The sequence below is a fragment of the Lacerta agilis genome, chromosome 8, assembly GCF_009819535.1.
Source record: "Lacerta agilis isolate rLacAgi1 chromosome 8, rLacAgi1.pri, whole genome shotgun sequence".
NCBI lineage: Eukaryota > Metazoa > Chordata > Lepidosauria > Squamata > Lacertidae > Lacerta > Lacerta agilis.
This window is the reverse complement of record NC_046319.1, coordinates 42,502,036-43,078,751: the sequence shown is the minus strand read 5'-3', so window position 1 is coordinate 43,078,751 and position 576,716 is coordinate 42,502,036. Positions and strand designations below refer to the sequence as shown.

Here is a 576,716-nt window from a genome sequence, read left to right as displayed (position 1 = left end):
GACGGCTGATTATTCTGGGAGCCCAGGCTTCCCAGTCATTGTTAATGATGTCAGTTGCCACTGTGGGGTGCCTTAGGCATTCTTCCACAAGGTCGCAAAAGGACATTCTCTTTCCAACATCCATGTTTATGGCTGACTTTAAGCACAAATACAATTACATCTGCTCAGTATGCTTGTTCCTTCTCAGAAGTTTGCTAATAAAAAAAGCCAATCACTATTAAAATCAGAGGGGGGGGACTCTGTAAGTGGTTGGGAGTATTGGCCCACCGTAAGCCACAGCAGGATTTTATATCTCTGTGTTTAAGGCTAAATATGATTTTTCAACCCCCTTTCAATCCTTAGCTGTTTTGCAGAAATTATATATGTTTGATCACCATGGGGTGACTCAGTGCCCAGTAGGGTTGAGGAACATGTGGAGGTGCTTGAAGATTGGATGTAAACATTGTGAAAAGCAACTCAACACTTATCTTGCAGGATGGTTGGGAGAGGGAAAAAAGCAATCTAATTAAAAAATAATCAAATATTTACTTGTGTTTCACTACCAGCTGTATTGCTGTTCTACCCACAGGGCCTTGGGAGAAACAGCTAAATTTTCATTCTAGTTTGGAGGCATTTTATGATCTGAACAAACCATACTTTGTTGTACTCAGACTATGTCTTGCTAATAAGCTATTGAAAAAATCCCCACTCCTATTTTGTAGTGGTTAAGAGCGGTAGACTCGTAATCTGGTGAACCGGGTTCGTGTCTCTGCTCCTCCACGTGCAGCTGCTGGGTGACCTTGGGCTAGTCACACTTCTTTGAAGTCTCTCAGCCCCACTCACCTCACAGAGTGTTTGTTGTGGGGGAGGAAGGGAAAGGAGAATGTTAGCCGCTTTGAGACTCCTTCAGGTAGCGATAAAGTGGGATATCAAATCCAAATTCCTCCTCCTCCTCCTCCTCCTCCTCCTCCTCCTCCTCCTCCTCCTCCTCCTCCTCCTCTTCTTCTTCTTCTTCTTCTTCTTCTTCTTCTTCTTCTTCTTCTTCTTCTTCTTCTTCTTCTTCTTCTTCTTCTGTGTCCCTCACAGCTCCATTGGGCTAATATACATTTATTGTCTCCAAAATACCATGGATCCTATTCCAGTTTTCTTAGGGAGGGAGAGTGATGGTTTCTAGTAGGACCACTCTTTTTTCTGTGGTACACTATGTCCATCAGAATGTCTATGAGAAGGGGTTTGGGTGTGTGTGATAGAGACAACCATCCCATTGGAACTGAGAGGGAGTTTTGTTAATTCAACACAACAGAAACTATGCACCTGTGTCTATCAAAATACTCCAAAAGAACCACCAATTTTTGCAACCTGTTAATGGGAGTGGAAAAGTGAGACGTCATTTTTACTCATTCCTTTATTGTGAAAGAGTCAAGGGGAGTGTCAACCAGTCAATTTTCCTTTGTATGTTTGTGGCTTTTGATACCATTGAACATGCTATCTATGTAGGTCATCTTTGAAGGTCAGTGCTATTGCTACCTAAAGTGTTGTTTCAAGACAGTAAAATTGGGACACTGTTCCTCAGCCCCATGGCATTGTGTCTGCAGTGCTATTATTTAGCATCTCTATGAAGCCGTTGTGGGACAAGGGTGGCACTGTGGTCTAAACCACTGAGCCTAGGGTTTGCCAATCAGAAGGTTGGTGGTTCGAATGCCTGCGATGGGGTGAGCTCCCGTTGTTTGGTCCCAGCTCCTGCCCACCTAGCAGTTCGAAAGCACATCAAAGTGCAAGCAGATAAATAGGTACCACTCCAGCGGGAAGGTAAACGGTGTTTCCGTGCACTGCTCTTGTTCACCAGAAGCGGCTTAGTCATGCTGGCCACATGACCCACAAACTGTCTGTGGACAAACGCCGGCTCCCTCAGCCTATAGAGCGAGAAGAGCACACAACCCCAGAGTCGTCCGCAGCTGGACTTAATGGTCAGGGGTATCTTTACCTTTAACTTTATGAAACCATTGCGTCTCCCATGAAGATTTAAAATATATAAATATCTTAAAGAAATAAAGTACACATCCCTTGCACATCCTCTGTCACTATTTCTGTGAAGCCTCTGAACTATCCTTAGTCAATGAGGGTAAAGGTTGAAGATTATTACTTCACATTTTTACTTTGCCTTATGGCAACTCATGCTGATTATGCTTGCACAGATTTGCTCCTAATCACAGACTTTCCTGATTACAGGTGTATCTCATAGCAATTTAATCACAGCACCGTCTTGAAATGTGTTATCTACATGAGATGTACAAACAACAATCAAATGGACATCTGTGCAAAAACTATGTATTTTCAATGGCATTAAAAATCTTACAAACCTGAGGGTTTACTTGAAGGGTTACAGCTTCAGTAGAGCATATTATTCCCAGAAGTTAACACAGATTTTGCATGCAACTGCATGCTCTGGTCACCAAAGCAGCATAGGTTGGTGGGCTAGTTAAGCCCAAGACCCATCTCCATTTCTTTTAAATTCTGGCCACTACCCAGTTGTCACTGGGTTGCAATGCAGTCCTGATATCAGTTGTGCAGGACTAAATAGGAAGTGTCTGCAAATTGGCTTCTGCAAGCAACTAGGTGTGGGAGATGGAAGGGTTGTAAGATGAACAGCTGAGCCCTCATAGGCACTTTGGAGGTGCATTCAAAGGCAATCCCTCCCAGACTGTACAACCCGTGGACTGGATACAGAATGCCCTTGGAGTTCCTCAGCCCCATCCATCAAGAGGTGTGTGGGTGGCACAGGGAAGTCACATTACTCACTGCTTAATTGTGGCTTCTAAGCAGTTTACAAGGATAGAATCAATTTCCAAAAATATATAAACATACGTAATTGAAATACACAATAAAACATCATAATATCCCCCCCCCCCCTAATTGAAATGTGCAAAACAACAATCCCTTTAAATAAAACTATAGTGGTGAAGATTAATCTCTCCATCCCTCCGGCTACAGGCCATGGAAAGAGCTTGCTCTAGAAACTGCTATTTACATTAAGAAAAACAAACAAAAATTTAATTCAGACAGTTAGTTTCCTGTCCAGTCTAACTCCGCTGTAACTATGCATAAAATCAAGGTGCACATTCAATTGATTTGAACAAGTCCAGGATATGCCTATTTGTTTTCTTCTGGACTGAGACCACTGTGTTGCATTTTTCGCACTGTGTTTTTTTGTGTTTTATAGCCTACAAGGTATGTTTTCACACAAATAACAACTAGGAGAGACAAATCAGACATTTTAATTCACAAACACAGGCTTTCTGTTCACACCATTTGTGGAGCAGAAGTGAGTGGCAATGGGGGTGGCAGTGGAGTGGGGTGGGGTGGGGTGGGGAGAGAGAGAGAGACAGCATTTCTGTGTATGTTGATGTCCATAATATGCACGGCTCCTGGACAAGCCATACACATGATAGATGGGCTGTCAGTTGTTTGTTTTCCTTTCAGTGTGGCCCATGCTGTTCTACAGGTCAGACTCAGCCAGAGGGTCTAAAAGGCAGTTCTGATCAATTTCAGGTTCAGTGCTTTGAAAGGAATGTTTTTATTTTATTTTAACTCATGAGGCGTCCTCTCTGCAAAGCATTCAAAGTGAGTTCCTTTCCCAAGCAGAATAACATAAAATGCCTTAACAATAACCAATGGCTAAAATCTCTAGATTAAAACCTGTAGTTATCTTGTGTCTATATGCAACATTAATAATCAATGTTTCTCAGCGTTATAAACAAATTATCAAAGCAAAATGGAGAGTGAGAATGAAATCCACCATCTTCAGAGGAACAAAGACTCTCGTGGTGACTGGCTTGAATGGTCTGGTCTGTGGGATTTTGTGGGATTTGCAGTTTTGTGGCCTCAGGATGTGGATGAGGTTCTTAAAGTTGTCCACCCCACTATGTGTGTTTTTGACACTTGCCCCTTAATGGCTAATTAAACGTCTTTGAGATAATTGACTGCAGGGGCTCCCAGGGACAAGGAAAGGGAGGCTAGTTTCCAACCAAACATATTAATGCTTTCCTTGGAATGCAAACCCTGATGTGTGTGAAAGGAAAATAGAGGAGAAGGAATGATAAATACAGCATAGAATAGCAGCATTATCACTGAATTTTACATTCTACAGGATAGCTTTAATAGGATTTGTTTTATACCAGGTCAGATTATTTGTCCAGCTAAACCTAATACTATCTACCCTGACGGGCATCTACTCTCCAGTGATTCAGAAAGATAAATGTCTTTCTCACAACCCGTTATCTGCTTTAAAAAAAAGAAAAAAAGAATGGAGATACTAGAGATTGTACCTGAGACCACAAACCACACATTGCAACATAGAACAATGGCCCCTTCCTTGAGATCTCCTTTGAACATCACTCACCTATTACAGATTCCATGAGGCTCTTCTTTACCATCTACAAGCAACCAGGCCTGCACTAGCTTCTGAAGATGTTAATTGAATCTTACAGCTCCGAAAACAAAACAATAAATAATAAAATACCCTTTAAACGATTTATACATTGTGTGCTAACACTTTTGAAAAATGTATTTTTCCACCATTGGTTGATAGATTGGAGGTGCAAAAGAAACCTTTCTTCAAAGCCTGGGGAGGCTGGTGAAAGCACATTGATTATCCCTGTTTTACAGCTTCCCATCAGGTGCATTTTCTGTAAACACGGCAACTCCTACTAAATATTCCAGAGATTATTTTCCCATTCACACACTCCCCCCAAAAAACCCCCCACCACAAACCTCACCCTTTCACAGAGGGAGAAAGTCTTGGCGTAACTGGGTTGTGGTGGTGGAGGAAGATGATTTCATCCCAGCCTAAATGCCTACTTCTCATCCACCATGATGAGAATAATAATAATCACGAATTCTGTGTTCATCCTGTCTCTTCAAAAAAGACCAGGGAATATTTTACATAAATCCGAAGCATAGTTCTTCAAGGGCAAATGGCAACAGCCATTCCTAAATTAGTCTCTAATGACTGCAGAGAAGGTAGGAGTTCAATATGTGTGTGAGGGCAGGGGGAAGGGGGGAGAGGACACCAAGTTAATTTTGTCAAATGAGATCAGAAGGGGAAAAAATCCTTCTCCTTTCCACTTTCAACCAAGGTTTTTTTTTTTTTTTTTTTTTTAAATCGCACCTGTAGTTTGCATATTGAGATCACACAGAAACCTTATATTAAAGGAATGTGGAAGAAACAATAAAAGCCTGAAAATTCATGTAGAAGGATCAATGATGCCAGATGTCCTCCAGTGTTGTACCTGTTCACAACAGGGTGCAAAAAGAAAGTCATTAAGGCAGCACCATGTTGTGCCTTGTTGATTAGAGGACATCTGCAACTTTCCCCTCATTTAATCCAAAGGGAATACAATTTTTTGTTCCTGCAAAAATATTTTCCATTCAAAGTTTATAACAAATTATTTCCTCCTTCCTGGGCAGGTGGGAAAGCAAGAAAAAGAAAAGGAGTGGCTTTCTCGGGCTTTCTCGACTTGATCCTTTCATTTGTACTTTAACAGGAAACTCTTGCATTCGCACATCCTTAAACAATATGGGAACCAAAACGCAGCTCTCCTCTGAAATTCACAGGTCTCTAAATTCTGTAGTGCAGTTTCCCAACCAATTAACGTATACAAAAATGCATATATTAAGGGAACATGTGCACCAAAGAGCTCTGACTGACTGACACTCCAACTTTGGAAACTGCAACTACTGCTGAAAGGGTCGGAGACTAGGTTGATGTTAATCCAGAAAGACCTGCTGCCCAGAATGTTTAGAGACCACTGGGGTTGTATGTATGAGTTTTTGTTGTGGGCTCAATATTTAATTTAATAAGATTTAATCTGAAATGTATACATTATTTTTAGGAATATTCATTATTGGGATTTTTTTTTATTGTTAAACCTTATTATTATAAATTAGGCGGCAATTGTTTTGTTTTATTCTATATTTTTTGACTTGTTTATGACTATTTAAATAATATATCTTTGGTAACTGTTAAAGTCAATTATGTAAATTGTTTGATGTTGTAAGCCACCTTGAGCATAGTTTTTTTTTTTTTTTTTTTTTTTAAAGCAAGCAAGCAAACAAACAAACAAACAAACAGTTTAAAGGTCCCCTGCATGGAAATCCTTGGATATATCTTCTATGATTCTATGATCTCGCTATAGATTTTCATGTTTAATCCACTCTATAGGTGCTGCTATGCCTGTCAATTTAATCTACTTCTGAAAACAGAGGAAGATAGTGGCATTTTTAGATTTCCCATCACCATGAATGAGAGGCAAACAGAGCTTATTTTTAAACCGATCTAATTTGGTCCAGAATAATACATGGAATTGAAAAGGAACAGGGCAGCTCTGACATGTATCAGGCTGCTTCCCAAAGCTGCAGATGCAAGTCAAATATTGTGGACTGTGCACACACCTCCCTCTCTCCCTCCCTCCCTCCCTCTCACACACATTTTCTACAGGAAGAAAATGAAGAAGTATTTTCATCACTCAAATGCTTACATCTAAGTTTTTAACACCACAAATGCTGAATATGTTCTACTGGAATAAATGGGATTTTGTTCTACTTACTGTGCTAATGTTCTGGGTGCACAAGGCATAAAAAGCCAAGAATTATTTGCTGTTTAATAGCCTACCATTCTGGAAATTTTCTCTGCACTTGACTCACCGTGAATCATGAAGTAAAGGGCACAAAGTTCCTGCTGGAGAGGACTTGTTATGTGATTCCTGTGTTGAAAATGAGTGGTTGACGTCTGTGTTTTATAGTTTCCTGGAAAGTTTGATAAACAGCTGACAAGAGATAATAGCAATATGTTCATTGCAGTCCTGCAAAGAAAAGGCTTAGGGAAATGCAAAGGAATATTATACATTTCATGATTGCATCAGAAGTCAAATAGTAAACTTAAAAAAAAAATATAGGAAGGACTGCTTTGCAATGCACTATATAGGGTTATTTATTTATTTATTTGTTACCTAGCTAGTTATATCTTTACTTATCTACATGTATAAGCCACTTACTTTTATTTATTTTTTTGCTTATGAAATTTTATTGACAATCTCTTAAAACATATAACATATCTCATATAATCCATATATTGTACATCTTCTTGTATAAACAAAAATATAATCCATACAGTGGTACCTTGGGTTACAGACGCTTCAGGTTACAGACTCCGCTAACCCAGAAATAGTACCTCGGGTTAAGAACTTTGCTTCAGGATGAGAACGGAAATTGCACAGCGGGGGTGTAGCGGCGACAGCAGGAGGCCCCATTAGCTAAAGTGGTACCTCAGGTTAAATACAGTTTCAGGTTAAGAACGGACCTCCAGAATGAATTAAATTCTTAACCCGAGGTACCACTGTATAAGCAAAAACCAAATACAAGTAATATTCTATTTATTTACAGAAATTAAACTTAATTTATTTTTACTATCTTTTATTTTCTTATGTAATATTCTTATCTAATATTTTAAAATCTCTTATGTGGTAAAATTTCTATATCTTTTCATTTGGAAAGTTGGTTCATTTGCCAATCTTTGCCACTGACTTGCATGAGGAAAAACACAGAGTTCCATATATTATATCAGGGCAAAGCCAAACTTCCCTTATTCTGCAATTTACAGCCTAGCATTGCATCCACCACCCAACCAGCCCATTATAATTATAGCCATTTTGCTAATAAAATAAATAAATATGACATTTAATTAGGCCTTTATATTACTTCTAAGGAATGGCTGTTGTGTATTTACCAGCAAACCTATGGCTGTTTCCTTTATATACAATTGTTCTATTATTATTTTTGTCATACAGCCTTTGCATTGTGTACAAAGCTACAAATATATCCACTGCAAAAGGTTATCATCTTTATAGTGAAGGTGGGGTGGGGTGGGGAGTGCATTGCAATTTATACTCAGGGATCACACAGTTCTTTCACGAACTTTAGTCTTAATTCTGCCCTTACACATCTGGGAGCAACTTTATTTGATTAATGGATGCTTCACCTGCATAATAGGAACCCTGTTCAGTGGATTAGAACACCTCAAATACAATCTAGGGCAAAAGGGCAATATATCCTGCACACAAAGAAGTTGTTGAATGAAAACCACAGGGAATTTCTGCCACCAAAAGGTTTTGAAATCTACATGAGAAGAATTCCTGAAGAATCATGAGGGGAAATGCCATGACCCATGAACTAGGACAAGTGTGATGAACCATCTCCCACTGAAGGGCCACATTCCCTTGTAGTCAACCTTTCAAAGGCCACATGCCAATAGTGAGAAGTGGATGGAGTATATGCAAAATTTACCTTAGCCTAGTTTCTACACCCACTTGCAGTTCCTCTCTTATTTTCCATCCAGATTAACAACAGGCATTTTCAGAGTTCAAGGATACATTCCAGCCATGCCATGCATAAACTCTCGGGGTGCTAATCAGGTCCAGTAAGAATGTGTGGCCTGGAGAGAAGATGTGTGACTGGTTAGGGTTCAAATGGCTAGACAAAGAGGTGGGGGGGGTCACCTGAGGTCACACCCCAAACTGGAAACACCTCTTAAAAGGATGAAAACAACAATGCACAATCGGTTTCAATCATAACTTCTTTCCCCATAACTTCTTGTACATTTCACAGATCTTCTTTCCAAGTATTGGTTCCTCCATTTCTTTGAGTTTTCCCAAAAGCAGAAATGATGAGAATGAAGGCTACCTGTAAACTCTATGCCTAGAGGCTTCTTAGCAACAAGTGATTGTGCCTAGGACACAGTCTGCTTGGGCATAAAAACAAAAGCCTTCCCTTTGAGGATTTAGCTCCATAATACTTTCCATTGTTCTAAAGCAGCATTTGGGGAATTGAATTCCTTTATTTTCATTGTGTGCATGGAGTTTTGCAAGACCAATCCACAGTGACATTAAAATGGCACTCTCATTGACATCTCATCCACTCTGGCACTTGCACTGACGACATAATGACTCCTATGGGGCTGTTATCATGTCAATGGAAGTATGTGAGACACTTCACTGACATCGTAACAGTTCCAATGCTTGCCTTGCAATGGTAATGACTCCTTTGGGATTGCTACCACATGACTGGTATATGAGATGCTGTCACTGATAGTGTGGCAGCATTTACACCAATATATTCAGCTAAGTAATGAAGATCTCATGGTTTTGATAAAAAATTGGTGGCTTAGATATGTAAAAATAGGAAATGATACCACTGAATGTTAAAACACTACACAACAATACCTTTTTCTTCATCCCATTCCGTACCTCACAAGAGATTTATGTATTCCTGCTTCAAAAGAGTAAGGATAAGTAAAGTGGTCTATTTCAATCCATTTCACTTCCTTTTGTGTTCAAGCATCCCAAGTTCATCCTATTTCTACCCCTTCAGTGCAGTTTCAGTACACAACACAACCTGTCTCTCAGTATTTATTATCATTGTTTATGGAATCTTAGGCCCCATCTCCACTTTCCATTTAAAGCAGTATCATGCCACTTTAAACAGTCATGGCTTCCCAAAAGAATCCTAAAAACTGTAGTTTTAACAGTTGAGAGCTGTTAGGAGACCCTCTTCCTCTCACAGAGCTATTATTTCCAAAGTTGTTTAACAATCAATCTCTCTTCCCAGGGAACTCTGGGAATTGCAGCTCTGTGAGGGGAAGAGGGGTCTCCTAACAATTCTCTGCGCCTTTAACAAATTACACTTCTCAGGATGCTTTGGAAGAAGCCATGACTGTGTTAAATGTACAGTACAGATAGTTTCTTAGCTACCTAACCACATGTATGCAGACAAAAACCTTATGTATTCTAAGGAAACGCCAGATTTTAGCATTTTGGAAATAAAAAGCAAACAAAAAAACAAAAAGTCGGTGTTGCTTAATTCAATGCCCATTTGATTTAATCTTTCTCTCCAGTGGATTTCCTGCTTACTGATCTTGGAGGTATTATAAATGAATGTGTATTTTTAGATTTAAGAGGATTTCCCCCCATCCCCAGAAAGTTTTTAATCTTTTTATAAGAACTAATTGAAGTATGGAAAAAGCTTTGTTGCTCCCCCACCCCTACAGTTAATTAATTTTTCAAGGCTTAATGTAATGCCATTCTTTTTGGCCATAGCTTTTAATTAACAGGTTTATTTGAGGTTTCAATATTGTGGTGGCAAGTTTTGGTTATCCATAAATATCACTTAACTATTCCATCACTTTACATGTGTAGTACAAAGTATCCACCAAGTTCCATATGGCACAAACATATCTTTTGGAATGTTCTCATCCACTTGAGGGTGTTTTTGTTGTTGCTGTTGTTTTGGAGGGTTGGAGGTCTCATTTGAACAGCAGATAAGCTGGTGAAGAGGTCAAATAATGACTCTTCATGTGGCCCCTGCATCTCAGCGGTAGACTCCATCTATCTTATAAGGTACTTAAGGGCATAAGAAGCCACTTTGTGGATCATAAATATGAGCTGCATTAAATAAAAGTGGTGTTCTGCTCGGAGTATTTTCAGTTTCCATTTGCACATCCAGTCTCCAGGTGTTGGAATGGCTTTATTACTGTATTACATTTATATCCCACTTTTTATATGTTTCAGGGAGCTCAAGGTGGTGTACATTAGCTATATTCAATCTTTTCAGAACCAGGACCCATCTTCAGACCAAACATGGGGACCCATTTCTTAATAATTTCCTATATAAGTGCATGGTGGTACTGCTTCTGTTGTGACTCACGTTGGATCAGGCTGTGACATACTAATGGCTCCTGGCATACCATTTGAACACCAGTGATACATGGTTTCCCTCCTCACCACTTCATCCTCACTACAGCCTGTGTAGTAGGATAGTAGGGGTCGGCAAGGCTTACTGGGCATGGACTGGATGTCTCCTGTGGAGATCCTCCATGGGCCGGGCTGGCACAGCGCGACCCCAGAAATCATATCTGTGCATGTCTGTAGCTCCAGAAATTGCTTCTGCGCATGCCCAGACGCAAGAAATCGCACCTGAGCAGAAGCGATTTTCAGCATCTGGGCATGCACAGAAGCAATTTCCGGTGCCACAGACATGCACAGATGTGATTTCCAGTGTCTGCGCATGCACAGAAGTGATTTCTGAAACCGCAGAAGAGAGTCCCCGTGCCACACTGCACTGGTTTAGCGCAATGCGCGGGGACTCGCTGAGTGGGGGGCTTGGTTCAGGGGCGGCTTGTAGGTCGGTTAAATGGCCTCCATGGGTCACTTCTGGCCCATGGGCCTTAGGTTGCCAACCCATGGGTTAGACTAAGAGACAGTGAGCAACCCAAGATCACTCAGGGAGATTTCTGGCCAAGTGCAGATTTGAACCACTACACACACACTACTAATCTCCTCTCATCCTTAGGGAGGAGATGGCAGGGGCTGCCCTTTTGGGTCTCCTGAGCTCTGCACCTGGCCAGCAATGCCCTTTCCTCCCGCAACCAGTGGGTAATATTGATTTAATCCCCCCATCTTGCTCTCAATGCAGATCTTGACTCCTGCCTTGTTCCCGGTGTAGATCTCCACTCACCTCTTCTTCCCTGGTGGAGGGAAGACACCATTGTGTTGTTTGCCTCAGGTGCCAAAAGGTCTTGAACCAATCCTGAGTCAGGTTCCTCTTCCTCAGATAATGGAGGTGAGGATTCCAGACCTGATGGGCATACAGGACCATTGCTAGAGGCACTGCTATCTAATAAACTTGTGGGATCAATGTCCCCCTCTGCAGGCCAAGGATGTGGCACTGCTGTTTAAGGAATATTTTATATCATTTTATGTGAACAACGTAGAGCCTTTGTCACAGCAGAGATGACTAGAGAAGGATGCACCCTTTAAAGAAGAACAGCACATTGCAGTTTAGGTGGTACTCAAAATTAGACTGTACCTGGTGCTGCTATTATAAAAAATACTCCATTTCAGCTTGTTCTTAACATTCAGTCTGAACCTTGTGTGCAGTCTGAACCTCACCTTATCCCACACCCTGGTTGAGCCTTGCTACACAGCAGAGGAGGACAAAAACCCTCTTCACAATGTAGACACATTATATGCCCTCAAATATCACTACAGTGGTGACTCTGTTGTGATATTACAGGCACCCTGCAGACACTGTCTCCTGTCTAGTTTCCCCATGAAATGAAATGGTGTGGTTTAATCACTCACAAATTTCAACACAACAGTAGCCTTCCTGGTAACCTGGCAAGAATTCATCTCTGTCATTAGATCTTGTGACCAAATAAAATATTGTTCAGCAGAAAACCAGAGATTACATTTTGTTTCTCTTCTCTGAAGTGATAATGGATATGTCATTGCATGTATCGAAAAGCTCATCTGTCCTTGTCACTGTCAGTTTTAGCCTTCATTGATGACACAAAGAAGAAATCAACTTTTTTGTACTCCTGTTTTTAAAAAAAACACAAGATCCTTTTCATCTGTGATGTGGACAAGAACTGAACCGGTGTCATTTTGGTAAACAATCAACCATCAGTTAAATTCTCTCTACTTGCAAGCTACTGAGTGCTTTGTTAAGACAGATACCCTGGTCCTGATGATTCAGGGTTGTATCCAATGTTAGTTTTACTCAGAGTAGACCCATTGAAATTAAGGGATATCCCTAACTTAGGTTCAGTGGGTCTACTCTGAGTAAAACCAACAATGGCGACAATTCCCAGTCACAGCTGATATTGGAAGCCTTTTGTTATCATCCGATCATTTAGGATTATAAGACATAGTTTAGCAACATAGAAAGTTACTTTGTACCAATTTAGACTGTTCCTCTAATGCAGAAATATTGACACTGACTACTTGCTCAGGCTTCAGTCAGGAGACCTTTCCAACTCTAACCAGAGACATCAGCGATTGGACAAGGGGTTTTCTGCAAGCAAAGCATGTAGGCCTACTCTGCCACTGAGCTACTGGTCCTGCCCACAAACCTTTTTATATGCTGATTGAAGAATTCATTTTAGAAATTTTCTGTCTCAAGCCGGAACACAGGCAGGGTTGAATGCAGGACAGAGCAGACTCATGGAACAATAATGGGCATGGGGGTTGTGTACTCATCTAGTACAGATATCACATCCCCCCAGAAATGGTTCTTGGCACTAAAGTATGTCCTTATTGATGTATGAATTCAATCCGTATCTGAACACCCTAAGCCAACTTTTGATTTCAAGATGAAATGGAGTCTTTGCCTCATAATTCAGAATGGCTACATATCTGTGCCATGGCTCCTCCTCTAGACCCTGACAGTGCCAATTAATACATGTATAGATGATTCTCACTATAAACAGCTCTGGAAATAATAGGAGCAAATTTGTCCACAGTAGGTTAAACAGTAAAATGATTCAGACATTAGCTTGCTTATGACTGTCATTCCTCTATTTGCCAGCACGGTAAAGGAGACACAGTCTTCTCGGCAAAGTTGTGATCCTTTGCCAGCTGGCTGACTGCCCTGATTTAGGGAAATAGTAATGAATGAAGCCCAAGCAAATGGCCACCATCTGCATGAAACTCATGAGCTTGTTTGGACAAGGCTCCTGGGTCAGGTAAATGAAATGGACTTTAGTATTGAAATCCATCTGTGAATGGCTAACCCTTTCCTTTGATAAGATGCAGATTTATGCAGTGCAGGTCCAAAAGCACACGGCATTTAGAACCAGAATAATTATGTTGCTCTTTTAAAGTTGCACACTGTGTGTATAAATAACCACATGATGCTCATTTTTCAAAGGGGCATCAACAGTTTTGTTTTGTTTTTAGTTTTTTTTATAAAAGCTTTTTAGAAATTGCACACGCAAAAATGAAACACTGTGAAACAATATTTTAAAAGGAAACTTTCTCCTATGATTATCAGACACACCTTTCTTCACATAGTGCACATTTGATGTTTTCAAGGATGGACTTGATTCCCAGTGTAAAGGGGGAGGTTGGTAGTGGATACTGTTAGGGGTGCCATTTCAGATTTGTAGGAAGGTTTTCCCCTTGAATTTCATTTTATTTTAAAGTGATTTTGGGCTACCGGCATGTTTCCTTCCAACTCTATGATTCTATAATTCTATGACTCTATGAAGATATGTTAGCAGGATTTGTGGTGTGTTTTCTTCCTCTTTTAATAAAATATTTACAGTAGCCACACAACAACGTTTTCAAAGCAGGCTACTACTCATCCATTTTAAAGCAATTGTAGCAAAGATTACTGTGCCAAACCATAGTTTGGATAGAACCAATCTCAGTTTAGATTGAATAAAAGAGTCCCAGGAAGCGTGCTATTTATCTATGAACTTCCTGTGTAATGTTGCAGGGTTTAACATAATGTGGGTAGTCTATGCAAACAGAGGTTCATCAGATCATCCAGATCAATATTTAGACTACAAGGGTGGGATGAATGAAGTCAAGAGAGTGGCGGCAGGACCACCAAGTATAGCCTCACTCTTCACATAATCGAAAGCAACTGGAGATCAGCTGAAGTAGGTGGACAGAGATGCCACAGGAGCAGCATAGAAAAATGAAGAAAAATCACTGGCACTTCAAAAAACAAACCTTAGGTCACTTCCAGATGAGTTGTTTATTGAGCAGTCAACTGGATTTGCTTGCAGAAAGTTTGCAGGAAGGTTATACGATCATGAGCATTCACACTGATTTGTTTATGGGGAGGTTATACAATGTCATATCAAGCAATTGCAGTGCATTTCCTGCAAGTTTCATTACCACAAAAAGATAGAGTGTTTTTGGAAACAGGTTTGTTGTGCAGCCGCATAAAATCCAATTTAATTGGCTGAATTAAGCCCTCCAGGCCTCTCTATTTCACCCCGCTACACACTTTTGCCTGGCTACAATTTGTCACTGACCTGTGGTAATGTCTCTTGCTTACATGGAAGGAGGATGGAGAGAGATGTGGTATGAGTATGTGAGTGTGTGTTTGTGTGTGCTACTAATTTTATTAGTAGTAGAAGGTTTGCACTCCAAGGGGAATTTCTTTTCCCTTAGGCTATTCTTCATGTGATATGCAAAAATTTCAAAAGGAGAAGAAACCTCTGCCTTTTGCGTGGCTGGATTGTACCCTATGGCAGAAAGACAAGGTTAACAACCCTTGCTCTGCCCACTTTCGCATTTGCCACTTCCCCTCACCGATATGCATGTCCCAGAAGGTTTCCCATGAAGCAATGTGGCCCTTCAACAGGAAAGGCTTTCCTACCCCTGCACTAGATATTTTTTTAAATAGGGCTGTTAGAGACAGAATCTAGGATTTTTGGCACGCTTTCATCTTCTTTGGCGATCACTCATAGCCAAGTAAGATTGTCTTCCCTAAACATGGTTTTAACAATGAATGCGTAAGTGACTGTGGAGGCACGTTTCTCCCTTGCATCCTGAGTTAGAAGAAGAAGAAGAAGAAGAAGAAGAAGAAGAAGAAGAAGAAGAAGAAGAGGAGGAGGAGTTTGGATTTGATATCCTGCTTTTCATTACCCGAAGGAGTCTCAAAGCGGCTAACATTCTCCTTTCCCTTCCTCCTCCACAACAAACACTCTGTGAGGTGAGTGAGGCTGAGAGACTTCAAAGAAGTGTGGCTAGCCCAAGGTCACCCAGCAGCTGCATGTGGAGGAGTGGAGACGCGAACCCGGTTCACCAGATTACTCGTCTACCGCTCTTAACCACTACACCACACTGGCTCTCAGTGTCTTCAAAGCCCATGACACCTTTGGTAAAGGCTGTTCTCCAACTGGAGCGCTCACAGGCCAGTGTTTCCCAATTGTTGGTGCTTATATTACATATTTTTTTTAAAAAAAAAAAATGCCTTAAGATAGTCTTTAAATATATTTTGTTGACCACCAGCATTATGCTTTCCATTTTTAAGTTTATAATAGCTTAGTTGCTTTGGAAAATTATAACCAGGCATCCACACAACATGACCAGTCCAACGAAGTTGATGTTGAAGAATCATTGCTTCAACACTGTTGTACCACTGGGTTGTTTGTAGATAGAATAAGGTAAATGTTATAGAAGCATAAGCAGGTTTCCAACTGTTCTAGAAGAAAATATATGAAATCCTGCACCAAAGAATCTACTTGTCAGGTTACATATTTCCAAAGGGGAAGGGAAATATAGGTAAGATAGACTCTATGGAAGCTCATGCCACAATATTTCTAATGACCCACAAGACAGTCTCCCCTATATGTGTTGATCTTCAGAGCAGGTGCTTATCTGGCCAGTACAAGTTCTAGGCCCCTGATGGGCTCACCATTTCTTTGCCTTGCATATTAGCAGAAATAAGATGTAAGTGGAGGCCTCTGTGTCTCAGAAGCAGCTATTATTCCACATGGGATAAAAAGAGCCTCTCGTTGGCTGAACCCACCCAGGAGCTTTGCTAAGCTTCTCAGTTTGAAGTCCCCACTTGCAGTTGGCAAGAGTGATTTGAAATCATTCCTTTGGGGGTAACTGGGGTGAGGGATTTGTTTGGGAATCAAGTAGCTGCCCTCTCCAAACGGTATGCTTTCTTTTAAATTCCAGTTGCTATAACAACTGTACAACTGTCCTGTATTCAAACGCGACACGTTTTATTATTAGTAGAAGGTTTGCACTCCAGGAGGAAAGCTGATTTATTTTCCCTGAGGATATTCTCCATGTGACATGCAAAATGTCAAAAGGAGAAGAAATAATGCAAACTGGAACTATAAAGATTGCATTTGAAATAAAATATCGCGTGATGGGGAGTCAGTACTTTCTGTATCCAGCACTGCTAATAAAAGGCAACGTAGTTCCATCAGAGATGCAACAATAACTGACAGTGCATGAGTTTATCTGTTAAATCAGAGGTAGCCCAGCCTTTTTGGCCTGAGGGATGCATTCAGGCTTAGGTAACCTTCAAACGATTGGTGGTTCTGGTCAAAGACACAAGACAGGCACACACACACACACAGAGAGAGAGAGAGAGAGAGAGAGAGAGAGAGAGAGAGAAGCATGCAGAACCCCTCCTCAGCTGAATGGTGCAGATCAGTTAGAGAGGAAGTTGTTGCCCGCTCTCTCCCAATCAAATGAGCAGTCTGATGACCAAGGAGGGGGCCATTTGCATCCCTATGAGGGTGTGGGGCTCTGCCCTCCACAACACTGTATCTACACCAACTTAGATAGATTTGATAGGAAATTAAACAAAATCATGGAGGACAAGGCTACAATGGATATCAGTTGTGATGCCTCCAGACTAATGCCAGGTACCAGAACTCTGATTATCAGGTGCTAAGAAACTCTGCTCATAACTTAGCTACTCTGCTCATAACTTAGTGAGCTTCCCAGTCTTCTTATTCCCATGGCAGTCTTCTTATTGGCCACTATGGGGAGGATCTGATTCCCCCCCCCACACACACCTTTCCCCCTTTAATGTGAAAATGGAACATAACTGACCTACGAATGGACACTTGAGGAACTGAAGCAGTCTGATCTGTCTATCTCAAGATTATATAGGCCTTTGGTATAATACAAATTGGCTCCTATGTTTTAATATAATTTTGGTTTGGATTTGGGCTTAAGAAGCTCTAAACAAGTTGGAAGCATCAGTTTGGCCAATGAAATGCATTTTAGCCTCATCAACCTGCATTCAGGTCAATGAGGGAACCTGTTGTTGCGCCCCCTCAAAAAGATGTGCCTAGGGCCACAGCTCCCCCCTTGCCCGCCCACCCCCACACTATGCCACTGCTCTCCATAGTAACACAGAGCAAGGCTTTTAGTTTAGCTGCCCCTGATCTGTGGAACAGTATTCCCGTCAAGATATGACAAACATTCAATACCTGCACTTTTTGGAACCAAATGAATACATTTTTGATCCAACTTCCTTTCCCTTATTTGATAAATATGTCTCTGTCATTGGTAGCTTAGTAGAATTTTAGAATCGTAGAATTGTAGAGCTGGAAGGGACCCTGAGGATCATCTAGTCCAACCCCCTGCATTGCAGGAATATGCAGCAGATACAGAGATCGAACCTGAAATTTTGACATTATCAGCACCACGCTCTCACCAACTGACCTATGCATTCCATGTTTCATTGTTTTTAATTTATTTGCTATTATTTACTGTGATCATAGAATCATATAATTGTAGAGTTGGAAGGGACACCCAAGGTTATCTATTCCAACTCCTTCCAATTTTGGAATCTCAGCTAAAACATCCATGACAGATGGCCATCCAACCTTTGCTTAAAAATCCCCACAACCTCCTGAGGGAGTCCATTCCAATGCCAAACAGCTCTTACTGCCAGAAAGTTATTCCTGATGTTTAGTCAGAATCTCCATACTAGGCAGAAGTATTGACTGTCACACTGAACAGAAACTGGCAAAAAAATGCAACCTTAGTTGTGGACATCACCCCACCCCTTATCACAGATTTACTTCATTAATCTTTTGCAAAGTCACCATGGTGAGAAGTGTTTATTTTAACCTCAAAGAAGATTAACCCTAGATAAATTCAAGGGTGGGGGGTGGGTTATTGAATACCTTGGGAAACAGAGAAGCTCTACAAGTAAACAGTTTGAGATATTTATCCTTTAATGTGCTCTTGTACAGCAAAATTGTGTCCTTGGACTAAGCTTGTGAAATGATACCATTAAGCCACCCAAGGTAAACCTACTCAAAAAAAGTCATTTATTTTCACTGACCTGGCTGGTCAAGTGAATTGAAGTTCAGTGCTATAGAATCAAGCAAAGCTGTTATGTCCATAATTGGTATATCTAGGGGACTGAAGGAATGATTTGGAGTTGAGAAGAGTTGTTGCTATATGTTATGAGAGACCCAGAAGTCAACTAGTAGATCTATTGTCAATTTTAAATTATTATTACATAGGTCCCATGCTTCCTAAAGAGCACTGGTATCCAGTAATATGCCTTCATTAATCTCACTGTGAAGGATAGAGAGTAGGGAGATGAACAAGGGAATTTCATATGAACTTGTCAATGTCTGAGTCAAGCTGACCTGCATTATGACTAGGGGTGGGAGATAAATTAGATATGGTTAGGATTTTAATCTGAAGCTCAATGATTCATAAATCCCCCCCAAAAAATAAATAAATAAATATGTGAGCTGAAACACAGCTATTGTTTGAAATTTGCACTTCTCTGAATTTTGTGACAGTTCTTCAACCAAATAATGCATACAAAAGTGTGTGCATCAGGGGTAAATGTGAGTAAAAATGCACATATTAGTGAAAATAGCAAATTATATTATGGGAAATGTTTTGCAAAATAATGTGCATAGCAAGCAAAATCACATGCAACAAATGTGTATAGCTAACCAGACAATGATGAAATTTCACGAGGACTTAACAAAAGAAATCATAAACAGATGCGGAAATGGGGAGAACTGAATTCATGTTTTGAAAATTTGAAAATTAAGCCTTCATGAAAATAGGTCAGAGGCTTCAGGTTGCCCTTTGATCATGTAGAATCTGAGTATGCATCTTTATCAACAAAACAGAGAAATATCAGCAGGCTTGTTGTTGTCCACAGAAAGGAAGGAAGGAAGGAAGGTTGGTAGACCTGAAATAACTCAGTGACTACTGAGCATGATCAGTCAGCACACAATGTTGATTGGTTGTTGAGGGGGTATAAAAACAGCAGGGGGTGGAATTGGGATAACATGACCACAGTGGTCCAGGCATTGGTAGCTTCAAGACTGGACTACTGCAGTGCAATCGTTGGGGGGGGGGCTTTCCTTGTGCCCCACAATAGAGCACATGGTTGCCATGGGCTCCTTTGAAAGGGATGGCAGGATATTAAATGCATTTTAAAAAATTGAATGGGAAATTGGGTGTCCTGGAATATGGCATGGTTGGCTATCTGAAACTCTGAATAGAAGTACAGTGGTATCTTGGTTCTCAAACTTAATCCGTTCTGGAAGTCCATTCCAAAACTAAAGCGTTCCAAAACCAAGGCATGCTTTCCCATAGAAAGCAAAATGGATTCATCTTTTAAAACTTCTAAACTTTTAAAAACAACCCCTAAAGCAACAATTTAACATGATTTTTACTATCTAAGAAGACTATTGATAGATAAAATGAAAGCAATAATCAATGTACTGTACTATAAAATAAATAAGACAGTATTGTAGATGATAAAAAATAAAAAATAAATAAATTCTTACCTGCACTGATGATAGTCATTGTTTGGGTGGGGGGCTTTTATCCATTTCCACAGTCACACAATCAATCAATCAGTAGTTGAACTGGGTTCCACATAGTCACAAAAACAAATTAACCGAAAAAGCCTCAAAAACAAAAACACAAAATAAATAGCAAAAACAAAAGTGCCAAGCTTAATCTGTTCTGGAAGTCCATTTGACTTCTGAAATGTTCTAAAACCAAGACACAGCTTCTGATTGGTGCAGGTACCCCATAAACAATAGCTGATAACCGCATTGGACGGTTCCAAAAAACATTTGAAAACTGGAACACTTACTTCTGGGTTTTTGGCGTTTGGGAACCAAGGTGCCACCATACTCCACAATGCAACATTTTGACACAACTCCTACTTTATCTATAAAAGCTTTAAAAGGCATACAACCTACACAGCTTGAGGGTGTACATGTAGGCTTATAGACCTTTCCTCTTGTATATATAGATGCTTCCAAAGCTGGCATAGCTCTTATTTAGTGGAAGTCCTTAAAAGTCCATGGCTTTCCAGGGAAAATGCTGCTGAAATGCTGTTGAGACTAGTTAATGGTGCTTCACCATGTAAGTTTGGAAGAGTCTGCGGTGTATAAGTGCCATTATTTAAATACAGCATTAAAATGGTTGAGGTACTGCCGACTGAGTAATTTGGACTGTGAAGCTTGAGAGTCAATGTGAGTTTAGGCTAATAAACCCAGTGGAAGCCAGAGGGATTTGCAAGAAGTAGGATTATGGCCTTTGCACATGGAAAGCTTTCCCTTTGACGCTAACCAAGGGGAGAACAGTGACATCATCTGCTTTGTGCTGGAAAATGTAATTCCAAGCTGAAAAGCACACAAAGCTCAATGGAAATCAGAGGTGGTAGTGACTGAACAAGTATGCATGCTAAATAGAAACTGCTGTTTCATTCACAATGTAACAAAATTGCAATAATAGGTGAACAGGAGAAATGGTAAAGGAAGAAATGTTTAGACATCCCCTGGCAGATTTCTTAAAAAGGAAAACAAATCAGCATATTGTACACCTATGAGCTATTTACATAACTGTCAAACAATGTATATCAATTGAAATAATCATAGATTTTAACTTACTGGCTGCTGCTTCAGAGAGCAAAATTAGAACTCATGAGTGGAAATTACAAAGAAAACCTTCCTATAGCTACCACATGTGATGTTTATGTCCTGTCAACACTGTCAGAGGCAGTATATGCTTCTGAGTACCTTTTTCTGGGAACCACAGGAGGAGATAGTGTTGTGGTGAATAGATCCTTCTTGTAGGCTTCCCACAGGATCTTGTAGCCCACTGTGAAAAGATGCTGGACTAGATGGGCCATTGGGCTAATCCAGAAGCCAGTGTGGTGGGGCTCTGCTGCACAGCTGTAAGATTAAAGACAGATAAGATAAAGTACTTCTTCGCATAACACATGGTTGAAAGATGGAATTCACTAGCACAAGAAGCAGTGATTTCCACCAACTTGGATGGCTTTAAAAGAAGATCAGATAAATTAATTGAGATTAAGGCTATGACTGGCTACTAGACATGTTCTACCTCCATTGTGGGGGGGCAGTATGCCTCTGAGAGACAATTCCTGGAAACCACAGAAGGGTATATTGCTGCTGTTCCACTCAGGTTCTGCTTGCAGGCTACCCATAGATATCTGTTCAGTCACTGTGAGAAGTGGATGCTGGACCAAATGGGTCAGAGACCTGATCCAGCAGACTCTTCTTGTGTTTCTAATAGTAAACACTATTAGTGGGAGAGAGAGTCCCAGGAAGTGGTGTGCTCTCCTTTCGATAATAAGATGGTCAGCCATCTACTAGGGATGCTGTAATAGCTTCCTGCATTGTTGATCCTGCTCAAAGCAGTGGGTTGGATTAGATTACCTGAGATATTCCCTCCAAATCTTTGAGTTGTATACAACTAAGTTTTAACCAGAGTACAGGTAGACCCACTGAAATATATGAACCTAAGTTAATGTCCATTAATTTCAATGGGTCTACTTTGAGTGCAACTGACACTGAACACAACCGAATGGTTCTACATCAAAATGTTTCAATGGCCTCTTAACTTTTGTAAAAAAAAAGGGGGGGTGAATGGAAGGAAGATATGTGTCTGTCCCTTAATTCCAGATCCAATGGCATTTGCAAGTCTAATGGTGTATAATTACCGGAAATGACTTGACACTTAAGCTTTGTTCCAATTAACACTAATAGGGTTAACATTCAGTTGACTTCTTTCTTCATTACAAAAGTTTCAAGGTTATCATTAGCAAATTAGCAAACGGCAAAAAGCTTTGTTTCATCACTAAATAAACTTCAAATTGAATTTTCAAAGATACTGCTCAGACAACAGTAGGTTGCTAACATGTTCATTTCTGCCCAACCATGCCTCCTTTTAATCAAACAGCATCAGAAGAGCTGAACTGGGTAAATAATTTTCTATCTGCAATTAGGATTACAAGGGTCTCAAAATGCAATTGGGTAAAAGGGGCAAGGAAGGAAAAGAAGTCAATAAATATCAGGCACTATTCACATCATGATTTGCAGGCAACGAGCCACAAGAAAATCATACATAAACGAAGGCTAGAGGTCGCACAATTTTTTTGCCAAAAGTCAAAGCAAATGTTTCTGTCCTGGGCAAAACAGCAGAAGAATTGTCAGTGTTGGCAAATAGTTTTCAGTAGACTTGTAAAAATTCTCAAGAAGGCTCTACAAATATAATTCAGAAAGTAATCTGTATTGTTTAGATAGATATATGATAGATGATAGATAGATGATAGATAGATGATAGATAGATAGATACAGAATACATGCACACACACAAACACAGAATTTCAGAAATACAGTAAACTTTTCATATGTGAAAAAACTAAACTGAATGTGCTTAATAGGGTAAAATATGTGAAATGCACACCCTTAAATCCTTAGCCAACCCTTGTGCAAACAAGCTTATGAGAAATAAACCTAATTACTATGTAATTAACTCTAAGCGGCATAAACAGCAGATGCATGATTAGGTAATTATTATCTTTTTTTGTTAAATCTCATTGCCAGCAATAGTAGGGTTCAGAATAAAAAAGAAGTCAAAATTAGGAGTTGGTGTTACTTTGGGGTAATATGTGCAGGCATTTAATTGATGTTTAAAAATGGTCTAACTGCTAATTATTATATGATTATTATACAATTATATAGTGCATTGTAGTAATCCAGTCTTGAAATAATCAGTGCATGAACTACTGTGGCCATGCTCTCCTGTTGAACAAGTTGCAGTTGGTAACAGGCAACCTGAGCGTCCAGTGATAGGGCCGGATCCAGAAGCACCCCCAAAATTCTGGTGAATTCTTTTCATGAGGAATTCCTTTTAAATATTGGTGCATGCCACCCAATCTCTGGGAGGTACAAGATTCCATGGGGTCCAGGTGCGTTGGTTTACTTGGCATGAGGGACAGCAGAGACTGTGGTGTCTTTATAATATATGGTTTATTTACGCATATATACATATACAACCTGAGCCTACAATAATGGGGGTCACAGCATTATCACCCAAAGAGGGTCTTGCTTCTACTATAGCCACAACCTTGGATTCCAGCAGAAATCAGGTATGGCTCTGTCTCTCAGCTGCTCAGCCTGCTTCTAGTTTCTAGTTCTCACAAATCTCAACTTAGACTTTTGTTTTTTCTAGCTAACAGCTACTTGAGGGTGAGGGGCCCACTCATTTTTTTCTTTGGCTCAGAGCCACTTATTTTGTTACATTAATGATCAATACTTAGGCCATTATGGCCCTTACCTGGGTAATTCAACAATTGAATCCTCAATGGATGCTGGAATTAGAAGGGTATTGGGCACACAGCCTAATCCCCTTCCCCAGACTCACACAACAATATCATACCCTGTAGCACACCATAGCACAAAGACTGTTGAGCCAAAACACTGTTCTGTAGGTAAGAGCAGAAACACTGTAAAAGTTTCCCCAATACCCTTCCCATGGGGCTGGTCCAAGAGGATACCATGGTCAATGCTACCAAAAACTGCTGAAAGATCAATAAACAGAAGCAGAGATACCACTTCCCTTGTCCAGCTCTTCCTATCCAGCTCATTCATCAGGGCAACCAAGGCCAATTCAGTTCTCAAACTGCACCTGAACCCAGATTAAAAATGGATCCAGACACTCTGTATCCCCCAGGAATCCCTGCAACTGTTCAGCCACCACTCTCTACCACCTTATTCACAGGTAATTGTTATAAGTCATAGAGGCTAAGGTGGTCTTCTTCAATATGATGAAATTAATCCCCATGTATGTTGACATTGCACAATACATGTTTACTGTGAGTATTGTAGTCAGTCTGTACTACCAGTATTCATATGGATTAAAAACAAACAAACAAACAAACAAACAAACAAACAAAAACAACTTTGTTACAGGCCAAAATCCAGGAAGGATTTTCATATTGTCTTCACCCATACAAAGGGACACTGCTAATAAAATAGTAAGAATACCAAGAAAATGGGCAAGATCTCATGCATGCCAGGTAACCATCTCCTTAGTGAATTATTCAGCACTTGGAGCTTGGTCCTTGACTCTCTCTCTTTTCCATCTGCAGTGGTGAGTTTGAGATTATTCCCACAGAAGCTGACAAATGGATTCTGATCCAAGTAACAGATGTTTCTGTGCCAAGCTGGCAGAGAGAAACAGCTACTATGCCAGTTGATGCTGGCATGAAGTATACATGCTCTCTTCAAGGAATCCCCAGTGATGCAGATGCTCCCATAATATACCTTGCCTCAGAGTTTGTATTACCCAACTATTTAAAGAAAGAAACTCTCTTTGAAGATCTTTGTGCTTATCTATTTATTTGTAGAAATCACTGCATCCAGGCACATTATGTAAGTATAGGTGATGGTCTAAAAGGTTTAACGTGCTGAAACAGAACACAGCACAGTGTCATACACTGTAGTACCAAATTCTGAAGTTACCTGATCAGACTTGTGCCACAGATGGTTTATGTAGCAGATGCCATTTTCCCAGAATTCTGTGCCTTCCATTTGTTAATCCAGCCTTGTGAACAGAAGCTATTAGTGTTGGCAGGTCAAGTGCCCAAACTTGAGACCACTTTTGTCACAAGTGGTGGTGATGTCATGAGGGAGGGGCCTGGTGGTTTTTCCTCTGTGCTCCCTCCCTGCTGCTCTCTCCTTCTTGTAACTTACCTCCAGCTGAAACCAATTCAAAACATATTACACTACTGGCTTGGGTGAATACAAATGTTCTAAAATCAATTCTGAGAAGGCCCCATGTTGTGCTGTTCCAGACACTGTGGCAAATGCTGACAGTCGTGCTCATCTGCAATGATACAGTAAATAAGTCCAACAGGGCTGGTGAAGCTAAGGCTCTCCAGACTCCATTTCCAATCATCCTGGCCAATGACCAAGGGTAGGAATTGTTATCTAACAATATCTGGTAGGCCACATTTCCACATCTCTGAAGTTTAGGATTAAAGGGCAGTATCTAGTGAAATAATTACAATAATGCAAGGATTTCTGTTTCTGCAATAGAAATTCCCCTTCCCATATTTCCCCTGTGCCCACCTCAAATCTTCTCCAGAGGGTTGAACTAAAACCCAGAAGAGAGGAGAGGAGAGGAGAGAGGGAGGGGACATTCCATTGCACCTTGCACTAATGGACCTACTTCATTGGGCACTGCCATTGACGACTTGTCTACTGAGATTTATCATAGCCATGATCCTACATAGGTTTTTCAAACTTCAAATATGTAAATATTGCAAATATGGATCTTTGCAGTATCCCAAGAAAGAAGAAATAGGTGCATATGTCTTTGACTCTGGGGCTTTCATCATTTCTTGTTGACTAGTATCTCCTACATGGTACACAAACTGATATTTTATCATGAAAAAAGGAAAGAAGGAAAAGAGGCAAATTAAAGTTATTCATTAAGGGATAAATTAAACACCAAATAGGGAAAGCCTTTTGTGCTCTATAAACCTTCATGAAATTTAATCAATACACTCAGTAAATGCAAAGGTGAATATCTTTTGCCGTATCTCACTGTCTGAAGTCATATAATTTCTTGTTTTAAATGCAAAATATATGCTTCTGAACATGAGTTAGAATGGTTTTTTAAATGAGTAATAACTTTCTGGAAGAAAAACAGCAAAAAAGTATGTTTTTAACTAAGATTCTAGACCATTTGGAACATAGTCACAGCATGACAAATACTGATTAGAAGTAATGCTTTCTCAAAATGTTGATAACTACCTATTTTAGGAGGATGACCTTTAGCAGCCTGATTATCTTAGAATCTATGTCGACTTTCTGTACGTGAGCAGATATCAAAATGTCATGTATTGCCAATTCTAGATGTATAAGGGAAATAAGCTTAAAATGGAAAATAAACACTTATAACCCCAGTAAGCTACTCAGCATGAGACTCCAAGAAAAGAGAACTGAGTTATATTTCAGATAAATTCACATGTCTGTATATCCATATATTATAGGACATGTAGAATCAAACTATTTGTTGCTTCATGTTTCTAGGAAGTGTAAGTGTTAGAAGGGTTAAAAATACAGCTGCCGGCAGAGACGATAGTAAGAAACAACATTACATTTCACTTCTCGATGCTACACTGTACATTACCATATTCTATACTACACTAGACTGTAACTAGGGGAAAGTATCTTGATTGTCAGTACAGTTGACAGGCAAAAAAGCAAAACAAAATTCCACTTAGCCCTATTGACAGCTCCTAAATCAGGAGTCAGTGGACCAGTGCACACATCTGGGGTTTTGAGAAAGTGCAATGGGTTCCAAAAGCAAAGTGGCTTCTTTGAGGGGCATGGCATAACTAAACATGGCTGCCATTGGGATGAGGGGACATGTTCAACAGAAGGAGAGGCCGAGCCAATGCAAACAGGAACTAAAGAGGGAGAATGAACAGTCTCTTGTGCATTGATGTATTTAATGTATTTTTAATCTCTTGTTGGAAGCCACCTAGAGTGGCTGGGGAAACCCAGCCAGATGGGCGGGGTATAAGTAATAAATAAATTAATGATATTATTTGAGAAAATGTATTCTGAAACCTATTTTGGCTGCTATAGTACATAGGTTTTCAAATAGTGGGTCGGCACCCATGAGCAGGTCATGAGTCCACACCGGTGGCTCACTGCAAAGCTGTTGGATTCCAGCTTCGGTTGACCAGAGCAAAGGAGTACTTGCATATAGGTTTTTCAGATGAGATGCTCATTTTGTTAAATTCTATGACTGCTGCCATGTGGAAGGAGAAAGAAATGAGCAATAATAAAATAATACATATTTCAGGCCAGCCACATGCTCAAACCTTTGTCCGGCCACGTAGCAGGACTAGTTTTCACTTTACAGTAATGCTGAGGCAGCACTATGGTTATTGCTCTATGAATTGCCATTACAGGACTAATAAGATGCACTGTTAGCCTTATTTAGTGTAAATTAAAAGTGAAAATGTGAGAGTGGGTCCCATCTTGCAGCTTGGAACTCAGAGGTGGGCCTTAGGTCTGGACCAGTTGAAGACCACTGCTATCAGAGGTACTAGAAGACACACTGGAACCTATGGATGTCTTGTGAATGACCCCTGTGGCACTACAGGTGGGCAGGTGGGTGCTACAATAACTTTCAAAGAGGGATTGCTAGTGGGAGCTTTGGATGATATGGCCCTTCTTTGGCTTGGCCCCTGCAGTAACTGGACCCTGAACACATCTCCATGCAACTCCAGCATACATTCTGTTCCCATCCGGAGCTAGATGGAACTCTTTTCTCTTCAAACCTGAGTTGGGCAGATAGAGCAGAATTGGTTATGACTAGGCAAAAAAACAGTAACCCTTAAATTTCCAACAAATGTCAGTAGAAATACAATCATTCTGGGAGTGACTTTGAAGTGTCAACCAGACAGCAGACAGGTGTGTCTACCTTGTATTTATGACTTTCAGAGGTGTTACTTACAGGAAATACAAATTGAAGGTGACAGCACAGGCAGAGACTGAGACACCTTAGGAAAAGAAATGACAGCGCTGCCTGCTGAGTTCTTTAATGCCTCTAGTTTAAGAATGTCCCTCTGAACCACTTTCATCTACAATCATCTTCCCTTTTATTCCATGCATTTTGAAATGATCAACAGTTTTCAGAGATTCTCATCCCCTTGATCATGCAGTGGCTCCTCAAACGCACGGCAGCATCACCTGTGTCTCTCAGATATGAAACTTGCTAGCAGCAATATGGAAAGATTAAACAGGTACGTGACTTAATACATTCAGCTCAAACCTTCCAAGGCACAGCACCACTTGCTTAAGCTGTGGTCAAGATGGAATCAGCGCTACAAATTTAATAAATATGCAAGACTTAATAGTCTCAGTCTTATACCGCAATTCATATACAAAGGAATATTGGACACTGACACTATCTAGAGATGATTCCAAATCCCCTGGAAAGAACTTTTTACTCTCAATGTGTGACAGACTATTCAAACTGCAAGCTGTCAAAACCATCTTTTCCATTATTTATCCATGGGAGTGATGCCATAAGGTCAACTGCTATTTTCTGATGTCTTTAGTCCTGGAGGCAAAACTTCAAGAAAAGATCCCCATCCCCTCCTTTTGAGCAGTAGGTGAGATGATGAAAAGGAGGCTGGTGAGGAGAATGCAAGAAGCATTCTAAAAGGCAGAGAAATGGCCCTACTAGATGCCTATTTTATTTTGAGGAATAAAATACAATGAAATGGGATAGGCCCTTCCAATTAGGATCAGTTCACAACAGTGATATCATCAAAGGCTAGTGAAACATCATCAAATGATAATGCTACAGGCATGGTATGATTTAAGTCCATATACAAATAAGGGATATATGCAAGAACATTCATCAAAGCTTTTCTTCAGATAATGGAAAAGAAACTAGGTACAAATTTTATAATAATGCAGTATATAAAAAAATGCTGTTCCTGCCTTCAGAGGGGGCAGGCTTACCTCACCCTCTCCCCACTGGGAGGAAAGGAGACACAAGGTTGTCTCCTCCTCTGGGGATGGCTCTGAGGCCACATGGCTCCTAGAGCAAAGTGGAGGGAGTGGATCTGCCTCCTATTTAAGGCCAGTCCATCCTCTCTTTCCCCTTCATTTTTATTTGCAGCACCCTTCCTACTTCCGTCTATAGTATGGGTTTTGGTTAGTTGCCTTTTTCAGGGCTGAGTAGGAATTGGGGGGGTGTCCCTCCTGACTAGTTATTGAGACTCCCTACTTCAGGCTGTCAAACATCTTCTTCTGATTTGACATTATTTGGCCATTTCACATTCAGTGTGGGCAGGTAATGAAATGTAAGACCTTAATTAGAAAGCAATGTTACCTTAGACATTATGGGGGTGAGAGGTGCTCTTGAGTATCACCTAGCACTGGAGTTCCCTAGGGGCCTGTACATCAATGTCAATGTTGGATAGTGGGTCCAGAAAGTATAGGTTAGACTTCACTTACTCAAGGCTCACTTAGCAAGGAGGGAGACTTTTCTCCCCATCCTTGGCCAGGGAGTATAAAACCTGCTAGTTTACATGCCCTAGGGTGCGGGATGCTTCATATGTAAGCATTGATCTTTCTGCCCACACATAGTTCTTCAGCTAAGCTCCTCAATTTTGTCATATTCTAATGAATATAACATATTTACCACTTAATGAGGTGTCCTGGGTCTTCTTTCTGTGAATAAGGGCAATCTCCAAACTGCCAGAGCATCCTACAATCATACTTACCTACATTTAATGAATAGGAAATATATTAAACACATTTTGTTAGTGATTTCACGGTGTAACTTTTTCTTTTTTTATTTATTTTGTCTGTGATGGAAATAAAATATCCTTTATTATTCGATTAGCCTTCAACTCATTCAGATGACCTATTTCTTGAGCTTTCATCCAGCATCCAGCAAGGCTTACATGGAGGTTAGATTATATCTGGTCTTTATTCAGTATTCATTGCTCCCCACACTCTAAATGAAGAATCAATAAACATGATGGGTTGATGGTTATAGTTATAAAAATATAATAAAGTGGAGGATCTGCATTGCAATCAGCCAAATTGATCCAATTGAAGAAATTCTGATAGAATTGTCAGGTGAGTACAAACTCTGATAGGAAAATCCTATCCGCACACCAAAACCCTAACAGTCTGGAGGTGTCCTTTGAAGCAACATCAATGAGCAAATATCCCTCATATCTTCTTTTGAATGTCTGCATTGTGTGTGAATGTTTGCACTATGTGTGGGTACAGATTATTATTTTTTATATTTGAGGTATCCAAACATAACAGTCTTGAAAGGAAAAGAAATAAAAAAAGAAAGATAGAAGTCATGAGTCTTCTATATCCAAGCTTCCTTATATTTTGAGGCTGTCTGCTTATGAAAAGAGATCACTCCCCAAACTCTATGCATTTTTTTTATTTACTTGTGTGACATTTTCCAAAATTGAACATGATAGGGCATTAGGGTATGTCAGTTTTATGTGGAATCGTGGTTCATTTCCATTCAGTGTGCTGATTAAGATCTATCAGAGAGAGACACAAACAAGTGCATTTATTTTTAGACAATAATTTGCTTCTTAGAATCAGCATACATGAAAATATAATGTACGCTAGGACATAAGAAGCAAAACAAAAGATGATTGCCCCCCTCCTTTCTCCCAATGTGCTGAGAAAGTCCAAGATAAGCACTTTTATTAATAATTCTAAAATAAACTTAATTTTCTTTCAAGGCCACAAAGTACAATGCTGTTCTGTTCTCTGTCAATATATGACAGGGGTGATGAATGGGTGGCCCTTGAGATGTTGCTGGACTACAATGCCTATGTTCCTGTATGATTGTCCATTCTCGCTGGTGCTGAGAGGAGTCCAACAACCAAGGAACCACAGATTTCCCACACTGTTGTAAGGCAGTGTTTTTCAACCTTTTTTGGGCAAAGGCACACTTGTTTCATGAAAAAAATCACGAGGCACACCACCATTAGAAAATGTTAAAAAAAAATAACTTTGTGCCTATATTGACTATATATAAAGTAATTCTCTTGAATAGGAATCAAATAAACACAAAGAAAGTATTTTATAATCTTGGACTTAAGAGCAGGGGTCCCCAAACTAAGACCCGGGGGCCGGATGTGGCCCAATCACCTTCTAAATGCTGCCCGCGGATGGTCCAGGAATCAGCGTGTTTTTACAGAATTGGAACCTGTCCTTTTATTTAAAATGCATCTCTGGGTTATTTGTGGGGCATAGGAATTTGTTCATATTTTTTTCAAAATATAGTCCAGCCCCAAGTAAGGTCTAAGGGACTCTAGTCTTGTACCTGAGTGACTTTTTGTGACAAAGACATGAGTGGAGAAGCTCCTGAGACATCCTAACATGATATAGGCAGAGGGCCTTCTCGGCAGTGGCTTCCACCCTGTGGAACGCTCTCCCATCAGATGTCAAGGAAATAAACAACTACCGGTATCTGACTTTTAGAAGACATCTGAAGGCAGCCCTGTTTAGGGAAGTTTTTAATGTTTGACATTTTAGCATGTTTTTAATATTTTGTTGGGAACCGCCCAGAGTGGCTGGGAAAACCCAGGCAGATGGGCGGCGTATACATAATAATAATAATAATATAGAATTTATTATTATTATTATTATTATTATTATTATTATTATTATTATTATTAGGCTCCAATACAGAAAATACTACAAAAGCACCAGACATCTTCAGTACAGTACTCTGCTCTCTCATCCAAATGAAACTCAGGCTGCAAAGGGACTTTTCAGTTTTCGTGAAACCGATGAGCGAGCACCACTATTAAACAAATCCATTTGTTTTCTAGCTTCTTGGTTTATTTATTTTTTAAAGGGGTGGGCTTAAAACGAACCTAGGTAGTTTAAAACAAAAACAAAAAACCAAGCATCACAGTGCCATCCTGTACTTGCCTACAATGGAACTCGCGCCCAGGTAAGTGCATTTAGAATTGCAGTCGGGAAACTTTTAAGTAAACTTTTAAGTAAATATCACGAGGATTGGCTTGTTTGGTTGGGTTTTTTTTGCGGGGGCGGCAGTTGATTGGTAGGCAGGAAAACATAGAGACGCGACACTTTTCCTGGCATTCCCCAGCGGACAAGGGAACTTAAGGCACAGCCGCCAGCCGCGCGAACTTTAAAGCCGGATCTGCTTCCCTTGATTAAACACCACCGCATTAAGCAAGCCTTGGAAACGCAGCAAGTCTTTTCTCGCACCTGTTCCTGAAGCAGCACAATATCTCTTTCTCCCCCCCAAACTACAAATCCCAGCAGGCTATGCGGGAACAGGTGGCGGAAGGAAGGTGGAATGTTTTCAGCCCGCTTTTCCAGAATACGCCGATTCACGGGTCGCGCGCTTGGCCGCGCTGCTTGTCGGGACTTGAAGTCCCCCCCCCCGCTCTTCCAAGCGACGGTGTTTTGTCCGCGGAGGGGGCAGAGCAGGTCTGGCCACGGTGCACCCCGGGAGCTGTAGTCGGAGGCGGGCTGACGAACCGTGGCGGCGGCTTGCGGCCCGCTCTTTCCACCCCCCCTCCCGCTTCTAAGATGCGCGCGCCTACATTGGCCTCGGAACCCCACTTGCGACAAGACGCGCGCGGCGCGCAGTACCCCTTCAGGGCCACGCCGACGGCTGAGGAGGCGGGGAACTCCGGCAGGCCGGAGGGCGCTGACGATTGGCCGGCGGGAGGGCGAAGGAAGGAGGGAGGTGCTTTTGAGGCGGCCGGCGCGGCTGCTGCGTCCAGGGCCGTGCAGTGCAGTGTAGCCTCGGCGCTGCTGGGGCAAGGCGGGTGTCTGTTTTCGGCTCTGTGTACAAACGCGGGCTGACCCTGATTGGCTGAAGGAAGGCAACAACAACGGCCGGGACGTTTTTCCCACGGCACACCAGGCAACATCTCGCGGCACACTAGTGTGCCGCGGAACAGTGGTTGAAAAACACTGTTGTAAGGCATATATCCCAACATTTCAAAGGGATGTTGTATTAGGTTTGTGCAGTGGATCTGGATGCATCCTGGATCAAAGTTGGCTGCTTTTGGAAAGATTCCAGATTTGCCTGGGGTGAAGGGGGATCTCTCTAAGGCACTTTGAACTGAAGTGGAACCCTTGTAGTGTTTTGTGACAATTTGGTGATTTGGACATTAAAAAAAACAACAACACTGTAGATAAATGCTTGCTAAAAATGACATTTTCATCTTATTAATTATTTTAGCAAGCACCTTCTCTCCCAGTGCTTTGTGGAAGGGATGTTGGACTAAATATATAGCTTTTCTCCCCACTGGCCATATTGTTTGTTAGTTGTGTCTCAGGAGCTGTAATGTCTCCTGCTGAACTTCTATCGGTAATGAGTCCAACAGGGCACAGGGCAAGGTTAAAGGCCAACCAAACCTCCAGGATATGGGTGATCACCAAAAGTGCCTTATCAGACAATTTCAGTGATGGAGGTAGAGCATAAGGAATCAGGATATATTAAGCCCAAATTGCTTAGGGCTTTGCGAGACCAAAACCTTGAAAGTGGCCCAGTGGCAAATTGATAACAAATTATTTATCATTGATTGTATCTATTATGAACATGGCAAAGTAAGAGGTAAAGAGGGCAGGATCAACACACATGACATGTAACCATACCTTTAGCACTGAGGAAATATGAGTAACTGGGTAAATAATCTTTATCTCATACCATATGCGGCCATTGTTGTACCTTGGTTTTCGAACTGCTTAGTTCTCGAATGTTTTGGCTCCCAAACACCACAAACCCGGAAGTGACTATTCCGGTTTGCAAAGTATTTTTGGAAGTCGAACGTCCAATGGGGCTTCCACACCTTCTGATTGGTTGCAGAAGCTTCCTGCAGCCAATCAGGAGCTGTGCTTTGGTTTCCGAACTTTTGGAAGTCGAACGGACTTCCAGAATGGATTCCGTTCGACTTCCAAGGTACGACTGTATTGAACTGTGGCAAGTTTGGGGAGCTGAATCCTGAAGAAAACTATAACCACTACTATACATGTATATATAAGCTTTCCTGAAACCAAACTGGAACAATTTAGAGCTGGAAGGCTGTCTCCAGAAAATAGACAGAGTTAAAGCTTATGTTATCCATTCCATGCACATATTAAAACACAGAGCAGGGATGATAAAACCTATGGCTCTGCAGATGTTGCCAGACTCCAAATCCCATCAGCCCCATCCGGCATGGCTAATGTTCAGAGATGAGTACTCTCTGAACATCTGGAAGGCCACAAGTTTCTCATCTCTGATGCATATATTGTTGTATGCATTGGCAGGTTAAAGTCAAATGTCATATTTTTCTATCACTTGAGATTTCCCCTTCCTAGCTATCAGCCACTGAAAGAATTTTGTGCTTTTAAAAGTAAGAATAACAAAAACAGTATTCAATATCAAACTGTGTCCTGCAAGATAAAGTGTCCAGTAATAGGAATGAAGATTAAAGAAACATGTCTGATTGCTTTCTTGGCAATTGCATTGTTTCCTTTTACGGTTTGGAAATTGTCTGGAGATTAGATTTTTCCCTCCTCCTCCTTATTCAGACAGTAGCCTATCACATATAGCAGGATTCTAATCTCAGGTACATCTTTTCTCTGCTCAGAATTCTCATTATATACCATAACAAAGCTTTTCACCTGTGCAGTATAAGAAAATATTCAGTCCTTTGAGCTTAAACAAACAGACCATTTAGTGGCATCTGACATGCTATTCATAATCATGAATCAATCGTATGTGTTTTATGATCAACATAATGATAACATTACATTTCAGACTAACAAAATAAAGGACAAATGATAAAAGAATTAAATAAAACATAAAAAATAAAATAATTAATGACAATAGTCTGATGATCAGACTCTGTGCTGATCTGCTTTTTGAAATGTATATTTAGCATTACAAAGGGGGTTCTTGACATTGTGTGTTCAATTTTCCAGTTTGCCAGGGGGATGGGGGACAACATCTATGGGTCAGTGCTGAGCGCTCTAATCTGTAATCTCATTTCTCAGTGTATTTCTTTTCTAAGGGGGTGCATTTTATCATTTCACAGGGAAGCAGAAATTCTCTAAGAGTATCAGGGCGGCTCACCATTAGTAGTGGCTGTGCCATTCGCTCATTCTTTCTTCCTTTTGAAATCCCACCACCACCTTTTACTGCAGGCAGAAGCAGCAACAGCAGATCACCTAGCATAAAAGATTACCACAATCCTTCTATGTGTCCAAGTTAGGTAGGTGGGTAGCAATTAGGGAAGAGGCTTTTTGGTGAACCACCTGTGAAATGCCCTAGGGATGCTCATTTTGGTGGTTGCAGTTATTATTATTATTACTTTTTTTTTTTTACTTACATGTGAAAATGGGCTTCTAAATGACCTAAAAAGTATACAAACAACTTACACAAACATATCCCATATTTGAATATTGGGAAAGGAATATATATTAATATATTAAATATAATATTTGGTAGGGATATTTGGCAGGGGACTCTACCTAGGCTCTGGAGCATGGGTAGGCAAACTAAAGCCCTGGGGCCAGATCCTGCCCAATTGCCTTCTAAATCTGGCCTGCAGATGGTCCAGGGATCAGCGGGTTTTTACATGAGTAGAATGTGTCCTTTTATTTAAAATGCATCTCTGGGTTATTTGTGGGGCCTACCTGGTGTTTTTACATGAGTAGAATGTGTGCTTTTATTTAAAATGCATCTCTGGGTTATTTGTGGGGTTATTTTTTTTCTTCAAAATATAGTCTGGCCCCCACAAGGTCTGAGAGATAGTGGACTGGCTCCATGCTGAAAACGTTTGCTGACCCCCTGGGCTCTGGAGTGTACCCAGGAGCCAAGAAGTCTCCATGAGGCAGGAGAGGGCACTTAGTGGCAATCATGTCATTGGCTTGAGTCATCTGGATGTTCCACCAGTCAGCCAGCACTTCAGCAGAGCACTATTCATATCAGCCAGTTCATCCCCAAGGTCCATCTGGAAACCAATTGGATTTACTAACTTCTGAAGGCATGACATCTCCATAGGTTTCCCAACTCTGCAAAGAAGGAAATGTGCCTGGAGAAAGAGATGAAATCATTATAGACTACAGCAACTCCCCCTCCCTGACCCTCAAGTCTCCCCTGATGCTGTACTGAGTACTGAGTTGAGCATAGCTGGGTGAGACCAACTCCATCCTGCTTTCAGGATGACTCCATCCTGCTTTCAGGATGACCAGGTTTCAGTGATACAGACCAGATCAACCTCATCCACAATCCAGAACCAAATCATGGGTAAGTGCAATGGACTGGCTGGATACAAAGGAGGTGGGGAGGGGAGAAGGCTCAGAGCCATGATATTGGTGGTGGGACAACAATCAGTGGTCAGAGAGAGAAGAGGAAGTAGACTGGGAGGAGGTGTTGGACACTGAAGTGGTAACAGGGTTTAGTGAGCAGGAAGAGTCTGTGGCAGAGAGCTGTCCAAAGCAGAAGTGGAAGTGGAAGCTGGAGAGGGGTGTGGGGTGGTGTCTAGAGGCTGAGATGATCAGGCTGGTGAGGAAGGCAGGGAGTCCCGTCCCCCCTTCTGCAGGGACTAGCTCCCTTCCCCTCTGATCTCCCAGAACATTAAGAGGGTGAGGAAAAGACAGACAAGACAAAGGAGCCTTAGATTGTTTGGGATGGAACTGGGGAAGGAGGAGACTTGGAGAGCTGTGGGAAGGTGAGGACCTTCAGTCCTCATAACTGTCTTATTGGGGGCAAGAGCTACTGGGATAGTTTCTGTGCTCAATTGGTTTGGCCCTCTGAACTGTTTGTTTCTGTGAATAGTTAACTTCACTCACACTATGTGAGTTAGTGACCTGCTCCTGGATCCCACCCCTGTCAATGATGGAGGCCTTAAACAAAGCTGACCTGAAATTTTGCAGCAGCAGCAGCAGCCGCCGCCGCCATAAACTCGTTGGCTGACTGATAGGACAACCACAACTTCCCAGGTTGGAGGAAGGGCTAGTAGACAGAACTGTCACTAACCGCTGTGTGCCCCTTACCAGGAATGTTAATCATGGAGGGTTCTGTTTCAGTTTTCTGCAAGAAAAAAGTAGAAGATATGCTCACAGATTAATCTTTCCTTTCCCTTACGTTGTTCACCTAAATTAATATGAGGTCACAATAATAATCTTGTTATTTTCAGAACACATTTGCATCAGTAATAAGAAGTCACTTGGAGGACACATAAGCCATAGAAGCAAATGTCTGATTAATTATTTTAGCATGGTTAATTAAAACACAAACACAAGATACACACAGCATAGTGCTACTTCTAAAATGCCAATGCCACAAAGTTTACGCAAACTGCAGCCCAAATTCTGTAACCGAAACCATCGTTTTTGCATGTGCAGCAAAATCAGGTGGAAATGAGGTGGGAGAATCCTGAGGTGACAGAGTGGATTTTGCAACATTAGACTGTAGGTGGGGAGAATATCATTAATGTTCTTCATGCAGCCTTCACTCAGCAATGGATGAGTCTATAGATTTCACAAAAGTTAAAAGATGAATGGAAATGCTATGAGGATTACATGGTAAAATATTGCTCAAAAACTAATATACTATCATGCCTTGATTAAGAGATATGAAGTAAATAAGATAGAAAATTTAGAAATGAATTAGGTGAATCAATATATAAATTAATATAAAGGGAAATCTGGAATGCAAGAGTCAGTTTACAACGTTCTTTTTTGTGGAAGTCAAATTGGTGATGGAGGGAAGTCAGAGGGGTGTGGTGAGGGGATTTTGGTGGTGGGATAAAGAAAGAAATTTGTGTAAGGAAGAATTACAATGTGATGTGATTTACTGTATGATTTTTATGTATGAAATGTATTGTAATAATTATAAGATTGTAAATAAAGATTTATTTATTTTTTAAAAAAGAATCTATAGATTTCAGTTTTTCTCTTTGATACTGAGTTTCACATAGGACTATCCAAAGTTTTTCAGGAACTTGCAGTTGGGCTTGAAATATCAGATGGGTGTAACCAGAGCCTGGAACAAAACATCTTAGAATCATTCTGCACTTTATGCAGAATAAGGTGGTAGGCTGATCTAGTAACATTCTGTCTAGTACCACTTCCATCAAGAAAATATATATGTGCTATCTTATTTTCAACATGAAGGAATATTCAAAAATCTATCCCCACCATGCTGGGTAATGCAATACAACTCAAAACACTACACACACACACACACACACACACACACATACACACTTTCAATCTGACACCTCATTCAGTGTACTAAATGTGTAGAAAGGCTCTTGGGGACTTTCAAAGAGATATCTGGAATGGATGCAGAGCAGCTTAGTTCCTTATTTTCTGAACAGGCTTGTTGAAACCATGCCAGTCCCAGTAGTATGCAGTTTTGATGCTCTGCCCCAGAGGCACCTGTTCTCATTACTCTGTCATGAAGTGCTGTAGGGTGAGGTTGCTGTAGGTCACTGTGCAAGTTTTCATCATCCACTTCAACCACCCAATGCCCTTTAAGTGGAGAGATGCAGTCCACAAAACTTACTAAGCATACCCCAAGAGGCATATTGCTCCAGTGCCCCAGCAGTTGAGCTGTCACTGTCGATTATTTTCTCTCTATGTTGTGAGGAATAATTTAAAGTCCTATGTCATCACTTCTGATCCCTGTCTTGATGACTGGAACTTTCTCAGAAGTAAATAATAGATAATGAATTGCCAGAGCTGGTTGAGTGCCATGTCTGTCCCAGGCCTGCAGAAAATGTAACCCACTAAGACAATTGCAGCCCACCAACGATATATGGTGCTCCACAAGAGGGAAATAAGCCTCTTATTTCTGGTGCTTGCCTGGGACTGCAAGAGAGATGGAGGTGGCACAACCTTAGCAAGGCACAATATATGGCTGCATTCAATGCTACATGTTTTTCTAGTCATACCATACATCTGGGATGGGAAGCTTCTGGCCATAAAACCAATTTCTATTTAGCCTGCAGGCTACACAAACTCTCCAGTGAAACACCTTCTCCCCAACTCACACCACTCACTGGTTCTGCTTTGCTCCTTCCTTGGGTGTGTTTGCCTGGTGATGAATGTGTCTTTAAGCTTTGATGAAGCCTCTAACTGGTGTAGACATAGGGGTCTGTGAAGATTTATATAAATTAGTCAACTATGTTGTTGTTGTTGTTGTTGCTGCTGCTGCTGCTGCTGCTGCTGTTTAGTCATTTAATCGTTTAGTCATGTCCGACACTTCGTGATCCCATGGATCAGAGCACGCCAGGCACTCCTGTCTTCCACTGCCTCCCACAGTTTGGTCAAACTCAAGTTAGTAGCTTCAAGAACACTGTCCGACCATCTCGTCCTCTGTCATCCCCTTCTCCTTGTTCCCTCCATCTTTCCCAACATCAGAGTCATTTCCAGGGAGTCTTCTCTTCTCATGAGGTGTCCAAAGTATTGGCGCCTCAGCTTCAGGATCTGTCCTTCCAGTGAGCACTCAGGGCTGATTTCCTTCAGAATTGATAGGTTTGGTCTTCTTGCAGTCTCAAGCCAACTATACAAAGGTCAAATGTGCATGTGTTGCTCCACCAATTTTTCCTCTGCCCCACTCACCACTGGCACCATCAGGAGTTTGCCTTTGTTATGGAAAATGTTTAATGGGTTAATTCCACATGAGTTGGTAAAGCTGACTCATCCCCCACAGTACAATTGTCTGTTTTATCTTGTCTGTTGCAGGGTAGATTTTGCATGTAGTCCCTGCATAGATAAGGAGCAAGAGTTAAAGTGTTCAGTACTGGCTGGGAAAGTGTGGGAAGTCTAAGCAACTCTTTGTAATCATGAAAGAAGCTGCAACACTTTGCAAAGAGCTGCAATGACTTTGGAAGCAGATAAACTTAGGACTTGCTGTGGACTTTGGAACAGCAATAACTTTGAATGAAGAAACCCTCTCCAGGATCAGAGAGTGGTGCTTGCATATAGTAGTTTATATTTGTGTGTGACAAGTAAAAGTGAACTCTGCTAAAGAACTGTTTGACTGTGGTGAGCTTAATCACTTGATCAAAGCACACACAGAGAGAACATACCCAACAGCCTTATAGGGCATCAGCCCTTGGGGTGAAAAGTGTTCCTTATACCTGCCATGCATTATAGACTTCACATTCATTCATCTGTAGAAACATAATCAGCATCGTAGTACAGTGTCCATGACTCAGTGATAGAGATATACCTTATATCTGGGATGACTAATCTGTGGCCCTCCAAATGTTCTAGGACTACAGTTTCAACCAGCCCCAACCAGCATGGTCAAGGGGGATGGGAGTTGCAGTCTAAAGACATCCTAAAGGCCAAAGGTTCTCCACCCTGTTTTCCATGCAGAAAGTTCCAATTTCAATTTCAGATTGTTACTATTTAAGTCTTCTCAAGTGCCTAGACTTTCATTTCCTTCAGCTGATTTTTGAGAGGTAGACACAGTGCTTGTTGACTGCGATTTATTAAGTTTACAACATCAGCATTGATTACATCCACACAATTCTCTGGAACTAAAATGTTGTCACTTATGAATTGGAAACATGCTGGATACAACAGCATTGTGTACATCCTGGCAGGTCTCAGTAGCCCTGGGGGGGAAAAATAAGCTGTCAAAGCTAAGGTAAAAGGATCAATACATGAGCTTAAAACAGGTTAAAAAATAATTGGTGAAGCTCAAAGACTGACAAAGAAGTGCCAAATCCACAGTAGACTGAAAAGTTAATGCTGTCTGATAGTTGGTTAGTCACCTGTGAAATGAGTTTTGAGGTATCTCTGCCTGGTTTTTTTTCCCTCCATTGGACAACTGGCCACATCAGAAAATTCATCAACAGGGACCTAAATTTGTCTCCAAAGTCACAATAATAAAAGGAACTTATGACTTTGCCTGACCTCTATCAAAGTCTGCCTGGCCCTGATACTTCTTACTTGCTCTGCTATTCTTCCATGGCTGCTGCTAAACTCTGATTAAGGTACACTAGGGTCATGCTGAACCATAGCCTGGGGCTTTGTGTCTCTGACCTCATAATGTCATGCCATATTATATGCCACTATTTATAAATGTTGGTTTAAAAGTGCAACATACCTAAATAATTCCCTTCCTTTTTTTTTATTCCCTCTTGCCCTGCTTTTCAACAGTTCAATCTTAGTGCAGTTTACTCAGAAGTTCTATTGATCTCAAAAAATGATACCTTTGGCTTAGCTCAAGTAAGTATTTCACCTGGATATAGCAGAGGAAGAAATGATAGCATCATCCATTTCACCATCTCAGTTGGGACAGCAGCTATTTGGCTCCTCCCAGAACTGCCATAGTTAGACTCTCCTTGTCCAGATAGGGGCACAGCTGAGTCACCAGCAGAAGCACACACAGTGGTGACCAAAACAACAAACTGCTCACCCAACAAAAGGCTGCTCGACTGGGTGGCTTGGTCATGTCGTTGATAGCAATCAGTAAGAACTTCACCTATAAGAAGAAGAACTTCATTTACAATAAGAAACTTATATTTTTAATCTCTCAGAGCAGCTTACATTAGACAGGTTTTATAGTGCTCCTCACCTCATCAATCCATAGTGAGACCAGGGAGGAGCTCAACAGAATGACAGGGCCAGCGCGTCCATTTAGGTGAACTAGGCAGTTGCCTAGGGTGCCAAAACGGAGGAGGCGCTGGCCAGCCTGCCCCCTGCATCCCCCGCCGCTGGGGGAAGGCAGGAGGAGGCAGGCGGCGGCAGCGAGCTGGACACGTAAGTGATCAGCCCTCCCTCCCTCTGCCCTCTCTGGCTGGTGTGCGCACCCTGCCCGGGAGGTTTTCACGATCCCCGGCAGCTGCCCCTCTCAGCACCGCAATTGGTCGCCGGAGCGCTTCTCCAGCCTGCACAGAGGAGGGGCGGCCGCCAGGGATCACGCTCCTTCACAGCTGCCCCACGCCCTCTGTGAGGGATCCTATTCCCTCCCCTTTCGATACTTCCCCAACCGTGACTCTCCCTAAGTTTCACTGTCCACTAGGATGAATCCTTCAGTGGTTATATGGGAGTGTCTCTGGGGTACCTCAGTGCTTTACGTTCGAAACAACTCTTGCCACCTTTGGGATCTCCCGCCCTGGGTTCCCAAACTACTGCAGCTTGCCTTCCCTTTTTGGCAACTGTGTGGCACCTTTGGCTTCCCTGCCCAGTCCTCTGTATGCCAGGAAAATAAGCCACCCGTTCCCTCTATCACAGGAAACCCTTAGTGCTTTTCCCCTCAGCCACACCTCTTGAGGCACTGACGCACTGCCACAGTCAGCGAACATTTAAGCACTTTTAACTTTATTAAGGTAACTTGAAAACATGGATGTCTTGAGTTATTACTGGTACAAATCTTCTTATATAATTCAGCTCAGTTATAATCTTTCCTGCATCCCGTTAACAATGGTAATGACCTTTCCTCCCATTCCCCAAAGCCTAACCTCCCAGTTTCTCTTTCTAACCTCCACACCCAACTGCCAAACCCCCAACTGCCTTTCTAGGTTGTTCCCCCTCCTTTTAGAATGCCAGGTAGCTCCGCCTCCCAGGGAACACCTACCTAACATGGGAGTGATAGGTTAACCCATGATGAACCAGGCATTATTCCGCCACACCCTCCTCCAGTCCTGCGCAGCGGCAGTTCCAACAGTTTGCAGCCTGGCTCCCTTGTGCTTCTTGGCGACCCGCCTCCGCCTGCTACAGCAGCAAACCTGGCTTTGCAATGTTTCTCTCCTTCCTTCCCCTCTGCCTGCAAAACCCCGGGTCAGCTCTTGCCCTGTTCAAAGCCCTCCCAGTCTCCGATTGCAGCAACCCTGCTCCTGCACGCTGGTTTCCAAAGAGCCAAGTTGTTGTGTTTTGCATCCACCACTTTTTTACTATGATTACAATTATCGTTGTTTTTTGGGAGGCGAACCCCGCCACCTCCAGGTTACTGGCTGTTCAAGGAGCTGGGACTGGTGGGAGCTTGGAGTCTAAGCCCTGCAGGCTCACCAGCCCTCGTCCAAGCCCGGGGGGGAGGGGGGCGCCAGAAGGTGATCTTGCCTAGGGCACAAAAAACCCTAGCACCGACCCTGCAGAATGACTATCTCTGTCTCCTCCAGAGCATCCAACCAGGCTTCATTTATGCCCCAGACCAGACCAACAGTGTTGGTGCCCCATTCCTGCCAAAAGTCCCAACATCAAGTGTCAATATTATTAGTTATTATTACTTATTAATTTTGTTAGTCACTTTATCTTGCCTAAGGCAACCAAAGCAACTTTCAACCAACCAATATTTAGCATGGTGACGGACAATCATGGACAGCATTTTACTCCTCATGATCAGAACACAAATAGTACATAATGATAATCTTTCACTGTGTACATGATAACAGCCTTTTATTCTTGAGAACATAGAACAACCGTGATCTTGTGAATTTCAAAAGATAGGCACTATCTTCACTTTGGGAAAATGTGAGTAACTCCCCTACATGAAGCCTCAATTTTTCATGGGCGCTTATAGTAGCTTATTTAGAATAAAGGTTAATTGCATTCCTTATTGGTTCAGTGATTTTCCCATCAAAGAGAAAAGTCTCCAAGACGATGGAAAGCCTGATCAACCTCTGTTCTACTGCTCAGATTTCACTAAATTTTGCCCACATGTTTTCCTGCTGATCTCAGTAGCCAGAAGAACTAGTAACTTGCTTTAAAAAATAATGAAAGAAAAGCTGACATTTTCAGGACACTGAATTATTCCTTGGATACTGGCTTTTATGCATTTCACACATAAATTATAATATTCCTTATATTTCATGGTTGACTTTGTGATGCTATTTTTATTCTTGTTTGAACATCAAAAATCATTCAGCTTTAAAATTGTCTTAAAAATAAAAGGAAAGGCCAATATTATGCAACCTGTTTTGAAAAAGAAGGCAGAACTACAATGAGATGGATAGGCTATGTGCCAAGTTTCAGCACAATGTGATTTAAAAGAGCTGAGCAATGAATCCTTAAACAGAGGCAGTAGTATAAAAAATGACTCGAAGCTAAAGTTAATGTCAAGCAATAAATCAATGAGTGAACAAGCCCTACCATGTCACACATGGAGATATACCATGACCCTGCTCCTCTTAATGGACATGGCATGCCAGCTGTTCTCACACATGTCACAAGTAGCCTGTGTTTCAAGACTCTAGAGAGGAGGAGGGTCCTTGAGCAGCTCCCTGTGAAGTGTAGATGAGCTCAAGGCAATGCGGAAATGCTCTGCTAAGGGTTGCAAAGGGAAAGAAGGGGGTGATACCACCTGTTTGAGCATCACAGACCCCCATCCGCACTATACACTTAAAGCAATATATTACTTTAAATAGTCATGGTTTCATATAGAGAATCCTGGGGTTGCAGTTTGGCAAGGGTGCTAAGAGTTGTTAGGAGACCCCTGTTCCCCTCCTAGAACTACAATTTTCAGAGTGTTTTAGCAGGGCCAGGGAACTCTGGAAATTGCAGCTCTGTGAGGGGAGTAGGGTATTTTTATTTTTAAAAAAATCCTAGCATGATGCACCCAGCATGATGCACTCTGGCCCCACCCACCATAGACATGTTACTCTCCTGTCCCAATCCTTGGAAAGTTGCACATGAGGGAATGCAGCCTTTGGGATGACAAAGTTTTCCATCCCTTGTATAAGGGTATGGCTATTGAGAGAAAGAATTCAATCAGGTAATTCAGATTGCTGACAGATACAAGAATGAAACTTTTAAAGTCATTGCATGTTGTGGAGAACTTCAGGCAGGAAGATTACACCTATGCTGTCTGGTTCCAGATATTTGATAATATTTCAACTGGGCTTGGATAATGGAAAATTATAAGACATAACAGAATGTGCATCTCAAAATATACAGTTTCAAAACAAAACTTAGTTTTTTAAAAGCAAGATGCTTAGTATATGGAGAAAGGAAACCATGACAGTTGCTGATTTGCTGAACTGTTGCACTCTGAAGCAGGCCCACTGGCTTGGCCTCAGGATGGTGGGTGCCTGGGTCCATGCAGGCCGCAGGCACACGTGCATCTGACGTCAGCATGCCCGCAGCGTGCGTATCCGACATCAGCATGTCTGCCAACACTGATTGATTGGGTAATAAGGCTTAGGCAATTGGTTCAGATTTCCATTGAGCCTCACTACTCTAACAGGGTGGAGGGGGGGGAAATCATAGCCACACAGAGAGAGACACATAGTCAAAATTCAAGCACTGTTCCTAATGGATCAGTTCTACTTTAGAAAGATGTTATACTTCAGAACTCAGAAATGCAGAATGAGGAGTATATTGGAAACTGAAATAAAGAGACGATGTAGTGAAACCCTTCTTCAAGGACAAAGTGTCTCTCTCTTCCATTTATTGTAAATATTCTACCATATAATCTATTTCCACTACCTGCCCCCAAAATATAGTATTAGGATTGGCTGTGGATCAGGGAGAAAAAGGATAGGCTAGGATTCTCAAGATTTGCATTTGAAAAATATATCAGCACACACAAACACATCCCAGACTGGATGCAACTGAAAGAGGTTTCTATATATATAAAAGCTGTTGTATGTGCTTCCTGATCTTTAGTGCTGTTACTGCCTCCAGGGAATCTCTTTTTGTCACTCTGATAGTTTTTCCATTTACTTAGGAAAATGTGCATTAAAGAAAATGGCTGTCAGGGGCCTTCAGTGGCTCAGTGGAGTTAATGGGTTTTCCTCCTTTAGGTCTAGGAGTCTCAAATGGCAGGTCAGCACCCCACAGGGAGTCACAAAAGCCAAGTGGGTGGGTCAGCAAATTCTTGACAGTTTGCGACAACATAGAGCAAAGGACAAAACATGGGGGAAACTTCCCGGTCTGAGAGGGTCGATTAACTATTTGAGGATTTGGATAATGACAGATTCCATAAGTTTTTTTGCAGAACATGTTTAGAAGGCAGTTTTCTGCTACTGGTATAAGTCTAGTTCCAGGCAGTATTGTCCACTGCAGTCCATAATAATCCAGATAATTGATTGCTTATGCCACTCAGAAGGCCAGATTTTAATAATGACAGTCCAAGCTCAGACAGTTGCTCCAGGCCAGTGTTGAGGCAAATTGTTCATTCTATAGGATTGCTACCTGTGGTCCTTTATTTTAGCAACTGATCCAATACCTCAGGCTCTGTCCAGGGTCCTGAACTTGCTTCAGCAAGTTGATTTTGGAACCCCAGCTCTGCAATCCATCCCACCTAGGCTGTTGCCTCTTCATAGTAGGGGAGATTGTGATTGATCAAGACAACAGCAAAGGCTGATATCAGGTACAAAAACTTCATTATTACTTTTGTTTTTCTTCTGAATTGTGAAGAAAAAGTAGCTACCAGTTTAACAAACTATAACTTTAGTCATAAGACATGTACAATAAAGAAAGAGGTCACTGGAGTGGTTCAAATTTAACATAATCCTGACTAATTAATTTAATCTGTAGCTATTAAAAAAACCCTGATGCTTAAAAAAGTAATCACCCAAGTTCATTTCAAGAGAAAGAACTTTGGCTTTACTTAAAGAGAAAACAAATGGGAGAGAAAGTTTGGTAACGGGCTTCAGCAAATATAATAAGTTCTTGCTGAAGCGAATCAGATGAATTACTGCTGATGGCAATCGAAAATAGGTTTAGAGATTCATAAATTATCTAATGAGGCATATCCAAATGCAGTTATTATGAGTAGCTGTACAACCCTGGGTGCCTTCTTTCACCTTAATGTGAGAATATATTTTCTTAAGGAAGAAAATAAACAACATTTAGAACATCCAATAGGCAATATCCCAGAGGACACTTAGGACAGGCTACATCAGACATTGGTAGAGCTGTATTCCCAGGAGATAATGTGGAGACCTGTTCACCAGGTCTGGAAGAGATTCTAGGTCCATAATCTTTCTTACAAAAAAACAAACAAACCCCCAACCCCCCCAAAAAAACCAAAACAGTGTACCCCCCCTTTTTTACTTGGAGAGGTAAGGGAAACAGTAGAGGCAGACAAGAAAAGGCTATTTGTCACAACTACAGAGTTAAACAATGGAATTAGGTCTCACAAGATATAGTGGTGGCCATCATCTTGGATGGCTTTAAGAAGGGATTAGACAAATGTGTGGAGGATAAGGGTAACAGTGGCTACTAGCCATGATGCTTGTGTACTGCTTTAAAATTTTGATGCTGGTTACTGGGAACCATAATCTTTGTTTTCAGGTCCTGCTTTCAGACTTCTGACAGCCACCTGGTTCAGAACTCAGCTCAAGTGCTGTGTTTGGTGCTATGTAGTGATTGCCTCCCTCAAGCACTGCAGCACACTCTGGTTTGTTTTGTTTATAGATGGGCATGAGGACTTTAGTGTCATGAACACCAGTGGGCTGAGGGAGCTTTGGGCAGCTAGCCAGCTTTGGCCAGAGTGTTGGGTTTGTGTTGCCTGAAGCCTTTTCAAAGTCTTGTCTCAATCATTATGGATCTGGGCCACCAGAGTTACAGTTTGGGACCACAGAATGGATTGGAGAGCCTGTTCACAGCCCTAGAATCTGCCTGGCTAGTAAACTATTGAAGAGGCTCTGGAATATTTGCTTGTCAATGTAGGCAATACTGGGCTAGATTAACTGATGGTCTAAGCTTCCTATGGTGAGTCCAAATAATTTTCTCTGTTGTCCCATCCACTGTTTGGATTTATCTCCCTGAAGAGCTCCTTTGGTCCCCTGCCCCTGTCAACCTTCTGATGGCCTGTGAATCCATTTCTCTTGAAATTGCTTTTATTATGTAATGATTCTCTGTTGTTGTTGCTGCTGCTGTTATTTAAAAAACTCTAGCTTCTGCTTTAATATGATTATTCTTTGTAATTCTTTATTGATGGATGGCATGTGTTTGTTGTGCGATCATATTGACTGTGTCAGATGCTTGAGTGGTGGCACAGAAATACTGCAAATGATAAATAAATATATTGCCACTGAGTTTGCCTGCCCTGAAAAACAACACAAATTTGAAGAAAACTTTGAGATTCTTGTTTGAATGAAACATCTGAAGAAGTGTGAAGGGAAGAAGAAAAAATATATCTCAAGGGAAGGGTGTTGTGTCTGCAGATGCCTATTGGCACAACTGCAAGAATAAACATTAGCGTAAACCAAGGGAGAACATTAGTATATGGAGACAGATGCAGCCCTTTCTGTATGAATCTCAGCAGAAGTTTTCTGGCTGATATGATCACAGGAATGGCTGTGCTTGTGTAATCCTTCCAGGTTTACACACATAATTCTCCATGCAGTCATGTTGCCATTTATGTATGAACAGGAATAAAGTAGCCATTGTTAGGGTTGCCATACATATGGAAAAATGCCAGGCATGTCCTCTTTTGGGGTAGCCTACATGCCCATGCGTGGGGATTTTTACAATTCTAAGCAAATGTTTGGGTTGGGTTGGGGGGGTTAAATTTTGCACATGTGCGGGCAGCTAGGGTTCAGGCACGGGCTTTGGTGTGGTTGACTCAGACTTGGTGGTGGCTGGGTGGCGAGTTCAACAACTTTTTGCCAAAAAAAAAACCCCTCAACAACATCTTTTTCTCCGGATTTTTATCTCTGGAAATATGGCAGCCCTACCATTGTGCACTCTAATAATATCTTAAATCTAGACAACAGGGGCTGGGAACTTCTTTTTAAGACTAAGAGATACGTTCCCTTAAGGGTGACCTTCCGAAGAGCACATGCAGTGATGGGCAGGACGAGAGGCAGAAATGGGTGGACCTATGGAAGTAAACATTACCTTTGTACTGTAGACCAGTTTCTACGCATTATCTCATACATCCCTCTATCCTCTATCCAGGCAAGCAAGAGGCATTGTCAGATTTCAAGGACATATTGCAGCCAGGCAACACCCCCCCTCCCCAACAAAAAACCTCATTGTGCAAATCAGGGCCAATGAGTGGTGCATCCTTGGGAGAGTTCCAAGGGACAGACACAGAGGTCTGGAGGGTAGCATTTATACTCTGGGCCTGGGTTTCCCAATATGGACTTTTATTAAAGCACATAAATATGGGTAGCAGTGAGATATGAAATATTTCCCCACCTTCATTAAGTGGCTAACAGACAAATAATTTTGTTGCTAGCAGACAGAAAATTATTTAGTAAGAGTGATTTCTGTTTGTAAACCCAGATGTGAACGGGGTTTCCAAGTATCCTGTAGTTTGCTTCTATACAGAGCAGCCAGCAGGGGTGGGGTGGGGGACATAATTGCAAAGAAGAAAAATGATTTTGAAATCATATTCATTCAGCCACTCAATTTTAAATGCAAAGGGCAATGATTTAAATGTGGCAATAAAAATCTCATTAAGTGAGTATATTATAGGTAACTCCTTCATATGCAAGCTACAGTGATTTAAAATAAACTTTAGAACAGAAAATATATGCAAACACACATTGTGTTTGTGTATGTGTGTGTGTGCGCATGTATGAGACAAGATGTTGCTGCCATATATGTTTTACTTTTCACTGCAGTTATTGGCACAACTGCTGTGATGTCATGGAGTGGTATTGTGACCAGAACTGGGAAAGAAGAGTCAAGGATGGAACTAGGAAGAGCACTTTCTTTCGGAAAGTGTGCATTTGACAGGTAAACTAAATAGCATTTCTCCCCATTCCCTAAATGTAACTGAAGTTCTTGGATTTATGAAAACTTCCAGCTTTAGTGTCTTGTTCTCATTACTACAACGAATACTACTACTACGATTACAATTACTATTACTACTACTACTACTACTACAACTACTACTAATCTCTATGCCTAGCATGCTCATTAAGATTTTAAGTGGCATAAAATATCACAACAAACCGGGCAACTAATATGGCCATCCAAGTTGCATTAGTGTGAGTTGCAACTCATTCAGTGCCATGACTGGCTTTGCATACCTGCAATCTATTGTATCTTGCTTGAAATATGGCTAAATAACCTAAGCAATTGCTTTCAGTTTTGATCCCACACATTTAAGTTGGGTTGTTTTTTTTAAGTTGTGTAAAACATAACTTTGTTTCTCATTACTTGGGAAGTGAGACAAAATCACTGATTGATGATCAAACTTATACTTGCACCTGTGCTAGCTTGAAAAATTATGTGCAAACTCTTGATAGTATGAGTAGACAATTAGACCAGCATCTCTGGCTAAAGAAGCTTTCCTCTTCTAATCAGCTCCTAATTTCAATGTTCTACTTTTCTCTAGTGCTCCTGCCGTTAACATATCATCTGCACCCAATTAGAGTTCATCAAAAGATCAAATGCAGATAATTAATGGATCCCATGTCAATGGGTTTGCGCTACAAAGTGAATATTTTAGTGTCTATTCATGACATACTTCGTCATTGCACTGCAGCTTTCTTAAAGCAGAAATTTGTTTTGGAGCCCACAAAAAAAAAAGGTTGCATTCTTGTCTTTCAATAAGGCTTATTGTATACTGGTTAGTGACAAATTGATTTATTTAAATTTGTTGGGGTTTACTTGAGAACAATTGGATTCCAGAACATATTTGGAATATTTGTGCAAAACAGCATAATTTTTTTAGCAGAAAATTGAGCCCAACAAAACAATCAAAATCATTCATCTTAATACCAGTGATCCACTTTACTCATCAGCCTGTCTCTGGCAGTGACTTCTATCAAACATGGTGCACAATTTCATGGATCTGGATGGTGGGTCAGCTCCTTATGTCCTCCACCCCACACATGGCCCAAGTTTGGCAGGTGGGTGGGACTACTACCTATTCACCCACTGAGGTAACCATGACCCATTTCTGCCCACAACATTTGAAAACAATCTGTGGAGCCAAAGGCACAGCATTTTGCAAGCTCTGATGACTTTTACATTGTGGGCACTTACAAAGCACTGCACATGGGACTATGCAGATGCCCTGACAAGTAGTATTAGCAAACCCCCTTCCCACCAAGCCATATCTTTACTTCTACCACAACCGATGTCATATATAGTGCCAGGTATGCATGGTTTTGCCAAAATGGGCTTCTGGGCCAAATGAGGAGGCCCATGATGTCGAGGTTCCACACTGCTGATATAGATAAACATATTTTGGATTCAGTGAGCATAATAAGGGGCTCTTCACACATACCAATGTACATTTGTAAAGCTCCTCCACCCAGCAGGCATTGGGTTCTGATTGGGCAAGGATTTGCTTCAAATGTGAACAAATTCTGTGTGCATATATTGGTACTTTCATAGGGTCTCATGAAGAGGGAGCCATGAACAGAACACAGATTGAGTCTGGCTTACAACAGCAGGCTTCCACAGGTTGTTCAGGCGAGAAAGTGACTAGGAAGTGTGTAGCCAGCCACTGCTGCTTCTTCCTTGCCGACTGCCCAGCTGTGAAGGTAGGCAGGCCAGAAGGAATTGTTGTGGCAGCAATGTGTCTAGGAGGAGAATTTGTGATGCCAGGCCCAATGATAAAGCCTGTGTGGCTTAGAGCATTGTATGTGACTGGTAATTGGACAGAGCTAAAGACAGGGAGGGAGAGATGGAGATGAAAAGTGAGAAACAGAGAGCAAAATAGATAATGGAAGAGAGTACGAGCTCATGAGAGGGGGACAGATGGACTAATGGGACTTCAAGCAATATGTACTGGGGAGGGTCAATAAGACTGTGCCCAGATGGATTGAGTTTGCTGTTTAAAAGTCTGAAACAAAAAGACTGTGTTAATTTGTTGGGCACTGATGAGCAAATTTATTGAGAGCTGTCAGGTCAGTGGTGAACTACTAATTTGTTTGACTTTATGGATTTATGCAATGTAGTGCTAAGCTAAAGTCACTTAGTGGTATACTTGTTTTGCTGTCAAAATGTATTGCACAGGTGGAACATGGTTGTGCAAGCACAGGTTGCTGTTAACTTTGTTGTACAACTGATGGCACAGTCTGTGGTTCAATTAGTTTCAACTAGCATAATCATTGTACTGGATTCCACAGTTATGGGACATTAAATCTCACCTTTCCACTAGAGCACGAGCTCTTGCACTAGTGAACAGAGAATGTTGAATACAGCCCCAATTGACTTTCCAAAGCTGTACCAAGGAATTGCATGATGGCACAGATCTCTACACCCTTTAATTATTACACACACACACACACGCACCAGGTGAGATAAGGAAACACTCTGGGATCTGATAAACTCTTTTTTAAACCTTGTAGGAGGCTACTTTTCATGCTCATCAAACACATGGTCAGCAGATGGCATGGCTGCATTAGAAGCACAGCTAACTTATGTGTCTCTGCAGTCCTCCCATTCATGCTTTGTGTGTAAAGGAATTTGTCTGAACATCGCTAGTGAAGTGATTGCTATGTGTGTACATTTAATCAGGACAGAACACATTTGATGGAAACATATTTGAAAGAAGCAACAAAGGAATTTTTTGATATTATATTACTTAGAAAATTGGAATTCAGAAGAAGAATACCCTTTTAAGTGCACTTCAGTAGAGAAATCTGACATGTCTACCAAAACAATTCCAAACCCCAGGAAGCAAACTTGATAGGAAATGCAAATTAGTATACAGGAATAATGTACCACAATAAATTGGACTAATATCTGTTCTCCAAACGTCATTTCTAAATGTGCCCCCCCCCAAATATCTTTTACTACATCTTCTACACCAGAGCATGTGATTGACATTCTGTAGCTGCATTAAAGGGTTCATTTATTAATTACAGGGCTAAATTGCATATGAGATGTGCAATTTTCACAACATATTTTGACAGGATTTGTTGATTTAAAAGTGATTTGGAGGTTCCCCGCTCACCAATGACATGAGAGAGCTTTTTGAAAAGCAAACAGGTTACTCTTCAGTCCGTTCTCCTGACAGATGTCAACATCCATTACATACAATCTCATCTCTTGCTTAAGTGGAACACCTTTAACAAGAAGTGTAGTAGTGTGAAATTTGCTGATGATGGGGAAATTAGTCCAGTTCAATCTTTGATTAATTAATACTCTGTAAATTCAGGTGGTACATGTAGCCATGGCCAAAGGTAGTGGAATGAATATAAATTTGGAGGCAAATGTAATATTTTCAGAGTGACTAGGAATTGTATGAATGCAGTGTCACATAATTGCATACTCCCCCACCCCCACCCCATTTCTCTATAGCAGGCATCCCCAAACTCGGCCCTCTAGCTGTTTTGAGACTACAACTCCCATCATCCCTAGCTAACAGGACCAGTGATCAGGGATGATGGGAATTGTAGCCCCAAAACAGCTGGAGGCTCGAGTTTGGGGGTGCCTGCTCTATAGATTCCACAATCATTCCATTTCAATCAGTCCATTTCCATTTTTCTCAGTTTTTCATCTCCCCAGTAAATCCCACATATATTTGAATTTAAGATAAAAAAGAACAATGATAATAAAACTACATAAATACAGTTTGATGTTTATTTCTTTTAATCTAAACATTTTTGTATGCACTTTTGCCTACTATATGCATTTTATACACAATTTATTTTATTTGAGATAAGTCAAGCCTCACAAAACTATGTACATAACAATGCTCCTCCATTAAAAGTATATACTTTACTCTTCTGACAAAAGTATATGCCAAATTATTTTGGTTACTGTTAAGTTTTTTTTATAAAAAAATCTTTAATATTATGGAAGCCCTGGGACCTTAGGGTGAAAGGCAGGGGAAAAAACAGCAGCAGCAGCAGCAGCAGCAGCAAACAGAATAGCAAAGGCAAATCAGAAAAAAATACAACTTTTCGAAAGCTAGATCTCAGCTTCCCCTCAGAACACAATGGCTCTTTTGGCGGGGTAAGGAGAGGTCATTTCTTCGGGAACTATGGAAGCTAGAAAATGGGCATCCCCCTAGTCTTTAATGTCCCACATTCTCTTCTGAGCAAGAGGAACATAACTCTATGGCAGCAACTGAGGGAGGGAGAAGCTATCTCATCTAGGATGTAGGGGCTAGATAGTAGGCAGCCCTCCAGAGTGTTCAATTTTCTTGCAGCAAGAACATTCTTGAGTAAACTACTGTCAGATACAGCCTTTAATGGTCAAACACTATTGGCAACCTTAACACTGGTTTACTGCAATGTTCTCTATATCAGACTACCTTTGAGGGTGGTCCAGAGGCTGCAGATGTAGGGGCTGGATGTAGGGGCAAACTACTGCCAGAATGTAGCATCTTGCTTGCAGGGTTTGCACTGGGTGCTACTGAACCAAATTCAAAATTTTGGAACCCTTGCAATTCAGGACCAGGTTACTCGAGTGACTTCCTTAACCCTTATATACCCAGTAGAATTTTTCCTTCAAATCCCCCCCCCCAAGAAAAAAAACAAACAGAAGCTTGCTCCACTGTAACTATGAGCAGGGCTTTCAGTGTGGCTGGCCCCTGTTCTATGGAACAGCATCCCCACTGGCATATGACAGGCACCTACTAGCTGTACTTTCTGGTAACAGCTGAAGCCATTTTTGTTTTGACAGGCTTTTCAAGCTGGATGAAAAGTCTCTGCTTTAGTTGTTCATTTTGTCTTATTTTAAAACTTTCCTTCAAATATTTGTTCTGTTATACATGTTTTCATTGTATGTTTGCAAATCGCCTTGCCACATATGCAGAAGGCAATTCATAAATTAATAAATGAGCAATAAACAAAGACTACACTTATCCTTTTTTTTGTATTGTAGGATGCTCAACTTCTTCTTCCCATGAACTTCTGACACCTGCTGCTCCAGCCATGGTTCCTAAGTCATTTTATGTCTATATCTGGACCTTGTCAGAAACATAATTTTTAAGTGCAGACATATCTTCCTGCACTGGAGATTACAAATTATTTCCTTCAACACTCTTTAAAAAATATTCCACAAAAATCAAAGAAGTGGAGGAGAAACAAATCTCACCATTACAATTTTTGTGATATCTTCACAGTTCTATTTGCCCAGTGATAAAGTTGCAATCACATTAAAATTCTCTCATTACCTATACCATGGAAAATTTGGAAATGAAGAGAAGAGAAAACCCCAATTATGTTTTCTCACTTATTTAATAAGTGTTAGAGAAGAAATGGGGGAGAGTGTAACCCAGTCAATAATTCAATCCAGCCTGTGATAGATGTACAAAAACAAAACATATGCAAAAAGCAAATATTTTGTGTGGGATTTCTGTATGTTCGGAAAGTTTCTACTATGACCATGATGGTAGAAATCAGGTGACTTGTGTTTTGATCTAACTATGGAATCACATTTCATCAGTACTGTGTGGATCTGTGGAACGACCCTTCCCTCTTGAGCTATTTCCCAATCACTGTATTTGCGATTTTTCGGCTGTTTCCTCTAAATGTCACTTCAAGAAAAAAAAGCTAGGGATGTCAGAGCATTCCACTGAAAAGAGAAATGGGAGTAGAATTTTCCAATGTTTGCTTATTCATCCCATGTTGCTGCCAGTGGTGGTGCTTTCAGCCCATAAATGACACAAAAGTATGTTCCCCCATTTGTATTGTTTTTTTCCTCTTTGCACTTATATGAAAGGGGTGCAATAACATAATGATGTGACAATTAATTATGTAAATGGTGCAGGTTACACAGTTCATCACAGTGAACAGCAAGATGAATAATATAGTTTTTGCAGCTGAACAGAAACAGTGCTGCATGCGATGGGTACAGGGTGAAACAGAAAACTATGCATAGGGACATTCTTAGGGACAACTCTTCACCCAATGTGTTTTCATACAGTGTATGAAATATCTTTTCACCAGCCCTGGAATGACAACAGGACATCCAGTGGTGCTGAAAAGCAGGTGGTGCCTTCAGAGCAGCCTGAATTAATGTTGCATAAGACTGTGTGACCTAATACAGCCACCCATTAAAATATTTGCTAGTCTTTTTGTTGCCTCTTTCAACATGACTCATGTTTTACTCAACTGGGAAATTTCATGCTCCATTTGATATGTAGATTCATTGGTGTCTGTTATAAGTGCTGGCCATTGGATACTGCAGGTGTTGATCAAGGTTCTATCACAATGTTGGTGGAAAGAGGCACAACGTGGGCCACTGTTGCCGTGTTCTTGCCACTTATTTGAGCATTTATTTATTATAAAACAAAATGAAGTTGGCATGAAGCTGGTGGATAAGAAGTGTCTCTCCTACTGTTTTTCATTGGTTCACAATCTTGGGGGCTATTCACAGTCTCAGAAACTCCACAAGTATTCCTCTGAAATAAACTGGAATCTGATTTCCACTCTAAAGAAAAAATGTGGGGCAGAATCCTGTCAAAGTGGATTCCATTACCATCCCTAATTCATATATGCCCCCGCCACTTAATGGATCCAAATGGTTTCCAGAGAGTGGTAGGGGATACTTTATCCCATGTTGATGGCCTTTCAGCCGATTCCCTGGTGGCCCGCTGGAATGTGGAGCTAACCAGGGCTATTGACTGTTTGGCTCCGAAGCGCCCTCTCCGGTTGCATGGAGCCCGGACAGCCCCGTGGTTTTCCCCGGAGCTGAGGGCGATGAAACAATCGTTGAGACGGCTAGAGCGCCGGTGGCAGAAAACCCATTCTGAATCCGACCGGACACGGGTTAGAGCTCAACGTCGAGCCTACCAAGTGGCGATAGCGACAGCGAAGAAGACTTTCTTCACCGCCTCTATTGCATCTGCAGAAAATAGCAGCAGGAGACTCTTTCAGGTGGTTCGGAATCTATCGGAGCCACCTTCGTCGTCAGGGCCTGTTAGGGACCCCAAGATCTCCTGCAATGCGTTTGCAAAGTTTTTTTGCAGATAAAATCGCTCAGATTCGGAAAGAGGTAGACTCCACCGTGGGAGCAGGGCCAGGGCGGGAGAGTGCCAGAGTCCTGTCTAGTCCAGTTGTGTGGGATCAATTTCAGTCTGTTACCTCCGATGATGTGGACAGGCTGCTTGGACGAGTGAAACCAACCACCTGTCTCCTTGATCCTTGCCCATCCTGGCTTATAAAAGCTAGCCGGGAGGGGCTGGGCGATGGGCTCCACGGGGTGGTGAATGCTTCCCTCTGTGAGGGAGCATTCCCAGACCTGCTGAAAGAGGCGGACATTAAACCACTTCTTAAAAAAACATCTTTAGACCTGGCCAATATGGCCAACTATCGCCCAGTCTCAAATCTACCATTCTTGGGCAACTATCGTCCAGTCTCAAATTTACCATTCTTGGGCAAGGTGATTGAGCGGGTGGTTGCCGAACAACTCCAGGCACGCCTGGAAGAAGCGGATCATTTGGATTCCTTCCAATCAGGATTCAGGCCTCATCATGGGACTGAAACTGCCTTGGTCGCGCTGGTCGATGATCTCCGGCGGGCTAGGGACAAAGGTGAGAGCTAAAAATGGGTTCCTCCTCCCCCCCAAAAAGCTCACCAACTTCAACCTGAACCGCATGAAAACGGGGCTTTCCTCCTCCCTAAAAAAAGCTGAACAACTTTGACCTGAACCCCCCCAAAAAGGGGATAGATCACTGGAAGTTGTTAACTGTGAGTAGATCACAGTCTCTTGGGAGTTGGCCACCTCTGTTCTAGATGGTAGGCCATCAGACAGTGATTTTCTTGTGTCTCTTTTGGTATTAAGTAACCTATTCTGGGAGACTGTTTGGCTCATAAGTTGCCCAAAAATTATGTAAGCCAAATACTTTACTATCTCAGATATGGCCATTGGAACAAAACTTATATCAATGCATAGTTGACTTCATGCTACCCTAAAACCAAAATAAATTTCAAATAGAACCACATCACCCCTTCCAATGTGACTGTTGCCGTTCAGAACAGGGAGAGGCAAGTGATCATATTTGAAGCTGGTCAGACTTTGATCACCTTTTTTCCACTCCAAATAAAGGCATTGCCCAACTTTGGATTACAAAGTTTGTCTGATGGAGCAACATAAGACCTGTTCTTTTCTTATTCTAAGAGTGATTTGAGGAACCTCTGACTTGCAGTAGCATTTGTATACGTTCCCCTGCCTTTGCTCAAACAAATCAGTGTGATTTTGCACAGTTCCTTTCCAGCCTGGTTTCTGCACTGCTTTGCATGCATACAAATTCCCCACATAATGAAACTACATAGGAAATGTTACGTCAAAGGATTTTAAGTAACTCTGGATTCCCTTTGAGGCCTGCTAGAGGTGCCAATAACATTCCAAGCACAATCTGTTTTGTACTATTGATTTTCCCCATGATAAGACTCCTCTGCGTTGCAAATCTGCCAATATTTGGGCACAGTAGAAAAACTCCTTTCCTTTCCTGATATTGCTAGGGATGCATGCCTCTCTTCATGCCTGCAGTCTTTATTTAATGTATTTAATACATTTTACCCTGCCTTTTGATGATAATAAAATTGATGGGTTTTTTAAAAAAAACAACAACAAAACATCATCATAGCAGTATAAAAACCAGGTAAGAGCATGTAATTAAAAATATTTTTTAAATGAACATGAGTAATTTATTTTCATTAATTTCAGTGGGTCTCTCCTTAGTTGGATGATAACAAAGACACACAAAAGGATAGGGTGATTCTGGAATGGTGATATCCAATTACACATAATTACATATAAAAATGGTACTGCTTCACTTTAGGTGGAGTTAAAGTACTTCTTGCAAAGGACATTTGAAATCTCAGTGATTTCCACAGTCAGTTAGTAGATGACACATCATGTTGCTTTGATTTGAGGTCCCATAATAGTGCATAAGGACCTTTTATAGTGGTATATGTGCTTTTGATCCAACAATTTTAAGAGTGAATTTATAGCTGATTGTCATAGAATTGTAGAGTTGGAAGAATCCTGAGGGTCATCTAGTCCAACCCCCTGCAATACACTTTGTCTTCACCTTTGGCCACATGTGGAGAGTGAGTACAGTTTCCCACACTAATGGTGTATTGTACCAAAATTCAGAAAAGCTCTGCGGCTGTTGTACCCTTGTTTGTATCACTCTAGAGGGCAGAAGTGTCACCAGCCCCCTCAATATTCCTTAGCAGGGGGCTCAGCCCCACATGCTGCTACTGCCGAGATGGCAAACTTATTGACTATAATATAATTATGGAATACTATGTATTAATTAGGGACGCGGGTGGCACTGTGGTCTAAACCACTGACCCTAGGGCTTGCTGATCAGAAGGTCAGCCGTTTGAATCCCTGCGACGGGATGAGCTCCCGTTGCTCAGTCCCAGCTCCTGCCCACCTAGCAGTTCGAAAGCATGTCAAAATGCAAGTAGATAAATAGGTACCGCTCTGGTGGGAAGGTAAACAGCATTTCCGTGTGATGCTCTGGCTTGCCAGAAGTGGCTTAGTCATGCTGGCCACATGACCTGGAAGCTGTCTGTGGACAAACGCTGGCTCCCTCAGCCTATAGAGCAAGTTGATCGCTGCAACCTCAGAGTCGTCTGTGACTGGACCTTACAGTCAGGGGTACCTTTACCTTTTAATGTATTAATTAAACAAAAATCAAAGGAATAATTTCTGTAACTACTGACGCCAGTTTACCTTTAGAAATTGCCACCTGAAGTATTCATGAAACCCCACAACCACTAAGGTTCTTCAATGAATTCCCTTCACTTTCTGCCATATCTCCCCTTTGAGCTGAACAGCTTGCAAACTGACAACTTACACCAGACAGAGGGAAGTGATATGAAACAGACATTTCCAAAACCACACCCATCAATCCCCACCTCCTCCACACAGAAAGAAGCATGATACTTGCACATATGCCACACAAATGAAAACACTGAAGAGCCTTTCACAAATGTCAGATTTGTTTGCTGCAGGAAAACTGGATTTTTTTATTTTTAAAAAGTGTATTATTCTGGAACAGAAGCTGAATAAAGATGATTTGTGTGACAGAATGAAAAATAAAATAAACTCTGAGGTGAGAGTATAACAACTATGCTACTATAAACAGTGAGTGCGGAAAGGCCCTAAGGTGGATATATTACTTTCTGATAGTCACACAATTAAAAAAGAGTTATGGAGAATAATAGTTGCAGTGTTGAAAGGAACAGTCAATATAGACCTAGCTCAGCCAGCCCTCATTTGCCTACCTCCTGACTGCTCCAGAGGGTAACACTTCCAATCAACTTCTTCCTCTTTAGTGTCAATGTTGCCCTAGCAGAACGGATCAGGGACAAGGAAGGGGACAAACTAGACAAAGTTGGCTCTGGCTCCACCTACTGTTGGCCTCTCTGCCTTCTACCCTACCAGTCCCAATGGAAATCAGCCAGCAATGAGATGGATTACTGATTTTATTTCATGCAAGGCAGTTTCTAATTCAGCTTAACCATAACAGAACCCTGATTATATTTCACATGGTGAATCATCACCTTACCACAGGTCTGTGTCGGGATCCACAGAATGCTGTGTGAGATAGTAAGTCTGCAGGCCTGAGTTTACTAGTAAAGTGGAACTAGCTGATTACATCAGGCAGCAATACTTACTATAGAAGTGATGGGTCAGAATCACTCAGCAGGAATGTTCTGACAGGTGATTAGCTGTCATCAGTATAAAAAGGAAACCTGTCCAGCAGTGTTAGGTAGTAGAAGAGTGTGGTCAGAGAGAAAGAGAGAGAGAGAGAGAAAGGCTTTCCTATTTGCCTTAAGGTGTAGCAGGTACTCTGTTTGTCTATATGAACTGCTCATGTATCTTAGCCTGCTGATATTTGTATATAGCTCACAATAAATATACTGCACTGAAGAACCTGGGACTTTGAGCAGCTCTGCTAAAGCACCGTGGAGGAATTCACGACAGTCTGCACAAGCATAAAACCCCAACTCTAACCCTCCGGGGCAAATACAGCCCATATATTCTGGCCAGACACTCCCCCTGTACATAGTAATCCTATATGACAGAGGTGTGGAATTGGATCTGACTGGTTGATCAGATCCTTATATTTCCTATCCCCTAGGTTTGCAAGGCAGAAGGAATTATCCATGACTCAATCACCCAATATCACTGTGATGTCATGTGGTCTGGTTTTGCACTGTTTGGTTTCAAACAGTGAATGCCCTTTTCTTCATATAATGTTCCAGAAAGTGCAAATTAGGTAGGTTCATCTTTCAATGTGAAGTGGATTTAATTTATCCTGTATCCCTACTGGGGCCCCAACAGTGCAGACTTGGAAATGGTTTTAAGAAGTATGTGGTGCTACTCCAGGGCATTGCGAATATGCCAAAATAGGGGCTTGCTAACAATTTGCTGCTACAACTAACTGAATTTGAATCCAAGAGTGGGGAGATCATATGCCAATGGACTTTATCCCCTTTCAGAGGCAGTATACCTTCAAATGACAGCTGCTGGGAATCAGAATTGGAGAGAGTGCTGTTGTGCTCAGGTCCTGCCTGTGGGGACCCCAGAAGAGGCATCTGGTTGACCACTGTGAGAACAGGATGCTGGACTAGATGGGACATTGGCAGAGCTCTTCTCGTGTTCTCTAGCAGGTTTCTAGCCATGCTGGCGGCTGCTTCTGGCCCTAACCATCAGGTTCTTTCATTGGATGGGCAGGATATGAATAGGGTAATGTAAAAATAAGAACTTAATTTTAGATTACTCTGGTTTTGTGGTATATTGTTTGTTGATACAATCCTAGTGAGAATTTTCAATGACTCCAGGCCAAAAATCCTAGCCCCACAGTAATGAGATCCTTGGATGGAGGCACGATGCCTGAGTAAAGCTCAACTAATTATTATTTACTGTTTGTAGCATAAGGAAAGTCCAGATGGAGCTGGCTGTTTTTCCCAAGCTTTCTTTTTGGCAAGGTCAGTAAAACTGGTTGGCTGAGCAGCACAATTTCAAAACCCCGAGAATCACATTCAAAAGTGGCAATGAAATGAAAGGATGTGGAAAGCCTTCCACCATCCTTATTTACAAAGCAAAACATGTCAGCTTGGGCCTGTCTCAATGTTTCTTCTTTATTCCAAGCGTTCGGGTACCAGCTGTGCTCTGCGGTAGTCATCAGTTGTGTAAGATCAGGTATTAATATATAGAAGGTTACACTAATGAAACAAATCTCATCGTTCTTCAGGAGTGGAAGTTACAAGGAATCCAGTATGGCTTACTGACAGATGAAAGCCCACAACATCCTCATGACCTTGCCTGTAGAGTTGGGCCAGTACACTTCTTTTTGTTATGCTATGTGACTGTTTGTTTATACGCCACCTTTCAGCCAAGGAGGTTGCCAAGACAACTCACGAAGAATAACACTCAAATTCAAATACAATTCAAAGTGTTGACAAATTCTAAGTGGTGAATTCTTATAATTTTATTATATAGGAAGATATCTGCTACTCAGTTACGGCACCACTAGAATGTCTCAAGAAATAGCCTTCTTATCTTAAAACAGAGCTGCAGAACCTTTTCCCTAGGAGCAAAAGGTAGCCCTCCAGACCTGTCTGCCAACATATTGGTAGTCTGCTTTACACAATTAAGTGTCACGTACATCCTTACACCTACTTTTTGCCTCTTATCATGTCTACTTTTCCTGACTCCACCCACCACTGACATAAGGTCATTGAGGCTTTAAAAAAGGTTCCCTTTACCTGAAAGCAAGTGTGGGGGAAAGGCTAGCAAAACACATTCCTACCCTGCCATACCTCACTCCACTCCACTTTTCTATTCATTTTTCTCCAAGCAAGACTCACTTTTTGGCATTGGATCATGGCTCCATAGTAAGATGGGAGTGGACAGAGCGGAGGTGGTACTAGTGGGATGCGGTGAGGCTGGGGTTTGATCCTCCATGTGCTCACTTTGTGGATACAGGGGGTCTCAAAAGTGTTCATATAAGTCTCAAAACAATGAATACCTATGAGACTCAGTAAGCCTTGAATATCTCATAGACTATCTTGATAATAGATGTGGTATTCAAAATAGAAGACAAAAAATATAAGGAGAAACAAGGAGAATAGTCAGCTATGCCTTCACACACCAGCTCATAAATTGTATTATGATTGATTAGTGTTCCTGTACATTCATAACAGGAGTTTACTGTCAATCAAATATGTGATGGTCACATGGACCAATTGCACTTGAAAGCTACTTGATTAATTCAATAGCTATTTAGTGTAATTAAACTGAACAGTATTTGAAAACAGACATATTTAAGAGTCCAGTATACAGCTCTGAAAATCAAATAATTCCACTAGCTTTTAAGGATAAATGCCTGTTTGCACCAGCTAGGATTATGATCTTAGATTATTATTATTTTTTAATGTAAGACTGCTCCATGAAATTAATATTCAAAGTCTCCACATCAGTTGATTGATTATTTCTGGAAATACTCAGTAATGCACTTTCTCAATTTACTGGAAATTTTAATTCTGTTACATATGACACTATGAAGAAAATTGGACTCCTTCCATATTTATTCAGCCATGATTAATCTGGTGTTGAATAATTTTTTTTATATAATTTCCATTCTGTGAATATATTTATTAATTTACCTCCTGCCAATATGCTGCCTGAGGATGCCACTGTTTGGATTTTCTGTGCTTCCTAAGTAGAATTTGCATAATGGAATTAAGAGGTCTGTCCATGAGCATTTCGTTGTGGTATTTTGGACAGAGTATGTAGGTTGTAATTAGTGGCATCTGGCCTTCAGGCTCATTAACATGCAAATAGAATGACTACGGATTAGAAATGTTTTGCAGTTGCAACGACGGCTCATCAGTGTCCACATCAGATCTTTCTGTTGTGTTGCTGGGTTGTACTGGAGCTTTTTATATAAGGTTTGATGCTGGAGAAGTGAGTCAGAAGTAAAAGGCAATCATTGTGGATAAAAAAACATATTATTCTGGGAACTCTTGAGAGCTCTCCATTCAGTGTCCAGTTGAATCCATTGAAGTGTTGTCCCTTATGGTATCCTGACTGGGTAGACATCTGGAACGAGTTCAACATGTTGATGCATCCAAAAACACTGATACAAATTACCCTGGAATTATCCCCCCTCCCCTGGCATGCAAAAATCTTATCCATGGGCCAACAAGCTGAAGGGTTTCAATCATTGTTTGCATCACTGCCTCTCGAGGCCATTCAACACACTGAACAAGTCCTTTAGTTTTCCATGGGTATGTATAGCTCCTATTCTAGTTAGTTTTTTTCTTAATTGTATGGTGGCTGTGGAATCCATACTCTGTTCCATTGCCAAACACAGCACATAGTCAACCCATGGAGGTGGGATTCAAATTATGATTCAAAATTCACCTTGCATAATCCAGCATGCCAAAACCTGACACGTATCCTTAGAACATGAAAGGGATCCCCTGTCCCCACAATTTCATATCCAATATATCCTGGAACCAAGATGATTTGGATCTCCCTAGCAGTTTGTTCAAAGGACACCCTACTCTTCAACCAAAGGGCTTGGAAAGAGCATCATACCTAGGTTCTTCTTGTGGCACAGGTCTTCACCATCCTTCCCTGGCACCAAAAATAAGGAGATCAAGTACACCAAGCCAGGAGCTACTGTGAGAAAATGGAACACTTTGGTAGCAGCACATGGCTTCCCTTCACCAAACTCTGCTTCTATAGACAAGACTCTAGCTGTATTTGGCTGATTTGTTCATATTTAAGCTGTACAACCAAGCAAGAAGCAGAATTCTAGCATCTGTGCATAGAGTGCTACCCTGTGCATGTGCAGGCTTCCATGCAATCTGGAATCCAGAGTGACAGGGCTTCTGGATGCCACAGAAGACTGTATATGACCAGCAGGGAATCTCTGGTCCATTGGCCTAATTAAGCTTGCAAGGCCTCCCCTTTTGGCCTTTGTGACCACTTGGCAAAGCCACATCCACCTTCCCTACACCTGATGCTATGTTGAATGTCAAGTATAGTACAGGAAAAGATGTGGCAGGACTGAAGGTGGGTTTGCAGACATAACACCCTGTTCAAAGCACAGTGTACATAGCTTAGCAAGCAGCAGTATTCATCAGTGTACATGCAAAAGCTCTCTCCCACCTGAATGTATGCACAGATACCAATAGAATCAGCTACCCAGTGTGGCTACTCCTCCCCTTCATGTTTGCAGCTTAACCCTGAGTATAATGGTGTATGTGAGAGTTTCTGATCCTTCTCCCAGGAAAAAGGGCCTCCACTCATGAAGGGGAATGTTTACAAAGCCTATTAAGAAACACCTTAGTTGCTACTTGGCTGGTGCTAATTCAAATGTGCAATTATTGACATGTGACTACAGCACTTTAGTTTTCCCATGGCTGCTCATGAAAACTATTTTCCGTTCCCTTGAAATTCTTCAGATGTTGCTGCCAGAGCAAGAACCTTTAACATTGTGCGTCACTTTTCACATTAGTTGACATTTCATTGACAACATTAAGCCCTGCTCAGTTGACCAAAACTGGGGTAGTGAAGGTAAGGATAGAGGGTCAGGATTGTTAGCCGCAAGGCCTGGCCTCTGTACTATATGTGTCGAACACAGCATAAAGTGTAGATGGGAAGAAGACAAGCCAGAAAAACCATGCCAGACTAAGCATAATTCAGTTTCTCTTTCAGGAGATGAGTTGCAATAACTAGGTAGGACAAAGCTGTTCGTATCAAGGACTTTGCATTCAGTATAAGGGCCATTGTAAATCTGCATTTGAAGTGTTGTGCAAATTGGCAAGGTTTTGATTCACTCCACAAAAGTGGCAAAAAACACTGAGTTTTCCTACTCATTTTTGGAAAACAGATGAAAAATACACATACATAGATCTGATAGTCTATTGCCATTAACACAATTGAATGGCCCTAATTTCTCAATAGGATGATTCAATATTCATTTTTTAATTTCTGCATTTACACATAATATCTCTCAAGAGACACTTAACAGATTCTGCTGTTGCAGTTTTAATGAGAACTATCAAAGGTTACTATGAGATGATGATCTATACTTAATTTGTAGACATCCCCAGACATTTTTGTAATTCAGAGGCTGTTTGGATTCTTTGAGATGAGTTTTTTAAAATTGTTTTCAAACATTTGTCCTCATTTGAACTATACATTTAAATATCTGTACTAATCCTCTTTCTTCTTGCTGTTTAGATTTTTGTGGCAAAATTATCATCAAAATAAGCATCAAGTCTGAAACAGAAAAATCAATTTAAAAAATGCCAATTATTGGGAAATAAATGGAGAACCAAAAAACTGAATAAGGATAAGTCTTTGATATGTGTTTAGGAGAGAGAGAGAGAGAGAGAGAGAGAGAAGAAGAAGAAGAAGAAGAAGAAGAAGAAGAAGAAGAAGAAGAAGAAGAAGAAAACCCCAACTACATTATACTTTGAATTTGCAGAAGACAGGTACAGTTAGCCTGTGTCTTATATGGGGGTTTGGTTTCAGGGGTATCATGTATATGCAAAAATAACATATAGTCAAAATCACCATACCCTTGGAGCCAGAGAGAGATAGAGATAACACCCTTTCCAGTCACAGAAACAGTGTTCCAAGCAGACCTTGCCAAAGAAGCAAGTCTGTGAGCTTCAAAGCTCTTTTTACATCTGGTAACCCAACAAAGACTCAGCACAAAAGAGCTTTGAAGTTCTCAGTCTTGCTTCCTGGGCAAGGTCTGCCTTGGCATGCCAGCTCTGGGACTGATAGGGACAAGCTTACTCCCATGAGATCTTGCAGGAACATCCCCACCTCGGCTCAGTATAGTTGAAACTGCACAGGTTAAATGAACATAAGTCGTAGGTATACTGTATTCATTATACTGAAAACCTAACCAATTGATCCAATCCCAACAACAACAACAACTGGCAGAATGGAAGACATCCTGCCTCCTAGTCTGATCCTGAGCACACTTCAAAATTATTTTAAGATGCTTACTTTTAAAGCTTCGGTGCTGAGTGAAAATCTTTTGGGAATTGATCTACAATGAACTGAAGAAGATGTTTAGGTACACATTTCCCCCAAAAAACATGAAGCTTTTTTGCTGGGTTTGATGGGCAATGAAATTGCACAGGTAGATCAAAGACCATTTATGTATGCTACAGTGGACTTTGTTGGCCCAAAAGTGGAAGTTACAAGAGATACCTAAGATTGCGGAGCGGCAGACGAACATGACATGATGCAATATGCAGAAATGGCTAAACTGACTTGCAGAATCTGAGACCGGGATGATTCGAAATTCCAGAGAGATTGGAGTAAATTTATTGTTTATTTAACTATACATTTAAATATCTGTACTAATCCTCTTTCTTCTTGCTGTTTAGATATTTGTGGCAAAATTACCATCAAAATAAGCATCAAGTCTGAAACAGAAAAATCATTTTTTAAAAAAAAAATGCCAATTATTAGGAAATAACAACTGTAAGAATTTGAAGACACTAGCAGGATTGAAGTAAATCCTACAATATGGACTACAGATAAAGATTTAAAATTGTGCAATTGGATTGAAATAAATTACCTGTTCGCAGGGGGGGGGCAGTCAAAAGCTTGGCAGAGCTAATTGTTTTATTGCTTGGTATTGTTTGGTGAGTGGTGTAAAAGGAAGAAAATAATAATAATTTATTTTTTAAAAAAATTAAACTTCTGTGCCAATTGAAATCTGGATTATTGCAAGATGTTGCACACCTCAACTTCTGAACATGGTTCCCTTCCTGCAGAATGTAGAGCTAGGCAATGCTGACTGTGAAGAATGTATAAAGACATGAATATATCGGTTGCTCTTACCCTTTTTGCTCCTGGTGCTTCCTATCATGGGTATTCCACTGAGAAGTTGTCTATAGGAGAAATGTGGCTCTTGGGCTGCAGAAAAGGTTCCTCATTCCTGAGCTATATTTTCTTTTTTAAACCACCCAGGGAATGCACTTGGAAAGTGATAGAAAAAAGCCTGTAATAACAATGAAATAAATCAAGCACTTATTTGCCAAAGGAGAGGGAAAGACACTGAAAAGAAAGAAGAGGGAAGACACTGAAGACCTTCAGATACCTTATGGCCCACCTCTGTCATTGAGAACTTCTGAGGGGACTCATCTCCAAATGGTGCAATTAAAATGGATCAAAGTGCTAGCCCACCAAATCCAGTTTTAAGAAGAAACAGACTGTTTGCATTAGGGAAGTGACAGGGGTATGCATCGAAAAGTGTGCAATGAGTAAATGAGAAGACATATAAACATATCATAGTCAAATCATGATGAATGCTCACTGTCATCTAACCACCCTACAAGCAAATGTTCAATAAAGGTCAGCTATAATCTAACTTCTGTGTAAGCTTTCTGCAAGCAAGACTGGATTAGTGCTCAATACATAGATTTCTGGAGGAGCTGCATGACTACTGGCTCCCCCTAGGATGCCTGTTTAGAGAATACTGAAGCATGATGATCTCCATAGGGCTTTCCAGGACCTGTGGCTGACCACAAAATGGCCTGCAGAGCAGTGAAGAGCTTCAGAGGCATGATGATTAACAGGAGAGCAGTGAAGGATTTTAAAGAAAGTATAAAAACTGCATTGAAGTTTTCAAAATCCTCCTTTGCATGTGCTCCCCCCCCCCGTGTCCTTTGGTGTTCTCTAGTCCAATTCCTGGTCAACAACATTTTTGGGGATTTTATTGCTATAGTTTTCTCCAAGAAGCAACCTTATAATCATCTTAAAGTAACAGCAACAAGCAACTCCATGCCCCCCTGCACCCCAACCCCCCAAGATTATTCTAACCCCTTCCCACATGAAATGTGGCAGAAAAGAACCTCACTTTCATGGGGAGAGGGGGATGGTTTGGCAAAATGGGGTGTGTGTGAGGATTCGGCACTAAGCACTATACAGCTAATTGCAGTTTTTATGATAATATGGCAATAGAGTTTGAGAAGTCAAATGACAGAGTTTTTTGGGATTGAACTAACAACAAAAATCCATTTCTGGGCTTGAATGAACAATAGCAAACAAGTAGCTGAGGCAGAAGATGGAGCAGAACAAATTTCACAGGTTTGGAAGGTCTTTTTAAGCAAATGGTGTTGAAGCCTTTAGCATACTGATTATACAGCTGCATCCAAGCTTTATCGCAGCCAGCAGTTTGCTCATAGCCAAAACAAAACAAAAACAAGATTTACCCTTCACATGAATTCTGCATGTGAAGTTCAGTGATCTCCTGACGTGAGATGAAATTACGCTCTTTTTCTGTCAGTGAATTCTTTTGAGATAAAAGCCTCTATCTGGAAAGAACAAAGGTAATTGGGATTTCTTCCTCTAGCAATGGGCTATCTCAGGCCATAGGTGGTTGAGAAAAGGTGACCCTCCAGGAATTTCTCTAGTCCTTGCGATTCTCCCCAGGCCACACTGACACTGGCGGAGGAAGAGGAGTGCGGGGGGAGCGCACCGGCCCCAGCAGCATGATCCCGGTGGGGTGACATTGGGGCTGCCTCCCCTCTCATGCTGAATATGAAAAAAGGCAACACGTAGACCAAAGATAGGGCAAAATGTTTCTTGTAATGTCAAATAATATACAGCAAATTTTTATAATGTCAAATAATAAGCAATGAAGACAGCATCCCGGGTATATATACATAAAATATATGTATATATTTTGTTTTGCTATTCTTTATAGTTATGAACTGAAGACATACCGAAACAGTATACTAGCCCCGTCTACGTGTTGCCTATCATTGGTCTACATGTTGCCTTTTTTCATATTCTGCTTGAGACTTGCAACACAGGGGAACCTTTTTTTGCATCCCCTCCCATGCTGGGCACCACGCCCCTGCAGGCAGCATACCCCGCCCCCAGGACGCGCGCCACACCACTGTGGGTGGTGCGCCACGCCCACGCCTGCTCTCTGCCCCCCGGTGCCGGAGCATAAAGCTCCACCACTGCACTGACTCACTTCACATCCTCTTGGAGTGTTTATGCCTGGCTGAAATGTGTCCTTGAGCTTCTTGTTTGTCTGGATAGAGGACAGAGAGTGTGCATAATTACTAGCCTACTGTACAAAAAAAACAACAACATTTTTTGCTTCATCCACTTTGGTCCCTCCCACTGCTTGTCCAGAAGGAAATGTGGACTTTGAGCTGAAAAAGGTTTTTAAACATTGTCCTTTTTTTGTTTCAACATTCCATACAACATCGCCATACAAATTACCTCATTAAGCTTTAAAAGGAACCTTTTTTCTTTCTACCTTTGGTGAGCAAAACCTAAACACTCAACCTACACAAAAGACATTGCTGACATAATATAATTCTGAGCAACGATAACTAAGGAAGAAAAAGTGCATTTGCAGGTATGTTTACATATGATAATTATCTCTGTTCAATGTGGGTAATTTAGAGAGGTAGTTTGCATTCAGTTTCTAATTTAGAGAGTTAGAGAGTGGAAAATGTTGGCTTCAGTATAATTAAAAGCCAAGTGACACTTTAGTACACAAATTAATGCCCTAGTTATTCTCCAGTCTTGCCTGCCATGTTCTGAAAAAACTTTTAAAACAAACCTGGAGCCAGGTTTAAATGAGATCTTGGTGGCCATGAAGTGCAATTGAAATTTATCCAATTAAGGCCGTGATTGCTTTGCATCAGTCTAATTGACTTTTCTAACTGGATGGGAGAAATTGTAGTCAGGGAAGAGTAAAACGAACACAGCACAACACAACTTAACTTAGGCATCTCATAATGCCTTTGATCTGTTGCAGATAAGTCGATGCATGCAGATTGAGGGCAATTAACAGGCCATGAATCCTTTGAAACTCACATTGAACACTGGGACCAAGCAAGTATGGTAAAACACAAAACAAGAGTTAAGGAAATAAATGGAACCTTGGGGTTACTACAAGATATTTCTTTCTCATTTTGAACAGAACACTAAGTCTTCAAATGGTTCACAACATTTAATTTCCAAGTCCTAGATATTCATTATATTTCTAGCAGGCCTGTCCACCAACCACAAGTTTTTGTTTGGACCCCAAATCAGCCCTTAGTAAAACAGCAAGTTTAGCTTGGGCCAATTCAAAGCTGCCTGATTTGGCTCAAAGGTCCACATTTGCTTCAGAAAAGTTCACATGCAGAGGCACTGAAAGAAACACAACAACCTTCCTGAACATATATATGATTATTTCAACTTTTCATCTCTGTACATTGCTATATCACTTTCCCAGCTTCTGCCAACCTTGCAATTTGAAACCATACCAGTGCAAGTAGATAAATAGGTATCGCTGCAGTGGAAAGGTAAACAGCATTTCTGTGCAATCTGGCACTCGTCACAGTGTCCCATTGCACCAGAAGTGGTTTAGTCATGCTGGCCACATGACCTGGAAAGCTGTTTGGACAAAAGGCCTGAAGTGAGATGAGCATCCCACCCCATAGTCGTCTGACTGGACTTCACTGTCCAGGGGTCCTTTACCTTTACCTTACCAGATGACAAAGTAATTTCTCCAAAACACACTGGGCTTTTATGTTTTGTGGCACTCCTGTAAACTCTTTTCACTTAAATTTGCTGGTTGGTACAATTGCTATTGTTTTGCTTTGCTATTACAAAATTGTTTTTGCACTGATTCATTTTGAAAGGCATTCTGTTTTCTTTGCCATAAGCTGCTTGCACATGATTTGGTGGTGGTGGTGGTGTGTGTGTGTGGGTGGGTGGGTGTGGGTGTGCGTGTGTGTAAAGGTGGCATACAGATATAATTCATAAGTCATTCATTGTTGGACAACAGCATATTACAGGTTGTCCTTTTATTATTCCCTTTAGAATTATATGTTGTCCCTCCATGGCATGATAGAATGACTAGTTTAGCATTTCCTTCTGGGCAATCTTGCAAAAGCTTTCATGGCATTATCGGTAAATGTTTATGGAAATATACATTGCAAGCATCCTTCCTATATGCCAGTTATTTATAGATTCAATGCAGTGTCATACAGGTTATATTGTGAGGCACTTAAAAAAATTAAGTACATTGCTGGAAGATGCAGTGAGCAAAATTAAGACCAGAGGACCAAAAGGATTACATAATAAAAGGCTAAAAGAAGTGCTTGTTACATCCGTTAATACACCACACTTTGCATGGTTAAATATTATAAGTTGATTAGTTGGAAGTGTAAATGGCTATGGAAGAATATTTCATAACACACACACACACACACACACACCCGGCCCCAAGCTTATGTAATATGAAATATGGTACATCCAATCTCTGTTCCTCAAAACAGTGCTGTTCAAAAAAAAAAAAAATGCAGTAAAATGTAAGAGAGTTGCACTGGTAAGTCCAAGAGCACAAAAGGTTACAGGGATGACATATAGCCAAGTTATGAACCTCTTATATAACATTCATAAGAGTCAAGGAAGAAAGGCAAACAGAAATGGTTGTTTTGAATGGAGTACCTTCATTTTAAAAAAAGAACTTGAAGGTATAGGACTCAGTCCAATCATATGTAGTACTGGAGGTTACTTAAAAACCTTAACACAACCATTGATAGTATGAAAAAAATAAATCTTACAGCTTCAGACACTCTTGATTTGATTGATTTAATTTGTTAACTGTATATGCCTACTCTCCAATCATCCCAGAGCAGCCTGAATGTATCATAAAACCACAAAAAGCATTATACAATTTCATAGAACCCATGAAAATATAAATATTAATGGTACAAAGCAAAGTAAAACTGAGCCAGTAAAAGCTCAGTCATCAGTGTGACAGCTGCAGGGCACCATATAATGAACATACTTTATAAAAAGACATCTGAATGCTTGTGTGAAAAGGTGTGCATTCAGCAGCCAATAGTATACATGAATATTGGTGTCTGTTACTCTTCTAGGAGTAGATCATACCAGAGTTTGGGAGCTACTACAGAGAAAGTGCTCCCCCTTCTCTCTCTCCCCCTCCCTCTCATACCTTACCCAGAGGTGGGACCATCAAGAAACCCTCTTCTTAAGATTTTAAAGCACAGAAAATGTATCACGGGAAGAGGTGTTAAAAACTATCTTACTAACTTTTCCTCAGAGTAGTCCCATTGAAAATAATGGATCTAAGTTAGTGATGATTATTAATTTTAATGGCTCTACTCTAAGTAGGGCTAACATTGGATACATGGGAAACTGACTCATACCATGTGATTCAATTGGTCCATCTAGCTTAGAACTGTCTGCCCACTGATTGGCAGAGGATTTCCATGACTTCAGGTAGGAGTCTTCCTCAGTCGTATCTGGAGATATTGGGGTCTCACCTTTGGAACTTCTGCATGTAAAGCAAATGCACAGCTACTGAATGCTGGTTCCGCCCCCAGGCCTGTCTCGTCCATAGGGGCTGGTGGCGCGCCCCCACGAGCCCGCCGGCATATCGGGCACCCCCTCCCCAACCCGCCCCTGCCCCCACGGACGGGCGGGCGGGCACTCGCGTGCTGGCAGGCGAGCGGGTTGCAAGCCAGCCGCCCTCGCCTCCCGGAGCCCCAGCTGGAGAGCTGGAAGGGTGCGCAAAGCCCCGCGCCGCTCCAGCGCCACGTCCCTCATCCCCTGCTCGCCCACCCCCTCCCGAGGGGCGGCCAGCATGGGAGGGAGGCGGGCGGAGAGGTGCCACGCTGGGGGCGCCAAGGGATCACCATGCCATGGCGGCCGATCCCTCTAAGATGGCCCTGTCCGCCCCTGTGATGATCTCTGTAGGAGTACTTCTTGATTCTACACTGTCAGTGAACAGAGATACCATTCCAGGAGAGAGATAGCTTGGCCACAGTAATACCCTCACAATTTTATTACTGCATTCTGCCATTACTAACCATACTTCTCTCTCCCCACCTCTCTTCTCCCCCAACCTTGTACTGTATACAACATTAATGTCTCACATCAAATGTAACTAATCTGTAGAAAAGATTGACTTGTAAAAAAAAAGAAACAATACATGTACCTTTGTAACCCAAGAAAATATATATATATATATATATATATATATATATATATATATATATATATATATATATATATATATATATATATGCGCAAATGTGAAATATGAAGTGTTATGTGGTTGGGCCTTTTCCATGGTGGCACCCTGATTTGCCCACTGAAATTCAGCTGTCATCTATTATGTTGTCACTTAAATGCTAGCTTAAAACCTGACATTTGGGAATTACTGGTCTTTGGGAATTACTGGTGAAGTTCAGCTGAAATCTGTACATTAGAGTAGAGCTTTTATATAATTTTCTTATTTTTGACAGTGCAATGACTATAGTTATTTTATTATTGTTGCTGCTGCCTTGAAATCTTCAGACCAAGAGTAAATATTCTTTAAAGAAATGCATTTAAAGAAAGCAGTATTCATCATCATTTTCTCTTTCTTTTTATTGCTTCCTCATTTATTGATATTAAGAAACAGCATTGCCCCTTATTAATCCAATATGCATAATTGCACAAAAGCTTATTTCACACTGCACAGCTCTTTGACACTGTATAAAATGTGTCTAGCTGCACAGTAGAATAAATCATGACATATCTGTATGAGCAAATTTGACCATATCAGTATGAAAATAACATACGTTAACATCAGTAAAAATCGATACACATCCAAATGAAAGTATAAATGATGTGATTTAAATTTCTAATTTCGTAACTTTAAATTCTAAACTTCCTTGACAAATCACAACCCACAACCTGCATACATCAGAAATACAAGCAAGAAAATAAGGGAGGAAAAGAACAGCCTCAGTTTTATTCCAGAACCATAGAAAGGAGATTGGACCCTCCAAATCCATGTGTGTATGTGGCGGGGTGGGGGTGGGATTCAGTGTGAACAACTGTCAGAAGCACCCCTAATCAAAAGTGAATAATATTAATCATCCAAACTACAATTTTCATCAGCCCTGTCAGTGAAATGTAATAGCTTTTGTGGCATTCTTTTCTCTCCTCCCCTCCACCCTCCCACTACCAAAATTGCTAAAATATATTGCCTATGGGAACAATTACTAAGTGACACTATTATTGACATGCAGTGTTTCACCTTGACTGGATGAAAGAGAATTTCTTATGTCAAAAAGGTTTTTCAGATGTGCTTTACAGCTTTATCTATCCACCTCACATAAATTTTATAGATAAGCAACTGCCAGAAATTTGCCACTTGGGACAGACCTGTGAAGGATGATGTTCGACTGAACACTAAATTCTTAATAATTGAATATTTGGGAAAGTATATCTATTTGGCTTTGTTGATTGCTGAGGTCAAAACCATTTAACTTAGGTCATGTCCTTTCTTTCGGATTTCCTCACACTTCATTTCCCTTGGTGTCTGAATATAAGTAATATTACTTTTGAAAAGCAAAACATGAGGCAGTTCCATCAAATAAGTGAAGCATTCACTTCCTGAATTTCAATGTTTGTTTGTTTTTTTAAAAAAAAATCATCCAGAAATAATTCATATTTTTCACCAGCTGGATATCCTTTCCATATTGTTCTAATAATGGATATTTAAAAGAACAGTGTTTTGGGGATTCAGGATGGTTGTAGGAGGAAACAGTGTCATGGGTCCCACACCCAGGGTTCCTTCATTATCCATATGTTAACAGAGGTGCGAAAGAAGAAACTATTGAAAAGTTATTCCAACACTACTGTGATTAAAAATAAATTACACATTAGCATCCAAATGTTTCTGATGAAAGTGAGTTATATGGGATGGGGAGAAATTCAATTCAGTTTGCATTTAAAGGCAAACTTATCTAATTTGCACTTTCTGAAACAATATGGACACTGAAACACAGTCATTTTTTATGAGTTATACCTTTCTGAATTTTGCAATGCAGTTCTTCAGTCAAATAATGTGTACAAAAAATTACCAAGTGAAAACATTCCTCTATAACCAACCCTTTGGCTGATTAAACAATCTACAGTAGAACGTCTATTTATGTCCTGCTCTATTCTGGCCCGTTCCAAGTCGCGACTGCAGCAAACCCGGAAGTAAACACTGGGTTTGCTGTGATTCATGCATGCACAAAAGCAGCTGCCGCCATCTGCACATGCACAGAAGCAGGCTGCCGCCGAATGTGCCTGTGCAGAAGTGGGCTGCCGCCAAATGCACCTGAGCACAACGGCACTTCTACCAGTGACCCATTTCGCCATAAGGATGGGCCTCCAGAACAGATTGTGGTCGTGAGTAGAGGTTCGACTGTATGGTCTTCTAAATGTGTTTGTGAGATGGGGGTTATTGGGGGGAGATTTGGTTAATTTGTTCTGTATTTTGTGTTTTCATTTTATATTTTTATGTTATAAACTGCCTTGTGATCTTTGGATGAAGTGTGGTGTATAATTTTAATTCAGAATTCCTTATATACTAGGGTGAAGGTAAAGGTAAAGGTACCGGTACCCCTGACCGTTAGGTCCAGTCATGGACGACTCTGGGGTTGTGGCACTCATCTCACTCTATAGGCTGAGGGATCTGGCATTTGTCCCCAGACAGCTTCTAGGTAATGTGGCCAGCATGACTAAGCCGCTTCTGGCGAACCATAGCAGCGCATGAAAACACAGTTTACCTTCCCACCAGAGCAGTACCTATTTATCTATTTGCATTTTGACGTGCTTTCAAACTGCTAGGTTGGCAGGAGCAGGTACCAAGCAATGGGAGCTCACCCCATTGCGGGGATTCAAACTGCTGACCTTCTGATTGGCAAGCCCTAGGCTCAGTGGTTTAGATCACAGTGCCACCCGCGTCCATATATACTAGGGTAGAGTGGGTGAAATGCTAACCAGTGTGAGGAACTGAAGTTAAGATAGGGAAATCAGAATACGAGAGAAAATGAAATTGACCTATTTTCCCATCCCCATTTATACCACATATTCTGTAAATCAAAGAATTTATAAGAATGCCTAATATTGTTCTACAGCACTTTACAACTTGGATCTTGCTATCATAATCCTGTGAGGTAGATTAATATTAGCCCCATTTTACAGATGGGAGAACTGAAGCTGAAATGCAAACGGAGTCCATGGAATTGTGGTAGGATTTCTATCAAGGCTCCCCCTAGGCCGATTAGCAGTACAGCCTTGGAAGCATTACACCAAAAAACTGAAAGGCAACTGATGCAGAATAAGGGTAGCATATGCTGTTTCTTTAACTTCACACTTACCATCTCAAGATACGCCATTACTATTTCCATATATCAAGAGATTGCAAGAGAACAAGCAATCCAGGAATATCTTGGCTGACTGAAGACATAGTCAAGTGCCACACGCTGTTCCCTAAATCAAACTAGCTCTTTCACTAGCTGAAAATATAACAAGTGCAAAGTGTTTATAAACGAAGGTCAGGCCAACTGTAGCTTTTACTAATCAATTCTGTTCCTAATGGCTATACTGTCGTGTAAAATTATGTCACATTTGGCATAGCAAGGTCTAGTGTTGGCATCATACAAAATAAGCTTCAGCTTTCCCATACCCTTCAGTTACCATTTTAATCTGTAAATTTCTCGCCTGCAGCCCCTTGACATAGTCAGCTATTTGGCTAGTGCGTAAAGGTCCAGCACATTTCCCCATCTTGGAAATTATTTATTAGCTTGGTACTGTATACCATCTATTATGTCCAAATGAAGGAGAGAGAGCTGGCCACCATGTCTCCTCTATTCTTTAATCTCTCTGTATAGAATTCCTATGTCTTCCTTCAAATACTTTAACAAGAGCGATTGAAATGTTTCTTTCCAACTGATGAAATGTTCTCTCGAACATTGATTGCCCAGGAACGTATCACTCACATGTCGCGGCTGTACATCATGTTGAACATTAATCACACAATATTTTCCCTGATAGTACGATGACAGTCAAGCTATCAAAGCGCACAGCCAGCCAACAGCTGCAAATGGAATCAGCTGTACTTTGCCCAATGATGACAGGGGAACAAACTGGAACAGGAGACACAAGCCGTCTACTTCCATTAATAGACATAATACTTTTCTAATGGATCTTGAGCCAATGAGTGCTTGATAATTGCTAGGAAGGTTCTGTGTAATACTGATACTTGGGCAACTGCCTTTCAAAACCTATCAACCTGTCTCTTCTCTAATTTGTTTTCCTGGACATCAAAATGAGCCCTGGTGTCCCCAGGGGTAGCACCTTTCAGGAAGATGCCAAAGGGGGACACCTTAGGGAACCAGGAATTTGAAGGCACAGAAGAACTATGTTTAGGAATAGCACTTTGGGACTCAATTGATAATGGTGTGTGTTCTTTGTTAAGTGGTTTCAAAATTTTGGAGATGGACTTTGAGAAGTTGGGGATGTTGCAACAGTTGGGGGAAATCATGTTTCACAGTGAGGTTGAGGTATTGGAAAGAGGAGGGGGTGAGGGAAGTTAAAAATGCATTATTCAATTTCAGTTATTATTGTTTCTAATCCTAAATTCAGTTTCCATATTTCCACATTGTGCTGCATTTCTTTCTTTCTTTCTTTCTTTCTTTCTTTCTTTCTTTCTTTCTTTCTTTCTTTCTTTCTTTCTTTCTTTCTTTCTTTCTTTTGTCCTTCCTTCCTTCCTTCCTTCCTTCCTTCCTTCTTTCTTTTTAAAAAAGGTTCTCATGATAATTCATCAGCCTTTGTGAGCAAATTTCTTCTAAGATGCATGTTTTTGTATACAATTTTGCCCAAAACGCACATTTTTGCAAAGCAGCTTCCCTAAATCATGCATTATTGTGTGTTGATTTCACAAATATATGCATTTTTATGCACAATTTACATGAGTATATGCATTTGTACACTTTATTGTACATATTGCAGCACTACAAAATCTGTAGAAGTGCAATTTTTGAAGGATGGTTGTGTTTCAGCTTGCTTATTGTTTCAGAGGTTGCAGATTAGGTAAATTTGTCTTTAAATGTGAACTGAATCACATTTCTACCCCTGATGCAGTTAGATATATGCTCATGTTTGTGTGCTGTGACAGTCTCTTACTTTTGCAGGCAGCTGGTAGTATGATCTGGCCCTGGTTGATAAGATACCAAACCCACAGAAGCAACCCTTTCATTGATCTGCAGTCTTCCATCTGCTTGCAGCCTAAGATCCAGAACCTTATCCCTGGGAGTAAAAGGAAGAAGTAGCTCTGGATGAATATAAGGATGGTGTTTACCATAAAGTCATAATCTTTGTTCCACCATCATGTTAAAATATTATACTTTTGAAAAGTCATGAACAAAGAGATATTGCAAAAAAATAGGCATTCCAGTTCATGCATCCGACTACATGCATTCAGATAAGACTTTATACCATTTACCTGATGTTTCTTTACCTGATAATTCCATGTTTTATGTGATCTGGAAATCTGATGGAATATAGTGGAAGTTTAGCACTAATTTCTATGTTAATTGCTTCTAGGAAAACACCCATTTGCAATCCCATTAACCCAGAAAATTGCATGAGTTTTGTATTGTAATTTCACTATGGTTTTCATGGATCATACCACCATGGCTTACATGATGAAATTTGGAACAGCATTCCATCATACATCCCCCCCCCCCATTTTCATAGGTGAACCATGGTGGAAAAGTGTGTATATACATAAAGGGTTATGATACGTCCTAAGGCATCTGCTCTCATACCATGCCCACTGGCGTGAATGAAATGTAGTACAACAAGTTCCATAATGCAACAGGTAAATAAAAGGAATGTTAGGGACTGGAACAGAAGACCTTCCATTCCAACCCCAGAAACACAGTAATCCTAATATATTAATGTGGTTATAGAATCTCTGCTGCAGACATAGTTTTCTATAGACACACCAGTGACTCTGTGTCAGTACTTCAGACATGCAAACAATATTATTAAGTTGCTCAACCAGTGGTGTAGGAAAGGGGCTGAAGTGTGTGTGTGCTGCCCCAGATGTCATCACTAAGGGGGTGGCAAAATGGCAAAAAATATGTGTTTTTAAAATGCGGCTGGGCACAGACAGGTGCCCCCACAATGGATTCCTTCATTGGAGCCTGACTCTGCACCAGAAGGAGCTGTGCCTCAACTGTGGCGCTTGTGCCTGGCGCAGCTCCACGGGGCCCTGGTGAGGCCTAACCCAGGGGAGGAGAGCAGGAGAGTCGGCAGCAGTGATGAGAGGCACCTTGCTCCCGGCTGCAGTAGCTGCACTGCCAGGTCAGGCCAGAGCAGGAGGAGAGTGGGCAGCAGCTTCCCTGCTTCTCTCCTAACCCTGAACTGTGACCCACAGAGGGCGCCCTCTGCGCCCTGCCCCCTTGGAGGCGTGCCCCATGTACCCGCCCCAGGCAACGCAAACATATGCTCCACTGCTGTCCGCAACACATTAACAGAGAACAGGCAAACCCCTGCATTTGCAGATATCTGTATACTTTTAAGAAACCCAGAGAGCACCGAATTGTGCTTGCTATACAGGGAGATGTTTAAAAAATGATTTGCTAGGTTTTGTTACCCCTCTCTCCGTCTCAGCTCTTTTCAAAATTTCAACATGTCTGGTGGCAATAATAAATCTGAAAACCTCCTTGCAGCTTTGTTACAGGATCTTTCTTTGAAGTTATGGCCACATACATCATACTTTGTGACCTAGACAGCTTTTACTATATATATTTTTCCCGTTCCCTTTTCTCTTCTTTCTAGATGCCATCTAAACAATTCAGCCTGAAGCATACCTAGATTGTGTTTTTAAAATGATCTCCGGGTGGAAATGGGCAACTGCAGTATTCATGACAAAAAAATAAAATAAAATAAATCCTACATTATTCAAGCACACCCCCTCCCTTCCAATGATTTCCCCAGCCACTAAGAATGCTGCTCTAATTAGGTCCCACAAGCTCAAGGTAACCAATTTACATGTTCCATGGAATGCTTCATTTTCTCCACCCTCCACACTACTCCAGTAATAACAAATCATTATCTACCTGGCTAAAGCAATTTAGACCTTATGATCTACATTATATAGAGAATTGGAACATATGTCATACCCATTCAGATATTTACAGATCAGATAAATCTGAAAAATAGTAATGGTTCTGCTCTTGGACATGTACTGCAGTGCATCCTAAAAAGAGTTTACTTTGGACAGAGACGTTCCATCAGAGGTATTGAAATATTCATGGATACTCACATTATACAAATAGACATATTGATGACCATTATAATAGACATTTAGCCATTGTATCCAATAAAGAGTTATTTGCCAAAAATAATAAAACTTGGTAAAAATAAAAACCTATAATTTTGTTCAGATCTTATAACACATCAGATGTAGGGAAAGGTAAAACCTATGAAAGTAATGCAATTTATAAATCTGTTACCTCGACTCTGTACTGGCTGGATTTCTACATACAGAGAAACTCTCAGAAATTCTCATAGAAAACTCTAAAAGTATGTTAGCATAAATTTTGTTGACGTGGTAAAGGAATGCTTTATATAGCCTTCATAGGAGCTAACTCCTAGGGGACAAGGTCCCTTCGCTCCCCCCAATGAAATATTTGAAAGGCCACCCCCCAAAAAAGTTGATGGGCATCACCATTGAAATGGTGTGTGTGTGTGTGTGTGTGTGTGCGCACCACATCTTGTGATCAATTTTGTGGGATGGGACTTACCTGCCATTCCCAAATATTTTATTCAAGTTGGCACCCCTGATAGGCATAGTGCTTTTCAGTTAACTCTGCAAAGAAAATGGAAACAATAGCTGTTTTCTTAAATCATTTTCAATATTTTTTCAAAAGATGGTACCTTAAAGAGATCTGGACTTTTAATGTCAAATGTGATTATTTATTTCTTGTACTTTTCCTCTCATTTATTTAGCACATTTGTATTTCTTGCAATTCTTCCATCACAGAACTCAAGGCAGCATAAATCAGGTTCTCAGGTAGCCTCATGGCCAGAGCAAGACCTTCAGCAAGATGACTATGTCATGAACTATTCTCATGTTACATTCAGCAAGTATTCAGTCTGCATACAGAATAGCTGAGCTTTACATATTGACAAGTGTATGCTTTTCTCAGCTTGCATTTGTGCTCAGTATAATGCGTGGATAAGCCTTCTGTTTCAGACAATAAGAGTAAAAGCCTCTTTACAGAAATTAAAATTGATAAAATACTCTTGGACCATCTTATATTACAGCAAGCTAAAGAGTACCTTGTGACATGAAATGCTTTCTTTTCTATCTGAACATTTCTCTTTCACATTTCTTCCTCACAGACATTCCATTGTAAGGATCACCCCAGCTGTTTCTGATTCTGATTCTGATTTATACTTTATTTCCCCCTAATAGGCCTCAAGGTGGCTTACAGATAAAAATAATCATTAAAAACAAATCTTATAGAGTAAGGATACCAATGTGAATAAAATATTTTTTTGGGGGGGGAGGTAAACATCACCCCAAATAACTGATCACATGATGTGGTGCGCACACACCATTTGAATGGCAATGCCCATTAACTTGGGGCAGTCCCCCTCAAATTTTTTATTAGGGGGGCAAAGACCCCTCGGCCCCTAGGAGTTGGCTCTGATGTTATAAGGCTTTATAAGTCATAACCAGCACTTTGAATTGTGCCCAGAAACACACCAGTAGCCAGAGGAGGTGTTCTAGCAAGTGAGTCAGATGCTCCCTATAACCAGCCCCAGTCAGCAATCTGGCCACAGCTCTTTGAGCCAGCTGAAGTTTCTGAGCACTTTTCAAAGGCAGACCCACACAGAGTGTGTTACAGTAATCCAAATGGGATGTAACTAAGACATGTGTCACTATGGCCAAAGCAGACATATCTAGAAATGGGCGCACACCAGCTTTAACTGTACAAATGCGCTCCTGGTTACTGTCAAGACCTGGGCATCTAGTCTCAAGGCTGAGTCCAGGAACATGCCCAAACTGTGAATCTATTTCTTCAGGATGAGTGTTGCTCTATCTAGCACAGGCTGAATCTCTATTCCCTGTTCTGCCTTCTAGCTGACCAAGAGCACCTTGGTCTTGTCTGCATTAAATTTCAGTTTGTTTACCCTCATCCAGTCCATTACTGATCACTTTAGAACAGATACAGCTTAATTTTATTCACTGTCTACCCCAACCCCCAAACGCATACTGCAGAGTAAATTTCAAGTCAATCCGTTTTCACAGACACTTTTTGCATCTGGGTTTTTATTTTGCTGCTAAATGTACAGTGGTACCTCAGGCTACATAGGATTCAGGTTACATACTCCGCTAACCCAGAAATAACGCTTCAGGATAAGAACAGGAATCATGCTCTGGCGGCACAGCGGCAGCGAGCTAAAGTGGTGCTTCAGGTTAAGAATACCCGGTATTTTCAGGTTAAGAACGGACCTACAGAACAAATTAAGTTCTTAACCCGAGGTACCACTGTATTAAATAAAGTAGCCAACTCAATTAAATATACCTAGCCTCAATAATTATTAACCAGGGCTAAAATGTTGTACACACTTACCTAAGAATATGTTCCAGCGGGACTTGCTTCCACACACAGACTAGTACTGCTAAACACTGAGAAACAAAAAAAGTGCTATCGTTTAATTTTTTTTTTTGACTACTGCCTCTTTAGTTGCACAACATTCCATTAAGAAACACTTTTTTTTAATTAACTGTAAAATAAAATGCAGTAAACAAGCCCAATATTTTCCAGCGTGAGATTTGCAGTGTTGGATTTATCTTTTATGTGCCGTAGGGAAAATATGTTAACTTGTTTTCTGGAGAAAGCTTACTAAATGTTTGATAATCAAATTAATATTTTGTTTTCCTTTGTTCTTTAATCTTGAAGTATGAGTAAACCTCTGGTCAAGGGAACAAATGAGGTTGCTTCATTCAATTTATTATTGTAAATATTTTATGTTAAAAGTGCAATTTGTGTTTATATATGAGTATCCACTTAAGGAACACATATTGCTGATGAAAACAATAATCCACCGCCAAAAAAATAAATAAATAAATTACAGAGAACATTATCGTAATGAAAAGCTAAAAACAAGCCCAATCAATAGATGAGCAACAGTTAAGTACTATGGTGCCACATGGCTGTTTCTTGAGTACTATGCCATATAATAACTCAAAGAACTAAAACACACCAAATATATGGTATTCTAAGCCATTGTTCATATTGCCTGTGTGAGAGAGATTGAATATTTATGTTTCTGCCTTATATTTATCTCATTTATTGACTACACTTCCATTCTGCCTGTTTGTCAAAGCACTTAAGGAGCCTAATATTTTATATTAATGGTTCAGGAGACTCTTCATCAACCTGGTGCCCTCTAGATGTTTTGGAATATAGCCCTCAATAGCCCTAGTCAGCACAGTTCTGCAAGGTGGGGCTGATGGGAGCTGTAGTCCAAAAATCTGGTGGGGACCAGGTTGATGAAGTCTGCAAAAAAAAAAAAAAAAAAAAAAAAAAAACATGATGAAAACGGAAATGGAAGAGAAGGGAAGAGAACTATACACATTCACACACACCTCATGATCACACACCTGGAATGAATACACATCGGATGATTATGGGTGAGCACTCACAACTTTATTAATTGAACACAGCAAACATGGTCCACGAGATTAAAACCCAGTCTGCCCCATACAATTAAAAGTGTATAGTAACACTTTAAACAGTCATGGCTCACCTGAAAGAATCCTGGTTGGTTAAGAAAGCCGAGAGTTGATAGGAGACCCCTATTCTCCTCACAGAGCTACAATTCCAAGAGTGGTTTAATCCTGAATCCCTATTCCCATGGAATTCTGATGATTGTAGCTCTGTGGAGTCCACAAATGGGAAACTACTACTGAGAATGTCCTGTCAGTGCCAGCCAGTGCTGTTCTTGCAGTCCTAGGCGGGCATTTAAAAACAGTATCTGGACAGCAGCCTGAACACATACCCAGATCACACAGTCACATTTTTCTCCACTATAGTGAAGTGCTATTTAAATTATAGTAATTATGCCTACATTTATATCATTACTTTTCAATTAATATATGCACATTTTAATGTAAATCTGCAACCTCTTTTGTCCTTCTTTGCTTGGAGAAGAGGTGATGTGTAAGTGGTCATCCAATAATTATCCTCTTTACAACATGGCTCTATTAACTAGTGGTTAAAATAAGGGGGGAGGGGAACAAGGGTAAGTAAGGCCCCCTCTGTAATTCCATATATATTACATATCTTCAGCTGGAGAAAAGAAAGAGTTGTGTTTGACCTTTCATCTAACTTCTCTGTTTCCAGCAAGTTGTCATGACAGTTTCTATCATTTTCACATGAAAACCCCAAATCCACAATTCACTACAAGCATATTAGAGCAATCTAAGACATTTTGAATTTTACTGAAGCCATTACAGGCTGGTTATTTTTCAGAGTGTGGCACATATTGTAAAGTAACACTTCCTCTTTGATTGCAAAGGACTGTAAACAAAGCCACAAAGTTCTCAGCTCACTGCCAAAACATCCTTATGCAAAATATCATTCCCCAATTTTGCAATAAAGATTACATTAAGTAAAGAAAATATGCCTACAAATTGGTTTAGTGTAATATATACTTTTAATATCCGGAAGAAAATACAAAGAGCAGAATGGATTTTCAAAACAATGCAGTAATTCTTCAGTGTATGAATGTCAAACTACTTAATCCTACCGGATTTTATAAACAAAACAAAAAAGCATGTAACAAATTATTGTATTCGGTTATGTTAATGGGAAAAAAAGTTTCAAGGGAGATTCCACCCCTTCAAATCAAACTTCCCACAATTCTGTTCAGCAGCTTGCTAATGAATATGAATCACTGAGGGCAATGGAGCCAGATGTAGTATCGGAGAAAAAAACATTTCTGCATTAAAGTCTCATAAAATATTATGCTGAAAATGCCCAAATTTCAGTTCAGACTCCAGCCCTGGAGCTAGTGTGGTGCAGTGGTCAAAGTGTTGGACTCGGAGAGCAAGGTTCATATCCCCACTCAGATAGGATGCTCACTAGGTGAGCTTGTGCCAATCACTATCTCTCAGCCTAACCTGCCTCTCAGGGTTGTTGCAAGGATAAAATACAGAGGGGTAGCAGACATACCCTGTTAGAGAAAAAGGTGGGATATAAATGTGGTGAAAATGATGATGATGTTGACAATTGGGTTGTGTCATTGCAGTAAGGCAAGATGCACCATTGAAATACTTTAACCACTGACTTTTTCCCCCTCATCTGAAGGAAATTTGATCCTCTCCTCCCAGCCCAATGCTGTGATGGGGAGGTAAATTCTCTCTGCGTACCTTTGTCCTGGTGCAACACCATTGCTAGGCAGTATAAGCACCCAGGAAAAAGGAAGGGATGATCTGGAGCTGTCAAGAGGGAGTGGGGTGGTTTGGCAGAGAGAAGGAAAGAAGGAGAAGCAGACAGACAGCCTATGTCTTCTTTCTTCCTTCCTCTTCCTCACAGCCACTTCTTTAATTGGGAATTAATGTAACAATGTGCAAGGCCCCCAATTCAGTTTGGGGCCTGGATCCTGAATAAACACTCCCAAACCTCTATTAATTCATTACATGCATAAATTATACTACAGGCAATGCATGTTGCAAGATCAGGTTCCCAGAGAGTACCCTTAATCCAAGATTTTGTTTCTGACATCCGTCTCTCTCAAAAGAAAATGGAGAGCACCTCCGGGGGTAAAGTCAAACCGCTGCATTAGCAGGACTGAAGTGACCTCCCTGAGGCACAAGTCTGGGCAGTGTATATGAAGTTCCTGGGCTGACAAGACCTCCCTCTCAGCCTCACTAATGTGGTTCAAAGGAAATCAGAGCAATATATTTGGCACTAGTTTGACTGCAGGAGTTGCCAGAATGAGGCGTACAAGGCACCATCCAACTGTCTTAGGAACTCCACTCTAAATTTGTATATAAGTTACTCCTTAGCCTCTTCTTTCCCTGGATATATCCCACATGGCAATGGGTATTGATTTTTTCCTTGGGGTTACTCCTGAACTCTTGTTTTATGAATGGGTATAGTCACAAGAAGAAAAAAAGCAAGCAAAGATATCACCTTGCCGACAAAGGTCCGTATAGTTAAAGCTGTGGTTTTCTCAGTAGTGATGTATGGAAGTGAGAGCTGGACCATAAAGAAGACTGGTCGCCAAAGAATTGATGCTTTTGAATGATGGTGCTGGAGGAGACTCTTGAGAGTCCCATGGACTGCAAGAAGATCAAACCGATCCATTCTTAAGGAAATCAGCCCTGAGTGCTCACTGGAAGGACAGATCCTGAAGCTGAGGCTCCAATACTTTGGCCACCTCATGAGAAGAGAAGACTCTCTGGAAAAGACCCTGATGTTGAGAAAGATGGAGAGCACAAGGAGAAGGGGATGACAGAGGACAAGTTGGTTGGACAGTGTTCTTGAAGCTACCAACATGAGTCTGACCAAACTGTGGAAAACAGGAGTGCCTGGTGTGCTCTGGTCATGGGGTCACGAAGAGTCAGACCTGACTAAATGACTAAACAACAACATAGTTACAAGACAGTAGAGGTTTAGGACCAAAGTTTTCCTTCTCTTGGATGGGCTACCTTCACAGGCTGATGATCCCTCACTTCCATCTATAGCACATGCAATCCAATAAAGCCTTGGGTATTTCCCCTCTGAATCTTAAATTACCTTTCTTGCCCTGACTAAGGCCAATTGAACTAATCAGAAAACCGCAACTCACAACATTATGAAGTGAGCAGAAAAGGAGAGTCCCAAGACAGGGCTTTTTTCAACTGGAACTCACTGGAACTCAGTTCCAGCACCTCTCAGGTGGACGCCATTGCCATTATAAGAGAACAAGGTGAGTTCTGGCACCTCTTTTCCTAGAAAATTAGCACTGCCCAAGGCTAATCAGAGGCTCCCCCCATAATTCCTACTCAGCCCCCTAAGAGGTAACTAACCAAAGCTCATACTACAAGGAGGGAGATCACTGTAAGAAGAAGAGCAGGGAGTTTGGGGAGGAACCAGCTTAAATAGACTGGTTTTCCTCTCAGTCGCTATGGCAAATGAAACACATGTGCCTCTCCTACTCCTCCGTTGGGCAAAACCACCCTGAATCTTCTTACTGGGGAACCTTATGTGGCAAATTTGCCCCCATGCAATGGTGGGAGCAACAAAATAGAAAGATATATTGGGATCAGACACACAGTACTTGGTGGGGGTTGAATGTGGGTTGGTTGTTAGGAGTTGAGGGAGCAATTCTTATTTCTCTGTTATTGACTCTTGAATCTATTATCAGAAAAAAGCCTATACAAATATTGGTGGCAGGGACTGACAATAAATCCCTCTCCACATGTCTTTATTGTACATGGATTCCAATTGTATGAAAAAATATTTGATGCTGCAGTCATCAAATTATATGTATGCAGATTCTGTTTTGTTTGTTTGTTTGTTTGTTTTAATTTGTGCTTGCCAAAAAATGGCAGAAAAGAATTGTTTGACACATGTGAACCCAAATGAGTGAATGACTACGCTTTATCCCTATGGGAGATGCTGTCTAATGTTACCCCAGACATGTCTTATATCTATACATCTTTAGTTGCATTTAGCTAACCCTGTTGGAAAAGGTGTGGAGAAATTTCTGGGTAAATGTAGCACTGAAAGAGTAAAATCCTCTTCTAAAAAGAAAAGAAAAAAAAGCTTATAAACTGCAAATGAATGATTTGCCTTCAAAGGTGAGTTGAGAGTGTAATTTATAATTAACTTTATACCGTATTTCTGAAAGGTAAACTTATTGCACTATTGTGCAGATGTGGAATGGAGTGATTCGAGAGACAACCTCATGGACACAAAAACTCTAATTATTATTATTTTATTGTGAAGTGCTTATTACATTTATCCCCTTATACAGTTCCTAATCAAATTTACTATATGCTCTGCTATTAAAAATATTAAATATGTTCTGCTTTGCCCCACCTCCATAAGAGTGTTCCCAATCAAATAATTGGGTTGTGAGAGATTTTTTTAAAAGCATAAAAATCCCCCAAGGAAGCCATAAAACATACCATTTGATTATCTTTACAAATCTTATTTGATTGCTTTAATAATGGAGTCCCATGATGCCATTGTTTCAGAACTTTCCTGCCAGGTACAAAGCAATTACTATGTATGTAACAACCCAACGTGTGTGTTTTTCAACTTACAAGGAGAAATATATCTTTCAATTCATGATTGTGTTGTAGATGGAGCTATTATGTATGGCTGCAATTATAACACCCATGCTGGGAGTATTATATTATAAAACAGTTCCGATAGTCAAGAGGTGCCTGTTTATATTCCAAAGGCAGTGCTGAAGAAACAAAAGCCATTTTGGGCAGCCGGATTCTATGGGTTGATTTCATCTTCTGGAAAGAAAGCAAAGAGTAATTTTCACTAGTGATGTCTCTGAAATTCTCATCAAAATGTATCCCCAGATTTTGGAGTTCTGAATTACTTGGTCTTATTTCTGAAATGGAACTGTTGCACTAAGGATGACAAAACTGCCAATTTCAGTTTCTCTTACTTCCACATACACCCTGTCTTACATTAATTGTCCCATTTGCACAACAATGTTTGTTATTTTTAAAAATGCATGAAATTTTGCACACACTTTTTGTGTGCATTTCTACTAACATTCACACTATTGTGCAATTTTAACTAATGTACACTTCTGGTTTTTTAACATTTCTGTCTAATAGAATGCAATATTAATGTTATTTTCACTATTATATGCATTTATAGCACATTTTTGCTTGGTGAAGTGTGTAGTAAAATTCAGAGAAGTGCAAATTTCAGTGGGTATCTCTGTTTCAGTTTGCAGATTGGCTTGGTAAGTGTGAATAGAACTGAGCATATTTCTCCCCCACCTGCTAAATACAAATCTACATTTATATTGTGTTATACTTCCAGATTCTAGACAGAGTATGCACAGTTTCCCCAAGCTTTCAGTTAAGGCTGGTTCAAAATTTCCAAAAACAGGAACTGGTATTCTTCTCCTTCTTTTTGTTTTGTTTCTTTTTAGTTTTCAGAAATTTCTATCACTTGTCTTACTGAGTCTTACCAGGAAGGGCAGCTGTGGAAAGAGTCTTTTGCCATATCCCACTGGTCAAATATCCCAGGATGCATTGGGAGAGTTGTGCTGCATGCTATTGCTTCCACTGGGTGATGAAAATAAAGGCTCAGTTTCTGCCTTATGAGCCTCACCAACTCAGGGGACAACCAATGATACTTCTGCAGAGGATCTCAGGGTTTGGGGGGTCCCTAAGCTTCTCTGAACCTAAGTTGTTCAGGGCTTTATTCAAGGACCTTGAACCTGGCTCAGCAGTATTTGGTAGCCAGTGCAGATGTTTTAACAATGCTGTCACATTGTGTTAGACATGCCCCCATCAGCAACCTAGCCGTCTCCTTTTGCACCAGCTGGTGCTTTCAAACCAGGCTGGAGGGTAGTCCCACATCCCACACATGGACTAAAATGGTCCCATGTGAACTGAGCAAACACTTCTCCGAACCCTCCTCAGTGCAAAAACTCCATGACAAATATGTATGACTTCCACAGGTGATGTGTTCATGTGGAAAGGATTCCCTGAAATGTAGAAGCTTGGAAACATCTGTGTTAGTGCAAAGCTTTGCCATCTCAAAGATTTGGGGCTTAGAATATAATATATAGGGAATTCTGAAGAGGCTGGTTGGAAGATGATATATTTCACATATTCAGGCTAATCCAAATACATGAGCCCAAAGGTCTCTGACTAAGCTGAATTGAGTAATCTATGCCTGCCAGGACTGACCCAGGCTATTAGAAAAAAAGTGTTTCAGAACAACAAAGCAAGAAAGAGAAACTAAATTATAAGCCCCCCTCTTGATCTTTGGTGACAGATCATTCATTATATAGCCTGTGGGGCGGAGATGAATCATTTTATGATAATCACTTTATGCAACAATTTAAAAATGGTTATATATCAAACACAGGCAGCTTCCCTAATTCCATTTGCAGGGGATGAATACTAGGAGAACATTTCCCAGGTGTGTGCACGAGTGAGTGAGAGATTGAGAGAGAGAGAGATGAGGGGGTTGAAAATATTGATAGTGGCTTGGGCAGAGGAATAAGCTGCACATTTACCTTTGTGTAAGGAATTATTGTAATTGTTCGTTTATTTGTTGCACTTGTATCCCACCTTTTCTTTTCTCCAGGGAGCTCAAGGTGGTGTGCATGGTTCTCCCTCTCCTCAACAACAACCCTGTGAGGTCAGTTATGCCGAGAAGAGTGGCTGGCCCAAGGTCACCCAGTGAGCTTTACAGCTGAGTTGGGATTGGAATCCTCACCTCCCAGGTCCTAGTCAGACCCTCTACCCACCACACCACACCGTCTTTCATTTTGCAAGACTGAAAATTCTATGGGGTTTATCGTTTCACTGGAACAATATTTCACCATCCAGGAAATGGTCCAGCCAGGGACCAGCAGTGCACTCTAAGTCAGAGTGGATGCTGAGTCAAGGGATGGCAGGGAAAGTGAAGGTTAAAGTGAAAAGCAGGCTGGAAGTCTGTGTTGCAAGGAATAGTGAATAACCCACGCAAGGTTTATTTTCCTGTGATGGGGTGCAGGCAGGTCTATTGAGGCAAGTAGTAGGCATTGTGAAAGCTTTGAACTCTATGATGAGTCATCATTTCCTTAGCCAAGACTGAGGCTAGGGGATTCTTAGCTCTCTCAGGGATTGCAGAGATTCAGTGGTCTTAACAGAAAGGGAGGTCAGATTCTGGGAGGTCAGTCCCACACCCTTCCTTGTCCATGTTGGGGAGCAATGTGGCATGACAAGCAGTCAGTTTTTGACTGCTTCCTATTCTCCCTTCCTTTTCTTTGTGCATGTGTGAAAGAAGAACATAGAGTGACCTAGCCATTAAGAGCTACATTGTCTAGGGATAGGGAAGAGAGGTCAAACAACAAAAGTGTTCTCACTCAAACTGTTGCATGATTTTACCTTCACACAGAGAGAAAGAAAATATGTGACAAAATGCCTCTACCCCATTTTGTCACCCCAAAATAGCACAGATAGTTTAGGGACACTATTTCTGGCCAGTGTAGTAATAATAGTATTTACTGAGTGGTTTCAGCTTAAGTGACTTGACGATTTCTGCCTTAGCAAGTGTTTCAGTATCACCTGAAAGTTTTCTTGAAACAGTGCATGTTATGCAGAAATAGGGTATGTGGATTTCACCAAGAAACATCCTGTTTGTTTCAATGTAACTGAGAAGAGTGTGACAATTTCATCAAGCATTTATCTGGGGAATACCCCCTATATTCTGGCTACTTTTCTAAATTTGTTGAAGTTTGTCAGCTACCCAATGCTACATTGGGAGCAGTTATCAATAAATTGAAGAACTGCTTTGGGATTCCTAAGCAATTAATCTCTGACAACGGGCTGCAAATTTCAGAGCTTTTTAGATGATTTACAAAGGATTTCAGCATTTTACCTCAAGACTGTGGTTTGCAGCAACATTAGAAGAGTTTGCTGGATCATGCCAATGGCCCATTTAGTCTTGCATCCTGTTCCCACAGTGGCCAACCAGCTGCCTGTGGAAACCCACAAGAAGTATTCGAGCACAAGAGCTCGAAGCTATTCCAGCAACTGGTATTTAGATTAATTGCTTCATCCAATTACCTCCGACAATGAGGCAGAACACACTGTCCCATCTAAAAAGAACCTGTTGTCCAAATATTTTGACTTCTACCTTGTTCTGTTAGCATATCAGTCAACACTCTTCATGAACAGCTTCAGCCCAGTGGAATTGTTTCTAGGACAGAAGCTTTGTTTCATGGTCCCAACATTAGCTTCTCAATTTAATCTGTCTTGGTTAGTCCAGCATCCGTAGCCTTTGAGAACAAGGTGCTCATTAACAAGCTTGCCAGAAAAACACTTATGATATACGCCATACATAACGCTTAAGCTCCCCCAAAATATTTACAGAATCACTCAAATCCTCAAGCTCTTTGTGTCTTTCAAAAAAAGGACTGTTTCTAGCAGAAAGATGAAAATCTTATTTCTCTCTGTTATTAAGGGACTATCAAAACAAACCATTTGCTAAGCAGTCTTAAATGCTAAGATAGGTACTATTTTGCAAAATAACACATGAACCATAATGAGGTTATTAGTATTCATTCTTAGCACACTTGGTGCACATTCCATCTGTGGCACTCAGTGTGCTCTCTCATCAACCTCTGCAAAACGGTTTACTATTATGAACACATTTTCTGAAGATTTTCTAAAGATAAAGCGGGTGGGGCTCTCACAAGGGAAAATGTGTTGCTAACACTTCAGGGGAAGCTGGCATGGATTTAGTCAGGTTGGGGGGTTCTTTTCAGCCTGGGGGCCACATTCCTTTCTGGGCAACCTTCTGAGGGCCAGTGGTGGTTGGGTCTTGAGACAGAAGGTGGCAGAACATCGGATGCAAATTGCACCTTTGTACAGTAAGATCGATAAGCCCTAGGCTCTGTGGTTTAACCCACAGCGCCACCCGCGTCCCACACAGCCTAGGGCTTATCGATCAGAAGGTCAGCGGTTCGAATCCCCATGACGGGGTGAGCTCCCATTGCTCAGTCCCAGCTCCTACCAACCTAGAAGTTCAAAAACACATTAAAGTGCAAGTAGATAAATAGGTACCGCTCTGGCAGGAAGGTAAATGGTGTTTCTGTGTGCTGCTCTGGTTCGCCTGAAGCGGCTTAGTCATGCTGACCACATGACCCAGAAGCTGTACACCGGCTCCCTCGGCCAAAAAAGTGAGATGAGCGCCGCAACCCCAGAGTTGTCCACGACTGGACCTAATGGTCAGGGGTCCCTTTACCTTTACCTTTACAGTAAGATACTTTCTACATTCACATACCTATCGATCATCCATCCAGGCTTGCAAGATGCATTGTCAGAGTTCAAGGACACATTCCAACCAGACAAGCACTCAAGGTGGAAAGCAAGTGACACTGAAGGGCGTGTGCATCAAGTATCAAAGTCTGGTTGGTTGCATTCAACCCTTAGACCTAAGATGCTTCAACCCCAGATTCTATGAATCTTGATGATTCAATCATTTGGAAAATGGCTGCCACAGAATGTGTGGTAGTCAATAATTTTAGCATAACCCCTGCTGCTACAGCAAGCAGCGTAATATGTCTGTTGTAATTCACTTACTGTCTGGTTCAGTGTGAGAAAGGAAGTGTGTGTTTTATCTCTTCCTACCATGTGATGTTCTTGTATTCTTTTTCTTTCGCTTCTGGTTCTCAATGGAGCAAGAAGCAGGATGCCTAGCTCTGTTCTGTTGGAGTTTTGGGAGCAGAGAAACAGAGAATGGACTTTGCAAATAGCCTTTAATAAAGTAGCTTTAGATTCTACTATTGGCTTATTCTTTCCTACTGTGACATGCAGGGATCGTGCATGCTTTTCTCATTGGAGAGGAGTCGCATATTACTGGCCTCTGGACTGTTTGCGCATCGGCAGCCAGGGAGTGGCCACAGATAAGTGCTTGGAGTCTGGGGCAGTTTGCCATTGCCCTGACTGCATTTCTGACAAACACTTCTTATGGAGAATTATGTGTAATATCACTGCCCCTCTGGTTTCTTGGTTTCTTGTTGTTGACCAGCTGGTAGACATCGATTCCTCCAGTGACTTCTTCATATTTCATGCTTCTTGTAGCAAGGATAGAACAGTCAGTTCCATCCCTTTAAGTAATTTGTAGCCTTCCTTCAAAGTGGCTATTTATCTGCCATGGGGCTTTTGGTCTTTAAAAGCAAGCAATTAAAATGAAAAGCCCCACACATACGGTATTTTAGATTGGCCTCCCAAAGGCAGTTGGTAATTGGGTGAAACTTTGCACTCTGCCTTAAAGTCTCTGTAGGGGAATCCTGGAAAATTAGGATGTTTGAGTCTTGATATTCCATAGGTGGGTTATTTTGGGCCTTGTATGTAGAGAGAGTCCTTGGTTTTTAATAATAATAATAATAATAATAATAATAATAATAATAATAATAATAATGTTTGCAATTATGTCCCTCACTTTCCCCAGCGTATGAATAGCAGGAAGCCTACATGCTTGCTTGATCACTTACAGGTCTGGACTTGTGTTTGCTGTGATTCAGTTCATCCACACAGAACTTATGCAGTTCCAGAGATAAAGACCATTATCAAGACTGAGTGAAGGATCAAATTGAAAAGGTCAAAAAATTGGGAGCCCACAGTGGCCACTCTCCAACTTAACTTACAACAATGCAGTGCCCTGGTTCATAGATATAGACAACCTACGGTCCTAACCAGTCAACCTATGAAATCAGTGAAATTCATGGATCTATGGGCCAGGGGTGGGGCATTGCATTGTTGGTAATTTAAACAGGCAGGCAGCCACCACAGATGGGAGCTGAGCTTGGCTCTTGTTCAAAAGCAGCATTGCCAACTGCCACCTCAAAATCAATTGAGAGCCCAGCAGAGAGGCAAATTTGTTAGTTGCTTTATCCTAGCTAAGGCAACCCAAAGCAACTTACAGCCAAACATGTTCATGTTCAGTCCCCACTGAATGCTGGCTGACTCTTGAGGAGGGTGAAATGAAGAATGATGGAAAAGGGCATGGTTCCCTGCTTGGAATGCTAAACCAAATCATTCCACACTGCAACTTTTTGTTGCAGGTTCCACTTGTAATTGTATTTACTAGTGATGAATCCACAGAGATTCATCTGCAGAGATTGCTTACAGCTACTTACCCCCCTCCCCAACACACTGCATTTTAAAAACCGGTGAAAAAGTGATTCCATCAAATCCTGCATAACCGAGTGATTTTAAGCTGCCACTGTAAAACTGTTAAGCAGCTGGAATGGGAAGAGAAATATGCCAGGAATTATTCTCCCTTGCAATCCTAACAGGTCTATTAAAGAATTTCCATAGGTGATGTATATGGCCCATTTTCTACTACCCAAGACACTGAAGTCTCTGTCTCAATAATAATCCTTCCAAAAGTAGCCACCTTGGCATCTTGAGGTTGCACAAACAAGCTATTCCTCTGAGCTTTCGGAAAGAGATCTGCTGATTGCCCTCCTATCGTATTACATATATTATTGATATGTGCTGGATGCAGATGATGCCTTGTCTATTGCAGCCATGTAGATGTAAGCTTTTATGTTGTGACTCCTGCTGTGCTATGCGGGATTCCACACATTCTCTCTCTTTGTCTCTAGGATGCACTGGAACATGAAGATATTATAACCTTGCACTGATGTATAATCAGTATTAACATTTGTTTGTCAATGATTAATTGTTGTTTCCCTCGAGGCAAGGGAAGCCAAGTGTTTTTTCTATGCTAATGTATTTTTCACTTAGTTTGAGCACTGCTTCCTAACTATATGGCAATATCTAAAGAATAAGGGATATTACTACATTAATTTTCACTCTTGTCAATATGCTCAGAATTGAGTAAGTTGCTGCTACATACTTCCTCCATGATCAGTCTTTCTTCTATTTGTTCTCATTGTTCTTCCTTTTTTTGCGGTGGGGGGAGAGCAGTATCTTGGGTTTCCAGCTGAAAAATTATTCCTCATTACTAAAAGCTAAATATACATAAGTGTGTGCGTTACTTAAAGTCAAATGGATAATTGCTTCAGCTTGCTTTGCAGCCTGATAATGTCATTTCCACAACTGCAAACAGAGAAAACGTTGAATGTGCATCATTAAAGGGAGATTATAGGTGTGCGGATCTTGTGCAAAATGCTTTAGCCATAGAAGGTAAGGTGAGATGGCAGATTTGGGGTGCTATTAAGGCAAGTAGGCTGGAAGACAAACTATGGAGCTCATTCCCCCAGGAAAAAGTGATGGCCACCAACTTGGATGGCTTTAAAAGAAGATTAAACAAGTCCATGGAAAAGTGGTCTGTTACCCATGATGGCTATGCTGTACCTCCACAGTAGGAGGCAGCAATGCTCCCAAATACCAGTTGCTGGAAACCACAGAGAGCCAGTGTGGTGTAGTGGTTAAGAGCGGTAGACTCGTTATCTGGGGAGCCGGGTTTGCATCTCCACTCCTCCACATGCAGCTGCTGGGTGACCTTGGGCTAGTCACACTTCTCTGAAGTCTCTCAGCCCCACTCACCTCACAGAGTGTTTGTTGTGGGGGAGGAAGGGAAAGGAGAATGTTAGTCGCTTTGAGACTCCTTCGGGTAGTGAAAAGCGGGATATCAAATCCAAACTCCTCCTCCCCTTCTTCTTCTTCTTCTTCTTCTTCTTCTTCTTCTTCTTCTTCACAGGAAGGGAGAGTGCTCTTTGTGCTCAAGTTCTGCTAGCTGATTTCCCACAAGCATCTGGGTGGTCACTGTGAGAACAGGATGCTGGACTAGATGGGCCATTGGTCTGATCCAGCAGGCTATTCTTATGTTCTTAACACAAACAGTGCTGATCCATGGGGTAGAATGTCATTCCTGAGATTTCAACATATTACAGGTGTCACTCAGTATACACAAGAACCTGTGCCATGTGAGTGACTTTTTCTCTTTAAATACAACAGGCTTTCATTTATGAGGGATCACTTACTCCTGGAGCTTGATCTCCAGGTCATGTGTGTTGCAGCTCTTAGTCACATATTTGGGCTCATAATCTGTGGCCAGTGATGTGCTGCAGGAGGATGGGATTGCAGCCGATTTAATTCTATTGGGGTTTTTTTCCTATATTGGTAACAGTGCACCTCTGATCTGTTGACTTACAGAACCACACTTTGAGGTCCCGTCGTGATAACATGGCCGCAGTTCAGGTGATTCATGCACAGAGATCTCTCTGATGGCTCAGGTGATGTGCATGGTGAGGGCATTTGTCTTGCAGCTCTTGCAATTTAACCTCATGTTTGTGGTGTGGCATGTTTTAGGCTTACAAAACTGCATTGTTGATGCACTCCCTCACTTCCAGATGTCCCACCCCACTCGTAACAGCTACCCTATCCCTAGCTTATGCCCGGTCTCTGGTTCTTAACTGGATAGCAACAGCTTTTGACTGCATTTCATGCCCAGCTGACAAAAAGGAAGTTTTTCCCTAAAAGAGTTTGCAAGAGGCCTCACCTGCTGATACTTCTTGAAATTTGGTTCATTTGTTTAAGATTGGTCTGCAGTTCCTCCAATTTGTTATATTTTAATAAATATAACCTTTATTCCAATTATGTCTCAGAGTCTTCTTTCAGGTGTAGGGGCAATCAACCAGGACATTTTCTTTGCAATATTCATTCTAATGAGGCTTATGCAGAAGAACATCCCAGTGGATGTGGCCTGTATTAATTAGTAAGAAGTAGGGTCATTTGCATTTACTGCCTGAGACATCAGTATAGTATCACAGAGATGAGGAAGGGCTGTAGCTCACAGGTAGAACATTTGTGCTGCCTGCAGAAGGTGCCAGGTTCAATACCTGACATCTCTGGGTAGGTTCACCTGTCTGAAACCCTGGAGATCAGCTGGCAGTCTGTGTGGACAATATTGAACTAGATGGACATATAACCTGGCTCCACCTTTGTAGATGAGATCAGAATAACCTGCCCAAATGGAGCATATGGATGCATGAAAAGCAGACTTGTGGGACACAAGAGTCCTGTGAGTCAACGTACCCAACCTTATCTTTAAAAAATTGACAGGAAAGGCATGTCAATGGTTGGGACATCTTTGTAGCTTCCATTGGGTTATGAATCCTTTACCTTGCTTGCATACCTTGAAATCTTGACTTCTGGCCCTTGTACTTGCTGGTAAGTCTGTATTGCTATTGGCCTGAATAAATATATTTAAATAGTTACTGATGCACTTTTTGATGGGAGTCAAATGTGGTACTTAGGGTCCACAAATGTATTTTCTCATGCACACAGGGTGTTCTGTACCTACTGAAATTTGGCTTAAGGATAACATTGTGTCACACACACACACACACACACACACACACACACAAGTCTGTTTGATTGGGGTGGTGAAAAATATTATCCAGTTTGCCCCCAGGCCAGGCCCATGCAGAGTTTTTCTGAAGCCCTGGGTAGAAGTCTTTCTTGGCATGACAGCATAAGTCAGGCAAGTCCTTGATGTGGGCTCAAGTGTACCTGACTGCCCAACCCCACACAGGCATGCCACAGACCCCAAATGTTAGGTGAACCATGAGCTTACATGGTAAGATTGGAATCAGAGACCATCCTGCGTTTGCTGTTACAATATTTCTGTAACATCCCCAAGAAGTAGGAGCTATAAGAAAACATCCCAATCATCTAAAATGTATTCTTCCCTGTTCAAAAAAAAAAGAATTTTCTCTTTCTTAACACTCAGCTTTTCAACATCATTTCTATCAGCAAATGATTACCAAAATAAAAGATTTTTCAAGAACCTTCTTAGGTTAAATTAATTTTCTTCCCAAAGTAAAGTCAAAACTAGTCAACATGTCAATAGCAATTTGTCAAACTTTTAACAGGTGAGCAGCTGGAATCAATGGAACTCACCTTGTGCAATAAAATAACTTCCCCGTGCCATGTGATTACAGCAGATCAATGAGAAATGTCCACAGCTATTAACACAGGAAATTAGTATCCAAGCAACATCCTGCTTACCTAGTTCTTGTTGGATTCTGCAACTGGAACTTTCTTGTGGCCCATACTATTATTTAATAGAACGCTAATATTTTGCTGATAAAGTATGAAACAGAGATCTGCCTGCAACAAAATGCTGCAGTGTAGTCTCTTCACCTGGAAACAGGTTTCAGCCAACCAGCCAGCTATGGTCTCTTCCAGGATAATATTAGCTGTCAAAAACTCACTGTTAAAACACCAGATGCCCCATTCCACTGTCTGTTGATGGGCCTGTTTTTTTCTGATCTGAGTTTCCTATTTTAATTGCTGTATAGTTTTAATGGGATTGTTTTAGTGTATATTTCAATTACATATGTGTAAATTGGTTTTTATATTTGTAAACCACAAGGAAGTTGGCATTTGTTATTGGCATCCATCTCCCTCGAGAGACAATGGAGCACACCTCCTTGAGTGAAGTCTAATCGCTGCATTTGCAGCACTGGAGTGACCTCCCTGGGGTAAAAGCCTGGGTGGTATTTATGGAGGTCTTGGGCTGCCAAGACCCCCCCCCCCAGCTTCACTTATTTGGCCCAAAGGAAAGCAGAGCCATACATTTGGCACCAGCTGGGCTGCAGGAGTTTCTGGAATGAGGCATACAAAGTACCATCCAATGGTGAGACCTGTCAGGAGTAAGCATGGACCAATGGTACCCAATAGTATGGGAAACAGCCTTACTCAAAAAAAATAACCAATAAACTGAAAATGACATGGGGACAAATAGAAGAAGACACCTTCACCCTGGTATGCCTCCCCTTTATCACATACACAGCCCAACAAGACAATGACAAAAATCCACCAACAGCATACAAATCAATATGGCTAACCTGATCCAAAACACCCACCCACCCCACTCACACATGAAAACAAAGATCACCACAGCCAATCACAAATGAACAGACACACCCTAGGCCAACCCCAACCTCTCTCATCACCAAAGGAACACAAGTGAATAGCAGAGAACCTGCACAAGCGACGCTGACACAAATCCCCACATATATTAAGTAAAATAGAAACATCGCCACCCAACCCCAACCCCACTCACCTCTCCCCCTCCACCTCTCTCCGCCTTTTCTCCCTAATATCTCAACAAATGAAACTGATCTGTAAAAAATGTTACTTGAAAAAGAGAGAGAGAGAGAGAGAGAAATTGCACATACTTTTGTAAACCAAGAAAATCTTTAATAAAAATACATTTAATATAAACATAGAATCATAGAATCATAGAGTTGGAAGAGACCACAAGGGCCATCCAGTCCAACCCCCTGCCAAGCAGGAAACACCATCAAAGCATTCCTGACAGATGGCTGCCATGCCTCTGCTTAAAGACCTCCAAAGATGGAGACTCCACCACACGGTACCATCTAACTGTCTTATGGACTTCACTTCAGATTTGTGTAGGGTTTACTTCTTAGCTTTTTCTTCTGCTGAAGATAATCCGCAAGGCAGCAGTGTTTTAGGTCAGTTTTCCTTCACACATATGAGCTACCTTCCCAAGTTGATGAGCCCCATCTGCCTCTTACTTCCTTCTACAGCACATGCAGGAGCTGACTATTGGACCCACTATTAGTCTCATCCACTCAATCTGCCAGTTGGCATTAAGCTGTATATAAATGTCATTCTCATACTCATCATCTGTAGTCCCTGCAAAGTATGAATTCATCTGGAAGCAGCCTTAACAAGGTATCTGAAGAAGTGTGCATGCACACGAAAGCTCATACCAAGAACAAACTTAGTTGGTCTCTAAGGTGCTACTGGAATAAATTTTTTATTTTATTTTGTTTTGACTATGGCAGACCAACACGGCTACCTACCTGTAACTAGTATTTTATTTGTTTACTTTCCTCATCCATGATTTCCCTTGTTTGTCTATTTTTCCCCTTAATCTTTCCCCATACAATTAGATGTTAGTGTTCTTTGATTTGATTTTGTATTATATATTCAGTATTGTAAAATCAATATCTAGGCATTTCTCTCTCTCTTGTAAACCCATCATGTCCCTGATGTGTCTTTTTTGTCTTTTCTTTTGTTTCCTTCTTTTGTAAAGTTGTATACCCATTAAATTAAAAATAAATAATAATGACGTCTTCTTCTTCTTCTTCTTCTTCTTCTTCTTCTTCTTCTTCTTCTTCTTCTTCTTCTTAGACTCAGAATTATGTGGCTTCATTGGAGTTTGCCCTCTGCAGGTTGTTTTTGTTTTATTTAAGAATTGTTGCATTTCTGCAAACCTCAGGGTTTTCCTTAGCAGGCTGATACTTTCCTCTTCCTTCTCAGTGGCCACATTTTGGATCATTTTCTATTGGCATTCATTGCCTGATTTGCTATTAGTGATGACAATGAAATAAGACAGGGTAGCATAAGATTATAACAGTTCTACTTAGATCCTTGGGGGCTCCAATATTCTTTCATCAGGAGACAATTGTCACTTGGGAGTATATTCAGTCTCCTCTATGGCAGGAGGATTGTGCTAATAGTGAAAATAGCTGTAGGTTTGTATTGTTTTGCAATGGCTCTTGTGGCCAATTTCCAGCTTCTTTTGTCTTACACTAACATTATGGATTTAGAAGCACATGCCCACATACCCTTTTGAAAAAAAAAAAAAAAACATTTTTGCTTCTCTCTCCTCCTATTCTGCTGGTTGGCCAAAACTGAAAACAGGTAGACTTTTGAATACAGGTACAATTAAAACAACAGCAAAGGCACATGGGAGGCAGGCCTTGCCAGAATCACATGTAAAAATAATCTAGATGTCTTATTTCAGAGGTTGGGATATTTTTTGCAGCCTATGGGCTACATTCCATTCTCGGTAATAATAATAATAATAATAATAATAATAATAATAATAATAATAATACTCCATCCATCTGACTGGTGGCTTAGAACAGATATAAAAGCATAATAAAACATGAGACATTCAAAACTTCCCTATAAGCTTCCAGGGGCGTGGGAGGATAAATGAATGAAAATTTTACATTTGTACAGTTCCCACTCATAGTCAACCCTCTCTGTCCTCCATTCCAGCAAGCAAGAGTCATGATCAGAGTTCAAGGGCACATTCTAGCCAGGCAAAAACACTCCAAGAGGAAAAGAAGTGGTGCTAGTGAGGGGTATGGCCCGGGGAGAGGATCCCAAATGTCAGGCAGAAAGACTTGTAGGGATGCATTCTGTCCCTGGGGCTGAGGTTCCCCACCCCTGCCTGTGTACAACAACCCATGACCCCATTCCATGATCTATCCTCTGTTGAATGGGGGGAAATTGTGGGTATCATATTCTAGTTTGCTTGAATGCGAGTAGAATTCTCCATGCAGTAAGGGACCCTGATAAAGCATGTGAGACATTCAGAAAAGCTCTGGAGTTGTGGTCAGTAGGCTTAGGCTGAGTTGCCGATCAGCAAAGTGGAAGAAATGGAATTTGAGACTTTCATGTACTTTCATGGTCTTCTTTTTCTTTTTCTTTTTCTTTTTCTTTTTCTTTTCAGGGTTCACTCTATGCCGAGTGTTCCAGCGCTGAAGATTTGCTGCCTCTCCCATGTTTTGTCGTTTCAGCATCTGGAAACTTGGCTGTTAAATAATCAATATTTATTATTAAATAAGGAGCAGAGTTTACTAAACTGCCCTTCGAGAATTTCCCAAGTCTCTTTGTTAATGAAATCTTACGGTGTTCCCCTTCCATTTCCTTGATCATATTTGCAGGGGGGTTGGGGAGACTGCAAGGAGATGAAGAGCATCTGTAGTCCCTTGACTCAAAGGTTAACTGAACAAGATGAATTCCCTTTAGGTCTCATAGATGCTGTTTTAGTATTATTAGCCTTTGATAATATGTAAGTCTTCCCCAGGGCTACTGAAGTAAGCATTAAAAACAAACAAAAAGATACCATTCAGCACTTCTTTCTGCTGTTAACCGAGCAGAAAAACTTGCCTGAATTATGTCGCATTTGTCTTGAGGTTCCTTCTTTAGATTGATCCAGACAACCCATTGACAGACAATCCATCCAACCAAATCTGAACTTTTGCATGTTACTCAGGGGCGAAACATCTTTTTTTAATAGGCCCTGGAGCCAGTGGCAGAGCTTCATGCTCCAGCACGGGGGGGGGGGGGGGGGGCGGAGAGCAGGCGGGGGCGGGGCTGGCGCGTGTTGTGGGGTGTGTGGCACACCTCCCGCAGGGGCGTGGCGCACATCCTGGGGGTGTGGCATGACACCTCTGGGGGCGTGGCACCCAGCGTGGGCAGGGGGGCAGCCACGATGGCACCCTGCCAGGATCACGCTGCCAGGGGCGGTGCACTCCCCCCACACTCCTCTTCCACCGCCAGTGCCTGGAGCAAACCTATCCATCCTGGCTGACTTGGTCAGGAAGGATTGTAAGAGGACTTCCTGTTCCAGGTAAGCTTTGCTTGAGTAAAAAGATCTCCCGTTGTTTACATACATCAAGTAAAGGGAACCTTGGACCCAGGGGCAGAATGTGGTCCTCCAGCCCTCTTTCCATCCCTTGAAATGCTTCCCAGGCCACACTCCTCACTTCTTTCTCCCCTGGTTGTTTCTGCATAGGTAGAATGTGTCTTTGACCTCTGATAATGCCTCTTGCTTATATGGATGGAGGAAAGAGATGAGTGCTTCAATGTGTGTAGAAACTAGTCTATTGTACAAAGGTAAAGTTTACATTATTTGCCCATCCACTATTACCTCTGCCCTGCACACTGGCAGGTGGCCCTCGGAAGTGGTCCTGAAGAGTATGCAGCCCCCAGGGTTAAGAAAAGGTTCCTTAATGTCTATATCTGTGTTCTTATATTAGTAAATGGTTAAATTAACACATTTAAAATAAAATAGCTTTCTGATTGTACTAAGCCGGTCAGATTATTATTATTATTATTATTATTATTATTATTATTATTATTATTATTATTATTATATTATTATTATTATTATTATTAATCGGGGAGACTCTTTTTAGTCCACTTATGAAACCTAGGGATAGAAGGTAGTCTGTAAAGCACCAAAGGGAGAGTGGAACAATATAACTTGTGACAATGGAGTAAGATCTGAACTCAGACAAATGAAATCTGTCAGCCGGATCCTCGAAGGATGCTGTTATTCGTATCATGGCTCAGTTGAGCTGGCTTGATGCTCAGACTTACAGTATTATTCAGCTGGTTTGATTCCCCTTCATGTGACAGCCTTACCCTGGAGACCATCCATCTCTTTACTGAATTGGAAAATGACTATGCCTGCATGATATTTTCATATAATTTAGAGTCTTGTGCTGTAAACAAAAGTAATGGTTGTTTCTTACTACCCTTAGGAATGCTGATGGTTACACTCAAATCCTTACTTATTATTTCGAAAAGAGAGAAAACAGTGTGTTAGAATTTGGTAATGCTATACATCTTGTTTTAGTATATCTGAAGCAGAAAACCTTTAGGAAAAGGGGTGGCGGCTATTCCTCCCCCCCCAAAAAAAGTCACTTACTACTTAATTATGCATATAAAATTTCAAGTACAGCTGCAAGGGATTCCAGCAGCCACTATTATTGCCAGCTTTCCAGATAATAATGTGTTGAGATGAAGAAGTTAGTAGCAGTAAAAAAAAAAAAAAGTCTAGTTTAGTTGGAGTGCATAATTTTCAAACAGTTTTTGTTGAATGTTTGATCCTTGTAGCATAGTTGTATGTGCTAGATTAAATTTGGATAAGAACACCTGATAGATGAAACACACACACACACACACACACACACACACATTCTATCTATCTCAGTGTTTTTCAACCACTGTTCCGCGGCACACTAGTGTGCCGCAAGATGTTGCCTGGTGTGCCGTGGGAAAAATTGAAAAATTCAAGAGAATTACTTTATATATAGTCAATATAGGCACAGAGTTAAATTTTTTAACATTTTCTAATGGTGGTGTGCCTCGTGATTTTTTTCATGAAACAAGTGTGCCTTTGCCCAAAAAAGGTTGAAAAACACTGATCTATCTATCTATCTATCTATCTATTTTACATTGTTAAAGAAGGAAAAAATAAGGGGGAAATAAACAGCTCTGAAATTGTAATCTTTGCTGATCTTGGATACTGTTTAGACCTTGTAGTGTGCAAGAAATACTGGTTATTGCCTGGTTTGCACTTTTTCCTTTAAAAAGAAAATATAATAAAGGGACTCCTTTTTTAAAAAAAAGGAATAATGAGAAGAAGCATGTGCATTTTTCCATTAGCCTGCAGAATAGTAGGCAAGCATTCAGCTTGCAACTGAGCAACAGACTTTTCCCATATCATCCTGACCAGGCATTCGTCAGAGGATTTGTTACTGATAAGAAGGGTCTTGGAAAGAGACCATCACACAAAGCCCATGTTTTCTATGCAGAAGTTCCCAGGTTCATTCTCTGGCTTTCCCAGTTAAATTAATCAAGTAGCAGATGATTAGGAATACTCCTACCTGAGAGCCACTTCATGTCTGAATAAGCAATTCTTTGTTAGAGGTACCAAGAGTCACTCACTTTTGAAAGGATGGGGCTGAGTATAGTTAGCAGTATAAATAACACAACATTTGTATTTCCTTCTCTGCTACTGCAAACAGTGGTGGCTGGTGCTTATTGGCACTAATTGGGTAGAATGCAGGGAGTCCAAAGGTAGCCAATGGCAGCCAGGGCCAATTAATGCTAGTTTTGTCACCATATTCCTCCTTGCTGAGTTCTACAAGGGCAATACTGAGACTAAGGAGGAGGCAGCTGAGAAGCAGGGCCAGACTCTTGATTGGTTGTAAGTAAGAAGGCAGGCAAGTGAAAGTTGGCTGAGAGCAAACTGAAATTAGTGGGGCAGTGTCCCATTTGCCCTGATTGAACCAGCTTCCACTGACTGCAGGTGACAGGAGGAACAACTATGTTGGCAGCCTGGTCACCATTTTGCATCCTCTGCAATGCCCAAAATTGTTCCTGAATTGTGTGGAATGTGTGTGTTTGAAGGTGGAGAATGGTGGTCACCACAAAATAAAGGATGTTGATGATGATAGTGAAGAATATTATCCAGATTGGTCTTCTTTTTCCTAATGTATGAGAAAAAGGAAATATCAGAAATTTTCTCTGGAAAAAAATTACTTCTGATTCTGCTTTAGTATCTCTTCATTCCTATAAAAAAATGCAGGGCTAGAAATGGTGTGCTTTTGTTCTCCCTCTTGCTGCAGCATATTCAGCTTACATTAAGGCTCTGCCCTGGATGCACTGAAAGCAGCATCAAATGCTCTGTGTCTCAAGTGGAACCCTCAGTTATGCCTTCTTCCCTGTGACTTACTGTCCCCTACTTCACCCCACAATACATGGAAGTTCAATGGCTGGAGTCAGAAATGCATGATTATATTGCAAGCAGGTGGGTGTGCACATGTCAGGTTGGTAACCGGGATTTGCTTCCTCTGCCAGAGCCAGGAGGACACACAGAAGTTGGGGGGGGGGCAGGATGTGTAGCCAAGATGTGTTCAGGCATTCCCTCCACATGCAATGTAGAGCAAGGTTACACTTCTTGGTGCTGCCTCCAATGTCTGTGTTGCACAGGCTTTTGCAAATCCCATTTCTCAGTTTAGTTTATAAAATGAAGCTGGCATTAAAAGGGTCCCCTTCCCCCCTTTAAGGTGGCCTCTTGCTTTAGTCTCTAGCTGGTAGGCTACTCTCCAGTTTAAGCATGTAATCCTGCATGAGAAATCTCACAAGTGAGGCTATATTTTCCCAGCTGGCAATAAGGTCATTCACAGTTTGTATGACAATGACACAATGAATTTGACTCTTAATCACTTTCAATTTGACATTAATGTTATATTCCACTCTCCCTTTGCATGGGTGGTGTTGGAAGCATAATGGGAATATAAATGTGATTTTGTGCTTTGAAAAGGACTCTGAAGCTAATGACTGCTGTATGCAAGCGTGAAAACTGGTGTGCGTATGTGTGCGTGTGTGTGCCAGTGCAAGAAAGAGGGAGATTGGTGAGTCTCACATCACACATGACACAATGTTGCTCAAAAGTTCACAGTGTGTGCATCTTATTGAGATGTTTCACCTTTTTTTAAAAAAAGCAAAGGAATAGATTTCCTTTTTTTAATGCAGTTTACTGGCAGATGAACATATAGATATCCAAATACCTTGGATATAGAACAAAGTGTTCAGAATAGTGGGCTACTTAAAAAAGAATGTCATCCCCAAACAAGCAATTTTGCCATAGGGATTCTTATTGTAAGCACTTTCCAGTAAGTTCACGCCTGCTTTCTGCAGGGAAAAGTAGCAACTAGTGACTTGAAAATAAAAGGCCATAGCTCAGCTGTGAGGTTCTGTGAGGCTTTGCTCCCAGAGCCACCAGGGTTAGCTGTTAGTTTGAGGGAGTTACCAGCATGATCTTTCTTGCTTTGTGGCACCACTCAAATAGTGCAGCTCAACACATCCTGATAAAGTGACCTGGAGAATCACCAGAGCTCTGGTTCTATATAATTTTTACCCTTGGTATCAGCAACGTATTCCTTACCTGCTCTTCTTGCTAAGTCTGTTGGCTCCAGAAGCAGATCACACCCCCTAACTTTGGTGCTTTGGGTTATTGTCTACATGTATTGGAACCTGGGCTGGCCAGCAACAAGGAACCTCCAGGTGCTGCTGGACTACAACTCCCATCAGTCCTAGCCAGCATGACCAAGGGACAGCAAAGATTGGCAATCTAGCTCCAAAGTATATTGGGTCCTCCCTTAAAGAGGGCATGTATTGTGGTGAGACCTGGTAACCAAACTCTGTGTTGACACCCACAACACCCAATCGTTAGGTCCCTCGATGCAGGGTTGAATCTGACCAATGGGACGCATGCGAAATGGATCAAAGGACCTATAAATACCCATGCACATGACCCAGAGCTTCATCTTTTGGTGGGTGCATGGGAACACCCGCCCATCTCTCCCTACTTTTAGGGCTTGTGCGCTTGACCTTGCTATGCCATCGTGTGTCATCTGTCATTGGGACAGGGGTGTGGCAGGAATTTCCCCCACTTGGCTGATTGGCTGTTGCCATTTGGGTTTTGCCTCGCATATAGCAAACCAACACAACTTGTGAGGTTGCAGATAGGCTCTGGCTCAGGTGATAGGGATGGGAGAAGGTTCTCACCATCCCTATGTGAAGGGTATTCCGTTAAAGGAATCCAGGGACTTGATGGTTTGATCAACCCCTGAGAGAGGGTTGTGCCCGTGCCTGAGTCCAGGGGGACATTTGGATGGCGGATAGAGCATGTCCCTGACTTTTTGCTTTCCAGGTATTCACCCTTGGCTGACCTATGCTGGAACCCTGGGTCAGCGCTACCTGCATGGCAGGAGCAAGTCGAACCAGAGCCTATGCAACCAATCACTTGCTGTAATCAATAAAGTTGTGGCCTAAATTCTGCCAAAATTTGAGTCTTGTCTGAATTTAGTTGGGGTGAGGTTAAAAGGTCTGAACACGCAAATGGAAGGCACCACATTGGCTATTCCTGTGGCTAGGCTGAGGTCTGACAGCTTTCTTCCTCCCAGCAGCCCTAATGAGACACAAGGATCCTGGTGAAAACCCTTGAGCATCTGATATACTAGGCACAAGGCTGGGTCAGATCCAAGACTTGCGAATTTTTTTATGACTATCCTAAACCCAATAGGTTGTATCCAACATTAATCATACTTTAAATAAAATCAGTGAAATTAATGGACCTAAGTTGGTCATGCCCATTAATGTCAATGGATTTACCTTTACCTATAACACTGGAAACAACTCAATGCATACATGCGGTGCAGTGTCAAAGGAAAAGAATAATTTCTGTTTGAGACTTTATGTAGCAAGCGGACAATAGATCATTTCATATTTTATTAAAAATCATTAATTTTTAGAATTTGATTTGCTGTGGCTTGTTAAAGCGTTATGAGTAAAACACAATATATTGTTCGATATTGCGTGCGCAGATTATATATATATATATATATATATATATATATATATATATATATATATATATATATATAACATTTTTATATGACTTTTTATACTAAGAGTTAATATGGTTACAGATGTAAAGTACAAAGGAAGACAATGTACAAAGACTATTATTGAAACAGAAATATGCAGCACAGTTCAATAGTAATCCTATTAAGTAATTCTATTTGCTGAAGTACTGCAAGGCAAGGCAAGAACACAGACTGTCTCATCTTTTTAGTACACATATCAAACAGTTCTATAATAATTTGAGTGCTGATGGACTGAGATTGTTCTATGACTGGCAAGCAAAGTAGTTATTTCAGTGTTTGATCCTTCTTTTATTGTGACATGTTGCATCATGACACAGTGCATCAACCATGCTTTTAAAGAAAAAAGAATGAAATAAAAAGTTATTCAGTATTCCTACAAAGCAGCAGCAACAGGCAGATCCTGACATTCTTTAGAGGGAAAAAATAGTTCAGAAATACAAACCATCCCAAACAAACCTAGAAAGGGGACATTCAAATTTATCTGTGTTAAGGCTGGGCCCAAATCCCCTCTCCAGTTTCCTAAAATTATCCCTTCCCTTGTGAAAATGGGGGTGGCTTTTCAGATTCTTTCTTGTGGTGAGGAGATAATTAGAGTGGTACTTTGGTTCTCAAACTTAATCCATTCCGGAAATCCGTTCCAAACCAAAGCATTACAAAACCAAGGTGTGCTTTCACATAGAAAGAAATGCAAAATAGATTAATTCGTTCCAGACTTTTAAAAACAACCCCTAAAACAGCAATTTAACATGAATTTTACTATCTAACAAGACCATTGATCCATAAAATGAAAGCAAAACAAAAAAGGACTGCAGTCACACAATCAATCAATCAATCAATCAATCAGTAGCTGAACTGGGTTCCACACACTCACAAAAACAAAACAAAAAAGAGCAAAAACAAAACCACAAAATAAATAACAAAAACAGACAGACCTCAGCATAACACTCAAAATGGAAGTGTGACACTCAAAGCGGAAGTGTGGCACTCAAGATCACAGCTGTCAACTTTTCCCTTTTCATGCGAGGAATCCTATTCAGAATAAGGGAATTTCCCTTTAAAAAAGGGAAAAGTTGACAGCTATGCTCAAGATGGAAGTGTGGCACTCAAAACAGAGCATGTCCGGCTTCCAAAAAATGTTCGCAAATTGGAACGCTTACTTCCAGGTTTGCAGTGTTTGGGTTCCAAGTTAAAACAAACAAACAAAAAATCCTTCCAGTAGCACCTTAGAGATCAATTAAGTTTGTTCTTGGTATGAGCTCATACCAAGAACAAACTTAGTTGGTCTCTAAGGTGCTACTGGAAGGATTTATTTATTTATTTATTTTTACTATGGCAGAGCAACACGGCTACCTACCTTTAACTGGGTTCCAAGTAGTTTGAGTACCAAGGCGTTTGAGAACCAAGCTACCACTGTAGTGGTCTTTCCACTAATGGGTTTAACCAAGAAGTGTGGAAGGTGTGGAGAGAGTCTCACACCTGCTGCTGAGCAGCCACATTTCCCAGAATGCTGTTGAATTGATGTGATTTGATGAGGCACCACTCCCAAGACATTCTAGGAAGTGTGACCAAGGGTGGAATACCCTTTTCAGCCCAAGTGCTGGGCAACCTTCCAATGGGCAGCCAGTGAGCAGCCAGACCAGTCACAACAGCAGACAGAGAAATAAGTGTAAATTTTACCCTTGTACAAAAGGATAGTTTGTATGCACACTGGCACACAATGTTATCTATCCTCCATCCAGACAACCTAGAAACATTAACAGAATTCAGAGTTCCCAGCAAGCAAAAATGCTCCTGGGATGTGAAGAAAGGCCAGTGGGATGTATGTCTTGTGGAGCATTCTGGAGGCCTGATACAGAAACCTAGAGGGCTACATTTGGCTGTTGGGCCTGAGGTTCCCCACCTCTGCAGTAGAAAGACCTTGGCACAGTTACTGAAAAAAACAGAAAAACAAAAAACTCTCTAACCTTTCCAACCTACAGGCTACTAATCAAAACAACAATATCAACAATATTGTCAATCTCTCACAGCAAACACTCAGCCCAACTGAGGAATCAGTCCTTTCATGATGCCTATCATTCTGCCCTGCCAAATCCCCACACATGATTCAGTTCTGCGGGGACTTGGAAGCATTTTTCCGCCGTTTACGCCTGAAGGAGTACGTCCAACACACACAAGAACAAGACAAAGAACAAACTACATCTTCACAACACAACATCTCTCAACCTACTGGGGAACAACAACCACCCTCCAAACAAATTAATGAAGAGAACATTGACCACCAAGTACCACCAAAAAAATGTTAAACAAAAAGGGACTCCACATGGACCCCTCCTGGTGGACGCAATACCACACTAGATCTGTACATCAATTGCTTCCGACGCAGAATCCAAATGGGTGTGACCAGAAAACATCACCTCTTACAACAAAATCTAAACCATGCTGAAAGGAGAGCATTAGATAATCTCAGGAGCAACCCACACATTATAATTAAAGAGGCGGACAAGGGTGGATCTGTCGTTATCATGAACAAAACTGATTATATCCAGGAGGCTCACAGACAACTTTCCAATACAGTGGTACCTCGGGTTAAGTACTTAATTCGTTCCAGAGGTCCGTGCTTAACCTGAAGTGTACTTAACCTGAAGCACCACTTTAGCTAATGGGACCTCTTGCTGCTGCTGCGCCACCAGAGCACAATTTCTGTTCTTAAGCGGAGTTCTTAACCTGAAGCGTACTTAACCTGCAGAGTACTTAACCCGAGGTACCACTGTACCACCTTTTACATAAAATTGGACTCAGACCCCACACAAGAATACAAAAAAAGAACTAAACAAGATTGTTAAGGAGCTACCCCCACACATCCAAGAACAGGTCCTCACTAACACACCAGTGGAACCTCGACCAGGAACTTTCTATCTTCTACCTACAATACAGAAACCAGGAAATCCAGGACACCCCATCATCTCAGGTATTGGCACTATTACAGTTGGTGTTTCCGGTTATATGGACTCTGTTCTGAAACCATATGCCATCAGTGCTCCCAGCTGCGTACATGACACCACAGACTTTCTGAGGAAAATACAATCTTTGAATAATCTTCCTAACAATACCATGCTAGTCACCATGGATGTGGAATCTCTGTATACCAACATCCCACACAACGATGGTTTAAAAGCTATAAGGAACACTATTTCAGATTAAACCACAGCAGACTCTGCTACCAAACTCTGTCATTTTGTCTTTACCCACAACAACTTCAAATTTGGCAATGATCTGTTCCTCCAGATCAGCGGCACAGCAATGGGCACCCGCATGGCCCCACAGTCAGGGCCGGCGTGTCCATTTAGGCGAACTAGGCAATCGCCTAGGGCGCCAAAATGGAGGGGGCGCTGGCCAGGCGTGGGCGGGGGTGTGGGACAGGCTAGCAGCAGCTTTTCCGCTGTAGCGGAGAGGTGCTGCTTGCCCCCTACACCACTCCCGGCTCCCGCTAAAGCAGGCTTTGGCGGGGGGCGGGGGCGAGACGGGCGAGTAGCAGCTTCTCCGCTACAGCGGAGAAACCGCTGCTTGCCTCTCCACCCCCACCTCCCGCTAAAGCAGGCTTTGGCAGGGGGGTGGGGGGCGCCAGAAGATTGGTCTCGCCTAGGGCGCCAGAAGCCCTAGCACCGGTCCTGCCCACAGTATGCCAACATCTTCATGGCAGATTTAGAACAACGTTTCCTAAACTCCTACCCACTCAAACCTCTCTTGTACCTGCGATACATTGACAATATTTTTATTATCTGGACATATGGTCAACAGACCCTGGACACCTTCCACCAGAAATTCAATGACTTTCACCCCACCATCAACCTAACAATGAACCAATCTATGCAATAAATACATTTTTTTGGACACTACTATAAAAATACAGGATGGACACATAGACACCACCTTATACCGTAAACCAACTGACCGACAAACAAACATATCTACATGCTTCTAGCTACCATCCCAAACATCCCAAACAATCCATTGTATATAGCCAGGCCCTACATTACAGCTGCATCTGTTCCAACTCTACAGACAGAGACTCTCACCTAAGAGATCTACAGCAAACCTTTTTAGAACTAAAATATCCGCCTGATGAAGTTAAACAACAGATCAACAGAGCCAGACTGATACCCAGAGAGAACTTGCTGCAAGACAGACTCAAAAAAGAAAATAACAGAACACCACTAGTAATCACATACAGCTCCCAAGTTAAAACAGTACAATGCATCATCAGAGATCTACAACCTCTCCTAGACAATGACAGTTCTCTTTCTCAAGCTCTGGGAGGAAGACCTTTCATCACCTACAGACAGCCACCCAATCTTAAACAACTCCTCACCCACAATAATACAACAACAGGACTTAACATGGACACTGGTACCAGAGCCTGCAATAAACCCAGGTGCCAACTTTGCTGCCACATACACCTGGACAACACCATCACTGGCCACAACAACATCAAACATACCATCTCTGGACTATTTAGTTGCTCATCTTCTAACATTGTGTATGCAATCAAATGCCAACAGTGCCCTTCAGCCCTCTATATTGGACAAACAGGCCAAACCCTACGCCAAAGGATAAATGGACATAAATCTGATATCAGGAATCACAAGACAGAGAAACCAGTAGGAGAACACTTCAGTCTCCCAGGACATTCTATACAAGATTTCAAAGTAGCTGTCTTACTGCAAAGGAATTTCAGAAATAGACTGGAAAGAGAAGTTGCTGAATTGCAACTAATTACCAAACTTAAAACCATGGAGAGACCTGGTCTGAACAATGACATTGGATTCTTATCTCATTATACATGACAAAGCTCTCTTTAGCCATCTCACCCCTTGCTTTTTCCTGTAAGACCAATTGCAGTCGTTAACAGTCATCAACAGGTTTTCCACACCTATCAGCCAATCACCCATTCCCACCACCCTTCTGAGTAATACCCCTCCCCACTCTCTCACTATATATAAGGGTCTGGTGACTTCTGTTCCAGTGTATCTTAAGAAGTGTGCATGTACACAAAAGCTCATACCAAGAACAAACTTAGTTGGTGTGATGGCCTGGGAGTCAGACTCTGATGCTGAACCTGAGGGATCCCAGCCTGCACAGGATTCCCCGCCTCCAGAACCAGCTGAGCCGGGGCCAGGGCTTGAGCCTGAAGGATCCCCACCTGTGCTGGATCCCCAGGTGCAGGCATCAGCAGAGTCTGCTCTGGCTCCTGATGGGAGGGAGGACCCATTGCCTGCAGGTGCTCCACTCCCAGCCTCTTCAGAGGAAGCTGAGGCATCCCCTGGGTCCAGTAACCCACCAGCCTCTCCTGAGCTACAGAGGCTCAGGGCAGAGAGGCGAAGGGAGTTAAGTGTCTGCAGGAGGAGTGCTCGCCTCCAGGCCCGGAGGAGAGGCGAGTCTCCGGAGGATCGGGACCGCCCTAAGCATAGGGCCAGATAAAAGCCAGCCAGACCCAGCCCAAGTTGCGTGAGCAACTTAGTTGCAAGCGTGTGCTCAACCTGCAACCTTGTGCCTGAACCTGCCTTGGACCTTGACCTGCTCCCTGCCTTGCTCCCCGCCGGATTGACCTCCTTTGGACCCCTAGACCCAGGACTGGACTTGGACCTCGCTTCATGGACAAACCCTTGGGGCCAGCACAGTTTGCTCACGCCACACCCGCACTCCCCCTTCGCTGGGGTGCGTTCGGGAGGAACTAGTAGCCATGGCTGACCAGGAGGCTGCGCTAGTGGCATTGGCCCAGGAGAACCAGGCCTTGACCCACACCGTGCAGCAGCTAAGCAATGCGGTTACGGCGCTTCAGCAGCGTTTGGATGCCCTACCGGCTCCTGGGGCCGCCGCCCCAGCTCCTGGCAAGTACCCAGTGGCCCTGCCAGAGAAATTTGATGGGTCCCCAGCCAGCTTTCCCATGTTTCTCGCCCAGGCCAAGCTGTATATTCAGGGGCGAGCTCGGGATTTCCCTGACGACCGCACCAAGGTGCACTTCCTGATCAGCTTGCTGAAGGACCAGGCGGCCAAGTGGGCGTTGCCGCTGCTCCGGCAAGACTCCCCCTTGCTGACAGACTATACGGGGTTTTGCAATCATCTGGAAACCACGTTCGCCAACCCTCAGAAGGGGAGTCAAGCCAATCGGGCAATTCGGCGGTTGAAACAGGGCAAGTCCACAGTGGCCACCTACGCCACGGAATTTCGGCTGCTGGCGCAGGACTTGACCTGGAACGACTCTGCCCTGCGGGACCAGTATCTCGAGGGACTTTCAGACGAGATACTGGATCAGCTGGCCACGTTGGATCGCCCTGCCACACTGGATGCCCTCATCCAACGGAGTCTGCAGATAGACGATCGGTTGGAGGACCGTCGCCAGGCCCGGGGCCGCCGGCACTCCGGGCTCCCGGCGCCGGTGCTTCCCTGCAGTTCCGTGGCCAGAGCTGAGTCATTGGAGGAGCCGATGCAGCTCGGGGCAGCGCGGCCTCGCCTCTCCCCCTCGGAAAAGACTCGGCGTCGGGAGGGGAACCTGTGTCTCTACTGCGGTGGGAGTGGACACTACGCCCGAACCTGCCCTGAGAAACGCCAGCCGCAGGGAAAACTGCCAACCCCAGTAGCCGATGGCCCAGGCTACCTGGGGACCCAAGCATCGCATGATGGGCCCTCACAGTGGAATTGCAACACCTCATGATACCGGTGCGTCTATACCCCCCCCGGTGGGCCCTGGATTCTCACCCACGCTCTGGTGGATTCGGGGGCAACCCGCTCCTATATGGACTCTGCCTTCGCCACTCAGCATCAGGTGCCGCTTCAGAACAAGCCGGAACCAGTACAGGTGGAGGCAATTGACGGACGGCTCCTACGCTCGGGCGCTGTTACTCGGGAGACCCAGCCCTTGGTCCTGTGCTACCAGCAGCACCGGGAGGTGCGAACCCTGGACATTGCCACCATGCCCCGGTTTCCCCTGGTGCTTGGGATGGACTGGCTGGAGTCACACAATGTTCAGATCGACTGGGTCAATCGGACTGTACGCTTCCCAGACCCGGGTTCCTGTGCTCAGTCCGAGTTAGTAGCAGCTGCCCCCATGGGGCAGGCTGTGTCAACGCTCCCTGCCGTGTACCAGGACTATTTAGACGTGTTCGAGGAACAGGGAGCAGACAAGCTGCCGCCTCATCGGTCCTTCGACTGCGGCATAGACCTACAGCCTGGGGCACCCCTGCCTGTGAGCCGCCTATATTCTCTTTCAGAGCCAGAGCGTGAAGCCTTGCAGGACTTCCTTCGCAAGAACCTGGAACGTGGGTTCATTAGACCCTCTACCTCACCCACTGCCGCTCCTGTACTCTTCGTTAAGAAGAAGTGTGGGGAGCTTCGCCTCTGCCATGACTACCGGGCCCTGAATAAGATCACCATCCCAGACCGGTACCCCTTGCCCCTTATTGCAGAATTGCTGGAGCGGGTGCAGGGGGCGCAGATGTTCACCAAACTGGACCTCCGAGGGGCCTACAACTTGATTCGGATCCGTGCTGGGGACGAGTGGAAGACTGCATTCGGGACCCGGTATGGGCAGTTTGAATACCTGGTTATGCCGTTCGGATTATGCAACGCGCCCGCCGTGTTTCAACGGTACATCAACCACGTGTTCCAGGACTTGCTAGACAAATACGTGGTGGTGTACCTAGATGATATTCTGATTTATTCCCGTGACCCAGCCCGTCACGAGAGTCATGTTCGGTCCGTGTTGCAGCGCTTGCGGGAGCACCGCCTGTACGCCAAGCTCAGCAAGTGCGAGTTCCACCAGCGGTCAGTGGACTTCCTTGGACACCGACTCTCCCCTGACGGGGTGCAGATGGACCCTGGGAAGGTGGCTGCGGTTCGAGAGTGGGCAGCGCCCCGGAACCGCAAGGACTTACAGCGGTTCCTAGGGTTCGCCAACTATTACCGGACCTTCATTGCAGATTATGCTCATCGCACCACCCCATTAACCCGACTGCTGCGCCCCAAGACGCCCTTCTCCTGGGATGAGGAGGCTGAAGTGGCATTTCAGGGGTTGAAAGCCTGTTTCCAGAGGGCGCCGATTTTACAGCACCCTGATCCCTCTCGTCCCTTCGTGGTGGAGACTGATGCCTCCAGTACGGCTCTCGGTGCCATCCTGTCTCAGCAACACGGACCCGATGCGCCACTGTTACCCTGCGCTTACTACTCCCGGCAGCTCCTTCCGGCGGAGCGTAACTATACCGTGTGGGAGCGGGAACTACTGGCCATCAAGGTGGCCTTTGAGGTCTGGCGCCATCATCTGGAGGGGGCACGACACCCGGTGGAAGTGAGAACGGACCACCGGAATCTGGAGTACCTCCAGACCACCCGCAAGTTGAACCAAAGGCAGATCCGGTGGGCGCTGTTTTTCTCCCGGTTCCAGTTCCGGATCCGCTACATCCCTAGCTCCCAAAACCGGAAAGCGGATGCCCTGTCCCGGAAACCTGAGGACGTCGCAGACACTGTACAGCAGGCAGTACCGACGACTATCTTACCACCAGCCGCATTCCTGGCCACTCAGGAGGCCAAGCCGCTGCAGGCTCGGGTGCGAGAACAGCAACGGGTCGATGCTTGGGCACAGGAACGGCTCCGGGAACTGTCTGACGGGTCATGCTCTCGATATCCGGGGCTGGCCCTGCACCAGGGCCTACTGCTGCACCAGGGTCGTCTATACATCCCACCAGGACCATTGCGGGCTGAGGTTCTCCAGATGTCCCACGATGCCCCAGCAGCAGGGCACTTTGGGCGGTACCGGACCACCCATCTGGTAAGCCGGGAGTTCTGGTGGCCCCGCCTGAAGGCTGATGTGGCACGCTATGTTGCTGGTTGCGACGTCTGCCGGCGGGCCAAGGGTCCTACCGGGCGACCCCCCGGTCTGCTCCAGCCATTACCAGTCCCACCGCGTCCCTGGCACACGGTCTCGCTGGACTTTGTGGTGGACTTGCCCCCATCTCGTCACTGTACCTGCCTCCTGGTTTTCACGGACCATTTCACTAAGATGGTGCACTGTGCCCCCTGCCCGTCCATACCCACAGCTAAGGAAACGGCTCAGCTGTACTTGCAGCACATCTTCCGCCTGCATGGCCTGCCCGAGCGTGTGGTTTCTGACCGCGGCGTCCAGTTCACATCCCACTTCTGGCGAGCCCTGCACCAGACCCTTGGGACGGAGGTCTGTCTATCTTCGGCCCACCACCCGCAGACCGATGGCCAGACGGAAAGGGCAAATGCGGTGCTGGAGCAGTACCTCCGGTGTTACTGCAGCTTTCAGCAGGATGACTGGGTCGATCACTTGCCATTGGCGGAGTTCGCCTACAACAATGCAGTGAACGCCTCCACCCAGCAGACCCCGTTCCAGGCCTCCTACGGCTACCATCCACGTTTGTTCCCGGACGTGCTGCCAGCTTCCGCGGTCCCCGCAGTGACAGACTGGCTTCAGGAGCTTCAGTCCCAGCAACAATTATTGATGGAGCAACTGCGCCAGGCCAAGGACGCATACAAGGCCCAGGCTGACCGACATCGTCAGGAGGGGCCAGAACTCCATGTTGGCGATCGGGTGTGGCTCTCTACCCGTCACCTGCATCCTTCTCGGCCCTCACGAAAGCTGGATGCACGGTTTGCCGGCCCATTCACCATCACTGCGCAGGTGTCGCCGGTGGCGTTTCGCCTCCAGTTACCTCCATCGCTCAAGGTTCACCCAGTATTCCACCGGTCCCTACTTAGTCCAGTCGCCCCGCCCGACGAGTTCCACCCGGACAATCCACGACCGCAGCCAGTTTTGGTTGAGGGGGAGCCTGAGTACGAGGTGGAGCGCATTCTCGACTCACGATACCGCAGGGGGAAGCTCCAATACCTCATCGACTGGAAGGGGTATGGGCCTGAGGATCGTTCATGGGAACCAGCGGGAAACGTCCACGCACCTGCCTGCCTCCGTGATTTCCATGCAGCTTACCCCAGCAAGCCTGGTCCGGCCCCTCGGTTGAGGGGGAGGCCTGGGAGGGGGGATGGTGTGATGGCCTGGGAGTCAGACTCTGATGCTGAACCTGAGGGATCCCAGCCTGCACAGGATTCCCCGCCTCCAGAACCAGCTGAGCCGGGGCCAGGGCTTGAGCCTGAAGGATCCCCACCTGTGCTGGATCCCCAGGTGCAGGCATCAGCAGAGTCTGCTCTGGCTCCTGATGGGAGGGAGGACCCATTGCCTGCAGGTGCTCCACTCCCAGCCTCTTCAGAGGAAGCTGAGGCATCCCCTGGGTCCAGTAACCCACCAGCCTCTCCTGAGCTACAGAGGCTCAGGGCAGAGAGGCGAAGGGAGTTAAGTGTCTGCAGGAGGAGTGCTCGCCTCCAGGCCCGGAGGAGAGGCGAGTCTCCGGAGGATCGGGACCGCCCTAAGCATAGGGCCAGATAAAAGCCAGCCAGACCCAGCCCAAGTTGCGTGAGCAACTTAGTTGCAAGCGTGTGCTCAACCTGCAACCTTGTGCCTGAACCTGCCTTGGACCTTGACCTGCTCCCTGCCTTGCTCCCCACCGGATTGACCTCCTTTGGACCCCTAGACCCAGGACTGGACTTGGACCTCGCTTCATGGACAAACCCTTGGGGCCAGCACAGTTGGTCTCTAAGGTGCTACTGGAAGATTTTTTTATTATTATTTTGTTTTGACTATGGCAGACCAACATGGCTACCTACCTGTACTTGGCACAGTTGTGAGTGATGCAGGGTTTTTTTTTAAAGTTAAAATAAATTGAAAAAGCAAGGGGGAACTGGAATCTATTTCCTACACCACTCCTGGGGGGCATGCAAAGAAAAGACAAAAGATGCTGATTGGGGCATGCTAAAGGCTGATAAGGTCTACAGTTCCACTCCCTCATCCCTATGTATTATTTCTCCCCCAGCTGGTTACCAATGGTGCTCCCAGGCATTACATGGCCGAAGAGAGTAGAATTCTGACATTGGAGTTGAAGAGACAAATCTTCATATACTATCATGCCATTATATAATTGTTAATACAGAAGATGAAGGCCTGTAAAAAATTAAAAGGTTCCCAGTGCTTCACCTTTATATTTACCCACAGCAACTTACCTGTGTGTTAAATAGGTTAATGTTTTGCAAATCCACTAGAACAGCGAAGGAGCATGCATCCTTACAGAAATAAGGCATGGATTTGAATAAATTGGCTGAGATGACAGGATTCATTTCTTACTGAAAGTTCTGTAAAGCCCATTGAGGTTTTACTAGGACCCTGCAGTAAGAAATAAAACCTGTAATTTTGTGCACAGTTAAATAGAAAGAAGTTCCACCGAACAGCATGGGACTACCTTCCTAGTAAAACAGAGCTAGGATCTGGGTGCAGGACAAAAATAGAATGGTTTATGAAGTTCCCATGTTTCCTTTAGCTTTCTTTGTATGTTAGTAGTTTCTGGGTGCAAGACTTCACCTAAATTCCTTGAGAGCCAGTGTGGTGTAGTGGTTAAGAGCGGTAGACTCGTTATCTGGGGAACCGGGTTCACGTCTCCACTCCTCCACATGCAGCTGCTGCGTGACCTTGGGCTAGTCACACTTCTTTGAAGTCTCTCAGCCCCACTCACCTCACAGAGTGTTTGTTGTGGGGGAGGAAGGGAAAGGAGAATGTTAGCCGCTTTGAGACTCCTTCGGGTAGTGAAAAGCGGGATATCAAATCCAAACTCTTCTTCCTAGGACAAAGAGATGCTAGAATTTAATTAAGCCTTAGAATATTAAAACTGTGCTAGATCCATGTGTATTTAAGCTTTTATATTAGATGTTTTGAAAATCCTCTGGAATTAGCATGTGTTATGGGCTAATTAAGCCAAGCTGGTGATTCCTATGTGTCAAAAGGTAATTAAGTCAGACAAATGTCCTTGGAGGTGTTAGCCTATGGGTAATAAACCATTAGCATAAGAGTGGCTGAAAGGAACTCACCATAGAGGGCAAAGAGGTAGGGCCTCTTTGATTCCAGAGATAAAGCCAAGAAGTTAGATAAGGAGAGCAAAGCAGGGTGAGCCAGAAGCTTAAAGGGTTTAGGATAGCAGCTAGGAGTTGTGCAATGGAATGAGTAAGCAGTGGGCTGGAGAGAGAGTCAGGGAGCAATGGTTGGTGGGGTTTCTGTGGCTAAGAGAGAAGCTAGAACCTCTTGGGGTATGAATGCTGTGTACCTCTGCATCATAGGCTCAGGTTGTATATCTGTGCAAATAAACCATACATCACAAAGACATCACAGTCTGTGCTGTCTCATTTTCCAAAAGGTAACAGAGTCCCTGGGTAAGTGCACCTGGAACCCCAGGAATCTTGCACTGTAGTGAGGATTTGGTGTGTAACAATATGTTTGTTTACAGTAGGCTTCCTCAAATTTAACCAAATATTAAAATGTAGCATAGGAATAACTGTAGCTCCATCATTTTGTTCCATACTCATTTCTTTTTCTCTTTGTGCTATTCCTTCTCAACTCCAGTTGAACTAGCAGAATTCAAAGGGAGGGGGGTTAGCACAGTTTGCCCAAGCTATTAGTTTATTTCGCATCAGTATCTAGGTAGGCTTGTCTAAACAAAAATGTATTTAGCAGGCCCCAAAAAGAGGACAATGATGGTACCTGTCTGGTATCAATAGGCAAGGAGTTCCAAAGTGTAGATGCTGCTACGCTAAAATATTGGTTTCTTACAAGTACAGAACACATTATATGTGGCGCCTGTAAGATTGTCCGCTTTAATTCCTGGTGATAAATGGATAATTTGACTGATTAAATATGGACACTGATTGGGTAATATACAGAGAATTGTTAAAGGAATCTGAAAACCAATTAAAATTGAAAGACTTTAATGAAATTAGAAAAGAAGTAACAGATTGGCTGCAATACTTTCAGTTAAATGAAGTATTTAAGAATGATAAAAAGAAGGGAGTTCAGTATGAAATTTCATTTTTTCAGAGAGAAATTACAGAAAACGATAGGAAATTACTATTGAAAATGTACTATCTGTTGCTAGAATGGGAAACAAAAGATGAAGTTAAATCAGTTATGATAAAATGGGCACAAGATGTAGAACACAATATACAGACGGCAGAATGGGAAAAATTATGGAAGACAGAATTAAGATTTACAGTATGTGTGGCAATTAAGGAAAATTATATGAAAATGATGTATAGATGGTATTTCATTCCAGTAAAATTAGCAAAGATGTACAAAAATAAAGGAAGTAGATGCTGGAAATGTAAATCAGGAGAAGGGACATTTTTTCATATGTGGTGGCATTGTAAAATTGTAAAGAAATATTGGGAAATGATTTACAATGAAATGAAGATGTTTAAAATTACCTTTATTAAAAAGCCAGAAGCCTTCCTACTAGGTATTATTGGAGGGGATGTACCAGGAGCAAAAAAGTTTTTATTTAAATATGCAACAACAGCAGCAGCAGCATGAATATTATTAGCTCAGTACTGGAAAGAAGAAGGTGTCCCAGCGAAAGAAGATTGGCAAGTCAAATTAAAGGAATATGCTGAAATGGCTAAACTGACATTAAAACTAAGAAGACGAGATCACAACGAATTTAAAGAAGAATGGAAGAACTTTATTGCATATATGCAAAAGCATTGTTCACAGGTCAATACATTGGCAGGATTTTGAAGTACTTGTAACGTGATTATGAATAAGATAATAAGTAAAAAATAATGACTTTCATACTACAGAGGACATGGGGTGTGAAGAAACACAATTTAACCAAAGAAGGGTTTAGGGGGAAGTCAATTCTTTAAATATTTGGACATGAATGTATATTGTCACAGTAAAAGTTTGGATTTGTTTTTTTTTTTGTTTTTTTTGAAAATTAATAAAATATTATTTTTTAAAAAGGATACTTGGACTGCAATGGACTTCAAATGTAATAAAACTTGAACAAATGGGATGGAAGGGGCCCCAAAGGTCTCCCCCAGGGCTGCCTCAAATTCCCTCCACTTCCTCAGCACTCTGCCACTCTGCAGTATGTAGAATCCAGGCCATCCCCCTCTGTGTATCCTTCCATTCCGCATCTATTTTGAAAACCCAGACAGCTGCTAAGTCAGCGCTGTTATTATTCCTTTCAGTACTCGATTACCAAGTCCTAAATCGGCCACCGTCTTGCTCCCTCCTCTGCGTTTTGTCTGATCTTTTCTCTCTCTTTTAAATTGTAAGCTCCTGGGGGCCAGGCCTGAGCATCTCTTGTGCCAGAACAGAGCATACTTTCCCTGCATATTGTATGATGTATGAGAAAGAAGAAAGGCAACAGCCGCAAATATTCCCTTTTCAGATAGAATAATTACCATAGCAGCAACAATCCTTTAGCTCCTAGCAGCCACCCTGATTCTAGCAATCTCGTTATACAAACCACTGAGAGGAGCACTGGAATGCACTGGGAGGGAGCTTTCATGTAGTGAAACCAACAAGGGGGATGCAGTCTTTGATATCCACCTTGTTCAGTGTACCCATCTTTCTTTGTGTCTGTAGCTGGAAAAGTTAAAACTATAAAAAGAGGGAAGTTGGAGGTGGAAAGGGGAGAGAGATGAGAAAATGAATGCTTTAAAAATATATATTAAAGAAGAAGAAATAATAATGTATTCCATCACTAGCAGATTATTCATCAGGCATGCAGTCTGCTTAAATCAGAATGCAGGAGGCTTCCCTACGGACGGACAGATCAGTCTGTTCCTGTGTGTCAGTTTCACATATATTCATACACAAGGCTGTGCCATCCCATTTCTGTATTGATTTGCCAATTTGTTTTTGTTTGTTTTAAAATTGCACAAAAAATATTTTAAAGTATGTGTTTTATATCAATGTAGTTGCCTTTCATGCTAGGTCAGTTGCTGCACCCTCCAGAGTGGGGATTCTCCATGTGGAGTAAATTATAGACATAACTGAGCTGCATTCCAATCATATTTTGTACTGGATATTGTCCTCACCTCTATGTTTTTGGAGTAGCTGTGGTCTAAACCACTGAGCCTAGGGCTTGCCGACCAAAAGGTTGGCGGTTCGAATCCCCACGACGGGGTGAGCTCCCATTGTTTGGTCCCAGCTCCTGCCCACGTAGCTGTTCAAAAGCATGTCAAGTACAAGTAGATAAATAGGTACCGCTCTGGCGGAAAGGTAAACGGCACTTCCGTGTGCTGCTCTGGTTTGCCAGAAGCGGCTTAGTCATGCTGGCCACATGACCTGGATGCTGTCTGCAGACAAACACCAGCTCCCTTGGCCAGTAAAGTGAGATGAGCGCCACAACCCCAGAGTAATCCTTGACTGGACCTAACGGTCACGGGTACCTTTACCTTTACCTTTACCTTGTGTCACTTGCAAATGTTTATCATCTTTTGTAGATGCAGTAGAAGGCGCAAAATAAATTAGTGTTTGTAAACATACCATGATGTCTGACAGATAGAAGGTGAACAGGTGAAACTTTCCCCATGTTGGAGTACTACCCCTAAACCACAGCCTATGCTGCAATCCTGTACTCACCTGTGAGAACCCTCCCCCCTGCCCCCCAATCCATTTAAAGAAACTGCATTATGAGCAAACATGTATACCATTCAGGTAGGTAGCCGTGTTGGTCTGACACAGTGAAAATAAAAATAAATAAATAAAAAATTGTGTAGTAGCAGCTTATAGACTAACTAATTTTGTTCTGGTATAAGTTTTCATGTGCATGCACACTTCTTCAGGTACCCTGAAACAGAAGTCACCAGACCCTTAAATAGAGTGGGAGGGTGGGGTGAGGTATTTCTCAGAAGGGTAGTAGTAGATGGGTGATTGGCTCAATACCCATTGAGCAAATCACCCATCTCCTACTAATGGGTTTACCATACCCACCTGAAGAAGTGTGCATGCACACGAAAGCTCATACCAAGAACAAACTTAGTTGGTCTCTAAGGTGCTACTGGAAGGAATTTTTTATTTTTTTCATTTTGTTTCGACTGTTGGCAGACCAACACGGCTACCTACCTGTAATGTGAAAGACTGTAATTCAATACTGCAATTTGGGTATATCTGTTGTTGTTTTTAAATGTAGTTAAATACTACTGTAAATTTAGATTAAAGGTAAAGGTAAAGGGACCCCTGACCATTAGGTCCAGTCGCGGACAACTCTGGGGTTGCGGCGCTCATCTCGCTTTACTGGCTGAGGGAGCCAGTGTACAGCTTCCGGGTCATGTGGTCAGCATGACTAAGCCGCTTCTGGCGAACCAGAGCAGTGTACGGAAATGCCGTTTACCTTCCCGCCGGATTGGTACCTATTTATCTATTTGCACTTTGACCTGCTTTCGAACTGCTAGGTTGGCAGGAGCAGGGACCGAGCAACGGGAGCTCACTCCATCAAGGGGATTCGAACTGCCGACCTTCTGATCGACAAGCCCTAGGCTCTATGGTTTAACCCACAGATTACTTCTTCTAAAAGTTAATTCAAGATTAACCATGACATTTCCTTTTCTTTTCCATGGAAGGATAAAAATGGCGTGTGTTTATGCCTGCAAAATGTCTACTTAGTTTCTTGAATACTGCAGCTTTGAACAACTTAACTATATTTCTTTAAGTTTCTTTTCAAAGTTCCTTTTAAAACTTAGATCTGAAATACTGCAATAAAAGATAATGCTGGGGAAGAGTCCCAACTTTTAATAAATTATTAGAGATGGATGTAAAGATTTATTTCATAGAACAAAAGCACTTAAGCAAGAGTTTATATTACTGTTATGCTTCAGTGATTGTAACATTGGGACTTCAACCTGCATAACTACAATGATTAATTAAAGGCCTTGTTCAGGATGAGTGAACATCATTATTGTTCTTAAATAGGAAAGGCAGATAACCATTACTGATTATTCCTCAATTCCCAGTCCCGCTTGTTAAAGACCAGAGAATGCTGAAGTAGGCTGTGTAATTTCCATACAAGTAGGAAAGAGGCTACAAATAGCGCAATCAGCAGGCAATACACACAAGTGAGTGGATGAATACAGGATTGCTTTAAAGATTAAAGCTTCCTAGATGATGTGCGCTTGCAGATGCAAAAGAGCTGGGAGGCCATTTTCAATAAGAGCTTCAAATCTGAAATTTGTGTTTCAAAATACAGGTGTGGTCCTCCTCCTCCTCCTCCTCTTCATCACCAAACAAATTCTCTTTCTCTTGGCTTGCTGCTTCTCCATTGTTTATATTATTTAGTCTTGAACATCATTTATTACCCAAAGATCTCCAGGAAACTTACAGCACACTTAAGACATGGATATAAATACACTATACCATCAAAACAGAACAAAACAACCCCATAACAGCCATATTTATTTATTTTCATCCTATCAATACATTGTTATTTTGATGAAAAGTAGCCTTTTATCTACTATTGTTTGATTGTGTAAAAAAAAACCAACCTCAAGGCAGATTAGAAAAAGGAAAAAAACAATAATATCAAGAACAAATATAATACTTTAAAACATATAAAAGTTGAAATACTAAAGCAAATTAAATTACCTCAGATTTCTAAGCATCTGGGTAGGCTTATCAAAACAGCAGTATTTGTAGCAGGCACAGAAAACACTACACTGAAGGTGTCTGCCTGATCTCAATAGGCAAGCAGTTCCAAAGTGTAGGTGCTTAATAAGTTCAGGTTATATGTGGCATCTGTAAGAGTGGGCACTTTAATTCCTAGTGATAACGAGATAGATTGTTAGCACTGCTGAACATAGCGTAAGTGAAGGATGTTAGCAAAAGCGCTTGGAGAAAGCAGATGGAGTCCAGAGAGTTCTTACAAATGTGGAATAGGTACTGGTAATATGTGACACTTGCAGTAGTGTCAATTCCACTGATCAAAAGGGTTGGGTGGGCACACGTGGGCTTAAGGTAATATTGTAGGAAAACTGATCCTAAGTTTGTTAAGGGATTTATATACTCATAGTAAAACATTGAAGTCAGCCTGGTAGCAAATCGGCAACCAGTACAGAACTCTGAGCACAGTTATATGCTGACAGGTCCTCACTCCTGTCAGCAATCAGGCTGCAGCATTCTTCACCAACTGCAACTTCCAGATCAAGCACAAGGGAAGTCCCAGATGGAAAGCATTGCAGTAATCCAGCTGTCAGCAAACTTTTTCAGCAGGGGGCGGGTCCACTGTCCCTCAGACTTTGTGTGGGGGACTATATTTTGAATGGGGGGGGGGAGAGAGAACAAATTCCTATGCCCCACAAATAACCCAGAGATGCATTTTAAATTAAAGGACACATTCTACTCATGTAAAAACATGCTGATCCCTGGACCGTCCGCGGGCTGGATTTAGAAGGCGATTGGGCCAGATCCAGCCCCCGGGCCTTAGTTTGCCTACCCATGCAGTAATCCAGTCTTGAAGTAACCAATGCATGAACTACGGTGGCAAGGCTTTCCTGGTCCAGAATTGGCCATAACTGTTAAACCAGTCACAGTTGGTAAAAGACACGTCTAGCCAGGGCCATCTCATCCATAGGGGCTGGTGGCGCGGCACACCAGGGCCCCGGGCCCCCCAGGGGCACCCCCGCGAGCCCGCTGGCATACTGGGCTCCCCCTCCCCAACCTGCCTCGCCCCCACGGGTGAGCGGGTGGATGGACACTCACGCGCCAGTGGGCGGGCGGGCTGCAAGCCGGCCGCCCTCGCCTCCCGGAGCCCCAGCTGGAGTGCTGGAGCGGTGTGGGGCTTTGTGCGCCCTTCCAGCACTCCAGCTGGGGCTCCGTGAGGCGAGGGTGGCCAGCTTGCAGCCCGCCCACCCGCCCGCCGGCTTGCAGCCTGCCCGCCTGCCGGTGCGCGAGCGCCCGTCCGACCACCACTCATCCCCCGCCCGCCCGCTGGCGCACAAGCACCTGCTCCAACGCCATGCCCCTCATCCCCTGCTCGCCCACCCCCCCTCCCGAGGGGCAGCCAGCGCAGGAGGGAGGCAGGCGGAGAGGCAGCAGGCCAGGGGCGCCGAGGGATCACTGCGCCACGGCGGCCGATCCCTCTAAGACGGCCCTGCGTCTAGCCATTGAGGCTACATCAGACTCCACAACTGAGCTGCATCCAGATGCACCCCCAAACTGTAACCTGTTCCTTCAGGGAGAGTGCATGCCTATCAAGAGTAGACAATTGACCAATATCTCAAACACAGGAACTACTCACCCACAGTGCTTCTGTCTAGCCAGGATTCAAGCTCAGTTTGTTTTCCCCTCATCCATTTCACCACTGCATCAATGCAATGGCCCAGGGCCTGTGTGGCCTCTCCTGATTCAGATGTTATGGAGAAGTAGTGCTGCGTGTCACCAACACACTGATAGCAAATTCCTAATGACCACTCCCAGCAGAATCATGTAGATATTAAATAGCAGTGGGGGTAAGATAGTCCCCTGCAGCACCCCATAATATAGGGCTGAAGGGCATTCTCCCATTGCTACTCTCTTCTCAGTCCTGAAGGTTGGCTTGAAACCACTGCAATAGAGTGTCCCCATTCCCATTCCCCAGAGCTGGTCCAGGAGGAAACCATGGCTGATGGTATCAAAAACTGAGGAAAGATCAAGGAGCAGGAACCTGTCCCTCTCTCTGCAAAGTTCATCCATCAGGACAACCAAGGACAGCTCAGTTCCATGGCCATTCCTCAATCTAGACTGGAATGGATCTAAATGCTTGTACTACCACCACCTTCCCTCAAAGTGGGTATTTGCAAATGATTCATAGTCATTGCAATCCAAAGAGTCCAGAGCTGGCTTCTTTAGGAGTGGTTTTTCCACTGGCTCTTTCAGTGCAGCAGGGACCATGCCATCATGCAGTGAAGCATTAGTCACACTCTGGACCCAACCCAGTAAGCCCCCTTCTGCTAGATTTAATAAACTAGCAGGGCTGCCAACTTGCCCCCGGGGCTGTGCGATGTCAGAAAAAAATCAGAAAATTTTGAATTAAAAAGGAAAGCAGTGTTTGAATTCATGTACTGGTTTGGAAAATATGGGTTTAGGGATTGTGAACTGAATTACATCATGCAAACTGAATGAACATCTCTTTTCTCCCTAATTACAGCTCACAACAAGCCATGAGAGAACCTGAAGTATGGAGAAATCCTATGGTTCAATAGGGAGGTAAATAAACTCTGCTAGGCACATAACCCAAACGGAGAATTTAATGATGCTAAAATCAAAAGAAATGTTTCTTAAAAGGCTTGGCTGAGTCAAGGAATGTGTTTATTTCTTAAACCACATGGCTAAAATTGCAACTTCCTATGGAGAATACCGATACCAGGATGTCAAAGAGGCTTGGACAAGAAAAAATCAGCCTGCTCATCTCAAATACTCCTTTCATTCTGCAGCCGAAATTGGAAAGTAATTGGAAGTTACGTCTGAGAAGAACAAATATGACAAAAGAAGGAAAGGATAAAGCTTTGTAACCTTTTGGCTTAGTGGATTTCAGCTACTGAGAAATGTCAGCATTTTCTCGATTCTCCTTTATTGCCTCTTGTCCCTCTGGATAGAATATTTTGAAGCCGTAATTCCTTTGGTGATGCACCCAATTGCTTTGCAGAACCCAGGGCTCTGTCCCTGAGTTGCAAGGGACTTCAGCATGAATGGATTAATGCCTGGATTTGAGACAGGGGTCTTTACATCAAACAGAGATGCCAATGGCAAACAGTGGGTATGAAATCTTTGTATGGGACATGCTTGCAAATAGCCAGTCACCTGATCATCCAGGGGCCCCATATCCCTACTGGTGATAAAGTGAATCTGTTGGTTTTGGTTCCTCTCAGTTTCTCACATTTAAAAAATCTGAAGTTCAGTTCTCCACATTCCCACATCAACTTGCAGTTGCTTTTTAAAAGTGCCGCCATGAAAATTCATCAGAATATTATTAATAGTATGAATTTCCCCATAGACACAATTTTACACTAAATTTCTCCTAAAAACAATGCATTTTTGTATGTCCTTTTCACTAATATATGCATTTTTATATGCACTTTACCCCAGTATATGCTTTTTGTACCCATTATTTGGCTGGAGAACTGCATTGCAAAATTTGGTGAAGTGTGAATTTCCAAGAATGGCTGTGCTTTTGTGACCTTTCCCTAACTGTTATGTTCCCTATTACAGCTGAACTTTCACATGATGTAGAAACCTCTTCTTGAACTATAGTGGAATGTAATGAAAGTTTAGTGCTCTTTCCATGTTCTTTGTTTTCGGGGTGGGGGTGGTTTGCAAATAATTACATGCATGCCATGATAATTTATGCTATGGACACTTTGACAGATTCCTGTGCCTTTTCAATAGCGCTGATTTTGAGCTGCCTTTCATTCCTCAGTTCATAATTTTGAGTTGAAACTGATATTGCAGACTCTTGGCTCAGCATTAGAATGTTGGGCTTGGAACTGGGAAATATGGATCCATATATGGTATAGTCACAAGATACGAATTGGCCTTAGTGAAATTGTTTTCTGCCAGCCTTGGTTTCCCATCTGTACAATAGGACTAATGATGACAACAGTGACCTACCTCCTACCTTCTTTGTCAAGATGAACAAGAAGAAAATGGAAGAACTCTGAAATCTTTATCTGCTGTAGAAGTGATTAATAACTGGGTTCTAATTGCTACAGGGTTTTAAATAAAATACTTATAAAGTCAAGTCAGGAGAATTGTATTCTATCCTCCATAATGCTTCACTCATGATTTTAGTTTACTTATATTTGTTTCACTGTATTTACAGAAAATAATAAAACTAGATCTGCTTAAGTACAGCACTGTAGGACAGCTTCAATAATTTGCCACAGCCTTTTAGATAAATTAATGCAGGTTTTCACACAAACCTTGTGCTGCATTTTTTGATGCTAACAGTGGTTTCTGTGGAGTCAGTGCCATCTAGAGGCATCCCAAAGGATAATTCTGTCCAAGGAAAATGTACCAATCAAAGGACAGTCCTTTAGTTGGGAAGGAGCCTGGCTGCCTTTTTCTTGTTGCATCTGACAAGCTGATATTTATATCAGTTTTGCCTTCAATCAAAGTATTTGTCTCCAAAGCCTAATTCAAGTGTTTCCTTTGTGATATAAGAGCAGCTTCTCTACGGTGAGATTCCCACGCATCCATAGTAATGTTTCCATGTGTGAATGACTATTATGTTGTAAGAGCAGCAATCTGTCAAGATGCATTCGTGAAGTTTTGGCCCTGTTTGTTCCATATAGGGGCTCTTTAAATGGTAAGTGAAATGGACTCTAGTTCATAGACACTTATGCCACAATAAATTCCACGGTATTTAAGGTGCCTTGTCCTTTTAACTAAAATAAGCTAAGATAGCAATTTAGGGTAGCCACGTATCTGACCATACCCAAGGAAATGGTGGCTTTGCTTTGCTGCTGATGTACTGTTGGAAGCCGGCACTGCACTCCCAGAAGCCATTGCCACTTCCAGAAGGAGGAAGAGGAGTAGGCAACACATGGGCACAAGCTGAGAGCCCATTTTTTGGTCCCGTCTGCTCTGCATGTAGTATATAAGATCTTCCTTCTGCAAGAAGAGCTTTGGGAAGAAGTAGGCGTAAGGATCTGGCAAGGTCCTGGAGTCCTCCCACCTCCTTCCCAAAACCAGGAAAGTGCTAACTAGGCTTTGGGGAGGAGGCAGGAGGACTCTTGACCCCTCATTTACCCAGCTTTAGGAAGGCAGTGTGAGGGCTGTAGGCCACCAAAAAAAAGGCCTTGGAGACTGTGTGTTGGACCACCCAGACCTAGAGGAGTCCCCTTCCTCTCTTTTGCCCATAAGCTGTTCCCCCTTGGTTACAGACAGTTCAAAGGCCACCTGTTCAAAGCCTTCCACATTACGATGAGATGCTTTGAAATTGTATTTAAGGTATAAAATCATTTATAAATTTGTACATTGGTATATAATTAGGCTATTCAAATGCAATGCAAATCGACGACCCTGTTTGTCCTCATTCTTTAACATTGTATTTCCTTTCTTTTGACACTGTATGTACTATATAGCTGTCTCTTTGGCTGTTGCCTAGACATTCCATTCATAATCCAAGGTGCTTCTCTAGGTCCTTGCACCATCTGAATTTAGAGGGAGAAAAGACTTGCACCATCCTTTGTATGAAATAACTCCCCCAAGTTATCTCACCTAGTATCAACTTATTTGTCTTTTTTGGAAAATATTATTTTTTTACTCCAGGAATGTGAACCCACTGATCATACATACCCACACACACACACACACACACACTGTTGGGTTTTGTTTTGTTTTGTTTTGTTTTGTTTTGTTTTTGTTTTGTTTTGTTTTGTTTAATGGTGTACTGCTGTGTGTATGTTTTATGTTGATTTTTTATTTTTTAAAGTATTTTTATTAAAGGTTTCTTGATTTATAAAAAGTATGTGCAATGTCTCTCATATTTTGTCCATTTATAATTTTTACATATCAGTTTCATTTGTTGAGACATTGGGAAGAAGAGGGGGAAAGAGGTGGATGGGCAGGGGGAAGTTGGGTGGGGGTGGGGTCAGGTGACAATGCTTCTATTTTACACACACACACACACACACACACACACACACACACACACACACACATATATATATATATATATATATATATATATATATATATATATATATATATATATATATATATATTTGTGTGTGTGTGATTTTTTCCCTCTACCATGGTATGTATGGTGGGGCAGCTAGCTTCAACCTGTGATGTTCAGTCTAGGGCCTTTGGATCAAGTGTGAAGAACATTACAATTAAGGCCCCATTTTTGCCCTACATCTAAAGTAGTAGTATAAGCCTTTAACAGTCATGGCTTCCCACAAAGAGTGATGGGAACTGTACTTTGTTAAAGGTGATAAGACTTGTTAGAAGAACCCATCACAGGGCTACAATTCCCAGAATTCTTCAGGGGAAGCCCATGACTCTTAAAGTGATTGTTGTTTAGTTGGTTTAGTCATATTCGACTCTCTGTGACCCCATGAACCAGAGCATGCCTTGGAAACTCTCACTTTCTTCTCAAAGCTTCTCCTTTGTCTCTTGTATTTTGTCCATTTATAATTTTTACAAATCAATTTCATTTGTTGAGACATTGGGAAGAAGAGGGGGAAAGAGGTGGAGTGTCTATGGAGTTTTCTTGGCAAAATACTAGAGTGGTTTGCCAGTTCCTTCTCCAGGTGGATCACATTTAGTCTAAACTCTCGGCTATGACCTGTCCGTCTTGGGTGGCCCTGCACAGCATAGCTCATAGCTTCTTGGAGTTATTCAAGCCCTTTCGCCACGACAAGGCAGTGATCCATGAAGGGGCTTAAAGTGATAGAGTGCTTTAAATGCATGGTGTGGATGTGACTTAAGTTACATTCAATGTTTTCATTAAAGGTTGGGTAGCTGTCTGTTGGAAATGTTAGATCTTGATTTCCTGTACTGAGCATTGACTTGGATTAGATAACCTACAACAGGAATCAGTAGCCTTTGACCCTCTAGATGTTTCTGAACTACATATCCCATCAGTCCTAGCAAGCATGACCAATGGGGAGGTATAATGGGAGTTGTAGTTCAGTAACAATGGGTTCCCCACGCCTATCTTATAAAGAATCATCTGACTATGTTACTAGTTGAGGATAAATCATAATCCAAATAATGAACAGCACTCCCTTGGATTCAATTAATGACCTGCAAGGGCTGCATTCAGATGCAGGGCTTATTGTGTTGGTTTTACTGGTGGTAATGCTATAGCTTCTGTCCCAATTCCTTTTGCCATAGAATTTATTGTACAATGGAACTGTGGCTTAAAAAAACACACACACACACACACAAAAAAAACACCAATATACTACCATTTAAAATGGAAGGAAAGAACTGTATGCTGAGATACTGCCCCAAATTTTGGCATGCATGCAGAATTACAATGCAAAACTTCATTGACTTCCAAGTTAGCAGGGTTGCAAACAGATTTCTTTCCTAGAAACAATTAACATGGAAATGCTAAACTTCCATGAGGTTCCACTTGATTTCCAGAAGTGGCTTTTACATTGTGTGTAAGAGCACATAGAATGTGGAAATTAACAGATAAGGAAACATTGGGAGAATGGAATAAAGTGCCGTCTGAATGCAGCCAATGTCAAGTTGACTTTGAGAACACAATAGTTACTGCACAGTGTCTTTTTTTTGGGGGGGGGGGTATGAACAGTCTTGAACATCTATTTATTTAAATCATTTCTTTCCATTCTGCCTATCCATTAAAAAATGCTCGAAGCAGCTTACGGAATAATAGCATACAAATGCATAATAAATGCAATGAAATATAAATTACTATCAAATAAAAGATAAGGCAGCAGGTAAAGCATAGTTTAAGATAAAACACAAGAAGATTAATATTTAACAGAGAGGCAGATGAGATGTGTGTTGAAACAAATAAGTTTTGATGCTGCCCCAAAAGGCTATTAAGGAGGGAATGGAGTCTCCCTGGAAAGGATAAGGAGAATTTATTTCATCTTTTCAAGGTCTCTGACACCACAAGGTGCCTTACAACATCAATCATCATAATCACAAACAAAATACAAAAGGAATTTTGTATTTAAATATGAATGGCAGACTCTAGCCTAAGATTACAGAAAACTATTTATTAGATTTCTATCCCAGCTTTCCTCCAAAAGTTTGGCATAGTGGCATACATGGTTTAATCCCCTCCCTATTTTTTCTTCACAACAATCCTGTGAGGTAGGTTAGGCAAAGAGATGGAGACTGGCCCAAGGTCACCCAATGAGCTTCATGACTAAGTGGGGATTAAAACCTTGGTCTTCAAGGTCTTAGTCCAACACTCTAACCACTACAACACATGAGCCAAATTACTTGCTATGGTCATCAAAACTAGACCACAATAATTAAATGAAAGATGAGTTCATTATTGAACAGCTTGGGAATGGCTTGCCTTCCTCTTCATATTAATAAACTAGCTTATTTCTCTCCCACCATTCTGTGCCTCCCCTTGCATCTCAGTAGTTGCACTTTTTCTATTTCTCTTTTCTATTTACATTAAAGCACATTACTTAGCTAAGTGGGTTTCCATTTTGCTCCTACATTACCTAGGAAGAAAATCTCGTTTCACTTTTTTTAATGCACCATTGTCCCTTGACTTCTCAAGGTTTTTTCAAGTTTCAGCCTAAAACCAGTGTCTTAATGCTGCCGCTAGAAATAGACTGACCTTGCCAATCTCCTTTCTTGTCTTGGATAATATATGACACCATTTAACCTTCATTCATGGTGCATCTTTGAAAATCTCAGTAGGAGGGTTGCCTGGGACTCTCTGCTTCCACCCCTCAATTTTTTTGCCATTTAGCATCAAATATGTTGTATGAACTATGACAACTGAATCCTTTGTAAATATTCTCTGAATTACATGTGGGAAATGGATACTGCAATGGCTGATTTCTAAGCAGTCTGCAGATACTTATTATACTGCTATTGATGCTGGGACTCCACAATTGCATTCTAATAAATCAGAGATGCTATCAGAATTGTAGTAGAGGGCTCTGCTAAAGCAATATGAAAAGTCTTTAGTATTATTGTTGCCAGAATAAGTTTTCTCCTGATATTCACGGTTTATACCTTATTCAGTTCTCTTTTAGCATTAGGTGCTGTGTCAGGTATTCTGTGCCATTCTTAGAAATTGGAACTGCACACTTGTGATCCATGGACCCCAACCCAATCAGTTAACCACATATAGTTAGAGAAATGGTCTAAAAAGGAAAAAATCATATTATGAACTTCCTTGAGAACTTTCACAACTCAGGGCACAAACAAAACAAGTTGCAGCTTCTGCAGTTCATGGACCAGAAGGACCATGAGAAAAGAGTGTTCAGAACACAAAGGGTCTGATGTTCATGTTGCCATTTCACAATCTCTCGTTGCTTAGGTAACCAAAGGATTCTGAAACATGAAGAAACTAAATTATGAATGGGTGGGCACAAAATTATCAAGCAGGTTGAGGGAGAGAAGTGTCAATGTGCACAGGATTCTAGTAGTACGTATGTTAACAAGCATTTACTTTTCAAATCTCAAGGGCACAACCTTCAAAGAAAAGGAACCAAGTTTTAAAAGCATCAAATTATCATTATGCTCCCACTCGAGCTGTGACTGGCTCAGTGTTTTATTCCCAAGAGTGCTCCTGCCTATAAAGATTGTCACTGATAGAATTTTTCCAGTGCAATTTTAAAATCAGTGCTTGTTTAATCGTAATTTATTCAGGAAACACAAAGAGCCAAGTTCTGCCAACCCTACTTATGTTGTATTGGTTCTTGCTGAAAACCATTCCCTAAGAATTGAATTGCATCCTGTTCAATCTGCACATTGGGCATTGAATGATCTGATTAATAATTATCGGAAGAAATAATAATAGCTTCTGTTGGGAACTTCTTTCTACCATACAATTATCATGATTATTAAAAGGAAGCACAAGCGAGGCTTATTCACAATGGAAACAAATGACTGTAAACGTAATTCTCAATGGGATAATTGAAGAATGGTAAGGTTATTTTTGTCCCTTATTAGTTGAAACCATACCACCCTTTAGTTAGTTTGGTGCAGTGAATGAAAAAAACTTTCCCTTCCTTTAACACACACTTCAAATGTTCCTATTTGCCAATGACAGTCCCAATGTTTGTTAATTTATTTATTTAATGCATTTCCCTTTGTTTTTCAAGCCAAAGGGGCTCCCTAAGTATAGCATACATAAAATCAATAATTAACAAGACCATCTTGGCTCACAATCTCACCAATCTAAAACATGTAGAACACAAAGGGAAACAAGAATAGGGAGGAAAGAGGAAAATAGGTGCCAGTGTTTAAGTTATGAAGTGCTTGAGGAAGGGCCATACCTCCAATCCCTGGTGACTATGAGAAACCCTGCGTGAAACCTGAGGAACCACTGATAGCGGGCACAATACAGTACTAGATGGACCAATGGTCTGACTTGGCACAAGACAGCTTCCTACATTCCTAATGACCTGCTTGAATGGAAACAGTTGAAGGAGGAGTCAGATGGAGCTGACTTTCAGCTGAACTGAAGGATGAGTGGCCCCACAGAAGACTATCATAAGAGTATATCAGGCCAAAGGCCCATGTAGTCCAGAATTCTGTTTTCACAGTGGCTACCCTTGTGCCCCATTGGGAATCCTACAAGCAGGACTTGAGTAAAATTGCACTTTCTTCATTTATGATTCCCAGCAACCAGGATGATTCAGAGAAATACTGCCTGTAACCAGCGGCAGAGCAAGCCAATTGGGCGCCTGGGGTAGCGCACATGCCCTGCACCCAGGGGCAGGGCCAGCCACCTGTGGGGCAGGGCCAGTCGGGGCAGGACGCTCCATGGGGCCTCCGAGGAGTCTGCCTGCCTCCTCCTACTCAGCCGCCTGGGCTCAGGCACGCTGCAGGCCCTGGGGTGAGTGCCGCCCAGAATTTTGTCACCCCCTCAGTGGTGACACCCAGGGCAGACCACCCCTACTACACCCCCTTCCTCTGCCACTGCCTGTAACAGTGAAGATGGAACAAATTAGAGTTGCTACAATTGGAATCCCTGTTCTTGACCTTGTACAGAGTAGAAATGAATTTGCTCTTCACCACCATAAATAAGTTTCAAATCTTTACTGGAAACAGTATTAAAATAGATACAGGTATATGTTACAAAGTACAAAGTAACATATTGGTCTTAAACTAGCAATCTGGTGCAGTCTTTTGTTATTGTTAATATAGCTCAACATACTTTCCTCTCTTTGGTTCCAGAGAGAGGTCCTATGCAATCATCTTGTTTGTTTATCATCACTGATCTGAGCTTCTACTGTTGCTGGCTCCAAGGACTGACTTGTAGTTTTCAGGTTTCACCTTCCTGCTGTTACAGATTTCTGCTTTGGTTTCTGGGAAGAGTCTTCAGTTAACCCGAATTGAAACACGGACCCTTTTCTTTGCCTCATTTAGCTAGAGACAAAACTCTCTTGCCTAATACAAACTTCTCTGTATAATATTGTAAATGCAATGCATTCAAGCATAGTATTTTATGCATATTAAACTTATATCTATAACAGAGCATGACTAAATTGGCTAGTAGCCATTGGTAGACTTATATTCCATTATTTTCTCTAATTCTCATTTAATGTCATTGACGTTGGTGTCCACAAATACATTAGAGACAGTCGCAAAGGCAGAAATGTGATTGCAGGATTTATTGTATCCCTAGGTTTGAGCATGCCTTGTTAATTGTTTCTTAGTGTGAGTCTTGGGTTTCAGCAGCCTAAATCTCTAAGTGGAAAATGGATATTTCCTGTTTGTAGCCTTCACTATACATCTTTAGGTGCCAGGCAACAATACTCCTCTTCAACTAGGCCTTTGGCTGAATAAACAATCTATTATTTTAAAATATGTACAGTGGTACCTCAGATTAAGAATTTAATTCATTCTGGAGGTCCGTTCTTAACCTGAAACTGTTCTTAACCAGAGGTACCACTTTAGCTAATGGGGCCTCCTGCTGCCACCACCGCCACACGATTTCTGTTCTCATCCTGAAGCAAAGTCTGTAACCCAAGGTACCACTGTATTGGGGTATTATTAAAATATGTGATTTTATACTTTAAACCAACCTGTGATTCAAAAACAAATAATTTCAAAAGTTCAAGACCAGCAAATTTAAGACTAGTCACTTAGTCTTTTAGCTAGTAGCCCACCTTAATTTACATAAATAAAAGCTTTTCAGAAGCATACTGTACAAGAATATAGAGCTATATTGAAATTGCAGCCAATTATTATTTGTAATAAATACTAGGAGCGAAATGGAAAATTGACACACATGGGTATTTATTTTATGATTATTTGAAAATTGAACTTGAACCTATTTAGTGTGTTGTTAGGGCTTTTTTATTTAATTTAATACTTTTCTTTCTTTCTTTCTTTCTTTCTTTCTTTCTTTCTTTCTTTCTTTCTTTTAAAGCAAGCTATATACAGTGGGAGGTTGTATAAAGCTGAATTTACTGGCAACATTTGTTATTTGTAGTGTTTTGTTTACACTATCTTTATTTTCAAGGAATAAAAATCTTCAACAACAATAAAAATCATGGGTGGTGCTAACTGGGGATGAAGGGAGTTAGAGTCTAACAACATCTGGAGAACCACAAGTTATCCACCCCTGCAAGAAAGCTATAAACATTATCAGGCCTCTGGACATACCACAGGAGGACCACTAATAACAAATTCAACAGTTGGAAGTTAAGCCTGAAGAAAGGGTGAATGTTTAATGCTGGGTTAATTGTCTCCCCTACCATGTGCATCTAAGGCAGCATACTTGATGTCATTCCAAAACTGCCGTTCACACCCTTAAATAGCAGTACAGATATAAAAGAGTAAGACATGAAAGAATCATGATTAATGCTGGGCAATACGGCTAATATCTTCTAAAAGCCAACTGAAACTGTCTGAAATGATGGCCTTTGAAAATAAATTGCACTCCAATCACCCAGCTGCAGAAGCTTTTTAGCAAAAACATTGCCAGGCTGATCTGTGGGTTGATGGTGTTTCCATTGGCTGTGGTTTGCAAACCTCCTATTAATTTCCCAGCTGAAGCTGCACAGCCATTCATCTTCAGAAAAAGCTATTCTATGGATTTATGGACGTATAATACGAGAATAATGTGAATGTTTAATGTTGAGAGGAAAAGAGCCTATCCATGCTACTACAATGTAAAATGGAGGTCAAATGGGTGCTTGCACCACTTAGAGTGAAATCTCAATAGCTTGTCCACATTCAGATGTTATGGATGACACATCTGGGTTTGTGTGCTCCATGAAATGCTGCTTCAAATTCAGCTCCACATAAAATGTGAAGGTCCCTACTTGAAAAAAAAACCAGCAAAAGAATCTCAAGGGAAACCAGAGAGTTTCCCAAAGATGAGACCCATTTTTCTGGGTTTTCCGCACCACTCTGCGCTTGTTACTATGTTTCATTCAATGCAATATTTGAAGCAAATTTGTAGAACTCACCACCAGTGAAACATCTGAGGAAATTTTGGGAAAAGCAGCAAGCAGGTTTTACTTACTACCTTTCCAAAATTGGTTTATTTTTCTTTTTTTTAAAAAAACCCTCTATTCTTTCTGTGTAGAATATGTTAAGAAGACTCCCATTTATCTAAGACATATGTGTATTTTGCTTCATATTGTCTGATAAAGGGACAAACACATCAGCTTTACAGAGAATAAAATAGACAATTTTCACTCTGCAAACCTATGTATGTTTTCTTAGAAGTAAGTTTGACTGTAGTAGGTTATATATTTTCCAATATTTCTATGCTTCTCTTGGACCATGGGCTTTGCAAGAAGTGAGACTGTCCAAAATGTTGCCTGCAGAGCAGTGAAGTGTTACTGGATTGTTTTATATGTGGGTCAGCCTCTGAAGATGGCTCTGAAGCCAACAACGAAGGAGAGTCCACAACCTTCTGATGGACGTTTTTAAGCAGGGGTTGGGTGGCCATTTTTCATGCATGCTTTAGTTGAGATTCTTCCATAGCAGAGGGTTCGACTAGATGCCCCTCGTGGCCCCTTCCAACACTGCAATTCTACATCAGGAAGAACTTTGTGATAGTAAGAGTTGTTTGACAGTGGAACAGATTCCATCAGTTCTATATCTAAAGTGAATAGAAGCTTAGAAATTGAACTCTTTTGAGGTTATAAATGTTAGATGTGAATGTAGATGTCTAGAAGCAGCAGATCCTAGCAAATGAAATTAAGAGCATGCTTGCAGTGTACAGCATTCTTATGTAGTAAAAATATTTTGCTCCGTTTGCTGAATGAGATAATGATCTATAATGTTTGTCATTTTTGGTAAACTAGAATGGCTGGTAAACTTGAAAGCTTCGACACATTGATATGAATGCTAAAAAAAAAAAAAAACTTTTTAAAAAAGTGTGATCTAGCATCATTATTGACACCTGTACATTTGCCCATGCCTCAGATATCAATAGTACTTTGTACCTTGTTAATTGGCTCAGGTAAGATATACAGTATACAGCAATAGGGTAAGAACAACATTACGGCTTGCAGATTTTTTGCTGGGAGATGAGGTTTATTTTCATGATGTACACTGTCTAAGGCTCATTTATCTACTTTTCTAATGAGCTGAATGTTAAGATTGGCCAAATTTGGGTTCCCTGGGACCTAATTAAAATTAGGTGAGAGTGCAAAACAGGAGCCATCAAGGTGTTCTTAATCAAAACAAAATGAAAAGGACTAATTAGAGAGACTGATGACCATAATTAAGTTCCTTAGAGGTAGTAAACTAGTTAGCTTAATTTTCCTATGTGGTCAGGTTAAAGAGCTTTCGACAATGGTTGTATATATTTAAATTCTCTCAGTTCTTGTACCAACACCTCCCTGTCCCAATTTCATTTGTCTTTCAAACAAGATATTTTCAGTCTGAAGTAATAATTTTCAGTCTCAGAATATCATTTAGCGATAAATCCTGTGCTATTCTAATAATCATAAAACCTTTGAGAAAATAATTACAATATAATGGTTTCTCCAGAAGACAATTTAAATTTTAATCAGAGGTTAAGGAGGTCAAACATGATATTTTTTTTCCATCAATTTTTCTCTGACATTCTCAATCAATGGGGATTTCTTTCTCCATTCTTTAATTTATGATAACATTTTAGATTAACACTCCAAGACAATTAGAAAGAGCAACTGTAGAACTATGTGACTAACAAACTCAATTCATATGGCTGTTAAGTGCCATAAATTTGTTCTTCAATAGTACCAGGTGTAGCCAATGTGGTGATCTATATATCATAGATTTGTTGAATTGTAGAATTGAAGGGATCCCAAGGGTCATCTAGTCCAACGCCCAGCAATGCAGAAATCACAGCTGAATCCATGTCAGATGGCCATCCAAACTCTCTTTAAAAATCTCCAGTGAAGGAGAGTTAACCATCTTCCAAGGTAATCCACTGCACTGTTGAGCAACTCTTACCATCAGAAAGCTCTTCTTAATATTTAGTTAGAATCTCCTTTCTTGTAACTTGAAGCCATTGGTTCAGGTCCTACCCTCTTGAGCAGGAGAAAACAAGCTTTCTCAATCTTGATTTGATTGAATATATTTCTATGCCACTTTTCATTCAAATGAATTGTGAAGTGGCTTACAAAGAATAAATAACACAAAGATAATAGAGCATCCCAAATGCAGCATAAATCATATAGAATAATTTATAAATCACAAGTAAAACAATTACAGACCACGAGTAATCATCATAGCTGTCAACCTTCCCTTTTTTTGTGGGAAATTCCCCTATCAGTACTATACTGACAGGGGAATTTCCCGCAAAAAAGGGAAGGTTGACAGCTATGGTAATCATCCTTGTGATAGCCCTCCATAAATGTAAAGATCATCCCCTCAGTCTTCTCTTCTCCTGATTTGTGAAGTTCTGTAATAATTTTTTCTTACAAAATATGCTTTGACTTCCATCTAAATCCCCCCAAATTCAAATTATCATTATGGAGAACTCTAGTAAGAAACTTCACTTGCACAGAAGCTTCCTAAGACATTTGCCTACCATGATCAAAACTCTTCTGATGTCTTTCAACATTATTTTGACAGTTCTCCACAAGGACCGCCGTTCCCCATATGAATCGACAGAATCTGTGATCATCATCTGAGACCCTTATTTGTGTGCCTCCTTCACGATAGGTATGGAGGTTTGCAATATGTTTCTGTGGTGGCTCCATTTGTGGAATGCTCTCCTCAGGGAGACTCATCTGGCACCATCAGTATGAATATTTTGGTGCCAAGAAGAAACTTTCCTCTATAACCAGGCCTGTCAACATGTGACAAACTTGTTTGGAAGCGTTTGTCTGGGAATGAGTGTGATTAACTGCAGCTCTCGATTGAGTGTGGACTTGGTGGTAAATCCAAGTTTTATCTGGCATGATGTATGACATACCCCTTGGTTTGTCGAGTAAATGGAAATTCCTGCCATATGGAAGGATTTCATAACAGATACTTTCCAGAAATAGTCAGTATTCAGTTTCAACTCGGTTCTTGTATATTTCCTAAGGGTCAAAACTGTTGAAATTCAGAATGAACCTCAGCGAGGTTGTAGAGGTAGCACCATCACCTGCCCCTCATTTGAAGGGTATTCCATTAAAGTTTTCTGGGGGTGTGGCCCTGTCCAATGCCTAGGGAGGTTAGGGCCTAAGGCACACCCCTAACAGTGATCACAGGGGGAGTTCCAGTAGATACACATCACAGGGGGCTCCTTACTGGTGGTTAACCCTTCCTGGACTTCCAACACACGGGTTGGGGTCGGATATACCGTATTTTCTGGCATATAAGACAACTGGGCGTATAAGACGACCCCCAACTTTTCCAGTTAAAATACAGAGTTTGAGATATACTCGACCGCAGATTCTCCACCCAGCGTATAAGACGACCCCCAACTTTTGAGAAGATTTTCCTGGATTAAAAAGTAGTCTTATACACCAGAATATACAGTAGCTGTTAGGATCCAATGCCTAAGCCAATGCCGCTCAACATCCGTAACCAATAAAGTTGTGACCTTTTCACCCATTAAACCTATATTACGTCTCAAGTGTCATTATTTCATACGGGGAGGGGAGGGACATTGCCACGCAATGAACCTCAGCGAGGTTGTAGATCATATCCTTTGCATGTAAAAAGCCTGGAGGATCAATCCTTGGCATCTCCAGTTACAAGGACTGGAGAAGGGCAAAGCCCTCTCTCGGCCTGAGTCCCTGGAGAACTCTTCCAGTAAGAGTAGACAAAACTGGGCTAGATGAACAAATAATCCAGTTTGGTATAAAGCAGCTTCATTATGTCCCAGAGATTTTAAACGGCACTTCCAGAATGGTTCTGTCTTTGGGGTGGGATTCAGTCACATACCAGCATATTTAAGTGCACAATTAAAGTTGGTTTTTAACTCTCACACAACAAGCCTGCTTCTCCCCACCCCATGCAAGAAGGCAACCCAGACTTTATGTGATAAGTAAAATGATGGGGAAATGTACTGGGAAGTGTGAGATAATGCTTAATGCAACGTGGTTTAACCTCTCCGCAAACCAATCAGGATGAATGCTCTATTAAACAGTTAATCTGGAAGATGCAGTAGAAGAAGTAGCCCAAACTTTGAAGGGCAAAGTAGCTAGGATGCCTCCCTGCTACAAGGCAGCACCATCTGCACACAGTTTCATTCCAACAGACTAACCCAGACCTTCACTCTTGTTTCACAACAACAGTGGCCTCTGTGAAAAGAATTCTACAAAGAGAAACAAGGCACACCACTAAAGAAGACATAACAATTGCTCTGTATTTTCCATTCATATGTATGCAATCATTCCGTGTTTTTGCATTCTGCTCGGAATCTCACTTCTCTGTTGTTTAATCTAGCTGGTGTCAGGTTGCTGTGAATAACAATTTTCTGTTATAGCAGCCCTTTCTATGAATTCTGTATTATTTTATTTTATTTTGGATACTCCAGATCTCTTTCTTTTTGTACAACGGAGCCTGCCTATCTCTATCTGTTATCTTTAAAACCTTGCTAACCCTGTTCCTTCCAACCTGCTATATCTGGCATAATATTAGTTTCTCACTTAAAAGACCTCTGTGCAAAGCTTCTTTATTTTTGCCTGGGGCAACACATTCTTTGATATGTAAATATTGTGAATAACACAAAACAAGAGGAAAGGGATTTTTTCCCTTAATTTCCTTTTTGAGAAGTTAAGGTCCTGAAGGACAAATAATAGCCAAAAGTTTTTTTGTTTTTGTTTTTTTAAGTCATTCACTGAATATGGCCACCAGAAAAAGATGTATAGTGAAGATATCTCCCTTTATTCACAGTGGCCAGTTGCGACAGGGGCTTCTGCAAAGGAGCAGTGTGCTTTAAAAAGCTATGGCCTGCTTATGCCTCTACATCACAAAAACAGGAAGAACTTTCAAAGTTTAGGATTAAAATGCATGATGACCTTGAAGAAAAAGTGCACCTGACTGCAAGGAGCCAAATGAAGCATGGAGAGAAATGCAACAATTTCAACACTGAGGACACCTTGAACTTTAAGGAAAGTTGGGGCAAAAAAGAATACACAAATATATTCACATATAAATGCAAAATGCTAGAAACCTGCAATTGTATATGCAAACTCAAGCATAACCACCTTGTGAGGGAGGCCACTAAGACAGTAAGAAGCACTCTTCTGTCTGGAAAGGTAAGGCATGTTGAGGTGTGTGAGAGCTAGAAACTAGAAGCAGGAGACAGACTGAAGTCTGTGGGAGAGAGAGGTGCTTGATTTCTGCTTGAATTCAAGGATGTGACTATGGGAGAAGCAAGACCATCTTGGTGTGCCAATACTGTGAGTCCCTCCATTGTAGGCTGAGGTTGTAAAAGGTAATGGTACCGCTGACCATTAGGTCCAGTCGCAGATGACTCTGGGGTTGCTGCGCTCATATCACTCTATAGGCCAAGGGAGCCAGTGTTTGTCCGCAGACAGCTTTCAGGTCATGTGGCCAGCATGACTAAGCCACTTCTGGCGAACCAGAGCAGCACACGGAAACGTCGTTTACCTTCCTGCCGGAGCAGTACCTATTTATCTACTTGTCATGCTTTTGAACTGCTAGGTGGGCAGGAACTAGGACCAAACAACAGGAGCTCACCCCGTTGCCGGGATTCGAACCACCAACCTTATGATCGGCAAGCCCTAGGCTCTGTGGTTTAGACCACTGTGCCACCCGCATCCCTAGGCTGAGGTTGTATACATGTGTAAATAAACCATATATCATGAAGACACCATAGTCTCTGCTGTCCCTCGTTCTAAGAAAACTGAACCCTGGGTCAGTAGAGAGAACACCTGGAAGCTTACACTGCTCTGTGGTTGGGATGCTGTGGAACACTGCACATTTGAGGAAAGGCCGTTGCTTAGTGGTAGAGCATCTGCTTTGTGTGTGGACGAACCCAGGTTCAATCCCTGACTTCTCCAGGTAGGACTGGGAGAGAACCCTGTCTGAAATTCTGGAGAGCTGCTTCCAATCACTGTAGAAAATACGGAGCTATATTGAACAATGGTCAGACTCAGTGTAAGGCACCTTCCAGTATTCTTATGCTTTGCATGTAGAAGGTCCCATGTTAAGTCCATACCATCTTCAATTAAAAAGATCAGGGAAGATGGAGAAGTCCTCTCTCTGCTGGAGACCATGGAGAGTAGATGGACATCATTAGTCCCACATGATATATATATATTTAAAAGCTTCCTGTGAAGGAGGCTGTAGTCCACAAAAGCTTGTGCCATAATAAATATGTTCACTTTTAAGGGATTGCTGGTTCTCTTTGTGTGTGTTCTCTCCCACTAAATGACAGGCAGAGAAATATGTAGATAGGGAGAGCTCTTTTGTTTCACTTTCACATGCTACTCAACCATTTGATAGACTCAGCGTGAGATAATGACTCCTTTCTCTAACCTGGTTTTGTAATCCTAGGAAGGTCAAATGTTTCTGAAAGACATTCAGATTTTGAGATGATAATTGCTGGCAAACATTCTTGCTAGAAAGAATTCCGGGATAATTTCTGAATGGCTTGCATATATTAGAGCAGAGCTGAGATTGCTAATAGACTCTCTCTCTCTCTCTCATTTCCTGAAGTCCAAACATTCAGGACCCTAAAAGAGCCTGGGGTTATGCTATTGGAAATACTTTTTCTTCCCACATGACACAGAGCTCACATTATACTCAGTAGGACACTTTGCTTCATGTAGTGTAGCTCTGTTATGTTGCTTGTAAGTCACGCTGAGTTGCTTTTGGCAAGAGAAAAGCTTTGCTTCGTTCCTTCCCTCTCTGGCTGCAGGTGGAGAGGAGGGGCGGGCTTCTCTTGGGCCGCTGACGCCCCTCCCTGGCTCACCTCCGCTCGGTAGTGCGCATGCGTCGAATATAGTGATGTTGCGCATGCGTGCTATGGAGTGACTCCGCCCCCGGGTTTGCTGCCCCGGGTGGCGAAGCGGCTTCCTCCGCCCCGGAAGGCTCTCCTTCTGCTGACCTCTCCCCCCCGCGCTTCTAGCACCTCCCAGCTCATCCCATTTGCAGACTGCTCTTCAATGTCCCACCACCAGGATCTGGGATCGAAGTTATCGTCTTCTGTGCCCTCCATGTTGGGCTCTTGGTTGGGTGGCTCCTACCACTCTTCCTCAACTAGCTAGTCCCTGACATCTATACTAGGAATAAATTGAGTTACCTTTGTAGTTCCTCTGCATGTGGGAGTAGGTGTTATTGAACAAAACAGAGTTTACTTCTGAATTAGCATGCATAGGAATGGGCTGTGAATCTGTTTGTTATAAAAATACAAAGACATTTCTTTTATACACACCCTGGCAAACAATAATCTCCATGTTCTCAAAATCACAATTGTAAGTATAAGACAATCATACACAGGGACCAAAGCCATATTCTTTTTGCAGAAACATATAGAGTGTTATTAATAATAACTTACCAAAACTGGCTTCACATATGTGATGTTCTGGATAAGTTAATAACAGCTTTAAAATATCTTATCCTGATGCATGTTGTCATTGGCAAAGAGAATAATGAAATAAAACCCAGGAATCTATGCATATTGTGGAAAGGATATTAGCACCTATTAATTTTTTGATGTAGCTTTTAATAAAGACAAGACAGCTATATCTAAATGATAGCCTAGCAATGCCTCTCTCTCTTTTTCACAAAGGTTAAATAATAGCAGCGAAGAAGACAAAACAGATATTTATGATAGCAATATATTTTGTTTCCAATTTCATTTGCAGAAGTTATTGTGGATTTTTCGAAGAAGCAGGTCACCTTCAGAGAAAGCAGTATACAGAAGATCTGCCAGTTTCAGAAAAGACATGGCCTAGTTCTACGTATCACCATCAGACCTGACACAACCACACCGTCTGGTGGGGCAAATGCCATGGCCCTGGAGCCCTTGCAGGACCCATTGCCATTGTGCTGACAGTACAGATGGGCATGGATCCATATCTGCACAGAGCACATGCAGTGGAAGTAGCCCACATTGCCACATAAACTTATTGGGGCTGGGGCTGCCATCATGAAAATGGTGACACTGATTTTTATCTATAAGCTGTCCCATTCCAGAGCTCTATTAGATAACACAGATAATCTATGTCAGAAGGCATCCACTGCTAAGAAGAGTATAAAGTGTTGCCAGAGGAGCAGGGAAGACAGTCCTCACCCCTCAAACTGATGTGGTTCAGGCAGATTCAAGACTCAGTTACATTAGTAAAGAAAAAGTGTTTTAAATGTATTATAACACTGTGGCACCAGATGGTGCTGTGGAGTTCCGTATTTTGGCAACTTGATTTCCCATTATGAGGTTTACAATGCGTTTTCCTGATTTTTAAAAAAATGTGTCTAGATCCAGCCTCAGTGTTTTCTGAAGTGCCAAATCAAGTCTTGTGGTAGGCTCAGCTGGGAAATGTTCACACGTATGTAGGTTTATTTGTGCTTGCACTGATAGCAGTGTGTCCTTGGTGATGGGACTCAAACCCAACCCCCTCACTCTCCCTCTGCCTTCAACTTGGCTTACTTCACCAAGTGGCCAGTGACCCTAGCTAGCATGGGATCTTCACTATCAGACAGCAGCCCCAGGGTGGAACCTTGGTCCCAGTCACTGTCTCCACCCACCAACTTGTGGCCCTCCTCCTCCTCTACTCTCCCTGCCAGATCCTGCTATTCCAGCCCCATCCCAGCTGGCATCACAGGGTCCACAACGCCCTTGGTGAAAAACTCCTATGAAAGACTAATAGATATTTTATTTGCTTAGAAGATTTCTGGCCCGCATTTCAAGGTGAAAGCCTCACAATGCAGGTTACACCATGCTTTTAAAGACAGAATAAATAATCAAATCATAAGATCAATACATAAATAATCAAAACAACAAATATGCTAGCCACAGCAAGTACAACTTCAATTAAAGCACACAGCACTAAAATAAATTCTGCAAGCCTCCATATTTCCATCTTATATTATTACAACAGCAGACTTTGTGGATTTAGCATAATGACTGTGTTCTTCCTCATTCCCTCTGATTTGCTTAATATACAGACAGATGAAAGTTTTTGTGGAAATCAAAAGCTTGCCCACTATTTTGTGACATTTTGGTTGGTTCTGATAAAGATGTTGCCCTGCTATGGATTTCGGATTATTTCCCCTAATGCACAGGTATGGGCATTTTCGATTTCCTAGGAGTTCACACCAGGTTAATTTGCTCATCTGTCTGTCTAGGCACCAAATGTTCCTATACCAGCTATGAGAACACTCTGAATGTAGGCAGATGTGAGCTCACGGAAGACAGAAAAACAGATAACCATATTGGTTCAGAGGGGTTGTGAAATATGGCAGGCTAATCCAAGCAGTCATATTTAATTCTACGTGGAAGTCATTGAAAGTCTTTGGGATGGAACTATATACGTGTGTACTCGTACTGTTCCACACATACCTACAAATAATTGTTGGGTGAAGCCAACAGAGTGGTTCAAAGTAAACCACATTGTTGTTGTGCATTAAATAAACAATGTGAAATTATCTTTGTGCAATGGCATCCAGTTACTGCATCCTGTGTCCGATGAAAGGTTGCCATGTCACATACTTGTTACAAGGTTACAGTCGTAGGCCTCAAACAAGAATTCCTGATGAACTTTCTGACAAAGACCTACGGTACTCTAATGCTATGCTAATGACTATAGCATCAGAGGCGATAATAGATCAAAATGCACCAAAGTGGAAGTCCTGCAGGTTGCCATAATGAGAGCCATTATTGTCATTTAGAAAGATTGAACTGTTTCATTTAAGCAATTCTGACTGCCAAAATGCTGAAAGTAAAATATCAGTAGTTGTTAACTGTAATGATTTTTTAAATCAGGATCATTAACCAGAAGGATTACTGCAGGAGCTGGTGATAAAAGCTATGGTGATAATGCATCTGTTTAGTACGTATTTCGAGATGTAGCTGAGAATGTAACTATTAGATTATACAGCTCATGGTTTAAAAGAGTAGGCTTCAAGTTTAATCATTTATGCATAAAAAAACAAAGCAGAGTGTTGCTAACTTTGGGTGCTGTTCCCACACGGCACTGAAACAAACAGTAGAACTCCCACTGAATCCTGGTTATCACCTCACTTTATTATAGGTTATGCTGTGTAAATTATTTCTTAATGCATAAACTCAGGGGGCTCAAGAAAAATAGTGAGAACTTTAGCATTTTCTTTTTGTAGTAAGCTTCATAATGTTACTTTGGGCAAAGAGCTTGATTGACTGGATATGCAATGCAAATGGGGAAAAACATTATTATTTTGTGGACTTACGGCAACAGCAAGAGTGAACGCCATTTGAATCCACAGGATTGATATCCATTCTGAACTTGGGGTGGATATTGGCAATTTCTGCTCTCATTTCTGTTGAAATTTTCAGACACTTCTAAGTATAACATACCTTTTTTGCCCCTCTACTCCAGCATGAAAATGCACAACAGTCATGTGGATAACGGGTCACAAGCTAATTGTCTTGGGTCATCAAGGACATGCGGCAACTGAAGTATCCTCACACAACAACTCTTCAGGTGCTACAAACCTGAGGAGAGCTCAATTGATTGCTCTTCTCACGTGGACAACACCATCCAGACTTATGGCCCTGCACCAGGCATTTGTCTATTATGAGCATTTCATTGCCAGCTCACTGCAAAGGTGAGCCAAGTTGGAAGCTGTTTGCCCCACTTGGTTGACCAACCAATATGACAAAATATGAAGTATAAAACACAATGAAGGCATTGAGACGGTCATAGTTTTTTTGAGAATGCCCATTACAAATATAAATTGCATAAAGCAAGTGAGATAATCCGTGAATAAGTAAAAAAAAAACATCAATTTTCAGAACGTTAAATTATCAAAACATAAAAGTCCTCCAAATCATTCAGATTAAAAAAATATATATCCTTGGGTGGTCAACAATTTTTGGAGCCAAAAAAGTAATCCGTAACTTTCTTGCTTCCAGCACATATAAAGCAACCATGGGGTAATAAACTTGTCAACACTAGCCAGCAACCATCTAATTTTGAAATTACCTGATTGACCCTCTAGGAAATCCAGAAATGAGTTAATCCTTAGGTGGATTGTGTAAAAAAAAAATGTCAATAGAGGAAAATATAGTGCACAGTGTCTTTGATCCAGCCTGATATGCACACACAAAGTAGTCAGTTGCTGGCCTATTAAAGATTTTACCAATTAGATATCCCGTGAGCATAGTTTCAAACCTTAGTTAAGTGTGTCTAACAAGAAAAATACAATGACTTCCTGCAGATAAACAGCCCTTTTATGAGGACTTATCATAGTAGGTTTAAGAGACATGACAATATTCTTGGTAATAAATATATTGGTCCCAAGCAGTAACATGCTCAGAAAGGTTGCTAGAAATCTTTCAGGAAACCATCTTATAATAGGATATATGATGCTTTCTCTAACCCCCTGAAAAAACCTACAGTGAAATAACATATGGGAGACAGAGTCAGTCCCTGAGTGGTTGCACAGAATTTGGTTACAAAGGATTTATCTTTCAAACAAATTCTAACCAAACAGCCATAAAAAATCTTTGAAGCTAAAACAGACCAATAAAATAGCTCTTCTGTACTTAGGTATTGTTAGAAATTTTAAATCTGGCATACAGTTATTAGAAGCAGTCAGGCCCAGTGACTGTGAAGTACATGGCCCATTAGCTAATGCATGTAGCTCTTTCACATCTATAACTTTTATTCCCTGTTTAACCATAGATTTGCCTTGCACTAATTCCAATGACACCAGATAAGAGGAAGAAAAACCAATTGAACAATTTTGTTCCCATTAACTCTCTTTTCCATGAAGATGCAAGAAAGTCAACCATCAGCTGGTATGATGGGCGGCTGGAAGAGGAAGAGGAACAAATTCAGCGCCTCTAATGAATTGAATATGTCCATTACAAGCTACTTAATGAGCTAAGTCTGGCTTCTAAATTAAGGGATGCAGCAGCAACACATTGAGGTGCACTAAGTATAGCTGTAAGAAAGAAGGATTGCATTCCTTCCAAATGATTTTTTTGGAAATGAGGTTCCCAACAAAATCTGCCTCACAACTTTTGTAGTGTACACCCATAGGACGGCCACAACAAGCTGATGCTACTTTTGCACAAAAGAATCATGGTATTCTACAATAATTTGCATATTCAGGAAGTAGTCATTTAAATCCCAAACCAGTTTGTGAGATTAAAATGGCATTGCCTGCCTAAACTGTAAACTTTGTCGATGTTTAGTTTTGTTGTTGTTTAGTCGTGTCCGACTCTTTGAACCCCATGGACCAGAGCACGCCAGGCACTCCTGTCTGTTTAGGAGGGGGGAAAAAGAAGAAGGAAAGATTAGCCAAGTATATATTAAATGTAATGTGGAAAGGACTCCAACAGGCACTCCTTGCCTGACTCCCCCAATGTGAAAAACTACTCCAGAGGGATTGCTGTTGTCATTACAACCCACCTGTGCTGATGTGTTTTGCTATAAACCTTGGATCAAGAACAACAATCTCTTATCCATAGTCATCTGATTCAAGTTGTTCCATAATTGCTCATGGGAAATAAGATCAAAGACTGATTTCAAATCAATAAAGACTGCAAGCAGCTTGCCTTGGGGAGGTTTGGATCTATCTTGCTCTTCAAAAATTTTGTAATCAATTTAAGCTTTTTGCACAGAAAACTGACATCTCTTTGCTATAGTAGATCGTAAGTTTACAGAGCAATAACTATTTGGATACATTTTGAATCCTTTATTATGAACTGGTATTATAATAGCTTTCAGTTATTTGGTGAATTTTTTTTCAAGATTTATTAACAAGCAGATGGAAAGATTTGCTTACCAGTTAAGAACTGCAAAGTGCTACCATTTGTACCCAAGCTTTTCCCAGTTAGCTGATTTAATTCCTTAACTTAACATGCAGTAACCTAATGGCCACTGAGGAGTATTAAGAGGCAAATAAAAGTGCAAGTTGCAGGGAAAAAATAGAGAATTATTAAATGTTCCAACACGGTAGCAAGTACATGGCAATCAGTACCCGCTATATTATGGGCTAAGTGTAGATTATGCTAAGAAGAAGAAACACATTATTTTTGTGATAATTGATTTATAGCTACAAGGGACTGCATTCTGTCACTAACTCCCTAGAGCTTTCCTTTCCCATCCCATGCAACTATTAAGCTCTCTTTTCACATTCCAAATCCATTTCATGCATCCTCATGTTCATGCATCCCATTCATTTTGTGCAACCCACCTTATACATAAACCACCCCATGGTAACTTGCATCCCATGGTAACTTCCTGTTCTGCATCTTCCTCCCCCCACACATTACAACTACTAAGCACCCTTTTAACCTAACCATGTAGACACCATCCCCCTGTTCAGACCCCTGTTCCTGTTTTCATCCTCAGTCCTATTCCCATGCCTCCCACTCTCTCCTTTCTTGCAACTCCTTTTGCAGCCTCATTTTCACATTCACTCCCACTTTCCTCCACCTTTCTGACTTTTCTCAATTCCCCATTGCATACAGAAAAGCCCCCATTTGTGTTCCTCCTCCTCTCTTCCTAATACAGTGGTACCTTGGTTTACAAGCTTAATCCGTTCCGGAAGTCAGTTCTTAAACCAAAGCGTTCTTCAACCAAGGCATGCTTTCCCATGGCAGCAGGGACTCAATTTACAAATGGAACACACTCAACAGGAAGCGGAACATGTTATGCTTCCAAGACAAAGTTCACAAACCAAAACTCCAAAGTTCACAAACCAAAACTCCAAAGTTCACAAATTTCCGGGTTCTCCTATCTCCTATTTCCAGGTTCGCAGTGTTCTTAATCCAAGTTGTTCATAAACTAAGCTGTTCTTAAACCAAGGTACCACTGTAGAACTTTAGAGCAAGTCTCTCAGCTTGTTCAGTGAGAGAATACTAAGTTCATGTGGTACATGTTTGCTTGTTAATAAAATATCCCCTATAAATTGCTACACTGAAGCTGGAACTTCATGTTGAAGACTACACATGGAGTGAAATACATTTTGAGAAAGTTCTATGGAATATCTGAGGGCTCCACATCATTTCCTCCCCTCTCACATAAGAAATAGAAGAGGGAGAAGTTGAAAATAGGCAACCTTTGGCTGTCAGTGTCTCTCCTTTCTCATTGTGCTCAAAAATGGCAGAAATTTGAGTAAAGCAGGGGTGGACAAACATTGAAGGGTTGTTATCACTTAAAAAAAAAAAGTTTTAACAAGAAAAAGAAATAGCCAAGATGGGTACAATACCAAAGTTAACAAAAATAAGCTAAAGCACAGAGCCATTCCCATCTCCCTTCTTACTGTATTCAAACCTTGTTTTAAACTGCCATTCTCCCCTCAGTGTCACTCCCTGATCTCTCTACTCAAACCTCTACCATTGCTTAGAATCACTTTGTTTCTCTCACTGTCTCTCCACTCAAACTTCTCTAACAAGCAGTTACAGGCAGTCAGTGGTGGAGCTTCATGCTCCGGCACCAGCAGGTGGAAAGCAGCCAGTGGCTTGGCTGGCACGCGTCCTGGGGCGTGGCGCACAGCCCGCAGGGGCATGGCACGCATCCTGGGGCGTGGCATGCTGCCTGCGGCAGTGTGGTGCCCAGCGTGGGTGGGTGGGGCAGCCGCAATGGCACCCAACCGTGATCACGCTACAAGGGGCAGTGCGCTCCCCCCCCACTCCTGTTTCTTCACCAGTGCAGGCAGTTCCATCTCCAGATTACCAGATGAATCATTCTAGTTTTGTTTTGTTTTTAATCTCTATTGGCTCAGTCCTCTAAGTTATGAAAACACACCTGCCTTAGCTGGGCCAGTTTCTCCCCCCCCCTTTTCACTTTTTTTTTTTAAATTACACAGTACAAAGTATATACTTCTTTGTACCTAGGGAGAACCTTGAGTATTTAGAAATAATTGTCTTAATTTTGTTCAGTTTAGGCTGCTTCATGGAGGGAAAGTTGGGCACTGCCCCACCAACCTTGGTCTGCCCGCAGCCAGGCCCCACCTGCCTACCCCCCTACTTAAAATCATGCTAGGGAGTGGCTGTCAGCTTCCTCCTCCTCAGTTTCACAGTTAGCTCTATACAACTCAACAGGCAGTAGGATGGTGACAAAAGCAAAACTAGTTGGTGCCATGTATCATTGGCAGCCATTTGCTCTGGCTCCACTTACTGGTAGTCTTCCTGCCTTCCACCAATGAGTGCCACCTCCACTGATTTTCTCTGACCCTGTTTTACCTCCAAAGTGATAGACATTCAGCCACCTGGATCACTAAGAGAAGGATGAATGATAAACTTTATACAATATTTTTGCTTGACATTTGCCTTTTCTTCTTTGGCAAACAACATACTTTACCCTTCATCCCTTTACTGTCATTCATACATATATTATAAGTTATCTGTCAAATCACCTAAAATATGGTTGCTATTTAATTCTAGCTGTGATGAATTGCTGGAATGAATTCATGCAAACAGGGAAATTGAAATAAAATTCATCACACTAAAAAAAAGCCCATCCTACTCATGCAAATTAGCAGCTTTCCTGCTAAAATCAATTTGTTTTGGTAAATTATGCAAAAATCCTCAAAGGGCTTAGGTAGGTAATTTATTATACCCTTGGCTGTTCCATATTGTTAGAAAATGAAATTTATTCACACAATATTAGATGCTATAAGCTGAAAACTCAGTGACATTTTTTGTTTGTTTATTACAATTCATTAGGTTTGTCTATGTGGACATAACTCTCACTATACAGAGGGCATAGCCTTTGTTCGAAGTTCTCTGTTATGACCCCTAATATGATACTCTTAAAAAAAACAAAAACAAAAAAAACAAAGAAGACTTGGTGCCCTATTGCTTCTAAATGGAGTCACACTTCTCAAGAAAGTCTTTTATTCATAGCTTGTACATGTAAATAGCAGAAACACTGAATTACATTCACTTCTCTGATTATTGAATATTGTTATTTGCAGGAGCTAGAGAAGTCTCAATAACTCATTCATACTCACAGTTTTACTGCTCATAGAAATTGTGATATATAGATAGGGAGGAAAGGGAGTTCTCTGCAGTGTAAGGCACAATCACACAATCACACCCACACAAGCGATGTGACTTTTGGGCTGGCTATAAGATGGCAGGTTCAGTTTCTTTCCTCCTAGCTGTGCTTTAGCCAGTGAATTGCAGGCCAACTCAAAGTGCTGGTTTTGACCTGTAAAACCTTGAAATTGTTCAGGACTACAATAGGTATAAAAAGGTAAAGGACCCCCTGGATGGTTAAGTCCAGTCAAAGGTGACTATGGGGTACGGTGCTCATCTCACTTTTCAGGCCGAGGGAGCTGGCGTTTGTCCACAATCATGTGGCCAGCATGACTAAACTGCTTCTGGCACAACAGGACACCGTGATAGAAGCCAGAGTGCACAGAAAGGCCATTTACCTTTCCGCTGCAGGATTGCAATACCTCTAGGACAGCCTCTCCCAATACAAACCTGCCTCGACCCATCAATTATCATATGAGACCCTTCTTCCTGTTTCCCCTCCAATCTATGGCCTGAGAAAAGGGGGGGGAGGCTTAGACACTATCTCCCTGCCCAGCCATACAGACCATGGAGGCACAAAACATGTAAATCAGCTCATATATTGATTTGAATTACCAGATACATTAAATTTTATTGAATAAAAGTCAGGGCTTGCTATACATTCAGGAATTACAAATATGCTTGTTTAATATTTAGATCCTAATATTACTTCCATTTGCAATGTAATGTTTGGCAAAAACAAAGTGTCATTATATAGTTATTATTTTCATGCCCTGGCATCTTCCAAGAAGCTCTGGGCAGAATACATGGTTCTTCCAGCCTTTAATTCACCTAACAATCCTCTGAGGGAGGTTTTTCACAGCTGATGAATCATGTGAGTGGGATCTGCCCGGATGAGATACCACCTGGGGACCACATGCTCCATGATAGAAGAAAGCTGAGATAGGAGTGTAATAAATTAATTAAATTAAGAACAACAACTTAGGTTGCAATATACTTACATCCATCCAGTTCACATTGAAAGTACAGTCTACTCATTAAGCTACGCTGCCTTTTTATCTGCTGAGGTGCAGGATATCAGACTGTTAGACCATCATTCCATTATTGAGATAAGTCATTACACCTCCAGACTTGCAGGGGATGCTTTGTGCTGCATTGTACATGAAGAAGAAGAAGAAGAAGAAGAAGAAGAAGAAGAAGAAGAAGAAGAAGAAGAGGAGGAGGAGTAGTTTGGATTTGATATCCCGCTTTATCACTACCCGAAGGAGTCTCAAAGTGGCTAACATTCTCCTTCCCTTCCTCCCCCACAACAAACACTCTATGAGGTGAATGGGGCTGAGAGATTTCAGAGATGTGTGACTAGCTCAAGGTCACCCAGCAGCTGCATGTGGAGGAGCGGAGACGCGAACCCGGTTCACCAGATTACGAGTCTACCGCTTTTAACCACTACACCACACCGGCCATTCAACTTGATAGAAGGGGCTCAGGGTTCTTCAATGAGCCAACTGAGGTGTTGATGCTGCTCTCCTCCTTCGTGTTATAAAACCTGGCTTTTATCATTAGCTAACAATTTCTAAATTTGTTATTATTATTTCATCATCTCAAAACAGTGGGTTGCAATATTTGGTGAAAGAACACTAAATATTAAAAATAATTATCATGTTAGAAACTCCCAACACGCTTGATGAATAAAGTTATCACTGCACGGAAAAATGTGATGAATCTTCATATTCCCCTATTCAATTGCCATTGAGAAATTTATCAGTTTTTGCTTTGCAAGGCTATTCACAATTAACACCCCCCTAGCATTTTGAATTAAGCCTGGAAACAAATAGATAATCAATGAAGATGACATAAGATCAGAGGTATAGCTATCATTCCATGATTTAGCTCCCTTTTTTTTTTTAAAAAAAAAAAGAATGTTCCCTGGCTCCAGACAGAGGGCTTAAGGATCAAAATCCAGGGACTAGGGTCACCAGTCACTGCCTTTCATTGTACGTTATGTGGCATCTTTATCCCACACTGTTTAATCCCTTCTTTCATCCTGCGCCTCAGATCATTCCATCTTGAGATTTCAGATTTCTGCCAAGCATTTACAAACTAATAGCATTGTTTACACTCCTGCTGCTCATTCAACAGCAAAGCTACCTTCATCATCAGCTTCACAAAGTTTACAGAAACAATGATTTCCCATGCGAGTTAAACTAATTAACTATTAATCATATTTCAAGTATCTCCTAATCTCATGCTAATTACATTGCTATAATTCATTAATAAATATTTAACTTGGCTTTAAGCATGCTTTCCTTGTTTTCTGCTGCTAATAACCTGAAATATGCACACGATTTCAAATGGCATATTTACAGGGCATTGTTGCATACCATTTTTGGAAATCCAATACCATGTAGTTCCTCTTCTGTTTTGCAGTGGAGGGAGAGTTTTTGGGCAATACTGTTGCTCTCTTCCCTCTTTCCCTAAATATTATTTTATTAGTCCCTTCACTTCTCTTTTCTTCTTCATCCATCACTTCAACTTTGGACCATATGTTCAGTGGCAGTTCTGCTCAACCTCTACAGATCACAACAACGTCCTTCTACTTTCATGCTTTAGAACATGCACACAACCCCACACATGTATCCTACAAACATGAACTGCTTTATTTTTTATGTTTCCCCTCCTCCAAAGATCCTAAAAGTTATAATATTGAGAAATTTATCTATGTTGAGGATTTTTTTAATTTTTTTTGCAAAATATTCTTCATTTCCCTCAGAGGAATGACCACAGCTCAGTGACAGAGCATGCTTTGCATGCAGAAGGTCCTCAATCCTTGGCATCTCCAGGTAGGTGTGGGAATGTCTGTTTTTGAAACCCTAGAAATCTGACCTCAGTTGGTGTGGACAGTATTGAGCTAGATGGGTCAATGATCTGGTTTGGTTGCCCTTTCAGCTCAACCTTACTACCCACTTGCAACACTATAGCAGTGTTGTTATTTATTTAAAACACAACATTGAAAACAGTAAAAATAAATAAATCACAAGAAGCGGGGAGGGGGGAGGGGTCCCTGTGTTTGTGTGTGTGGTCAGGGTTTTGTGTCATAAGCTTTCACATTTTATAGCCCATCTAATATGGGTAGTATTCTGTAAATTCAAGTCAACTGGAAAACCTGTTTTAGAAGTATCATAAATCCAGCAAGCTTTCCTTTGGGCCATAATAATGAGCAGTTGTGCAAAATATTGTCTTTCAAAGATTAGCCATCTTTTGTAGAGCACATTTAATGCTATGCATGATCCGGATTTCATGTATTCTTTGATGCCAGTACAATACAGATGATTGCTTTAGTGTATTAACCTTACACCTTACCTTTCCTCGTGCAGAAGATAAATTCTGAAAGCAGGTTCACCTTTCTTGTACTTAATGATCAAGATAATATATTAGAGCAAGTTGAACTAGTGAAACTTTTAAATTGGCTTTTAAGAAAGAAAAGGAGTGAATGAAGTAAGATGTGTCGTTTGAAAGGGATCCTTTGGAGAATTAGCATTTTCCTGAGCTGTTGAGGTGGGACACCGTTGCTATGGCTACAGAGAAGGTAGTACAAACTAATCACTTGGAAATAATTCCCACAGCTAATCACTAGAGGTCAGTAGAAGATCTGAGGTGACTATCTTTTTTTTGTTTTGTTTTCTGCAGAGCGTCATTTGCACATAAAAGTTTGTACATCACTGTAGTTTCAAAACCATTTTATGATGCTCAGCTACCAAAGCTGCACGCTTGTGACTCATTAACCTCCACTTACATTCTGAAATTAAGTGGAATGATTCAGGTGAGGGGACATTTTTCATGCAGAGGGCCACACTCTATCATAGGGGATCTTCCAGGGGCCATGTGCCAGCGATGGGTTGGGTGAGATGCAAAAGTGGTTGCAGCAATGACTGTGGCTCTTCCTTTGTACAGCAGGCTGCCTACCAGTTGGGCAGCATGCAGAGGTTTCTAGAGATACATTGCCTCAATCTGTGGAGTAGGACCATTGAAGGGTGAAGCCTGGACACAGTTGTTCAGCTTTGGGGGGGGGGCAATTGTCCAAAACATTGTTGAGCTCTTTTGGGCTGATCATTCAAGGTTGTTCAGTGGAATGGCGAGCAGGTTTCAGAAATCACCGTCTAGGATGCAACAAGGAAGCAATCGCTCCACAGCGCTTCCTCTTCCTCTGGGAAATAGACAAAATTCCAGACATTTACTATTTATTTATTTATTTATTTATTTATTTATTTATTTATTTATTTATTTATTTATTTTCCCAGGCACCAATTTATCCCCCACCCCCCAGACATTAGCAGAATTTATATGGCTACCCTAAATATGTAATGTCATATTTTGGTCTGATGCCCATAAATCAAAATGTGAAACATGACAAATGCCCAACAATTAAGAGTCTAAATTTGGAGTCCTGCTTGAGGTTGAGCCCACAGGCTAAATGGTCCTTGTGCCCACCCCCCATATCCCTGGTGGTATTCCAGCAACATCTGGAAGTCCATGGGTTCCTCACACCTACCTTAGGCTGTGCATACATTACTAGGTTAAAGTGCAGCTAGGCCATTCTTCTTCTCAATTCAGAAGTAAACTGGGGGTTTTGGGGGGGGCATTTAAAAAGTCTTTCATAAGAACATAAGTATTTCACTGAATAGTGCAGATGGGTTAGAATTTCTTCCGTTGAACATCTACAGATTCACTATCCTGTTTCGTTTGAGGTTGTCTCATCCTGATCCCTGAAAGATAGTCTTTCATTTGCATTAGGCACAAAGATTATTCAGCAGACTTTAATGATAAAACTGTTTCTGCAAGGGGGGGGGGCTGAGGTGATAATTGGCTTAAGAACAGCTTAACAGCCATTTATGTAAAACAGAGGAAAAAGTGAGTGGGGGATATTCAGAAATATGAGAGTTTTCCAGACTTCTGATGTAAAGTGCAAACACTGAAAATTACAGTATGTCAAATTGATAGGTGGAATGCTGATTACAACCTTGGTTCTGTCTTCATAAAAGAAGTTAGGTGAGTTCTGTTAGTTCAATAAAGGTTCTCGGAAGAAGAAGAAGAAGAAGAAGAAGAAGAAGAAGAAGAAGAAGAAGAAGAAGAAGAAGAAGAAGAAGAAGAAAGATTTGGGTGTGTTTTTTAACTGCCAAAATTCTGTTTCTTGCAAACCACATGTATGAAAGGCTTCTTCTGATGAAAAGCAATACCATTTTAACATAATCATTTATATTAATTTATAATATAAATTCAAAGTCTAATGTTTCATTCTGTCCCAGGTTTTACTCTTTTATTAGAAAAAAAATATGACAGCACTTGTTGTATTACCGTTTACCAAAACAGCAGAGAATGAAAGTCTTCCATATTCCCTAATACATCCTAGCGGGATATCTCTTGCTGTATGAAGGACTTTGTGTGGTGATTCCGGAATTGCAGGGAGTTCGACTAGATGACCCTTGGGTCCTTTCCAACTCTACAATTCTATAATTCTATGAACTTGCATTTTCTCCCTCTGATCCATCCTTGCATCAAGGCCTTCCAGCCAATTTCTCTCCACTTTCCCAATGGTACTGCTACTTCTAGAGTGCTTGGAGATGATGTACAGCACACAGGCATCACTGGAAGCTAGGCCCTGTTATACTGACGATGGCATTGTTAACACCACAACAATATCCATAAGCTCCCAGGTTCCCATGCCTCCCAGTGAGATTCCACAAAGGATAGGAAACCTCAGGTCCAGGGACCAAACATGTCCCTCCAGGCTTCTCTAACTGCTCCGTGTCAGCCACACATCTCTCCCAGCCTCATGCCCATTTCTTAGACCACAGCCCTCACAGCCCTGGGTGTTTGCAACCTGCTTGACTGTTTTTGCCTGGCTGGAACATATCCTTTCACTTTCAGTGAAATGCTCCAAGGGTAAAATGCTCCAAGCTTGAAAAAGATCCACATTTGCCTTTTGGCTATATTAGGGGATCCATAGCTCAGTGGCAGTGCATACATTTTTTATTCAGAAGATCCTAGGATCAATCATCACATCTCCAGGTAGGGCCTGGAAAACTGTCTGAGCTGATGTTGCAGTAGGAAGTTGCTTTATACAGTGTATGACCACTTGTCCATCTAATATTATAAAATAGCCACAGGTTCCCTATTTTTTAATGTAGACAATAATGAGCTAGATGTATTTTTTTTTTAAATGGCTTGCTATAAAGCAGCTTTTATTTCTTGTAGATGGTACAGCAAAATAATTTGGTGTATACGATGGCATCTGATGTATACAAATTCATTTTAACGCTCATAGATCTTCACAGCAGGTTGCCTTGTGATGATTTGGCCCAGTTTGAAGAAACTCCTAACTTCAATTGAAGTTCACATTTTCACTTGCTCTTGACTTTGATTTGAGAAGAAGTTGATAGAGTTTTGGTTAATGAGCCAATTATATTCCGACAAGATAACCATCATGCAGAGTGTTGTGCTTAGCTAAATTGCTATGCTAATAGCAAGTAGCTCACTACACTTCTTGTATTACTGGAAAAATGCAATGGGAAGACTCTTCATTTATTGAGAACTTTCACTTCCCCCTCTCAGTTCCATGTTTCGTTTAGTTTTTCCTCTCTCCTTCCATGGGGGTAAACATGTTGGATGTTTTAGGTATAATTCAGCTAAACGTGAACCCTTTTGACAGTCAATCTACATATTATGCAAAATGGAAGTGGTGATAGTAGATTTCCTGATTATACCACTTTAGACTGTCCAATTTTTATCTTGCTGGCACTCATTCATATGTTCAGTTCCATCCCTTTGCATCCCTTCCTATTCTTTCCTGTCCCTTTCCAAATCACTGTACACGTTTTGTTTGTGCATTTTAAGCACACTTTTATGTAAACTACACAGCTTGCCAGCACACCCATACAGAAGACTCAAGATGCAAGATGGTTATATTTATTAAATATTTACAGCTTCTGCCTATGCTTATGCAGCAAATGATTGGAGTAAATTCTCATTATGTGAAGTTTGGGTATGTGAATCTGACATGTTCACCACACAGTCTTGCTCTGCACTGTTTACCAAGGTGTTCATGCCAAGCCTAAAGGGAACCCCCAAAGACCAGCCAAGCCAAAGGAGATAGAAGGTGACTGAAGATAAGTAGAAGAGAGTTACATAGAGCAGGTGAGGCCACACTAAATGTTTTGCTCTATGCTGTCATGGGGCACACCTCCATGGCATGTGGCACCAACAACAGATGACCACAGTAACCAACCTGATGTATAAGGAATTAATAGATCTCTCAATGATCCAGGTCCCAAGTTGTTAAGGACTTTATATATGAATGTCAAAACCTTAAACTTGGTTTGGTAGCAGATTGGCAGCCCATGCAGGACCACCAACAAAGCTGTTACCCAGTGGTGGCTGGCCACTCCAATCAGCATTGAAGGCATTTGATAATCATTAGCAACCTCCTTGGATTTTTTTTGGCGACAAATCAGACAAATTAAATTTTAGACTTTGGTTTTCTCCCATGCTGTTACAGATGTTGGTGAACTTGTTAAATATGGACTGTTTATTTGATTTACTGTCCTAGTTGATTTACATGTCAACACTTAATGATTTCTTCACTGCAAAAACTCAACATGTTATCAACAGCCAACATGCTAAACTAAAATCAGCACATTATGATCATTATATGTCTCTTCCATAATTGTATAAGGCAGATGGAGTATAAATAATTTTTTTTATTGGGCAACATTATTAGACTATCTATTGTAGCTATAGTCTGCAGACATGCTTAGGCGATATTCTCTAACCAATAGAGATCTAAAGCCAGTATATTTCTTTTAAAAAGTGGAAACTGAATAAAGCACTGAATCACAAGCCTCTCTATTCAATAAGAAAGGAGCCATTAGGAGTCATGAATGGGCAACATGAGTGGAAGTGATACATTCTCTTTTCTGGAGGTAATTGTGCATCTAATCTCTACCACTGTAGTAGACAGCAGTATCATCACTGCCTAGTGGTCTATTATTGGCATATAAGTATATTATCTCAAAACCATTAGTGTACAAATGACACTTGGTGCTGTGATTGTCATTTCAAGGACAGTGTCCAATGTGGTACCTGTTTTTGCCTTTGTTGAAAAACTGGAATGCTCATCCTGCAAAGCCTTCCTTTTTTCTTTTACTCCAGAGGGTAAAAGAATGAAACCATAATCTTTCTTGCTGAGTGAATTCCCTTGAGTTCTCAGACCTGAACTCTTGTCAGCAACCATGCTACAGCCTTCAACACTAACTGCAGCTTATAGATCAAACACAAGGCAAGCCCTTTTCAACAGGGTGTGAATTCAGACATACCAAAAGTGCACCTTCAAGGGGGGAATTTGTGTTCTATCAAGTAGTGACTGGTGAGATTAATTTTACTACATTCCATACCTGATCGATCCGTTATATGGATAATGTAAGATGACCAGAATCCTGTTTTCAGAAGTGGCCAATCAGATGCCAGAAGACTTCCATAAACAGGGAAGAAGTAGCCTTCCTCCAAGGTTGCTTCCTTGGAAGTGGTATTCAGTGTCACACAAGTGGAATCCAGTTTTCTCTGAATAGGGAGGATCTATTTAATAATGGCAAATAGCCATTGAGAGACCAATCCTCCATGAATTTGCCTAACCCCTCTTGAAAGCCATCAGTGAGTATCACAACATTTTGTGGCAGAGAATGCCATCAGAAATCATGACACCTGATCAAGAATATATGAAGGAGTAGTCAAAGGCCTCCTCACCATTTGGTAGGGAGACATAGATGTCTGGTTTTCTAGAAGGTTACATGTTCATGGTGAACAGTTACAACATGGTACATACTATGATGTTCAATTAGTAGGAAAGTCTTGAGTAATTGACTCACGTGCATGCATGTCTGATTAATCCCTTTTCAAGCAGGGAGTAGAGAAGAATGGCAGAGTTAATGTTTTGCGTGCAGAAGGTCTGAGGCTCATCCACATAAAAGGATGATGTAGCAGGTCATGGGAAAAACCTCTGTCTGAGTCCCTGGGGTCCATTACCACCCAGAATATTGGACTAGATAGACAAAATAAATAAATAAAGACCTAACATAAGGCAGCTTCCTATGATCTTCACCACTGAAGCCTTTCAAAACCTCTTCTTTCATGGCTGTCTAGCATGCTAACACCATTCTTAGCACATAAAACAAATCCACAGCATTTCCAGAAACCATTTTTGAAATAATAAAATTCTTCAAAAAATGAGCTTATTACTAGTTTATTTTTCATTGCCTATCAAACAGATGTCCCTCATTCTCCAGGGGATTTTCAGCTTTCCCCAGTTGTTCTGCCTTAGTGAGCTGCCAGATGTTCTATTGCTCAGCAACATTCCTCATCAGAGGCAAAGGTATGAAAGATTCAGCCAAAGCAAAAGTGGCAGATCTAAATCCTCCCCACATTTATTTATTTATTTATTTATGCGTGCTAAGAGGTGGGATAAATTGCTCCAAATTGGTAAACGTGAAGAGACAGGTGGGACAAAAGCTCTCACACACCTGCTGTCTTCTCTGAGAGCTAATACTACATAGCTGCAGCTTCTTATAGGTCACAAAATACCAAATCTCCCTCTTAATAACAATACAATACAATACAATACAATACAATACAATACAATACAAACAACAACAAACCCTCAGCTCAGCTGAATACATGGCATGCCAAAATATAAACTGAATTCTGCTCAGGAGTGTCTTAGCAAAGTCTACCATTTCCATAGGGAAGTGAAAAGAAGGGAACAAGAATAACCATACATGCAGAAATGGAGTTGTAGAAGTGACAGGGGTCTTTCACAGCCTTGCTTGTACATGCTATGGACTGGTCAGGGGAACTGCTGCATGCAAAGCAAGTACTCTTGTGGTTCCCTCCAATTAGGTAAAGGTAAAGGTACCCCTGACCGTTAGGTCCAGTCACGGACGACTCTGGGGTTGCGACACTCAACTTGTTCTATAGGCTCAGGGAGCCGGCGTTTGTCCGCAGACACAAAATTCAATGGGACTTCCATCTGACAAGCAGTGGATTTGGCTGTAACAACAAAAACATCATCATCAACAACAACAACGTTTATCTGGGTCTCCTCTTGTGCTATTTTCCTAGATTTCTGGTTTGCTGACAGTTTTGCCTAGTTGGAGCAAAACAATATCCAACAGATGGCATGGAGTTCTCGACATTGCTTGTTTGCTGTGAGAACCTTTTAAAAAGTGGAGGGCTCTGGTTTATCCAAGTTTGCCTTGGTCTGTTCTCTTGGGGCTTGCTGAGTCCCACCAGCATGAATTAATGTAAGTGATACTAATAGATATGAATGACCTGTGCAGACATTCTGGCAGACAGTTTCTGTGGGTGTGAAGTGATTGTAATGAGTCGGTAAAAGGTAAAGGGACCCCTGACCTTTAGTTCCAGTCACAGACGACTCTGGGGTTGCGGTGTTCATCTCACTTTACTGGCTGAGGGAGCCAGCGTTTGTCCGCAGACAGCTTCCAGGTCATGTGGCCAGCATGACTAAGCCACTTCTGGCAAGCCAGAGCAGTGCACAGAAATGCCATTTACCTTCCCTCCAGAGCAGTACCTATTTATCTACTTGCACTTTGACGTGCTTTCGAACTGTTAGGTTGATAGGAGCAGGGACCGAGCAACAGGAGCTCACCCTGTTTCGGGGATTCAAACCACCGACCTTCTGATCAGCAAGCCATTTCCATAGGAATACCTACAGAAATCCTCAATGAAACTGATGCATAAGAATCTCCTATTTTAAATTTCCTCCCCCCCCCCATACTGTTCATGCATGCACAAATAGTTACATCTTTTAGTTCCTTGAGATCTCTATCTCACACTCACAGAGACCTTATACTGGGAATGGCAAACAAATTTGATTCCCTTCACAATTATAGGCAAATCTACCTAATTAAGCAAGAAGTAAAAAAAAAAAAAAAAAAGTCATTTGAAATTTTCCCTTCTCCGAATTTTCAATGCAGTTCTCCAGCCAGGTAATGCATACAGAGATGTTTATCCTATGGTAAATGTGCATAAAATGCATGTTTGTGAAAATAACATAAAAATGCATTTTGTTAGGGGAAATTGCAAAAATGTGTGAATCAGGCAAAAATGTGTATATAATGAGAAATCATTTCAAAAATGCTGGTGAATTTTCACAGTAATGGATCACAAACTGTGGAAATGTGGAGAACTGAATTTAACACTGGAAAAAAGACAGACTCATCCATTCCTACATTATACACATGCATATTTCTAAAACATTACAGAGAAGTAATTGAGATGTGATTGTACAAATCTTTACATCTAGATTCATTATGTGCAGTGTTTTACCAAAGTTTTACCAACAGTGCATAAACAAATCATGGTACATATTTACATATGATCACATAAAAAAAAAAATATGTGCAGCATTTTAAGGCAACATTTGAACAATGAGCCTTCGGTTGAAAAGTGCAGAAGAGTCGGGCACACTTTGCATGTGGAAATAATGAAATTAATTTTAGTATCTCACCTCCCCACTTGAAGGAGAATGTGAGAAGAATGGGGATACAGGGCAAAGCAGGGTTAATACTCCCAAACGTTTCCACAGTTATTTTCTCTATAGGTCTCCAGTTGAGTAGCCTGGCAGCCAAGGAGCTTCCACTTTCTGAGGTCTGATTTAACAGTTGTCAAATATAGGTCATCATTACTCAGCTGGAGAAAATGATTCTCTCCCCCTCCCCACTTTGCTTTACTGCTTTCTTAGTATTAATTTATTCATCATCACTGAAGCAACTGACTTATTGCAAAGCTTATCCAAACAGTAGGCAGAGGCTTCTCTGCAAGGGAATAAGAGCTCCTAATTGCCAGAGTAAATGTTGCCAGGTGTTCATCTCCCTTGTCCTAATAAATAAATAATTAAGAGACATTATTAGTAAGAGACCAGATCCCTGGAGGTTTGAAGCATTAAAAGAAAGAAGGGGGTGTATGCAAGCCAACGTTGAAACCAGGCATTATGTTGTTGATAAAGGGCTTTCATGGGAGCGTTGGCAGGCCAAGCATAGCACCATTTGTGGATGGAAAAATCAGTCCAGTTCTGATCAATGCCAGCTTCACAGGTAGGAATTAATAAATCTAGTCAATCCAATTTCTGCTTTAAATGTGTGGGGGGGTTTCCCCGTTAAAAAATATCAGCAAAAGTTTTAACTTTAAAATGTACTTACAATGTGGTATGAGCACTGCTTTTAAAACCATTTTTCTTTTGCAGGTGAAAGTTACTCAAAGCAATTCAAAAGTTAGTCTGCTGTGCTTCCGCTGCCAAGTATGATCAAAATGGGGCTGCAAATTACTCTTGTGGGAGCTGGGATGAGATCATGTCCCTCAGCCATGTTGTTTTAAATAATTAAATAAAACAATGCACTATGCCTATTGGGCTGGGTTTTGCCTGTAAAAAGAAACTAAACATGATTATACAGATAGCACACAGGCAAATAAATATAAAGTAAACCTGTCAGGTTTTTGTCGTGTGAATTCCAAGGCAGGGGGGAAGGGCTGTGGCTCAGTGGTAGAACATCTGCTTTGCATGCAGAAGGTACTAAGTTCAAACCTTGGCATCTCCAGAAATACCCCTGAGATCCTGGGGAGCCTCTGCAGTCAGTGTAGACAAAGTGAAGAACCTTTACAACAGAGCTGGATATCATGCTTGAAACTGAATTACTGCTGAAACGGGCACATCTTCACAGATAATATTTTATTTCCACTCAGTGCATATTGCACTTACGGGATTTGGTGCCACAGCATCTCTCAACTAGATGGGAAAGCTTTGGAAAAATCCATAGAAAGTCTTTAGATGGCTGCTAGTCATGTTGCCTCTATGCAGACTCCAGGTTCAGAAGCAGAGTGCCTTTGTGTACCGGTCGTGGGGAGCCACCATAAGAAATACCCTCATATCCTCCTTGCTGGGCTTCCAAAAAAAGGATTGGCTACTATAAGGAACAGAAAGCTGAACGAGGGAGACCTTGGGCTGTGTCCAATGTTCATTCTACCAAGAATAGAACCATTGAAATTAATGAACCTAAGTTAGACATGTTCATTAATTTTAATGGATGTACCCTAAATAGGATGAATATTGGAAGCAACTGCAGGAAAGTGTTTCTGGAATCCTAACACCACAAACTAGAATACTCTGTGTTCTGGGAATCAGGTGGCAGTGCTTGGAATGTCCCATCAACACCAGCAGTAGTCCCTCAGACTAGAAAATTTGTGACCCATAGAAGCTACTACACATGCCTGTGCTCTTATAGACTGACAGCTGTCACCACCACCACCTATCACACTCTGGTTATTTGTTACTGGGCTGTGCATTGTGATTTGTATCCAACTAAGTTCTATTCAGAGTAGATTTTCTGAAAGGAATAGACCTAAGTTAGTCATGTCCATTAGTTTAAATGGGAATATTCAGTCATATTTTTTCTTGCTACAAGCCCTTTGGTTTAGTCTGGTACAACTTTTCTGATGTTTCAGTTTGAGGCTGTGGGCCGGCACAGAATGAAAGCCAGGAACCAGGAAGAAGTTAGAGATAATAGAAACTACTGTTACCTAAGCAATGTACCAATCTATTCCACATACATCAGTTGACTGGACTGGTAACTGAATCTTTCTTGGACACTGGTGACAAAATATCAGACTTCATCACACCTGAGGCAGCAGGGTAGCTTAAGTAGCTGTGTCCTCCAAACAAGAAGAACAACTAGGCAGTTTAGGGAAAACAGCTAGGAAGCTATGGTCACTGCCCCGGCGTGTGCCACCTGAGGTGGTTGCCGCACTCTGCCTAATGGTAGGGCCAGCCCTGAGTGGAGCAATAGAGAATTCTTAATGCATTGGTTTTAGTTTGAAAACGGGACTATGAAATTTGAAATCTCATCATATGGGAAGAAAAGTAGACAAGAATTTCAAATGCATCCCCAATAAATAACACCCCATTATAGGTCCATTCACAATTATGTTGGAGATATATATCTGTACAAGGTTATTAATGATAAAAAAGGTCAGGCAGACAATGTCAGAAGCAGTAGTTGAATCAATGTGGATTAAAACAGCGGGCCCACCATCATTAATGGTCTCTCTGCTGCTTGCATTCCTTGAAAAGTCTGGCTTCAGACTTCTGCTACACCCTCAGGGCAAAATTATCTTCTTCATTGCACATTGCGGATCTCAATTGCATATTCTACATTTATTTAACTTGCCTGACTCCCATTGGCATTGCTGAAAGTTGTGAGTAGAATGACAGAATGAACAAACTGGATTCACTGTGTGCAACCAAGTGGGAAATATTGGCTTAAATACATATTAAAAGGGGGGAAAGTCAAATGTTCTGAATGATGAAAACTATTGTAGCTTACTTTGCAGAGTTTGTCTGAGGCAGTAAGTAGCCAAGTGAAACCAGGGGCCTCATCGCTGAAACAAGCTGGCATGAATTCCTGAACAGAGTTACAATCAATTTAATGCATTGTGGTTTTAACAAATATAAGGGAAACATCCCCTTTTCTCTCCAGAAAGCCTAGTTCATCAGCTTCAATGTGGAATCTTCCATCTGATTTCACAGCAAGAGTCTTGATGGAATGAACTGGGGCTTTTGAAAATGAGCATGTGATATTCCCAGATAACTTCGAAAGAGACTTTGTGTATTGGGTTAAACAAAAAGACGTTCCTTCCTGCATTTCAACTTTAATAGCAAAATTCCAGTTTCTTCCAAAGTTAGGCTCAGTCTCCTTTATTGAACCTTTAGAAATCCAGCTCCCCAAGTAAAACAAGCTTAATATTTCCATGAGGCCAGTCCTGAAATTGCAGTTAATGCAGTGTGCATGGGTCAGGTTACTTAGTGGAACCCCTGGATGTGTTTGTATTAGACCCAAGGAACTGCACTGGCTGTTCATTAAGCTAGTGGGTCATGTTTAAAATCTTGCTACTTTCTACATCTCTCCATTTAGAGAAGTGTCCTATGCTTCGTTTCCTGCAGCTGTCCTCTTATAACTTGACTGTCAAGCTTACTCAGGAGTCTTTGGTGACATACTTTGTCAAAAGCTTCTTGAAAGCCCAAGTACACTATGTCAACCAGGTCACCACTTTCTATATGATTGCCAACACTCTCAAAGAACTTTAATAGTTTCATGAGACAGGCATTGGCCTTCCAGAAGCCATGCTGGCTCTGATTCAGCAAGGCCTTTTCTATATGCTTTGGTTATTTTATCTTTAACAGTAAGGTAAAGGTAAAGGTAAAGGTAAAGGTAAAGGTAAAGGGACCCCTGACCGTTAGGTCTAGTCACGGACGACTCTGGGGTTGCAGTGCTCATCTCAATTTACTGACTGAGGGAGCTGGCGTACAGCTTCTGGGTCATGTGTCCAGCATGACTAGGCCTCTTCTGGTGAACCAGAGCAGTGCACGGAAACGCTGTTTACCTTCCCGTTGGAGCGGTACCTATTTATCTACTTGCACTTTGACGTGCTTTCGAACTGCTAGGTTGGCAGGAACAGGGACCGAGCAACGGGAGCTCATCCCATTGCAGGGATTCGAACCGCCAACCTTCTGATCGGCAAGCCCTAGGCTCTGTGGTTTAGACTACAGCGCCACTCACGTCTCTTATCTTTAACAGTACTTTCCACTAATTTACATTTAACAGATATAAGCTAAGCAGCCTATAATTTCTAGGACCCCTCTGAACGCTTTTTAAAATATTGGTGTTATATTGGCTACTTTCTAGTCCTAAGGTATGGAGGCTAAGCTGAGGGACAAGTTACATATTTTAGTTAGAAGACCAGCAAGTTCACATTTTACTCCATTGAGAACTCTTAGGTGGATCCCTTCTTACCTGGCAATTTGTCAGTTTTTATTTTGTCTATTGGGTCTAGTCTCTCATCACTATCTGATTCAGTTCCTTATACTCACCTCCTGTCAGGTGTCAGTTCAGGCACTAGATCTGGCATATAACTTCCATTACAAAGAAAGATGCAAATAATTTATTCAGCTTCTCTGTGTAAAGGTGGTGTTTCCCCTTCGCAGTAACACCCGGCGCAATCAGTGTGATATTTACAGTCTTTATTACATATATACAAGAAACAGTTACAGTTCAGAATTACACATCCGAACCCGTTGACTCAGATTCGGGGATTGGCTTCCTACAATTCCCGCACCAGACATCTTTGATCCTTACGTTTCATTTCCCTCCTTGTCTGTGCTGATTTGAAAACCCCTTCCCTTCTTGAGTCTGAGCTCCTTCCCCAAGCCTCTGGGTGCAGGCAAGGCTCTTCAGCATCGCATCCCTGACCCCCTGCTCTCCCTGGCTACTGTCTGCCCTCTCTTCCTCTCCCTTTGTCTCTGGGTGGTTGCAAGGCTCTTCAACATCCCCGAGCCCCTGTTCTGCTTCCTCTGTCCTTTGCTCCTCCGAATCCTCCCTGACACTCTGCAATCTCCTTATCTGTATCTTTAGCAAAATTTGTCAAAAATTATGCAGTCATGTTTCCTGTATTTGGGGAAAATCACAAGGGGTGGAGGACTGGAGTGCAATGGATGAGCCTCACCTTGGGAAAACCACTTTTATGATTGTGGCATCTCTCCAACCAAGTAATTTGTTATTGTTCTTGCATTTATTCTCTCTTTCATTCTAGTCTCATTCCCTTTTCATCGCTCACCCATTTTTTATTTCTACATTGCTTACAATGGGGGAGAACCAGACTGTTTTCTGATGTTATTAACTTCCAGAATTTAACACTCAATTGCCATGAAATTCTCAGGCATTGTGCTACTATGTGAGGCATCAGACCAGCCAAGTATCAGAGACATTAGACAAATAGTTCCCATTAAGCAGTTTTTAAAATTGTGACATCCCCTAACCTTTCAATTGCTTTATAGTCTAGATTGGACAGTTTTTATTTTCTTGCTTTTCTCCCAGAGGTACACCATGGAAGGGAGAGATCAGGCAGGTTGTCTGTAACTGGATATAAGTGCCTGTTTACAACTCACCTCTTGATTCTGGTGCTGTCAAATAGATCTCCCCCTTCTGGACCTTTTTCCCGAGGTCCCTTTCCCTTGTGTGTCGTTGTCTGAAAAGAAAATAAATGAAAAGAAAAGAAAAGCTGAGGTCCAGACCTATGCCATCTCGTTTTCACTTGCATACATAGCCTGCCACAAGCACCATATAAAATTCTTGGTTGATGTGATCTGCATTGAAAGGGGGTGGGGGTGATCCAAAAACTGGGATTAAAACATATGTACATAATACTCCAGTTTGCACTTTTCAGTCACCATCATAATAGAACCTGCACATATATTTACTGTTAAAAATTTGGATGTGGAGGGGGAGTTGCATAATGTAACCAACAAAGGGTACCTACTACACAGGAAAAACTGATGTCATTAAAAGAAAAAGTCTGCTTTAGTCTATATTTTCCCTGGCTTTGGTAATGTGCTCTCTTGATAATCTTATAAATCAAGCATTGTATTCAACTAATTTATACTCAGAGTACACCCATTAAAATCAATAAACTAAAGTTAGCCATGTCCATTAACTTTACTGGAGCTATTTTGAGTAGGACTAACATTGAATAGCACCCCCCCCCCTCAAAATGATTTATCAATATAAACAATGGTAATAGAGTTTGACTGATAGCTGTTACTGTTTGGAGAAGAAAACACACACATATATGTCTGGGAAAAGAGCAACAAAGCAATCTTAATGAAATGACCTGCATGACTTTGGTTATAGAAGGCTGATAAACATCATGCAAAAAAAAAGTTTCCAAAATTATGCACTTCAGACTTGATAAAGCATCTACAAGTGATCACAGTAGTCAACCAACCACTAGTTTCTTTTAGCTCCAGAATCCTAGGACAGGGGCTATATTTTACTCCTTTTAAAAACAAGAAAGTGAATGAAAGAAAAAGGTGGCAAGCTGGATAGTATGAAGGTCATTCTATCTTTGTGCCACATTTCAGGAAAAAAAAATCTTAGAAAGTTAAAATGATGGGGAAGAACAAAATTGTCAGGAAGTACAAAAGTCTTAGAGGGATGGAAGAGGGAAAGTGTTCTGTAATTATAGTGGTATCATAGGAAAGCCATCAGTAGAAGCCAGGTTATTAAACTCGCTTTCTGCTGCCTTTTCTTTCAGTGTTTTCTTGTTTGTCTTTAGTAAGTCTCCTCCTCAGTCCATCAACCTGAACCCTCTCTTCTCCTATAATGCAAGATTTTAACACTTTCTGACAAACTGATCCCTTAAGTAAAAAAAAAAAAAATCCCTTTTAAGCTTGGTGCTTCTTCTGATATCATTACTCAGCTTGGTGATATAGCATTGTGATTAGCACCTTGTCAGTACAGAAGCTATTGAATTCTGAGAAGATGGAGGGGGGAAAGGGAGGAATGAGAGCAAAGTTATAAACCCAAAGAGCTGTAGGCTTCTGGGGGGGGAAATACCCAACCACCCTATTCAAAATCTACCAGCCAACATTTGGTTAACATCCATAACTCTTTCAGCTACTCTTCTTGACACCCAACAAATATTTCCCTTGACCCAAACTCCCGCCACATCCACATCCACATCATTTTATTTTATTTTGCTTTTTTTGGTTCATATGGGGAGAGGAGGTCCTTGATGTATTGCGGTCCTGAGCCATTTAAGGGTTTATGGGTCAAAACTAGAACTGTGGACTGGGCCCACAAAAAGATGTAAAGGAGAAGTAGAGCTGTGGGTCATCAGCATATTCCTGACAACGTACTCCAAAACTCCTGATAATCCCACTCAGCAGTTTCATAAAGATGTAAAGCAGCATAGTGGATAAAAGTGAACAAAAATTGAATGCTACACGGGGCTGAAGAGCACCCCTGCCCCAGCATCACCTTCTAGAAATGACCACCAAATCAGACCAGAACCATATGATGTCATGGCATCAGCACACATGCTGGGCACCCACAGTCTGGGGCCCAAGCCAATGCCGCTGATAAGCAGAATACCTAATTTATCCTATTGCCCAAAGCAAGCAACTGGACAGAGAGCCAGGAGACAGAAATAGAATTTCTATAGACCACAGAACCCCCCCCCTCCCCAGCCCTCAAGTCTGCTGCACTGAGTACCCAGGTTGCACAGCTGGGTGAGACCAATTCCACCTTGCTCACCCATCCAGGTCTCAGTGTTACAGACCGTATCAGCCTCCTCATCCATAATTAGATCATGGAGGAGTGAGGCCTTAGTCAGAGCTGACCCGGAATTCAGCAACAATAGCTTCAGACTTGAGGGCTGGTAGATAGGACAACCACAACTCATTAAGTTGGAAGAGAGGCTGGCACATGGCACAGTCATTAACTGCCTGTGCTGTACGCCCCTTGCCCAGCCTGCCTCACTCCATTCCACCTATTGCCCCAAACCATTTTGATTGGGGTTTCCTCTGCTCTCCTCAGCTCCTCTCTTTCCAAGCACATCCTACATCCCTTAATTTAAAAACAACAAAAACCCCAAATTAAAATAATAGTAGTAGTAGTAATAATAATAATAATAATAATAATTCACAAGTGAAAAACAAGTGAAACCAATTTAAAATATTTTAAACACTTAGGGAAATAAATAATAGAAACCCCTAACAAAAAAACCTAAACAATGCCCCAACCCAAGAATTTATTCAGCCACCTCATGTAGCTGGAGTCAGGCAGGGCTTCACCCACCCAGGGGGCAGGTCCTCCAGGACTCACAGCCAAGATGATATTCAGAGGTATACAGCCTCTGACAGTGGAAGAAGAACATCACCATTGTGGCTAGCAGTAATGGAATTTGTGTAGTTCCCCATTAAAGGGATGTCAGGTTGCTGGCCATCACTCCATTTTGTAAGAGTTCTTTCCTGATAAATGTTGCTGGTCTTACCAAAAACTCCTTCCTGGTTCCCTTAAAACTGCATGACTCTGACTTTCACCCAGGAGAATGAATTTCACCAACAGAGTTGTACCCTAATATGCTAGTCACAGCACTTGTTCTTTTCTCTGTGGACCACTTCAGTGTTTTCAGCCAGCCGCGAGCCACCCTAAGTACCAAATCACTTGGAACATGAATGAGAGGCCAACATCATTCTGTTCTGTCAAGCCTCTGCCAAAGCAATCAATAAACTTTCATCTATTTCTAGCGGACAACACATTTACATAATTGTACCTCCTTGCATTTACTGTATTGGGACTATCTCGCTTCTCACAAAGGTTAAGAGACAGGGCAGATGTCCATAATCTCACTGTTGTTATTAGTGTACTTTGACCAGCTCATTTCTCTGCGACTTTTACTGTGCTCATCTGTTCAGGAAGGCTAGCTTTTCCAGGGCTCATTTGCTGGTTAATTGCATTCTCAGATCTTCTAAGATGTGTGTAGCACCTGCTCTCCACTTCACAGACTCTTTTGATCTCCCTAGAAATACCCAACTTTGATTATGTGAAAATCTTTCCTAACTGTACTACGTGCCTGGAAAGCAAGTTTGAAAATTGCTGGTGGAACTGTTGTGATCAGGGAAAGAGAGAGGAGGAGTGTGTCTGTTTTACAACTGAAAACGCAGTTATATATAAAGAAAGCTGAATAAAATATGATGTGTTTTCATTCATAGTTTCCTGGTTTGGGAACTTCATTGCTGCTAATTCTAAATCTCTTTGACATCATCTTGACCCTCCAGTGTCCAAAGCCAAACACCAATATTTCTTGAAAAGCCAAAGGAATGTCGTGTTAAATAGTGCAAAACAAGTATTAGGGCAACAATCCACTGTAAACATCTCTTATTGCGATCCAGATTGAAATGAATGCAAGTTATGCAAACACATTTCTGTACATTTGGTGCAATTCCCATTGCAAGGATTGGATTGGAAGACCCTTGGGACCCCCCTCCATTTCTATGATTTCAATGAAGCTTTCATGGGAAGTACCGGTAAGTGGAGGATGGGAATTAGTGTCAGTGTGGGGATGAGTGTGTCTACTGCAATTAACGAGTGCTGAATTGCAGTAGACACACTTCCATGTAATATATTTTGAAATGTAGGCCCATCATTTTATTTCTCTACACTTGACTATTGTAAACTTTGGATAGGTCCACACATTTATGAATGCAACATAAATGCATGTGTTTGAATAGATCTGTTTACCACAAGTAGAACATTCTGTTACCCAATACCTTCCTTGCTACTCCTCCATAATAGAAGGCTTATATCCAAGGGGGGAACAGTGAGTGGCTGTGCAAGAATGGGCCTTTTCAGTGGTGACTCCTGAGATGTGGAATGCTTTCTTCATGAAAGCATGCCTGGGGCTATCATTGTCAGCTTTTATATGCTGGGTTAACACTGTTTTTGTTTACTCAGGCTTTGGACTGACTTGTATCAAGATATGATTACTGGTCGGTTTTATGGTTTCATCCTATGGTGACATGGGTATAATTCACCATTTTTATAGCTATTGTTGAATGAACACTTTTTGTTCTGTTGCTGCTTTATATGCATGGTTTTAATGTGTGTGTGTGGTTTTTTTTAAAAGTTATGTGTATTCTATGACTTGTAAATTGCTTTGAGGCATTTTGTGTGTGTGAAAAGTGATGATAAAGGGCCTGGAAACCAAGCCTTATGATGAATTATTGAGGGATCTGGGTCTGTTTAGCCTGGAAAAGAGAAGCCTGAGAGGTGATCTTATAGTCATCTTTACATATCTGAAGAGCTGTCACATGGAAGATGGACCCAAACCAATGAATTCAAATTACAAGAAAAAAACTTTCCATAGGTAAGAGCTATTCAACACTGGAACAGAGCACCTTTGATGGTGGTGGAGTCTCCTTCATTGGAGGTTTTTAAACAACTTGAATGCAATTTTTTCAGGCATTCTTTACCTGCAATTCTTGTATTGCAGAAAAGGTAAAGGTAAAGGGACCCCTGACCATTAGGTGCAGTCGTGGACGACTCTGGGGTTGCGGCGCTCATCTCAGTTTACACGGAAACATTGTTTACCTTCCTGCCAGAGCGGTACCTATTTATCTACTTGCACTTTGACATGCTTTCAAACTGCTAGGTTGGCAGGAGTAGGGACCGAGCAACGGGAGCTCACCCGTCATGGGGATTTGAACCACCGACCTTCTGATCAGCAAGCCCTAGGCTCCGTGGTTTAGACCACAGCGCCACCCACATACTGTATTGCAGTAGATTATACTGTGTTCTGTATTCAGTATTAATAAATATTCTTAAGAATAAGTTCTACGTGTCCATCTAGAAATGTTTTATCAATGGCTAGCTTTTTAAATTAGTACATTAATTTATGTTGTCACAAAACCTAATAAAAAAGACACCAGTAAAAATAATAAAAACCTCACCCCTGTATCACTTTGGCAGTCTGTTTTTCATATCAAATCATTTATTTTACTTTCTATAAGAGGTGTCCAGGTGCTGTCAAATCTATGCTGAGCCCAACCTGCACTATCTCCTTCCTGTCAGGAATGAAAGTCAAATATGGGCTCTGTCACAATTGATGATATGGCCACTCTGGGTGACTTCTAATCTTTATACTTGCTAAAGTGCATCATCTATGAAAATGTGTTTGCAATTGCTCCAGCTAAGGGGGGGGGAGAGAAAAGGACGGAAAGAAATAACCCTTAGACATGCATGATAAGGTCCTGCAAAATTCAAATCAAAATACTAATGGACTTCTCCTTTGAATATTTAGGATGCACCAGGCAGAAAGCGATTTATATAAAGAGTTGTTGGAATCTCTCTCCCTTCCAGAGGTGACAACTAATTTTGGAACCTACTGATAATTCAAGCTCTGCTGAACAAGCCCTTCAAGCTCACTTGCAGAAACCTTGCAAATTTATTGCAGCTCACATCACAGAGATACTCCCCCCCCCAAGTTACCAGATGTGACTAAGCCACAAGCAATAGAGAGAGCCAGGCCAAAGGATGCCCTTAAGACTCTTGCCACCGTTCTATAAAGATCCCATTTGCTCTCTGAAGATAGCTTAGATACAGAGCTGAGGAATAGAAAATAGTATTATTTATTATTAAAAAAATAATTGTGTCTTACTTTCCCCAGAAACTGCTTGCCATTAGCTACACAAGCTTCACAGCAGGTGGGTCACCGTTGCTTACTGGGAGGAAGAGGAGAAGTGAGTTGGTGGGCAGCTCAGAAGGAACATGTGCCTTACATTAGGCTCACAACAACTCTATGCAGAATACTAGAAACTGTGGGACAGTGACTAGCTGAAAATCAGCAAGTGAATTTCATGGCTGTGTGGGGATATGAAAGCAGATCTCCCTGGTTCTGGTTTTGCACTCCAACCACTGAACTACATGGTCTTTTTCATACCATGCTGGTGCATTATACATTATATTTCCATTTCTAACAGCTCCTTTCTGCCTCCGAAGGTGAATTTTAGGCTACAAATCAGAGATGAGGTAAACTTTTTAAATTAATGGCCGAGGCAGGTACAACAATTCATTAAGCTGTGCTATGCAGACCAACAGTATGTTTAGACAGAGTAAATCCCTACTGTGTGTGCATGTCAGCTTCATCCCCCTTCTCCCATAGGAGCCTGCCTGGACCCTCAGATTGTCATCTGAGGCCCTTCTCTTCATTCTCCCAGAGGGCAGTCTGGATGGTGATGATGAGACATCTTTTTCTGTAGTTATTCCCCAGTGGGTTCCCTCCCTGGCAGCTTTAGTTGGTTGGGTTGGCACTGAATTTACTTTGTGACTCTCTCTTTTAAAGATCGAGCATCTTGTACTAGGATAGAGGAACTGAAGCAGAAAATATTGTAGTTAAAAGCTGTTCAGTGAGCTCTTGTGCGGGCTAAGAGTACAAGGTGTCAGCAAACTTTTTCAGCAGGGGGGCAGTCCACTGTCCCTCAGACCTTGTGGAGGGCTGGACTATATTTTTTTTTTTGGGGGGGGTGAATGAATTCCTATGCCCCACAAATAACCCAGAGATGCATTTTAAATAAAAGGGCACATTCTACTCATGTAAAAACACGCTGATTCCCGGACCATCCGCGAGCCGGATTTAGAAGGTGATAGGGCCGGATCCGGCCCCCGGGCCTTAGTTTGCCTACCCATGAGCAAAACTATGCTGCATAATGTTAGCTAACTGTAGAGGGTGGGTAGGAATCAAAACCAATAAGAAATCAGGAATGATAATAATAAATCTTCACAATCTTGGAGATTTATTAGTTGCATCCCATTTAAAAGTAAAGCAAGACTCTCCCCTTTAGAACTTTTTATGTGTACCAAAAAATGAAGATTAAATCAATAATGAATCAACTCAGTGTAATCTTATACACATCTACTAATAGAAAGAGCCCCAATGTGTATAGGATTGCAGTTTAGTGTGTGTGTGTGTGTGTGTGTTCTAAATCACGTAGCAGTCATATATCAGGTAGCAAATCATAATTACAACTGGAGGGGTTCCCATAATTACCACTGGAGGGGGTATTATATCATCATCATCTATCATCTTAAGCATCTAAAAACAAGGTGCTGTACCTTATGCAATGCTATTCATATTCTCACAAAGTGGTCTATCTGGCACAGTGTAAGTATCTTCCTTCTGCGACATGTGTAGTCTTAGAAAAATAGAGGAGGAGGCAGCAGCCTAACCACGTAACTGAACTAAGGCTTTGCGCTGGGAATGCAGGATGAAATGTGTCCCGCTGTGCACAAAACTGCATTCATTTATGGTGCTTTGATCCTTCCTTTGCTGTCTATATTTGAAAAGTTCAGGGTTACATTGAGCTGGATGTCTGGTCACGGTGATCAAGAGACTTTCTGCAGTCAAGAAGATGGCTAGCTGGCTCTTCTCCCAGGGTTAGAGAAATTGAGAAGGCTGCCTGCTTTTCACAATGAATCGAATCAGAGTGGCTCAGACTTGCCACTCAGCAAGCGCCAACATGACTGCAGTTATGTAGCTGTTTGAAAAATGAGGCTGGGTCTCCCTATTTCTTTGCAACAAGTTTCACCTTCACCATGTCTGTTGGGATAATCTGGATCTCAAATGAGAGACCATCTTGGTCAGTTATGGTAAGTTCAGTCATGCCAGATGAAAAGGAGACTAACATTGACTTTGAGTTAAAGGTAAAGGTAAAGGGACCCCTGACCATCAGGTCCAGTCGTGTCCGACTCTGGGGTTGTGGCGCTCATCTCGCTCTATAGGCCGAGGGAGCCGGCGTTTGTCCGCAGACAGCTTCCGGGTCATGTGGCCAGCATGACAAAGCCGCTTCTGGCGAACCAGAGCAGCGCACGGAAACGCCATTTACCTTCCCGCTGGAGCGGTCCCTATTTATCTACTTGCACTTTGATGTGCTTTCGAACTGCTAGGTGGGCAGGAGCTGGGACCGAGCAACGGGAGCTCACCCCGTGGCAGGGATTCGAACTGCCGACCTTCTGATCAGCAAGCCCTAGGCTCTGTGGTTTAACCCACAGCGGCACCTGGGTCTTGACTTTGAGTTACCTTAGGTTATACCTTAGGTATAACTGCAAGTTAAGCTGGTCATCTGTGATTTGTTGCACAACCATGATGAGAAATTAAACTTGTGCACATCCTCCACATTTTGAACAGAAGAGAACATGTTGTAGGCAGAAAGGGGTGACGTTCCCTGCTTTCAGTGGACTGGCAGCTACAACCTTTCCAAATGAAAGTGGACTTTTGGCATAGCCATTCAGGCACCATTTTCCTCCTGTTTAAACTATGGTAACATGTACTTTGTGGGACCACCAGTGAAAAGCGTCCCATAATCACAACTGTTACAAAATGCAGGATTGTATCCAACTGAGTCCTACTCACAGGCCCTTGCAGAGCCAGGCAGAGGCCCAGGCCAGGTAGATAATGTGGCCTTTTATTTTTATTTTTACCCTGGAGATCTCTGAAATCTTATAAATAAGTAAGTATATAAATAATTTTCATATTTTTATATACACTAGTGCTTTTTTAAAAATACATAGGGAAAAGGATTGTTTTAAGTATTTACATTTAAATAATGTTGAGCGATTGTGAATATGCTGACCGAGGCCCCCTTTGGAATCAGAGGCCCGGGCCAAGTGGCCCATAGGACCCCCCCCCCCATTTTGGCCTGCCTACTCAGAGGAGACCTATTGATATTAATGGGTCTAGGTCAATTGTTTTCATTTCAATGGGTCTACTCTGAGTAGGACCAATATTAGATACAGCCTACAGTGACTAGGGTGTTGATTTGAGCCAGATGTTTTGACCGCATTGTGCCTGTTTCATTTGATTTTGCTGGTTGCAAGTTTCTTTGTGGACTCAACTCAAGATGTTGCAATAAGCTTTAAATCCATAAACAACTTGGGACCTGGGTCTCTTAAGAACCCCTTTTTTCCCATATGCTCTACTCATCATCAGAAGCCAGACCCCTTCTCTTTACAGTAGGGGTATCCAATGTGATGTACTTCAGATGTATGATTGATGAGATTATCTTTATGAATTTCTTTCATCATTTAGATGAAAAAATAATGTATGAATTCTTAAATAGGATTGTGTCTTGGGATACACAAAATGTGATAGATTCTCAATGTATAAAATTAAATCCCTACTTTGCTCTAGATAGTGCTGTCCTTGATTCAGGCTTTTGCCATTAAAATTAGAATCACACTGTAAAGGTAACAATTAAATTATATTGCATGTAAAATGTTCCCACATTTCAAGTGATTTGCATTTTAAATAGTGATGCAGGATTGCTTCATAAATGGACTACAATCACATTTCGACCATTGTTGTTTTGTCCTGTAAATAGAAAATCAAATTTACTATGGAACCTAAAAGAAAACCAGACATTTATAGCAAGGGATAGTTTGAGAAGTACTGTTTAAAACTTACCTTTTAAATACAACACACAATTTCACTTGGAAGCAGCTTGTTGTTGTTGCTGTTTAGTCATTCAGTCATGTCGGACTCTTCGTGACCCCATGGACCAGAGCACGCCAGGCACTCCTGTCTTCCACTGCCTCCCACAGTTTCATCACATTCATGTTGGTAGTTTCGAGAACACTGTCCAACCATCTCGTCATCTGTCGTCCCCTTCTCCTTGTGCCCTCAATCTTTCCCAACATTTTCCAGGGAGTTTTCTCTTCTCATGAGGTGGCCAAAGTATTGGAGCCTCAGCTTCAGGATCTGTCCTTCCACTGAGCACTCAGGGCTGATTTCCTTCAGGATGGATTGGTTTGATCTTTTTGTAGCCCATGGGACTCTCAAGAGTCTCCTCCAGCACCACAATTCAAAAGCATCTAGGAAAGCAGCTAGGTTCCTGCAATTGTTTTAGGACGTTATTTGGTACTAACAGATGCCTGTTTTCGAGTTAGTAGTGGGATGTGATATATGCTTTAGAACTATCTGCTTAATTCCAAACAATGTTATATAGGATAGTTGAATTTAAATTTATGAGGACAAATAACAGTTTTGGCCAAAACACAATCTATGTCTTGAAGACAATCACATTGGACTGCCTCTGAAGATGGTTTGGACATTTCAGCTGGTGCAGAAATCACTGGCCAAGTTGTTGACTGGGGCAAGATGGGTTGATCACTTAAGAGCTAAAACAGTTTTACATGGCCCAAATAACTGTGAATCAGCTCTACCCATACATTTTTGAATGCATTTTTGCCCAATATATACAATTTTGCAAAGCAATTCCCCTCTAACATAAAGCTTATTTTCACTAATAGGCACTTTATTATCTGCATTTTTGTACATATTATTTCTCTGGAGTAGTGCATTGCAGAATTTGAAGAAGAGCAAATTTTAAAGGATGGGTGCATTTTTGTTCATTTATTGTTTCAGAAGATGTAAATTAGGTAGGTTTGATTTAAATGTGACCCGAATTGATTTTTCTTCCCCACTCCTGGGTAAGACAGACAATTTCCACCCTCCTATCTGCATCAGACCCTGTCCCCTTCCAAACCTTCTCTTGGGACAAGGTCTTCTACAACTGAGTAAAACTGGGCTCAGGTTGCTGACCTAGGAGGGGAGAAATAGTGGAATTCAGGAATTCTAGCACCAGTTTCCTGCAACAACAAAAATAACAACACAAACATTCAGAGCAGCACTATTTAAAAGGCTGGTGATTAATCACCACAGACATTCTTAAATTAGTAGATAACACTGGATAAGCCAGTGTTTAAGCTACTTTAAACCCATTGATCTGAATCTCAGCAAACTGGCTTTAATAATTTGTGGACTGAGCTGTTTACTTTGCTAAATTATTTGATGGTTTTAGAAGCATAGTTCTTTAAATAAATACAATTTTCCATGAACCATTTTAACCACTGGAGGGCAATGGCACATTGCAGTTTGTTAGAATGAAACATTTCTCTATATAGAAGGGATACCATTCTTAAATTTGTACCTATTTTTTTCTCTCCTTTTAAACTATATATCTAATATAGGAAAGATGAAAATATCTTAAAAGATGTTGAAGTAAGTAGCTATTTTAAAAGCTGGGGAAAAAAATCTCTTAAAAATGAATTTAGCTTCCAAAGTAGCAGCATATTACAGTCTTTGAAACTCAATGACAATGGATTTTCTTTTCTCTTTTTTGGCATTTCCACTCATTAAAAACTATGTCAAAATGATGGATTAATTTGTGGGCACTTTATGTCCTTGGTATAATCTTCGTCAAAAGGATGAAGTATTGGAATTACAATGCCTTTTGTAGTGCATGAATTATGTAAGCATGCTAGAAGAACTTTGACTTTTTTTGGGGGGGACGATATCCAAAATTTTTAGCCTGGTGTGTGTGTGAGTGTGCATGCATACAGTCTTTGAATGTCATGGCACATGGAGTTGCAAAAAAAAAAAAAAAAAATGATCATAATGAGAAAAGGAGTAAAATAATTAATCATAGCAAGGCAATATGTATGAAACATACAAACCAAAGGAAGCCTAATCCCAAATTAGAACATTGCTCAACTCAACTCAACTCAACTCAACTCATTTATTTCAGCTTTAAGCCCATAAACATAACAACCAAAAACAGAAACAGAACATCACAGACTCAGCTGAGTAGAATATGATAAAAGTTAAATTAAAATTTCAAACTGTATATAGCAAACCATTGTGATTCTTAAGTGTCAGGACTGAGGTCAGAAATTTTGCCATATGTAAAGTTACAATCGGGTCTGTATCTTGCCACAGAAGAGCAAGGCAAGTCTCTTCCAAATACCCCGGTAATTTTTGAATTAATAGTAGTAAAGTCTTTCGGGCATCAGAATACAAGGGGCAGACAAACACTATGTGACACAAAGATTCAATCAAACGGTTATCACAGGCACATAAGACTGAAATTTGGCCCCCAGAAAATCTGTGAAAAAGAACGTTTGAAGGGAAGACATTAAACCATGCTGTAATAAAAGTGAAACGATGACTAGCAATAGAAAGAGTTGATAGATAGGCTGGTAATTGTAGTGGGGGTACAATGCCCAGAGATCTCGGTGAGCATGTCGACCATTGCTCCATCTAGCTCAGTATTGTTCATTCTGATTGGTATAAACTCTTCTGGGTTTCACGCGGGGTCTTTCCAAATCCTATCTGGAAATGACATGGATTGGACTTTGATACATTTGAATTTTAGGAATGTACTCTGTCTACAATCCATGACTTCCAGGATTAGCAAGGAGAGAAAGCTGACGTGATCCTGACATCAGTGTACTTTGGTTATATTAATCAGATGTAGAGACAGATGAATCTGTTGATTTTTTTTCTTTCAGTTTCTTATTTTCTGCTCAGATTGCTGAATTTTCACTTTGGCTTTTATTTTTAAGAAAAAGCACCCAACATCATCATGATAGTGAACATTTCTCTAAATATGCATATTTCATATGCAGTTTTCTGCAAGAAAAAATTCAGATATACTGCATTTGTAACCTTTGTTGTTGTTGGAGAACTGAATCGTATAATTTAGAGAACTGCAGATTTTGAAGGATAGGTGTGTTTCAGTTCGCATATTGTTTTGGGAAATGTGAATTAGGTAGAATTTCAGTTTGTAGAATGGAATGTGCAGTTTCCCAAAAGTGAAGCTTATTCAGAAATTATGAGCTGGAATGTCATTCCTGCAAGCTTTCACTGATGTGTGTGGCAAAAGGTTCCCAAATGAGAGGACTACTGTATTTTTCGCTCCATAGGGTGCACTGGACCATAGGGCGCACCTCGTTTTTAGAGGAGGAAACAAGAAAAAAAAATATTTTTTCTGATTTTCCTCCTCTAAAAGCCCTGTCTTTTTTTTTGAGGATCAGCTCAAATTTGTGCAGCTTTTTTTTGCAAAGGGAAAAGCCGTGGTTTTTTTAGGATCAGTTCAAAGTTTTGCAGCTTTTTTGCAAAGGGAAAAGCCCTGTTTTTTTGAGGATCAGCTCAGATTTTTGTAGCTTTTTGCAAAGGGGAAAAAGCAAAGCTTCTTTTGCAAAGGGGGAAAAGCAAAGAGGAAAAGCCCCATTTTAATGGGGTTCAACTCACATTTCTACAGCTTCTTAAGGAAAGGGAGCCGTTTCTACAGTTTCCAGACAGATAATCTAATCATCCAGTCACATGTCGCTGGGGAAACAAACAACCTTCCTCTGCAGCACATTCAACAATGGAGGCCTGGGCAAGGGGGCGGGGCTGAAAGGGAGCCGGGGACTCTTATCTCTCTCCCGAGCTCTCGCTGATCAGCTGCTGAGTGGGGTCCTTTCAACACCCCCTTTTCTCTTTGTAAAATAAAAAGCACGATCCTCTTTGGGCCCCTGGGCAATTCAGCTCCAGGGACCACCATTCTCTCCATAAGACGCACAGATATTTCCCCTTACTTTTCAGGAGGAAAAAGGTGCGTCTTATGGAGCAAAAAATATGGTAGTTTTATGGTGTGGAAAAATCAATAAAAAGGTTAGTGAGGTGGCAGATAGTTGTGATATAATGCAATTTTCCTCTTTATATGTTACTAGTTATGTTGCATAGCTAAACTATGGAACTCACTCCCACATGAGGCAGTGATGGCCACCAACCTATATGGCTTTAAAAGAGGATGAGAAATGTTCACGGAGGACAAGGCTGTTCATGGCTGTTAGCCATATTGGAGGCAGCAATGCTTCAGAGCACTTTTGTGCTCAAATCCTGCTTGAAGGTTTCCCACAGGCATCTTGGTCAGCCACTGTGAGAATGGGATGCTGGACTAGATGGGACATTGGTCTGATCCAGCAGGCTGTACTTATGTTCATATGTTTCTCTTGTTCCAGTGACTACCTACTTGTCATTGGCATTTCTAATTGCAGAATACCTCTGGACAAAGTCACTTCATTATAAGCCTATGATGACCCACATATGAAAATGCCTGCTTGGTAGGGGCAGCTTCTGAGGCTAGGGTTGCCAATATTGTGCTTATGGGTGTAATGTTGTCCACGAGGACTTCCTCTGGCACCAGTGAAGTTCCTGTGTTCTTCTACCAGCCCCCAGTCATCACAAATACAGTTTTCCCCTGTGGAAAACAGGGGTGGCTTGCCCATAAGCACAAATGTGGCACTGACCCATCAACCTCAGTCTGGCCTCAGATAGCATCCAGCAGCCTTCCTGCCTACTTACAACCAGTCTGCTGGGTGGCACTGTTTGACAGCTTCCTCATTCTCAGTGTTGTCCCTGTAGAACTCGGCAGTGAAGAACTGGAATTAGTTGGCTCTGCTTATCATTGTTGTTCACAATAGTGATGTATGGAAGTGAGAGCTGGACAATAAAAAAGGCCGATCACCGAATAATTGATGCTTTTGAATTATGGTGCTGGAGGAGACTCTTGAGAGTCCCATGGACTGCACAAAGATCAAACCAATCCATCCTGAAGGAAATCAGCCATGAGTGCTCACTGGAAGGACAGATCCTGAAGCTGAGGATCCAGTACTTTGGCCACCTCATGAGAAGAGAAGACTCCCTAGAAAAGACCCTGATGTTGGGAAAGATGGAGGGCACAAGGAGAAGGGGACGGCAGAGGACAAGATGGTTGGACAGTGTTCTCAAAGCTACCAACATGAGTCTGACCAAACTGCTGGAGGCAGTGGAAGACAGGAGTGCCTGGCGTGTTCTGGTCCATGGGGTTATGAAGCGTCGGACACAACTAAATGACTAAACAACAACAACAATCATTGTTGGCAGCTCCACCTGCTTGCCTCCATGCTTTCTGCCCTATCAGTCCCAAGGGACACCAGCCACCACTATTGAAAAGTTCTAAGAACTAAATGGGAAAGTTTAAAGTGACACTCATTTTGTGATATAATTGTAAATAATTATATATCATTTTTTTAAAAAAAATATTTGTACTATTTCTTTTTAAAAATGAAAATATTTATCAAGTAAATAAAAATATAGATATGGCATCATTCTGTATAAATGACTGAAGACTGTTTGTGATCACTTCAGTGGGGCAGAGGGAAAAACACTATTTTCCTGCTTTGTTTTAAGGTGGTGAACTGTCTGGTCAAAGCCATCCCCGCTTCAATGGGCACCATGTCACTAACCTGATCTATACCTGACACAGGAAGCCTGCTGAGACCTGACATTGTCATCTGCCATGACGACAGGCAGAAAATCATAAAGGCTGACATCACCATGTCCTTTGAGAACAGAAAAAAACCTATGAAAACTATGAAAGAAGCCAGTGAATGTAAGCTCCACAAAGATGCCATAATGACAAACTCACTCCGGGGAGAGGAGTTTGACATCTCCATCAGCCATCTCCTTGTCAGCCCCCAGGAAGCTGGGACCTCAACAATGAGCCCTTACTGAGAGCTTGGGGCAGGGATAAATGCTATGCTGAACTCATGCACAAACAGATGGTGATAGACACCATCCGGTGGTCCTGGGACATATATGTGGAACATATAACAGGCCACTGCTAGAATGAGGAGCCTCCCTAAACCCTGGGAGGCACAAATGGTCCATTCCCAGAATTGCCATTGGGATAGATCATCAAGACCTAGAATAAATGGCTTGCCTTTCTAACCCAGAGAAGAGGAGTTGCAACAAGTAAACACAGTGAACAATCTATGTAGAAGTTAAGCAAACCTCTTCCTTAAATAACCCCTTTCACACCCAAAGCTTTTGTAGGCAGCTGCTTTTTCTTTCTTCTTCTTCTTCTTTAAAAACAAAAACAAAACAAAAAACAAATCAGCTTGCATGATTGAAGGCACAGAACAATGTACACACACACACACACACACACACACACACACACACACACCTTGGATAAATATCCAAGGTAACAGAATGAAATAGCAGCAGCAGCAGCAGCAGCAGCAGTATGCTTATTTTAAGTAAATTCATTGGCTTGTTGTGGAAGCTGTTAACAAACAAGTGCATGAGACGAAAATATGAAATAATGAGAGAGGGTTTTGTTTCTGAAGATGCAGATAAAAATGCTTCAATATTTATAAATGACAAAAACCATTTAAAACAGATGCAAGTAGGAGTGGAATAATGAGGATTTTGATGGGTCCGTAACACAGCTTCTGTATCATAAATGATGAAGAATCAAACTGTCTATAAGACTCGGAAGACAACTCTCAGCGTGTCATTGATGAATGATTAGAAAAAAGGAAGACAAAGAGAAGTCTTGATGCATAGAATAACGATGTATCCGGGTCTCTAGTACACTCATCTTGGAGCTGCCAAATACACAGAGAATTATAAACTTGGTGGAAGATGGATAGATAGATCTTGTAGGTTTCATAAACTAGGAGGAAGCTGGTGCAGTTAGTAATTTTACCAAAGGCAAGAATGTGAACCAGCTGGTTGAAACATCAAAGGTGCATGGTATAGGTTTAACAGATAAATCTCAATGGAAAGATGCTACATTTCACAATCACTTGGGTTTGAAGAAACCTGCAGCTGTTTTGATGCTTGTTGGAATGACAGCAGATGATGCTTATAAAGTCAACATTCTATATCTGCCTTTACATTGATTCCAAGCAGTAGACACACATCTGTCTGGGGAAGAGGTAAAGCTGTATTCTTACAGGGACTATCAAGAAGTTTCAATAAAACATCATTCATTCTTTGTGGCTATAGAAAAGTTTGTTACAAGAGAAAACTTTCTAGCTGCTGACTGCATAGCACTGTACAGATCAGATCCAGCACCCATCTCTGTATTAAGAACTGCTCCATCTCTTATTGAACTTGGGACACAGCATTGGCACTCTTCCCCTCAGGGTGGAGAAGTCAAGCCACAACGCTTTGAGGAGCACCCCAGCTGTTGCAACATCAGAAGTGGGGGAGGCGTGGCATGGGGTTTGCAGAGAACAGCACATTCCCATTTTGTCTCAGATAACAAAACATGATGGGTCACCCTGATATAGATCATACTCTACATGCCCCTTCTGATACAGTTTAAATAAAGTAATTTCCTTACGTATATTTCCTTATGCATGTGCCTGGAATACACATTTCGCCTAAATATTTGAATGTATTTTAAAACATAAATCAGACACTAGTAAGACCCCTGGTCCAATCTTTAGATTGTTTACATGGGTCCAAACGTTTCTTTGTGTGCTCAAAGGCACATTCAGAATTCTTAGAGTACAGCAGACACCATCGCTGCTGGGGGCACATGCTCATTCACAAAAGGGCTCATTTGGGCATTGCCGCTTGCAAAACACCCATTTTATGGAACCTGATAATGAGATTGGGGCTGGCATGCAGCAGTAATGATTGCAAACTGATACAGAAATGTAAAGAACTGAATTAAAGACTGGAAGCGTGAGGAATGATGGAAACCAAAATTGACAGATTCATCCCTCTCTACTGTTAGCCAGCTTAGCATGATGCTGGCAGCCATGGAGTGCCTTGCTGGAGCTGCCACCATTCACTTTATCTTTTGTTTGAAGTGCAAAACTTCCCACCAACCAGCTTCCAGCAATAGAAGCTCCTGTGGGCTAGTAACGGTGCTATCCAGAGCAGCAAAGAGCTGGCTTGGCTGTGGAATGTACAGCCAAGTGTATCCCACAGCAGCAGAAGTTGGAGCGGTGATGGTGTGGGTGGACATCTGACAGTGGCAAGGGGTTCAGGCAGGCATCCACCCATCCCACTTGAGCTCCTGAGAGAAATTTAGTGTGCCTAAGGTTTAAAAAATGACATGAAAAGAAAATGGGTTTGATTGAAAGAGGGGGAAAGAAGCATCAGCAAAACTCTGCTTGAAACTCAGGAGATGTGTAAACACCCCACCACCCCACCCACCCCGGTAAAATTGTACTAGTCTCAATCAAACTATTGAATATCAGTTAACAATTACAGTTTTTAACCTGTATATTTATTTTGCATGAATGTTTCAAATTTCATTACACTTGTCCATGCAAAGTCTACTATACTATTTCCTATTTATTTTATTTTATTTTATTTCAATAATTTATTATTTATTAAAAGTGCATACCACCCAATACCTATAGATCTCAGGGCGGTTCACAACATAAAATTACAAATTAACTGAAATTACAAATTAATAATAAATCATTCATTATCAGTTGAAGCAATCCAGGAGACTCAAGGATCTGTAGGTGCTTCACATTTGCCATACATTTTGCTTTGTGTGACCATGAGTGACAACCCCAGCCCCCAGGAATCACAAGAAAGGAATAAAGACTCTGACAACATTATATGTAATTAAAATTAGGCCACAACTTTATTAAATTTCCAAATGTAGGAAGACTTTGGCTTAAGCCTTGGGCGTGTATCCCTCCCAGCCCCCCAGCCGGGGGGAGCTGTGGCTCATCAGGGTAAATGGGATATGCGGGTGCTCTGTGAGACGTAAGGGTACCAGGCAGCCAAGCCCATATCGCCACACACAGGGTAGTTCACTGACAACCTTTCAGTGTATGGCCAGTGACACCCATTTATATAACCCATTTAAGAGGGGACCCGGGAATCGCCACCGCAGGGGGGTGAGTCACCACTTCACACACACACACACACCCCATTATAGAGAAGAAAAGATACAGGATTCCACCCAAGGCCATAACCATCAAAGTTGTAACAAATTGCTACGGGGAAGGCAAAACCTGCCAATGCAGGAAAATTTCTTCCCGGTCCTTCAATAGCAACCATTCAAAGACCGCAGCAGCGCCTGCTGAACAGGAAGAAAAAGTTAACCTGCAAACAAGAACACATTAAACAAAACAAAATAATAAATAATAAATAAATAAATTCTTCCAGTAGCATCTTAGCACCAAAGATGCAGAGTTGAGTCATCTACTGCTACCTGAGCTAGCTAAAATTTATTTTGTAAATAAAAGGGCCATAATTCCACAGTAGAGCATTTGCCTTGCATGAAGAAGTTCCCTAGTTCAATCCCTGGCATCTCCAGACAGGGAGAGACCACCATACAGTACTTGAAACCATGCCAGCAAATGTGAAGAATACTGAGCAAGACAGACCAATATAGGCAGCTTTCTATGTTTCTATAGGTAGCGCGTGCGCGTACACACACACACACACACACACACACACCCCTTTAAAAAAGCATTGAAAGCACTGTACAAATATGGAGAGTTTAAAATATATGAGACCCTTTTTTAAAAAAAATGTACATTTAAATAATGTTGTTGAGTAGGGATGAATGAATGAATTTCCAGCCAGAGTTGTTTCCCTCCCCCCCCCCCCGATAAATCCATTCTATCTCATTTCCACATTAATCTGATTTTTAAAAATCACGTTATGGTGTACAGTCACTTCCTGGAAGCATTTTCAAAAGCATTTTTTTTTCTTTTTTACTGCATGGCTGGCTACGGAGTTCTAAGCAGCTTACAACATTTTTAAAAGTAAAGTATGAACCCACATGCTGCTTGATCCATTGATTATGCAGCTTAATTCACAACTCAAAATTCTGATCCATGCTTGGGTCCTATGGAAGAAGAATGGGTAAGTTCCTTGCAAAATGTGGAGTCAACCAGGATTCTCCTCAACCCTAATTGTAATAATGGGTTTTTAAGCATTTATTAGTGTTTGCAGTAGTGGTGGTAGTACATGGAATTTTGCTTCCAAGACCATTTATACATTTTTTAATTTTCTTATCAAGGGAAAATAAACCATTAAAAAGGAAGAAAGCATAGGACACATATGCAGCAATATAAGCAGGTAATTATGGGGAGCATTTGATGGAACTTGATTTAAAGTACCCTATTATTTATAATTAATAATTCAAAATATTCTAAACTCATACATCCCCGCTGAGCTACTTGACAGGCCAAACAAGCAATTAACACGGAATAAGTTAACTGTAATGAAGGAAGCTAACCTAATAAGATTGTTTAAAAAAAAATTAAAATGGCATTGGAATTTGAGCTCAAATTTCTCAGGACACTTTAAAATAAAAATAAAAATATGAAACATTTCTTTCTCTCTCTTAGAAAAGAAGCTCACATTGTCATTTTCTCTCTCAAAATATTCTGCATTATGTACTGTTTGATTGACTAATAAAAATCTTGACTGAAATTGAGAATGTTCTTCATTTTTTGTGTGTGGCAGCCATCATTTCTCTCCTCTCTCTCTTCTCTCTCTTTATCTCTCTTACACACACACACACTGGAATGACACTATGACTGCATTCAGAGAGCAGAGAACCTGGTTCCATCCTCATGTTTCATTGCATGCTCATTTCCACATTTTATGTGATCTTTCATACGATGTAAAATCCACTTCTGGGAATCTAGTAGAATCTAGTGGAAGTTTAGTGGTTACTTCCATGTTAATTGCTTACAGAAAAATGTCTGTTTGCAACCCCATTAATCTGGAAAACCACAGGCATTTTAAGTTGACAAAACTTGGGGCAGTGTACTGGAAGATGATTCTTTAGCGCAGCATGCCAGTACATTGATCAAAAAGCCACAATTCCAGAACAATATTAGGCATTGCAGTGTAAAAGGAACATTGAAAGCCAGGACAAAAGTGCTAGCATTATTACCAGTAAAACTACCAAACTAAACCCAACGTCTGAATACAATCTTTGGCTGGGACATTGTGGAGAATACAAAATGGTGGCCAGACTGCCAACACAGTTGTTGCTGCACCTTGCAGGGAGGAAGGGTGAATATGTCAATTTTGGTGCATATCAGTTTTTCATGGAAGAGGAATTGTTCCATCCCATAAGAGAATATGAAACAAGAGACTTAAGTTATGAGGTCAGAGAAAGTGAGAGAATGAATATACATTTCCAAACTCTCCTAAACATCACTATTATGCCCAGTGTTAGAGCATTTCGCTTGAATGCAGATGGTCTGAGGTTCCCTGGTGTTTCCAGGTAGGATACCAGAAACCCTGGAGAAATGCTGTGAGTCAGAGCAACTAGATAGACCAGTGAACCTGACTCTGGATAATGTAGCTTCCCATGTTACTACATTCCACCCTATGGCCCCATCTATCTTATACAGTGGTACCTCGAGTTAAAAGCACCTCAGGTTACTGACGCTTCAGGTTACAAACTCTGCTAACCTGGAAGAGTTACCTTGAGTTGAGAACTTTGCCCCAGGATGATAATGGAAATTGTGGGCCAGTGGCAAAGTGGCAGCAAGCGGCCCTATTGGCGAAAGCATACTTCTAGTTAAGAACAGTTTCAGATTAAGAACGGACCTCTGGAACGAATTAAGTTCGTAAATAGAGGTACCACTGTACATTTAAAGCAGTATCATACCACTTTAGACAGTCATAGCTTCCCTTGAAGAATCCTGGAAACTGTAGTTTGTTAAGAGTGCTGAGAATTGTTAGGAGACCCCTAGACCCTTCACACACCTACAATTCTCCTTTCCATTAAACTCTGGGAATTTTAGCTCTGACAGGGAATGTGCATAAGAGCTAGGCCTGTTATTGCTTCATTTCTTTTTTTTCTTCCTTTTTCTCCATTCTTTTCTTTTTATTCTTCTTGTATTGCTAATGGCATTACTCCATCTGTAACCAAAGGCCTTCTAAAATACATTAAATTCAAACAAGATATGTGCAATCTTCTCACTTGGTTGTTAAGCATCTTAAAAAGAAAACTGCATTTGCTTTCACTTATGGTTATTAAACATGTCAACCTGTGTTACATAACAGTTCTTTGAAGTACTCTGAGTTAGGTATGTCAAATTGCTTCGGCTCATCCATTACAAATGCAATGCGCAAGCTTCATACATCATGGAAACGAAAGATGGCATTTAATCTTAACAGCAGTTCTGAAGTGTGGGGATGAAACGGAACAACTGTTTAACGCACCCAAACAAGATTTGGATGCTTTTGCTGTGCACGCTTGGGGTTGGTTCATATTGCCAACAGCCCCTATACAATTGCCTCTGAGAACCTCTGGGGCCAATGTCCATGAAGCAGTCCTGATATATGTGCTGATATTAGGGTGGGCACTTATGCGTAACCAGAGGGGAAGAAAAAGATTAAATGCATTGCAAAAAAAGAGAAGAGAAAATAGGAGAGCAATTTGCATAACATTTGCATGCACTGATTTATTGCATAGATTTCAATTTAGAAATAATTACTGTACTTTAAACAGAAACATAATACATCTCCACTGTGGTGGGGAAGACTGTGATCAGTTGACCTGTGTACTCACTCAGTCTGCACTCTAGGTGCTAACTGTTACACTTACAGTGGTACCTCGGGTTAAGAACTTAATTCATTCTGGAGGTCCGTTCTTAACCTGAAACTGTTTTTAACCTGAGGTACCACTTTAGCTAATGGGGCCTCCCACAGCCGCAGTGCGATTTCTGTTCTCATCCTGAAGCAAAGTTCTTAATCTGAGGTACTATTTCTGGGTTAGCGGAGTCTGTAACCTGAAGCGGCTTTAACCTGAAGCGTCTGTAACCCGAGATATTATTTTCCCTCCTGGTGTGATCAATGAAAGAAACCTTTCCCCAACCCTCACCCACAGGAAGAAGGAGAAGGATTAATGCCCCACCAGCAACATTCACTATTTGTGTTGTGGCATATGTTTCCATATTTCCATGGTTAACCTTTCTTAGCATCTCCCTCTTTTCAAGGCAAGTGAGAATCATAAGCAGAGTTCAAGGACATATTCCAACCATTCCAACACATTCTGCATGTGTCATCTAGGATCCTGAGAGCCAGACAGAGAAGACCAGAGGGTCACATTTGGCCCCCACTCCTGCAATTCCCCAATATTGCTTTAACCAAAAGTGATTGAAGGGAAAGTACAGTGTTACCTCTGGTTACGTACCTAATTCGTTCCGGAGGTCCGTTCTTAACCTGAAACTGTTCTTAACCTGAAGCACTACTTTAGCTAATGGGACCTCCCGCTGGCACTGCACCGCCACAGCATGATTTCTGTTCTTATCCTGAACCAAAGTTCTTAACCTGAAGCGTTATTTTTGGGTTAGTGGAGTCTGTAACCTGAAGTGCATGTAACCCGAGGTACCACTGTATACAGTTAAGCAGAATAAACATTTCTGCAGTTGGTGACCTGGTAGTGAGGCAGTGATCCTTGGTATGAGAGTAGGCCAATTATATTTTCCTTTATGAAATACTGTAGGATATGTGATCATTTACCAGGGGGCAGGTATCTGGAAAGTGCGTACTATCCCATGTTAATAAAGACCACAGGAGCATATGAAATTGCCCACCCTAGATGGTGAAAGATAATATCCATCTACTTTATTATGCACAGAAAAGTAGTTAGATTTCACATAAAATACCCTAGTGCTGTTTACTAAAAGAGTTCTACTTGACCTTTCTTTGTTCGTTCTTCTCTGTTCTTATATGTGCAGTTACATAAAATTCCCAGTGGGTTGAAATTACAAAGAATCCCCACTTCCAAAAGGCTTTGCTGCTTCTTAACTGCTTTCACAGGGGGAAAGAGATGTTATTGTTAAACACAATCAAACTGAACTATAGTTTGAATACACACACACACATACAGACTTCCACTTCTTGCTAAATGCAAAGTTTGGGGTTGTATTAAGCAATTAAGTAGTGCAGAGGGGGAGAAATCCTTTTGCTTCCAAGCTGGAAACGTAACAAAGCATTAGCGTGAAACAAACCTTTTTAGTAACAAAATAGACCCTTTATTGCTGCAACAGCCAACCCTCTAATTTCTCCTGCTGAGACAGTGAATATTTGTCGCCCACCAGCGAGCCTTACCTGTGTTTGACAATGTTTTGCAATGTTATTGGTTCATAACTGGAAATAGGAGTCTGTACATAACATTCCTTTAGGATTTCAAGAGGCTCTTTTTCAATGGCAGTTTTGCAGGCTGCAGACTCATTTAAATCTTAAGTAAAAGCAGACATTTTATTTAAGCTTTTCTCCGTCTCTAGCAACACTAGAACTCAGCAACATCTAATGAAGTTGAACATTAGAAGATTAAAGATGGACTAAATTAAGTATTTCTTCATACAGCACATACTTAAACTATGGAATTTGCCCTCACAAGATGGAGTAATGGCCACCAACTTGGATGATTAGTCACAATGGCTATGTTCTACCTCCACTGCTAGAAGTGTGGGACATTATTACAGTCAAACCAACAGTTCATGTTTCGCCAGATGGACACATTAACTTCCTTTGTCTGCCTTGGCAGGAAGCTGTAACACTACATATTCCCTTCCTGTCTTTCTTCACCATGCCTCTAATCTGACCCCACATGCCTGTCTGGGCTCTAGTAGGGCAAATCTGGACCCAGCTGAGAGCTGGAGGAGAGATGATGCACATGGGCCATAATTCAACATTAAGAATGCTGTCCAAAGCATGTGTGTGTGGGAGGGGGAAAACAGAGGCATTCTAGAGTCTATTTAATGATGTGTGCATAACCTTATGTTTAAAATAAACAATAAACTGAAAGTTAATTTTCTAAATATTTCTGCCATTTTTGCCCAACCTGACAGAATTAAAAGTTATTAAGAATGTAACACAAGTAAAAGGTTAAATACTGAAACCCTGGGGGGAAATGACTAGATGGACAGGACCACTCCATAAAGCAGGGGTGGGGAACATGCAGCCCTGAAATCCTCTTTATCTGGCCCTCAAGACATCCCCCAGGCGATGCCCCTTTCACAGGCCACACACCTTATTGTCTCTGCTTCTGAGGTGAGTATATGCGTGTAGAAACAACTGCTTACTACATAGCTGGAATGTACCCTTTTTTCAAAGGGAAAGGCTACATTTGTTGGCCCACCCACTTTTGCCTCTGGCCCCACCCACCACTGGCATATGGCTGTGGAAACATTTCCCATGAAATAATGCTGTCTTTGAGTTGAAAAATCACCACATCCTGGCCACCATTTAAATATAAATAGGTAGGATAGAGCTTCTTGGGATTTTTCTGAATTCCACCCCTAGAATCATAGAATCATAGAATTGGAAGGGACCCTAAGGGTCATCGAGTCCAACCCCCCCATGATGCAGCCTAGAATAGCATTAGCTTTTTAATTATTACTATTATTGCTTTTTATTTTTGCCGCTACATCACACTGTTGACTCCTGTCTGAAAGGAGAACAGAAGAGAACATGGGTATGTTGGCTTAGACATGTGGACTTGGATGGCAGAGACCAGTTTTTTTCAGTTTCATCAAAAGGATCAACATACTCAGGATAGTGCAATTTGGCAAATCTCCTACTTTTTATAGTTTTAAATTAGAATTACTAACTGGGAGATATGCTTCTGAAAAAGAGTGTAATCTTGCTAGCAGTGCAGGTGTTCATGCAAACTAATAACGAGACCATTACAAAATAAATATAAAAATCCTGAAACAAACAGACTGTTCTGCAAATTACCACCTTGATGCATAAGGGAAATATGTATGGGAAGGGAAATTAGCAGTTTAGGTTAAATTTAAATGATCTAAAAAAACCAGGAATAGATTAGCGGATGAGTCTGTGGAATAAGAACAAAAATCAAAGGCTGCACTAGATCACAAAGCAAATGAGCAAAATGAAGAAAGAAAATAGATGAGCATCCTTTAGTTTAATCAATGCATACAATTATACCAGTCAAAGCCTCTATCCTCAGCTGAGCCTCCTCAGCTGAGCCCTGTGGGGAGAAAGCTGGTGGAAGCCCTGAAAAGAGTGTTTTGCATGTGTAGTGATGGAGAACAGAATTGCATCCTTGTGTATAGGATTACCTGTAAAAAGTAAAGCTATAAAGAGGAACAAAATAGGCATAATTAATATGTGTGAGTCTCATTAGCATGCAATGTCACATGCCCTTCTTGCCTTTCATGATTATGAATAGCCAAAGCATGTATCCATTTATTTATTGTCTATCCTTTCCAGTTTTTAAATTGGCCAAAGTGGCAGGATACTAAATCAACTTTTGTGATCTAGCCCAGGAAACAGGTATCTTTGGCAACAAAGCAAAATGCCAATTGAATTACCGTCCTTCAAAAATCATTTCTGCTGAAATGAATGTGTTAGGTACTAGCATGTTAGACACATTGGTTGTGTGGCCCTGAGGAGTGGGAACTGCATTCAAGTTATCTCTCCACAGATTTGGGAATATTTTAGGCAATGCTGTCACTAAACAGTAACACAGAGACAAGCAAGCAGGCAGGCAGGCAGGCAGACAGACACACACACACACACACACACACACACCATGTCCAATGAGACATCTCGAATAGTGCTTAAAACTTATTGCAAAACAGTATAACAAAATTTGGTGTCAGCATGTTTTAGGTGGATATGAAATGACTCCGATCCCCTTGTTAACACACCTTCTGAACAGCTAGTATCTCCTGTCATCCTTCATTAACATTCTCCTTTCTCCCTTGTATCTTATTTGCTCAGATTGTTTCTATATAGCGTTAAGTTCTCCCCCGTATAAATTTGAAAGGATAGGTTGCTTTCAATATTGCTTATCCTCTGACTGCATCACTTCAGACTATGCTTCTGTCAGGTTGCTCAATCCTGGTAGGACTGGGCTACAATGGTACTTGGGTGGCAAGTTTCTCTGGGAAGTGGAAAGTGCTTCAGTGAAGGAGAATAGCACTCATGAGGGATGTATAGAACTTGGAAAGGGCTGTTTCCCTTCACTTTTAAAATTTAAAGCTGTAGTCTGAAAATATTTCTTCCAGAACTTCCTGTCTGGAACAGTCGATGTTGCCATTTTGGATATTGTAAAGATATCCATGTCTGACAAATGAGCACAAATTATTGCCTAGTTTCCCTAGTCCCTGTAACAGACCAACAAATATTTCCACCACCTGCAGTCTGAAATTATACAGATGCAGGATTTTTTTGCCAAAAAAATTGTGAATGAGTAGATAAGCATTCAGACTCATAGCGAATAACTTGTCCATTATGAAGTTATGAATGTAGGGCTGTTTTATGTTCTCTTCTCTGTATACAGTGTCAGGTGGATGAATGTAAAAATAAAGTCCCACAGACGTCTGGGTATTTTTTGGGGGGAGACTAATCTATTAGAATTCTCATTAGGCTGTTAAGACCACACAGCATATGGGAAATGGGTTATGATGTGATTAAGATACTATGGCAGTTTAATTTCATTTTTCTCTCTATTTAATCAAGCCTTTTACTAGGTATAAATTGTATTTTACATACTACGAGGTACCTGCTTTGAAGTGGGAAGATCACTTAATTCACCAGGCAACTTATTTAATTAAACACTGCAGTAGTCTTTGCTTGAATTTCATTGGGGTACTTACGAGAGAGAACAACTCAAAGGGGAGCAATTACTCCTCATTAAATTTCCCCCCTAGATTTTGGGGCTCTGAATAATGTGGTCTTATTTGCTGAGCAGCACCAGTGTGCCACAATCTGCTACCTTTCAATTTTTTGTTATCCAGACAAGAGCACTTCTGCATCGCTACCGCTTTCAGTTAATTCTGTTCATTTGTGTATCCCTCCCCACCACACACACACACACACACACAAACAGTTTATCAAAGCACACAAGCATGGAAAAACTTTGATTAAACATAATGCAAAAATGAATATTGAGGTTCTGATGGAAAATATTTGTTTCTTTTTTCCATTGGGGCTTGTCAATGTGTACATTTGGCCAGCCCAGATGCAGAAAGCAACAAGAGTATCAATGGCTACTAGCCACAATGGCTATGTTCTGCCTCCACTGTTGCTGTCTACTGGGAATTCTTGAAATATTCAAAGTGTACAAGGTAGCAGCATTTGATTCCGCTATTTTTAAAACAAGCTAGAAGCTGTCTCTTGTCCTAAGACGTCACTCAACCCCCACATTCAAGTATCTCCCAAAAAAAATGCTTTATATTTTTGCTTTTTGCTTTTTGCTCCTCTCCAGTTTTTGAAGAAAAGCCTCATGATGGAACTTTCAACTTAGCTCTAGTTGGAAGAAGGCAGACCAGAACCGCAGAGGAGAGCAAATCCATTGTGTAATAACAAAATGGGAAATTACTATCATCACCAAAATCACATTTACAGTATACCCCACCTTTCTTCTAAGTAGCTCAGCAGGGCATACATGGTTCTCCCCCTTTCTATTATTGACACAAGTGAGGCTGGTTAGATTGAGGGCTTATCCACACTTCTGTTTACCCAGCTGCTTGTCCCCAGAAAAACCCAATCTTTAGTGCCGAATTGGAGCAAATGTCAAATGGGTTTTGTCCATATTGACATTTGCTCTGATTTAGAGCTGAAGAGCATGTTTTCATGGGGAGAGCAGTGGAGCAAAGGCAAAACTGCTCTGACCCATGCCTAGAGAGAATGGACAAGCAGAAAACCACTCAGACCCATAATTTCTAGGCATGGCACAAGCAGAAGTGTGGATGAGCCCTGAGAGCCAGTGACTGGCTCAAGTTCATCCAGAGACTTGAGTTTGAATTTGAACCCTGATCTCCTAGGTTTCAGACCAACACTCTAACCACTACACCACACTGGCCCTCTTTACTTATCACTAGAAATTAGTTATAGTTTTCTTCAGAAATGAGATGGACATCACTGAGCCAAATGAATAAAAAATGCAATATATATGCTTTCAACGAAAATGATTTTGTACCAGAATAATAGTAGGAGTCATGGTGAAGCAAGACTGGCTAGTGAATACACACAAGTCTTCAGCAAAGCAAATCCTTTAATAAACTATGAAGATTATTAGGCCACACCGACTTCAGTGGTTTCCACTCTGTTGATTCAGTCCCATTTAAGAATTTGCAAAACATGGTTTTAATTATACTATGATAGTTGTTACTGCATGAGCAGTTTACTTTCAACAAATGAAAGATTTTGAAAGGCAGTGGTTTAAGCTGCTTAGAGAACCCACACATCCAGATTTAGCTGCTAATTTAATTTCTCATTGATTTCACACACAGAGAGTGATTGAAACATTTCTTCAAGAGCTAATTCTGTAACACTTAGAAGCTACACACACACCAAATTCATTCTGTGCAAGAGACATTCAGATTTTTAAAATGAGGGTCTCATAAGTATTTATCAACGTAGTGGGGAAGACTGTGTCTGTCAAGTCTGCTCTCCAGATAGTAACTGGTGGTGGGCATCTTCAAGTCCAACCTCTCTGCTCTTTTGGTTTGCACTAGCCTTATGGCATACAGCCATTCAAATAGATGACTCCTTCAAATAGAGGGATGTTATTTATACTGTGGGGCATACAGGGTGGTGGACACAACCAGGGAAACCGTCTGTATGCTCACTCCCTTTCATGGGTTGGGCTGAACATTGTCTGAACCATACTTGCATTGTTTCTCAATGAGAGCACAGTTCAACATGTGTGGCTATCATTGTCACTGCCTTCCAAGGAGGCTTGCTGGTCTGAAGTCCAATGTTCAAGGGACATGCATCCTTTTGCAACTTTCACAAAATGCAGTGTTGATTGAGTCTTTCTTGAGCTCAGTCTCTTCAGAAAACTGATCTGTCCTGCTTTATCGTCACTGCTCATGACAGCAAATGTCATTGGGAAAGATTTTTCCACCACTGAATGCATTCTATAATGGCTTCAGTCCAAATGTTCATAAGCTGCTATAATGATACGATTCAGTGACTTAAATCCAAGCTGAATTTGATTGTGGATTATTCTATTATTAGGTCAGGCCTTCCCAACTTGGGATCAACTAAGCAGAACACAGCTCAAAAGACAAGTACTGAGTCTGCTAGGGCCTTGACAAATCTTTTCTTATTTATCTATCTATCCCAACTTTCCTCTAAGGAGTTCAAGGCATCTGACATATTTCTCTCTCCCTGCCTTATTTTATCCTTAGACTGTGAGGTAGCTTAGTTGAAAGAAAACGATCACACCAAGATCAGTCAGAAAGCTTCATGGCCGAAGATAGATCTGTAGCTGGATCTGCTACACAGTTACTCTGTGACACCAAATACAAGTTTATCATGCTCAAGAACAGTGTAGCAATACATTTTCATGTGCACGCACTCATTATAACCATATCCCCATATCCAGTTGTGTTTAGTTGTGTTGGTCAATTAAACAACTCTTTCCCCAAAAAACCATTAAGTGTTGGGAGTAAGATCCATTGAAGTCAGTGGTGCTTACTTCTTACTGCAGAGGTTCAGCCTGGAAAACACATTAAGCTTTGCCCAAAGATCTTCAGCAAGCTAAAATGCAACCTTTAGCTGTTAATTAGAAAAGCAAACCATATTGAAATGAAAAGTCACCATTTAAAACTATTAGTGTGCCCATGAGGCACCATGAGGCAGACACCTCCAGTGGCAGATCTGGCTTCCAAGGAGCACACCACTCACTGCTTTCTGAGCTTGTTGGTGATCTACTCCTCCTTCTTTGCTGCCACCTACTGTTGCATGTTGCCGTCTGTTCCTCTCTGACCTTCTTTTACTCCCCTGCCACCTTCAGCATGTGTGTGTGAGGGTGCAGAGTATGTGGAGATGATGGCAACAGTGGGGCTGTGAAGGAGGAGGAGGCAGGGTTGGCATTTTCTGTTTTGCCTCAAGTAGCAAAAGGTCCCAGGCTGGACCTGCTATATTCTAATGACAAGCAAAGCTGAAAGCCATAATATCACCCCATTCAGCTGCCAGAGCTTTTGAATTCCATCAGTATCCCTGACGCTCCAGCAGATGACATAATCACTCCTGCGAAGAAGAAGAAGAAGAAGAAGAAGAAGAAGAAGAAGAAGAAGAAGAAGAAGAAGAAATAAGGACTAGACCGTTACTTTTTCACTAAGCCACTTCCCAAGAATGGCTGTCATTTAGACCTGCATTTCACAAAGTGGAAAGATGTTATGCAGGCCAGATGGTGAAGGAATGATTCTTGTTCTTTAATAGGTGTACTTTATAAAAGAATAATCTATTTTTTGGGTGGTGGATATCCAATTGGCATAGCTCAGTTCCTATAATTGTTTTAAAATAAATATGCAACACAAACAATACTTTACAATGTGCTTTACACATCATTTTATTGCACATTCAAGCATGCAACTTTTTCAGAGCATCCACTTGACATAGACTGGGGTTTTTCCCACCCCTTTCATGAGATGCCTGAGACTGAACCTGGAATGTTCTGCATGTAAAGCAGATGCTCTACAACTGAGCTACAACACTTCCCCAAACTTTGGAAATCAGACCATTGATCCATCTAGCTTAGTATTGTCTATATTGGCTGACAACCACACTCCAGGGTTTCATATGGAAGGCATTCCCAGCTCTACATTGTGTGTCAGAGATTGAACTTGGGACCTTTGTATGCAAATCAGATAAAAAACAATATGATCTATTAAAAACTTACAGGAAACCACAACCAAAAGAGCATGGCATCTGCCCCCTCATTAAAAACAAGATACTCACCTACTGGCTTCTGCCAGTAGGTAAGGGGGGAACCAGCCTAACTTCTCAAGGGCAGGAGTTTCAAAGTCTTGAAGCAGCCACTGATAAGGCTCTTTCCCACATCCCTATCAAGCTTGTGAGGGTGTTGGGATTTAGAGAAGGGTTTCCCTCAAAGATCTTAGAACCCAAACAGGTTCATATGAGGGAATACAGTCTATTAGCTAGCCAAAAATGCACTCAAACTGCAAAACGTCTGAGTGAATTAACACACATCAGGATAAAATATCTAAAACCCAGTTCAGAAATGTTGTGCAGGAAAAAAACAAAACATCACTTGTGAAATACTGCTGAAAGTTCAGACAAATTGTCTTAGTGGATCCCATGAAAGGAAGACCCCTTTTTAGTTCCCCACCCACACTTAATCCTCCCTTCTAAAATGCTTTTTGCTAACACATTCATCTTCACAAGCTTTCTCCCTTCTCTGTGGTTAGTCCTTTTCGCTGCAAAATTTATGTGTTTCTTCCTAATGCAGTTTCTTTCTGCTTCTTATCTTATTACCCTGCCAGAAAATAGGGGTGGGACTCTGGAGGAAGACTAATTGATCACTATTAAGAGTGTTTTCAAGAATTAACCACTATATACATGGAAAAGAAAACTAGAATTAAACTACAAACATTTCATAGTTTCACATGCTATAGATTTTTTTACATCCTCAGAATTGTAGAGATGGGGGAGAAATTCAGTTCAGTTCGGAATTAAATGTAAATCTACCTAATGCCCATTTTCTGAAACAATATGTGAAGTGAAACTGCCTTGCCCTTCAAAATTCACACTTATCTGAATGTTGTAATGCAGCCAAGTAATTTGCAAGAAAATGCATGTGCTGGGATGAAATGTGCATTAAAATGCATATCATAGTGGAAATTACATACAAAATGCATTTTTAGGTAATACTGCTTTCCAAAAATGTATTTATTAAGCAAAATTGCTTTAAAATGTTATATTAGGAGAAATTTACACTAAAATGCTGATAAATTCATGAAGACTTTTTTTAACAAACAAAAAAAAAACTGTGGTGGAAATGTGAAAAAGTGTGTTAGTCTCTCTTGTTGTTAATGTTCAGGAGGAATGTTTACAAAAAGCATTTAATGGCTAAAAGATACTGTTCCTGGAAACCTTGAAATTATAAGTTGTTTGTGATTGCTATAAAATGTTTTTATTTTTAATTGTGTAAACCTGTTTTACTTTTACTTATACTTGTTATTGTATTGTTCTAACATTCTTGTGTTTGCAACCTACTGCCATGCTTTAGGAAAGAAATTTAATAAATAATAAATAAAACCTGAATATGAAATTTGTTTTATTATGCTTTTTTCTTCTTTTTAACAAAGTTTTATAAAGGTATGGTGTGTGTGTGTGTGTGTGTGTGTGTGTGTGTGCATACAAAGTTAAATGAAATAAATAAATGTATGTCCTAAGCCACATGTCCCAAACTAATGTGTGGATCAGAACATAATTATTCTTCAGAGTTCATGCATCTTCAAATTGTGTAATATAATTCTTGGTTCAAAAAACACAAAACATGTTGCGACAAAAAAACATTAAACTAGAACTGTAATGTATGCACAATTGAAGCTGCATTCCTATACAGTAATTGTGCCCTATTAAATTCAGTTGGATTGCACTGTGACAAGCTAGTTTTGAACACTTGAAGTTGAACTTTAGGTATCTAGTCTTCCTCCTGTGCTGCTCAATTCACTTTTCTTAACTAGTGGCAGACGTACATAATTGTTGAAGTAACTCTTTTTTTTATCCTATTGCAGAAATTGGCAGAGTTGACTAATTTCATTGCCCATCAAAGTTTACTTTGCATTGGCAGCATCCCATTTTTCCTGGCCTTCATTTACAGTTTAATAGGGTCAGGGTGGCATTAATAGCTCTTTAGATGTGCTGCACAATTTCTGTAATTAATGTGTCTGAATGCCACATTATTACCAAATGAATATTGTTTAAAACACAGTGATCCTTGGAGTAGAATGGAAGTCTGAAAAAGTGGGACTCTGCTGGCATATGACTAGTTATAATGAGACACACACACACACACACCACTCCATGTTATTTATTTATTCTGGTCTAAACATCCACATATCAAACAAATCACCAGGTTCCTCCACACATCATGCTGTTCTTTACCTTACCTTAACAAGTATGTGTACCATTTTAGTTTTGGATTAAGAGGATGAGGTTGATGACTAGATTATAAATTTCAAGGACACACCAAGTGACATAAAGCATTAACAGAATAATGATACTATTTAAAGATATCTAGTATATTTTAAGAGCATTGCATTGTATGATTGTACCAAAGGAGCAATCCGTAACTGGGAGAGGAGGGGCTGAATGGAGCAATGGGGTCACTTCCACATCCCAAGCCCTACTGCTTTCACCACCAGAGTGGAAGGTTTCATGATGATGATAATGATTCAGCAAACCACAAACTTGTGAAACACAGAGGCCTAGATCAGTCCAATTTCCAGTAGCTAGATCAGCTTAGGATCCAGTGGTCCAACTCTGCCCCTTCCATCTTCACTACATGCACTCACAAATATGGTGTCATGGGGGGTAGTGGAATTGGATAGAGTTCTGTAAACACACATACCCATTGCTAACATGGTGTTGTACACAACTACAGTGGTACCTTGGTACTCGAACGGCTTGGCTCCCAAACAAATCGGCTCCCGAACGCCACAAACCCGGAAGTAAGTGTTCCGGTTTGTGAATGTTTTTCGGAAGCCGAATGTCCAACACGCCTTCTGCTTGAGTGCAGGAAGCTCCTGCAGCCAATCGGAAGCCGTGCCTTGGCTTTCGAACGGTTTCGGGAATCAAACAGACTCCCGGAACAGATTAAGTTCGAGAACCAAGGTACCACTGTAAGTCATTGCATGAGCAGAACACGTGATGGAATTTCCCCCTTTTTCCAACCTTCCAGAACAGATTCTGGGGTGGAAATGGGGAAGGAAGTGGGAGGAGGCATTGTGCTGTATGAGTGGATATTATTATGCTAAGCCTAAGAGTGGCCTCTGTTTGAAGGTCTATAGCTCATCTGCCCTACATACCGAAGGGCCCAGGTTTAACCCCAGGCATTTCCATGTAGGGTTTGGAGATAACTCTGGTAGAAATTCCAAAAAGCCACTGCTAGTCAGTGTAGCCAATGGGTCTCATTTAGTGTACAGCAGCTTCCAATGGTCTGGTGTTCAATAATTTATGTGGATTTGACCTATGGTGGATGGAGAGATGAAATTGACCTAAAGTTACAAGGAAAGGAACATGCACCCATTCCAGAATTAATCTATTAAATTCTCCTGGTGATACTGGATTTCAGGAGGAGTGGAATATAGAACAGAATGAGCCTATGGATCAGCAAAGGGACAGTATGGTGGCAACCTTCCAATTCCTGAACAACCATGCAGGGAATCATAAACACATGAAGTCCCTTCCCCTGGTAATAATATAAAAATGCAGATATTTTGCTTTTCCCACCTCCCATCTACTCCCTCTCCAATTCCCATCTGGATTGCCTTCTGAAGTCTAAACTCCTTCCACTGAGTGTTAGGGCAATTCAGAGAAGCAGGCGTCTGCTGTTTGCAGTACTTGACATCATCCAAAGAATGCATTAAAGCACTTTATACAAAGAGACAGGCAGCAGAGCCAGAAAGAGAGGCACTGCAGATATAAACCGACATTCCACATTTTATGAAGTGACAAAAGGAAATGGAGGCAGAGTAAAATTTAATAAATAAATAAACAAATCACCAGACAACTCAGACAATTTCTGAAGATTGCCCGTTTCACAGCAAATAAGATTATTTTGGCTTCTGTTGTTGCTGCTGTTGGCAGAGGGAATAACAGTTTGTCATTGTTCTTTGCTGGTAAAGCATCCTGGGGAAAATGAAAATGGATGGAAAGCATCCTTCTAGCAAATCACTAATGCTGTTGACGGGCGTGTCCACCCACCCACCGTACCCCAAAGGAATACACTGCAGCACAGTTATTACATCTGTTAAAACATGCCCTTGGGGGGGAGCGATCCCTCCAAAATGTGGGCTTACCAAATCCAATTGCTTATATGCAGTTATGTGTGGCTGCTGTTGCCTTTATGCAGGTAACAACATAAAGTAGGACAATGAATTCAGGTCAGGTCACATTCTAGTGCAAACAAACCTAATTCTCACTTCCTGAAACAATATGCAAAGTGAAACACAGCCATCCACTGAAACCCACACATCCCCGAAGTATGCAATGCCATTTCCTCCAATACTCTCCCTTTCTGATCCAAGAAGCCTTGTAGGAGGAGCTATATGATGTGTTTCCCTTGTTTGGGCATCCAGGAAAGCTGCAGAGTGCAGATCACTGAGTTGCATGATGAAATAACCTCTGCATGTCATCCATGAGAATTTCACCAAATGTTTCTCTTCCCTTTGATAATTTTCTATGGCAATTTCATATAATGGCAAATAAAGAGAGAAGGTGTGTGTTTTCCTACTAACAGGAATATAGAAAACTGCCTCATGCCAAGTTAGACCATTGCCAGAACTAACTCAGTGTTGTCTGCACTGACTGGCAGTGACTCTCCATTGTTTCAGAAAGGAATCTTTTTCCTAGAGATGGCTGGACCAGAGACCTTCTAAATGTCTACCACTGAGCTGCAGGGCCCTTCCCCTCAATCCAGAAGTACTCATCTATAATGTGATTTGGGGGAAACTGAAGTAACTGGAGGTTTCACCAAACTATATACAGTATGCTGTAAACCTGGGCGGGGCATAGACTTAACAACCTGCAGAACAATATAGGAATAGTACGTGAAAATCCACTTATTCCTACCTTCCAATGATATATTATAATACTGTTTATAAACATTTATTAAAATTAAATGGAATTTATAGTAAAGGTGACTCAATGAAATGAAAAGCACCAATAGAGGGAGCACTTGTGATATCTAAGTGTAAGGATTTTTCAAAGGGGTTGCGGGGAGGATCACACATACCATTTTCCAACAGTGTCAAAACTATGACTTAGGGTGTGATGGGCAAATTACTCAATAGCTCTCCAAGGGAAATTGTTTTACAACCCATCTTGCTTTTTTTTTTTTTTTTTAGTTCTACTGTGCCTTATACATTATGAATTTAGTGGACATCATTTGATTTACTTCTATTTATGGAAAAATCTGAATCCCGTTCTTCATTAACAGGCTCCCAGGGCAACTAACAGTCAGTGAAAACAGTAAAACAAATAAAATAAAATAATACAACAGCAAAAAAAAAAAAAAAAAAAATCAAAGGAGCAGAAGTTAAAACATACACACATACACATTAGCAGCACAATACTGGAACAAAAACAAATTCATCTACCATTTCAAAGGCCTGGAGAAAGAGAGAGAAAAATGTCTTCATGCAGCAACAAAAAGACAACACTCAGGGCATTGTTGTTGTTTTGTTTTTTACTATGGGCCAAATTCCCTACTGAATAACAATTCGGAGGGCTCATGTCCATTGCAGATGGGGCCAGAGGATGGAGCAATGATTGTAAGTTTTACCTCTGTACAGTAGAGTATTTTTTACATGCACTCATAAGCATGCACCCCTCTCTGTCACATCCAGGCAAGTAAGAGACAACATTAAAGGACACATTCTAGCCAGGAAAAACAATCAGGGTGCAAAGCAGGGCCACTGAGATGTGTAGCCTGGGGAAAATTCTGAGGATCAGTAGAAAAGGTTGGAGGGCCACATTAAGCCCCTGAGCCTAAGGATGACAGCGGCATAGCATGGGTTGCCAGTACCTGGGGCAAGGCAAATAGACTGCAACAAAGGGGCAATAGCTTGGCAACCTACCTGAGTGACAGCCATGGCACCCCCTGAGCTTTGAGCATGGCGGAGAGCAGGATAGGAGATTGGTCTTGAGTGGGTATCTTTCTAAAGCCCATGCAGAGGGCACTCTAGCAACCAGCAGCCACCCAGATCTGCTCCACAGTCCACCCACACAAATATTGGGAGGTTTTCTGTGTGACAGAGAGGGCACAATATTTTTAATTTATTATAACTACTTATTTTTTTCTTTTGAATTTTTTTGCCCCTAAGAATATTGTGCCCAGGGCAACTGCTACTTCACTGCTCTGTTAAGCATCCTTCGCAAGAGTACTATGAAGACCAAGGTGCCCTAGACAAAAAGGCCTCTTTGACAGTTGCCATCCACCTATTCTCAGAAGGGGAAAAGTTTTTCTCAATCCATGGGCAATCCCACATATGGGGGAATGTGGTATTTTATGTACTCAGGTCTCAAGTTACATAGGGCTTTAAAGGAGCCACTAGCATTTGAAAATGTTGGAAACAGTTTTTTTTTGTTTTTATAGTGTACACTGCCCTGTGATCTTTGGATGAAAGGCGGTATAGACATTTAATAAACAAACAAACAAACAAACAAACATATTGGTCTGGTCCTAGATAGAAACAGATCAGTTGCAACAGATATTTCAAAGCCATCAGGATGCATTCCCTCTACCTGAAAGATGGCCAGCTTTCAGCCTGAAAGCCATGTACATTCCTTACTCTAGAGGCCCAGGGAGGCTCAAAGGGGGGTTATGTATTCTGATCTCACTATGCCTAAATGCCACTTGCAAGGAGTTGCACCCCCTAGATCAACTAGCTATGGTCTTACTTATATCATGGGGAAGCTGTAGTCTGTTAATTATAAACTACAGGTTTGGAGTCCCAGACCTTAAAATTATAAATGTTTATTGTGGAGAACTAGCCCAATGCCAGGTAGGGGTTAATGTTCTGACAGTTAGAACCCTCAGGGGCGGGCTTAGCCTCGGTATAAAACACCCCTCCCAGTGGGCAGTAAGGCAGTTGAAGTGTGGGCAGGAGGAGTTAGAGTTAAGTGCGGGGAGTTAGAGTTGGAGTTGAGCAGTGTGAGTCAAGAGATAGAGCTGGGAGTTTAGAGTCTTAGGTGGATGTTAGCAGAGAGGATAAAGAGATTGTGAAACGCATTGTTATTGATATTTAGTTTACTATTAGAGGTATTAGGCCGGTAATATTTAGAGGTATTAGGCCGGTATAGGACAACTGTTATAAGCTTATTGAACAACCTTTTATTTATCAGCAACCACAAGCTTTGTACGCAATAAACATCTTTTTAGTTCACAATATCCTCGTCTGTGGTGAATGAAGTAAGCAGGATCCAGCTAGTAGTCTGAAGGGCGGCAGCTGGGGACTGTTTGTCATTGGTGCAGCACTCATAGACCGTAAAACGTCAGGGGGTGGGCTGTACAGGGCGAAGGGCCCGCGACATTAAAGTGGTGGCAGCGTCGGGACGAAAGATAGTCATAAAGTGGTGGTCACATTGAGATCAAAGATAGATCTAAAGTGTTGGCAAGAAGTGCCAAGGTACAAGAAAGATTTAAGGGTTACGCATTGTGTGAAGTGTGAGGCTTAAAGAGGATTTAAGCAAACTTCTGTGAGACTCTACAATCTAGTCAGGAAGGGGATCGCATACACCTGGAAAGGGAGAAGGGGAATTCAGAGAGGAATTACCTGGCCCTAGGGTGTGGTGTGATAGCGCCTAAGACTGTGAGATTGTGAGAGAGTTACAAAGATACTTTGCGTTTGAAACTATTTCAGGCAGAAAGGTTTATAGTGAGAGGTCGGGAAAGTACGCTGGACAAAGTGCACTGAGGTAACTTTAGGCGTGACTTTGGACCTAAGCTGTGGAAACTAAGCCTGGAGAAATAGTTTAACTGAAACATCCTTGATTTAAGTACAGAAATAATACCACCAATAAATAGAAATGCCACCTAGAAAGACTAAAGCAGCTCTTAGGGACTCACAAGTAGAAAGCTCTGAAGAAGAAAATGGGGTTTCCCAGATCGAGGAAACCAGTACTGAAACAGTTAACAAAAATCCTGCTGAGGGGACTAGTTTTAAAGCCTCAGAGGAATTTGAGAAATGGAAACTTGAGAAAGAATATAATTTAAAATTCGAGCTAGCGAAATTACAAGCTGAAGCAAAAGAGAGAGAATTAAAATTACAAGCTGAAGCAAAGAGAGAGAATTAAAGTTACAAGCTGAGGCAAAAAGAGAAAGGAAATGACCTTAAATATTGAGAGAGAACTGAAAGAAAAAGAAATGACCTTAACTATTGAGAGAGAAAGAGAGGCAAGAGAACTGAAAGAGAAAGAAATGACCTTAAATATTGAGAGAGAAAGAGAACGGGAGGAAAGAGAATATTTATTAGAAATGAAAAGACTTGAATTATCAGCTGTAGATAATAGAAACAACAACAATAGTTCCACACAAAATCCTAGCAGGGTGGATTTAAAAAGATTCCCTGACTTCAAAGATAAAGACGACCCTGAAGCGTTTATCATTTCTTTTGAGAGGGCTTGCGAAGATTTTGAAGTAAAAGATGAGGAGAAAATGCAAATACTGAGAGCTCGTATTAGTGGAACATTAACAGAGATTTATTCTCAAATGCCATCTGATCAATCTAAAGATTTTGAAGCATTTAAACAGTTGGTATATGTTAGATTCGGAATTACTGCAGAACAACTGAGACAAAAGTTTAGAACAATAAAAAAGGTGCGAGAGGAAACATTTGCTCAACTAGGAGCTAAAACTACAAATTATTTAAACAAGTGGCTAGAACAGGAGGGTGCTGATTCTGTGGCGAAAATAAAAGAGGTGTTCGCATTAGAACAATTTTATGACACGATTAATAGTCATCTGAAGTATTTAATTAAAGAAAGACGCCCTAAAACCATCCTGGAAGCTGCTAATCTGGCAGATGAAATAAATGAAATCCGAGAACACGCTTATGATGCCCCAAAATATAAGGACAAACAGTGGGAAACAAATAAGTTTAAGAGAATGCAACAGCCCACAAAGTTTACCACAGAAACTGCCAAGAAAATTTTTCCCGCCAATGCAAATGTTCCCCATAACACGCCTATGACAACGGGGGGGACTGAGGGAAAAGTAAATAAATATAGTGAGGGTAAAAGGCCTGAATTAATCTGTTGGCAATGTGGGAAAAAAAGGCCATAGACAACTGGACTGTAGAACTGAAATCAGAACTAGGAGTGCAAATACTATCCCTCAGAAGCAGACATATTGTGTCCAAACTGTGGAGACAGAGCCAACTGCCAACATGGTTGCCACGACAACCGAGGCCCAGTCAGAGGCTGATGAGTTACCAGTGGCCCAAGTTGTGAGGTGCTATATAATTCAACAAGATGACATGCTATTACACAAAACAGGAGAAGAAATTTGGGTGAATGGTAAACAATATAAAGGCTTAAAAGACACAGGGTCTCAGATTAGTATTGTACATCCTGATTTGTTAAAGCCAGAAGACTTTATTAAAGGCAAAACAATCAGTTTAAAAGGAATATCAAAACAGCCAGAAATCTTGCCAGTCGCATTAGTTAATCTGACATATAAACAATGGTCTGGAAAATGGCAAGTAGCAGTTTCACCAGAAATCCCAGCTCCAATGTTAATCGGGTGGGATCTCCTTGACCATGTACAGAGTGCATTTGTAATAACTAGGGCACAAAAACTGCGACAGTTACCTCAGGAGGAAAGGCCTGATACAATTGCTGAACTGACACAAGATACAAGTATAATGCCAGTTACAAATAGTCAAGCAGCTAGTTTTGCAGCCAAGCAGAAACTAGATACAGATTTACAGAAATATTTTCAAGCCACAGCCGTGAATACAGTATTAACCCCTGAAAGCCCAGAGCGGTTTATAGTCAACAATGGGTTGCTATACAGGGAGATTCTTTTATTTTTTATTTTTTATAAGATTTTATTATTTTCCAATAAAGAAAAAGAGAACAAAATACAACATCAACACATAACATAAACATCAATAAAAACACAATAAACATTAAACATAATCAACAATAAACATAATCAACATTCAAAACAATAACAACAATAAAACATAAAAATAACATATACAAACCTTAACCAATATCTTTCTTTGAATATTTCTTGTTTCTAACTTCTCTGTTTGGGGACTTCCCCCGTTCCCTCCACTGTCTTCAAAAAACATATACTTCTTCAAGGTAGCTTTATATATTGTTCAATTCACTTTTACCCAAATTTTAATATACTTAGCTTTTACTTAGTCAAATATCTCAATAACTATGTATCTTATCTTAACAATCTATCTTAACATATTTTGACACATACATCTTTCACATAACAACATTCCTCTTACCATTCATATCTAACACATATCTACCAAAGCCGATGTTCTGTTTAATTCTGCTCAAATATTCAGTTTAACTGATTTAACTAAATAGTCTTTAAATTTTTTCCACTCCTGCGACGCCTTCCCCTCCCTCTGGTCCCGGACTCTGACGGTCAGTTCTGCGAGTTCCATGTATTCCATCATCTTCATCTGCCATTCCTCCACCGTTGGTATCTCTTCACCTTTCCATGTTCTCGCCAATAAAATTCTAGCTGCTGTTGTGGCATACATGAAAAACACTCTATCCTGACTGGGTATCTCTTCATTGGTTATGCTCAGGAGAAATGCCTCTGGTTTCTTACAAAAGGTAACTTTCATTACCTTCTTAAGCTCATTGTAAATCTTATCCCAGAAGCGCTTACCGCTGGGCACAACCACCACATATGAAAAAAGGTACCTTTCGCATGTTTACATTTCCAACATACATCTGACATTTTGGTATTCATCTTAGCAATCTTAACTGGTGTCAAGTACCATCTATAAACCATTTTCATTATGTTTTCCTCTTAAACCATGACAAGCAGTAAATTTGATACCTTTTTGCCACAATCTCTCCCAGTCATCCATCATAATATTATGTCCTACATCTTTTGCCCAATCTATCATTGAGGATTTAACCAGTTCATCTTTTGTATGCCACTCTAGCAGAAGGTTATACATTTGGAAAGGTTTTTGAAGTTCGATTCTATCAGTTCTGTTTCCAGTTTTGATTTTTCTACTTGAAAACCAACTTTTTTGTCCATTTTAAATGTTTCATAAACCTGATAATAGTGCAGCCAGTCGGGGACCTGACTTTTAACTTGATCATAACTTTTTAGCTTAAAGGAGTCCCCTTCCTGCTGCAATATGTCCATATATCTTAACCAGTTGCAGACATATTCGGTCTCTTATATGCCTTGGCCTCCACTGGAGAGATCCATCTAGGAGTCTTTCTCTCTAACAAGTCTTTGTATCTAGTCCAAACCTGATATAGGGATTTTCTCACAATATGAGACTTAAAAGTTCTGTGGATTTTAACCTTGTCATACCAAAGGTATGCATGCCAACCAAACATATTATCATGTCCCTCCAAGTCCAACACATCAACGTTCTCTAGTTTAAACCAATCCTTTAACCAGCAAAAGGCCGCAGCTTCAAAATAAAGCCTTAAGTCCGGCAGGGCAAAGCCTCCTCTGTCTTTAGAGTCTGTTAAAATCTTGAATTTTATTCTTGGCTTTTTGCCCTGCCATATAAATTTCGATAGGTCCTTTTGCCATTTTTAAAACAGTCTAGTTTGTCCAAAATTGGTATGGCTTGGAATAAGAACAGCATCCTTGGTAGGACATTCATTTTAACCACTGCTATTCTTCCCATTAACGACAGTTTAAGTCTTGTCCAGATCTCCATATCTTTTTTTATCTCCATCCACAATTTTTCATAATTATCCTTATACAGGTTCAAGTTCTTGTTTGTGAGATTGATACCTAGGTATTTTACAGATTTGACAAAATTGAGGCCTGTGGCTTCTTGAATTCTTTGGATCTGTTCTGCACTCAGATTTTTACCTAAAACTTTGGTTTTCTGCTTATTTAATTTAAAGCCAGCTACAAGTCCGAATTGTTCAATTAATTCCAAGGCTCTGGGGACGCTGCCTTCTGGTTCTTGCAGGGATAGCATCAAATCGTCCGCGAAGGCACGTAATTTGTATTCCTTCTCTCCCACTTTAATTCCTTTTGTCTGTTTATCTTTCCGAATCATATTCAGAAGGACTTCCAGGACCGTAATAAAAAGTAAAGGGGAGATAGGGCACCCTTGTCTTGTTCCTTTCTCTACTTCAATCTCCTCCGATATCACACTGTTTACAATAACTTTTGCTCTTTGTTCTGTGTAAATGGCCTTAATGCCATTTAAGAATTTTTCTCCAACTCCCATCTTTTCCAAATTCTTTTTCATAAATGTCCAGGATACTTTGTCAAAAGCTTTCTCTGCGTCCACAAACAATAGTGCTGCATCTGTGTTTATGTCTCTCTCCAGTTTTTCTAAAATGTCCACAATAATTCTCGTGTTATTGCTTATTTGTCTTCCTGGTAAGAAACCTGCTTGGTCTCTATGTATATGATCTTTCAACACTCTTTTCAACCTTGTAGCCAAAACATTTGCAAAGATTTTATAATCCACATTCAAAAGGGATATTGGACGATAGTTTTTCATTAGAGTCTTATCAGTATCTGGTTTTAAGATCAGTGTGATAAAGGCTTCTTTCCACGTCTCTGGTGCCCTATCTCCTTCTAGTATTCTATTGCAAATTTCTCTTAACGGCTGTGATAGCCAGTCTTTCAATATCTTGTAATATTTTGCTGTTAATCCATCCGGTCCTGGAGCCTTCCCCAGTTGCATGTTGTTTATTGCATCTTCTATTTCTTGTGTCGTTATTGGGTGGTTGAGAATTGTTAGTTTTTCCTCTGGGACCTTTTGCAATCCGTTCTTCTCCAGAAATCGGTCTATCTCTACTTCATCTATCTTCTCCTCCTTGTACAGTTGTTTATAGAATCTCTGAAAGCACCATCTGATTTCCTCCGGTTTCTCTACATTTTTTCCATTTACTACCAATTTACTGATGACATTTGCCTTTTGTCTTTTCTTTAATTGCCAAGCTAGTAGTTTTCCACATTTATTTGCAGATTCAAATGTTCTTTGTTTCATCATTTTCACTTTCCATTCGATGTCTTGATTCATGATATTCGCGTATTGGGATTGCAAGTATTTGATTTCTTTTTGGATTTTAACACATCTGGGATGTCCTCTTAGTTCTTTTTCCTTTTCTTTGATTAATTTCAACAGTCTCTCCATCTCTGCACTTTGTTGTTTCTTCTTTTTTGCCTTTTCACTAATGAGGAATCCTCTCATTACCGCCTTACTTGCATCCCAGGCAATCCTTTTCTCCACATCTGAATTCCAATTAATTTGAAAATATTCTTTCATCTTTTTCGCCGCTCTTTCTACTAGCTTGGTATCTCTCATCAATGCATCATCCATTCTCCACCTAAAAGAATCCTTGGAAATCATTTTTAGGTTTACCTGTACCGGATTATGGTCTGAAAGCGTTTTAGGACCGATTTCTGCTTTTTGTAATTTTGGAGCCAATTCATTCGAGATCCAGATATAATCTATCCTCGACCATGACTGCTGAGATTCGCTGAAGTACGTTGCCTCTGTTTCTGTGGGATTTTTTAATCTCCAAGAATCTACCAAATTCAAATTGTCCACCATTTCAAAAAAGGTCTTTGGGAGTTTCCCATCATTTGTTAATTTTGTTCTTTGAGATCTGTCCATTAATGTGGAAACTGCCCCATTAAAGTCTCCAAGGCAAACTACCTTATAGTCCAAATAATCCAACAGCAAATCATGGATTTTTTTTGTAAAAAATCGACTTTCCATCATTTGGTGCATAAAGTCCCAGAATCAAAAATTTTTCGCCTTGTACATTAATTTCAATTGCGATGTATCTCCCTTCTTCATCTTTAAATAGCTGTCTTGGGCTATATTTCTCCTTTGCATAAATCACTACTCCTCTCTTCTTGACCTTATCCGATGATATGAACTCTTGGCCTAATTTTTTGTTCTGTAGCAATCTTCTGTGACGCCGAACTATGTGGGTTTCCTGTAGACATATTATATCCAAATTCTTCTTTTCTATGCTGTAAAACACTCTGCGTCTCTTTGGTCTCTGATTTAATCCCCGAACGTTCCAAGTCATTAACTTGAGCGCCATTTCTTTGTTTATTCCTCTCCTCCAGTTGCCTGTCCTTTCTTATCTTGTTCTGGATCTTGGCTTGGTCCTGGTGGTCCCGGCGGTAGTGGAAATACTTCTGGAAACTTGTAAAGCTGTGCTGGATCCAATGGAGTTCCTTTGAAATGTTCCAGATGCTTGTCCAAAAACTTTTGCTTATCCGCCAAGGACCTTATTCTTATCTTTTTCCCTTCAAACGTGAATGCCAGGCCTTCTGGAAATTCCCAACTGAAGGAGATTTTTCTTCTTCTTAGCTCCGTCACCAGGTCGTTATAGGGAGCTCTTTTATCTAAAAAGAATCTGGGGATATCCTTGTAAAAAATTACTTTATTCTGCTGTACCACCAGGTTGTTTCTGTAGTGTAAATCCAGAAAATAGTCTCTGTCGTGTCTATCGTGTAGCACAATCAAACAGTCACTGACTGTTTTAGTGCTTTTCTTTCCTCTGGAACCTCTTGGTCCAAATCTGAAGGCCTTCACTATGCGTGCTGAGACGTTTACCTCTTCTAACTCCCAAAAAGTCGAGAATAGTTCCACAATATAGGCTTTCAGGTCTTCCCCCTCCAATTCTGGAAGACCCCTTATTCTTAGGTTTCCTTCTCTCTGATGTAGTTGCAGAAAAGCAAGAGACTCTTCCACAGTCCTCTGTCGTGTTCCAATATTTTCGATCTGCTCCAAATCCAAATTGTCCAATTTTTCCTCCACCTTTTTTATTTTTTCTCTGACCACTTTAATTTCCTCCGAGTCCTTTTTTAACGTGGTCACCTCCTGCCCAATTTTATTAATTTCGTCTCTGTTCTTTCTTACGTTTTCCTCAATTTGGCCAATCGATTTTTCTAACGTTTGGGTGGAGGCTTTAATATCGGCCTTAATATCCACTTGGAGCTTTTCTATTGCAGAGTTAACTGTTGTATTCACTGATGCACCAATAGCATTCACCGATTCTTGTGTTTGCTTCAACCCTTCGGTGACACTTTTCAAGCCTTCTGCAATTTCTGCCACACTTGCAGCCAATTTCTCCATTTGTTCCTGAAGAGTTAAGGAAACAGAGCCTTTCCTTTTTTCAGAGCCAGTTCCTTTAGATCTAAGTTCCATTCCTTGTGGGCTCTGTAACTGTAATCTCAAGGTCACTCCAGTTGCTATAGTAACAATCTCAGACATTCACAGCAGAAGACCAACAGTCCCAAAAGTAAACACCAGGTGGCCTGCAGCTAACTTTCTGAGAACAAAGAGGCTGCTGAGCCAGGAGTCCACAATAGTCCATTAATCCAACTTTTAGGCAAAGAGTTCAGATTTTTCAGAATTGTAAGTTCCTTAAAGCCAAGAAGAGTCTATTTTAAATAGCCCAAGCCAGTAACTGTTTTCTCACTTGCAGTGTAACCACCAAGTCTTTAAAGTAGCTTGTATCTGGCTGTAAAAGAGTCAAAGTATCTCCACTGGTAAACAGTCACTGTAACACTGGAACACCAACAAAGAAAAAATGGCAACAATATATCCCAGCCCGCTACTGACCCGGAATCCTAATCCAGAGGGTGAGGGGCTTCTTCTTTTGCCATATCAACTGTTTTTGGATCTTTAAACAAACTTTAAACAACTTTTAAATCACTTTTAAAAAGTTTGGCAGAGTTCGCAAAACTTTCCCGTTAGCCGCGGCTTTGATCCTTTAGCGCTACCAAGCTCGCGCAAACAGTTCAAAGGGAACAGGCTTCCTTTTGGAGTTTCCTCTGCAAGCAGTGCTCTTTAAACTTGTAAAATAATCCAAATTTTTGACTTACAGAGTTTCTTTGGAAGTTTCTATGTAGGAAGTGCCGGGTGCTCAGGTCTGGCGGGATCGCTGCTTTGATCCTCCGCAGGCAGCCGCTTCTTCAGTCCCGTGCTGGGGCTCCGCTCGCCCGATTCTCCCCCTTACGAGGGTAAATCAGGAGCGGAGACAGCACGTCTGGGACCCACGAAGCCGTCGGTCCACGGGACGCTCTTCCCGTGGCTTTAAGGGACCCGTGGCGCAGGCACGGAGCTCCCTATCGCCTAACGGAGGACGGAGCCGTCGGACTCCCGTCCGCCATTGACTCGGCACCTAACCGGAAGTTTCACAGGGAGATTCTTTTAAAGCCTAATAGAGGGGGTAATGAGATCCACAGGCAACTGATAGTACCTACTGAATTCAGAACCAAGATAATACAACATGCACATGGCAGTATCTTTGGAGGTCACTTGGGAATCACCAGAACCAAACAAAGGGTGTCCCAAAATTTCTTTTGGACTGGGATGGGCAAGCAAATAAAGTTATTTTGTCGAACGTGCCATACTTGCCAATTACAAGAACAGTGCAAGGTTGCTCAACACAAACAGAAAGTTTGGTATGACAAAAAAGCACCTGAGAGATCTTTTGAGCCAGGACAAGATATTTTATTAATCAGACCAATAAACAGTGACAAGTTACAACTGACAGGGGAAGGTCCTTGTAAGATCATTCCAAAAATGAATGATATAAACAATATACGTCAGCATGGTGAAGGGAGGCGGGTCATGCATAAGAATATGATAAACCCAACCCAGTCACTAAACCATGAACCCAATCTAGACTACAGTAGTCACGTTGTTGAAAAAGCCTGTGATATTGGTAAAGGAGTGTCTACCTGCAATATGACCAGTGACCTATCTGTGAGATCAGTTAGAACAACTAGTCAAATTTATGATAAACCATTCATCAGTTGGAAAGATAGAAAGAAAGACGTGCTAGAAGTTATAGCTGGCATGGGGTCCCATCGACTTTCTATGAAAGTGAAAGTGTTTCCTACACTAGAGATTGTGTGGTGGGAGGATGGGTACCCTGCTGCTCATGCAACACAAATAAATGTCCAAAATGAATGTAGTTACACAGCATTAACAGGGCTACCACGTCAAAGGCATACAAAAGTAATCTTAAAATTGCTCGAAGTGGGAACTAATAAATCACTACAGACCAAAGATGAACTGACAACAAGGGAGATTGCTATGAGCAATAAGCAATCAGAGCTTGTTAGCCTACTTTCATTAAGAGATCACGCTTGCCTAGAAAGCTTCAGCAAGCTGAATAAAACAGAAGATATCCACAAACTTCTGCAAATAGTTCCCAGTGCATTTAAAAGCCAGACAACCAGTGTTTATGCAGCTTATGATGACCTGGAGATGTGTGTACAAGTCTGCGAGCTTAAACATTTAACAGAGATCCTGAAGGAGGGAGAGGTTGAACTAAGAGAGCTTTTGACCCTGAGAAACAAGGACTCTACCCAGCTTGGGATCCACAATCGTTACAGACGCCTCGAGTGCAGAGATCGGAATGGGACGGTGTCATCTGGTCGAGGAAGACAGCTTACATCCCATCACGTATGGCAGAGAAAAGACTGGTGCCCAGAGAAAGATACTTCTTGCGACGGTTAAGGACGATAAGGAGCGTGAAAGGATCCTAAACATCATCGCAGACGCCTTATAATGAAGACCCAAAGACAAAGGTTAATGGACAGTTACGGTTTTTCTTGCAATAAAGACCTAATGCTGCATGAACTATTGCATATAATGTTCACAACCATATGTACTTTTACTGAAGATGTAACTGTTTATGTTATAGATAGGTAATATAGGTAAGAGTTATAAAATGTTTGTTTATGTAATGTCTATAGTGATGTTTAAAATGTTGTTTGTATCAGAGGGATACTTTGGCTAGTAACTCCTCTGATACAAACCTAAAAAGGAGGGAGGTATGTGGAGAACTAGCCCAATGCCAGGTAGGGGTTAATGTTCTGACAGTTAGAACCCTCAGGGGCGGGCTTAGCCTCGGTATAAAACACCCCTCCCAGTGGGCAGTAAGGCAGTTGAAGTGTGGGCAGGAGGAGTTAGAGTTAAGTGCGGGGAGTTAGAGTTGGAGTTGAGCAGTGTGAGTCAAGAGATAGAGCTGGGAGTTTAGAGTCTTAGGTGGATGTTAGCAGAGAGGATAAAGAGATTGTGAAACGCATTGTTATTGATATTTAGTTTACTATTAGAGGTATTAGGCCGGTAATATTTAGAGGTATTAGGCCGGTATAGGACAACTGTTATAAGCTTATTGAACAACCTTTTATTTATCAGCAACCACAAGCTTTGTATGCAATAAACATCTTTTTAGTTCACAATATCCTCGTCTGTGGTGAATGAAGTAAGCAGGATCCAGCTAGTAGTCTGAAGGGCGGCAGCTGGGGACTGTTTGTCGTTGGTGCAGCACTCATAGACCGTAAAACGTCCGGGGGTGGGCTGTACAGGGCAAAGGGCCCGCGACATTTATATTCCTCCAACTAGCAAAAATATTGACATCAAGAGTAAGTGGAAAAGACTGGAAACCTATGTTAGGTTGCTGCTATTGGATTATCCGGGGAGCAAAGGCCCTGTTGGTGGGTGACCTAAATGCAAGGCTAGGGCCAGATGACTCCAGTTTAGCAATTAAATACAGGTATAAAATTGGGTTTCCTGAGGTGTCTGGCCCAGAAGTTCTACAGCAACCAAGGCTATCAAAGGACCAACACTCAAATTACGCCAGTGCTTGCCTCTTCATATTTGCATGGCAGTTAAAATTGTACATTCTAAATGGCTGCACTAGTGGCAATATTCCAGGGGAATATACGTTCGTGTCAGGGTCAAAAACCAGTACAATTGACTACATGCTGGCTGATAGCGATTTACTAGTAAAAACTATGACATTACAAGTGCTCCCATACATAGAGGGGGATCATTTCCCTCTACATCTGCAGGTGTCCCTCAAAAATGAGACAATTTTTTTCTCAAAACAGTATATCCCACAGAGATTACGACTTTAGAGCGCCCTGGGTGTTGGGTCAAATGGACCCCTGCACTTGACACCAAACTGAAGGAGATTCTAGTTTCCGAAAAACTGCGTACACTTACAAACGGTTCTGGGAACAATTCCAACCTAGAGGACCCGCTTTTGGAATACGAGCACTTGCTCCAACATATAAAACCCCACCTCTTCAATATTTCCGAGAAAAGGCCAACTAAACCGTCAATAGCAAATAAACCTTGGTTTGATCACACTTGTATTCAGGCTAAGGAAGGTTTTCAAAATGCCTACAAAGCCACCCTGACATCTGATAACTCTGTCAGACAGCAAGCCTATCTCTCTGTACATGCCTTTAAAAAAGAATATAAAGCCCTGATTACCCGTCAAAAGAGAGTCTAAAGCAGAAAATGCTGGTCGGAACTAATTACTGCGGCAAAAGCAAAAAAACCCAGACATTATTCTGGAAATTGGTTACTTCTGGCTCCCATAAGGTTCTCTCCCCTTTATCCTCACATATTCCGCCTGACCGCTGGGTCTCCTTTTTCCAATCTATGTATGAGGAACATCCCATACATGATGGTGAAATAGAGCACCTAGCAAAATGGGTTGCAGTTTCGGTGACAGAAGTGAATTCATACATAAACCAACTGAAAATGGCCAAATCCCCCAGCCCAGATGGCATCCTTCCAGAAATGATAAAAACACAGGCGGATTGGTGGGCTCCTATACTAGCCACCATTTTTACTCATATAGACGATACTGGCCACATCCCAACTGCTATAAAAGGGGCAACAGAGGGGATTCATCAAATTATAGGCTGATCAGCTTATTAAGTGTGATTAGCAAACTTTACACAAAGCACTTACTTGAAAAGTTCACAAAATGGCTAGAAAATGAAGACATCCTGGCAGTAGAACAAGTGGGTTTCAGACCCGGCAGGTCCATGATAGACCATTGTCTAACGTTACAACATCTTATTGAAAAACACAAATCAGGAGGGCAGGCCTTACTCTACGCTGCCTTGTAGATCTAAAAGCAGCCTTTGACACAGTCTCCAGAACTGGACTCTGGGACAGACTTTGGGCCACCACCATTGACAGAAGGTTATTGTATTTAATATAGACAGTTCACTCAAACACAGCTCTTAGAGTTAGGTGTAGCCGTTTAGGGCACCTAACGGACCCCATTAAAACCTCTAAGGGAGTTAGGCAAGGGTGTCTTCTGGCCCCCTTACTTTTTAATTTTTATCTCAATAACCTAGTAAACACTCTCAATAACCTCAAACTCCACCCCCCCGAAAATAGCAAATCGGCATATCACGGTTCTGTTATATGCCGATGGTGTGGTAATACTCTCTAGAACCCCTATAGGGCTCAGAAGAGCCTTAAGAAAACTTGCAGCTTACTGTGAAATGGAATGCCTCAAAATAGAACAAGTTTCGAACTATAAGTATCTAGGAGTGGTGGCACAGGCCTCAGAAACCAATAATTAATTCCATTGGGAGTGCTGGGGATAGATCTGCTAACTGTATCCTCAAATTCTTTACAACTCAAGGGTTTTGTTTGTTTGTTTGTTTGTTTTGTCCCTGCTGCCCTAAAATTACTGTATATTCTGGTGTATAAGACTACTTTTTAATCCAGGAAAATCTTCTCAAAAGTTGGGGGTCGTCTTATACGCCGGGTGGAGAATCTGCGGTTGAGTATATCTCAAATTCTATATTTTAACTGGAAAAGCTGGGGGTCGTCTTATACGCCCAGTCATCTTATACGCTGGAAAATATGGTATATAAGGCCAAAACATTGGCACAGCTCCTTTATGGATCCTTTTTGGGCCCACCAACCTCTTCTTTCACTCCCCTCGAGAGAGTCCAATCTAATTTTCTCAGAGCCCTTTTACAAGTCCCCAGATGTGTTTCAAATGCATGGGTCAGATTAGAAATGGGGATGTTGAAAGTCGAGGCCCATATTAGTTTAACATCAATCTATAAGTGGTTGACACTGAAATTGCTCTCCCAAGGTATAGCTCCATTGATTCTTTGTGATCGGTTCCAGTCTGGCTGGCAGATAGCAGTCCTGAACTCTCTGCAGAAATTGGGCCTTGCTCCTCAAGCCATCTTAAATTTGGGATTGGATCAAGAAAGATCTGTGGTCAGGCAAAGAATTATGGACATTGAGAGACAACAGGACTGCTTGAGGTCCCCTGATTACATAATTGCAGAACAAGAGAGATATGATGCTGTCCCGGCAACATACCTCCATTTCCTTGTATCCAGAAATGCAAGAAGGGCCTTTACTCTTGCCAGAAGTTCGGCTCTGCACTCGCCAGTTCTGGAAGGATCTTTTGGAAAAGTCCCGTATGCTCAGAGACTTTGCGCCTGCCCATTAGGGGAAATAGGAAGCCCTAAGCACTTATTTTTTAGATGTCCTTTTTATGATGAGGCACGTAGAGATACCATTGACCCCCATCTGGTGAGGCTTGATGACCTTCCAGACAAGCCTAAACTCAATTTTCTCCTCTTAGGGAAGAATCACAAGATGACCCGGATGGTCGCCAGATTCTGCGCACAGATTTGTAGGCACAGAACACCCCCTGTAACAAATAGATCACTAGGAAAACTATCATAGCCAGCCTCCTGGGTGTCCCAGGGGCAATCTGCATGTTAGTTCAACCTTAGGTCTTTTTGTGTTCATGCGACTACTTTAATTTTAATCTATAAGCTGTTGTTGTATATTGTTTTAAAATGTCTATTTCACTCTTGTGAAAGCAGTCTCAGTTGTGCTTCTTGAACTGGTCTTTGACCGTAATAAATTATTATTATTATTATTATTATTATTATTATTATTATTATTATTATTATTATTCCTTACTCTAATTTCATGGGTGTCGGGACTGGGGAAATGAGAAGGGAGTGGACGTAAGAGAAATTAAAAGAAAAGTGGGAGAGATAGATGAAGAAAGAGAAAGATAGAGGTGGCAGAAAGAGAGAAAGGGATTGCCCCACCCACTTTAGCTCCAGCCTCCCCATTGTTGACATCGGTCCCAGTTCCTGTGGGATGGTGCCATGCCCTAAAGGACTGGTTTCAAAGTTTGGGGTGCTGATGCATGCAGCTCTGTTACCAGAGGCACAAGTCACACAACACCATACAGTTACTATATCATACCTCTTTGAACAAACACGTCTTAGTCACAGCTATCTGTGTCTACCTGTCTGGTAACCTCCCAATTAGATGACTGCAATGTGTTGTATATAGTCCTGCTTCTGAAGATTCATTGGAAACTGACATTAAGGCAGTCACATTCACTGTACTGTTTTAAATGTCTGCTGAATACATGCCTGTCTCAACAAGTTGGGGGCTACTCCAACAGTCTCACAAATAAGCCAATTCTCCCTATGTAAGGGAATGTCTTCTGTGGCACTACCAAACCTAAAGAGGTTGAAAGTGGTAGATCTTCCTCCCTGCTCACACCATCATTTAAATGTCGTATTGTAAACTGCCCTGAGATCTTCAGATGAAGGGCAGTATAGATGTGTAAATAAAATTAATAAAGGAAATGAAATGTTGCCAGGTTTTGGTAGGGGTTATCAGTATGGATGAAATTGCAACGTGTGTGAATGTAACAAAGCAGTGTGCTAGGAAATGTTTTATTTTGTTAAATTGAAGTGTGAATTTAATTGGGTATAATATAAAATGATTGAAGTTATAAGTAATATTTGAAGGAAATTACCCCGGAATGTTATAAAAGTGTAAGTGCTTAACCTGTGTCAATGTATTGCAACCCACTGAGTTTTATAGTCACTCCTCCTACCTGTTTGAACTAAGAATATTCCTCCTCAGAGTTACAGATGGGGAGACATGCATAGACGTTTAGATCATGCATTGATATGAATGCTTTATCTGACTTGGTATTATTGTGATATTCTGTTGATGGCAAATTCACTGTGTGAATGCTAAGAATCACAACCTTTGCACACATCGAACACAATTTCCTGGAGCGAAGATAGTGCTGGTAAAAATATTTGCCTAATTAAGGACAGACTATAAAGCCTTCTTTATTATAATGTGCCAACTAAGTGGCATACCAAGTCAATGACTATAAAGTATATTATGTCTTGCATTTGCGATTGATGTAATTATGTACACTGATTGTGACAATTGTTGTTTCATTTCAGCCTTATGAATGCAGCTGTGGCTACTTCTCGCCACAGCAGGGGCTTACCCCCCAACCAGCTGACTGCATTTTTCAATCTGAATTAGCAAGTGACCACAAACCTCCATAGAGGACAATGCCACGACTATTTCTGGGTGTGAAAGCCCTGCATTGTAACAGACTCATTGCATCCTAAGCGCTAAATGGTACTTGCATTTGGGCAAAGGATTTATCTGGCAAAAAGTTGCATTTGTCTGTTGCTTGGAATCAACCAGTCTGTACAGCTGTATGGTATGCTGTTTTGCAATGTTTGTCAGGGAAGAAGTGTCACTAGGCAAGATGTTAATGTACGGAATGATCCCCAGATAGGGAAATTGTGGTGGGGGGAGAGATGCAGGAAGGGGACCACTTATAGTCTTTTCTATATTAAGTCGATTTGCACACACATGATAAAAAGTTTGATTGTATGCATACAATTTCAGTTGTGCTACATGTATCTGGGGCCAGTTACCAACAACATGTTTAAAAATACATATTTAGATATATGTTTATCTTTTTAAAAAAGAAATGCAGCTTAATCAAATTTATGAATTTATGAACAAACTGAAATAAACTGATCCGCCCATGCCTAGTGGGATGGAACCATTGCAGAACCCTGTTGCAGCCCCCAGCACCATGACAGAGACCAAAATCAAAGTTACTCAGCTTCATCTCTTCCCATCTAGCCTTCAGAATGAATACTTTGTCTTATCTCAAGTGACACGTCAAGAAAATCAATATCAACAACTAATGTGGTGTGATATGGTAGGATTTAATTTGTCTATCTGATAAGAGATGAAAGCAACATACTTCCCCCCCTCACAATTTTCTACCCCCCCCCCGATGAATTTAAGATCTGAAAGCCCAAAACGGTAAGTTTATCCTATTCATAAAATTTGTGGGGCCTTTTCCCCTGACCTGGTATTTATCTAATTGCACAGAAAGCAGCTTAGCAGGGGCATAAGGTGGTGACCTCCTTGCCAAGAAGTCACACTGAAACTTCTGTCCTGTGGATTTAATATGGTGACAGCAGGAAATTGGAGGCCATTGTTAATAGCAACTAACAAAAACACATGAAAAAGCCTCTGGCACTCATGACACATTTCAGAAAGCACAAACATTGTATTAGCCCAGCTCTGTTTGCAGCTGGTTTCTGTCACAATCCTTATTATTTATCTTGTGTGCCTGAGAGAGTTCTGCAACTGAAGGTTAGCTGCCACCTCAAAGCACTATGGGTATTTTCACAACTGTTGGGGGGTCTACAATAAATGAGAAAAGTTGCTGTTGCAAATTGGATCCATTGATGTCTCCAATACCTGGGAGAAGGAAAACATCAGGAAAAATAAATTTATCCTTTTGGAGAGGGACTGTAGTTGACTGGTAGGCAGAGTGTGAACTTTGCTTGCAAAAGGTTATAGGTCCAATTAATGGCATCATCAGGTACCAGATGATGAGAAAGTCCCCTTTTTGCAATTCTAGAGAGCTGCTGTTAGTTAAAATGGACAGTACTGGGAGAAATGGACAGCTAGTCTTTCCTATTATTAGACAGCTTCCTATATTAATTTACCCATAATAACAAGGGTCCAGGATAACTTAAGGGTTCCATATAACCCTGCCCAATCACTTAGATATTAGGGGAAGTCTCCATTATTGCCCCCCATGGGTCTGATGTTCAGCGTGTATCCACCATAAGCTGTGCATTCAGTATTGCAGACCCAATTCTGTGACACCCTTCCCAACTGATAGCAGATAGGCCTCCTCCTGCTTGAACTTCAGCTGCTTGATGAATACCTTTCTATTTAAGCAAGCATTTTAAGTATTCTATATATATATATATGGTTCATTCTAATTGATTTCCCCACACAATGCTCTGGGCCTAATGCCATTTTAAGGCATTGTGGGATGTTCAAAGAGTGGCTAGGCAAAGCCACCCAGGGCCAATTTAAGCACTGCCACAGCTGGCAGAAAATCATGGCAGGGTCCACTGACATATGATGGAACTCACCAGAGGACACTTTTCTGTGAATCCTTAGGGCACCCTCAAACCCAACTCTGCATATGATCTCAGTGTTATATGAAGTAATATTCTAAGATAGAAAACAGAGATCTTGAGTTGTATGGATCCCAATAAACATGCATTGAATTTTGGTATTAGTATAGCATCAAGATGCATTTCACACAAAAGTAATGTGTCAGGCTGCAGCGTGAAGTAGATAGTTTGGAAATCAGCAATGCAAACCAAATGCTACATTGCTGTGGGGGTGGGGGCAGAACTGAGTGAGAAGAAAATTGATCTGTGATAGGATCTGAAACAGCCGATGATCACTGTGTGAAACCCCGGGACAAAATAAATGGAACCTTCAGAAGAATCTGTATCAGATCATTCAAGCCTGTGATGTGACACAGGCAGAATTGATAATATGAGGTGTTAAACGATGAGCTAATCCAGGGGAATTAAACCCTGTGTGCTTGTGTGCAGATATTGCAGAGAGAACAGATGTTCCTTTGATTATATTACCTATATATGTACTCTTTATGAATTCTCATTATTAACGGACCAAAATCTACACATCACAAATGTGGTGTTTGTGTGTTTGTGTGTGGCCTTTCCATTTTTGAATTCAAATAGGAAAAGGAATAGGTATTCATGCCTAGATAATGGGGGATCCATATGCTTACTGGAGACATATTAGAGCAATTCAGAGACTTGATTATTATTATTATTATTTTAAAAAAGAATATTAATTGCAACCCTTTCATATTTTATTAAGCTTTCACCTCTTGAGCATCACTAAATGATGGTGTAACAAGTGCATTTCTGCCAGGAATTTCCCCTGATATAAAGTAGTTTCTCTATATCCTTTTCACTAATATCAGCATTTTTCTGCACACTATTCGATTGTAGAACTGCATCACAAAATCTGGAGAAATGTTAATTTCTAAGGATAGTTGTGTTTCAGTTTACTGATTGGTTCAGGAAGTGCAAAGTAAGTAGCTTTCCATGTGACTTGGACAAATATCTCCCACATCTCTAGCCCTGAGCTCTTTGGAGGAGGAGTGGAATAAAAAAAAAAATATGATCACTATCTGGAGCTGATATTGCAATATACAATCTAGAAATTGTGGTTATTTACCGGCATTTCTTTTTTTCCTTTTCCTGAAGTGGTAGGACAACCATGGGAACCTTTTGCAGAACACTTTTCTTTAAAGAACAGAGTGCTGGAAAAAGTGGGGGCGGGAGTTTGGGGGGCCTGCTAAACAGCTTAGAGATTTTGCTACCGTCAAATGGTATATAAAATTAGTTAAATAAAATAAATAAATCGTTTATTATTCATCTAGTTTTTGCTTCTCTTGTAATTCCACAGATGCTTCACTTGGCATTGTGCTGATGCCACACAATTCCCCTGGCTCGGCTCTGTGGCAAGAGTGTGTCTCATAACCCTGCTCAATATGCTGGTCAATGATTTATTAAAACTGAATGCAAATTATGTAAACTTATCACAGAGTCATCGTTAAGCCCTCTGCTTTCTTTTTTCAAATAAATCTACCAAGAAAATTATTTCAGCAATTTACGGCAAACATAAAGTGAAAAAACCACACACAACTGAGTAAAACTAATCACAGCAGAAGTACTGAATGGTAAAAACAGCTGTTACTATAAATACAGTGTAAACACCTTAGCAAAAATGTCCTACTGGGACAATAAAAGCAATATACTGTGAGGAAGATTGCTCACTACCCCTGAAACATAGATGCAATAAGCGCTTTAATTTTATAAAGTTAAAATGACAGCAAAGTGGTCTGGAACAACTTGCAATTACAGATCTGATACTCTCCTTTTGTACAATTACAACAAATTCATTTTACTCCTTACAGTATGTATATAGCAATTTCTATGCCACCCTTCAAATGCTGTGCCCTGTTCAGGATGGCTTAATCTACTATACATTTTGGAAAATGGACAGTCTGTCCATCTGTCTATCTTCTGTATGCCAAGATGCCTCTTAACATATTATCACTGAGTTTGGTGTGACAGTTCCTGGAGAAGTGAGTTTTAGACTGAAGAATGAGTTTTGATCTGCACACAGGTCCCACTATCTGAATGATCGTTATCTGAATTTCAAAATTATCCGAACACAAAGAGTTACACCCAAAGCTTGCTACACAAATGGCTGATTCAGATGTCCAAACAGTTGGAGTTTGCCCACTTTCTTATTTTGTGTTTTGCTGGTTGGTGCCAGACATTTTGGATTGAAACCATGGAGGGAGGGAGGAACTGAGTGATGGAGGGAGATTGGACAAATCAGGGAGCAGGAGAGATCAGACACAGAGAGCAGTGTTTCCTTTGTTTGTCTTTTGCTGGTTGACTGCAGCAATTTGGGGTGGAAACCATGAAGGGAGGGAGGGAGATTGAACAAATCATGAATGAGAAGCATCCCCATAGGAAATAATAGAAATAATCAGCTCATTATGTAACCAATGATTTGCTGGGGACACATTCTACTCAGATAGCAAGACCTGTGTGTATATTTGGATATTAGAAGCCATTTTGAAACAAGATGGTGGACCAAACCACTCCAAACTGCACTGTATATATTAAATAGTGGGTGGACATAGCAGACGACACAGTGATTCTCCAAGCAGCTCTCTTTATTCTCAGGCTGGAACAGAACTGAACTGAAGGGCTGAGCCATCCTGCTTATATAGTACTCAGTAACATGCAACAGTAGCAACTCTCTCTCTAGCTACCCAATCCGTGAGCGGCAATCTCAATCCTTCATTTGCATGTGCGGTCCTGAGTGAGAACTGCAGCCACGGTAGGCAGAGTGAAACTATATACACAACACCCCTAGTGGCCTAGGGTGAGAACTTCAGTACATAACAGTATACAAGTGTTTCTACCAGTTAGACTATTTAAATGTACATACATACTTCAGCTTGGTTTACTACAGTCTTCCAGTTCCCACCCTTAGCATCAGGCTGCCTCAAGGGTGCAATTCTATGCTCCCTTAAATTGGGGCTTGTACTATTAGGATCAGTAACACTTGCTTCTGAATGGACACATGTGGGATTGCTGTGTGGACATCTACCTGCATCAGTTTCATTGCTCAAAGGACATTTGGCTTTAATATTTGTCTTTTGGAAGTCACATTGTGTTACACTTTGCAAGAAAAGCAACTAATTAAAATTAATAAATAATACTCTCTAGCATATAGTTTGAATATCATATAATAACAGCTATTCCCCCCCTTCCTTATTGCCTTTCTCTTGGCAGTTGCTGGCATATACAATACTATTCCATGAGCTTTGAAGAAGAAAAAAAATAGTCCTGGACAGATTTCAAAGAAAATTTGAGAAAAGCTCCAAAAGCCTAATTAGAAAGAAGGTCAGTCTTCTTTAGTTTGCTTCATTAGGGTGCCAGGGAAAAAAAACCCAGAAGATTATTTAAAGACTGGGGAGAGAAAAAAGACTAAATATTTACAAGGGGACATTTTCTTTGAATGTATAAAAAAGCAAGTCAAAGCTGTACTGTACATGCATTCATCTTCATAAAAAAAAATACTTTGTGCATGTTTCCCATGTAAGTTGGTCAGTTTTGAATGTTTGGTCAGTTTAATATATGTTTATTTATTCCTTATTTATCTATTTCATAAAATTTACACAACACTTGATTGTTTTAAAAAAAAGAAAAGACCTCAAGTAGTTGTAGTAGTTCTTCCCCTTGGATCTGAATGAGATTCTGGCTCTTCGGTAGCCCTTTGGAGACAAGCATTAACTGAAATCATAGGCGTGGAATAGGGCTATGCTACCTAGCCAACAACACCCACATTTGCACATCTATCTGACCAAACCCCCACTGTCTGCACATTTATTTAACCATTCATGATATATATCCTATGTGAAAAGGATCCCCTACAAGGGCATACACTTCCATGCAATCAGTAACCCAGAGCCATTGATGCTCCCAATCAGGTGGAAGCCCTTATGCACATTCAACTGAATACACAGATGCTGGGAAGCTATTGCATCAGTGGCACAGCTGAGTGAACAAGTGAAGGGTTTAATTTGAAAAGTGCTAGATTTCTCCCGGAATGCTCCAAAAGTTCTTATCTCCAAGCAGATATAGAGTTCAATTTGATTCAGTTTGTTTTCAAGAATTATCCTACCTTATTTGCATCTCTGAAACAATACTGGAACTGAAAGCCGGACTCCCTTTTAAATTCACACTTGCCCAAATTGTGCAGTGCAGCTCTCTGGCCAAATGTACAAAGATGCATATGCTAAGGTAAGTGTACATGAAAATGCACATATTGGGGAAATGATTGCATTAGGCAAAATTCCAAATAAAGGTGGAGAACTAAGCACCAAAACACTAATGAATTATCATGAGGACTTTCCCATTTCATTGCAGACTGCTGGGAAATGCGGAGAACTGGAACATTTCCCCCCAAGGATGCACACTTGGCAAGATCATCATCTGTTTTAGGCTCCATTGTTGGCATTGGTCTGTCTTGGGACACAATGGAGGAGTATGCATTTGGGGGGGGGGGTAAAGCTGTTGGGTGGTTGCAGTGACTGCTATGGCTTTAGGGACCGATGCAGGAGAGACATGCTTTGTTGCAGCTGGGGCAGATGAATGTGTCCAGTTGCACTGTTGCAAATGCACTATGGCTTCTCTTTGTGCTCCTCCCAGCAGTCATTGCTCAACTGGTGGCTGCTATGAATACATTTCAATTTGTTAAAATATGTTGAATTATGACATATTCATTTATATTACTTAGAATATGTACAACTGATGAAGCCCAGGAGGGCGAGTTCCATGACTTTGACATACTACATATGAACATGTACCACTGATGAAGCCCATGAGAGTGAAACAAGGCATTATTCTGGAAATCCTTGTCAACTCTGTGGAACTGTAGTAGGCTCCAATTTGGACTTTATGAACATATGTGGAACAGAAACTAGTAGATATTTGGTCTTTATGAATGAACTGATCTATTGGGACTTCTGTCTATATTATTGCACTTTATGCGTTGTTTATGTGCAAGATAAACATTTGATATTGTGACAAAAATATATAGAAGAGTGTTGTTTATGTGAATGCACAGCCGGTTACGTCATGTGTGTTTGCTTTTATTGCAACAACAAAAACAGCAACAAAGCAAATTTTGATGTGGAGAACCAAACTCAAGCAAAACTTGTGCACCATCTCATTATTAAACGGCGATGGATTGGCATAGTTCACGGAGCAGAAGAGGTCTAGTTGCTGGCAGCAATTGCCAATTAGGCATCAGCTAAGAATAATTAGGTGTAATTGAACTTAACAAAATGAAAGACTGTAAAGAAAGAGAAGCAAAGAAATTTTTGAGTGCTTGACATAAAGAACAATTTGCCCATGATAATTATTTCTTCAAAATCTTGTTGCTTATGAATGAAGGAAAGAAATGTTGACATTTTGGGGTTAGGAGGCAATAAGATTAAAGAAGAAGCAGCTCTCTCTCTATCCGCTATAACCTGTATATATATATAGAGAGAGAGAGAGAGAGAGAGAGAGAGAGAGCGCTATAACCTGGAGATTGTATATATAACCTGGAAATTATATATATATATATATATATATATATATATATATATATATATATATATATATATATATATATATATATGAGATAGAGCATAAGCATAGCATGCATGAGGTCCCACATTCAATCATTCAATCAATCATTCTCTGGCATCCCAACTTTAAAGGATAAGGTAGAAGTTCTGGGGAACAATGTCTCATTACAGTAGATCACACTTAACTAGATTAGGAACATGGGAAGCTGTTCCTCCACTGGTCCATCTAGCTCAGTATAGTCTACACCAGAGATGGGATATTAGTCATGCTGGCTAGGGCTGATGGAAGTGGGAGTCTAGCAACATCTGAAGGACCACAAGTTATTCATCCCTGGTTGAACTCAGTGGTAGAGCACATACTGTATATTACACAGGTTGTTGTTGTTCAGTTGTTCAGTCGTGTCCGACTCTTCGTGACCCCATGAACCAGAGCACGCCAGGCACCCCTATCCTTCACTGCCTCTCGCAGTTTGGCCAAACTCATGCCAGTCACTTCAAGAACACTGTCCAACCATCTCATCCTCTGTTATCCCCTTCTCCTTGTGCCCTCCATCTTTCCCAACATCAGGGTCTTTTCCAGGGAGTCTTCTCTTCTTGTGAGGTGGCCAAAGTATTGGAGCCTCAACTTCAGGATCTGCCCTTCCAGTGAGCACTCAGGGCTGATTTCTTTAAGGATGAATATTTTTGATCTTTTTGCAGTCCATGGGACTCTCAAGAGTCTCCTCCAGCACCATAATTCAAAATTCAGTGTAGACAGTGTAGACATAATTCATAATTCAGTGTAGACAGTACTGAGCAAGATGGACCAATATTATAACTTGGTATATAAGATGGCATTTCTGTGTATCAGCAACTTGTCCTTTGCACCTTTCATAATTCTGAAAGAGAAACAAGTGTCTCTTGTCGGAATACGTTTCACGGATCCGCCATGGATTCATAATTAATTGGTTATTTTATGGGTTTTTTAAGGTCTACTTTTGGTATAATTGCGCGCAAAAGTGAAAGTGAAAGCATGAATGAATAGTGTGATTCACTTACAAGATTAATCCGCCTTTATTTTGTAGATCCGGTCATGTTCAAAGTTGTTAATGAGCGTTAAATTTGCTTCCCGCCCTTTTGGAGGGCAGCAACAGTGATTTTATTGGTTAAAGTACTAATGATGATGTCACGTTTGTTCCCTAATAAAAGGCAGAGGCACCCCGCTTAGGCAGGAGGAGTAGCACGAGACCGCACGTTCTTCTTATGTTCTTTTAGTTGGGTTTTAGTTGAAGTCAAGTTTAGTTTAAGGGGCTAGGAGCGGGCTGGACGGGTTGGATGGGTTTTTCTTTAGTTAGAGTTAGATCGCGGAAGATCATTCGGTTTAGCCTTAGTTAGGTTTTCTTTAGGTTTAGCCTAGGGCTAGAATTGCGGAAGATATTTCGGTTTTAGTTTATTTAGTTAGCCTCGCGGAAGATTGGGCGCGCAGGGTCTTTAAGCTTAGGAGAACTTAGCTTAGGGGACGAGCCTACGCGGGTTCTGCCGAAGCCACTAAAGATACAACCGGTGTCTGTCTTCCTTTGGGGTTAAAAGGGGGGAGTAAAGTAAAATTTTTATTTCCTTAAACTGGTCCGTCTATTCAGAGTCAGGGTATATATTTTATTTCACGAGGCAACTGTTCATTAAAGAAGGCAATTAGGAACTCACACTTCATCGGAGTCGTCAATTGGCTTACTCATCATCCTTCAGACTGTGAGGCTTGGCCGGCGACCGTGCTCAAAAGCACGCGGAACGCTGGCCACTTTCCCCGCAACTGGTACCTCGTGCATAACCAATCCAAGGCCGTGCACGAGGAGCTCCAGCACCCAAACCCCGACAAGTGGTGCCCCGTGTGAGGCAAAGCGTAGTCAAAAATCGCTTCCACGAAGACTCCGGTTAAAGGCAACATATCGGAAGTGGCTCGGAAACAGACATTGAGAGGTGAGGTATAACGGCCCGGTTTATCCAGGATTTCGCTGCAGTAGCGCGAATCCACCGCTTGCCCAAAGTAGTGTAAATAGAAGTCGCGCGCGTATATTTTGCCCCAAGGGGTCCCCGGGTAGAGCGGCAAGGAGTTTAGTGTAAGCCTACGGGCAGAGTAAGGTCTTCCCTAAAGCCTACGGGTGGGAAGGGTTCTGGCAAAAGCCTACGGGTGCCAGGGTCTGGCAAAAGCCTACGGGTGCCAGGGTTTTCGGTCAAAGCCTACGGGTAGGGCCGGTGTCTCCCAAAAGCCTACGGGTGGGAGGGAAAGGTTTTTCGGTCAAAGCCTACGGGTAGGGCCGGTAGCCCCTAGTAGAAGCCCACGGGTGGGGGCGGAGGTTTTCTGGCTAAAGCCTACGGGTGCCAGGTTTTTCGGTTAAAGCCTACGGGTAGAACCGGTGTCCCCTAGTAGAAGCCTACGGGTGGGGGAGGAAAAGTTTTGGAAAAGTGTTTAAAAAATGGGCTCCTCACTCTCAACTGCTCAAGTAAAATTTTGTGAAGATTTATTGTACCTTTTGAAAAGAAATGGTCACCCTGTCTCTGAATCAGAAGTAGAGCTTTTAGTTAAAACCATTGGGGAAATTTGTCCCTGGGTCCCTAAGGAGGGAACGAAAGATTTAGCCTCATGGGAAAGGATCGGGTTAGAATTTATGGCCAACCCGAAAATCGGAATTCCTGTACAATTAGTATGGAGCAAAGTAAGAAACTGCTTTCAACAAATCGCTCCAAGAAATGTTTTGCTTAATGGAACAGTGAATTTAGGAAATACTGCTTTTAATAGTGCCCCTGTGCTGCCGCTTGCGGTTGTGCCATTTTCGGCCCCCTCGCAGCAGCCAGTTCAGGCCCCGTTGTCGTACACGCACTCGCCCTTGTCCAATTTGTCATTGCCAGATTCATTGCCGCCTGTGCCGGTGCAGCAGACGCCGTCGGCCTTTCAAGCCCCGCCGCGGACTGCCCCACCGCCAGTCGCTCAGCAGTCATCGCAGGCCTTTTACCAGCCAGCGATTTCAAGTCAGCAGCAGCCGCGGACCTCGCTCCAAGCAACGGTCCCGCTTCCTTCATCGCAAGCCGCGCTTTTGCCAGCGATCCAGCAGCAGCAGCAGCAAGCAGCCTTTTTGCCAGCAAACCCTGCTGCCCTGCAGGCCGCGCTCAAGCCAGCAGCTCCAGTTTTGCAGCAAGCTGATTTCCAATCAACAGCAATCCAAGCTTCAATGCAAGCAGCACAACAGCAATTTACCAACCCTTCAGCACCTCCAATGCCAATGCAGATTCCAAGACAAGAGCAAAGCCAAACAATGATGATCCAGATGCCAGGACTTGCAGTACAGAGCCAACAACCTTATACTCCAACTTCAAGTCAGCCATCTTGTCTTCATCCAACTTCAAGTCAGCCATCTTGTCTTCATCCAACTTCAAGTCAGCCATCTTGTCTTCATCCAACTTCAAGTCAGCCATCTTGTCTTCATAGTCAGCCATCTTCAAGGCATCCAGACTCTTTAGCACCATCTAGTGGCTCATCATTTGGAAAGCATCAAGAAGATTTAAACTCACTGATGCCACCTACAGATCCAACAGCAATGCAGCCCATCTGCAGAACCCAAGCTTTGGAAGCAGCTTTGGGACAAATAGACTTTAGTGCTGATCCAATGCACATCTTTCCAGTGATTCGTGCTAATGGAGGACAACCTGCAAGATATCAAGCCATTCCTTTTGAAACACTACGTGAACTGCGAAAAGCCATACGCGAAAATGGACTTCAAGCTCCTTATACTAGAAGTTTACTTGAAGGACTGTCCACTAGTAGACTTCTGCCATCTGATTGGAAGTTGATTCTTCGCACCTTCCTGTCGCCTACAGACGCTCTTCTGTGCCTGCAAGAGTGGAAAGAAGTAGCAGCCAGACGTGCAACGCCACTTGCCACAGAAGATATGCTCACAGGATCAGGACATTACTCCAATCTCAATCAACAGCTAGCCATACCTGATGCTGCACTTGTCACCATAGCAGACATTGTAGTCAAAGCTTGGCGCAGACTACCCAATCGCACAGATGCTAGCTCAGTATCAGGATTCGCTGCAGTTAGGCAAGGTCCAAAAGAACCTTATGGGGACTTCGTGGATCGCCTGATTGTTGCAGTGGAACGCCAGATAGAAGATCGTCATGCCAGAAACATGCTGACAAAACAACTTGCCTTTGAAAATGCCAATGATGACTGCAAGAATGCCCTAACAGCAGTTGCAGCTCGTCCAGATGCCACATTGACTGAGATGCTACGCGTCTGCCAGAATGTCGGTACCCACTCCTACAAAGCACAGCTCTTGGCAGCTGCGGTACAGATGCCACGTCAAGACAGCTCTACGCCAGTCAAGAAGTGCTATGGGTGTGGAGGCGATGGGCATTTCCGGTCGCAGTGCACAACAACGCCAAGGCCTTCTGCCAAGCCGCCAGAGAGATGTCCCATCTGTCAGAAAGGATTTCATTGGGCAAATGATTGTCGCTTGAATCCACAAAACACATCACCTACCTCATCTCCAGTTCAGGGAAACGGTTCTGCGGGCCGCGCCCCGGCCCCGGTAAAACAATAGGGTGCAAGTTCAAGAACATCATGAAGGTCAACCATCCCAGAAAGGTGAACAACGCTACTCCTTATCCAGGTCATCAGGAAAAAAGAGTGATCCAGAGAGATATCTACTCTTCAGATGTCCAGAGAAAAGATGTGACCTCATCAAGCATTCAGGTTCCAGAGGTTTCATCATCTGCCTTACCTATTCAAAGGGTTCCAGTAGAGAACACAGCATTCAGTTCACCTTCTGCTGACCGCCCTTCAGTTCCTGCTGATGTTGATCCTGCTTCACAGCAAGCAATCACAGTCAAGCCTCTGATCGCAGAATTGCCTTCAACGTTGAGAAGACATCCTACTGAGATCAATCTCGCAACTCCTGAGCTTTATTCATCTTCAAATCAAGGTCAATCTGTCATTGAAGGACATTTGCCCTTGATGAAACAGCAGTGTTCAAGTTGCAACCCAGCTGATGATCACTTTCCATGTGGCCAAAGAATGCAAGTGAGTGAGCCAGCTCCCTCTTGTGGAAGCTTAAACATCACTCCAGTTAACAATGTCCACACCTTTGTGTCACCTCCAGCTTTTAAGCTCAGCCCGCCACAACCAAACAACTATCAGGAACAACAACTTCTACTGCCTCGTGTCAAAGAAGAAGTTCCATCCTGCCAGTTTGATGCACAACTGACTGAATGCCAACAGGTTCAACAGCATCAGCAACTTTTACCAACAGAGGAACCTCAAGTTTGCCAACTCAACGCCAAGCAGCTTCAGAGTTGCCAACTTCAGCAGTGCAAAAAACCCGAAGCCAAAAAGATATCTTCAAACACTGCCAACGAAGAACAAGAAGAATCTTCTGTCCCAGGTATACCACTCTTCTTAACAGAGGACTGTTACTTTTCAAATCCATGGTTTGCTCAGCAATTGCCAACATCCATTCGTGGTCCATTCCCAGACACCTCAATTTGCCTTATCCTGCCTAGGATGGATCGCCTCCCTGCCACAGTCACACTGACTGCAGGCCTAGTTCGAATCACAGATTCATCGCAGTTGCTGATTCCAGGATTTTCAACTGTTCCTTGTGTCCTAACAAAAGGTTTGGAAATTGCCAGACTCTATTTGCTTACTTCTACGCCTACAGCTCCTGTAGACTCTTTGCCTCCTCAGACAGCAATGGCGCTAATCAAGATTACAGAAGAACGCCCTCATCTCGTCTTAGAAATGGGTGGACGAAAGATCAAGGGTCTTCTTGATACAGGCGCAGATGTTACAGTGATCGCCAGAAAAGATTGGCCTGACCAGTGGGCAACGACTGTCACCCAGGAAGTCTTCGGAGTCGGAGGTTTCGAACCCGCCCACCAGAGCGTGCATCCGATTACCTTCCAGTCAGACTCAGGCTCCATGGTGCAGCTCCGTCCACTTGTTATGGATGTGCCTATCACCCTTTGGGGTAGAGACTTATTGTCTAAAGCAAGAACTGTTATCCACACTCATTTTTGATGTGGGCCTCTGCATCAGCGCCAGCTCATGCACTTCCACTCACATGGAAGGAAGGACCCCCTGTATGGGTCGACCAATGGCCGCTGACATCCGAGAAGCTCGTCGCAGCAGAGGCCCTAATTAAAGAGCTCATTCTCTCTACAAGCCCCTGGCAAGCACTGTTACAAAAGTGCATTGTTCTTTTCTGCATTGCTCACATCTATCCACTTTTCCTTTATTCAATGATCCAATCGCCAGCCATGGAACATTCCTTGTTATGTTCTGTGCTGACTTTGGCAGTGGTTGATTGAAAAACTATAACTCCCGGCGGAACTTTTGGTTCTTTGGCTAGATTCCTGTTTCTTTATTATCCTCTATATACCCAGCATGCTGAGAATATCCAACTCGTTGTCTGAACACACCAGTTTCTCAAAGCAAGGGACTTGTTTCTGTTCCTTAAGAGGAAGTTTCTAAAATTTGGCCCAGCCATGGAGAACTACGGTTTCCAGCTGCCCGCCTTCGTTTGTGTGTTCAACCTCTACTCTTCAACGAGACGTTTCTACAGTTTGTCCAATTAGGGAAAACTACGGTTCCCGGCAATTTTTGCCCAACGCTTTGTCAAATGCAGCAACTCTTCAAAAGTGCTCAACTAACAGCACCAGTTGAGTTCTGGGCAGTTTGCCTTACCCTCCTACTGCCTAGGCCTTTTGTTTGCCTCTGGGCGGCCTCTGGTTCCTGGCTGCCTAGATTTGTTCCAGTTATTCCCATACCTGCACTCACTAGCAGATCACCTTGATTTGCTTGCTTAACCTCCTTTCTTCTACAGGTATCGTTGTTTCTTCAGAATTCGATGTTTCAGTACTTTCCTGAGCTCCATGAACTTTTCCTGAGTTCCAGGACTATTTCTTCTACATGGTCATGTGTAGTCGGAGAAGAAGACGACCGGCAACTCATTCATCGTCTTCATCCTCCTCTCCAACACCATTTTGCAGTTCTAAACCTGTCTTGTACTTTATATTGTACTTGTAAAAATTGCATATTTGCCTTTGTATGCTTCTTGAAATATCCGCCTCGCATATTACATGTGTTTTCCATATAGCTTGGTAATTAATGATATGGGTGTTTATATATATGATAATTTTTCTGAAATGGTTTCCATTTAGAGTGTCACAATTTTGATGATATGGAAATGTTTATGTAAGGTTAAAAACATCATCTTTGTGCAGTTCTAGTCATAGACATATTTATACATATATGTTTTATTTCAATAATTCTAAATCTCCACGTTGTGCTTGCAAAAGTTGTAGTTCAAAATGTGGTAACACTTATATGCCTTATTTGAAATATTTCCTTTGGTCAAAGAATTGGTCATTCTCGGATTTGTTCAAGATATATGTGTCAAGTCTGGTGGCGTCCTACCCTTTTGGTACCCCTATTTTCTTTGAAGAATACCCCTCTATATGCTACCTTTTGGCAGTAAACCAGGTTCCCAGCTTTTCCCTTCACTCTGTTTCCTGCTGTTGATGGGAGACCTTTATGTAGTTGGTTTAATTCCCATCTCGTTTCGCTGGAAACCCTTGCGTAGATGGTTTAAATCCTCATCCTGGCTGGGACACCTTTATGTAGGTAGCTTAAATCCCCTCTTATGGCGAAAACCACTTGTACATAGGTGGCTTAAATCCCCTCTCTGGAATCGGACCCTAGTTCCCCGTTACCTGTGGTCGCTGTGGTAAGTCCAGAATCTAAAGTTCCCTCGATTCTGTAGCCTCAGAGCCACAACCCCTTTATGTTTCCTTATCCATTTTCCTTAGTTTCCAAATAAAAAATAAAAAAAAATGGGGGAGGGGTCTGGGTAGGCCATGTAGCCCCAGCTCTAGTTATACTTTAATTTTGGGTCCCGGATCGGGACCTCTCTTATGTTTGGGCAGTCGTTATCCGTTATTTTTAATTTTGGACCTGTATCAGGTCCTCTCTTGTGTTTGGGGAGTAATTTGTTGTTTTACGCTGCACGCGAAAGTATACATGCTTATGAGGTGATTTGTTGTGTTACACTACGTATTGAAGTATTTATATATGCCTAGAAGGTTTATAGTGTATCGGATCGATCATTTTTTATGTTCGGCTAGTGGTTTGTTATTTTCATGACTTTATTGCTACATTATTGTACAAGTATTTCCTCCTATGAAAAGGGGTGGATGTTGATGGTTTTGCTGGTGTTTATATCACAGTCTTGATGTGGACACTGTCAGCACTGTTGACGCTTTGCCCTTTCATGTCGAGTTCTATATCAAAACAAATGGTAATGTTTATGTCAGATAAATGCTTATGATATCTCTATTTTTTTTATATAACTAAATCAAAATTAATTTAATTTAAAACAAAAAAAGAAAGATGATATGTCGGAATACGTTTCACGGATCCGCCATGGATTCATAATTAATTGGTTATTTTATGGGTTTTTTAAGGTCTACTTTTGGTATAATTGCGCGCAAAAGTGAAAGTGAAAGCATGAATGAATAGTGTGATTCACTTACAAGATTAATCCGCCTTTATTTTGTAGATCCGGTCATGTTCAAAGTTGTTAATGAGCGTTAAATTTGCTTCCCGCCCTTTTGGAGGGCAGCAACAGTGATTTTATTGGTTAAAGTACTAATGATGATGTCACGTTTGTTCCCTAATAAAAGGCAGAGGCACCCCGCTTAGGCAGGAGGAGTAGCACGAGACCGCACGTTCTTCTTATGTTCTTTTAGTTGGGTTTTAGTTGAAGTCAAGTTTAGTTTAAGGGGCTAGGAGCGGGCTGGACGGGTTGGATGGGTTTTTCTTTAGTTAGAGTTAGATCGCGGAAGATCATTCGGTTTAGCCTTAGTTAGGTTTTCTTTAGGTTTAGCCTAGGGCTAGAATTGCGGAAGATATTTCGGTTTTAGTTTATTTAGTTAGCCTCGCGGAAGATTGGGCGCGCAGGGTCTTTAAGCTTAGGAGAACTTAGCTTAGGGGACGAGCCTACGCGGGTTCTGCCGAAGCCACTAAAGATACAACCGGTGTCTGTCTTCCTTTGGGGTTAAAAGGGGGGAGTAAAGTAAAATTTTTATTTCCTTAAACTGGTCCGTCTATTCAGAGTCAGGGTATATATTTTATTTCACGAGGCAACTGTTCATTAAAGAAGGCAATTAGGAACTCACACTTCATCGGAGTCGTCAATTGGCTTACTCATCATCCTTCAGACTGTGAGGCTTGGCCGGCGACCGTGCTCAAAAGCACGCGGAACGCTGGCCACTTTCCCCGCAACTGGTACCTCGTGCATAACCAATCCAAGGCCGTGCACGAGGAGCTCCAGCACCCAAACCCCGACAGTCTCTAGTCACATGCAGGGCTAAGAAAAACTTCCCTGGAAACTGTGGGGAAAGAACAGATTGTAAGGGGGGGCAGATCTTTGAAGACAGAAAATGGGAGAGCAGTTGCTTCTGTTTTAGGAACCTAGAAATGACAGCATGTGATAACAAGCTCTAAATGGGGGCCATATGCTTTAGGGATGCAATAGGTTCCTTTTCTCTCAGATATCACAGCAGTATCTTAATAATTTTTGCTCCTGCATCTATTCACACACAATCACACACTAAGTATAGTCAAAGATCCCAGCTGGAAAAGAAACACCCAACAACCTAGAAGCCTAAGAGATGGAAAGGAAATGCATTTACCAAAATGGCTATTTGCTGGGTAGAATTCCAAAGAATTATCTCTAAGCCATAGGAAAAGGTAGCAGAGTAGAGTGGAGTGAGTGTAGACAAGAGATAACCATCTGTCTGCCCCAGAAAGGAATGCCTCTTTTAATATGACATGAACTTTGTAGCTTTTTAAAAGGAATTAAGCATAAAAATATACTGCCAGATTGATTGGGGCAGATGTTTAATGTATCATAGGAACATAGGAAGCTATGGCAGATTATTAGTCCATCTAGCTCAGTGTTGTCAACACTGACTGGCAGCAGTTTTTCTGGCAGGAGTCTCTCCCAGCCCCAGACTGAGACACTGGGGATTGAACCTGGGATCTTCTGCTTACAAGGCAGATGCTCTACCACTGAGCTATGACCCTTCCCTGAAATTGCTATCAATCAGCTTTCATTGATTAATAGACTAATTGTTTGCAAACAGTAACCTGATTGATTGCTACTTAAACAAAAGCAATAATACTCAATAGTCAAGAAGGCTGTAATTGGACATTTTTATATTTTGTGGTTTATAAACCATGATGAAAGATTGAGAGATCAAATTCTCATTTTGCCCTTTTAAAAATTAGGAACAAGGACATGCTAGGTACATTAGTATTCAGTAATCCTCTCCTGATTATTTGAAAATGGGATTGGAGCCAGATTCAGCTTGTGAGCAAGGCATGGGTCTTGTCCAAGCTCCCTCCATGGCAGCAGTGGTCAGCTGTAAGATGCCATTTTAAATTTCCCACAATCTCCCGGAATACTGGCATGCCTTAGGAAATTAAAATGATGTATGTCTGTAGGGGGCAGGCATGACTCAGCACTGATGGCCCCTGATGGCCCAAGGGTGCTAGGGAGTGACACTCAATGGGGTGCTTTTACTATTTATTATTTATATATCACTTAATGATAAAATAGCCATTTAAGCTGCATACAGTGTATAAAATCCTGTTCCACAGATATTAAAATTATGAACAACCATAATTAAAACGCACAAGAAAACAATCCCATGGAAACATTAAAATATGATTAAATGTAAATTCTACAGACTGCCTTCTCTAATTATATCTCTCTTGACTCTAATCTACATAGCAAAAGCAATGGTAGTGCTACCCCCCCCACAACCTTAGTATTCTCCAAATAGGAGCTATTCATGTCAAAGTATACATAGATAGCTTCAAAGTTAATAGTTCAGGTAATGAGTGCAAAACCATTGAAAAATATGACCTTCAATGCCTTGGGGCTATAGCCAATCCAATGATGTCTTTTGTTTCACAGTAATCACCCTTGACAGTACATACTTCTGTAGTGCCATTAAAATATCTCTTCATCATTTTATTAAACTTTTATAAAATGCTCACAAAGAGCAATTCTGCAAAGAGTAACCTCAAAAACTCTAGCAAGATTACAATTATGCAGATGCATACTGGCAAGGAACAAAATCCATTGGCAGCCAATGGACTTTAATTAAGATTTGCTCCAAGGTTTTGCTCATCATTTCTCTTCCCAATTTAAACTAAATCTATATTTTAATATATAAAGCTAATTGCTCAGGATCTAAATGGACTTAAATATTGAATTTCAATTAACACTTGTAAAAAAAGATATGAGACATTTCCTTTCCCTTTTTTGGTCTTTGAGTCTTGGGGGAGGGGGATTAAAAAAAATCAGCACATTGGGAGGGGGGATGGCACAGGAACAGTGCTAATGAGCACATTATCATTTTACTCATATTAATTACTGCTATTCTTCTTGCTTTAACTTCAAAGTATTTTTAAAAACATCAATCAAAATTAATCCAAAAGGCCACTACAATTAATCTTTAATAAGGCCAAAAAAGAGCATTCTGGAGCTGAGTTCAGCCCGCAAGAAGATATTTGCATTGGCACATGTTGTGCAATTTTTTTAAAATAGCATCTTTGCCATTCATGTTCTCACAGTTTTATGAGTTGCCATCATGCAACTATAGCATGTGGGACTGGGTATGAGCATTTCTGTACCAGTAAGAATTAGTTGGTTCCTAGGAAAACCAAGTCAGACCATTGGTCCAGTATTTTCTACACTGAGTATAGAAACATAGAATTTTAGAGTTGGGAGAGATCCCAAGAGTCATCTAGTCTAACCCCCTCTAATGCAGATATCACAGCTAAAATATCTCTGCAGGATAGCCATCTAGCCTCCATTTAAATATCACCAAAAAAGGAGAGCCTACCACCTTCTGAGATAAACTGTTCCACTGTCAAACAGCTATTACTGTCGAAAAGCTCCTCCTAATGTTCAGTTGGAATCTCCTTTCTTGTGATTTGAATCCATTGTTTTTGGTCCTCTCTTCACAATTCCAGGCAAGGTTTTCTCCCAGCTCTAAGTGGAGATGCCAGAGATTGAATATGGGACATTCTGCATGCAAAGCAAATGCTGTACTATGAAGCTACAGTTCTTCCCCAATGAAGGAAGTGGGACCCCATAGGCTGCAGCACTGCTGTTCTCCATATGCTGTATTTCACATAGAGTAGGTGGAAAGAATGCTGTTGCACTCAGGTTTGGTTTGTGGGCTTCCCACAGGTATCTGGTTGTCCACTGTGAAAACAGGATGCTGAAGAAGATGGGACATTGGTCTGATCCAGCAGGCTGTTCTTGTGTTCTTAACGGTTTGTGCTTTTGTATTTGTGTGTCCTTGAGCAGTCCTGGAATGTGTCTCTTAAGGCTTTCCATCATTGTAATGTGGTCTTTGGACCACTTCCGCTCACCCCTGCCTTAAAGATTCACACTGCTATCTTTGCAGTCTGTTCAATGCCTTCCTGTATTCGAGATGCATGGTGCGCTTGCCCAGGTGTTCTGTTGTTTATATGGACATCTCACATCATGTCTTCTGAGAGGTAGCTTCCGATACAGCATTAAATTTCATATTCTCAGGATCTTATTTTAGTAAACTGAACTTGAAACACAGGTGCTCTTTGTTTGTTTTAATTAAAGACAATGGAAAGTATTGACTTCCATGTTTCAAATGACCTGCTGTGTGTGCTGTGGGAGTTTTGCATTTGTTTCACACATTGCATAATGTTATGAGAATTAGGAAGTAGGCTGTATGTTAGGTCCTTCTAACTCCTGGATCCAGCAAGTGCTAAAGTATAAGCCAGGCAAGCTTCCTATGTCGAGGTGATCACCTGGGTGATGGACAATTAAGAGAACAAAGGAAAGAGGTTTTTTTTTTTTTGCGCAAGACAGTAAATGGGTGAAGCCCCTCCCTCAACTCAGATAATTAGAAAAACAAAGCTGAGTTTGCAGAAATATGACCTAGAGGCAAAGCAGCAAGTTGAAGAGAGAGTCAGAGCAATGATTCATTTATATTTGACCCTTCTGGAGTATTAATGCTGTGGACCCCCCCCCCCCCAATTTCATGGGTTCAGGTTGTATATATATGTAAATAAACCATATATTATAAAGACACCACAGTCACTGCTGTGCCTTATTTCTAAAAGGAAACACAACCCCTGGGTAAGCACCTGGAACCCCTGAAATTCTGCACCACTCAGAGATTAGGTCGGTGTGAGATCTAGGAGGGATTTTGAAACATTGGCAACCTACTTTAGTATTGATATCTGGGGTGCAAATTAATTGGAAACACATGATTGACACAGCTCTGACTCATCTGAAACATGAATTACTTTTGATGATTTGTTTCTATAGGTTTAAAGAGATATGATTCAACAAGTTATGATGGTGATGATGCTGATGATGGAAAAGAATGAACTTAGGGCTGAGCTATGGCACATGTGGTAGCAGATATGAAATTTCCACAGCTGTATGGCCCCTCCACAAAAAACAACAACTATTTCTTAGTGTAGTTGCATAAAAAGCAGACAAACTCTTAGTGACTCCATTCTTCAATTGATGAAACTTCCACAGCTACAACAGTACCATCCACACACAAGACAAAAGAAGGTATAGAAGACATAGAAGCAGGCTTGAGGGATCATCAAGGTTCATAGAAGTATTAAGACTTTCATGGGGAAAATCCTAAGGGGAAGGATTCCCAAGAGAGCAAATCAGGACTAAACATGTTCAGTGGTCACAGCTCAGTGTGTATTAGAGAGGGAATCAAATAAAAAGGAGGAAATTCAATAACATAGCCTGAAAAAGAGCATGACTAGCTGGACAAAATTATGAACAAGACCATGTCACACTACAACACACTACAACATTTTGTTGCATATCTCACTTGTCTCCACTTACCATCAAAATATAAAATTGATATTTTAAATGAATTTCCCTTACATGAACTCTGATCATTCAAATTTGTTGCAGAATGGTTGCAAAGACCAATAATTTGTATGAGTGGTTAAGTTGCATAGGCTTTGCTCTTTGCTAATGTTAGACTTCCTTCTTGTATGGCTTGTCAGCACTAACATTCTAGGCCATCACAGTACAGTGGTACCTCTTGTTATGAACAGGATTCGTTCCGGAGTCCGGTTCGTAACCAGAAAGGTCCCCATCTTGAAGCACCGTGTCTGCGCATGTGCACAATGTGATTTGGTGCTTCTGTGCATGCGTGTGACGTCATTTTGTGCGTCTGTGCATGCACAAACTGTCGAACCCAAAAATAACCCGTTCCGGTACTTCCGGGTTCGGTGTGTTCGTAACCCATGACGAACGCAACACATGATGCATAGCAATTTCAGAGAGCATCTAAATCAGGCTTTGACCAGACAACCCTTAAAAAATGCTACTATAGCCTCTTTTGATCTAGAACCTGTCTTCTGGGGGCTGAGAGTGTCAACTACTAGTTTCACATAGTTTTTAGACCAGGCATAGGCAAACTCGGCCCTGCGGATGTTTTGGGACTACAACTCCCATCATCCCTAGCTAACAGGACCACTGGTCAGGGATGATGGGAATTGTAGTCTCAAAACATCTGGAGGGCCAAGTTTGCCTATGCCTGTTTTAGACCTTTGCAGTTGAGTGGAAGGGTAACAAAGGAGGGGTTCATGCATAGTCAAGTCAAGCCCAGCTTGTTTGCAGGATGCTTCTGTGCCCATCTTAACTGCTCATCAGAATTCAAACAGTGATACTCACGGCCCCCTTAGCAGAAAGTAGACTAATTACAGTTCAATTTTACAGATGTTTCTTAGACACAAGCCTGTGTTCAGTCGGGTTCACTCCCTAGTAGGGAGGGAGGAGAATTTCAATTCAGTTCACATTTAAAATAAAACCTACCTAAGTCACACTTCCCTAAACAATACGCGAACTTTAACAAAGCCACCTTTGAAATTTGCACTTCTCTCAATACTGAAAGTGGTTTTCCAGCCAAAGAATGTATACAAAAATGCATATACATTAAAGTGTGCATAAACATGCCTATAGGCATATAGGCATATATATATATATATAGGCATATGCATATATTCATGAAAATAACATGCAAAAATGTGCTATATAATGGAATGCTGTGTTGGAAAAGTGTGTATATGCAGTAAAATTGTATATACACATGTGTATATTGGAAGAAAATTGCACTAAAATGCAGATGAATTTTTATGAGTTTTTTTTTTTTAAAGAATTTGCAAATTAATGTGGAAATGCTGAGATCTGAACTCTAAGATTAGAAAAACTGAAAAACTGAGGGAAACCAAAATTGAAAGTTTCATGCATCTATACTTGCCAGAGAATGTGATTAGGGGACTTCCTGGGAGGAGCTTATCAAAGTTGGTCACAGCTCTCAGGAGTTCCCGATAGAGTTCCGAAAGTTGCTATTAAGTGGTGTTCAACAGCAGATTCATTTATCTGCCGTCTTATTTCTGCAGTCAGAGATAACACAAGATTAATCTCCAGAAACTCTGGAGTGTATTGACGATAATGAGGGATATAGAGAATGTGATTAGGATTCTAACCTTTCAACGAAATGCTATTCAGAAGTACTAGTTAATGTTCAATGGGACTAAGTATACATAGGATTGTAGCTTTAGTCTGTAAAAAGGAATAATCTTCAAATCATTTTAAAACACCTTGTAGTTGAGGTTTTCACAGGCAACATTTCTTTTGTTCTTTCCTTCCAATAAACCTCAAAGACAGTCTGACAAAATTCCATTTTTAAAAAAATCCTGCAAAACTAAAAAAATAAAAATAAATAGCTGACTGCTTTGTGATTTTAGTTGGTCTGTATCAGAATATTTTATTATGCTTTTCCAGTTCATGAAATAATGTGATCAAGTTCAGGTTCTTCTACTTTGTGTGCTGATTATAATTTTCTAATAATAGTTAACAATTAGATTTTTTATACAAAGAAATAAACACAACAGATGCTTTGCAGATGGACACACCTATTTTCCTCCTCTTTCAATACAACAAAATGTCACAATGCATTTGTCACGATCTGAATACCTTATAAAGAGTGGGCAGGTGCAAGAACATTATAAAAAGTCAGTTACTCACAACCTCTCTCTTCCATGTAAAACCTTCAAATTATTACCTTAACAGCATTTCACACACTTTTGTTTGAGCTTTCTGAACGCCTTCTGTAGGCAGGAAATAAATTTGGCCTCACAGTTCTATGTGAAACATTTTCCTCTGGAAAAGTAGTTCGTTGTTCTCTGTGCTCATCATACAAAAAAATCAATCAATTTACTTGGTTTCTTCTTTGGTGAGACCAACAAGTGTTTTTGACAACAAAGGACAGAAACTGATTACAGCAGACACTCTGAATGGTCAGAGAGACAGTGAAATAGCTGCATAAAAAATAATTTTTTTTGAGATATGAAAGCACAAGCCTCAATTATAGGTCTGCTCTTTAAATGAACTTTCCTCATGTCAAAACAACAAGAAACGATGAAAAACATAGCTGAATGCTAATGGCACAGAACAGCATCACCTATTCCTTTTTCTTTTCCCCCTCCTTCTCTCCCACATACACATGCAGTGCTCAAATTATGGTGAGAGAACTAGTGGTACCCAAATAAAACCTACTAGCCTGAAGCCCACCAAAATTTACTTCTGCAATCTTCTAAAAACAGTAGCTAGTGTAGGGGACAGGCTCCTCTGTTCTTTGTATTTAATGCCCATTTTTTTGCTTATTTATGTACATCTAAGTGGATAAATAAAATTTATTTCTCCCTCTCTCATAACACTAGAAGCCACTGTCATCCAATGAAGCTGAATGTTGGAAGATTCACGACAGATAAAGGAAAATAGTTATTCACAAATTACATAGTTATATTATAGAATTCATTCCTACAGGAGGTGATAATGGTTGCCTACTAGGATAGTTTTTTAAAAAGGACCAGACACATTTATGGAGGATAACTCCATCAGTGGCTAATATCTACAGTTGCTATGCTCTGTCTCCACAGTTGGAGATAGTAATGCTTTTGAATACCAGTTGATCAAAGCTGCAGGAGGGGAGAGTATTTCTGTGCTTACACCCTGCTTGCATAGGTTTCCCATGGGCATCTGGTTGGCCACTGTATAAACAGGATGCTGGAGACATTTTTATACACACAACAGGGCTGGAGAACTGCATTGCAAATTTTGGCATAGTTCAAATTTCAAAGGATGGCTGTGTTTCAGTTTGCATTTCTTTTAGAAAGTGCAAATTAGGTAGATTCATATAAAGACATAAAACACAAAAACAGAAAAGACAAACAAAACACAAACAACTCTTAGATCAAATTCACATTTTCCCTTTGACATCTTTGGTGGGGACTTCCCCCAACCTCCCCTTTTTTGTTTTCATTATAAATCTTCTTTAAACAGTTTCATCATACATTTACCCGTTTTTGTTAATTTCAATCAATTGTTAATACCATAATTACCCTAAATTCTGCCAGTAACCTATAAATACTTCCCAAGAATATCAAGAGTTTTAAACATTATAATATTTCTTCAAATAAATTTTAAATTTATTCCAATCTTCCTGCACCATTTCCTCCCTCTGATCACGCAGTCTTGCTGTCATCTCAGCAAGTTCCATAAAGTCTATCATCTTCTGTTGCCAATCTTCCACTGTTGGTATCTCTTGGTTCTTCCAATTCTTTGCAATTAGTAGTCTAGCTACTATCATGACAGACAGAAAGAAAATATTGGGGAGTTGAAGGACTTGGCATATGCCACGAAACAAGCCTTGGTGACAATCCTTATTATTATTATTATACACAAGAAAAGCGAATGTGCAGCCTCCCCCTTGCTCAGGGGCAGCTGGGCTGGGGAACAGCAAAGTGGACGCCTCCACCACAATGCTCTCCTCTCTCATCCCAGCGCGGCAAAATGCAGCCGCCGCTGCCTTCCTTACCTGTTGGCTGCCAGCCACGGTTGATCTCCTCCCCTTTCACTCCTGCCTCAGCTCCTTATGAGGGGCTTTTCCTCCAGGCAGCAAGAGAGAGTGTGTGTGTGCCTGTGCCCTCCGTCTCCCTTGCAAGGACACAGAGGTGGTGGAGCAGGGCTGACGCGGGCCCTGGAGTCTCCTGCACCATGTTGCCACCGGGTTTCACGGGGGCGGCGCGGAAGGGGCTGCCAGCTGTGTGATGCGGCTTGGGGACAGCATGCACAGCATTGCTACGGAGTGGCGCGCACCACTGGCAAACCCTGAGCAAGCATTCCATGCGGTGGCTGCTCATGCCCCGCAGCCCGGACAGACTGCACATGTGCACACATGCACAGTCAGTGCAGGATGCCGCACTTGTGCAGTCCATCTGGACTGCTGGGCATGAGCAGCACCCCTTCCATGTGGCGGCTGCTCGTGCAGCAACTCATAAGGCTGCAGTGCTTGAGCAGCAGCACAGATGCCCGTCTATGCTGCTGCTCTCGCGCTGAAGCCTTACGAGTTGCTGCAGGAGCAGCCGCCACATGGAAGGGATGCTGGGCGGCGACTTGGGAATCGTGGGGGGTGGCGCCGAGTGCCACCTCCCTCCAGGGTGGAACATGGGGTGCTCCGCCCCCAATGCCCCCTCCTTGCTCCACCCCTGAGTCTGTGACCTTTTCACTCTGACGGAGATAGATTGTTTCCGATTCAATCAAACAGTACAGTTCAAAGCAGACTTGCCGCGGCTGACAGGGGCTGCGATCTCCCTGGAGAAAAGGGCTGTCGGATTACTTTTCAGCTCTTCGCAGGGGCAAAATAACAATAATTAAACCTCCCCCCCTTCCCTGCCAAGAGAGGAAGCTGCTGGGAAATCTTGTGAAGTTTTCAATGGATATAGACAGTCTATGAGTTTCCGGCAATGGCGACTGCCGTCCTGGTCACCAGCAGAAGAGATCAGCTTCCGTTTTTAAATCTCTCCGCGTCCCAGTCATCCCAAATTAAGTCCAAATCCTTTTTACTCACGGTTCAATCTTGGTCTTTAGTTCCTTTTTAAACAGAAAATTTGCCGCTTGCCACCACAGGTCCCAAAGCTTCGCACAAAGAAGGAAGCGATGTAGTCCTCAGTGCCAAGGGCTCCGACCCCTTTCACTCATGACATGCTCAAAAGAGCTTTGCTGGGGAAGGGGGAGTCCCAAAAAAGGCGCCCGCTGGATCTCCATATCCCCAAAACACGCTATTTGGGGTTTCTTCGTGGATCTGCGGGGCTTTTGTGGTTCCCCCAGCCTTCTGAATGCCAGAATTCCAGAGCGCTGGAATTCTTCGCCTAATGGCCAGCGCGACAAACCATAAGTCGCCAGGTAGATTCACTTTTAAATGCCAACTACAACAAATGGCCTTCTTCATTGTGACTTTTGAATATCTCAAAGTGTGAGAGGGCTTTTACATCTTCTCTTGATTCTCTTCCCATAGAGTCCATATGCAGACTGAAATGTTGTCCCTGCTCTACTGAGTTACATCCAGATATCCAAGTTCTAATTTTCACCCCACTGTGGTTTGCAAAGTGTACTCCATCAATCACCTATTTGGTCTACTTGCCAATGTTTCAGAATAACATTCATTTCCCTTGATTCAATAATACATGCAGCCTCTTCATTGCAAGATGTTGTCTTCAGTGGTTGCCAAATTTCCTAAGATATAATTCAGTTAATTGTGGCTTCAAGCAACTTCCAAATGAGCCAAAATGTCCATATACAATTCCCAAACAGAGCACCATTAACATACATTGGATTATCACTGATAATTCATTGCAGTATTACTTTATCAGAGCTGAGGGCAAAACAGGGCTAGAATCCTACTTACAACTGATAACTTTTAACAAAATGACCCTTAACAAGTCCAAACGAAAGTGTAATTCTATTTGGTATAGATTGTGTTGCAACCTTTCTCTCATGTATCTAATTTGAGAATGAAAATAGGAATGCACTTTGGGCTTCACTTTTAGCCATTGTGGAACAACGCAGAATGATGCAGGGCTTTCAATAAACAAGCAAAAGCAAAAGGGCAAAATGAAAATGAAAAACCATTGGCTGCAGCAGAAGATTAAGTAAAGCAAATTAAGTAAACCTCTTCCTGGAAGTTTCAGAGAATTTTCTCTCAACCTGTGTTATTATCTGGTGGGTTCCATTTCATACCTTTTCATTGATTTGGGCGAACAGGGGAACAAAATTATTGTCATTGCTTGAAATACACATGGTGCAAGAGCAAGTCTCCCTATGTTAATGTTCTTTGAATATATTCCAAGTAGGTGCAAATCTCATACTGAGTTCCAATTCACACAGAGAGAAATAATGTAGATAAACATATGGGTGCTTTAGCTCTGATTACAAGTGATGCAGAACTTGTAGAAGGGGGGAAAGGTGACACCAGTATGGCTCTTCTTCTGTGCTTTCAATAACCCTAAACACTGACAATGAAAAGAGAGCTACTGATTAACTACTGATATTAGCAATTAAATTGACTATGCACATGCTGAAGGCACAAATTGTTTTTTTAACAGGAGTTATATATCACATAATCAACAAAAGCCTCTAAGCAGTTCACATGAAACAATATAAAATATACATAAGAAAATACCAATAAAATCAAACTCTGCAAAGAAGTGAATGTAACATTTTGCAAAACCAGCAGCTTCAAATCATATCTATCTCATAAAATGGCATATGATTTTGGACTCTTTGTTGAACATTGCTATAGTTACACAATATTTAAGCAAATGCTGTGCGATGACACCATTTTTCTTTTCTTTTACAATTTAATCTTTAATATAGCCAATTCTGTGGAGGATTCTTCTCTGTCTTTTAAAACTTTGATCTGACATGGCACCATTGGTTATGATATAACTCTAGGCTACACCTCAGCATCTCATTCCACATGTGAGTGTTGGAGAAGACAAGGGCTTCATTTATTTTGATTTATTTGAAATGAGGCATTGTTTCAGGAGAAAAGATAAAGAGGAAAAAATGACTGCTACACAAGTGAAAACAGAAGGCCAAAAAGCATCTCACTGGAAATAATTGAGAGCTTCTGAGACTCTAGGACAGGGGTGGGGAAACTAGATCTGCCCCCATTTCCCACCCACCCACAGCTGATGTCACAACTGTTGATGTCACAATGTCAGGTGACCTGCTTTACTTTGCGTGTATAATTTTGAAAACAAACTGCACAAGGATAGTCACAGCAATTTGCAGGCAGAAACAAGCAACTGATCTGTGGTGCTTGCAAAGCTCTGTCCCTTTGCAAGTTCCAGTGATCATAACAAATCCTGCTTTCAGCCTAGCCATGGCTTTGCCTGCCCCACACCTGATGTCATGTATTAATAAGCAGACCTATAGACTGAAAGTTATCAATCACTGCTCTGGGTATATGAGGAACTTGGGGGGGGGGGGTCTTCTGATCTCCCCAGGGCTGGAGTAAGTAGGAAAGGTGGAAAGGACTGTAAAACTGATGGGACCAGAGACATCATTCCTAAAGCAAGACTAGCAATTCCCCAACCCTCTCTGCAAAGCTATTGCAAATATTCTTCCTATAGCCCATCATGCAGCCTGATCATAGCATGGGAACATTACTCTTCTTAACCAATGACCTCTGAACATCTTGTAAGGTGAGCCTGCATCATGACTCATTGTTTTTAATATTCATAGGAAGTGAAACTATAGTATTGATTAGCTATTTTCATCTTCTCCGCATTAATCATGAATGCGTTTGGAATGATCTTGAATGCAATTCCCCCTAATATCAAACTTGGTGGTCCTGTGCCAATGAGCAGGGTGGAAAATGGAAGCACTCACATACCCAGTAACTCCCTGGGCATGGAAAAAATATATAGAGGCTCCCTCTCACACACAAAATGCTCTTCTGATGAGGGATGTGTATGGTGCACAAAGCATTCTGATAGGATTAGGAAACAGCTCATCAATATTTCTAATTTTGATCTAATTTTGTGTATTTAAAATGAGTGTATTTGGGTTGATCATCAATTCCCACTAATATCAAACCTGACGAACATGTGCCAAGTAGGGAGTGAATGGAATGACCCACATTTCCAAAACAACAACAACAACAACAACAACAACAACCCCTAGGCATGGAGAAAAGGAATGGCACTCCCCCACACCTCTAAAATATCCTCTTCTGGTGAGTTGGGAAAGGGGTGTAGTTCAGTGATACAGCATTTTCAGATAGGGCTGGGGAAAAACTCCTGTCTGAAATCCTGGAGAGCTTTCCTTGTGTAGACAATACTGAGCTAGATTGCCTTATCTTTGGTGATCACTCATAGCTGAGTAAAATTGTCTTCCATAAACACAGTTTTAACAATGAGTCTGTAAGTGACGGTGGAGGCCAATTCTGGATCCACACGTCCTTCCACAGTGGGGACATTGGTTTCCGGGTGGGAGTTGATCACAGTGTGGATTTGCCAAGCGTGCCTTCCTCTTAGCACATTTCTCCCTTGCGTCCTGAGTTTGAGTGTCTTCAAAGCCCATGACACCTTTGGTAAAGGCTGTTCTTCAACTGGAGCTCTCACAGGCCAGTGTTTCCCAGTTGTCAGTGTTTATACTACTTTTTTAAAAAAAAATTGCTTTGAGACAGTCTTTAAACCTCTTTTGTTGACCACCAGCATTACGCTTTCGATTTTGACCAATGATCTGACTCAGCACAAGGCAGTTAGCTTCCCATTTGAGATGTACATAGTGCATGAAGACCTCCAACAGGCATATAGAATGTTAGAAATTGCTTGCTTGTTTAAAAGCAATGTGGTATTTTGTAACATTTATTTGTAACCATTTAAAGACTGTTCTGTAGGAAAGCTTTGAAACTCATTCTTGTGGTGGAGAGCAAATTCATTTCTGCTCTGCACAAGATCCAGATCAGGGTTTCTGGTTGCAGTGACTCTAACACACTTTGAGGTCTTAGTGAATAGCTAAGTGAATATGTCAACCCAGTGTACGGCAGCTGTGAAAAAGACAAATTCCATGCTAGGGAACATTAGGAAAGGAATTGAAAATACAACTGCCAGTATCATAGTGCCATTGTACAAATCTATGGTGTGGCCTCGCTTGGAACTTTTCCATGTTCTGAATCTTATGGAATGATAATTTATTTATATTTTAAATTATTCGTTTTCTGTCTCTGGTAATTCTTATTCATTTTGTATGATTTTTGTATGTTTTCCCATTGCAGAAGGGCAGTGGTCTTTTCAGCTGTGCACATGCATAATCTGCAGGCAATTCTTCAATTAGATGTGCTTGGATGAATTGATTTGATGCTAAATTACACTTTCTCAGGCTGAGAGAAATTGATAACTATCTATTATGTCTGTGAATTTCCATCTATACCAATCTGTTTCTTTCCTTTCAATTTTGTATACATTTTTTAAAAGAACTCAGATAATATTATTCACTTGACTTTACAAGTGCCTTGTTTTCCACCTTGTTTAGTGTTCAATGAAAATAGAGGTAGAGCTAAACATGGGTAATCCCACGCAACAATAACCAGCTCATTCTCTGAGTACCAATTCTTATGAGGCTTTATGCAGTAGCATCATTCACATACAGTGGCTGGCCATATGTTTCCAGGAAACCCACCCCCAGCAAGTCATACAAGCAACAAACGCTTCCTATTGTGGCCTCTCTCCACAACTACTGGTATTCAGTGATCTGCATCCAATCAACATGGTGGTTCAATCCAACATCACAACTGGCAGCTGATGATGACCCAACCTCACTTGAATGTTGAGGCATGACCAGATGGTCACAGCTTAGATCAGATACGCCCAGAGTGATTCAGGGCTGTCAAAAAGGGGGAGCATTAGGCAGCAAGGAGAGAGGAGAAGAATGAGAAACAGAATGCCTGTGTCTCCTTCCCCTTCTCCTGACTTAATGTTTAATAAGAACACAAAACCTAATATTTTAGGTGTTTTTAAATGTGCCAGATCATGACTGTATCAGCCCGAGGTCATCCCATGTTGGATCAGTGCCACCCAAAGCACTCACTGATTGTGCTTCAAGGCCCCCAAGATCCCACCCCCCTTGAAATACCTTCACACTGACACTTATTTTTGTTTAAGTTTTGGGCAAATTTTGGGCACAACTTTATTTAATACAACCATGTGAGCTGTATTGGCTTAGGCATTGGCTCCAAACTATAACTGACTCCACCTTTCTGATTGTTAGTCTAAAAGCGTAAACCAAATGAGGGAGCAACATCAATGAAGACCAACCGAAACTCACCCTGGGGTTTCTGTGGTCCTGGCATGGCCCTAGCCCCTCAAGCAGACTTCGGACGAGATCCAGGACCCCCAGATTCCTTTACCGGAATACCCTGTTCCTGGAGTGGAAGTTGATGGCCACACCTCCCCTCCCCCACATTTCATTGAGTAAATGCCTAACCGCCACCTTACAAATTGTGACGATTGCTGAGGGCGTAGGCAAAAACCAAGTGGCTATAGCCAATTTGCCAAATGGAAAAAAATTCCTACCCGGCCCCTGTTCCAAAACAAACGACCCAATCCAAAGCAAGGCCAAAGCAACACTGCCTAACACAAGGGAGGGAGGGCGGGTGTTTGGCAGCACAAATCAAGAGCCGCCAATTATGTCATGCTGCCATTCTTAACAGTCCCTGGGATCAAGCCACCCCAGGGGATTGGCTCAGACTGCCTGGCGTGATCCCAGGGCCATGGCTAGGGCTTGGGCTACACCCTTCCATCTAATTTAACCCTAGGTGTGCCCTGAGTGCCCATGCGCAACCAGGACCCTCAATTAGGAGGATCCCATTTCCCCAGATCAGGTTGGGGTGTGCTCACAGCCTGAGCAATTACTAAGTTGCTCCTTCCTGTATTAGTCAAATTTATCATTTGGACCATATCCCATATTCTTAAAATCCAGTCTTCAAGTGTTAAAGCATTAATTTTTTCCTAGTTAATGCTGCATGAGCAGATGCTACTAGATGTATTTTAATATCCCTATCAACTAAGAAGACTAGATCTTTTATAAAACTGTGGAATTATAACTGGGGACTCTGCTGGTGAGTCATACCGGTTCTCTGCTATACTCCCTATTTATCTTACAATGGTTGTTTAGAAAGTTCTTATTTTGTATTACCCACACACCCAAACCCAAATAAACTGTATATTGTCATACATTGCTTTATGAATCAGCTACTACACCTGTCATGAGCCCCATGAAGATGTCACAGAGGGGATGGTGGGATCGTGAGGAGGAATAGGATAACCTCAAGGAGTTAGAGCCTGAGCTGGATAGAGGAAGTGGCCAAAAGAAGACTCCCAGAAGCATCTGTCTCTGGGAAGGGAGGTAGTAGTTTAGGGAATAGAGAGCTAGATCCAGGGGGGAGAGAAAGCAAAGGGGGCAGAAAGTGTTCAAACCTTGTGACATTGAACACCCCTGGTTAGACACCTCCTACTGCGGAGCCGCCACAAACTCCTCCTTCAGGGAAGGAAACACAGTAAGCTGGATTCTGAACTGGCACCAGCGTTGTCTCCCTCTTCAAGGTCAAAGAGAAGGAGGGGAGGTATTTCCATCAGAATTGTGGGAAGAGAATGGAAGGCATTCATTTTCTTCTCCCTGCAATCCCTCTTGTGCTTCTCAAGTGACTGGGAAATAGCTAAGAGGGGTTAACGTAGGGTTGAACCGAAGGGGAAAAGGCTCCTTTGGAGGAAGGATGGGATATAAGAATAAATAAATGATCTGTATTTGGAGCTGCCCCTTCTGTCTCCTGCTTCGTCAATCAGTGTGTGAGGGAGGTGGGTGTTTTGGCTATGTAAGATTAGGCAGTAGGTCAGCAGCAGCCTGGGAGTGCAGAATGAACACTTCTGAAGAAGAAGAAGAAGAAAATACAAGTTTCCTAGAGACTATGCATAGTGACTGGAGAATGTGCATATTGCCCAGAGGATGTACAACATACAGCCGAGATATGGACATTTAGCTTTTCGTTGATTTTAATTATTTCTTAAATATTTTAAACTACTGTATTGTTTTTTACTGTTTTCACTGATCATTTTATTGTTTTATTCTTTTGTAAACCACTTTGAGGTTTGTTTGTTTGTTTTACAATCAAGCAGTCTGTATATAAATTTTATGAAATACATAAATAAAGAAATCCCTAAAGCCTGGTAGAGATTATGCATAATGGCCAGAGAATGTACAAAATTCAGTTGAGATATGCAATTCTCCAAGCCTGCTGGGGATTATGTATTGACTGGGAAATTTGCATAATTCCCTGTTCATGGAAGGATTATGTGTACATTTTCCATGAGGCCTGGTGAATGTGCATTAGGAATGGTTATTATGCACATTAACTACTCAGATTACATTCCCCTTCTGACACACACAAATGCACATATATCCACTTAAAAAGATTGTTTGTGTGTTTAAGGTTTTTAATAGCCATTGGAAAGCTGACAGAGACAGCAGTATTACGGAGTAGAACAATCTTTGGAGTTCTGTCCCTTGTCAGGATGGACTATTTGTATGATTTTAAGATGAAACAGATTCCTCCCTTTCCCAATTACTATGGTTTCTAAATGTCTACCACTGTATAATTTAGCGGATTTAAAAATGGTTTAAAATGTATCACAAAAGATCCTCCTTGACATTTTAATGAGCAATTTCTAAATTATGATGATGGTAATAAAACTTTTTAATGCCCCCTGGGAGAGAATTATGGTTACTTTCTTTCTTTACAAAAAAGAAAGAAAATTGTTTCAATACGGTTTTCTTGTGGATTATTTAAAAAAAACAAAAAACCACATTTGCCTCAAAAACACTTTTGCATGTGAACGTATTAAAAACATCAAGAGGAATAATGCTGTCAAAATAAATTTATTTCAGTGCAGTAGGAAAGGCATTGCTTAGGTGTAAAAGAAGTTTTTAAGTACGAATTGTTCACATTTTACATTTTACATATAGTCTTAAGAGCTGAAGTAGAGCCAGCGTTGGAGAATTGGAGACACCACTCTAAACCAGATTGTAAACTAGGCTTCTTCCCTCTCATCTTGACCACAACTCCCATAACCAGCTTAGCCAATGTTTAGGAATGATAGAAATTGCAATCTGACAACATATTATCACTAACATAACAGCTCCACCCGACCAGTCAAGAATACTTCTGCCGGTTGCTACCCAAATGTTAGCTTGTTTCTGCATTTGGGGGGGGGGGTGTTAACGTGTGTTACATATGTGATTGTGTGTAGCCAGAACTGTATTTGCTCGGGGTTCAGTTTCTCCCACGAGTCTCAAGCAGAGGGGGAGTAAATGGTAGTTGGATTAGAAATAAGGCCTCATGTTGTGCACAGCCTGCCATTTTACTTGCTACAGCTGCTGGGGTTAATTTTGAACCGTCTGATAATGGAGTGCAAGGCAATTAATTATTCCCGCCTCCCTTTTAACTTAAAATAACAAGCTTTGACTTAAAGAACACAACACTTCCTTGGTTTTTAAAACAGGATGAGATGAAATATTGCAAAGTAAATTAATGCAGTACACGGCAGATGGGGGCAAAGCTCTTAGCAATCGGTGGGGCCTAAGCAGTGAGAAGTTGCCATGTGCAAGGTTTGGGCAGTTTAAGATGTTGCAAGCACATCCATATTTTTCCCCTTGTCAATTCCTGGAGAGTACGGGGAGGAGGCAAGAAGCTAACAAATTCTCTTGACTTGAATTTGCTTGCAAAAGTAATAATAATGAACTTTTGTGCACTCTTCATGAGGCTTTCTTCACCTTTTCCAATTATGGTAGCCTGGGTTGGAACATGAGGCTTGATTACCTATTTCCTCCCAAGGTAAGGGAGCCAAGTCTGACAGGACAGCTTACTCTTTGGCTGTAACCCATTCATGCATTGATTAGACTTAAGTATGTTGGATATCCCAAAAAAAGCCTTGCAGGACTGTTAACAAGAATCTCCATCAGCCTTACTGTATTAAATGAAAATAAAACGTCTCTTCCAGTCCGTTTTTCTTCTTGTCTCATTTCCTACTCGCAACTCCTGTTGACATACAGTCTCAAAATTTCAATTCCTGATGTCTCCAGGTTGGGATGGGAAGCCCCATGTCTGAACCGCTGGAGAGACACTGGTGGAATCTACACACACACACACACACACACACACACACACACACAAATGTTCTGAAAATGCTTTTTAGAAGCATTTTAAAAAATACATTGAATTTTCCATAAGGCTCACCATCACAATATAGTGTCACGTTGTTTATTGCACTTAAAACACACATAAAATGTTTTATTCGCAGCTATATATCAGTCATTGGTGGCAATGGATGAACAAATGGTATACTCAGTATAATGCAACTTTCACTACTCTAAAATATCCTTCCTCAGAGCCAAGTTTCCTGTTTGATCTATGTGACTAAAAGAATCACAAGGGCATGAGCTCATTCATTGTTCCTTCTCAGCAAGGAGACTACAGAAACCTGTTGAGGTTGATCAGCCATAGAACTCTTTGCATGGGAGACTCCCCTACAACTGGCATTTTGTCATTTAACTTTAGCACCATGTCAAATGAGGGATCTTAAGAATGTGCAGTATTATGATTATGATTATTCAAATCTTCTTCAGGGGTACAAGTGATCCAGTGGTGGATAGCCTAATTGCACAGCTGAGGCAATATTGATTGCAATGTTTTATGGTGCCAATTAATCTCAAGTTCTTTTAACCAATGAGTACATCAATATTTATGATTGTATGTCTTTGCATTAAATGGGGAAGAATTATGGGAGCAACCTGATTAAGCATCAGCAATTCTGTGGCTTCTCCACATTTGTACATGATCTCTCTCTCTCTCTCTCTCTCTCTCTCTCTCTCTCTTTCTCTCTCTCTCAATATCATACACCTAGCCAGAGAAGCTGCCCATGAGGACCTCTTTATTTGCTGTCAACTTTCTCCCCTTGATGAGGGATAATGTGAGCTCTTTTCTCCTGACCTTTACAGTAAGTAGTCACGTTGACTGCTGAACACTGATACATTTGCTCCATTACCTAGAAAGGTTTTAGCTTAAAGCATTGCCCTTGCTTCCTCTGCTGAAGAAGGGAAAAGTCTTTTGAAACAAATGACTGATCACATACTCCAACTTAAAGATTTTTCAGTCTTTGGTCTGAAACACTCTTTCAGTCTCGTCAAGCAAGTATTTGAAGCCTATAATTAAATGTTGTTTTAAAATATTCTGTACCTTTGGGAGCTAAAAGTATTTTAATATATGGGATTTGTGTGTGTATGTGTGTGTGTGTTTAACTCACAGTGATAATTTTGCTTTAAAAAGTAATAATAATCAGGCATTCTGTTAAGTTCGCAGCCGTGCAATCAATATTGCCTCAGCCAAATGACTGCTATCCTGAAAATCAGCCCACATATATGTAGAATCATCAGTTCCATTAAAGAAATAACAATAAAGTTTTAAAAAAGAAAAATAAATGTAGGAAAATTCCTCAGGGAGGTAGTCAAAATTCCCCATACATTTTGGAAGAGTGTGGCCTGCTTAGCTTGTTTTGACTTAAATAATAAAAATAAAAATAGATGAGGTAGTTTAAGCCTAAGGGGAGTTCTGAACCACCATCATAATGCTATTCCCACTTCCTCCTGAACATGTGTTGGAAGGAATGCACTGGAGTGCGTTGACTATTTAAGTTGAGTATTAGTGAAATGAAATACTAGCTATTAGTATAATCCAGAGGTAGTTGCTTTAATCTTCTTAGCAAAAAGCCATTGTTATTCATTAAGGCCAGAATGTGGAGAGAAGATCTAGATTGTACTTATATGAAATGATTAAATATTCATTTCATTTTATGTATACAAAGCTAAAAACTCTAAACTCCTAAAGCAATTTAAATACTGTATTATTCACAAGATACATAACTATAAGTAGAAAAGTTGGTATAGCACAGTTGGGGTGTGTGAGTATAAAAGATTTCTACCCTACAGAGGTGAAGGGGACGCATTCCCTTCTGGGCAATCTTCTGGATATCACTTGCATGTGGTGGGAGGGTCAGATACAAAATGGATGGAGCAACAAATATAAATGTTACTTTTGCTAAATTAGCTTAGTTTCTATACATGTCCCTTTCTTTTCTCTATCCAGGAAGCAATATGCATGAGGAAGACTTCAGATGCAAAATGTATGGTAAAATGATTGTCTTTATTACATATAACACATTAAAAAATCTGCACAAAACAGTTAACCAAAATAGCTAGATCAAAGGAGTCTGGGCAGGTGAGTGATCTCATAAGGAGGGACCAGATCCCTCATATCTCCTGTTTGCAACCCCAAACTGTGGCCACAGGGCAAAGAATTTAGAGGAAATTCTCCTTCATTGCTGTGTGAACCTTGGGTATGTGGCCCTGACACACACTCTTTGGCCCCACTGTCCAGCATTCACTAAATGTACAGGGACCCTCCAGGACAAAGGAAGAAGAAAGGGACTAAATTGTGCCTTTAACCCAACATTGTCCCAGGTGCTTCATCCATCAGTCCTTAAAATTTTCTCATCTCCCCAGACTAAAAGCCAATTAAATCAAATTCACAAAGCACAACTGCAATAGCAAAGAAGACAAGCCAACAGTGTGAAGTAGGTAAAACAGAGGAGTCCAAAGGGCCAATTGTGGACTTGCCCACAAAATACTTCTCAGTCCCTACAAGGGGCAACTATTGTATGTTGAGAGCTGCAGTCTTAAACATGCTTATCGGGGAGTAAGTATTAATGCACTCAGTGAGGCTTACTTCTAAGCAGACATGTATAGGTTGCCTGGGGAAACATCTAGCCATGTTGTAAGGAAAATGAATGACTTATAATAATCAGTGTACCTCAAAGATTCAACACACTAAGAGGATCACATGTCAAAAATCATTTTAATGCAAGTTCACTAAAGGTAACTTGACAAAGAAGATTAATTATGCCCTGTTTTGTTCGAGTTTAATTAAAGTCTGGGTGTACTCTGTGTTAATGTCTGCTATTCATTGTTTTCTTTTATTGTTTGATCTCAGAAGTTGTTATTACATCTAATTTAGGCATTTCCAATTAACTCCCGATCATTCTCCCTATTTTTTAGGATACAATGATTTCATGGTCTTTAAGCCATTCTGTGGTCTCCCATTCTTATTCATGAACACATAAAAGATTGGTTTAAAATGTTAGCTGTGTGTCAAGCTCTTATTTTACAGCTGAACACTACATTTCACCATTTTTCTGCTTGACAGTTCTCTTTTAGTGAGCAGTACCAGAATCCTTTCATAATAGGCTTTTAGAGCCTTTCCCCATCCTGTAGGAAAGTCTATTAGATTGTCTTTCTACTGACTTAATGAGCTGAAGCACAGGTTTTGGGGTTTTTTTTAATTATCAAAAAAGCAAAGCATTCCGCAGCTCAGTCATAGACTTCCTCCTGGTAAACAAAGCAGGAGAAGAGACATGCAAATAAAGCCAGATTCAGCAAGAAATCTGAATTTCAAACATGCTGTACTTAAAACTTTTCCCTGCTGAGCACAGGATGCTCTGGGATGCATTAGAAATTCTAATTCCAGGAGGAGAGCTAATTCAAATAAATAAATAAACAATCTGCTATAGTTCATAGATGCATAATCCTTCCTGTGCTACAAAAAACATGTAAAGAAAATTCTGTCATTTCCCATGTGGTTCATATCAGATATGAAGCAGCCTTTATTTTCTTATTTTAGTGTGAGATATTTATTAATTTAAAGCAGGGGTGGCTAACCTATGCTCTCCAGGTGTTGTTAGGCTTCAGCTCCCATCAACCTTGACCAGTCTGGTAACCAGGTAAGGGTAACTTAGAGAGGGAAGCAGTGCAAAAATATAGATTTCAAAAGTGCACTGAAACTGAATTATTGGCCCAAAGCTCTTAAAACTCACAGCTGTTAAAGCAAAATTATGTTTGATTGATTTAGCATTTTCTCCCCAGCCATGCAAAGCACCATGTAGTTCCATTTCCCCCATTAATGATAATGCTATTCTTATCTAAGAGAGAGCAACACTTCCTCTACAGCTAGAGTAGTCCTTCTGGTGCCCCATCATATGTTGCTGCACTCCAAATCACATCAGCATTAACCAACATAGCCAATGGTGAAGAATGATAGAAGTTTTAGTCAGGAGGGAACTACATTGGCTACCTTGGTCTACAGTCTGGTTCATACATACAAATTCACCCATCTATCTACCCCACTTTGCCACACACCACACAGCAGCTATTTTGTGACTAGCAGCCATGACAGTCTAAAAATCCCTAATGTGTTCATTGGCCAAAAAAGCTTGGCAGTCCCTGATCTCCTTTATTTTAGAAGGGACCCAGCTCTTTCATTGATGTAGGCTGAGGGCCTTGTCATGGTGGCAAGACACTGCCCCTCACACCAATAAGTGTTTGTTGTGTGTGGGGCCCACCCCCAGCTTAGTATATGAATGAGTTTAGAACTCAGATCTACAACTTGAAGGTGCATAGACTCCTTATAAATGGTCAGGGACCCTGCTTTGTCTACAAGGTGTATGTACTCAGGTTCTGTACAGAGGTTACTGAATTCAGGCAGGGTTGTCCCCCATCCCCCCTGAAGTTCCCACCTGTCCATGTGTTAATTCCACCCTGTTGGTTGTCTGAACAAGACTCTAGTTGTCTGACTGGGGAGATCCCATTCCAAACCCCCACTCAGCTGTGCCATTCAGTGTATGAACATGGACCAGTCTCTCTCAGCCTAACATCTCATGATGTTGGGGATAAACAGGGAAGAGATCCCCATGTGTGAACTTGAGCACCTTGGAAGAAAGTTGTAATCTATATAGACAGTCTCAAAGAACTCTAAACTTGAGACAGGACTTATACTTGTTGAAGGCATTCTGGTTCTGCTTCAGCAAGTCTTAAACTTCTACAGGCTTGGTAATTGTATCTTCAACAATACTTTCCAGCATGCTTCCCCAAACAGGCATTATGCTAACCTGTCTGTAATTTCCAGTAACACTCCCTTTTTTCTTCATTTTTTAAATGGTGTAACATTGGCCACTCTCAAGTTCTCAGGTATAGAGGTTTGTCTTGGGGACAAAATTTATATTTTTGTTAGAATATCAGCAATTTCACAACAATTCTTTAAGCACTCGCAGGTGGATGCCATATGGGCCTGGTGATATTGATAGATTGATCAATTGTCTATAAGGCCTAGAACTTCACTTTTTCTCACTCTTAGTTGCCTCAGTTCCTCAGAATCCCTACGTGTGAAATTTAGTTCTGGCAGAGGTATCATTCCACTACCCTCCTCTGTGAAGACAGATGCAAATATTCCATCCAGCTTCTCTACAACCACCTTTTTCCCATTGACAAGGATGTTCTTTCATAACTTTGCTTCCATTGTCACCCAAAGGTCCAACTACCTTCCTAGCCAGTTTCCTGCTACTAATGAATTTTATTCTTATTATTTGTTGTTGCTGTTTTTTTATGTTACTAGCAATTTTCGCCACAAACACCTTACTTCCATTTAGAAAATACAAAGCTGAGAGCAATTGAAAAATGGCATTCTCATAAATTAGGCTTACCTGAGCTGTTCTAACCTTCATGACAGTTTTGGAAATGCTAAACTGAACAGATGGTGGTAGTTTTACACAATCACCTCAGAACAGATTTTGACACAGTATCCTATTGTTTAATCAGTGGTGTATGAAACGTTTAGCAGAAACATCAAGCAGCTCTAGAGTCTTTAGTCTTTTTTCATCAACAAAGCTATAGAAAAATATATTAGGGAAAGATTGACTAAATATATATTTCTAGTGAATTTGAAGCAGTTATGAAAAGTGATATTGATTACTCTTTCAGATATTAGACCAATGGTCTAACATCTGCATATGCAGTCTTCAGATATACTCTCATAGTGAAGTACTATGCAAGTCTACTCAGAAGTAACTCCCAGCTGTCTTCAGTGGGACTTACAGTGCAATCCTAACCTTATCTACTCAGAAGTAGGGATGAATTTCTCATCTGGTTTCTCATTTTTCCAATCTTACATTCAGTCCTCCACATGTAGTCTTCATGAAAATTTGTCGGCATTTTTCTCCTTCTAAACCATTTTAGTATGTTTACTAAAAAAAAAATGCATATTTTGCCTAATATTTTCTTCTTTTCTTTATTGAATTTGTATTACAGCTCTACATCTGAATACCACAGGGCAGCTGACAATATTCAAAATAAAAAATGAGAACAGAAAATACACAATAAAAGCAAACCAATAACCACTAGCATTTTTAAAAGGTCGTAGAATGTTAATTAGTCAAAGGCCTGGTTATAGTGAAATGTTTTTTTCCAAGCACCTAAAGATATGTAATAAAGGTGCCAGGCAAGCCTCCCTAGGGAGAGCATTCCACAAACAGGGAGTCACCACAGAAAAGACCCATTCTTGTGTTGCTACCCTCTGGACTTCTTGTGGTAGAGATATACAAAGAAGGGACTCTGGTGATTGTTGCAGGCTCCAGGTCAGCTCATATACTACATGTTGTATATTTTTGAGATTCATTTTTATTAATGGTATGCCTTTAAAAACAAAAACAAAATATGTATATTGCTTATAAATCTGAGATTAAGTTGTATATAAATAGCTCAGGGGATGCAGGTGGCACTGTGATCTAAACCACTGAGCCTCTTGGGCTTGCTGATCGGAAGGTTGGCAGTTTGAATCCGCATGACAGGGTCAGCTCCTGATGCAATGTCCCAGCTCCTGCCAACCTAGCAGTTTGAAAGCACGCCAGGTTAAGTAGATAAATAGGTAACACTCCGGTGGGAAGGTAATACCTGCTCACCCCTTCCCAACAGGTGGGCGGAGTTTGTGGCACCGAGTGGAGCCACCTGGCTGGGTGCCACCCACCAGGTAACTGTGGGCTTGGCCCACCCCCGCATGGTGGGCCAATGGGGTGCTGGTGGGGGCATGGCCTGGGAGTACCGTTTAGGGGGCGATCCCCGGGCAAGACTCACTCGTCTTTCTTCTCTTCTAGGATCAGGTCCTTTCTGAGTGTTCTGGCACTCATCAAAGTTCTCTTTGTGCCAGTAGAGGTTTAGTCATGCTGGCTGCATGACCCAAAAGGCCATCTGTGGGCAAATGCCGGCTCACTTGGCCTGAAGTGAGATGAGGGCCGCACCCCATAGTCACCTTTGACTGGACTTAACTGTCCAGAGGTCCTTTACCTTTTTTAACCTTTTAAATAGTTCAATCAATCAATCAATCAATCAATCAGGGCATGAATATGTTCATTCCAACACTAGTAAAGCAAAACCACATAGGTTCTGATATGCTAGGAGTAGGTGAAATGCCATCCCAGTACTAACTGTGTACTAGTAAAACCAGGTCATCACATCTGACATACCGGTAAGTGGATATCACAAGAGTGAAATAGTTTGTTCTCATCATGGAAAGGTGGCAGGGATCTTTCTTGCGGCTGTTTCCACTTCTGTCTTCTGCAAGCTGTTCAATAATAAGTTTTTTAGCACCAAATTCACATTATGTTTATTCCTGTAATATATCTTAAGTTCAAGTGTAGCCGCGGTTAATTGCTAATCCATATTCACTGAACAGAACAAATGAGGGCAGGAAAAGTGGTGGTTTCATGTTCTGTCTCATCAAATGTGTGAACTTATGGTCTCCCTTCCCCCATCTTTTGAACTGAGACATTGACATGGCTTCTTATCCACCAATTTAGGAAACCCTTTAGGAATGATAGTAGCATTTTTAAGAGTGAGGTTAGGAGGCAGAGTTTTCAAAGACGGAGATGAATCATATTTGAGAATGTAGTTGCTGACTGGGTATGCTGCTTATTCGTTAATGTTTTCATTTTCTCTCTCTCTCTCTTAAATGGTCTCTAATGGTAATTTAGTAATTGCATTATGAGCTTTAACCTCAACCTGACTTTCTTCTGCTAGAGAAGCAGTTCTAATGAGGACCTCCAGCTGTGATGTATGACCTACTGTGGAATTGGGCGCAAAGAAGGTAGATGAGGAGCTACTAGTAGATTTCTCGGTGATTTGTAGAAGATTTTAAAAAATGGCTCTGACTCCCAGCTGTTTAACAATAATGACAAAAAATAACGTTTCCCACATTAAATCAGGCTTCTAAAATGTAGGCAGTAATCAGAAGTGGAGTTTTATGTGGCTAGACTTCATACGCAGTTCAGTTCTGGTATTAAAAATTAATTCCTAAGCTCAGAATGTGTTAAAATGCATGTGTGTGTGTGTGTGTGTGCGCGCGCACACACACACACACACACACACACGTGCACACGCTAGTAGATCTTGGATTTCAGGTAAAACAAACAAACAGGAGATCCAACAAGCCTATCTGTCCATCTAAAATTATGATTATGAAATGTGTTCTTCTAAGTAACTAATCAGTACAACCACAGTTATTCAGTACTAGCCAACATATATTAAAATGTCACTACTCATTGTGGTGGTCGCTGCTGCTGTTACTAAGAATGTAAGATGATAAGAAGAGGCCAATTGGATCAGGAAATGGCTCTATCATGTTGCAATGATTGAAGAAAATCATTCTTTGTGAATTCCATCAGAAATTCATGGAGGAGGAGGCTATCAATGGCTACAAGGCCATTAGATGTAGCATTCCTCTGAAGACAAATTACTGGGGATCATAGGTACGTGGAGTGCTCTTGTACTCAGATCATGCCCTCAGTGGCTAGGCCTCAGCTTAGCCACTGTGAGAACAGGCCACTGGACTAGATGGGCATTTGGTCTGATCCAAAAGACTCTTCTAATGTTCTTATCTGATTTCTGCATTAACCTGCAACTAATCCACATATCAATAATCATATTTAATACACATTTTTGAACATATTCTCCCAAAGTATGCATTTCTAAGACTTCACTCTTAAAGGAGAAATGAAGAGAGAACAAATTGTGGTCAAATGGTCACATTCATTAAATTAAAGGTTGAATGAATTTGCTTTCCAAATTGTGCATTTTTATTTTTAAAAGTTTTTACATGCCCCTGGGGCATTTTTTTGGGGGGGGCATCACAAAGTTCAGAGGAGCATAAAACATGAAAGATTCTGCTGGTAAGGTTGGCTAGCCCAGAGTGATCCAGTACTGTCAGGCATCATCAAAGAAGCAGGAGAGGGAAACATTAGGCTGGAAACTGTGAAAAAACTGAGGGGGGGGGCGCTACCTACTTGACTGGCCATGTCTTCTGAAGAGATGGTAGGGGTTCTTGCCCCACCTGCTTCATCCCAGACCTCATCTGCTAAGTAGTAAAGCACAGGATGGAATCTGTTTACCAGCAGATAAGCAGAGGATTCAATCCTCCCTGATGCAGATTGCTGCTTATTTGCAAGGAGTTTCTCTGCAGGGAAAGCAGTCACAAACAAGCAGAACTATGCAGCATGGAATCTTCTTCTTACTAGATTCCATCCTTTGGAGAGCTGCTTCAGGGGGCGGGGATTCAGGTTACTGCTTACTTTTTCAGGGTTTCACTGCAGGGAAGCAACCCACAGGATGGAACTCTCCTGCTTCCAGTAGGGAGAGGGCAGCGTCCCGTCCTTCCCCTTTGACCCTAAACCCTTATTAGGGTTTTTAAAAATCCTAATTAAACAACAGCCCCTCACCTTGTATATACAAAGTGGGGTAGGTGGGTGTACCTGGCTGATCCAGGGTCACCACATTGGGGGATGTTTGCACAAACCTAGCTGACACTTTTCACTTTAAAAGGCTACCCCCCCCCCAAAAAAAAACTTTTTTGGATTGGAGCATATTTGTTCTGTTTGCAGTCTTCTCAGCTGCAGTCCTCTTTGTACAAATATCCCTCATTACTGGCTATCAGGAGACAGTGCACTTGCCAGCATTAACTGTGGCTTTTGGCGGTGTGTGCTTCTAGGTCATAACTTTCAAAAAGAAAAGTAGAAAAGTACTGAGACTGTACATCAGTACCAGAATCTGCCTCTTAGGGAACCTGGAAGGATTTCTGGGATTGCATCAATTAAAACATGTGATGCTCTTGGAAGCTCCCTGGAAGGATGAATGTGAATTCTGTTGCTTGGCTAATTTGGAGGAGGCAATTGCAGGCAGGAATGCTGAGCAGTGAAGATAAACAGGGCTCCAAAAGGGGTAGTTAATATTCGTTTCTGGGAAGTTCAAGCCTGGAGATTAAGATACCCAGCTTCCTCAACTGTTCCTCATAAGGCTTGATTTCCAGGTCTTTTTCATCTTGGTTGCCCTCCTCTACACACATTCCAGCTACTCAATATCCTTCTTAATCTGTGATGCCCAGAACTGAACACGGTATTCCAGGCACTTTCTCTTTCATATCAAAGAGAGGGTTAGGCTTCCCTTCACAGGCCATGGTTCCTCCATAGTTCTATGGGAACTAATTGGAAATTCCACCTTACCCTCATGGCAAGTCCTAGCTACTATCCTGAATTGTTGATACGTTGTTCGCAAATAAATGCAGCTATAGTCGTACTTGGAAGTTGAAGGGAATCTGTTTCGTAAACCAAAGCACGGCTTCTGATTGGCTTCAGGAAGTTCCTGCAGCCAAACGGAAACTGCAGAAGCCCTGCTGGGTGTTCGCCTTCCAAAAATAGTTCACAAACCAGAACACTCCCAGGTTTGCAGTGTTCGCAAGCCAACACGTTTGAGAACTAAGCTGTTTGAAAACCAAGGTATAACTGTACTAAAATTTTAGTGACTCCTGCTGCTCTCCTGTTACAAGGTTTCCTCCTGGCAGACCGGTTACAAGGTTTCCTCATGCAGTGAGAACTCTTGCCAAACCCACAGTATCCTGCAACAATTTCTATGCATATTTACTCAAAAATAAACCCCAGTTTGCACACACTGACTTTTTCCCAGGAAAGCATGCAGCCTTCTTGACATTTAGCCCCATGAAACTCAGCAAGACCTACTTCCAAGGAAGCATGAAAAGACTAAAGCTGCATAGCATATGCCTAAATCCCCAACACTGAAATTGCACAATGCATTTTTTTTTACCCAATGGAAATCCAGATTATTCCACCCCGTGCCTGCTAACTTGTGTGTAAAAAGATGCAGCACAGAAAACACACAAACGGAAGCCAGTGTCCTATTTGTATATATGTGAAATATGTCCAAGGAAAATGGATCCATTTCTATATGTGCTATGCTGACCTTGATTGGAGTTATTGGTACAATGAAACTCTTACTATATAATAGCAATGAGCCACCGACACATTAAAAAAAATCACAGTACATTTATTGCACAGTCCGATTGCAGCATGCTGTCAACGCAAATGAAATTGCCATGTCCACATCTAGATTTAGTGTGTCAATTTGCACACCATCTAATTTCATAGATTCACTCATGCATACCCACATGCAAAGCCGTCTCTGAGTTTCAACATAAAGCAAATTTAAAAACAAAACAAAACAAAATTAACTCGGCTACATTTCCCTGTGCTCTTGGACTAATGTAAGAGGAAGGGTAATTACATAATACATCTTGTATGTCCATGACAAGGTACACATGAGGTGCCAAAGGCAAAGGGACTCTGATGAAGCGCAGATCCTTGGCGCGAGAACACAAATGGCCAGCTTCCATTGAAGATGGCTATTTCACAGGAAACCATCCCATCCATTAGGAAACCCGCAGGGGAAAAGAATGGTACAGGCTACAGCTGAATACTTGCAGCGGAACAGCTTTTAATGTATTTGCTCAAAGGCATGCTAGAGATTTAAACTGGTCTTTCTCCATTCATTTTTCTACAATTTGCTTAAGCAAAACTTGGTGAAGCAAGCCAGTTATAGCACAGCCATTCACTCAGTGTCAGCTCCAGATTTTGGGTGGCTCTGGTGTAGGGGACAGGTGTCCTTGTGGCTTCCGTCCCTGAGTAGGAATACCTCCTTGTTACCATCACCACTTGCCCTCTCCAGCCTGGTCCAATCCACACCACATCCCAGCAGGGGTTTGAAGGCAAAGGAAGGCTAATGCTTCTCCTAGTCACTGCATGGTTTGAAGGGGGTCAAAGAGGAGGGGTAGCACTAGACCCCCTGATAGGATGTGGGCCTCAACAGATCCCTGATGATGCCAATTTCAGATGCTGGGCCTGAAATTCACATTTCAGTTATATCAGCCCCAAAATGAAATGTAGAAATTCTGAAGTTACTGGATTCATACAATTTATCCCTAAAATGTTATCAGCATGGTACTTGTTGCACATCCTTACCCTTTATCGCCTTTAATTCTATGTATAATTTGCTGTGATTCATATAATATTTAGATTTGTTTTTCTTTTTAAAAAGAGATGGTACTAGAAGTCAACTTGTACAGTAAGTCCTGGAGGCTGGCTACAGAGGGTATATCTAGCAAAGTTCCACTAAAAGTAAGCCCATTGAAATTAGAGGACCTAACTTAGCTGGGGCCATTAATTTTAATGGGTCTGCTCTCTGTAAGGCTTATTTGGATACAACCCAGGGTACCTGGGCTTCGTGTGCTCACTGGTTTTCTGCTTGAGGGAAGTGTGTCCTTTTAGCTTAAAAACACACACACACACACCAAAAACCAAAACAAAACTGTACCTGATTTCAGTAACAGAAATATGTCACTGGGTGGAAAGGGGTGGGGGGACAACTTTCAGTTGTAGAGCAGTTATCCTTCCCACTTTCCTATGTTTATGAGAAAACTCAGATGAAGACAACATGAGGTTTTCAAGAAACTCAGGCACCTAAGAAGGCAGCAGACTGCACTGGAGGAATGATTTGTAGAATGAAAGAAAGGACACCTTCAAACACCCCTTGATCACCTTGATAGTAAGGTGAATGCAACAAAAACCCTGCACCACCAGCTTTTTCCTTTCCTTTCATATTTTTGGAATGTCATTTACTTTTTGTTAATTGCTGGAGAACGGTTGGATGTGCATGGAGAAAGTTTTGGTACAGCACTGCAGATGAAAACGTCAGGCCAACCCCCAACTGCCCCCCCCCCCAAATAATGTTTAAGCAGGCAAATTAAAATGACGTCAAGAGATCATGGACAGTTACATGCCATTCCCTACTATATGCAAAACTTTTATCTTCTTTTTTGGGCATGCACACAAGATGTTGAGATTCTGCATACATACTTTTCCGCATGAAATATAAATAGGTCAGAGTCATTTCTTCATTTAAGTGAATCTCACTGTTGTATGTCACAGAGGTAACAGAGAATATACACCAAATAAATGGAGATGAGAAATGAAATTATGTGAAACTAATAATGCTGGTGAGACATGTTTTGTGATAGCTGAAGATCAGTCAGAGTTATTCTTTTTGCATCAAGGCTGGCAGCAACAGGGAACACAAATTTAGTTTTGTTTTGTTTTTGGATAAGATGATGGGAAAAAATATTTGCAGTTGAAGTATGTGAGGTAGAACTTAAACCTTTATGCAGATGAGGAATGAGGAACACTTCTCAGCCCAAGGACCACTTTCACTCATGGGCAACCTACCAGGGGGCACAGCCCATTGGTGGGAGGAACAAAAGGGAAATGTGGGTGGGGTGATGGATGTGACTTTTAAAGTGTAAGGGTGCTCCTTAGCAAGCTGCTTCCCCATAGTGAAGCTGTCTGTGAAGGATCAGCCTGCAGGATTGATCCTCGCCTCCAGCACCCTAGGTTGGGAGGTGGTAAATGAGACACAATATCTCCTTCCCCACCCCACCTGACCATATGTTTAATTAAACATGACCCCCCCACCTCCCAAACTGAGCTTGGGCAGGATCTATGGCAGATGGTCTCCAGTTGGGTCAAGCCAATCTGGGATCCCTGGATTGGGGAACCGGGTTGCTGGGACGCTCTACAGCCCTAATTTTCAGCCATCTGCATGCCTTCCCTTGTGGATCTATGTTTGAAAATTAATTGACTCCTAAATTTCTGGATTGATACAACAAATTAATAGATGAATGTATCTAACATACATTTAAACAAATGTCAGCTACTTAGGACATTATGCAGAGATCCCCCCCCCCCGGAAATATTGAAGGAAGCACATTAACACTGTATTTATCTGATAATTTGGAATTACAATTATTTACAAAGCAGCTGCAGGGAAAGCAATATGCTTTATATAAGACTTGACAGCAACCAGTGACTTATCCACCTCCACAATTATAGATAATAGATTGACTTCAACCATCTCCTGTAACTCAACATGCTCCATAAACTGATTAAAAGGATTCAGATTAGGTAGACCACATTTTCTGAAGCAGAAATGCCAATGAAATATAGAAGAAACAAAATCATTTGGTTTCATGCCAATTAATAGCTCATCAAGTTTAACAAGTATATTTATAAAATGTTGATGGTTGATTGGCTTATATAAAATCAAAGATAATCTTAAGGAAATGTGGTTTGTACCACAACAATTTCTTTTAAGAACAAATATTAACGTAAGTATGCATGATTCATTTGGCAAATAGCATCTTTAGCATGTATATGTAGCCTACCCTCCAAAATGAATGCAAATATAGAATAAAAAGACTTAGGAAAGCCTTGAAAATGTATGGTGGCCCTTCCAATGCTTGGCATCCTCCCTGTGTCTGCATCCCAAAGTAGGTCATTATCTTTCCACCTAGTCTGTTTCAAAGGGTTGTTGTTGCTACCACTGTTGTGGCGAACTTCCCAAAGCCCCTTGAGACAAAAGTGGGATTTAATGCAAAAAGAGAGCCCTCAATAATGCGTAAAATCAGTGTTTTCACTACTTCTAATCCTTTGCACTTTTCACACCTATTGAAAACATTTGCATAAATGCAGCCCACTCATTTTTACACTGTCTTTGTCCCTATTTTCAATGCTACTTTTCTAATATGTTTCCCAAGGACATTTGTATACACTGGACAGCTATGCTGAACGCTTTCATCTTCTGTGAGGTTACAAAGCACAGCGTTGCATCTCTCACACAGTTATGGTATAACAATATTCACCCACCAGTCAATTTTACTGATTCACATTGAAAGGCTTAAGTTTTATTAGGCTCAGGAACAATTTTGATACAACTGCTAAAGTTGGATTCTTATTTAATCAAGGTCAGAGCCAAGATGGAGGTTCCATACAACTGAAAGTGTGTGTATGCATGTGTGGTGGGGGTAATGAAAAGTATATGGGAAAACCTATTCAAATCAGCTTGGTGGGGCAATTGGAGACCAGGGGTCACTGTTAGAATGTATGATTACTCCAGATTCAGAGTAATATATCTCTGATGCTGCAATCCTATGCACACTTCCTTGGAAGTAGGGATAGGGGAGAAATTTGATTTAAAAGGTAAAGGTAAAGGACCCCTGACAGTTAAGTCCAGTCGCGAACGACTCTGGGTTGCAGCACTCACCTCGCTTTAAAGGCCAAGGGAGCCGACGTTTGTCCGCAGACAGTTTTCCCAGGTCATGTGGCCAGCATGACTATGCTGCTTCTGGCGGAACCAGAGCAGCGCATGGAAATGCTGTTTACCTTCCCACTGGAGCAGTACCTATTTATCTACTTGCACTTTGACATGCTTTCAAACTGCTAGGTTGGCATCCCAAAAATTTGATTTATTTTGCATTTAAAGGCTAACATATCTAATTTGCACTTTCTGAAATGATACAGAAACAGAAACATAGCAATCCTTCGAAATTTGCACTGAATTTTGCAGTGCAGTTCCCCATTCAAGAATTTTTATCTTTCCATCAGCTTCTCCATAAGATGGATGCCATTTTTTTCCCTGATGACTCCATGGTTATAGAATTCCCTTCCAGTGGACCTGCATAACATTTCTGTGTTGCATTGTTTTTAGATGGTCCTGAAGACGGTTTTTGTTTCAATAAAGTTGATGGTTTAGACATATTCTTTAAATAAAAACTGAAAATAATAATTGTTCTTCTAGACATGATGTTTATTAGCTGGGTGGCATGATGGTCTGGTGGGATTATGTTTACCCCCAGCCCTGTTAAGATAGATAAATAGAGATGGTAGCCTCAAGTTTTTATTTTTTATTTTTAAAATGTGGCATTGATCTTTTCAACTTTTCTAAGCTGATTATGATGGGTATTTAGTTTATTTGTTTAAAATGTTTCAGAGTGACAGAAAATCACTCTGAAACATTTTAAACAAATAAACTAAAAATAAAACACTCCTATTCAGTCTTCAATAATTCATGCAGGCTAGTTTTCCACACTTTGCTCTTCTGATTCCTTTCTATATTCAATAAGAGTATGCACTTCTCATGCTTCCATTCCAGAATTTATGTATATATTCTCATTTCATATTGAAGCATTTTATATTTATTTTGACTTGCAACCGTAGAAATATCTCCCACTGTTTGTCCCCATTTCTCACCCGTCAGCACATTTCACCTTGGTCTTGGTTTTCTTTTTCTTCCAGGTCATCGATTAAGTAAAGCATACTGAACTGTCTTCCTATTGATCAGCATGTTACTCTACTAGACCCCTGCTGCCTTCTGTGCTGAACCAAGTTCACTTATAGGCATTTGCTTTAATAACCAAGTCGGTCCATTAATTCACTCAAGCAATTCAGCAGCACCCATGACATGTTGACTTCCCCTTAAGCAAGATGGATCAGATTTCCCCAAAGATGAAGAGAATGATGTGAGCAACTTCCTTCAGTCAGCATTCTTTTTTTTTCCATTTCTGACCTGCAGAAAACATCTTATGTATAGCACTTGAAAGTAACTTTATAGGCTATTTTTAATGTAAAACAAAAAAAGCTCCGAAGTCTGAAATTAAATGGCCTAATTTCGCTGTTGCATTTTGCTCTTCTTTGTCATCTTCTAAGGTTTCATAAAAAAAAGAACATCAGCACTGCGAAATGTTTTCCATTGAGGAAAGAGAAACATCTAATGTTCCAGTTAGTGGGGAATCAGAAACGTTATGGGCAGAGACCTAATGATTGCCTTCGGAAAGAAGCAGCCTACAAGAACATAAGAAGGGAGCTGCTGGATAAGGCCAATAGCCCATCTAGTCCAGCATCCTGTTCTCAGAGTCGCCAGCAAGACAGGGGCAGACTTTGGTCTTTTGAATTTCATCATGGCATGTCTTTAAAGATTCTAGCAACTGTGATTTGTTAAGAGTGCTAAGAACTGTAGCTCTGTGAGGTGGGTTTTCTAACAACTCTCCATACCCACAACAAACTGCAGTTTCCAGGATTCTTTGGGTGAAGCCATGGCAGTTAAAGTGGTATAACAGTGTTTTAAATGGATGGTGTGCAGATGTAACCTGTGTGCTGTGTGTTTAGTTAATTATCCTTCTCAGTAAACTGGTGACAGGATTTCAACGCAGCTGTGCTAAGATCCTCATTGTAACTTTTGGAAAAGTTTGGTAGCCAATTATTTCTACATCTGAGGAACATTTAGGGTGGACATTAATGCATCCCAAAAATAGAGGCTATGCATCACCAAAGAAGAGGACAAAAGCAATCAATATGCATAGATGCAATACAGAAATACTTACCACAATTTAAATGGAAATACAATAAATATCTCCATAGTTTGTAATAATGTGACCAAGGCTGTTCTGCAAATGCTCACTGTTGATGGGCCACTTCAAGGCCTCTGCTCTTTTTTCTTGATATTTATTTTTAAACCAAACATGAACTTAAAGGTAATGGTAAAGGTACCCCTGGCCATTAGGTCCAGTCGCAGATGACTCTGAGGTTGCAGCGCTCATCTCGCTCTATAGGCCAAGGGAGCTGGTGTTTGACAACAGAGAGCTTCTGGGTCATGTGCCCAGCATGACTAAGCCGCTTCTGGCGAACCAGAGCAGCGCACAGAAACGGCATTTACCTTCCCGCCTGAGCAGTACCTATTTGTCTACTTGCACTTGACGTGTTTTCGAACTGCTGGGTGGGCAGGAGCAGGGACCGAGCAATGGGAGCTCACCCCGTCATGGGGATTCAAACCGCCAACCTTCTGATCAGAAAGCCCTAGGCTCTGTGGTTTAGACAATGAACTTGGCAAAGCGTAAAACAAGAGACTTTTTTCTGTGAAGGCGAGTGCATGGCCACTGTGGATACAATCTGAATTCCTATCTGGCTGACCCCCCCCCCAAAAAAAAAAACCAACCAGCACCAGTTTTGTATTGGTTAACATGTTAAACAGTTTGGTTAAATCATAGAACTACAGCAAATCTGTTCGCTTTTATATCAGCATATGCTGATATGAGTACAAAATAATCAAAACTGCACATTTGTCCAGGAACTGTAGGTCAGCTCCGTTTGTATTGGAGTTCAGAAAGGCCAAATTGCACTGTAGTAGAAAGAAAAAAATGACCAGTGGCTATGCCAATGGTTCTCAAATGTTTTTCTCTGGGTCACACTTTCATAATAAAAATTTGCTCACATCACACTGATTACTTTATTGATAAGAAATACATTTGAAAACTGAAAAGAAAAGAAAAAAAGAAACAACTCCTAGTTGTGCTTGATTTATAACACAGAACACATAAACTTTATAATATGATCATAGGTCACCCAGAAAGTATAAAACAATGCAGCTACATAAGAACATAAATCACTCCCAAAATATAATATTGATTATTCTTGAATCTTCCTGCCACACTGCCATCCTCTCCTGCCACACCAGTGTGGTGTGCAAAACCCTTTGAGAATCCCTGGGCTATGCAATATATGAGGCAGGTGCCTCTGAGGGCTTGGCCACATTTTATCTTGTTCCACTGCTTCCCCTCAGGGAAAACCACCCTTTACTGCCCAATCGGAGCAAATGACAATTATGTGGATTGCCGTTTATTCCAATTTATTGCTACAGAGTAGGGCAAAGGGACAACCGCTCAGGGATCGTCCACACTTCTGCTTCTCCCATGCCTAGAAAGCATGGGTCTGGACAGTTCCCCCCTTGCTTTGCTCCTTTCCCAGGAAAAACCTGCTTTTTAATACTAATTCTGAGCAAACATCGATCCAGAGAAAACTCAAATTGTTGTTTGGTCTGATTGAATGCTAAAGAGCAGTTTTACAAAGGGAAAAGCAATGGGACAAGAGGAAGTTTGGTTGAGCCCTGAGTATCAGTTTCTGGGCAGCACAAAATGGGGAGAGTGTTGTTGCACTCCTGTCATGCTTGTGTTGTGAGCTTCCCCTAGGCATCTGGTTTGCTTCTATGAGTGTGTTAGACTAGGTGGCCATTTGAACTTATACAACAGGTCTCTTAATATGTGCTCATATTTTTATGCAGAAGCAACTATACTGTATTTTTAAATTTAAATCTTTATTACAGTCCAGAGACCCAACAATACTGTATTTTAAAAACAAGCAGGCAAACTGAGAATGGAACCCAGATCTGGCAACAGGAGCACCATTTATGGCCTATATAATTCTAACCCTTACCTCAGGCATAGGCAAACTCAGCCCTCCAGATGTTTAGGGAGTACAATTCCCATCATCCCTGACCACTGGTCCTGTTAGCTAGGGATCATGGGAGTTGTGGTCCCAAAACATCTGGAGTTTGCCTATGCCTGCCTTACCTGTTAATATATGAAATGTGCTGTCCACCCAGCTACTTAGGATTTGTCATTAAATACATCCATATCTTAATTATCCAGTGCATGACACAATTGGAAACTATATCTTCTGGGGTGAAACGAGAATGTCTGCATCTGACCTAGTGGTTATAGCACTACTATCAGTATTATAAATGTCATTTGCTAACTAGCAGAGATTGGCTTTCAGGAAAAATAATTTCTTTGCACCATTTTCTATTGCTTGCCAGGTATCGTATTCTTCTCACTTTTGTGTAGCTGATTTTAAGAAATGGAAAGATTTGCTGTCTGCTGCAGCAATAGAAATCATATTACAGAAAGCAGAATGCAGTTAAACAGTGGCTCAATTACTTTAAAATGACTGGGGTACCTTCAGTGATGCGATGAGGCTAATATATTTCTTACTTCCATAAGATCTTTAATGGTAGGGCTGTGCACACACTACCCAATCTAATTTGTGGCTCTGCTCTGTAAATCTAGATCAGACCCAATCTGATCTTGACTGATCTGCACCCATTCCAACCCCACCCAGATCCAGATCATGAATCAGAAATAGCAAATATCAGGAAATTGCTTTGACTTGCATTGCAAAATAAAAATGTCTATAAGTTTCTTCTTCTTCTCTCATGCTGCCACCCTCTGGACCTCTTTTGGAGGGGCACATGAAGAAGAGCCACAGATGATAATCGCAGGATCTGGGGTGGTTAATATGGGGAGAGACAGTCCTTGAGGTATTGAAGTCCTAGGCTTTATAGGTCAAATCCAGCACTTTCCATTGGATCCAGAAACTAATTGGGTCGCATTCAGTGTTATATGCTCAAACCCTCTTGCCCAAGTAAGCAACCTGACCACTAAATTCTGCACCAGCTGAAGTTTCTGAACTGCATTCAGAGGCAGCTTCAGAGGCTTAAATTTCACTTTACTAGCCCAAAGGCTATCTTGGAACTTCTCGAGAAGCAGTATTATTTGGCTCAGATAGGAGGGAATGGATTTTCTCATACCAGGCTACCAGGTGAACAAGTCAAAATGGTAATGTCTGCATGCAGGAAGAACATAGAGAAACCCTTGAAAGAGAAGTTGAAAGTAGAATTGTTTTCCTTTACCGAGCCTGGAATGATAGCTTAGTTTTGGAAGCTTCAGTTCTGGAAGTGCCCCTGACTTATTTCCATATCTTGTACATGCCATCTTCAGATGGGGCTCTAAAATAATCAGATGGGGGTCTAAAATAAGTATGAAACTTGGAAGAACATCTCCTGTTCAATGTAAATGAGATCATTCTGGCCCTCCAGATGGTGTTGGGCTATGACTGACATAATCCCTGGCCACTGGCCATGTTGGGTGGGGCTGATGGGAGTTATAGTCCAACAATCTCGGTTGTGGGGAGACACAGATTTCCTATGCCTAGTGTAGCCAACACTGACTCAGTGATCTCACTCTGTGTAGGGCAGCTTTCTATGCTTCCTAATAAGACTGATGCAAAGCAGCCGGTACTTAACACTGTGCATGCCTAAAACTTCATCTTGGTGAGGAGCACAAATGTTAAAGATTAAACAGACAAATGTTTGGAAATGCTTATTAACCTGCTAAAGTCATCACTGATGCCTGAAGCAGCAGCAAAGCAGGAGCTGAGCAGTTCCACAATTAAACTGTCATCCACCCTGATCTTTAAACTGACCATGATTAATGGTCCAATATAAGCACACTTAATTAATTCTACTTAATTTGCATTTTTGAAATAAAGAAAAGAATTTAGATTTTTTTAAAAATTGCTTACAAATAAAATGCACAATGTTCTGCGGCAAAGACATTTTGAAAACCTTTCTACAGTTTATTTTAACGGACTGCTACATGGTAGAGCAGGAATGGATGAACATTTCCAGCCTGAAGGCCACATTCCATTCTAGGCAAATTTCCAAGGGCCACATGTCAGTGGTGTCTGGGGCCAGAGGCAAACGTTGACAAAGCAAGGAATGCAAATTTTACTTTCTTAAGTAGGCTAGTTCCTACACACCTTTGCACATCCTTCTTCCTCTAGGTGAGCAAAGGCATTAAAGGATCCATTCTGACCAGTCAAAACACCAAGGGTGGAAAGCAGAGCCAGTGACGGGTGTGACCTGGAAAAGATTCTGAGGGGGAGAGAGAGGGGGGGGGGAAGCCTAGAAGGATCCATTCAGCCCCTGGACCTGAAACTTCCCAGCCATGTGATAAGTGAATCCAGCAAGCCTTGATTTGTATTGGAGAAGCTGATAAAGAGTAAAAGTGCAGGATGTCTGACAAAACCAGTTATTCTAAAATTAAAATCAACCACTCCACTTTCCTTGTGTCTCATGTCTGCTGGATGTGTTGGTATCACTCTGTATCTTGCTTTTCTCCTAATTCTCCTTTTCAGTAGTGACTATTTCCCTCTCTCTTTTGCAGTGGCAATGAGCAGGGAGGTCCTCCTTGGCACTGGTCACATGAAGGGATCTTAGAGAATTCCAGAAATACCAGGAGCAGAAGTGACCATGGACCACTTATTCATCCCACATCAGGAATGACCGCTCCCCACACAACAGGTGAATCTTACCTGCAAAGTGGCAGTCGGCTCCAGAGCTTCTCCCACCCTGTCCTCCCTCAGTTAAGTCTTCTTTTGCAGGTTAACCTCTTCTTCACAGGTACGCAGGTGCTGCTACATCAGGGTCACTGTTGAAGGGCCAGAAAGGAATTTTCCTGCATTGGCAGGTTTTGCCTTTTCCATAGCAAAACATCACAACTTTGGCAGTTTCAGGCCTTGGGTGGAATCCTTTAGTCTATCTTCCTAAATGGGGGGGGGCGTGAAGCGGTGACCCACGCCCCCTTTGTGGCAGTGATCCCAGAGTTCCCCGTTAAAGGAGTCTTGAGGGGAGGCATTGGCCATACACCGAGAGGTTGTCATTGCTCTCCCCTCCAGCAGCAGTGAATGGGGGGCAGGCTCTCTGCTTGAACATATGTTCTTCAGAGCCAGCCCAATCCCCACACATTCTGGATAACCCTGAAGTCTCCCAGATCCCTGACTGGGGACTGGGAAGGATAAACGCCCAATGCCTGAGCCAAGGTCTCCCTACATCTGAAACTTAATATAGTTGTGGCCAATTTTAATCCCATAGCAAGTTGTCTTGAGTCATTATTCTGCTCGGGGGTCACCTGGGGTTGGGGGGATATAAATGCAATGGATATCAATCCAGTGAATACAATCGGTATTCCTGCTGTAGTTGTTTTCAGTTTGCAAATGATACAGAACCACAAGTAATTTGATTTTGTCCCCCCCCCCACCCAAACACACAATTTGCATTGAGTTTCCTTTGCGGTGAGATGAATAGGATGGAATGATGTAATGATAGTGTAATTAATGACAAAATAATTTTGTAGGATTTCTCCATAGCAGAGAGAGGAATAAAAACATTTTTGTCAGAAGCCAAACCGTAGTGGAACAGAAACTGCACTGCATGTGATGAATATGGGGTAGAATGGAAATTGATGCCTTCTTTCAGCCCTAGTGACATGTCATCTCATGTCATCAAGCCCCAGGGAGAGTGAAGGAGAGAAACTGTTCTCCCGTTCTTCTCTGGTGCTGTAGCCAAATAAGATGGATTTTGTGAGAATGAAAGGCAGTTCAGGAGCCTTAATGCAAGTCTTGATATTGAAGTATTGTGGGCCACTGATGTTTGTATTTTAAGCCATGGAAATTTGAGCACCAACATCACACATGTTTCCTCAGAAATAAGTCCACTGAATTCAAAAGGATGTACACACAGGTAAACGACTGCAACCTAAGTCTATTATTTGCTGAAAGATTCTATAGGCCTTACTCCTCACTCAGGATTGCAAAACCTGATGCATAATTTCAGTCTGTACTCTGGAATGAAGGAATGCTGAATCTGCTTTCACATTCTTGATCCAAATTAAGATTAGGAAGGGAGGTTTTGCAGCAGAAATGTATCTATGTATGCAAGGCACAATTGCAGTTATTAATTGTTGTGATAACTTTTTTAAAAAAGTGGACTGGGTGACTGTTCTACCTTTGAAAACAAGCATGGTTTTAATAAGAAAATCATTCAGTTAAAAGTGCAAACTTCCAAAGTTCTTGCTGTAGATGTAATTCTGTAATTTTTTCAGACAAGAAATCTAGTTCTGAAAGAAATGACTGCATATTATTTTTTCTGGTATAGATTGATTCTCTTTTTCACATGAAAATTAGAGTCAGGAGATAAAAGAAAGGAAGCTTTAATGGAAACAAATGTTTCTCATCCTTTTAAATAGTCCTCTTCAGATTTCTGCCCAGTTTTGATTGATACATTCTACATTCTTCCGCCACTCAATTTGCTGACACGCAATAGCATTTACCGAAGCAAATGTTGTAGCCTAATTTTTAGTTCATCCAAAGGGAACATGTTATAACATTTGATTGATCTGAGGACAAAAGCAGATGCTATGAGAGACACAAAAAAGATTATGACACAGAGAAAGCAAGGGTAACAGGGCATAAATGCCATAGCACACCTGTATAAGCACAACCAGATGCCTTAATCTGCCCCAGCTGCAAGAAACCATGTCTCTCCCATTTTGGTCTCTACAGCCACAGCAGGTGCTTTACCTCCAAGGGTTTGACTTCACTTGCAAAGGCACACTCTTCCATCATCTCCTGAGACATATGGATGCAGTGGCACCATCTAGAGGGGGCTGTGGGGCCAAGGACCCCAAAAGAATTCAAGGAAGGGGGCAGGCCCCTTCAAGATTCAGTGGCAAGCGTGCACACAGCCTGCAAGAGTGATGTCAGCACATCACATGTGAGCACATCGTGGGGATAAGCCAGCGCACTTGAATGGATGCCAACCAAACCAGAACCAGAAGAGGATAGATGTGGTTAAATGTGGTTGCACAGACTTAGGAGCTGTATCTAACCTTCTCTACCCATTAGTGCTCGACAGTTTAAAGGTTCTACAACAAAGAAATCCATTTCAGCAATTGCACTACTATTAGTTCGGGGTGAAACAATGAAATATCCGGAAACCTTGTTCTACCCAAGCCAGCTGCCTGAGCCAGCCTGCCTGCGTCTGCTACCTATGCTAGCCAACCTCATCAGCTGTATTGTCCGTGACATTCCAAGGACCTTAACCACATTCGAGGACTGTGTAATATATGAACTCAAACAAGAATGTATTAAGAAAGGAAGAAATATATCTGCATTGCATTTAATTTAACTAAATAGGTTATTTACCTTGCTTAAGGATTGTATGTGGTGTACATACTGGACTTGATTCATATGTCAGGAAGTAACCAGTGAAGAAATTTGTTACAAACATTACCATTCAGCCTGTTGCGCTCTATATGTTGTAACTATTGCATTTGCGTAACAAGGTATTGTACTTGTTTTGACTACTATTAGTTCCCAAGTAGAAGATGCAGTTCCCATTTAAAGTTGAACCCAATTTTCACTTTTTGAAACAACATGCAAACCAAAACACAGCCAAATTTTACGATTCCTCAAATTTTGCAATGCATCTCTCTAGTCATTTTGCTAAAAGGCATATACCATGGCAAAATGTGCATTTAAATGCATGTATTGATTTAAAAAACATACAAATGCATCATGCTAGAGTCTCTCTCCTCTCCTCACCACCCAACTCGCCCCTGATTTTGATGGTGCCAAGTGGAGCCAACCCCAAGCAATGTGAAACTTTCTTGAACTGGCTCACATAAATACTAGATTGGCCATAAATTTGATTTGGAGGTCTGAGATTTGTTCAGACCAGATGCACCCTAGAGGTTGTGTGCTTAATATCTGCATCTTTCAATGGATTGTTATGCAAACAAAAAATAAAGTATGATGTTCTCTCCATAATTTTTCTCTTAATGGCCATTTTGGCATGCTATCTGGCAGATATTAACCCACGTACAAAAAGCGTGGGAGTTCTATTTTTTCTGATTTCAAGTGATCAGTTAAACCCAGGTGGCACAGATTATGTGTAAGTATAGGGGAGATGTGCCTTTTGTTGCAATCCATAAGGTGTCATCATTTGAATCGCAAATGGCAACTCAAACGGTAAACAAACAACTGTTCTCCTGTGTCTCCCCTGGAGTCTGCAGAGTCTCAGTCATTGATTTCAATCCAGGTGGTAGGCAGCATGATAAATATGGGTTCTCTCCACATGATTACTGATGCAAGACCCTCCCACAGAGAAGAAAACCTGGCGTGTTTTGCTGATTCTGATATTGGAAACCACACAGTTATATACAGAAGATGGTATTAATTGTTTTGTCTGGGAGAGATTTTGTCTGTAGCTTCTGATAGAAGTGGTGCACTGTCCTGTGTCAGCTAACAGACTAACCTGTGAAACAGGAAGTCCCTGGTTCAAATCTCACCTCTCTCCATCATAAATGCATTAGCTAATATTATATCCCTTAGAAAGAAAATTAAAAGAAATTATATGTTTTAAATAAAACTAGCCATTTTGAAGGAAAGCAGCAGCAATTAAAAAGCATCATTTATCAAGAATGCTGTATCGTTTCCAGATGTTACCAATAAATGTTTAGTTCCAATAAAAATTACATTCTTGGCAAAAATTACTAGAAACACACACACACACACACACACACACACACACACACACACACAATGTTAGGGATGGAGTAGTACCTCTGGTTGGGGACATATCATGGTTGTCACCCTGCCTTCAGCTCTCCCCTGTGGGGCCTAGTAGCTGTGAGCATGCAACAGCGGCCACACCCCAGGAAATGGCTTTGACTGGCTGGCTAAACCAGGTGACGGGAGCCAATGGGTCTCAAATCCTTAGTGAGTTATGGAAAAGCTCTGGCAGATTGAGCGGACGAGACCAATAGTGGGTCCAACAGTCAAGAAGGTGCTTTCTGCATGTGCTGAAGAAGGAAGTGAGGGGCAGCTAGGGCTCATCAACCTGGGAAGGTAAGAGAATCCTAGACATAATCCATATTTGTGCCCTGCAATACAGATTCTTTAAACTTGGTAGTAAATGAAGCTGCTAGGTGTTGTCTGGAAGCAACTAGATTCTTCAGTTTGGTAACAGATCTATAACTATTCCTCTGCATTGACTCACATGCTGTCAAATTCTAGCTTGCCAGGTATCAGACACAGACACAACTATTAAACCATTGCGCAAAATAAGATGGAAGTGTCAGACTGATGCTTTGAAATCACAGAGATATCATCTTGGTAGTATATATGATGCTTTAATAGAGATCTTTGATGACACAAGCTTTAAAAGATTTATCTGGAAATATTTCCTGAATTGAAGCTAAGACCCTTGCTGATACAATTTGTAAGTTCAAGTTTGTAGTATCCCTTGTTACATGGTACATCCTTTTTAAAGTCAATCCTACAAGCAAAGGGAGATTCTAACAGCTACAACAATGTAATTCCCTATTTGGTTTCTATATTCCTATTTGGTTTGATATATACTGTATCAACAGAAAAGCTACTGGAGTGTACTTACAGCCTCCAAGAATTACACTCTGTTAATTCTCTTCAAACTCTCAGCAGCTTTCAATAGCGTCAACCATGGTATCCTTCTAGAACAGTAGTCTGAGTTTGGAGTGGGTGGCAACACATTGAGGTCTTACTTGGATGTTCATTCCCAGAGAGTAATGCTTGGGGAGTGCTGTTCAGCCCTGTGGAACCTTCAATGTGGAGTTCCTCAGGGTTCAGGTTTATCCCCTAGGTTGTTTAATGAAACCACACTGAGTGGGATTATTTGGAGCTTTGGAGTAAGTTGTCAGCAATATGCTGTTGACACATAGCTCTGTTACTCCTTTACATCTGCAGATGTAGCAGTGGATGTCCTGGATCATTGTCTTGCCTCTGTAATGGACTGGATGAGAGCCAGCAAACTGAAGTTCAATCCAGATAAGACTGAGACACTGTTAGTGGGTGGTTCCCTAGATGATATGTAAGTAAATAAGCTTGATTGTACTAGCCAAAGGCCAGGACAAAACCATCCAAACGCTATCAAAGAAAGAAATACCCTAGATTGGGGTGGGGGGTGGGAGGTTGCTTGCTCTTGGTAGGGTTATAGTCCCTCTGAAGGAGTAGGTACATAGCTTGGGCATACTTCTGGATCCTTTGCTGTCACTTGATGCTCAATTGGCCTCAGTGGTGCAGAGTGCCTTCCATCAGCTTCAGCTGGTGGCCCAGCTTCACCCCTATCCGGACAGGGACAATCCAACGAATGTTGTCTATGCTCTGGTTAGATTACTGCTACACATTATATGTAGGGATGCCTCTGAACACAGTTTGGAAACTTCAGCTGGTGCAAAATTTAGTGGCCAGGTTGCTCACCAGAGCAAGACAGTTTAAACATATTACACCAATTCTGGTTTGGATGAACTGGCTGTCAATTAGTTTAGAAGCCCAGTTCAAAGTTCTGATTTTGACCTATAAAGCCCTAAACAGCTCAGGACTGCAATGTCTCAAGGACTGCCTCTCCCAATATGAACCAACCCATACCTGTGATCATTATCTGAGGCCCTTCTTTGTGTGCCACCTCCATAAGAGGTCCAGAGGGTGGCAACATGAGAATAGGCCATTTCTGTAGTGAATCCCCATTTGTGGAATGCTCTCCCCAGAGAGGCTTGCCTGGCACCTTCATCACATATCTTCTGTTTCTCTTCAACCAGGTGTTTGACTGATTAACATTCTGTGACATTTAAAATGTTTTCATGTGAGTTGGGTTATTGGTTTAGTTTTGTTTTATTATATATTTTGTATTCTTATCTTGTATTTTTCTGTTTTAAACCACCCTGGAATCTTCAGTTGAAGAGAGGTATACAATCCTTAACAACAACAACAACAACAACAACAACAACAACACTGTAATAAAGAATGAGCTGTTATCCATCTTTGCATATCTTTTGCAGATGTCTAGAATTCACCAAACACAAATACTAAGTAATGCAAGATACTTAGCAAATGACAGCATTCTATAGTGCCAGTTGTGGTATAAGGTTATTCTTAACAAGGAGAAACATATGTTCAGTGGGCTAAAAAATCTATTCAATAAACACATCCTAATACTGCTGATGGTATAAAAATAGCAAACAGGTGTTTGTTGAATTCAGAAGCTCTTAAGAATTTCTCTCTCTCTCTCTCTCTCTCTCTCTCACACACACACACACACACACACACTAAGTAACTGGAAAAACCCAGACAGTATAGAACTTAAATTTATGATACAAGTTATACCGGGCTCTCTCCAAATCAAATAGTTGATTCACATGTTATGTGATTACCATGTATGGTATAGTTTGATGAGTATCAATGGGTTTATACTCTGTGTCAGCCTTCCTCATCCTGGCACCCTCCAAAACATGGCCAATTGGCAGGGGAAGGCTGATCTACATGATGCCAGAAGTCCCCCCAGTCTTGCAGCTAACACCCATCCAATCACTGAAATATCTGCAAAAGGAACCTTGCAGGCTTATAGCTTCCACAGCTTGTTCAGTCTAAAGTAATGGTGGAGGCTGTCATATTTATGGATGGGATGTGGGTGGTGCTATGATCTAAACCACTGAGCCTCTTGGGCTTGCCTATTGGAAGGTCAGCAATTCAAATCTCCATTACAGGGTGAGCTCCTATTGCTCTGTCCCAGCTCCTGCCAACCTAGCAGTTTGAACGCACACCAGTGCAAGTAGATAAATAGGCACCGCTGTGGCAGGAAGGTAAATAGCATTTCCATGCACTGTGGCTTCCATCACGGTGTTCCGTTGTGCCAGAAGCGATTTAGTCATGCTGGCCACATGACCCGGAAAGCTGTCTGTGGACAAACACTGGTCTGAAAGTGAGATGAGTGCCACAACCCATAGTCACCTTTGACTAGATTTAACTGCCCAGGGGTCCTTTACCTTCACCTTTTTATCCATATTTGTTTCTCAGAGTTGGATAGATAGGATCATTCTTGGCAAAGGCTGCAGATCAATTGACTAAACTTAACATAACAAGACTCCTTTGGTCTTAAGAGTACAGGCAGGAGGCCTTAAAATCCCTAGTTCTATGGGTAAATCAATATGGCTGACTAAAGAGCAGGCAACCAATTGGATTTTGTCTTTCTAAAATGAAACCCTTCTGAAGATCCACTCAAGAAGCTTCCCCTCCCCCTGAAGCTGTATTTTATCAGTTGCTTCTATTACTCTTATACATTATTCATATGCTTTTTCTTTCTTTTTTCTGTTGTCCAATTACTATTTCAATGTGGTTCAATAAGTGTTCATTTCCTTTTGGACATTTTCCCATTTAGTGCAGAAAGCATGTATAGCTATTACCCCCCCCCCTTTAAAGTATGTTGTTAAAAATTCTATTTATATGAATATTTTATATGGGTATTCTGTTTCTGTTAAAATGGGCAATATGAAATCTGACTTTATTGTATTCAGTATTTTTACCTTTCAGGATGACTTATTTTATTACATATCTGGCTGTTTAAAGGAGACAGTAGAAAAACATGTGAAACACACACACACACACACACACACAGAGAGAGAGAGAGAGAGAGAGAGAGAGAGAGAGAGAGAGAACTTTTACAAGCCTTCTCCAACTTGGTTTTCTTCCAATGCTTTGGACTACATCTCCATCACACCTGATCTTTGACCATTATGGCTGGGGCTGATGGGAGTTGTAGTAAAAAAATGTTTGGAGGGCACCTAGTTGGTTTTCACAATTTCAGAGATCTCTCCCAAGTCCCTTTTGCCTCCAAACGTTCAGAGAAACTGGCTCAGAGAGTCCTGGCCAAGTCTCAATTCAAGGTCTTCCTGGGCCTAGTCTGACATTCTAGTCACTACAGCTGGCACACACCTGGCATAGCCCTGACAACTAGTTAAAATGTCACATGATAATCTTAAAAAGAAGTGGTATTTTATTGGACCTGGAATCACAGTATTGCCACAACACATTAACCCTTGTTATTACATTTCAGAACCTACAAGGTTTATTACATTTTCATAAAAGTGTGCCATATTCAGTGGGCTATTGGAATTCAGCTGTTTGCAAATGATCCCAAGGCTCTACATATTTCTACACATTGTTCATATCTGTGCAGTGAAATTCTGCATTTTGGAAGATCTTCTCATAATAGGAAAGGTTGCTAGCAATCAATAAATGTGAAAGAGTAATCAAAAGCACTGAAGGATAAAATTGCAAATCCAGGGTCCAACCGCATGGCTAGAAACAGGATTAAACCTTTGCAGATAGACTATGAGGCAGCCTTCCCCTTTAAAATTAATTTTCACAGGCAGAGCCAACCTGGAATGTGTAAACCATTAGCTTCCCTGCAAACAGCACTTACATTAGCCACATGAGCTATTTTGATAACCAATAAATATGTTCTTTTAACCTCATGCTTGATAGTATTTCAGGGTGTTCTTCAAATATTCATGAGCACAAAATTGTTATTTAAAAACAAGAAAAAGAAACCTGTAAACAACTCTGTATTATTAATAGAACCAAAATCTCCTAAAAATTCTTTTCCTTGAGAGAAGACATGCTTTTTCCTTTTCTTTCTTTACTATATGGACAAATGGGACAATATATCCATTGCAATTCAGCTCATGTTAAACTAGGAAGTTCTGTGCAAAATGTCTGGATTGCTCCACAGTATTGCAGTTTTAAGGGACACGGATGGCACTGTGGTCTAAACCTCTGAGCCTCTTGGGCTTGCCGATCAGAAGGTCAGCAGTTTGAAACCCCACGACGGGGTGAGCTCCTGTTCCTCCGTCCCAGCTCCTGCCAACTTAGCAGTTCGAAAGCACACCCAAAAAGTGCAAGTAGTTAAATAGGTACCGCTCCAGTGGGAAGGTAAACAGCGTTTCTGTGCGCTGCTCTGGTTTTGGTGTTCCGTTGCACGAGAACACTTAGTCATGCTGGCCACATGACCTGGAAAGACTGTCTGCAGACAAACGCCAGCTCCCTCGGCCAGTAAGCTGAGATGAGCACAGCAACCCCAGAGTCGTCTGTGACTGGACTTAACTATCAGGGGTCCTTTACCTTTACCTTTTTTATTGCAGTTTTAAGCCTGCTCAGAGTCAGACCTTGCCTAGTGCTTCAAGTGTTACCAGTGTGATCCTTGTGATATCTGAACCATCCAACATTGAAAGGGATTCAGAGGGGCTTCCTTGCGTGACCCCCTGAATCTAGCAATGATTTGTACTCAGATTCAGAGGCTGCAGGGGCACAATATCATGCCTGCAATGCAGGGGATGCAGCAAGAGAGAGGCTCTAGAATGGAGGAGTGGCTATCTTCAGGCCAGATTCTTGGCTCTTTAAGGCTCTGGGTTGTTCTGCAAGGAGGTGGAACCCAGAAGAGGCTGTCTAGAAACTTAAAGAGTCTCAGTCTGCAACCAACCTTTTTTGGGCTGCACCCATGACACAGTGGCATTGATGAGGATGTGGCATTAGTGGTGAGGGTGGGGGCACTTAGGCAGGGCTGGTAGGAGCACAACATGGAGCTGCCATGGGGCACTGAGTGAGCAGGGTGGGAGCTGGATCTGCCACCTGCGGCAAATTGCTTCAGCCTGCTTCATGCAAGTGCTGGCAGCCTTGCCTCTCTCTTTCTGGGATCTGACACTGGACCAGAATATACTTCGTAGGATGAAGAAGCTTCCTCTAAAGTTCATTCTTCATATAAAGAGAATTTCTCTGGATCTAACAAATTATGTCATTCAGTTCTGTGAATGTATCTTGTGTCATACTACATGAGTAGAAACACAAAGTTTAATTTGTTTCACCAATAAACAAACCTTGTATTTAGCAACTTACCTGGTAACTGCAGGTGATCAGGAATTTCCAACGTGGGCACACAACCTATTGGTATCTTAGCAGCTGAATAATAATAATAATAATAATAATAATAATAATAATAATAATAAAATGTAGCTTAATAACTTTTGTGTGCTTATTAACAAGACTATAGTAGGCTATTCAGCTTTGAAGGCAAATATTAGTTTTCTTGGAAACAGGAAATATACATCAGTGGGTCTGAAAAACTGAAGGAACAATGTGCTTTTACAATATTTTTTTATTTTATTTTTTTTGTTCTGGGGTGAACAGAACAAGGGAACAGAAAATAAGGAGGATAGCCAGTCACCCTAACAATGAGCAACAGCTGTTGTTAAATTGTGATCTTTTGATTCCTTCAGCCTCACAAAATACGTTATATATGGCTTTCACATTTGTTTCAATTTCAAAGCTCAGTTGATTAAATTCATTTAATGAATCAATCATAAGGTTTTAATTAGTAGATAGCCATAAATCTGAGTGGTACAATAGACTTCTTTAGCTGTAAAGAAAAACTGCTTGAGAGGGGTTTATTGATTGATTGATTGATTGATCTTCTTTTTGCACTCAGGTGCCTCGAGGTGACTTACAGCATAAAAATGAAAATAGCAAAGATGTTAAAATAAGATTAAAACTGTAATAAACAAAAAACTAAAATACTCACTCCCACTTCACTTAAAGGATGAACACAACGAAGGCAACAGAGATGTCTAGCCACACTTCAAATTGAAAACCATAAGCCTGAGTAAATAAGAATGTTTTTATCTGGTGCCTAAAAGCAGGCAGTGACAGCTGTAAGCCTGCTTTATGAGGCTAGTTTGGTTTATTGCCTAAAATAACTTTACAAGTAATTCATACTTTAATAGGTGAATTGACATGGATAAAATGAAATCAGTTATCAAATGATGGTGATGGTGGTAACGATGATGATGATAATGCTGATATCGGACAGGACAGTTGTCTCCCTGATTTGTCTGGTTATTAGACTGTTAGAAATAGATAAAAGTCAAGCATACTTCCACCCTCATATTTTCTTTTTGGGAGTCTGGGTTTTACCTTTTCTCTGGACCTAAAACACAGAAGTGTGCAAAATTTCCCAGATGTATTTTGCTAATCTTATTGAAATTATAAAAAAACATAGAATCATAGAATTGTACAGTTGAAAGGGGCCCAAAAGATCATGTAGTCCAACTATGCACTTTCCTTGCACGTGAGTTAGTACATTTATCTTCAATTTCCCTTTTGGTGCACTCTATGGGAAACTTTAGCAAAATAGTAAGAATCCCATTTATACACATTAAAATTTTACATATTAAAATCTCCACCCCCTAAAAAGAATCAACTCTCAAATTTCAGGTGAAATTTGGTAGCTCATCCTCTTCAAATGTGTATCCTCTGGTACCATTTTTTTTTTTAAATCCCATTTTAATCACCTTGAAGACTCATGTGAACAGCAAGAATGAAACATTCTTAGATGATAGCATAGCAAAGGAGCTAGCCATGTTTCAAGACCCATTTCCCACAAACAATAGAATACAATACCCCCCTCACACAGTTGCACACATACAATACAAACAACAATACCACTGTATTCCGCTGTATTCCTCTCTGGTCAGACCTCACCTGGAATACTGTGTCCAGTTCTGGGCACCACAGTTCAAGAAGGATACTGACAAGCTGGAACGTGTCCAGAGGAGGGCAACCAAAATGGTCAAAGGCCTGGAAACAATGCCTTATGAGGAACGGCTTAGGGAGCTGGGCATGTTTAGCCTGGAGAAGAGAAGGTTAAGGGGTGATATGATAGCCATGTTCAAATATATAAAAGGATGTCATATAGAGGAGGGAGAAAAGTTGTTTTCTGCTGCTCCAGAGAAGTGGACACGGGGCAATGGATTCAAACTACAAGAAAGAAGATTCCACCTAAACATTAGAAAGAACTTCCTGACAGTAAGAGCTGTTTGACAGTGGAATTTGCTGCCAAGGAGTGTGGTGGAGTCTCCTTCTTTGGAGGTCTTTAAGCGGAGGCTTGACAGCCATCTGTCAGGAATACTTTGATGGTGTTTCCTGCTTGGCAGGGGGTTGGACTGGATGTCCCTTGTGGTCTCTTCCAACTCTATGATTCTATGAACAAGACAAGTATATTACTACCCTAGATATTGATACTCAGAATTGTTATGAATCCACATTTATTTTCTTATTCACTCCATTAAAATACATTAAATATGTGAGCTCTCTGTGGAATGTTTTTTTCAAGACATGCAGTTTGACACTCCCTTCATTTTTACAGAGATCAAATCATAATCCTGTGCTGTTCCCCCTTACAAACAAAAACCATCCATATTTTTAATGTATTGTGCATTTTTCTTCATTTGAGCTTTCAAAAATAAAATTTAGAAAATGGCAGGCATTATTTGTTTTCTTATTACCCTAGCTTTACCATGCTTTTCGAAAGGTCAATTAGAAGACAACTTCAATGGTCCATGAGGCACTGTAATTTATGCATACCTCTAACTGGGAAACGTTCCAAGCAGAATTTTAAAGATTCTCCCCCCCCCTTCCCTCAACTTGAATTATTTCTCTCAACTTGAATTATTTCAATTTCAACGCTTGTTGGCTAAGTCTACCCCTTTTGATTTGCAAAGATCTGAACTCTTTTATAAAAATCCCATTCTGCTAGAGCCAAGTGCATGCTTCTTCATGCTGTATAATATTTCTGTAAAGAAAATATTGGCACGCTGTAATTTGCATGACTGCTGATAGGTACTGGTGCAAAACACAGTATGAAGACAAACAGAGGGTGCCTGTCCATTACCTTGGACTGCCGGGGTGGAGGAAGTAAAGATCTGACCCTCCAGCCAGTAAACATTCCATACCCCTGCTGTAACATATATGGAAAGTGAGTTTGGGTGAGCTGTAAGACAGGAGTGGGGTTGGTGATGACTAAGGTGGCATGTGGGGTTGGCAAGCAATATGAGCAGTGGCAACAGAGCCTAGTATCATCTATTTGTGGAGGTAGGTACTTCAGAAGAGTAACAAAGGGTTAAATGCTATAGGTTAGTGGCAGTGCTTTTTTCCTGGGGGGGGGTGCAGGGGTACACATACCCCTAAACATTTTGTGACTTTTTGTACTTTTGTCCATTTACTGTATTTATTTTTCCCGATTTGAATTATAAAATGGTGATTTTCCTGAGTCAAAATGAGAGTACCCCTAAACAGTTTTTAAAGAAGAAAAAAAAAAGCACTGGTTAGTGGTTCTTCAACTGATTGGCTCAAAGTCACCCAATGAGTGTCATGGCTTAGGGGGGGGGGGGTTCAAACTCTGGTCTTCCAGGATATGGTTCAACTGTCTAATCACTGCCAGGGGTCAGCAAACTTTTTCAGCAGGGGGATGGTCCACTGTCCCTCAGACCTTGTGGGGGGCCAGACTATATTTAATGGGGGGTGGGGGATGAATGAGTTCCTATGCCCCGCAAATAAACCAGAGATGCATTTTAAATAAAAGCACAGATTGTACTCATGCAAAAACAAGCTGATTCCCGGACCACCCACAGGCCGGATTTAGAAGGTGACTGGGTTGGATCCAGCCCCCAGGCCTTAGTTTGCCTACCCATGCACTACACCATACATTGAAAATGCATAGCTTCCCCCGAAAGAATCCCGGGAGCTGTTGTTCACCAGAGCTACAATTCCCCACACCCTTAACAAGTTACAGTTCCTAGGATTATTGGGGGGGGGGGGAGTCTTGTGCTTTAAATGTGCCTTAAATGTATGGTGTGTACACAGATTGAGTCACAACTGCTCTTCAATGTTTCCTCAGCTGAGGCTCCTTCAACACAAAACTTATGGCTCTTAACTTGATTGTAATTCTGTGCGCAGTTAATGTTCTTATTATTGAGCTCCGACTATGTGTAATTTAATCACTCTGCATTCCTTTAAAGTCATTTCTTAAAAGGCGTATATTATTTCTCTCAACTGGAGGTACATCACCATCACCCCACTCTTCTTTACTAGATGGTGCAAGATAAAGCTGAGTATTTGGAAATTGCTGGCATGCTGCACTGGTTCTTAGCTGTGAGGTAACAGCATGCCTTGTCGGTATGTTTATTCTCTTGGTTAACAAAAGCAGTTCTGTTTTATATTGCCTTTACAATATCCTCAGCATGATCACTATTACTGTTTTAATGCACATAAAAAGACAAATATCCTATAAAGGTTGCACAGTAATTCGTTACTGAAATTTCAGTTATATTAGGATTCAATAGTTATATTTCTTCAAAGCGATACATTCTTAATTATCAAGTGCTCCCTATTAATAAAGGCATTTTTGATTTGATTTTTTTTAAAGGACATTACCTACTAATCTGTGCAAAAGAACGTGCACACCTGCTCTTTGCAAGCCATGTGGTGGGCAGAGGCAAATTTGATGCATAGTAACACAAACTCTATGTGGATATTTTGACAAACACATGGAGCAAGGTAATCCAGTTTGTGCAATCTCCCAGCTTTTGACCTCCACGTGTTCATATCTGAAGGAGGGAGCAGATGTTTTATATTAGTTTTATTTGATTTGATTCCATTTATGTAGCTCCTTATAAAACAATTTACAGCAGTTTAACAATAAAATTATCAGCATAAATAACATATATAATTATCTTGATTCATTTCAAGATGGGTGACCTTTATTGGGTGAATGACAGGGGGAGAGCCACCCTGTTTTGTAACTAGATATTTTCATGGCTTTTGATACCATTGACCATAAGCCTTCTGAAACCAACTTAGTGGGAATGGTATTGGAGGCACTGTTTTACTCCCGATACTATCTGCAGGATTGGTTTCACAGAATAGAATTGGGTGATTGTCTTTCAGCCCCATGGCAGTTGTTCAGTGGGGTGCTGCAGAGTACCATCTTGTACCCAATGCTGGTACCATCTTGTACCCAATGCTGTTTACCTTGTATATGAACCATTTGGGACAAGGTGTCATCAGTATGCTCATGATATCCACCCCTAATTCATTGTAACATCTGAATTAGAAGAGGCTGTGCAAGTTCTGAACCAGTGCCTAGACTTGGTGGTAGAGTGGATGAGGGCCAATGAATTGTCTCTGATTTCTAGCAAGAAAGATGTGCTGTAGGTGGGTGGTTCCAGAGTCCAGCTAATTGGTCACTTGTGTGCTTTAGAAGGGGTTGTTCTCCCCTGAAAGAGCTGGCTTGTAGTCTGGGGGGTGCTTCTGGATCCATCTTTGTGGCTAAAGGTCTAGCTGACCTCAGTAGATAGGAATGTCAACTGGTAAAATAGATAATGTCAGTTCTGGATGGGAATCGCTTGAGTATTGTAATCCATTCACCAGTAACTTCCAGGCTGGATTACTGCAATGCACTCTATGTGGGGTTGCTCTTGAGGTTGGTCCAGAAGCTGCAGATGGTGCAAAATGCAGTGGCTCGACTGCTCACTGGGACAGGATATTGCCAACACATTGATCTTCTATTGAAAGAATTGCACTGTCTGTCAATTAGCAGGCACAATTTCCTTGACCTAAAGCATGGATGGGGAACATGGGTGTAAATTTTAACTTTGTAAGTAAGGTTCTTTTCACACATGCCCACACACTGCTCTCTGTCCAGGGAAACAAGAGGCATTATCTGAGTTCAATGGCACATTCCAACCAAGCAAAAATACAAGGGGTTCGAGCAGGGTGAGTCAGGGGGTGGCCTGGGGAGAGCTCTGAGGGCCAAGCAGTGAAGTTTGGAGAGCCACATTCAACCCCTGGCTCTGAGGTTCCACAGCTCTGTCCTCAAGGAAACACCAGGAGGGGCTTTAACAAAATCACCAATGAGTTCTGAAGGTTTCTTTAAAAAAAAAAAAAGACTTTTATCAGCCTTTAACTAGAACACTTTAAGGGTGTCAAGGATGGTAAATTCAGTGAGTAACCCTCAAATTCCAAGTTTCCTGAATCAGCAGAAAAAGATATGACAGCACTGACCTGTAAATCCTTTTATCAGTTCATAGCCAGCAAGCTGTTAAGATAGAGAATTAAATGGGCTGCGGTTTCATCAGTTCTAGCACAACTCCTGATTTTTGATTGGAAGGATGTGAGAACGGCAAGCACATTCCCGTCTCCCTTGCATGGTCCCTGCACTTCTTTCTAAAGATGAAAATATAATGAGGGCCTGAAAGTTAATTAAACTCTCGCACAAGGACAGGGATGAGAAAATGAATCAAAAATGCTGTTGCAGTGCTCTGAGCAATATTCCCCTTTTTTATTATGACAGTGTACTGTACATATGGCTCTGGGACCTGCTGATGTTACGTTGTTATTGCACAGTGTTTTATTGACAATAAAATTGCCAGGATGTCTTAGACATAAAAAGGTCAAATAAATATTACCCCCCTCCCTGTTTGTTACCTTCTCCTTATACATATACTTTACATATACAACTGAGTGCACATGCAGGGCCAATTCATACACGTACTGATTGATGAACATGTGACCCTCCAGATTCAGGTGGATTCCAACTACTATTGGCTCCAGTTAGGTTGTCCAGTGGTGGGAGATGATGCCCAACAAGAGCGGTAAGGCCACCTGTTTCCTTCCTATCTATCTATCTATCTATCTATCTGTCTATAATCTTTCTATCTTTATTATGATTACATTGATATCTCCTTTCCTTCAAGGTGGCAACATGGTTTCTCCATTATATCTTCATGACAACCCTGTGAGGTAGGTTAGGCTGAGAGACAGTTATTAGCCCAAGGTCACTGAGTGGGCTTCATTGCAGTCCTACAGCACAATCCTAATCAAAACTGCTCAGACGGTTCGGGGGACTCCGCCTGGCCATGCAAATAAATCCTATTGAATTCAATATAGCTTGTTTCCAGCCAGGTAGGTGGGGATAGGATTGCATCATCTATGAATTATTATTTAACTGTTAAATGTGGCTGTATTTTATTCAGCCTGGTAAGCCACCTTAGGAGCCCTTTTGTGGGAAATGTAGGATCGACGGAAAGACAGAGGGAGAAAGGGAGGGAGAGGGTGTTGTGCACAGGTTCTCTGTGTAGGGCCCAAACTGTCAAATGTCTTTGCCAATACACCCTGGATAAAAGACTCAAGAGAAAGACTAATGGTGGAAAAGTCATGTTTATTCAAATCTGACAATAGAAGTTCTGCCAAACAATAACCAGATTATTGCTGGTGGAATTGAATTAGTGTATGAGGGAAGCATCTGTGGCTCCCCAGCCAAGGATTCTCTCTCTGGTTTCTACTGGGAGGGAGTCCCATAAATCTGTTTTTTTTTTTTTTTTTAAAGAATTTATTGGCATTTTCATAACAAAACATAAACCCACACCCACCCCTACAAATATAAAACGAATACAAACATAGCCAGGATTCTTCTTCTTGTTTACATACATAAATAAAAATTTCTAGTTCCAAATCTTGACGGTTGACTTCCCCTGCCTTTTCACCTTCGGTTTTAAATCCAGAATCTACTTTAATAACATCATCTCACTAAAATTTAAATTCATTTAAAGAAAATTCAAATCTAAACAATTATCTTAATCCATAATAGTTAATAACAAATCTTTAGATCTTAACACATTATTCTTATATCAAATCTATACGAACTTCTTCTATCCCTTAAACTGCTGCTAATAACATAAAATTCAAAATATCCCTTTTCTTGTTAAAAATAAAATAAAACTTAAAGTCTTAACCCTCCGATTTCAGATTACCATAACAAACCATTTAAATTTTACACTTAATACTTCACCCTATTCCCCCTCTGTCCATTGTCCATTTCCATCTATCACCGGAACCAATCCTCCAATTGTCCTCTTTTCTTATACGTCCACAGATCCAGACACAGTTCCCAATAGACCTTGCATCGAGCATCAGGGTACGCAGTTCATCTTCTTTCAGCTTCTCCGATTCAATGTTACATTCTTCTTGTATTTGTAGATATCTTAGTTCTTTGTCCCTCACTCCCGAGCTCTCACCTCGGGGGCTGGATATAACAGTTCTTGCCGTCCCGGGGCTGCCACCCCCAAAGGACGTTCCTTTTTCCCGGAGTCGCCAAACCATCTCTCTCCAATCTTCAATCATCCCCTTCAGCTCTTTGCCAAGGTTCTCTTCCATGGTGTAGAAAACTTGGAAGGCCTCCTCTGTGGGAAGTAAAAAAATTTTCATGTCCCCACTCAAAACCTTCAATTTCTGATCAAGCAGTTCCAGCTTCAAGATAACAAATCTTTGTTCATCCGTTAATCCAGAGTTCAAAACGAGTTCAAAAAAAAAATCCAACATGTTGAGAAGGGGGATAGGTATCAGATTTCAGTTTCTATTTCTATGTTCTCCCTTTTGTGCCAGTGATTTTCCACTTCAGCTCCAACTTTTCGTAGCCATTTTCCCTGAAACCAGGGCGCAAAGACCAAAACTTTAAAAGGGGATATTTTCCACAGACTTGCTCCCCAAAGGGAGATCAAAAGAGTCTCACTTATCCAAATTCAAATACTTTGTAACCATCTCTGTAACAGCAGGCTCTTAAACTGGTTATTTTCTTTCCCCCGAAGGGAGGGAGGCAGGCTTCCTTTCCAAATGTCCCCCGGATCGTTAAAAAAGCACAGAAACTAGTCCAATCAGATACTCACGACCACCGGGTTTCTTTAGCTCCAAACATAACAGGTAGAACTTTAACGCTCGTCGCGGGGGTAACCGCCGCTCCGCGTCCCGGTTGGGGCATGTCCCCTATAGCCCGGCTCCGTTGTCCCTTCACCCCCACTCCCCCTTTACAGGGGGAGCGAGGGAAGGGTTCAGAGCCATAGTGGGCACAGCCAGGGAGCCCGGGGTGCGGGACGCTCTTCCCGCACCCCACCGGAGCCCCACTTTGCGGTAGCGGGGCTCCAACCCCCGGGACGGACTGGGTCGCCTCGCAGCCGAGGCAACCCACGACCGCTCCGCGGTGGCGTCGCCGCCGGAAGCGGGAGTCCCATAAATCTGAACTCACTACACTCAAAGCTCTTCATTCACATGAGTTGTGCTTCTGGTCCATGGGAGAATGTGCCCCCCCATTGTCTCAGTGATTGGCTTCAGACATATGGGTTAAAGTTGTTCAGGGCTTTGTACAAGAACCTTAAACTGTGTTTGGTAGCAGATGGGAAGCCAGCGCAGGTGTTGGTGGTAGAATGGATTGGCAGTAGACTGTATGTGAAATTGAGGGGAAGACATCTTCACCTCAGGCAGCACAATGTCTTGATCTGGTCCTGGTGTCAGCTGATTCACTTTTATCTGGTGTGAAGGCTCATTTTTTATTTTGTGTTATTTTATTGAATTCTCTGCTTCTTCCATACAGAGCATCCAATATCCCACTCCACTGGTCCTTAAACTCACCCTCCCTTGGTGAAACAAATAATTTTCCTCTCCAATCCTTTCAAGTTGCTTCCTCCTGTTCTGTCTTTTTAGCTCTAATCATCTCCACTCACCAATTATGTTCTGTCCTGCTCACTTTCTGGATGGAACTTTCAAATTTTTGGAATGATAGAACAGCCATGGCACACACCATTCACAGCTGCTGCTCCTGCCATTCTTCATAAACACAGAACAGACCACTTGAGTGAAGCTCAAATACCACAGTTTGGGAGTCCCTGTCCTACTCTTATTTTATATCTAGCAAATAACTACCCAGTGCACTTACTAAACATTACCAGGTTATCTCAGGGATCATGAGAAAGATACAACATTGACCTTTCACACAGTGTATATAAGATGTCCTAGGAAATGGTCTACAGATCAGACATTTTTGAATTTAGAAGCAGGTAGAGGATATAAATTAATTTTGCATGCATGTATGAGAAGCAAGAACTAACAGATAACAGAATCTTTTGCCTTGGTGCGTGCCTGGGCTGGATTCCTCTGACATTGTTGAGGGGAAAGGTTCAATATCCTATTAACAGTTATCTCTGCTATCAGGCCTCTGAAGATTTCTAATCAGATGGTGTTTGCCTGCATGTTTTTTCGTTAGGTACATTTCTTTAAAGCCTTAAATAGAACTTCATTGAAATATCTTACATGATACTTGGAGAATATAAGAAATTACCTGCATGTTATTTTGTGTACAAATTTATAAAGGAATAAATAACATAAATAAATAATATTTTTTAAAGAATGAAAAGAATATTTTTTTAAAAAAAAAATGTACACAATGCATGCATCAAATCTAACAGTTCAAAAATTATTCCTTATATCCTGTGAATTATCAGACTCTCACATGGTCCTTAGCTTACTTGCATGCATGCTTGAATTAGAGCTGGGGTGAAAAACAGTTTTTCAGACCACATTCCCTCTGGGAAACCTTGCAAGAGCCACATGCCAGTGGCTAGCAGGGCTGGAGGCATAAGCAGGCAGAGCAACTGATGTACACACATTCACATGGCTCACTCTACCATCCATTCAGGCAAGTAAGAAACACTATCAGAGTTCAAGGACAATTCCAACCAAGCAAAAATACTCAAAGAAGTTGTAAATCAGAGCTGGTAAAATGTGTGGCATGAGGAGAAGGGAATGTTAAGGATGGTAGGAAAGGATATATTGAATAAGTATTACCCTTCCTTCACTCAAACTAGTAAGTGATGTAGCAGAGCAGATTCCCCTCAATATAGCTGGAAGCTAGTTTGCAGATTCATTTAAATCTCTTAGTTAAGATTATTTCCTGGTGTCCCCTTTAATCCCTCTTAAAAGAATAAAGACAAAATAGTCTTTCTGAGCAAAGTAACAAAAATTACTCACATTTCAGTTCACGATTTGATCTCTGAAAAGCAGGCTTTACTTAGTGGTTACATAAGGAAACTGAGTTCATCCCATATGCAGACTGAACTCATGTGCTGCTGCTGGCTGAGAGCAAAATTACATTAAGTTAACAAAATGGCTGCAGGAGAGCAGCATGGCAGCAAAAGATCAACAAGACAAAAGAAAGACAAAACTAGACTGATAAAATGGCTGCATGACTCGGCTCTTTTATAGAGTCAGCCAGAGCCACGCCCATCTCCCAGATCACACAGTTTTGGGAAAAGAAACAAATCCAGTGGATTCAGATTGGGAGGAGGGTGGGACAACTCAGTAACCTCAGTAATGATTTCACATGGAATATGCAATTCTTCCGCCATCATTCAGACAGACAAATGCCAATCCCACATTAATAACTCACGAACTCTGTTGACATTTGCCGCCATGCTGCTCATCAATGGTCTGCCAGACCGAGGGTTATCTTCGATGGTTTGCCGCCCTTCATGGAAATGCTTAAACCACTCATGCACTGTCTTTCAAGTTACAGCTTCATCTCCATGCACAATTGTGAGCGTTTCGTGGGTTTCACATACCGATTGTATATTCAAATATTTCTTGCTGTCCGATTTCTGTTCCCATCCACCGAACTTTCCAGTCACACATTGTATATAGCACCTGAAACAATAGATGACTGTTGCTTCATGTATGGCAGAAGGAACAGCATTCCACAGAATAGGGATAACTGCAGAAAATGTCCATGCTCAGATCATTTCCCTATTACATGCCCTATAAGATCCAGTGTAGTATAGTGTAATATAGGACTCAGCCATGAAGCTCACTGAATGACCTTGGGCCATTCACTGCCCCTCAGCCTAACCTCCCTCACAGGATTGTTGGGGGGATTAAATGAGGAGAAGGAGAACCATGTAAGCTACTTGGAGCTCCTTGGGAAATAAGCTGGGATATAAATGCATGCTATAAATAAAATAAATATATTCTGTAGGATGTGGCACCATGAATAGAATTCCCCCAGGTGATCTAAGAGATCTTATGGGCCAATACACAGGGAGGTGGCCTTTCATCTAACCTGGTCCCAAGTTGCCCAGGGCTTTATGTGTTAACGTCAAGCTCAAAAAGAGTGTGCTTTCCAACAAGTGCTTGAGTGACCTGTGATTTTGAATTACCGGCAGCCTTCTGTTCTATTTGCCTATGGCCCTATATTTAAGCAAAAGGATGTGTTTCCATACATAATCACCTGAGTTTCATTTGAATATTTCTCCCAAGATCATTGACTGCTCTCATTGTGTGAGGTTTTCTGCTTCAAATTTAGTGCTGACTCCAGCAGAGCATAAAATAGATTTGAAGACAATAAAAAATGCACTGCCTTATTTCCCCAAGGCATGTACTATATGATGGTTCTTCAGCAAAACTAATTTTATAAGGAGAGACAAGCAACAAAGGTAATCTCCAAGTACAACAATTTATCTATTGTTTTCTAAGTTATTTTACTAAATATTGATTGACTCTCTTGCTTGGTAGGCTTTTGCCATACATGCTACAGTGAAGTTGTGGGAGTTTAAAAAAAACATATAAATACTCATACTTTTTATTTGTAAGGACTTAACAGACAATATTCATTCCTGTCAAACTGGTGTGCTGTCCTGGCTTTCACCAGCCCCACCTTTAAATGTGGGGATGGTTCATTCAATTGAAACCTACATGTCTACAAACACAGAATAAAGTCATTTCAGAATATGGGAATGACCCCAGTTGTTTCTAACTGGCCTGTGGTATTTGATCTATATCTTGCTAATTAGTGTGGCTCGGTAATGACTAAGCCTGAACACTATTTCTGTACTGGTGCACATAATTGAGGATACATTGGGCTCAAAATAAGTTAAAACACATTTAATGGCATCACCCACAGATCTGTTTTCACTTTTCTTGAGCTCTTCAAATAGCCCACCAGCTTAACTCCCCATACCCTCAATACAGCCAGTTCCCAGCTGATGTTTGTTTATTTATTTTTACTTCATCTTGGATGAATATATTTTGTCATTTTCTTTGTGATTATTTGTTACATATCTACCCTTTTCTTCCTACAAAGAACTTAGTTTGAGTGAAGGACCAAAGCTCAATGTTAGAGCAGCATTTCATGAAGATGGAGAAACTCTCCTATGTGATATTTTGTTCAGAGAATCGTGGGATTATAGAAATCAAAGGGTCCTCTAGCCCTCTGCAATGCGGGAATCTCAATCAAAGCATCCATGGCAGATGACCATCCAACCTCTGCTTTAAAACCTCCAAGGAGGCACCTTCTGAGGGAGTCTGTTCGATTGTTGAGCAGATCTTACTATCAGAAAGTTCTTCCTGATGTTTAGTTGGACTCACTTTTCATGTCACTTGAATCCAACCCTCCAGAGCAGGAGAAAACAAGCATGTTCCGGTCCATCTTTCATGTGACAGCCCTAGGGATAGCTGAAGATGCCAGTGTTTGGTTGTGGGCATCTCTTAGTCACTGTTTTCAGGCATGACCTGCAGGTGCTGGAGGGTGCCCTTTGGCCTACGGACACATGGGGTGAACATTGACCAATGGGGCCAATGTTGGGCTCTTACACCCAAGGTCCACACTGCGGGGAGGGAGGAATCTTAGGGAACCTAGCTGTGTGCAGCTCTTAACTTGCCCAGGTGATGGGGGTAGAAATTACCCCCATCTATTAACGAACAGCTGCCCAGACTTAATTTGATATGGTTACATTGGTTGAATCTGACTAGTTGATTTGTTTTGCGGATCCTAAAGTTGTTACATTTAATAAATATAACCTATTTATCCACAATTGCTTGACTTGACTCTTCTTCCTGATGTGCTGGCAATATTGCAGCATTTCTCCTTACTTGAGCTTTGACACTCTAGTCACACCCCAACCCATCACTGGAGGCTGACATAAGCCAGGGCGAGTGCAAGGATGCACCACAAAACACAAAGCACACACTGGAATAATAAAGGAAAGACAATCCTAAATCTCAATAGCCCTGGAATTATTTATTTATTTTTAAAACCAACAAAACATCTAAATTCTTTTGTGAAGAAAAAAGTGAATGAGGCCTTGATTTCTATTGACCCTGAAGAAGCAGCTTAAGCAGGTCAGGGAATGGAGTTTATGAAAAGTGACTGCAACAGATGCTGTGCTTCCAAAGGTGATTTATAGATAGCTCTCCAGTTAATGACTTAATTTACTCTGTATAAAGAGCAGGTCTCCAAAGCGCTCGCGGTCAGGTGGACATCCTCCCTTATTTCTTCGTTTGAGTAATTAAAAGGAAAGGAGAGAAGCGGATGTCAGAAACCTTGGAGCAAAGTGAAAGAAGTCACAGAGTTCCAATTCCCTTGGTGAAGAAGAGCAGGGGAAAGTAATGACTCGGTGTGTGACCCAATTTTGCATAGGGCTTGTTTCCTCCTGAAGCACTCTTCTTCTTTAGCATTTACCACACATTTGTAGTTAGCAGGGCTTATTTGTTCTGAGGTTCGCTGGCAACAATTCCCTTTTCTGGCTATTTCCATTTGATGTTTTGTTTTCCCTTTTTAAAGTAGTACAGCAAACCAAAACAGTAGCAACACCAGGGGGTATGGGGGCAGGGGGCACACAAACAGAAAAGTCCATTTCAAGGCAGCAGAGATATTTCATGTGTTGGATTTCTGAGGAAGAAATAACCGTGCATTTCACATCAGTGTTCCCATCCTAAATGTATTTTCTTTGAAGTCATGTTTTGTTTTGTTTTTGTTTTTTTTAGTTGAAGACGCTTTATGTTTCAGTTGTTGATTATCTAGGAAACTAAGGTAGTGCTATTCAAATGCAAGGGGAAAGTTATGTGTTTTGTTTTTGTCAATTTTTGTGTATGTGTGTGGAGGGGAGAAATATTACCAAAATCAGAAAAAGAGGTTGCAAATACATGCAAAGCATTAAAAAAAATGTACACATGACTTCCAACCTAAGGCTTCAGCTGAAACCATTTGCCCTGTGAGGAGGAAGAAGAGGGTGAGTGAGGCAGACAGAGCAACTTAGTTAATTACAGATAATGACCGGTTAACGTGTGTCTGGAAGTGACCTAGAAACGTCACCCAGCACATCTTGAAAACGGCGTAACAGGGGCGAGGTGTAACAAGGTGGGGGACATTTATACACACAAAATGGTTGTTGACTGTATTCAGCCCACAAAAACAGAACAAAACAAAAAGTCAGACCAGTTCATATTGAATCTCTTCTCTTTTTTCCCATTTTTAAAGGCTATCACTTTTCAAAGGCTTATGGGGAAAGATCAAATGCCAGTGAACTGTTAGTGGTGCTTGCCAGCAGACAAAATACTGTTGAAAAGCTTGTAGCTTGTAAACTTGCATAAATTCATCTCTGACTTGGAAGAAGGCTTGGAGAACAAGAGCTTAGAGTGTTGGACTAGGACCTGGGAGACCAGTATTCAAGTCCCATCTCAGCCAAAAAACTCACCAAGGTGACCCTGGGCCAGCATTCTGGCCTAACCTGTGGAGAGGGAGAGAACCAAGTTTGGCACCTTGAGCTCCTTGGAGAAAAGGTGGAATGCAAATCTTATAAATAAATATAGAAATACATAATTGTTTGTGAAGTGTTTTTGATTGTTGGAAACGCTTCAAACCAATTTCTGCACACTAACGGAGCCCGGCACACTTCCTCTGCGCTGACCTGCTGAAGCGCTTTTCCTTGATGCCGTCTCCTGTGCTATTCAGCAGAGTTATCTTCTCTTATCTTCTCTCACGCAACGGGTGGTGTGCATGCCAGCATATTACAGACAACAGAGTCCGGCTTCTTTCTAATCTAGAAGCTTTATTTTACAAGGCATAAATCATTACATTCCGGGAGAGTCGCAAGCCATGTTGGTGGCTTCTCCCTTCTCTCCGTTCTCCGGAAAACAGAAAAAGAAAGTATCACATTACACAGTACAACAGTACACAGAGCATCCGGTGACGCTCTTCCTCCTGTGGGTGGGACAATCTGGTTGAGCTTGTTAACTCTAAAAGCTCCAAACCTCTACACCCCCTCTTGTCCCGCACACAGGGGCGTTGTAAGCTTGCAGCTTACCTCACACAAACCCTCTTAGAACTCCCCATGACGTTGGAAGCTCAGGGGCTTCGTGAATCCAACCCTCTGGTTCACCTGACCAGAACAGTACTTCAGCTTCTCCAAGCCGGTCTGAACGCACACGTCTCGAAAGAGAACGTCTAGGTGTTTGGGTCTGGCCTTGACTTGTCCAGACTCTGCCACCAACAAACAGAGTTGGTTGTCCTCCCAAACCATCATGGGCAGGCAACTCTGAACGCAGATCTCTTGAACCAAACACCTATAGAACTCCAGTTCCCTGCAAAGCACTGACAACGCATTGTACCTGGCTTCTGCACGAGAACGAGCAATGAGGCTCTGGCACTGGGACTTCAGCCCGCCTAGAGCTCCTCCACACTATACAACCATTTCAGACACAGATTTCCTGTCCTCGGAATTTGCCCAACCGCCGTCGCACCAGTGCGTGAGCTGGGGCTCACCGGTAGCTGACAACTCCGGGCAAAACTCCTTAGTCTCCTGCAAACTCTGGAGCACTCTCACCATGCCATTCCAGGCATGCACGCTGGGATTTGCAGCCACCTTGCTGAACAGATCCACAGCAACTGCTATGTCAGGTTTGCTCAACCATGAAGGAAACAACAGCCTCCCAGGAGCTGACCTAAACACCTCGGGGCTCTCGAACTCAGAGCGTTCCCCGGTCTGACTGTCCTCACCTAGACACGTCTCCATGGGTGTTCTGACACTAGCACATTCAGACACTCTGAACTTCTTCAACAACTGCGCTACCTTGCCAGTCTGATTGAGCAAGACACTACCGTCTTCAGCTCTGTCTACCTGCACACCTAGGTAAACACCAACAGGGCTTAGGTTCCTGAGCTGGAAAGACTGACCAAGCTCCTCTGCGAACCGTTGCACCTGTCCCCTGGTCTCCACCAGGTAAAGCATGTCCGCACCGGACTGCAGAACTAGCTCCTGCTCTGGACTTACTCCTGCCAGAAACAGGCAGCTATCAGCACAACTCTGGCTGACACCTAGCTTACTCAAAGCTTCTTGCACGCCTGAGGACCAATCTCTGGCTGACTCCTTCAAGCCAGTGATTGCCTCGTGCAAACTCCACACCTGATTTGGCCCGTTGTCCTCGAACCCTGGCGGAGGTACCTCGTACCTCTCCTCATCCAGGTCGGAATCCAAACAGGCATCCAAACCAAAGTGGCTCACCTCAAAGCTGCTTTGAGTTGCGACCGCTAACAGCATGCGCGTGGTTTCGCTTCTGAGAGAGGGCGCGTCCAGTACCTCGGAACAATGGACCCCCTCCTCCTGAGTGAAACCTCTGGCTACTGACCTAGCCTCGCACTGCAACTCGCCAGTTGCTGCCGTCTTGAGTCTGTACACCCAACGACCTTCTGACAGCGTCGTGGTTGTGCACACACCCAAAGACCTCATTGAGCTTACCTGCTCTACCATGGCATCCTGCCATTTCTGGGCCTCACCTCGAGATACCCATTGAACCTTCACAAGGCTTTCCGGTTCACACTGAACCAAACAAGCACTCACGCTAGTGGCCGTGAACCTTTCGGGCGGAATCCCTTCAGTGGATCGTGCAGACTGCTGTGATACCACTTCAGATTCTCCCTCTGCTCCAGTTGCACTGGACTCCACCTGCACATCCTTGACGTCAGGCATCTCACCTACAGACTTGCTGCGCCTGTGCATCCTAACTGAACCACCTAAGGATGACATTGGCGCGCCTTTGGGCTCCTGCTTCACTGCCAAAGAACCCTGCTCTTACTCCGGGACGAGACCTGCGCCAGGCTCTCCTGGAGAAGAGTTGCCACACAAAGAGTCACCAAGCGTGGCCTGCCTCCTAGTCCTTGACATAGGAGATGTGGGTGCACTCCCAGGCTGCTGCCTTGGAGTCACCACTAGCTGCGCTGCACCCTGGTGATGACCGGGAACTCAGCCCGAGCCACCAGCAGGTGCTAAAGCCACAGCAATACCCCCTCTTGGGGCTGATCCACCTGGACCATTGCCACCCAGTTCTACCCAGAACCCTTGTGGAAGCTCTGCATCCAAGAGCATGTCTTCAGTGGCAGCATGCAGCATCCTTTGCTGCCTCTCTGCAAGACCACATACCTGTGAAGAAAGCAGGTTAGTCACACTGTGCTTACTCCCCCTCTCACTGAGGACCTGGGAACAGCCTACTCCAGTAGAAACCTGCTGTTCCACTGCAACCAGTGGTGCTGCCTCAGTTGCCTCCTTGAGCAACGCAGACCGCATGTGGTGAGAGAAAGCATCAGCCAAACACTCAGAACAACACGCTCCCCCCAGGTTAGCTTCTGGCTTCCCTTCAGAAACAGCCACATGAACCAGGGAAAAGGGACGCGTGGTTTCCCTTTCAGACGTGGGGTAGCAGGATGTCGACTCCTCGACCTTGCAAACCCTGCAATCAAGAAAGCTGTTACATGCCCTTAACTTGCACCCTTCAGAGAACTCAGGCTGCTTCAGCACACTGTCCCAGTGGCGACTTGCCAGCCTTTGGTACCACTGACACAAACATAAGTGGTGCACGGGCACACTGGTGCACCGAGCAAACATTCCATCAGCGCCACCTCCCCCTGTTCTGGATTGAGGCTTCTTAACAGCAAACAGCCCGTCCTGGCTGCCTTTCACGCGTAGAAGCATCTTCTGGCCCCTGCAATCAGAACAGGTGATAAGCACAAAACAAACAGCAAAAACATTGGACAGAAGGTTTGACATAAACAAATACAGAGTTATGTCAACAGCCACAGAAAACGCCAGTTCTGTCTCTTGGATCTGTCCCTTGACTGTTAGCAAAAAGTCAAGCCTTTTCTTGCCTCCAACAGTCAGTTCTCCAAACTGCTCTGTAGAAAAAGACTCGCAGTTCCTCACAAGTCCACCAGGAGGAACGATGATGACGACGACGGCAACCATCACACGCAGCCCACCAGGGTTGGCCTCTCGCAGCCACGGCAACTGCACGACAACAGTAGGCGTCCTCTTCCGCCTGGGCTGTGGTAGAGCTGTTGCGATTCTCATGGCCAGTACCACACGTCATGTCCTTGGCCTTATCTTCAGCCATGCACGTCAACAAAAGACCAGGTGCAGGCTACGTGCCAAAACACAGCTCCACAGTCAATGCCTTTTACGCTGGCTTCAGACTTGGAAACAGCCCCTCCCTTTCTGGGAGCAAAGCCCACGGCGATCTGGCCCCCCTCCTGCTTTCCATGGCACTGTTGCTGCACAACAGCCATAAGCCGAGCTGGGGGCGAGCTTTCCAAAGCCACTTCAGCCAGTCCCTCAGCCCCGTGAAACTGGGCTAGGGTCTTCTTCCAGGCTTCACAAGCACTGGCCAGACCTTCCTCCTCACAGGCGTTGGCCAGAACATCAACGCTCTCAGGGAACAGCCCTCTGTATTGAAGCTGTGAGGCTGGAGGTGCTTGCAAACAAAAGCTTCCCTCCTCCTTGCTGGGAATGCTATGGCTCCCTCCATCTTGCCCAGGGGTAGCGTACTTACGAATCTGTAGCTTCTCACCCGGCTCCACAGATGGGGGTTTCACCAGAGAGGTACAACTGCTTTTGCAGCCCTCGATCTGGGCTTCCCTGCTGCCTTCCAACCTCTGGCAGCAGGTTTTAGGCTCCTGAGCCATTCAGCAGACTGCTGAATGCTCCTGCTGGCAAAGCAAACTTCCCTGGATGCTCCATCACAGTCCAAACCAGGGAGGCACTTCTCAGCTTAGCACACACGTTCTGGATCCTTGGAACTGCTCCAGAATCAGTCCAGAATCGGGAAAAGCTTGGATCCATAACCTGAAGTGTTTTTGATTGTTGGAAACGCTTCAAACCAATTTCTGCACACTAACGGAGCCCGGCACACTTCCTCTGCGCTGACCTGCTGAAGCGCTTTTCCTTGATGCCGTCTCCTGTGCTATTCAGCAGAGTTATCTTCTCTTATCTTCTCTCACGCAACGGGTGGTGTGCATGCCAGCATATTACAGACAACAGAGTCCGGCTTCTTTCTAATCTAGAAGCTTTATTTTACAAGGCATAAATCATTACATTCCGGGAGAGTCGCAAGCCATGTTGGTGGCTTCTCCCTTCTCTCCGTTCTCCGGAAAACAGAAAAAGAAAGTATCACATTACACAGTACAACAGTACACAGAGCATCCGGTGACGCTCTTCCTCCTGTGGGTGGGACAATCTGGTTGAGCTTGTTAACTCTAAAAGCTCCAAACCTCTACAGTTTGCATATGAGCCTTTTCACAGGTACAATAGTCTCTGCCTACTCACATAAGAACCCAGATGACTGGGTTCAATTTCAGGCTTATGGTACAAAATCCTAAGAACTAATTAAAAAGCTTTTTCAAAAATATATGCATGTGCAATTCATAAAAATACTAATGTGTAGACTTTTTTATGGGGACGGGGGAAGATGATGAAAAATTATGACCTCCAGCTGCTGGTTCTTCGTGGGACAACTGCTAATGTTCCTGCTGTGAATCAGGTAGCAGTGGCAATGAATGGCTTGTAGTAGCATGTGTTAATCCAGGAGGTAGTGGTTTCAGCATCCTGTTTGCCTTTTCTTCCTCCACCCTGCATTTCATCTGAAAGTTTGCATTGGATAACTGTTTAATCAGGCCAAAAGGCTTCTTTTTAAGGCTTAGGGGAACTTTGGAGAAGCCCAATAAAATCCCAAGCCTTGGAAAATGGAGAATTGCGAAAATAATCAATCTTTAAGTATGGCAGAACCTGTACTTTGGAATTCCCCAGCTATTAATGTCAGACAAGTGCCCTCGCTTACTCTTTGCCATGCCTGCTTGGAACAATTTCCTTTGGGCAAGCCTATACAGCCATGTAGAAGTCACATGTGATTTATTTCTTCTGAGCTACTCTTGATTTTAATAATATTTTGAATATTTTTATTACCTGTTTAACTTTTTATAAATAATTTGACATGGTTTTATTTTAGATAGTTGTAAATCACTAGCGGCAGTTAGACTGGTGACTGGGAGTGGCCACCGAGACCACATAACACCGGTCCTGAAAGGTCTACATTGGCTCCCAGTACATTACCAACCACAACTCAAAGTGTTGGTGCTGACCTTTAAAGCCCTAAACAGCCTCGGCCCAGTATACCTGAAGGAGCATCTCCACCCCCATTGTTCAGCCTGGATGCTGAGGTCCAGCTCTGAGGGGCTTCTGGCGGTTCCCTCACTGCGAGAAGTGAAGTTACAGGGAACCAGGCAGAGGGCCTTCTCAGTAGTGGCACCCAGGCTGTGGAACGCCCTCCCATCAGATGTCAAGGAAATAAACAACTATCTAACTTTTTGAAGACATTTGAAGGCAGCCCTGTTTAGGGAAGTTTTTCATGTCTGATGTTTTATTGTATTTTTAATATTTTGTTGGAAGCCACCCAGAGTGGCTGGGGAAACCCAGCCAGATGGGTGGGGTATAAATAAACAATTATTATTATTATTATTATTATTATTATTATTATTATTATTAACAATCAAGCAGTATATAAATTTCATTAAATAATTAAATGAAATCCCCAACCTTATTGAAAGAGTATGGGGAAGCTCCCTACCCTGAATGCTGCTTTGAAGGCTAACATACAGCAGGGGTGGGGAACCTCAGGCTCAGTACCCTTCAGATTTCTATATCTAGACTTTGGGACTCACCCCAGATCTCACCCCTCACCACCATTGCTTCACATACCCCTTGAGGACATTCAGTTTGAAGGAGATTTTGGATGCCCTGTAGGCCATTTGAAAAACCTGGTCATACAACATCATTTATCAAGTTGTGTCTTTTAAACAAGGCATAGTTTTGCATTTGTGAGTATGAGAATACACTGTGCCCTGGATGTTTGCAGCTGTTTCACCTTAACAGCACATTAAGATATTTTCAATTTATTTACTGCTACATAAAGGAAGCACCAAGGACATTCAATACTGAATCTGTTGCTAAAAGATGTAAGAATAATAGTAATTGAAATCAGCAGCATGCAAACCATGGGAGGTACAGTGCTTTAGTGGTTTGTCTTAAGCTGATATTACCCAGTGCAAGGTGCTAATGCATTTTGAATGAATGTTAATGATACTCCAGCAATTGTGGCAATCTATTTAAATTAAAAGGGGGAACTTCTCCAGGTTCCTCTGCAGCTTGAATAAGAGCAACACTGACTGCAACTTCAGGGATGATGGTGCATATGAATTATCTACCTACAGTATACTATGCTTGCCATTTCTGGGGTAGTTTTGTTATATTCACCTCACAGCCTGTTGTGCAACATATCATGCACTAATTGGTGAATTCAATTGGAAGATTTTTTAATGAATATGTCAATAGGCAGTCAGCACCCAAGTCATAGACTTGGGAATTGTGAAATGAGTTTTGATCATTGTCAGCTTTAATTGATTTTGATGGTTTGAAGGTAAAACTTATATGCAGATAGGCTGTATTTGGATATCAATATTTATGCAGTGCATTATTATTTCATGGGAAGAATTGTGTGGCATTTGGGGAAGTGTGTCTTCACACATAAATATATGCAAGATCTTCTAGGAATCAAAGAGGCTAAGTGAGATGAGAACAAAGGAATGTGCTTCAAGCCAGGTCAGATGATTGTTCATGTAACCTGGTATTGCCTATTCTGACATAGGGATGTAGAAAATATTTGGTTTGGGCTCTGTTTTAAGAGCATCAGAAGATCCTCCTGGATCAGGCCAATGGCCCATCTAGTCCAGCATCTTGTCAACACAGTGGATAACCAGATGCTGTTGGAAAGCTCAAAAGTAGAACCTGAGTACAACAACACTCTCCCCACTTGTGATTCCCAGAAACTGGTATGTAGAGATATACTGCCTCCAACAGTACATGTAGAATATTGCCATTGTGGCTAGTGTGTTGAGAATTGTGTTGGGAAAATGGAGGCACACTGGTTAAGAGAAATCAGCTGAAGCAGAAAAGCTGGGGCAAGCTAAAGTGGGGACACTTGCAACTGGGTGACATGGGGGCTGTTAGAATCAATTATTCATGAATCAGGCTGCTTGTCAAGAACTATAAAAGTATGCATGTAGCCTGTAAGTGGGGTCTCTTGTCTGCACTGCAAGTTGGATGAGAAACAATCCTTGTACAAAAATAAATCTTTTTCTTCTTCTTTGCTGCCCATTGCCTGATTATTGGTATCCACTAGATATGAAACGAGAGAGATCCATGCTAGTTGCTTTCGATAGCCTTATTCTCAATGAATTTGTCTGATCCTCTTCTGAAGCATTAAAAATGCACAATAACCCCACAAAACAGCCAACACATAAAAAAAAAATCAATGGCAAAGACTCATTTATCCTGCTGAGAAAACTGTAACAACAAATATGTTTTCAAATGTTTCTAGAAAATACAGATACAGTTGTATCTCAATAGTAATGTTATTTCACGGAACTGGGGAAACCATGCTGAAAGCCCTGCTCTGAGTTACTGCAGGGTGAGCTTCCAAAATCTTCAAAAAGCAGACATTTTCTGATAGACTGCAGGAATATATTGAGTTTATAGGAGATAAGGCAGCCTCTTGAGTAACCAGGTCCTAAGCTGTATAAAGTCTTCTTCTGGGAATGAATTCCATAATTTACTTCATCTTGTCAGTCCTGAATCTTTCAACATCATGCTTCATGAGATGTCACCATTTATGAATCAAAGTCATAGTAGAACAATGAACCATATCCTGAGTTGCTTGGGATCAATGTGCCCAGGGCTTTTTTCAGGTGGAACTCACCAGAACTCAGTTCCGGCACCTCTCGGGTGTGCACCATTGTCATTATAAGAGGTCAAGGGAGACATTAATGGTGAGTTCTGGCACCTCTTTTTCTAGAAAAATAGCACTGAATATGCCTCAATACAAATATAAGTTTGCAGTTCAGTGGAAAGTCTTTCTTAATAGTTTGGTAAAAGAAATGGCTTGATATTAAATGTGTAAGTGCCTTGTGTCAGAAGGGACACGGGTAGTGCTGTGGGTTAAACCACAGAGCCTAGGGCTTGCCAATCAGAAGGTTGGCGGTTCAAATCCCCGCAACGGGGTGAGTTCCCGTTGCTCGGTCCCTGCTCCTACCAACTTAGCAGTTCGAAAGTACATCAAAGTTCAAGTAGACAAATAGATACCGCTCCGGTGGGAAGGTAAACAACGTTTCCGTGCACTGCTCTGGTTCGCCAGAAGTGGCTTAGTCATGCTGGGCACATGACCTGGAAGCTGTATGCTGGCTCCCTCAGCCAATAAAACGAGATGAGTGTCGCTACCCCAGAGTCGACTGCAACTGGACCTAATGGTCAGGGGTCCCTTTGCCTTGTGTCAAGATGGGACACCTCTTGAATTGACTCAATGCCCTCACTCTCAAAATTGGTATAAGCAACAATATGTTATGCTGTTATTTCTATTTCCTTATTTCTTCTGAGGAGTCCAATAAAAAAAAAAATTCAACAAGAAGATGATTTCACTTATTGGGTACATGAGTGCATGTGCAGAAATTAGCCTACTGTCCATTAATTGCTTCACCCACTTTTGCCTCTGGCCCCAACCACAGCCTATGGCTTTCAGAAACTAATGTGGCAACTGGGGTGAAAAGGGTTTCCCAGTCCTATGCTATAGTAATGTCCAAGATACCAGGCAGGGATAGAAAGATGAAGGGAGAAGTACGACAGAGCAGCACCAGATGGATAAAAGTGTTGAGCAGATGTGAAAAAGAACCTAGGTTCTCATGGAACACCACAGAGTTTCCAACAATGAGCTATTATTTATTTAATGCATTTTTGCCTAGTAATCTGGTTGCTGACTTTGGGGCTAGTTTCCAAGTTGACTTATAGTTTCCTTCCATGGCAGCCCTATATAGAGTGAGCTGCAATAATTCAGTCTGGAAGCTACCAAAGCATGGAATACAGTGACTATGACTACAGTTTAGGGAGATGCCAGTCTGCGTACGTGAAGAATGTGTTTGGTAGTGTTTGTGTGTTTACTTATTAAATCCAGGGCTTTGGGTAATGGTTTGCTCCCTCAACTCCACAAAATCCCCTTTCCAGCCACACTAGTAAACATTTTGCATTTCTTTAAGCAGTGATTTTTTGGGGGGCATGTTTCAGTGTTTTCTACCATCTTTCTCTTATTATAGGCTTTTCAGATACAGACTATAATTTACTGATATTGATGTGTTTATTTTCTCAATTGATTGTATGCTTTTAGGACCAAGAAATTGTGTATTTTATATAAGTCTCCCTCTAAACTTACTTGGCCTAGCATATCACAGTCAGGATGGATTTTTAATTTGGATCCTGTGGTCAAAAGTGCATTCTTGAGCTGCATTGGGACAAGGGATAGGATTTTCTGGAAATATTGATGTCTTGATATCTTGATATCCTCAATGTTTTCCCACCCCCTCTAATTCTCATCTCCTTCATTTTGACAAAAAGTTTTACCGATTGATAAAAGTATGAACCATTCTTCTCTCTCTCTCTCTCATGTATGTGTGTGTGTGTGTGTGTGTGTGTATATATATATATCATGTATTATATACAAATGTTCTCCTAGTATCCTAATGTAACCAACAAAAAAAAATAGATACATACAATACCTAAAACTGTGTAAAAATGCATGGGGTTTGACATATTATGGGTTCTGACCAATGTTAGGTCCTTTCCGCACTTACAATTTATAGTGGTATAGGTGCTGTTTGATCTGACTTTTTAAACCGTGAGTTTGTAGCTAATTATCTGCACCTTTGTCACTGTTATTAGACAGTGAGTAAGGGGTTTCCCATTCCATACTAATGGCGGATTGTACTCAAAATGAGAAATGTTCCATGTCTGGAATCACACACACCCTACATACGCTTACATTCCTCAAGCCAGTAAATGTCAGAGTTATCGACAGGAACATGGGGATAGCCATAGTTTAAGAAGTATGCAGCTGCTTTCATCTGCTGTTTTGAAAACTGTGTTCAGGAGTATAACATTCATGATAAGGGCTTGCTCTGGAACAACAACAAAATGGTGTCAAAACTCTCAACAAATTTATCTGTTTGTTTCTAGGCATATTCTAGTGTGGATAAAAATTCTATCTATGCAATGAACCAAGATCATCAATTTACAAGAAAGAAGCCATTTTTTATTAGCACTGTAATCCAGAATCCTCTCAGAAATATATTTTTGTAATCTTTTAATTTCTTGGAGACGTCTTAACATAATAATTCAGTACATAAGTGATGTCCCTGGACATGGCAGCCTAACACAGCAGCACAGTGACTTATCCGTTTTTCTCCCATGAATTCTGAAACAAGTCACTTTTTTTCCATGGCTTTCATTATTTTCTTAAAGGAGTGTTGTTTGAAGATAATAATCTCTTACTACTTAAGCTTCCCCTGAGGCCCCATTTCAATGATTTTTCTTATTCACATAATCCTCCATCAAAGCTTCATTTTATTTGAAGAGGCAGATGTGATCATCATTGCAAATTTAAATCCCATTATGCCAGTCTGAATGGTGTTCAGTCCAAATAAAATAAAATAAAATAAAATAAATGCTTAGTACTGGAAGATGCGGGCGATTGATACACATACTGAGATCCAACTGATCTCTAATGAGTTAAAATTATTTGTAAATCCAGTGAGAGCAATCAGAAGGGTGTTGATGGTAGTTTAGGATGCAGAATAGGACATACTTCTTAAGCAGTCACACAACATAACCTGTTTATTGGGTGTACTTGGAAAGTTCAGGCCAAGAGCTGCAGGAATTCTGTCTCTGAACAGACTGCTTGACACACATGCAAACTGCTTTTGTGAATTAGAGCAAGACCCATGTCATTCAGCATCCAGTTACCACAAAGGTCAATATTGATGCCGAAATCCAGCATCTCCTGAGCTCTGCGAGTGCAGCTTTCTCCTGATTGAAGTTCAGAGTGTTTGAGGACCGGGACATTCGCAGGGAAACCAAAATGCTTGTTTACAAAGCTATTGTACTACCAACCTTACTGTATGCTTGTGAAACATGGACCACTTACAAACGCCACCTCCAACTACTTGAAAGATTCCATCAATGGTGTCTCTGAAAAATCTTACACATCACTTGTGAAGACAGGCAAACTAATACCAGTGTACTGGATGAAGCAAAGATCACCAGTGTTGAAGCAATGACTCTTCAACATCAACTTAGTTGGACTGGTCATGTTGTGAGGATGCCTGATGATCGTCTTCCAAAGCAACTACTCTATTGAAAACTTAAAAATGCAAAGCATAATGCTGGTGGTCAACAAAAGAGGTTTGAAGACTGTCTCAAGGCAAATCTAAAAAAATGTAGTATAAACACCAAAAAACTGTGAAACACTGGCCTGCGAGAGCTCCAGTTGGAGAACAGCCTATATCAAAGGTGTCATGGACTTTGAAGACACTCGAACTCAGGACGCAATGGAGAAATGTGCTAAGAGGAAGGCACACTTGGCAAATCCACACCGTGATCAACTCCTGCCTGAGGACCAATGTCCCCACTGTGGAAAGACGTGTGGGTCCAGAATTAGCCTCCACAGTCACTTATGGACTCATTGTTAAAATCGTGTTTATGGAAGACAATCTTACTCGGCTACGAGTGATCACCAAAGAAAAAGAAAAAGACGCACAGTGGCCAAGCAGGTGCCCCTATCCCCACCCTTCAATCTGGCTGGCAGTTTGGTGCCTCATCACCATACATTTGCATCAAGGCATTCACTACAGCAGTCCACTGCATTTTCCCTGCTGTAGCCAAAACTAAATGTCAGCCAAACAACACCACTGCGTCTGAGATCAGATCTTTTGGAGTTGGTGAAGGCAAGAAGCTCCCATGGCCAGTCGTGAGATATACCTCAACAACCTTACTTTTGACAGGTGAACTCCTAGTTTCATACTACTTGAAGGGACAGGCAGGTGGATGCTGTGCAGAGCAGGAAGTAGAGGTGTTCAGGATAAGGGGCACTTTTTCAAGAAGGCATTAACCTGAACTTCTGGGCATGTCCATGCCTTCAAGCCAGCATGCTTGGATGATACAAGCATACCTGTAAGCATTTTTTTGTACATTACAGGGGTGATTCTAAGAAGGTGATTTCCCCCACCTACAATCTGAAGTGGTACCATAGATTATATTCCCCAAGAATGCTTCACATATCATGTTGTGGTGTGTTTCGTATACAACAGGCCTCTGACATAATTTCTGCTGCACTCCAGAGACTGGCTGTCCACAACCTAAATTCATGAGCCGCCTGTATTTTACCATTTAAATTATTCATGCATTAGTTCATTTACCAGTGGTGGCATTAAAAAAGAGAGAGAAAGAAACAACTTTAACAACCTCTGGATACTTTATTTGTGGTCTATGCATTTGGGAATATACCACCACAACTGGCTTCATTATCTATGCTACTTAACTGAAAAGAAAATGGGAATTAAAAGGTAATAGCCTGACACATTTTTGAGATTTGCCTTCAAAACCACAGCATATTTCATTAGTTCCACTCGTGTTCTTTGGTGCAGTGTTTGGAGGATGTTATAATGAAGTTTTCAGCTCTTGCTTCTGCTAAATATGCTTTAGTGTTAAGCATAATGCTAAACCTGATATGTGAAAATCAAATCAACTCTGCAGCTCAGAATATCAGCAGAAAGAGAAGAGGCATGGAGATTCTTTTAATGGCTAGAAAACACACACAAAAGGGATAATATTGCAGTGACAGAAGTAATACATTAAAATGAATTTCAGGAGGCATTGATAGCAATCTCTCTCTCTCTCTCTCTCTCTCTCTCTCTCTCTCTGTGTGTGTGTGTGTGTGTGTGAGAGAGAGAGAGAGAGAGAGAGAGAGAGAGAGAGAGAGAGATTGCACCACAATGAAGTCTGTGTCATGGCCAACATTAAAACCAACTCTCACATGCAGCATCAAGCATCTACACTTAAGAAATGGGGTGGGGGCGTTGGGGGTTGGAGTGGTTGTGGGGTTGATGGTATCAAAAACAGATCTTGCAGTGGGGTGGAGTTACTACACTACTTTCTCAGCTGGTGGTTTCCTGTTGCTTACTGAGACGAAGAGGTGGCAGCAGCAAGGAAGTCAGTGAAGTGCAAATGCACCAGTGGAGCCCCGTAGTGCTCCTGCCATTGTATTTGCACCACACATACTAAGTGTGTTTGCATTGCAGCAATTTTCAGGCTGAGATACTACATGTCCTTGCTGATTAGTAACAAACATTTTCTTAATTCCAAATCATTTTGTAATAGTGCTCCACTCAAATGTCCTAAGGGTAAATTTCTGGAATTATTTTGAAGATCCTAACCAGACATTTCCTTTATGTTCCCTGAATGTGGTTCCAGGAGGTCTCAATAACTAGACACCAAATTATCTGTATGACATTTACTTCTAATGCTGAAGATCTTCCAGCTGTAATTGGTGGTTAAATCTGTTTCAAGGATATCAGATATCCTTAATTATCATCTCCTTCCTAGTTGGTTATCTCTTCTTTGTCAAGTTTGATCCAGTCCCGGATTTATATTAGGGATGCAGCTTCATAATACAATTTTAGATCTGGGGACATCTGGGGACACTGGGGTTCTTCCCTGTCCCCCGTGCCCCCCCCAAAAAATGATTTCAAATTTCTGGATCAAAGTATTCATTGTTTATCATCTGAGAATATTGGAATGTTTGTATTAAAAAGTAAAAACAAACAAACAAACAAGCCAATTATTTGAAATGTTTCCAAACTTGCTGTTCATCAAACTCAGTGTTGCATTTTGTCTGATTTTATGACAAATCAGCAGGCATGTTGTTGTTTAAACAAAATTAAAAAATTAAAAAATTAAAAAAAATCCTTCCAGTAGCACCTTAGAGCTTTCGTGTGCATGCACACTTCTTCAGATACCTGAAGATATCTGAAGAACATTCTTCAGATGTTGTTGTTTAGTTTGTGTCAAATAATTCACAGGGAGTTTGTAAAGCTATAGGCTCTACATATTCTAAATGCGTGGAAGCACTCACTGAATTATAATTATGAATGCATTAGAATATATTGCACCAATAAAGTCTTGGTGACTGGGATTCATTATGGAAATAGAGGAAATGGACTGCTATGTAAAAATCTGGAAGTGGAGATACACATACACACACACACACACACACACACACACTTATATATTGTTGGATCACAACACATCAGTGTACAATGTGAAAGTACAAAACACAATTAAAACAACAACAACAACATTAATAAAAATGATAATTAAGGTGACTGGCTAAACAAAAATAATATTAAACAACTGAAAAGATCTGTCAGCATAAAAAGATCTGGAAGAGATGCTTGAAAGTCAAAAGTAGGGGTGCCTTCTAAATCTATGTGATGATGTTTGAGGAATATTGATTGTGATGCCACAAAGTTAATGCTCATGGGAGGGGAATTCCCTTCTTGTTGCAAGAATTATTTGTAATTTAATACTTCAGAAGAAATAAGCAAAAGTGAAGAACAGAGAAAAGTTTGTTGTTTATACCAATTTTGAGAGTAAGTACTTAGCAATTATTTTGGGGGGGACACATTAAGTCAATCAAAAAGTTTCCTCTCTTGACACAAGGCACTTATGCATTTAATATCAAGTTATTTCATTTATGAAACTGTTAAGAAAAGCTTTCCACTTCACTGCAAGCTCTACCTTTGCATCCAGGCACATTGATCTCAAGTAACTCAGGATCTGGTTCATTATTCTACCATGGCTTTGATTCACAAATGGTTTAAAAGCCTACATTTCAGAATCAATTATCTAATTGCTCTTGCTGTTAGCTTGGATTGATTTGTATTTTGTAACTGAAGGCAAGCAAGCACTTTCTGTGTGTTTCTGATACTTTATTAGGGCTAGGGGGAGATAAATTGCTGTGTAATGCCTGGAGCGGAAAATTCAAGAGAGAAGGGTCTTGTCCAAAATGAAGCATCAGGGTTGACAGAGAGGCTCAAGAATTTCCTTGGTTTCTGTGCTCAACTGATTCATTGCCTCCACCCCCTCCACCCAAATGCTGAAATGTCATAGTAACTTGGATAAAAACGGGGGAGAGGATTGTAGTGGGGCACAGAAGAGACGAACTATATTTTGAGGTGAAGAGTAAGTTGGGTCACATAAATGATCTCTGAAAAAAGACAGCATATGTTAATGACTGGAGCTCAGTAATGGGAAGAGCAAGTGGGGTGGCAAGCTCCTTGTTTGGAGAGGGTCTTTCCCCCCTGCCCCCTATGGCACTACCCATGGATGAAAGTCTTGATTTATTTAATTTATGAGAAGGATCTGCAGCAAAGCAAATAAAATAAAGATAAATGCTGACACCATCAAAATGTAGGAGTTTTTGGAGAAAGTGTTCCCTTTCGCTTCCACCATAGCTCAAGGAGCCAACCTGGCAGAGCACATCAGCACCCATCTATTAGAAGTGCAGCAGCAGGAATCATCCATTGGCAACTTAGGGGTTAATCCTGTTAATGTTAAAGTAAGCTAGCCAAGAATGGGGCCAGTTGAGGTGTTGCTTAGCAACTAAGCAGAGTGGCAGGATGTCTACTGAGGTACTACAGTGCTATGATGGGCCATTGACCAGATCCAGCAGGGCTTTATTTTGTTCTTCTCAGTGCATGAGGAAATAATCCTCCAGTTGATATAAAAGCTAACTAACTTAGATGGTCCATGAAAAGAAACATTAAGATGACTACATTTCAGAAAACTGTAAAGTACTAATGAAGAGAAACCAGTATATGTATATTTATGGTTAAAAATAATCTAAATTAAAATGGAAAGCACTTGAAAATTATCGTAGAGTCTCAGGGAAATGTATTAGCAATCAAAATGCAAACCTGAATAGTATATGGGGAAAGTATTGCAATCGCTATAATTTTATCTGATGGAAAATGGTAATATATTCCTTGGTACAGAACTAAAGCCTTTTGAAATCCATTCAGGGATAGAATCTTTGTTAAATAATATTAGCTAGTATTAACATAATTAAAATGAACCCTTTGAAATGGTAGGCAGCTCATAAGTTGAGTAGTAACATAATTAGTTGAAGATGAGTGACTGATGTGAGGCAAGAAATTCTATTTGCTATAAACTACAATTCCCTAGAATTGTATGCATATATATAATCAAGGAATACGAAAACTAAGATGAAATATATGTCTCAAATAGATCTCCATTTCCCCCAAAATGTCATAACCACAGTGCAAAAGTTGTACTCTAAGACTTGAATGAACTAACTCACAATCTGTGACAGAGACTGAACCTATTAAGCTAGCATGGACTGTGAGCATGTTGGTGTGAAAGTCTTCTTTCTGGAGGGATATCAGAAACCTATGCATGTCTCCCTGTGTTCTGTACTTGGACCAATGCTGTTCAAGCTGTTTATAAATCATCTGGAGTCAATGGAGAGCAGTGAGGTGGCCAAGTTTTCAAATAACACCAAATTGTTCAGGGTGGTAAAAACAAAACAGGATTGCATGGAGCTCCAAAAGGATTTTCCCAAGTTCTATGACCTAGGCATAAAAATGGAAATGCAGGTTTTAAGTTTAAAGAAAAGGCAATTAGGGTGGAGCATGGTAGAGGTGGATAACATTATGCATGGTGTGGAAGAAGTGCTAGAATCCAGGCCCATCCAATGCTGTAAGATTTAGAACAGATGAAAGGTCAATGGAAATGTTGACCCATTCTGGGGGGAAATGGTGAATCCAATGCTATGCATTAGAAAAGGGACTGGAAATGAGTCTGCCAGTATCATAAAGCTGTTGTACATAATACCGCTAATTTATGGTGCAGCCCCACTTAGAATGTTCCATTCAGAAGACGGAAACCAAGATGATCAAGAAATAGGAGAGGTTTATGACACTCACACCTCCTTCCCATTGGCATATGGGTGGTAACTACAAAAACAGAATTTTGAACTCATTGGGCCTTTGTTCTGTTCCCACAGGTCTCTTCCTATGTTTTTAGTTCTCTTGGTTAATGCATAACATGTGCGTGCGCGCATGTGTGCATGTGCTGTATAGGTTCTGACACTTGTTGTCAGGAATCCAGACCACAAAAGCGAATAAACCAATCAGCCACAATGTCCTGTACAACAGACGTGATACACACTGAACTATGATAAATCTACAAAACTCCAAGAAAAACAGGAGATCATCACTAAACAACAGTGGCTCACAGCATTCTTGCACTAGCTCAAAGGTAGTAAACCACTCCCTCCAAATCTTTTCTGGTCTGCCCAGAGCAAATATTTATTGATGAATTCAAATTAATCCACCAGGGAGTCCTTGTTGAAATCTGACCTGCCAATTCATATTTGCTGCTCATCAAAGGACAATCAGTGACGTAGGCCAGGCTAACTTCTTTGGCAGGATCTTCTTTAGACTTGGAGTCACAAGTGGGAAGGGAACATGGACGGACAAGGGCCACAGTAGAATCATATTATGAATACACTCTGGCCCCAGATTATTTAGGGCTTGATGTCTCAAAGTTACTGAAAATATGAATGACCTTTTCGCTTAATTTTGCAACAGATTGCCTGACCAGCTAGCTCATCCTTTTCCCTCTACTATTACGGATGTGGCATCAATATTCTCTGTGGGTGGAATTGTGGTATATTTGGAGGGAGTCCCCAATTGGCTTTTGAGAATCTTCACACAGTTGAGTAATTTTTGAGTCTGCGTACTTGATTTATTCAGCATTTAGACCAGGCAGGTGAGGGAATTTTAATAACTGGATTGTTAAAAACCTGAGGTGTTGTTGTGTTAAGGTACCCTTTAGTCACCTCCACTGCCTGTTGTGGGGTCTTTGAGTGTGCCTTTTATGTTTGGCATGCACACCTTGCTAAACATTGAGATCCTTTCTTATTATATAAACCCATCTGCCTGAACTCCTATGATTTGGTTACCGGTAAATAGTTTTGCAGATCTTCTAAATTGTTGCTTTTAATAAATATAGCCATTTTACCAATAATTTTGCATCTGAAGTCTTCCTTATGGATGTTCTGGCAAATAATTTTGCATCTGAAGTCTTCTTTATGGATGTTCTGGCAAATGTGCAATTTTTGCAATGGAAGAGAATTTCATGAGTATTCATGATGTCCCTATGAAGAACCACAAACATCCAGTTGATATATCTCCTACCCCTTCCCTGAACATACAAGGAGAGAGGGGTGGCAGTGGCTGGCAATAATAGCTTCAAATCAGTTACCTGATCAAGGTACTCAGTTGCAACATTGAATATTCAGGTTTCACAATGGGAATTGAAGATCATAGCTGATCATGACAAGTGAAGGAAGAGCTGTGGAGAGGGAATTATGAAAACTTGCAGTAATGTATCATGAGTATTCTTTAAAGGCAAGGCTAAGTCTGTGTTTTTGATATATTTTTTAAATAACTTCTAGCTCAACTGGAGTTTTAGGCAAAAGTAAACTTCCACACCCCTCCCCTTTTATCCTAAATTTTGTCGCTCACCCACAGAGAAATACTTGCAGAAGAAGGTGGCATGCATTTTCAGTGTTATCTGATGGATTACAGGGTCCTCATTCTCTTGCCCTGAGATCCCCTGTGGCAACAAAAACAAAGCATCTCACCCACTTAAATGAAGAAGAAAAAAAGATGATTAAAGCTATCCTAAATACAGGGCCACTTCTTTAGGTCTATTGCTGCAGGCCTTCCTCCTAGTGATAGAATTATGTGAGTGCTTTGGTTGAATAAGAATTTGCCCTTTATCAAATGGACACTTGTGCATTTCTGCACCATGGAGATAGCCAAAAATATATTGGGAAGCTACTCAGTTATAAAGAAGGGTTTCTGTTTTGTATACTGCAATGCTCTGAATTTGCTAGAGGTTTTGAAATGGTTGTGGGGTGAGGGCTCATTATTTATGGAGGGGATGGAGGGGAACATTAGGCTGTGTTGCACTGTTCTTTTGTCTTGTCTATAGGAATTAAATTAGAGAGGGGGCAATGCAACTCATTCTCTTCTCCACAGTTCTGCGTTTGGTATGAAATATCAGTTGCACAGTCTCTAGGGCTGTACATTTCTTTTCAAGTGAATGAAGATTTGTCATGAAGGATGGCCATCCAGTTCAGTTTTCATCTATTCCAAAATTAATGCAGGGAGCATTGCATTGTTAACAATGAACACATTTTCCATTGCTCACATGTCTCCATTCATCCCTCTTAGATTAGGACTGACAACCCTCAGGCCCAGGGCCTGAATGTGGCCTTCCATGCCTCCATATCTTAATCTCGGTAATCTCCCCAAGACAGACCCCTTGAATGGCTGGAATGTGTCCATTGAACTAGGACCATATGCTCTTTTAGTGAGTTTCCCCAATCAAGAACAGGACATTCTGCTAATTCCCCCCTCCCCAGCACATCTGTTTCCCCTGAATTCAGCCTCAATATATTGGTCCACATCCAGTCCATTGCCACCTTCAGACACTAATTTGGGATGTTTAATTCCTAAATATACCCTCCACCCCCAGTTTTGGTATTTCAGTAGCCTGTGAGCATGGAATGGACTGGTGTAATATTATTATTTTTCATATCCAATATGTATCTGTTTATGACTTTGTGTTGTAGGATCATATCCCCATTCCAAAGGTCCATATTCTGGGAGATTCCAATAATATCCATCATCACGGTATTTATGCATGCTTCATTTTGTTTTTCTACACACTTGTATATGATCAATTTCACTATGGTTTTCTGTGCCACACAGTAATAGAAGCAATTCCCTATGCTGATTTGAATTCACTCAAGGGAGTAAAAAAGAAACAAAGATATAAAATCACGTTTATTTGAATGATACACAAAGCTGCTGTGGGTTAAAACAGTGCTTACAACCAGTACAAACAGCTAGTCTCTGTGAAATTTCGTCCTAAATTGAAAAGCATATTCCTGCAGACTTAGTTGTGGAATTTCTGTCTAAATTGCCGGGTAATTTTCTCCACTCTCAGTGAGCTATATAATCAAAGATGGTCAAAACACGGTGCTAGGAAGCATAATGGAAAATTCATTCAGCAGAACTACAGCTCCCTGAGCCTCAAGCTGTTTCACTGGGTCAGGAATTAAAATGACATATTTATAGGCTGAGGTTTAGCTGCTTGAAAAGGCAGTGCAAGAGGCCCTCAGTACCCTTTCTCAATAGATGCAGATGGTCTGTGTCAAAATAATTTGCACAAACTGTAATCCACAAAGCAATTATTCCAGGGCACTCATGTTTAAACAGATTTGCATTTCCATTCATTGCAACTTGATCTGATGCTTTTCCATTCAGTGGTATCAGAATCGTAACCCATGTTCTGCCTGACACAGGAGTCCTGTTGGGATAGTATATGTGGTTGTGTGTTCCTGAGTCTGTGAGTTAGCTAGATGACCTGTTCCCAATAAGGATTGCTCTCTGCATGAGGGAACAGGTGCAGTCTGAGGGTGCTTCCTTTTTTTTTTTTTTACTCAAAAAGTAAAAGCCAGAACACCCCAAAAAGCACATTTGAGCTTTTACAAACCCCAAAGTTGTTGAGCTTTTTTTTTTTTTACAACAGCGCCATAAAAATGTGAATTTTCAATAGACTTCTCTAAGATCCACCTCACAGGAATTCCCCCTTTGAAATCCCAGTAATGTCCAGGAAAATCCAGGCGTATGGCAGCCCTATCTAGATTCCACTTCGTTGCAGGAAGCTCAAGTACTTGCAGTGGCTGTGAGTGTCACTTGACAACTCTGTTTGCCAGATATAGCTGGCCCTGGATAGAGATAGCCTTGTTATAGTGATCCAAGCTCTGATCACACTGACTTGGATAAATGCAGTGTGCTTTATGTCAGATTACCCCTGAATAAAATTTAGAAACTCTAGCTAGTACAAAATGTGGTAGCCAAGTTGTTAAGTGGATCAACCAGCTGCAGCTATGTTACCCCAGATATGATGGAGAAATACTTCCTACTAATGTTTCCAGACTGAATTGAAGGTGTTGGTGATGACCTAAAGCTTGTTCATATGTTACTCTGAACATAGGTACAAATTGTCCCAACACATGCAAAAGTGTTTGTGTGAAATAGTGAAGATTTGTTGTTTTGTATACAAATGTTTTCAGGTTCAATACCTGGTATATCCAGGATAGTATGGGGAAGACTGCTGCTAGAAACTCTGGAGAAACTCTGCCACTCATGATTAATAACACTAAGCTGGATGGACTGATGGTCTGACAAAATGTAAGACAGTTTCCTGTGTTCCCGTGGGGAAAACAAATTCCACATTTTGAGGACTTTGAATGGCATTGCATTAGTGCAAATTGAACGATCAGTTTCAGAGTCCTTCAGAAACAGAGAGACATTGACTGTGCATGTATAGATTTCATCTTTAAGTTTTGAAAGCTGCATATCTTTTCTGTATTTCACCCCCATATTTGTATATCATGTTTAATTTAATTTTTTTCTGGTTTTCTTTGCTGTGAAGTGGGGGGGGGGATGAAATGCAAAACCCAGTGGAACTCAGGATACAGATGAAAAAAGAGAATCTGATTAATCATAGTGAAAGGAATCATTTCAAGATCGTAGCTTTGCTTGCAGGTAGAACTCTAGGAAAAGTGGATAGCGGAGCATTAGAGGTGGCAGCTCCTTTGATGCAAACATGAAGAAGAAATTCCCCAGCAACATGGGTTAAAAATAGCCAGCTTTAATTACACACAAAAATATTTGTCATTAATAGATATATTTACATACAAATTCCATTGCTGCTAATTGGAGTGGGGCTATTTTAGAAGCTACATGTTTTGACATTTAAAAGGTTGGTGCTGTTTAGAATACCTCTTTTTTATAATTGCAAGAAGCTGTTTCAGATTGTGCAGTCATGTTGATTAATGAACACCTGGGGGATGGTGGAGGAGGTCATGACACATTCCTATAGTCTGTGCCTGATTGCTTAATTAAAGATGAGCTTGACAGGAAACCTGGGCTCCATGCCTGTAAAGGATCCAAGATCACAGAATGAAGGTATATTTGCCTGCTCTAAATTTTCATTCATTTTACCTATCATGTTGTATACTTAAATGATTTAAAGAGCATGTTTCTCACCCTCAGCCAGGGAGATCCATGGCAAAGCCACCACCACATCTAGAGCCCTGGTGGCTTCCTACAGCCAAAGATGAAGTTGGTGTGCCTATGTACATCTTCTTTTCATTCTATTTTCTTCTGTGCTCGTCTCCACCCCCAAAATCCTTCCTCTCATTGACTGCAATGGCAGAGCATGAAATATGTCAGCACAGAGGTTGGTGTTTTCCTGCAGCTTCTTTGTCAGCAGACTCGGGATCCTACAGATCCACAGGTTCCCCAGAGATCCCTTTGACACATGCCATTCTCAGAGCACCAGTACCCCACTACTCAGAGCACCAGTAGCAAGTCAGCAACAATGGTAGAGGATTATAATATCAGAAAAGTCTTCAAAGGGAATTGCACATCTCATTGTATGTCATGATCACTGAAGGAGAATTTATTTCATGTCCCACCACCACCTGAGTTGTTGGCTTTTAGATGCCAGGCTAAAATTCAGTGCAAAGTATTATGGGAAGGATCCTATGACAATTAAGCTATTTTCAACCCTGTTTATTTCAGTGAGATTACATAGGTGTTTGAGTCCCTTATTGACATAAAGGAGACTCAAATGTGCCCTGTGGATTGTATGTCATGTCTTTTATCAATATTTACACCTTTAATGTCATAATTCTATGGAATCAATAGAAATTTTCCACTGCCTTCTATAAAGCCATGACAACTGAGCCCAAAGAAACCAATTTGTTTATTCTTCCAATGAGCACTGCTACTGTTAATAACACTAATAACTTTTTGCAGTGTTACTTTTTAACAGTGTGATTATGAGTAAGGTTTTTCTATGCCTAATTTAATTGCACCAATAGCCATTTATTAAATTAAACAACTGGTTCTTATTGTAAAAAATGTAGGTTCAGGTGACTTACTAGATAGCAAATACCTGAACATGGATCCAGGTAGTAATGGAATAATCACTTGCTAATTGCTCTATGACTACATTTACCTTTGGCTGTCAAAATGAAAATGGTATCCTAATTAAATCTCAAATAATTGTGTTCTTTTATCATGATAGCTTGTGCTCAACTGCATGGAAAATCAAGGCGAGTTAATTGCTTCCAAGTGTAAACCAGATGACTCTGGTCACTATAGGCTATAGGAAGAACTGGTGAAAGAGAGATAAGAACAAAACTCACCACCCATTGCAAGAAGCTATATTTAAGGTTGAGACAAAATACTATGCAGACTACCTGGGGTTTGCAATCTCTCTCCCTAGAAAATGTGAGGTTTGAAATCCTTCTCCCCCAAAGTCAAATTTCTCCCAGTTTCATTTATTCTGTGGCTGATCACTGCCATGATAAATAGTGCAATTTTTGCATGCAAGGGCCATAGCTCAATAGTAGATTATTCGTTTTGTGTGCAGAATATTCCAAGCTGAATCTTCAGGTGGTGTTGGGAATGTCTCTGACTACTAGTCAGTGTATAGACAATATTGAACCAAATAGACCAATGGTCTGACTCTATGTGAGGCAGCTTCCTATGTAAGAATGGGGAATTACACAGCCGCATATGCAGTTTGGGGACACTACTATTTTTCAGGACTGTGCCCTGCACCACAACATAAAGAGACAGGGTAGCATTTTCACCTTGCCAAGCAATTGGTGGTTCTCTGGCAGCACAACACTGGAATATCAAAATGGCAACAATCATTGTAGCTCTGAACAGGCACAGAGGGGAAATATGGCGGAAGGGGGGGGGTTGGACCAAAATACTGCACCCCGATTTTTCAAGAAGTGCAAAATTCAAGTGGGAGTGGGCTTCAGGGTAGAGGGGGTGACAAAAGCAGGAGGAAAGTGGGAATGATTTAACTGCCCTTTTCTATGCCTGAGCTCATTTTTAAGCTCAGAACTTTAAGCTCAACACTAGTACAAAAAGTACATTGCGAAAAATGGGGTGCAGTCTCTCAGCAAGCAAGCAAGCTTGCAAATTCTGAAGATTAGCTTTGGCTCAGCTCTATATTTGTAATTGCCAGATACTTCCATTCAGCTTTGGGTGCTCTCTCAGCCCATGGGCAAATGTAATGATAGGAATTGAATGAACATCCATCATTGGCTCATGTTGCTGATAATGTTTTGAATTTCCCCACCAGTCTCATTTAGAAGCCCATCATAATGTTTCCTACATAACGGAAATGGATGTGAACCTAATGGTATAAATGGCAGGACCCCGGGGAAGCACTAAGTGTGTAGTAAAGCTTTTCTACCTGGAGCTTGCAACTGCTTTCTCCATTCCAAGGGGCTATCCCTAAAGATATATACGTTTCCCCTCTGAGATGCACTGGCACTCAAACTCTTATTTTTACATTTTCTTTCCTCTTTAGTTTCAAGACTAATGGATGTTTGCATTCCAGATCCCATCTGGGAATACCTGATGGTGTGTGCAACTGCTAATGCTCAGCCCTTGGAAACTCTGAGCTCTTACATGCTCACATGTGGAAATTCAACTTCTTCCGCTGTTCTCGTTTCTTTCTGCTATAAGAATTAAGTTCTATTGTATTTCAAATTCACCTGCATTAGCCTTCAAGAATAAGTTCAGATAATAAGGCTGGAATGGGTTCCACTCCATTGAATAATTAAGGGAGAGAGAAATCTGTTGATTCAGATTTCTCTAAGTTCATCATATTTCCTATATTAATTTCAGTTTGCCACATTTCCACATAGATTCTCTCTCTCTCTCTCTCTCTCTCTCTCTATATATATATATATATATATAAGCATTTATTGTGCACTTGTCCTAATATATTCAGTTTTGCATGAAATTCTGCTGAATACAATGGTTTTTTTTCTTAGTGGTGGGCTAACAAACATAATCTGGGGCAGGGAAGGTAAACAACAGGATAAATAGTGAAGTGAAGGGTTTTTTAAATATATTATTGGAATGAAAGAATGCAATATGCAGTCAATCCATATATGTTATTAAGAGATTGAGACAGAAAATTAGAGATTTGTTTCAAAGTGTGAAATCCATTTGATCTAATTGATTTGACTAGGACATTAATCTTTAATTATAATAGCAAATTGATAGATTATGTTTAATTACAGATAAATATTTATAATACATACACAAACACACATAATCTATCAATTTGCTACATGATAGTACCTGAAATGTATCATTATTGAGAGATAATTTTATATATTTAACTTTAAAAATTCAAAAGAATAACATTGCATTTTCCTGTGTTATTTTAAACTAATATATGCGTTTTATGCAACCTTTCCCCCCAAATACAGGCATTTTTGTAAATGTAAAAATGAATAATAAAATTCAGAAAAATGAGATTTTCTAAGGATAGCTGTACTTCAGTATGTTAGTAGTTTCAGAAAGTGCAAATTTGGTACGTCCACATTAAAATCTGAAAGAAGCATAATTCGGTCCCATGTATCCCTAGAGATAGCGAGCTTGCCACCACTATTGCTTACATGGTCTTTACTACTAACAAATAAGAAAGAAGCACTTAGATATGGTTGCTACAGTAGCCCTACTCTTTTCCTTCACATGATTAAAATAATGTGATGCAGATGCTGGGAGTCTGCAGCAGAGATCACTTTCTAGCTCGGTAGTTTCTTTGTGCATTTGGGGGTCTGGTTTTCCAGGATTCTACAATCACAACCACACCATACATTTATATATGCGTTGTTCTGGTTTGCCAGAAGCAGCTTAGTCATGCTGGCCACATGACCCAGAAGCTGTATGCCGGCTCCCTCGGCCAATAAAGCGAGATGAGCGCTGCAACCCCAGGGTCGTCTGCGACTGGACCTAATGGACAGGGGTCCCTTTACACTTCTTTGAAGTCTCTCAGCCCCAATCACCTCACAGTGTTTGTTGTGGGGGAGGAAGGGAAAGGAGAATGTTAGCTGCTTTGAGACTCCTTCGGGTAGTGATAAAGCGGGATATCAAATCCAAACTCTTCTTCTTCTTCTTCTTCTTCTTCTTCTTCTTCTTCTTCTTCTGATTCTGATTCTTCTTCTGATTCTTCTTCATCATCATCATCATCACCATCACCATCATGTGGAGAGGCTGCATGGGTCAACCAGGCTCGCCTTTTCAGAAGTTATCCATAAAATCATGGAACAAGCAGGAACAAGCATCTTAGCTTTGCCTGCTATACCCACCACACTCCCTGAGTTGCAGAGACAACTTCTGAACTGGGGAGCCTGGTCTCTCCCTTCACACATGATGCAAATGTCTCTAAAGCAAACACTTAAACATTGAAAATTGTGCATCTAAAATGCATCTGTAAACCTGATAGGAAGACCAAGTTGGCAGGGGGTGTAACAGTATAGACACTGCATAAACTGTATGTGAATTTATAACATGTTTTTATTGGTTAAAAATGTTTTAAATAGTTGTTTTCAATTTTTTTACTGATAATCTTATTATTTTATTCCAATTTGAGGGAATTATTATTATCATTATTACAATCCAGGACTGTGCAAATTTTATGAAATAAATCAATGAAGAAGACATGTGATTCCCAACAAAAAATTTGTATCTTGTTGGTTCTATAATGTGTGTAAATCAGCAGCACTCCAATTCCATCGTTCGAAACCGTTGCTGAATTCCAGGTTTGTGTGTTTTCATCATTAATGGCTCATTTAATGGACTAACCAAAAGAGCAGGATCCAATTTACCAGTGCAGACTCCATTGCCCTTAATTAGTTACCTCCATTCTCCAAATCCAGTTAACTAAATTGCCCTCTTCACTTCTCTTCCGTCTCCGCTCCTGTCCGAGAACAATACTCATTCTATTACATGTCTGAGTTACCTGTTAAGAAAGTAAGCACTGATGTAACCTTTAATGAACTGGGCACCGCTATGCTGCTAAAATAATGTGTCTTTCTGCTCTCCTGAATACATATCCTTTCACTCAAATCTTAGTTAAATCAGGAAAATGTTTGAAGTTGTTTTATTTTCCCTGAACAATAATTTGAAAGCTTCCACTTCTCTTTATTTCTAGAGCTGCCGCTGAACTCATTCTTCTTACCTCTCATCCACTCTGACTCATTCTCCTCTCTGTTCCCTAATGGCTTTCTGTTGGCCTATCCCTGAGTAATGTACCATTTTTGAAATGATTCACGACAGCACATTTTTAGTGTTTCTTTTTGTTTTTAAGCCAAAAAAGAAAAATGGGTTGCATTTCACTCTGGGCCGATTGGGGTGCAGGGCAGTGAGACACAGATGTACCTTCAACCATGGCTAGAGAGGGACGAGAAATTCAACAGTTTGCATTTAAAGCCTACCTAATTCATGCTTTCTGAAAATATGCAAGAACTGGAATGCAGTCATCCCATGAAATTTGATGAATTTTGTGATGCAGTTCTTCAGCCAAATAATGTGTACAAAATGCATATATTAGTGAAAATAACATTCAGAAATGATTTCTATTAGGGAAAATTATTCTGCAAAAATTGTTTATTAGGGAAAGTTGCATAGAAACCTGTATATTAGTAGAAATCTGCACTAAAATACTGATTTTGTTTTTAAAAAAATTACAAACTGCTGTGGAAATGCGGAGAACCAAACATAAGATTGAAAACGAATGAGAAACTGAAATTGACAGAATCACCCATCCATAGCACTTTGCTTAATGAGCTGCTGCATACAACTTCCTAGTCTCATAACGAATGCAAAAAGGCTGGTATCCCACTCATTCAACTTTAAATAGCCATGCCTTCCCCGAAAGAATCCTGGAAAGTGTAGTTTGTTGAAGGTGCTAAGAGTTGTTAGGAGACCCCTATTCCCCACACAGAGTTACTATTACAGCATTCCCTGAGAAGAGGAACTGATCATTAAACCATAGTGGAGAGTGGAATAGGGAATGGAATAGGGGTCTCTTAACAACCCTCAGCCTCCTCAGCAAGCTATAGTTCCCAAGATTCTTTGAGGGCAGCCATGATTGTTTAAAGTTGTATAATAGAGCTTTAAATGTATAGTGAAGACTGGGGCTACAAGAAACTGAAACTGACAGATTTCTTCATCCCTATTCAGAAGTAACGCCCCTTGAGTTTAGTTATGCTTACTTCCAGGTAAGTGGGTATAGGATTGCAGCCTGTGTGTTTTTTTCATCAGTGCACTCCATTCTGTGGAGGGAAAACCTCGTTTGAACTAGTTCTGAACAGAAACCTAAATCACACAGACATTGTAAATAATTTAGAAAAATGTGCATGCTTGGAAGAATTGGTACAGGTGGACTTTCCTCCTGGGTTTTGCACTCACTGATGCTCAAGGCAATTCAATATCACAGGAGAGAGCTGGTTACCCTTTTGCAGCTGAAAAAACACAAATTATAGCATTTTTTTAATACTGAAAGAGCACCGTGTGCTTGCTGTTTTATCACCAGTGTTTCATTCCTTCAGCCAATTGCTACAGGCCAATTCTGTGTAGTGAGTGATTCTTCCTCTCTCCTGGCTCTTTTGGAGCAAAGTTATTAATCTAGGAAAAGAAATGAGAGTAAACTGAAGTTTACTAAGCGAGAGACGAAGCTGGGGTAGCAAAGCCTAGAGGAGAAAGAGGAGGAGGAGATGGGAAAGGAGGAGGAGGAGGAGGGTGTGTGTGTGTGTGTGTGTGGCAGCTGGGATAGCTCAGTCAGTAGAGCATGAGACTCTTAATCTCATGGTCACAGGTTCTAGCTCCATTGCAGGGGGTTGGACTAACATTAAGGAGTAGACCCAAATAGTCTCCAGTATACTCTGTGCCTCTATGGATGCTGGAGACACTTGTTTCATGTTTTCATTCTGCTCCCGGACTTACATGTCCTTGCTTTCTAAGTAAAACTGTTTAGTAGTGACATCAGGACAGGACTTTTGGAGAGAAGACCATGGCCTTACTCATAATTTCCGGATCAGGCCAAAGGCCCATATAGTCTAGTGTTCTGTTTGTACAGCAGCCAACCAGATGCCTATGGGAAACACAAATGCAGGACCTTAGTACAATAGCACTCTCCCAACTTGTGATTCCCAGCAACTGGTATTCAGAGGGATACTGCCTCCGATAGTGGCAGCCATCATAGCTAGAGCCATTTATAGCCCTATGTTTTATTAATTTTCTTCTAATCTTCTTTTAAGCTTATCCAAATTGGTAGCTGCTTGAAAGATACTCGGAGTCGAGTGTGAATTTCATGCTCTTTATTCAGCTCATAGTAGTGAGGAATGTAGTTCCCCCAAAACGTTTGCTTTATATACACTATTTACACAATGGGCCCCACGTGATTGGCTAATTCCGGGATACTCCTGTATGCCAATCAGAGTGTGGATTCACTTCCACCTGGAGCTGGATTGGGTGGCTCCTGCGGACCAATCAGACTGCTGCAATCTCAATCCTATTGTTCTGGGACCAATCAGGCTGCTGCAATCTCAATCCTATTGTTCTGGGACCAGTCAGACTGCTGCAATCTCAATCCTATTGTTCTGGGACCAGTCAGACTGCTGCAATCTCAATCCTATTGTTCTAGGACCAATCAGCCTGCTGCAGTTTGGATCCTATTCAACTCAGTACATAACACCCCTCCCCTCTAAGTTCCAGTCCTGCCTGGGAGGTTGCATCCATAGTCCTCAAGGTACGCTGGTCGCCTACGTGTGCGTTGCGGCCTGGGCTGTTCCCTGGTCAGGGGTTCTGGTTCTGGCTCGTGTTCCGAGGCTGCTGGTTGTGATGGGGCTGTTTGGTCTGGCGCAACCAGCTCGCTCTGTCGTGGCTCTGGTTCCGGTGCCCTTTCGGCCTCGCGTGTCCTCTCAGTATTTACTGATTCTGCCTCCCCTGCCGGCCCCTCCTGCTCTACGGGTCTCAATGCCCCACTGTTCCCTTGGGACTCCTCTGACCTGTCCTCCTCCTGGTTTTCTCCTGGGAATCGTCGCCGTAGCTGGTCGCAGTGGCGGCGCCAGCATTGCCCCCCCTCTGTTAGCACCTCGTATGACACCGGGCCCGTCACCCTGGTGACTGTGGCGGGTACCCATGCTGGGCCTGCCCCAAAATTCTTTGCGTACACTGGATCCTGGGCCACAAAGGTCCGGGGGTTCCTGCCTTCACCCACCACTACCTCATCCTGAGCTCTGTCAGGGTGGAGGCGGTCCAGTCTGATTGCGAGGCGCCGGCCCATTAGTAGTTCAGCGGGGCTCCGGCCAGTCGTTGAGCTGGGGGTGCTGTGCTGTGCTAGAAGGAATGTGGCAAGGCGGTACTCCCAGTCCCCTTGCGTCATGCGGCGTAGGGTGTCCTTGGTGGTCCGCACCATGCGCTCTGCTTGGCCATTGGTGGCAGGGTGGAATGGTGCTGAGCGGATGTGGCGGATGGCATTCTGCGTTGTGAAGGTCAGGAATTCTTCTGACGTAAATGCGGTTCCGTTGTCTGAGACGAGAGTGTCAGGGAGTCCATGGGTTGCAAACAGCCTGCGTAGTACCTTGATGGCTGCGGACGTAGAAGTGGATGGTACCAGTGCGACTTCCAGCCATTTGGTGTAGGAGTCCACCACTATGAAGAATGTTTTCCCCTGGAAGGGGCCCGCGAAGTCCATGTGCAGGCGTGACCATGGTGCTCGGGCGGACTCCCAGGACTGCACTGGGGACCTTGGGGGATCTGGGCGGGATTCTTGGCAGGCCTGGCAGTGTTTGACCCAGGTCTCTATCTCTCCGTCAATCCCTGGCCACCATACATAACTCCTGGCGAGGGCCTTCATTCTCACTACCCCTGGGTGTGTCTCGTGAAGGGCTGCAAGGACCCTTTTGCGAAGGGGCTCAGGAACGACGACCCTGCTTCCCCATAACAGGCACCCCTTGTGGGCCGACAGTTCATGTTTACGGGTTGTGTAGCCAGCAAATTCTGGCCCGGGGCTGCTGCTGGGCCATCCCCTCCACACCCAGTCCAGGACCCGGGAGATGACCCTATCTTTCTTGGAATGGTGTGCAACTTCTTGTGCCTGAATAGGGCGGTCGGGAAGCAGCTCCAGGCTCATAACCTCTTGTGCGGGTGCTGGGTCGGGGCCTGTTTCTGGTAGTGGTAGCCTGCTGAGGGCGTCTGCGTGGCCCATCGCTTTCCCAGGGCGGTGAATCAGTGCATACTGGTAGCCGGCAAGGAAAATTGACCACCTGAGGACACGAGGAGACAGCACTTGGGGGGTCTGCTTTTCGGGGGCAAACAAACCAAGCAACGGCTTGTGATCAGTCACCACGGTAAAGGGCCGCCCGTACAAGAAATCATTGAATTTTTTTACGCCCTTCACGATTGCCAGACCTTCCTTGTCGATTTGCGAGTAGTTCCGCTCGGCTGCGGTGAGTGTCTGGGAAAAGTATGCCACTGGCACCTCTCTTCCATCTGGGAGTTGGTGTCCAAGGACAGCGCCAATGCCGTAGGGTGAGGCGTCGCATGCTAGCACCACCAGCAGCCTCTCGTCGAAGTGTGCCAAGACCGAGTTTGAGACGAGCAAGTCCTTGACTGCCTGGAATGCGGCCTCCTGGCGCTGGCCCCACACCCAAGGGGCCCGCTTGTCCAGGAGTCTGTGTAGGGGCTCTGCTACTGCTGCCTTATGGGGAAGGAAGGCATGGTAAAAGTTCAATAGCCCCAAGAAGGCCTGAAGCTCAGTCTTGCCCTTGGGCGCTGGGGCATCACAAATGGCCCGTACCTTGTCCCCAGTCGGGTGGACCCCTTCTGCATCCACCATAAATCCCAGGAAGTCCACCTGAGGTACTCCTAGTAGACACTTTTCCCGCTTCACCTTGAGACCCGCCGTCTGGAAACGGTGCAGAACGGTGCGAAGGCGGTCCTCAAACTCCTCTGCCGTGGGCCCGGCAATCAACACATCATCGAAGAAGGGGGTGACGCCAGGAATCCCTTTAAGCAGCGAGTCCATTAGATTCTGGAATATGCCTGGTGCCACGCTGACACCGAATTGCAGCCGCTTTACCTTGAACGCTCCCCTGTGCGTCACAATCGTCTGTGCCTCTGCTGTGGCTTCATCTACTGGCAGCTGTTGATAGGCTTGGGCCAAGTCCAGCTTGCCAAAAAATTTTGACCCAGCCAGGGTGGCGAGGACATGGCTGACCACTGGCACTGGGTATGCGTGGGCCATGAGGGCCTTGTTTATGGTACATTTGTAGTCTGCGCAGATGCGGACTGAACCATTAGGCTTGACGGGTGTGACGATCGGGGTTTCCCAGGTGGCATTAGGCACAGGCTCCAGCACTCCTTGCTCCACGAGCCGGTCCAATTCCTCGTCTATACGGGGTTTCAGGGCGAACGGGACCCGGCGGGCCTTGAGCCTGACAGGTCGTACTGTGGGGTCCAGCTGTAGGGCAACAGGGGGGCCCGTATACTGTCCCAATTTCCCATCGAAAACCGCCGGAAACTCCTTGCATATGGCGTCCACATCCATTTGTAAGCTAGTGCGGTTCACCCCGGTGACGGCTAGCCCCAGTGGTCCAAACCATGCCAATCCCAGTAAGCTAACATAGGAGCCCTTGACCACGAGCAAGTCCAGTTGCCGCGTCCGCCCTCGATATTGCACCCTGAAGGTCCCCACCCCCATTGTGGGGACCTTACGTTTCTGGAAGTCCCGGAGGGTGAATGGGGCCGGCCTGAGTTTGGGACCCCCACTAGGGCACAGTTTCCTTAAAGTCCGTGCCGAGATTATGGATAGGGTTGAACCTGTGTCCAGCTCCATGCGGCACGGGGCCCCCTCTATCTGTACCTCTACATAAATTTTCTCTATGTTGGGGTGGGGCAACTGGTATACCTGGTAGTCCGTGGTCTCCGTCGAGTTGCCTTGGTGCGTTGGGCCCCGGGACCTGGGGCTCTTGGGGCGGTCATCTGATGCCTGGCGTCGGGTGGGCCGAGCCCGACACACCCGGGCGATGTGGCCTGATTTTCTGCACTTCCTGCATTCGGCATTGCGGAAACGGCAGGTCCTCCTCTCGTGATTCTCCCCGCAGCTTGCGCAGTTCCCTCCTTCTGGTCGAGGCAGCTGTGGTGTGCGCACGGCTTGAGTGCGCTGCTGTACTCTGTGCACCTCCTCCCTGTCTGATCCTGAATCGTCGATGAGGTCCTCCTGGTGGACCCTTGGTTGGGACGGCACGCTCGGCCGTGCCTCTTGCATCGACCTCTCGGCGGCTTCTGTTGCCAGGGCCTCCTCCAGAACGACCTGGAACGTTAGGTCCTTCTTGGCATAGAGGCGTCGTTGCAGCTTCTCGTCCCTCAGGCCACCGACGAGGCGGTCACGCAGCATGTTCTCCAACTCTGAGAAGTTGCAGAACCGAGCGGCTTGGCGGAGGGAGGTCACAAACCCCGTTATGGTTTCCCCAGGGGCTTGCCGCTTTGCATAGAAGGCATTTCGACGAGCCACCACCGAGGGCTGTGGCGAGAAGTGCCCCTTCAGCCGTTCCACTATTGTTTTGTAAGGAACGGTAGCGACATCATCAGGCGCAAGGAGAGCCCGGGCTATTTCGAATGTCTCCTCTCCGCAGACGCTGAAGAATATCGCCCTCTTCTTGGCATCGTTGGTGACCCCTTTAGCTTCTAGAAGAAAGGTGAAACGGGTGGCATATCCTTCCCAGTCTCCTGATGCTGGGTTGAACGGCGAGAAGCTGCTGTCTGTTGCCATCTTGAGTTCCTTGGGACCCGGAGCTGAAGCCTGGATACACGGTGCGAGGCGGCTGTGCGGCAGGTGGCGTTGCTGCGGTGCTGTGTGTTGCAGTCAGCTCAGCGGGATCCCATCCTCGTCGCCAGTGAAAGATACTCGGAGTCGAGTGTGAATTTCATGCTCTTTATTCAGCTCATAGTAGTGAGGAATGTAGTTCCCCAAAAACGTTTGCTTTATATACACTATTTACACAATGGGCCCCACGTGATTGGCTAATTCCGGGATACTCCTGTATGCCAATCAGAGTGTGGATTCACTTCCACCTGGAGCTGGATTGGGTGGCTCCTGCGGACCAATCAGACTGCTGCAATCTCAATCCTATTGTTCTGGGACCAATCAGGCTGCTGCAATCTCAATCCTATTGTTCTGGGACCAGTCAGACTGCTGCAATCTCAATCCTATTGTTCTGGGACCAGTCAGACTGCTGCAATCTCAATCCTATTGTTCTAGGACCAATCAGCCTGCTGCAGTTTGGATCCTATTCAACTCAGTACATAACACTGCTAATGCATCTAGTGGGGACAAGCTCCATAGTGTAAAGAAATACTATCTCTTGACTATCCTCAATCTTCCAATAACCAGTGTCACAGGGTGACCCTGCATTCTAGTATTATGAAACCAGCATAAATAATTCTCCACACTCATCAGAATGAGAAAGTGGGCCCTGAAACAACATATTAAAAGGTAAAGGGACCCCTAACCATTAAGTCCAGTTGCGGACGACTCTGGAGTTGCGGAGCTCATCTCGCTTTATTGGTCGAGGGAGCCAGCATACAGCTTCTGGGTCATGTGGCCAGCATGACTAAGCTGCTTATGGCGAACCAGAGCAGCGCATGGAAATGCTGTTTACCTTCCCACCAGAGCGGTACCTATTTATCTACTTGCACTTGACGTGCTTTCGAACTGCTAGGTTGGCAGGAGCTGGGAACGAACAACGGGAGCTCACCCCGTTGTGGGGATTTGAACCGCCAACCTTCCAATCAGCAAGCCCTAGGTTCAGTGGTTTAGACCACAGCGCCACCCGTGTTGTCCCAAAACAACATATTGGCTACCATATTTTGAAGAAAGTGAAGTAATACACCTTCAGTATCTAAATTGCCCACTCTCCAATAAGAACCTGAAAAATCCACAATCTGAGAAGTCACGTAATGTACATTAGCACCGAAAGAAAGTATGTATATGTATAGCCATTATATCCCAAACCTAAGACTGCTTAACTGCACCACTGAGTGCATTAGGAATTATTGGTTGTTTGCACCATGAGTCTTTGGCAAAGCGGGTCCTCCATTAAAGAGGGCACGTGTTGCGGTGCGACTGGGCTACTTGACCCAGTGTTGTGGGTGGGTAATCTTGGAACAGCCACAACCCCTGATAGATGGGTTCCGTGTTGCAGGGGTGCGATTTGACCAATGGGATGCCTTGGAAAGCAGAAACGCAGGACCTATATAACCCATGTGAGGCTTACAAGCTTCTTCTTTGGAGCTTTCACATCAGAACACCCGCCCACCTCTCCCTATATTTAGGGCTTGCGCTTGACCTTGCTATGCTGTCATGTGTCGCCTGCTTTTTGGGCAGGGGCACGGTAGGAATTTTCCCCACTTGGCTGATTGGCTGGTGCCATTTGGGTTTCGCCTGCGGCGTAGCAAATCGTCACAACTTGTAAGGTTGCGGATAGGCTCTAGTTCAGGTGATAGGCGTGGCACGTGATGTGGCCATGCCTATGCAATGAAGGGTATTCCGGTAAAGGAATCCAGGGACTCACTGGTTTGCCGATCTCCGAAAGGGGTTCGGCCCATGCCCAAGTCCAGGGGACATCAGGGTGGCTGTTTGGTGCACCCTCCATCCGCTGTCCCTGGTGTTCATCCCTGGCTGTCCTATGAACATGGCTCTGGGACAGCGCTGCCTGCATAGGTGCAGGGAGATAGTCAAACCAGAACCTATGCAACCACTCACTTGATTGTAATCAATAAAGTTGTGGCCTAAATTCTGCCCAAAACCAAACCAAATATCTGTCTCCTGTATGAATTTATTTTGGGAAAAGGTAAAGGGTCTAAACACGCAATTGGGGCTAGAAGCAGAAGTGAGCAGAGCAATGAATGCTGATCAAGGCCCATGAGGGGTGTGGCCCAGGGAGGAGATGTGGCCATGGTAGAGTCCTGTGGGCCAACTAGAGAGGACCTGCGGTTCCTCACACTTGCTATAATGCAACTATTTACTTAAAGCAACACCTCTCTTTGCTGACTTCAGTCCATTATTTTAATCTCCAAGTACATGTGAAGCCATCATAAATTACACACTTTTCTCCTATAGCAGGGTGGATGGGAACTTTATTAACTTAGCAATAACATAATCCTGTTTTATTATGGCCTGTTCTTTCGAGGTTTTTAAGCACTACCGAGAATACTTCTCTTTGAAGGTAAACAAATTCCTCACATGGACTTTTCTTATTCAGGCATTAGTGTTGCTTGGATACAGCTGGCATTATTCAGCAAACCAACAGCAAGGCTGTCAGTGAGGCCATTTTGTTTCCCTGATTTATAAATGCATTATCTGTAAAACAAACAGCTCAGCCTTTTGCATGAACAAACCCCAGAGACAAACAAAATGTCACCTAATTAGCTTTTTACAATAGGTCCTGCTTTTCACTATTTTTCACATAACCGACAGGCGCTTAACAACTTATAGCAGTTGTCAGCTTTTAACTATTAATTCCTTTTAATAATAATACTCTACCAATAACCTAATACAACTGGTAGCTTGTCTCCTACAATCAATTATTTCCAATTTCTATTGTGTGTTAATGCTGCAAAATATGAAGTGCTTCGGGATTCTAACATCTATCCAAAGATCAGGGAACAGGCTTTTGTATAGGTTTAGATACAATCGGACATCATTTTGAATCAATTGAGCATCAATTGGACATCATTTTGGTGAACTGAACCCTTCACAGCTGCACTGTTTTTAACAACTGATGTCAAATCTTTTGGTGTATAAATTTTATCAAATAAATAAAATTACTTGGCTGGGGAACTGCACTACAAAAATTCATGTGAATTTCAAAGGAGGTTGTTTCCTGATTCGTGTGCTGCTTAAGAAGGTGTGAATCAGGTAGGTTCACCTTTAACTGCAAACTGAATTGAATTTGTCTCCCATTTCTACCCAAACATTTGCTTTCCCTCCACGAGTATTCACCTTACATCTTTTCAGATCAGGTGCCAGGGATCTTCACATTGCTTACAATTTCAAACACAATCTGTGGCAATCACAGTCAAAAATATCATAGTACTTCAGTAATTTGGTACATTCTTGGATTTCATATTTAAAGCAACAACAACAACAACAACAACAACACACAAATCTATGGGATACTTCAAAATGCAAAAATAGGTATTTCTCACACCAACAGCTAGGAACTAACTATAACATATTTCTCAAGAGATGCTTTATTGTAATCAAAGAGCTTTTTGTATCAAAAGAAAATGTATCTACTTTCCTTTACCTAACAGTTGTCTTCTTTCTTAGAGTGGCTTACTTCTTCTTAGTCATTGCTCTTGAACATTTAGACAGAAAATGATCATGGAGATAGTTTGCTCGTGTATTTTACTTTTCTTAGAACAGTGCTAATGTTGCTGGGCTGGAATGTTTTCAAACATCAAACTCATTTTAGAAACCATTCTATTTAAACCTGTGTTTTTCTCAAACTGTCAGTGTAATATAAGCTTGCTTGCAAAGTATACTACACACCTCATATCATCTAATTGTGTAGCTATACTGAGTCAGGCCATTGGTCCATTTAACTTAGTATTGTCTTCACAGATTGGCAGCAGTTCTCCAGGATTTCAGATTGAAGTCTCTCCCAGTCGTACTTTGAGATGTCAGGAATTGAACCTGGGAACTTCTGGACACAAAGCAGATAATGTATTAATTTTATATCCCTCCCTCCCTCCCTCCCTCCCTCCCAAAGGAGCCATGGCTACCTTGAGCCATAACTCAGTGTGTTCTCACAGCATACAGAGGGCATAGAAGAGCCTTGGAGTATGAGGACAAGGACAAGGAAGAAAATAGCAATTGGAAAAGAGTGGTAAAATAGAACTCACAACGAATGAAAAGAGTGCTGAGAGAAAGTAAAGGTCCCAGCCTCTAGTCCTAGGACACATGCTGCAGCTACACTACTTAAGCCATGCTGGGAACTACATATATGCTGTCTTCAGTTCCATGATTAAAGAAAGTATTGTGAATTCCCTTTAAAAGGTATTAAGTAAATAACAGCTATGGGTATGAATTCAAAATTTCATGTTAAATGATTGTCCTGGAAAAACAAACATGAATATGCATCACATTCTAGCCCTAGGATAGACAACCTGCTACTCTCCACATGTTTTGGACTACAAATCCCATCATCCCTAATCACTGGCTGATGCTGATAGAACTGTAGTCCAAATTGTTTGGAGGACACTAGCTGGCTACCCCTCTGCTAGCAAATACCGGTAGTTCCTCACTACCACAGTCTTCCTAACACATTGGTTTTCAACAAGCTGATCTCATCACCATTTCTTTTTGCCATAGTTTGAGGTGTTTCTCCCCCCCCCCTTACTTCTTCCTAAGAAGGACTAAGATTTATAGAGAAAGAAAAATAAGTGACAATGGGAGAAGTCGGAGAAAACAAGAGAAAGATAGATATATATTTTTTCATTGATTTACTGGAGGATTTCTATTCCACTTTTCCAGCTCAAAATGACTTATCAAAGTGGAGAACAATACTTTAAAAAACACACCCCAAAATGCATTGGACCATCAAAGCAAAAAATATAAATTGAATTCAGCTGCATTATCTTAACAGCAGGGAGATTTAATGCAAACCAGACTAAACTGCATCACAGTTAAAGGTCAAAAGACTGCTTAAATGTGAGGGGGGATTTGCTGGGCAATGCTCCCAGCTCTGATTATTTAATTGCTGTGCCATCCACTTTGCTACCTGAGAGGCTTTTTCACTAAAGGAGTAAGGTCTCAGACATGCGGTTAAGATCCCTCCAACATTTGTGGGACTGAAAAGCCGTTGGGGGTATCCCATAGCTGTCAGGGGTGGTCCAGAATTCCTGAGCCAATATGCTGTAGCCCTGGTAGCTTTATTTATAGGCATCTATAGCCCATGCTTCACCTTGTGGTGCTCTTAGTTTGGATAATTAATGAATATTTTAAATATATATATTCCACCAGAAATATGTTTGGCACTTTAGATCCCTACCCTGAGAATCTTACAATGAGGAGGGTGGAAGAGATAGTGGAGGGCAAAGACTAAGATTATTATTCTCTATGTTCGACCTTTGTTGATTCATTTGGTGGTAGGGTCCTTTTGGGAGTAAGCTCCACTAAACTGAGAGCCAGTGTGGTGTAGTGGTTAAGAGTGGTAGACTCGTAATCTGGGGAACCAGGTTCGTATCTCCACTCCTCCACTTGCAGCTGCTGGGTGACCTTGGGCTAGTCACAGTTCCCTGAAGTCTCTCAGCCCCACTCATCTCACAGAGTGTTTGTTGTGGGGGAGGAAGGGAAAGGAGAATGTTAGCCGCTTTGAGACTCCTTCGGGTAGTGAAAAGCGGGATATCAAATCCAAACTCTTCTTCTTCTTCTTCTTCTTCTTCTTCTTCTTCTTCTTCTTCTTCTTCTTCTTCTTCTTCTTCTTCTTCTTCTTCTTCTTTCCTGGGAGATATGTGTGTGTGTGTGTAAATGCCACATGTTTTCAGGTGCAGAGGTTGTTGAAGAAACATAGGTGGTTTTCTTTTCTTTAAAAAATAAAACAAGCTAAGTTGATATTTCAAGCAGCTGGGGCTGCCAAGCCCTTTACAAATGACAAATAAAAGGTCTCTCAAAGCAATGTCATATGATGATCTTTCATATTTTCATTGACCTTCCTGGGGGAAAGAGACCAGGGGTCAGGCATTCAGCATCCTTAGCTGCCTGAAGCAAATGTCCACCACTTGGAATTCCTTCAGATCATGCCACTTTTCCCAAGCCACACCCCAAACTAACCCTGCTTCACACCCTCCCTGTGTGCTTTTGCCTAACTGGATTTTGTCATTGAACTATGATAATGCCTCTCACTTACCCAGGAAGATGAAAAGGTGTATGTGTGTAAACCTATTCTTTGTCATGGCTGGAATGCAGCCAACTGTAAGTTCCCCAACCCTGCCCTAGGTGGACCCTGAAAATAGATCAAAACATGCAGACCCATCTTATGTCATCTCATTTATGTTTACTCTGAAAAAGCATTATTCAGTTTAGTGGAGCTTACTCCCAAATAAGATTACAGACTCAGTGGATGGGGATGGTCTGTGTAAATACTGTGTGAACATTCAGCTAAGTTGTGCTATATACAGGGCCGGTGCTAGAGTTTTTTGCGCCCTAGGCGAAATCACCTTCTGGCGCCCCCCCGGCCAATCCCTAGCACCGGCCCTGCGGAGAAGCCCGATTTTGGGCTGCTCCCCCCTCCCCCGCCACTCTGCTGCTGGTGGAGGGGGCGGAGAAGCCCGATTTTGGGTTGCTCCCCTTCCCCCACAATTCTGCCGCTGGCAGAGTGGCACCGGGCGGCAGCAGGGGGTGGGGGCAGGCTGGCCAGCCCCACCTCCATTTTGGTGCCCTAGGCAACTGCCTAGTTCGCCTAAATGGATGCACCGGCCCTGGCTATATATTATCATTAACATGATCTAGCTATACCACTGTTTAATGTCTTATTCCAAGCACATTTCTGAGTTTGAGGCTGTTTTGGTTGGTAACTGGTTACTCCACACACACACACACACACACACACACACCAATTCTCATCGAGAACTAATCACATCTTGCCTTGGTAATTGTACATCTCTCGTTCTGTTACCCTGGCTCATCTGCTGTATTTTCTGATATCCAATTCATTTCATCTCTAACTCATGTTAGGAACAAATCCCATGTCAATAAAGGCTTGCTTTTGTTTATAACCTCTCAGGCTGCAAAGTCCTCCCAGCAGCGACCTCCTTTCCTTTCAAAAACGTGTTTTGTCAGAACTCTCCATTGCCCCCTCACTGGCAGATTGCTCTTCCCTTGTCAGTAGGCTCACCTCTTTCCATGTCTCTTAATCAGTCACAAAGCAGGCTGAGTGCTGTGTGGCTTTGCTACCGAACCATGCCGTTATATGTTCCCCTCACCCCTCTTCTTTCAGGCAACAGTGCTGAGCCCATCTGTGAACTGCTGGCATATGTGAATATTATAGCACCCTGTGTATTTTTTTTTAAGCTTTACACTTGGAAGAAATCCGTTAATTTGTGAAAGAAGAATTTAAAATTAAAGTTGTTAACACATGGGGGGCAATCCCACCTGCTGAACAAGAAGAACAAGAAAGAGAAGGGGGGAGTCTTTAAACATATTGCATGGCATTTGATTTCTGTTTTTGATTGATTTAGGCCTTTGTGTTCTTTCCCGCTGATAGCTTGCTGTCTCCAAACATGTTTCCTTTTCCTTTTTCTCAACCAACCAGATGCTTTACACATGGTTGCTAGGACCACCTAGGCCTAAGTATTAAGAGTCCTCTCCTACCACCTGACCATATTAAAAAGAGATATAGGGGTCAAATGCTTATAGCTGCTGATCAATACCTACTGAGGTGGCTAACTTGTGGCTGCTGCAGGAATTGTGGGACCACAACTCTCTCTTTTTTATATAATATTTTTTTATTGGTTTTTACACATATTTTTCCAGCATATCATTCTTTTAAACCTCATTTCAAAATCTTTGGCAATCACAGCCTAAGACTTCCTTCAACCTCAACTGATGGTTTTCTAAAATCTTTTCTAATTGTGCATTTTGTTACTATAGTTGTTGCTATAAATTCAAATCTTAATGCCTATTCTTAATTCTTTTCACAATAATTTATATATTACTCCTTACAAAACTTCTTTTGTCAATTGGTTACAGTTGCTTTCCAAATATATTGAAAACTTCTTCCGTTCCTTTAGGAGAGTCTGGTCCTGCTGGTTCCGAATTTCCCCTGTTAATCTCGCAAACACAGTGTGGGACTACAACTCTCATCAGCTCCAGCAAGCATGGCCAATGGAGATGGAGGGTGGGTGTCTTCATTCACAACCCCAGGAGCACAGTAGGATATGCATGGCTCCAAACCCGGAGGTAGCCCCAGAATGTCATAAAGACGTCATGAAAAGAAGTGGAATGGTGCTGAACAGGGGTGGAGAACACTTATGTGCTCTCTGCCAATGTGTGTGTGTGTGGGGGGGTCTGGAATGGTGCATGGAAAATGTATCCTTCTGTTGATCTATCAGGAATTAAGCCATGGTTTTGCGTAGCATTGCGTCCAAAATTGGGGCCGCAGTTTGCCTCATCCAAACCATATGCTATAGCTTGTTCTCAGCTTACCACTCATGGTTTGTTTGAAGGAGACAAAACATAAGCCCTGGTTTGGAAGTACCATTATGTGTGAATCAGGCCAGTGAGGCCCACTGCTGTATTAAAATTCCTGTGCTTATAACTATGATGAACTATATTTTATTGATCTTATTTGATAATTATTGCATTTCACAGCACTGTGTTACTTTGTAATGCAGATCTAACAAGTCTTGACATGTAAAAAAAAATCAATAGTGACATTCTAATGAGACAAAAATAAGTTCTCCAAATTCCTTTGAATTGTGCTTTTAAAAACACTAACTTAGCTTTTCTTGATTTAAAAAAAGCACATTTATGAGCTTCATCGTTAAAGACAGGCAAATCTGTCACTTTGCTTTCTCTCTGTTTCTTGTTTTTTCCAGTTTTGAGATCAGTTCTTCAAATCTGCACATCAATTTGCACTTTTTAGCAAATAAAAATGCCATTGAATAATCCATTCACATTTATTCTCTGCCTCACAAAAAAGTGTTATTTCTGCCACCAGGCTTTTCAGTGAGCTGGCAAAAATAAGGAAGGAAGGAAGGAGGGACATCATTTTTGTCAACTGGCCTTCAAAGCCTGTGGTCTGAATTTGTAGGTAAAAATCAGAGCACTGCTGTGAGGTCACTGGATTTTAGGTCACTTGTTTCAGCAAGGAAACTTGTTATCTAATAGCCAAGTCCTTCTTGTTTGTCTTCTAAGCGAAATCCAGCTGTGATGTTCCTTGGAAGCAAATCATATTTATAAAATAAACAGGTAAATGAACAGCACAGGCACTTAGCTCCTTTGAATCCTTGTCCTCAGGATGTAAAAGACTTTAACTCTGTCACCAATATGTAGTGCTTTGCTGCTGAAGTCAATGCCCAGATGTGTGTGTGTGTAACTATATCTATATTAGGAGTGCATTGCATCTGCTTTTCTAAAAAAAATAAATTCTGATCTTTTTTTGAGTCACTCCACTTTGTTCTGTCTTTCAGGTGCCAAGTTTCTTTCATAAAACAATGCTCTGTGTCTCCCACTCTAGTATATATTTTAGAAAGTGGCTTGTTCATCTGTTTGCCAATTTTTTTCTTATACATTCAGATGCCTCTTGAGATATTGCCAAACTTGGCCCAAGGGTTCCCAGGGCTTTGGCAGCAGACTTTGCCACCATTTGGATGCAAAATGTCAGACTAAAACATCATTTTGATATGACCTGCCCATGTTTTTGGCCTCCTCTCGAGATAGCATCACCAAAATTTTCACGAGGGTTCCCAAGGTAGGGGTGGCAATCTCAATTGCTATTTAGATTCAAGGTGCCATTTTGAATCAAGATGGCAAACTAAAATGTTACTTTGGCATGACTTCACCTGATTTTTGTTGTGATGGGTCAAAACTCCCAAATTTGAGGATGTATATAAAAACCAAAATATATTTTCATTTCTAAAAAATCAATGGCAGCACAGGGGACTTGCTACTAGTTGGCTATCAGATCCTCAGAGGAACCTGTGGTTGCTCAGATGTTGTTGGACTCCAACACCCATTAGCCTGAGCCAGCTGCTCAGGGATGATGGGAGTTATAGTCCAGCACCATCTAGAGTGCCACAAATTAGTGACCACTATTTTTAGCAGAATAATTATGGACCAGTCAGTACCCAAGTTGTATGATGAGGCACAGTGGGAAATGTGTGCTGAACAATTTTTTCTAACCATGTTTGATTGTAAAGGAAGAAGAAGAAGAAGAGTTTGGATTTGATATCCCACTTTATCACTACCTGAAGGAGTCTCAAAGCAGCTAACATTCTCCTTTCCCTTCCTCCCCCACAACAAACACTCTGTGAGGTGAGTGGGGCTGAGAGACTTCAAAGAAGTGTGACTAGCCCAAGGTCACCCGGCAGCTGCATGTGGAGGAGCCGAGACACAAACCCGGTTCCCCAGATTACAAGTCTACCGCTCTTAACCACTACACCACACTGGCTCTCTCATGATCCCTGCTCATTTCCCCTGCTCCCTGCAGCTGACAATATCTGAGGAGTCACAGATTAGCAACTCCTGACACTGAAGGAAGAATCAAGACCAGGACCAAAATCAGTTCAGAACTTCATGTTTTACTGATGTGCATTTGTGCATTGTTAAAACATTTGTTCAATAATATTCATTTGGGTCTGAATGGAGAAAATGGTTTCCTTTCCACTGCACATATCAGTTAACTCATCACACAAGAGTGATTGTTTTATCTCCTAGCATTCCCATTTTAAATCGTCACTGTGCTTATTTTGCATATACTGTCTCTAACTGAATTGTCATTACTAGTTGATCGATTAGTCACTGAGGATTATACCTTATGCACACGACAAATTTGACTTAATTCAGGAAAGCTTATGCCATAGTCAAATTATATAGACTTTATGGTCCTGCAACACTTTTTTGTGGTTTTCCTTTTTTTTTTTTTGGGTGGGGGGTTGCAACAACAACGAAAACAAAATGCTGATTGCTGCTTTTTCCTAATGTTTACCAAAGCACAGATAAATGCAGAAGTAATTTTAAAAAAAAAATTAAAATGGTGTAAACAAACTGGAGGAACTGGATAGTGAAGCAAACCCTACAAATTCATCTAGTCAGTAGTGGCTGATGTGATGGAGCAGTATCACTCTCCTGATACAGGCATCACTGGATGGCATAGTGGCAGGTCAGTGGCAAGTTCATGGATGCCCTGGCAGGAGCACTGGATTGGCTCTGCTAGTGCATCACCTGGTCACACCCAGGTGGCCCTACCCTATTCAGGTACTTTTCAGTGATACGACTGCCAGGAGAGATGCTCCACAGCTTTGACCACCATAGTGATTGCTCCTGCTCCTAAGTTAAAGCAAAATCCCAGGTGAATGGAGAATAGGCAGTGAACTGGAGAAACAATAGCACCATGGAGCAGGGAAATCCTGATTCACAATATTGCAGTTGCAACTGTGCAGAGCCAGTCACATTTATCATCTACCGGCATCGTAAACCAAGCATGATCACAGTCCCACAATTGCATATATATGGGAAGCTAGTGAGGGAAACTATAGTAAAGCATATTGCTTTATGTGGATGGATGTACAATCAATTCTTCATGTGGTTTCACCTCCTGTATCAGGGGTGGACACCTCAGACAGACTCAGGGACAAAATGTGACCTTCAGGCTTTTAGGATTTTCCCTCAGCCACAAACCCCATTTCCCAACCCACACACCTCATTGGTGCTGCTTCACACCCCACTTTTTTTTTTTTTTTTTGCCTGGCTGGTATTCCTTGAACTCTAATGATGCCTCTTGCTCATCTGGATGGAAGATGGTGGGGTGTGTTTATAGAAACTAGCCAGCTGGTACATTTGTTGATCCACCCACTTTTACCTCTGTGCCATCTCACCACTGGCAGGTGACCCTCAGGGTTGCCTAGAAAGGAATGTTCCCCACTGTAGCTGAAATCTATTTCCCACCCCTGCCTTTTATTATGAGTTTATAAGCTGGCAGCTTGCCACAGAAGTTCTCCTGAATCCTCTGAAGTAATCCTGTTTTTTTTTTTTTAAAGAGACCATTGTATTGATTTTGTGCATTTTATTTAGGAATTTAGCACCCGTGTGCAAATTTAATTTGTTCAAACTAATATTGGCCTTTCATTTGAATTTCCTTATGGTTAATCATACATTTATTTCCCTTGTTATTTTCGCTATATTTTCTAAACATCTGTCTCATTAAGTGAGCTTTTGGCCACCAACTTGCTGAAATCCCTGCTGAGGACACAATGCTTCTGGAGGACTATGTAATTCTACCCACTGTGTAAATGAAAGATTAACATAATTTTGGTTTCTTGTGAGACTATAGTTTGCTGCTTTTGAACAATGTGGTTTAATATCTCCAGAACATTTAATTAGCTGAAAGAGTCTGCCATGCTGCAACGACATATGATTCTTGGACTCAGCACTGCACAGCTGAATTTGATGACATTTCTTCCATAGCATATACTGATTTATTAAGGGACGTGATTGGCGCTGTGGTCTAAACCACTGAGCCTCTTGGGCTTGCTGATTGGAAGGTCTGCAGTTCGAATCCACACGACAGGGTGAGCTCCTATCGCTCTGTCTCAGTTTCTGCCAACCTAGCAGTTTGGAAGCATAGCTATGCAAGCAGATAAATAGGTACTGCTGGGGCAGGAAGGTAAACGGCGTTTCCATGGGCTCTGGGACTCGTCATGGTCCTCTGTGTGCCAGAAGCAGTTTAGTCATGCTGGCCACATGACCCAGAAAGCTGTCTGTGGACAAACACCGGCTCCCTCGGTCTGAAGCGAGATGAGTGCCACACCCCATAGTTGCCTTTGACTGGACTTAACTGTCCAGAGATCCTTTACCTTTACCTTTACTGATGTACTATAATGTGTGTGCCTGTGTGTGTGTTTGTGTGTGTAAAATACTTAACTGTATTTTATTATTTATTTAAGCTATTTATATGCCACTTTAATTACCAAGGTTCAAAGCAATGCATGTAAAAGCATAAAACCGATATTGCTATGAACTGAAAACATCCTTAAAATGCCTGCTGAGATAGAAATGTCTTTGTCGAGAACCTGAAGTTCAACAGCATGAAGTATGAATCTTGTCACAGAAAAGGAAAGAACTATTTAGTCTCTGGCTGATTTCCCCATTCTTTTATTTCTTTTAAGGTAATGGAGAAACTCACAAGGTAATGTTGCCTCATTCAGGTACCAGAGTCAGGAAAATCTGTTGGACAACATTGTTGATCTCAGTATAGAAATAAAGTTCTAGAGCTGTGCTACTCTGCGTTCTCGCTCTACTGCATCACTGCATGAGACTCCATAAAATTTGGCATCAGCAGCCCTTAGATGCAAGAACACAGGGATTTCCAGTGGCTGACAGGAATGTTTCCGTGCAAGCTGTAGTACTAGCTTAATACCACATTATTATTATTATTTTAAAGAAAAACTAGTGGTTGTTTTATATGTAAAAGGATATGCATGCCTTAGGCATCTTTCTTTTTAGATATTAATTGTTTGACCTTCTCTGTACCATCTTAAATCCTGCTGGATAATTATTCTGTGTGATATTTTTAATTCTTCATATTTTTAAACAAATAGCTCTGAAAAAAAATCCATTATCTCGATCCCCCCTCCAACACTGTTTAACAATTATGGATATGACTCATACACATCAACCTTTCAAATATCTTGTCATAAAATAAAGGTCAACCCATGGAATAGTTTAACAAGAAGTGCTTAAGGAATATAAAGGAATAATGTTGTATCTTCCATTAGAGTTTTATCTTTAAATGCTCAGAACTTATTATTAAAGTTAATTTTCAGATGACTGTTTTTTAAAAAATGGCTATTTTTGACCTGATTATCTATCCCACAAGGCTTAAACTAAATGATGAAGGGGGGGGAAGGGCGCTTTATGATGTACTTTAAAAAGTTTATGGCACTGTTGTAATTTTAATCAGTAGCTATCAATCATCAATATGAGGTAAGTTCTATGGGTTTTATACACTAGTATTTTACAATCTTGTATCTGGATGTTCTGGTATTCTGCAAAATGGAATAGAATTCGATATAGAGAATATCATTTCATCTGCGTTTTGAGGGGGAAGCCACCTAATTTACCAGACTCGCCAGACTCATGCAACCATTGGAACATGGTTAGCCCTCCTAGTTCTCACTTCTCTGAATTTTGCAATATCATTTTTGCTTCAAAAAGTGTACTAAAATCTGTGTTCTTAAAATGCATATTTTAGGATAAACTATGCTTCAAAATGTGCATGTTGAGATTAAAATATTGTTTGAATATGATTTGAATTTGGGTATGGGCTCTCTCTTTTTTTTAATTGCAAAAGATCAGTGCAGAAACAGGGTGGAACAGACATGAATAAAGGCATGTGAAACTGACAAGGCTAGATTTAGACTGACTCTGTTTATCCTTAAACAAAATGCACAATAAAAATGACACCAAATCAATCCAGCATTAATCATTTGTACACTTGTACATAATTCATTAATACAGTAGATTTGACTTTGAAAGGATATGTAGCCTTATGAGGAATGGTTGAGGGAGTTGGGTATGAGGGAGCTGGGCCTTTGAAAAGAGGAGGCTGAGGGGAGATATGAAAGCCATCTAAAAGGCTGTCACATGAAAGATAGAGCTTGCTTGTTTTCTCCTGCTCCAGAGGGTAGGACCCAAACCAATGTCTTTAAGTTACAAGAAAGATTCTGCCTAAACATCAGGAAGGACTTCATTACAGTAAAAGCTGTTCAGCAGTGGAATAGGAGTCCACAAGAGGTGGCGGACTTTCCTTCCTTGGTGGTTTTTAAGCAGAGGTTGGATAGCTACCTGTAGTGGATATGGGTTTGCTTTCCCCCCACTTGCCTCCCTGCCCCTTTGCTGGTTAGGAGACCACCATTCCTTTCACAGAGCTATAACTTCCAGAGTTCCTAGGAAGAGATTCCTGCATTGCAGGGGGTTGGACTAGATGACCCACGGGTCCCTTCCAACTCTATGATTCTATTCTATGACACCCCCATTGCGTCTTGCATGATTGATGGCTGGAAGAGGTTGGCGTCTGTCCTGTGCACACCCAGCCAAGGAAGACAATTTCAGCAAGAATGCGTTCAGAATAATTATACTGAAAGTATATGCGAAGATGAACCCTCAATTTAATAAGCAGCATATTAGTTTTAGTTTTGAATCAGTCTAGGGGAGGCTGGTGGAAGAAAGCCATAAAATGATCCAGAATTATTTTACTCAATGGCTCTTATTGCTTTAAAACATAAACCTTTCAATAAGACTAATGATACAAGGTACACAAGTTCCTCTTTTAGGTAAAAGATGTCAGTGTAAGCAACATTTATGAGACAGAATCCAAGGGATTTCTTATATGTATATAATTTGCAGCACTGCTGCACTCCTCTTGGTTCATAAATCTGCAAAATGTAATTCTGGAGGGTCATACTGTCTCTTCAGAAAGATCATTGCTGCTGCTTGTGCTGAAGTAAATCATTAAGAAGAAGCTAGAAGTGAGCGGCACTGGGGTGGAAGCATCAGCTGAGAAGATTTCTTACCTCCTTGAATTCTGGGGGCAAAAACCAACATCCTTAGAATAGGAGATTTTGTAGTTGTGTCCTGAAAAGCTTACTGGAAATCTGCATCACCGTACCCATCTCCTGTATGGAGATTTTAAGAATTTAAAAAGTGAAAGCAAATATGAGTTAAGAACAGCACTATAGCAGGATTAGTGAAAAAATAGAAAAATAAACAATAGGCCCAACAGAACATTATGACTTACATATTTATTACTTATTTTATTTATTTCTATAAGTTCCATTCTGCCTTTTTATTGGCTAAAATGACTTTAAAAGCAAATTATTCTCCTGTAGATTATTATTCTCATCCATATTTCTTTTTACTAAATTTTTAGTTTTACTTTTGTTTATTTTAAGTCCCACAGGCTGCCTTCTTGTTGAACACATTGTGAGAAAGGTTTCTGTTTTTATGATCAATAATAATTGAACTTTTTATGCTTTTTAAAATTAATGTATATAATTTAGAAACTTTGACAATAAAGTGGTATGTTGCTGTTGTTGTCATCTGTTTATCACGAGAGACAATGGAGGAGTTCACCTTTGGGGAAGAAGTCAAGCTGTGAAGAGATATAGTGTCTGCTGTGGCTGTAGAGGCTGATACAATAGAGACATGTTTTGTTGCAGCGGGGGCAGATGAAGGTTTCCGGTTGTGCTGATGCAGATGCACGATGCTGTTACTTCTCTTTGCAGAAATAACAGAGCTGACTGACTGATTCATTGGACTTCTTACTCACCATTCACCATAATGTCCCAAGGCAGGTTTAAGCAATAAAATATGCAGTTATATTGAAAAGTTAAAATAGCTATAATTGTGAAAACAAAACTGTTCAACTTGCTAAGACCCAGTCTAGTCAAAAGTAAATGTATGTGTGTGGGTCTGAAGAAAAGAAACTTCAATAGCTGTTCACAAATGTGTAGGGGTGGGGATGAAATCACAATTGAATACTCTTCCAAATTCACAATTTCTGAAACAATATGAATGCCAAAACACAGCCATTGTTTGAAACTTGCACTTCTCTGATTTTTTTTTTTTTTTTACTCCAGCTAATGTGTTCAGAAATGCATATTCTAGGGTAAAGTGTGCATAGCAATGCATATATTAATGAAACTAACATTGAAAAATGCATTAAAATAGGGGAAATTGCTTCGTGAAAATGTACATATTATGCAAAATTGCATACAAAGATGTCTGTGTCAAAATAAATTTGTTTAAAATGCAATTTAATTTTCACCAGTATGTTTTTTAAAGAAATCTGCAAAAATTTCAAAATGTGGAGAATTGAATTTAGAATTGGAAAAATGGAAGGAAAAAGGGAAAAAAAAACCAAAACAAAGAGAAAATGCAATTTAGAATTTTCCGCCATCCCTAGAGATCTTGGGGGGAAATGAATGAATTAAACATTTCTTAGATATTTTGCTTCAACAGGAACCTTCTAAATTTATTTTGCTTTAAAATTAAATTCTTTCCAGATCTACCATACACAATATTTTGGATAACTATTAAAACTGATTAATTCCCACTTTAAAAAGAGGAAGCCAGAAATGTCTTTGGTTTAGCAACTGCTACCCCCAAACAGTAGTAGAAGGCACATTCCTGACTACAATGAAATATATTGGAGGTCCATCAGTGACACACCAAATGACTGAGAATTGTGGCCAGTCAATATAGAATAGCTTCCAAGGATTCTAGATCCATAAAACACAACAAACAGCCCCATCCATGAGTTCAATCAATGAGATTAGCATTGACTTAAAGACTAGTACTTCAACCTAACTGGCTTTTTATTCCAGACTGCTAGTTTTCAGTTTAAGAGCTCAGCAGCAAAAGTAAGACTTTCCTCCCATTTCTGAGACGTGGGGGGGGGGGGGGGAAGAGTGACTAGTATTTCTGACAGTGAGGCTGTCATCATAAAAATTAGGTTATAATGAATATGGGCTACAAGAGAAGGCTGGGGAGGAAGCCCCATCTGTTCATCTCTGTGTTTCAGCATTAAAGGGAGCAGATGGACACAAACGATGCCAAGATTGGGGCTAAGAGAGACTTGCAGCTCTGCAGTTTTATCCCTTGGTAGAGAGACCCCTACTGTCAACTCTTAATCCCCTACACACAACTCAGTGTAAAGCTATCTTACCTCAGTGTTAAGTGGAGGAATTGGAGAACATTCTTAATGCTAGTACTTTATAATTGCACATTCCCTTGATAATTTGGGTTGCCTCACTACAGAAGCTGGCACCAGCACTAAAGCAGATTATTCCAGATTATTTCTCTGTTTGTGTGTTTTCCCCCCCAATCTGAGTAGAAATGAAACACAGTTGGGGAAAAATTCCATGTTTAATACTCCAAATGTCTTGGATGTTTTCCCAAGCAGGATTTGCCTCCAGTTGTTCTTCAGGCCAGATCCACTGGCAATTTGGGGATATAGTAAAATCCTCTGAGATCTTCCTCCAAAATGAGGCAGTGGAAACTATTTAGAATGGATATTCAGATATTTGAGAGGGCAAGAGAATTAGGGATTTGTAGAACCATTTGGAGACTTTCATTAGCTAGATGAAAATTTACTTTTGCTTTCCTTAAAGAATTCACTTCACATTGTATTTTAAGGTCAAATTTGATAGTGACTCTAAGTCACATATCATATATATCATTTTAACACAGCTATTGCACAATATCATATCCATACAGCAAATTTATGTGCCGTATGGAAAATGAATTTCCTCTAAAATAGACTCCAATATTATGTAGGTGAGAGTCCCCTGGCACAGCAAATGTGTTCATAGAAATGGCAAATGTCATATGGTAGTGAGTGTCATTGTCTCCCTGCTTATTTAACTTATATGCAGAATTCATCATGCGAAAGGCTGGGCTGGATGAATCCCAAACCGGAATTAAGATTGCCGGAAAAAATATCAACAACCTCAGATATGCTGATGATACAACCTTGATGGCAGAAAGTGAGGAGGAATTAAAGAACCTTTTAATGAGGGTGAAAGAGGAAAGCACAAAATATGGTCTGAAGCTCAACATCAAAAAAACTAAGATCATGGCCACTGGTCCCATCACCTCCTGGCAAATAGAAGGGGAAGAAATGGAGGCAGTGAGAGATTTCACTTTCTTGGGTTCTATGATCACTGCAGATGGTGACAGCAGTCACGAAATTAGAAGACGCCTGCTTCTTGGGAGAAAAGCAATGACAAACCTAGACAGCATCTTAAAAAGCAAGACATCACCTTGCCGACAAAGGTCCGTATAATTAAAGCTATGGTTTTCCCAGTAGTAATGTACGGAAGTGAGAGCTGGACCATCAAGAAGGCTGATCGCCGAAGAATTGATGCTTTTGAATTATGGTGCTGAAGGAGACTCTTGAGAGTCCCATGGACTGCAAGAAGATCAAACCTATCCATTCTCAAGGAAATCGGCCCTGAGTGCTCACTAGAAGGACAGATCCTAAAGTTGAGGCTCCAGTACTTTGGCCACCTCATGAGAAGAGAAGACTCCCTGGAAAAGACCCTGATGTTGGGAAAGATGGAGGGCACAAGGAGAAGGGGACGACAGAGGATGAGATGGTTGGACAGTATTCTCGAAGCTACTAACATGAGTTTGGCCAAGCTGTGGGAGGCAGTGAAGGATAGGCGTGCCTGGCGTGCTCTGGTCCATGGGGTCACGAAGAGTCGGACACGACTGAACGACTGAACAACAACAACAACAAAAGTGAGTGTCATAGGGGATAGTTTTGTTCAGTTCACATTTTAATGTGAAACTACTTAATTTGCATTTCGTGGATCAATATACAAACCAAAATGTAGTTACCCTTCAAAATATGTGCTCCTCTGAATTTTGTGACACAGTTCTCCAAACAAACAAAAGAGCCCACGGTTAGGTCAATTCAGTCTTATATATGGCTTAGTTCAACTGAATGCATACATTTATAATAATACAAAGGCATCTAATAGCAGAGAATGAGAAAAAAGAAACTTTTTACAGTCACTTTACATGTGATCGCTCAAACCACCAGTGTATTCTTCACTTAGGTGGGTTATTCAGTTACTGTAAATATGTCACATGATCTCTTTTTTTTTTTAATAAGAATTTATTGGCATTTTTCTATAACAACATATACCCACACCCACACCTACAATTAAACAAATGCAAAACAAATAAAACAAATACAAACAATGTCAAGTTTTCTTATTGCATCTTTCTAGAAAAAAAAAATTTCTATTTCCATATCTTGACTATTGACTTCCCCTGCCTTTTCACCTTCGAGTTTATATCCTTAATCTATTTTATAACCATTTCTCCTAAAAAAGAAAAAAGAAATTAAATTCAGTTGTGTAATTACAATCAATTATATCTTCAACATTTTACTAAAAATACATCATCATAATAATACCTCGTCATAATTCTTCTTCATTTATTCTTATCGATTTCTTATCTTAATCTACATCTTGATCTCAATCCTCTTAATCCATAAACTTAATCCACTTAAATTCACTTTACTTATACTCCCCCTCACAGATCTTCACAACTCATTCGATCAAATCTATCTCTCCTATCCTTAAGATTGCTGCTAATAACATGATAACTTGAAATATCTCCTTTCATGTTCAAATAAAAAATATAACAGAAGATTGTTGACAGTATTCACCCTCCGATTTCAGTTTACCATATCAGGCTACCTTAAGTTTTACTTAATGCTTCACCCCACACCCCCTCTGTCCATTATTCTTCTCCTGGTGGCTTCAGCACTAAACTTCCATGTAGCTTCCCTCTCCAAACGTCCACAGATCCAGGCACAGTCCAAATCTCTCCTTGCCACGAGGTCAGAGGTATCCATCTCATCATCTCTCAGCTTCTTCGGTTCTTTGTAACATTTCTTTTCTTCTTGTAAATACCTTAATTCTCTGTCCCTGGCCCCCGAGCTCACACCTCGGGGACTGGATATAGGAAATCTTGACGTCGCCTTGGGGCTGCCACCCCCAGAAAGCGAATTTCTTCTCCGAAGTAGCTCACTCATTTCTCTCCAACTTTGCATCAACCCTCTCAGCTCCTTGGCTAGGCATTCTTCCAAAATGTCAAAAGTTTTAAAAGCCTCCTCTGTGGGCAATTGGTTCCATTTCAGACCCCCACACAAGACTTTGACTTTTCTGCAAAGCAGTTCCACCTTCAAGGCAGTGAGTCTCTGTTCATCCGTTAGTCCAGAGTTCAATACCAGTTCAAGGACGAGACCCAACATACTGGCAGAGGAGGAGGAAGTGGGTGTCATATTTCTACTCCCCTCTTTGTTCGTCGCCATTTTCCTGAACTGGAGCGCAAATACCGCAACTTTAAATGGAGATATTTTCCTCTAGTTAACTTCCCGAAAGAAAAGTTTGCCAGTCTCATGTGTCAATTTTAAATACATTGTAACCAGTTCTGTAGCAGTAATCACTCAAATTGGTTAGATTCTTGAGCTCGAAGGGAGGGAGGCAGGCTGCCCTTCTCCTTCCCCCCGGATCGTCCCAAAAGCACGATTTCTACTCAAATTCTTTACTCACGACCACCGGGTTCCTTTAGCTCCATTCTTCACAGGTAGAACTTAGACGCTCACCGCGGGCTCTGTCGCCGCATTTGCATCCCGGTTGGGGCATGTCCCCGAAGCCCGGCTCCGGTTGTCCCTTCACCCCCACTCCCCCTTTACAGGGGGAGCGAGGGAAGGGTTCGGAGCCTCCGCGGGCGCTGCCGGGGAGCCCAGGGTGCGGGACGCTCTTCCCGCACCCCAACCGGAGCCCCGCTTTGCGGTAGCGGGGCTCCTGACCCCCGGGATGGACAGGGCGCTTCGGACCCGAAGCAGCCCTCGACCACCCGGCGATTGCGTCGCCGCCGGAAGTCAATATGTCACATGATCTCTATTAAGCATCTTCCCTGAAGTCTAACGTCCATTGTTTCCTCCCCTGTTCTCTGAGTACGGTACATTGCTCAGTGCACACTTAGCAATGCAATCGGCATGACTAACTCAGCCTGCATTGAGGCACTGCTCTTAGCAACAGCCAGAAAATATAAGGGAAAGCCTATCAACCTATACTTCACCTCCACAACGTCCCCAGGCCCAGCAGAGTTCCCTTCAGAGGTCCTCATTTCAGTTCAGGGTGATCCAGAAGGATCCTTCATTGGTCTGGACAAGCCCTGAACCCAGCCAAACTCAGTGCTGTCAAGTATCCCGTTTCCCCCGGGAATCTCCCTTATTTCAAGCAGTTTCCCGCTGCTATCCCTTATTTTTAATATCCCTTTAATTTCCCGTATTTTCAAAGGAAGCAGGTCCTCTCCCTCCCCCTGCTAGCCAGGGACTGGGAAGACCTCGCCTCCTGGCAGCCTCAAAGTAAGCGGGAGCCATTTCCCACGCATACAGGCGCCGTAGCCCACGGGCAGCGTTTCCAAAATACAGTAAGCCTACTGCGCGCGTTCACATCAGTGCCGCCCACTTTTGCTTCTGGCTCCGCCCACCACTGCCACGTGACTGTCCCCAGGATAGGTGAGGCTGCTGATCCCTTATTTTCAAATCCGAAACTTGACAGCTATGTCCAAACTGCCCCCCTTAATCTTAATCCCACGCACATCTCTTAAATTAAATGTTTGCCTGGTTTAAAGGAGAGTTTATTGAACACATTCATTTTAAGAATATTGCTATATTCCTTCTTCTTCCATTGCTTTCCAAATGTTTGATGTGTTCTCCTTTTCTCCATTTGTGCTGCTGATCTATGTGATTGGAAGGAAGTCTTATTCTTTAAGTGGCACTGAAAAGATAGTCTCTTTTGTTGAAAGGTTTATGGGATAACAAGCAGATAAATGTCACCCACAGAGTTTACTGAAATATCCATGTTCCTCCTCTCTCTACTGACATGTCTTGTGTAGCCAGTGAAATACAACACTGCCCATCCCAGTTCCTGGCTGCTACATCCTAATGAACACACACAGAAAAAAAATGATCCACAATACATTAAGATTCCTTAGCACATATTGGCCTTTTTTATTAGCCCAGTGTTCTGTATATTTTATGCCTATACTAAAATAGTGGCAAATACCAAGTACTGGAAAGTAGCAATATGCAGTTGTTGACAACTGCAGGGAAGCTAGTGCATGCACCTTGGTGTGGGGCCTGTTTGTTTCCACCGTTTTCCCCAAATTTAGGCCCATACATGTTCACCTCAAAATGCCTAGATAGGGTTACTATCCAATTCATCCTTCTCAATGGCTCAAAAGAAACTTTTCCGGATGGGAGGAGACAGCCCAGTGACTGCAACTGTTGCATACCCTCCAACTTTTCAGGAGCCCCCCCCCCACACACATTATGCCGCTGCCACCCACCCCTCCCCACCTTACCTTCACTGTCTTGCAAGCCACGACAACCTGAGGCCTCCCCACATGGCGTCTTAGCACCAACAGTGCCCCCCCTCTCTCTGCCACTGCCATGGCCTCCACCTCCATGCCATGGCCACCATAGCTGTGGCCTCCACTTCCAATGTTGAGGCCACTGACATACTTCCAGAAGCTGGCATTGCACTTCCGGAAGCCAGTGTTTCCATAATTGTGGCATCTGCTTCTGGAAGTATGGTGGTGGTAATGGCGGAGGCCACAAAGGAGGAGGACAAGGAAGAGGAGGGAGCCCAAACGGGACATCAGGGATTGTGATCAGAAGCTGGGGTGGCTTCTGTCAATCCAGGATGTTGAACTCGAAATAGGGCACTTGTGGTGTATGCAGTCTATGTAGGTCCCCATTGTTCCAACTGAGATGATTTCTCCTTCTCCCAACTACCACCATGGTTAAGAACCTGCTTCCCTTAAAGGAAGGAGCTGCATCCATCTGCATTGATCATTTAAAGCAGTAACATACCACTTTAAACAGTCATGGCTTCTGTCAGAGAATCCTGGGATCTGTAGTTTGGGAATGGTGCTGAGCCATGTTAGGAGACTCCTGTTCCCCTAAGAGAGCTACACTTCTCAGGGTGGTTTAACAATCCACGTCTCTTCCTAGGAACTCTGGAAGTTATAGCTCTGTGAAAGGAATGGTGGTCTCCTAACCAGCAAAGGGGCAGGGAGGCAAGTGGGGGGAAAGCAAACCCATACATGAGATCCTTCAGCAGAGCTCTATTCCCACATCTTCCACTGAGGAAGCCTGGTGGCATTGCTGCTGCAGGGTGACAGACAAAGGAAGAGGCTGGTGTACCAGAGAAAGGGAGATTCTGCTGAAGTAGTGGGGTGGTGAAGAAGGGTATGTGTACACTTACCCAGCAGTAAATCCCATTGAAATCAGTTGGGGCTTACTTCCGAGAAGATGTGGGCAGGGTTGCAATGCTAATCAGATTTGTGCAGATTCCAGAAGCCAGCACAGAAAAGAGGTTTTGGCTTTGATCCATCCTGCAGTTGGGTGGGAAGGAGGGCACTTGCTTCTGTGGGAATCTGTACAAGGAAGAATGAACATCTCTGAATACCTTCTCCTTTAGAGTTGTCTATGCAGTTCAGGTATTCATTTGCAAGCATAATATATTCAAAATTCAGATGAGATGGTCTGTGTCATGAGCAGAGTGAGGGGGAGAGGGGTATCCAAGTGACTGATTGCTAAAAAAAAATCCAGCTCAAGAGCTGTATGATTACAACAATATGGAAAATGGCAACACCTCTGTAACATGTTTTATTTCAGCTAAAAATAACAAAATCCTGCATCTGTGTGTATGCATTTACAGCAAAAAAACAAAAAAAACACATGGAGGCAAATCAGCACCTTGCAACTCACTACTGAATATATTCATTACTGCACAACCCCCTGCCTGAGACTGTGTGACATAAATAAAGCTGGCCAAGGCTTCTCTTTTCCCATTGAGCCTTCTAGAATTTAAAGATGGCTTTCTGAGTTTGTTAACTGGGAAGGGGTAATTTCAGCCATACCCCAATTTGCATTAAAAGCAATATATGCAGTAATAATTCAGTTACATAAGAAGGCGTCTAAGAATGCATGCTGCTAATTTTCATAGTTAGGGATGGAGGAGGATTCGATTTAGTTCACATTTAAAAGCAGATCTACCTAATCTGCACTTTCCAAAACAATATGAGAACCAAAACACAGTCCTCTTTTGAAATTGCCTAATTTTATAATGCAGTATTCCAGCAAAAAATAAATAAATGCATAAATGTGAATCAAATATGCAGATAAAATGGATAAAATGTACATAAAATGCACATGTTAGCCTAAATAACATACCAAAATACATTAATTCAGGGGAAATTGCTTTGCAAGAATTGTGTTAGGCAAAAATGTGTATATTAGGAGAAAATGCTGATGAATTCAAAGGGCAGGGCCTCATTGGGAAGGAGGGATTATGCTGTCTACGGCCATACTACCCTGAACATGCCTGATCTTGGAAGCTAAGCAGGGTCAGGCCTGGCTAGTACTTGGAGGGGAAAGAGGGAGTGTGTGGACCCGCCAGTGGAAGTGGCTGAGCAAGAGTTGGAGTCAAAGGGGCAGGGGAAAATCTTGTCACCAAGAACCAGGTGCCTCCTCCATAGGTAGAATCAGATGCCCCTGTCTGATGCAGAGGGAATTTGCCTGTGCAGCAGTCACTTTAAAAGGTGGGCAGGAAGTCATCATGACAACTGTTCAGACATCTTTGTAGCTTCCATTTGGTTCTAAATCTCTTGCCTTGCTTGTGTATCTTGGAATCACGACACTGTGCTGGCAACTGAGCCTCTTATTGGGCAGAATAAAGGCATCTTTATAACTCACTGTGGGGCTTGGGATGGCAACCTGACCCCTGCAACCTTTGCATTTATTTTTACCTATTACATTTCTATACTATCTCTTTGTCCAGGGAGCTGAAGGTGGTGTACTCAGTTTTCCTCCTCCTTTTATCTTCATAACCACCCTGTGAGGTAGTTTAGGCTGAGAGGCAGTGACTGGCACCAAATGGGCTTCGCGGCTGAGTGTGGATTCAAACCCTGGTCTCTCAGATCATAGTCCAACACACTAACCATTATGCCACACTGGTCCTCTGCATAGCAAATGCTCTATCGCTGAGCTATATCCTTCCCGCATACCCCACTCTGAAAAATCATGGAATGGGCCTGGCATGAGATGTCCAATCTGCTAAAAATATGGAAGTTGGGATGGGTACAGTTTGGCACAGTCTTGCTCTTTCACTATGTTTTCTGCATATGCATGATTGTCAAATAAGGAGCTAAAGACTAGATAAATGTATCCGACTGAGAAGGGGGGGTGGATTTGATGGTAATACACCCCTGAATTTTTAATGCAATACTTTATTCTCTGGAACTCATGAGAAAAGACATTTTTGCTCCCCCCCCCAGTTGATTGTGGGAACTAAGCTCTCTTTTTTGCATTTTTTCACTGAGTGTGTTAATACAAGATCACTGGACACTGACTGAAGCTTTTAAATGCAAATTCTTCAAATTGCTGAAGTAGGAAAGGCTTTCTTCTGCTCTCAGTTAATCAGAATAAGGCTCATCCCCTCCTCAGCTTCTTCTATCAGGAAAGTCAAATGGTTCAAGTTAATGTGCCCTTGGCATATGCAATGTGCTGAGCACTCTTGCTGAAATAACATGGAGTTTAGAGACATAAATATTCATAGTCAAAGTTACTGTTGATTTTATCACTGGAAATTGTCTTATCCTGCTGCTACAGGACATGACTACAAGCACTATCCAAATGCTGCTTCAGAAAGCATTCTGGGGAGGGGTGGGGGGAGAAGAGATTATGAATGCTACAGATTTGCTAGATACAGAAAATGGATGCGAGTTAAGGCACCCAAATGTCTGGTAAAGAGGCTGTATGAAAGCACCTCATAGTCTTCTTAGAGCAAATGGTGTCCTAGTTTATGTTTTCAATCTTCCTTATCCCACAAAGAAGCAGTGTGTGTGATGGGGCAGAGGGAAGCACACAAACTTTTTTATATATAAAAAAAGTTTATTCTTGTTTATTTACACACACACACACCACTTGATTGTCAAAGTGGTTTACGAAGAGAATAAAACAATACAATTTTCAGTAACAACAGTTGAAAAACAACTATTTAGAAAATTAATAGTCAGTAATCATGGAGTTCCATATAATGATTTCTTACAATGCAGAATAGCTATTTTGTGGCACCTGAGAGAGTTCCCATTCTGCAGATCAACGAAATCAAGCGGGCATATATGGAGTAAGGCAATATTGCAGGTACACTGGCCCCAAGTTGTAAAGGGCTTTATAGGCTACTATCTTGAACAGCCTAGTAGCAAATCGCCAACCAGTTCTGATCTCTGAGCACAGGAGGTACATGCTGCCATGGTCTAACTCCTGTCGCCAATCATGCCACAACATTCAACACTAACCGATTGGTTAGGTTGTGTTTATTGGATTTGTATGTTGCTTCCCATTAAAATGCCCTACAGAAACTTACAAGCAAGTAAAAAAGACAACAATGAAATTAGAAAAAGCATAACAAAAAAACGATTTGACGGTGAAAAAGAATACTATTGGCGTTCCCCACACCCCCATGAAAGTAAAAAAAAACAAAGAGAGTTATATGTAATGTAGGAAACATAATATATAGCACTACCCTAACTTTATGGCCAGCTTGTAACTTCCTACTCAAGTCCTGAGCGTATGGCAGGGTTGCTGAAGTAGTAAAGAAGCTTATGGAACCTTCTAGTTCTATATTTTGCCCCAGATTTTGAGATTCCATATTACCAGATAATTTTACCAAAGCAAAACTGAAAATATATAAATTCAAAATATTTTCAAAACTCTATTTTTAAAAATGTGCAAGAGATTGTTTAAAAAATAAAATAAAAGCTATTTCCTATTTATTTCTTAGTGTCATTTCACAGAATTGTGTATTAGTGCAAATCTGTAATTTTGCAATTGAATAATAATAATAATAATAATAATAATAATAATAATAATAATAATAATAATAAATTAAAGGGGGGAGTTACCACTATTCATGGATGCATTGTCCAAAGGAAAGCTTTGCTGAAGTGTATTTGCATACGACTGAATCTTCACTGAACATACTGGTTTCATATTTACTGCCACCTCTGCTTGATTAGCATAATAAATAGGATGCTACATTAATCACTGAGTGACTCCAATGCAGACTTGCTAATGTCCTTGCACTCAATAGATCTTGTCTGTTATTCCCTTGGATGAAGAGTCCCATGTCAGACAAATTAAGTGGAAAAGAACAACAACCAGAAAAAGGTGATGGATGTAGACTGAACGATGCCAGTTTGGGCGTGCACTTCTAATTTCGCTAAATATTATTCCCTCACTTCACCCACACCTTCAGGGATGTAATTCACCCAATTGTTGGGACTTCAATTCTTTCCTTATTTCATTTAATAAAGCCTTTGTCTTGTCTGAGTTCATGAAGAGATGTTAGCCTTAAATCAGATTGACTTTACCCTACCCAATTTACATATGCTGAAGAAATAAAAGCCTTTTCGAGAGTTGCCAAGGGCCTTCCAGCAGCCTCAAAAGAGTATTAAGACCTTGAGTTTAATGTGAACTGCCTCTGACACAAAACACAAAGCTTCCCTTCCGAATGCTAATGGATTCATGTACAGCGAGGTTTTCTCTGCAAGTTTTAGAAGCAAATGATGCTTCATTCGTTCAGAGCCTTGCCAAGACCACAAGGCCCCAAAGCCTGGCTTTTCCCATTCAGTAGCAGGGCTTGTTTATCTTTGTGGCCATAGGCTAGTGAGAATTTTTCTTTGGTTTACATTATTAACTGACCTGATTAGCCCTTTGAGGATGGATATGTATAATAGAACACAGTTATCCACTGGTTTATACATGGCTGGGAAAACATCAAAAGCATGTTTTAGGTTAAAAAAATATACAAAAAGGTGTATGTTACAAAAATGCATATTTTGTGGGAAAATACATTTTAAAAATGCAAATTTCAATGTTGTTGTTGTTGTTGTTGTTGTTGTTGTTGTTGTTGTTGTTGTTGTTGTGTGTTATTAGTCACATGTTCCTAAGGTATTTGAATTCCCAGGCAATGCCTGACATTCCTTGCTAGTATATGTATGGAAACTGAGACTGTATGGAATAGCACACAATATAATTAAATAGACACATTAATAACAATTTTATATTACTTTAAGTGGGGAGAGGATGAAACTGGGAAATAAGGAGTAAAGCTAATTACCAAAAGGAGCCAATGTAATTAATGAGAATTTCCAGTGACGGAATCTCAAATTCAAAGTCATTACATCTTAATAGCACATTTAAGTGCACATGCAGTGCAGTGGGAGTCAAATGTAAACAGCCTCTTGTTGTTCTCCGCTGAAAGATTTGCTTCTCAGCAGCAGAAGAAATGGACATTTGCTGCTAGTGACAAGACACACTAATTTCTGACCATCCATCTCACTGACTTTATCAAAATTGCCAAGCTAATGAGCCTTATTTATAAACATCAGTCCTATTAAACTTCATTTGCATTCAGAGATGTTTGCAGGATCAGTAAATACACAGAAGGTGTAGGCTATATTCTCCTATGGTCCTGATTAGTCAACCATCAATCTGATGGTTTTAAATACTCAAGAAAGAGGATTGCTGGATGAGGAATATATAAAAGGATACACAATGAAATGGCTTTGCATGGTCTGGGAATGCCAAAATATTGCATAAAATCTTGGAATGGCATCTGGTGTCCAAACATTGATTAAGACCGCAGCCCCCACCTTGGGAACCCTATGTTGAGTTTGGCTACAATATCACAAGACATCTGAACCTACGTGGGGGGGAAATGAGCAAATGAAACCAAAGAGATGTTTCAGTCTGCCATCTTGATTCAAAATGGTGCCCAGTGTCCAAATGATGAAAACGTCTGCTGCCTCACCTCAACAACCCTTGTGCCAAGTTTGGTGATGATATCTCAAGAAGCATCCAAACTTCTGCCAAAAACAAAAATAAAAAAACATGCCAAAGTGATATTTGGTCTACAATCTTGACTAAAAATGGTGTCTGGCTTCCAAACATCAACAAAGACTACCACCCGCCAACTTCAGGAGTGCTAACTTGAAAAAAATATTTGGGGGAACGTAAGCCCCATGCAATGTAATTTGTCACATGATGTGGCATATGCACATCTTTTGAATGACAATGCCCATCAACTGGAGGGGGGTTGTACCCCTCAAATATTTTAATTGGGGGACTGAAGTGACCTCAACCCCTAAGAGTTGACTCCTATGTCCACCTGGGTAACCCTCATGTCTTGTCATTGGTGCTAACTTGAGTAAAATATGGGGGGGCATGTAAGACCTGCCTCACATAATATCAGAAGGTGTTGGACACACACACAATTTGAATGTCAATGCTGAGCAATTTGGGGAGGTGGCCCCCTCAAATATTTTATTTGGGGGACTGAAGGGACCTTGGCTCCTAGGAGTTGGCTTCTATGTGCCTTGGTAACCCTTGAGTGGCATCTGAACATGTAGAAAACAAAGAGACAATTGCTTTCCAGTATATAGTAGATAATCCCAAATTATTATTATTATTTAAATTCCAAAGCAGCAAGCTGGAAAACCACACACACACACATAAAACTGAACAACTAACAGCTCCAATTGTTGTTGTTCAGTCGTTCAGTCGTGTCCGACTCTTCGTGACCCCATGGACCAGAGCACGCCAGGCACGCCTATCCTTCACTGCCTCTCGCAGAACAGCTCCAAAGCAGTCAGCAAAATAATGTTGTTTTCCCTAATACACTCCAATGTTTAACTTTCTTTGTATTCTGCTTTCAAAAGTGGCTGGACAGATGCTACAAGCATCTCACAAGCAGTAAATGATGGATGATTAGTTTCAATGGGAAACACTTTGGATATCAGTTATTCTCCTACTTGTTGCCTTATTTTCTCAATTCAGCAGAGTGAATATATATATTTGACCCTTTTCTATCATGTGACGTGAATATTTGATTTGTGATGAGCAAAGTCCCCATCTGTCTGATTCGATTCAGAAGTGAGTTCAATGAAAGAGTTATTAAGCAAACCAGGTAATAGGTTTATTTATCCTGAGCCCAAATCTGAGTCCAATTTGCATGCAATCAATCTGACAATGACATCACTTGGGACCAAGCACTTACCTTCACACACACCCCATGAGCCATCCCCAGGTTTTTCCTAGGCCTTCCCATTTACTGTACTTTGCCTGGCCACAGTGAATTCTGACAGTAGCAGCAAGAAAAGTACCGGTATATCTCCTTGGCATCTTCTGGTGCATTACTACAGCTTCACACTAGGTGTCAGTGGGCATGGGAAATGACATTTCCCCCAGGGCACCTGTCATTGATACAAATAACAGGTGTCCTGGTGAAATTATATTTCTCCAGGTTCAGTGACTCCTGGGATGCTTGAAAGATTCAAGGGCAAAGGAAGAAAAGGTGATGTGAACTAGTTTCCATACTTCTACTTCCTTCATGTTTGCAGTCACTGCAGCTTTCAGGTAAATTCATAGTTACTTGGTGATGGGCAGAGCATTTCTTCTCTGTCTTGCATAACAGCTCTTACATTGTATGCTCAAGTAAGGTGTGTAAAAGATATGTTTAATGTGCATTAAAATACGATGTTTGTGTGCATTGTGTATGAAATTTGGTAGAAGCTTGCATTTGCAGAGAAATGTCACAAGTACAGAAGGTGTTTGTGTAGCTAAAACTGCAAAGAGGGTAGAGTTTGTGTTTTAATGTTATGTTAATTGATGATTCATAACTGGGAGTCTGGGTCTCTCTCAGAAGCTGCCAGCATATGAAGCAAGCAATTTGCTTATCTGAATCTGTCTCTGGAACCAGAAAGAGAATAGTTATTGGACTATACAGGCAGCAACTGTTCCAGGCACGTCCAATATGTGCAGAACCATGACTGTGTGCATTGCGCCAAACCCAGAAGTGACCCAAAAACATCACAAATAAATGTCACACAAAGGAGTGGAATGGGGTTTTTGCAGGCTTTTTCAATGGTGTGTCAAATATACGTGATTTCACTTAAATGTGCAGTGCCTTGGAATGTAGCCCCACATAAATTGGGAGTTGCCTGCATTGTGTGACTAGGCGGAGCCCCGGCCCCCAGGGACGACCAGAATGAATAGTGACCCATGACAATGTGTTATGGAATTAAAATTTTGGCCACAACTTTAATAAACTTTCAAATGTAGGAAGACCTTGGCTTAGGCATTGGGCGTGTATCCTTCCCAGCCCCCCAGCCAGGGGAACTGGGGCTCCTCAGAGTGAATGGTGTATGGGAGGTGCACTGCAAGACACATGTGTACACAAGGCAGCCCACCCCATATCCCCACACACAGGGTAGTTCACTGACAACCTTTCAGTGTATGGCCAGAGACACCTGTATTTACAACCCCTCTAAGAGGGGACCCTGGAATCGCTGCCATGGGGGGGTGAGTCACCACTTCATGCCCCCCCCCATTTTAGGGAAGAAAAGACTAAAGGATTCCTCCCAAGGCCTTAAACCGCCAAAGTTGTGATGAATTGCTATGGGGAAGACAAAACCTGCCAATAGAGGAAAATTTATTCCCGGCTCTTCAACAGCAACCAGTCAAAAGACCTTAGCAGCGCACACTAAACAGGAAGAAAAAGTTACAGGTAGGTAGCCATGTTGGTCTGCCATAATCAAAACAAAATTTAAAAATTCCTTCCAGTAGCACCTTAGAGACCTACTAAGTTTGTTATTGGTGTGAGCTTTCATGTCAAGAAGTGTGCATGCACACGAAAGCTCATACCAATAACAAACTTAGTTGGTCTCTAAGGTGCTACTGGAAGGAATTTTTTTATTATTTTGTTAGGAAGAAAAAGGTTAACCTGCAAAAAGAACATTAAACAATGGGAAGGTTGGGTGGGTGAAGCTCCTGAGCTGAATGCCTGGCTGCTGCCAGCTCTGCTTCCTATTTATGTGACTGGCCCCACCTCCAGCAGTGCTAAATGACTAACTGAGGTTTGGCAGGAACCTCCAAAGAATAGCACTGAGAGGCAGGCCAGCCCAATCAGCCAGTAGGTCCCCAGGGGTCCAAGGCCCTACTCGCGATCCCGCAAAGGGCGCCCACAGTGTAAGGTGTGAGCGCTCATTAGCAAGTAAAAACTTAAAGAAAACTGGACTGCATTGCAAGTTGTTTAAGAGCAATGTGTTGGTTGTATTTACAATTTTTTGTAACAAGTTTAAAGACAGTTTGCAGTAAAACTTTGGCACTCTTGCCTTGGTGTGGAGAGCTTATTGATTCATACTGTGCACAAGATCAAATTCAGGGAATTCCACTTGCACAACTCTAAAAAGGTGGCCATTACAAGCCGCCATGATTTTTATAACAAGCCAAGAAATGGTTATGTTTTATGACATCACTATATTTGACAGCTATGATGACACAAAGATTTGCGTTCTAGAACAGTCCATGTGTTGTATGTATGAAGGGGGTTCAATGTAAATAACAGAAAGCTGGACTGTGCCGCTAACCTCATCGCCAGCCAGTGGCAGACTTACATTTTGAGGGCCCTGAAGTTTGAACTGTTATAGGGGCCCCTTTGCAACCAGCAACAAGGGCTGGATAACCACTTTTATCTTCTTCCGTAGGGTTATTCCACGATAAATCACCACTTGTAGTAGCTACATTTCAAGGGGAAAAAAAACATGTATTGCTAGTCCTACTCCACAACATCCATGCATTGAGCAAGGGCACCTTATAAGGGACAGCTATACACTGTCAAGTAAGATTTTGCTCTGTCCTTAATCACTAAAGCATTGACAAGAACCACAAAGCATATTTTTAGTAGCACAATTTAACATACTATTTGTAATGTTACTGCCTCCTACCATGGGTTAAATGTCTTCTAATTCACTTGCATTGCTAATTTAAATGCCCTGTGTATACTAGGGTGTAATTACATTGATTCAATAGAAATGCCAGAGGCAGCAAATTATCTAGCTATTAATCATTGTGCATATTCTAAAATACTGGTCCGCACAATATACACTGATGGCTAAAAGGGAATGCCTTCCAAAGAGAGCAGCTAGTTAAAAGCAAATAATACAAATCCGTTTATGTGCTTTCAGGGAAAATAGAGGGTGAATGCTCTGGTGTGCACTGTGTAATGTGTAATGCCAATCTCTCTGCTCCACTGGTGGAATTCAGGGATTTGTTTATAGTTTAACCGACATTGCTGTGTGTTGGAAGCTAAGTGGATTTATCTTGTTGACCTGTGAGAAGTTCTTGTGTTAATTCATATATTATGGGAAGAATTATCTCACCTCATGCCACTAGTGGGGAATCTCTGGACCACAGGCCTAATTTGGCCTGTCAAAGGTCCCATTTTGGCCCACAAGGCTGGTTTTCCCCAAGCCAAATCCACCTGCCCAAAGGAACAATCAGGAGTGTCAAGTGAATTCTCAATTGTTCCATGACAAACGGGGATTACTGTCAGTGTCTATCAGCTGATAGACACTGATGGCAAACACTTTTCAAGTTGCCCATTATCAGTTATGATTTGGATTCAAACCACACCTCAAAATTGACATTTTCCCTCTGCAAACCTGCTTTGCAGACAGCTTTTCCCATCTGCAGAGGAAACGTGCCAGTTTTCAGGCACAAACAGAATCCCAACTGTGCCTGCTAATAGAGAAAATGGGACTGTCAGAACCAATCAGTGCTGACAAGGAGCCCTTTGTCACCTGATGCAATGATGTCAGGTGACTGACAGGTGAGCAGTCCTGCCCACCTGTCAAAGTGGGCTGCAGGAGTAGGAAAGGGTATGATCTGGCTTACTGCCTGGGACCAGTCTGTCATTTCTGTTTAAAACCACCATATTCAACTCTGTGTTTCTCCACCCCTACTTTACTCAAACCTCTGCGATTGATTTAAGCTAGACGGTATAGAAAGATACACATTTTTCTGTTAACAGATATTGATACAAACAAGCTTTTCAAACTAGCAATCACACGCTTTTCCAGGCTCGCTACAAAGAATGTGATTAGAGGTCTGGGTGTGGTATCATGAGCATCAAGGCAGCCCCCAAGCCCAATACCGTGAATGCTGGTTAGCCATCATAGCAACAGATGGAGTACAGGGCTCCAAACTGAGGCTGCTTTGTAGGGCAGTCTGATCAATCACATGGTTTTTGTGCTTCGAGACACATGGGAAGGACTCTTTGCCATAGCTGTACTTTTGCATTAGGAATGACTGAGTGCTTCAGATACCTGGTTGGCCAGAAAACAGTAAATAGAAATGTTTGCAGAGTTTCCTGGAATTCAAAAAAGACTGCAAAGAATACATGGCTTTGAGATTTGTGGGGAATTTTTTAATTACTTGACATTCTCCTTGGGAGGGCTCTGCCCCTATTGCCCGAGGGAACCAGTCTCTGCTGAGTCAGGGGCTTTTGGATCTCTGTTTGGTTGTCTCATGTGGTGAACCAGTGACCTATAGGTGATAACCTTCTTAGTGAGGAACCTTCTAGAGTTGGACTCAGTTCATCAACCGAAGCTGGCCATTGGATCTTTCCAATCAGGAAGGAATAAAAGAGCTTCCCATTCGAGGTGAGCTTTGCTTTAGTTCTTCCAAACTCTGAGAGGAGACAATTTTGTTCTGGCCGTCTGATAATGGCTTTTCCCACAAGCCTTGCCCCACCCTCCAGCCCTAGGAGCCTTCATAGGGGAGCAGTTTCCAGAGGAAAAACTGTGAAGGGTGAGAGACTTTGTCATCACAGAGTGGTTAACTTTCCCAGTGCTGCCCTACCTCCAACCCAAGTAACCTTCAGAAGGGAGTTGCTGCCACAGGCATTATGTGTTTATGTATTTTAATGAGCTGAATAAAGTGAAAGATTATGAGTCATGGGAATGTGGAGCGTGTGTGAATTCCACAGTGCTTATCTATTTTTTTGTTTGATATTTTGTTAAAGGTGTTTTATAGATTATGAATGCTGTAGTACTTTGTGAATCCTATTATACGATTTTTGTTGTAATTGTGCAGCTTAGCTTCTTCTTGTTGTTTTGTTAATAGCGTTTTATAAATTCTAATTGTTTTACTGATGATTTGTAAGTTTTTTTAATTGATGATTTGTTAATGGTTCTATATGATTTATATTGTATTTGTTATGTTCTATTACATTATTGTTATTTATTTTTTGTAAGCCATGTTGTGATTCATTTGAATTAAAGCGGCATTCTTGTATTCTTGGTATCTCTATAATGATTCTAGGTCTGGGACATTTTGCTGCTGCTAATGGTTAGTTCCACTCCAAAGTAAATGTTTGAGAATTTGTACTGCCCTGGGGGACCATGGGTGAAATGACACACACACACACACACACACACACACAACCAATTTCTCTGCCCACAACTAGGTGGAACATGTGGAGAGATCGTTTGCACACAGCTTGAGTTTGCACTTGGGAAGCCTCTTCTGCATTCATGTGTTTTCTCCTTATTGTGAATGGGCTCATATCAAGGGGTATAATTCAGGCTTCCTCAACCTCGGCCCTCCAGATGTTTTTGGCCTACAACTCCCATGATCCTTAGCTAGCAGGACCAGTGGTCAGGGATAATGGGAATTGTAGTCTCAAAACATCTGGAGGGCCGAGGCTGAGGAAGCCTGGGGTATATAAATGCAACAACAGTTGGATGACATCCTAAATGGAATTTTTTTTCTTACTTAATTGAAAGGAGGGGTTTATGGGTCTCTGTAGAATGTTATTTGTTTATGCATTAATTATTAGTAAGTTGCCTTGCATATAGTGCTGTGGTAAGGAAGCCCTACAATACTGAAAACAGCTAAAATAGATATGGAGAAGTACTTATAAAAAAAACTGATAGATATTATGACCTTTGGTCCTCCCCAATCTTGTGAAAGCAATCTCCAAGCATATCACTCATGTATTTTGTTTTTGCTATTGAAGTTTCCTGGATGTAGCTCCCATGGGTTTCCATGTCAATCACATTTCAATCACTCATCATGGCCCTGACAAGTAAAGAGAACCTTTTGCTTATGTAGCATACATAAAACCTCCAAGTAATACTCATCTGTGAAGAATGCTATGATTAACTCGGCTGTGATTGAAACTCTTATATGGGCCGTTGCCAGATGGTGTAGTCTTAATATATTATCAGAGTACTGTTCATGCTGGCCAGTCCAACATTAATGTATCATGTAAGCCATAATCCTGCCGGCCATTACTATGTTAATGCAACACTTAGTATCATTCGTTTGATTCATTGATATTGCAAGAGCTACCAGGAACCCATTATAAAGAGCCGAAGTCCCTGTATTTCATCACGAATAAAAAGCACATTTTCCGTAGAGAAAATTGTTGGAGCTACAATAAAAAAATGACAAATCTATGGTGCAAAATTGGATGCTATGAATAAATGGCATCACTTTAGGGGTGCTTCTAAAATTGTATTTATCTGATTCCAACCTGCTCCAGATCTTGAGTTCAGAATTACCTGGTCTTGTTTGAAAAGAAAACATAATACATTAGGCACCCTCTACTGTTTTGTTTTGTTTTTAATGTCTGAATCTTGTAAAACATGCTATGCATGCACAGTTAGCTCCTTTCAATTCATTGTCTGCTTTTGCCTTCCTCAACCTTCTATATTTCTAACTATATTCCCCCCTCCAGGTTTTATCATTGTGCACCTGCACATGGGCAATGTGGAAAAGGAGAAAATAAAACATGAACAAAAAGCTTCCATAAATCAAGCATACTCCTCTTTGGGTATTAATTTTAGAAATCTCCTAGATCAGGGATGGGAAAGCTGTTGCTGAACTACAACTCCTATCACTCTTGACTGTTGGACTACAACTCCTATTACCCTTGACCATTGGCCATGCTGGGTGAGGCTGGTGGCAGTTGGAATTCATGGTTTAGCAGGCTCTGCCGTAAGGGGAGGAGTGGCATGTATCAGTGCCCTTAACTGTGACGGTAGTAAGCATAGGAGAACTGGTGGCTTCACTGATGGTTTGGCAAGAAGGAATTAGAAGAGAACAGCTGTGTGAAAGAGGTCTTAATCAAGTTGGGAGATAACACTGCTTGAGAGAGATAATTGGAAGTGGCTTGTGGTGTGTAATGCTACAGTCAGAATCTTTTGCTTCCTTTCACTTGGAATACTCAGCCTAAATCTAAGGCAAGGTTTACCAAAACTTTCTTTGGGAAGGGAGGATTTATTTTAAAAAAAAAAGTTTGGTGGAGATGCTACTTAACTTACAGGGCACTGCTGGGAACTGTGGCTGTCAGGAAGTTGTGGAGAATGCCAACCATACTTTGCAAAATTCATTGGGATTGATGTGACCTTGCAGGACTGTGAACCATGGGGATTTTTTAAGGTGAAAAAGCTGGAAAACAATGGAAAACTCTTGTTTGTGTTTTAAGGCTAAATAAAGCAAGACACAACCCACTCCTAAAAATTTAAGGGACATTTCTTCCTTTTCCTTACAAGATTTCTTGGGAGGGTTTTATTTTGTTTCCTACCCAATAAATGATGAAAAATGGAAAAGAGAGAAAACATCTCTGGTTAAATCTGTTACTCTGCATCTCCACTGATGAGAGCATGCACACACACATATACACAAAACAGTATGCACATTCCAAAGGGATATTCATATATTAGCATCCAAAATGTATTCATCAATTAATTTAATATAAAAGTTATGGTAATTTATAATCAAAAGAAGATCCTACATGGAATGCCACAGTCATAAGGGTAAATAATTCTGTGCTTTCCATCACACAGAGTTACTTAAGCAGCAGGGTTAGGCAATAATGTTTGTTATGATTATGTTTCCATTAACCACCCACAGATGTTCCCAGATGGGTTTTTATAAATTCTAAGACATGATTGTTGGCAGAGATCAGTCGGCAAGCATAGTAACACTTCACCATGGGTATCCCATAAGTGCCCATGTTCCCGCAGCAACCATGACCTCTTCATTCTGGTGTTTCTTGCAGTTTTCAACGCAGCAATGTTACACAAGAGGCTAATCTATTTACATGGTGGTATCATTTCATGGGCAAATTTGCTCAACTTGACAGAGAAGCAATAGCATAAACAGCAATATCCATTAAATTATGCCCTATCAAACTTTAACTAGGGATTGTTATAACCACAAAGTCTTGCGGCATCTTAAAAACTAACAGATTTATTACAGTATAAACTTTTGTGCATGGAAGTCCACTTCATCAGATGCATGGAGTGCTATTCCCTGTTGGCTATGCTTACTAAAAAGGAAGGGAAATTGGTGCCTTACAGAAGATCTAAAAAGGAAGGGAAATGGGAGATGCAAACATTGGCAAACAAATGACCATGACCATGAAATGCAGCGAGTGTCATGTTGCTGTTTTTGCTCCTTCACAAAAGCATTTTTTTTAAAGCACACACACAATTTGCACTCCTATAGAAGCTGTTTTTAAAAATGGGAAAGCAAGAGGGTGATAAACATAATTCATTGGTTTTAAAGTATAACATAACAATTCTGCAGTAGCAAAGGTGTGAAACTGTACAGTTTCAGAATTATGAAATTGTGAAATATGGAGGGTGAGGGAGTGGTTGGGCTGCAATCATATTGTGTCTCCGAGGGTATCCCAGGGGGTCATTAGATGTTTGGGAACTTTAGCTCCATTGGTGGACACACACACACACACACACACACCTTTGAAGAAGGAGATCTGATTTCATGAACTCCAATGTTGGTAGGGCGAAAGGATCCATGACCACCCCATTCCCTTGACACTCTCCAGCATCTGGAAGGGTGGGGAACCTATGACCCACTAGATGTTGCTATAGTATAGGCTGTTTCCCATGTTAATCCAACTCAGAGTAGACCCACTGGATTAAATGGGCATGTTTAATGAATTTCAGTAGGTCTACTCTGAGTAAAACTTTGTTAGCACAAAACTATAATTCACATCCTCCCAGAGTATTGGCTATGCAGGTTGGGGCAGAAAGGAATGCTGCAACATCTGAAGGGCCACAGCTTCCTAGCCCCTGGAATAGGTGACCTTCCCATTCTATGATTCAGTGTGTTTTAGAGGATCACAGCCTTTTCATTTATTGATGTGCTCTTGACTTGGTGTTACAAAAAGTATGCAAAACAAACAAGATGGCATCATCAAGTTTCTGTTCCTGTCCTCAAAATTGTGTTGCCTTTGTATCTAATAATGAAGATGGGCTATGGAAAGCAGCAGGTAATCTTTATTTGGTGCAATAGAGGTCAGTAATTAATCCGAATATAAAGAGTTCCTATTACTATGGCATTCAAGCTTGCACATCAATGAGGTCTTCATAAAAAGAGAACAGAACAATAGTTTGACAGTTAAACGCTTTTCTTAACGATTGGCACTAAAGCAGTGTTTCTGATTAGATTCGTTGCTAATTGCTCTCTGCTACTCCTATTGGGTGGTGTGTGTTGTATGTGTTTTCTAGCAAACCACACAAACATTTATAGACAACCAGTGTTGTTTTCAAGGCGCTTCTAAAATGCTTGATACCTGTTAAGTTCAACTGAGAACAGATTAAAACCTCCAAGGCTGCTTCTGTGAATTTTCAAAAGGGTACCTTTTTGTTAGAATGTCAAGGGCTGTGCAATAAAAGTGAATGGAAGGTGCCTAGTGCAAATAACACTATTTTTCATTTTCTCTAGTAATTATACCACAGTTACATAATTGTAGCCGTTCTATGCTTGCATAGCCAGGGAGTGTAGCCAAAAATAAAGGTAGTTTTGCCAAAGGAAAATGTGAAGTCTAATGTCCTCTATCCATTCTATTTCTTAGGCAAGGTACCATAGTTGAGGCATGCACAAGGTCTTAATTTAATTTCTGGTACGGCACATGTACACACACACACACACACACACATCCTAAACAAAAATGAAGGGAAGAGAGGCTGTGTGGGGTAAATGGGCAACTGCTTCATTAATTTAGAAGAAGTGCAATGAGTACAAACATGTTAGCAAGAGGCTAACTACCGTTTAGTGCAGGTCCCAAACATCAGGTTACCTCTCATGCTGTCTACCACCATGGATTCAAGCAACAAGCCATTTTGCTTACTGGTCTAGGGTTCTCCCCAGCTGCTCACCTTAAAGGTATGTTCGGGAGGCACCACAACTGGACAGCCTTAGATGTGGTAAGACCACCAGGCAGAGGCATCGTGACACATGCTATGAGGCCTGGCGATGCCCACCGCTGCCATGAGGCCTGGTGAGGCCCACTGACAAAGCAAGGTCTTGCGAGGGCCACCGCTGCCATGAGGGCCGGCCCCTCAAGATTGGGGGGGGGCAAAATTCCATCTCAACAAACTGGGGGGGGGGCTGAAGACACCTCAGCCCTATGGAGTTGGCGTCTATGCCACCAGGGTAAAAAAGTACCTTCCAATATGTAGCTCCTTTGCCTTGTTAAAAAAAAAAAAAAAAAAAGTTATGTGACTGATTTGGAGGCAAAGCCATGACAGGCAGATAGGCAGGACTAGGTAAAGCTACATGGGCATCCAATGTAAAGGCAGATATGCAGACTGAGAGTTGATCACCTGAAGGTTACAAACAGCACAGGCAGTCTGATAGTTTCTTGGTCTTTGCAGTAAACATGAATTACTTGATTAAGAAGGGATGTAGGTCAGTAGTAGAGCATCTACTTTGCATGCAGAAAGGTCCCAGGAACAATCCCTGGTATTTATAGGCAGGACACCCCTTTCTCTCCTCCATCTCAGGCTGCCAGGGGAGGGGACACACTTGACAGAGGTCTAGACCAGTGTTTCCTAACCTTGGTTCTCCAGCTGGTTTTGGACTACAACTCCCATCATCCCTAGCTAGCAAGACCAGTGGTCAGGGATGATGGGAATTGTAGTCCGAAAACAGTTGAAGATCCAAGGTTGGGAAACACTGGTCTAGACTGACTGCTTGAAGTATTTGGGGATGAGGTTGAGGGCCACAAAGATTTGGGCGGAAGGCCACAAGTTGCCAACCTGTGCTTCATTGAGCCAGCTGACACTTTTCAGAAACGAACTAGACCTGGTCGCATCCAATCAGAGAGGAGAGCAGTCCAGTGGCTAAAGGTACCGGTATGATGTTTGGATGTTGCTGCCAGTGTCTCTGGTTCAATAGACCATAACACTTCCCACTGTTATTGGTGTAGTCAATGCTCTGCACACAACAACAGGCTTCTGTTTGTGCAATGGAAATTTTATTCACTGCAACCCACTATGCACCTTTAAAATCTGTCCCAGGGAGTTGGGGGACCCTCTGGAGCAGATTCTGGGGGCGTGCGGGGAAAGGAGCAGAAGAGGAAGTCTTGCTTCGTGAATGGAATTCTCTTATGCAGCATTGGTTAAAACCCATGGAGCTTTTGGTCTATGAAACATTCATATGTGGCCTAGTAAACATTCACATGTACCATAAGCTCTTCATGATACAGTGGTACCTCGAGTTACAAATGCCTCAGGTTACAAACGCTTCAGGTTACAAACTCTGCTAATCTGGAAGAGTTACCTCGAGTTGAGAACTTTGCCCCAGGATGAGAACGGAAATTGTGTGCTGGTGGCACAGCAGCAACAAGAGGTCCCATTAGTTAAAGTCAGGTTAAGAACAGTTTCAGGTTAAGAACGGACCTCCGGAATGAATTAAGTTTGTAACTAGAGGTACCACTGTATGCCCTTTTACGAACTACCTAACCATTGCATGCTAACCAGTATCTCAGTGCTTTTACCCCTTTTCCTAATTCCAACGTAGGACAATCAATCTTACAGGAAACCACTCTTCTGAATCTGTGCAGGCTTGCTGTAAAGACCTATTATGTCAATCTCTATTGTAAGTTAACACACAATTCATAGTGAACAGCTTGCAGGAAATCTGCTAAAACTATGGGGGTATATATTGATTGAAAGACAGAAGGCAGGCTAGTATGTTTTCTGTCTTCTTATAAAAGGAGTCAGACAGGAAAAGCTTTCCCACAGCTGACCTTCCCCCAAGACAGAGAACTTTCAATAACCCTCTTATATTATTAGTACAAGTGAGGCGAGCCAATTGTTTTCAGAAACACCAGCCATCAAAAAGAAGTGAAACATTTTGGGGGAATTAAACTGAAGGAGAAAGCTCCCTTGCTGGAGATGCAGCCTGAATCCAAGACTTGCCAAATAAATGTCCATAAGGAGAGGGACTCCAGGCATCCACCAAAATTTCTGTCTGCATTTCTCAGCTATCTTCCACAATTATCTGCTTAATTAAAGAACTCTAACAAAAAAAAATCAATAATTAGCCATCACCAAGACAGATGAGAGATTTTAAGGCTACAAATCAGAAAAGGGCCTAGTTTTAAGAGTCCAAGATCCTAACTGAAAATAGAGAAATAGAAATAAAACAATGGGCACAAATTAAAATGGTAGCAACTCATAGCAATGTTTATTAGTTTCCCCAGTTTATTATTATTATTATTATTATTATTATTATTATTATTATTATTATTACTATATAAAATCAGCGCACAAAATATATGCATATGTTGTTTATGTTGTGAACCGCCCTGAGATAGGTGGTATACAAATTAAATAAATAAATAAATAAATATTGTTAATATAAACAGGAAATTCTGCATATTCAATATATAAACCAATTTACATAACTTGCTTATTTATATATTGTCCATTAATCACATCTTTAAAATCACACTATTTCCCCCTACATTCAAATAAGTGTGTTTGTGTGTTAACACATTATCATATACATAAATGATGACTTTTGTTGTTATCTATTTTCCCCAGCACTATTGAAATGGTGTGTGAATGTATGCTATATTTAGGTGTACATCCATATTTATATTTGTACATGCATATTTTAGTGATATGAAATTGTTATATCACATTACATCTTTTGCTTTGTTATTATATTTCATCTGAGAGTATGTAACGGGCACATTCAGAATATTGTGTTATTTTTCCTGATTATGATGCTGGTGCTTCTGTTGTGTTTGATAGCATACCTTTTGCACTGAGCAGGCACTGAGTCCTAGGGAGCTCAGGATCCTAAAGGCTCAAGGACTCTTCCAGAGTAAAGGAATACTTATGAATAAGGTACTGCTCAAGAGTAAACCAAATCAGGATGGAACACGGATGGCTCACAGCTGTGTTCTAGGTAGAGCTCTGACGATTCAGGCTCAAAAGTCTTCAGTTCCAGGCACAGTGTCCTGCAACAACAAATTTGTATGAGCTTCCTGGTTTGTCATGGAGTTGCTCATGAGCTCTCCTGTGTTTATACTTCATTAATCATATTGCCCCTGCTTCAGACTGCTCCTTGACCATGCTTCTTCTGCTGCACTTCTGTTTCGACTTTGGAGTGCCGTAAATCTGTGATTCTCGGTCGACCCCTGCTAACTCTTAGCTACTCTGCCAGTGTACCAACTGAAGCAGGACAGTGGACATCTGTACTCAAATCTAGGCTTCAGCAATCAAGGGTTAGTGGAGGTGAAGACTGGGGGTGAGGAATGGGGCAGGAGCCAAAATAGGGGCTTGAAGAGGTACTGTTGTTTCGAGCACAAAAGATCAGAATTTATATTTATTCCATTTTCCCATTACAGGATGCAACACTGCACATTTGCATTCCCTTCTGTTCCCAATGCCATGTACTGCACTACACTTGATCTCAGGGTATGAATAGGGGTTCTGGTTCAAGCTCTCTGACTCCCTTATAAACTTTCAACAGTTTGTGCAGAAATACTTTCTATATTCACAGGGGAAGCAGTGCAAATTACACGTGCATTTGTTTGCATTTCTATATGTTTTGTGGCAAGATTTATTGGGTGGTATTCAACTACGTCATACTCAGCATAAACCCACTGAGATGAATGAACCTACATTTGTCGTGTCCATTCATTTCAGTGGGTCTATGCTAGCACTGAATACCACCCATAGAAGGGAAATGGATGGATTTGCCCTAATGTTCCGAACAGAGCTTTGAATCTAATTGATAATTACATCATTATGAATTCCTTGAATGAACAGATGGGATGCTTCTTCTTGATGCTAATAGCACTATAACTATGTAACACCTTTAAGTCCGTGGAGAGGTCTACAAGTCTGCCACCCTGCAAGAGAACAGATGGACATGCCTTGCCTGCAAAACAGCTTCCTTTATTAAGGCTCACCTCTGTCTTTAAAAAGGCCAGACATCCTACGGTAAAAACATCTGGAGGACATTACACAGTACCTCCCCTTGTGCAGCCATTCCTGACATTAAATTTCATAGAGCACAGGTTTGTAAATAAACCATGTTATGCTTTTCATTTCCTTTTCTGTCCTTAATATTCATAGAGATAACACTGATGCACGCACATATTGTCATTGCGTTGACACATTTGCTAATGTTTACTAGTTGCGAAAATTGTATAAAAGGCTTGGAGATTTCTTTGTCTGGGGCAGTCCTTTGGGTTCTGACCTGGAGGTACTAACGTACTGCAATATAATTAATTGATTAAAGTATTATCTACTGGATGCCTTGCTGGCTATCTGTGGTCTTGCCTATTCATTTAAGATAACTAAAATCCTACGCAGGATGAGCTGCTTTTCCATGACACTGCCATCTGCCTGAGATTGCATCAGCGCTGGTCCTTATAAGCCCAATGCATGCTGGTGGGGGCAGCAGACAGGATTTCCAGGTAGCCCAAGCCTTTAAAATGGACCTGAACTGCTATGAACCAAAGCTTCTTTGTCTCCTGGAATGAAAAGACGTTCATTCTTCATATACCTTCTTTTTTCTTTCAGGAGTTTTGCAAAAATTCTGGGGCTAAAAGCTGAGGAGTCATGGCTCAAATTAAGCCCCCCCCCCCATTCCCATGAAGCTTGGTACATTTCACAAAAAAGGAATAACTCTCTGACCTCTTCTGCAATGGAGTGATAGATTGTCCTTGCTAAAATTATTACCATTAAGAGCAGAACAGAATGCAGTTTGATATGATTGATGCCTCCTTTTCCTGTTTAGCAGAAGGCTGTCAAGAGCACTAGCTCCATGACTGCAGGTGGTCAGTCAGCTATTATTTGCTGGCAAGAATCCCTGTCAGAAGTGCTTGCAAAACTGTAACTGTATAGCAATCAGCTTGTTTCCATTAAGATGAGCTCATTACTTTCTTTTGCCTTCCCATCAGCATTGGAATGATTCATGGAACACAAAGCAAAATACCTCAGAGCACAGATAGATTTCGGGGAGCACAACCAGTTCGGTCGCATGCAGCACAAAGCCTTGAGGGTGCTGCTGGGGACACCACAACTATGATTTAGAATAGAGTGAGAGAGGCAGAGGGGTGCCAAATGTTGTTGTTGCATAGGGCGCTGCTGAAATTAGAGACCCCATGGTCTGCCACTGCTCAGAGCTGTCCTGGATCAACAACAATTCAATTCAAACTTTATTTGCCTAGCCGACTGGCCATAGCATCTAAAAGACAAACACCAACAAAAATACAACAAATATGGTTACCAATAAAACCTTATAACCTATTAAAACTCAAGGTAATAGCTCCTTGGAACTTAACATAAATAGTAAAATGATAATAATAATCTATATACAGTATATAAAACGCAAGTGTCTCTGCATCCAGTCCCTGTGTCTCTGGGTTTGCACTACTGAGCATGTGCCCCACGGACACAGGGATTGGAGCAGAGAGACAATCGGGCCGGGATCAGCGGTGGCAGTTGAAGCGGCGGTTGAAATGGAACTCCGGCACTCCAGAGGACAAGGGGAGGCCGAGAAGGGAGGCCACGCTCTCGCCGCTTAAACCAGAGCCTCGAGGCCTAGCGGCCCGGGAGCGGCCCAGAGCAGCCTGCCCCGCGGAGCGCCGTCGCTCCGGAGGACGAGGAGGGACGCCACGCTCCCGCAGCTGCTGCAGCTGCCATCTGACTCGAGGCACCGAGGACTAGCGGCCCAGGAGCGGCGTGGCCGGCCAGAGGGCGGTTGAGGAGCTTGGGGGCGGGGAGCGGCGCAAGAGCAAAAAAAACCCAAACCAGGCGGTCTTCCCTTATCCTGCAAGCGGTACCTGCTCTCCCGGCTCCCGCAGTGCTGGCACAGCCCCCGTACCTATTCGGAGAAAGGGAGAATGATGAGGCTTCCACCGCTCTAGCGCCCATTATTTTAATGGGTTTAAACCACTAGTGATAATAATAAAATCCTATGCTGGGAATCCGGATGACTACACTGTTGTCGTTCAGATAGCAGCTCTCAATCTCATTGCTCTCTCGATAAATCTGGCAACCTTCTCTGTTATCGAGCTGTTCTGGTCGGCTAGAAGTGAAAACAATTTGGCTTCACAAGAGCGGCCCGGGATGGCAGATAGGAGTGGCGTGATGGTCTCATCCCTCAGGTCTATATAGGGGGCAGGACAAGAGTACGTGTGACATAGTCTCTACATAGCCGGATCCACAGGGGCATAGCCGGATCTCGATTGGAATTTTTTGGTATCTACCTTCAAGAACAGCTGAGGGTAACATATTTAGTCTGGCCAGTGTAAAGGCCCACCTAAATTTTGGGATGGTTAGGATGGCTGTCATGGATCATTGTTCTGAGACATATTCTATTCTAAAGTTCCATCCACTGCCCTTTGCAACAAGAACCCCAAAAGCTCAGCAGAAGTGTTAAATGTATATGCAGTTATGTGGCTTGCAAATTGCAAAACAGAAGTTGGACTTGATCATTGCATGACCAGGGGGAGTCCCCCAAACCCCGGGCAGCCCCTGAGGGAAATAACGACACATGACAATGTTCTATTGGGATTAAATTGGCCACAACTTTATTAATATTCAGATGCAGGGAGACCTTGGCTCAGGCACTGGGCGTTTATCCTTCCAAGCCCCCCTGCCGGGGTTCTAGTTAATTTCAGGGTTATCCAGCATGAGTGGGGAGTGGGCTAGCTTTGGAGAACATATGTTCAAGCAGATAGCCCGCCTGCCCTGTTCGCCACCGTTGGAGGGGGAGGGCAGTGACGACCTCAGGGTGTATGGTCAATGCCTCCCCCTGAGACCCCTTTAACGGGAACCCTGTTATCGGGGCTACTCACGACCACACAAAACGCGCACCCCATTTGATGTGGGGAACGTTCATTAGAAGAAGGAATTTGGTGAAGTTTCCATTATTGCAGTACAGTGGTACCTCGGGTTACATACACTTCAGGTTACATACGTTTCAGGTTGCATACTCCGCTAACCCAGAAATAACACTTCAGGTTAAGAACTTTGCTTCAGGATAAGAACAGAAATCGTGCTCTGGCTAAAGTGGTGCTTCAGGTTAAGAACAGTTTCAGGTTAAGAACGAGCCTCCGGAACAAATTAAGTACGTAACCAGAGGTGCCACTGTAATGGGGAACATTTGGCCCTCCAGATGTTGCTGGACTACAACTGCCACACGCCTCATCCAGCATGGCTAATGGTCAGAGATGATGGGAGTTTTAGTATAGCAACATCTGGATTTGGTCCAAGCCGGTGAAAAGTCCTATGACAGTCCATAAAATAAACATGTATTTTCATGCAAACTTGTGCATCTGCCATTGAAGAAGTGCAAACTGAGCAAATGTTATAACATAACATTCCAGTTATAAGATAAACAGATTTCTTTTTACCTTCTTTGATATGAATAGTAAACTAATTAGTTTCGGTAGCAAGCTTTTGCATGTTTATTTCCTGTTTAATAAAAGCTGATGCAGCGGTCATTAGCGTCTTCGAAGACACTTGGTTTAATATGCAAGGCACACAAAAATTAACATAGTAATTATGCTAGAACAAACAAGAAACAAAATGCCTAAATGCATTTAACTGATTAAATAACTCCATTGCTTATGTTGTCCCTCCATCTCTCACAGATGGTTGCAATATTTCCTAATGTGCACCATATTTTCTAAATACGAACGGTGATGCCAGCATAGATTCTTGTTTTATTTCTCACACAGATATATACTGAAATGTGACCCTGAGAAAATGTCATCTAGGATTGTTGCTATGTTAGTGACAATAGGAATGGTGGTGACTGGTGTTGTATTGTCTAGTGTTTCACGAGATGCTGTCACACAAAAAGGTTAATAAGATAACATAATAAGCATTGCAATAACCCTTTCTTGAAAAACATTTTGCGACTGGAAATATGCAAAGTTTTAAAGATACACAGAAATCATCACCCACTAAGAACAAAAATTTATTGTGATGCCTTTCCATTCTCTTTAGCATCATTCTTCCTAAAATATACACTCTAAATGCTTAATTGGTTCTAATCTGATGACCAATATGTGGTGTTGTGCAAGGAAGTTAGAGGTTGTATGTAAAAAAAAAAAGTTGATTATAGTTTACCCCTTCCAATGTGACATCTCTGCTCTCTTTAAATCCTACATGGTGTCAGAATGGAGAATACCTACATATGTCTCCAACGGCCTCACAAAACAGAAAGCAGGAAACAGATGAAAGCTCAAGGAATTCTAGAAGGCCCACTTTTTGCAGCCACAGTGTTTATCACTGCTACAAGTAACAGGCAGGAAGGCTCAACTGCTGCAGCTACAGATACCATGCTGCTACTTCAGGAAAGGAAAAGGAAAAGGAGAGGAGACGGCAAATTATACAATAGATTCTGGAATCTTAAACACTACAGATTAGGCCACCTTCTTGAAAAATCTATTTTCGTTCTCCAGCAGGTTAATTTAATAGCTAAACTAACACCAGCATAACAATTAAGATAAGTGCCTTATTGGATTGTCGTACAATCATAGCTATTAAGAATGTACTCGCATAACTATCTAGTTTTGTGGTTAAATATATTGGATCAGCAGGTGCACTTAAGTCAGATATATTTGTTCCTAATAGTTCTGTCTTACAAGGTGTTGAGTGAATTGTAATTTCCTTCTGTGCTTCTCCCTCCTCCCCTTCTTCATTCCTTCACAAGCCAGCCACGGGCACAACTAGGGATGCTCAGGATGTGTCCCTTATTTCTGCAGAGATTTCTGTTTTGTTCCTTCGTATTTCATGCTTTGGAATATCCACATAAAGTTTGTGGAGTCTCTCAGATGCCCTTGCTTTTCTAAACCACTTCTTGTCCCCAACCCTGAAAATGCAGTTGGAAAAATTGCTGCATATTATAGCAGCCCTTGAATGGTTAATTTTACCTATTGAAAGGCATGTGCAATATCGATTACTCAAACAGGAGTTACATGAATTACCTTGGAAGAGTGCCTGAATTTCCAGCTTATTCAACATGGGACAGATGGGAGCATTGACTGGAGACTCTTTCTCAGATCATATAACTCCCAAATTGAACCATATTCATTGGTTGGTTTCAGAGTCCCCTTCAAAATGTTGGCTCTGATTTTTAAAGCCCTAAATGGTTTAGGAATAGGCTATTTAAATACTTGTCTTTCCCTGCATGAAAACACCCACATAGTCAGGTCTTTCTTAGAGACCCTGCTCTCTGTTCCTTTGCTATTTGAGGTGCTGTTGGTAGTATGGTAGACATGTGCCATACTGTAAAGGAGGCAGTTCTGTATTTGAATAAATCCTTTGATTAAAGGGACATCTGGTCCAAGCCCAGTTTAAAGATGAAAAACCAGAAGAAGGGAAAATAAAGGCCATGAACTGGATGGGGGAACTTTTTAAGCCCAAGGTCCACATTCCAAGGGTTGCGTGCAAGTGGTGGACAAAGCCAGAGGTAGAAAGGGAGTGGAGCCATGGATGTAACTCTTTTGGTCAAATGGGCTACATTTGAGCCATGCAAAACAACAACAGCATGCACCTGTCCATCTAGAAAGATCCATTATCATAGTTCTAGGATACATTCCAGCCACTCAAAAGCACTCATGGGGGTCACAGAGCAGGGCAGCAGAGTGGTGTAGCCTGTGGAGAGTCCTGAGGGTCAGATGGAGAGGCTTCTAGGCCTTGGAGTTATCCACCAGCTGTTAAGACCTGGCCAATGGGCAGAGCAGGTGTGTGGGTCACCCAATCACAGTCTTCCTCACTACGGTGAGATGCACTCTTATTAAAAAGCTTGAGCCTTCCCCTTCAGTTAAGGCAAATAGTCACTGTTAACCTTATTAACCCACCATTAGAAGCCTTAAGATTCTAAACCTTATTAAAATGCAGCTACTGAGCCAAAGCTTGAAACTTGGCAAACATGAGCTACCTGTTGAGATCTACAAATAACCCACAATGTAAAAATGCTTCCAACTGACATATCAACCCTTTCTAGTCCAATTTTTAAATATGCCTATCGTATACTTCTTCTCAATTTTGGTGAAAACACTTGCTATACTTTATTCAGGCTTTTTGAGGAAAAAGTTTGGGAAAGCTCTGAGTAGTGATTTAAGAGTTATTAAGGGTCCCCTGTCCCACTAAACTTTGTGTCAGCAATTAGTGGCATATGTGACAGATTGTTTTGTTTGTTTGCTAGATTAAAATGTTCACAGTGAGAGACACCTAGTAAAAGCTACGTGAAACTATTCAGCTTGGCCATCAAGTTAAGTTTTCATATTGATGATTTCAATGAAGGAGCATTTTGAAGGACACAATCCCAGTGTGCATTCTGAGCTCTTTCAGTACTGTGGAGAATGATAGCATGTGCTGAATATCAGAATTGCTTCCAATTCAGTTTAAATTCAAACATTTCGATATATAGGTCACTGTTGAAGTGTCTTAATTTCCAACTGTTCTTCTCTTCCTTTTGCAATGCTGCACAACTGCTTGCAATTCTGGAGTTCAACCCCTCTTCAAGAGATTAAACATTTTTATTACCATTTCATTATTTATTCAAATCATTAAATTAATGTTGTATGCTAATGTTTTTATTAGTACCATTTATTTTGCAAATGCACTTGTATTTTTCTTCTGTGATATCATGCTCAGGCAAATACAAAGTCTTTTATTACTATTACTATTATTATTTGCAAAGATATATTGGAAAATATTGTAGGGTGCTTTAATGAGAATCAGTCTCAAAAAAAGAAGAAGCTTACTGATATAGTTGATGGTTGAAAGAAGTGGAAACATTTACATGCATTCTGCAAGATTGGATAGCATGGGAGATGATGTGGAGGGCTATAGGAGGAAGGAGAAAGCATCAATCTTCTTTCTACTCAGGGAATTCTCTCTTGAATTCCAGCTTTTTCTGCAAATGGAAGGAACCCTTCCAGTTATAGAAGGACAAATCCATTTGCAGAAGAACTGCGCTAGATCCAACCCCTACTTTGGACTCTGAAATATATTTTGGATATGGTGTCTGGCAGAAATGAATCTATTTTTTCCATAACAGTTTGGATTATGGGGATTGAATTTCTCTGAATGCTGCAATGCACTACTCCAGCCAAGCAATGTGTCCAAAAATACATACATACGTGTGTGTGTGTGTGTGTGTGTGTTTATGAAAAAAGCATACAAATGCAATGTATTTGAAAGAAATTGCTTTGCAAAAATATGTATATTGGCAAAAGTATATAGAAAAAAAGTGTATTTTTACATTAAATTTGCACTGAAAATTAGAAACTGAAAGATACAAAAAAAAAAAAATGACAGATTTGCCCATTCCTTCAGAAGCGTGAAGTCCTCATTGGCCTTTGGTAGTTGACTTAAGAACCCCAAGGGCAGGAGTGAGGACCATCTACCTCTCATAAAAGCCAACTGTTTTCACAATCTTGCTTTGGGATTTCTTTCTGCCAGCCATGGGGAAAAGGAGTGGGGTGGGGGCTCAAAAAGGGAAGTGGTCACAGAATCTATAACTCTGGACTTACTGCTTTTTATTTTATGTTGTTTTTTATTTTATTTTATAAAAAAAACAACCACTTTGTATATCTATAAGCAATACCCATAAAAATTACAAAGTGCAAGACATAATGGGGAAAGCCTGTAGCTCAGTAGCTTCGCGTGCAGAAAGATCCAGGTTCAAACTCCAACATGGTTGGGTAGGGATGATCATGTCTCATCTGAAACCCTGCACAGCTGCTGCCAGTCAGTGTAGACAACACTGAACTAGATTACGGTCTGATTAAATATAATAAAACTTCCTCTGTTCCTAAAGTATAAAGGCTGTAGCTCAGTTGGGTAGGACTGGAAAAGACTCCTTTCCGAAAAGATGGAGAGCCACAGCCAGACAGTGTAGATAATATGGAACTCGATTGACCAATGATCTGATTCAGTGTAAGGCAGCTTCCCATGTTCCAAATGTAACATTTTGTTCCATCTTTTGCCTGTTCAGTCTACACCGCTCATTATGTATATGAGTGCTATTCTTCTGTGGTTGATGTTAGCCTCTTACATATAGGCTTCTGTAATATGCCAGAGGTAGAACTTTTATGCGAGTTCCATTGAAATTTCTTGATGGCCTTATAAAACTCTAAATGTTAAAGGAACAATATTAATAAGTCATCTACCTCCTTTTGTGCTCACATATATTTCTTGGCAGTAAAATGATATTGCATTGCACCATCTGTGCAGAGCACAATTTCAATGCTGGTTGTGGGTCACTTATAATGTTCCTTTTTTTAAAAAAAAAAAACCTGTCTAAGTTACAATAGGAGTGCTGAAATCTTTGTGCGCTTTTCTAGAATTTAAGGAGCTCATATTAACTGCAAGCAGTTTGTTCATGCCGCAGAATCAAGGGGAAATACTGTTTCTTGTGATATATTGCTTCAAGCTACATATGGAAGGGGAGATGAGGAGCAACATCACCCTGGGAACTGTAGTTTGTTAAAGGTAAAGAGAGTTGTTAGGAGACCCCTCACAGAGCTACAATTCCCAGAGTTCCCTGGGAAGAGGGGTTTAGTGTTCAGTCACTTTGAGGATTATAGCTCTATGAGGGGAATGGGGGGGGGAGTCTCCTAACAATTCTCATCAACCTTAACAATCTGCAGTTCCCAGGATGCATTGTGAGACTCCATGACTGCTCAAAGTGAAATGATACTTCTTTAAATTTAAGGTACTTATGGGATTTCTTAAACCTTCCTACACCTAAAATGCTTTCCCCAAGGAAATAAAGAGGCAAGGCACAAAGATTAGATGAATGGGGCCATGTTCATTTATTTAACCCCAAACATTGCACAGGGGAACCAAGTTGTGGAATCCAACTAAGGATCATCTTGGTTGTGACAGGTTTTTCTAGGTGATCTTCGGTGAATTTGTTTCCCCTCCTTAAAAAAACAAAAACAAAAAAACCCCAGTGATCAGTATTGTTTTGAAGTGTTTTCCATCTGCTCCTGAAGAGAAAGCATGTGAACAGCACCACTGCATTCATGTTGTTTTGCACAACCAAATTCAGGGAATGACCTGGACAAGGCACGCATTCAGTATGTTTTTTTGTGACTTTGCAGAGTATTGACCACTCAGATTCTATTGTTTAACTGGAGGTGGCAAGACTTGAGCCCAGAAGCAAAGCATGTGCTGAACCACTGACCTATGGGGCCACTGAGGTACGACACTGATACCTAGATCTAGATTCATAAATGCCCTATTAATGAGGCTAATAAAAATAAGAATGATGATGAAGCTTGGAGAAGAGTTAACTGTTTAATTTTATAATGGAATGTTCCCTTATATTTCCTTTTTAAACCAAACCAAACGTGTGTGTGTGTGTGTGTGTGTGTGCAACTGATAGATAGCAGCTGTTTTTAATAGGATAGAAAAGTAAAATCTCATCCATTTTTTTAAAAAAACTGGCCTTTCATTTTATTTTTTTATTGTTTTGCGGGATAAAATGTTAAAGAAGTGAAATTTTCATGGACATATTATCCTAGTGAAGATTACTCTTTTATTGTGATTTTATAGAGCTTTTATCACATCCAACTTTTATATCAAATAATTAATTTGCATTAGACATCTACAGTGTTAAGCACATAAAAAGTGCCCACCACTTTTATATTATACATAGAACGTTCTGCAATGTGGGAACATTTTGATGCACATATATAGATATCCCTTTAAATTATACAGTGCACTTAACACTTTCCCTTAATGTTGATATTCCCAAATCGTAATAGCTTGGGGCCTTTCAACAAATGGAACCACTCAGAAAAAGCAAGTGCCTAACTCTTCCTATTGCTGTACAGCTGCTGTGATGTTCAAATGGGATCTTGAGGATCTAAGAGATCTGTGAGGGACCTCAGTCTGCAGGTGGAAAGTGGCCCTTCAAGCCACGCTATCTGGCCCTTGGGACTGTTTCCAAACCACACTCCCCAGCCACATTCCCTACTTGTCTTGCTTCACACCCTCCTTGAGTACTTTTGCCCAACTGTGATATATCCTTGCTCTCCGATAATGACTCTTGATTGCCGCTATGGAAGATAGGGAAAGGTATGAGAGTGTGTGTGGAAACCAGCCTGGTGTACAAAGATAAAATTCACATTCATTGCTATACCCACTTTTGCCTCTACCCTTGCCCACCCATAGTATGTACCCCCTAGAAACCATTTTGAGCCTGTGCAGGGGGCTTCTCTGCACTCTCTCCAAGGATGCCCTATACTCAGTATGGTCTACACAGACTGACAGCTGTGTGGTCTATACAGACTGACAGAGAGCCAGTGTGGGCATTGAGTTACAGGATAGGATTGTGTTGCGAAGAATTATCAAAACAGCAGAGAGTATTATTGGCTGTTCACTCTCTACCTTAGAACATATCTATACCATCAGGTGCCACAGAAAGGCATTAGATATATCAAGAAACCCATCGCACCCTGGTCACCGTTTCTTTGAGTTTCTGCCATCGGGACGGAGATACAGAACAATGAAGGCGAGAACGAGCCGTCTCAAGAACAGTTTCTTTCCTAAAGCAATTTTGGCCTTAAATGGAAACTCTGGACTCTCAAGTCATCTTATTTTATTTGTTATATTGTCCTACATTATACTGTGTTTATTAGTATTTTTGAATTATGTGAAGTGCCTTATTTGAGTTGATATAGCAACCGAGGAATTTCATTGTTCCTGCAAGGGGACAATGACAATAAAGATCTATTCTATTCTATTCTATTCTATTCTATTCTATTCTATTCTATTCTGGTGTAGTGGTTAAGAGTGGTAGACTCGTAATCTGGGGAACCGGGTTCACGTCTCCCCTCCTCCACATGCAGCTGCTGGGTGACCTTTGGCTAGTCACACTTCTTTGAAGTCTTTCAGCCCCACTCACCTCACAGAGTGTTTGTTGTGGGGGAGGAAGGGAAAGGAGAATGTTAACCACTTTGAGACTCCTTCGGGTAGTGATAAAGTGGGATATCAAATCCGAACTCCTCCTCCTCCTCCTCCTCCTCCTCCTCCTCTTCTTCTTCTTCTTCTTCTTCTTCTTCTTCTTCTTCTGTAGTGGTTTCTGCCAAGACTCTTTGTAAGCTCTGTGTGGAGTGCAAAGGGACTGAACCTGGGACTGTTTGTGAGCACCGTATCACTGATCCATGACACTTCCCTTGGAAAAATTCATTGAGGAGATGGATCTTTTGGGACAAATGTATGTTGGGTTGAACTGAAGCCAAGTGTCAGTGAAGGTATGCTAGCATATCAGAATGGGATACCAATTGCTGTGATGGTGCCAGGTGAAAAATAGGGATATCATTGCGTCACTGCAATCAAAGTGTTCACAACTGAAATGCAGAGACGTAGGAAGGTCAGGTGGTACCTGGTGCAGAAAATTTCTTGTAACCCCCCCCCCATTGATTCCCCCCCCCCGCGCAAAAAATTATTTCATATTTTCTTACAAAGGAATAATAACAATTAATAATAATAATAATAAAACTTTTATTTATATCCCGCCCTCCTTGGCCGAAGTCGGGCTCAGGGTGACTAATATCAGATACATAACATTGGTATAAAATCAAACAATAATTAAATTACCTCCTAAAAACATCTCAAAATCAAATTAAAGTCTAATTAGATGGCTTTCCACAGGGTTAGGGTTGGGAACAGTAAGTGCCCCACTGAACTGAAATTTCAGCCTTCACAACATAGGAAAACAGCCAAGTAAACAGCTATTTTGGTGGAGTTGGGTCAAGATATTAACCGATATGCATGAAATTTAATATACAGCTATATAATCCCTAGTATAGTAAGTTAGACCTTTGGAGCAGGCATTTTTAAAAAAGTTTTTTATGAATCACCCTAGCAGGGCAGTAATTGTTCCTTGATAATTTGTCACCCGCTCCATTATGAAACATGGGGCGGACCACCCCCTACGCACCCCCTTGCTATGCCCCTGCTGAAATGCATGTTTCTGTATGTATCGGCCAACATCTATACAACTATGTTCCAAGAGCAGGAATTTAGTTCAGGTTTGATATTTCATTTGCTTTTGCTTGCCTGACATATGTGGGGGTGGTAAGACAGGAAGTTCCATCTTTTCCTCAGATGGAACATCCCTATATTCAGCAATAGGTACACACACAAATTATGCTTCTTCAAGAATCACTTCTTATGCAGAACCCCCTCCCTCTTCAACTGTCTTGCAGAGAGCTGGCATCTGTACATGATGTGCTACTTATGAAAGAACAACATAAAGGAACATAGTTATACCTAAGCCAGTTAATATTGATTTGTTTTGCCTTTGTTATAAATATTCTTTTAAGTGGTTTTCTGAATAACAAGCCACCAAAGTAATTTTGTATGAAATACAGTTGTACAGAGCCAGTTGTACAGAACCAACAGTATGGAACCAACAGTACTTTCCAGATTTGCAATTCAAATGGCTTATCTGACAAATACATTAAAATTGGAAACTGATTTCCATGTCTATTCGGACGCTGTCGGCTCATCTGGCTTTGGGCTTTATTTTTTTTATTTTTGGGGCTTCAAATTTTTTTGGTTGCAACTCTTGCAGAGGCGCACATGGAGGGGGGGGGCGTTGCCAAGCTGCCACCGAGAGGGCCAGGAAACGTGTCTAGAAAGGTTTTGTCCATGGAGAGGAGCACTCATATGCCACCCAGGCATCACCTATCACAATGCATCCATTTACAGGCCTGATGGTGTTCACCTGTCTGTATTTGGAAATGATTTATGGCTGACCTCCGTGTCAGCGGGGTTAAGGGATTGGTTACAAGGGTGAGTGGTTGGCGGCGAGCCCTTATGCTCTTGGTGGCGGATAAGCTCTGGTTCAGCTGATAGGCATGGCACGTGACATGGCCACGCCTATGCAATGATGGGTTTCCGGTAAAGGAATCCAGGGACTCACTGGTTTTGTGATCCCAAAAGGGGTTTGGCCTGTGCCCGAGTCCAGGGGACATCAGGATGGCTGATTGGTGTTCCCTCCATCAGCTGTCCCTGGTGTTCATCCTTGGCTGTCCTATGAACATGGCTCTGGGACAGCGCTGCCTGCATGGGTGCAGGGAGATAGTCGAACCAGAACCTATGCAACCACTCACTGGAGACAGACAGACAGTTAGTGTATCCGCAACAGTGACTAGAGAACAAATGACTGCTGGGAGGACCACAGAGTGGGGAAACACGTGGAACATCTGCAGCAGCACAATTGGATGCCTTCATCTTCCCCAGCTGCAATCGAACCTATCTCTCCCATATCAGTCTTTGCAGCTGCAGCAGACATTGTAACTCTCCAATGGTTTGACTATTAACCCCAAAGGCTCACTTTTCCATTATCTCCTGAGATGGATGCCAACAGGAACAAGATTTGTGCATTCAGAAATGATTGCAGCCAAAGTCATTCCAGTATTGCTTTAAAAAGAAAAAGAAAAAAACCCACTCCTTCGTACTGACATAGTATATCTTCTCCTTGGAGAATTTCTGAAGGAAGAAGGATCTAAAGTAAAGACTTAAAAATGCTGGTTCTCATTTCCCAGGTCACAAAGCCTTTTAACACAACAAATACTGGTTCTCTTAAAAGAGTGCCTTAGAACATTCTGAGTCAGAGAATAGATCTGATACATCAAAGATGGCCTTGACTCTCTATTCCTTTTGTAGCTTCAACAAACCCAAAGTCTCTGTGCTCTTAATCTCAGCTCCTTTCCTCATACAAATCTTTCATTGACCTTTGGCAAGTGTTACCACCACCGTAGTTAACTCTTGAAGGACAAATGATTTTAGCAGATCACTGAATGGATAGGAAGAGAGCAGATTTTTTTTTTTCATAAATGCATATTTAGTGCATTGCTTTTACTTCCACCTTTTTACTCCACCCAAGGCTGAGCCTAGAAATTACACTCAATATCTCCCCCTCCCCCCCCTCTGTATGACAAATTTCCTCACCTTTTTCACTGGTGCCAGCATTTCAGGATAGCTGCATTTCAATTCACATATCGGCTCAATGAGTGTGAATTAGCCCCCCTCCCATTAAAATGCAAGCAAAATTTAATTTCCCCCTCATGCCTACTGTCCCCATTTGGTTGGCCAGGAAATGAATAGTCACAGGGGTCTTAACTCCCCCTCCCCCCATGCTAGAAATAACATTCTGATCTAGCAACCAGGATCCCTGATGCTGCAGAACCAAGAGAAATGTAACTCTGGCCTCGACGATCAGCAAGAGGAAGAAAAGGCACTGGGTAAATGCACTGAATGCAGTGGGAATTGTTTCTGAATACAATCATACCTCAGAGATATTGTGGGTTTGGTTCCAGACCACTGCAGTAAAGTGAGTCACACTTTTTTGGGGGGAGGGGGGATTTGCAGTGCCTATAAAAGTTATGTTTACACTATAGTCTATTAAGCCAGCTCCCCGTAGCAACAGAGAAACCCAGCCCCAGCCCTAGCCAGCTCCACTCCCATGGCTAGAAGTGCCTTTATGGAACAGCAAAAGCAATGTATTTCTGAAATTTTTATTTTTGATTATTGCGTCCCTATTTTTGGCATTGAGAACTGGAATGAGATTACATCCACTCCCCAATCTAAGGTGCAAATGGAATGAATCAACAATATCATGGTTGACATGTTCCCACTTGTTAAGTCTTCCCAGCTGGATCCTCCATTTTTTAATTATATCTTAACACAATTTCCTCACCTAAGTTTTTATTCATTCCACTATGGCTTCACCTAATCTAAAATTCCCATAGTTTTGCTACTTAGAACGTTTGATAACCAGTGACCTTTTTCCATTACATGTTATTACTTCTCCATGTGGATACATCTGTAACATAAAGCAATTAAAAGCCCATGTGACTTGATAGCCACTGCCTCACTCCTCCCCCTCCTGGTACACCACTGTAATAGCAGTGATGAGAGGCCAGGTGAGCAGAACCACCCTGCCGGCTACTACCGCTTGGTCCTGCACTTCCAAAAGCACATGAGAGCAGTCAAGAGCTGTGAACTGCTCCCAGGATTATACAAGCAGTGCCTATTGCTGTGGAGGACCCCAGAAGCACTGCAAGGGACCAGAATTTCTGGGAAAGTGCTTTGCTCACCAACTGCTCTTAGGAAAAAGTCATATCTAAATTCTTGATCATGGATGGAGAGTGCTTGACCTTCTCATGATCAAGTGATGGGGAAGGGGTGCCATTTTCCCAGGACAGATGGCTTAGCAGCAGTGGGGTGCATATATGTGTGCATGTGTGTTGGTCTCTGTGCGCACCTTTTTCTGTGTTAAGTTTTTATGTGCGTTTGTGTGAATGGGGTAAGTTTTGGCATTGCCATCTTTGGGCCTGCCCATTATCAATATGCACCCACCAACCACTTTCCCCAAGGAAATGGACATAGCTCACTGGTAGAGCTTGCATTTTATATGCAGAAGGCTCCAGGTTCAGTCTCCATCATCTACAGGTAGCGCTGGAAAGACCCCATCAGCAGCTTTGGAGGCTTTGCCAGTCAGTGTGGACAGTACTGAGCTATGTGGACCATTGTTCTGACTCTGTGCAAGTCAGCTTCCTGTGAAATGCAGCCCTTGAAAAGGGGGGGAGGTATTTGAAGTGCCTTTAAGGCTCAATATTTTTACAATTTGTCTGTCGCTGCTGTGTCCATTAAGTGTTAAAAACATTAACAAGCTGAAGCACCACAACAACACAGAATGAAGCAAAAAGCTGCTGTTATTTTTTGAACATTCTGCCTTCTTGCCAGGTCGAGACATCCAGCTGTTAAGGTTTGTGCTCATTATAGTTATCTGCAATAACATTCATCATGTTATGGTAATCAGATTAGATAGGTAGGTGTAGGTGATAAGTGCAGGACTGAGCATAATCAAAATAAATGAACCTCTCCACTTAATGAAAAATATTTCTTGAACTGGGAGGGGGGGAGCTCTCTAAGAACAAAATTAAAAGCCTAAAATTAGGCACAATCAAGGAACAGTGTGGTTTTGTCGACACTCTCTTTATTTCTAGGTAATGATGTTTAAAATTACAAATGTCCATAATTTGCAAAGCTTTTAAGGTTGCCATCATGAAGTTGTTGTTTTTCTCCCCTAAGTGTGCACTTAAATCTGTTATATTTATATCAATGTGTCTATAAATATGTACATTTAGAGCTAAACTCTGTGCTATGCAGGAGACCCAAGCTTTTCTTATTCCCTTTTAAAAACTGAAATATACTCACTGCACATTTGACCAAAGAAAAGAAAAGTATTGGATGGGGGAACTTAACTCTCCTTCCACTTTTTCAAAGACCACATTGCTTCCAGCAATGGTGGGGTGAATACAGGGCCTGAATGTCATGAGTCTCATGAAAATGTTGTATTGTGTTTTTGTTGTTGTTTAATGTGAAAATAATAAAATATGTTTTTTTTTAAAAAAAGAAAATGTTGTGAAGAGGGTAGGTCAGGCATAGACAACCTTCAGCCCTACAGATGTTTTGGACTACAACTCCCATGATCCCTAGCTAATAGGACCAGTGGTCAGGGATGATGGAAATTGTAGTCCAAAACATCTGGAGGGCCAAAAGTTGCCTATGCCTGGGGTAGATGGACCTCCATCTTCAAGGATGTGGAGGATACAGAGCTGGAGTGAGCAGACTAGGTATGCCGAGCCTCGAGGGCTGTTTCCTTTACTCAGTCCTGAGTTTCAGGATGTCAACTGTGTGAATACGCCACAGCTCCACCTGCGTCCCATCAGTAATAGCCATAATATTATGCTCATTGACAGGCAGGGGTGGAGGAAGGGGGTGTGGTGTGGTGTGGGTGGTTCGCTCCAGGTGTCACCAGTGAAGGGGGTGACAAAATGGGTGTGGCATGCATCGCAGGGCCTGCAGTGCGCCCAAGCCATGCAACTCTCCTGGTCAACATTCTTATATGCTATGGAATGAACATTATGAGAATTTTAAGGCTCATAGGGAGTTTATTAAGTAGAAAATGCCTGTCATACATACGTTATATAAATAAATGAGAACAGTCAAATTTCTTGTAAATTCTTGTAATTTCTTGTAATTTCTTGTAAATTCATAGCATCCATTTCTACCCACTTTGTCTTCAACCCTGCTTCTAAAAACTGGGTTTGTGAGACAGATATTCTACTTTAGAATGATCATGAAAATTTGGCATACAGATCAAATTTCCTTCTAGGCATAGTTTGGGTGAGACAATATAAATGAATGTCATAATACTCTAATGTCTACGATCCCCATATGCATAATTGCTTATGTAATAGAACCTTATGGTGGCACATACTGATAAATTGCAAGGGCATTGTTTGAAATCTTAATGCTGAAATAGCTGTATTGAGGGAGCTCAAAGTAGATCATGAAAATATTTTTCTAATGCTAACTTATCACCAATGTGGTTCTTGGTTTAAATAATGGGGTGCTTAGGGGTTGTTTTTTATGTGAAAGTTAAGCAAACAAGAAACATCATGTTTGAAAAAGAATAAATGCATCACAGAGTTGAATTCCCTAGCTTGCCATCTTTGGTGGCAGGTATATGTGGAAATTCACCAGTCAGGTTAAGTAAAAACCCTTAGATACCTTTTAGGGTAAATGGCTTTCTCTCTCTCTCTCTCTCTCTCTCTCTCTCTCTCTCTCTCTCTCTCTGTGTGTGTGTGTGTGTGTGTGTGTGAGAGAGAGAGAGAGAGAGAGAGAGAGAGAGAGAGAGAGAGAGAGATTTCATACAGGATGGTTATTTACATAAGCATATACAAAATGCAGTAAGAATGATGAGTATAACAAATAAAAAATAGAAACAGAAAGTGAGAATACAGAGGGGAGGAGGAAACCAGGAAACAACTGAGGATGCAATGCTGCAAACAACTAATAGCACCTATAAGAAGAAAAAGTTGAGTCGATTTAGTTCTCAATAAAGTCTCACCACATATTTATCTGCAAAGCAGGGGGTTTAGTTGCCTTTGCAGTTGAGTTAACATAGGAGAAAAACTTATACCATGTCAAATTTAAGTGGTCTGTTTTTGATGAACTGTTAAAAACTTCCATTTGTGTGTCAGGTGTTCTGACAATGCCATGTCCGATGGGAAACTGCTTACGTTCTGGCTGTGGCAAGAAGCATAAACACAAGAGATTTATGCATGATTTTCTATACTAAGAGATTGAGATGAAGTATATGTGAGTTGAACTATATCATGGTTCAGGCTCCCATGCTCTAAATAACAGCTTTGCACACACTATAACTTCAAAGCATATTCAAAGTGGATTCTTTCTGGGCACTCTAGTTTTTCTGAGGGTTGCCACATATTGTAATTGTAAATCTGTGATTATATATATATATATATATATATATATATATATATAGGCGGTGTTATTGAATGTGCTCTAAATGTTTGCTTTGTATACAGCCAGGATCACAATTTACTTGTGTTTCCTTACCCTTTATTGAATACATGGTGGAAGCTGCTCAGAGATGAACTGGGCAGTCATCTCCTCACCTTCCCACACCATGAAGCCTTTCTCAAAGTGCTCAGCTACCTCCTCAAGCAGATTCAGGTGGGAGAGAAAACCTTTGCCTCCTCATCTTTACTGGGACCTCCCTAATTCTTAGAATTTGTCTATTCCCTGCCTATGCCTCAACATTTCCCCAATATTCAAAAGAGGACAAATTCATACCATTCTAAAACTGATCAAATAAACCCCTCCTTCAAATGTTCAACAGAAACACCCTACAAGTGCAAATAGTCTTCAGGGTGAGACAAAGTGGCACAGAAACCATAGGGACAATGGGTGGGAGAGCAATTAGGAAGAGCAACTGTGTTAACTCTGTCAAGTTTTATGCAAACTATATATCTTTGTGCCATAAATCACCAGCATCACCAGTGATTGTGATTAATATTAATTAATATCAATACTATCACCAATACTATCACATTACTGACTGGTGATCACTGCACTCTTCAGCAGAGGGCCTCCTGCAGATACCATCTCATTCCATTCTGTAGGAATCAGGCCTTTAATATGGGGGCAGCTACCCATCTCTATTGCCCTTTCAGTGCCCATTGGAGACCTTCCTTTTTTAACAGCAGTTTTAAGTGGATATTCTTATCCCACACTGCATTTGTATTTTGTGTTGGATTTGAAATTGTGTATAATGTATTTGTGCAAGTGTGTGTGTGTGTATTTAAATATATAAGTGTGTGTGTGTGTGTGTTTTATAGAAAGTGATTCATAAATGCATTAAAAAATCCTAACAAACATTGCTTCCTCCTGTCCCTTTCAACAATTTTGCATTCTCTTACATGCATCCTACAATCGGCTGCTGCTGCTTCAACAGAAATCAGTCTGCATGGGATAAAAATAAAATAAAGAGTTTGCAAAGTGTTCTCAACTAGTAGGACAAAAAGAATAAGCTGTAATCATCTTCAAATCACCGTTTTCATTCGTAAATGCTATGCACCTCCTTTTGTTATGGTAAAGAGTAAAATCCTGGCAAGCCAAGATGCAAGATTTCTGTATTCATAACAGCATCTGTAAAGATGTTGGAGCCATTTGTTAAAGTCAAGTCAGCAAAAGGACCACCTGGAGGAAGGCAATACAAAGACGCAGGAAGAAGAAAAAAATATTGCAGCATTTGGGGCTGGCAAATATTAATGCATCTGTTCCCCCACTCCTGCATATACATTTATTGAATACTTTTGTGACATCTTTAAGTGAATTATGGCTGCAATAGTGTGTAAAATTGTTGGTTGTCAATGAACTTGGATCTAAACAAACAACTGTATTACAACGTTGTTGTGCTTGACAAATAAATTGAAATAGATCATGAATAATGTTGCTATTGAATTTTGTCCAAATGAAGATTTGGAGGTGAACTTGAAGGCTTGGAAGGATTTTTTGGGATGCAGAAAAAGAGCTATGATAAGCCTAGCACAATTTCTTGAGGGAGATCCTTCAGTGCAGGAAATTAGGCTGTCAAAGTCAACTGCACGAACATCATCTATTTGGGCCTGGTGCTTTAGAAGAGGTGTGTGAAACCTTCATCCCTCCAGATGTTGCTAAACTACAGCTCCCACCATCCCTAATCAGTGGCCTTGCTTGCTAGGCGGATGGGAGTTGTAGTTCCATAGTGCATGAGGTGACAAAGGCTCCCAACAGTTGCTTTCAAATAAACACACTATGGAGGGTTGTGGTTGTCCTGTCCTCACTGGTGTATTGAATCTTGATAGGGTATGAAATGCATCTATTCAAATGGAGGGGCTTCATTCATTTAAGAACAAGTAGAGATGAATGGAGCCCATTTAGCTCCATTTTCATTTATTCCAAAATCAATTAACATAGAAGTCATTTGGGGTGGAGCTTACCATTCTCTGGCATTGGTATAACCAGAGATGTTGTGAGTGGCAGCCACCTTGTGATTTACCATCAGTGTTCCGGCCACAGCATGGTTCTCGGGCATCCTTGGAAATATGCCAGCCATCACTCTCCCCAGAGAAAATCACATGCCTCCTGGAAGGCTGCAGAATACAGACCACAGGAGGGATGGTTTGAGATTGAAAGGACACTCTCCAAATCTCTTGGTCACTCCAGAATTGAGGCAAGCATGACTAAAGCCCCCCACTTATGAAAATTTCACTGATCTGACAATTTCCTAATTGAATTTCTTTTCTGATTTATTGAGAGAAAATGGTTGGAGAATGGTGGGAGACACAGAAGGAATTTTCACTAATTATTACTGTCAACAGCAGCATAGTGTCAAGAATTTTAGTTCCCTGCCCCAATTGACTTTGAAAAAACACACCCATGAGTAAAATTAAGGAAAATCCAAGGTGCAGAAAGTCAGTCTGAATAATGCCAGATTCTCCATGGCATGTCATTTTAGGATGTAAACAATAATGACACAACAAGATATCTGCAGCTTGGCCCCCCGTGAGACAATTACAAACAGCACATTTTTTTACATGTTGTACCATATGTTGGAAACATTTGCTTTCCTCAAGCAAGGCGTCTGACCTGATCCCTGCCATGAAACAGCACCGAGGGTAGAAGTCTGGTGTCATTTGAATATCAAGAGACGTAAGATATATATTAAATGAAGCAGTTGACAACTTCAAGTAAAATGTAATCTCATTTTTCCCCTTCATCTGGTCAATAATAAATGAGGTTTAGAGCTTAAATCAAGACACAAAGGGTTTCTCATGGTACATTATTGATAGAGCACACTTAGTCTAACAACATTTTTCCAAGGGAAAAAAATGTATTATTTACTGCCTCTGTTAATACAAAGCCCAACATAAATAAATAGATTGCCTTTATCTTTTAAAGGAAGAAATCACTTTGAATATTCTGTAGGGTGTATTTTAGGAAGGTTGCAGAAGAGAATTGCATTTTTAAAAACCTGATTTACTACCCTAATAACTGAAATACGGAGTTTGGCTTTCTGTTTCTGTGTTTGCTTTCTACACTTGGCAGTCAAATGTAGCTCTTGATATGGCCTCAGTGTCAATAATGGATGCAGCAAGTAACAAGCAAGGTTCCTTTTTGCAAAGCACGGGGGGGGGGGGGAAGAGATACATTTCTTTTTTTGAAAGAAAATTATCTGGACATTGTAGTAGAAATTGCAATTGTCAGATATAGTGTTATGAAAGTGCATTGGCAGGATTTCTTGAAATAAACCACAGATATTGATACACTTAAAGATTATTTACTTTGTGGCTCCCTCTTATTTGTTAATAATGACTTTGCGGGGTCAGACACAAACCATGTTCAAGTGACACAGTTATTGTTATTATCTCCATGCCTACATCTGCACCTCTAGAAATATGTATAAGCTCTTACTCTTACGTCAGAAACAGAAAACTGGTCCTTGGGTCTGTCCCCAGGACACACATTCTCCAAAACCATGCCCATTACAGTTCTTCATTTGCATACTCCTTGTTTTTGCTTGTCTGGAATCTGGCCTTGAAGTTAGCTGAGGTTTCTTGTCTGTCTGGATGGAGGCTAGAGAGGGATATGTGAATATGAAGAAAGCAGTCCAATGTTCAAAAGAGAGATTCACATTTATTGTTCCTCCCACTTGTTCCTCTGTCCTTGCCCAGCACTGGCATGTTTCCCCACAACAGTTTGCCTAGAAGAAAATTCCGCCTTTGGGCTAAAAAAAGGTCCCCCAACCCCTGAATAATATGATATCTTTTGGGTTTGGTTCACATTTTTTTTTTTTAAAAAAAAAAAAACAAACCCTTCATAATTCACACTTTTTGGACTGAAGTGCAGCTATCCTTTGAAATTCACACTTCTAAATTTGGTAATGCTGTTTTTCTTCTTCAACAACAGCAGCAGCGACAACAACAAAACTGTGTAAGCATGCATATATTTATTAGGGGAAATTGTGTGAAAGCAAGGCATAGTCAATGAAAATGACAAGAATGCACTGTACTGGGAAAAACGGCTAGCAAACTTTTATATTAGGCAAAAAATCATATAAAATATGTATATTAGATGAATTGTGCATTAAATTGCTGGCAAATCACTGGTATTGTGGGTCTTTAAAAAAAAATCAATCACAAACTGATGCAAAATTGTGGCAAACTGGAAAGTGGAAAAATGAGAAACTGAAAATGCCAGATTTACCCATCCCTAATCCTAATTTCCTCTCTCCACCCCTGAATTTTACAATCCAAAACCCCCTTTCACCCAGCCATCAACTCCTCCACACATGTGCCTCTGCATTTGCCACTCAGGTGCTCTCCATATACCTTGAAATATTGGGTCCTCCCTTAAAGAGGGCACATATTGCAGTGAGACCTGGCAACCAAACCCTGTGTTGTGGGTGGGTACGATTGGATAGACACAACACCCAATCGGTAGGTCCTTCGATGCAGGGTTCAATCAGGCCAATGGGACGCAGGCTAAATGGATCGAGGGACCTATAAATACCCATGCATGTGACCCAGAGCTTCCTCTTTCGGTGCGTGCATCGGAACACCTGCCAACCTCTCCCAACTTTTAGGGCTTGTGCACTTGACCTTGCTATGCCATCATGTGTCATCTGTCATTGGGACAGGGGCACGGCAGGAATTTTCCCCATTTGGCTGATTGGCTGTTGCCATTTGGTTTTTGCCTGCCGCGTAGCAAACCATCACAACTTGTAAGGTTGCAGATAGGCTCTGGTTCAGGTGATAGGGATGGGAGAACGCCTCTCGCCATCCCTATGTGAAGGGTATTCCGTTAAAGGAATCCAGGGACTTGATGGTTTGGTCAACCGCTTAGAGGGGGTTTGCCCATGCCTGAGTCGGGGGGGGGGACATTTGGGTGGTGGATAGAGCATGTCCCCGGCTTTCCGCTTAGCCAGGTGTTCACCCTTGGCTGACCTATGCTGGAACCATGGGTCAGCGCTACCTGCGGAGCAGGGAGCTAGTCAAACCAGAGCCTATGCAACCAATCACTTGCTGTAATCAATAAGGTTGTGGCCTAAATTCTGCCAAAAACCAAACCAAAATTTGAGTCTTGTCTGAATTTATTTGGGGTGAGGTAAAAAGGTCGGAATACACAAATGGCACGCAGGCTGACAGGGGCTGATGAGAGTTGTAGCCCAAAACATCGGACAGCACCAAGTTGGCAAACACTGCTCAAGAGATACAGGAGCAGCCATGGGGAATGTATCAACTGCAGCACTATAGATTCTCTTCCAAGTGCAGTTCTTTTCTTTTTTTCTTTTCTTTTTGCTAGTGAGGTGGATAACACATGGAGACATGTCCTCTTCAGTGGTGGTACCCCATTTTCAGAAGACCTCTATAGACAGGTTTCACAGGTCTGCCATTTAGATGGCCTTTTTTAAATCAGCAAGGCTTTGTAATGGAAAACTAAAGCTGCTATGGGTACTCTCTTTGGCTTATATGACATGGTTTCATTTCAGGTCGTTTGCTGCTCTGTTGTATTTGTGGGTTGTTGTTGTTTGTATATTTGTGCTTTACTGCTGTACTGATAATACCACGAGCCATTCTTTAATACCTTACATTTTTAAAAAAATAATCTGATATAAAATATTACACACATGCATTTAAGGGAGTTATATAATTTGAAGGATGCACTTTGTATTACTCCATATTTACCTTCTAGGATTTGAGTGTTTGATTTACTTGCATATCTATTCCCAATTGTCAGTGCAGGCAAACCTTTCAAAACTCTCTTCCAAAGTGTGTACAATAAATATCAATCTTCTCTTTCTACAATCACATATAATGTTTGCTGGGTCTCCAAAGACATTCCCATGCTTTCCTAGCCTGCTTTCACTACTATATTTTTCCCCAAGTTGCTGCAATACTGAGCAAGTAAATCTACCATTATTTGTAGAACATTTCACCCTATCTGATAGCTGCCTTTACTGCACACAATAGGCAGGAATATACACTCAAACAGGGATTTGGTCATTCCTGTATTAAGCATTGCACCATTTTTTCTGTAACCATTGTTCAACTTGTTTTTTTTTATTTTCTTCAGCTTCCCAAGGAGCAATGCAGATTTCTCCAGACTAAAGAGAGCTCACAGAAGCAATTGTGTCTATCACCCTCAGCATCTCACCATTCCAGGGTTATATTAAAGCTGCAGCAGTTCTTTCTCCTGAGAATGCTCCAGAGCATTCAGGAATCCATTGGATTCCCAAAATCTTCAAGGACAGACCATATTATGGGTCCCCCAACTTTATAAAGGAGAACTGCCACTGTGAAGCCAAAACTCACCAGAAAGTGGTCTGACAGAAGTAAGCCATGTCCTGTGTGGAGGCGCTTGGAGGATGGATGGCGTCTAACAGATTGAGGTTGAATTCTGACAAGATGGAAGTATTTTTCTTGGGAGGCAGGGTGTAGGCGGATGTGGGGGACTCCCTAGTCCTGAATAGGTGCCACTGAAGGACCAGGTGTGGAGCCTGGGAGTCATTTTGGACTCACAGCTGTCCATGCAGTCACAGTTCAATTCTGTGTCCATGGCAGCTATCTACCAGCTCCTTTGGGTATGCCAGCTGAGACCCTACATGTCTGTAGGCCAGGGGTTGTCAACCTGGTCTCTACCATCCACTAGTGGGTGTTTCAGGATTCTAGGTGGGCGGTAGGGGGTTCTACGGTACAAGCTGAATCCTCCTTCCATCAAGCACTGGTGGGTGGTAAGGAAATTTTACCATCAAGAAAGATGCATTAGTGGCAGTAGGTATAAAAAGGTTGACTACCCCTGCTGTAGACTGTCTCACCAGAGTGGTGCCATGCTCTGGTTATCTCCCGCTTAGATTGCTGCAATGTGCTCTAACTTTGAAGGTGACTTGGAAACTACAACAAATCCAAAATGTGGCAGCTAGACTGGTGACTGGGAGTAGCCGCTGAGATCATATAACACCAGTCCTAAAGGATTATGACTGGCTCCCAGGACTTTTCTGAGCACAATTCAAAATGTTGGTACTGACATTTAAAGTCCTAAATGGCCTTGACTCAGTATACCTGAAGGAGCACCTCCACCTCCATCATTCAGCCCAGACACTGAGGTACACTTCTGGCGGTTCCCTCACTGCAAAAAGTAAAGTTACAGGGAACCAGGGAAAGGACCTTCTCGGCATTGCCATTCCGCCAGATGTCAGGGAAATAAAGAATTACGCAACTTTTAGAAAACATCTGAAGGCAGCCCTGTTTAGGGAAGTTTTAAATGTCTGTCATTTTATTATTTTTTAATATTTTGCTGGAAGCCGCCCAGTGTGGCTGGGGAAATCCAGCCAGATGGATGGGGTATAAACAATCAAATTATTATTATTATTATTATTATTATTATTATTATTATTATTATTAAATTAAATTACGTGGATAGAGCAACAGTCCTTATCATATCTCTCCTACAGTCCTGAACATATGAATCTGCCTGATACTGAACCATCTAGTCCAGGGATGTCTATGCTGAATAGGAGCACCTCTCCAAGACTTCAGGTAACGGTATTCCACAGTTCAGCTTTTTAAAATACTTTTAACTGTATTTTCCAGGGATTGAACCTGGATCCTTCTATATGCAAAGCAAGTGCCCTGTCATCATAGCTTTCTATAGTCACCTTATCCTATCTCCTGGGAGAAGATACATACATGAACATTGAGGTCTTCTTCAGAAGCCTGTCTCTGGGTAATCCCACCAAATGAAATGCGGTGGGTACATACCAAGGAAAGGGCCTTCTCAGTGATGGCTCCCTGATTGTGGAATGCTTCTTCAGAGAGGCTCACCTCGCACCATCTTCATGATAATTCTGTTGCTAGGTGGACTTTTTAAAAACAAAATAAAAACCTCAGGACTTTTGGTTGTTTTATGAAATTGTTGCTTTGCGACATTGGGTTTTAATTGTTGTTGTTTTCAGCTTGCAATCAGCCCAGTGAACAGTGTTGGGTGTGTGAGAGATATGTTGTGGGGGTTAGGGGATACAGTAGTTCCTTGCTGCCATACACATGGGTCACCAACCTCTCAACTAACCACTGCACCACAGCAGGGTGGGCATTTATGTGTGCATTAATATGAGTTGTGGTCTCCCAGGAGAGTTTCTCAGGATTCCAGATGTGCCTTCCAAAGTTGGTGAGTCCTCATCTAACCACTGTGCCACACTGTGATCTTTCATAACTAAAGGAATAGCCATTGTACATAGCATCCACCAGGTGGCTTCATCTGCAAACACCTCATTCCTGGCAAAGCATTGGCTTCATTTTTGCATTCAGTCATGGTTAACACTACTTTCCAGTACAGTATTTGTTTTCCAAAGGCATTAATGAGGCAATGAAACCTTAATAGCTTTTGAACCACTGATTGGAACGTCACCAAACGGAGGCAAGAAACTTGAATAATGTGAATCAGTAGGTTTTGGGGTTTTTTTGGTTTTTTTAACCAAAATTGGAAAAATAATTATATGATAACTTTTATGAATGACAGAAAATTAAAGGGGCTAGTATCCATTTCAAGCACTTTTTCACTTAGTGGATAAACTTGAGTTTTGGCACTTTCATAGATCTCATCAATTGATCACTATGCCAAGTTATTACCCCAGCAGATGTCAATTTTATAAACTATATATTTTTAAGGTTCACGGGACCTCATGTTCTCCTATAATGGGGTGGTAGCCAGCTCAGTGTAGAGCCACTGATATCAATTCTCTGACTATGACAAACTTTGAATGTCACCTCAAATAAATTAATTTCTTTTTCCTTAGAAGATAGATAGAAAAGGCTGGCTGTAGTAAGCCTAAAGCTCTCTTTACGTGTGCTTAATTGACAGGCACTTCTTGACACCCACGAGCTTTTCAGCTAGTTAGTACGAAAACCCTGGCTGCCTTCAGAGTTATCTAAATGGATAGATGTGGGTCTGTTAATATCAAATCATATCCCATTATATTTACAGGGATAAGTAGGACATGGATGGATGGCTGCTGCAGCTTAAGAACTCCATTATGTTTCGGTATGCTTATTGGTGGTTTAAATGTTAATGGGTAGCATTCTGAAATGGCTCTTGCAAAGCTAAGGAAATCTACTTGACATGTAGGTTGGTGGGGAGGGGGGGAGCTAGGGGAAAAACAAATAAAGCTAATTTAGGCCTTGCCTCATTAATCAGATGTGCCTACAGCTAAGAAAGTGTCACCTAAGTATGCTTTTCCTTTTTGCTGTGTACTGCTGATGAAGATACTGACATACAAAAGAGCAATAATTGGATTTCTGATTGTAGGCAGTGTATTTCTTTAAAAAAAAAAAAAAACCAACAACCCACAAAGCAATGAATTAGAATGTGCATTTTGACTGACCTTCGGGAAGAATGCCTATGGCATTTCCCATGTGGTAGCTGTCATACAATACAAATTAGCTATACAATCCACTTTGCTAAACTGTTTGTATGCTGTCCCCCAGAAATGCTTTCTAAAACTCCTTGCCATGTTATATCAATCTGGGGGCTCTGGTCTAGTTCATCCCTAAGACAGAGGTGGGGAACATGTTGTTTTCTAGCTGTTGCTGAACTCCCAACTTCCATCATACTCAGGCACCACAGTCAAAGGGAAGGGAAGCAGAGAAGCAGGACATGTGGGTGATGCAAAAGTTTCCATGTTGTTTGGAAAGGTAGAAAATGGTGGATTCTCTGTTGGTGGAATAGTGCTAGTAGTACTGCCCCTCACACACAGCTGAGGAGATTGGAAGTTTGGATTGCACACAAATTAGTAGCTCTGAACCCCCCCCCCAAATATTACCTCTATTTTTCTTCCCTTATCTTTTATTCACAAAATCCTATAGAAAAGCAAAACAATATATAGGGTTGTCATATTTCAAAGAGTGAAAATCCAGGCAGAAAAGTTGTTGAGCTTCTTTTGGCAAAATTGCTGAACTTTTTTTTTAAGGAGGGGGTGCAAAGTTGTTGAGGTTTTTAAAGTTTTGCACAAAGTTCTTGAGGGTTTTTTTTAATGGGAAATTGGCAAAAACGGCACTGCCATACGTACAGATTTTCCCGGACATTTGAACAATTTCCACCCAGACACTGCTGTTGACTTCAGTATTCCAGATATTTATGGGAATTCCAAGACATATGGCAACCCACCTGGAAGGTGGCTCACCTGTGGATCATAAGCAGGCAGAACAAGGCAGAGATGCCCAGGTGTCCACATTCAGCCTCTAGGCATAAGGTTCCCCATCAATAGAACTGTTGATTTGGAGGGTTAGGAGGGGCCCCAAGGGATAGTTAGTTCAACTGCCTAAAACACACCTTGTCTTCGGACAGGCAGGCAGGGATAGAAGCATCAAGGCTATCAATATACAACAGACTTCTAAGCTTTATATCATGAAGTGTTTCCAAATTACAGTTGATAGACTAGCCCTTGGTAGCACATTTCTAGGCCTGAATGGATATGAAATATTAAGAAAGGGTAGAAGAAACTTTATAACCTGTCCTCTTTGAAAACCAATGATACCTTGCCGACAATTTGAATAAAACATTTGTAGGCGCTGCAAGGGAAATTCTCAGTGGAATGTGAATCAGCCTTTCAACAAACATTAATGGAGGAAAAGTGAGACTGAGATTATTATGAAGTGCTAAAAGCACTGCCTGGCAGTTTAGATAAACAAAAATTAGAGCACCCACAAATAACAGCTGAGAAGACTGACATTTCCTATGCTTTTAGGAGATGCTAAATTAAGAAGGCAAAATCCTAAGCAAGAGGGATAAACTAAGGATATGTCATAGAAAGGCAAGGTTTTCTGTTTTCTCTTGAAGTGTATGAAGATAATCAAGACAAATTTGTTCACAGTTGTTATCAACACTGAGTGCAAATCAGAAACCAGAGCTATGTGAATGAACTCATGGGGCACATCTACACCGAAATTGGTTTGATTGTATTTCCCCTATGGAAACCCACATGAGAATTACAGGTTTATGTTGGTGGTAAAGAATTATTTGTAGAGTATTAATCTTTTTCACAGAACTGCCATTTTCAAGGATCCTTGGCTGAGAGCTGTAGAAGTAGGGTTGCAATCTTAAGTCCCTACGGAGCTTTCCAAGTAAGCATTTCTAAGGATGGTACTTGGAAGTCAGTTTTACTGCAGGGATAGGGTTGGTTTTCAGCTGCTGTGCCAGATGCTTGGGTCTCCCAACCCTCATGGGCCATTTTGACAGTTTGGCAAGGCCACCCAACTGTCAATCACTTGATGTCACAATGCTGCCAGGTGAAGTAGTTTGCATTCAGCTAATTTCTACTCGAAGTAGACCATTTAGCATTGCCATGTTCTTTAACTTCAATGGGTCTCCTCTGAGTAGGAGTAGCATTGAATTCTACTCAGTGTTTTCAGCTAATCACTGGTACTTCCAAATCCTTGTGCCTTTGCAAGTACCTATGGCCATGGTGGTGCTTGCAAACAGGCTATGTTTTGCACATGTCCCCAATCAGCTAATAAGTGGTGCCTACATAGCCTGCTTTTGGCAGGGAGCTGCATCTTTATCTGTCCAGCACCTGATGTCCCACACTTAGATGAAATGGTCCAATGGGCCAAAGAAGGAAGTCTTCTACTTTGCTATATTGGGAAGTTTTAAATGTTTTATATTTTACTATGTTATACAGGTTGCAAGCCACCCAGAGTGGCTGGAGAAACCCAGTCAGATGGGTGGGGTATTATTATTATTATTATTATTATTATTATTTAGATTGGAGGCTTTCAAGTGTTGTTTTATTGCTTTCAGTGAAATATGCTCCCACGTAGATGTGGTTAAGGTCAGGGTATGAAACAGTTTTCAGAGTACTATGGTACCCTGGTTTACGAACTTAATCCGTTCCGGAAGTCCGTCCTTAAACCAAAGTGTTCTTAAACCAAGGCGTGCTTTCCCATAGCAGCAGGGGACTCAATTTACAAATGGAACACACTCAACAGGAAGTGAAACATGTTCTTATTCCAAGGCAAGTAGTGATAATGTGGGATATCAAATCCAAACTCTTATAACCAGGCATCTACTGAAGAACTGCCCTCCCTTCTCTCACACAAAGAGATGGCCTCTTTAAGGATGGAACTTGCTATAGGTATGATTTTTTTATAAGTACTTGTAATAAGCATAGATTCAGGGTTTATTTTTTGGGGGGGAGGGGGGAATTGTAGAATCTGGTGACCAGCTCATTTGGCAGGGGGCATCTGTTGAACTTTACAGTCCATCAAAATATTTTTAATCAATTAACCTTGCCAATGTTTTAAGGGATGCTTAAAAAAGCTTGATCTTCCTGAATACTGAAACAAAGTGATAATAGCCCACACTTCCTGGAATGGTGTGCAAACCTTAGCATATGTATCCACAAGCTTTTGCAAACCCCAAATGTTCTGATGTAGTTGTCAGCTCAAAATAAAAATCAAAGTGTGTTTGAAACATTTATTTTGAAGGGGGGAGGGAAATACTTTTAGAAATGTGTGGTTTGAGATGTAACACATTTTAAAATATGCATTTAAAGACATACTTCAATTTCAAATGTGGGTTGTTGTTTCTTATTTTTGTTTTAGAGCTGATTAATATGGAAACAAGACAGAACAGACTTACAGGCGAGCACACGTGAAAGTGGCCTGAAGGCAAATTAGACTGTGTCATCTGACCCTACAGTTGCCTAAATTTTGCGGCCATATTTTAAATTTGTAACTTGGACACCAGACTGTCATTTTTCCAGTGCTGCATGGGGAAGGCATGGAACATCATTTCATCAAATGTCTGGTCAGGTGCTCCCTGGGAGAGAGTGGGGAAGGTTTCGTGTGGAAGTCACTGTCATGCATATGCATCAGCAAAGCCAGTTGGTGCACATGCCAGCCTTCCTGCCAACTCCCGCCTCCCCATTTCCATCCCACTAAGAGATCAGGTGAGCACCACTGCCCTACCACAACACCCATTGCTCTCTGGGATGTTTCTGACCCAACAGCAGAGTTGTGTATGTATATATATATCACTTAATATAATGAAAATCAATAAAGAATAAAAAAAACATGAGAATCTTCAATAAAATATCCTAAAAGCTAGATAAAACTGAGACAAAAGCAAAACACCACGGTATTTTACAAGTAAAGCTGATAAAACAAATAAGGTATTTGCAACGCCAAGAGAAAGAAGACATGCTCTGGGTGAAGCCACTTCAAGCCTGGCCCAAGACCTTTTGTTGTCTGAGATGAAGCACAAGATGGCAGCCTCTCCCATTCCATGGACAAAAGGCAACTGGACTAGCAGTTGAAGCTTACTTTGCTGGCAATGGGACAGCATCCTCCACTGCATCCGAGGTCAGCAGGTTGGCTTGTGGTGCAAGGCAGGCCACATGACACACACAGTGACCTGTTTTCTCCCCACCTGGCAGCATTTGCTTCCTATAGTGGGTGCCTCACTCTGACTTATAGTAGGGCTGGGCTTGGACCATCTCATGAAAAATGAGGTCTCTAACATCCTAGCATCCATTCTGCTCTGTAGAAGGAGGGAGGGCAAATTTACCTCTGCTATGCAGAGGGAATTAATTGTATTCTTCTGCTTTGGTTCCACAAACTTGTGTAAAGTAAAGTTTGAGATTTCATGGCACAGAATTAATGTAATTTACTAGTCATGCAGCTGCACAGTAAAGGCATGGCATTCCTGTCCATTAAAAGGTTGATAACCCTCCTAGGAACTCATGGTGGGTTTTTTTTAAAGCAGTGAAACTTTGAAATGTGGCAGGGGATTCTGGACTTTGAAAGCCAACCTGCAGTACTCTGAACAGGTGACTGTCTTCTCTCTGGGATAACTGAAGCAACACATGATCAGTGACTGACAGCAATTAAGCATTCCCTTTTTGCAAAAGCTATTATTTGACATTCATTTTACGTCTTTTGCAATCTTGTGTGACAGATCCCAGCTTGATGTCTACATGCCAATCACTCCTTCTCTTTAATTAGGTTTGCATACAAACTGAGCAAACTTGAGGAGAACCTTCCTTGCATTTATGAATTCTTGAGGTGTATAAAATGTTTACATCACATTTATTGATATAGCTCTGCTGGGTATACTTAAAGTAATGCTCAATTTCCTCCTCTTTAGTGCAGAAATAATAGACCTGATCACAGCTGAGACCTTCACTGGCTGTTACGGGATAAGGTGAGATATTTATTTGTGCCTGGAGACCTTTGGAGGTCTTGTGAGACAGTGTAACCAGCTTTTGTTTTGTGTTTGAAGAGAATTTTTAAATATTTTCTCATAATGAAGAATGTTTTCTCAGTAAATATTTCCCTAATTATATGGAGCTAAACACTGAAGTGGATATATATATATATATCAGATTCCTCAAAAGAAACAGGTGCATGTGCCAATAATTAGTAGAACAATCTCTTGATTGCGTGAGTGATCTTCTCTGTTCAAATGGTCTACCATCCCAAAAACTAGGGGTGGGGAACTTGTATGTCCTCCACATGCTGCTGGTCTATAATTCCCATTAACTTTGACTATGGTCATGTTGACTGGAGCTGATGGGAGCTGGAGTCCAAATAGTTGGATCCCTATCTCTATCCATTATGACTTCCTCATTTGCTTGGGGTGTGTATGCATATGTGAACTAACCTCTCAACTTTACTGAAAAATACATGGGGAGGCGCTTGCAATCCATCAGAGCATGCATGAGACACTGGATTGGTGTGTTCATGTAAGCCAGAAATTCCTGGAACTTGATCTAGAAACAACACAGTCTGATGAAAGGTAACAGTAACAGAAAAGGATAAGCATATGCCACAACTGCCCCTGTGATTAGTTAGCAGTAGGGTGCCTCGGGATAGATTGTGCCTGGCAGGAAGGGCTGCAGCTCAGCAGTAGAGCATCTGCTTTGAATGAAAAAGGTCCAGATTCAAACTCAGCATTGGGCTGAGAAATATTCCCTGTCTGAAACACTGGAGAACCACTACTATTCATTGTAGACAACACTGCACTAGATGGATCAGTGGTCTGAGTTGGTATAAGGCACTGGCCTGCTGCTGTCCTTAGCCAGACAATCCCATCTGCTCTTCCAGACTCCTGCTCAAATCCAAGCAACAGACAGCTAGACAGAAATCACTGTGAGTATGACCACCCCCTGTCCCATCTGCCCGGAAGTAGGAAAGTACATGGTGTTTGCTCCATACAATGGACTCTTCAGGCCCTCTTGTCACATCAAAGGGGAAATCATTTGCCCCTATGCCCTCATGTATGGATATGTCAATTTCAGCAAGTTATATTCAACCATTGAAATTAGTAAGCCTGAGCTAGTCATGTTCATTAACTTCAGTGAGTCTACTTTAAATAGGACTTGGTTAGGTTTATCACACTTTATCATTTTTCCAGTCTTACATTCAGTTTGCAATTACTTTTATTTTTAAAAAGCCCTCATAAAAATTTAGGAGCTTTTCAGTGCACGTTTATTCCCATTTACACATTCTTGTTTGCAATTTTGCCTTATATTATATACAAATCATTGCAAGGAATTTTTACTAATATAATGCATTTTTATAAGTTATTTGCACAGACACACTGCATTTTTATGCACATTTCCCTGCAGCACACATATTTTCCACACCTTACTTGGAGAAGTGCAAATTTTGAAGTGTGCTTCTCTTTCACTTGGAATATTATTTCTGAAAGTGCAAATTAGGTTGGTTTGCAATTAACATTCAAAATGAAGCAAATTTCCTTTCCTGCTTGTCAGGCCTTCTGCCAGAAGCAGAAGAAAATCAAAAGACTGATGATGTTCAGAGATTTGAAACCAATAAAAAAAAAGAATATATCGTGTAATCTCCTGAGAAGATTCCACCTGATGAGCCATGGAACTGAAAAATCTCCCAATGAAGTTTCCCAGAATCATTTCCTTTGATTGTATTCCAGTTTTAATTAGGTTCTTAGCATATGCATGCAATGCACTTGAAGGCAGGTCATGGCAGGAGACAGGTTTTAAACAAAGGGAACTCAGAGATCAACAGTGAACACAGCTATTATTCTTTGGCAGGAGGTTTATCCTTTCTTCTCTCCCTTTTGTCTTTGTTTCACCCCTTAGCAAGTAACAAAGGAAAGTGTGTGAGAGAGAGTGAAAGAGAGAAATAGCGTTGATGGAGATGCTTCATAAGTGACACAGTTGCTGGGGATTTAGGATTAAGCCATGAATTTACATAATGTCAGATAGTTACAACAAATGGAGGCAGATTAAATTCTGAACTCAAAAAAGCTACCCCAAAGTTGATGTGATTCAGCTTTTGAAATTAACATCATGGCTGTATTATAACAGATTTGGAATGTGTTGTTGTTGTTGTTGCTGCTGCTGTTGTTGCAATTCACTCTTCAGCAACACAGATAGTAAAGAAGGTTACAAAAGAAAACAACCAAATAATCAAGTAACATCGATGCATACAAAAATAGACCACCAAACAAGAACAATTTCTAAAATACACCAGACTTAACATTTCTCAAGTAAGAAAACTTTAAATACCTGGGCAAAGAAAAGAAAAGTGTATCAACCTGGTATGAAAATAACACAATCAGCACTGGACATACCTGAAAGGTAGGCATGGGTGACTTCTGCCCTGTGGACAGAATCAGGCCTGCCAGGGGCGCTAATGTGGCCTTTGAAGCCATTTTCCCTCAGCTTCATCCACCTGCCCAACATCTGACATAACACTGGAACAACTGGGAACATTAGAGTGCAAACAAGGCTTGTATTCACCATATTTTGAAATTGGCGGGGGGGGGGGAACTCTCTGGGACCAGCTCCTCTTGGAAACGTCTGATCATATATATTTAGAGGCCACTAAATCTAAGCCAGTGTTTTTCAACCACTGTTCCGCGGCACACTAGTGTGCCGCGAGATGTTGCCTGGTGTGCCGTGGGAAAAATTACTTTATATATAGTCAATATAGGCACAGAGTTAATTTTTTTAACATTTTCTAATGGTGGTGTGCCTCGTGATTTTTTTCATGAAAGAAGTGTGCCTTTGCCCCAAAAAGGTTGAAAAACACTGATCTAAGCAATGCAGATAATAAAACAGTTGATAAATCCAGCTAAAATCCTCAAAAACAATTAATAAAAACTTACTTATATAAGAAGCATTTTTTTAAAAAGCAAACAAACAAACACATTAAGATAATTAAAACTTTTAAAATAAATATAGGTAACTAAATTGTATGAGCTGTATCCACTGTTAGATCTATGCAGGATAGACCCATTGAAATGAATGAAGCTATGTTGGCCATGTCCATTAACTTCAACGGGTCTCCTTTGTGCATTGGATACTGTCAACCTACATATTAGTATTGGGGGGATGCTGAATAATATCTAAGGTCTATTTTTGGATACTTGCAAGGTGATATTGTAATCGTGTGGGGAGAATGAAGCTATGTATTTTTAAGAGCATTTGTTGTACTTTTTTTTAAGTACAGGGTTATTGCTATATACAGGAACAGAGACTTTATTTTTAAGCAAAAGGATTTGTGCCTTTTGAGCCAGCATGGTGTAGTGGTTAAGAGCGGTAGATTCATAATCTGGGGAACCGGGTTCGCGTCTCCGCTCCTCCACATGCAGCTGTTGGGTGACCTTGGGCTAGTAACACTTCTTTGAAGTCTCTCAGCCCCACTCACCCCACAGAGTGTTTGTTGTGGGGGAGGAAGGGAAAGGAGAATGTTAGCCACTTTGAGACTCCTTCGGGTAGTGATAAAGCGGGATATCAAATCCAAACTCTTCTTCTTCTTCTGCCTTTGGCATGCATTGCCACTTCTAGGGACCCATTTACTTCCTTATCACTGAAGATGCAGTGCTGATAAGTGGGTTGGAGGTAGGAGTGCTTCTGAGGCCAAACAGGGTGGGCACACAGTCTCCCTGCTTTCTGTAAATAATGCACCTGCTCTGGCTGATTCCTGCCACCTGTGTCAAAAAAAGGCTCTCCATCTAGAGCAACCCTAGTATCTTCTAGCTAAGAAGTTTCCAGAAGCTCAGTTTGGCTGCCAATTGGAAAATTATTCTTCCAATATAGGTTTTCCTCATTAGTTTGCAACCCAATTTCCCAGGTGCTGTGAAGAAGGCTTTCAAAACACACCCTGACAGAATGAAGCTTAAACACTTGGCAAATTTAGGAAAGACAAATTGCCCCCTCCCTCTTTTCACTTCAAAGCCCAGTAGGCCTATATTATGCAAGGAAACCTACCCATGTTACTCCACACTGCTTCACTGCCATTTGAGTAGGCTTCTGCCATACAAGAGAGCTTGGCAGCATCACAGTTGGCAAGATAATCTTATATTATTGAGACATCCGTCTTCCAACTAATCTTTACCCCTTCTTCTCAATAAGCATGAATTTGAGGCTGGGGCTTGGTTTAAGGAAAATACATCTCTATAGTTCCTAGTCTGCTCTGGCACATGCCTTTGTTGCAAAACACTGTTGAATCTCTGTTTTTCCCAGGCTTAATGGCAACAACTTACTTGGCTTGCTGTGAAGGAGTTGAAGCCCATAGGATTAGATTTAAGGGTCCCTCTGCTGGTGAAAAGCTGAAGCAGTAATTGTTCCATCAGGAATCCCTCCAACCTGGGTCACATCCACACTGCAAATTTAAATTACATTTAACACACATTTAAAACACATGACTCACCCTAAATAATTCTGGGAACTAGTTTACCCTTCATAGAACTACAATCCCTAGCACCCTTAACAAGCTATCATTTCCATATTTCACCCCCCCTCTCTCTCTCTGTGTGTGTGTGTGTGTTTAGAGGGGGGGGTAGGCAGCCTGGGTGACAGAGTAGCTAGCTAGTGCTTACAATGAAGGGTGCCAACTTGAATAAAATATAGGAGGGGGAGTAAGCCTCACACATTTGACTACAAGATGTGGCACACACACCATTTGAATGGCAATGCCCATCAACTTGTCGGGGAGCCCCCTCAAATCTTTTATTGGGTGGTCCAAATGGAGCTTGGTCCCTAGGAGTTGGCTCCTAGGCAACTCTTTCACTTTCTGCAGCAACACTTTGGTTTTGCTGTGCTTCTTCAGGAAAGCTGTTTTCTCCAAGGGCATTCACGAACCCAGACAGACAGACACCCACCCCTCCATGTGGTGTTTTCATGTTCTCATTGCTTGCTGCATTTGCTTACAATGCTCAGTGGTGCTCATTAACATTCACTGGATCTTTCTTCATGTTCCATACTGCTGCCTACAATTAGTGCATGCAATAACGTGGAATGTACAGGAGGTGTCATTCTGTTCAAACAGACGTATTGGGAGACAAGGGACAGTTCAAGGGAAAATTTAGTTGCCATGCCTTAATTTGAATACTGATTATTTATGCAGGTGGAACCAAGTTATTTCATTTCATTTCAATGAAAGGTGATGTACAAGTGAATATGAAGAGTGTCCTGCTTAACCTTCTGATATTTTGAAATCAAGAGCACCAAGCTCTTAGGGCATGAACTATCTGTTCATGAATCCAGTCAGCCATAGTTTGGGTTGAATTGAGATTTAGTTTTAGGTTACAATCTTAAGGCCATTTAGGAAGGTGCCTTCTACTGAGCCAGACTATTGGTCAATTAATGGTCCAACACTATTGTCTACACTCACTGATAGTGGTTGAAGACTGAACCCAGGACTTTCCAGATGCTCTACCACTTAACTAAATTTAAACAGATTTACATCTCTGTAGACATAGTAAGGATTTTACTGTAAGACTCAAATCAGACTTTTAAGTTCACCCAGAAAGCTTTCTGCACTGACCCATGTAGCCTGCAAAATATTAACCTATATTGCTGCTTTTTTTTAATTTGTAGATTAGAATTGCAACATCAGTGCTGTGCAGCAAATGATATGTTAGTGATTGTGAGCAAATCCATCCATGCAGATTCATTATCTTGCATGACAGTGAGAAAACCATGCATGTGAATCATGTATCTAAGTCATGAAATAGATGACCAATGCAATAAAAATGGGCTAATGGGGATGCGTTCGAAATGTCTGTGACAAAATGCTTTAGGTGGAATTCATTTGTAACTGCAGACTAGGTGTAGGAAGCCTGTGGATCTCCAGATGTAGTTGGACTACAAATCCCATCAGCTCCAGCCAGCAGGGCCAGTGAGTCAGGATAATGGGGGCTGGAGTCCAGCAATATATGGAGGGTCACGGGTCTCCACTCTTGACCTTGTCCCTGTCAATTTTGCCCACAATGCAGAGGAATTATTTTCCCCTGCTCAGCCCTGGAGTCTCCAGAGGACCTCCAGAGTTGAGTTCATTATCTGCAAATTCCAGTGCAACAGCACTGATCTTTATTTATTGGAAAGAGTTTTGGAACATAAATGATAGCTGGACAAGCAAAATATGGGAGGTAGCAATGGGGTGGTGATTTTTCACACTTTCCTGAATGTTGCAATGCAGTTCTTGAATTAAAACCATGTGTCCAAAAATGCATTTGGGGGAAGGGTTTACATATATCTTTAAGTGCATTTATTATTTAGTGTTTTTGTTTACATAATAGTAATTTGAGATAGAAATTAGACAAAAATGACTTATGTGTAAGGATGGGGCATAATTTTAGTTCAGTTTATATTTAAAGCAAAACCTACCTAATTCACACTTCTCAAAACAATATGTGAGCCAAAAAGCACCCATCCTTTGAAATTCGCTTCTCTGAATTCTGCAGTGCACATCTCCAACACAAGAAATGTGTACATACACTAGGGTAAAACGTGCATAAAAATACATATGTATGTTAGTGAAAATAACATTCAATGTGCATTATTTTAAGCAAAACTTATATTAGGAAAACTGATACTAAAATGATAATTTTCATGAGGACTTTTTAAAATACAAAGTGATGTAGAAGTGTGGATAACTGAATTTAATTTTTTTTTGGAGGGCGGGAGTGAGAAAATGAGAGAAGACAAAATTTAACAGATTCCCCACTCCTATTTATGAGTTAATACATACTAAATGACCCAGACCAGAAATAAACTGCTCCATCCACCCCTAGTCTTACTAGACTGCATCCAATGCTAGTCCTACTCAGAGTAGATTCAACACATTTAACTTCAGTTCATTAATTTCAACAGGACTACTCCGAGTAGGACTAGCATTGGATACCCAGACTAGAAACCTCTAAGTGAAATTTGACAACCGCTTGACTTTCATATGTTGGTGCCCCCTTCAAATGAGAAAGCAGAAACTTTAAACCCCTTCAAACATGCTGCCCCATGTGACATTAAATCTTTTTTCTCTATGTTAGCATCTACATTGATTACTTAGGGAGTTTGATGCTCTCTCATATTCAAATTACACTTCCCTCTTTGAAAGGAAAATTAAAAGAGAGTTTCTGAAATTTATCGAAGAGAGGGGATACAGCGACAAGAGTCCCTCACAGAGTCATTATGTTTATATTATTTTGCATTCTCATTACAATCACTGTCAAAATAATAGGTTTGCATTTGTGTTATGTTCTCATTACAACCTTGAATGAGGCATCAGAATGTTAATGTCTCATATATTCAAAGAATTAGAGCAGCCTGCTGCTTCGTGTTGACCTTTTCAGTATTCTGTAAATGGAGGCTGCTATCCTCCCCCATCCCAACCCAATTCTATATTTACAACTACTCTTTTCACCTTCATTAATTGGTGGGGAAGAGGAAAGGACCAGCCAATGGAAACACTATATTCAGTAAAGGTCAGACCAGTAGAATGCAATCAGTGTTATTGCAAATAATAACCCCACCCAATAATTTTGTTTTGGTTATGAACATTTGTCATGTAAATAAAACCAATACTGATGCAATAATTTTGATACACAATATAAAACAACAAAAAACTAATGTCATACAAAATCACTCCCCCCCATACACACATCCTTTTTTATTGCACTCTTTATCATGGTATCAGGATCAGATGGCAATTAAACACTGATATAAAATTAATTGACTGTAATTATACATATGTGTAAAAGTGTCTGCTTCCTTTTCCCGATTTCTGATTTTCCATTATTGTGTGGATATGTGTCTGTGCAAAGGTTTGAATCCCAATTTAATCTCCAGTGGTCCACTTGGATGCTGGACAGTCCCATCCTAGTTCTTGCAGCCATGGGACAGCGTATTAAAAAAGGAGGCTTAATAAACCTTCCATGGTCCATTATGCATGTTCGGTGGGGTACTATCAGCTGGATTGGTGTTAGGAATTGCTGAATACTGCACATAAAAGAAGAAGAAGAAGAGTTTGGATTTGATATCCCGAAGGAGTCTCAAAGTGGCTAACATTCTCCTTTCCCTTCCTCCCCCACAACAAACACTCTGTGAAGTGAGTGGGGCTGAGAGACTTCAAAGAAGTGTGACTAGCCCAAGGTCACCCAGCAGCTGCATGTGGAGGAGCAGAGACACGAACCCGGTTCACCAGATTACGAGTCTACCACTCTTAACCACTACACCACGCTGGTGTAGTGAACAGTGTTTCCTAACACCTTTGTGGTTTTCAGCAGCTTCTCACAAAGTCCTGATCATCACAACAAGTGGTCAGCTAAGCCATTACAGCATCTCAGTGAAGAAGATTCAAGACTACTTCCATCCAGACTGGCCAGAACAGAGTATAGAAGGGGTTCTTTTTCAGTGGAATGACCTCTGTCCCCATTTTAAGCTAGATTTAGCATAGCTCTCTGGAATGTGTCTCCTCCCTGTTCCTTTCATTCTGCAAAGGACATTTCTGCTCCCTCTTGGGAGGGCCTGATCTGCTCATAACCATACTCCTACCTTAAAGGATAGACAGAACACTGAATGAGAATACTGAGCAATAGGATGGACAAAATATGTATGTCTCTTTCCATCCCTTCACCAGAGACAATACATACTTTGTATCTTATCAGTTATTTTCTCATGCCTTTTTAAAAATCAGGTTTATAAAATACAGATCTAAGGATACATTTAAGCAGCACATTTTATATACAAACACCAAAACATAACAGACATTCACATCTTACTATAGGTCTAAAAGACTGAATTTCCAGTCAACTTCTTTGTCATTTTTTAAAAAAGACTTAATTACTGTGTCACGGTTTTGCTTATCAGAAAGCACTGAAAGCTTTAATTACTTTGTACTTCGGTTGGTTTTGAATGCATGCAAAATTTAACTGTTTCCCCAGAAGCAAATAAAGTCCACATTTATTATGTTACATAAAAGTTATGGAATGATTTAGAATAATTAAGTTAAAGGCTGCCTTATTCGGGGTTCCACTTATTTAAATGGTGCATAAAATTAATTTCAGAAATTTAATTCTTATTAAACTTGAGTATTAGGCAGAAGAAGAGCAGAGAGAGAGAGAGAGAGAGAGAGAGAGAGAGAGAGAGAGAGAGAGAGAGAGAGAGCATCTTATCCTTTGTTCACTGTCTCATGTGATTCTTCATTATTCACCAGGAACACCTATTTCTCTTGCTAGTCCACCCTACTTAGAGTCAGTTTGGCCTTTTTAATTTTATTTTTAAAAACAAAATAAGTCATAGGGTCATTGGTTAAGTGTACAGAGTAGAGATGAGGAATATTAATCACATATTAATACAAACCTACCCAATTCACACTTCCCAAACCAATATTTGAACATAGCTATTATACAAAATAGGGACCTAGGTGGCGCTGTGGGTTAAACCACAGAGTCTAGGACTTGCTGATCAGAAGGTCAGCGGTTCGAATCCCCGCGATGGGGTGAGCTCCTGTTGCTCGGTCCCAGCTCCTGCCAACCTAGAAGTTCAAAAGCACGTCAAAGTGCAAGTAGATAAATAGGGAACGTTCCAGCGGGAAGGTAAACGGCATTTCCGTGCGCTGCTCTGGTTTGCCAGAAGTAGCTTTGTCATGCTGCCCACATGACCCGGAAGCTGTCTGCAGACAAACGCCGGCTCCCTCAGCCTATAGAGCGAGACGAGCGCCGCAGCCCCAGAGTCGGACACGACTGGACCTGATGGTCAGGGGTCTTTACCTTTTTATTATACAAAATCCACAGTTATCCTGCTTTTAATATATATACATATAATATATATATATTAGGGGAAAGTGCAGACAAAATCTGTATATTAGTAAAAGCAAGGAACATAAAATAGTCTTCACATATTCAAATGAATATTTTGCAAAATTATGTACAAAGGGTTGTATTTGACTAAGTGCTACTCAGAGTAGACACATTGAAATAAATGAGCCTAAGTTAAGTATATTCATTAATCTCAATGGATCTACTCTGCATAGCACTTAGTGGCACACCATCAGAAAGGTTGTATCCAATGTTAGTCCTACTTAGAGTAGGTCCATTGAAATTAATTGAAAGGGCTAATTTAGGCTTATGAATTTCATTGGGTCTATTTTGAGTAGAGTTAAGATCGAATATAACCAAAATGTATGCATTAAGAAAAAAATTGCATGAAAATGCATATGACTTTTTGTGTCGACTTTCAAAACAGATCACACACTGATGCGGAAATGGGGCAAACTATATTTAAGTCTGTGGGGTGGGGGGGGGGAGGAATGAGAAACTGAGAGAACTCAATATTTTCTGGCATGTCCAGCCCTAGTATAAAGCATATTCTCCTTTGGATCAATGTGCAGCTCAGGAGTGGAAAACAGAAAGTGCAGTAATTGATTATCCACAGCTCATGAATGTCATAATAAGAATTATTTTAATTAGCACTGGTGAAAATGACCCTCAGCTCAGTTTGGAATGGGCTTGGAATTTGGCTTGCTTGGAGAGACCTTTAAAAAAAAAACAAAAAAAAAACATGTTCTCTGCTCATAGTTTTAACACGTGCATGCTGATATACTAGGAACACTAATCACTGCTGGGGCAGTGTTGGAGAAGAACTCCTTGGGGAAACATTATTTGCTTCATAATACAACCAAGCATTATGAGCCAGACACATTCATATTGTAAACCAAGTCATTATGAACTTTGTCAGCATCACTAATCATTAGAGTGTTTGCAATGATCCCTAATGCCCAATGAAAAGCCTAGCCTTGTGATGAGTGTCTAACAATGTGTAGGATCAGATTGTTTATCCAACTTTGTTGACTTTAACATGTAGAAATGGCCAAGCATCAGAACATAAGTTGACAAAAGTAGGGTAGAAACTTTGCCTTCCCGTCTGCAATTACACAGTGACTGTATATTACAAATTGATGCTGACAGTATTCACATGGTTGAGTAGGACTTAAATGAGGAATCAGTCAGACTATTGAAGGTTAAACTATTCTGATTTTCTTTAATGAAGGTAGTATGTCCCATTTGTATTTATGCACCCACAGGCCCTATTCAGCGCTCACCCCCATGCCATCAGAAGGTGGGGGGGGGATCCTGGTGACCCCATGTGTTCTTGCCTGTCACAGCGGTATATTGACAGTGCAGAATATATCTGTCTGTCTTCTCAACCGGGTGTTATTAATTAATATCTTGCTGCCTAATTAGATTTCTTTTTCCCCTTCTCATTTGAATTTGATCTCTCAAGCACACCGTCACATTGTCGACATGCACTGTGTTCCAGAGGAGCAGAACATCTGGTAGCATATTAAGTTACTGTAGGGAAGTCAACTTTCCTGGGAGGCTCAGCACATTCAATGTGACTGCTACAAACTTTGTGAGATGTCAGAATTTCAATCAGGCGTACAATTTGCATATAACCAGAAAATGTGGAGGAAACATGTCCGATGCTGTTGAACATCAGTGGGGGAAATATCCGTTGTGTACACTGGGGAAGAGTTCCCCCCCTGTAGGATTCATCTGAATGAAGAAAGCATGGATGTGATGTCATGGATTTAAATTTTCAGAATGCAGGTCAGGATGAGAGGCTCCTCCCATTCAACTGATTTGTTCAAAATGTTTCCACAAGAGCCTTTAGGGCATGCATACAAAAATCTGAAGCTTACAATGAAAAACTGGTACTTCCTTCCAATAAAGTGCAATAATTTAAAACCAAAGCTTGAAACATTTCACAGTTCAACAACACACTAAAATTAAAGAACAAATCTTTAAAAAAGGGAGCAATAGCAACCCTTAAAACTCAGATATTCAGCTCAGCATCTCAGCTAAAAAGAAACTGGATTTCAAGGCCCGATTGAAGGCCAGTGTTATGGAGCTAAATATATCACTCATAAAAATGTGTTTCACAATTATGGGGGCCATCACTGAAAAGGCCCTGTATTTAGCACTCACCAAACTGATTGGTCTTGAAAGGGGGTCCATAAGCAGAGCCTAGGAGGCCATTCCTAAGGCCTGGCAGGGTTGATACAGGAGAAGGAAGGCCTATAGATGAAGGCCAGCCCCTATACCCACTTAGGGGTTTAAAATGTACAGTAAAATAACCAATTCAAGTTTTTTCCAATGCACTGGCACCCCCAGTGCAATATATCAATTATCAATGCAACATATTAGGACTGCCAGGCCCCAACAAGCATTCAACCAGTTGTCTTCTGTATTATAGGAAGTTTCCAAATAGGGTTGCCATATGTCCTCTTTTTCCAGCACACGTCCTCTTTTCCACGGGTATGTAAAATGAGAGTTGTCATAGCTATCCATAGTCAAAAGTAGAAGTCTGCAAATGCGTCCTCTTTTTTGCTCTTCAAAATATGGCAACCTTACGAAGGGAGCCCCACATAGAGTGCATTGAGTGGTCTAGTTTGGATATAACTGAACTGCTGTCTCTGAATAGGATCACAGCCGGTGTATTGTGCCCAGACAGTAAAAGGCTTGTCTAGACACCCAGCTGCACCACCACAGATAAGGCTGACTTCAAGAGAATTCCCAGTATTTGAACGTGGTCCTTCAAGTGGAGTACAACCCCATTAAAGACCTGTCACCCCATAGGGAAAAACATTGGGATAGTACACACTTCCTTCTATGGGGCAGATAGCAATTTTTAGGAAATTATTTTCATCAAAACAGCATAGGGAAAGTGTTAACCTTCCTGCCCCAGTGTTGTGGTTGAGATCCAAATTGCCCCTGCCCTGTGAATGTTATTCCTTTGGGTTATTTAAAAATCCCCAAAGGAGATTCATTCACAGTTCTGCTGTTTGTCTGGCCTCGTGATCATAATCTTAGCCTGCTCTTGTCCCTCCACAAAATTTAATACTCTACAATGTGGATTTTTATTTTTATTTTTGGTCATTAGAAGATGGCAAAGAACATATTTAATCTACCAATATTTCATGGTCTAGCACTAATCTGTGTTCCCTAAATCAAGCTGCAAGGTGCTTTTGTTTTTTGTTTTCCATCTTGCCTTTGCTCAAATTTAGTCCAGAAAGCAGATGCAGAGAGAAGAACATTAAGGAACCACCCATGTGGATATGTTTAGCTGAATAATGAGAAAAGTATGCAAATAGTTGGTGAATGGTTTGCACTCAACTTTATCCATGCTTTCTTTTTAAGTCCTACATATGGAAACTCTTTGAAGTAATAGTGACAAAATTAATTGCTTGATCAAAATACACACACAGAGTACACATGCAAGGGAAGAGAGAACATGATCTGGTAGCCACATAAATCCTTTTATGTCTTGCTGATTTCAGTTGAAGAGTTAAGCCTAGGGTTTTAGGATGAGGAGATTTATTTCAGTTCACATTTAATGGTGAACCTACCTAATTCACACTTCCCAAAACAATTATCAAACTGAACATTGAAATTCCAAATTCTCTGAATTTTGTATGCAGATTTCCAACCAAGCATTGTGTACAAAATAATGTATATACTAGGGTGAAAGAGAAATATAAATGCATATATTAAGTGTACGTTGCAAAAATGTGTGATATTTGGAAGAAACTGCTTTGCAGAAGTGGGTATATTAGGCAACATTGCATACAAAGATGTGTATACTCTATTCTGTCTTAGTCAGACTCCAACAGTAGTCAGACGACTCTTTCCATTTCTGGGCACTACCGTTTAAGGAAGATATTTACAAGCTGGAACATGTGCAGAGGAGGGTGACCAGGATGATTAAGAGTCTGGAAACCAAGCCTTATAAGAAACAGTTAAGGTAGTTTGATATATTTAGAAGAGAAGACTAAGATGATATCATAGCCACCTTCAAATATCTGAAGGGCTGTCACATGGGAGCTTTTCTGCTGCTCTAGTGAGTAGGACCTGAACCAATGGATTCAAGTCACAAGAAAGGAGATTCTGACTAAACATTAGGAAGAACTTTCTAGTGGTAAGAGATGTCAGATAGTGCTAAGGTGCTGGACTCTCCTTCATTGAAGGTTTTTAAACAGAGGTTGGATGGCCACATTTCAGGGATTCGTTAGATGTAATTCCTGCATTGCAGGGAACTGTGTGAGATGACCCCAGGGGTCACTTCCAGCTCTACAATTCCATGATCCTATGTATTTTAGAAGAAATTTACACTGAAATGTTAGTGAATTTTGATGCAGACTTTCTTCTTCTTTTTTGAATTGTAGACTGACGAGGAATTATGGAGAACTGAACAGATTCTCAGAAAATGAGAAATGAAAATTGACAGATTTGTAGATCCCTACTTAAGCATATGGTTAAACTGTTTCCACAGAAATGTGCAAGAAATCCAGGAAGGCCATTGATCCTTGTAACTCGGCATTTCTGGTGGAAGTAATTTTCAGCCTAAACTGGAGATGCCAATGAATGGACCTCGGACTCTCCTGTATGTAAAGCATGTACCACTGACCTATAGTCTTAGGCCACTTGAGAATGAAAAATGTTTCACATCAACCTGATTGTGCCCATAATTCATTTCCAGCAATTTATAATGCAACTTGGAAAATGTGATGGGAAAATCTTTATAAAGGGTACAACAAATAAGCTGGGTAACAGCTGAAGGTGCCTTTTCTCGCCTGGCAGATTAAACACGTGCTTATGGATACACAGCATCTGACCTTACAACAGCCATTCTTGTAAATGTTACCGTGATGCTAATATTGTTTCAATTAAATAAAAATTAAAGCTCAGAAAATATCACAAAAGGGTAATCTAATATTTGATCATTAATAGGCTTATGCAAAGGAATATTTGCACGAGCATTTTCAGAAATGGCCAATTCCAATGTTTTATTCTGCTTTTCATGCCTTTTCTTTTTCGGCTTTTCCCTGTCAGGGGTTTTACATTTTTTTTAGTCTATAATTTTCAGGGAGTTTTTGAGAATTTGGAAGGGGGAAAAAAAACAAAGGTGCACCCAAATGACAATCAGAGTGTACTAAATAAATAAACAAATAGGCCTAATTAATCCTAAAGAGCCCATACTGATCAAAAGGGAAACCAAGGGGAAGGGCCATCATTTATAGGCAACTCATTCCCTCAATTCTGTTGGTCAATCTCGACCGTGTGAGTTTATGCTTGGGAATGATATTAACCCTTGGGTTTGTCAGTTAAATGACATCAGAATATCACAGGAACTACTCCATCCATGCTTTTGCCACACCATGCTGGTGCCACTCCACCTTGGTTTCTTGCTAGACTTCTTGCCGGCCACCACCATCCCTTGTTCCTTTGCTGACTTTACCTGCCTGGCAGAGGAAACTATCAGTGCATAAATTGTCATTTGTCTGTTTGCTGGGAGATAATTCGATTTAAAGAATTGCAAAGTTCAAGACACAGAATTCCAGCTGTTTTGCCTTTCTTATTACTGTTTCCTGTCCATTTCAATCATTAATTGTCCCTCTTGAAAAGTACTGCTGGGATCGCTTTGCTTAAGCCAGAAAAAGTTTTGAAAAGAATTTCGCAATTGAGATTGCGAAAAGGATCCTTGTTTCAAAGAAACTGGCTTTCTAAACTTTGTAAAATACTAACAGTGTGCCGAGCTTTAGAATAAAGATAGCAATGTAGTAACCTCTGATTTTTATTTATTTATTTATTATTATTATTGCTGAGCTTCCCAGTCATAACATGTGCTTGGAAAATTATGAGAATAGAATTATTAGTTTACAGGTCCCAGTACTTAAGTGTACATCCCATGAAGATAAGTTGCCTTCAATGTTGTCAACAAAGTAACCAGGTAATTTTGAAAATAGACATTACAGATGATTTATGGTATTTAGCAACTTTCATAAATTCACCAGAAAATGCTTTTGTTTCATGTTTTTTATTGCTTTTTATAGACCTATGTAGATATCAAACTTTGATGCAGACATAAAAATGTCAAGAAAAGCAAGGGCCATAAGGGAGTCCTCAGATCTTAAATTATTAACTTTTCAATCTTCCAGGTATATGATAACTCTAAATTACATGCTAAAGCTCACAAGAAGGAAAAGAGGCATTTCATAAAACAGAAATGTATACTCTCTACCTGTAGGTCCTTGTTTCTTTAAAGTGGGAGAATCAACTTCACCTATGTGGACATCTTGGATGCATTGAGAAGGTTGGGGGGGAAGCAACAATAAGAATAAAGTAGAAGAGGTAGAATCAGATTAAATTTGTAGGCACGGTAGCACCTTCTGATGTGATAAATTCCACAAAATTTTAGAAGGATGGCTAGAGTTGTTTTCATTTAAGTATAGCCTTTACTATTCTGGAGTAGTTTTTGTTTTGTTTTAAAGAGAAGAAGAAGAAGAAGAAGAAGAAGAAGAAGAGGAGGAGGAGGAGGAGTTTGGATTTGATATCCCGCTTTTCACTACCCGAAGGAGTCTCAAAGCAGCTAACATTCTCCTTTCCCTTCCTCCCCCACAACAAACACTCTGTGAGGTGAGTGGGGCTGAGAGACTTCAGAGAAGTGTGACTAGCCCAAGGTCACCCAGCAGCTGCATGTGGAGGAGTGGAGACGCGAACTTGGTTCCCCAGATTACGAGTCTACCACTCTTAACCACTACACCACACTGGCTCAATTCACTTAATCTTTTAATTCAATTCACTTAATCTTTTCTTTTGCTTTATGGGCAATTTGTATGAGTTTATATGAAAATGGAAAACATTACAGAGGTCCATCTTTTTTTGTTTGCTTGCTTGCTTTTCAAGGGAGGGTAAACTGCTAAATTACACACACACACACACACACACACACACACAAACAACAACCTGGGACTTTGGGACTAGACACCTTTAAAGTTGGGCTAGACACTTTTAAAGTGCATTTTTGAGGATGAAGAAAAACTAAAAGAAATCCATTCATTTCCATGTGTGTTTGTGGGTAATGATTTTATTATGAACATTGGATACATTGTAGAGGTGTTACTAGGAAACTAACTTGCCAAATTTCAGAAGGAGGTATACAGGAGCTAAGGTGTTATGATGAATTTGGGGAGGAATCAGCTTTAGGCCTGTGCTCTGTTCAATTGGCACCGAAAGTCACAAAAACTTACTGCAAATATTATTTGACAGAAGTGGATGTGTAAGAATGTGGCAGAGGCAGAAGAGCTTGGATGTCCAGCATTTTTCTGAGCAAACACCACTAAAAGAATTACTACCATTACATATTTTAAAATGTTTGAAAAACATGAGCAATCAACCTTCCCAGTTTCTCCTTTAGCATACAAGCTAGAATAAATAACAATAACTTTCTCAAATTGTCTTTGCTGCTAGTATTGAAATCTCTGGCACTATATGTGTATCCAATCTCAGCTTTCTAGGTCAAGTGGAAGGACCCATACTATTTTGGTGCTCCATTGAGGGAATTGATGGATGAGACTCAACCATCTTGATAAAGATAATTGTTCTCATTATCTGTTACAAAACAAAGAAACCCCAAAGCACAAAGTATGGCTTCTAGCTACCCCATGTGGGAGCATGCACATTGTCCCCAAGTTACACAAATACATTTGCAGCTACACTGATTTGATTCGTGATTTTTGGCCAACTGCAAACCAGGTGTCTGCCTCTGGGATATGATATTTTTTAAAAGAAAGATTGGCTCAATCAAACCAATTAAAATCCAGGCAAAGCAGAAAATTGCATGTTTATCTATTCTGTTGCAGAGCAGGTTCCCATCTGCCTGCAGACTTCATTCAGGCGACCTCTGTGTGGGCATTTGTCATATTTTTTTAATATACATTGCATCGAGGCAGTGTCCATATCATCTACATTGAATTGTCTCCATCCCCACCTCCTTTGGATTCAGCCAGGGGTTTTCGAGCATTATGAAAACACAGTGATTGTTTGTTGGAACACATCCTGCCACAATTTATTCAGTTGAAAATCCATTTTTCATCTATGACTTGGACAAAAGAAGGCATGTCAAAATGAACCAAGAAACACATCAACTAGTCATTTTGAAACAATGCAGGATATATACAAATGAGAGAGAGAGAGAGAGAGAGAGAGAGAGAGAGAGAGAGAGAGAGAGAGAGAGAGAGAGAGTGCTCATCTGTATGCCCTGTCCTTTCTATCCAAGATGTTTGGCTTGGTTTTCCCTTTCTCATTCAGTGGGCCCTGTGCCAGCCCATTTTGCCACCTGAAACAAAGCCCAAATTGTGCTCCTTCCAGGCTGGGGCCAACACTCTTAAAAGTCGTGTTGTACTACTCAAACACTAGCTTCTGCCTTCATACTGTATATCCCACTACCACCACAATGCCCTGGGTGCAGAAGGTGGGACTCCGTTACAATGTTTTAGTTTATCATTAATTTAGTTCATAGCACAGCTTTCTGTATATAGCATCTAAGTGGGACTATTTGAACAGGGGGAGGCAGGTCAGGAGATATGGAATAGGTGTACAATACATTGTTTTGTTGCCCCACTATTTTGTTGCAACCTGCCCAGTACAGGATTATCCAGTTGCAATCAGGGCTGAGTAGGATTTTTTTTTAGGCATCTCTGATTAGCACCTTGGGATGACTCCCCCCACCTTGCTGGCCTATAGTGCACTGTTCTGGAGTGTATAATTAAGTTAGCTTAATTTGCTGTTATAGGAGAGCATCAAGTTGGCTATCCTTGATCTTGTCTAAAATGGGGCGGGGGGGGGATGGATGCCTGTAACTATGCAATGGAAAAGCAAATATTGTTTACTTTTTGTCCTATTTCTGATGTCACCATGCAAATCCTAAAGTAGAAAGTTCCCCTTGCACTTCAGTGATTTTTAAAAATGTTTCTTTATCTGACAATAGTTGCTGTTGTTAATAGCCAAGAGAATTGCAGGCAAAGTGTAAGAAATAATGCATGGGTTTCTTGCATGTACCAGTTAATCTTATGTCTTGTGGGGAAAGCAGCAACTTAACCTTTTTATAACTCAAGGTCTGAGAAGACCTCCACTTAAGTTTATACTATGTTTTGACTCCACAGTTTCTTTTGGCTGAAATCCTATGCATATTTAGATAGAAGTATGTCTCATTGAACTCAGTGGAGCTTACCCCTGAGTAGACATGTATAACTCATTGCTCTGTCAGTTTACAATGGCCATATTAACACCCTCTGCTCTCTTCCCTCGTTTTCAAACTTTTTTTTTTTTTAATGCTGTCTACCTTAGCTCTTCTATGCCAGATTTCTGCCTAAAGCAAAATTGTAAGGCTGATTTATAAATACATTGATGAATCCAGCTGCAAATGTCTCATGTAATTTAATATGCAAAAACTAATCTGACTCATGCATGTCGACAGCCTTCCCTGGGTTACCAGCAAGTCAGTCAGCTTTAAGTTTTGATTTTCCTTCTGCTTTAAAGTCTCCTCTCCTGAAGGAGCAAGACTTATGCCCTGAAGCTAAATAGGTTTGGCACAGATCTATACACCTTATATTTCCACTTATCTCTCAAGCCGGCTCTCCTGCAAAGGGTGTCATCCAAGTGACTTAGCCCCCTTAAAATAATGTGTGTGTTTTCCCAGAAAGATACATATAAAATAATATCATGGGTAGTTTCTTAGAGCAAAGGGAATCTGTAATATTTCTTATTTGTTATGAATGGATGGGAAAGTAAATTGGATAATGTTTCATTGGAAGAAATGTTATCTTTCCTTCACAAGGGACAATAGAATGGGTCTCTCCCTCAGAAAGCATTGACATTGCCTTGAAATCAGTTGTTATGGCATCATGACAATCCTAAAACATTTAGCATTTTTATCCCTGTTAGCTTGGTAAATTCTTCATGTTTAAAGCTAATAATGTGTAGTAATATGACTAATATGATTCTTTAATTGGATATCTCTCTTCTTTTTGACAGTAAAGAATGAAAATCCATGAACATCTTATTTAGTTTGCATTAGCAAATATGGAAGTTGCTAAGAGATATGGTGAGCTTACATGTTACTGTCATTAAACATTTGCATGTTTAGACCTTTACACCTTCCCCTTAAATAAATTCAGACAAGACTCAAATTTTGGTTTGGTTTTTGGCAGAATTTAGGCCACAACTTTATTGATTACAGCAAGTGAGTGGTTGCATAGGCTCTGGTTTGACTAGCTCCCTGCACTGTGGCAGGTAGCGCTGACCCATGGCACCAGCATAGGTCAGCCTAGGGTAAACACCTGGAACAGTGAAAAGCCGGGGAAGGGCTAATCCACCACCCAGATGTCCCCCTGGACTCTGGCATGGGTACAACCCCCTCACAGGGTTGACCAAACCATTGAGTCCCTGGATTCCTTTAATGGAATACCCTTCACAAAGAGATGGCGAGAGCACTCCCCCATCCCTATCACCTGAACCAGAGCCTGTCCACAACCTTACAAGTTGTGATGACTTGCTACGCAGCAGGCAAAACCCAAATGGCACCAGCCAATCAGCCAAGTTGGGAAAATTCCTCCCGTGCCCCTGTCCCAATGACAGACAACACACGATGGCATAGCAAGGTCAAGCGTGCAAGCCCTAAAATTAGGGAGAGGTGGGCAGGTGTTGCGATGCACTGACCATGCATGGGCATATATAGGTCCCTTGATCCATTTGACTAGCGTCCCCTTGGCCTGATTAAGCCCAGCAACAAGGGACCTAACAATAGGGTATTGTGGCTATCCAATCGTACCCACCCACAACACAGGGTTTGGTTGCCAGGTCTCACTGCAACACGTGCCCTCTTTAAGGGAGGACCCAATTTCCTAGTGCATTCCAGATATATTTAGGCAGTTTGTACAATCAGCTTCCATATGAGCTTGCTGCAAGAGACAGGGCTTTTTTCAGTGGTAGCACCTGACTTTAGACCCACCACCTTAGAAAAGTTGGCCTTGAATCATAGATAGTGTCACTTAGGTGACAGACTAAGACTGTCCTGTTTTCTCAAGCTTTCAATGAACAGCAGTTGCTTTTACACCTTTATAGGGTTTTGCTGGACATAAGAAGAGTCTGCTGGATCAGACCAGTGGTCCATCTAGTCCAGCATCCTGTTCTCACAGTGACCAAACAGGTGTCTGTAGGAATCTCTCAAGTAAGATTGGAGCACAAGAGGTCTCTCTATCTGTGGTCTCCAGCAACTGGTATTTGGAAGCACAGTATAGCCACCACAGCCCTCTCCTCCCTGAATTTGTTGAACCCTCTTTTAAAGACATCTGAGTTGGTGGCCATCACTGTCTCTTTGAAGTATTGAAGGGTTGTTCAGTATATGATTTACTTATTAGTAATTTCTTTTCATGTTTTCCAATTTGCATTATAAGCTGCCCTGAGGATTTTTCACAAACAGAAAGAGGAAGAGGAAGTCTTTTTACAGAAACAAAAGACATTGCTGTATGAGAAATGGCATCCAGCTTTCCCTAACTAGACATCCCTAAGCTCACAATTTGCAGGCCTCCCTTCCCCTTTCTACAGCCTGGCAGAGTATCACACTTGGTTGAGATTCAGCCTGATCAGCCTTTCTTTCATCAGGTACCTTTGGGCTATGTGACTCCATGGTATGCCAAACCTCAAGGAAGTAGGAAAGTCTTAATCCCAGCTACAGCCATTGCCTATGTATAATCTATACCTTTGTCAGTGATTTTACTGTTTCCCAGTTTGATCCCCAGATGGGCATGCTTTAACAAGTTATCCTCTTAACTCTCAAATGACATCAGGATTTTTATTACACACACACACACACACACACACACACACACACACACACATTATATATATATACCAGTCCATTTCATTCATGTTTATATTTTTAACTGTCTAAAATGTATATTCCAGGCACACCCACCAATCCATGTGGATATTCATACTGAGAATACATAAAAGCTTGTGCTTCCATCAAGACAGACAGAATGTCTGCAAAGCAAAATCACAGATGTCTGTGTAACCACACATGCTGACTGTATAAGCACAGAGATTAGCGTTCCACAATATTTCTTCCTATATACATTTCCCCATATAGATACAGAAATGTAAGGCTGTCATTCCACAGTCCCCATTGAATGATTTGTAGTACCTCATCACAATCTCGGGTTGTGTTTTATATTTCAGTTGATATATATTTTAATTTGCCATGCAAATTTGCTAAATTGCAACTCACTTCTTGTAATCTGTAGATTTGTTATAGTTTTATTTAGACTGTCTTAATGATCTGGGTGGCAGGTGATGTTTCACAGTTCCCTATGCAGTGATGGCTGCCATCTTCTTAGTTGGAAGCAATCTACACACGTCTCTTGATTAAAATGTTTGGCTCCAGGTGGCTTGTCCTTTGACAGGAATGCAAACCAAACTTGTTTATTTCTGTTCTTTCTGACCTTCTTGGCATCATGATACATGTGGGAGTAAACAAATAGTAAAATCCAACTTTGGTAAAGAAAGTCAGCAGAATTTTGACTCTTCAGTACATAAACAGCTTTGTTGAGTGAGACTGTACAGCTGTACAATGTTGCACTTGTTGTAGAATTGCACTTCAGAGTCCACCAAATAACAACTTTCCATAGAGTATTTTAAATCAACTTGACTTCAGGATGTACATGGAGTAAACAATACACCTGCCTCAGGTTTCTCTCTCTTTTATTGCAAAAAAGTGAACTTGGAAAAAGTGCAAGAGGAAAAACTGAGCTGCTCAGGAAATATCAGACTCCCATTCATTTCAACAGAACATGCAGAAGAGAATTTCCTCATAGATTGTGTCCCAAATCAGAAGTGTGACAGATTTGGAAGTAGCCTACCATGTGATACAGCTCTTTCAGGGGTTTGTTACTTACTGCAAGCAAGGGAAATAACATATCTGAGTGCTTTCTGAATTTCTAAAAATTCCCCTACACTTGCTAACACTGAAATACATTGTAATATTATTTATCATCTGTTAATTACTGTAGAAATATAGTGTGCTGCAGCTGCCTTATATCAGGGCAGACCACTGGTTCATATAACTCAGTGTTGTCTTCTCTGAATGTCAGCAACTTCGTACAGTTTCAAGCAGTTGACAATCCCAGCCCTATCTTGAGATGCTAAGAATGCAACCTGGGACTGTCGGCACACAAGGCAGATGCTGTACCACTGAGCTATATAATCTTTCCTGTAAAATAAGTATGTGCAGCAATGCATTTTAAAAATAAAGAAACTCATTAAACTTTGAAAGAGAGAAGAGAAAGGGATAACAGACTCACGTTCTTAAGAAAGAAGCTGATGAAGGCAGAAGCTGAAATGTTTTGCTTCAGCACTTTTATCTATCTACCTGTATGTCTTCCTGATTTCATTTTGCTGTCTGAAGTGCTGAAGGCCAGTAACCTTATGACCATTTCTTTTGATATGCTTTTGTAGACTTTGTCGTTGTTGTTGTTGTTCAGTCGTTCAGTCGTGTCCAACTCTTCGTGACCCCATGGACCAGAGCACGCCAGGAATACACAAATCAACAAAAATCCCAGTGATTTGTATAGTTCCATTTCTAAATCCTACTTCATTACTTGTTGACTCACAACTGAACCCCTGCCTTCGTTTGTATCGTATTGGTGTTGGTGCTCAGTAATGGAACAATCCTGCTGGCTCAGACCAGCAGTCTACCTGGTTCAGCATCCTGTTTCCTAAAGTAGCTAGACTGGTGCCTCCAGCAATAGGCAGAGAATGAAGGCACTATCCACTCACTGTTGTCTCCCAGCAGCTGCTACCTCTCAACTGAAGGTGCCATTTAGCTATTATGACTAATAGCTCTGGATAGATCTATCCTCTAACCCTCTTTTAAGGTCATCTAAGGCCTTGGCCTTGGCCATCAAAACTTCTGATGATTTGGTGACCATTATGTCTGTGAAAATGAATCTGGGATGGTTCATTCAGAAGTAATTTGTCATCACTTAATGTTGCAGCCCACAAGTAAAAATCATATGTTCATGCGTTATTGACTGTGTTGTCCACAATTTCTCCAAGCTGGTTTGTTAAAGTATTTTTTTATGTATTTATGTATGCATTTTAAAATTCATTTCCCTAGTAATCTTGTCTCTTTCAAAGTTTAATGAGTTTCTTATTTTATATTTTTAATGCATAGTTTCTCCTAAGACACACATTTGTAGACATTTATTGATTGGAAAATTGCATTGCAAAAGTTAGAAAAGTGGGGATGTTAAAATATACCTTCATTTTGGTTTGTCTAATTTGGGGTGGGGAAAATGTATGCTAGGTAGATTTTGAATTTCCCCCACAATAGCTATCTATCCAGGGAGAGGGAAAACAATACTTTTGGAGATGTGTGTGTGGGGGGGGGGGTGTATTTTTAATCAGAAACAAGATTTCACCACTCTGAAAAACAGAGTGTAAGAAATCACATTCAAACTTTCATGTCTACCCTTTTCCTGTTTATAAGGAAGGAAAAATTGTACCGACAGGGACAACGCTACAATCTCTTCAAGGCTTGCTCTCCATCACTTATGTTTTGCCAGACTTGTCAGTATAAACATGAATGTGTCTGACATTAATGGGACATTGTTCCATGTGAAAAGAATCTCTGCATGCGAAAGGGATGGCTTCCTGAGTTCAAAAGAGAGTGAAAAACTGAAGAAGGTGATGATGGCGGGAGAGATATCGAGAATAACTGTTCTTGAGACTGTTAGGTATTTCCTGCCATTTGCCACAGAATTTCACTGAACTGCATAATTCAAATACTTCACTAGATAACAAGGTTCCTGTTCCTCCTTTTATGCCTGAAATTCTCCTCCTAGAATCACAACTTGCATGACCTCCATTCGACCACTCCAGCCTGGGGAATTAGCACTGTTGCAGATGCCACATAGTACTCATTCTGCACTTACAAGAAATCAATCTTTTAGTGTGGCAGCACCTATACTTTGGAACTCCTTGCCTATTGACACCCAGCAGCAGCCTTTACCGTGCATTTTTTGGCATCTGCTTAAAACTGTTTTGTTTAGGGAAACCTGTCAGACATGTAGAATGCTGGTATGTGTTTTAACCTTCTTGCTTACTGCTGCTTTTAATTATTGGTTAATAATATTTAAATATTTGGTTTTACCTGAGCTTTATGGATAATTTTAATGTTTTAAATATTTTAAATATATTTATTTAAAAACCCAACTACAATCAAGTGGCCATTCAAACTCTGTTTAAAAGCCTCCAATGAAGGAGAGGCCACCACCTTCTGAGGTAGCCCGTTCTATTGTTGCACAGCTCTTACTGTCATAAAGTTCCTCCTAATGTTTAGTTGGAATATCAATTCTTGTGATTTGAATCCATTGGTTTGGTTCCATGTGACAGACAGTTAGATATATGTATGAAGATGGCCATCGTATCACCTCATGCTTTTAACTTATCCTGGAAACCAGCAATATATAGAAGCTAGACGTGTCTTAATTTGACATGCTACCAAATCCAAACTATTATTATGCCAGTGATGCAAAACTTGGCCAACTGCTGGTGCCCATTATGCTTAGATTCAATTTCAATTGAGAAACTGAACCTGCTTTTTCTGTCCCAAATGCAGCAGGCCAATTCTGGTCTTCCCATTTCTTCTCTTTGATCTATTTCTTCCTAGTTGAAGCCTTATATGCTTCCTCTCCAAGTGCAAAGTATGAGGCATTCTGTCTTATGACTAATCTTTTGGTTGGAGGCCAGGGTTGTGCGAGTCATAAGTAATAGCCCCCATTAATCTGCTTTGACAACTAACTACAGCAGTCAATCATGTTTTCCATCTGCCCATCTGGAATAGTCTGTGTCAACTCATGGTTCACCTTCAGAGATGAGTCTGGATATTATTACAAATTACCACAATACTCTAGTCCCATTGTTTTAGCTCCCTGCCATCTTCAGTCTCAGTTTCTCTGGCACATAAAAATTATTTGTCAGACAGCAGGGTAGACACTCATCAATAGTTTTTGTTTTTGTTTTTTTAAAAAAACTGAGGTGGATGGAATTAAGTTTTACTTAAGAGTAGAATCACTAAAACTAATGAACATTACTCATTTAGGTCCATCAATGTCAATGGGCATACTTTGAGTAAAACTAGTTGAATACCACCCTATGCCATAGGATAAACCAGGTGCATAGATAATGAAATCTAGCATAGAAATGTAACACAGTAACAGATGGCACAATCTTGTGCTTGCCTACTCAGAAGTAAGGTCCACTGAGTTCAAATGGACTCCTTCCACATTGGTGTGTATAACGTTGCATATTAAGACTTTAGTCTTTTACACATTTACTTGGAATTATAGGATTTGGTCAGTAAGAAATTCATTTTGATATTGCACATCTAACATATATTTAGAGCATGATTCTGTGCATGTCTACTCAGAAGCAAGCACATGGAGTTCCATGGGACTTATTCTCATTGGAGAATACCCGATGGTGCAGTGCTGCAGCACATGCTCTGCAGGCATACAGTTCAGGTAGAGCTGGGAAAGAGTCTTATCTGAAACCCTGGAGAGCTGCTCCCAGTTCTTGGAGATGAAACTTTCAGATACCTGTGTATATAGAATTGCAACTATCAGCCTGGACACTTAAATACCATTTCATGTGAAACAACGTTTTGCCCAGTAACTGCTATTTTTTTTTTTTTTTTTTTTTTTGCTGTAATCCTAAACCCATTTACCACAGAGAAAGCTGCATTGAATTCAACTGGACTTAGTTTTGAGCAGACTTGGTTAGGGTTGCACTCTGGGTCCCCCTCCCCAGAAAGTTCACAGCATTTAGTTTACAAGAAAGATATATATGAGGGGTTTTTTGGTTTTATAATTTTTATCTGGCCTGCGCAGCATTGCTAATTTTTGAATTATGGCCCCATGTTGTTTATAATTGTTACAGCAACCAGCAAGTATCCAGGAAATATGCAAATAAATAAAATTGGCAACTTGATTTAAATGGATGGTTTGAACTAGCCTTTTATCTTGGTAGCTTATGTCAGCTTGGTTTATCCACTCTACTGGATTCAGAATACTGAGTAACTGTTCCACAGCACATGCTTGGAGGGGAAGTCCTCAATGAAGTGTGCTCCATGAAGTTTTAAAGTGGACAAATGATTTCAGTGTAAGGCTGAAGTCCAATACACATTTACTGGAGGTACTCTTAAGTAACTCAGCAGGACTTCCTTCTTCTTATTCATAAATAGGATCATACTGTTAGGTTGAAAACTTCAGTTGCTTTACTGGGAGAGATGGCAAAGTGGACTTAAAGACAACACCATGGTTGCAGGACCAGGAAAAAACCCACAATTGGTTCCATCCCATTTCTGACAAAACTTCCAAGGTTTGTTGCCTTGATGCCTCATCCATTAGATGCTGATCAGGATCAGGACTTCCTGCTACTGTCCTGCACTGTTCTCTTGTCAAATCTTGTCAGTAGCAAACTGATGTAGCCTTTTGGATTCAACAAATAACATAAGCAGAAAACTGTAAAACATATACATCTAAAGAAAAATCACTGTACAAGCAAACCAGTAATATCAAATGACAAAGACTGAATGTTTGTTTCTTTGTGGCTACATGCAGAACAAGGCACTAATTCATAGAATAGAAACCTGCTCCCTTATTATTTATAGTTGTTAGACCATTTAAGGATTTCAGTCTTGAGGCAGATAAATAGCTTTAATATGGTGTCTGCTGCTCTTGTTGTCACTCATAAGACTAATAAGAAAAGTGACTCAAACAATGGAATGCCCCTCTTACCTTTCAATATCTGGTCATCAATGTGCAAAGTTAAGAATAAGTGACATTGTTAGTGAATCAGACTTTGAATGTTCCAACATTATTAAAACGTTGCATCAATATGCATGCAGTATTAATCTGGAACCATTTTGCCTTATGGCTTGGTTTTCTTTAAAATATATAGGCGTTTAGAGCCTATTGCAGTGGTCTTTTCCTTTAACAAAAAGGGGGGGCTGTTCATTGGTAACACTGAATAGTTATGAGATATTTAAAAGTAAAGAACTGCAAGAAATGTTCTTAAGATATATTACTATTTTGAATTTTAACCTTGAGTACATCCACCCAGCAGTGAACCTTGCTATAAATCTCCCTACTCACCACTGAAAAATCTTCCCTCCTCACCACCACCACCAAAAACCCCACCCCACATTACCAACTTTACTATACAGTGGTGCCTCGCAAGACAAAATTAATTCGTTCTGCGAGTGCTGTCGTATAGCCAGAGCCGTCTCATCCATTGGGGCTGGTGGCGCGGCGCGCCAGGGCGCAATGGCCTGGAGGGCGCCTCCGTCCTCCAGCCCCGCTGGCAGCGCCTGCCGGAAGCGCCCTCTGACTCCCCGCAAGGGAGCTGACCGGCCACGCCACGCCCTCCGGCTGCCCAGCAGAGCACAGGAGCACAGCTCTGCGCGCCCTTCCAGCGCTTCCGGGACGGGAGGCGAGGGCGGCCGGCTCATGCTCCCGCGCGCAGCCGGGTGGCGCGGCGCAGCCGGTCAGCTCGCGCTCCGCGCGCAGCCGGCCGCCCACCCGATGGAGCATAAGCTGCCCAACCGCGCCGCCCGGCTGCGCCGCGCCATCCAGATGCGCGCGGGAGCGCGAGCCGGCCGCCCTCGCCTCCCGTCCCGGAAGCGCTGGAAGGGCGCGCAGAGCCCCGCGCCGCTCCAGCACCACGCCCCTCACCTCCCGCTCGCCCACCCCCCTCCCAAGGGGCGGCAAGCGCGGGAGGGAGGCGGCGGAGAGGCGGCATGGCGGGGGCGCCGGAGGGATAGCCGCGCCAGGGCGGCAGATCCCCTTAAGACGGCTCTGCGTATAGCGAATTTTTCGTCTTGCAAAGCACCAACGGGAGAATAGCGGTTTGACGGGGGGGGGGATTTCATCTTGTGAGGCAAGCCCATATGAAAATTTGTCTTGCGAGACAGCCTTTCGCTAGCGAATGCCTTTCATCTAGCAAGTTTTTCGTCTAGCGAGGCATTCGTCTAGCGGGGCACCACTGTATTTAGAAATCTGTAGCAAAGCACAGATTTGGATATATTTATATTGATGGACAAAAGTTGTAGTTCAACAACAGAGCACATGCTTTCCATGCACAAGTTCCCAGGTTCAATTCCTGGCACCTCCAGGTAGGACAGAGACTCTGGCCTGATACTCTGGAGAGCCACTGTCAGTCACTGCTGCAGTGTCCTATGTTCCTCTCTTTAAGGCCGTTCCCTATGTAATATATTATAAGAATTACTTTCTTTTAAAAAGGGAAAAAAGTAGACAGAAACAAACAGTACAACCAACTGAAAATTTTGCAGTGCAGCTCAAAATGAATAGCCCATATATTTACCATGTGGCTGTCCTGAGCACAATAAAGCAGCTGAAAGCTTGAGGAATGACTGCCACATTTCCCTGTTCTGGAGAGAGCAATAAACATTGTTGAGTACAACTGAGAGGGAAACAGTAAAACCAAATGAAGATTTCCACCCCATAGCCTGCTGACCACATTGTCCTTCCCAAGGTGAGTGGCAGAGTAGAAGGAAAATCTGTTCCTGAAGCATCTTCTTCCATTGCATGCGGATTTCTTTGTGTCAGGATGCACACATGTACATGTAAAACAGCATAGCAGACTATGAATTCATGGGGTACAGGAGAACATGAGGTTGGTTTTTAAGTACATGCACTCTCATCACTCCATGGTGTGGAGCCATTTTCAATGATCTGCTGACCACACCCTAATATCAGAGCATTCAGTTGAATGCATACATATTATTTATATGACCATTTACATTTTTAATGTCTTATTAGTGTTAGTGAACTATGTAGAATATTTTGATGTTGGGAGCTGGCTTGAACATAGTTTACTCTGAAAAGGTGGCATACAGATAAGCAATGATGATGCTATTTGGATAAGTCTTGAAGGGATGGGAGTGCATGGAGATTTGCAGTGGCAGCTATTAATGCTAGTCTGAAAGACAATCCAAATGCTGGATAATATAAAAAATAAAGCAGGCTTCCTCATGCTCGGCCCTCCAGATGTTTTGAGACTACAATTCCCATCATCCCTGACCACTGGTCTTGCTAGGGATCATGGGAGTTGTAGGCCAAAAACATCTGGAGAGCCGAGTTTGAGGAAGCCTGGAATAAAGAATGTTTTTGCTGCTTGCCTAAATGCCATCAGAGGAGTTTGAAAATCGTCATATGAATGGGGGAGATATATATATGCTTGTGAAGTACAAGTGACATTTCCTGATGTGTATAATTATTTAGAGTTGTGTACACACTGAAACATACACAAAGGAATTAATTTGTGTATATCACAGGTGTGTAGCATTTACCAGATTTGGAGGCTACTACTGAATTTCAGGTGCAGATTTATATAGCAGACCCATTTTCATTTCATCTGTCATATTTTATTTTACAGCACTCTGAAATTCTAGATTTACAACTCAAGGCATTGACTGTTGAATTATAGGTGGCAAAATAAAGGTAGCTTTCTTTTACAAATGATGATTTAAGGAACACTTTGAAGCACCATTGAGCTTGATTGCTGACAGTATATCTTATTAATGAAATTCCACAAGCTGCCACACTAATTACAACTTTTTCATAGACTGACTATGACCATCCAGAATCATTTCCTGTTGCTTAATCTACATGAATTACAATTAGAGCAGCAACCAGTGTTCCATGAGGGGGTGCATAGAAGTTAGGATATCTAGAAATGGCTAGCTAAGAACTTGAAGCCCAGGGGAGCAGCCATTTTGAGAATATAGAACTATAGAGGTCATATGGCATTATCCTTTATCTGCAACCAGAAGGCAACCACAGAACCACGGAGTGATGGCTATCTCATCTCTATTTTAATACTTCCAGCAAAGGAGAGCTGACCATCTCCCAAGGCAATCTGTTCCATAGCTCATTCTGTTAGACTCTCCTAGCGTTAAGCCAAAATCTGCTTCACGGTGATTTCCATCTATTGATTTTTATCCTACCCTGCAGAGCCAAAGTAAACAGGTCTGTTCTGTGTTCCATCAAAATCTCCCTCCCCCCCCCCGAAATTTCTTGTATATTTTACCCAACATTGATTTTCCAGATCCTGCCCTAGAATTTTATCATGGGTGAAACAGATTTCAGCATTGTTGCATATGTAAAAAGCAGTATGGTGGAGAATTTCAGTCCCAGTATTGAATGCAGTCCTCCACACCTCTGTCTCTGAGACTGCCTAAGCCATGCCTTTTTCTGTGGCCATACATCCCTCTTCTCAGGCCTTATTGCTCACTGGCCTGCTCCAAATCCTCTCCAAGTTCTTTTGCTACTTGTTTGCCTGAAAGAAGAATAGAAGCCTGCCTGCCTGTCTCTTTCTCTCAAACTCTGAGTTTTCAACTATAGCCTACTGCACAAAGGTAAGAGTTACAGCTATTGTTCCACCTACCTTTTGCCTCCATCCTCACCCACCATTATAACATGGCCCCCAGAAGGTTGCCCAGGAGGGAATATGGCCCTCTAGAACATGAACCTCCTAAAATGTGGTCCTTCTTCTTTAGAAGAAGGCATTTCTTAAGTCTTTGTGGAGTTTAAATTCAATTACAGCACACAGATCTCTGTGATTATGGCAGTGTTCTCTCATTAAGATAATAGCAGAATGGCACACCATTGTTGTGAGTACTGAAATGACACCAAATTGTCTTGCTTTGAAATCTGATCAATTGTCCTGTGCTTCCTGTACGATGATAGCGCCTAACAACCCAGTTTGTTTTGATTATCATGCTTAAGGCAATTAACAGGAGATAATGAACCTGTCACAGACAAATATGCAAACAATTGAATATGTTGTGAAGCAATGAGAATGAGGAACCTACTGGCCGGAATCTGGAATGTGCATGCAGTATCGGTATTTTAATGTGAACCCCCAGGTCTCAACTTTATAAGTAGTGGTGTCTGGACTGTACCACTTCATGTGTATGGACTGTACCACTTTGGACGGTAGGTTGGGATTGGCATGTTCCTGCAAACAAAATCATTACCTGCACACGAAGAACTTGGTGCTGCAAGTTGATGCCACAATTAATTAAGCCCTGGCCACTCAAACACATGAATGAGGTTCTAATCTAATTATGAAGTATCCCAAGCTCGAGAACCAGGATGTAGTGCCTCTGGTGCTTCAGGTATTGTTGGATCCCAACTCCTACAAGCCCCAACCAGCATGAACAATGGTCAGGGGTGATGGGAGTCAGAGTTCAGCAGCATTGGGGATGGGCACAGATTCCCTGTACTTCTTGAAGTGGGTGACTCTATTGTAGTGGCTTTGCTGTATCCACTGAACTCCACATACAAGGCATTCCCCGAGACTGAAGTGAACCCCATTTTCACGTGGAACACTCTTTATAGTCCCACATGCAGCTTTGAGTTCCAGTTCTCATCCTTAACTCCCTACACCCCAATGAATCTCATACTCTGCTAATGCAGTTCCCCAAATCTGGCACATATATGTTACATTTAAAAGAGAGAGAAAATCAATCTCAATATCACATTGCCATCCTTAAGTTCAGAATAAATTTCACTAGAAAGTTTACACCATCTGTGTGGAAGGGAGTAGAAGGTACCATCAATAATGCAACCATGAGAGAGAGGGGGGGGAAGAGTTGAAGCAATTTCTGCTCTGAAAGATGCTTCTTCTCTTCCCTTTGATTGGTTATTATTTGATCTCTTCTATAATAAACAGTTTCCTGTTACTGCATTTCCCAGAAACATTGAGTCATCCCTTCTATAGCATCTGCAAATGGAAAAAGATGAATTGCTCTTCGTTATCCCCTACCTTTGCCACACAAAAACTCTCACGTACACATCAAGCAGGCATTATCCAGAGAGCATTTTAATAATGGGCTTTCTTCTCCTGTAAACATGTTCTAAAATCTTATTGATCTGCATCCCACTGTTACACCCCACCCCCTGGTGATCAAACCCATCTTCTCTCTCTCTCTCTCTCTCTCTCTCTCTCTCTCTCTCTCTCTCTCACACACACACACACACACACACGGGGGGGGGGAGCTGACACGTGAATTTAAAGAGGGCTCTGTGGTTTGTGCCCTGATACTGTGTTTCAGTCCTCAAAGCAGCTGTGTGGTGGAGTCTGTTCTCTTGACTGTGTAACAGGTTGGTATTTTAAACCTGTGGAACCTGAAGCTGACATCGCTCCGCAACTAACTACAGCAGAAAGTAATTGCTGAGGCCATTGCTGTGATAGCATAAGGACTTATATATTGGCTTGCTTGTTGAGTTATTGGGGTCCATGATCATGTGCAGGCTTCTAAGCATCTCGTATTGGTATTTTTACAAAGCAGTTTGGCAACTGAAAGACCATAAGGACAGCCTGTCGAGCATCCTCACAGTGACTAACCCGGTTCCTGTGGAAAGCCCCATAGTAGGACATAAGTGCAATGGCATTCTCCCCACCTATGATCCTCAGAAACTGTTATCCAGGGGTGAAGGAAGGGGGTGCAGTGGGTGCGGTCTGCCCTGGGTGTCACCACTGAGGAGGGGTGACAAAATGACGGGCGACACTCACCGCAGGGCCTGTAGCACGCCTGAGCCATGCATGTCTCCTGCGAGAGATGCTGTGGCTTGGGCACATGCAGGCTCTGTACTCCCCAAACAGTCCTCCTGCTGCCTCGCCTCCCCCCCAGCTGTAGGGTGGCTGAGTGAGAGGAGGCATGCAGACTCTGGAGGCCCTGCAGTGCACCCCGCCCCTATGGGCAGCTTACCCCCCTCCCCGGGCACGCCTCCCCAGGTGCCTGAGTGGCTTCCTCAGTTGCTGCTGTTATCCATACTGGTGGAGGTAGAGCATACTCATCACAGCTAGCTGTGAGTAGCCACTGTTACCCTTATGAATTTGTCTAATCCTCTTCCAATGCCATATAAATTGGTGGTGATCATCTTGGGGGACTGAATTCCACAGTTTAACCATGTGCAATTTGAATACTTTCTTTTATCTGTTCTGAATATTCCAACATTCATGAGCTTTATCAGATGGTCCCAAGTTCTACTTTTATGGAGGAGAGAAGCTTCTTCATTCCCTTGATCATTTGATGGGTAGCTTAATTGGTAGCACATAAGACTCTTAATCTCAGGGTACTGGGTTTGAGCCTCATGTAGGGTGAAAGATTCTTGCATTGCCAGGGCTGGGGCTAGATAACCCTCATGGTTCCTTCCAATTCTACAAGTCTGTGATTCTGTTATTATGGTTGCTCTTTTCTTAACTTTTTTTTTTTAAAAAAGATTCTTTTTTGAAAAATTGTGTCCCCAGGTATAGACGAAACCATGGCAATGTTGACTACATTGCATCATGGCACTGTGACATACAAATTGTAGTCCTTGGTTGACTGGAATCTCTTGAGGATGTATAATATAGGGAGAAACAGAATTGTGCCAAAACAGCAGCAGAGAGATGACAGCCATTGCAAACAATCATGAGAATGCCAGGATGTGAGGAAATCAAATCCTGAGCTGGGAGATAAGCAAGTTATGTGGGATGCAATCCATTGGAGCAGTCAAGTGCAACAATCCTTATTTCCCTAGAGTGGGTACAGGCAGGGGGACATCCAGTCAGTGTAACTTCCTCTTCCACTGGAGCTTCTCCCCCTGCATGTGACCTGGAAGATAGGTATGGCTCTGGATGACTCCACAAAAGAACTGAGTCACACAGCCATTTTGCCAGTCTTTTTTCCCCCTTGTCTTGTTTGTTGTTCTTTTGCTGCAATGCTGCTCTCCTGCAGCCATTTTGTATTCTTAATGTAATTTTGCTGTCTGCTGGCTCTCAGCCAGCAGCACATGAGTTCAGTCTCCATATGAGATAAACTCACTGTTTATTGTGTAACTACCCAGTAAAGCCTGCCTTTCAGGGATCTTTTTGTGAACTGAAATGTGAGTAAACTTTTTGTTACTTTACTCAGAAAGACTCTTGTGTCTTTATTCTTTTGAGAGGGATCAAAGGGGACACCAGGAATAAACTTAACTAGGAGATTCAAACGAACCTGCAAACTAGCTTCCAGCTATATTGAGGGGAATTTGCTCTGCTGCATCGCTCACTAGCATGAGATAAAGAAGGATAATACTTATCCAATATATCCTTCCCTGCTATTCTTAACATTCCCACAGGTTACCTGTTCTGGATGGAGACGCTCTCCCCCTGAAGGAGCAAGTGTGTACCTTGCAGGTACTCTTGGATACATCTTTATCACTGGATACTCTCTGTGGCTAGGAGTGCATTTTTAAGAGCTTCACCTGGTTCACTAAATATGGCTGTTCCTGGACAGGGATAGCTAGACTACTGTAGTCCATGCATTGGTAACCTTAAAACTGGATTACAGTAATGTGCTTTATGTGGGGCTTCCCCTGGATCTGCTTTGGAGGCTTCAGTTGGTGTAGAATGTGGTGGCCAGATGGTTTATGGAAGCATCTATCCAAGAACATGTGGCATCATCATCATCATCATCATTATTATTATTTTTTTTATAAAAAGGCTGTGCCAGCAGCCCGTCTATGACTGAGCCACATTCAAGATCTTACATTGATTTACAAAGCCCTGAACAAGTTAGGTCCAGGGTATCTCAGGGATCTTCTGAACCCTTATATCCCAGTTTGATCACTCAGATCACCTGCAGGAGCATCACTGGTGGTCATTCTTGACTGATAAGGCTCATTTGATAGTAACAAGAAATAAAGCCTTCAGTGTCATTGGCCTAGTATTGTGGAAGACTCTGGCAACAGAAATTCAGCAGGCACCTTCTGTTTCAATATCCACTGAAAATGTTCCTTTTCCTCCAAACCTATGCTGGCAAATCTTTCCATAATGGGAAATTGATGCCCGTTTTTATCTATTATGTAGTTTTTACAGTGTGGCTTTATGTATTTTTGTTGTAAACCACTTTGACACTTTTTAAATGACATAGTGGTGAATAAATATTTTTATAAATAAAATAAACAAGAATAAATAAGCAATATTTCTTGCTAAATCAATGTTATTATTTTACTGTTTTTACTTAGCTTCATGAAATACTGTAATCTGCATTGGCTTTTTCTTTTTAACCAAAACTGATGAGGATATGTGATGGATTGAATTTAAGATTTAAAAAAATTAGAAACAGAGGGAACAGAAACTAACAGATATGTACATTCCTACATTCCAGTGAGGTTTGGAGACAGAATTGGGTTTTGAATGCCAATATGCACATCACCCCAATCTCTGAAGGGTGCAAGATTCCAGGGGTTCCAAGAACTTACCCAGGGTTTGGTTTCCTCGTAATGAGGAACAGCAGAGACTGTGGTGTATTTGTGATATATGGTTTATTTTCACATTTATACTACCTGAGCCCATGATGGAGGGGCTCAGAGCATTAACACCCCAAGAATGTCTTGCTTCTCTCATAACCTTGAATTCCAAAAGAAATCAAGCATGGCTCTGTCTCTTAGCTGCACACCCTGCAGCTTGCAGCTTTTAGCTTGTACACATAACTCAACTCTTTGTCTTTCTAACCAACAGAGAGCACAGGAGGGCAGGCACCCATTTGTCCTCTGGCAATGAGCCACTTCCTTTGTTACCTTAACAACCCATACTTAGGCTATTATTCCAGGAATTGAATGCATTCTGGATTTAGGAATCAGAAAGGGGATCAGGCATAGATCCTACCCCCCCCCCCAAACTCACAACAATACTTTAGGGCTAAGATTTTCAAACCTTACAGTACAACTGTGCTATTACAGGTGAAATGTAAGATTAAAAGAAACGATCTATTAACTGTCTGCTGGTGCTTCATGCCCCGTGTAAACGGTAAATAAAACACCTGATTTACTTTCTGATACCTTATATTTGACCTTGAACAAAGTTCTTGCTTGCAGGCAGATTTCATCTTAATATGTTATGTGGCGGAATAATGATGCTTTCTAGGGAGAAAATATGTGCTTGAAGAATAGAAATAATTTGCCAGTAACTTACCTTGTTATTGTGCCCTCAGCAGTATCTTAAACATTGCTGTGTTCATCTGTATTTGTGATGGTTGGTGTAAACATAGGTGACTGCATGGGGTCTGAGGGAGAGTTCTGTCTTAGAGCATTCCTATACAATTTGATAAACATAGACTTTTGGAATGATACAGTCAAAGTGAAGGGATGGGGCATAAAAAGAGCAAGAGACAGGAAGAGGAAACACCGAACAACCTAGTCTGTGCTTTAAAACATCACTCTGTAGATGAAGGAAGACTGATATGACTTTTTAATAAATAAAAAAGAACTGCAATTAACTATGCCCCAGTTCACAAATTTGTTGGATAGATGATCCAGTTCACCCCTCACTGAAATTATTACATATATAATTGGCATGTCCACTTTCAGCTCTGTCTCATTAGAACAGTGCAACTTCTAGCTGATTTTTAGGGGAGATTCTAATCTATTTACCTGAATTTCTCTAGCAAGTTCTGCTCTTTGCAGAACATACCACTTACAGCTCCGTGAGTTTGAATACAAAGCTCTGAAGTGGGAAGCTTCCTCTAGTAATGGAAAATATGGATTCTGACATGATTTCAAACACTGAACAGTCTGAACTCCGATCTTTGAATCATTTGGTGACATTTCCCCTCAATCCTAGACTTGCTGTCCAGGTTCTGGCACACTGTAGCATTCTCTCTTCCCCAGAGACATTTCCCACTCATATTATCATGTAGTGTTTTAAATTGAAGAGGCCTGGACCCTACCAAGAACAAAAGAAAACCAGGCCACCAGAATCAGGCCTATGACTCATCTAGTCCAGTTTTCTGTTCTCACAGTGGCCAACCAGATGCCTATGGGAAGCCGAAGCTGAGTGTGATAGTGCTCTCCCTGCTTGTTATTCCCCAAAACTGATATCCTGAAATATCTAGTGGAGGTAGAATGTAGGGTTGTGTCTGATGTGGCTTCTGCTGACCATAGACCCAATGGGAGACAGTCAACATCGTAGTAATTTGATTGTTCCATCAATACGAGCATTTTTACTTCCCACACAGAACAACCACTCCTCTTGTTTCTACCACATGTTGTTCTGGGGGTTCTCCTGACCACTCAGAGCCAACTGGAAAAGGTATGGGGCAGGGACAGGGGAAGTCACATTGCAGTAGTTGGACTCCTTGTGTCAGCAATGCTGGTGCACCCATGTACTTTAATCCAACCCTTTGCCATTATAAATTTAAGTCTATTATTTCAATTGATCTACTCTGGGTAGAACTTAGTTGAATATAACCCTCAGTCATCATAGCTAGCAAGTGGTCATTGATACCTTTGTCCTCTGTAAAAGAATCCTATTTTAAAAAAAAACATTTAAGTTAATATTCATCGCTACTTCTGGTGGCAGTGATTCCAGAGTTTAACTATGCTGTGTTGATAAGTGCAGTCATACCTTGGAAGTCAAATGGAATCTGTTCCGGAAGTCCGCTCGACTTTCAAAATGTTCGGAAACCAAAGTGCAGCTTCTGATTGGCTGCAGAAAGCTCCTGCAGCCATTCAGAAGCCACAGAAGCCCTGTCGGACATCCGGGTACCAAAGAACGTTCACAAACCGCAACACTCACTTCCAGGTTTGCGGTGTTTGGGAGCCAAAACGTTCGACTTGCAAGGTGTTTGGGATCCCAGGTACGACTGTACTTCCTTTTGCTTTTCCCAAATGTTTCAACGTTCAGCTTCATTTGTTTGCCCCAACCACTTCTCTCTATCCAGGTTTCTTCACACCACACCTAATTTTATATACCTCTGTTGTGTTGTCCCTTACGTGCTTCCCCCCCCCTAAACTAAAAAGCCTCAGATGTCTCAACCTTTCCTCATTGCTCCAACCTCTTGATCATTTTGGTTCCCCTTTTGGTTGCATAATCTTAAAATGTTTGCCATTTGAATTGGTTCCAAAAGCAACCACCCCCCCACCCCCTGCATCAGCAGCTCTCCCATCTACTCATCCCGCACTCTGACATGCATGACCAAGCATGTGACCTCAGTGAAAGAACTGACAACTAGCCAAACAGACAGATGGCAAGTGATGCAGAAGGGGAAGAAAAGCCACTGGCGTTTATCTGACCTCTCTGGAATCATCGCAACTTGATGCTGACGCCTGGTTAATCGGTGATTTATAAAATTGTTCCTGTTATAGCTCAAAAGGTGCCAGTTCCAGAGAATTTTGCCTGTGAGAATTTGGCTTCTGCTTCAATTTCATTTTGAGACAGAATGCATGCATAAAATGGACTTTGTTTTGGGTGAGGTGGCTTAGGGAAGAGATGGGCAGAAGCAGATTGGAATCTACTGGTGGACATATGGGTGACTTACAGCAGATCAAAAAAGATTCATAACTTCCAGTTGTAGGGATGAGGGAGAAATTGGATTTAGTTTACATTTCAGTGTGAACCTTCCTAATTTGTGAATTGAAAAACAGCTGTGATTTTATATTCTCATGTTTCCGTTAATTTGTTAAGTCCATTAATTTCAGTGGGTCTACTCTGAGAAGCACTAGCATTGAATACAGAATATAACAATAGAGCCAGCCCGGTGTGTGTGTGTGTGATTGTTTAAGGCTGACATCTACCCAGGACTGACTTAGAGAGGCAAGTTCTAGGCATCATTTTTGTATGAACATCCCCCCTCCCCCCCAATTCCAGTTTGAAGGCAAATTGGTCTCCAGCATGAATCATGGAAGCTATAAGTGCATAACCATACTCTAAATTTGGGCTGGATTAATAGTCATTTTTGTTGGTGTTTTTGAAACAGAATCCCTGATCAGGAGCTTGTGTAGAGTAGAAAAGAATTTGCTCTCTATCACAAAGAATGTTTCAAAGCTTTATTGCAGAACAGTCTTAAGATAGTTACAAATAATTGTTACAAGATACAAAGTGACCCCTTGCTCTTAAACCAACAAACACTGCAATCCTGTCTGGTTTAAGTCCTTAATACTGTACAGATCAGTAACTTTCCTCGCTCTGATCCCAGAGAGAGATCTATCCAAGCATCTTGCCTCATCATCATCCTGGAGTTTAGTCTTTCCTCCAGCATGTTGGGGGCTCCCTCTCCTGACATGAGTTCTCAGGTTTAATCTTCCTTCTGACAGAGAGACCACTTGGATCTCTAGCAACAAGTCATCAATTCAAACACGAAACATCCACCTTTTTCTGCCGCATTTGCTAAAGAAAAACCTCCCACCTAGTGATTCAAAAACAGTGCATGCAAGCATAACTTTTATGTTATGTTATTTTATGTATATTTAACTATTCTACCTCCTGCAGAAAACTCTGGGAACTGTACTTTGGGCCCACAAGGAATCTACCTATTTATTTAAATTTATTTATTAAGTGGTTTTCCATCTCACCCTTCTTATATATTTTGTTAAAAAAAATTTTGTTCAGGATGCAATTACAAGCAAAAAAAAAAATACGATCATCAAAGAGGGTTCAGAAATATAAAAAACTAGCACAATCAATAAAAACCTATCAGCATTAAAACAAAAAACAAATTCAGAATCCTCATTCAGTAAAAGCAGCAGATAAAAGCAGTATAAAATTAATTCCAGCCAGGATTAAGTATGAATTAAAATGCCTAGGAGAATAAAAACTAGAATTCCCTGTAGTCTTTGGGAGAAGCCCTGATAGTTAAATTGGCATAAAATGTATATGAGCATGTAATGTAGAAATATACTGATGCTGCAGAATTATCTCCTAAGGTGCATAATCTTACTGTAAAATAGCATTTCATTAATCTTGCATTTTATTTCTCGGATTATTCCAAAGTTTAAGGAGTTCTCTTTGCCACTTTAAAATCACAGGAGGACATGTATGTAATAAGCATCCTTAAACCCCCCCACCCCCATCCAAAGCCTCCATATAACTGTTAATAGCTTTATTTCAAGAGGTTGGATGGTCCAGTAATGTTAAATTGAACAAGACAGCGATCATATGCACTTGGTAGTAAATCTCATTAAACTTGGCAGTAGGATTTTTTCAGTAAAGTTGCATAGTTCCTGCTGTAAAAGTCAAATCACTCCATATTTACTCAAAATGCTTCAGACATCACGGATACCTTCAGGCAATTAAAAGATGCCCTTAATCAAAAGGGTGGGGACATTACAAAACTAAAAAGAAATGAATGATATCATCCAGACCTCCTTTTGTGCTGTACTTTCCAGGCACACCTCTTTGCTTTCCAAGTCCATGTCAGAGTTGTTGTGGTTGTCCTGCTGCTTTCCCTGGGAAAACCCGCTGTCACTGCTGAATTGGAACAAACAACAATTTGGTTTTCTGCATGTTATTTGCTTCCGGGGCGGGGGGGGGGGCTGTTTCAAGCTTGGAATCTACTTTCAGGCCTGGACATTTTTATATAGCTGTGCACCACCTGAAGCCCTACAGGGCGCTTCACAAACACCTTTCCTTTAGGAAAGCCAGTTGTGGAGCTTCCCTTCCATGCCCAATTGACCTCTCTCCTCAATAGGTTATCCTGCATGGCCCAGAAAAATCTCTCCTGTCAGGGTACTGCCCTCACCTCAGCGCAGAGTGGTGTCAGCGCTTTCTGGGTATCGCGAGCCCCCGTCCCACCTTTTCAGCAACTCTTCTTCTTCTAGTGGGGAAGGCAGCGGTCCCTCTAGTGGGGAGGGAGAGCCTGACCAGGGAAGTGCGGACCAGGGCTCTGCCAGGGTAGGAGAGCCATTGCACTGAGCAAGCACAGGGGGAGACGCACCTCTTCCGTCTCCCCACTTGCGCAGAGGGGGCAGGCGCAGGGATGGTAGGAGGGGGTTCCGCATCCCATGGCTTTTATGCTGGGCAAAGAACTGGAAGGAGTCATTCCCGGACTCTGGCGAAGGATGAGACAGACGTGAACTTTTATGCTCTACACGGTAAATATCTGCACAATAAAGAACTGAGAAAAGAAGTGACAGAGTCCGCTTGGTTACTCATAAGCAACAACTAAGAACCTTACATCTCCTTAAGGAAAACCTTTGCAGAACCTCACTACCAACCCAAGATCACCCACTCCTCTCCACAGCTGTTATCCTATGGTGTCCAGGTAAGGTTCTGCAAGTGGATATCCTCACCCACCCAATCAACAGTTGTGGTGGATTTTGGGATCTCAAAGTCCAGCAGCACCCTGTGCTACACCAAAATTTGCCTCCTCCCATGTCTCACACTCCATTCTAAATCATTCTTGTGGTGTCACCTGCAGCGCCTCCAAGGCTCCACACCCAGTACGTCGGAACCAGTTGCTCTCTCCTAAATTTATTTCTGTCAAGAGCTGTGAAGGAGAGGAGGCAATCCTGCAGGCCCTGGGTGAGGTTCCACAAATGGCATTCATTAAAGAAAGCAGCTTGTGGAGCTTCAACCCCTCCCAGATTGACTTTTCAGCTGTTGGTTGGATCCTGTGTGTGTGCACGTGATGCTTCACAAGCACCTTTCCTTTTGAGCAAACTGCTTGCAGAACATCATACACACACTCCAGGATCGATCCCCATGCTCATCAACCCTTGATAGGAAGGGCATTCCAGCAGCATTTAGGAAGTGTTCTCCAAACGGCTTTCTCAAAGGAAAGCTGCTCCCAGAGCATGATTCCCACCTTTCACATTGCAGTACCTACTGGTGCAAATAAAATTTAGCACGGCATGGCAGTGTGAAAGGAACTTCAGAAACTGGGAGAGAAGCACTATCCTCTTAATCAGTAAAGCTAACACAATAACCCCCATGTGTACATGCTGCCTTAGTTCAATACTGGAAGGCAGTGATCTTGCTTAAATTGTTGCCTTGCGTTACCTCACTTTGTCCCCTCGACAAGTGTGTTTCTTTCTCAATTTTGATCAAAGGTTCGAGTTGGAGCTCAACAAAGCTCCCTGGTTTTGCTTTCCCCTTGTTGCTTAGTTTTACATATATTACTTCTAACAAGTTTAGCTGTTAAGCTCTTGCATAATACATTGGGAACTCGGAATGAGAATGCCATTCCTTATTTTCTGTGGAAGATACTTAATCAAAAGTGACCCACAATTTCAAGCATGAATGCATAACATCTCATTATTAACCACTAGCTGAGACATTATATGGCAGGCCCACTATGGACTAGGATGTAACCCACGCATTCAAGGGAAGCCAGTTGCTCGGCACCTGAGGCTGCATTGAGTTCTGTCATTTGGTTTGATGCAGGTAACCTGGCGATATAGGAAGCATTCTTCTTCCCACCCCCACCTCCCACCCCCAGTTTCTTTTCCTTGTCATGCATATTTGTATACCTTTGTTTCGGTTTCAAACCAGTCTATTCAGTTTCTCTCCACAGTGCCATGAGAATCAATGCAGCAGCTCTATGGGTATAGTTATTGGTTTTTCTGATTTCTATACCACTGAGTGAGCCAGGCAGAGGAGGTAACTCTAGACAGTTACTACCTCTGTTCATGTGATATATCCATGGACATGAATGTGAGGACAGGGGGATAGGAATCATGCAGGCAGGCCTCACTCCTGACTAAAGATCTAGATAGAGCTTGGTACCACAAATACAACTCTCTTTGTGTCTGGGGGAACTTGTTGAATGAATTATATTTATTTGATGCAATGAATATAATAGATTTCAGGAACCCTAGACTGGAGATAAATAGTTACAAATGTGTATCTACCTGCAATACTTGGTTCCAAAGTAATTATACCAATACCATTTTCAAAAATAATGGTGCTGTTAAAGATGGAAGATGGGTAATAAGATATGGAAAATTTAAATCCGCCAGCTGTTAATTGGGAGCTATTTACCAGAACCAGATAAAAATTCCCCTCCCCCATGCCCTCCAGAGACACTTTAGCCCTTTGCTGCTGAACTTTCAGACCAAGACATTTCATGCAGATTCACATCTTTTTGTGACATTTCTTTATTTAACTCCTGTAGCATGAAGCAATGGAAGATTTCGTACATTGTGATATCCTGATTTCCCCCCATAAAGTTTGAGGGGGGGGGGGTTAGATGACATCGGTTATTTATTGAGCCTTCATTTGATTTGTTTACAGGGAGGTTAGATGAGGTTGTGCTTTGGAAATCTTACCCCACACTTTCCCAGTGCATTTTCCCATCACTTTCCTGATCACAAAAAGGGAGTGGGGTGGATTTGTTGTGCAGGAGCTCCAAATCAATTTTAACTGTGCAATTTGTCAGTATGTGATTTAGTCCCTCTGGAAAATAGCACCAGTCTGGAAGTGCCCATGAAGTAAGAAATAGACTAATTCATCCATTCCTAATTGAGTCCCAGGATCTACCTTTCATTCTTTAGGGATTTTACTGGGGAAACTTCTGACCAATCATGAAGAAATGCATCTCCTTCCCTCCTGTTCTGGACATGAGAAGGGGGGAGGGAAGAAAACACCAATAAATAAAGTACCTCCAGGTTTTATTAGGCTTTTGTGAAAACCTATGAATTACTGGCCAAATGTGGAATGCTGTTCCCTTGGCCCAACAACAGTCAGCCATGCAAATTGCTAATATGGAACCTACAAGTCAGCACTGTGGGATTTTTCCTACAGAGATGCAAAATCAATGCAGACCTCTGTAAATATGTGCTGCCATGGCAATAAAACCGCAAGCAGTATTGATACAAATGTGGATCATAATTATACAAGGCTTGTGTCTCAGCGCCCTTAATCCCCATGCTCTAACAAAATCATTTCAAACAATCCACACTTTGAATTGAGTTTAAAGCCAGCTGAATGTTGTTTTTCCAGGACCCAAACCACCACCGCCACCCTCCCCATATAGTATAATGATTCTAGTGAATGGAAGGATTATCGTTTTTAAAACCTTTTGATTGTGACTGTCTCGAGTTTTTAAAAATCAAACTCCTTGACAGACTTGAGAGTTCCATTATAAGAGCATTTCTTATAAAGACTGCATTCTTGGGGTTCAAAAGTTTGATTGCTTTCTTCTGAATTTGTAAATGTGTTTCAGATTTTTTTTTTTTTTTAAAGAAAACAAGCTTCATCATCTCTCTCAAAACTATGTTTATGCCAGGAAGTGATTTCTTCCTTTTCCCTTGCCTTCTGCTTTGTATCTGTAAATCTATATCTTACAGCCTGTCCAATGTGATTGCAAGATGCAAAGACAAATTGTCAGAAGTCAACACTCGAAAAACAAATGGCACCCAAGTGCTGATAATGGGCCATTTACAGCAGTGTCAGATAGAACTCAGCTCTTTAACCCTTAGGCATATGGTGAAACAGCTTGGATAACAAGCCAGCTGAGGAATAGCTAAATACTTTCAATTTTTAATCACAACAGTGTTGTATGACCATTTTGCTAAGGCAAATCAAGTCCCATTTTGGGATGGTTGCCAAGACTTTGATGAATCTTTTATCTGTAACAGGATCCTGTCCTTCTAGCCAGCTCTTCACCTCTCCTTTCACCCCAGTCTTCTCCATCAGTTTCAGTTTATAACCCTCTCACCAGGAACCATGACACTACAATGGTTTGTAGGCAGCCAATGATACTATCTGTGCCAAATAAACAGTGTAGACTACTTCACATTGAAATGCCCCTTCCCATCATGTCAAGAAGCCTCTGGCTACTCGTAGCAGCTATCCATTTTGACAATTGTGGCAGATGGAGAGCTTACTTACCCTCCTTGGCAGCAGTAAGACCAGCAGTGAAGAAATACGCAATCTAAGAATATCAGAAGAGTCTGATGTATCAGGCTAATGGCCTGTCTAGTCCAGTATTCTGTTCTCACAACAGCTAACCAAATGCCTATGGGAAGCACAAAAACGGGATATGAGCTCAATCACACTCTTCCCACTCAAGATTCCCAGCAACTGGGGCAGGTCTGATGTTTCTTTTGCTTGCCTCCCTTGCTTTCTTCTTCCTCCACATAGGGCCTACTTCATAAATCTGCATCAGCCTTCAACCTCCCTGACCATTTGGGTCAGATTTTACTAGAATTTGATATAACTTTGACATGCAGCATGACTTGCAATGATGTTGATGGTATATTGGCTGTCTCTGAGTGCAGATCCAGGTCACTGAGCCTGAGCTTCCACAGCCAATGCCCAGAAGATAAGTTCTATGCTTATGATAATATTTTATTCTCTTTTAAATGTGCATTATATACTTGACTTTCTTTAGTAATATTTTCTTTTGCTTTTTTGTAAACTTTGCTGTTAAATGTGCATTCTGTAGTTGACCTCCTTTGCAATGTTCCGTTTTGAAATATTTAAGATAATATTTTGTATCCTGTTAATTATGTTGCCTCGAATGTAAACTTTGATGCTTTAATGTGTTGTTAACCGCTTTGAGTTTCTTTTTTTCTATAAAAATATAAAGTGGTATAAACATGAAATGAATAAGAAAAATGAATCAGAACTTTGACCCCAGTCATTTAGAACCTCTGCTTTGTTTTACCACTAGCTCAAAAGCTGATATTTATTTAGCAGCAGGTTCCTGTTATGAACCTGTTGTTCATAAAGGCCATGGTACCAGCCTACTTCCCGGTTAATTCCTCCAGACCGCTTCTGAAATTAGAATTCTATTATTGTAAAAACCAAACAAATGGTTTAGTCCCTTGTTGCCTCATCCACTGGTATTTGATTCCCATCTGTAACAACTTAGCCACTGAGGAATCTTCTTCAGTTTTCTCATTTATAAAATCAATCATAATAAAAGTGACTCAGGTGTATAGTGAATATATATTAATAAAATAGGGACAATTAGTTGCCCATTATCCCTTGAGGGGCTTTTTACAGCTCTGTTAATTAATGTTTACAAAGTACCTTAGCCTACATAGATTAAGACATCATCCAAGTGTAGAGCGTTCTATTAGGCTTCCATCTTCTACATACGTTTGAAGGTGTGATCCTGGGGATGGGAGGGAAATTTGACGCAGTTCACATTTAAATATGAGCCTATGTAATCAACTCTTTTCAAATCAATATGTGAACTGAAATGTAGACATCCCATGAAATTCAAACTTTTTTGAATTTTGCAATGCAGTACTCTACCCAAGTAATGTATTTTTTTTTAAAAAACTGCCTATGCTTAGGTAAAGTGTAGATTAAACATTTGTATCAAAATATTCATTATATATTATATTTGGGAAAATGTGTATATTAAGCAAAATTGCATATACAACTGTGTACATTGGCTAAAATGTCCATTAAAATGCTGGTGACTTTGCATGAAAAGTATTTTAATTAAAAAAAATGCAAACTGGTGTGCTTATGAGGAGAACTGAATTTAAGACTGGAAAAATTAGAAATTGAGTAAAGCCAAAATTGACAGATTTGCCTATCCCAAAGTGAGCTCCACTGAACACCATTGGACTTAACGTTTGAATATCCATGCATATGATTGCATAGTTAGTTACTCCAAAAGAGCATGAGGACTTCCATAGAGTACAAAATGTATTCTGCTCACAGTGGGATGTATCATGTGAAGAAGAAGAAAATCTCACTGAAAGGGTAAAGCACTTTTTAAAGAAATGTTTGAGTTATACTATTCATCTGTTGAGAATTTGGACAGTACATCAATAAGTGGACACAGCAGGAAAAACTAATCTCACTGAGAATTGTGTCTCATGGAAGCTTGAAAACTGTCACTGTAATAAAGAACTCACTGGGAGAATAACCACCCTTGCTTATTACAGTGGGGAATAGGATGGGTGAACTAAGATGACTTATCCTATTTAAAAGGAAAACATGGGTTTTTATCTTCTCTTTTCAGATGTTTGTTCTTGCTATGGCCACCTCATCTTTCTTTTCATAATCCTCTGCCAGGAATCAGAAGCAGTATCTTAGACTGATTAGAAAATCCTGAAAGTAATTTGCATGCATTAAATTGGGTGTTTACAGGGTTCAACCTAATTTAAAGCCCTCTGAAATGACTATCTGTAAAGCCTTCTTTGTGCATTCGAAACAATGTTTGTGAGCAGGAAGTGGGCATGTGTGCTGAAGCTTCTGAAGTCTGAAGCTTCTCAGTATATTCAGCAAAAAATGGTTGCCTCCAATAGAGGATTTTCTAGTAGGGAAAATGGGGTGCTGCCCCACCAACCTCCAGCCTACCCCCACCTCCTTTCATACAACCAGTCGAGAGGTTGGCCTTGGTTGCTGCCTGCCACATCCTTAGGCTCAGTGATGTCCTTGTAGAACTTAGCAGGAGTAGGATGGGGAAAGAACTTGAATGAGTTGGCTTTGCCTGTCGTTGTCTCTGGAGCCATCTACTGTTGGACCTCCCTGTTTTCTGCCCCACCAGTTCCAATGGACACCAGCCTCCACTTGTTACCTCTGGGAAGGTCTTACCTTGTATAAACACTTCCTGATCATCCTGTAAGACACTCATAGTAGTGTCTTATGTTCCAGAGGTTCACCTTATCTCCACAAAGTGCATCTGCCCTTTGGAATGCACACCCAATGAACATCAGCACCTATAATATTTGATTTTCAGCACCTACATAAAACTCATAAGCTTTCCTTGAGGATTGGGTCCAGCTATGTTTGATGTATTAAGCTAGCACGTTGTCTTGTGTCATTATTCCACTCAGGGGTCACCTGGGGTTTGGGGGACTCCGCCTGTCCACACAAAGTGATATTAACTGGCACAGCTACCCCACCAGAAGAAGGAAAAGTACCTACATCAGCTGCGACCATACTTACTCACAGTGAGAAACTATTTGCACCATTTCTTTCAGAACAGGTGGGTGGATGTCAAACCCTGGAATCCTATGAAATGTAAGCATGTTTAATATAAAAGTGAAAACTAAGCAGAAAACAGCAAGCAGTCTCCCAAGCATCATGAATTTTTGAAATACTATTTACTGAGACCTTTTGTGGGTGCCAGAGCAGGTTCTGGTGGGCACATAATCACTGAGGAATTATCTCTTGTTGTGTTATATCAAGCATTCCACATGCAATTTTCAGCATTAATGCCTTTTGGTTCATTCATATCCCAGCCATCCTCTCAAAATAGCCATAGGGTGAGTCAGGTGGGCTCACCCTGGCCTAAACTGCCATACTATCTTTGCAGCCACACTGCAACTCCTTCTTTTGCAATGCTGTTCCGGAATGGCTATGAAAACACCCCATGGCACAGTTATATGCATACCTAAGTGCTGGCAGAGCAAATTTCAGGGTCAGGCTATTGCTCTACTAATGACTAGCAGAATAATATTAGAACCATTACTAATAGCCCCAGCAATTTATCCATTAAAATGTCAACAACAAAACTTTTAAGATGTTTCTCCTTGCGGGAGAATGGTCTGCTGGAGACATTTAATTGGCAATGTTGCTTCAGGTTGTGATTAAAGTATCAAAGTGATACAAACAATTAAGTTTTGCTTGACTTTATAGCACTGACTTGCACACACTGAGTCCATATTAATGGACAGTTACAGCTCCTACCTCAGATATATAATTATGCAATGCCGATCTTCAGCTGCAATAATCACAACTGTGCAAAGTGCTAGCATAAGAGGATAATACCTTTCTCCTGGGATGAATGTTTTGAAGAGATGCACTCCTCCCACACATTACTCAATGGTTACCAACTAACAATAGTTTGATCAGATGTTTCTAAAGGCTTTTTTCTTTAAAAGGGGCCAACATGCTTCAATAACCTCTCCAAAATGTTTCAGTTATTAATGAGCAAAACAAAGTTTAAAAACAGAACTTAACAACTGGAAAAGTTACCAACTGGCTAAACTACCAAAACTTTTTTTTTTTTTTTAAGTAAGCATAATTTAGAGATGTAAGTGATTTGGCTTAGGTATGAGGTGATGTACAAATCAGTCAGCCTGCCTGATGACTGCCCAGGATTGCCCTTTGATAGACATCAAATATGAGCAGCCTTCAGAACTGCAGTCCTCAGCCCCCAAAAGCTTATGGGTGAAAACACCTCCCCTAGAATCCCTTTAATAGGATACCTCAACTTCCTGGGGGGGGGAGGCAAAGCTGTACAACACCCTCTCCAATACCTTAGTAAGAATCCTACCCGATACCTTATCTGCTAAATTTGTGATAGGCAAAGATAAGGCAGGTACCATCACTATCACCCCAACCAGCCAATTTCTCTCAAGAAGACCCTGGACAATATAGCAGTGAACTGTAAGAATCATAGAATCATAGAGTTTGAAGAGACCACAAGGGCCATCCAGTCCAACCCCCTGCCAAGCAGGAGATGCACAGGGAGATGCACAGATCTAAATAGAGACTATTATTTGTGGCACGACACCCCCCTTTTTTTGCTTGTATTTATTGTTGATTCAGATTTGTACAATGGCTAGTAAAATAAAGTTATTTTGATTGGATTGTTCTATTCTAACCACTTTTAAGCAGCTTCCTTCATTCCTATACTTCCTGGAAAAGAAAGTTCTATAATTCCATTCCACTTCCAAGTGGAACCATCTTGTCAGCTTGGAGTGATGGTGTATGTGTCAAGATGTGTTTTATTCTGTGATTCCCCCACCCATTGTTTTCCTCATATAAAACCAATCACCCTCATTTCTCAAGTAAGTAAATTTGCATTGGAGAAGTATAGCTGTCCACCTTCAAACCAGACTGCCATCGTGAAGCTTCTGAAAATATCTAATATAAATACCAAAGCTTTTGTCATCTTGATTTCCCGTGACAAAATGTGACACTGAATTATCATCATCCTTCTATGATGCCACTGTCAGCATTGTGTCAGTTGGTTTGTGATGCACTCCTGCTCAGGAGGTGTGATGTGATTCTGACTTTCTGCAAAATGTCATTCTTTCACAATTCTAATTTTAATAGGCAAGTGAAGAAATAAGAAAGGCATGATGAAGTTCGGCAAGAATTCTCTTTAAGGGCCATGTCATTTGAATAGAAATGAACTAACTGAATTATGAAGGAAGGAGCCATGCTTGACATATTACAAAATGAAACTGCTCACACTTGTATGACATTGGGCCCATTAAAATGTTCTCTCAGAGGAATGAATGAAGTTTGACTTTGGCTGACAAGAAAGCAGAATTCTCATGGAGAGGGTCCCCCTCATTAAATTAGAGGTATTTAAGACATTTTCCCCGTTTTGTTACTTGGTTTTTTTGTTTGTTAATAAACTCTGGTTTTGCTTCATAATATATTTCATAAAATCACGTTCATTTCATGAACATTTCATTTTACAAATATGGAATTTCCTCCCACAAAATGCTGTGATGACCACCAACTTGGATAGCTTTAAAAGTAATGGAGGATCAGGCTTTCAGCAGCTATTAACCACAATGGCAATGTCCTCCCTCCACTGTTGGACACAGTGTACCTCTGAATGCCAGTTGTAGGGAATCAGAGGTAAGGAGAGTGCTGCTGCACTCAGGATTTGCTTGTGGTCTTTCCATAGACATCTAGTTGGCCACTGTGTGAACAGGATGCAGAATTAGGTGGGCCACTGGCCTGATCCACCAGACTCTTATGTTCTTATACACATTGATTTGATTGGTCTTACTTTTTTGTGATTCCCCCATATATATATATATATATATATATATATATATATATATATATATATATATATATATATATATATATGGTTTTGTAGTGTAGGTGGTGGTGGCAGCAACAGCAGGTTTCATTTCTGAACCCTACTTATGGCTGCCATTTTACCTCCTCAGCAGGATACACTCCCCAGCATGCTACACTTCTGTGGGGAGTTTCTAGATCACAATGTGTAGGCTCCCAGCAGTGCTGCAGTGTACTGGAGTAATGTTTACCAGCAAGAAAAACACACCACCTTTGGCTACCTTACACTATTACAGCAAACGCAAAACCCTGCCCTCAGTGAATTCTAAAGAAATTCCAAGGGGGGGGGGAACTCTTAGAGAAAGCAAGCAAGCTTTAGAGAAACTGAAGGATAGATTTCAGTGCAGCACTGGATGCAACAAGCAACAGATGCTCCAATGGCCAAGAGGGTAACACACTAGCTTTGTATGAAATAATCCTCCTAAACCACATAGTCCAAGGGGGGGGGGGAGGGCAAATTTCAAGGAAGAACACCCAAGGTTTCAGGAGGATGCTGGCGTACAAATAACAGCTTCCATCTGACAGACAAGTAATGCCTTCCACCATGGGTTCAGTGCCCTTGCCCTGCATGTGGATGAGCTGGTGGTACAGATGGCCAGAAATTTACAAAGGTATTCACAATGATGCCTTATTTGTATTTTATTAACCTTTGAGTCACGGCTATGAAACTTGAAGCAAACATGACAGCATTAGCGGTTCTTTTCTCCCACTCAATTTACTTTTGAACTTTCTGTGACCTGCCATGTGATGTATCTTTGTATCCCTGTGGCTGATATTAGTCATGGTTAGTTTAGGGTTCACCACACATTGAGGATGTTGTATTTACCTTCTAGGTGAGCGTATAAAAATAAAAATCCACTGATTTTTGTTGACGTGACTTTTAATAACTCTCCTGTGGCTGGGATCCTATACATGTCTATTTGGGAGCAAGTCTCACTGAATATAATACAGCTTACTTCTGAGTAGTCCTTACAGGATTATACTCTGGGTTTATGTTAACTGAACATTCGCCCTGATTTTATTTATTTTTCTTTTTTTTTGGTTGGGAGATTAGGTGATATTGGCTATTTCTTTGTGGAGAGGCTAGATGATGTTGTTGTTGCACAAGAGCACCAAAGCAGCTTTAATTGCATAACATGAATTTGTGGGTTTGTAATTGAATCCCATCTGGAAAGAGAGATAGTCTGGAAGTGCCCTTAATCTGCTGCCCTTGCAGAGCAAATGTCGCCTTGTGGTGTGATTTTGATTGGGACTATAACATGAGATGAAAGGGCTGAACACCTCAAACACCAACAATGCCTCTATGATTTTCAAAGCAGCCGCTGGCGATTGCTAATTAGAAGGTTTTTAATCACAGTTATTCGGCTTCATTTCCAACTTGGCCCTAAGTAAGTGTTACAAGAAGGTGAAAAACAGAAAGCTAAGGGAAAGAACATATCTTGAAAGTAGCAAAATAACAGGGTGGTAGATAAAGGAAGTGAGATTAAGAATAATTGATTTGCAACTGTGTGGCAAAATAAAGAGCAGGTGGGCATCTGCCTTATAAAAACAATGCTAGCTGTCTTACTCAATTATTTCATAAAATTTAAACCATTTGATTGTTAAAAGAACCCTCAATGTTGTTTACAAAGTGGATAGAACAATAAAATTGCCAGGAAAAAAATGCCCATAAAAAAACAACTCTGTAAATCATTCAAAAGCTAAAATCAACAATAAACTAAAAACAGATTAAAATAACAATCCCATGCTGAAAACTGTCTCCAACCCCCTCCCCTTGAAATGTATATGGCAACTTTACTCTATGAAGAGGGGCAAGGGAACTTCATTTCAAGTGTTGCAAATCACCAATGAAATGGAGTGCTGCACATTTAAATCTAAATGATTTATCCATTCTCATAATGTCATAAGAATTTGCTTTGATTCCCGTAGTGCAATGCTCAACATATTAAATGTTCTTGAGAAATTACTGTCACCAGTTTATATTTTATCAGATTTGAATGGCTGTTCAAGAGTTCGTCTTCCACAATAGCACAGTGTGGAATTGCATTAATATGTGAGATGTGATATTGCATTATGACGAGTAATGCACAACACCGTAATTCTTCTTTATGTTTATCTTTGTGTGTGTGATAGCTTGTCTACACCATGGCATAAAGTTAGTGAGCCTGAAATAACATTTACTTATTATAAATCCAAAAATATTTTGTTACGAATGGGAATCAGCTATGATTTGTAGAACATCCTTGAAACTTAGTTTTCTTTTTGCTCCATTTACCCAACAATTCTATGCTTTCCAGGGGCCAGCATCGTATCTCCTGAAATATCCAATGTTAACGTCAGTAAGACCTGCACTAGTATCTGCAACTTCTATGCTGGGGAGGCTGGTTCATGAGGGCAAATGGAGAACTGCCTCATCAGCGCCAGTCTGCCATCAACAATCAGCCCAGCAGGGTGGCCCTGGCTGTCAGCTTCCTCCTTCTTATTATCAGTTTTACCCTTGAAGAATTCAGAGAGAAGAATGGGGATAACACTAGATTTATTTTCCTCTGCTTCTCATTGGCCTCTCCACCTTCTGCCCTACCAATCCCAATGGGCAGCAGCCACCAGTGGGAAGAGGACTTACCATCTTTGGACTTGCCAGCATTTCCATTGTCTGCTGTCAGCCTTTTCTGGAAGATTGATGAGGGAGGCAAATCATCTAGCCTGGTGATAAGACCCCTCCCCTCTGAATTGTCTTATGTCAGGCTGCTGAGACTGTCATGATGACCAAGAGTAAATTAGCAGAACACCAGGAGTATATAAATGGAAAGGCGACTCTCTCACCAGATAAGCGCTGCTGCCACTGGTGGAGGCAAAAACAACCATAGCAGTTCAGTACAAACTCATTGGGTGGAGGGCAGTTGGCAATCTGTACAAGATAAGCACCATGGGGGCATCAGTGGTCATCAACGAATAGCAACACCCAACTTGAAATGAACACCCATTCATATTGTGTTGTCATTTCCAGCCTCCACCCATTACACTTAATGCAGAACAGCAGCTGTCTCACCTGGACCATAGGATTGCAGTGACATTTAGCAGCTGCCCAGATGATGAGAATGTTGACCTCAACTTTAGGGGTGTCATTCACATTGCCCCATGGTCTTTGCTTTCTGGGTTTTATTTTACAGCGTGTGCCATCTTGTTAGATTGACATTAATACCTGAAGAGCTGGATAATATATTTCTCCCCCCTCTTGCTTGGATAGAATCAAATATTAAGTACCACTTGTAGAACTGATGCTTATCTGCTGGGATTTCCCCAGAGCCCTGTGAAACTTCAATTTCCTAAGGGCACGTTTCTATCATGTGGTCCTCCTGGGCAGAAACAATTTTATACTCTCACAACAAGAGAAGCCAAAAGTTGCTGTTTTAGCCTAAGAAACTAGGGCAAAGAGAAGGAATGAGCAAGAAAGTCTGGCATATAATTGTGACTAGTAGGCAAATCTAAATATAAAATTGCAATAAATATATCCATGAAACAACATGTGTGTGTGTGCTGGTGGTGGCGGAGAAGAACCAAGCCAAATCAAATTAATATCTATAGTGAATATAAGATAAATCCAATACAGTATTCCATTTGCACCAGAAGTGAGATAGCGAGAGCTATGCCACAGCTACACTGGTGGAATGGCTGCCATACCTTATGAATACACAGGCTGGGATGGGGAAACACAACACACAGTTATAGGTTCGTGGGGTTATTCAGGAGAGGCAAGGAAGGACATTTGATTCACATTTAAAGGAAGATTTATCTCATTTTCACTTTCTCCAAATTTTGCTGTGCAGTTCTCCAGCTAAGTGATGTGTACAAAAATGCACACAGTAGGGCAAAGTGTGTATTTAAATGCATATATTTGTGAAATTAACATTTAAAATATTTGGTGTACTGTGTCCAGTTCTGGTTTAAGGAGGATATTGACTTGCTGGAATTCAGAGGAGGGAGACCAAGATTATAAAGGTTCTCAAAACCAAGCCTTATGAGGAATGGTTGAAGGAGTTGGGTAAGTTTAGCCTGCAGAGGAGAATACTGAGAAGTGATATGATAGCAGTTTTCAAATATTTGAAGATCTTCCACGTGGAAGCAAGCTTGTTTTCTGGTGCTCCAGAAGGTAGGACCCAAACCAGTGGATTCAAATTACAAGTAACAAGATTCCAACTAAACATTAGGAAGAACTTCCTGACATTAAGGCAGTGGAATGGTCTGCCTTAGAAGGTGGTGCTCCCATTCAATGGAGGTTATTAAAAGGAGGCTGGATAGTCATTTATCTTTAACAGTGATTCTTGCATTGTAGGGGGTTGAACTAGTTGATCCTTATGTCCCCAACTCTACAATTATATGATTCTATGAACACATTATATAAGGGGAAACGTTTACAAAATATGTGTGTATTATGAGGAATCTGCACTAGAATGCAGATGAATTTTCATGAGGACTTTAAAAACAAACAAACAAACAAAAAACCTCCCTGCAAGCTAATGTAGAGATTCAAACTTCAGAATGGGAAAATGAGAAACTGGGGGAAACCGAAACCAGTATATTTATCCATCCATACCCTGGATGTTGTCTCAGGATCAATTTTTTTAACAGGGAAATGCCAGTGTGAAGTGATAAAACCCAACACTTTCCTTAAAATAACAAACAGATAGTTACTTTTCAACTGTCTAATAGGAGTTCAGAAGGAATTTTGTTCAGTCCATTTTCAGACTGACCCAATTCTATGCTCCCTAATTTGCTTTTGGAAAACAACTCCAAGTCCAACCTCTTCTCCAGATTTTGCAATGCAGTTTCAGCATGCAAAAAGAGTGCAGAAAATATGCATATCATGTTTTAAAACTGCATCCTTAAAGCATTTTTTTGTGGGAAATGTGCTGTTAAAACTGTGATCACATTCATGCAATTCAGCTGTAGACTTTTCATGCATTCCTTTAAAATAAATAAATAAATACCTGCACAAAACTGGATAGGAAGGGCATTTGATGGAGTGTCTATGAATCTGAAACAGGACGGATCCACCCCTAGAGGCAGTCCTGTTGTGCAGAAGGGCACAGCAACTCCTTTGAGATGGCACGATGAGGCAGGGATTGGTAAAGATGGGAACTGTTGTATGAATGGTGCTGCAAAACATTTTAAAGTGCTGCCTCTGTTGGGGAAGGGTACTTAAGGCACAAAACGACTTCAGCATATGTGATTTACATCTTACCTCTCACACATAACACAATAGTGAAGGGATATGGCAGTGCCAACAGCAAAAACAAAGGGAATGAAAACAAGTATATTTTCCATGGGGTGTTTGGTATGCTATCCCCATATCCAGCCATCCCTCTCCAATCTGCCACTACAGGTGTGCTGCTAGTCTTGTGTAACAGACAACCTGAATTTTAACTCAGGTTTCTTGTGCAATAAAAGTGTTTTATATACCATTATCCATGACTAAATATCAAATCAGGGAAAGATGGTCAGTTAAAAAATGATTAGGAGTGCTCCATCTTTTCTTTGAAAAGAAGATGAGATTCCCCCTCATGCCATAAACCTGAAATGAAATTCATTTTTTAAAAGAAAAAGAAAAAATAGGAACATTTGGTCTAATCTTCTGAAAAGGAAGTATGCCGAAAAAGCATTGTGGCTTTCAGACTGGAGCCCTCTCCTCATTGGATGCAGCCCTCAAATTCCAATCCCTTTTGTCGTTCCTCTATCTATGCTCATAACCAAATTGGTTCCTTTAGTTCTGTTAGATATTTCCTTTTGATATTTTGTTATTGCATTTTATGATGGCTTGCATATTCCAGGGAAGCAAACCACCGTAGTTGAAAATGTCAAAATGCATCAACATGAATTATGCTAAAGTCGTGATTCTCTGTAGGCATTAGAATGAAAATTAGACACACTCGGGCATTAAGTCAGAAATAATTGAAACCTAGAATTATTCACTTAGCTGGCTGAATTCATAAAATTTAATCTTTTCTTTTCTTTATTATGGACCACTGACAAAATGGGGTAAAGCATGGGGGAGTTTGATAGCCATGAAGCAAGGTTTTCAGAATGAAAAATAGCACTTTCTTTCTATGTGTATATTTTTCTTCTTCTTGAGATGAATATCAAAGCCTCATTGCCTCCAGGTCAATGGTAATTGTTTTAAATGGGTTATGAGCAGCATCAATAACCCAAATAGAGTACTTTTTTTTCCTCCAATCACTGCATTTTGGGCAGATCTGGGTACTGAAATTTGCACCCAGCTTATTGCACCTCAGTAGTCTTGAAGCCAATAAAATTGTTTTACTGGCATTACATTTCCTTTCATGTTTTATGGAAGGGATAGATAGAGCTAGATAGATCAGGGTGGCCCAGCATGTTGCCTGCAAGGCCCTTTTTGGTTGCCCTTCCCACTAAGTGGGTGCTTGGATTGCAACCTAAAAGTTAGCCCATTGAACATGGCAGACTCTCATTGCCGGTCATTTGCATGTACTTGAGCAGCAAGTTTGTCCAAAGTGGTTGTGCAATCTATCTCCCCCCCTTTTTTCTACGGTGTAAAATCCTGGGTGAGAAAGTAGCTGCTCCTCACCCACCCTTGGCAGCTCCCTCACAGCCTTGCAGCTACTTGGTGGCCTGCAACAGTGGCCATGGCAGTGGAGGCGGTGGCAGCCAAGGCAGCAGTAGTGGGTACACCACAGAAATTGAGGTCAGGGATTGAGTGGGACCTGGCCTGCCTCTTTTGCCAAATCTGGACTGGCCAAGTTTGGTTCTCTCCCTCCACAGTTTGTTTTGTGGTTTGTACTGTGATTGGTCCAATACAGCAGCAAGGGGTGGGCAAGAATATTTTCCAACACACCCATTACTAAGATTCAAGAGACAAAAGGAATGGTGAAATGGCTACATTTAGTAAGTACAGCAATAGAAGAGCTACAAAACCAATTAACCAAATTATGAAAGTACAGGGAGGTGGGTTTCACTGATCATCTATGTCTGGGATCAGCTGGATGAGGAGGAGTGGTGAGAGCCGCCAGCCCAAGAGCACCTCAGTGAGGGCTCCAAAGATGACACCTTAGATCCTGGAGCCTAGTGGTGGGACATTGAGGAGCAACCAGCAGAATGAATGAGCTGGGAGTTGATAGAAGCAGGAAACTTGTGGGGTCAGGAGAAGGAGAGCCTTCCAGGACAGGATTAGAAGCTGAGAGTCACAGTGTGTGCGCAAACAATTCCAGTCCTACCGACTCTCCTCTCATTTTGACACCCTGCTCCAGGAGAGTCCTGCAGATTGCTGAGCAATGGGGCAGACAGGCCCAGAGGATGATCTCACTCCCTTAACACAGGCTTTGTCTGCTTGGGAGGGATCCAGAGTGAGAGACTAGAGGGAAAGGACATGCCTAGAACTTAGTTTCAGCAATGACTTCATTGAGTTAAGACAAACATTGCTGTGTTGTTTTCTGCTAATAAAAAGCTAATTGCATTCCATGCCTTCCATGCATGTGGCTGCCCTGTGGATGACCTGGCTCCTTGACAATCTAGAAGGGAAGCATCCCTCCAATTCCCTTGACATATTAATAGCCAAGCACTGGGAGAAAGTTCTCTTTCTTTGCTGAGTGAGCCTTGGGTTTGTGAACCCAATATGTGAACTCAGACTCCACTGTCCTTTGTTCACCATGGTGCTCATGTCAGGTCAGGCCTAAAGGGAAGCCCCAAGGACCCCCCAAGCTGAAGGCTGTAGAAAGCGACTCAGGAGTGCCATTAACTCCATAATACCTCAGGATGTCTGCCAACTACGTTCTAAAATTCCTGCCTGCACTGAATACCAAACAGACCAAATAGGCAACCTATAGCAAAAGGCCAAAGGGTAGTGTTCATTTCAGTTATATTCAGAGTAGACCACTGAAATTCATGAACTCAGGCTAGTCATGTCAATAAATTCACCAGGTATACTCTGAGTAGAATGGGTGTTAACCAATGTTTACTGAAGTAATGGTAGAGGTATTTATTAAAATGTGCATTTTACGAATGAAGCAAAATGTTTATCTCGAATTTGCTACTCCACATGAAAGTGATGGAGAAGGTATTTTTGTGGTTGTTTGAGGGGCACAATGTTTAGGAGGACAGGGGTATGATGAATTTAATAGTTTTGAAACTGCCATCTTTGCTTGCTGCAAATGCAATACTGCCAGCATAGTTCTTTTCCAGAGCAAATCTGGAGCAATAGCAGCAGCACTCAGTCTCCACTGTTGCACCCACCTTATCACTTCTGTATGGTCTAAACTGTTTAGGCCTCTAGCAACCCACATTGCAGCCTTTTCTCAGGGAGGAGGCAAAAGGCCACCTCCGACTAATTGGTTGAACCATTTTTTTTTGTTGAGGGGTGAACTTACCATAATTAAATGTCTATATTATACTGCCCCATTGTATAACGAATCAAGCAATAACAAGCTGTATTAAAATAGTGTACACTGCATATCTTTCACCGAACTGCCTGTTACTTAAGACCACATTTTATCCAATTAACCACTGGAAAAGTTAATTTATTGGAGTGACTTGAATCATGAATATGATTCATTACCATTTTACTGAGATAATTAAATAATTTGAAAATGAGGATTAATAAATCATTATAGCAACTTAAGTTTCAATTAGCATTATAGATGTAAATATTTTAGCAAGTAATTGGAGCCTGATTAGTATGTTTCAAGATATAGCTGTTTTGATATCAATCAAAGCTTTAGATTTTGCTTACAAATTTAACACGCAAAGACTGAAAGGGGAAATGTAATTTTGCTTTATTGAATGAAAAGACAGCAGATCCTTTCCACTTCTTAGCTGAGAGATACTTCTAGCCAATATTGGGCATTATTATTATTATTTATTGCATTTATTGGATTGGATCTTGACAATAGGATAAAACAGCTGCCTCTACAGCAGTGCAGAGTCGCTTATTATTTTGACTGGTTGCCAATTTCTAAGCTTTATTTTCCATTTCATTTCCCCCAAGGAAATATTGTTAAAATATTATCAATAGTTTATTCCTTTGAAAAAGGTGCTGTCTGTATAAGATCCCCTTACAGTTAGCTTACTCCCAGTTAATCAAAAGTCAAAATAGCTTCCAGTCAATAGCTTTTATGTGAATAAGGGTATAATCACAATACCAGCGTAAGGCTACCTGAAGGACTGTTGGATGTGGAATAGTGCCACTCTGCCAGCTGGGATGGCATGCAAGTAGACCCCACCTGCACCCATAATGGCCCAATGGATTGCGATTGAGAGAATGGAATACTCAGCATAAAAATGTCTCCCACCCCTCCTCTAAAAGCAGATGTGGGGAACCCTTTTCAGCACAAGGACCACCCTTGCCATTAGACAACCTTTTTTTGGGGGGGGTCACCTGATAACTATGGCCAAACACATACCACCTTCCCATCTGGGTAAGGAAGAGATACTATCATAGCTCAAGGACATATTTCATCCAAGTATAAAATCACTAGAGCAGGGCATGTAGAATTGGATTTGTGATGGGTGTGTCATGGGAGGGTGTGTATTGGGGGCAGTTTAAAGAACTGGATAGAGAGAGAGATGCCTAAATGGCATAACAGAAACAGACAATAGCGGGTCTGTTGGTTTTATATTACTATGAGGGATTTTTGGGGGTGGGGATCAGTCCAGACGATACCCCTGGATCCCTTCCAGGCCTGTGATGCTCTATTTCAAGAGGGCTTGAAACTAGTAAAAGAGGTTGATGAACTGCTTAGACCAGTTTCTTTGTAAGATAAGGACCTTCCTTAGCTGGTGCTGTGTGTGTGTGTGTGTGTGTGTGCAAAGCCCTTAGTATGTTTGCATTCCTTCTCTTAGTGCTTGGTGGGGTTGCTTGTGTGAGACTTTGCCATACATTTATAATCACTTATTGTTGCTTTGGCAGGGCCTGTTCAATTCCATTAGATTCATTAGCTTTTCTAAAGAGCATTGTTGTGTGAAAAAAGCTGAAACAGCTGCCCTGTGTTATTTTGTTATTGCTTTAATTTACTCAGAATTTTGCTTTGAAACTCCAGCTGTCAGATATTGGAGGGGTGTGCAAAACAACCATCAATGTAAAAACATATTTTATACCTGATAAACTGCAATGGGGGGGGGGGGGAAGGTGGGTAAGATGAACAAGTGTTTATTATCTTGTAGTTCCCCTCATCTCCGTTAAAGGGTAATTTACTGTAACCTAAATAGTAGGGTCTACGTGTACCCCAAATAAAGAACACAAGAAGGTCCTGCTGAATCAGGCCAATGATCCATCTAGTTCAGCTTTCTGTTCTCACAGTGGCCAAACAGAAGCTGGTGGTAGACCGTCCAGAATCTGAGCAACAGAGCATTCTCATGTCCTTTGATCTCCAACAACTGCTATTCAGAAGGATTGCTGCTTCCAATTGTGGAGGCAGAGCATAGCCATCATGGCTAGTAGCCATTGACACTCCCCTCCTCCATTAATTCGTCTAATCCTCTTTTAAAGCCATCCAAATTGGTGGATGTCACTTGTGGGAGTAAGTCCCATAGCTCAACTATGCAATGTGTGAATAAGTACAGTCATACGTTGGGTTACGTATGCTCTGGGTTACGTACTTTTCGGGTTACGAACTCTGGTAACCCGGAAGCGCAACCCGGTGTGCGCGCAACGCACGGATGCGCAGAAGCGTTCGTGCATGCGCAAACCGCTACTTCTGGGTTTTTGCGCGCTTGTTCAGGTTGCATACTTTTCGGGTTACGAACTGTAACCCGGAACCAATTATGTACGCAACCCGGGGTACCACTGTAATTTCTTTTATCTTTCCTGAATCTTCCAGCATTTAGCGTCACTGGATGTCCATGAGTGTAAGGCATAATTTTATAAACTTCTATCATGCAGGAAGTGAAATGGGATTACATGGGGTATAATCTCATGTTCCTGTATATTATTGTGCAATGAACAAAGCATGTCAAGCACTACATGGGGCTCCCAACCTTCCAAGTAGCCCTGTTGCCCTGGTTTTTTCCAAAAACTTAAATGCTCTCACACCTGCACCATACTTTTCGTTTCTGGGAAACAAATCAAATTGATTAGGTCAATGCCCAGATCGCAAAAGCAGAGGAGCAATAGAGGTGTATGGAGTGATTGGGGGGGGGGATCTTTTGTCATGATCAGAAGTGGATTTAGGGCAGTGTGATTAGTTCCACCACACTGGGCGCTGGGCCTAGGGGGTGCCTCAGGGTGTCACAACCATGACGTAGTGAATTGAGCATAACGGACTAAAGTCCACCCCTGGTTATGATGGTTTAGCTTTTCATCAAAGTGATATATTTTCTGAGAACAAACCAATTTTGCTTGTCAATATCCTTCTTAAACTGTGGCACCCAGAACTGGACACAATACTCCAGGTGTGGTCTGACCAAGGTGGAACAGAGCGGGACTTGACCTGGACTATGTATGTTGATGCAGCATAGAACAGCATTAGCTGTTGACTCATGTTAAGCTTGTGGTCTACTATGATCTCTAAATCCTACCCCCCTTTCCCTCAAATGAAATTGCTCAATAGGAGACATTTGGAAGGGTTAAGCTTTCCCCCTGAAAGTGGCTTTGTCCATTTTGAGTCAGCCACTCTATAACGGGGGGGGGGGGGGACTTTTTCAGCATGGTGGTTACATTCGCTTCTGGCAACCTTGCAGGGACCACAGGAGGGGGGGGCACAGGCAAAAGGAACTTATATTTTCTGGATAGGATAGCTTACTTTATCCTCTGTCCAGAATAATGGGAGTTATCATCTGAATTCAAGGCCACATTCTGGCCGGGGGATGGACAGACGGACATTCATTTTGTGGAGAAGGCCAATGAGAGGTGTTGCCTGCGTGAGACCTGGGGAGAGATCTGAGGAACAGAAAAAGAGGCTGTAATTAGTCCCCGTACCTGAGACTCTCCACCTCTGCTCTGTAACGATATTCTCTGCAGCAAAATTAAAAGCATATTATTTATATTTTCCATATTTCTTAAAACTATGGACTCATACAAGGAAAATGCAGGTGCTTGCAAGTAATTAGTATAATTAATCCTTATATTAGAATTCACAGATGGAATGAAGTCGGCTTTTTGTATAACCCGTAGGCCATCCAATCAAAGGACATAATAAACATGGCCACTGGACAGGTGACAAGCCGGAAGGCACAAATAGGCAGTCAGAAATACCTTTGGGAATAATCTCTGCACTGACATGTGAGGAAACTCTACCGTTTGCCAAGATATTTGAAATAGAAACCTCACCAATTAATACATTTACAATTTGAAAATCTGCCACCCTATTGGTGGCTATGAATGAACGAGCCAATGTTTCTTATTCTGCTATATCATTTGTTTGCAAATTATATAGCAAGAAGTTTTGGGTTTATTTTTGGAAGATGTTTTCATCCATACATTTGCTGATACCATAATACGTATGGGAAGAATGTCATTTTGGGATCTTTCAGATGGCTCATCCTCATTTTCCCTCTTTGGAGTTTTCACTTGGGCATATGGTTAATATTTTCAACCAGCTTAACTTAACCTTTCAGTGGTTTTATATAACATCAGTCTTCCTCTCAGCCAACGATTTCAAGTTTACTAGGGAAAGCCATCAAAGCTTTCAGCTATCAAATGCCTGTGTAAACTGAAATGATTTTAAATTCCTCCTGAAAGTCAACAGTGGTGTACAAGTAAAAAGAATCAATAAAACCAACCCCCAACCTCCTTACACACTATTTCCATTAAATGCATAAAAAATATTATCCTCAATGAGCAGCTCATCTATCTGGATGAGCCTGTAGCAACAGAAAAAAGTTTAAGCATCTGGCAAAACACCTAGAATGTCAGAACCCATCTACTGTCAGAAGGTAATGTGGTTCACAGGACCAGTGCTGTTATAGTAAAGAACAGAATGGACAACTGTAGTCACTGACATGTTTTGAGCATCAAGTAAGTATTCCCTGGCCCAGAGCATTTGATAGACTGCAATACTTAGACTTCCATTTTCTTACTAGTGTGCTGCCAAATTTCCCACTGATTATGTGGGTTGTTTTATTCTGTGCTATGTTGTGACGTGTTCATGTTTATGTTTTTAATATGTTGCTAGTTGCTTGGAGACTTTTGGGTAAGAAGTCTAACTTACAAACAACATCTATCTTGCTTTCAGGCTGTCTGCCTTCTGCCCCACCAACCTCAAGGGGCACAAGCCACCACTGATGAGGAGGACTGCATTTCTTTCCCTCAGAGTGTTATTTGGATCTAGCTGGGGGGGGCACACACCACTTCCTCTGTCTTGAGAAGACAAAGGCAACAGACTGAAAAGGCTCTGTATAGCCTTTACTGAAATAAAACTTAAAGTTGGTTTGGAAAGCACAAACTTCATAGCTCCATCCGCTATTCTATGAGAACAGAAGGCATACCGCTGCAAACATTCTGCCCACCCAAATTCTGGATGGTGATAGGGTCGACAACTTTAATTGTGGGAGAAATTTGAATGACCAACTAAGGCTTGTTTGGTGCTATAATAATCCACTCCACATTCTTAAAATAGATGCTTTCAAGGACGGAATTTCAAAATATCATGTCCTTCAGGAATAAGATGTTGGGGGGAGCTAGCCACCTCTCAGCAAGTATGCCTTAAGCCTGAGAGCCTTAGCTAGCCAAAACTGTGCCAAGCATAAATTGAGAGACTGCCTGCTCAGTTAGTTAAACGGTGTGATATAGTGCAGTGTGGATCAAATATAATACCTTTAACATTACTGGAAGCCAATAGACAGCTAAATTGGATCTTAAGGAATTGATTCCCTCAAGTATCGATAATATAACCTTCAAAAATAGACTCCTTTCTATCCCCTGCTGTATTTCACCATCCCATAAGGCCATTTAGTTACTGTATTTTATCCATGAAAACAGATAGTTTGAAAACAAATGCTCATCACTAAAAGCAGTTTTGACCTTATTGGGTACACTTCCCTTAGACTCCTGAGTCATGATCGAGAGACAAAATTTCTTCTGTACAGCAAATCGGGTCCTCCATTAAAGAGGGCATGTGTTGCAGTGCAACCTGGCCACCTGACCTGGTGTTGTGGGTGGGTAATCCTGGAACAGCCACAGCCCCTGATAGGTGGGTCCCGCGTTGTTTGGGTGCAATCTGACCAATGGGGTGTCTTGAAGAAGCAGCAACGTAGGACCTATATAAACCCATGCGAGGCTTATGAGATTCCTCTTTGGGGCTATCGCATCGGAACATGGAACATTGGATCATGGATCGCTGCTGCTCTGAGAGACTTTGATCGACTTTTGGTGATAACTTCCCCTTTTACTCTCAATCTTCCCTTTAGTTCTCCCGTAATTGTCTCTTTCCCTTAATCCATCCCTGCCCCATTCTTAGAGTGCTTGCTTTGGGGCTTGCCCCCCCCTTGGGGCCTGTGAGCCTTCACAGATAGACTCTTCTATCCTCCCAGTTTCTCCTCCCGGGTTGCGGGAGTCTGTTGGGGGGGTGGAATTTAATCCCTTCGGAACCGTTTTTCCAGCGGTCATCGTTTCCACCTTGGCCTTGACTCACCAGGCGTTGGTGTCTTCAGCCTCACTGGTCTTGCTTTTCCTTGAGGCTGGTGGGGTGGGTGGGTGCTGGGGCTCCGTTGGGATTGGGTGGAAGGTGGGGCAGAAAGCTTCGTCTGTGAGCCCAGTTCTTCTTGTCCCTGCGCGCTTCTGCTTCGTACGGCCTGGGCTGCGTTCTTGGGCAGGAACCGCCATCTTGGGTTCGTAGACACCTTCTTTTTCGGCCACCATTTTGGGCGCAATTTTAATTTGGCGTGAATGCCAACTTCCGGTGGGCGCCATTTTTAGTTAGGCTTAGTGCTATTTTCCTTGTATGGTAATAAGTTTTGGTAAGTTTTGAGGCCTTTTCACCATGCCGGTTAAGCACATCACACTCCCGGGTCAGCAGGAGAGGAGAGTTATGAGAGGTGCATCTCAGCCCTCACACTCCCGTTCATGGCCAGCTATCCCTCAAAACACTTTACATTGTATGTCTGTGTCATTGGCCAGAATAGGCATGGATCCAACGGCTGTGAGCAGGATAAATGATGAACTGGATAGCCTGGAGCGGCGGTTTCTGGAGCAGCCGGCTTCTCAGCCAGGCCCTTCGGCCGCTCCGATGTCTTACGAGGTCCAAGCCCCCTTGGATGCCAGCGAAGCTAGTAAAATCCTGGATCAATTGGGGGTGCTGTTTTCTCAGTCGCAACAGCAGCAGCTCGCTGTAGCGGTTGTGTTAGCCCCGGCATTGGGGGAAGCAGTGTGGCAAGAAAGGTTTTGTCCATGGGGGGAGCACTCATATGCCCCTAGGCATCACCTATCACAATGCCTCCATTTACAGGCCTGATGGTGTTATCCTGTCTGTATTTGGGAATTATTTATGGCTGACCTCCGTGTCAGCGGGGTTGAGGGATTGGTTACAAGGGTGAGTGGTTGGCGGCGAGTGCTTACGCTCTTGGTGGTGGATAGGCTCTGGTTCAGGTGATAGATGTGGCACATGACTGTGGCCACGCCTATGCAATGACAGGATATTCCAGTAAAGGAATCCAGGGACTCACTGGTTTGGCATTCCCGCAAAGGGTTGGCCCCACACCCGAGTCCAGGGGTCACCAGGAAGGCTGTTTGGTGTTCCCTCCATCAGCTGTCCCTTGTGTTCATCCTCGGCTGTCCTATGAACATGGCTATGGGACAGCGCTGCTTGCATGGGTGCAGGGAGATAGTCAAACCAGAACCTATGCAACCACTCACTTGATTGTAATCAATAAAGCTGTGGCCTAAATTTCTGCCAAAAACCAAACCAAATATCTGACTCCTGTGTGAATTTATTTCAGGGAAAGGTAAAAGGTCTAAACATGCAAAAAGAAGAAGGCTACACACATAAGCACATTTACTAGATAATAAGACCCATTGAACGCAATGGAGCGACAATGGAATCCTGTGCATGTCTACTAAGAAGCAAGTTCCATTGCGTTCACTTACATGAACACTTACTCCCAGGATCATGGGTATAGGATTAAAACCTAACTTGAGGAAGTCTTGCTTGTTCGTTATTTATTATATTTTAATCACACTTTTCAAACAATTATTGTCTCCCAAGGCAACTCAGATCTTCTTCTTTTTTATTACAATTAGGGTTAGAAACTCAAAAGTCAAGACACAGATTCAGAAGTAGTTGTGTAGTGAGGCAGTGCTGCTGAATTGTCCTCCTGAAAGCAGCATTGCTACCCGCCGTAAGAACACTATGAGGGTGGGGCGGGATGCTAGTAAGGTTGCAGCTGCATGGGTACACCAGTTGAGTTCAGCATAACAGTGTAGTCCAGATCTTGCTGCCACCCTCCCGTGCCACCCTTCTGTCCTGGTGTGCTACAGGGACATCAGTTTCAGGAGGTTGGCTCTGTGGCACTGCCCCACCATGCTAGCCACTCCTGTAGCAATGGGGCTTCTTTGCCTTTCTTTTATTGATAAGTCTTGTAATGTTAAAGATCTGCAGCTTCCTCCTCACATTTCTTCTTAACCTCACTTACCAATATATGTCATGTTCTTGGTTTCTTTTGTCTCCCTCTAACTTCTCATGAATACACAATCTGGAATGGTAAAGGTCAAAACTCTCATTTTGACAAAGGTCACATGAAACTGGACTTGAGTTTCCTTTAATTGATATGTCCAGCTTGTTCATGATACCATGATTTTGGGGAAATAAATGTAATATTGCTTCTATTACATATATCAACATGTGAAACAAGCATAGGATTTTAGATTGTGTGTTTCCAAGCAACCACCCTTAATATACATATAGCCTGTAAATAAATAGTTTGTTGTACATTATTTTCTGCCTTTTAAATGAACATATAAGTAGTGGTAGGCATAGCATACTCTTATTGTATCCTAGCATTCAACATGGAATAATAAATGCCAACTTTCTATTCAGTGCATCAGATGATACACACAGGTTGCTCCCACATGTGTGGTTGGGGGAGGATGAGTGAGCACTTTTCTACCTGCATACCACCGTATGTTCTACTGCATATGCCACCATGTATCCATATGTATATGTAATGTTCAAGTGTGGTGCACATCAGAAACAGGAAAACAGTGGCCTCCAGATATTGTTGGACTCCAGCTCTCAACAATTCCAGCCAGTCTGCCCAACAGCCAGAGACAATGGGAGTTGTGACTGAGCAACTTCTGAAGCTGCCTCAACCATGGTGTAAAAATGTAAAAGCCAATGTTCATGGGCACAAAAACACACCATACTCTTCCTCAGCACTCAAAAAACAATGGTGCAATCATAGTGCAATCTTAGTTTCCAAATATCCCTATTTAACACTGACAAAATGCTGTGACACAGGCTTAGACATGGTCCAGTGTACACAGAAGGAAGCACCACTCTGTTGAGTTGGACCCACTCTCACGTAAGTTTGTATAAGATTGTGGCCCAAATGATAAGAAGAAGAAGAAGAAGAAGAAGAAGAAGAAGAAGAAGAAGAAGAGGAGGAGTTTGGATTTGATATCCCGCTTTAAGCTACCCTAAGGAGTCTCAAAGTGGCTAACAATCTCCTTTAAACTTCCTCCCCCACAACAAACACTCTGTGAGGTGAGGCTGAGAGACTTCAGAGAAGTGTGACTAGCCCAAGGTCACCAAGCAGCTGCATGTGGAGGAGCAGGGAACAGAATCTGGTTCACCAGATTACAATTCCACTGCTCTTAAACAGTACAGCACACTGGCTTTCCTCTGCAGCCCAGCTCTTTCTTTTTAGCCAATATAAAAGCTCGTGATTATGTGTGAATTTGGTAACGTGCTCACCTTTCAGGGATTAATCATCTCAAGTAGTTGAGAGGGCTCCTTATAAATAGTAAATTAAGGGTAAAATGCTGCTACAGTCATGGATACTTAATTGCCATTGACACCAGTGGGGCTTTTTCATGTGCAACGATACACTGGATTAGCACCTAAATGGATGTGTATAATAAAAATTTATTCCGGGGAGATGCTTGGATTTTATTTTCTTCTTTTAAAAATAGGCTTGTTTCTGCAGTGGTTATAAATGGCACCATTCCAGCCTAAGATAAACACAAAAGAAAGATTATTTAAGACACTCATTAGTGTCATGATTAAACTGGTGCATCCATCCACTTGTATATTTATCATGTAGCCCTGCTCTCTTGAGCTATGCATATGCATGACAGTCAGATCTGTTGTTTTATGTTGTATGTTTGTTTTAAATAAAGATCTAATCAATTTCCTTCTCAAACGGGCTAAGAAAAGGGTCACTCTTCTCTAACTCTCTGCCAGCCACATTGATTGTCAGATTATATAGCTCTGCTCTTTAATGACACCAACTAGAATTAGACCTTTCAAGTTGTGTCACGTTGTATTAGGTCTTTGGCTATAAATGCAGCCTTAAAGAAGAAGAGGAAAATAAAATAAAAAATAGCAACTCAGAGCAAGCCAATGCCTATCAAAGCAGATCATAATGTGTTAGATATACTTCAATAGATGACATATTCTCAGACTGTTCAATTTCTCTTCCTCCTTTTTTAAAAACTTGCTGCACTGTTATAAATAAATGTTCATATTTCTAATATCTTGAGCTGATAAAAGGGCTGTGACCAGTGGCAGAGCAAGCTGCCATGGCACCCGGGGTGCCAAACCCGAAGGCACACCCGGGGGCAGTGCCGTGCGTCATGACGCACAATTCACCAGTGCTACAAAAGGAAAGCAGCTGCTTGTTTGCTCTGCAGCTGGCTGCTTTCCTCCCCCCCTTTTTAAAGGGCTTTTTTCGGCACTTGGCTGCAGAGCCGTGGCGCAGAGGCGAGGGGCAGGCCAGCAAGGTGTCATGCTTGTCGCTGGCGTGACGCCCCTCCCTCCTTGCTGGCCTACTCCTCGCCTCTGCGCTGCAGCTCTGCAGCTGAGCGCCGAAAAAACCCTTTAAAAGGGGGGGGGGGAGGAAACCAGCCGTCAGAGGAGTGAAAAAAGGGGCTTATTTCGGCACTCAGCTGCAGAGCCGTGGTGCGGAGGCAAGTGGTGGGCCAGCGAGGAGGGGCATCACGCCAGCAACAAGGGTGACGCCTCGCTGGCCCACCATTTGACAGTTTATTCCATTTTTGTGACTTTCCCCTAACTGTTAAGTTCTGCATTATATTTAAGCTTCACCACCATGCAAAGCCACCTCTGCAATTATAGTGGAACATAATTCCAGTTCAGTGCTCATTTCTGTGTCACCTGCCACCATTAAAAAAAAATCCATTTGCAAATAATGTGAAAATGAATACTAAATTTCCACCACAGTTCCCCAATTTTCACTATACTGAACAAGATGTTGCCAAGGATGATTTCTATGTTCATAGGAGGAGGTTGACGCTTTGTAGATTCCATTTACATTTGAAAGTCAGACACCTTGCTATGCAAAGCAAAAGTTCAAGTTTCCTCTTTCCCTCAAGACCCAGAAGCTCCGTAAGGAGGCGTCGCTCGCACGAGAATGTTTCTTGCCATTCTCAGGGGCTGCTCAGCCGTCCTTTCCAAGTTCTCTGGGTGTTCTGTGTGAAGGATGGGCCTCAATCTGAATATGTACCATCTAAGCCAGTCATGACCTTAGTTCCAAGTCAGCACAGTAGCAGATGAAAGTCATTTAGTCTCATGATGTTCAGTGGCTTATGCAGGAAATTGGCAGTTTCAGGTGTAAACATCATAAAAAATGTAACAACACAGTTGGCAGCTGAGGATTAAACTGACATGGAAACTAAATTGCTATTTCATCCCACAAGGTGATCTTTCCGGAAGGAAATAAAGAGGGTTCTTGGACTGTCTGCTCCTCTTCTTAAAGGATTCATCTCCATTTATTTCAATCTAGGAGATTTTTCCTAAAGCCTGTTCTTTCTTTCTTTCTTTCTTTCTTTCTTTCTTTCTTTCTTTCTTTCTTTCTTATCTTTGCTTGAGTTATAGTGCAGCTCTACAATTGCCTGTGCCAACAAAGTGGTTCTCTGATAATGCAACAGCTGTCTGCATCTTCCCAGGCTCCATGCATAATAACATCTGGAGTCAACTTCTCCAGGAGATCATGAGAGGATGGCAACGGTTCAATACTGCTGCTGGTGGTTATGATACTATACATCTAGGGGTGGAAGAATTTGTAAATTTCATTTCCTCTCAGTTTTTCATTTGTTCAGCCTTAAGTTTCATTCTCCACATTTCCAAATAAGTCTGTGGTTTTTTTTCTTGCTTTTTTAAAAAAACCCAGTCCTAATGAAAATTAATCAGCATCTTAGTATAAATTTATCATAATGTACATGTGTGTATGAAATTTTGCCTAATATACGCAGTTCAGCAATGCAATGCTCCCTACTATGATGTATGTTGGGATCTTCTTTTCCATGCTATATGAATTTTAATTAACACTTAAAGCTAGTATATGTATTTTTACACACATTTCTTGACTGGAGAACTGCATTGCAAAATTCAAAGAATAGTGAATTTCAGACGATGGCTGTGCTTTGGTTCGCATATTGCTTCAGAAATTTCAAATTAGGCATGTTCATCTTTAAATGTGAACTGAATTGAAATTCTTCCCTGTCCCTACATACACCAGGCAACAAAACTATGCAAAATTAGTACTGGGCAGACACTTTTGCTCTATTGTTTACAGTGCCTGCTCACTAAAAACATTTTAAAGTTGTAATGCCTTTTTAAGCATGTAATTTTAACATAAATGTTTATTTTAAAGCTGCTGATTTCATTTATTTATTGATAAAGTTTTTGACAAATTTATATACACTTTGTTAATTTTTGCATGATTTGGTTTAGTACAGTGGTGCCTCGGTTTATGAAATTAATCCATTCCGGAAGTCCGTGCTTAAACCAAAACTGTTCTTAAACTGAGACACGCCTTCCCTAATGAGGTCTCCCACTGCCGGTGCCCTTCCACCATTCGGATTCCATTCTTAGACCGAGGTAAAGTTCTCAAACCAAGACACTACTTCCAGTTTTGTGTAGTTCGTAAACTGAATCGTTCGTAAACAGGACTGTTCTTAAACCGAGGTAGCACTGTACCGCCATGCAGTGGGTGACAGTTACATTGTTGCTGATAAGTGATTGCATTGAGATGTTTATTATTTTTGTCATTAATTCATCCATTTTAATTATTGTTTTATAATGGCTTTAAAATGTTATAATATTCATATAACCACACTGGGTTGTCATGCTGGTTTTTCATTTTTTTTCAATAATATGTATTAAATTTCCATTTTAACAATCCAATCAAACCATATTATAAATTCCAAATTATAAAAAATCCAATAATCAAACGATGCCAATATTATGCCTAATTATAATTTTTTGGCTGACTTCCCATGCTTCGAAATCGGAGGGAACCCTAATCATCTCATAGTTCCATTGTTTTTCATAATCATTCAATATATGTTTTGAAATGATCTAGTATTCTATTTTTATTTGAAAGGTGTATTGATTTGCATTTTTCTTCTGTTTTATGAGAAAGTGCCATATAAATTTGAGTAAGAAATAAACATATTTCATTGGTAGGTTGATGAACATTTATTAATACTGCTGTGGCACACAATGTTAAAAACATCTGAAACTCACTAAAACAAGATGGGTCATAAAAATGTAAATTATTTATAGACTTCCGTCCATGGGGAGTTCAGCACCCTGCATATACATTTATGCAAAATTTTATTTATTTTGCATTATTTAATAAATGTACAACCAATGTTTCAGGAGAAACCTCCTTGCAAAGTGGCAGACAAAAACTACCCTCCAAAGAAACCCTACTCACCAAAACAATGCAAAATCACATTTATTTATTTATTTTAAAAAATGTCCCAGTTGCAGAAATATAAATAGTTGGCACAAAAACTGGATATGCAGCTCTGGTTAGATCACATCCTAAAGGTGCAAGAGAAGATAGGGAAGGAAATTGCAGGATGTTCTCCACCTGGCATCCCTTTAATGTCTTTCTGGTGCCAGGTGAAGACATTATTTCCTTTGGCCTTAAATTTATGTGGTGCTTTAGTACTGTTTCAACTTTGTCTCCCCCCCTACTTTATCCTGCAGTATTGTGTTTTTATTTTACTTAATGGGGCAGAATTTCATTCCTCTGCTCTCTGTTTCTAAAATGTCCCAGATGTGTTTTGTTTGCTGCATTCTATTGCCTCCTAACATTGAAATTGTAATGCCATAAGCTAAAATTGTCCTGGAAGGTAAAGCCCATATTAAAGACACACCCAGGGTCCACAATATTGAACTGAAATTACTGAAGAAAGACCTCACCAGCAGGAATATAAGGGATATATATGGACTAACGGCTATTCTCCTCTATATCCAGCTGTTGCTGCTTGTTGGTAGCAAAACCATTCCTTATGAAAATAGCAATATGGACGGTGTTAAAATGCCTCCTATATTTTCCACCATGTTGATTCAGTGCCTAAAAGATTCAAAGTTGGAAAGATTCAAAGCTTACTAGTATCAAGAAGAACACATTACGTATTGCAAAAGAAATTAAAGTTATCACTTGGGCGAGATACACAGAGGCAATCTGAGCATCACAGTATGTGCAGCAAAAGACTTCTGAGAGGCAAGGTATAAAAATACAGAGTCATTTCATTATCCACACAAGTTCATGGTTTTGTTTTCCTTTGTTTAATCTGCTTCATCTGTTTTAAGTGAGAATGTGGGGAGAGGAACAAGAGTTGCCATTTCACCTTAATGAGAGGAAAGAGTTGCATGTTAGACGATTAAGAGCTAATCAAAATTCCTTTTCAGCAACACTTGGAATAGTAAAGGAGATTTACTTCTTTATAATGATAAAATGATACTACGAACAAGGGAACAGAATTCCCAAGAGCATCTGGAATGCCATCATGCATCAATAATCGGACATGAGTTTGAATGATGACTCATATAGCCTGTGCCATATACCTTACATGAATTGCAGGTGTATACAGCAATAATTTCATTGTATGCTAATTATCTTTTGCCAATTTTGAGGCAGTTCAATTTCCCTCTTCTTATATGCTGCACACTGCATTTCCTTGAGAAAGCATAAAACTTGTGCTGAGAGGTGATGCTCTTCGATATTGCCTTATCTCATGCAGATAAATGGACCCCCCCCCCGGTTTCATTTTCTTTGGCAAGCAGAGAGAAAGACTCTCCCAAACAACAGAAGTCCATCATGCTTTGTTTCACTTCCTTTAGACAATAGATCACTGGAGACTTTACAAGATCTTTGCAATGCTTGCTTTGTTTACCAAACATGCAAGCAGAACATAAGTGAAAGCAAAACAGGTCCCTCCTACGTGGCAAATTCAGGCAGACTGCCAGGCTCTCTTTCCTCACACATCATTTCGGATAATAGTTAGAAACACACACATGTACACACGCTCTCTCTTACACACACACACACACACACACACACACACACACACATTCCCTCTTATCAGCTGGTGGGTTTTTCCTCTCATGAGAAAACTCAGAAATCCTCAGCTCTCAAGAGACCATCTAATAGTCATTGGCCCTGGTTTGAATGAAATGGCAAACCACTATATTTGGCTATATGAACTTGTATACTAGGCCTAACAAAGGAATGGACCACAATACCTCAAGGATGTCTTCTTCCCATATTAACCAACCCAGACCCTGCAATTATCATCTGAGATCCTTCTTTGTGTGCCCCCTACATGAGAGGCCTGGAGGGCAAGAACACAAGAACGTGCCTGCAGGGGCTACACATTTGTGAAATGCTCTCCCCAAGGAGGCTTCTCTGGCATCTGTTTTGGCACCAGGCAAAACCATTCCTCTTCTCTCATGCATTTGGCTAAGTAAACAATCTATGGCCATTTAAACTGTGTGTATATGTGGGGGTATTATTTTTGTATGTTACTAAGGTAAGTATTTTTGTGTTTTTATAATGTAAACTGCCCTGTGATACTCAGATGAAGAGTGGGATTGGAATTTAATAAACAAATAAAAATGAAATGAAAAGAAAAATGGTAACCCAGTAACCATAACTGCATTAAGTCTACAAGGCAGATAAGGATGATTGGTAATGACTTGCCTAAGCTCATGGCACATGAGTCTTAACAAAGAGTGGCTAGCCAGGTAAGTATTCAGATACCTAGCCATCCCCAGGTTGAGCATTCCCCAAACTCAAAGCTCTCAAGACTGTTTTGCTCAAATTAATCAAGAGTACTTATGTGTAGAAGGAAAGGGACCATGAGACTCATTTTTCTGAAGACCAGTCATGTATAGGTAGCCAAAATATCTGCTCTCATGAAGCCACATTTCCTCGCACTTTGCTAACTTAAAAATCAAGACGTAACACAAGCTACTCATCCTAGGGGGAACAATGGTTTTTAATTGTACCGTGTCAGGTCATTCAGTTTATCTTTACTTGTAAGTCAGTATATACTACTCACCCTGTTAATTGAGTTCTCACTCTAACAGTAGTAATTCCCATTCTATGAACATTGGGGAAAGAAATTAAAAGATAAAAAGGAAGGGTATGGACATTTGGGGCTCCAGCTACTACTACGGTACGTGAATGATATTGTTAAACATGGAAATTATTTTCTAAGAGACTTCTCTTCCTTTTAAATTCAAAAATCTGTTCTAAGGACAATCTATTGGCTTTGTAGGACTTTGTTGTCAGAGTTCAAGAGCACAACAAAGAGAGAGGCAAGTGAGGAAGAGTCCCTGAAGCCATTGGAGACAACTTCTGAAAAACTGCAAGACAGTGTCCGTTGGGGGTAAGGTCTCTTTCAAAATCCATTTGTCGGGAGCTCCTGTGGTAAAGCATCAACACAAATGGCTGATTAACATGGAATTAAAGACTTTCCTCTATTTCTTGAATGTTTTAAAACTATGATAAAATGATCCATGCAAATAGAAGAGCAACAGATAACTTTAAATATGTGCAAACCCTCAGAATTCTAGATGAACCCTCAGAATTCTAGATGAAGCGTCTGTAACCCGAGGTACATTGGTACCTCGGGTTACAGACGCTTCAAGTTACAGACTCCGCTAACCCGGAAGTAGTACTTTGGGTTAAGAACTTTGCTTCAGGATGAGAACAGAAATTGCACCGCGGCGGTGCGGCAACAGCAGGAGGCCCCATTAGCTAAAGTGGTACCTCAGGTTAATAACAGTTTCAGGTTAAGAATGGACCTCAAGAACGAATTAAGTTCTTAATCCGAGGTACCACTGTATTCATGAAACAATTGATGATTATTGCAAAAATTAATGTTTCTGTTCTGGATTTTACTAGCCCAATGCTCTGAATGTATACTTAAGGAATGGCAACAAATGAAAAATGAATTTATGAAGTTATCCATGTCCATATCAAAATGTAGTTGGCAAATTCTGAGCCTTTTCTATTTCACTCCATTATGTTTTCTTTCTGTAATGGAATTTTAAATATTTATTTAAGGATTTTTATCTGTTTCAGACTACTTACAAAAATTTATGTAGTGCTGTGGTTTATACTGTGTTTTGTCTTTTTGAGCAGGATTGAACTCCCACTGAATCTAAACTATGTGAATGCATGTTCAACCATGGGATGAAAGCTAATTTCCACAGATGAACACGTTTTATGGTTGGATTGAATTTTAATATAACAAACTGAGGGTATAGAATTCTCCATATATTCAAAGTCCATTTTGGTATCTGGGGTGGTGAACCTTGGGCCCAGGAGGCTAAACATTGCCCTCTAGGCCTCTCTATCTGGCCCTTGGTAATCTCCCCAGGCACAGCCTTCACCGACCCTACTTCACACCCTTCCTGAGCATTTTTGCCTGACTGGAACATGCCCTTGAATTCTGATAATGCCTTTTGCTTCCTTAGATGTAGGATAGAGAGGGGTGTTTGAGTGTGTGTAGAAACTAGCCAACTGTAGAATGTTAAAATTTGCAAATGGCTTGAGGAAGGCTGCCCAGAAGGGAATGTGACTCTCAGGCTGGAAAAGGTCCCCCACTGTTGTCCTAGGTCAAAAATCTGCTCAAGGACTAACACAAAGATTGACTCTGATTTGTAGCATCTAACTGACGATAAGCATGAATTGCCAATAACAGTGGCCATAACTGATTACTGAATGACCATAGCTGGTTTTATAGTCCTTTTTTTAATGCTGGTAGCACAGTGAGAAGCCAACTGCAATCTAGGGACATCTTGTCATGACAGCTGGCTTTAGACAGAAGGAGATCCTGACGTGTCTGGCACAGCTGCCCTTGGATCATCAACATTCCTGCCACATCTGATGTCTATTCCTGAAATATTACATTTATTTTGTTTATGTGATGAAAGATGCACATAAAGGAGCAAGTTTTCATGCAAACTGCTATTGGATATTTGCATGAAGAGATAGGCCATCATTTATGCACTGATGTACGTCTGCATGTCTGTGTTAATATGCATACCACATTTAAGATGCACAGGCTTTTGAGTGATTGATCTGGAATCTTATTTGTTCTTTCCCAACCTTTTATTAATGGGCTTTTATTATTTAAAGCAGGAACCTGCAATCTAAAGATTGCATGTGGCCCATGGCCTAAGTTCATGCACGTGAAAAGGAAGGGGGGTGGAAGTGTTGGGTCGGCTGGGGGCTAGGATGACCCCCAGGCATACGACAGGAACGTTTCCAGCCCATCTTTCCCATCGGTGTTCAGCGTGCAGCTCTAGGGAGTTCCGACAGCCTTCTGCGACAATTTATAATGACTAATGTCTTGGAGACACTGAGCACATATTCATAATCCAGCAGAGATAAATGCAGACTGAGCTAGGCTGAGGTTGTATGCACTAAAAACTACTTTATTAAGTATAAAGGCAGAACAAAAGAAAACATGTCTCCTCTCTCTGGAGAGAAGTCCGAAGAAGCAAAAAAACAACAAACGGAAACAGAGTACAGTAAACATCCGCTTCCGTGATTCCAACAATCGGTGCTGGAATGTATAACATAGACATGTGATAAACCACTTCTAAACAATATCTGCACAGTGAGAGGAATAGAAACCCAACAGGAAGAATAGGGGTTGGGAGAAAAAGAAAAAAGGAGCTGTCCCACCCACTATTGTATTGAGTTCCACCCAACACTGTCTCTAGCCTCTGTCCACTTCCATCATGACAGATTACTCTCAAGGGAATGCAGCTCTTGATAAAGGGGAAACGTTCCCTTACACCTGTGGGAATGCTTGGCAATGTGGATGAGCATATATTGTCTAATATATATTATCCCAGCTTGTGTTAACAAGCTCCAAACTTAGCAGAGTTGCATTCCCTTTCTAAAGCACAGCAGGAACGGTTGCACAGGCTTGCTAAAGCCTCAGAATAACATATATATTCCTGGTATATTCCCCTTCTTCCCTCTTAAAAGTAAAGACACAATACAGTGCTCTTTATAAGTATAAAAAGAGTTTACTCACAGCTTTTCATCCTGAGTTACAGTACAGTCTCAGAAGGCAGGCTAGCTTAGATAAAAGTATTTACATGTGTGAAGCTAGCTCCATAAGGGAACAGGCTTCACCTGGCCTCTCTTGGCTGGAAGCCAAGAGGGCATCCTTGTTCCTTGAAGAGACAAATCCAAAAAAGCGGGGAGATGGCGTCTGGTCTCAAGAGTTTTGTATACAGGTGAGACCACACCCACCTCTAGTTACACAGGAAGCTATCTCAGTCCAGGTAAACAGGAAGCATTGGCTGGAGAACTGATATAATCTTCATGTCCACTCTAGCAATGGTATGTTTTGACTGCTCTGTGTTTACATCCCACAACACCTACTTTAAAGGAACCATAAAAGCAGCTTCATGTGTACTTTAAAGAAGAAATAACCATCAATGTGAATAAAGGACATTGTTCCAATATTGTTTATAGGGTTGTTGTTTTTTTAATTCTGTAATGTAATGTAAACCGAGTAGTGAGGGATAATTCTGGTTGAGATGAATGCTTCACCTCTTTTCACTGACATGTATTGATGGGGGATAAATTGGATTCAGTTCACATTTAAAGAGGAACCTGTGTAATTTGAACTTTCCAAAATAATAAGCTAACAGAAACACAGCACATCTATTGAACTCTGTCCTTCTCTGAATTTTGCAATGCAGTTCGCTAGCCATGTAATGCATACAGAAATGTACATACTAGGACAAAGGGTGCATAAAAATGTATATATAGTGAAATAACATAAAACATATAAAACATATTTTAATAGGGAAAGTTGTTTTGCAAAAAATTGTATGTCAGTCAAGATTGCATACAATTTGTGTACTAGGGGAAATTCACAGTAAAAGGCTGGTGAACTTTCATGAAGACTTTTTAAGAGTGTGTATGGGTTAACTTAAGTTAGGAATGGAGAAAAATGAGAAACTGAGAGAAACCAGAATTGTCAGATTGGCCCAACCCCACTGCTAGGTTATTTTGTGTGCCATTGTTACAACACACATTTCACTCATCCATTCCCTAAGGGAGTGGACTACAATAGCATTATATAGAGGAAGAGAAGAAAGAGAAGAAAGATTTACCCTTTAATTTTTTCTTCCTCCATCCCAAAATAAATAAATAAATAAATATCTGGACCAGATCCTTACATCTGCTTTTCTAAATTACATGTCAGATTAAAGTGAATGGATGAATGGATGAAGTCATATCACTAAGATGGGATGACCAACACATACAAACACATAAAAAAATCCACTAGCTTGGTTGCTGCTGACTCTCAATGCTGCTCAGCTATTAATATGTGCAAATGTAGTCAGCCCATTATATTTCAGATCATAAATCCTATTGTTGGAATGACACCAACAACTGAGCAAAGACTTACTGCAAACAACAGTTAAATGTGTTATTTCTCTCTCTCCTGTTTGCTGTTTCAGTCGGGTTTTCTCTTCTTTTTCAAGTGCCTGCAGCTTCAGTTTGAGGTGAAGAATCCTGATGAGACAGTGTCTGATTATTTCAAGAATCAAAGACTCCACCTGATTCATAGTTTGAAGGGACTGAATGAAAATTCTCAGCCAAGCACATCCTACTGGGACTCAGGAATGCAACTCATCTTTCTATTCTGTCTTCCTCCTGAGCCATTCATATTTCTTTCAGGTGAAGTTTTCGAGTGGCATAAGCAGAAAAATGCACATGTTTCCCTAGACAGAAGCTTTAAACTAAGATTTGTTTTCAGCTAGTTGCATGTTTAACACACACACACACACACACACACACACACACATGTATATGATAAAAGTTTTAAAATTAAAGCAGATGAAGAAATAACAGAAAGAGGAAACTTTCACAATTTCTATCAGCTGTAACAGTGACCTCTAGTGACTACAGCATTGATTAGAGGTCTTTTGTGCACAAGTTAATTCTAACTTAAGACAAATGATCGTATACCTGCAAAATAATAAATAAATAAATAGTCACATAGTATGTTTTTAAAAGAACGACTTTTTGACTTGTTTCCCTTTTGACTAGAAAACATAAGCATCTAGTAACTTTCTTGTTAAATATTCACTACTTCTTAAGGGCAACTGCAGTGCATGCTTAATATTTGTGTTGTGGTCCACAAAATAAATTAGGCATGATTAATAGCTGGACTGACTTCCTTTCATGCATTGTGTGCAATACAGATAACTCGGCCTTTGACATGCTACACAGGTTTGTTCTGCATTGCATGCAAACGTTCCCTGTTTTACAAGAAGGGTAGCTCTGCTGTGTCAGAAGAAAATACCTATAGCAGGTGTAGGAAAACATTTTAAAGCTGAGGACCACATTCCCTCATTGCAGCCCTCTGGGGGCCATGTTACCAGTAGTGGGTAGAGTTAGAGGCAAAAGTGGGTGGAACAACAGCTGTAACTCCTTCCTATGTACAATAGTCTACATTCTAGCCATGAAACACACACACACACACACACACACACACACACACACACAAAGGGATCAAGCCAGAGGCATTATAACAATTCAAGCACACAATTGAGCCAGTTCCTGGGATCATTTGCGGAAAGCCATGACTGTGAAAATGAGACAACAGTGCTTAAAATGTAAGGTTCAGGTGTGGTCTAAGACTAAACTATAATGCAGCTCTTGGGAAGGAGGGAAAATTTCTCATGAAGACCTAGTGAGGAATAATGAACAACGTTTTGAGAATGAACTAACAGTAGCTACTGCCCCTTGGGTGGCAAGGTGAAAAAAATGAAGAGGGCTCCAGAAGTGTAAATAGTTGTGTAGATTATGACATTTCAGCAGGCTAAATCTGCTAAAATTGCCTTTTCTGGTCCAAGGATATGGTCATGAGCAAAGCCAGAGGAGGGGCAAGGGGCAATCACAGCCCAAACATGTAACTTACGCCCACACTTAACCCCCTTCCAATTGTTGGACTCCTGTCGTTAACATATACTCCCCCCTCACCCTGAGAACAACTTGCTCACCTTCTCCCTTCACTTTCCTACACTTTTCCTCTTCTGTGCCTCCCACAGATATTTTTTTGTTTCCTGGAGTCACCACCGCATGTGGCTTGAAAGCACTTGAGGCCACTCTCCTTTGAAGCTAATCAAGTCTGAGTCTTGTCAGTGCTTGGATGAGTGAACAGATGGGAACCACATGGATGTCACTTAGGATTCCATGATGGAAGGCAAAAAGGGTATAAATGTTTGAAAATTAAATAAATCTTAACGCTCCGGAGCACTGCCTTCTTTTTCTTTCTTTTGTTATAAATATTTTTTTATTAAATTTTACATAACAAGTTTCAATTTAAACATATCATTCACCTTCACATTTAGGATTCACAGAATCCCTTGACTTCCCTCCACCCTTCCCTAGTTTCCATTATCTATCCCTTTTTCCTTCAGCTTATCCTATTTTCTCTAATTTGTTAGAGATATTATTTACCATTTTCCCACTGTATTTTGCACATTACAAGTAGTACTCTAATCCTGCCAAAGTTTTTAGTTGTTTACAGTGTTCCCTTAAATACATTATAATTTCCCCCCATTCCTTCTTGAATTTCTGCTCTTCCTGGTCTCTGATTTTCCCAGTCAATTTTGCCATTTCGCCATACTCCATCATCTTCTTCAGCCACTCCTTTCTGGTTGGAAAGCACTGCCTTCTTTTTTTCATCTGGCACCCTAACTGGTCATGCCAGATGGGTGAGATTAATGCTGCCCTCACAGGTGCAAAAAACATGATATCAGCTCACATCTCATGAGGATGATGAATAGGGCAGGAGTGTCAAGGTGAGGATGTTGAATATTGCAAACAGTGGAGATTCACATTACAAAACCATTGTTTGTAATCTTGGACAGCAGCATCACTAAAAATGAATACCTTCTCTTTCTAAAAATCAGGGGAAAACAATACAACACACTATTATAGTAAAATTGCATGGTCCTACTTTTGAGTATTCCTGCTCATACTCCCCAAGATATATCATCCAGTCCTCAGACTAGTTCAGGTGGATTACTTAGACAGAAACAGCTCAGTACAATTGAAATCCATGGAATTTGTGAAATAGGTATTTTATTCACGAGGCACTGTGCAATACAAATCAACTTCTTAAAATGGAAAACTGACATTCTTTGCATATCCTTTTCATCACTGGTCTCATTTAAAAAAGAAAGAAAGAAAGAAAACACGGCACCTCATCATAGCTGTCTCATACAACTGCCCATATGTTACTTTTATTTTGAGACAAGGTGTTATTTTCATTGATTACTAGTTGTTGTTCCAAAAAAAAAGTCCTCAGCATAAATAAAATAGCTGTGCCTGCTTTAATAATTAACCATTCATGCTTTAAAGTTTGAAGACTTTTGCAACTGGTATTTGTCTTCTTGCAAACATATTAGACACCTCTGAAGATGCCCAACAAATAGGCTATGTGCCTTTTCCTAGGTGTATGCCCTACTGAACTCTTTGAAATGTAGGTCACATCTGTACCATAAGAACATAAGAAGACCTTGCTAGATTAGGTCAATTGCTCATCTAATCCAGCATCCTGTTCTCACAGTGACTGACCAGAAGCTTATGAGAAAGCAGCAAGCAGAATTCAAACCCAAGAGCACTCTTCCCTCGTGTGGTTTCAGCAAATGGTATTCAGAAGCACTGCTGCCTCCAAGTGATGGCTACTAGCCATCATAGCCAGGAGCCACTGGTGGCCCCCTCCTCTATGAATTTGTATAATAATTTTTTTTAATCCATCCAAGTTAGTGGCCACCACTGCTTCCTCTGGGAGCAAGTTCCATAGTTCAGCTCTGCCATACATTTAAAGTGCTATTACACCACTTTAACTGTCATGGCTTCCTCCAAGGAGCCTTGGGAACTGTAAGGATGCCAAGAGTGATTAAAAGACCCTTATTTGCCTCACAGAGATGTTTGACTACTAGAATAGCTTTGTGAGGGGACGAGCGGTTTCCTAACAACCCTCAGCACCCTAAGCAAACTACAATTCCCAGGGTATTTTTGGTGTGTGTGTGGCAAGTCTAGACTTTTAAAGTGTTTATTGTGTTGTGTTGTGTTGTGTTGTGTTGTGTTGTGTTGTATGGATGTGGTCTTATTTCTCAGTAGACTTAAGCAGGATTGTGGGGTCAGGAAGCAGAATGAAGGAGTAAGAAGAGGAACAGGCTAAGATTATTATTTTTATTAATTTATTTAGTAAAATGAGAAAGTGAGAGAAAACAAAACAGACAAATTCACCTATCCCTTATTTACACAATGTCAGGATGAAGGGTCCTAGGCGAGATACATCTGCTCAGCTGTAGAGCATCTACTTTGCACATAGAACAAACCAGGTTCAAATCAATAGAAGGATATTGACAAGCTGGAATGGGTGCAGTAGAAGATGACTAAAATGATAAAGGGACTGGAAACCAAGACGTACAAGGAAAGGTTGAAGGAGTTGAGCATGTTTAGCCAAGGAAAAAGAAGACTGAGAAGTAATGTAATACCCATCTTCAACTATCTGAAAGGCTGTCACATGGAAGATGCAGCAAATTCGTTTTCTGCTGCTCCAGACATTAGGGCCCAAACCCATGTATTCAAATTACAAGAAATGAGATTCTAACTAGACATTAGGAGAAAATTTCTAATGGCAAGAGCTGGACTATCTTGGAAGGTGGTAGACTTTTTGAGGTTTTTAAACTGAGGCTAGATGACCACCTGTCAAGGATTATTTAGCTGTGATAACTTATAATGATCTGACTTATTATAAGGCAGCTTCCAATTTTCCTAGGATAAAGGGGTTTTTTTTGTCATTGTGATTGCACACTTGAACCTGAAATAGTATAGCTCAGGCTTATCACCACAGTGAGAAGTTGGCCTCTATCTGCCAGGATCTATTTTCAATTGCCTTTACTTTTCAAAAGCTTTTTAGATCTGAGAAGCCATTCTTGAGCCTCAACTACTGAATTAAAGCTCCTAAATGACAGATTGATTTTTGTGGAATGCGATAAGTCAATTGTCAGTTATTAAACATAGAAAGCTTAATAATTGAACCTGTCAGGGTTCCGAGGTTTCCAAGGATACTGTAGGAGCTAAGCTGGTTCAAATGTGCAAGGGCTTGTAGTTCTGGAAGAGGAAAAATAAATAAATAGATACATAAATGAGGAAGTGTGCCATTTTATATCACTGGGATTTTAAACATAATTTTGCAGGATCGATTTATGTAAAAAACATACCTCATGTAAAACAAAACATTCAGGTTGCAGAAGTGAAGCTATTTCCAGCTCCAACCACCTTTTCTTCTGGGCAATCTTCTGGGGGCCACATACCAGTGATGGGTGGAGCCAGAGGTAAAAGTGAGCGGAGCTATTAAGGTGAATTTCACACCCAAACATCTGTCTCTATCCTCCATCCAGGCAAAAAAATATTTTAAACATTATTAGAATTCAAGAATACATTCCATCCAGGCAAAAAAACAGGAGGATGCAAATCAAGGGCAGTGAGGGGTGTGTAATATACATACTAGTTCTTGAAGTGCTGATTTTATTAAGTAAAAAACAAAACAAAACTTATTTTTTGCATTCTCAGATTTGAGATTATCTTCTCCACTCTCCCAGGAAAGAGGCAAGTGGTTGCTAAGAAAATCACAACCTTCTATTATAATCTTTCTTTGAATCCAAACTGAGTTAGGAGATGGTTACTGTGCTGCATGGCATTTGAGATATATTTGTATGCGTTAAATTTTATGGAAATGGAGTCTGGATCCTTTTAAGCCTCTGATGTTTGTGCAAGAAGGGTGAGGATGACATGGTTTAAATTTATCTCCTTCTCTCTCGTTGCTGATTTTATGTTTGGTTTGGCCCAAGGTTTTCCTAATTTATTGGACAGATGAATTGACCTTACTGAGTTTCTTGGATGTTTCCTTTTAACTTGATGTTGAAAACCCCCTTGTGGTATTGATTTTTTGATGATTCAGTGTCTGGTAGACTAAGAGAGCTGGTAGGTTTGCAAGCTTATGTCACTTTTGAATCCCATCCAGACAGTATGGTTAGCCATGCATGAAAAGAGATGACTACTTGATTTAAGATTTTGGGAAGGCCTTCTTTGAGCTCAAGCTATTTTTACTGAACAGTATAAAATGATTGCATCATGTACTTTGTGTTTTATATTATCCTAATTTTATTATCATCAGCAAATTTTACTTTGTTCTTTAGAGAATGATCGCTGAAGGCAATCACACTTGCCAAATATTACGGCATCTTCTGAGAGTTTTCAAGTGAGGTTCAATATCTCCCTCACAAAAAAACCACGCAATGAGGATCATATGTCCCTGTTTTAACTTTAAATGTGAGGATGAATCCATGCACCACACTGTGTGGCTCCCATAATGCTGTGGGATACACTCCTAGCTCCCCAGACACCAAGTTGAAGGCAGGCAATATGAGAGATACAGAATTGGCAAAGGGGTGCTTGTCTGGCTGCAAGATGTCCTCAGAACCAGACATCTCCTTCAGAGGAAGGGCCTATTCAGGATGAGAAAGCAGCAGATGATCAGTAAAGGAAATGTCTGGCTTCACTAGTATTTGTCAGACCAGTCGCTGTCTGACATTTGCTGGCACAACAACTCCTAACACACTGGTTTTCAAGTGATAGGTTGGGACCCATTAGTGGATTTGTGACCCACTAGTGGGTCCCAACCTGTTCAAGGTGGGTCACAACAAGAACACTAACACCATTCAAATATATGGTAAAAGATGAATAAATGGGTCCCCAAATCCATGTTTGGAATAAAAGTGGTCCTTGGGTATAAGAAGGTTAGAGATACCTGCCCTAATAGACATTTCACTTGGGTAGCCTGGATTCCAGGGTCTTTCCTGGTGCTGGTTTGACTACAGATCCCAATTTTCTACTTGATCCCAATGGGACCTGCCTCTGTGGTTGTCTCCAGCACTGGCACATTGTGCCATTGTTCCACCTTTTGCATGCTCCACCCTTTCTTTGGTCTCTGCCTGATTGAGCTCTGTTGCAAGAAACCAATGTGAAACAGGATGAGATAAATTAATGGAGTATAGCTTCTGACCAGGAAGTGTACATAGGACCTCCATGTTCAGAGTCGGTATAGCATGGAATAACAATAATAGGCAGGGGAGGGATATTAATTTCTTTATTTCCTTAGTGGTATTAATAGAAGTGTCTGTTATCTCACTATGGGAAAGGGATTTCTGGTCTAGACAATCTGAACTGTTTTGCTCACATCCATTTTTGTAAGAGTCTGCTTTTTCATAGTCATTTCTAAATCTAATTTTGCTGTTCTAATGAGTAAGTCTGGTCTTGCACAGTGACTTTCTTCACATCTAGCTATTTTGCTGCACCACAGCCCAGTAATGGAGGTGGTGGCAGTGAGATTTTAACTGGACCCAGAGATTCAAGGCAATCTGCAAGGCCATTACTATGAAGTGGAAAGGAGAGCTGAAGCACAATTGTAGATCATAGTTGATTCCCCCCCCCTGCAAACTTTTATCTTTACAGTGTTTCCAGATTCATCTTCTGTAGAGTTACATCCAGTGCTTTGTTTTCCCTAAAAAAAATGTTTAGGGGTACTCTCATTTTCCTAATCATATTGAAATACTGCCCCTCAATGAGGCCAAACTTAGATTCACAAAATGTTTAGGGGTATGCATACTCTTGTCCCCCACCCCCCACCCCTGCCCAGAAAAAGCACTGCTTACATAACTCTGTAGTAACACTGCTAAGTTATAGCTGATCCAACCTCAATGTTGAAAAATGCAATCACATCTGGTGTAGAGATGTATGTAAAATTTATTAATTTTATTTCCCATTCATGACCTGAACTATAGTAAGAAGGCATAATTTGAAATAGAATGCAAAACCCATCCTGATTGTATTTTTATCCCAAGATTCACAACTGCAGGATGGGGTAGCAACACAATGGGTTAAACATATATCCTGTGTTTTGAAAATGTGTTGTGTTTATTAATCCGGAACCCACCCAGACCCAGAAGCTCAAGGATGTGTGTGTGTGTGTGTGTGTGTGTGTGTGTGTGTAATCCTGGTTGAACTAAAAGAACACTGAGGAACAAACAATAATGTAAAATAATGTTAAGAGGGAAGGCATGTTCTCATGCACATAAAAATGTAAGGCTGCCATTACACTGTAGTCGTACCACCTTCATCATGAAGAAAGACAGTCATGCATGTGTATGAGCAAGCAGCACCAGTGGCAAACTGTCTAGGTGAGCTGTTTAATAGAGAAGAAAGGTGATTCACTTAAATATATATATACAAATAAAAAAATCAATTTACACACACACACACACACACACACACTAAAAATAGCCCCAGTTTAAAGTAGTTTAAAACCCAGGCCACAATACTCACAATAGAGCACAATTTGAAAAAAACATTTGGACCACCCACTGTCAATTATCAGAATGATATCAGAATGATATCAGGTAATGATGATGATGATGATGATTTTATTATTTATACTCTACCCATCTCACTGGGTTTCCCCAGCCACTCTGGGCGGCTCCCAACGGAACATTAAAAACAGAATGAAACTTCAAACATTAAAAACTTCCCTAAACAGGGCTGCCTTCAATGACCTGTTCTTGCTTGTGCAGTTTGAAATCAAACCTTGTGGGCAAAGGCACAGTGTTGTGCCAACTACCAGCTGATTGGGATTTGAATAGCTTCATGTGTAGGGCTTTGCAAGTATCACCAATCAGCAGACCAGGATGCCTGCAAACTGCCTTTGTGACAAGCTGTATGTTTACCCGACTCACATCTGAAATCCCATATGACATCAGGCCATATTGCAGTGCTGGATTTAAGTGTTAGCTAAACAAGCTATTGCTTAGGGCCCCCAAAAAAATTAAAGGAAAAAACAACTGGATGAACATTTTCAAAATATAAGATAAAAAACAAATTAAATAAAACCTACATACTGGTAGTGCTTAATAATTGTATTTCAGTTCAACAATTACTTTGATAAAATACATATTTTGTTATGTGCAAATGGCTTTAGATACCTATTAGGTCCATAAATTACCATATACAAAAAAGTGACAATTTGTTGTTGACAAAGGACAGCTGGACATATAAAGGGCCCCATTACCTTCAGTAGGTTTTAGGGCCTCTTCCAACCTAAATCCTGAATGGAATCGGAATTACCTCTGGATGAGAAAAGAGACATATCAGCTTTACTTATACTCTGAAGCAGTGATTTGTTTCCTTTATACCTGAACCCACACAACTCACTGGGGTCATCAGCTGCTTAGGCTGACCTCTGAGACATGAGCTCCATTTAATAAGATGAAAGAAATGGTGCAGTGCTGGGAATTCTTCACGTCTCTATTTTGTTTTGTTTTGTGCTAGGCAGGCACTGAACGAAACCCAGATCTGAAGGTTATACTTGCTAACCCAAATGTCAAGATCTGTGTGAACACCCCTGCTAAAGAGTTGGCATTTTTTCCTTTTTGCCTTCTCAAGAACAATCTGAATATTTGACAGCCAGAGCACAGCTGCTCTTTATCCCACTCACCAGACCTATTTAGATTTGAACACCAGATTGCAGCCACTTGCTTATTGTCTCAAAAAGCTGATAAAAGACGCAACGTCGGGAAATGTTAATATAGTAGCTTGACATTTTCCTTAAACCCCCCCCCCCCGCCACAAATCTTGTACAAAGTATTATGTTAAACTTGGATGGAAAGTTGTTCTTTTTCTTTAATGGATTTCAATTAAGAGAAATATACTCAAAGTGATTGTTCCAAAGGATTACCGTATTTTTCGCTCCATAGGACGCACTGGACCATAGGGCGCACCTCATTTTTAGAGGAGGAAACAAGAAAAAAAATATTTTTCTGGTTTTCCTCCTCTAAAAGCCCTGTTTTGTTTTGTTTTGCTTTTTTTTGAGGATCAGCTAAAAGTTTTGCAGCTTTTTTGCAAAGGGAAAAGCCCTGGCTTTTTTGAGGATCAGCTAAAAGTTTTGCAGCTTTTTTGCAAAGGCAAAAGCCCCTTTTTAAGGATCAGCTAAAAGTTTTGCAGCTTTTTTTGCAAAGGGAAAAGCCCTGGGGTTTTTTTGGGGGGGGGGGTTGAGGATCAGCTAAAGGTTTTGCAGCTTTTTTTGCAAAGGGGGAAAAGCAAAGCTCCTTAAGCAAAGCTCCTTTTGCAAAGGGGGAAAAGCAAAGAGGAAAAGCCCCATTTTTATGGGGTTTAACTCACATTTCTGCAGCTTCTAAAGGAAAGGGAGCCATTTCTACTGTTGCCAGACAGATAATCTAATCAGCCAGTCACATGTCCTGGGGAAAAAAAACAACCTCCCTCTGCAGCACATTCAACAAAGGAGGGCGGGGCTGAAAGGGAGCCGGGACTCTTATCTCTCTCCCGATCTCTTGCTGATCAGCTGCTGAGCGGGTCCTTTCAACACTCCCTTTTCTCTTTGTAAATTAAATAGCACAATCTGCTTTTGGCCCCTGGGCAATTCAGCTCCAGGGACCACCATTCGCTCCATAAGACGCACAGGTATTTCCCCTTACTTTTTAGGAGGAAAAAAGTGCGTCTTATGGAGCAAAAAATACGGTAATCACTGCCATTTCTATTATGGAAAATGGGGGAAACAACAAATCTCCATTGCTTCTTGGTTTTTACTTCCAGTATTTTTAATGTATTTTAGTCTCCACACCTTGCAGATAGTCATTAATACTAGAAGCCTAGATTGAAATATTTCAATTCGATATGCAAATTTCTGCCATCTCCAGCACTCCATGTGCTTTTCCAGGGGTCAGCAACCTTTTTCAGCTGTGGGCCGGTCCACCGTCCCTGAGACCATGTGTGGTGGGCCAAACCATTTTTTTGGGGGGGGGTTTGAACAAATTCCTATGCCCCACAAATAACCCAGAGATGCATTTTAAATAAAAGCACACATTCTACTCATGTAAAAACACGCTGATTCCCAGACCATCCACGGGTCAGATTGAGACAGCTATTGGGCCGCATCCGGCCCCTGGGCCTTAGATTGCCTACCCCTGTGCTTTTCTTCTTGCATTGCCTACCCCTGTGCTTTTCTTCTTGCAGAGGGAAAGAGGGAGCTGTCCTGCATTTTCCTCCTGCAAAGAGGAAATATAGTGTGTTTCTGTGTGTTTAAATAAGAAAAATGGCTTGAAGGGGAAGGTTCTCACCCTTTCTCGCCATTTGGCTTATCTTGGCATCCTCCTTATATATCCTTCTTCTTTTTTTAAAAAAGTAACATGTCTGCATAAGATGTCATTCGGCTCTGCCAATATTTGCCTTGAAACTGTGGGCAGTATCCTGCTAGTGTGAGCACAATATACTCCAGAAGGTTGAGGGGAAACCCACAACAGGGTGTGTGGGGGAAGAAGAGAGGGAGGGGAAGTTCTGTTGCACAGTTGAAAGGGTTTGTACTAGTGAACCTGTTTAGGTGGATACTGCCCTGTATCCATAGTGTATTGAAACAGCCTGATCTGTTTAGGATTGGCTCTGTTTCATTCCCATTTGATTCATTATTTGGGTCTGGATCTGGTTTACTAAATCCGAAGCACTGCTTTGTCCCAGATAACTATGATGTGGAATCTGAAATGGCTATACCTTTTCCTCAACAGTGGATGAAACAGGCAAACAAAAGGAGCCCCTCCAGAGTGGATTAAGTCTGGCAAACGTCAGGCAGATCTATACAACAGTTTTTCTTTAGAAAATAATATTGTACAAAAAGTATCTAACTTCTTACTTTCTAACTGAATTGGATGCAAATTACAGACTTGGTGGTCTCATATGAGGGGATGAAGCCTGCTGGATTTCAGAATAGCTGGAGCAGTTTCTCTGGTAAGGGAAAATGGAGTAGAAAATAGAAACATTTCCACCCTCTAGGTTTTTTTGGGGGGGAGGGGAACATTTTCACCCTCTAGGTTTTTTTGGGGGGGGGGGAGTGGAACAGTTTGAAAACTGGGAGGATAAGGAGGTACTCTGCCAAAATAGGTCCAAGGGCTAGAGTGCTAGGCTGTTTTACCTTGTTATAAAATATTATCACATAGTTTTCTTGTTTTTCCTAACAGCAAGTATCCTCTATGAAAAAAAAGATAGAGACAGCTGAATTTTAATTGTCTGTTAGGAAAAAATTATGATAAAAAGGAAGCAGACCACAATATACATTTTGCTTTCACAAACTTTAGAAATATTTAATGTGAAGAAAAAGAAACAACACAAACATTGACCACCTTGCAGTAAGGAAGCTCAACATGATCCCCACCAAAATCCCCAAAAAATTCTTAAGCAGAAGGTTGTTTCAGAGAAGAATAAAAATCTCAAGAAACTGGAGGGCAGGATTTGGCACTGCATTGCACTTCTCCACATGCTCCATCAAGATGTTAAAAACTGACAGTGAGTATATGAGGATGAACAGGATATGTAGGTAAGCTCAAAACATAAATAGACCAGAAGGAAAGTAATCAAAGACATTTAGCATATCCAGACTTCAAAATTTAGGTCAAATGTTCAGCACATTTATTTTTACCCATTACATATTTTGGAGCTAATTGCTTGGCAGGCATATTAAACTTTTAATGTGAAGCACTTTCCAAAGTTCAGCAAGGGCTTGGCCACCAATTGATTCATTTTGACAGGGTGTAAGTGCCCTGTTTAATCAAGGAAATAAGTACTTGCGTTTTTCGTACTATTATCTTCTACTAGAAAGTTGAAGGATTCCACAGGGTTTTTAAAGGTATACATAATTTACCCTAGTAATGAAGCTATTTGCATTAGAAGACTGGAAATAATGTGGCAAGACACAAGGTATGGGGTAAAACTTGGGCTGCCTTATTAAATATAATGTAAGACCATAATGGACTTATGCAACTGCATGGTGTGTGTGTGTGTGTGTGTGTGTGTGTGTGTGAAATCATGTGCAGGAAATAATCCCAAGACCAAACCCCTTGATGATCTCTCCCAGCAGCTTCATATAGATGTTAAAATGCAAAATGCATTATATTAAGGTAAGATTGCAGAAATGCAAAATATGCAAAATTTCATATAGAATGTGCACATTAGGAGAAATTTGCACTAAAATGCTGAGGAATTTTCATGAGGATTTAAACAGGGGAAATGCAAACTTGTGATGTGAAAATATGGAGAAGTGGATTTAGGATTGAAAAAATGAGAAACCAAGAGAAGCTGAAATTAACAGATTCTCCCATTCCTAGTCTTGATTTCAAGTCTCCTCCCCAAATCAACAAGAGGCATTCTGATTAGGGCTTAGTTTTATCACTGACATACTACTTGTGTGTCGAGGTCCCCAAACCACCCCTCAAATAAAACACACTTCACACCAGAATATCAGTTTAAGGTTTTTGGCATTATTTTGGCCACAACTTTATTGAATACAAAATAAGTGAGTGATTGCTTAGGCATTGGTTAAGACTATCTGTTCCTCAGGGGACAGAACTGACATCCACCCGCCTGTGGAGTCAGTATAGGGGAAAACACTTTGGGGAGAGAATGTGCACCCGTTCTCCCCTAATGCTCCCAGGGGCTCTTGCGTGGGCCCTGGCCCCCGACCGGGGGATACGGACAAGCATGGCGAGCCCCTGGATTCCTTTAACGGAATTCCCCTCGCAGCAGCAGCATTGAAGGGGCAACCACAGCCAACTCTGCCCCTCCTCCAACCAATTTATAACCAATGCCTAACCGCCAACCTTACAAGTTGTGAATAATTGTTACACAGTAGGCGAAAACCAGATGGCACCAGCCAATCAGCCAAATGGAAAAATTCCTACCAGGCCCCTGCCCCAAAATCAGACGACCCCATGACAGGTATAGCACAGTCAACGCAGAGGCCTAAAATAAGGGAGGGAGGGCGAGTGATCCCATGCACGCAGCCAGGAGAGCTCCCACGCTGCGTGCAGGGTAATATATAGGCTCTGGGCTGTCCATCAATAAGTTGCAACATATAAATCTTCCCAACGACACCCAGAGCCCAATTATAGCAGTGGCCATCCAGACTAACCTGCCCAGCAACAGAGGGGTGACTTGTTAGCCCCCACCGCAACACGTGCTCTTCATGAAGGAGAACACGCTTTTTCTAAGTGCAAGAAACAGCACAGTGGGTGAGGTCATGGTGAAGAGGGTAATAGAATCATGTGAAGCCCCATATGCAGGCAAAGCTACCACCTCAGCTACACCTTCATCCTCAACATACCCACGGTACTATGGGATTATATTTTTATGCATTAGTGGGTGTCAGAGTCTCCTAAATGCCTGGAATCAGCAATGTCTCAGGCTAGTTTCCTGATGAGGCAATCGCCTTGGGGGATGAGCCACTAAGAGAACAACAGAAAGGTAATGGCAAAGGAAGGGGGCTCTGTGCCACATGACAAATGGGTGGGACCCCCCTCTAGCTCTTAGATAGTTAGAAGACAAAGCCAGAGTTTGAAGCATAATTTTAGATTTCACGGTGATGTGACTTAGGGGGAGAAAGGTTGCAGGCTGACAAAGGCAGCAGGCAGATCACAATGTTTGATTTCCTTTTGAATCCAAGGCTGTGGCTATGGGAGAAACAAGGCCCTTTTGGGGTGTTGATGCTTTGAACCCCTCAATTGCAGGCTCAGGTTGTATATATGGGTAAGTAAATCATATATCATAAAGACACCACATTCTCCGCTGTACTTCATTCCCAAAAGGAAACATGAACCCTGGGCGGGTGTCTGGAACTGCAGGGATTTCTCACCCCTTGGAGATTGGGGTGGCATGTAACAATCTTATAAAAGAAGGATACACTTTAAAGGACACTTTCTGTTTCCCTATCATTGTCAGTGGAAATCTGCCAACCTCTGTCTTTAAATTCAACCATTTTTTAAAAAAATATATAGCAAAACTCTCTCTCTCCCCCCCCCCCACGTTGCCTGGAAACAGTGATAACATGTGAAAGAATGTTGCTGAGCTGCTGTCAGGATTGCCTTTTTATTACAGTAATTTTATAAATGGATTAGCTGAGGAAATAGCTTCAGCCTTTATGCAAGCAGCCAATAGAAGCAGGCCTGATTCCAGTTGGTTAATCTCCACAAACCAGCCTTGCTGTCCTGAGAGCTGCCACCAGCAGGGTGAAACCCCTGCCCGCAAACAGGGCAAGAAATGATGTCAGTTTCTCCAATGTTTCCAAACATTATTCACTAAGTAATAGGAACAATATTCTTTGAGCCCTCAAATTGGCTTGCTGACTCCCCTCAAACAACAGGAAGTTGGCTGAGGTATAAATTTTATTTATACCCCTGCAATTTTATTCAACTGCCTTAATCTCACCACTCCCTTCTGAAGGAGTCCATTTCACTGTCAAACAGCTCTTGCTGTCAGAAAGTTCTTGCTGATGTTTAGTTGGAATCGCCTTTCTTGTACTTGAAGCCATTGGTTCGGGTCTTACCCTTCTGGAGCAGGAGAAAACAAGCTTGCTCTATCTTCCATGTGAAAACCCTTAAGATATTTGAAGATGGCTGTCATCTCTCCTCTCAGTCTGCTCTTTTCCAGAATAAACATACCCAGCTCTTTCAACCACTCTTCATAAGGCTTGGTTTCCAGACTCTTGATCATCATGGTCACCCTCCTCTGCACACATCCCAGTTTGTCAATATCCTTCTTACATTGTGATGCCCAGGACTGTACACAGGACTCCAAGTGAGGTCTGACCAAGGCAGAATAGAGTAGCACTATTACTTCCCTTGATCTGGACTCTATACTTCTGTTGATGCAGCATTAGCATTTATTTATTTTTACTGCTGCTGCATCTCATTGTAAATTCATGTCAATCTTGAGTTAATCTTAAGACCCCCAAGTAGATTTCTTCATGAAGAAGACTGCTACACCAGAATTTGCTCCAGTTTAGTGGAGAATCTAGTAACAGAGAGCACAATAGTATGGTGGCTCACTTAAATAACAAGTAGGGAAACTGTGGACCTTGACCACAGGTTCCACATTGCCTTGATTTAGATTAAATTGGGTTTTAATGGGTGAGGGATATTTTTAAAATGCTACTTTATTTCAAGTCCTTAAGTGTCCCAAACATTGCTGTGACCTTAATCAGAAAAAATACCCATAATTTGTGTTAAGTTGCTGAGAGAACACAGTCATACGTCCTACTGCAAATGTTCTAAAAACAATGGCAAAATAGTGGTGTTACTTTAAAAGAGGGGGAGGGAGCTGTTTTCATTAAACAAGTTAGTTACCATCTACATATATCAATTCTGTCAAAGAGAGGAACAGAACATATTCCCCATAACTGGTTTCTTTTATTTTTGCACATTTCAGCAGAACTTGGAAAGCTAGAGCTCCTTACATGTCCCCCACAAAAATAGTCTTAGCCAGCTGTATAAGCTGAAAATGATCCTCCATGGGGCCAAGTTGCATATTCCTTAACCATTGAGGTTTTGAATGCAGAAACGGTGCATATTTGACTATAGAAAATTATGGATTTGTTTGATTTTCAAAATGAGTGTTTTTTATTGTTTTTGGAATTATATTATATACTGCTTACATAACCTAAACATTGCAAATATATAACCTTTATCAAGATTAATTTTCTGTACACATAAAATGACATATCTCCATTTCTATGCAAGCCAAAGTTTTTAGATTTATATATGTGCTGCAGTTTATCTCTCCCCCCCCCCAGAAGTTAGAAAAAATTAGGGCTGTGCCAATCTTCTCTAACCTGCCCCATGGCTCAGATCCAGGGGGCACCAGTTTAACCCTGCTATTCGTGAAAACAGCATACAAAATATAATAATAATAATAATAATAATAATAATAATAATAATAATAATAATAATAATAATAATAATAATAATTTATTTATTTATTTATACCCCGCCCATCTGTCTGGGCAAAAATGTCATGCAAAAATGTGCATATTAGAAGAAAATTGCACTAAAATGCTACTGAATTTTCATGAGGGCTTTTTATTATAAAAATCACAAACTGGTGTAGAAATGTGAAGAACTGAACTTAAGACTGCAAAGATCAAAAAATGAGAGAAATCGAAATTGGCATATCCATCCACCCCTGACCTTCTGTGTTTGCAAGTTCCTGACCCTACGCCTGTTTGGCTGGTTAATACTTAGCCTCTTTTCCTCTTCATGCTAGCATAGGCCATTTCGTACCAATGATCTCTTACCTAGTCACACTGTCATTCTCCTCTTCCCGTTGTGTTACTCATAAAATAAGATTTAATTAGGTTAGATTCCACTGTACTTGCTAGGACAGACCAAGAAATAGACTGTAATGGGAAGCATTTTTGGTTCATGCAATTTTTCTTAGTAATGGGTGTTCTGTGCCTCACTTAGAACTACTCAGGGTAGAGAGGGAGTAAAATCAATTAGGCAATTATGGTTGGGAGACAGGGTTTTCATCATAACGTGCAAAGTTACTTTGTGAATTCACAGTGAGTCCTGTAATGGTATTCAGAACCAAAGACAGTATGACTGCAGAAAGTTTGAAGATCAGAAGAATGATGCTAATTGTCTATCTGCAGATTGGAAGTACTATTGTGGGCCTAGTTGCAATAAGCCGAAGCTCACTGGGGTAGGGGCATAGGGAGCAATAAAAAACATGACAACCTTTTTGGAATAGGGATGGCTACAACTTCGATGACTGCACATGCAAAAAGGCTTTGGCTTAGGCATTGGGTATGTATCCTGGCTTGGCCAAACTTGTTGCTGGCTGACAACTTCATCAGGGTCAATCCTCAATTAAGGATCTCCTATATGGTGAACATCAAATATGGGCAACCCCCCCCCCCAGGACACCAATTGAAGACTGTGGGGTCAGGACCCCTGGCCACTGCTGAATTGTCTTACCAGAACTGCACCCTGGAACTCTTTGACCCAGATATGTACAGCTACTAAAATGGGAAAGAATTCCAGAAAGGTGAGCTCACAGCTGATCCTTGCATGCATCCAATGGACAGGCCACTCAGCTCATTAAACAAGCTAACAAAAAATGCTTTGATTTTCCATTAACTATGCTGCATCAAATCAAAGTGGGTAACCGAAAGTATATGTAGCAAGAGAGAATCTTCTGTATTTGAGGAAGATGTGGGGGCACTGGAATGCTCATAGGCATATATTGTTTCATATGGAGCATTATGGTAACCAAATCAAAACACCTTGCTTTCCTCCCCCCCCCCACTTTTAAGTATAGTAACATCTGTACTGGGGTGTAGATGAGAGCAACTCTTTAAATCTTTGTGGTTTGACTTGCCAGGAAGCACACATGCCTCTGTCTTTGATGAGCTCTGAGCTCCAATATAACAAACAGCTATCTGTTAAACAATGCAATCACCTGTTTCAGATTAGGAGCGGATGGAAACCTTGGAGTTTCATATAAAAGAAGTCAGTTGCTCTGTCTTAGCAACACAATCCTTAGTTTGATCCTTACATGTGGCTTTTTTTATTAGATGCATTAATCTTCAATAATGTCTGTGCAAAGGAGACAGATAATCCGTAATGAAAAGGCCTGTTCTTAGGATCAGTTGAACGAAAGGTATTGGATTGCATTAAGAAGGAAAATGTCTGTTTTGCATTGCTGCTATTATCTTTTGAGAAGGCTGGCTTGATTGAATTTTTATACTCTGGCTAAATTTCACCTATGCTTAGTCCTCTTTCCAAGTGTGTTGTGTCGCGTGTTCACAAAGGTAAGCTTAGGATTGTTTAGTTAAATGTTTTGGCTTTTGCCTTCCTCAATAGCATAGCTGTGGTTCCAAATGAATGTTGAAAGCCAGGAGGATAGCTTTGAGAACACTCAGAATGGAAGCATTCCAGAGAAAGTGGCATGTGCAAGAGAGTTCCGTTGCTGTTGTTTTAAAAAAGTAATATCCAAAGGACAAGAAAGAAGATGATTCAAAATGGTTGGGGAAGGGTCAGGTGGGTGCATTAGGCCTATCATGATGCAGAAGAAGCCAGGATTTATAAGCTGGCTCCACCTCACACTCCACTGTTAAGTGCTCTCCCCTATGCAGTATGGACTTTGATAGTTGCCCATTGGGGTGTGAGTGAGAATTTTGGGGAGAATCCCCTGATGGGTCTTTGGGCTCCTCTTTTTCACCAGCTCCATACTGCTGGGAGTCCTGTCCTTGGAGTGACTTTTTGTTTTTGTTTTTTATTACTTTAATTGGCTTTCAGACCGGGTAGGAAAGACAAGTAAGGATGTTGGGGGTAATTCCCTGAGGCGCTATTAGCTTAAGGGTTCTCTTTGTCACCCTATGCTGCCTTGGCATTGGGCCTGAGCTTTTCGCTTGGCAGGTGTACCAGGGTGAACACCAACCCAGCAAGGCCATGGTGCATTTGAAAGGGTCACAAGTTTTTTGTAGCAAGGAGAAAAAATTCTTTTGGGTCCTTTGCTGTGGGGCAACAAGTGGGGCCTGCAAAGACTGCAAACTAATCCAACAGTGGTGGCGGTTGCACCTGACGTGGTTGCTGGGGAGCTGAGGGAGGCAATTAGCCTGCATGGTCAGCTGACGTCAGAAGTGGCCTCGGCCAAATTTCACCTATACGTAGCCCTCTTTCCAAGTATGTTGTGTTGCCAGCTATGGCACCGAAGGCTCCTTCTCTCACACAGTGCTAATTCCCCCAAATAATCTGCAATGTATTCATCAAACAGCAGGAGCTACAGCATATGCCATGAGATGCATTATGACCCCTTCGTGGTTTGGTATAGAATACTTCTTGACCAATAAACTCTGCAGAGGCAACAGAAACCATTTTTTCCCTTTAACAAACAACAAAAAAGAAACAAAATAGAAAATTCGTTCCAGTAGCACCTTAGAGACCAGCTGAGTTTGTTCTTGGTATGAGCTTTCGTGTGCATGCACACCTTCTCGATACACTGAACAGAAGGCACCAGATCCTTAAATATAGTGAGGAGTGGGGAGGGGTATTACTCAGAGGGTGGTGGGATGGTGATCAGCTGATAGGTGTGGAAAACCTGTTGACAACTCTTACGGCTGCCATTAGTCTTGCAGGGAAAGGCAAGGGGTTGGGTATAATGTCCAGGTTCTTGCATTTGCTTAGAAAAAAATGTCTGTCTGTACCTGTGCCAGTTTCTTGGTAAGGTTGATGGACTTCCATTTGCATGCAGCTCAATGTGGTGCCTTCCATAGTTCCAGTTACAGGTGGGTAGCCGTGCTGGTCTGCCATAGTCGAAACAAAATAGAAAATTCTTTCCAGTAGCACCTTAGAGACCAGCTGAGTTAGTTCTTGGTATGAGCTTTCGTGTGCATGCACACTTCTTCAGATACACTGAAACAGAAGTCAACAGGTTTTCCACACCTATCAGCTGATCACCCATTCCCACCACCCTCTGAGTAATACCCTTCCCCACTCCCTCACTATATTTAAGGATCTGGTGACTTCTGTTTCAGTGTATCTGAAGAAGTGTGCATGCACACGAAAGCTCATACCAAGAACAAACTCAGCTGGTCTCTAAGGTGCTACTGGAAAGAATTTTCTATTTTGTTTCGACTGGCAGACCAGCACGGCTACCCACCTGTAACAAAAAAGAAGCTATGTTCATGAGACCTCTGGAGCAAAGATATAAGATGGACCTGTGGCATTATGCCTGTGTCTTATTTCATTCTGTTTAATTCCACATGCAATTCCTGCACCTATCTATTATTGCTTTTCTACTGTCTGCACTAAATTTCAGCCTGACCTTTAATGCTCACAGTGTTGATTGTGTCTCTGCAACCTTCATTTTTGCAGAATTCAATAAAGCTCTTTTTTCCCCGAGAAAAAAAAGTGCTTCCTATGTAGTGGGAACAGCTGGCAAAGTGTCCGTGCACTGGACCTGGCAATGTTCTCTGCATTCCATTGTTTCTAAATAATAATAATAATAATAATAAACCTTGCTACCATTTGCAAAGGGAGCATTCCAAAGAAATGAAAAGTGGATAGAGGAAAAAGCATGTTGGATCTCACAAACCACAGCTCAATAATAAGTGGCAAAAGGAGGTGGTGCTCCCCCCTTTCCCAGAGTTGTCAACCTTTTTTTAAGGGGGAGGGAACCCTAAAGTTGTTGACCATGAAGCATGGGAAGCCTCTAAAGAAAATTAAAACAACAATACAGTAGATTTGGAACTTTTCTTTTTTTAATGATAATTGGATAAATAATTTGGAATGTAATTTGGAATGTTTCATGTGATTCTGTTGTATTGGAAACTTTAATAAATATGATTTGCCCGCCCCCCCCCCCAAAGAAATTATTGGAGATAAAATTTAGGGCTGCTGTGTTCCTGGATGAAGTTTTTTTGGGGTCTTCTTAAAAAAGAAGTGCAACAACCCTACGATAAATAGGACATATGCAAGCTAAAGATGTAGATATTTATGTGAAAATGGAATGCTTGGTTGTGAGAGAGTTCAATCTATATGTATATAAATGTATTGGTTTCAGCCAAAGAGAAAGGGAAAAATCTCATTGTGTCATTTGTCATGTAGAATGTGAATTAGTTTCCAGAAAAGGACATAAGTCTTGCTTTTGTACAGTGGTACCTCGGATTACATACACTTCAGGTTACATACGCTTCAGGTTACAGACTCCGCTGACCCAGAAATAACGCTTCATGTTAAGAACTTTGCTTCAGGATAAGAACAGAAATTGTGCTCTGGCGGCGCAGCGGCAGCGGGAGGCCCCATTAGCTAAAGTGGTGCTTCAGGTTAAGAACAGTTTCAGGTTAAGAACGGACCTACGGAACGAATTAAGTACGTAACCAGAGGTACCACTGTACTGATAAACCCTTTTGCACATGTAAGGAGGTGTATCAAAAATATATTTGTAACTGGTTCAAAAGACATTCATTGCCACATAGGCCAATTATGCCTCTAGTGATGAAAATGAAGCTAGATGTGCACCTGGTCTTTTGGCACTTTCAAAGCCCTACAGCACTTGGCATATGGGTGTCTGAAGAATAGCTGGGCTGACTTCCATAACATGCCTGAGCTATGAGATCTTCATCACAGGCTTTCCTGGATACCTACAGTTTTTGAAGTGAGTCAGGTAGCAACTGGGGAAAGAGGTTGGGGACTGACTTCCCCAGGGAGCTTCACCTGACACCTACACTGAGTCCATTCCAGTTCTGGGCAGGAAGCTTTAAAAAAGTTTTCCTATACCTTTTAAACTACCAGTCAGAAGAAAGCATAAGAAACTCAGATGGGCAATTGGCCCATCTACCTTAGATAAGTGTCTACACCGTTGAACTGGTTATAGCTGCTGTGTGTTCCCTTTCCCTTTTCCCATTTATCTAACAGTTGTTATGGTGTTGAAGGGCATAATAGAAATTTTAATGTGTTTACAATGGTACCTAGGTTTAATAACAGCCCTGTTTATGAACTATTTGGTATATGAACTCCGCAAATCCGTAAGTAGTGTTCCGGTTAGTGAACTTTACCTCAGTCTACGAACGGAAGCCGGATGGTGGAAGGGCACCGGCAGCGGGATGCCTCATTAGGGAAACCGCGCCTGGGTTTAAGAACGGCTTTGGTTTAAGAACGGACTTCTGGAACGGATTAAGTTCGTAAACCAAGGTACCACTGTATTTGTTAAATAGAATGGTTGACGTACAGTCTCTTGCTTGGCTTTTTGAAATGTCAGTTGGAAATTAAATTCCACCACCTGTTTCCAAGACACCACAATTAAAAACAAAACTCTTGGCACTTGAACTTGTGGTAAAATGGTGTCAGTTTGGGGACACTTTTTTAATTTTGATCAGGTGTAGCACAATATACAGTGGGAATTGATTACAGGTATGTGATCATCTGGATTTGTAAAATATCATCTGTTCTTATCGATAATGTGCAATTGTCGCATTGTAATGTGTGAAACATAATTAAAGGTGTGATGAATTTAAGGGACACAATTTATGAGAACTAGTTATTGGACAGCTATATTTTTGGCTGCTAAGCAGACTGAACCCAATCACTTCTCAACAACAACAACAACAACAACAACAACAACAACTTCACTCTGCATAACTACTTCTTTATATGTTGAAATCATAGTAACTCCCCCCCCCCTTTCATTTTTTGTTATTGGGAGAATCTTTAGAAACTGGCACTCTTCCAAAGTCAACTGTTCTTCATTTGAAGCACATTTCATAGCATACCCTTGATATGCTAAACAAAGAAATGTTGGCTAGTGTCAGAGTTTGTGCACCTGTCTTCTTGTACCTGACACCTTTTCAAGAATAAGGAAGTCATTGTAATGAATTCAAGCCCTTTTCATACCCTTGAACCCATCACTGTTTAGGCTGCCTTCTTTTGGCAAAAACAACGGATTTTTCACAGACAAAACAAAACCTCTTTTATAGGTAAAATACAGAGGCAATCCATCACCAAAGGAAGCCCATCAGAGAGAGGTGGTGCAGGAAAAATTGCACCAATATTCTGAGGACTACCCACCTTAATTTAGTTGTAAAGCTGAACATTTTCTGTTGCATGAAAATCAAAAGGAGACAGCCATTCTTGTTTCTGAGAATCAAGCTAGTAAATTGTATTTGCAAGCTAAAAATAACCTCCATCCACTACATCAAAGTGCAGTCATTAAATAGCTGAGTCAATGTACAGAAAGAAAATAAGAAGAAATATTTTATTCTGGGAAAATTGAGAGGTGCTAGAGATACTAATTGTATAATAAATGAATACTATATTCTGACAGTATAGATTAACAAGCAAGTTCAAGAACAGCAGTTTTGTACAGCAGAATCAAAGCCATTTCATTTCCTTTCCCAAATGACAGCTGCTTTTGCTTCTGTTTCAAAGCAATTCAACAAGCTGCGCAACTATTTTCACCAGGATCAGATTTAATGGAACTTATAGAATTTGATAACCTGTTCTATTAGTTTCAGTGAGCCAAATATAAGTATTTGTGGATTGGGCTGCAAGCTTGATCATGTACACTCACTCTTCAGGGGGGGAAAGAAGCCATAATGGATCCGATCAAATGTCCAGCTTGTGATATATTCCAGAACCTACAGGGTTAAACTGTTAAACTGCTCTGGTCACATGACGTGCTGCAATCTGGGTGTGCCTATAAAAGGGTTTCTGTTGCTTCCTGGAGTTTGGGGCGTGGTTTTTTCCTTTCTCTTATGTTCTTCAGTAATGGGAGCAAGCATGCCTTCCCAGGGAGTTGTATCTTTTCTGTAATAAACGCTTTAACAAAGATAAGAAAGAAGACGGCTGCAGAGAGCTTTATTAAGGATGCCTTACACAACAGACCTGCTTCTTGCTGCGTGAGTAGAATCTCTGCTAACAGCCCAGGGAACTGGGGGGAAAGCAAAGTGGCACAGCAGGAGCGTGCTGGACTTTTTGCCAGTTTAAAGTGGACTACCCAGTTTACTGGACAGGTTATGGGCCCAGCAGATTATGGACAGCCTAGCCGTTAAGGACACTTTATGGTCATGGCTTGTCATAAACCCCGAGGCCATGGAAGTTTTGCTTGGTCTGGTCAGCGTCTCGAAGGCAGTTGAAAGCAGAGTTTGTGTAAGGGCTGGCGTTCAGCTTCGCATGCAGAGAGGAGTTGCTGATAAGCCAGAGCTCTGTCGTCGCGGCAACTAGCTGTGGAATGCAGTGTACTCTGCCAAGTTTGTGGAGGCAGAGGGGTCAGCTTGAGAAGCCTGCTTTTGCTGTTTCTTAAGGCAAAAATAGCAGTTTGAACTCGCTGGCTGAAGAGGAGACTGGAGGCATCTTCGGACAGGGAGGAAAGCTACTGAAAGCAAGTAAGTGAGCTGCACCCCTAGGGAAGATGGCCGAGCAGAATGAGTTTTCCTCTGTCCCTTTTGAACACTTAAATGGACATAATTATGAGGAATGGTCTCAACGCTGCCAGGCTTGGTTAATTGGCAAAGGGCTTTGGGACTATACGCTGAATTTACCTATTCAGGCCACTGCAGGTGCTTCAGAGGCTGTTTTGCAAAAGGAACAGAAGGCTTTTTCAGCATTAATTCTAAGTATAGATGGGCCTCAACTTCCTCACATACAGGGCCTGACACACACACATGATGTGTGGAACACTTTGCAACGCGTTCATCACAGAGTTACTTCAGGGGCCAAAATTCATGCTATGAGGAACTTGTTTGATTTAAAACTTAAACCGGGACATAATATTCAGGACCATATAGCACAGATGCTTGCTGTATTTAACAGGCTCAGGTTGTTGGGTATAAATTTTGATGAAGACGTTAAAGTGTATATTTTGTTGAGCTCATTAGATGCAAGCTATTCAAATCTGTGCCTGACTCTGGAGTCCATGCCTGCTACTGATTTGATGCTCAACTATGTCTCTGGTCGATTAGCAGATGAGGAAGCCAAAAGGCAGAGACAGGGAAGCCGACACCCAAGAGAGGGGAGTTGTGCAAGGAGCGGAGGGGCAGAGAGGCTAGAAGGTTCTGTAAAGGCTTTTGCTGCAAACAGGCGCTGTTACAGGTGTGGCTCCACCCAACATTTAAAGAGAGACTGTCCCCAGACTGGGAAGGGCGTCGCCCAGGACGACGAAACAAGGAGCAAAGCACCAACGCGTGGAAGGAAAGGCCGAGATTTTCATGGAGGCCGGGGACGAGGCAGCTATGCTGATAAAAGTTCTCACTTCTTAGCTGCCATGGCAACCGTGAAGGAAGTGCCAAGTTGACGCTGGATCATAGACAGTGGGGCGAGTCACCATTTACTGCCCCCTAGTGTCCAACTGGGGAACTGCAAGGAACTTACTGAAGGAAAACTTGTCTCTATGGCTGATGGCACTCAAAGACAGTTACAAAAATTTGGCTCTGTGTATTTAAGCTGTTGAATACTAATCTTGAATGTTTTGTTTTGCAGGGCATGAAAAGCTGTTTATTATCTGTTTCTTGCTTTGCTTAGAGATGGGTTTAAAGTCTGTTTTGAAAATGATGTATGTACAATTTCCAAAGGAGGTAAGCAGCTTGTTAATGTTCAGAGTCAGGATGGGTTGTTTACCCTGGAAGAGTCTATGGGAGCACAGGTAAAGTGTGCTAATGTACCCACGCACAATATGTGTGTGCATCTTTGGCACAGGAGGATGGCACACTGCAACTGGGGCTATGTAAAAAAAGTTGCATTTGTGTGCTGATGGTGCAACATGAAATCATGCTCAAAGTTCTTAGATTGTCGCGCATGTAAGAGAGCTAAAGTGAAGACTTGTAGTTATGCCAGATCTGACAGGGTAACTGCAGCACCTTTCAAATTAATCCATACAGATTTATGTGGACCTATGCCCACTGCCAGTTTGGGCGGTGCCAGATATGCTCTTTCTCTTACAGATGACCACACCCGGATGGGGTGGATTTATCTTCTAAAAGAGAAGAGTGAGGCCGCCAATATAATTAAGGAGTGGATTGCTGCTGTGGAACGGCAGTTCCCGCACAAAGTAAAGTGTCTGCAATCAGATCGTGGCGGGGAATTTACGGGTTCTGTGTTAAAGAATTTTTTTCCGCAGGAAAGGCATACGCCACAGGTTAACTTGTGCTTTTTCTCCTCAAGAAAATGGGGTGGCTGAAAGGAGAAATCGCACCCTTCAGGAGGCTGCGGAAGCCATGCTGTTTGATGCACAGCTTCCACCAAGGTTTTGGGGGGAGGCGTGGAGAACAGCCAATTTCACTTTGAACAGGACATATAATTCTACTGTGGGGAACACACCCTATTTTCTCTTGTATGGAAAGAAGCCAAAGATAGATTTCTTTCGTGTGTTTGGGTGTGAAGCTTGGGTTCTGATCCCTAGAGCTCAACGCAGAAAAGGTGATCCTCGATCCCAAAAAATGATATTTTGTGGGTATGAGCTAGAGACGAAGGGGTGGAGATTTGTCTATCCTGAGGGCAATCAATCTAGAGTTGTGATAAGCAGAAGTGCTGAGTTTTGCGAGCAAGGTGGATGGACACGTGTTCATGCCAATCCTGATGTTCTCTCAGAGAGTCTAGATGACTCTGCTGATGAAGATGTTCAGGAGCCAGCACCTGCTGGAGCACCAGCTCAAGGACAAGGGACATCTCCAAGGCCAGTAAAAAGAGAACCCAGGAGTACGCCCACATCTCCCGTAGTTAGTCCAGAAAGACAAAGAAAGCGAAATAAGTCACTAGGAGGCTCTCCTGATGACAGGGACGTGCAGATTGGTCCCAACACATTAGAGTCAGAGGGGGCATCTGACCAAGTGGTAAGGCGTTCTGAACGCACCACAAAAGGAAAACCCCCCGAAAAGTACACAGCAACTAGTGTTTGGGCTTGCTTAGCTCAATGTGAGCCAGAAAGCTTCAGAGAGGTGTTACAATTGCCTGAGGAAGAGGCCACTAAGTGGCACGAGGCAATGGTGAAGGAGCTTAACTCCATGAAATCGTTAGGAGTGTACTCCATCACAAAACTGCCGGAAGGAAAACAGGCAGTGAGCAGTCGCTGGGTGTACAGAATTAAGCCAACAACCACAGGAGAACCGCAATACAAGGCAAGGCTTGTTGCGAGAGGCTTCTCGCAGAGAAAAGGGCTCCATTACACTGAGGTTTACGCACCAACCTCCAGGAGTGAAACCCTGAGAAGGTTTTCAGGTGAATCACTTTGACATGCCTTACACAACAGACCCTGCTTCTTGCTGCGTGAGTAGAATCTCTGCTAACAGCCCAGGGAACTGGGGGGAAAGCAAAGTGGCACAGCAGGAGCGTGCTGGACTTTTTGCCAGTTTAAAGTGGACTACCCAGTTTACTGGACACAGCTGACTACCAATTAGCTACTGGGCTAAGTTCAAGATTCTGGTATTGGCAAAGAAAGCCCTGTACAGTTTAGGACTAGTATACCTAAAGGATTGTATCATCCCTTATCTATCCAATCAACCATTGAACCCTATAAGTGAAGACCTCCTGCAGACCTCCTGCCCTTCTCAGAAGGTCTGTTCCAGACCACACAATCAGGTCTTTCATGTTGTGGCCTCTACCCTTTGCATTCCCTCCCATTAAAGATTAGACAGATGCCATTTCTGTTTTCTTTTTTGTGCCTACTGAAGACCTTCCTCTTCCAACAAGCCTTTTATGTAGAGATCTTTTGAAAGCTGCATCTATATTGGAGTAGTTTTTATATCTTTTGGAAGTTTTAATTGTTTTAGCATTTGGGTGCTGCGCTGCTCTGCATTCCTTTGGGAGGAAGGGTGGGATCCAAATTTCATTAAGCAAGAATCATTTATGTTCATCTAGCATCATGTTTCCAAAATTGGCAAATCAGATACTGCCTGTCTCCCACTTGATAAAGAACTCGAACTCAGGTTGTGGTTTGTATCAAAATCTTTAATGCTCAGATGATGTGATATATAGGCAAAAAAAAGGTCCAAAGTCACAGGAGGTGCTACACATGGATCATACAAGTGATGGTAGATGACCCCCTTTTTTGAAAATATTCTAATTAAGTATTGGAAGGAACTGCAATTTAAACCCTGGAGCACAATGCATTCAAGAAGACTTATAAGTTAACAATTAATGTTTGTGTGTGTGTGAGAGAGAACAATCTTACACTTGGGCAAATATAACTGGTTTTGTTGTTTAAACAAGAACCTTCTCTGTTTAAAAATCCACACATATTATTCCTTTTTGAAATGCTTGCTTTAAATAGGCCTTGACTAAGTCTGATGAGCCAATCTGAATCTCACGATCCTTGCCCCAACCCTGTTCTCCTTGATAGCTTGTGCTGATTAAAATTGCTCAGAATAGCACAATTTCCAGAAACATTACCGATGTGAGGGTCCCATAATGACTGCAACAAGAGATGCTTGTGTGTCCCTTTTGCTGAAACCCTGTCATTACCATTAGGTTCATGAAATGAATGATAAAGCTAGGATGGTAAGCATGCTCTCATGGTTTCTTAATTCCATGTCATGTAAAAAATTCTGTTTATATTTTGAAATGAAGAAAGGGCAAGTTACTGGGTTGGTTAATTCTTTCTCCCACAAGGATCCTCCATCCATCTGACTAACCATTAGTCATGCAACATCCACCAGACATGAGTGCGGCAGGAGCTCTACAGTATTATTGCAGATGCAGCCTCCATATAGCTACAGCTTTTCATACATGTTGGGCTTATCCACACTTACCTTTTGCCCTCCTCTTTCCAGGCAGAAGTCTGCAATTTAATGCTTTGTTTCTGCTTTGTTTAAACCCCCTGCCTACCACTGACCTACCTGCCATAGAGCCAGCACCAACAACTCTCTTTCATGTCCCAGCCCATCTTTTTTCGATTGTTTTCCAATCTAATGTTTTTAGTGAATGCATGCAACGGTGGGCAGGATCAACAGATGCAGGCCAGGCCCTCTACATTTATGTATTGTACTATCTCAAAGGGGTTCCTATGTGTGTCACTGTTTACTAAATAATATTTAAACTATGCTAATAATTCCAGAATTATATGTATGTAAATTTGCCTACGCAAGTTTTACAAAATTCTGTACTCTTTTATCCTCCTTTTGCAGTTGGGCGGGTGGGGGGAGAGTTCATGCATTTTATCTTTTGGAGTGAAATGTTAGTGGCCATCCTAGATTCCAGATATGTATGCTGTCAGCCACATCTTGCAGGAGGACTTGGAAGAATTGGCGGCAACCATTCCTGGACTCAAAATATTTTGGTTGCAACTCTTGCAGAGGCACATATGGAGAGGGAGTCGTAGCCCAGCTACCACTGAGAGGGCCAGGAAACGTGTCCAGAACGTGGTGGCCAGGAAGGTTTCGTCCATGGGGTGAGCACTCATGTGCCACCCAGGCATCACCTATCACAACGCATCCATTTACAGGCCTGATGGTGTTCACCTGTTTTTTTGTGAAGGATTTATGACTGACCTCCGTGTCAGCGGGGTTAAGGGATTGGTTACAATGGTGAGTAGTTGGCGGTGAACGCTTATGCTCTTGGTGGTGGATAGGCTCTGGTTCAGGTGATAGGCGTGGCATGTGACGTATCCACGCCTATGCAATGAAGGGTATTCTGATAAAGGAATCCAGGGACTCACTGGTTTGGCGATCCCCGAAAGGGGTTCAGACCCTGCCCGAGTCCAGGGGACATCAGGGCGGCTGTTTAGTGTACCCTCCATCAGCTGCCCCTGGTGTTCATCCTTGGCTGTCCTATGAACGTGGCTCTGAGACAGTGCTGCCTGCGTGGGTGCAGGGAGATAGTCGAACCAGAACCTATGCAACCACTCACTTGATTGTAATGGCCTAAATTCTGCCAAAAACCAAACCAAATATCTGACTCCTGTGTGAATTTATTTTGGGGAAAGGTTAAGGGTCTAAACATGCAAAGCAGAGCATTGGCTGTAGCAAACAAACATATACACAGAGGCTATTACCAGGTTCTTTCAGTTAAACTGGTGCCAGCAATCTGAGTGGGTGCACTTTGAGTGGGACTCAAATGAGGTGTTATTAGTTTCTGAAGAAGTTCAGTGTTACCTTTTCCTTAACAAAATGGCTCTGATAGAGAGGTTGGCAGCTCCAACCAACCTAAGTGTAGGAGAACCATTATTTTTTTGGAGAGCTCTCCCTCTTTCCTCCAACTGCCTTGGTTGATCTGGATGGCTAGGGACAGAAGTAAAAGCTGTTTCCTAGTTCAGATGGATCTCTCAGCGGCCTTTAATACCATTGACCATGACCTCCTTCAGGACGGTCTAGAGGAGCTGGGAGCTAAGGGCACTGCTATGCAATGGTTCCGCTCCTTCCCAGGGGCGTAGCAAGGGTGGGCGTAGGGGGCAGGCCGACCCATGTTCCATAATGGATTGGGTGACAAATTATCAAGGAACAATGACTGCCCTACTAGGGCAGTTCATTAAAAAAAACAAACCACAACTTTTTTTTTTAAAATGCCTGCTCCAAAGGTCTTATCTTACTATACTAGGGATTATATAGCTATATATGAAATTTCATGCATATCGGTTAATATCTTGACCCTCCTCCACCAAAATAGCTGTTTACTTGCCTGTTTTCCTATGTCGTGAAGGCTGAAATTTCAGTTCAGTGGAGCATTTACTATTCCCAACCCTAACCCTGTGGAAAGCCATCTAATTAGACTTTAATTTGATTTTGAGATGTTTTTAGGAGGTAATTTAATTATTGTTTAATTTTATACCAATGTTATGTATCTGATGTTAGCCACGCTGAGCCTGACTTCGGCTGTGGAGGGTGGGATATAAATAAAAGGTTTTTTATTATTGCTACTTGTTATTATTCCTTTGTAAGAAAATATGAAATAACGCAAAACCATTTTTGCAAGGGGGGGAATCAATGGGGGGGGGACAAGAAATTTTTCGCACCGGGTACCACCTGACCTTCCTATGCCTCTGCTCCTTCCTCCTGGGCCATGTCCAGAAAGTAGTGTTGGGGTGAATGTTCAGCCCCCTGGGTTCTCACTTGTGGGGTGAATCAGGGCTCCGTCTTCTCCCCCATGCTTTTTAACATTTACATGAAGCTGCTAGGAGAGTTCATCAGGGAGTTTGGGCTGGGTGTTCATCAGTATGCAGATGATACCCACCTCTACCTCTCCTTCAAATCAGAACCAGTGAGGGCAGAGAAGGTCCTTTGTGAGTGTCTGGAAGTGGTTAGCAGATGGATGGCAGCTAACAGATTGATGTTAAATCCTGACAAAACAGAAGTACTGTTTTTGAGGGATAGGGTGTGTGCATTTGCATGTGAGGGACTCCCTGGTCCTGAAAAGGGTAACCATGCCCCTGGAAGACCAGGTGTGCAGCCTGGGAGTCATTTTGGACTCACAGCTGTCGATGGAGGCACAGGTCAATTCTGTGTCCAGGACAGCTGTCTACTAGCTCCATCTGGTACTCAGGCTGAGACCCTACCTGCCCACAGACTGTCTCATCGGAGTGGTGCATGCCATGGTTATCTCCCGCTTGGACTACTGCAATGTGCTCTATGTGGGACTACTTTTGAAGGTGACTTGGAAACTACAACTAATCCAGAATGCAGAAGCTAGACTGGTGACTGGGAGCGAACGCTGGGACCATATAATACCGGTCCTAAAGGATCTTCACTGGCTCCCAGTACATTTCTGAGCACAATTCTGAGTGTTGGTGCTGACCTTTAAACAGCCTTGGCCCAGTATACCTGAAGGAGCATCTCCACCCCCATCGCTCAGCCCAGACACTGAGGTCCTCCTCCGAGGGTCTTCTGCTGGTTCCCTCACTACGAGAAGTGAAATTACAGGGAACCACGCAGAGGGCCTTCTTGGTATGGCACGCTCCCTGTGAAACACCCTCCCTTCAGATGTCAAGAAGATAAAGAATTACACAACTTTTCTTAAGGCAGCCCAGTATCAGGAGGTTTTTTAACTCTTGGTGCTTTATGTTTTTAGATATGCTGTAAACCACCCAGAGTGGCTGCGGATACCCAGGCAGATGGGTGGGGTATGAAGTTGTTGTTGTTGTTCCACCTCTGATTCGTGCCCGAGAAGGGTCGTAACTTAGTGGTAGTGTAGCTGCTTTGCATGCAGAAGCTCAGTTTCAATCCCTGGTGTGTTCAGGTAGTGATGGCAGTAGGGAAAAACTGAACCCACCTAATTTTAACTTTCAAAACAATATGTGCATGGGATAAATTGACAGATTCATCCATTTCAACTTGCATGAACCATTGGGGCAAACAGCAGCTTTGAGGAAGCAGTTTTCATCAGGAAAATAGCCGTGTGGAGAGGGAGATTTCATTCCCTCTTCAGGACCAACAAAGCTGATTTTTACAAAAATGCAAAAAGATTAGAGTTCCAATCACAGTTCACCACCATCTATTTAAGTTTGGCTGTTGATCCTAATTAACATTAGGGGGCAGAGGGAATTGAATTATCAGAAATCAAAGGAACATCCTTATCTCTTATCATCTACCCTTTCTGAGAAATGCAGAATAATTACTATCCAAAAATAAATACTGTAAATACTTTTTTCATGTCATGTTTGTTTGTGAAAAGCAACCAGACAACTGGAATAAGTTAAATTTCTTGCTAAGGCTGCATTTGCATCATGAACACTCACATTCTGCAACACTACCCTTTAACTTTCAATTATTTTGAGTAAAATTATAAAACGCAAATATTTTTCTCCAAGTGAACTTCAACTGAAATGTCAAATGAAGCTTTAAAAAAAGCTTGTAGTTTTTGAAAGCAGTTGTCTATATGAATGAATATCTATTCACTTTCAGTTGAGGTAAAACCATGTGATTGACGGGCCCTGATTAAAAGTGGAACCAATAAATTAAAATTAGGGTTTTCCCCCCATCTCTTGGTTTTAGATGTCACTACTTGAAAGAAACCACTTACCATTAAAGGCATGGATCCATTATATCTAACTATTTTTCAACCCAAATGTGAAATAGCATCCTGAAATCCTATTCCTATCTTTGTAAAGGATTCTTATATGCCTGCCTGGGTGGTAAAGTAGTCTAACGTTCCCATTCATGTTTGCATAATTACATGGATCTGCATTATTGAGTGGGATTCTTTTTGTCCGTAGATGATTTTGCTTTGTGTGTGGCCACTTCCAGTTACATCACCATTTCCTGTGTATTGTGTACAGAGCCAAAAATCATGTGACGTACGAGCTCAGTTATCACAGAATGAAATAGTATTCCAGCCATCAATAGCCCAACTGCTATTGCATGGAATAGTTCCAATTTCACATCTTTGAATGGAGAATGTGGCTGTCTCTAGTGATGTAGCCATCACACGTGCAACTGTGTGGATCAGGCATCCCCAAACTCGGCCCTCCAGATGTTTTTTTGACTACAATTCCCATCATCCCTGACCACTGGTCCTGTTAGCTAGGAATGATGGGAGTTGTAGTCCCAAACCATCTGGAGGGCCGAGTTTGGGGATGCCTGATGTGGACAAATGTTTTGAACCCTAATTGTGCAGGGCTCCAGGTTGTGCAAAATCCTTCACATATATGTTAAAAATGATTGCACTTTTCATATCCTAGATAACTTAGTGTGTTCCTGTTTCCTGCACCTCTGTTGATGAACATGTGAGTAATGATGCCAAAATAGGGCAAATGTTTCCAATAATATTCATGTGCAGTCAAATGCATATCCTCTAACATTTCACAGACTTGCAGCACAATCTGAACCATGTATGCCCAGGAGTAAGTCGTATTGAATTAAATGGGATGAACTCCCAGGTAAGTGAGGTTAGGATTTCAGCCTAAAATAGGACATACTTGGAACATCAGTATTGTCATACTTTATGACTCACAAAAAAGCATACTGTTAATATTGTAGAATGTTTTTCACTGCCTGCCTTGATTCCATGATTATGCAAAAGCCCATCCTCTGCCACTTTAAAACCCAAAAGGCTAATGGTTCTTTTAGTTATGGGTATATTTGAGAATTTATCCCCACTTTTGGCAGGCTTTTGCCTTGAAGAGCAGATGATATTTTCTGTGGTGAACTTTTTCATTATCTGCTGAGATTGTCTCTGTTTCGTACTGTCATTTATATTAGTTTTGCTCTTTTATTATGATGTTTTATTTTAAATGCTATACAACACCCTGAGAAATGAATATTAGAAGGTGGGGTAACAGTTCTCAAATAAGTGAATAAAAAATAAATGTCAAGGAACAGAAATCAGAATATAGGGATTGAATATATAGGGATTGTCCCTTGTAAATAGAGATAGATGGTGGATACAATTCAATGCCCTTTAAATAAGAGCCATACTACTGAATGTATATATTATAGGTGAAAATAAACTAGAGCTGAGCTAAAAAAAAATCAGAAGACATTCTTCTGACATTTCCGAGGGGGTTTTGTTCTTTTTCATATCCAACTAGAAAAAGGCCACATTATGGAATTGTATTTGAATATCTTCCACCATTTTTATTAGTTGATATTATTGATGGCTGTCCTTCCCTCCCTCAGTGCTCAGGAATGATGCCAAATCTGGGGCACTGTGGAACATGTAAGACGCTGACCAGGCTGGTTAAACAATTATAATTTAATTTAAAACAAGACCATTAGGGGGAAAATAAGGAAATTGTCCTTCTGTCACTACTAATGTGAACATGGGCATCTCTCACTGAGGGAGGAGTAGGGAGACCAACTCCGTGCAAACAAGGAGCTCAGCACCCACATGCTTCCCATTGCTGGACTCTTGTCATTAATATATACTAATTATTTTTATTATTATTATTTCAAAGATATTAGTATGTGGGGCTCAAGTTCCCCACCAAGAAATATACTTTACCCCTTCTGTGCCCCCCCCCCATTTTTATGGACCACCACCTATGGCAAATAACCCTCCTCCCAATAAACTGTTGGAGTTTTTCTCCTGTCTGTAGAAATTTGGTTAAATGGTCCCACATCCTCTGATTGGCATCTCTCGAGGATTCAGGCAGTATTGCATAGCAGAGGCAGGGGTGATGGAGAAGAACCTGCCTATGCCAGGAATTGTGCTGAACTAAGGATGCGTAGCCGTAGGAAGCTTTGTCACATATATGGGCATCCAGGCTGGTTTAGTAGCATGGCATTTCTCAGGGGTGCTCTGTGTGCACATCCCTAAAAGAAGCCGCTGGGAAGCTTTGGGAAGGAAACTTTCTTTTTTATCTATTTGCAAATTAGAAACTTGCAAGAGAATGTAAAGTAGTCAGAGAGCTGAAAATACACCACATCTTGCGACAAAGGGAATACCCCCAGAGAACTCAGTGTGTTTCCTATTGGCTTGCAACTGATTGCACACTTGAATAGGAGTCTGATTATAAAAGATGCAAATTATAGTTATTTATTGTGTGGAGTTCAGTTGCTGTGGGACCATTAAAGACTGATGAAAGGAGTCTAAGCTTTAATTTTTATTTTTGGTCCTCATCTGGAGCATTTGAATTGTTCAGTCTTGCCATTTACGTGGCCACAGAAACAGCATGAAAAGCTTACATAAGGCTCTCATTTTTTATATAGTATAAAGCAACAGGAACCTTCTTCATTTAGTAAATTGGAAGGGTAGGTTTTTTTGTCATTGCTTTATTTTATAAATTGGTTCACTGCTATCATCATCATCATCATCATCATCATCACTTAAAACATTTCCCTGGGGAATTTTAAATATTGGGTGAGGATCCAAGTGTGTAATTTAAAACATTATCACACTAAAGATATCATTTCCAATGTACTTGCATTTTTAATTCGTTATGATGCAAGTGGTTCTCTTGTCCAGTCTCTTTGCTTGGTTAATTATGCATTTAATAATGAAAAAAGGGGTCTTTGCCATGAAAGACAAGAAACAGTTTACAAAGAAAATAAATATATGTTTTTATTGTGGGAGTGACATGAGAATGAATAATGCCAGCTTTCAGCTTAACAATAGCCAAGGAGGGGGTGAAGTATCTCAACAGCAAACTGCACCCAGCCTACATGCACTCATTCTGAAGTCCAAAAAGGGTGTCTTGTGTAAGATTCTCTCTCCATATTCCTTAGGAACCCTAATTTCCCAGGTCTTGTTTGCTTATGTATTCCACTTATGTCCACACTTTCCTCCAAGGAACTCAAAGCCACACACAAGGTTCTCCCACACATGTACCACGCCACAACTTTGTTGTAGGTTAGGCTGAAATATAGTGGTCATTATCCTTTGCTTGTCCTACTCAGAACAGAACCATGAACGTTAATGGGCATGGATAACATCAGTTTGTGCACTTTTTAAAAGTCCTCATGAAAACCCACCAGCATTTCAATGTTGTTGTTGTTGTTCAGTCGTTCAGTCGTGTCCGACTCTTCGTGACCCCATGGACCAGAGTACGCCAGGCACGCCTATCCTTCACTGCCTCTCGCAGTTTGGCCAAACTCATGTTAGTAGCTTCAAGAACACTGTCCAACCATCTCATCCTCTGTCGTCCCCTTCTCCTTGTGCCCTCCATCTTTCCCAACATCAGGGTCTTTTCTAGGGATTCTTCTCTTCTCATGAGGTGGCCAAAGTACTGGAGCCTCAACTTCAGGATCTGTCCTTCTAGTGAGTACTCAGGGCTGATTTCTTTGAGAATGGATAGGTTTGATCTTCTTGCAGTCCACGGGACTCTCAAGAGTCTCCTCCAGCACCATAATTCAAAGCATCAATTCTACGGCGATCAGCCTTCTTTATGGTCCAGCTCTCACTTCCGTACATTACTACTGGGAAAACCATAGCTTTAACTATACGGACCTTTGTCGGCAAGGTGATGTCTTTGCTTTTTAAGATGCTGTCTAGGTTTGTCATTGCTTTTCTCCCAAGAAGCAGGCGTCTTCTGATTTCGTGACTGCTGTCACCATCTGCAGTGATCATGGAACCCAAGAAAGTGAAATCTCTCACTGCCTCCATTTCTTCCCCTTCTATTTGCCAGGAGGTGATGGGACCAGTGGCCATGATCTTAGTTTTTTTGATGTTGAGCTTCAGACCATATTTTGCGCTCTCTTCTTTCACCCTCATTAAAAGGTTCTTCAATTCTTCCTCACTTTCTGCCATCAAGGTAGTATCATCAGCATATCTGAGGTTGTTGATATTTTTTCCGGCAATCTTAATTCCGGTTGGGGATTCATCCAGTCCAGCCTTTCGCATGATGTATTCTGCATATAAGTTAAATAAGCAGGGAGACAATATACAGCCTTGTCGTACTCCTTTCCCAATTTTGAACCAATCAGTTGTTCCATATCCAGTTCTAACTGTAGCTTCTTGTCCCACATAGAGATTTCTCAGGAGGCAAATGAGGTGATCCGGCACTCCCATTTCTTTAAGAACTTGCCATAGTTTGCTGTGGTCGACACAGTCAAATGCTTTTGCATAATCAATGAAGCAGAAGTAGATGTTTTTCTGGAACTCTCTGGCTTTCTCCATAATCCAGCGCATGTTTGCAATTTGGTCTCTGGTTCCTCTGCCCCTTCAAAATCCAGCTTGCACTTCTGGGAGTTCTCGGTCCACATACTGCTTAAGCCTGCCTTGTAGAATTTTAAGCATAACCTTGCTAGCGTGTGAAATGAGTGCAATTGTGCGGTAGTTGGAGCATTCTTTGGCACTGCCCTTCTTTGGGATTGGGATGTAGACTGATCTTCTCCAATCCTCTGGCCACTGCTGAGTTTTCCAAACTTGCTGGCATATTGAGTGCAGCACCTTAACAGCATCCTCTTTTAAAATTTTAAATAGTTCAGCTGGAATATCATCACTTCCACTGGCCTTGTTGTTAGCAAGGCTTTCTAAGGCCCATTTGACTTCACTCTCCAGGATGTCTGGCTCAAGGTCAGCAACCACATTTCCTGGGGTGTATGAGACCTCCATATCTTTCTGGTATAATTCCTCTGTGTATTCTTGCCACCTCTTCTTGATGTCTTCTGCTTCTGTTAGGTCCTTTCCACTTTTGTCCTTAATTGTGGTAATCTTTGTACGAAATGTTCCTTTCATATCTCCAATTTTCTTGAATAAATCTCTGGTTTTTCCCATTCTGTTATTTTCCTCTATTTCTTTGCATTGCTCGTTTAGAAAGGCCCTCTTGTCTCTCCTTGCTATTCTTTGGAAATCTGCATTCAATTTCCTGTATCTTTCACGATCTCCTTCGCATTTTGCTTGTCTTCTCTCCCCCGCTATTTGTAAGGCCTCATTGGTCAGCCACTTTGCTTTCTTGCATTTCTTTTTCATTGGGATGGTTTTCGTTGCTGTCTCCTGTATAATGTTATGAGCCTCCATCCACAGTTCTTCAGGTACTCTATCCACCAAATCTAAATCCTTGAACCTGTTTTTCACTTCAACTGTGTATTCATAAGGAATTTGATTTAGATTGAATCTTACTGGCCCAGTGGTTTTTCCTACTTTCTTCAGTTTAAGCTGGAATTTTGCTATAAGAAGCTGATGATCTGAGCCACAGTCAGCTCCAGGTCTTGTTTTTGCTGAGTGTATAGAGCTTCTCCATCTTTGGCTGCAGAGAATATAATCAATCTGATTTCGATGTTGCCCATCTGGTGATGTCCATGTGTAGAGTCGTCTCTTGTGTTGTTGGAAAAGAGTGTTTGTGATGACCAGCTTGTTCTCTTGACAGAACTCTATTAGCCTTTGCCCTGCTTCATTTTGAACTCCAAGGCCAAACTTGCCAGTTGTTCCTTTTATCTCTTGACTTCCTACTTTAGCATTCCAATCCCCTATAATGAGAATTTCAATGTTAATTTCACCTAAAATATACATTTTAATGGAATTTTGCCTAATATAGACATTCATGCTAAACAACTTCCTATAATACAATGCACGTTTCTAGGTTATTATCTGTAGTATATGTATTTCTATGAACCATTTCCCCTGCTGTATACATTTTTTTTCAGAGAAGTGGGTTCACGTACTACTGTTTTCCCATTGCTACCCTGCCTCCCCCCAAGAAAAGTCTAGATTTAACAGCATGCACTCTGGAGTTTTAAAATACACATACTTCCACATATGACAAGGACAGCAATACTTTATGCATTTGCTGGTAACACTGGAATAACACAGGTGTTTCCTGCATTTATTGGTGTGTGCTGATCCACCCTAACATGGATAGTTTACCCTAAAAATAGTGAGCTATTCTGTTTGTGTATTGGGCTTTCATCCAGCTTATATTTCAGGTATCATTTTGCCTTTTGAATAAGCACTGCTAGACTTTATATTTGCAGCTTAGTGTTTTACTCTTCGACAGGTGCACACACATCACTGCCACAACCACAAATGGCTGCCTCATCTTGTTGTTGCTCAGCAGCCACTGGTTTGGCCTTCTGCTGGGAGAATCTGTCCTCAGGCTTCTTACCCTCAAGATATTCTCACTTCAGAATTCAAAAAGCATTAATTTTCCAGCAAATGCCTTCTTTTTTCAGTATTCATGAATCTCCAGATGGTGAACTCATTTGCACAAAACTTTATCTTGTAAGGCATGTCACCAATTGTGTTATGTAAACCGCCGATGTGTTTGAAAAGCATTCATTTGCATTTATTTTGTCATATCCACAAATGCCAGGGTTTGCAAGGTTTAAAACTGTTTTTGTTTTTTTTAAGTTACTAAAACTTGGAACTTATGCTGACCCTGCATGAGAGCTGAAGCAGACGGTATGAGAAGCAATGGAACTTGAAGGACTCGCCTGTAGGCAGTGAAGCAGAATCTAGAGGAAGGACACTATAAGGCTTGCCTAAAGAACTAGGTCAAAGCGGCTGAGCAACTATCAGCTCATGATTGACCTGCTTTATACCCACCAGGAAAGCTCTTGATTTCAACCTCAGACCTTAATAGTCTTCTGCACCTGCTGGATGCATTTGAAAAAGCATCATTTACATAAAATTGTGTTGCATCTGCAAATGCCAGTGTCAGAGTTTCCCTCAATGTCTAGGAATACATTGCAAGAGTTCCTTTTAAGGAACTTGTATCCAGGCACACAAGCTTTGTGCTCTTCATTCTTTCTCTCTGACATCTGTTGTTGTTGTTGTTTTTTAAATGAAGTGGGGGGGACAGACATGGGGAAGTGCAAGCAGTTAGCCTTGTCTAGGATACAAAATAGCCTGACAATGTTACTGGGAGGCTCTGTGAGTGGGTTGCTTCCAGATCTGTGAGATAGTCCAGTTGCTGTCCTTGATAGGTTGAAATCCCTCTGAAGGAGAAGTTACATATTTTGGTAGTACTCATGGAACTATCATTGTCACTTGAGGCACTGGTGGCCTCTGTGGCTAAAGTCCCCTTTCTCACCATCGACTGGCATGCCAGCTATGCCTCTTCCTAGACAGGGACAACCTGTGTATTGTAGTGCATGCATTGGTAACCTCAGTATTGGGTTTCTGCAATGCACTGTATGTGGGGCTGATATTTGGTCTGCTCCATAAACTTCAGCAAGTGCAGGAATCCTAGTCATCTCCAGAAGCATGGATCAAGAGTTGTATACATTTACCTGGGAATATATCCCACTCATCTCAGTTGAGCTTAATTCTGAATAGACAAGCATAGGGTTTCAGGCACCACATCAGTTGATATATTGTGGCAGCTTGTATACAAAATTATTTAAACTGTGCTGGTTAACAGATAAATGGTTAAACAACAAAAAATATTTGATCAGTTGACAGCTCAGAATTCACATATTTATTCATTTAATCTCCCCCCCCTCACACACACACACACACACACACGATGTTATCCCACACATACACAGATGTTTGTCCTCTTATCAAACAAACAAACAAGTGGAGAAGCGGGGAGGAGGGGCTGGCAGGAATCCACTGGATGCCTACAACATTCTAACATCATGCTTCATTTAATTATTGCACCATTTTAGCTGAAGGGAAGCCGGAATGGATTTTCTTATAAGAAAGATAATATCTATTGGCTTCTTGTTTAAAAAGAAAAAGAAAGAAAGAAAAATGTGCTAAGGGCTAAGAGCATTATTGAAATTCTAAAGAGAGAATCTGCAGGAGCTTGAAGCTTTGGGCTTGGTATTGGGTGCCTACATTTGGGCATCCTGACACTCCATAATTGAAATTCATTGCTCGACCTTTAGTCTATAAAAATGTTGCACTTGTCATTAGCACTGACTGCTTGCTCTATTCTCTTGTCACTCCCTCGGCCAGCTTAAACCATCTCAGATGAAATAGCCTATTTCATGTCAGACCCCTGAGTTTACCACTGCTAAAACGGTAGGTAAAGTGTTGTTTAGCAATGTGCTGAAGTGGTAGGATGGCTCTGAAGAGGTTGCAGAGGGGGCTAGTTTCTCTCTTGCTTGGAACATAATGACTTTGTCTTGGAGTCTGCATTGCAGATGCATTACTGGAATTTGGTTTGATAATTGGATTTTAATTTTTACTTCCCTTTTACAGTTGACGCTCTGCAAGGAATGTAACAAATGCAATGTGTTTATGCCAACTATATAAGACCTGGGTGTGAATATCTGCCATTGTACACCAGGACTGCTTTCACACTGGACATATAATGCAGAACAACCATGCTTTGTTCACTTAGTTTTTATGGGGCATTTCCACAATATGGTAAAGAAATCTTTCTCTTTCCATGTTTTCTCAGTTCAGCTTCTGTCATTCCCAACCTGGGCCCAGCAAAGCCAACATTCTTTAACTCAACAGAATAGCTGTGCAATTTCCCCAGGAATAGATGACCTATTGTGCTGCTCTTCTGGTCTGTAACTATTGGTCTCTCCAGTCCCTTCTATATGGTCTATCTTTTCTTTCTAAGAATCAACTCTTTTCACTTTAACGCTTTCCATTTCAAATAGCATTGACTTTATATTTCTTCATGCTTTGTTACTTCACTCACACAAAATGTAGCTGATCAGGAGTGTAGTGAAGGAGGAGGGTGGATTTAACACATGCACACATACTGAAAATTGCCTTCTCCAGCATATGGGGATAGGGAAAAGAGAGCCACCCATTTGGCTACATAGCATTAGTGTCCAACTTCATGCCCAGCATACACAGACATAGACTGTTTCATGTAAGTAAGAAATATATCTTTGTTCAAGCAAGTAATGGTACAGACTTGGTAGTGGACAATGGTGTTCAGGAATCTTGGTTCTGCAGTTCAGGAATCAGGCAAGACATTCAGAACTGGCTGGAAGCAACTGTTTCGTCACCCGAATCTCCAAGCTTCTAACAACAAGGCATAACACACTTGTGAGACTCACTCACTTCCTAAGAATGTTGGGGTTCCAAAATGCATTTCTCTGAGTTGTGTGAGTCTACCTCTACTCCCATCTATGGGGGTGGCACCTGGTTCTAGGTGACAATACTGCACCCTCTTTCTTAAGCTTGTAATTGATTGCTGTAGCCTTTCCCCTTGGTTTCCCACAGCCATCCCCAGTCTCCACCAAGACTCTCTGTTCTGCTGGGAGGCCAAGGAGAGGGGCTTGACTACCTTCTCCCCTTTTCAAAGCAGCTGAAGTTGAGGCACAATGTGGACAGACCACCCTATGTTTCTTCTTCTTCCTTCTCCTGTGTTGGAGCCTGCCAACCCTAGCCCAATTCAAACAGTGATATCCCCCATCCCTTGATAGGCTCTCCTTGTGTTCCCTGGATCTAGCTTAGCCAGGTAGCACTGGTGAAATAGTGCACTTGTTCTGCTTCATGAACATCAGTGGCAGGTTCCCAAGAGTACTCATCTGGTCCATAGTCCTTCCAGTCGATCAGGCACTGCAGCTGCCCTGATGGCACTAGGAGTCTAAAATTTGGGCCACCTCATACTCTTCTTTTCCATCTATCATCACTGATGGCAGTGGGTCAGAAACTCTGTACGGATGTTCAGATGTGGTGGGGTCAGGCGGAAGTAGTGAAACACCCAGTGGAGGCAAGCAAAGCTGGAAAGTTGTGGAGTTGAGTTGGGCTTCATTTTTTACTTATCACAGGTCATGCACATCTAATTTGTGACTAGAGTGCTCAATAGAAGGTAACAAGTAAATAGCCAGACCTGATTTTCCATCAGATTTGTCCTTTTGAAAACTTTCATCACCTCCCAAAATTTGCTTCTCTCACATTCTTTCTCTTCCCTCCCAATTTAGCTTGAAGCCATTTCAAGTCTCTTATAGAGGATGGAATAGGAAAAATAAAATGGAGGGGAAAGTGTGATGAGAGAAAGCAGCAGGTAATGGCAGGGAACCTTACATTTGTATTTATGATGACAAGCTGTAGCACAGAAGATAACTGAAGGTTATGAAGATGGTGTTAAGAGCTGAGTTTAAATTTTGTTAACTTGAATAAGATTATCTCAACATCTGTGTTCCTTTTGATTTTTGGCAAAAAAAGCCCCACGTGAAAACTTGTGCATACGTTCACACTCTGAAACATCTGTGCATAAAGTTCTCAAAATAGTATCTTGTATAAGGGACGAGTTTGGGTAATTGTTGTGATCTGTATTTTATTACTTTGGAGGTATCCAAAGGGACTCTTTCCAAATCTTTCATGAGTTGACTAGCATTGTTTTTTGTTTATTTAGTTTAAAACCTGCTAGGTTACCAAACTCCTTTATTTCTTCCAGAACTGCTGGTACACATTCTAGTGCATTTTCCAAATTTCTAGATGTATTCTTTAGATTTGCTAATTGCTGTACCCTCTAGGATGTAATGGGACGCAGGTGGTGCTGTGGTCTAAACCATAGAAGCCTAGGGCTTGCCGATCAGAAGGTTGGCGTTTCGAATCCCTGCGACGGGGTGAGCTCCTGTTGCTCAGTCCCAGCTCCTGCCCACCTACCAGTTCAAAAGCATGTCAAGTGCAAGTAGACAAATAGGTACTGCTCCGGTGGGAAGGTAAACAGCATTTCCGTGTGCTGCTCTGGTTCGCCAGAAGCGGCTTAGTCATGCTGGCCACATGACCTGGAAGCTGTCTGTGGACAAACGCCAGCTCCCTTGGCCTATAGAGTGAGATGAGCGCTGCAACCCCAGAGTCTTCCGTGACTGGACCTAATGGTCAGGGGTACCTTTACCTTTACCTAGGATGTAATGGAGGTTGTACTTTGGCTTGAACTTGACTGTTTATTTAGGCCAAATATCATGTATTCATGGCTTCCATTGGAGGATGACATGGTCTGGATTACATGTCCTTCTGGGGAATATGCGCTCCATAAGAAATTATATAGATGTTTGAGGTTGTGAGGGACTTCAAAAAATGTGCCATTGACAGAACAATACAAATGACCAGGGGTGCTTGAGGAATTCATTCTCTGCACTTTCTAAGCAAAATGACCAGAGCTACACCGTGCCCCACAACTGATATGTGGTTCTGAAAACAGTAACCTTTGGATTTTGCATCACTCTAAATTTGGTGTCACTGTTTTTGCCCCCCAAAATGTACCAATACATATTAGAAATGCATATTTGCAACATAAGTAAATTGGCCCCAATATTTTTTTTTGTTTTTAAAAAAAATTCAAAAAGACTTATTTAAATATGATTTTTCATGTAGGATTTTGATTATTATTATTATTTTAAATCACAGAATAATGTAAAAACAGAATGTGATGGATTTATGAATGAAAAACCCAAGAAATGCTCATTGACCAGAAATAGATTGATCCATTCATCCCTACACACAATTGCTTATATTTTGAAGATTTGGCTTCATAGATCTTTATTGATGCTTCAGTTTGATGCTCAGACCCTTCAAAAGTAATTGTGCATTTGTACAAGTGTGCCACTTTTTAGTTTCTATCTAGAACTAGTTATAAGGAAAGTTGCACATTTCACAGTGGGCAAAATTTGATTTAGTACTGGAGGTGAAGAAGCTGATTGGCAAACCTGTGTTATTTGAATCAGTATTCCTTTTGGCAGTTCAGAATGGAGAATTCAAAGGGAGACATACATATATACAAAGACAGTAGCGTTTGGGAATCCAATAAAGAACACAGTTAGATACTGTAGCTGAGCATTAATCACAGCAGAGCAGATCCTGAGGTGATCATCCAGGCAACATCTGACTGTAATTGATATACAATGTGAATAAATATCCCTTTGAATACACACAAATTTGAGTCAATTCAGCAACACTATGAAATTTCCAAGTCCTTCGCAATGAGATTGTTTGCAGTGTTTATTGAATCATTCTGAAATCCCACTGATATGAAACTACTTTTAAGCCAATGTACGTGAGTTGCTATACTCTTAAATACTAAGAACATAAGAGCTGTTACTTGAGGCTCAGGTGACCTCAGTGGCACATTGTAATTTATTTCAGCTTCTGCTTGGTGCCCCAGCTGCAGCCCTATCTGCACAGGGATAGCATAACTTCTGTTGACTATGTTCTCATAACCACTAAGTCAGTGTTTTTCAACCTTTTTTGGGCAAAGGCACACTTGTTTCATGAAAAAAATAACGAGGCACACCACCATTAGAAAATGTTAAAAAAATTAACTCTGTGCCTATATTGACTATATATAAAGTAATTCTCTTGAATAGGAATCAAATAAACAAATTTTTCCCACGGCACACCAGGCAACATCTCACGGCACACTAGTGTGCCGCGGAACAGTGGTTGAAAAACACTGCACTAAGTGATATTACTGCAAGGTCTTATAATGCCTCATAAACTTCAGCTGGTGCAGAATTTGGTGGCCTTGTTTCTCACAAGGGCAAGATGGTTTGAGCATATGATGCCAATCCTGGCCTGATTGTGCTGGCTGTCGAGTAGTTTCTGGGCCCAATTCAAAGCTCTGGTTTTGACCTATAAAGCCTTAAACGGTTCAGGGCCGTGATGCCTGAAGGACCACCTCTTCCTATATGAACCAATATGGACCCTGTGATCATCATCATCTGAGGTCCTTCATGTGCCCCTCCATAAGAGGTCTGGAGGGTGGCAAGAAGAGAATGGGCCTTTTCTGTGGTGGTTTCTGGCTTTTGGAATGCTCCACCCACAGAAACTCACCTGGCACCTTCATTACACATCCTTAAGTGCCAGGCAAAAACATTCCTTTTCTCCCAGTCCTTTGGCTATTTAAACAACCTATGGTGTTTCAAATTGGAGGGTGGGGGGGCTTGTTACTATGCTATGTATTTTTGTGTTTTATTTTGCAAGCTGCACTGTGATCCTCAGATCATCATCATCAGAAGAAGTAATAATAATCTAGCTCAGCATTGTCCACACACACTATCAGTGGCTCATCTCGGTTTCAGGCAGGGGTTTCTCACAGGCTTATCTGGAGGTACTGGGGACAGGATCTGGGACCTTTTGTACTCAAATCCTATGCTGTACCACACAGCCATGCCTGTTCTCTACATTTTACAGTAAAATGGCATGGGTGGATATAGTTCAACTTTCCTTCATTGCAGTCCTGATCCAGGTCATTAACCCACCCCTGCTGTGCAGCTGCTAAGGGGGCAAAATACTCAGTTGATGTGGAACCATAGTGTTTGAAATTACCTCAAAAGTCATCTAGTCCAAATCCCTGCTGAGACAGGAAATCCATGGCCACAACCACTGCAGGTGGCCACTCAACCTCTATCGAACATCTAATGAAAGTGATGCCACTGCCTTGGAAGGCGTTCTGTTCTGCTGCCAAACAGCTTTTACCATCAATAGATTGTTTCCTAAGTTTAGTAAAAATTCACCTTACTCGTAACTTGCTCTGCCTCCACAGTTGGTGTCAGCCTGCTTCTGAATACCACCTGCTGGAAACATCAGGAAGGGAGGGTAATCTTGTGCTTGGATATTTTTTGTGGATTTCCCACAGGCATCTGGGTGGCCACTGTGAGAAAAGGATGCTGGACTAAATTGGCCATTGGCCTGATCCAGCAGGCTTTTCTTACGTTTTTCGGTTGAGATTCCACCATCTGGAGCAACAGAAATTATTTGCTCCATCATCTTAGTTTAATGTCTGAACTAATTTGTTCCTAACTCACAATCCCTCTCTTTTTTCATATAGGGTTTGCCAATCACCATCCCACTACAAGTGAATTGCCTATTCAGGGAGCTGCCCATATTCATTAAGAAGCATTAACATTATTTATCAGTTTCCAGTTCTTAATCACACATCACTTTGAAGCTAAACCATAATTATAGACTTATTCATGGTAGTCAGAGAGCAAACTTTCAACACTAATGGAGAGAGAGAGAGAGAGAGAGAGAGAGAGAGAGAGAGAGAGAGAGAGAGAGCGCCTATCAATTATTGTTGTTTTGGAGAAATGATATAAAATAAATAATTGAATACAAATGCAAGTTTTAAATTAATTCATGGTTTTCTTCCTCATTTGCTGTTTATTCACTGTGTTTGATGCTCTTACGATATGGTGACCATTTCCTTGAAAGGGAAGGCTGCAAAATCAATCTGTTTTCTTTATCCAATTAAATTCTGTTCAGAGTAAACCCATTGAAATTAATGGATAGGACTAATTTCACTCCATTAATTTCAGTAGGTCTACTCTGAAAAGAATTTAGTTGGCTACAAACCTATGCATTCTCAAACAGAAACAGCCTGAGAAAGAAGTATTGTGTGATCCTTGAAACCACGACCTTGAAAGAATTGTTTAAAAGCTTCTCTTAGCTTCCAGCTTTATTGCAGATTTCTGGTATAAATGCTCTATTTACACTGCTAAGCAAACAGACGATCCATCATAGACATCTGTAGGATGTACAGTACAATCCACAGAGGGTAGTGAGCACTTCATAATTTATAAACTGGGCAGCCACAACTGTGATTCTGAAAATTTAATTCATATTTTGAATTAGTTGTATATTAGATATATGCATAGTCACATCAGTGCTGCTTCTTTTCTTCTGTACTGTTTTTGTTAATGTGCAAAAAGCATCAATGTGTGAAAGGCATACAGTGTGTGTACTGCAGGAGAATCAGAATGAGAGAGCAAATTCATAGAAAAATATAGGTTTGCATCCAATCGTGTTGCTTAGCTGAGAGTAAGACTTCTGTCAATAGTATTGGGAGTGGTGTACAATTTCTTAAAAATTATCCCTACAACTGCACCCTCCTGTACCCCCTAAACCTGTTCTGGAGGGTTCACAATCCCTTTGTAGAAGATTTGGGGTGTGGGGGTTACAGGGGTAGGGAGACTCTGAAAATTGCTTTCCTTCCAGTTCTGCTGATGGAAGCCTTATCATCAGCTGAACAACATTGTTGGCTATTATTATTATTATTATTATTATTATTATTATTATTATTATTATTATTATTATTAAAATTTGTATACTGGCCTTTATCCAAATATCACAGGGTGGTTCACAACATAAAAATACAAAATACATAATAAATAAAGATGAACCAATAACACCCCTCTCCAACAAACACATTTTAGAAGGCCACAGAATGTTAATCAGCAAAATGCCTGGTTGAAGAGAAATGTTTTTGCCTGGCTCCTAAAGGTATGTAATGAAGGTGCCAGGCAAGCCCCCCTGGGGAGAGCATTCCATAAACCCAGAGAAACAGACATGCTCACTCCCAGTTCTAATATTCTTTGTCTAAGACTCGATATCCTTTTTTTTCCAGCATACAATGCATGTGTGAAGAAGTTGTGGAAAACTTTAAATTCCTACCAAGTTTTGAATTGCCAGGATAAGTGGAATGTGTGATCAAATGCAATGTGGTTTTATGCCAAATGCCGTATATCACCTTTGCTCTGTAAGTTTTAGAGCAGATGTAGTTTTCCAGCCATGTTCCATTTAACACAGTGAAAAGTGCCAGAAGTAATTCTTCATCTCACTATATGATTGGCCATGTTGTTTCCTGCCCTGCTTTGGTCTGTGAAAGGTTTACAGCATCTGACGTTTGGCTGTTACCCCAGGGCCTCTAAACAACTGCTAAATCTTCACTGAAGTCCACAACTCATTTAAGCCAGTGTGTACATGGATTGAAGCCAATGCATTGCTCTGCTCCATCATTTGGTGTGCTACTACATACACTGAAGGATATACAAAGCAGCCACACTATCAGCACAGTACTAGTAGCCGTGCCTGTTCTTAAGGGTCTTAAGGAAGTTGTGGCTTGCAGTCAGTGCTCAATTACACTGAACAACAAAAGCCTTGCTTCCGAGATAAAAGTAGCCATTTCTTATAGATTTCGAGGTGCTGAAGACAAATATAAATTGAAAATGCAGAATTGGCTACTGTTTATTAGAGAACCACAATAATCAAGGAATGCAGACATATGACATGTACTGGTAAAAGCCAGCTTCTGCATCTGATGCCACTTTGCCTCTTCCTTGTATCAGGATCATCTCTGGCGAGCGTCCAACAGTAGTCAGTCAACATGGAAGTGGACCTGTCATTGAATTTCCCTAATGAAATTGTTCACCATGCTCATCGCTAACCATACCACAGTTGTCGAGGAAGAAATGCAAATGGTGATGGAGAAAGTGGGTCTTTAAGGACATTTTGCAGCTAAGTTTGTGATACAGACACAACATGTCCTCAACCAGTTTCCTGCCCTGACATTTAACAGCATTGTTAAAGAGCATTAAACTTGCTCTTTAATTTTTGCTGCGCTGGGTCAATGGAATTTGTCAGCCAGGTACTTGAAAGCTGATGCAGTCCAGTCCAAGGCTTCTACAAAGTATTTCACCAGACCGAGTTTGATGTGTAGGGGAAGTAGTAGGATATTGTGTTTCTGCCAGTGCGGGGGGTTGCACATTCTTCTCTGTGACCTTCAGATATTTCCTCTGAGACCAATCTCTCTCCTTGCAGTGCAAAGTCTTTTCTCAGCTCTTTCATTCACATAAAAAAACAACAGCAGTACTTCATATATCTGAGACACAGATCCACCAACACTACCTTCAAGTCACCACATAGATGCCAGCCATACTTGTTGTACTGAAGATAGTCTAACACCAGGCACATGCCCCACAGGGAGCCAATTTGATTTTTAAGGGGGGCAATTCAATAAGGCCACTTCCGCATCAACAGAAGGTGGATTTGCGGGTGTCACGATCCGATCATGCGTGTAAGGGCTGAACCCAGCCCTTACAGTCACTGCCTTCTTTTAATATAGATCTATTATTTGCCAACTCTGGGATTTAATTGTTTCTGTTTTACTTCCATGTGATATGCATGTAGAAAGAACATGTATGCCTTGTAAAACACAGTAATTTATTTACTGAAAAGTCTGCACTAACGGATTTCAATTAATTCTACAGTTTAAAACAAGAGATAAGAAATACTATTATAGCCTTAGTTCTTTGTGACAGTGAAATCCACTCCTGACGTGGACAACGCCCTGTCCACTACTGTAAAACAGTGCTGCCTCCTAAAGTTCCTATCAATGAATATTGTTTTCTGTCATCACAATTTCAGCATGAAATATGAAAGTTCAATTTCCTCTTCATTTCCTTTTAATAAAACTTCTATTCATTTCATTTCTGAAAAGAGATTGGATCTAAATTACTTTGACTTCTTCTGGCCTAACTTTTGTAAATGTTACTAAAAAGAATCTGAAATCCTTTAAAACCCCACTGTGGAGATTAAGGACTCTGTTTTGATATCTCCTTCTCCCCCTCCCCCCTCCCAGTTATGTGCCTAATATCTCTTTCTGTCCAGATCTGTTATACTCATGGATGGCTGTATTGATTGCAAAAGATCGTCCAAAGGAAGCATACCATTATTATAGTGCTCTGATAATTTCCTTCATAAATTACTTTAAAAACATGACGACAGATAGAAGCAGCTCTCCTGTGAGTGGAGCTGAGACAAATGGTGAGATACAGTTATAGGTGAGACAAATGGTGAAATGGAGGGGACATTTGAATTCAGATACCCTGGTTGTGGAACTCCTTCTATATAGAAGCTTGCTGTCGGGTGCCATGCTTAGCCCTGAGTTTGTACCCGATGTGGAATCCGTGGAGGACAAACCAGACATTCCACAGGTTGAGAACCTTGAGGATCAGGCAGGATCCCCAGACCTAATGCTGAGGGCCTCTCTGTAGGAAGGAAGAGGAGATGGTAGTAAAGGGCTTAAAGGCTCAGGTTGCAATTCTAATCCCACTTAAGCATCATTGACTTAAGTAGGACTTATTTCTGTATAGACATGGCTAGGATTGCACTATAGCTCTGTTTAGGGGCAGAGCATCTCTCGTTAAATGCTGAAGACAATCATCAAGGGATGCCTATCTCCATTAAATCATGTTTATTGGCTTCTGAGGGGCATCTAACTGGCTACTCATTGAGACTGAATATTGCACTAGCTTGACCTATGCTTTGGTAATGAATTTGGATGACTTTTGAATACTATTTTCACGAATAGATTCTTTTTATGTACAATTTCCCCATAATATATGCATTTTTATAAACAATATTTGTTTTGGAGAACCACATCACAAAATTCAGACAAATGCCATTTTTGAAGGCTAGCTGTGTCTTGTTTTGTGTGTTTTATTGGAAAGTGGAAACTTGGTACATTTACCTTTAAATGTGAACTTAATTGAATTCCCCACCCCCACCCCTTTGCTACACATGTCCTAGATAGATGGTGCCCTGTGTCCTATTTAATTTGCCTTCACTATTTTTGGGGGTGCCTATTTTGATTCCTCAGTAATGCTCTAACCTCACCAGAGGTGGGATGGTAGCACTATTGTTTCCTTTCTATGTTGTATTGTACCCAAGTTAGTTGTCCTGGGTCTTGTGGAAGGAGCAGAGTACATCATCTTATTTAGAGGATCAATAGCAGCCTCCATTGTCCCTTCTATCTCCGGAACTGTCCCTTCCATTGTGATAAGTTGCAGGGAGGGGAATAACGGACAGGATTGACAGGTGAAGGCAGCCAGATTGGAAAGTGGAGAACCTGAGCTCATGATGTGGATTTAGGACTGCAAACAGTTTACATTCTTAACTGGCCTGTATATGTTCCCTGCTGGAGTGAAGGGCAGTTAAATGTTTAATGCCCTTTCATTTCTCCAGGAGCACTTCTGAATTCTTCTGCATTGCCAAGATTCATCTAAGACTATGTGTGTGTTTATGATAACAAGCAGTGGCTCCCTATTGAAATAGGTGGCACTGTATGTGGGAGAAAATGCTTTGAGTTAATAATATGATATATGATTTTAAATTCAGCACAAATATTCTTTACATATGCCACCCACTCTCTCTATTATAGTATTTGTGCAGGCTCAAACCCTGAAATATCCAGCCACATTGAACAACACAACATTTCTGCAAGGATGTAATTATGATGGCATTTTCCCTCCCTGTGATTCTCTTGTGTACAAAGAAGCAAGTGAGATGGGAACAATATCCCATATCTAATTTCCAGTGTGTAATTGAGAAATGTACCCATAATTTTCTTTTGTTCCTTGTTGGCAAAATATTACAGAAACCTTCTTGTGACAGACTTGGTTAAAATAAAAAAAGCAAAGGAAGACTTCTGACCTCAATTTCACTTATTATAATAAATCAATTTCAAGCTCATTTGTGCTTAATCTCCACTGGAAATTTACATTACCCAATCAGAACCGAACAAGTCCCACAGGGTAGATCTAGTGTCACATAAAAATTCAACTGGAAACTCATATAATAAATCAGCAGAAGGAGGTTTGCATATACGAAGATGTTAAGCCCATCTAAATTCTATTAAAAACCTCTAAATCCCATTTCAGACAGAACAAGAAAGAAACCTTGTAGATGAAGCATCCCTGAGAGATTCCTCCGAAAACACACATGCAAACATTAAATCACTGGAAAGGTCTTTGTACACCTAAAAGGAGGTAATTTGTTGTTGGCGCACATAATAAATCGGAAGTTTGAACCTTTGGATGGGCATTAGGAGCAGAAAGTGCAGCCAATCAAGGATGCCATGGCCATCACTGCTACATTTTTAGTTAAGAGGCTTTCTACTTTAGAGAAAAGAGGAGAGTAAAAGGAGACATTGTAGAGGTGCATAGTGTAGAGAAAGTAGACAGAGAAAACATTTCCCTCTCTCTCACTAGAACTCGGAAACACCCAGTGAAGCTGAATGTTGGAAGGTTCAGGGCACACAAAAAGATGGAATTTGCTCTTACAAGAAGCAGTGCTGGTCACCAACATGGAAGAGATTAACGAGGATTAGACAAATTCACAGATGGAAATGACATGTTTTTCTTTCATTAAGCACACGCTGCATGCATTTGTGTGAGAAGAAAATATCACATGAAACCCTTACTCAGTGCTCACCTGTTGGACTTTCTTCTCACACAGCTGTGCACAGTGGGTAGTAATCAATGATAGTCCTCCTGCCCAGAGTACACCCATATCATTTAACTGGCATGGCTAATTTAGGTTCATTAATTCCAATGGGTCTACTCTGAGTAGAACATGGTTGAATACAGGCCAGGTAATGAAAGAAAATGGCATTGGGGGACGAGTAAAAAAACAAACAAAACATAGCCTCACTTTTTGTTATACATTATGCATTTGCACCCTGCACGAGTAACACATGAACAGGGCTTGCATTTTAGCAATGCAGTTGGATGGGTGGGGGGGGGGGAGAGGGAATAATAAAATTTTTATTATTGCTGACTCCTATCCATGGCTAAATGAATGCTGGATGGTGATTTATTATTTTCCAATGCCTCCCTGGTGTCGCATGATGGAAACAAGGACAGAGCTATTGTGTTGTCAACATACTGATGGCATCACGATTTAACCTCTGGATGACCTTTCACAGAGATATCATGAAGATGTGGTTCATTCCTTTCTCTCATTGGGGAAGGGCTGTAGCTCAGTGGTAGAGCATCTGCTTTGAATGCAGGCCCCAGGTTCAATCTCTGGCACCTCCAGGTAAGGCTGGGTATAAACTCTGTCTGCACTGCCAGACAGCTCCTGCCAGTCAGAGTAGACAATGCTGACAGTATTTTGGGTAACCTCACCCTTAGGACTTTCACGCTTTTGCATTAAATGTCTTGGGCATAAATAAACACTGCAACATTTTATTTATATAAATATGAAATATCAATGCGTGATTAAAAAATAAAATCTCTCTCTTTCATTTTAGAATACCATATTAGCTTAAGAAAAGGGTGCCTGCTCAGCTTTTGAAGTCTCCCTCTCCCTTGGTAAGTCAAATATTTCTAGTGCTTCTGTTTCATTTATACACTTGCCATATTCTCTCTCCCTCTCTCTCTCTCTCTCTCTCTCTCTGCCCTGCTCTCTCTTCGCTTGCAAAATAGATGCATCACACACAAAAGAGCAGATGTCTCCGTGAGTTGGAATAAGAGAAACTGTACTGAATGGAATATATTTGTTTCGGGGAAATCTGTTCTTGTCTGCTGATACTTATCACTCATATTACCAGTATCTAATATGGGTACATGGTGTGTGAACTCTATAGAATATCTCATCTAATTACCATTTGATTTTCATGCAAATGAACTGAAACCAAAGAGAAGGGAGAAAAAGAAACAAGCACAAATTAATGGTTCTCCCCCCTCCCCAATTTTCTTTCTTCTTTCTACCCTATTGTGAAATCTATTAATTCTTCCTTTTTATTAGAAAGAGCAGAGTTAAGATCAGATTCCCATTTTAGGCTGATTTATTTACAGGACAGCTATTTTGTTAACTTGGCAATAAGCGATGATAAAAGGAAGTGAGTTACTGTAAACTCTAATCTGGAAATGTTATAATACACCCCCTTTTCTTTTTATCTCCTGCAGTGAGCCCAAGCCTGCTTGAGTTGATAAGAAATTCTGTTTATCACAGTGTTTTGACACTGTGTTGTGAAATATACAGCTGCATAAATATTCCAGAGATTTTTTAGTTTTATTGTTTTGATTTGGTGCAGATAATATTCCATACAAATAACCATCATTTAGTGCAGTTTAATTATCAACCCAACATTCTTTGAATTACAAAGGATTGTGTGACTTCCCTCCTTTGATTTGGAAATAGCAAAAACTATGGGATGCAAGGGCTTCCAAGTAGTTCCAAGATTCTGTGGTGTAAGAGATCAACTACAGCTGTAGTACAGAGAGACCCAAGGCTCCCATAAATGCATCTGGTGTTGTGTCTTCTCTCCCACCACCAAAATTGCCTCTTTCATAAAGCTAATAAATGTTTAAAAGCCATTTCTTTGAGTTACTTAGTTCAATGTGTCTGCAGCTAAATCACCCGAATGAGGGTGATGTATTACAAACTCCTACAGCTTTCCCAAGCCCTCTCAAGTGTTCATGTTGTTAACCTGAGAGGTGGGACCATAGAGATGAGTGTGATAGCAATGCCTCCTTCCCCTTCCCCATCCTCATCATCACCTTCAATGGCTTATCAACACCCTGATTTTTGAGAGTTGTAAAATGCCAGGTGAGCCTCCCTGAGGACAGGAGGTTCCCCACTTCAGACAATGGCCTTTCATCTTAAGAAGGGCAAGGAGTAGAGGCAGTCTCCTACTCCCTCTTTGCCTACTTAAAAGGAAAAACTGAATAGGGCTCAAGTGTCCTACTTTGTATTGTGGTGGGAAAGTTGATTGGTTTCCAGTTCATGGCTTGTGGGCATAGGTTGTGGGCATAGGTTGCACCCTGCTATGCTGAAGATAAGCAGGTTTGCTTCTGGTCAGTGCCTGGGGAAGGCCATTCTTTTTCAGACATATGGTTGGGGACTTTTAAAAAATGGTGTGTGTGTGTGTGTGTGTGTGTTTGTGTGTGTGTGTTTGATAGCAGAACGAAAAACCTTATGAGACATTTACATATGTGTATGCGGGTGGCGCTGTGGGTTAAACCACAGAACCTAGGGCTTGCTGATCAGAAGGTCGGCGGTTCGAATCCCCACGATGGGGTGAGCTCCCGTTGCTCGGTCCCAACTCCTGCCCACCTAAGCAGTTTGAAAGCACGTCAAAGTGCAAGTAGAGCAATAGGTACCGCTCCGGCAGGAAGGTAAATGGCATTTCCGTGCACTGCTCTGGTTCGCCAGAAGCGGCTTTGTCATTCTGGCCACATGACCCAGAAGCTGTACGCTGGCTCCCCTGGCCAGTAACGCGAGATGAGCACCGCAACCCCAGAGTTGGATATGACTGGACCTAATGGTCAGGGGTCCCTTTACCGTCACCTTTACATTTGGACATATACAGAATCTGTTGTACTTGGCTACCATTCTTGTCTGACAGTCCATTCAATAAGCAAAAGTGTCCACCCTGAAATGTATCAAGAACACATGAAGAGTAAATCAGGCACAATCTGAAGTAGACTTCGATATTAATATGTCGGAAAGCAATGCTGTGCATTTCTCCCTCCTACACACACTTCCCCAGGACTGCTAATAAACTTCAGGAAGGATGATACTGTACTTCCTGTAGATTGGGGTTGAGGCAGCACCAGCACATCCTGTTTCACTGCTTGAGGCAAAATGGGAATGCCACCCCCACCCTGCCAGTGCTGCCCCACCACCTACCCACCCCACTGCTTCTGCCACCACTGGAAAAGTACTGCCGGCATCAGCACCAATTTCCAGCAAGATCTCAGAAGTGAACGGCTTCTTTGGATCATGAAAGGAAACCTTTCAATAGAAACTCTTTGAGGAATAACATTTGTTCCACATACCAACTTGACTACCTTCATAATCCACTATTGTCTGAAGGAGCGTCTCCACCCCCATTGTTCTGCCCGGACACTGAGGTCCAGTGCCGAGGCTTTCTGGCGGTTCCCTCACTGAGAGAAGCCAAGTTACAGGGAACCAGGCAGAGGGCCTTCTCAGTAATGGCACCTGCCCTGTGGAATATCCTCCCATAAGATATCAAAGAGAAAAACAACTACCAGACTTTTAGAAGACCTTTGAAGGCAGCCCTGTTTAGGGAAGCTTTTAATGTTTGACAGACTATTGTATTTTAGTATTTTGTTGGAAGGCGCCCAGAGTGTCTGGGGAGACCCAGCCAGATGGGCGGGGTATATATGTTGTTGTTGTTGTTGTTGTTGTTGTTGTTGTTGTTGTTGTTGTTGTCTTTAAGCCCTGTTTTCCAGTAACCATGGCTATCTTGCTCCTTTCAAATGTACAGATGAGAAATAGTTTGGAACAGTTTTCCTTTCTTTCTTTACTAGGGCTAGTTACCCCTGCTTGCTCCAGCCCCACAAAACCCTTTTCCTCACAGCTTGGCCAATGCCCCCTCCCTGTGCTCCCCCTGTCGCTGCTGCCACTAGCAAGGAGAGGAGACTGAAAGGGAGAATGCAGGCTTTCTTCTCTCCTCATTGTCAGTAGCAGGGGTAGGGGCATGCAGGGGAGAAAATTTTTATACCCTTCATTCCCTTCCCTGCTGACAATGTGCTGCAATGATGCTTAATTTGTCTGTTGGCCTACTTGCCCAAGGTTGCACATGTGCACTTGGTCACCAGCATTTTGACAGATGAGTACAGTTATAGTATAAAGAAGAGAGATAAAAGTATTTATATACCGACCTCCCATAAAAATCATGATGGTTTACAGCAACGTAAAAACTCATTTTAAAATGTTTATACCTGCTCAACACTAATGTCTTGAGCTGAAGTAGCCTTTGGAGCAGGTCAGGCAATTGGTATAACTATAGTTTCTTGAATGAAAGACTATAACCATGGCCTGTGAAGCCAATTTGAACAATGGTTTCTAATTGTTTCCCTCCTAGCTTGCTCACTGTGGTTTGACATCACACCAAACGGTAGCAGTTTTTAAGTCTGAAAGATGGAAAGAACCATTAACATTTTCTGAATCATGGTTTGACATATGTCTAAATTGAGCTAAAATGTTTTCCAGAGCTAATTGCCTTAAAATTATCACAAAAAGCAAGTCTTGTTAATGGCACTTTATCATTTGTTATGGTTCTAGCCTGCTCCAGTTAAGGACAACATACATTTGCCAAGACCTTGAACATTCTCCAGACTTGGAATGAAAGAGGTAAAAGAGAATTATTCATTGTTTGAGACTAAAGTTAATATTTGTCATCTTATTCGTTCAAGGGAGCAAGGCATAATTCCCTGTTTCCAGTAGTTTAAAATTGTTTCATCACAGGGACGTACTTTAATTGAGAAATTTGCTCAGTATTTGCTGGGTTATTAAATCCCAGATATTCTGAAGAGTGCTGGAAAGGGGCTATCTAAAACTAATACAAGACTGCACTTTGGTTTTGCTCCATCTGTTCCATTTCTTTATTACTGCCACACAGAGAGAGAGAGGGGGGGGGGGGGGAGAGAGAGAGAGAGAGAGAGAGAGAGAGAGAGAGAGTATCATGATGATAAAGCACCAGACGTAAAAGTGTTTAATAAAAGCACCAATTATTGGCTTGGATCAGTGTGTCAGCAGAATATTAGTGCGTAAAAGAAAATAACTATTTATCTGACACTTTATCAGGCTAGTCCTAGGACACCCAGCAGCCTGTGAGAAAGCAGGTCTGACATTAAAAGAGGGCATGTGTTGCAGTGCGACCTGGCACCTGACCCACTGTTGTGGGGGTAATTGGAATCGGCCACAACTCCCTGATAGGTGGGTCCCATGTTGCTGGGGTGCAATCTGACCAATGGGCAACGAGAAAAAGGCAGCAACTCGGGACCTATTTAAACCCATGTGAGGTTACTGAGCTTCCTCTTTGGGGCCTTTGCATCAGAACACCTGCCAACCTCTCCCTACTTTTAGGGCTTGTGCGCTTGACCTTGCTATGCCGTCGTGTGTCGTCTGCTGTTGGGGCAGGGGCATGGCAGGAATTTCCCCCACTTGGCTTATTGGCTGTTGCCATTTGGGTTATGCCTGCTGCGTAGCAAATAGTCACAACTTGTAAGTTGTGGATAGGATCTGGTTCAGGTGATAGGCGTGGCACATAATGTAGTCATGCCTATGAAAATACAGGATATTCCAGTAAAGGAATCCAGGGACTCATTGGTTTGGCATTCCCCGAAAGGGGTCCTGCCCATGCCCATGTCCAGGGGGCATCAGGTTGGCTGCATGGTGTACCCTCTGGCAGTCATCCCTGGTGTTCATCCTTTTCTGTCCTACGAACGTGGCTCTGGGACAGGTCTACCTGCACGGGTTCAAGGAGATAGTGAACCAGAACCTATGCAACCACTCACCTGGTTGTAATCAATAAAGTTGTGGCCTAAATTCTGCCAAATACAAAACCAAATATCTGAGTCATGTGTGAATTTATTTTGGGGAAGGAAAAAGGTCTAAACACGCAAATAGCTGGCCAGTTCTGTCTGCAGTAATACGTAGATATTGAGAAGCTAGAGTTCCCGATCAAGTGCAATAGCTAGACAGGTTTATTTGAATTTTAATGAGGAACTGATGATATGCTGAAAGACAACTAATAAATATTTTCAATGGGGGATGAGAAACAATCACCAATGTTAGATGTCTGTACAAAACATTTGGGAATGTAGATCATAAATGATGTGCAAAGTGCATGAGAAATGTCGCTAATCTTATTTTTAAAAAGCAACAAAACTTTTTCTGAACATTCTTTAAATTCCACTATTCTCTGCCTGCTAAGAAGTAATCAAAATTCATTTCCAATTTAATTTTAGGTGGCATTTCAGTGAAAACAACAGTAGAAATATCCTCGGGTTTCATACCTTCCTAAATATGATGATGTGAAAGGAGGGGAAAGAGAAAATGAAAAATAATACATGCAGTGGGACAGTTTTTTGCCTTGGGATTTTAAAATGGGGAAGCTTCAGTCTCTTTTAGCATGGCTAACACTCTTTGTTGAAGCCTCAAAACAGTCCCTCTGTAATAATACTTGATTGTTGCTTTTCAAGAAGCAAATATGAGCACCTTCTCCCAGCCTCCCACCTCAAGGATTTTAGGTACCTTATTACTATTACAATGTGTGAGCATCCATTTCCCTACTACTACTCTGCATCTTTTATCTCACATTTCATCACTTAGGGACCCTACTATGGAGAGGCAGTGATCTTCTAGTGATAATGATTTCTGTTGTTATGATAATCCACTGCATTTTCAGAAACTCCTGATGCCTTTTTTAATATCATCTGGGATGTCCAGAGAGTGTGAACCTTTCATTATGCCATTATCAATGTGCAAAAAGCTGGAACATTTTTCTGTAAGAATTTAAAAGTTCAGTTTTGATAGTCACTGTAATGAATATAGTTTTTGGTGATTAACTGCATCCTACCAGAATCTGGAACAAATGTTTCCAAGTCTTTATAACACTCACAATAATTGTGGGTATGCAATGCTGCATATAGCTCTGAACTAACAGAATGCAAAAATGTTTTCCCCTGTTACATCTCCCACACCCACACCCAAAGCTATGCAATTTATGAAACCTGGGGGGGGGGGAGAATCAGGGGTGGTCCATCCCATTTTGCCACCTGAGGCAAAACAAGAATTGCCGCCTCTTTCTTCCCCCTGCCGTGCCCCACTTCTGCCACCGAGCCAAGCTGGGCTGCTACTTAAAGTGTTGCCAATTGGCTCCCTGTGCCAGGAAGGGGGTAACCAAGGGGCAACAGGAATGCCCCGGCTCTTACCGAACTCTGTGAGACTCAGGGCGCTCTTCAAAGTGTTGCTGCGCAGCTCCCCAGGCCCTGGATATCACCAAATAAATAGACCACAATGTTACGTGCTGCAATGCCTCTTTCTCAGTGGCAGAAGTGGCAGGAAGTGGTCTTGCACTTCTGACACCCGAGGAGGGTGCTTCGAGGCGCATCATGGGCGGAGACAGTTCTGAGTAAAACCTAAGCTAAAAGGTTATGACTCTTCGGGCATTTTAAAATGATACAATGTTTTAGTTAGGTGTATTTCAAACCAAAATCTGAAAAGCATTCAATTTGATGTGTGCTATTAAATTATTGTGTTCCAATGTTGCTGAATTAGAATATGTTGCAGCAAATGAATACTGAAATTGGTGCTATGTTGTAGCTAGTGATGGATATTTGCAGCTTTGGAATTCAGTGTATCCAAATAAACACGACCTCATTCAATGTATTTATCTGTAACAGGAGTCACTTGTTCACTCAATTAGCACAGGCTTGGACAGCACAGGAGGCAAAGGGAACAATTTGTAAGCCAGCTCATATTTTGCTTTTGAAGCCAGTTAACTAATCAGCCTAACAGAAAGTGAACTAAGATAAATGGAAGCCATTTTATTATGTAGAAAACCGAACATGAAGATAAATTCTGCACATTTTGCTTCATTTCATACAAAGTTATCATTGCCATAATTGCTTCTGAACACTCAAGGTGCTCTTCATGAAGAGCTGATATGTTAGGGACACTTTAAACTGTCCTGCTGGGCCAGTTTCTGGGTGTGTTTGTTCGTTCTTCCATTTCTATCCATATATTGTAATGTGCTTATTTATTCAAAAGGAAAATGAATAAATAAATCTCTGCCATATATAAACACAGATTTGGCTGGTGCCATATGTGTATTTCTTTACAGGGAGTGTGACCAAACTAGAACACAGCCAATTGCTTCTTCCATTGTCCTTTCCATCAACTTAAATTAGAGACATTGGTCCATCTAGCTTTGTATTGTTTACACTGCCTGGCAGTGACTTTCCAGGATTTCAGAAAAGGAACATTTTGAGATCTATCTGGGGATTGAACCTGGGACCTTCTGCACGCAACACAAATGTTACGCCATTGAGATACAGCCCTCCTTTTAATTGTTAAGGGAAATGGTGCAACATTACAGACTGGTAGGCCTAAACTTGACTTCTGCCAAGGTAATCCAGAATCCCTGGCCTGGGGGGTTGATCCATTGGGACTAGTGGGTTGCTTCCCCATCAACTTCAGTCTGCCCTCAGCTAGCCCCCACTTATTTGCCTTTTTACTTAAAATGATCTCGGGGTGTCCCTGGCTGCCAGATTCCTCCTCCTTACTCTCAGTTTTGTCCTTGTAGAACTCAGCAGGTAGAATGGGTACATCATTAACTGGATCCACCTATCATTGGCCTCCACTCTACCGGTATCAATGATAAATTGAGATGACTCAGAAACATCATTTGGTCCAAAATGCAGCAGCCAGATTTCTGACTGGGGTTGTGTTTAGATCTCACAGAGGAGGCAAGGGGAGGGTGAAGGATCAAGACTTTTTCTTGGCCTGATAATTGCTACTGATAATTGATAATGTCAATAAATGATAATTGGACAGTTACATCTAAACTGGGGCTGTTGCAGTCTTTGACATTGTGTTGGCTCAGTATGCATTGCCATAAGCATTTATATGCTATTTCAGGAGCTCTTAGAAGCACAACATCAAGAGTCTTAAAGAGAAAATACATGCTCCAGCCATCAGCCCTTTCCTTTTATTTTACATGGAGAAAGCCTGATGAAGGGTTGTCTGCTTTGATTTTTGAATTCCCAGGCCTTTGTCTATTCCCCCCCTAAAGAGGCTTACTTGAAATGTTACCTAAATGTAGCTTTTGATGCTTAATTTCCTTCAAAATATCTCCTACGAAAGAACATCAAAAGGCTTCCTTCCCTTTGTAACCTCAGTGACAAGTTTTCAGAGCTGAACGAAATGCTATTCTTTTTTTTAAAAAAGGTGTGCATTACTCATTAAAACCAAGTGAGCTCTAGCATACAAAATGGGTTATTGCAAGGATTGTTTGCTGCCCAGACTTACAAATTACTCAATGGGAAAAGATGTTCATGGGATGCCATCGCTGGGTCCCAAGAGCAGCGCTGTATTTAGGGATGAGGGGGCGTTGGAAGCCATCTGTAATAGATCACCAGACTTAGTCAGCATGATATAGTGGTTGGAGAAGGGACCTGCAGACAAGAGTTAAACTACAACTGGGTTAAATGGAGCTAATGGGAAGTGGAGTCCAACAAGCAACTGGAGGCTTCCCATCTTGTGTTGATCTAGAATTGCAGAGACTGAAACCAACATTCGGCCACAGAACTTGGTAGCTTACTATCTCTTGGCCTAACCTACCTCACAGGGTTGTTGTGAGGACAAAGACGTATGCTGAGTTCCTGGTACGTAGTGTGGCGTGCAACTATGGTTAGTAATGCTCATCAAAAACTAATCAGTCCCTTGATTTCTCTTGAGTGACAATTTCAAACCTCACTTTGAAATGGAATTCAGGGGTAATTGCAGCCTTATCAGCTTTACTGAGGGTTCATCCACACTTCCTCTTGCTTTCTCGGCACTGGTCCAACCAGTTTTCCATTTGCCCCACCACTTTCCCTAGGAAAACCTGCTCTTTACTGCTGAATCTGTGCAAACGTTAACCTGCAGAAAACCTGATTAACATTTGCTCCAATACAGTGGTAAAGAGTAAGTTTTTGTGGGAAAAAGACCAGGAGGGGGTAAAAACAATGGGGCAGGGAGCTTTAAAGCATATACCTGTGTCTGGGAGCCAGTGTGGTATAGTGGTTAAGAGCGGTAGACTAGTAATCTGGGGAACCGGGTTCGTGTCTCCACTCCTCCACATGCAGCTGCTGGGTGACCTTGGGCTAGTCACACTTCTTGGAAGTCTCTCAGCCCCACTCACCTCACAGAGTGTTTGTTGTGGGGGAGGAAGGGAAAGGAGAATGTTAGCCGCTTTGAGACTCCTTCCGGTAGTGAAAAGTGGGATATCAAATCCAAACTCTTCTTCTTCTTCTTCTTGTCTAGTAATGTTGAACAAAAGTCAGTGTGGATGAGCCCTCAGTGGTAAAGATTGAGTTTACCCAGAGGGAAGCAGTGGGGCAAGTGGAAGTGTGGTTGAGCCCTGAGTAAATGGAGTTTCTTCACTCACCAAATTTCATAATACATATGTATGTGCTATGTATGTGTGTACGTATATTAAGTCGCCCTTCATCCTTATGGTTACCAGAACAGTAAACAAAAGGCATGAATAACGCTTCATACTAACGGTAAAATAAAGCGATACAAAACAAATGATCAAATAAAACAAATTTCAGATAGATAAATAAACCAGAGCAGCTGACAGATCAACAGATATTATTTGGGGGGGAGGGGAGAGAGAGAGTTTTAACCTGATGCCAGAAATATTTTAGAGGAGGTGCCAGTCATATCTCTATTGCACAGGTAGCCAAATTGGTGTCCTGCACATATTCCTGAGTTACAACTCCCATCATGCTGTGCTTCGATGCCCAGAAATGGCCATGATGGCTGGGGCTGATGGGAGTTGAAGTTCAACAGCCAGGGAACCATCACAGAAAAGGTATCAAGCTTTGATAAGAAGCACCTCTCAGTCAGTATGCATCTTCACTATTAAACTGCATCAATGTATTCTTTGGGTTCGAGGTAGTGATGTGTGGCAGTTGTCCTGATAAATAATTGTGGCTGGATCTTCACTGATTTAAAAAAATGGTAAAAAGTAATATAGTTCTCAATGCAATTTCCCATTGATGATGGGTTGCTGATCTACAGTCACATACTCTGGTGTCACATTTTTATAATGTATTTTTAAACTTTCAACTGACCAGTGTAGATTAGTCCTGTTTCTTCCTTTATAAGTTCTTAAGTCCAACAAGAACACTCAATATCCACATTGAAAATGAAAACATGTTAGGAAAATTCAGTGGCAAATCTAACATGGTGAAGACTGATGAGATGTTGTGGTCCAGGACACAGAGGGGGATTACTGGGTCATATGGGGAAATGGGACAATGCCCCACCAGCCTCAGTCTGTCCATAGTCAGTCCCTGCTCCCACCAATGGCTGCCTTCTTACTTACAACCAGTCATGAGAGGGTGCCTGTCAGTTTTCTTGTCTTTGATCTTAGCTTTGCCCTTGTAGAACTCAACAGGGAAGAGGACGAGCACCAAAGTAGAATTAGTTGACTCTTCCTGATATTGACTTGCTTAAGGTTGACCTCCCTCCATTCCACCTTACCACTGGCAATAAGAACCAGCCACCACTAACTGTGAACATGCAAGGGGTGGAAGGCAATGCATACATTTTTTTTTTAAGGAGTGTGTGGACACTTGTGTACCAGCCATGCACATAGAAAAATCTGTTCCGGGCAGCCTGTTTTCGAGTTAATGTCTTTATGTGGACACAGTCACAGTGTAAGCTGAACTCATGTTGAGCGCTTTTGCAATTATGCCCTAATTATAGTTCATCTTTCTAATTTTAAAAAGTAGATTGCTGCTTCTATATCATTAAAACCTTGTGATGATATGCAGAAAATAAACTGCATTATTAGCTTAGAATGAATCATAGAATCATAGAGTTGGAAGAGACCACAAGGGCCATCCAGTCCAACCCCCTGCCAAGCAGGAAACACCATCAAAGCATTCCTGACAGATGGCTGTCAAGCCTCTGCTTAAAGACCTCCAAAGAAGGAAACTCCACCACACTCCTTGGCAGCAAATTCCACTGCCGAACAGCTCTCACTGTCAGGAAGTTCTTCCTAATGTTTAGGTGGAATCTTCTTTCTTGTAGTTTGAATCCATTGCCCCGTGTCCGCTTCTCTGGAGCAGCAGAAAACAACCTTTCCCCCTCCTCTATATGACATCCTTTTATATATTTGAACATGGCTATCATATCACCCCTTAACCTTCTCTTCTCCAGGCTAAACATACCCAGCTCCCTAAGCCGTTCCTCATAAGGCATTGTTTCCAGGCCTTTGACCATTTTGGTTGCCCTCTTCTGGACACGTTCCAGCTTGTCAGTATCCTTCTTGAACTGTGGTGCCCAGAACTGGACACAGTATTCCAGGTGAGGTCTGACCAGAGCAGAATATAGTGGTACTATTACCTCCCTTGATCTAGACGCTATACTCTAGATCATGGCTTGAATGTGAAAACATTAAATTGTTTCTTTCGACTTGAACCTGAAGAGTGGTTTTAATCGAATACCATCCTTTAAAAAGAGACGGACAGAGAGGTGTGTGTGTGTGTCTGTTTAGTATTTAAAGAAACATCCTAATTGGATGACACCTTGTTCCTAAGACTAGGGGCAATTTATTATACTGACTCTGTAAGCAAAGATTGTATTACAGTTAATCTTATCAAATTCTAGTTGATCTTTAATGACAGTGGCTGTTTATCATAATTATTATAAAGTGTCTTGGCTAATAAAACTTGAGGAAATGTATGGGAATTCTTGCTCTATCCAATGGTAGACTTATTTATGAAGAGCTTCCCTGGTAAAAGTCAGCCCATGAATCTAATGGCACAACTGTTAATAGTCTTTCAGTGTTTTCGAGTACAATAAAGCAACATTTTCCAAGAATTTACAATCCAGCAATTGGGAATAAGCTGAAGGCTAAGCAGCTCTTAAATCATTCCAACTTGGAAGTAATTTTGAAGCCAAATTTGCATAAACCGTTCATTGCTTTCCCCCATCTCAGTTTTGGAGCTAGGATGCTGGATCAGTAATTGAAATGGCTTCATCCCCCCCCCCCATCCCCAAATCAGCATTTGAAAGCAATTAGAATATGACACATAGCAATTGCCTTTACTGACTTGGGGGCAATGTTGTCCATTATAATTTAAGAGAATTATTTGCTACTTTGGAAAATGGATTTCTATTTGGATCACAAGTTCCAAAGATGTCAGCAGACGCCAAATTAACTGTGAACTGTTATAGAAAGGGTAGTGTTTCTTTGAATTAACTTTTGTGTCATTTTCATATTGCCCTCATTGATGACAAAATAGCCAACTTCTTTTCTCAATCAATGTCATGCAATATCTCCATTTGTAAATTGAATAAATATTGGAGGGAGGGAGGCAGAGAGAATCTCCAAATTCTGAATTGGAATGCCTTTGAACTAAAATTGTGTATCCGAAGAGAAGGGTGTCTCACCCATAGAAGTCCACTCTCATAAATAGGGAGGAACAGACATTTACCTGTCCATTCTTCTCGTTTTTTGTTGCTATACCCTGCATTTCCAACATTCTTTTTTGCAATCAGGACATGCATATTTTGCCACCATGTTTATTTCTTCAGTTCTGTTTTATGTTCCCCTCTCACCACTGATCTTCACATACATATTGATAAAACCATTGCTTGGAATGAACTAATATAGATTATCCAATTCACTGACTTTTTTTTAAAAAAAAATCTGAATTATATTTGAAAGGAGTTTCTATAATTTCTAGGTAAACTGAACATAAATAAAGTTATCCCCCCCAGTCAAATTTTGGGTGATTTTTAATTTTATTCCATTTTGATTTTAATTCATGTAATTGTTAATTTATAATTTTAATTGCACTTACCTTTGTGTTTGTTTGTGGTTACTGCATTTATTAATTTTACCTTTCTGAAAAGTGATGATATACTTAAGTTTAAATATCATAATTGTTCAGGAAAATCAGTGAAACTGGTTTACATCATGCGGTTTGTGTGTTCTGATGGGTTTTTTATTTTTTATTTCATACTTTAGTAGAGAAGCTTATAAAATTCTGAAGAATTTTTTTTTGGGGGGGAGGGAATTCCAAGGACCATTTTTGTGAACATACTGAACTTGAATTCATGACTTGAACAGCAATAGAATTAGTTATTTTCTAGAGGTAGGAAACGTGAGCTAGACTTAATTCCATTTTCAAAGGAGTGGACTGGAAAATGAACTAATTCCCTTGGAAAACAAACTTTCCAAACACTGGAGAAAGCATTGCAAAAAGCCATCCTGATACGCCTCTGTGCTTCACTCAAAAAGGATCTTCATAAAACCAAAAGGCAATATACAACCAGAAAAGAATGCATTTGCTGCTGCTGCTGCGTTTTATCATTGCACAAATGTGTGCATGGGAATGTATGGGGTGATGAAAATGAACTCAACGAACTGAAAACTGCAGCAAATGCTATAGGGGGTGTGCAGCTGCTCTGTGTGTGGCACAAATAATGAGATAAGGTATTCTAAAGTAAGACACAAAAATCTGCTCCTCCTATTATACGGGATTGTGAAGGAAAACAATCCCTTTTACTCCCCCCCCCCAATATATATTTATTTGCAATTTAGCAGGCTTAATCCACCATGGAGGGACTCATATGCCTGTAAATTTCATCCACTTTGGCAAAAGAAGAAAGGCATCGCTGTTTACAGATCCCTCATGATAGTGAAAAGGGGAACACAGAGCTTCCTTCATCTTATTCTGGAGGGCTCTGGAGCCAAATGATAGACAGCAGCAGAGAGAGCACAGGGTGACTCAGAAAAAGACTGAACTTTACAAAAACAAAACAAAACAGATGCAGTACCTAGGGGAAATAGATTTGTCAGAACAGGAGCACCTCAGACCCTGAGATTTCAAACCTGAGGCCTAGGGGCAGCCCCTGGTGGTGTCATGGGGGCTGGGGGGGCTGGTGATATTATGGAGGTGGGCCCTCAGAACAGGTTAATTGGGAGTGGAAGAGGGCAGAGTCTCTCAGAGTGTCTAGGGTAAATTTTGCAGTATATATGGCACTCATATATATGGCACTTACTCTTGTCCGCCTAGAGATGGAAGCCCTCCACCTGCAGGGCAGGGGCAGACAAACCTAGGGACGTGATGTCAGCTGGAGGTCTGGCAACCCTAGGGAGAAAAGGCAAGTCTGGCCTGTGCATTCTTTTCCGCATTAATGAAAGATTTTCTGCAGCACACAGCCGTTCTGGCTTGTTTGGCACAGCAACTTAGGATGCAGCCATTTCATTCTCATCTCAACACTCCCTGAATCTCATATTCCCCATTTTTGCATCCACCAGAGGAGAAAATATGGTTTAACTTTCTCTGTATCAAAGCAAAATGCACTCGCTTAACTTGTTAAAGTAATTGTCTTGCAATGATTGATCAAGTCATGTCAAGATAATAAGGTTTTTATGGCCCCAAGCAGGCGTAAATCTAATTTGGGGAGGGATTTTGATCTCACTGTTGCTGCTTTATCACTTTTAATTTCAACATTTTGATTTGAATTTGCTCGGCAAAATCCAATACACCTTCAATTGGCAGTTCAAGACGCTGCTGAATGTTCTTTTCTTCTCTTTTTTACACTACATTTTCTTGTGTCAACATCATGTTTTAAATCATGTTATCACTACTGTGAACAAATCCAATTAAGGAGCTATTCTGCCAGTCTATTACAGGATGGAATTGCTCAGTATAATTCCCTCAACATGGTAAAACCTATCTGATTATATATATATATATATATATATATATATATATACACATACACGCGCGCATGCAGTAAACTGAACATGACCTGGATCAAAGCTAGTTGGAATTTTAATGATTTAGAAACAGGTCATTCCCTAGAATTTACCTGTGAGTGCTAGGGAGGCTGATCCATTAGCACAATGCCCCAACAATCTCGGTCTGCTCAATCTTCCTGCCTTCGCCATTACAATCAGTCCATGAGGTGAAACTGGCTGTTAGCTTCTTCCTCCTTAGTCTCAATATTGTCCTTGTAGAACTGAGACGGGATGCAGGTTGATACACAAACCTATTTAGTTGGCTGTGCTTGTCATTAGCTCCAATTCCATCTACTGTTGCCTTTTCTTTCTTCTGCCTACTGGTCTCAATAGGCACCAGCCACCACTCTGTGAAGAAATATCCTGCAGTGCTATATATTGCCTTTAGAGATACTAAGACTTTGCTGATGTTGATCTGCTCCAGAGCCACCCACCAACCCACATCTGTAGAAACACCATTGTACCTTCATAATCAAGGACGTGGGTGGCGCTGTGGTCTAAACCACTGAGCCTCTTGGGCTTGCCAATCAGAAGGTCGGCGGTTCGAATCCCCACGATGGAGTGAGCTTCCATTGCTCTGTCCCGGTTCCTGCCAACCTAGCAGTTCGAAAGCACGCCAGTGCAAGTCGATAAATAGGTACCGCTGTGGCGGGAAGCTAAGCAGCATTTCCATGTGCTATAGCTTCCGTTACAGTGTTCCATTGCACCAGAAGCAGTTTAGTCATGCTGGCCACATGACCAGGAAAGCTGTCTGTGGTCAAACGCTGGTTCCCACGGCCTGAAAGAGAGATGAGCGTCACAACCCCATAGTCGCCTTTGACTGGACTTAACCATCCAGGGGTCCTTTACCTTTACCTTTTTTTTTTAACCTTCATAATCCTTACAAAGGTTATAACCACTGATTAATATAAAGCTTAGAGGCTGATCTAAAGAGCAATGGGTCTAAGGTCCTTCATCATTGATCTATTGCATTCTGATAGATAGATCTCTAGAAGGCCAAGCAATTTTTTTAATCAATAGAAGTATTCCTTCTAAGTTGGGCAAAAGGAGTCTTCTAAAATCTTCTAGAAACCTTGACTTTTCCTTTCTCCCTACCTTTTCATACTATATTACCAGTAAACGATATTGTGGGTTCAGGTGCTGATGGTTTATATGATAATACCATATCATTCCAATTCTGTGCAGCTGCCCTGTCTGTATGCTTCTGGGATAGTGCTGGACATGATGTTTGCGTTAAAATCAAACTTGTGGGTAGACATATATCAGAGAGATGATGCACTGGAGAGAGCCAAGCTTTTGAGCCTTCTCTCTCCAACATTATTTTAATTTTGTGTAAAATCTGAATCCCCAAACAGGGCTTAATACTCTCTTGAAACTATGATTCTCTATGCAAACCTGAAAAATAATGTTACATTCATGTATTTTTCCTTGCCTTTGCACAGTGTGATGAACAGAATTGGGAGCACTGGATTTGTGCTGGCAGTATTTTATTGCTGTATTGTTCCATCAATCTATTTATAGAGCATCCCATAATACTGCACAGTGACCTTTAACGTTGCACTATTTTTGTTTGTTTCTTCTTCATTCTTGTAGAACATGCCTATTATCAAATTGCTTCCAGACAGCTTCTGTCCAGGCCTGTGTGGCTTTGTGCATGTGTGTGTACATGCACGGCCTATATCCTTGCTGATTATTTTTGTTCCTTAATCTTATTACTTTAGACTTCTGTATGGCTGAACTGAATAAGCTACTTACCAGCCTCTAAGCTGAATGTATCCAGATCATTTTGAACATATTTGCTCAACTCCTTTGTATTTGCTTTATCCCCTTTCCTTAATTTTGTGTCACAGGCAAATTTAGGTCAGGAAATTACAAAGTAAAGATAGATGGTTCTAATTCTGCCCTCTGCTTAACACTCTCCTGAAATGAAATTTGCTCACAAAGGTGGCTCCCTGTTCTTCAAACTACCATGCATCTCCCCCATCAAAACACACTCACAAATCACTTCCTCCTCAATACAGCATAGCTAAATCTATATTTATAGATCCGTGGCTCTGACTGGATGAACAGTCATTACTGGCATACAGCAAAGAAAATCCTGATAGAGGATTATAAACAAAAATGATTGTGGAGACAATAGCCCTAGTCACATGACTCTCATCACATGATTCTAATCAGGCATGAGGCATCTGCTGGCAGAGGTGGCAGGGAATGAAATCAGGATCCCCCTCTGATATTTATACAATTATATCACACACTTTCCCTTAAATAATCTCCAGGCAGGTCACAACATATCACAGCATATGAAATTGCATGCACTGATAAAAAATTATTTCCAATATCTACAAGTCATATTTTACTTTGACTGAAAGTGCAGCAATAGTGTTTTTCTGTATCCTGACAAGAAATTTGATTCACTTCACATTTAAAGGTGAACTTGCCTAATTTGCACTGGTCCCAAAACAATACACAAACAAGCATATCTCTCAAATTTCTCTGAATTTTTCAATGCAGCTCTGCAATACAGTCCTCTGACTTTTGCAATGCAGTCCAGTGATGCACACAATTCCTTCCTTCCCCCTTTCTTTACTGGTGGTATGCAGAAATGTGGCAATTCTTCCTCTCTACAACCTGCCTCCAAATTAGATGATGTGTGGTAGTTGAGAGAGCACCTCAAATATATTTCACCATCAGTTCTCCCCTCTCTGCTCACATTCTCTTGGTTCAACTGCCAGGTAAGCCAATGCAATTGGGGAAAATAGACCAGGCATTCAGGAAACGGCCACATCTCAGTGGCAGGTCCAGAGCTTTGCACACAGAAAGTTCCAAGTACAATTCCTGGCATCTCAGGGCAACATGGGTTCTGGAGAGTCGCTGCCAATCTGTGTGGATAATACTAAGCCAGATGGAACAATGTTATAAGAAAACATTATATATTCCTATGCCATTCTCTCTCTTCTTTTAACCTCCCTTTACTGAAACACAGACGCTTGGGAAGGCTGCAGAGTTCAGGTCACTGAGGAGATGATTTGTGGAATGAAAGAAAGGGCACTGACAAAAACTTCTCCCAGCCACCTCACAAGTACCACAATCATATTGCAAGCATTCCATTCATGAGAATCCCTTCTATGCTTTCTTTACTCTTTGAACATTGTAATCCTATTTATTTTGCTATTAACTGATAAATGGAAAAAGAAGAAGAAATGCAGGGTTTTCTTTTAATTTTCGAACAGTGCTCAACCTACCGGTAACCTCTACATGACAGTGGCACTCAGATTGGTCGATCATTTGGGCCCTGAAGCTTGTAAATGTCCAGGGGATATGCAGATGTCTTTTATTTCCCCCACTGGAATCTGCTGGGAAACAAACTATAACTCAGGCATGAGGAGACCAAACTTGGTTTCCAAAGGAGTGTTTGGGGGGAAAGGATAATGAAACGGGCTCCTCTATCAGAGGAGAAATGGTGTCTACAGCAGGAGACACACAGACAGTGAGGGACCACCATCTCCACACTACTGAAAGTCAAAATATCTTACCGTACAATACAATTTCTGACAAGCTCTTAAATAACCTTTACTTGTATATCCCTCTAGTGTGGTTTCCCCCCCCCAAAAAAAAAAGATGAAAATCTGTTAAGAGCTCCAGTCGCAAAGAAATGTAAATACAGCACA

The 576,716-nt window shown here is 41.4% G+C and overlaps 1 non-coding gene and 1 pseudogene across 1 annotated transcript; both read right to left on the bottom strand.

Moving 5' to 3' along the window:
* Nucleotides 1–173,255: 173,255 nt before the first annotated feature.
* Nucleotides 173,256–173,403, bottom strand: LOC117052520 (annotated as a pseudogene).
* Nucleotides 173,404–246,241: 72,838 nt separating this feature from the next.
* TRNAT-UGU lies at nucleotides 246,242–246,313 on the bottom strand. Its single transcript has one exon. It is a non-coding gene; the product is annotated as a tRNA-Thr (tRNA).
* Between the last annotated feature and the right edge of the window lie 330,403 nt (nucleotides 246,314–576,716).